Genomic DNA, 495,944 nt, shown 5'->3' with positions numbered 1-495,944 from the left:
TTATAATATTAATATTGAACCACTGTACTCACATGAACTGATTTAAATATGTTTTTAGTACATTAATGGATCTTGAGAGAGGAAATGTCATTGCTGGCTATGCAGGCCTCACTGAGCCATCGGATTTCAACAAAAATATCTTAATTTGTGTTCCGAAGATGAACGAAGGTCTTACGTGTGTAGAACAGCATAAGGGTGAGTAATAAATGATATTATTTTCATTTTTGGGTGAACTAACCCTTTAAAGAGCTTGAGCATTTAAAGCGGGAAACAACATAACTGCAGCACATGTTTATTGTAATAATAATACAATTCATTAAAAATAACAATCAAGTCACCTTTATTTATGTAGTGCTTTTTACAATGCAGATTGCTTCAAAATAAATTTACAGTGATAGCAGGAACATAATTTTGGCTGTACAGCAGCTCTAGAAAAAAATAGTGTCATTGTCCAGCTTAAGTAAGTTCGGTATTGATTCATTTCTATTGTAAAAATCATTAGTTATTAATTTAGTTCATTTATCTACACAGCAGCTCTGGAGAAAACAGTGATGTCATTGTCCAGCTCAGTTCAGTTCACATACAATGGTGTCAATGCAGGCAGATCGCTAATATTGTTCAATATTGTTCAATATTAAGTGTCCCCAACTAAGCAAGCCAGAGGCAACAGTGGCAACGATATAAAAAAAAAAAAAATAGTTATCATTCTTGGTGTAAACAGGCCTTAGAAGTGCATTTTCACTGAGTAATGAAAAAGATTTTTTTAAAATTATCTTTTAATTGGCTTTATATTTAGCAATTGTGGCTTGTAGTTTCATTTTTAGAACATTTGTGAGTTTACTATATTATATCTAAACATTAGCAAAGATCCTGGCAAAGCAAACAAGCTATGAGCCACAACATTCAGTGCACACAAGCAGACACACACTCCACTTCTTTGTTCGTGGTGGTTTTATGGGATTGTTCCATCTGCCCTTCTCAATAAAAGGGAATTGTGTGAGCAGGTCTCTGTGCTGTACTTCCCTTACTGTGTTGGTTGACCCATCCCACTTCTGCTGCTCTCCACCTGTTCGAAGCCACAAGTGCCAAAGGAATGAATTTTAGTTAATAGTGGCGGCATAGAGTACAGGTCAAGTTAATTAAGTCAGCAAAATCACAAAATGAAATGCAACTAATTGCGCCCACTCTACTTGGTTAATTAAAATTTCAAATTGTACTCAACCGGGATTTGAAGCTTCCGAGATACACCAACTAGAATATTTTTTTATTCATTATGTTATGTAATTGATCTTAGATACTTAATTGATCATTTATTGTATTTTATGAGTTTACTCCCACACATTTAAGCACTATTTATCTGTCAGTATCAATTGTACCGCTCTGCAGTGCCTTGTTTCCAGGTGTCAGGCCTCTGTGGTCAGAGGTCCCGGGGCATTAGCCCCATTGGCCTCAGTCATAATCCATCCTTGATGCTTGCTCAGATTTCAAGAAATTTAATGTTGAAGAGGTTGCAGAGGTTGATTCCTGCTCTGTATCACTTCTTTTCAGCTCTCTGGCTGCTTTCACACAGTCAGTGTTTGGGATTGACTCACAGATGTGACCCTCAAATGGTCCAGTATAACACCTTGTCAAGGCAACTCAAATACTGTCTGCATGAAAGAGTAACTCAAGTCAAGCACCTTTTCTGTTCTTAAGATATCTGTGAATAGTGTCTGTAACCATAGTGACAGTAATGAAAGTAAATATCAAAGATGGTGAGTTCCATAAAGTCCTGTTCACACCAAGAACGATAACTATATTAGCGTCCACACCAGCGGATGATAATGTTCTGTTTATTATAAACGTGTGCAGCAGTTACACTATGTCAGTCAGTGGCTTTAAAATAGCGTTGGTGTGATGACATATTTTTGTAGGTCAACCCGGTAGTTACTATCACCCCTGGTTCCCTCGACAAAAACTCAATGGGATTTTTCCATTGGCTTTTGGATTATTGCAGAAAAAGCTCTGTTACCAAAAAAATGTATGATTTTGAAAGTGATTCTAATGATATTATTCCTTAGTTATATCATTAGTTTCGTTAGCAATGTGGTGTGAATTTTACTATTTTCATAGAATTAGAACAATTATTAAAATGTATAGTCCTCATCCTTGGTGTGAATGGACCTTAAAGGGTTAGTTCACCCAAAAATGAAAATTTTGTCATTAATTACTCACCCTCGTGCCGTTTTACACCCGTAAGACCTTCGTTAATCTTCGGAACGCAAATTGAGATATCCGATGGCTCCGTGAGGCCTACATAGGGAGCAATGACATTTCCTCTCTCAAGATCCATAAAGGTACTAAAAACATATTTAAATCAGTTCATGTGAGTACAGTGGTTCAGTATTAATATTGTAAAGCGACGAGAATATTTTTGGTGCGCCAAAAAAAACAAAATAACAAAGTATTTAGTGTTGGCCGATTTCAAAACACTGCTTCAGGAAGCTTCGGAGCGTTATGAATCAGCGTGTCGAATCCGCAGTTCGGAGCGCCAAAGTCACGTGATTTCAGCAGTTTGGCGGTTTGACACGCGATCCAAATCATGATTCGACACGCTGATTCATTACGCTCCGAATCTTCCTGAAGCAGTGTTTTGAAATCGGCCATCACTAAATAAGTCGTTATTTTGTTTTTTTTTGCCGCACCAAAAATATTCTCGTCACTTTATAATATTAATATTGAACCACTGTACTCACATGAACTGATTTAAATATGTTTTTAGTACCTTTATGGATCTTGAGAGAGGAAATGTCATTGCTCCCTATGTAGGCCTCACGGAGCCATCGGATTTAAACAAAAATATCTCAATTTGTGTTCCGAAGATCAACGAAGGTCTTACGGGTGTAAAACGGCACGAGGGTGAGTAATTAATGACAGAATGTTCATTTTTGGGTGAACTAACCCTTTAACATCGTAGTCAATCATAGTTTGACTACAAAAAGAACCAAAAAAACATGGCTACTATAGTTAAACCATGGTAACCACAAATTTACCATGGTTTTGGTATACTAACCATAATTTAACCATGGTATTTGTAGTAAAACTGTGGTAATACAAATGGTAATCAATCCGCAAAAAAAAAAAAAAAAAAAAAATGGTTAATACACTTTTACTAAAATAAAACCATGGTTAATTTTCGTAAGGGCAAATTACACAACCTTAATAAGTACATCCATCAAAACTAATTTAACTGACAGCAGCTTTGAATGCTTGTATTTTTAATTTAAAAGTTTAGGATTTAGGCCATCTATATACTTATGCATATCTATAACAATGAGGTACATTTAAAAGCTTTTTGAAATTTGTAGTTTCTGTGTACAATAATACTAACAGTATTTTATTTCAAGCTGACTGGCTTCTTCCTATGTTATGTGTGTGTGAGAGAGAGAGAGACTGTCCTTTGAAATCACATCATCACATTGCACTGACTGTCATCAGTAAGGTTACACCACCGCTGCCCCGAGACACGGGTGAACAGACACCAGTGAAGCTGCACACAAACACACACACTCCTGCTAACAGGTTTTGTTTACCAGACTACAAAGCCTCAGAGCTCGAGACAGCAGCTCAGCCTGTCAAAACGGCGTCTGGAACAATGTAAATGTGTCAGTGGTCTCGAGGTATATCAGAACACCTGAGGTTTGAATGTACTTTTTCCATTTTTAGCTGAATGTTTCATTCCAAAGCTAATATCACAGAATGTGTGCACAATAAACCTGTTTATGGCATGAAAACAGTCAGAATTAACAGTCAAAACAGTGAATTAATATCTGAACATTCGTGATATTCTTTCTAAACCAGGCTGTTGTTGCAAAAGTATTAGTCTACAGTATTAGCATCAATGTCACGTCAATGTCACGGTCATTAGCCTAGCGTACCTGTCTGAGCTTGAGCAATAAAACACCTGCCAGAAGTGATACTGAAGGCAAATAATCACTTTCCATAATGGCTTTGCTCATTTGGTCTGCAGAGGAGTCTTAATTAGACTTTTGTGAAGTTGAAAGGACTCATTCACAAAGGACCTTGCTGAAGGACGTGCTAACACAACGCTAACTACCTCACCGACGCCCGCAACGTCTCTGCTATATATCTGCTACCCCTCCATTTTATTTCAGGAGGTTTCTCATAATTACAAATCACATGTTCCACCCATTTTTCAGATGCTGTCGACAAGGGGGTGGGAACGTACGGAGATTGCAGCAGCTAGCATGTTAGCGCCATTATTCATCTCTGAACATGGCTGTGAACAGAAGCAAGCTAATTGAGTCACAAATCAAAAGGACCAGGAGTGTACGGGCTCAGAAAGCATGAGAGAGTGAGCGAGTGAGGCCACTTCATCCATATGAGCCCGGGATCTGTGCCAAAGTGCCATCATTAGAGAAATGTTCCTCATCCTGTCACTTATGAGACTGAATACACTGCCAGACAGACGCATAGCTGCTCTCCCTCACATGTAGGGTCGCCACATTTAGCCAGAGCAAATAGATATGTATAGACGCATAAAGAAGCACAAATATTATTGGAACCGACATGTTGGATGAATATTTCAGGAAAATGTCACATATATATATGAATCTTGTGGGAATGACTAGCTTTGAATCAGGAGTAATGCAGTTATGCAAGCAAAGCTTATTCATATGCAGCACTGATGATATAATTACCTACAGCTTGGTCCAAAAGTCCAATCTGAGTTCCAAAATCTAATTTAAAAGTGGAAATAAACAGAAAGTTTGAACAAAATTAAACAAAGGGATGTGAAATAAAATGAATAAGAAAAATATGTACAATTCTGTGCCTGGTCACTAATCAAAGCAGCAGATTTTGACACTGACCGTAAACTTGTTATTTTGTTGTTTTCTTGTCTCAGAAAGAAATAAATGTAGAAATGAGCAATGTTATGTCCCTCCCCAGCACTATATAATATGTATAAAATGTATTAAATTAGAAAAATGCAAAATAGAACCAATTTTAGAGCTCATTTTAAAGTGGTCTCAGACTTTTGGCTGTACTTTATACGTAATTTGTATTTGTTTGTTTGTTTACAGGCCAGGATCCAGTTTAGCAGAAGTTCATTTATTACCCAATAAATAGCATCCAGAATATCATACAAAAAAAAAACAGCAAATACAAGTAACAAAAGGATTTTTTTGTTTATTTGCTTGGTGATATAGGGCTCGGGATACTAAAGGGAGAAATGCAATCTAGCTGAGTGCGGCCCTCAAATAAACAGGTTTTTACAGTTCAGACGGCTGCGCAGATACACAGGTGACTCAGGAAAGCAATTCCAAAGCACTGGAGCGAGCGGGTCCGGAAAACACAGATACACTGAGTGGCTCCTACACACCCACGCTGCACAATACTGAGAACTGAAAATGGCGTAATTACTCAATGCTGGAGTGATTCAACATTATATCACTTAGCTGCCAAACTAAAGGTCATAAAAAGTTTCAATAAGGTGTAAAGTTGTTAATGTCAAAATATATAGACCTATACATCCACTATACATACAGAGATTGAGCTTGTTTCCTGTTTTTATTAGATTTGCTATTGACAATACAAGAAAAAAAAAAAAGAAAGAAGAAGAATTGAAGAGAAGGAGAGGTAGACGAACCCTATAAAATCCGCAGTGCGATTTGACTTTCAAATCAGATGCCACAGTTTAGTAACTGACAAAAACACCTGGGAGAGCTTCACGCTAAAAACAAAAAGTAGAAGGCATAAAGTTGGATATTAATTCATCATTAACGCCTATAACAAGCTCATCTGTGGCAAATTCTGAATTTATGTTCCTCCTAGAGTATCAGAAATGCACTAATTGGTGCACTTTGTTGCAAACCAGTCATTTGCAACTGTGCCAGTCTGCTGGGAGCATGTTGTGGCTGAATTCATATCAGCACTTTTTTACTAATGAGAGAAAATAATAGTCGATCTTGAATGAAAATAAATTGAAAATATGCAGATCATTTACTCTCCTCACAAATGACAATGGACAGACACATGCGACATGCATATGGGCGAATGGGTTCACACACAATGCGTTTTTGCATTCCACTGTGCTGCTTTCCAATGTTTTTCTGTGCTAGACTGTCAGGCTTTTTTGCTTTTAAAAAACGCATCTCTAGACCTTCCATTTTTTTCTGTTCCACTGCCCTGCGTTTTACATTTTTAAACACAAAAATGTGTTTTGTGAATGGCCCCTTTATGAAACCTGAAGAACCCTTATGAAGAGGCACAGAATGCGTTTTTGCATTCCACTGTGCTACTTTTCCATTGTTTTTCTAAATCTTACTGTATTATGTAGAAGAGTATTGTGAGAAAAAGATTGAGTGAGCGAGTTTATTACCTGCATTCAGCATTTTTCTTCAGGTCAGTCCTATGTTCATAATAAAAAATCTGTTTAAATGTCCGATGTATTATCTTGTCCTTTTAACAGTTAAGGGGTTTTCCCGTGACTGACAGTGCTAGTCAAAGCATTTGTCAGTTGCGTCTTGTTCCGTGTTCACAACAATTCAGTCTTTTCAATATAAAAGTCTTCGATACTGACTGACACACCATCTCTTGGTGTCTTTCCCGCCATCTAATGGCGTAATAATGTAACTTCTGTTGCTGTTCACGGTCAGGGACTATTTTTTCTGGCAGAAGGAAGGCTTTTATTGAAAGTTTACTTCATGAAAGTTGCATTGATACATATTTTTGGCTTTAATATTTGTATTGTGTGGTAACCGTTTTATAAACGCAATAAGGTACTCGAGGCTAGTGCAGTATCATGAATAAGTCACAGCTGAAGGGGTTGCAGGCACTCTGCTTCACGTTGTGCCTAACAACGCCCTTCAGCCGTGGCTTATTCACAATACAGCACTAGCCTCGAGTACCTTATTGCTTACATATTGCATGTTGCAGTTTCTCCCATTCAACTAATAGCAGTGAACCGTCTTTCTACATCTATAGTCTTTGCTTATTACACAGCTCTTTGCTTGATTCCGACTGGTCAAGCATGAAGTAAAAATGACCACAGAGGACTTCATTATTTATATATTGTAGCTGTGTTTGTCTTATTGCCTCATCAAGTCATTTGTACATTGTAATGGATTGCTTTTTTTTCTTAGCAAAAGCTTTAAGATATATAGTAAAATGCAGCACACTTAAAATGCACACCTCTCTGCATGATGTGTTTATGGTGTGATTGACTGATAATGTCTTGACTGCCATTTTCTCTATATGGGCTACTTTGCCCTTGAACTGATGCTGAACTTGTCCATTTTTTCTCCCTTCCCATGAGTATTTCGATCATGTACATCAATGCACAGACATTCACCAACACACACACACATGCCCCATTCTAATCTTGAATACTAATGTCACCAAGAGAGTGACTATCCATCAGAGACACATGCATCATCATCAAGGAGCAAAGCATTGGACATGATGGTCCGGGCTGGAATTAACCTCCTGACTAGTGTTGCCTCACACTCTCTAATCTCTCTTCTGAAGTACAATTATTTTGTGCTTCATAGATGAGGCAATGAATTATTGAGAGATCAAAGTACAACAGGGCTTTACTTTAATTCACGGGGCTCATTTCAGAGTGGAAATTGAGTGCCAGCCACATGTGTCTTCAACATTCATCATAAGTGGTAATTATTTGCTTGATTGGTAAACTGTAGTTCTGCAGAAATACCAGACGGCTCAAAATGTCACAGTGATTCATAGCTGATGTTAATAACAAGGTCAAGACCTGTTATGATTTGTTTGGAGGCCTTTTTATAATTTGTTTTTACTTGTTATGTTCAAATGGCATCAAACACCTACACATATCCACAGATTTTTGGTTTGAACTGTTCATTTAAAAGTCATTACTTTAAAGTCATTGATGCTTCAAATTAAGACCTTTTTCAACAACTACAGGCCTTCCTACAATTGGCTTTTGGTTTACACTGGAAAAACTGTAAGAATACAATTAATGTAAGAGTGTAATAATTCATGTGGTGTGCTTTGGTGGATTTTTAGTTAGGGAGTTGGTAACATATTTAAAATGAAACCAGACAGAGTGAATGAATAAACCATGAAGGGGGTCCATGACCTACACTATCATATAAAGGTTCTTTAGTAAATACATGTCCTCAATGATAGTTATATTGCATAGGTTTCCCACTGAGAACTCTTTTCATCTTTACAAAATTGTGAAAATCTCCAGAAAAAAAATCTCAAGAGGGCAAATGACAATACATTCCATTAATGACATTTGCCACATTAATTGAATCCGAGAACCATGAGTTACAGAACAGCCATGTAAATTGTAATTTGTAATTCAGCAAGCCACTGAAGCATGAAATACATTTTTCCCTTTCCTGTGAGAAGGCTATTCAAATTCAATTTAATATATTTTTATGAAGATCTTTTTTCTATGTGAATAACAAGAAAAGGTGCCTTGATGCACATGTGAATGAGAATAAGAAGAGAAATCTTATATCTCTTATCCCACCTTAATCAAATGGAAATACATTTCTATAATACAAATTATATATGTACAATCTTTTTATAATATTTTAAATAATATTTAAACTAATGTATATAAACTACTGTTCAAAAGTTTAGGGTCACTAAGATTGTTTTTTTGTTTTTTTGTTTTTAAGAAATTACATTTATTCAGCAAGGATGCATTAAATTGATCAAAGTGACAGTAAATACATTTATAATGTTACAAAATATATATTTTTCAAATTGATGCTGTTATTCTGTTAAAGGGTTAGTTCACCCAAAAATGAAAATTCTGTCATTTTGTTGTTCCAAACCTGTAAGACTCTTATTCATCTTTAGAACTCAAATGAAGATATTTTTAATGAAATCTGAGAGATCAATTTATGCATTTATTCACATATATATGGTAAACTCAAGCATGCTTTCTCTTGCATGTTCATTCTCTTGTGTTACGCAGCATGTTTGAGCTTCTGCAAGAGTTTTGATCTCACACGTCAAGTAGGTTCAGTTGAGCAATGTGAATAAAAGCCTAAATTAAATCTGTTCATCATATAAAGTGATCGTGTCTCTTCAGAAAATGTGGACTAAACAGTTCAATTCATATAGGATTTGAAGCATCAAAGTGGTAGTTGTGTAGAATGTCACTCAGTGAAAATATCTTCATATGTGTTCTGAAGATGATCAACTAAAGTCTTATGGTTTTGGAACGAGTAAATGATGACAATTTTAATTTTTTGGCTGAACTAACCCTTAAACTTTTTATTCATCAAATAATACTGAAATAGTACAAATAGTACTGAAAATAATGTATCATGGCTTCCACAAAATATTAAGGAGCACAACTGTTTTCAACATTGATAACAGTAATAAATGTTTTTTGAGCAGCAAATCAGCATATTAGAATGATTTCTGAAAGATCATGTGACACTGAAGATAACTGGAGTAATGATGCTGAAAATTCAGCTTTGGCATCACAGGAACAAAGTACATTTTGAAATATAATAAAATAGAAAAACTCGCAAGAGAATAACTTAACACAACCACATTAACATTGACAATACTGGACAAATAAACTACAGAAAATCATAGCTTAAATCCATACAGGGATAATTAACATAATCAGGGACACATGCGAACTCAATCAAAAACCATGAAGACAATTTAGCAAAGGGAACACATGCAAACATCAGGAACAGAACATAGTGAAAATGAAACCAAAGCTACACAAGATAAACATTCAAAATATTGAAACAATTTAGCACAGCTTTTCAAAAGTTTACATTAATCAAAAGATTAGGCTGGAAAAGACACCTTTATCGCTGAACCGAATGCAAACAGAGAGCGGATGTTTCAACATTAGAACATTAGAAGCTCTGGGCAGCTGCAGTGTCTTGGCACTCTCTACAGGATGAGTCGCCCAGCTAGCCTGACCTCAGACAGTCTGACATTTCTCCAGCGCTGGACTTTCCGGCACGCCTGCAGCTGTCGAGATGCTCCAGTGTTTGGCAGGAGAAAAGAGGGATTTGAAGGTTCTGAAGCAGCCAGGCAGGAGCCTAGATCATAGAGCCAGTCCCACTGAGCCACACGTGCACATGTGTGCACACATGCAGGTGTGATTCCTGGGACCATCTGGGTGGCCACGTTTCTGCCAGGACCACACTTCCTTACCTCCCACCTGTTAATGCTCTTAGTTCCCATAATACTCTGATTTGCTGGTATTTTGCAGCCTTGTTCGTGAAGCAAATCCCTCCTTTTGTTGGGGAATCCAGCACAGATGGCAGACGCCGTTTGCACTAGTTTGCAGGAATCCGTGTCAAACATTTCCAATTTTTTTATATGTCTGACCCAATGAATGAGTCCAGAGTGAACGTCAGAGATCAGCAGGGTGTCACACAGCAGCAGGTGAAGGAGTGGAAAAGAACATGAAAAATAAAAAATCACACTAAACAAACACAGGAGCCTTGTGGAAATATTTATACCTCAAGTCAGCGCTGGTTAAGCTGTTTACTGAACATACACACACACACACACACACACACACACATGGCCTGAAAGTCAAGAGATGAAGCTCACCTGCTTTGTGTCTGTGTAGTCAACACATGGTGTCCTTATTGGAGAGTGACACAATTCAAAGTAAGTAATGTGTTAACTTGTTAAACTTACACCATGATATCCAATTTAAAATTAATGCACATTACTTTCTTATTTAATTAGTTTACTGATAAATACTATTGAAAGCATGCTCATGTTAAGAGAAAAATATATATATTTTTAATTTCATTTGAAAGATACTTTTATCCAAAGTGACTTATATTGGACACATTATTCTTTTTATTTATGGTGCACATGCTTTGTGGTAGTTGTTGTGGTACAGTATATGTGCCAGACTTATCAGTGACACACTTATGCCATATTAAAAAGCACTTTGTCAGGGTATAGTCTATATGTCATTGCTTGCAAACTATGAGTATAAACACTTCACAAACTGAAGTACTTACAGTGCAATTAGTTAGAATTAGTTTTATAATAAGTAATGCACTACTGTTTAAATTTGTTTTGAGCTGTTTTCTTATGAGATAAAAAAAATATAATAATAATAAATGAAAAGCAAATAAATAAAACTCATTTTAACAGCAACATATACATCACAAATATTTTGTTACATGATATAAAAAAAAATTCCGTGTTTTTTTGGCTGGACAGTCAACATAGTACAACATCTTGAACAAAATTCTGTTTCTTGCTGCCTTATTGTTGTTTGAGTCTATTGCTTTAATCATTCTATATTCAGACAAAACAGCATGTTGTAGTAAATGATTTGTAGATTTGATTTGTTTTGTATTGATTGGTCCACAACGTACTGGAGTCAGTCCTACATATAGATATTCTCACATTCTCTTTCGTAGGTTCTCCGTTGGTTTGAGAACTAGTTTTTCATTTCTATAAGGCAGCTATAATGCCCCTTTTCACAAGATGTATAAGTTTCTGGTGTCTGGTGTCTGTGAAGTTTCAGTTCAAAATACCCCACAGATCATTCATTATAGCTTGTCAAATTTGCCCCTATTTGGATGTGAGCAAAAAAATGCAGTTTTTTTGTGTGTCCCTTTCAATGCAAATGAGCTGCTGCTCCCGGCCCCCTTTCCAAAAAAGGGCAGAGCTTTAATACTCAACAACAACAAAACAGAAGAAGACAAAATTACGCTTGCCAGAAGCGGTGTTCAGCCTTACATTGTTCAAACCGGAGTCGGACACTGATGGAGAGACTCGGGAAGAAGATACAACTTTTAGAATGCAACTGGACGTTTCTGAATGATTAGTGGATAAATGTGCTTGCCTTTGGAAATAAACATAGCGTTTTTAATGTCTTGTCTTTACAGAAAATGTACACAGTTTTTCAAGACAATCACACTGTTCTTTACAAACGTGGGTATACAGTATATAAATAAGGTTTAAAAGAGATGACAGACATCTGGTTTCTAAGACAACAATAGCTTTAGCCGCATTTGTTGTGGAACTGCGTAACAGACACATTGACTGAAATGGCGATTTGCTTAAAAATCATAAAAAATAAACAGTGTGACACTTACGTCTTCTGGAGGTGAAGCTGGATCAAGAACAGTTGGTACAGATACATCCTTGAGTAACAACTTTTTGGCAAAGCCTGCCTTGTATTGCCCCTCATTCACAAAGCAGTCTGGAGTGAAATGATTTGCGCAGACATAAACGAATTTAGGTGTATTTTGGGGCGCATTACCTTCAAAAATAGAACTAATCCACTGCGTCCTCAGTTGCTCAGATGTTGGGAGAAAATGAAGACTCTTATGTTCACTCTTACATCCAACAACAGAACACCGGAATTGCTTATGAGACATTGTTGTCGCTAAAGCTGCTAGAGCGCGGAGAAAATGGCGGACAGAATACAACCATAGACTATAAAAAAAAATATGGACGTAGTGTCCGTGACGTCACCCGTAGATTTCTGAAGAGCATTTTTGAAGCGAAAATGAGGCTGCTGCCATCTTAGCAGTGCGTCATCGCACGTCACTCCCGGATAACTGAAAATGGGCAAAGAGGCGGGACGTGGTTAGAACTGAGGTGCCTGGTGACTGTAACCACGCCCGCCTAGCTCAACGTGAACATGTTAGCAGGAGTTATCTATCTATCTATAATATTAATAAAGATAAGTTATATCATTAGAAAGTTCTAAAGGTTTACTGTCAATCTACAGTGTCTTTTTTACGATATAGTTGCTCCAGCACCAGTAATATTGTAATTTGTGTTGGGTGTGAAAATGAAAACAGGCAAAATCATAAAGGGACTTCATACCTTTATAATGAAACGAGATGAATCCAATCCATTGCATGAGTGTCCATTGAAAAACAAACAACAGCACTTTTTGTTCACAAAAGTGTTAAATCCATGAAATATTGATATATTGTCCATTGTTTGCATCAAATTTCTTCTGAATGATCTGCTCTCCATCATTGTTCTTCAAGAAATTATGCAATCTGAGCAGCATTTATGTTGTAAAACTGTATATGATCGTATATATCTCACAAACAAATGAGCCCGCGTCCAAAGTATAATTTTTCAAAATGCAACAGATAGTGTTATAATATCCAAGCAGTTTTGTTGGATTTTGTGGTGTTTTGGGGCATATTCTCCAGCCATTGTCACTGTAGTAAATCTCACAAACAAAACTTTTAGCCAATGCCAAGACGATCCAACAACGTGTGTTCTGTTTATCTTCCGCATGCGTGCACATTTACATAGACGCACATCTGTCTCGAGTCTCGACCATTAACGCAGCAAGCCATATTATTTTATAATTGTATAAAATAATACCGAAAAAAGCACAAACATGGCAGAGATGGCAAATTCAGCGGCTGGAATTAGCTGAAGTAAAGTGACGGCTCACAGACAGCAGCAGCAATCTACCTGTCACTCAAGTGACCACGCCCTTAATTATGCAGAAATGTAAGGCTTAATATAATTTAAACAGATGAGTTATAAAAAAAATCACCCCCCTCAGAGTTGTCATGAAGGCCAAAATTAGCTGTATAGACCAAAACCACAATTTGAACCAGGCTGTAAACATGTTTTTTTCTGCTGTAAAGTTTGGCATTTTAACATGGGGGTCAATGAGATTCTGCTCTCTTTTGCAGCCTGTCCCTAGCGGCCAATCGATGAATTGCAGTTTAAGTCACTTCCGTATTGGCTTCAAGAGAACCTGGAGGGAGGTTGCCACTTCAGTACAACTCGCTGCAGGACTGTCAGTCAGCGGCCGTGGGCGGGGCCTTAGCAGTGTGACGTCACACTGCTCAGAGCATCAAAATGGCATGACTGCTTTGGTTTAATGGGGATTTAAAAAAAAAAAAGGAGTGGGTGGATTTTTATCATTATAGGGTGGTTGTGCTCACTACACATTCATGTCTAAACACCATGTAAAAGTGGATTTTGCATAATAGGTGCCCTTTAAATCCAGCTGCTAACCAGTCATCTCTGTTGGAGGCTTAAAGGTTCATAAACCCTGAAAATATAGAATAAAAAGAGCTTTTTGGAAGTGTCTCCACTACTACTGTATATGCATTGCCAAAGACTCTCTTTCCATTCTCTCTGGCTATGAAGCTTATCATTCATCCAGGTTTTGCTCAAAAGCCATACAATTTCTTTCTCCGGTCGTCTCTTTTTTTTTCTCTTTCTCAGCTCTAAGATTAAGACTGGGCCAAATCAATGTTTTCAGGCCAATCCTTTAGATCCATTTCCTCATGAGAATCTTGAGTCTGTCAGACTCTTGCTCCTCCTCTGCTTCTTATTACATTTCCTTCTTCTGTCAACCTCTTCTGATTCACAAGATATCTTGCCTTATCAGAACCATAGAGAAGCAGGTAGTAAAACACATATTCCTGTGCTGAATGCTTATTTGAAGGATTGCACTCATAAGAGCCACAGAACATGTTTCAAACACAGAATTGATGTCTTGGAAAGAAAGATGTAAAAGAAGGCTTCTGGATGTCTGCATTACTAATGCTGTTTGAAATAAAACTTTATCCCTGCCATTCTCTGATTTCTCAGACAAAACAGAATCTAATAAGAGCAACTAGAAGCACAAGTGCCTGACTGATCAGTTCTGATGCTCTTGATATGAATTGCATCACTGCGTGTATTTTATTCCTGTGTTAGCAGACCGTGCTTGCTCAACATGATGAATTATCACTCCAATTAACATAAAATGTAAAACACATAAACAAAGACATCTAACATATAAAATAACACTTAAACATCATTCCAGTTCCCCATTTAATTGCTTTAGGGAGTACATAATTTTATTAAAAGCTAAACCTACTATTTTACACACACACAAACAAATATATATAATCATATATGTATATATTTTTATTTTTGCAGAATGTTTTGAGCTGCTCTTTTCCATACGCCGAAAGTGATTTTTACTGTCAAGTTGCAAAAATTACAATAGCTGCACAAAAGCAGTCTATTCTACTTCTACACTATTCCAAGTTTTCAGAAGCCAAGAAATAGATAATGTGGACTTGTGGTATTTTTATTTATATGTTGTTGTCATTTTACATTTGTTTCAAGTAATATGGAGAGAGGTTACTTACCTCCCTCAAGTCGTTCTTCTGGAGATACCATGTTGCCATGTATAAGTTAATAACTGTGTGAACACATTATGCAGTTACTTGAGCCGTAAAATTAACTTACTTTTATAAAGTGGCCATCAAATTGTTCGTTGTTTGTGAAATGAGCCGGATAAGTGTGATTTAAAGGGTTTTATCAGCTTGTCTTTGAAATAAATCTACAAGCTCAACTGTCAGCTGTGACGCATGGCGGCTGGGGCAAGAGCCACATTTATTTTGCCATTTGGTAGATCAGATCGATTGACTATTTGTCTCTTTGGTCAGACTCCAGAAGTCAAGAAAGAGCAGAATACTAATTAACAGAGGACAACAGAGGATTGAAAGAGCCACTTGGCCCACAGTGGAGCAATATCAACAGAGCTCAGAAAGCAGAAAACTCTTGCTGATCTCTGTTTAAATACAATTTTGTCTTTTGTAGAAAAAAACATCAAAACAGAAAATTGCATTATTATTTTTTTTACTTATTTTTATGGCTTGGTTGCTGCATTATGGGCATTCTGGCAAGACTCTAAACTGCCTGTAACGCTTTAATGTTCCTTGTCTCTGGTGGCTTCCTCTTTGTATTTACAGACATAACTTGTTATCTTTAAAAGCAAGACTTATGACCATCTAAACTGCAGTTCACAACCTCAGCATCTTGATAGGTGGCTCTCGGTTGGACCTCCTCCATGATCAAGAGGTTGATTTAAGAGATAGAAGTGTAGTCATGAATAAGACATATGGTAAAACACAGAGGAAGCTGTATGCTAATTCCACCCTGGGCTGGAGTACACAGAGATGAGGTTGAAGAGAATTAAGGAGTTTTGAGCTGTTCTGGGACCTGTGGGCGGGTTCGTGAAGGCTAATAATGAATAAAAGCTTCCTCACACTGACAGTTATTAAGTTTAATGGCTATCTTAGGACTCCTCCCAAGGCCACTGGATAGCTGAAGATAAATGAAATCTTTCTTCGTCAACAGTTAGGAGGATGTTCTGAAGTAGCAGTGGTACAGTAAGTATGTAAAATGAAATAAGATAAGTTTGAAGCGATTAACCAGAAATACAAAACAACAACAATTGTGTATTCTTTACAAAACACATTTGAAATACAATCAATTATAAAGAATATTTGTGTTATTGGGGAATAATAGTATCATTAAAAAATAATAATAATTAAAAAAAGGCAGTGACTGACAAATGTTAAAGAGTTAGTTCACCCAAAAATGAAAATTCTGTCATTAATTACTCACCCTCATGTCGTTCCACACCTGTAAGACCTTCATTCATCTTCGGAACACAATTTAAGATATTTTTGATGAAATCCGATGGCTCAGTGAGGCCTGAATTGCCAACAAGACAATTAACACTTTCAATGCCCGGAAAGCTACTAAAGAAGTATTTAAAACAGTTCATGTGACTACAGTGGTTCAACCTTAATGTTATGAAGCGATGAGAATACTTTTTGTGCGCCAAAAAACAAAATAGCTACTATATTATTCAACAATATCTAGTGATGGGCAATTTTTTATTTCGAAATTTCAATGGTTCACCACTGGGGGGCGCTCCGAACCACTGATTCAAAACAAAAGATTCATAAACCTTCGAAGCTTCATGAATCAGTGTTTTGAAATCGCCCATCACTAGATATTGTTGAATAAATTTGTTATTTTGTTTTGTTTTTTGGCGCACAAAAAGTATTCTCATCGCTTCATAACATTAAGGTTGAACCACTGTAGTCACATGAACTGTTTTAAATACGTCTTTAGTAGCTTTCTGGGCAATGAAAGTGTGTTAAATGACTCTTTCTGTAGGTTAAATCTGTACACCAGTATCTTTATGAGTGAGTCAATAAATAATTCATTCAACTGATTCATCATTCAATCTGTGACTCATTGAATCATTATCTCAAGTGATTTGATTAAAAATACTGATTCATGCAGGAAGGAAACACTACTCTGTACTGCTCAGAGACTAATTTTGCTTTACTTGGAGGAGCAAAAACAGTAACTGGAAATATTCTGACTGCAGGTTACTTAATAGCCTATTAACTTCTTATTTACTGGACATATTCAATACAGACTGCAAACTCACATTTACAACCCAGGGTAAAATAGGTTTTATTTTGCTTTGATGTTGTAGATGTAGCAGAGGTGGAGTGTTTTCTAGCAACAGTTCTAACATAAGTAAAATTTATTTGGTAATACAGACCTAAATGAATTGCCTTCTCCACAAAGGGTATATACAATAATTTGGCCAAACGAAGGTACTATCTTAGTACTATCACAATCATTTTGTGATTATCAAACAGTTGGTGAAAGGAGCTTGGTGATTTCTTCTAAGGCTTGTCTATTACTCTAGCCTTGTTCTAACAATTTAGCAGAACAAGAAATGGTTTTAAATGGTCAGGAAATGATTGGATATGACTGCTTGTGTTTGGGGAGCTGTTATAATTGTTCGGTCTTAACCAGAGATTTGCCTGACTTGCTGCTGCTCCATAATGGTCTTCCCATGAGTCATTGCTCCTCATCTGAGAGGTGTCATATGAGCAAAGGGCAGCACTGCAGTCAAAGTGAGCTTCTCCAAGGCTGCATGCCCATTTGTCATCTCTTCTTACTGTCTTACTCTTGTTCGTGTTTCCTTTCCATTTAACCTAGACAGACTGAAACAACAACACAGATTTCATACAGCCAAACCCATGTGCTATTAGACCTTTTCATAGTCCTTGAGGAATAAAAAATCACAGATCTTAAATATTTTGTTGTATATATATATATATATATATATATATATATATATATATATATATATATATACACTTTATTTATTTTTTTATTCTTAAACATTTTGCAAGAGGTATGTAAACCTATAAGCACAAGTGTATTTGTTGGACTATAATTTAATGACAGCTGTGACAGGCATTTCATGCAAGAAAATTACAAAATGATTGAGGCAGATTTCATTTACACTACCATGACCTGTTTTCCTTGCCCTTGACATCGGTCTCGTCTCTCTCTGTCTCTCTAACCTTCAGCTATGTTGCATCCTGCATAAACAGCATCCATTGATATGACTGCATTTGGCTGCACTAAGGTGAGAGGAAAGATAAGATTTCAAATAAATGGTAAATGAGACAATTGAATGCAAGGTGCAATTCCACAGAGTTAACAGTAATGGCTTCTTATCGACAGGCTAATTCCCTTCTGGAATTGAATGTGGCACAGCAGAAAACAGATGCCAGGAAGAGAGAAGCTGCATTTCCTTCTCGTCATGACTCATGTCCGGCTCCTTCCCGTCTCTTCCAGCTGTCCAACATTCTCTTCTTGTTGGGCTTGGTAATGTTAAGAATGATGTAAAATGTTTTAAAGGGATAGTTCACCCAAAAATTAAAATTCTGATATAATTTACTCACCTTCATGTTGATCCAAAACTGTATGACTGTCTGTGGAAAATATTTTTTTTTTATCCTCCCGGCCATTCTCTTGAATATCATGAAATACATTTTTTAAAAAGCAATAGAGGTTCAGGATGATGTGTGTATATATATATATATATATATATATATATATATATATATATATATATATATATATGTATATATATATATATATATATATATATATATATATATACACGTCATATATATATATATATATATATATATGCGGCAGCTTTCAATGTCACCTGCTCCCACTTAAAAAAGAACTTGTCGCTACCGTAGCTTATACTACGTATATCATACCAATAAACTTCATTGATCGGATGTCAAGCCAATTGTTCCCTAAAGCTTTCCCTTCATCCATGGCATTTCATGAGCAATGTGAGAGTGAATCATGCTTATGGTGAAAATGTATAGTGTTAGCTATTAGTTTTTAACATTATTATAAATAAGGATCAGACACTGTAAAATTAATCTAACGGGGGCTCATTGATGCTGTTGGAATGCACTCATTTACATGATGTAATTTTAATGACTCGGAGAATTAGAGAACAGGTGGCCATGGATATGCCTGAACTCTCTCACCCTCTCTCTTTATCTATCTGTCACACCACCCTTCTTTGTTTCTGGCTCAAACAGTGGATGGTGGTGTTTGATAAACTAAACTGCTCAGAAAATGAGAAGAGACAGTTGAAGTCACAGCCAGGCAGCAAAATATCTGAGTTCTGATCATGCCACGACTTCCCTCTCGATAGGCAGTTGCTATAAAGCTTAATAAAGGATGTCGCAGCAGGTACAAACAGCCTGCTGAGGAAAGCAGATGGGAGATGAAGGGAAAGAGAAATGGAACCTATTTAGTCCTCTTTTGGGGGTATATTCTACAAGAGAGACAGGCCTCATTTACCCACTAAATATCAACAAACAATGCAACTACCATCCAAAGATCATTCTAGTAAGTGTGTGTGACTTGATATCAAGTTTAAAGCTCTCAGCAGGTTATGCAATTCCACAGACAAGAACAGAATGAAGTGTTTTCAGGCGTGACCATCTTCGGCCTCTGTGAGTGCTGCAGCATATCACTGCAGTCGTCCAGGTGAAGCCAGTCTCTAAAAAAACGAAATCTGGACTTCAGTTCCTGAAACAGCTTCTTACTCACAGCAGGACTGAAAGCTCAGAGGTGTGTTCATTCTTCTCTCAGTTCTCTTCTGCTCTGCTATCACTATTAGCCCCCATCACGCCTCTGTAGATAACAGCGACCTCATCTGAATGCACTTTTGACATATGTCCTGTTTACACTTGGTATTAAGAAGCGTTTTCGTGGGATCACAAGTGGACGATGCTAAATAAAGGTGTAAACGGAGTCTAAAACGTTTTGAGCCACTTTCGACCACTTCCAGAGGTAGTCGAAGGCCCTGTTTACACCTGGTATTAAGATGTGTTTTTGTTGATCGGATCACAAGTAGATGATGGAAACACATACCCGTTTACACCTGGTATTTGAATCCATCTCTTTTGTTCACTTTCAACCACTTCTGTCCTGATTTCTTTGAGGGAAGAGTATATGGGTGGGTAAATGTGTTTGTTTTTTGGAGTTTTTTTCCAGATCTTTCGATCTAATGAACAAAATAAGCTCAAGTAGTTTACATATGAGATATGAGATGACGGAAAAACATGGAGAGCATCAGCTTTCATTTCTGCAATAGCCGACCACGCTGATAAAAGTTGCCTTGGCAACTGACTGAAATAAGTTTAAACTTAAGTACTAAAATTACTAAAACTTAAAATTAATAAATGCTATAGAGAAATACTTAAATTAAAATGAAAACAAATTCTCAATGTTAATAAATACTATAATAGTAAATAGATAATACTAAAATAACAAAAAAATTTTGACCGACTCCTTTGTGTAGCTTAGTTTCCATAAATGAATGTCAGAGGATGTCTGCGTAGAACATCAAACTCTTTCATTTCAATAGCACAAGGTATATATTGTATTCCATGATTCCCCTTTAAAGGGATGGTTCACCCAAAAGTGAAGACTGTCATTATTTACCCAACCTCATGTCATTTAACACATATGCTTATGTTTTATGTCCATTTGCGGATTTTATTCTGTGAAAAAAACACACACACAAAATATATTTTTAAAAATGTTTATGCAACTTATCCATACAGCAATACTTGTAAAGTTCATTTATGGTGTCTGTATAGCAAGAAATTGCAGGAAATGCAATGTCCCCTTCATATGAAACATCAGACATCATTTAATGCAATTAGTGCAGAGACGCTCTGAGGTTTAGGCAACTGAGAGGGATCTTGGCTAAAGCCAAGCCCAGAAGAAGCACTGACCAGTGGCAATCATCCCAGGCCTGAGCTCTATTTAGATGATGGGGAACAGCCAGGCAGAAGAGTGGCGAGGGAGGACAGACTTAGTGAACAGATGGTGATGTGAAGAGCCTTTACCCCTCTGTCTCTAATCACAGAAACAGCCAGTGCTTGCTAAGAGCTTGTCTTTTTTTTAAATGTTGAAATGTTAAAGATGTCTTCTCAATGTTTGTCATAACTAATAACGAGAGCAGTGTTGATCTTGTCAGCAAAATTATTGATGAAAATATGTGGAATAATGGTTTTGTTTATTTTGTCAATGTTTTGTCAGTGGGTTAATTAGCTCATTCAAACACATTCTTACATAAGATTAATCAGCTACAGAGTATATCCACAAAATAAATTGTATCGTGCAAAAATGAAAATTTGCTGTTAATTTACTCACCCTTTTTTTCTTCAGTAGAACAATTCAGTAGAACAGTAGATTTTTAGCTGAAACCGTGGTCCTCTGTGAATCATATAATGCAAGTCAATAGCTACTGTCACTTTGAGAGTCAAAAAAACTAACAAAAAAGAAAAAAATACATATACTGGCAAAACAAAATTAATAAACATTTAATAAACAAATGTTTTACACTGAGGTCTTATGAAGCAAAACGATCGGTCTATGCAAGAAACCGAACATCATTTTTACCTGTAATCCAACGACTGGGCAAGCAGTGTTGCCAAGTCTGCGGTTTTCCCGCGGAACTGGGCAACTTTTGCACTGTTGCGGCGGATTGAAACGAACCCGAATAACATGATATTTAGCCCCTGAATAGCGAATTTTATTTTACCAGGGGAACCCCATCAAAAACACGGATTTTAGCCCCTGGAACTTGATTTTTCAAGTTTCTCTGAAACGTCATTTGGCTAATTTTGGGATAGTTTTGAGTAGCAATTGGGAGGGTTTTGTTGTGAAAACGTTTGTTGATGCTGTGGATTACAGGTAATATAATGTTGTAAACAATGTTCAGTTTCTTGCACAGACCCATCGTTTTACTTCATAAGACCTGAATGTATCGTCAGAAGCCACGGGTATTAATTTTGTTTTGCCTGTATATTTGTTTGTTTGTTTGTTTGTCTGTTTGTTTTTGGACTCTCGAAGTGACGGTAGTAGCCATTGACTTGCATTATATGAATCACCAAAGACCACGTTTTCAGCTAAAAATTTTTTTTACTGTTCAACTGAAGATAAAAAGTCGCCTACATCTTGAATGGCCTGAGGGTGAGTAAATTAACAGGAAATTGTCATTTTTGAGCGAACTATCCCTTTAAAAATGGTGGTACAAAATGCTTTTTACATGTGCTGTGATAGTCACTGTTGAAAAATGAACATCAGGGAGGTGTTATTTATGGTGTAATAAGTAGCTGAGACAGAAGGAGTGCACTATGTGTCTTGTAAACATCAGAACATCAAACATATGACATTAACATTTTATTCCTTACAACCCTGAACACAGGGAGAAAAGTACAAGTGCCTTTTTATATGAAATGCAATAAGACAGATGGAACAATGTATTTGTATAATAGTGCACATTACTGACAGTGAGTGCCTCTATAAATACTTTTTTATTCCAGGAGACCTTTTCACGATTGTCTTTATCTAATTCTCCTGTCATATAAAGGTAATACATGCTGTAGATTAGTGTTGAACAGCCCTGCAGGAAGCATATGTCTGATCTCATCAAAATAGCAATACCAAGAGACAATGGCTAAACCCTCAGGTCACACCAGTGATAATTACTGCGCTCGAGCCTGTGCAGGAAATGCATCTGGACAATGCTTCACAATGTGCACTTTCTCCGAACATGCAAATGAGATCGAACATTTCTTTTTCAGTCCTTAGCGTCTTTGCATCAACCATTAAAGTATTTAAATTTGCTTAAAAATGGTAATGCCCTTCTGAAAATTCCAGCATAAACCAGCATGAATTCCATGTGGGTCCCGGCTTGTAAAACATACCTTATGCTGGTGATTTGCAATGCTGGATTTTTCAGCAGGGCTGTATCATTTCTAAGAAACTTTAATTTAAACTTTACTTTGCTGGATTATTCTGTACTGGAAACCTTCATTGATATCTGTGAAGAATTAATTTATCTATCTATATCTGTCTGTCAGTCTGTCTGTAAAAACACTGGCCTTTGTTAAGTATAAAAAATCATCTTGTTCCCAAAGAATGGAGCTGAGCTGCACATCTCACACCAATCTCCCTACATTTCTATACCACACCACATTCTATTGCTGATCATGAATGCAAAGGAACGGATGGAACCCATTTCTTTCAGAATTGCAATTTTAGCACTGAGAGACCTTAAAGGCCCAGGGTAAATGAGACAGGGTGGGATGCATATGAAGAATCTGGCTTTACAGAAATCAATAAAACGTCATAAAGGGGAAGGAATTACATTGCAGAACTCAAGGTTATACTGAGCAACGTGGATGTGGGGAGCAAACATTTATAAGCACTTCTTTGTCTCTCTCAGCACTAAACGGAGGGCCAAGAATTTATTAGGAAAGAGAGGCAGGGATCTTAAAGGCTATGAATATGACAGCAAGGTTGGTTTGAGAGGATGTTTTATGGGGTTGTTATGGCAGAAGTTGTGTGGTAAACAAGTCACTTCTAGATGTCGGTTCTTGTGGTGCACCTGTCATTATTCAGAATGATCGTTCCAAGTCTCATTTTTCAAACACACTTCTGTCCTGTCAGATGATCCATCTTCAGCTCAGCTATATTGTTTGTTTGTTTGTTTGTTTGTTTGTTTGGGGTTTTTTTCACATGACTTTATGAATATAAATAATCAGTTTTTCAAATAACTGTCATAAAAGCACAAGAAATCAAGAGCTATAGAAAGATTTGATGGTTTTGATGAGATATGGTCTTTATAATGGTAAATATGTTCATTAAGTAGCATTTATTCCCTGTGAACTTTAATTCTGATAACGCATAGCAAATCAGGTCTCATAAATGTTTTGAAGTTAGTGTCAAACATGTCACAGTGGTGCCAGGAGAGTGCTAAAGCTGTCCTGTTATTGCTTAATTAGTTTATTATTGAATGGCTTTTTGTAAATGTGTGGTTAATTGCTTATAATAATATTTTTCTCAGCTCTGGCAGAAATAATGAGTGTGGCCTAAAAAGGTCAGTATGCTAAAGTCATCGAGCAACACAAAAATGTGGAATATTTGCTCTACTAGAAATTTAAAAAAGGACTGACCAGTCTGCATAAAATGATGCGACAGCTTCAGTGATATTACCACAGAAAAAAATATCTTCAGCTTGTGCCACAGTCTGTAAAAACGCCTGGAAAAAAATGTGTGACCATTAATGCAATTACAAGAGAAGTCTGTGTTTTCAAACTGTTCCTGGAGCCTCCCAGCACTGTACATTTTGGATGTCTCCGTTATTGGACACACCCAGGTCAGGTCATGCAGTGTCTACTCAGCTGATGAGTTGATCCACAGATGATCAGGAGGCATTGAAAATGAGCAGCGCTGGGGAGGCTTCTGGAATAATTTGGAACCCCCTGCACTAGGATAAATGTTAAATGGTAAATGTTGTGTGGTAACACTGACTTTCTATGTTAAATGAACTTCTAATGCTACTTACAGTTTTTGAAAATTACACTAAAGGCACCTGTTGTAATCATTACTACTGTATTATTCTTCTTCCGCTTCTTCTTCCGCTCTGGAAGTCTACGGCAGCCAATAGAACTGCTTGCGGGAAAGTTATGAAATTTTGCAGATAGATAGAGGACAGTCTGAACTGTCACCATAGGTCATTTGGAGTCTCTAACTCAATCCCTCTAGCACCACCAACTGTTGAAAGTTTCACTTATGTTTATGCAAATAACTTTTGAACTGTAAGGGCTAGAAACCTTCCTTTGATTACTTGGCTCAAAACGATTCAATTGCATCGTGTCATGAAAAAACTATTTTTCGATGTGCCAACAAAAAGTTATGGAACTGAAGTCAATTCGCCAAACCATTCTCAAATAACATGCGAACAAATTCAAAGAAGTGCATGCCAAAATGGACGTGAGGCTACATCTCTGCAATGCTTTAGCGTATTCTGACCAAACTTGGTTTGTGTATCGGCTGGAGATATGATATGTGGATATTTTTGCTCATAAATTAGCCTAGTGTAATGAAACTGGTCTTATTAGATACCAATTTTGCCAGAGGCCCAACTTCCTGTCCACCATTTTGATTTTATTTAAGTTGATGGCATGATGCCAAAAATAACTCATTGTCACCTTACTCTGACCACACCACATCAATTTGGTCACAGCGCCACCTATTGGTTGAAAGTGATAAACCATTAAATCATATTACTAGTGACTGTATTCATGATTTTTCATCCATTTTGCCTAAAATCATCTTAATATGTCTTTAATTGCTCATTATTGCAGTTGGTCGGATGCTCCCAGCCATGCTGTCATGACTTATCATGCCTTCTTTGTGCTTGGCCCCTTAATTGCTGCTTGCAGCTATATTTCATTATAATTATCATGAGGAAGAGTTTAGTTGAGTTGATCAGAAGTAACAGTTAAATCTGTCAGTGTTATGTAAGTCTTTGATGACTAATATATATTTTTGATCACAGAAAATTGAGTTTAACTGCTTATAAACTTCAAGAAGTTGCTTGTTTGAGCTGTGGAATTTTAAATAATTTTGATTATCTTTTGTCCTTTTAATCATGTTAAGGATTTAAAGTAATTAATTGCAGACATGTACCCATAATAAAAAAAAGGTGGGGGGAAATGAGCCTTTCATTTCTAAACATGAAGAAGCATAGTTAGCCTAGCATGGAACAATCAAAGCCAAACAGGGCTTTCAACTCATGTCATATCCAACAGTTCTGCATTCAAAAGAGAATGGCAGAGAGGATGAAGGCAAAGAACAGAGGGATTGATTGAGACATCTCCATTAATTAAAGACGCCCAAACACTCTTGGTATGATGGGCCTTTTGAAAAACCTCACAATTCGGGCTTTAAAGTGCTGTGCTAAGAGGAAGGACAGGGTATCATGATATATAGATCTGCCTTTAGAGCTCATTCAACATCATAAGATGAAAAACATCATCAAAGTCCAGCAAAAGCCACCGAGCCAGCCATGCAGGACTAGAGTCCTCTGGATGGATAAAGTTTGATAGAAAAAGACTTTGGTTAATTTCACATTGGATGAAAGGTATAGGCTGACAGATCTGCCAGGAACTCTACATGGATGGGGAAAGTAAATTGAATGAGGGCTATTAAAACAATCTAAGAGCATATTTCTGTGCTTCAGGTGTTGCAGAAGAAAGAACAAATAATTGCTTGGAACATTTGGGAACAAATAAATGGCTCAAAAAGAGCTTTTTAATAATTATCTTTTTCTCTGGAACTGTGCCTGCCATAGTTTGCTGAGCTGAGAAGACCAACCATGCATGTTGGCAACAGATGCTTATTTGATAATGTACAAGATTTGCTTTCACAGACACATTACCAATATATTATTGTTTTAGCTGTAAGTGTGGCAAGTACACATTTAATAAAATCATACACCATGCCACAGACTAAATTAATCAAAGAAAACCCTTCTGTGTGTGTGTGTGTGTGTGGGTGTGCGTGCATGTGTGTGTTAGAGATTGGAGTGCTGTAAAACTCTTAGTAAGCACTTCATTTTCAGTCCAGGCATCTCTGTTCTCCTTATGACCTTCATATGCTTTTAAATGGATTTATGTCCACTGTTTCCTGCTAAATGATATACTGTAGGATGCGTGTCTTATTAGACAGAAGAGGGGGTGAAAAGCCAAAAGTGTAATTAAAGAATAGATCTTGAAGTACAGTATATATAGTTATTTCGATATTGATGTTATCAAGAGGTTTAAGTATATTTATTTTGCATAAAAATGAATGTGTATCACAAGGTTTCAAATGGGAAAAAATGTAGTGTTGGCAAATAGGACCTGTCACAGAGACGAATGTGATTTCTCAAGGCACCTATTTCAGTGATATCTATCAAGGAATTTAAAAACTGGAAAGGATAAATGATAGAGACTATTCAAAATATTCAACCTTACATCTGGAATTATCAAAGGGAAAATTTGTCTGTATTTATTTATTTATTTACCCAAATTTTCTTTATTTTTTCTACTTCTTTTTTAATCATCTTATAATATTAAATGAATTCAGTTTGCCATTAAAGTTAAAAAATCATTCCATTCATCCTCTTTCAATTTAGAATAGTAATATATGTACTGAAATTTACAGCTGAGAAATGTAACTGTGTGATACCAAAAGGCACACAGTGATCTCTCTACCACGCAATCCACAGGTGTGATCAAAACCGTGACTGCATATGTTGCAGCAGAATTTTCAAGGCGTAAAAGATCCTTTGAGAGAAGCGAGACGGGTCCCTTCATCTGTCCATCACAAGCCATTCAAAGCTCTATACTCAGTTCAGGCCAGCTGAAGGAGAGAGATGTTTCTGTCTTTTCAGGATGAAAGAACTGAAGAAGCTGGAGCTTGAAGCCCTTGATGTGGTCTGTGCAGCTCCAGTGGACCATGTATCTGATAAAGGGAAAGTCATGGTCGGGTAATTATGGTTGATATTTACCATATATCTTATTTATTAACTGAAATTGAGCCGAAAGAAGACCACAGGCACTAGAAAAGTAATGAACACTCAATGAACTCTCTGACATGTATATTATCAGGTCAGTGGCATTCACAACAGCAAATATATATAAGGAGTGATGGAGTAAGTTTGAGCTGCTTTCTAACCTTTCTCCAGGGAAGAGCCACCTTCAGAGGTGTGTACCAAGCAAACATCAGAGAATGTCATCCATAATTGCCTCCCAGATTCATCTTGCTTTGTGCTCAACTTACTGGCCTGAGTGGAGATGCTGTAGACTAGCCTGTTTCACAGAAATGTCATAGCTGTTGTTTATTATTATTCTCATTATTAGCCTTGAAAATGATAATAAATAACAGCTTTCCCACTGTGATGCCTATTATCCGTCAGTCTAATTTAATCCCTATTAAAATGAGTGACGGTGGGCACTAAATGAATCAGCTCAGGTTCAGACTCTCTCAACTCATCTCACCGTTCACCAGCAGACTCATTAAATCAGTCAAACCTCCGGCCTCATTTGACCAACCTCTTCCATGACACTTATGAATTTAATGAACACTGCCTGCATGAGATAAAAGGAGGTGTTCAGCATGGACAATGTCAGATAGGAGGATATAATGTTCTGCCACTTTCAGAAATATGGACCATTTAGAAATCATACATTGAAATTCATGAAGTGAAAATCATGAATTAAAGTATGCCAGTATAGTTATATTTTGATCTGTATTTTGAACTGTTAGACGTACACTACCTTATATAGCAGACATGGACTAAAAGCCACAAAAGTCCACTTTAGATTTTATGAGGTCTTTGCTTATCATCAACAGTCCACACATCATTCCACTAGACACAATTCAAGTGTAAAGTTCATAATCTTTTCACTGTTTACTCAAGCTGCAGATGGTCTTTGAAGTTCTGAGTTCAGAAAACGGCAAGGGTGCAATAGGCCAGTGTCTCTCTTAAGATGCAGCAGAGGACAAGTATCTTGTTTTTATTGCATCCCTCTTTCTTTTCTTTCATGCCCCATTAAGATTGCACACAGCGAGAGATTTCCCTTCTTCAAGTCAGTGAGTTCATTGTAATCTAACAACCTTGTGCATGCTATAGAGAGTCCTCAGATATAGGCTGTAGATTATGCCCGTCACATGAAATTCTGGAGAAATTTTTTGCTCGTTAAGGTCTGGTTTGCTCCAGTGTCATGGCGTGTCAATTAAATGTTCAAGAGAAAAGAAGAAGAAGAGTGGAAGAGTGGAGGAAAAGTTAGATTGAAGCATTGAAATTATTTTTAAAAGTGCACTTCTGAAGAGACCCCTATACTGTAATTCTCCAGAAAACGTCTCAGGGCCAGATTCTTCTTAAACCCCGCTCACTTGGGAAAGATAAGAGGATACGAAAAAATAAGAACTGCACAGCACAATGTATATGAACGCTTTTACCTTTGGCTGTTTTTTTTGTTTGTTTGTTTTTTCTTGTCTGTAAAGAAACTAACTTTTACTCTTTTCAAGGTCACTATTGAAATTCTGGTGCCATTTATGTGTGATTAATACATTGACTGTGGGGAAACTTTATATTTTTTACTGGGGAATTCATGTGAGGAAAAAAAATTAAGGGGTCTGAATACTTTGTTTTTCATCATTACATTTTGTTATGCTTGTCTTAGAACTTAGATGTGAGGAAAAAAAATGATGTTATATCCTATATATACAAAAATAACATAAATTATGAAAATATAAAGGGGTCTGAATATTTTCTGAAAGCAATGTATGTATTGTGTTATAAACAGAAAATACACTGCCCGGCCAAAATAAAGTCGCTGTTTGGATTTTTAATAGGTAAATACTTAAGAATTTATGAATGGATCGTTATTACAGTGATTATTATGTTTCTAGAATGTTGTATGTTTGGCAACGGTCCTTTTAACCCTAAACGATGGAGTGTGTATCTTTTCATTTCTTAAACAACCATGTATTAAGATGTATCATGGCCATGTTCCAGGATGACAATGTCAAGATTCATCAGGCTCAAATTGTGAAAGAATTGTTGGGAGTGAGCATGAAGACTCATTTTCACACATGAATTGGCACTGATCTTAACCTCAGTGTAAGTTTTTGGGATGTGCTGGAGTAGACTTTACAGAGTGCTCACCTCTTGCATTGTCAATACAAGATCTTGACCAAAAAACGATACACCTCTCGATGGAAATAAATGTTGTGATGTTATTTCCATCAAGAGGTGCATCAATTTTTGGTCAAGATCTTGTATTGACAATGCAAGAGGTGAGCACTCTGTAAAGTCTCCTCCAGCACATCCCAAAGACTTTCAATGAATTTAAGGTCTGGACTGTGTGAAAATGATTCTTGGAAATGATGCTCTCTGAACCATTCTTTCACAATTTTAACCCTGATGAACCTTGACATTGTCATCCTGAAATATGGCCATGATGTGTCTTCCTACATGATTGTTTAAGAAATGAAAGCTTCACACTCCATCTTTATGGGTTAAAAGAACTGTTGCCAAATATATAACATGCTAGAAACATAATAATCACTGTAATAATGATCCATTCATAGATTCTTAAGTATTTGCCTATTAAAATCCAAACAGCGACTTTTGTTTTTTTTGGCCGGGCAGTGTATTTTCACATATTGTATACAACTTGATGGGTAGAATATTTGACAAAATCTATCTACATGGTATTTGATTAGAAAATGTAGATTTTCAGTGGGCGTCCAGGCTAGATTGAATTCATCAAATTTCATAATCGTGAGGCCCACAGTGGCATGACTGTCAGCCATGACATCTTATTATCAGCCATGACAGCAAGCAATGAGCCCGTTAATGCAATAAGACAAATGAAGACGGCCACAGATATGACAAAGACAAGCAAATCCAAATGGTTTTCTTCATAACATTTCACTCATAAATATTCTGGCCATGAGCATAGATGATCACCAGCTGCAACAGAAAGCACTATTGTCGCCACACAATAACAGAAATTTCATTTAGAAACTTATTTCTAAACTAGTTGTTTTTCAGACTTTATGCAGTGGGCTTATGTGACGATCATGTATGTTTTTAATTGCTCTTAATTACATACTGACAATTTAATTAAAACTCATCTTTATCTCATTTACTGTAATGATTTGTTGGCTGTAATAACCGCACGACACAGGAAATTCAATAACAAAGTCTTTACATAAATACATAAAACTCATAAGACACAACCACTTAAAAAAATGACATGAAAACATGAACACAAGAAACTAAGGGTTTAAAAACAAACAGACTAATCAACAGAACTGAGAACAGGTGAGGGACTAATGAGTAACTATGGAAACTAATAATGATCAGGAACACAGGCAAAATGGGTTTAAATACTTCCATTAAGGGAACATAGGCTGTGTCCGAAATCGCCCCCTATACCCTTAAATAGGGCACTATTTGAGGGGATAGCCATTTGTAGTGGTGTCCAAAACCATAGTGGACGATGTTGAGTGCACTCATTCAATCCCACAATGCACTGCAATAACGAATGTACAACCGATGCACGCTCAACGGCTAGAGAATACCCATAATGCACTGTGAGAGCCGCGCACTGAATGAATTCCCGTATCTCGCCAGGAGATGGCGCCCGCAGCTGAATCAATCATCCATTCATTTTCCAAACCGCGCTGGTCCAGCATTGTCATACAGGTATAAATTCCTTTTAAATTAATCATTAAATCGTTTAAAAGGTTTATAAATCATAAATATTCATTATTACTGGAGCTGCCAGTTTGCTACATTTCAAAAGATTATTAAACAGCAGCACAAACTATGCAAAATCAGCAGCCCTTCCGGTGTACTCAGTGTCCGAATTCACTCACTCGTTCATTCATTCACTCCTTCAAGTGGACTATATTAGTGGAGTAATGTAGGGAATAGTGAATGAGGGTATAGGGGGCGATTTCAAAAGCAGCAATAGTGAGCATTGATGCTCCCTGGTTTTCAGTGCATTGTACTTTTTAGGGAGTGAACGTTTCATTGCACTGGAAGGACTTTGTGACTGAGACAGCCCTTAAAATGGCCGACTCCCTGATCAGTGCCCTGACTACTGAACTAGGAAGGTGATTGAGACGCACCCCAAAACACAATAAAAGTAAACAGATTTGAACATAACCCTGATATTTACATTTAATGTATTGCAACAGCACAAAAATAAGTGTAAATTTTTTACATAATTTTCAAAGCATGTTTGGCAAGAACCATTGTACTGTAAGTGTAGCAGTGATTTTCAGTGTTTTCAGCATTGTTGTTGTTGTCGTTCTCAAAAACACAATGTACTCAGCTAATGTATTCATCATTCACTCAGGGGACCTGCAGAGCCTGAAGAAACTCTTTGGTGAATATTGAATGTAGAGAGAGCATAGGCTCAAACAGAGAAACTTCCCTTTGGGGTTAATAACTCTGCTCTGCTGCCTGTTGAGACCCCAGTGTTTGAATATGAAACCAAAAACGATCTTTCACAATATACTACTGAGGTTCTCTTTTGAAGATATATAGACAACATCTGTCCATCTGTAAAAACATATACAATTAGACTTAAGGCTGGATTGCATAATGTATAGTGCTTATAATACGCATATTAGATAATATACTACATAATATGCAACATCTCGGTAGAAATCATATAAGTCCTCTGCCTCCATGGCTCTGGACCCCCTGTTGTCAGTCCCCACCTTTCTCCCTGCTCTACAGAGCACATGGAATGTGCTTTCACATCATCTCTGGTTCTTCACAGGAGTATGCTGCTCTCTTGTGGTAACAATGGACATATTAAGTTTTAACAAGGAACAAATGCTCTTTGTGTGTTTAATGATAACGAAGTATATCAGCTTTATGTGAGGAATGTGAGGAATCAAAGTATCATTGTTTGTTTACGAAGTAACCTTGCACAATTAGGCTATTATATTATTCACTGACTTGCTAACATTATCAACATGTTTTTCTTCATCACCATCTTTGGCCTATGGTTGCTATATCTTGTTCTTTGTTCTTGAGGTACTTTGATACGGCCATCCATTCCACAATTACCACTGCGGTATATGCATCTGATCTGCTTGTAGCCTGCAACAAGGCTTGCTAAAGTTGCATCACCATGACTTGGCAATAGAGATGGGAGGACTTTGTACTTTATTATCTACATGCTTATGAGCAATAGTGTTGGTTCAGTTTGTCGTGATTCAAATACAGTCATATTTAGAACAATTAAACTATTATGTTTTACAAGATCTGAATTTACATAAGGCTGGGACTGGTTTTACACAGGGATGTTTTTGCTTGTTTTCTCTAGCAGTGATTTTGATTTATTTTTTTATTTTATTTTTTTAAATAGATTAATAGATCTATTTTTCATAAATGTCAGGCTCGTGATATGTTTTATATGTTGTAATTTTATAGAATATATTAATGACAAAACATTTGTTTAATGTTTTCATGTTACCTTTTTTATATTTTTGGGAACTATTTTGTTTCATAATTGTGCTGTTTTGGTTTTACTGAGACTATGTATTTTATTGTTATTGTTGTTATTGTTGTTATTATTATTATTATTATTATTATTATTATTATTATTAACTTTCAAAAAATATCCACCCTGAAATATATTGAACTGCGTCAAAAGTGTGACATTGTACTACTGATTTTCTCATGCGAGTTGATATTAATCAACAAAAAGCTTTTATTTACTTTAATTTACGTTATAAATATTAGGACCGAGTTTTAGCCTCATCTTTTTTAAAGATGGCTTGCATTTACTGTGGAGTTTAGGGCGGAATATCGGTTTGAACCAATCATTAACCGCTACACAAGCGCGTGTGTATCCCACCCTCTCTCCCTCTCTCTCCCTCTCTCTCTCCTCTCTCTCTCTACGCTGAGAGGATACTCATCATCTTTGCTGAAGCGTCTCACAGCGGAGAAAAGACATGGCAGCTGCGAACCGTGTCCTTGTTTACGGAGGAAAAGGAGCTCTCGGCTCGGCATGTGTGCATTATTTTAGGTCGAAAGGCTGGGTGAGTAGAAACGATTCTTTATTTTGATTCTAAAGGAGCCGAGTCACTGAGTTGATGCTTGTGCTCAAACTGACACCTGTTGATGCGACTGTAATATAGATTTTGCTTTTACATTATTGTACTTGCATACTTATTTTAATAGCATGCGTTGTTAATTGGAATTCATAGCTATAACGTGTTTCTTTTATGTTAAAGTGGGTTGCCAGTATTGACATAGTAGCGAATGAAGAAGCGAACGCAAACGTCCTGGTGAAGCTCTGCGAGTCGTTCACCGATCAAGCCGCTCAGGTGGGTGGAGCCAATGTTCACTGACGACACATCGGTTTGTGTCTGTCAGCACATAGGGCTTATTAAATTGTCTGTCACGCTGCCATTTACTTTCCATTTACCCTGCCAAAGTAATTTCCTGTCTTGCCATGACATCCCCAGTGTTCTGGACAAGCAATCTTTTCTCATTATTGGCCTTACTGTGTCTGCCATTGACTTCAGATGCTGTTAATAATAGTCTCAGTTAAATAGCACGTTGTTGGAGCTGTCCTCCTTATGGCACATTATTGTGTCTCTCATTTTGTGGTCTTGTAACACTATTGCACTTTTTTTATTCTTGAAATTGTTCACCCTGGCCCATTATAAACTTTCCTCATCACTCCAGGTAACGGTTTAACCTGCATTGTTTTCCTCATGAAAGTTTCTGGGACTGTCCAAAGCACATTAATATTTAATAAAGTATTTACTGAGACAGATTATGATAGAACTCACTGTATCTATCAGCTCTGAATCATAACCCAAAATCAAAAGACTATTTTTAAATTTTTATGGAATATTGTAGTATTTATTATAGCAAATGATTTATCTGTGCACATCATTTTTTTTAATTCATGTGATCTTGTAATCTTTAATCAAAACAACTTCCCCTCCCTCTTCTCTTCCATATTATGCTGACTTTAAAAGTGATGCTCATCCTCTTTAAAAATTACAAGTGTGTAACAAAGGGTTAAAATGGGCCTTGTACAGTGGTGTAGTGTGAAAAAAAAAACCCTATGTCAGAATTCCTCATTAAGTTTGGACTGTTGTTTCTGCTAAATTGTAACGAATTACTATTGAACTAGAGTCTATAGAATAAAGTGATTTGATGCAGGTGACGTCTGATGTAGCCACATTGCTGGGGGAACAAAAGGTTGACGCCATTGTTTGTGTGGCTGGAGGATGGGCTGGAGGAAATTGCAGCTCAAAAGGTGAGCGCACCTTATTTGTCATCCAGACAGCTTTTGCATGCTTTATTTATTTATAGTATTTATTTTATTTTATTAAATTTATGTATTTATATTTATTTGTTACATTTTCTGTGGAATTCTGGTGTATTAAACATGGCAAAATTGTGTTAAACAGATCTGAGAGTACTACACTCTTACTGCTGAAAACAATCAAATTAGCTAAAAATGAATAAATGAGCATGAAACAGAAGGGGGGATTAAAAAAATTTATGAATGACAGACAGTCCTGTTCCAAAGAGGGTGTAGATACTGACATACTGTATCACAACTCACTGGAAGCTAATGAAGATACATGAGAGCTTCATGCCTGCTACATATTTAGGAGGCATTTAAGTTACTTTTACTTTTTTAAGTTGTTGTTTTTTTTGTTTGTTTTTTTAATAGTAAATTTCAATCAGTTCATAATTTAAATGATTTTGCTGGAGTAGTCAACTTTCTCTCTCTTGCTCGTTTTAGACTTGTATAAGAACACTGATATGATGTGGAAACAGAGTGTCTGGACCTCCACCATTTCCAGTCATCTTGCATCGCTCCATCTGAAGCCAGGAGGCCTGCTGACTCTCTCTGGAGCAAAGGCCTCACTGGATGGCACTCCAGGTACAGTAGGAGCATCCATCTTTATACTTCTGAGATGTGTTGCCTACTGGAAAACACATCTTGTAAATGTATTTTCTGCACAGATTTACCTGAGGACAATTCAAAATTTGATGTTTATTGTGTGAAGGTACCTTTATACCCCAAAGTGGCTAAATAATATTGTTGAAAAACATTTTAGTCTTCATGAGGTTTTCCCTTAGGTGGGTGAAGTCAGTAATAGCATTATAACAGCAAGGCTTTTTCACTGCTGTTGGAAGTGTATATAGTTTTGAATTGGCTGTCACATCCATTGTATTTGATTAGTTTTACATATTGCCTTACATCCCAAATCTTTTCATACCGCAAGATGTGAAATGTTCGTTTCATGTCTTTAGAGACAAAACTCAATAAAGCACACAACAGAGGTCGCCTCCAGCCTATTCAAAACCTCTGACATCAGCAGACTGCTCTGATTGGCTGAGAGGCCTGGGAGGGGAAATGAGTCAGCAGGTTTTTTGGAAATGGGAACACATGTGGACTGTGTTGAGGGGTTTGTATTCCTTACCCACACAGAACTGATTTAGACAGGAAATGCCCTGCAGTGATGAACACTGCTTTGATATGATATGAAGGGAACCTCTAGTTGGAGCGTTTGATGTATCTTGTTCAAAGAGACAGTAGCAAGCTCTGGTGAACATTTCTGATGGGGCTGTCAGCTCTTACAACCGTACAAGATCAATATCCTGTGCTAGTCACACCATAAGCTGAAACGCTGGTACTCTGATGGCTGTTTTGAAAAGTGAGACAGTTGTTATGTTAGTAATACCCGCTGTAGCATTGGTTAAGTAACTGAGTAACTAAGTAATGTTGTATTTTGTTTAAAAAATGTAATTTGTAATTACACATTTTAAATGATTTATGCAAAAACAAAACTTAGAATTACTTAAGAATTAAATTAAACCATCTTTCCAAAGTTGTGAGTTTGACTGACCTCAAAGCTAAAGTTCAGTCTGGATATCTGACATACCACAGAGAATTTAAGCCAAAGCCGAGAGACAGAACATGTGATTAAACTGTGATCTGTAATGTTCATTCAGTCATGAAGGGTCATGCAGTATGGCTGAAACTTTCACAAAACACTAAATTCTCTCTCTCTCTCTCTCTCTCTCTCTTTTTTTTATAGAGAACATTGAAAAGAAAAAAAAACATATGGAGCTTCTCCACCCCTCGTTCTTATTGGCTCTGTTGGTTTAAAGGGTTTCTTTGGAACAGCTATCATTCATTTTGGGTTTGAGGGTGAAAAAAAAAATTAATTCTTGAAAAACAGTAGTGTTTTGGTTATTGATTCCAGATGCCAAGCCAACAAATATCTAGAGAGGGAGGAGAAGCTGGAAAGACTAGCACACTTCTTTGAAAATTATCTATCTATCTATCTATACTACAATTAAACAACTTCTTTTTTTTTTTTTTTTAATGTGGCTTTAAGACTTCCGTGAAGGTGCCCTGTATCACACTCTCTCCTTATTACATCACTGTGATATATGGGTGGTGGTTATATTTTAACATTTAGTGCTTTTGATATTTTCACATGAGCTGTTTTTGCAGCTTTGTTCCAATAGATGGTGTTTTTGAACTGAAGTTTTGAGTTAGTGTTAAAGTACATTGTAAAATCAAATTTAATTCCTCATGATGTGACCCCTTTAAATACACTGGTATTTCTGCACATAGAGCTTCACTGGGGAGAAAAAAAATAGTCTGACTGTGTAGGAGGAATTAAATTCAATTTGCTTGTTTTGTATTGCAAAATCCATTTTATTCTCTGCTTGAGGCATCCAACCAAATTATTATTGACCAAACCTCAAAGCAACAGCTGTTTCCTGTGAGACATTGTTAGGCAAATTGTGTAGTTGGCATGCTCTCAAGTGCTGTGTGCGCATGCATTGTGTCCCGCAGTCTGCTGTGTGGTGCGAGAGCTGTAGCACTCAACGTGTGAAGAGGGCTCTGTTCTCCATTCACCTTTTTATGTTTTTCTCTGGATGTAGGAATGGTTGGGTATGGCATGGCCAAAGCTGCAGTCCATCAGCTGTGCAAAAGTTTGGCTGGAGAGAACAGCGGTCTTCCATCTGGAGCTGTAGCTGTGGCCATTCTTCCGTAAGAGCGTCTGTCAATCATCATATCTCTCTACACTGATCTGTCTGTTTTAGTTATGCCTCCTCCCAAGATCCAAATTGAAAATATTGAGTACTGTTTAAAGTAGTGCTTTTAGGGTACTTGTAACTCAAATTTTACAGTAGCATTCAAAAGTTTGTGGTCAGTAAGATTTTTAATGTTTTTAAAAGACGTCTCTTATGCTCACTAAAGCTGCATTTATTTATCAAAATACAGTAAAAACAATAATATTGTGAAATATAATTGCAATTTAAAATAACTGTTTTCTTTTTTTAATATATTGTAAAATGTAATTTTTTCCTGTAATGGCAAAGCTAAATTTTCAGCATCATTACTCCAGTCTTCAGTGTCACATGATCCTTCAGAAATCATTCTTATATGCTAATTTGGTGTTCAAGAAACATTTCTTATTATTAGCAGTGTTGAAAACTGTTGTACTGCTTAATATTTTTGTGGAAAAAATGATACATTTTTTTAGGATTCTTTGATGAATAGAAAAGAACAGCATTTATTTGAAACAAAAATCTTTAAAAAATATAAATATTGCTGAATAAAGTATTAATTTCTTTAAAAAAATCTTGTTGACCCCAAACCTTTGAACAGTAGTGCATATATTGGTGCAATAATGATCTTATTACAGTCAATGTGAAAAGGCAATCGCAACACATTTCAGAGTGAAACAGTATCCACCTTACTCACTTTATGAACGCATTGTACCCAGTTTTTTTAACTGGGTACAATGAGATGACATTATTCTACTCACCCTTCAACCATCAAACATTAAAAGGACATTTAAAAGTATACTTTCAACAGACCATAAATAACCCCAAAAGCAGGATTCTTTCCACAACAATAACGGATGGGTTAAATATCACTGTAGTAATATATATATATATATATATATATATATATATATATATAATATATTTGTATTATGTAAAATACGTTGCTTTAATCCAAAAAATTCATTAACTGCAGCATTACGTGATACTATTTCAAAATGCTTTCCGTCATTTTGACAGATAATTAATTATATTTACCTGTGAAAACAAACCTGGTAAGAGACATGAGGATTTGAGGAGAAAAATGAGAGATTCATACTTGCATTCCAATGAATTATTAATGGGATATATCGTAAATTAAATGAGGAGAACAGACCACAAATGTGCAGCATATGTTGTCCTTTTTCATACTATTACAGCGGTATGCAAAGGGAAAAAAGAAAATAATCATGAGGAAAAGAATTCAGCTACTGAAAAGAGCTCTTGCCATAGATATCCTTGTTATAACGTCACTTTAAAATACCATGCGTTACATTATTCTCATGATGTCTGAAAATAAAACAAAAGGAAAATTGACAGTCAAACTGACAGATAAGCTTTATTTGTAGGGCAACCTTATGATGTGAAATGATTCATTTTAGTCTTTTCGAATGGAAGTTCCCCAAACTGGAAGTGCCAAAACACAGTAGGCTTGTCAGGAATAAGGTGTATATTTGTTTTTAAAAAAAAATAAATAAAATAAAAGATGTTTAAAAGTAATTTCAGATCCAGAGCAATTTATTACATTTTGAATGATTACAAAAATATTTTTTCTTTAAAGGGGTGGTTCATTATGATTTCACTTTTTTAACTTTAGTTAGTGTGTGATGTTGCTGTTAGAGCATAAACAACATCTGAAAAGTTAAGGACTACAACAAACAGATGGTAGGGACTACAACAAGCTTCTTCCCGGGTTGGTGACATCACTAACCCTAAAATTTACATAAACCCTGCCCCTGAGAACACACATCAAAGGGCTGAGGCAACAGCATGTCATAAAAGCAAGATGACAACATAAGTTATAACCATAATTAAACTAAACTATACCTGTTCTATCTTCATGCAGCATATATTCTCTGGCTCTGTAGGATCTCACAACAGTTCCCACATGAGCGATTTATAGATTATCATGACAGAATATGCTAATCAATGACTTTAAGATATCCCACATCAGCTACATAAATTAAGCAACTAACCGTTCAGAAACGTCCTGTTGCATTCTACATGTTGTCACTTCTTCTTGAGTCTCTCCATCATTGTCAGACTCCAGTTTGAACATAAAAGTCTTCCTGGGGTGCTAACACTATGTGCTAACATGAGCTCTTGAAACCCCGCCCTCTGCTTAGGAGGAGCAGCTCATTTACATTTAAAGGGACACACACACAAACGGAGCGTTTTTGCTCACCCTCAAAAAGTGACAAATTTAACATGCTATAAAAAATGTTATGTGTTGTATTTTGAGCTAAAACTTCACATACAAACTCTGGGGACATCAGAGACTTATTTTACATCTTGTGAAAATGGCATTATACCACCCCTTTTAAAATAATTTGTACCAACAAATCATTTACAGTGACACCAGGGGCTTGCATTATTAAGAAAGTAAATAGGGTTATTTTTGGAGGGCCTGTATTTAAGAATTCATCAATCCATGTTCATATGTTATATAAATGAATGCTCTGTGTGTGTGAGCGCCTGCTGTCATTTGTACTCTTAGTGACCTGCGTGATACACATTTGACTGCTGTCTGTTTGCATTAACTGAACGTATGAGGTGTGAGTGTTTTCAAAAGGCCAGGCTTGTCTATCGCTGCAGGCTCTGTTCCACAGTTTTATCTTTTACCAAGATAACAACATTATGACATCATCCTCCAGGGTTACCTTGGATACACCAATGAACAGAAAATTCATGCCTGACGCAGATTTTGGGAGCTGGACACCGCTGGAATACATCGCAGAGTGAGTGTACTTTTTCCATGTCCACTAAGTACCAGATTTCATTACTTTTGCTGATAATTTGATAAATCATAGATTAGACCTGTTTGGAAAAACCTCAACAATGGGTTAAACTTGAAAGTGGCCATTTCTCACCAGAAGAGGGCAGTAATGTTCTTCCAAAAGAGACCCGATGTCTGCTGCATGTTATTGGAAGATGAATATATCTGAATATTGTGAAATACACATTATTAATCCAAAATCCATTGTTATGAATTATTTCATGAAGGTCTCATGTCATCCACCTAGAAATATCGTTATCCCAGATTTGAGTTCAACAGAAAATCTCGCTCCCATATAATAGAAATGTTTAAATCAGGTCTTAAAAACCTTCCTTGAATGTTACATTTGATTTGATTTTGTAATATTAACCAAAAAAGCCACAGGCAATTGTAAAAGCCTCTTAGAAGCAAACATACCCTGTCTGAATGATTGAATTACAACAGAATTTAAGTGAATAATGTCAAGCATCAACCCAGGCACAGACCTCTCAGAGAAATGCTCGCATTTATATTCAGTGGAATTGATATTAACACAGATGCCTCTTGAAAGATTTCACAAAAATGAATAACAAATTACCTGTTTTGAGGTATTCACACAGAACACATTCTTGTGGTTAAAAATGTGAGATGCAGGGCAGTGGAACTGGAAAAAAAACACAAGGTCAAGAGAAACGTTTTTTAAAAGTTGAATTTTAACTTGAGTGCTGCTTTTTTAGAATGCCGTGTCATGCGTGAGAGATGTGACAACAACTGTCAAACGCTTTTTCTAGCATATCTTGCTCAGATGTGGCCACTGTGGCCAAATCTCTCCTGCCAGTCAGCACAGATTAGGATGAGGATTTTATGCAACTCCATAATCCCAGAGGAGCCGCAGCAAACCCGGCCGGATTAGAAAAGCACATGAGAGATGGAGGAGTATAAATAGTCTTTGTGTTAAAGGTAATTAATATGTAGTCTTGCTACAGTTGCTACAATGGGTTAAAATCTCTACAGTTTCTCCCGAATGTTCCAGAGTAGACAAGGCTTGCCGTTCGGGTCTTATTTTCCTCTCTCCGTCTCCCTCCTCCCATCTCTGTTCTCATTATCTTGCTCTCTCTCTATCCATCCTTCACCACCATCATTTTACACCTGTCTCTCTTTCTCTCTCTGTTCCAGAACCTTCCACAGCTGGGCCACTGGGTCAGGACGGCCAGCCTCAGGCAGCCTCATACAGTTGGTGACGATCGGGGGGAAAACAGAGGCCTCAGCGGCCCAGTAAAGGGAGAACAGTGAAAAAGAGTGGAGGAGAGAAATGTTTACCAAAATACTGTGCAGCAGAGGACAGAGGTCAAACAAAATGGATAGGAAATTAGAAATATACCGTACAGTATCTCAGAATGACCAAAGTAAAAACTTACATGTTTATGTCGAGTCGATTACATGTGCTGCACATGAAAATACAGCCTAGATGATAAGTGTACGTTTGTGACTTCTGTCTTGACAACAAGTCGTGCTGCTGTCGTATGTGAAACGTACAGTCTTCTATTCAGAAAAGTGGCCTTAGTTTTTGTAATTGTGAGTGTATGTGATTACCGTTTCAAATGCAATCATGTATGGATGCTGTATCTTCCCTCAAAGTATTTCCTCTGCAGTGTGTTGTGTCGCTGCTGAATGTGTACGCACCATACTTGTATAATAAAGACATTAAAACAACATTTTGTCAACATATATGTTATTATTTAAAAATGTTTTATAATAAATAGTTTACATTAAGTATTTTTATTTTAAATGTATTATTTGCAGGAATGGATAACGTACAAATTTAATTTCTGTAATTTATTCCCATGTCCATATTATACGGAAGCCCTGAACCGCATGGTGGGAAAAAAAAAAGAAAACTTGTTGGGGAGGAAAAATAAAAAGAAAATTTATCTCGTTATTTCGACATATTAAGTCGTTATTTTGAGATATTAAGTCGTTATTTCGACATAAGTTGATACTACAACATAAGTTGTTATTTCGACATATCTCGTTATTACGACATAGTATCTCCTTATTTCAAGATATTAAGTAGTTATTTCAACAAAAGTCGTTATTTCAACATATCTCGTTATTTCAACATATCTTGTTATTTCGACATAATAAATCGTTATTTCAACATAAATCGTTATTTCGATATATCTCGTTATTTCAACATATCTCGTTATTTCAACATAAGTCGTTATTTCAACATCATAAATCGTTATTTCGACATAATATCTTGTTATTTCGACATAATATCTCGTTATTCCAACATAAGTCGTTATTTCAATATAACGTGAGAGCGAGCTCGGCAAGAGGCGGACTCAAAACCGCGGCGATCACAGTAGAAGCTGGGATTGCGAGACGATACGTTACTGTTGCGCCACTGAAGACGTTGAATGTTTAACGTCTTTTTTTAAACTTGATATACAATAACGAGTTATGTCGAAATAACGACTTAATATCTAGAAATAACAACTTAATATGTCAAAATAATGAGATACGTTTTCTTCTTTCCTCCCCACCAAGTTTTCTTTTCTTTTTTTTTTTCACCATGCGGATCAGGGCTTCCGTACAGTTTAAACCTACTGTATATGCTTTTTTCTTTTCTTTTCTTTTTTTTTTTCAGCTATCAATTTTCTCCACCCCTCATATTTGAAACTGCCACATGTTTATTGCAAAAGAGATCCAGTGGAGTTTATGTATTGATGACGTCAAAATTGGCATTTGGAGGTGCTTTTTTTTTTTTTTTTTTTTTTTTTTTTTTAAATCTGAACACAACCATGATTGAGATTTCCGAGCAAAAGTAGAGGGATTCATTTTCAGTAAATAAATTAAATTTCACAATGAGACTTGAAATTTTTGCTCACCCAAAGCTATGGCTTCAGAAAACTTGTATATTTTGTCCTTTTTGGTCTGACAGTCTTTTATGTATGTTTTTTTTTTCAATTATATTAGGTATATCATGTTATTACAGAAGTTACAAATAGATAAACTAAACATTTGTCATTTGTCTTATTACTTTTCTTATCTTAAAAACCATTAGCCTGCTAGCTTAGCTACCACTGCTGCAAAAACATAACAAGAATGCTATTTTGATGCCAAAAAGATGAAAGAAAATTAACAGCAAATGGATTTGCAAAGAGGACAGTAAGAAAATAATACAATAATTCTATTTTAAGGTCAGCTTTTCCTTTAAGAGATAATAGTTTTACCAGATACGTGTCTAGTTAAAACTAAGCCCGCAGTAATATATCAAAAAAGATTTGTCTTATCTCATTAATTTATTGTCTATATGTTTATTTGAACAGATAGTTGCTGATGGTTTGTATTCAGTCAGGATGTGCTGAAGACAAGGTTTGTCTTGTATCTTGTCTTGTTTTGTTTTGTCTGGCTGATGGTTTCTCTCTGCAGTGCTGGATTTTGTTGGCTAAATCTCCTTCTCTCCCTGCAGTTGTTGTTGTTCTGTCTGATTGCCATGTGGAAGCCATTTTGTCTGGCAAGCGTGGTGACGGTATAAATGAAGAGCTTACAGATGGAAGTGGTTAGTTCAGCCATGGTAACTTGAGTGTGAGGACACTGGAAGGTGAGTGTGTGAGAGTGTGTGTGTATGCATGTCTGTGTGTGTGAGAGAGAGAGAGAGAAAGGACAGAGTAAATGATAAAGGACAAACATTGTCTCTTCCAAATATTTAGCATGCACATTTTGGCATTTGTATCCTACTCACAAATGTAATCCGAGTTGTTTGATGCTGCACAATTTACAACAATCACAATATAGCATTCACCGCCTGTGCAGTATTTGCCATGACCTCACCTCTAGATGGCACTAGTAAGCAATTTCGCTAACCTGGACAACAAGCAACACGTTGAACTCTTTCTCCCCTTGTATCTCTCTGCTTATCTCTTAGTCAGTTATAAATACACGACGATTAGACTTTCGTCACAATAGAAATATATTACACAAAATGTACTACAATATCCATAATTTGTCTTATAAATTATATGAAGAAAATTAGGTAGGCCTAATGCTTAAATAAGGTATATTTAATGTATATTAAATGTATATTTATATGCAGAAAAGATTGTAATCCATGTGTAAATCAACTATATGTATGTATGTGTGTGTGTGTGTGTGTGTGTGTGTATATATATATATATGTAATATACACACACATACATACATACATACATACATACATGACTGGATAAAGATTAAAGATCTTCATCCAGAAAGATTAAAGATCTTTTGTGCTCCATGAACAAAAATTTACAGCATATGGATTTGCAAAGATGACAGTGAGAAAATAATAAAATAATTATACTTTAAGGTCAGCTGTTCCTTTAAGGGATATTAGTTTTACCAGATATGTGTATGGTTGAAACTATAGCCCACAGTAATATATCAAAAATTTATTAGTGGATTAAGTGGATTTAACATCAAAATTTAAGTCTAATGATAAAATGTATGTTTTTAATGTAACCTTTTTACTTTAATACTTTGGTGATTTCAAGAATAATTTATGCAATTTTATATTATTTATTTGAAAGAATTAAAAGAGCAGTTTCATGTCTATCCTTGTATTCAACTGGTCAGGTTGATATGGGATTTAGAAAGTAATTAGTATTAACTAATGCAATACTTTTTAGAGAGAGTAATTAGTAATCAAAATACTGTTGAAGATGTAATTAGAAGCTAATAATTAATTACTTTTTTAGAGTAGCTTACCCAACACTGTATAGAGATATATATACACTACCCCTGTTTTCTTTTAGGGGTAGTGATAGAATTTTCAGTATAATTAATAAAAAAGTAATAATTATAAAAAAATAAAGGATTTTGTTATTCACAGTTTCACTTTCTTTTTCTCGTTACCTCTCCCTTTGTCTCACTCTCATTTACTTCGTTTTTTCTTGTTCTGTTTTTCAGATTTTTAATGTCTCTGCTAAATTCTGCATTGGTTTCAACTGCTGGACTGTCTATACAGTATGGACCAAACAGAGATGAGTACATGAGGTCAGAAACCACTGCAAAACTATACTGGATATTTTTTAAGACAGTGAAGCATTTTCAATTAATGTTAAGTATGAACTGGGCTGGTAAAAAGACAGTTGACCTGCTTCAAACAGAGTCAATACACACATGAATGTCAACATGCTGAGCAGTTTTAAACAAATCAATAATTTCCCAAGCTACTTTCAGTGGTGTGTTATGTGCCTCATGTTTGGGAAATGATTGTCTATACTGTAACTAGTTATGCATAAAAGGTTTTTCATAGCTTTGTTACATCCTTTTATGTGCAAGCGTCAATCACAGTAAATGACAGATTCTCTATAAGCATGACAGGCTATAAATGGATTGAAGTCCTCAGATAATATTGTAGAGACGGTGCCTGTGAATTGCAGAATAGTCATCAATTATTCAGAAATCAAAAACTTCATTTTTCGGGTGTTAACTTTAACCTGCTCTGCTTTCTCAGCACTGTCAAACCCAGAACTGTTCAATGCTTTTGCTCAGTGTTTTTTTTTTAAATGGTTTATTTTTAAAATATTAGGCCTTTCTGAGAGCATTTTCTGCTTGTTTTGAGACAAAAGTTGAAGTAAAATGTAAATGAAGATACAAACAAAAATTGTGATCGCTGGTTCACCAGTCAATTGGAGGGTGTTCCCTGTCATGAATAATGTGGAGATGACATATTTCTGTTCTCCGCCATTCTTTGCATCATGTTACATTCAGTAATGCTGCTCCAAGTTGGTTTTTTAAAGAGTAATTTTAACATTTTCCCCTTAATTTGTGACCGTGGACCACAAAATCAGTCATAAGAGTCAATTTTTTGAAATTGAAATTTATACATCATCTGAAAGCTGAGTAATATCTAATCTAATAAGCTTCCCATTGATGTATGGTTTGTTATGATAGGACAATATTTGGCCGAGGGTGCAAAAAAATCAAAATATTGAGAAAATCGCCTTTAAAATGAAGTCCTTAGCAACGCATATTACTTACAGAAATACATTTTTTATATATTTACGGTAGGAAATTTACAAAATATCTTCATGGAACAGGATCTTTACTTAATTTCCTAATGATTTTTGGCATAAAAAAAAAAAATCGATAATTTTGACCCATACAATGTATTGTTGACTATTGCTACAAATATACCCGTGTGACTTATGACTGGTTTTGTGGTCCAGGGTCACATATGTGTGATATCATGTTTTCAATAATGTGCAACACATACAAATATGTTTACATCTCCAAAAATATGTTGTAGTGTGTCATTACCCTTTAAATAGACATGCGCTTACATACAGTATATTTCAGCATGACAGTTAATTTAGCATAAACAGCTGACAATTGACACTACTATAAAACATCTGACCTGGGTACACATTTACTATTTTATCAAATTACATACATTTACAAAATGATCTGAAAAGAAACAAAAGCATCAGCACATTTTTTCAAGCAGTTTAAAGAGTTCAACCCTGCATTATTCATGCTAATTTATGCAATAGAATATAAGCCTAATGATATTTTTGAATATGTAAGTGTCTCTGTCAGAGGTAATGAGATATGCAGATAATGATATGCAAATTTGGTGAATTATTAAAGAGGCATAGATGAAGATTCATATTAGTTCCCATGTATATTTCAAATAAATATTTTTTTAATCATTCTATGCGCTCCTTTAGATGGTAGTTTACATATCAATTAATTATTAAGCCATTTATTTGAATTTAAAATGTGAGTGTATTCAGGTGAAAGTGTTTAAGGGCAACCTGACAGAGCAGAGCAGATCAAGTCGAACCCTTTTCTTTAAATAAACAAAACACTGCCTTAGGTTTGACTTCCTATTCAACTTCATCGCAATGTCTGGTTATTTTGATGCATGTCAAATATGTAAAGTGTGAATTTGCAGACTTGTTAGTTACTCATTATAAAAAGAGTATTGTCAGATTACAGTTTAAGAGCAGTTCTGGTATCGTTTTTGCAAGCTGGCCAAATTATTTAGTTTGAAACAAGATAATGGTTGGTCTGCAAGCAATTTCAGGAGTTATTTTATTCAAAAACTACAGTAGTTATATTTTATGGTTTCACTGTTGATTTATTCATCAGTCACACCAACACTCCTTCACTCATGCAGTCATTCTCTGCATGTTAGTGCTCTGGTTCCCTCTCTTTTTGCACTCTCTCGTTCTCTTCTCATCTTTGGATCTCAGTCTAACTCTGTCACTCTCTTTCTCTCCCTCTCCCTCTATCTCCCTCTTCTTCCTGTGCCTCATTTGCAATGATTATGTTATCAGGGCAGCCAGGCAAAAGGGTGGAGCAACCATAATTTCAGCACTGGATTAGGCTGAAATAACGAGGTCACCAAGTTACTGTTGCCTTGGCAACGGCACATCCAAGAACACAGGATGCCATTGCAAATCCAGGACCCGGGAAAATCTTTTTTCCACTGTCTTTGTCTTTTTTCTCTCTCTATTATATTTTACAAATAGCATTGTTTTCTACAATGAAGCTTTTTGTTTTGCCACAATTTTAAAAAAAAAATGTATTTAGGAATATTCAGATTTACAGTATAAATTAATGATGATTTTATGAATTGAGTTGTGGTGATTCGTAAATTGCACCACCTAAGCATTCAGAAGCAGTGAGACTGCAATGAAAATATGGAAAACTTGTTTATCCATACTAAGTGTAATAGCGAACAAACTTCTATGGGAAAATTAGTTGAGGTGAACAAAGTAACAATATTAAATAATGAGGAGTCAAGACCTTACCTGCAATTTACCTGGACAAATAATTAAATCAGAAAATAAATGGTAATTTTAATATATAAAATCATAAAAGTCATAGTGCTATCCCAAATACTATTCCTTTACTTTTTTTTTGTTTTAGAAACATGTATGATGTTTAAATTTAATTAAAGTTGAATCTTAAAGGGGACCTATTATGCAAAATTCACTTTTACATGTCACGGTGTTCAGTGCCAGAACTAGACTTTTATACAGGGGGTGGCCAAGGCTTCTTTAGGGGGTTCAAAGACCATAAAAGAATATCATGTATAATACTTATTTGTTTTGACCCATGTATCATTGTATTCTAATAAATAAGCTACCAAAATTGTACCAGTGAAATTTTACAATTCTCAATTCCAACTTGTATACCACAGCAAAAACTACAAGTCTAACTAATATAAATGTAAAACATTATTGAAGACAAGTGAATAGTCAGTAATAAAATAAGAACAGTATACTAACAGTTAAGAGCTTTAAGTTTTTCAGGTCTAACAGTAATTCAGTTACAGAAATTGACTAATCAAACGTTAAATAACATTGCATAATCTTCACTGTATTAGTCCTTGTTAAAGCTACAAAAGTTATTCAGACAAGATCAGTGTGTTTTTTTTTTTTTTTTCTTTTGTTCTTTGATTAACTTTAAAGACACAGACAGCAAGCCTCATGTAGGCTATTTTAGGCTGCTGTCACATTAAGATCGAATCCAATACATTGCGTCCAATATATTGACATGATTTCTTTCTCAACTGTTTACATTTGGTTAAGACATATCCAACTGCGTTTGCTATTTTGCCATACTTTTATATGTATTTGTCCGTTCAAGAGCAAGAAGAGTATTTGTGTGCTCTCTGTGCACTCGGTATGGATGATGCGCCATATCCCTCACACCAGACGTGTTGCTAAGAATCTAATCACCATACAGGCAAAAAGTTCACTACAAGAATGAAAAAAAGTGCCTTAGATGTGTTTTGCTGTAAAAACTGTGCAAACGGAAACAGAAAGGACGATCTATATTATATATCTCTCCATAAGCACAGACTTTATTAAATACACAGAAATAAAAATATTGAAAAATGTCTATACATACTCTTTCAGCCTAGGGTCAAGTCATTATGTAGATACATTTAAGTTGAAATCAAAATTTAGGTTTTTTAGCTTTCAGTATGAATATGTTAGCCTTAAAGGGATAGTTCACCCAAAAATGAAAATTATCACATGATTTACTCACCCTCAAGCCATCCCAGGTGTATATGACTATCTTCTTTCAGACGAACACAATCAGAGATATATTTAAAAATATCCTTAATCCTCCAAGGTTTATAATGGTTGTGAACGGGGGGGCCGCATTTTGAAGTCAAAAATAATGCATCCATCCATAAAAAAAAAGTAATCCATATGACTACAGTGGGTTAATTAAGGCCTTCTGAAGCTAAGCGATGTGTTTTTGTAAGAAAAATATCCATATTTAAAACTCTATAAATTCAAATAACTAGCTTCTGACGGACAACTGTACGCAGAATGCGCAAGTCGATTCGCAGCATATATTCTCTGGCTCTATAGGCATCATTGGGTTGAGCACTAGCGGGTTGAGCACAAGTTCTTGAAGCTCCGCCGTCTTCTTGAAAGGGGTCCAGGAGCAGCAGCTCATTTGCATTTAAACGGACACACAAAAATGGCACATTTTTACTCACCCTCAAAAAGTGTCAATTTTAACATACTATAAAAATGATCTGTGGGGTACTTTTGAGCTAAAACTTCACATACGCACTCTGAGACATCAGAAAATTATTTTACATCTTGTAAAAAGGGGCATCCAATATCCCCTTTAACAATGTGCCGCAATGCCTCTTGTCAAAATAAATGCTTCTTTCAACAGGAGGTGAAATGGAAGTAGTGAATTAAATTTTGGGGTGGCACCCTGGACACCCCCCTGGCTCTGCACTGAGGGTGTTTAAACATAAATGTGTGTTGGCATTGTGTGTACACAACCACCCTATAATGTTAAAAATCCACCCACTCCTTTTTTTAAATACACATAAAACCTTAACATCTCATAGAACAAGCCATTTCTGAGTAATATGACGTCACAATTCGCAGGCCCCGGCCATGACTGCTGACGGACTCTGCCGTAATAGCATAGTTTTTGCCCTGAGCGAGTTGTACACAGTCCGCAATTGTCTCGACACCAGATCAGCTGTAGCGACAAGAATGTCTCGTAAGCGATTGACGTGTTTTGTTGTTGAATGTAAAAGTGAACATAACAGTCTTTATTTACTCCTGACATCTAAGCCGCTGAAGACACAGTGGATTAGTTTTGTTTTACACATCTATGTACATGACCTAATGTACACATGGAATTTCCGTCCCTGCTGTTTACGTTCACAGACATAACCGACTGTGTTTATGTGAACTTTGTATGTTTTTGACATAACCTTGTGTGTCCACAAGCAGATAGCATATGTTGCTGCCAAGAGGTGGAAGTGGTTGATGATGAAGACAAGTATATTGCTTATAGTGAGTTCTCTCAGCCTGCCAGCTCCTCTCATGAGGAGTTGCTGGAGGTGATGGCCTGCACCAAGACTAGACTAGATCTGGTTTGTGGGGCGAGAGAGACAGGAAGTCGCTCATGACACTTTTGACGGTAGTCTGAAGGTTTAAAGAGGCAAGGGCATGGTTGGAAGCTGTCAGGGGATACTTCCCTTGCTTGTCTAAGTCTAGACAAGCAGGTATCGTTCTGGGGTAATAGAGCTGAACCTCCTCTGCAGCTTCCTAGAGGTTAGAGTTCTTTGTAACGAGGAGGATGTATAGTTATTCTAAACGACCAGTGTTTCATCGTGGCAGGCCAGGGTAGCATATTAAAATGGTCTCCGTGGGCCAGTATTTCTGAATAACTGTGTCTAAATGAAGAAGCTGACATAGCTTAACCTTAGAGCTCCGCTCCAGTAACATTGGTGCCTAAGGCTGGGCCCACAAGGAAGGTAGGAAGGTTGAAAAAGGGCAGGACTTTCCTTGTCATGAGGCATATGTGTTTGGGTAATGGTCGTGGGAATATTATCATTTGACGGTCTTGGAGTCTTAGGATGTCTTGGAGTCTTAGGATGCGCCCTGACACTTCTGACTCTGGCTAAACAAGTCCATAGAGTCAATAATGCTATGCCTATTGTAGTTGTGCACAGGGATAGCTAATGAGGCAGGCATTCCCTCACGCTGGAGCATGCTGGAGTGGGTATTTGTTCCTCATAGCGTCAATCCAGACACAGTGTTGAGTTCCACATCGAAAGGGAACATCTCAGGTGACGACTGTAACCATAGTTCCCTAAGAAGCGGAACAAGACACTGCGTCTCACTGCCTTGCCTTGGGCTCACCTGCGCGTGTCCTTCAAACAAAGTTGATGACGTCTATTGCAGGTGCCCTCTTATACTCACAGGCGCTCCGGTAGTGACGTCAAGGACTGTCGTCGGGCAATGGAATTGTCACGTGTATACACGTGCTTCAGACACAGGTCACACTGATGGCGTTCCCCATAGTGTCGATCCAGACGCAGTGTCTCCTTCCACTTCTCAGGGAACCATGGTTACAGTCATAATCTGAGACATTTTGTTTTGCAATAAAAATAGAAAAGAAAAAAGAGCCTGTTGCTCATCTGTTTCTTACTCTCTAAAACAAATACTACTTTTTTCCATTTTATGTGTTTGCCCTCTTGATTTGTTTTTTTTTTTGTTGTTGTTGTTGTTGTTGTTTTGTTTTTTCCTTCCCAGTAATTGTTTTTTTTTTTTTTCTTATTTGTGCTCTTTCCATCTTTGGCAGACATCTGTGTTGCCATAGGACCGCGGCCAGACTCAAAAGGATGAGAAAAGAAAAGAAAGAAGTAGAGCTGATGGTGATTATTGACTCATTTGCTTCACTACATTGTTTTTCTTTTCTTTTAATAATGAGAAATGTGTGTCTTATGCTAAATTTTAAAATGACTCTTCAGTGACTTCCTTGTCTAATGGAATTAATTACAACACACAATAAAATAACTTTGTGTGATGCTTTAAGTGATTGCAATACTCTTAGTAGTTAAATATGTTTTTATATAATGAAGTGGTTCATCCTGAGCTCCAACTGGGAGAAATGAGCGACTCGGAGGCTGTGATTGGCCCGGGGCCAGTTTAACAAGCTGGCTTTTGCCCCCTAGAGTGTGGAACATGGCCCTCAAATGACCCCTGTCATGTGGTCTGTGGTCTATGTGCCAAACTGGCATCAGTGCTGGTCATTGTGGCATGGCAACAGAGAGAAATGACCACCACGCTCATACTGGGCACTAATGAAAAACATTAAGATATGTGTGACAGGAGAGGAAAACAAATGAGAGTTGGGTGAGAGATTGGAAGGAGAGGAATTCTGGAAAAGGAGATACAGCAGGCGAAAAAGCTGGGGCGACAGAGAGAGAGAGAGCTAGAGGCAGAGAGGGGTCAATGTTACTGTGACTGCACAGAAAAGCACAGAAAATCCCCAAAGGAATTTTTGAAGGCTTAAATCCAAAAAAGAAAGGGGGAAAAAAACAGCAAAGGAGCCCGTCTTAGACAACACAGATAGAAACCGGTTTGGTGCTCAGACGCTGAAATGACTTTATGTGCATATAATGTGGATGGTCACACCTCCCCCGTTCTACACTCACACATACAAGTGTCATTTATTAGGAAGAAAGCACAAACACACACTTTTTTGTTTTCGCTCAGTTTTGAATGATAAAACAATAGATATGTTGTTAAAAATGAATGGATCAGTATTGTAAGACTTCCTGATCATAGTTAATGTGATAAACACCTGTGAAGTAACTGTGAACTACACTGTGAAGTAATTTTTTTTTTTCCCTAACCTAAATAATGTGATTAATGCTGGAACATCTATTAATGATGGTTTTATTCTTGATTTCATTTTTAAATAATTTAATCAGACTAAATCAACCTGATAAATTAGGTTACACTAACAAAAATAGTTATTATTGGATGGATCATTTACATTTGGTTTATCCAGTGCGACTTACATTGTGTCACATCTTGCTCTTAGTTTAATTTTCATGGACTCTTAGTTTGCTTTCATTAGTTCCTGTTGTCCTTTGTTTAGTTTCCCGCTACTTATTAGTTACAATAAAGATTTATTAATCATCACAGGTGTTTGTCATTATTTCCCTTATTTGCTTTGTATTTAAGTTGCAGTCTTTTCAGTGTTCATTTGTCCGTTCACGTTAATGCATCGGTTGAGTTTATTTGCCTGTATTATTTGGATTTACCTTCTTAGTGTGTTATTAAAGACTTTTAACCTGATCTTCCTCTTCATCGTCTGTTTGCTGCAACTGAGTGTGACACATTGCATTCAAAGTATACTGTACATTTTATCAGGAATGTACAATTTTGAGGTAACAATTGCAAGTTACCACTTTTTTCAGTGTAGGGCACTGTATGAACTTGAGACAAATTACTTAATACAGCCATTCATAGCCACCTTGAGACCAGTTAAATTGTAACAATCATTGTAAAAATGGCTCATAAAAGTGACACTATAAAAGACCTGGCATCTTTTGTTTGCAGATACTGCTCAGTTTGCTATTTTATTATCTAATGTCAAGACATTCATGCAATTTACAGTCTATGTGGTTGATATGTCCAAATCCTTTTTAAACCGTTGTTATGAATTACAAAGTACTTATTTAATGCATTAAAGAAACCTTATTAAAGGTGCATCCAGATCATTTGCACATCAGATGCTGTTTTTCAATCATTACAGCAGTGCATCCAGATCAGGTCCAGTTCTGTGTGCAGTCAGAATGTACGGTGTACAAGCCGACTGCTATCTTCCAACAACACGAGTTTAGAATCTGTGAGAATGATAATCTCATCTGAACTGTTGGGGTAATCTCCAGTTGTGTGTGTGCGAGTAATCTGTTGATTGAGGTTTTTGCCTTTCTGTCTCACTCTGAATGCCTGCAGCTCTGACCGCCGATGCTCCTACAGTCATGCTGTCTGTGTTTGTGCTTGTGAGTACACATCTGTTGCATTTTATGCACAGTATGCATAAATAAGACATTACAGTGACTTTACCAAGGGGTGCTTTTACAATTTAAAAGATAACCCAGCTAACAAAAATATGTTCTATAAAAACATTTTGATAATGTTCCCATTAAGTTGCGGAAGCAGAATGTACTCAGATTGCTCAATACATCTGTTTTTTTAAATGTTTTTTAAAAACTTTTGTTGTTGTTTTGTTTTTTGTTGTATGCGAAAGTTAGCAAAAACATTAACAGAAAATTCCATTTTATCATCTTAGAAACGTTATGTGAACATTACTTTTTGAATGTTGAACATTTTGAAACAAAATGTAAAACATAGTGTTTAAAAAAACATTAGAACATGAACGTCCAACTAAAACGTTTCATGAACGATCTATAAATAATGTTTTTGTGCTAATGTTTTGAGAACGTTATTAAAGACCAGATAACTGTGAACAAACATTCTAGTAATGTTGCTGGGAGAATGTTTGTTCATAACTGAGAACTGAGGCATTTTGAGAACATTTCCTCTTATCTGGGAATATGCAAAGGATCTATTTCTACTTTTTCTAACAGGTAAAAATGTCTTTCATTGGTGTAACCTAATGTAGTCAGATAGACTCAGTCATATTATTTTACTTATTTATTTATTACTTAATTAAAACCAGTTAATTTAGATGTTACCACATGAAGCACATTTTTGTTGTCTAACAAAGCATTTTTATAATGTAGAATGCAGCTTATCCGATTAGGAATGAGAAAACTATCCATTTTATAATATTAATTCTAGGGATAGTTCACACAAATTAGACCATTTTTTTTTTAATTAATTACAAGGTTGAGCTTCTGTTTATGTTTGCTGATAAATGTTTGTTATATGTGAATAAAAGCCAAAATTAAATTTGTTCATCATATAAAGTGATTGTGTCTTTTTTAGAAGATTTGGATTAAAGCACTTGATTCATATGGATTTATTTTACAATCCCTTGAAGTGTCAGAATTTTGGGTGAATAGACTTTCAATGAAGGAAAATCTCTCAGAAAAAGACCTTCATTTGTGTTCCAGAGATGAATGAAAGTCTTATGGGTTTGGAACGACATATGGGTTTGTAAATGATGATTAGAAAAAATGATTTTTAGGTGAACTAACCCTTTAAGACATTTCACCACTGTAAAAACTATTTGTGCTCAGCTCTGTATTCTGTATATTCTTTTTGAGTGTGGTCACCACAATAAAAAGACAAATGCATTTCTACAAACGATGTAACTATTTTTGGTTTTTAAAGACAGCAGAGAAAACATTGGCATCTAATTTATCTGTTGCTTGTCTCATTTTCACTTAAAAGGTTTTGTTCTCAGCTCAGTCATCACAGATTCACGTCTGGTGTACATCAGCCGAAGGTATACGCGGTGAAACTTCGATCAGATACTTCTTATAATCAGGTGAAACATCAAAACATCAAATGTGAGTAAGATGCAAGTCATCATGACTGATTCTGAATCCACAGAGAGGTGGGAACATCTGTCAACACATGTTAGTCATTTTCTGTTGTCTGGAATAGAAGGAATAATCATAAAGCAACTATGGAGAACAAGACAGACAGGCTGAGAGAGAAGGTGTGTGTGTTTTTGTGTGTATGTGTGTGTGTGTTCAGGTCTCCTGCTGAGGTGGAGTGTGGGTAAAATTCCACTCCCTCGTTCCTGCAACGTTCAGCCTGATATACTATTCCCTTGAGACTGGACTGTGTGTGCCCTAGAGAGACAAATACACACAAAACAATACATACTCACAAATGATATAAATGCATACTAAATTTTAAATACAGTTATGTACGTGAATGAACAGTCAGCATATGTGCATGTCTGTGGGTGTTAAAATATGTGCCATGGTTTACATGCTCATTATGTTTGTGTGTCTGTGTGTGTGTGTGTGTGTGCGTGTGTGATTCAGTCAGACTGTGAGGTTCAGGCAGGCTTCCTCTCTTATTAACTGACCTGCAGGGGGATGGGAAGAAAGCTTCAGGAGAGGAGAGGAAGTCGAGATGGGGGAGGGAATCGGTGTATGTTGCTGGTTTTATAGATGTGTGTACTGTATTTGACATTCTTTCTCCCTCCCTCTTCCATTTTCTCCACCAATAAAACTGGGTGTTTCCCAGTATGAAATGATGAAATCAAATCACAGGACACTGGGACAAAGTCATTTATCAATTTCGGTACAAATCACCATGAGACTGTTGTGTCAGTTGATATGTAAGTGTTCGTGAAGGGCCTCAACCCCATGACTGAAATTGTAAACAGATGTTCGATGATGGTGAAGATCTATGTAGACTTCAAGACTGGGCAGAGGGTGAGAGCGAATGAGTGAAAATGTCGAGAGGGAAAAACAGTGTGTGCTGAAGAGAGAAAGACAGAAGACTTCAATGCTAAATCGATGCAGTGCCAGTTGTTGGTGTAGTTCAGTGGTGTAGTAGTATAATAATGAAAAACAACAGAAAGATTTATACAATTATATATACCAAATCTGTAGCAGTTATCTATTTCATATATGTATATATAATTTATTAAACAAATGTATTAATAAAAGAAATAAATTGGAGTAATACTGAAGACTGAAGTAACTGCCTCTGAAAATTCAGCTTTGCACAACAGGATTAAATTACATTTTAAAATATATCAAAAAAGAAAACTTATTTTAAAAATTTAAAAATACACTGCCCGGCTGTACAGTCGCTGTTTGGATTTCAATAGGCAAATATTTAAGAGTCGATGGATGGATCATTATTACAGTGATTATTATGTTTCTTGCATGTTATATGTTTGGCAACAGTTCTTTTAACCCATAAAAGATGGAGTGTGTAGCTTTTCATTTCTTAAACAACCATGTATTAAGATGTATCATGGCCATATTCCATGATGACAATGTCAAGATTCATCAGGCTCAAATTGTGAAAGAATGGTTGGGAGGGAGCATGAAGAATCATTTTCGCACATGAATTGGCACTGACCTTAACCTCAGTGTAAGTTTTTGGGATGTGCTGGAGGAGACTTTACAGAGTGCTCACCTCTTGCATTGTCAATACAAGATCTTGACCAAAAAAAATGATGCACCTCTCAATGGAAATAAATGTTGTGATGTTATTTCCATCAAGGGTTGCATCAATTTTTGTATTGACAATCCAAAAGGTGAGCACTCTGTAAAGTCTACTCCAGCACATCCCAAAGACTTTCAATGAATTTAAGGTCTGGACTCAGAGGTGCCAATTCATGTGTGAAAATGATTCTTCAGGCTCTCTGAACCATTCTTTCACAATTTTAACCCTGGTGAATCTTGACATTGTCATCCTGGAATATGGCAATGATGTGTCTTCTTACATGGTTGTTTAAGAAATGAAAAGCTACACACTCCATCTTTAAGGGTTAAAAGAACTGTTGCCAAACATATAGAATTCTAGAAATCACTGTAATAATGATCCATTCACAGATTCTTAAGTATTTGCCCTTTTAAAATCCAAACAGCAACTTTTTTGGGGCCGGGCAGTGTATTTTACAATTTTACTGTTCTTATCTCGCAGCAAGTGTCATGGCGGATGAACAAACCCACCATAATTTTTATAAATACTACTGTTGTTGTGCCACAGAATATAGTTTTAAGAGTTTTTTAGGTGAGAAAGTATAGTTTAGACCTCAAATATGGGAATTATATATAAACATAGCACCTATTTGACAATTTGTTTAGACTTTTTCTGAGAGATGTGAGCTCCCGACCATCAGCGGCCGTTCGGCGCTCATGTACCCTCATACCTAAGTTGTTTCTTATTTATTTACACACTTGTGCTGTCAAACTGTTGTATAAATGCAATATCACACTTGTAGCCACCCGATATGGCTCTATATCAGCATGGTTATGATTACCTGCAGCCTCGTGCCTACGGCCGAATCACAGCTGTGCTGTTATAGAGCAATATTGCATGGCTGCTTGTGTGAAATTGTTCACATATCAGCACGGCTGTGATTTGGCCATAGGCAATCACAGCCGTGCTGATATAGAGCCATATAGCATGGCTATGAGTGTAATATTGCGTTTATACAACAGTTCTACGGCAAAATAAGATAAGAAACAACAGTGGAGTGTCTTTAAAAACCCTCTTTTGTGTGGAACTACTTCCTTCTTCCACAGATTAAAATCTCAAGTTGACAGTTAACAGTTGAGCACAGGCCTCCATTACCAATCCTTAAATGTCACTTTAGAACTAGCAACGATGGAACACTGAGATGCTTCATTGAAGCTTATTGTATTATGTAGAATATTATGAGAGAGAGATTGACTAAGGGAGTGCATTACCTGCATCTAGCTGATATTCTTCATATCAATCTTATATTCATAATCACAAAATCAGCTAAAATGTCCTCTGAGGAAAGCGATATCCTTGTCTTTGTCCTTTTAACAGTTAAGGGAATTTCCCAAGACAGCGCTATTCAATGCATTTGTCAGTTTGCGTCTTAAAGTTGCATCTTAAAAGGTGCTTTATAAGGTCTTATATAACAACGTCCTTGATTACAACCTTGTTTAAGTTCCTTTCAATATAAAAGTCTTTGCTACTGACTTATAAAGACTCATAAAGACTGCCATCTAGTTGCACAATAATGTAACTTTCACTGATGTCCAAATTACAATCACTAACGGACCCTTTCTCAATACCAGTTATGGCATGTTATTTATATAAAATATAATTTTTTTGAAAAATAATATTTAAATAAACAATAGGCATTATGTAAGCAATAAGGTACTCGAGGCTAGTGCTGTATCGTGAATAAGTCACGGCTGAAGGGCGTTGTTAGGCATAACGTGAAGCGGAGTGCAACCCCTTCAGCCAGGACTTATTCACGATACAGCACTAGCCTCAAGTACCTTATTGCTTTTATAAAACGGTTACCACACAATACAAATATTAAAGCCAGAAATATGTATCAATGCAACTTTCATGAAGTAAACTTTTTCTAAAAGCCTTCCTTCCGCCAGAAAAAATAGTCCCTGACCATGGACAGCAACAGAAGTTACATTATTACGCCTTTAGATGGTGGCAAAGTCTCTTTATGAGTGTGTCAGTCAGTAGCGAAGACTTTTACATTGAAAAGACGCAACTGACAAATGCTTTGACTAGCGCTGTCAGTCACCTGAAAACCCTTAACTGTTAAAAGGACAAGATAATTCATCGGACATTTAAACAGATTTTTTTATTGTGAACACAGGACTGACCTGAAGAAAAATACTAAATCTGAATGCAGGTAATACATTTTTTCTCACAACTTTTTCTCACTCGATCTTTTTCTCACAACATTCTGCTACATAATACAGTAAGCTTTAAAATCAATTGAAAACATACAGTTTACATTGCTAAGGCTGTTGTGTAGTGATACACAGAACCATTGGGTGAAGCGGTCATAGCCGTGTTTTATCGTGAATAAAACACAGCTATTGACCAAATAGAATCAAGGACAGGAACTAACCGTTTTATAAAAAAGTATAAGAAGTTTGTACAATAGGAAATAAACACAAGCAAATAATTTAGTCAAAAGTACAAAAGCAGAGCTCAAGTTAGGCTATTGTACAGGATTTCAGTTAAATAAAAATATGAAGTTTCATAGTTTTGAAACTTAAACTTTTCCCTCAGCCCCTTGCCCCCTCTGGAACAAGTAATAGAGGGTTTTTTTGTTTGTTTTTTGTATAAAGAAAATTGTATTTGTATAATCTATCTAATATATTTTGCCAATATACTCTGATATAGGGCTATTTGTCCCATAGGAAGCACTCAATATAAAAACCAATCAGTTTAGTTTACTCTTGTGGTTTAGTAAGAATAATTACCTTGATTCTTTAAGTACAGCCTTCCTTAATTTACTTTTATGTTCGTTACTCAGGCACACGATATAATGTATGTACAAAATACACAAATAAATTATTCTATGCAGCTTGAAACTAAACTAAGTCAAGATAATTGTTTCCCATAAATCACTCGGGGAAAGTCAACAGTTAGGTTTTGCATGCTCAAGTGACACAAGTCAGACAAGCCAAGCATGTTAAACTGTGAAATTAGATTCCACCCACCCCCCACCCCTTGTTTTTTATTACAGTAGGAAATTTAAAAGGTTTCCAGATTTCTAGGTTTGGCATTAGAATGTCACCATCAAGGAAAATGAGTATGTGTGAGACTGAGATACTGCCGTTTGGTGACCACCAGCAGAGCCACCGTATTTAAGTAAATATTGCTTTCACATCACAAACATGTCATACGCCACTGAAATGAATTACCACATGGAAAGGTCAACTGTAATAAAGTATGCAGAGGAGATTTCACATGCCTACAGTGAAGGCATCAGAAGAAATTGCAGTTCAAATGTACATAACACAAAATATTACTGTCTTTAATTATCCAAATTTTGAGATAATGTGCAGTCCTTCAAAAATGTTTTTGTGTTCCTTAATGTTAAAATGTCCCTCAGGTGACACATTTTTTGTCTTTCTGAAGTCTCAGATTAATTGAGAGACAAACTAGAAAAGACTATGATGTTTTTGTTTATTTTTTTCATAATGAGAAAAAAAATAAATATTGTTTATCTCAGCAGTAATGGATGTTTTCTCTGCAAATGCTCAACAAGCCAACTATTTGTATCTAATACAAGCAGGGAAACATAATTGAAAGGCGTCTTTCAATTAGAATTTATTTAACTTAAATAATGAAATAAAATATGGAGCTTCAAAGTTTTAGCATTTTTTTACCAACTCTCTCTCTCTCTCTCTCCTTTATCCAAAGGAGAAAAAAAAATCACTCTTGGCAATATGCAAATAAGGCTGCAAGCTATTACGATGCTAATGAGATTCTCCAGCAAAACTAGCAGTTCTTCCTCGAGCACAGGGGTACATTTCATCCATATTCAGAAAACATTAGTGTGTGTGTGTGTGTGTGTGTGTGTGTGTGTGTGTGCATGTCCTAGGTCAAAATCACATTGCATCTACCCCTGTGTCCTGCAGTGAAGATTTGTGTAAAGTATTACTCATGAACAAGTGAACAAGATCGCACCATTATTCAGTATTAAATTCTAAGTTTGTTTGTGTTGATAGATTGAGATGCTTTTTCATAAAGTAAATTGTTCTTGAGGCTTGATGATGATGTTGTTTGTCATAATCTATTGTTATGTGTTTTGGAGCTTTGGAAAATAAAGCAGAATGGATGTAAGATTGATAATTATTTGGATTTATACATCCAGTAAAGTTAAAAATTGTAAAATCACAGATTGCAAGACTATGATCATTAACCACAAAAATCTATTACAAAAACAAACAAAAACAAAACAAAAATCATATCAAATTAATATTTAGGGACCCCAGGCCATGATTTTAGGATGTCCATTTTATCTATGCCCCAGTTTACATAAATAAACCTGTAATGGTAGATAAACTTACATTTTCAAAACAATAAATCCAGCAAGGAGATTTCTGCAGGTAAAAGCTGTGTTTATGTATGTGCGTGTGTGTTTGGGTTCAAACCTGCCGAGAAGGCGGCATCCGCCACGCACCATGGTACGTTACCATAGTAACAGTGGGGAGCCTGGGCGAAGGATTGTCTATATGTGTCCTGACCCATTTCGATTTCCCCCAGAAGTGCTCTTCCTCTTTCACCTTACCACATATATCTCCCTCAACACCACTAACTCCACGCTCGGGCTCTGCTTCTAATTAAAAAAAAACACTCCAATTCCAGACGCTCTATACTTACACCCAAAAGTAAAAGTAGATGGCAACCTAAGAAGAGACAAGATTTTTTTTTTTTTTTTTTTTTTTTTTTTTGGAGCTGCCTTTTGGTCGCACTCCGCAGAAAAGTGCTTTGGGCAAACAACCATTTCTTCTGAAATGTTGAATAGAAAGTTTTTGAGATATTAAATAATGTAATTTTTAATTAAGAGTTTTATTAATAGATTTTCACCCCAACTTTCATAATTACCTATCTCTGTGCCTGGAGTGTTTGGAGTTGAACTTTCATTTGTCTAAGATGGTTGTGCCTCAAATACTTCCACAGAGCACACAATATAGGAATAATTCTTATAATGGCTAATTAGCATAAAATGAGAAAATGGATTTTGAAGAGCATTTTTGGGCTTGACTCAATGCGAAAAGGTATGTATCAACATCAGCATTAGAATAAATTAGCATATAAAGAAATAGACATTGAATAATTTTCCAATTCTGAGTAACTGCAGCAACATTCTATAATGTAAAAAGGTAAGTTTTAATGCACATTTTCTATTTCTATTTATATGTTTTCTATTTACAACTAATGCAGCTACAGAGAAGCCTCAGGTGTGGCCATTATTCTGATATATGGAGGTGCTATAAAATTGCTATATTATTTTACTTTTAAATTATAGAGGTTATTTTTGCCATACAGTATTAACAGAAGGGCACAATCGCATGTACAGATGCAGCCAAGCATTACATCATATTCTGTCCTTTATACATTATAACTCTTTACTGAAGTCATTTCATTTTATACTCTCTGTATATCTCTTCAATCCGCATTTAGATTATGTGAGGTGGATGGTTTTAGCATTATTTTTGACCACATAAAAACACACGTGTGATTCTTTTACACTATGTTGAATGCTTTAATTCAATCATTAAATATATTAAAATAAATTCTCCATATAAGTAATTAAATTAAGTTTAATTCATTAATTAGGCCTTGAATTTTAAAATACATACGTGACCTGGACCACAAAACCAGTCATAAGTGTAAATTTTTTGAAATTGACATTTAAACATCATCCGGAAGCTGAATAAATAAACTTTCCATTGATGTATGGTTTGTTAGGATAGGACAATATTTGGCCGAGATACAACTATTTGAATATCTGGAATCTGAGGGTGCAAAACAATCAAAATATTGAGAAAATCACCATTAAAGTTGTCCAAATTAAGTCCTTAGCAATGCATATCCACTCACAAAAATATTTTTTTGATATTTACAGTAGGAAATTTACAAAACATCTTCATGGAACATGATCTTTACTTAATATCCTAATGATTTTTGGCATAAAGGAAAAATCGATAATTTTGACCCATACAATGTATTGTTGGCTATTGCTACAAATATGCCCGTGCGACTTATGACTGGTTTTGTGGTCCAGGGTCACATATTATGTTACAATTTTATACAAATAGGATAATTCATTATGGTTACATCTTACCCCTACATTTTGAATTTTGCATTTTTGCTTACAGCCCCCATTACATTCTGGCCCGGGCATAAAGTTTAATGCTATTGAATATGTTAACCATTATTACCCAAGAAAGAAAGATACCATTCATATTCATGTTCATGGGGTAAGTTGTCACAATGGGAACCTGCCATATGCTTGAACTGAATTGCATGACATTACATTAAAAACAGGTGACAACTTGCCCCCGCCTGAGATTTGTTGAATAAACCGTAGTCCTAAGAACAAATTTAAACTTAAGAATACTTGGCCTTAAAGTTACCATGAAATCAAAATGAAATTTTTTTTTGTTTGTTTGTTTTTTTTTCATGGAATATTGCAGTATTAATTATAAATGATTTATCTGTGCACATCATTATTTTTATTTTAAAACTGTGTCTTCATAATCATTAATCAAAATTAATTTCCCTCCCTCTTGCAGCAACATCTCTTCTCATATCTGATGATGTGTTCACTGGCACGGGGGCGGGACAACCTGTCAGTCACATGAGATCACACATCATTACAGCAATAGCAAAGGACAACGATCCAACAATCAATTAAATTCCCGATGGACAATAGTTTTGTCCCACATTTTTTCTTGTTCGAGAAGCCGTTTCACTCGGAAATACGTCACATTAGGGAAGGAAAGACTATAGCAACTTCCGTGTAGTGTGGACTTCAATGTATCCCATTTAGCCTAATTGTTTAGCACAGAAAAATATGACTGGAAATTTAATCCGAAGAATAGTCCTATAATTCACAAATGATGTGCTAATTTAATATAGTTTTGAACTAAGTGCTTAAAACCAATACTGCTAGAAGAACACAACATTTTTAGTTATTGACAAAGTCCTTAAAGACTTCCCCTTGTGACAGCTAGCCCCGGTTGTGAACAACGCTGACACGCTAATATGAATGTTACCGAACACAAACATTAAAATAAAGGCCAGTTGCTTTTTGGTGGGATGGTAAGACTTGCTTGGCTCACCCTCAACAATGTTCCAGTGCAGCCTGCGGCTATCCAATGAGAGCCCAGCCCTCCTCCCCATGCTCTCCTCTCCCGCCTCCTCCGCGCGCTCTCATCTCTCCGCTCCGCGTGCAGCCAGTGACTGCTGCTGTCTCGCGGCGTTTGGAGATCCTGCACGCGCGCTGTATGGATGCTGAATATTTGGCGCTGCTGTAAACGCCGCACGGAATCAACATGTCCAACCCTCCGCACGACCCGTTCTACTCGTCCCCTTTCGGACCGTTCTATCGGAGACATTCACCGTACATGGTTCAGCCTGAATACAGAATCTATGAGATGAACAAACGACTCCAGTCCCGGACAGAGGTGAGTTTGGCATCGCTCCACATGAGACAGTGACAGCTGTAGTTTGGGAAAAGTTATGTTGGTTATTGCATTTGCAAAATTATTCTTATTCTTTCCTGATTGTACAAAACTAAGACTTGTGAACTTAGTGATGAAACTATATGTTTTAGTTTTGTAACTGTGCGACTTTGACCACTGTAAGTTGTATCAATGCACAAGTGTATTGTGCATTGTGATGATATTAGGACCACTTCAGTAGCCTGAAGCACTTCTGAATTTACGTCATTTAGGCGCTGTGTACAGAAGCAACATAAGCATCCACTTTGACCACTAATTAAAATCCACGTGGAGCAGTAAGTTAATGAACAGCGCACGAGCGCAGAGGAATGATGCTATCCTCTGAGCAACACGGCTGTTTTAAATAAAAAAGTAAAACTACAGTAAAAACTATACTAGTTTGGCTACTAATAACCTGACTACTAATTTGAAGGATAAAGGAAAAAGGATTAAAGACGCCAAAAGCACTTTATGAAAAAGCAGAACCGTTGGCATGCAAGAGAAAATGAATGGGTACAAACTTTGCTGCAATGCTGGAATGAAAATCATTATTTGATTTGAGTATTTTAGATGCATTCAGAACTTAAAAGTCTGCATGTTGTCATCCACACCAAACAGGCTATTTTAATAATTATTATTAATAATAAATGTATTGTTGGGGAAACCTGGAAAATTAAGGCAACATGATAGTCAATTTGAATTTATTGTTCACTAATTTAAACAAAATGTCACATTCAGCCAATGAATTGTGGTCAAGGAAACTACAGATTTCTCATTCAGCGCATTTTCAATTAACAACACAAATAATTGAATCATCATCGCTGTATTGTATGTTTTTATGGCTTGATTAACATCAAGGGAACTCTGCAATCTTTGGCTCTGAGATCAGATGCAATAGACATAGATGCGTGTGAACGGTGATAACGAACAAGCATAAAGATTTTAGTATCATCACACACAAACAAAAAATTTAGCAAACAATAAAAATAAATCTATTACAGTAAGCACAATTTATTTCATTCTGCAGTGCATGCTGCAAAACATAGACACAAAACACTTGAAACACTGCCAACATTTTTTACCTCCTTTATTGTGCTTTTAAAATAACACAGTAAAACAGCTGTAAATATTTGTGCTGTGACACAGGACATGTCTGTAATGCTGATCCCAATGGGAAATAGTCATGTTTTCTTCAAAGATCTGCTGGTTACAATACAAGTCTGCCCAGGACAAATTCCCCTTGGGTCTCCTCTTGCAACCACTACCCTCCATATTCCACTCAACTGTCAAAAAAGAATATATCCAATTATAGCATGTATCGCTATCACAATCAGTCATGCCCATTTGTGATGTTACAGAACAACTTTTGACAATTCTCTTAATTGTTCTATTGAAAAACATTAAATATGCTAATGATGGCACTGGAGCCTATTGCTGTCACAGTTCTGGCATGTGCGCCTCTGCTCATGTGTTTGATGGAGGTGTTGTAACTTTAAGGAGACCTGGGCTGTATTGCAGAGATGCAATGGAACAACATCATGAATAATGCATAAGCAGCGGCCCAAACCCTGAAGACTTCCACTCTGAAACGGCACTTACCAAACAGCCTATAATAAACATGTGCCAATATATCATTTTAATCTTCACAACCTCACTTTGGCATAAAAGGGCATTTGCTAAGATTAAATCTTTACATGTGTGATCGATCTTGATAAGATATTTCATTGTGAGGGGTAACAATGAGTTTAGTTGACAAATGCGATTTGTTTCTGGAAACTGTTGCAATCTGTGGAGCTCTAAAGGGGTAAAAGCAATGAAACAGAGAGAAAGCATAAAGAGACATAGAATTGTAATTGTTATAATGTAATTTTGTGCTGATTAAGAACTTTTTTCTCATCAAAGGGTTAATATTGGACAAGGTTTCTGAAATCAACAAACACTTATTGAAATCAATAACTGACTCACTCAAATAACTGATTTGTATTGCATTGCATAGACATTGGATGAAATATTAGTTAGTTCATGCAGCAATGTATATTGCACACCACTTAGCGAGTACATCGTTTTTGACAAATCTGGAACAGACATTCTGATGTCTTGGTTGCTGTTTTATACCTGGAACATTTTGTTGCAGTATATGAGTTTCATTGAGAATTTTAGAGGACTAAAATGAACATACATCTCTGCTCTGTGCACACAAATCCATCTGGCAGATGGTAGAAATATTTGCAAAAGGTCTGATATCTTCTATCCTTCTTGTAAATTGTTGCACGTATAGGTCTAGCGCCTTGCCACAGCGGCATAATATCGCAACCGTATTACTAATATCTTTGCAAACAGTGAGCGCAATGTTTATTAGTCAAGCACGCTGATGTGCATTTGAAGCCAGTGGTAATTTAGCACAGATTTTACAAGGGAGAGTTCCCCCCACAGCCATCCATCATGTAGACATGCAGACTTTCTTAGTTTAAAAGCTCCAGGCAAACACTGAAACAACAAGGGGAGCGCAGCGCTAAAGTAGCCACTGTCAAACAAAGGTGTTGGATAACCACTTGGCTCTATATTTCTTTGCATTAGTCATTTAGTGGCTGTCCAATAAGGCTAACTAATCTATGTATTAGTGCTTGTAAACTTGGGAATTGCGCTCCACGGTGCACATCACATGAGTGGAGTGAAAGTAAAATTGGACAAAAGCAGGAAAGAGCTCAGGAAAGCTAGACAAGAGGGCTCAAGAGTCCCGACTCTTGACTTGAGAGTTCTCAGTACAGAAGCTGGTGATTGATGTATTTTATTGTCCAAAGGCTAAAACTGTTCAGCCCATTTGCTGGCAGCAAACTAACTTCAGAGCAGAGCAGTTAGAGTGTTGCGTTTTAAAGAGCAGCAGAGAGTTTGTCGCATAACCCTAGATAAATGGATTATAATGAATTAAAGCTGAAATTTATAATATTTTGTTGAAATACTTTCTGAGACAACTAGTTATTTTTTGGTTGAATCTTCTGGAATGTGGAAAGAAGGTAATTCTATTGTGCTATCAAATTACTGCTGTTTGTTTGAGCATCACAATTGAGCTCAACCAATAGCTTGAGTTTGGGGCAGGGTTATCTGTTAGATCTAGAGCTTATGGTCCACATAAAATCAAAACTGAAGTTTTTTAGGCTGTTAGTATTAGCTTAAGTATAATGTGGACTAAGCATTATAGTAATTTTTATTGTGCCCACAATGAGAAATGTTAATATTTTTCCATTCAAGGTTAGCTTGTGTTGGCTGTAGTTTGAATCAAAATGAATTGTAAAATGAATCACAAAACATTTAGTGTTTGTAGTTCACATGGTTAATTCTTTGGCAGTCTATCTTTAGTAAGGCTAATGGTTTGACCATGAGATTAGCTTTGTGTGCAAGCTAATAAAACTCATCTTTCCATTTAAAGGAAAATTATATAAAATGATAAAGTGCTATTTGTTCATACACAAAAAACAATATATTTATCTCTTAATTGACATAATATAAATGTACTTGCCAAAGAAATGGCTGAAAAGTGCAGAAATGTGTTGATTTCTAAACGGTCTCGAAACACCAAAGTTTTTGGGTGTCTTTGTATGAGGTCCCATCAGACAGCATGCACATGAGTGGGGCTAACTCAAAATTGACAAATGTGATTGGTATGCAATAAAAAAAATATCAGGGAAGTAACAAATCACTGGATTAGCTAAAATAATGTATATTTTATATTTTATGTATATTAATGTAAAATATGATTTGCTCTTTTTTTTTTTATTTGACTTTAAAGTTGAAAGTGGGCTTAAAGGGTACATGGGCTTAATGGGTACACTTACCCTACTTCATGACAAAATCGAAACGTATTCATGACCATTAAAAAAGTGTTCTATATAGTATAACAATGGGTAATGAATGCCATGTTGTCACTGTCACATGACCTACCAGCGCCAGTTGCATCGCTTCATTGCCATTCACAAATCCTGTCCCGTGGCCTCATGAGATAGTAAAATATCCATCAGATGCAGGACTAGTAAGCCATCCATCCAGGTACTTTTCTTGAAAGCGATTATTTTTTACCCTTCAAGGTATGTTTGTTGATATTGGGAGTAGCTTGCATAATGTGAAATATTCAACCAGTTAACAGTAGGTTGTAGCCCGTTAAGGAGTCTAATGTTGAAAATTCGCAAACTCGCTTGACATTAAAGTAGTTTGCATTAGTTACAGATACTGATTTGTCTATGGAAATGTCCAACTTCACATGCAAAACTAACTTGGTCAAGTGCATTTTCTTTTGATGTAAAGGCTTAAACCTTTGGATGTTTCCTCTAAAAACTGTTGGAACATTTAAGCAATTACATTTAACATAATTTTTAACTCTGAAAAAAGTGTAAACTTAAAAAATGTCAATAAATGAATAGTACTTCTTAAAAATATAAAGTACAGTTGCATGACTCATATAAGTAGTCTACTAAAAAAAACTTTATTTTACATGGAGTGTGTCGCCACTTGGCGCAGTGTTGAGATCACATACAGTAATCAGCCGGATACTACAAAAGACTGTGGGTGCTTCTCATTTCTTATTTGTGCATCCTCGTTTCCTTTCCTTGCTTCCTTTCCTCGCGTCTCAGCTCCACCCCCCGTAGGATGTGAGGGGGGGATGCAAGGAAAGGAAACGAGGACGGAGGAATCGAAAGAAATGTTATTTGTATATTGGAATGTATTTGCATCACTTCAAAGCGTCATCAGCTGCGCTCGATGGATCTGTCCTTATGTTGTTAAAGTTTGGTTATTTAAAAAATTAATAATAAATAATAATAACGCAAGATGCCCTGTTGAAATATGTGAGATGTAAAGTTTATTTAAACTGCAAAAGTAAAGCATACATTTAAATTATTGTTGACAGATGTATACGTGCGTCAGGTTTCTCGATGAGAAAGACTTCCGCAAAGGATACACCGGTGTATCCTCGCTCATAGCTCCTCAGGAAGCTTTCTCACTCCTCGTTCCTCGGTGCAATTAGAGAATTGAGATGTCCTTCAAGATGGCTGAGCTCCATCTGTTTCCGGGTCATAGGATGGAGGACGGAGGAGCGAAGAAACGAGGAGGGATATTGAGAAGCACCCTGTGTATATACCAAGATGATTCTCTTGTATTGAATGTGAGAAAGTGCAATGCGTAATGTGGCAGAATTAGTCCTGCCCTCTAAATAAAAGAGCCAATAGCCAATTGGTAAATTCATTGCATCACTGTAGCTGCCGTTAGAAGCTTTAGAAGTTGATGTCAGATTTTGTTGCTGATTTAAAATACATTGTTTAAATGTGAGTTTGGCAAGCAGTTGAGTATTTTGTGTTTCCCCATTCAAGTAGATAGGAGTTCTTGCTTGAGTTCTTTTCTGTAACTGGACAGTTTCGGACAGTTTGTTACACTAAACCGGTTAAACTGATTTACCAGTTTGTTTACATAATCACCCAATGACATAATGTATATGCAATTCTGTTATTAAAGAACCCAATAATGATGTTAAATGCATATGTTTAAATGTCTAAATCATATAAAGTGAATAAACTCTATAATCAACTCACCTTTTTACATAAGCCATGAGAAACCAAAAAAAAAAAACTTAAATTTCACCCCCTCATTCAAGTCCACTGCTTGGTTCATGCATACTCATATCAGCAGCTCAACAGTTCTTTCCGGACATGTCCGAGTCCGAACTGTTTTCTCAGTTCAGTGTACTGGTGACTCGAGAACTGTTGTAACTATTTACCGACTCTTGACTCGAGAGAACTGCTATCAGAGCACTGCTATTGACTCAGGAACTACTGCCATCGGAATTCCAATACTTGTTATACTTTATGCTTTTCAGCAAAAGACATCAGATACACACAGCCTCGGCAGACACTCCTTAGCATGTCAAATATGTCCGAAAGACTGTTCTCAGTTCAGAGTATTCTTGGACTAACTGGAGTGCTGATTGAGATGGCAAAAAAAGCATCATAGGGTCATATTCTCCTGGATTTTGGCTCATTTTGAGTCAGAGTGACTGTCAGGCACATCCAAAAGTGAGTTTTGATTGAGTAACGTGTAGACCTGTGCCCACTCAAGCCGCGAACTGTTTCAGTTCACTAATAAGAAGCAGTTCAAAAGAATGATTTGTTTGCGAACTGGACATCACTATTGCAAATATGGCTGTAGAGTGAACTGACTTTTCTTGAAATGGACTTTGATACTTAGATACACTTTATCTTAGTTACCATGCTTTTTTGGACACTTTCACTTGCAAAATAAATTAATCATGACTGACTGAACTGAACATTTATACAATAGCATGCTTTTGCATTATGCTGCATCCACGCCGTTAGGTTGATTTTGACTGCTGTATCAGCCTGTGCAGCATAAACAAAAATGACCGAGTGCTCTTTTAATAGAAGCCATATAGAGTTTTGTACTCTTGCAAACATGCATTTAAACGTGTTTGCCTTGAGGCATGCATGCTGAAAGAGCATCAAACATGCTTGCTGCCATTTAAAAGGTTTGCTGGATAACCTGCCACATAAGCATATGCAAACAAGCATGCTGGTTAACATTCAGAGGAGGAGTTTCGTCGACCTCACCTGGTATAAGCTCATTAGCATAATGCTTCTTAAAATTTGCAAGCTCTGAGAGAGTGAGAAAAAGAAGGAGAGGTCACCAGGAAGACAACAAATGAAAGGCTAGCTTTATTAATATGTCTAATGGTTTTGGAATGGGATGCATTTATGCAAAGGAGCAGTGCGAGTTCACAGCGGCGTTCCGTTTTGATCTGAGGGCGATCGATAATGCATTTCACTGTGGAGAAACTCAGTCTCAAAGTCCTCGAGGTAAACCAATCATCGCAGATCTTCCGCAGTCCCATAAGACCTTAAAATGGCATCAAATGGCAAATCAGTCTAACCATGTCCATCATCATTTATATTACATGCTGCTTAATTGATTTTGTAGAAAGCAGGTGATGGACAATGATTGTGTTTTAAGAGCACATGAAAAGTCTAGCATCAATTGACGTGACCAAATTGACAAGTTTTGTTAAGCAGTCAGCCATATAGGAGTGAGATCTATCATATTATGTTTAGACTAATAATACTCATGTATTATCTGCATTTTTGTTTTAGTAGTAGCAGTGGACTTTAAGTCCTAGAAAGTCTTTAAGTCTTTAAACTTTATTTTGCACTCACTATGGGAAGAATATAATGTACAACCCCTCTTATCAATTGGCTGCATTATGCAAAAACAGGTTATGGGGTCCTGGCTGATATGACATTACATTGAAAACAAAACAGAAGTAAAAAATGGATTCTCTGGAACAATAAGGTGGCGTTCAAACTGGCAGGATACTAGGACAATAGTCCCACCTTTTTCCTGCGGCTTTCCCAAAGTTCCTTCCAGGCTACACTGTTGCGCTGATAACAGATAAAGAGGGATCGCCCATTTTTACCAACTTCCTGTTTTTAGACTTTTTCTGTACAGATCATATTTTTGATTCCTTTTGTCCAGCCCTGAGTGATGATGTTTTTGAGGAGCCTCAAATGTGTTATCATTGATAAAACATTAGGTTTTCTGCTGTCAACGTTCTGCATGTGTTGGTTTTTTACTGCACGTCGTCAATATTCGGACAGCTTGTGAACCTTCATGCATCTTTACCTATTAGCACAAAATTAGCTGAAAATGCTTTAATGTTGTGTTAACTAGCACACACATGCATTTAGAAATATGTACACTACCATTGAAAAGACTTTTTAATGTTTTTGAGTCCAAGCCTGCATTTGTTTGATTATAAAATAGCTATTTCATAGACGTAGAAATACATGTTCTGTGCAATGTTGGCACAGTTCTGGAGTTGTTTTAAGTGGTCCAGCGCTGTGTGTCATATGAGGACTTTCTGAAGGGCATTAGTTCACTTGCCCTTGCCTTATTGCATTTGCATAATTCAGATCATATGCTCTTAACCTTATACTCAAATATTGTCGACATTCAGTTGTTCTTAAAACAACAGCAGAACAAGGACAAGCAAGCAAGAACAGCTTGCTAAAAAATACCCATAAACATTGTTTATGCTGTCTTTGTTTACTAAAATGAGGTATCATGAATTGATGCATGAATTGTTTACGTGTTTACTGCCATTTATACTGCAGGTTTTGGCTTGTTTATGTCGTTAGTATTCCCTGAGATCTGTCGGCGGCTGTCACTGATATGTAGGTGGAAGAAGTTCAACAGCAGTTGTACAAACCCTGCGCGTGATTGCCCACACACAGCTCTGTTCAGCTCATCAAAGACCTTGTGTACATTTCATGAGTCCTGAAAGGTGAGTCTAAATGGAGTCTGCCTGGCTGAGGACTTTTTAAATGTCAGTTAGCAGATGTGGATATACAAGGACAATTTACGCCAATTCCTACGTCGTGTGAACGATTAGGTTGCCTTCAGCACAGTACTATTCAAAACAGAGATGTTGATACTTCTCGTAATACTATTAATGCTAGAATACACTGCCTCTAAATAAAATCAGAATTTCCAAACATTCTAAAACAGTCTGTTGGATTTAGGTGGTTAGGAAACACAACTGTCTTGTTCAAACCTTCACAACAACACATTAAACACACTTATCCAGCACAATGGTGGAAGCTGGTGTGTGCCAAGCTCTAAACTTACATTTAGATGATGGCAACTTGGTTATTATTGTAAACGAAAACTATTACAAGGAAAATATGTTCATAATATAAAACTAAAATAAAAATGTTAACATTTAGAAATTGTGCTCTACAATGCTAACAAAAACTATACAGAACTACAGGAAAATTACTAGTTTTTCTATTTTTATTTAAAGCTGCAGTCCATAACTTTTTTTGGTTAAAAATTATCCAAAATCAATTTTTGAGCAAGTACATAACCATATAAAAACTATCTCCTTACCTTAGCCTGATTCATAACGGTAAGCTTGTAATAATGTTTTAGAATTCGGGTGGTACTGGTGGGTTTCTGTGGGAAATTCGAGCAAGCAGCCGTTCGTCTTTGCATCACTACATCACGTCTGTTCACATAAAGAAGGAGTCCCAGCTATGGCATGTGAAGGATGCTACAGGCGGCGGATCATTTATAGCATTTTCTCACAGCAGCTGCAATAATTAAACTTATCATTTTGATGCGGATTATAATCCAGAAAGGTCCAAATGACAATCATCAGTGACAACTGGAGATTCACCCGTAGTCAAAAGCAAAAGACTTCGGACTGTGGAGTGGCTACAGAAATTGAAATCTACAGGTAACGCTAATACACACTAAATACACATAGTCACGCAATGCTGATATTGTTAACATTAACAATTTGAGAACAAAGTATAACAATAATAATAATTTGCACGGTTTGACATGATCCGAGCTCAGCGATCATTAGATTTAATCACCATTGGCAGCGCGATGCTTTTTTCTCAGTTGGTCAGAACAAAAGTGGCAGATTTTTGCTTGTTCAGATGACATTTTCTGGTGAAAATTCTTATTTTGGTCATACTTCAAGACTACAATCTGTTTTTTCCGAAGTACAGTATCCACAGTGATGTGGTGACTGACAGCAAACATTAGATTCATCTGCACTGAGGTGCCATGCCGATGCACAACCCACGTAAAGATGATAATTCCCCAAATAACTGCAATTGCAGGTTTCAAACAGAGATGACAACAAAGAGGCAACATTTACAGACTGCAGCTTTAATTAATATCCTAAGCCTGTTGAATTACAGTCTATTTCTGATGCCTAGTTAGATAGGAAGAAGGTGTCTGATCGTCATCTACTGTAAAACAAACAACCACAATTAGGTTTTTATACATCGCTAGTAGCGGGTAAAACAGTGACACCACAATAATAAACCAGCATGCAAGAAAACACAAATAATAGTGCAACTGTATGAGTGAAAGAAAATAAAAGAAATTAGAATCTCACTTTATTTGATGCAAACAGCATCAAACAAAAGTTGTAAAGATTAAGCTTGCAAGTTTTAGCAAATCTAGCAACTATTTTATCCAAATGGCTTACATTGCATTTGTTTGAATTTGTGTTTGTTTTTATAATTTATAATTTGCATTTGTTTTTCTGTTATAATTTGAATTAAATAAATATGTGCAGCATTAAAACTGAAATTGAAGTATTTTTTAAAAAATGTCAATTAAAACAACGAAAATAAAAACTATAGTGAAATTGTTGAAACATTTTTTACCTTGACCCTGAAATTTTGGACTTTTTTTTGGTCCCTATGAGGAAAACAGCTTATAAATCATACTAAATTATGTATTTTTTTTTTTTGTACAATGTACAAATGGAGAACATTTTCATAATGTCTGTGGAAAGTCCCCATAAAACATGAAAACCCAACATGTCTGTGTGTAAAAAGTCTATATCAGTTTGTTGGTGTGTGTGCAGTGTGTGTTGTAAAAAGCAGCTGCTATTGTTATTTACCAAGGATATGGGACGTTGTTGTCTCTCTAAGCTCTTGGATCTACCATAAATCCGAGCTGCTTGGCCCCTGCGGAGCGGTGACTGGGTCGAGAGCCACCATTGGCACATTGATGAATCCCTTTAGACATTCCAATCAATACGGCTTTATCTTCAGGCAGCCCGTGCAGACGCCCATGTTAGTTCACCTGAGGTCCTGAAGGACTGATCGGTGCGCTGTACATCAAAGCTCACTATCAGCTATAGCACGCTAGACAGCTACAATCAGCACTGAAGGCAGGAACCTCTCATTTTCTATGTCAGCTACAGATTACTGATCTATAGCTGACTCTCTCCCTTGGCTGCAGTGTTATATGTCATCTTTATCAAACATGATCTATGTCTCTGAAATGCAGCATCTTTGGTTTATTTCATCAGTCAGTCAAGAGCAAAAAAAAAAAAAAAAAAATTGTGCAACAGGGGTGCAAAGATATCACTATAAATGCAAATCACATCGCTAGGGAACTACTGTACAGTATAAGAAATGATCTTATTTAACTGTTAAAAAACCAGTCCTTTCCAACTTTGGCACATCACATACCTGTACGCAAGTTTACGGATACTGTTTGCAAGGGCTGCTGAGGCATTAAATAGGGTTAATTAGTGCAAATGGGCGATCAGATTTCCTATCGATTGTGACAATGCAGATTGCCTTCCAGATAAATGAAATCCTATAACTCTGAGTCCTGCTGCAGATACTGATAATGCTGTTAGCGGCCATTAATGCTCTTCCGTAATTAGCTTATATCAGAGTAATTAAAACAATGACAGTGTAAAGTAATTATGTTACATGCTAACTCAATATTTCATCCATGTTATCTCAACCTATATGCTCAACATCTTGGTTTCTCAGTATAATGGAGGACCCTTTCACCATTTTTGAACATGCAAGTCATTGTCTTCAATATGTTCTAAAGTGATTTCATGGTATGTATTTGCTGATTGTAATTTACAAGGGCTAAAATAGGGATAAAATATTAATTTTATTTATTATGCATTTTATGCCCCTTTAAACACTTTAAAAAGCTGCAATAAAAATACAAATAAATAAAAAATATACAAATAAAAGTTTTTTATATATTATTAGTGACATTGAAAATCAGTTTCTTAAAATCTAATGCATGTGATCACCCGTTTGCAGTTATACAATTTAAAATAACTGTTTTCTGTTGTAATATATTTTAAAATGTAATTTATTCCTGTGATGGCAAAGCTGAATTTTCTTCAGCGTCACATGATTCTTCAGAAATCATTGTAATATGCTGATTTGGTACTCAAGAAACATTTCTTATTATTATCAATGATGAAAATAGTTGTGTTGATTACTATATTTGTAGAAACTGATACATTAATTCAGGATTCTTTGATGAATAGAAAGTTCAAAAGAACAGCATTTAGTAAAATCTTTTGAAACAATGTGAAGATACTGTCACATTTGATCAAGTAAATTTCTCCTTTTCTTTAAAAAAAAAATCTTACTGACCAAAAATTTTTGAACAGTAGTATATATAGTAACCTTAAAAAACCCACTAGTGTTTGTTATGGTCCAGTCTAAAAAGCCTACTTAAACTACTACTTCATCAGTTATTCACTAAGACCTAACCAGAGGTCAAAGGTCATCGGTGCTGAAGAGGTCATTGGTGACTGTACAGCACTGATGGATCCCTCTGCGGGCCATTGACCCCAGCATCAGGAAGATGTTGGAGTTGAGGAGATCAATGAACACTCAAAGAGAGCAGTCAACACCTGCTGATACAAACACTGTTTGATAAGCTCAGCTCAAGAGTACCCATCAATGAGCTGCAAAGAGATATTGAACTGTAAGAGAGCTCAGAGAGTGGTGGGATATCAATCAAAACTACATTGTAATGCGATATGGCTGAAAAGGAGATGAGACTGACCAAAGATACAGGCCAACAAGGTCTGTTTTTCAGACCTAAAAGGGAGAGAAAGAGAAAAAGAGACTGAGGCTCTTGTAGGGCTGAGTTGACAATAAGGATTAGTCGATTTTAATCAAATTTTATTTTGACCAATATCAATACATAAATCCCAAGATTGACATGCTGTTTTCAGTTAATGCATGAACAAAACTAAACTAAACTTTTGTAGCATTCATCCCATCTAATAATCACAATAAGCTTTGTGCTGTTACATTTTATATAAAACAAATTCTCAGCTTTCAAATTCTGTCAATTTTACCATAAAATTCAAATAATAAAGCTTTAATGTGGCATGACAAATCGCTGTAGCTTCTCAGTTCAAGCGGCATGTGAACAGATCACCTCTTCCTCATTACTACTAGTTATATCACAAAATACACATGAATGAACATCAGAAGGTATGTTGAAAAAGATAATACAACTTCCTGAAATGTATATTAGCTCTTATGTAATCCTTGAATCTGTGTTTCACCTGCAGAGAGATGTCAATAAAACAGCTTGTAAACAATATGTCACATACAGTAATGTTACGTTTACCTCAGAAAAGCCCATCACCATAGTTTTAGTTAGCTTGAAAAAAAAAAAAAAACTCTTGAGGGGAAAATTTTAATAAATATATCGATTAGATTACATATTCATTATATTAACATGTTAGTGATGTCACATTTATTGTATGTTTGAATAAATCTGTCATAAAAAGCTTTAAGTTAAAGTTATGACAGTTTTAATTGCAACAATGAATTGGAAAAGAACCATAAAAAAAGTTTATATAAAGACTGCCTTATGTGCAATTTAAATGTTAGTATACAACATAACATTTGATTGTTATTATATCTAAAAAGAAAAATTGAATTTGAACTTATTAATTTTAACCTTTAATATTATAGTAATGTACCAAATGACAGGGTTCCCTGTATAGTTTGCAACATAGTTTGAATCAGAATCTAACTGATTCATGAAATCTGTTAATACCCAGCCCTAGTGATTAGAGAAAAGGAAGGTTGTTTTAACCTCAAAGATTTGCCAATTCACAAGAGGCCAATATGGGGGAAAAGGGTAAAAATTAAGAAGGCAGGATTATCTGATGAAGTCATGCATCCTGCTAAATGTGACTACAGGTTTATTCACACACATCCACTCATACACAAGTGCAAAGCAAGGAAAAGAGTGTTAGCCAAACCAATGTGTGTGTCATGGGTGATAGCTCTGTGCTAATAACCAGCTGTGTTGGACAACATCAGCCTCCTGCCTTATTGAATGGAAAAACAATCAAAGGTGTCAAAACTGATCATTCACTTACAGGGACTAAGACGGCAGGTTGTAATAGGGCACTGACTCACTCCCAAAACACAGAGCAGGCAAGACCGCTTCCTCCGCGCTGGAAAACAGCGCTTCTCGAATACAAGACTCAGGAGTAAAGGTCCCCAGGGTCGGCCACTATGCAGTGTGACGCTGCCTGAAGTCGACAGCCCTAATTGTAAACATCTGAGAGGGCTTGTGATCTGTCACCAGGCAACATCGGCTAGATGGCAACGTTGGCCTAAACGACGTCTGTTAGAATCAGAGCTCTGTCAATCACAGGACGCCGTGGAGTCTAATTTTACATACGCTGAGGATGTTCGCAGCTAACGTGCCCATCTGATGGAGTGGGCTTAATTTAATTCAAGTGAATTAGTAAATCTTTCCATTAGCAGTGAATTTGGAGTTTCTAGGTGCCCTGAATGTACATTATTTATAATGAATTTGTTGTTATTGTCGACTTTTAATAACAGCGCACCGGTGCCCTCTGCACAACCAGTTTTTAATTAAGGAAAAATCTTGCTATTATAAGCTCTAACCTCATGTAATTTGAATGCTAGATGGTCGCAAAATGAGCTTTTAAAGTGGTCATGAACTGCATTTTTTTTATTATTATTTTATAATGTTCTCTGAGGTCCACTTATAATGTTTCTATGATTTGTAGATCATAAAACATCCTAATTTAGATGTAATAGACTATTTTCCATCCTGTTTTGATCTTCTCGTTTGAACACTCAGTTTTGATGGTCATGCCTCATTCAAGACTAAAAAGTAAACACCCACTGACTGGGTAACAGTTTTTGCATATTAAAATAATTTTCAATTTAGTCTTTCATCACACTATGACATAATAATGTGACAAAATCAGAAACAAGTTTTCTGAGCTTGGTTTCAATAAAAGCTGTTTTTGGACTAACAAGGAAGTTTTGAGCTCTGGAACTTACAGGATATTTTTATTGTGCAATGACCACTTGTCAAAAGATAAGGGAAATTTGATTTCTCAATTCATGACCCCTTTAAGAGAAAGGAGGGAAACATCAGGGAAGGTAGGTTCCTCTAAACTGATGCTCTCGTGGTCGCACAAAAGCAAGCGCCTGTGTTTATTACTTATTAATTATAATTCAAAATTAAAAACAGAAACATGTCCGTCTATGATTACATTAATGTTGAACTAAACAAATTATATTTATTAAAAAAAAAAGAAAACATATAAAGTAGTGACCAAAAGTGATGTCCAGCCTAGGAAAATTGACATCTTCACCCCTTTATTCAAATAGTATTAAAAATTTGTTAAATTTTGTAAGCATATTGTGTATTTTTGCTGGGAATCAATTTTTTTTATTTGTAACAATGCAGTGAAACATGGCAAATTTTGTGGACATAATTTTTCATGCAAAGAAATTATGTGCAAAAACGAGAGAACCAATGAAATGTTAATAATTATGTTGTAGTCAGTGTATGTTTCTTCCTGAGCTTATTGTTTTTCTATGCATTTTTTTTTTTTTTTTGCATAGTAAAATAAAACCTGTAGCTGTAGTTTTTTGCCAAATCATTTTATAAAATAAATACCTTAACCAAGTTTAGTGTTTTGTACCTCCTTCATATTTAAAATATTTTTAAAAATATAAAACATTTTCCTCATATTTTTGTGGTTTTATTTAAAAAATCTTACTGACCCCAAACTTTTGAATGGTAATGTGTACAAAATCCAAAAACGAGTGGAGCTATACACAAAATATTCCATTTTTCCTCTCACGTTCTACTCCTTTTAAAAAGACTTAGACAAAGACTGACAAACCATATAATTAACTCCTATTAATTAACCGTGACTCCTTCTTCCCCAGGAGAGTGATAGTCTGTGGTGGGATGCGTTTGCTACAGAGTTCTTTGAAGAGGATGCTACATTGACCCTCTCCTTCTGCTTGGAGGATGGACCAAAAAGATACAGTAAGACTTAAGCCTTTATCTTGTGCCATGTTGCTTGTCTGCAATTATACTTGTACTAGTGCCAGTTAAAAAGCAAGTTTGAGAGTACATGATTGTGATATTGTGTCTATGGAGTCTGAAAATGAAGATACCGGTTTTACAAAAATCTGTAGAGAACTTTGATTCGACTAAACCCGCCAGTTCCAGATCTTATTGACTTTTATTGGTCTTCCTGGAAACAAGTTTTCAGAAACTGCCCCTAAATGTCATATAAAAACAACACTGCTGTTAATCACCTTCCATGTCATTTCGAGAACTATTCTAACAATAAGAAAGTTATTGTTTGCAGTGAGCTCCCTAATGTAGTTTTGGCTGCATTTGCTAAAGCTCTGCTAGCCTGTCCTTTTTTTCCTCTTCTGCACACTTTCCCTATCTGTCTTTTTCTCTGATGATTTGAGCTGTGTTGTCTGTCCTTATTGAGTTCTCTGCTTTTGGTTAGTCATGCAGAACACTGCCTGTTGCAAAGAACGAGTGAGTCAAACATTGACTGAAGCCCCCTCCCTTCCCAGGGGTCTTTGTAGTGCTGATAGATTCAGAAATATATACTTTTATTATGCAAAATGAATATGCCATTCGACTGTAGGCAGTGTTACAATAGCTGCAGCTTTATCCTATTTTCAAGACATGGCAGTTTATTTTTCTTCATTTTGTGCAGTTTGAATAGTTTTAATTGAACAAAGATGTAAAATTCAAACACTAAAAGTGTTTAATTAGTCATTTAAGATGACTTTTCCCCAGCAAACAGCCAATGTAGTTTCAAAGGGTTTTTTGTATGTTAGTTCTACATTGCAGAAAGGAATGTTTTGTAATCCACACATATAGCGTTTAAAAGTGGAAAGACCAAAATCTTGCATGGACTCCAGAGGCCCGTAGGGAACCAATCCCCCATATCGATTGAAGGGGGAGTTCAGTCCGTCTCTTGTGACAGCTCATCTTTAGTCTTCAGAAATGACTCCTCTTAGTTTCAGGCGCAAACATACCCTCACTCTATCACTGTCACACACACACACACACACACACACATACGCAAGCACTGCATACTACGTTTGCTTTGGCCCTTTATAAATTTCTCGATCCTCACTCCACCATGAATCATTACAGATTTTCTGCTTCGGTATAGTCTCACATATGTATGCTTGTTTATCCTTGCTTGTCTTTGACATGTTTACAGTAATCACTGTTCAGGATTTATTGAGTAATTCATTCTTCTGCTTTACATTTCAAGACATCAGATCAAACATAATCTAATCCACTTTTTGTTCACCATGTCCTGATTTAATGTATTTAACTGTTTATGAATTATTTATTCAAAATAAGGTCATCTCGCACACAACCCGTTTTTTATTTTTAATGCACTCCCTGGAACACTTGATTCTGTGGTCAGATGTTTTCTATTAAGTCCACTAACCTGTGTAATTGATTTGTTGTCCCAGGTAACCTTAGCGGAAACTTTAAGATAATCAACAAGTAAACTAATAAAATAATTTAATCTTAAATCAACATGTACAGTTATTTATTTATTTGGTAAGTAGATGGAAAAAAACAGGATAATGTACAGTCAGCAGCCAGTCATTATTTCAAACAAGCCTTAAATAAGTAATAAGGACTCTGATTGTACATATGTTTTGTTCTTCTAACCTTAGGTCTAAATTTGATGTTATACTGTATTAATTTATATATTATGTTATTAAAATAAATATGAACAATCTCAAGAAAACCAAATGCAAGATATAACCATATCTTTACTGAAAAATGACGAAGACCTCCAAACATTTTGGGCACAGCATGAGCTTCTTCAGTTCAGAATGCATACATGGTGGGACCTAGTTTATTAATCTATTTTCTTTTACTTCTCCATTTTACTGTGGAGTTTTTCACTCATTATTTATTTTTCTAAATGTTATAGTTCCTCTGATGCCCTTTCACATTACATGTTAACAGATGTTTTAAATAAAGAAAGGCCCCTAATGGTTGTTAAACCTTAAATGGGGATAATTGAATAAATTAAATTAAAGGCTTAAAATGATGGTTATAGAAATTCTGCATTATAAAACCCTCAGCAGATTCCTTCTATACTGAGAAATCTCCTCAAACCATCTCTAAACATTTAAAAATATCCCTTACAAGCAGAAAAACAAGGCATTGATGTTTAAGATGCAAGGACTTTGCACTTATATTCACAAACATGTACAATGTAAGATGTGGGCGTTATTTCACCGCAGTACCATTGTGTATGGATGGATAATGGATAGATTATTGAAATGCATTAGTTTAAATGGCCTCACTTTCTCTGACTCTTTCTGTTTCCCTCAATCTCATTCTGCAGGACTGAAGCTTAGGTCTGTCTTTTTATTCTAGTTCACTCTCATTTCTTGTCTATTCTGCTTTAAAAGTGATAAAAGATTTGTTTCTCTGTATTTTTTAACATTATTATATGTTTATATCTTTTAATAAAAATAATTTAATGAAAAAAAGAATAAAATAATTTGTAAATAACACATCTATAACATATTTTACCCAATATTACTATTTTTATGCACATTAGAATGTGTCATTAGCTTAGTGACAGTAGTTCACATCAAACTCCACTGAAATCAATAGTGGGTCAAGTCCCCTGTGTGCTTCACGCAAGAGTGTGGAGCGTGGAGCTGCTGCCTATGTAGTCCGTTCCAAATCAGTCATTTATGCGTTTCCATTTCAGGTTGGATTTGAAAGCAGCTGCCTATGCTATAGTATGTATTCTACAGACAGCAACTCGCTTGGCTTTGAAATAGGACTTATGTGACTTCATTTGAAATATACCACCATATACATAACCTGAAGATGGGAACCTTTCAAATGAACATTTTAGCTCATTGAGCTGCAGAACCTAAACCTGAATGAAAGACCATTATTGATACTATAACCTATTTCTTTTTTTCTTTTCTTTTTTTTAGCTGATTCCTGAAATACTGTGAAGTACTTTAGTTCAGTTTTTTTCTTCACATCTCTCCTCATGGACATTATTAGCAGGGGAATAATTAATATCTGATCTGAAACACTGTTCTTGTTTTGGGTTGAGGCAAGGCGAGGCGAATTTCAAAGCGTGATGCAATGCCCCTGCAACTATGACACCCTAGAAAACTTCCACTACTGAACTGCAACACTTCATCAGACAAAAACAAACAAACCAAAGATGAATTTATTAGCAGATTTGGATGAAGACAGCTAGAATCTTCTTTGCTTTTGGTTGCCATTGCTTTAGAATGACATCTGCATCAATGATTCAGTGTCAATTCAAGTCAAAAAGCTGAGGATATTAGACTCATTAATTAGGTTTGAATTAAACATATTACAAGCCCCAGTAAAGTTTCACAGATAAATCTCGAAGAAGATCACATTTACCGACCCAAGAAGCCGTTTTGGAGAGCTGAAATGCGATTTGTCTGTGCAGTTGCACAGACGTGAACCAATCAGGCTTCAGGATTCGGAGAAAAAGTTTTCCCCTCATAAGCGAACTGACACAATGTGAGTGAACCATATCGAAAGGGAACCTAAGTATATCGATGCTTAACCAGTGATGCCCGATTTGTGAATGCAACTCTTTTGAGTCAGTTCCTTTAAATGTATTGGTCAAGTAGGTTAGTGATTCAGTCTAAATGATTCAAACTCACTCACGGACTGAATCGTTTGGAGTGGTTTCTCACTTGGTTAAACCATAACATATGGAAGCTTGTTTCTGCCACTGAATAAAAAATAAAAAAGGTAATTGCAACTTTTTATCTCACAATTCTGACTTTTTTCTTGCGATTGCGAGTTTACATCTCGCAATTCTGACTTCTTCTCTTTCAGAATTGCGTGATATAAACTCACAGTTGCGAGTTATAAAGTCAGAATTGTGTGACATAAACTTGCAATTGCGAGTTATAAAGTCATAATTGCATGTTATTAAGTCGCAATTGCATGTTATGAAGTCAGATTTGCGAGATATAAACTCATAGTTCTGACTTTTTTCTCGGAATGGGGAGTTTATTAAGTCAGAATTGTGAGACTTGCAATTCTAAGAAAGTCTTTTTTTCCTTTAGAATTTAGAATCCTTTAGAATCCTTTAGAATCCTTTATAACTCACAGTTGTGAGTTTATATCTCGCAATTGTGAGTTTATAACTCGCAATTCTGATTTTATTTCTCGCAATTGTGAGTTTATAACATGCAATTGTGACTTTATAACTCGCAATTCTGACTTTATTTCTCTCAGTTGTGAGTTTATATCTCACAAACTCGCAATTGTGAGAAAAAAACAGTCAGATTTGTGATATAAAAAGTCAGAATTACCTTTTTTAATTTTTTATTTAGTGGCAGAAACAAGCTTCCATAGAAACATGATACTTTGCAAGAAAGAGAACAAAAAGGCCGCTGGATTAAGTGAATACAGTTTTGAATTTGCAAATGTATCCGATCATATGCCACTGAAGAAGACGGTCTTTATAATGAACAAATGCATGAGAAACTTGTGAACGATTCTGTACTACAGGTAAAACATTTTCCATCAAACAGTATCAAAACACCAGCAGTGCACAATGTACAGTGTAAATTTTATGGTATACGGTAAGATTTATGTTGTGTATTAATGTACCATGGTGCATCTGGTAACCTCACTGTACCGTTATGGTACGCTGTTTTTAACTAGTGCTGTCATTGAGTGTTTTGATGATGGTTTGTAGCCCAAAGGTATGTTACACAATAGGAGTAATGAAACAAATGTTAAAAAAAAATGTGAGTTTGTTGAAATTTTGCTAATGTGACCACACTTCTACTAAGAGCAGGTTGTACAGAATGAGATAGGAGCCGTTCCCACAGTACCCATTCTTTCATTCTTTCAAAAACATGGAACTGAATGCATTTTTAAAATTTGAATAAACAGCGAGATGCAACCATGAAAGATGTCAGTCTGCATGTGTACATAGACGTCCTTTTATGAACACTGATGAGTCAGACAGACAAACTTGATTGCAAAATGGATTGATATGGACTGTAGGGCAGTGATAGGCTTATGTTTAATGATATGGAAATAACAAGCAACATACTGGCTTTTAAAGTGACTTATAATGTCTTTCGCTGCCAGAAAAAGGTTTTTGAATTATCTTCATTTGGGGGCTTTTATCAGCAATATTGATTCTTTTTGTTTATGATTATTAAAATGCTATTAATTTATTTATTAGCATATCATTACTGTCGGGCAGAAACCTTGTGTCTCCATATTTCGTCATTTTTATTTTTTGCCATAAATCATTACTGTTGGTCACCATCCGACAGCGAGGATATGATTCATTTGATGAAACATTTTCAATTAATTGCCAGTCCTATAGATTACATAAACCTTTCACACTTTTTGAATCTATTGTTTAAGATGACTTGTGAAGGAAAACGCAGCAAAGAGAGACAGAGCGAGCTGTGATTGACAGTGTGGGGGGTTGAGCAGGCTCAGCTGCAGTCCGGCGCTGGCAAAGACACAGGTCTCCGATGACTGACAGCCCAAGTTTCAAAACAACCTCGAGATGGTCTCTGTGTGTTTTTATATGAGCGCTCTCGTATGCTGTATCTTCGGGTCTGGATTAGTACCGTTAAGATTACAGAGATGTTAAATGCATCTGTGCTCTGGATGAAAACGTGTGTGTGTGTGTGTGTGTGTGTCTAATGGTATTGTTTCCCAACATATGTGTGGGCAGCAGGAAAAGAAAACAGCTGTGTGATAGGATGGGTGTTTCTCTGCTCTTCCTGCTGTCTCTCTTCCCAACTCCTTATTCAATAACAAAACAATATCGACTGTACTGTCTGTGTTAATTCACCTCCGGATCAGCATCAGACTTGTGCGTGAGTACGCGAGAGTATGTGTCAGCGTGTGCCTGAGCCATGCAAGATACGCACATGTGCATCCTGCTCTAACCTCATATTAATACAGATACAGAAAGTGTGTGTTCCTGAAAATTGGTTGATCATGCCGTCAGGTAAGAGGTTGAGCGTTTACCGTGTCATTATATACCCTCTGAAATGAGCAGGGCACTGTTTTTGTTACTATGTGTGTGTTTTTTACCCAGGAATGGGGGCAGAAATGCGGTCACACTGTACAGTAGATTCTGTAAATACAGAGTCATGAAAAAATTAGGAGTTATGAGGAGCCTGGTGCACTTTTGAGCCCAGAACCTTCCAGAAAGTCAACATGGCCCATGCATAATGAACGCGAGATGCTCTCTTCTTATACACTCAGAGACCGTATGGAAGGGACACACAAGCTTTGGCAAGTTGTTTGTAGTTGTACACACAACTCTCAGAGACATAGCTAGCTATATTGATAATGCATGCATTTGGTTGGGCTCTTTTATAATGGACTAATGTAAAACTAATGGATGGAGGATATATATGTGTGTGTCATCAGGATATTAAATGTTTATGTAGCTCTGTTTCCCCTCCTCACCGCTGTTATGTGCCGAATGCTGACTGAGGTCAACCCCCAGCATCTTGTTTTCTCCCTCTTTTTGTGTTTTCTGCTGATGTCCCCAAAGTCCTGTTGCCCCATTTGACTGAAAACATATCTCTACTCATGCCAGTCTTAAGCGAGGGATGTTGTTGATGTTCTAATCAGACTTCTTCACTAATTTAACTAACTAATGTCAGCAGCCATAGACACTACAGATATTAAGATATAGAGGTTCCCTTTCGAGGGAAGATTGATGCCAAGTCATTGCATTGACACAGCGTCTCGTTCCCATTCTCAGGAAACCGGGTTATATACATAAACCTGAGACATTAAAAAAAATAATAATAATAAATTATAATAAATACAGTAAAACATTAATAAAGTGAAATATTATTGCAATTTAAAATAACTATTTTCTTTTAAAATTTTAATTTATTCCTCTTATGCAAAGCTGAATTTTCAACAGCTGTTACTTAAATCTTGTGTCATGATCCTTCAGAAATCATTCTAATATGTTGATTTGGTGCTGAAGAAACGTTTCCGAACAGAATTTATTTGAAATAGAAATCTTTTGTAACATTATAAATGTATTCCCTATCACCTTTGATCAAATGAATGCATCATTGCTGAATAAAAGTATTAATTTCTTTTAAAATAAATCTTACTGACCACAAGTTTTTGAACAGTAGTGTATATTAATTTCACATATGATCAATTATTTGGTGCTTAAAATTAATTAAAAGCTAGTAAAATAAGCATTAATGGGGTACTAAAGGAACCAGATTTGTTACATTTCTTAAGCCTTTATCTTTGTCCTTTTTTGACCCTCTTTCCATCCTACCCTCATTTTCTATCGATCTCATCTTCATCCATCCATTCCATCTCCTATTCTACCTGATGTGAGGCATTGTTCCGGTAGGCCCGGCGTCAGGTGCATGCAGCAGTAAAGACAGAGGTTATTTAAACAAACCCAGCAGGGAAACTTCCCTCCCACTTCATAATTCACTCAAGAGGAATGGGAGGGTGGCGTTGGATTGATCGTGGCACAAAGGGAGGAATTACCTCTTGGAACAAGACTTCCCACGTCCTCTTTATCAGCGGCGGAGACAAGGCCATATCTACCAGCATCATCCTGAGCCCAGCAGAGGGCTAAGAGAGGCTTAAATGCTGACAGCGACACAGATACAGGCTTCAAGAGTCCTGTGGTGTGACAGAAGTTATGGAGATGTTTCTGACACATGGAATACTTGATGAAGAGATTGTCTTAGATCACATTGTGCCCATATCTTCAAAGTAAATGCTCCTGTTGGAACCAAAAAGATGGGGTTTTACAGTATGACACTGTATGAGACTTTTTTATGTTCCACAATATACTTTGACTTCTCTGCAATAAGTTCTCTAGAGTCTACTGTATGTACTGGTGTGTTGAAGAACCCAAAACCTTTTTTTTTTCATCTGTAATACACGAAAAAAGATATTTAGGCGAATGTTAAATCTGTTTTTGTCCATGCTAGAAAAGTCAGTGGGGTCCAGTTTTGTTTTGGACCACATTGACCTCCACAAATGGACAGAAACTGTTAAATTGTTGCCTTTTATGTTTCATGTTTACAAATGTAAAACGCCACAACGTTGCTGTAGTTATTGCAATAATTTAGGGAATAATTCCATCATTTATCATATTTGATACAGGCTTAAAAGGTAAAATATGAGTATTAAATATGATCAAGGTCAAGGTCAAATTTAAAGGGGACCTATAATGCCCCTTTTACAATATGTAATACAAGTCTCTGGTGTCCCCAGAATGTGTCTGTGAAGTTTCAGCTCAAAATACCCTACAGATCATTTATTATAGCTTGTCAAATTTGGCCCTATTTGGGTGTGAGCAAAAACAAGCCATTTTTGTGTGTGTCCCTTTAAATGCAAATGAGCTGCTGCTCCCGGCCCCCTTTCCAGAAGAGGGCGAAGCTTTAACAGCTCACGCTTCTATTGCTCAACAACAACAAAGCTGGAGAATCTCACGCAGCCAAAATGACGATCGTCAGTAGCGGTGTTCAGCCTTACACTGTTCAAACCGGAGTCGGACACTGATGGAGAGATCAGGAAAAAGTTACAACCAAGAATGCACCTGGACATTTCTGAATGGTTAGTAGATAAATTTATGTAGTTGCTGTGGAGTTGATTCAACTCATTGACTAGCATGTGCCGTCATGTTAATCTTTTGTGCAAATCCAGCATTGAATCGGCTCTCATTTGTCAAGCAATCCAGCGTAAAATGACGGCATGGGAACAACACTCTACTACAACAACTCTTCCTCTTCTCTAAAGCAGCCCAACATGGCCTCACCCCCTTTGTTGCTTGTTCTCGGGGGCGGGTTTATGTAAATTTTGGGGTTTGTGATGTCACCAACCCGGGAAGAAGCTCGTTGTAGTCCCTACCATCTCAGCTGTTTGTTGTAGTCCTTAAAAAGCGATTTCTGTAAAAGAAAATATTTCCCTTTGCATTGGACTTTGAGCATCGTAACTTTGCAGATGTTGTTTATGCTCAAACAGCAACATTACACACTAACTAAAGTTAAAAAAGTGAAATTATAATAATCAGGGACCCCTTTAAATTATTTAGCACCCTAAAAACAGTATAAATGCTGACCAAACTGCTGCATAACATAGTATAGAACATCATCCTGCAAAAAATAAATAAATAAATAAAAAGAAAGAAAAAAAAATATATACAAAATAAATACAATTATAATAAGGAAAGACCTAATAAACATTATACAAAGCAACACCGTACAGTGAAATAAAACCTAAGAAAATACTAATATAACCAAGTTATGAATAAGCCTGAGAGAAAAGATACGTTTTAAGAGATGATTTAAATCCGCAGCCAGATTATTTTGATAGCGGCTGGTTCTGAAATAGATCTGTCTGGAGAGCGCAGTTCATGGTTGCATAGCAACGACAGATGCCACGGGTGCGCAAGCGCTTTGGAAAGGAAAGTGGCGCGGCCGCGCTTTCCATGCGTTTTTAGACGCGACTTGTTAACGACCCCTAATATTATATTCTTTGCAAACAGCGACAACATCGTTGCAGATAAGACACACCGGCTTTACATTCACAAAACCAGGTAGGATGAACGCATAGTTGTCTTTCCATTCTTCTTTGTATGCCCTATTTTCGCTGTCAACTTTCCTCTTTGGAATCTTTGATAGTGCCATTTTCTCTCACCACCTACCTTAAATGTTAACATGACTCTGCACACGACGTAATAGCGTACCTCCGGCACGCAAACAATTAAAAAAATAGAGTTTAGTACGTGAGGAGTGTAAAAGTAGGCTACGTCGAATAATTATTACAATAAATTAGGCTCCATTGTGTAACAAGCTAATTAAAATGATACTCATTTATTATTCACAATATGGAAATAAAACAGTTCGTTCAGAGCATGACTCAAACATGCCATTATTGGGCTTATTCAAGTCCTCATTTTTTTTTTTTTTTATCCATTCCGCATCTCCCACATATGTATGTTTTAGCAAGGCGGTCTATGTTGCAAGTTTGTGAATGAAGATACTTGCAAGGTTATGTGTCACTACTCTGCTTTATTAATTTATCCAGTGTAAAACCCGGACACCGCCACACAAATGTGGCTTTTTGTTAATGACTACAGGATTTAACAGCTCAATACCAGTTACAAAATACACTGTAACAGTCTGTCACAGGAAATTCTAGTTGCATTTTTCATCAATTAGCCTAATTTCTTAAATTATCCTTTGACTATGTTCTGGCCTGCCATCTAGTGGCGAATTTTTTTTTTTTTTTTGGCCCGATGCCAAACTTAATTGCCGACCCCTGGTGTAGGGGAACATCTGATAGAGAAAGGTAAGGTATTCCAAAGCCTTGGTGCACGTCTTGAAAAAGTCCTGTCGCCTTTGGTTTTTAATCACGATTTTGGAACAGTTAGCAGCGAAATGGAGGCTCAAAAGATCTGGTCTTTAAGTAGGAGCAAGTCCAAGCAAGACTTTAAATAAATAAACTAAAATCTTAAAATTGATTCTGAATTGCACTAGCAGCCGATGATGAAGATCTATTTTTTGTCCTGGTCAAAAACCGAACTGCAGCATTCTGTACCAGTTGTAAACTGAAAAGTGAGAACTGTTTAATTCTGGCATATAATGTGTTACAGTAATCAAGCCTTAGAGATTAATTTGTGAATAACAGTCATCAGGCTTTTAAGGAACGCTTATTTGTTTATCTCTCAATCATGTTTTGCATTGCATTATATGTTGTGCCCCCCACAAAAAAAACTACATAAAACTAAGTATTTAGTAAACTAACCATCATCCTTCTAAAATATATTATTGTGAGATATAGAGTAACAATATTTTATATGCATTTTATGTAAGTAGTCTGCTATACTTTTACAAATATCTCATTGATTTACATTACAAGCTATTAGAATATCTCATTACTTTTTGGCCATATAAATATCAGCAACTGCGCCAAATTGCATTTTATCAAAGTTTGGACATCTGAATAAAATTGAGGTGTTTTCTTTTTTCTTTTTTCTCCTTGAGTATGAGCACTATAAATGTCTGAAGGTTCAATAAACTGTTCCATTTAAAAAAAAATTGATTTTTTTCTGATTATTTCATATGTCAAGCTTTACATGGGTAAATGTGTTTTTCACTTCCAAAACTTTGCACTATATACTGTATTGCAATACTGAAAGTGAGACTCCAGCTGTCTCTTGTTGAATCACTGTTTTCATGTTGATGGAGGATAGACATTTCAAAAAATCAAATCTGGAAGATGATGGGAAGTCATACTGGTTGATACGGTTGTAGTGGCATCCATCTGGGAGCCCTCGAGGAAGTATGTGCCCCATGAGCATGCAGTGTAGCTGGGGGAGAGAGTGGGACAAGCCAACCTCTCCTGAATTATGGATGGAGGGGAAGGGGGAGGTGTGGATCAGGACTCATGGGAAAAGCACAGCACACATTCAGACACACATACACAGAGGCAGTGGTGTGAGGCCAAGCGTGTTGTGAGGGCGGTTGTGGGTGAGTGGAGCTGTTCGCCTGTGTCTCGTTTTGGCGCGGATGTCTTCGGGGATTACTGCTGGAGAGGGGAGAACTCGGAATCTATCAGACAACCTCCCTCTCTCACTCTCTACCCATCCTCCACATCAATGAGACCGAGATGTGATGAGTCAGAATATTCTCTGTGGTGTATCATAATCACAGCGCAGTTCTTTTTTTTTTATCTGCTGGATCTGTTTTCTAATCAAGTCACCGTAGCACAGATCATTTGTGACACTGACCTCAAAAATAACACAAACCCACATTGAGATATGACCAAGAGTTTTTTAGGAGTAGTTCATGTAAAATTTTAAATTAGGTCAACATTTACTCATTCTCTTGCATGCCAAACCTATATTCTGTTATGTTTTCAGAGGAACACAAAAAGAGAATTTTTAAAGAATTGTTATGTAGTTCTTGTTATATGTCAGTTCATAGTGATCATATTGAGTCTGTCAAGCTCCAAAAATAAAAAAAATAAAAAAGCAATAAGCCTAATAAAAGTATCATAAAAGTTGTTGATATGACTGGCACAAAAAAGACTCACCAGCAGGAAGACCAACCTAATTTAGGGTTTGGGTGCCCAGGCACTCCAGACAGATATTTTGAGCATAACCATATGCTCGTTCGCCCTATCGACCATGTAGATGTCATCATTTCATGTTTTCTCTAAAAAAAAAAAAAAATTTCCCCCACAATATTTTTTATTCTCTGAGATCAATGCACTTTGACGAAAGTTTGAGAGATGGGGAGAAAGGAAGGAAGAGAGAGAAAGAGGGATTGAATTAAAGTTTTATGAAAGATGAATATTTCATATTCTGGGCAGTGAATTCCACACTAGTGCCGTGTGTGTGTGTGTGTGTGTGTGTGTGTGTGTGTGTGTGTGTGTGTGTGTGTGTGTTCATGTGTTCATTTAGGTGCATCTTTAACCATTTTCTCACTTATTTCCTTGCCTTTCTATCATCAAGGTGATGGACTTATATTGGCAAATATACAATCAATTGCTTAACAGTGTTTTATCAGTAATAATATAAGTTTGGGGTCAGTAATTTTTTTTTAAAAATCATTTTGAAAAAAGTCAATTGCTTACCAAGGCTGCATTTATTTGAACAAAAATACAGTAAAAAATGCAAATGTAAAATGTAATTAAATGTAATGTATTCCTGTGATGGCAAAGCTGAATTTTCAGTATCATTATTCAGTCTTCAGTGTCACATGATCCTTCAAAATATTTCTGATATCCGGATTCCGGATTTGGTGCTCAACAAACATTTCTTATTAATATCAATGTTGAAAACTGCTTAAAATGTTTTTTAGAAAGTGTTTTTCCAGGATTCTTTGATAAATAAAAAGTTCAAAATAGCAGCATTTATTTGAATTTTTTTCTTTTTAACATTATAAAAGTCTTTACTGTCACTTTTTAATGCACTTTAAAGCAATTCAATGCAAAAGTTTTATTTTCTGAACTTAACTGTGTGTGTGTGTGTGTGTGTGTGTGTGTGTGTGTGTGTGTGTGTGTGTGTGTGTACAGTATATATCATTTAAGTAAATGAAAACAGTGGCATGTAGAATTTTGTTTAAGAATTGCTTTAGAGTTTGGGTGCTGAGTTAAGTTATAGTAGAAAGACTGGTATTAGTGTTGTTTTTTTTGTTTTGTTTTTAATTTTAGTAACTATTTTTGACATCCCTAGAACATTTCGAATTGCATATTGCAAACAGCAGAATTATTTCAAACAGAGGTTAACAGTTGCTTGAACTTAAACTAGCAAATGATCAGCTAGATAGAAAAGCACTACACAATCTTTTGACAAATCATTCTCTCTGGTATATATTATAATTCCAGTTTCACCTTGCCCAGTTATCCTCTGAGAGGGGCAGACAGCATATTTTCACATCTCTATTTGAATCGATACCTAATCGTTACCTATTCATAATTCACACTTTCATTCTAACTGTTGTCCCACCAGAGAGGGTAAAACACGGAGTCATGGGAGCTGCCTTTGCATTTTAGGCTGGGAATATGTGTATGTGTGTGAGAGAGAGAAAAAGAAAGAGAGAGAATGTAAGTGTGGGTTGTGTTTTGGAATGGAGCGATTGTCCCCAGAGAGATAATTACTGACAAGGAAGGGCAGGGCGAGAGCTGTTCTTCTCTCTCTTTTTTTTAATCCTTTTTTTAAAACCACATTCTTTTTGGAACCCTGACTGTGAGCATCTCGTGCCAAATAAAATCTTGGATGCTTCTCACAGTCAGTCAATATTGAAGTCGAATAAGTAAAACCGCCGTTGTGGTGTTTGATAAGTTCACTGTTGCGCCGAGCTTTGACACCCTTTCTTCATTTTTACTCGCTTACACGTTTGTTGCTACAACCTCGTAAGTTCTTACGGCACGCTTTATAAATAACAAGTTATTTGTAATAGTGGAAGTAAAGTTTAGCTCGCTCAGCAGGCAAGATTGTGCACTTTTTGGCCTGCTGTTTGGAAAGTCACAGTGTGACCTAAAAAAACTGGGTGCAATATTCCCTTCCCATAATGCTGAAGCACAATTAATGATGCTGCTGTTGCAGTTCTTTTCAGCATTTTCTCAGTTCTAAAAATATTCACCTGTTTTTTAATGGGATCTCACCTGGGAAAAGCCAGCCAGCCAGCCACTGGAGGTCCGTTCCAAAACCTACTGAGCTGCCTCGCTGTCTACTTTTTGAGGCAGCAGACTTCTATGGCAGCATCCTAAATTAAATGAAATGCTCAGCAACTCCGTTCATCATATAAGGAGTGCTCCTCACACTAAGTACACAGGAGACTATACTCACTTTTGATTTTAATACAGGGGGGAATGATATAAATAATATTTATATAAAATAGAATTGATCCAAAACCATAGTAAAGACCTGTACTTTTGAAAAAAAATCTAAATCTAAAATAAATGCTGTTCTTTTGAACATTCTTTTCATCAAAAAATCCTGAAAAAATGGCAATGGTTTCCAAAAAATGATCATCACTAAAGACTGGAGTAATGACTGCTGAAAATTCAGCTTTGCTGAAGAAATTAAGAATAAATTAATACCTAATAATAAATATATATTAATAATAGTCAACAATATTCCTGTTTTTACTGCATTTCTGATCAAATAATTGCAGCAACAGACTTTTTTTTTTTTTGAATAGTTTTGGGTAAATAATCTTTATTTTATTAATTATAATAATTATTTGAAACTATTTCTATTGATTACTTTTTAGTATTGAATTAATTGTATTTATAGACAACATTCTCTACCTTCATAAACCGTCTTTTATTTATTTTTTCCACTGAATTTGTCGCTGTGCCTTTTGGAATTGAGTGAAGAAGCGTCATAATTAAGTTGCCTACATTTTGGAACAGGCTTTGAATCAAAAGCGCACATGTGATGCTTAAAAAGGCTGAACTGAGCGTGTAAGTGGCTCTACATTTTTTTTAAACCTTTCCAGGTGTTTTATAACATAGCTCTGTGGTTCCAGGTTTATAAAATTAAAAGTGATGAAGTATTGTTCAGGCTTAGCTTTTTGGAGGAAATTCACCTCTCTTTCCTTCTCACAATACACTTTTCCCAGCATGCTTTGTACTGCAGAGCACTGCATTTGCTCTATAATCATACCAGAGCAGGCCAAACCTGTATGATTTTATTTCTTCTGTGTAACACAAAAAAGGAAGAGTTATACTAGTTGAACTTTCCCATACAATCAGTTCCCATGAAAACTGAGACTTTAAAGCTTCAATAAAGAAGCAAAATCATTGTATAAGCGATATATGACAGTGAGTTCCAGAGAGCTGGTAACCACTGTGACCGGCTGTGATTCATAGTGAATTCAATAACTGGATCAGTCTGATTCCTTTTTTTTTTTTTGATTCATTGAAATGATCAGATTCAATAGGTTCTGATTGAAAAGAATCTGATTGAATGCAACAAGAGCATAATTTTGTCAAAATTATCAGTGAATACAACTTAAATTTTAATCTGGGCGTCACATGAAGCTGTCGTATGACTTCTGAGGACTTATATAGATATAGTGCACAAGTCATATGAGCCACTTTTATGATACATTTATAGTGCTTTTGTTTCCTTTTTGAAGCTTGAAAGCACCAGTCTCCATTCAATGTAAATGCATGGATAAGAGCAACTGGTAGAAGTCAGAATTTCTCCTTTTGTGTTCCACAGAAGACAGAAAGTCATATGGGTTTGGAACGACATGAGGGTGAGAAAATAATGGTTTTTATTTGAAGAAGAGAAAAGTTTGACCTTTGTTTTGCATGCAAAATCACTTCTGTCTGTCTTTTATTTACTTATGTTTTGCCTGTCTCTCTGCATAACCTTTCTGTCCACCCCTCTGTGTGTTTCACTGTCTCCCTCTGTCTTTCTCACCGTCTCCCCTCCGTCTGCTGTGCTACTTGAAACTAAACTCCTCTCTTGTCTTTTTGGCTGCGAGTGCTGGCATCCGTCCTGGAGCCTACGCACAGTGTGAATTAATGTGCCTAATTAACACGACGTTAATTATTTGTAAATTGCGTGTTTGGGTACACATTACTTGAGAGGCATATGTTGCACGACGTGTTAGCCGAAACAAGTGACTGCTTAATCCAATCTCTGGAGTGCTCGCTTCTGTAGATGGGCCAATCAGTCTGGAGTCCCCTCACAACATGCAAAAAGGAGCCACACATGCTCGTACAAAAAAGACACAGAAAAACATGTGGGTTATTGTCAGAATCCTGCTGAGACTGACTTTTATTTTAAAGAGAGACTGTTTGAAGTGCTCCCCCTAAAGGTAGCAAAGGAAACTCTATGTCCCACTAGGACTTTTCGCCATTTCTTTCTTACAGTATCTGGCACAAATGGTTATGAATACAGCATGAAAAAATAAACAAGTGTGCAACGGTGTCAATATGAGTGGAGAAATTAAGCTTACCCTGAAAATGACCTTGGTTAATACTGGTACAATATATTTCAGAGTTATGTGGTGATTTGTGTGTAGGCATTAACAGTGTTGAGGGTAACGCATTATAAGTAATGCAAATTATGTAATCAGATTACTTTTTCCAAGTAACTAGTAAAGTAACACATTACTTTTATATTTGCAACAATATATCTGAGTTACTTTTTCAAATAAGTAACGCAAGTTCTATTGTCCCATTTACTGACTTGACATCTCTCCTGCCCCCATGTTGAGAGAGATCAGGAGTAAAGGTTCAGAGGTGTTGTGTGCGCTGTGTAAACATGAAGGTTATTGTAGTTCTAGGCTAAATGTGTGCATTTATTCATCTTGCACAAAAACAGATTCAGTATTCCACAAAATGAATAAAAACAGTGAAAAACTCAGAATATTACGCCAACCTTGCAATATTTAAATATGTTACAATGTTAAAATATACTTGATGTATTTAATCTCACTTTATTATCCAATGTCTTTGCTGCAGACCTTTGATGATCCAGTTCAGCTATACTAAAAAGCAAAAATGACTTTAGATAAACATCACATTTGTGTTTTCATTTTTTTTGTTTTTTTTCTGAAGTGGCTGCATCCAAAATCGCATACTTCCCTACTATATAGTAGGCAAAAAACAGTATGTGACAAAAGAAGAATGTCCGAATTCACAGTACTCATGAAAGAGTAGGCAAAAAGTACCACTTCCGGCGAGATTCTTAAGTGTGCATACAATGAACACTTTACTATCCCGTCAGGCCATCCTTCTGCAATCCAGAATGGCAACACAACAAAAAGGTTTGTTTGAGCTATGCCCTCTACTGTACAGGCTTGAATTTGCATTTACTTTGGCCTGAGGCTTATTTATTTGCCATTTGGTGTGAATGGGCTTTTGTAGGCTATGTGTTTTTTTTGTTTGTTTGTTTGTTTGTTTTTTTGTTAAAGCTGCAGTCTGTAACTTTTTTTGGTTAAAAATGATCCAAAATCAAATTTTGAGCAAGTGTTCAAAACTATCTCCTTACCTTAGCTCGATTCACAATGGTAAGCCTGTAATAATGTTTCCTAATTTGGATGGTACTGGTGGGTTTCCGCGGGAAATTGGAGCATGCAGTCGTTCGTCTTTGCATCATTACGTCACGTCTGTTTACATAGAGAAGGAGTCCCAGCTAGTAGGCTATATGGCATGTGGTCTGGAGGATGCTACAGGCGGCGGATCATTTATTGCCTTTTCTCACAGCAGCTACAATAATTGAACTTATCATTTTGATGCGGATTATAATCCAGAAAGGTCCAAATGACAAACTTCAGTGACAACTGGAGATTCACCTGTAGTCAAAAGCAAAAGACTTCGGACTGCGGACTGGCTACAGAAATTGAAATCTGCATGCTAATACACACTAAATACACATAGTCACGCAATGCTGATGTTGTTAACATTAACAATTTGAGAACAAAGTATAATAGTAATATTAATTTGCAAGGTTTGATGTGATCTGAGCTAAGCGATGGTTAGATTTAATCACCATTCAGCGTGATTTATTGTAATGCTTTTTTTCTCAGATGGTCAGAACAAAAGTGGCAGACATGTTACTTACTTGCTCAGATTACATTTTCTGGTGAAAATTCTTCATAATTTCAAGATGTAGAATCTGTGATTCCGAAGTACAGTATCCACACCGGTGTGGTGACTGACAGCAAACATTAGATTCATCCGCACTGAGGAGCCGTGCCGATACACAACCCACATAAAGATAATAATTCCGCAAATAACTGCAATTGCAGGTTTCAAACAGAGATGGCGACAAAGAGGCAAAACTTACGGACTGCAGCTTTAAAAAACAATAAATCAAGCCTAGCCCAGATGAGAAAAAGAAATGCAAAAGTAACATATCATATTACTTTCCACTGTTCCACTTTCCACTTTCCAAAGTACTGTTACTTCTTTAGATAGTAACACAATATTTTAATGCATTACTTTTAAAAGTAACTTTTCCCAACACTGGGCTTAGTCCTATTTATAGAATATCTGTATTCTCTGTATTTGTTGCAGCGGAGGTCAATCCCTGGACGATATATTGGTATTTCAAGAAATTTTCATAAAAAAATGTCAGCAGTTGAAAACAAACTGGACTCCTGGCAATAGGTTACCATGTATTTATAGACTGGCCATAGGATACTAAAACAGACCAAGTGGTTAAGGTTTGTTTGGTTAGCACAATCCAGTTAGCCTTGGATAGCTTTCTCCAGCTATTATAAAGCTCCTTGTGTGTTCAAGCTGCCCTGGTACCACCATGCACAAACGCACACGCTTGTCTGTTATTTTAGTGTGTCTGTGATTTTATGCCCCATGGTTAGGCATAGGAGCCGCTATGCCACAGTGCTCTAGAACTTTAGCAGGCAGTCAGGTGTGCCTGCAGAAACAACATCTCCCTTCAGCATGACACCCCTCGCTGTCACTCTACCTGTCAGCCTTTCATTTTGTATCTCTCTCACTTTCTTCCTCTCCGTCCCTCCCTATAGTGCTTTATTTGCCTGTATTCTGTGCCTTTTTTCATTCATGGGCATTTCATATTTATTTTCACTGTCCCTTCGAAGCGCTCTACCATTCTCTCTCTCGCACTCTCTCATTAACAGTCAGCTCTCGTCGTCGGCTCACTCTGTGTCTTAACCACTAGGGAGACCTTCATTTATACGCTCAAGCTAGGGCTCTCCCTCTATCCCTCCCTCCCCTCCTTCCTCTTCTCCTGTTTTTCTCACTCTCTCCCCCTGCCAAGTATTTATGTGTTGATTTAGTCATGCCAGACTTTAGCCAATTTAAGAAACAGGCCGCGTTTGCAGCTGTTTCATTTTCTCCTTCTGCCCGTGCAGTTTTAACCGGTGGCGGCAGTGCCGTCTGTCTTAAGGGAAGCTGGGTAAATGAAGTTCTCTCTCTCTTTCCCTCCACCACCCCCGTTCCGCTCCCTCAGGGCTGGTGGCACAAACATAATTTCTCTCAAAGGGGAGTTTGACTGTAAGATGGATTATTTCTGCCTGAAATCAGACGCTAAGCTGGATAAGGCTGCTCGTCCGTTCAGTTTCAATATTAAAATGATAAGTTAACACTGCAAAGCCACTCGCAAAAAGTACAAGTTGTCTCTGCAGGCGTGTCTGCTACTTTCTTGGCCAAAGATGTCCAGCTAAATGTGCATTAAAATATTTTGTAAAACTTTTCAATGGGTGACTCAGACATATTCATTTTTAATATGTTTTATTTGTGTATACACTACCATTCAAAGGCTCAGTAAGATTTTTTTTTAAGCAATTGGTACTTTTAATTCAGCAATGATGCATTAAATTATTCAAAAGTGACAGCAGAGATCCCAAAAATATTAAGCTGCACAACTGTTTTCAACATTTATAATAATAAGAATTTTTTCTTGAACATTAAATCAGCTTATTAGAATGATTTCTGAAGGATCATGTGACACTGAAGACTGGAGTAATGATGCTGAAAATTCAGTTTGCCATCACAGGGATAAATTACATTTTAAAATATATTTAAAAAATTTTTATTATATTGTAATAGTGTTTCGCAATATTACTTTTTTTTACTGTATTTTTTATCTAAAATGCAGCCTTTGTGAGCATAAGAGACGTCTTTGAACAGTAATGTATAAAATATAATATAATAAAGTAATATAAATATAATATAAATATAATAAAGCTAACAAGATTTAGTCAAATTTATGATTCTTGAATTATGTTTAATTTTCTTACTCCATTGTGATTTATTTTGCTATTTTCTTTCTGAATTAGTGAGATATGTTAAAGTTAAAAAACTAAATATATATAAAAAGATGTATTGAAAATATAAATCTTACAATTTTGCTTCCCAATTAAATTTATTGTTGTTTGTTATTATTGAAGACTATGATTTGAAATGATTTGTTGCAGGGTGTACTTTCTGGTTCAAGAACATTTTTTTTTTTTTAGTGAAGCAATAATATAAGCAGAGAAAAAAAAAAAAGAACCATGCAGATATTCCTGAGGCCACACATCCGGACAAGGGCTCTGTCTTTGTTTGTTCATTGTTAAACAACAACAAAAATGTTGCATAATTATCTCCAGCTGCAGGGAAGCAGAAGTATTCCAACTTTTTGAAAGACCTCAGGCAGGTTACTGTAAACAGTTTGCAAAAACAAATGATCATACTTCATATCAGTTATGCTAATCTTCAACAGTTGTTAACACAATTCCTAGTCTTACCATCTCGCTGGTGAAGTGTGGTCACACCATGTGTGTTAATGCAGGATCATTTCTGTCTGTCTATTTATTAGTTTTCTTTCTGCCACAGAATATTTTCAATGTTGCATGAATGCTTCATAACAGCATCACAGAGCCCAGTTTTACTTTTAGGGGGCCAACTATATTATACCATAAAGTGTCTTATGTACCTATTTAAAGCACAGACATTTTTGAAGTAGACAACCGGATACCAACCAAACTTGAGTACAAAATGACATTAACCAAAAGAAAAGGGCCATGGTGAATTTTGAAATCGGCACTAGGAGTCCAATCCAGGGGTCTGCCACCCCAAAACCGAACGTCCCAGCTAACAGGGAAATTTGGCTAACATTCTGGCAAGGTTCTCTTATGAACAAACATTCTTCCAGTATGTTAATAGGATGTGCATTCAAAGTTTCCTGGTCTAATAACGTTACCACAAAATTGTTATTTGTACATTGTTCATGGAACATTTTTCCCTGAAACGTTTTAACAATTTTTGATAGTTTCTACTTGTTTCGGAGGGTTTAAGTATACAACAATGTTCCCTTCCCATAATGTTTGCAAGATCATAAAATGGAATTTCCTTTAACATAATCACAAAAAAACAGACATTTGTAAAAAAAAAAAAAAAATGGACATTTTGAACGTTCAGAGAACATTCAGAAATAATGTTTTTTTAGTATAACTTAATGGGTATGTTAGCAAAACAGAACATAATTTTTGTTAGCTGGGATACTATGAAAATGCTGCAAAAACAAAAATACTTAACATTAAAAACAGAAATGTATAATTAAAATGTATGTGTGTTTAAACTATGATGTCCGATATTTGTGAACAATTTGTAGAAACTGAAAGGACTAAGAGTTTCAAGAAATGGCTTGGATGTGGGGACCAACATCTTAAGTGAAAATCTGAAATGCAATGCAATGTAAATGACATCTTGTTTCTCTCCTCAGCAATCGGGCGGACCCTCATCCCTCGTTACTTCAGCACGGTATTTGAGGGTGGCGTGTCAGACCTCTACTACATCCTGAAACACTCCAAAGAGTCCTTCCACAACTCCTGCATCACTGTAGACTGCGATCAGTGCACCATGGTCACGCAGCACGGAAAGCCCATGTTCACCAAGGTAAAGAGGGAGAATGTGTGTGTGTGTGTGTGTGTGTGTGTGTGTGTGTGTGTGTGTGGAAGGAGTAATGACAGTTATCTGTTTCCTTCAGTTCTTACATTCCCTGTGATAAACCCTGTAAACTTCTAATAGAACAAACAAATATGGCAGGCTTGATCATTTACTACTTTAATCATAGCCATTATTCTGTGTGTTTACTGATGGATGTCGTTTGGAATCCTCGTGAAATATTTGAGGCAGCTTTGGACTCTGCTGAGAAAGCTCTTTATAAATCTATTACTCAGTACTCACTCTGTGTGTTGTCATATACATCTGATTTTAATTAGTTTCATAGTCATGGTAAAACAAAAAATAATAAAATCAAGTTGGTGAGATTTCATTTTCTTCATTGTCTGAATGCACTAAAACAAGGACACAAAAGTAAGTATAACAGACATTTTATTGCATTCATGGTCATTTGTTAGTTGTCAACTAACTGTTTTATTGATTAAATATGCAGTGTGCAATTGATCTAAACCAGACCAACAGGGTTGATGATATCACTTGTATCATTAGGGTCACTTCCCTTTGACATTATAACTGTTGACATATGTTGTATTTCTATTAGTGTGAAGGATTATGCCTCAGTCAGGCCATCTGGGTCATCTGGAATATAAGATAGAGGTCTTGATACTTCATCACTTTTTCAGCCTGAATTCCTGCTGTCTTAATAATAATAATCATAATAATAATATCATTATAGCAGTGGTGTAACTTTGTTTTAAAAAGTGGGTGGGACAGGAGAGTGTGCGTGTTGGAGTTGCTAATACAATGCTATATCCGATATGTACAATTACAACTGCAGAAAAAATAACATTACGATGTCCAGAAATCAATTTCAATAGTACATTGAGAACTCATGTTTAATGTGATAGTTTCATTCTTACATCTACTATATCTATAATACAATGTATTGTTAGTCCAAAGATTCTTTATGTTAGTAATTAAATACATAGATCCACAAACAGTGTTCGTATTCACTAATGGTCTGGTGGTAGAACTTTTGTTAACCGTGTCAGACGTTCCAAAGATGTTCATCAATGATTGTATATCAACAGCAGGGGCATGTTTGTGTGCATTTTGTTTTGTGATTTCACCGGTCTCTAAAAAATGGCATTAAGCAATAGATTGACACGCTCGTCTGTGTGAGCCAAAAGAGAACATTGGTAATGAACACTCAGCATGATTTCAAAAACATCACATTCCAGTGCCAGATCACCTCTTATTTAACACAAATGAACATCAACTGGATATATTAAAGGTCACCTATTATGCTAAATCCACTTTTACAAGGTGTTATATGGATATAAATGTGTGTTAGCAGAGTGTGAACACAACCACTCTACAATGATAAAAATCCATTCACTCCTTTTTTTTTTAAATCCTCATTAAACCAAAGCAGTCTCAAGCAGACAAGCCGTTTTGATTCTCTGAGTAATGTGACGTCACATTACTCATGCCCCGCCCACGGCCGCTGATTGACAGTCCTGAATTACCATTGTTTCCGCCCTCAGCGAGTTGTTCGCTGTTCGCCATTTTCCCCGCGCTCTAGCAGCTGTAGTGACAGCAATGTCTGGTAAGTAATTGAGATGTTTTGTTGTTGGATGTAAGAGTGAACATAACAGTCTTCATTTACTGACATCTGAGCCGCTGAACGCAGTGGATTAGTTTTATTTTTGAAGGGAATGCGCCACAGATCTAATATACACATACGATTTCTGTAACGTTGCCTGCTATTTACGTTCACAGACATAACTGACTGTGTTTATGTGAACTGTGTGTTTTTGTGTATTTGACAGTGTAAACAAAACAAAAAATGTGAAAGAGAAGTCACTCACGAGACATGACGTCTGACAGCCAGCTGTCTGTGTGTGTGCGCTTCAGACAAGTGCGCTCACAAAACGATCCATTAGAAGTTTAAACTGATATAGCTTTAAAACGCGTGAAAATAATAAACTTTAATGATGAAAGAAAAACTATGCTATCCGTGAGTGTTCGCGATATAGATGATAATCAAAACCAAGCAGATGTCTTGTTTGTATGTGGCAGAGAATCCGTGATCGGTAAGAACTGTAATCGTAGAGAGGGGGCGGGGCACAGCAGCTCATTTGCATTTAAAGGCACATGTGCGAAAACAGCCTGTTTTTGACTGTAGTCAGAAATGGGTATTTACAACATGGATTTATAAATGATATGAGGTATTTTAAGCTGGAACTTCACAGACACAGTCTGGGGACACCTCAGACTTAAATTACATCTTAAAAAATGTGTTAAAAAATATATACCTTAATTTGTATTAAGGTATATATCCGTGCAGCGAGATGTTTAAAAAAAGTGGTGAGGACAGTATTGACATTGCATTATAGTAATAAAAAATAATAAAAAGCTATAGAATTATGAAAAAAGGTTAAAGGTCATCGGCCCATTGTGGTTTGGGTGTAATGTCACACACTGAATGGTTAATAAAATGGCTTTTAAAGATCTGTCAGCTGTAGTGGACATCATGCATCAGAGGGTTAAACCACTTATCAACAGATTTTATGTTTCCACCTTGTCCATCAAGCACTTTAGATTATTTTCACATACTGATATGGACTAATCCACTCTAATCCATACAAGAGCCCATGTACTTATTATAGACATACAGAGGAATAGAGACCCGCTAGTCTTTGAGTAAATGATTACAAAATCTCAGCTGTACTCTTGTGCTGCATATATCCACTATTAGACATTGTTTTATTTCTATAAGACATATGAAGAATCCCCTAGATTTCAATATTCTAACGATTGGCTAGACCGGTTGAAATTTAAAACACATCCTGAAGCAGAGCTATGGAGCAGTACAGCGATAGAGGGAGAGGAAAAGACAGATGCTTTCATTTTCACTTTGCTTTTTCCTTAGCATGTTACAGTGTTGAGAGATGGTGCTGAACAAGGGGTGGAAAGACAGACAAAAAAGGAGAGTGAAACAAGCAAAAAAAGATTCAGAGAGCAGGAAAAGCATACAGAAGATGAAAGAAGTGGGGAGAGCGAGCAAGAGAATGTGAAAAAGTGTGGTCATGTGATGGCGCTGTGCTCTCCCGCCAGATTCTTTCTTGTTGATCCTCCAGAGACCATCTGTGCTGAGGGCATTGATTAGAGTGGCTCTAGCAGGATTACATCTTTGCCGTTGCCATGCCAACTAATCAGCTGACGCTTCCACCCCCCCAATCCCCCTTCCTCTCCCTCCCTCCCTCCCTCCCTTCCTCCTCCTCATCCTCCGGTTACCCCAGCAACAGAACATTGGGGCTATGAGCAGCGCAGCTCTAAATTCAGCAAAATGTTTTTCTCATCCTGTTTTTTTTTTTTTTTTTTGCTTTTTTTTTGTAATTGCTAATGGTTTATGGCCTCTGCATGTTTTCAACATTTTGTTGTTTTGTGTTTGTGTAAGCTCGTCTCAAGTATTTCCATTTCGTTGGCCTTCAGTTCAGGTATACAACATAAATACCTTTTATTAGGAAATAGCTTTAAAACTCTGTCATCTGGTATGAAAAGCCTAACTATTCTGACATATTATCTGAATTGACTGTATATGCTGTATAAATCTCACTTGCATTTGAGTGATGCATTTTGAAACTCTCTGAGTTTGCATTTTTCTCTAAACTTATTTCATCATGATAAGAGAGATATCTAACACACAATACATGTAGTCATCATAGATTTCTCAATGTTTGCATTCTCAGGTGTGTACGGAAGGCAGGTTGATTCTGGAGTTCGCCTTTGATGATTTGATGAGGATCAAGACGTGGCACTTCAACATCAGACAGTATCGGGAACTTATCCCACGGAGCATTCTCGCCATGCACGTGAGTTTGATATCAAATCTCCATCCTAGGGCTCTACTATCACTTGGTTTGGTTGGAGATGTGTGTGTGCAGTATATCAGCTATTTTACAAGGCTATTCGATTTATAAAATTTAGTTTTGCCGTTTTTTAACTCAAATGTTACACTACCATTACGATTTTTTAAATATTTTTGAAAGGCTCTCATGCTCATCAAGGCGGCATTTATTTGATCAAAAATACAGTAAAAACAGTAATATTATTAGAATATTATTCAGAAATCATTCTGATATGCTGATTTGGGGCTCAAGAAACATTTCTTATTATTATCAACTTTGAAAACAGTTGTGCTGCTTAATAGTCATAAGAACATTGAAATATAATTGTTTTGTAACAATGTAAACGTCAGTGGCGTGCACAGACCTCCGCTGGGGCAGGGGCATAAGTGCGTTCTGAGAGCATTGTGGGTGGGTCAGTGTGTTTTTTGCACTGATGTCCGTCTTATTTATTATGAATAATTTTTTCTTTTGGTTTGCATCCATGAAGTTTCTAATAAAAAGAAAAAGTAATATAAAGTGTTAAAAAAAAATAAAGTGTCATTCATTTCTAAAATATTTAATTTAACTGGATTATCTAAAAAAAAATAGCCATTACCAAATGATTAGTAAAATATAAACTGTTATTGTTTATTTTTAAGCTAAGATTTTGGGTTCAGATCATGAGTGCACCCTCTACACCGGAGCATCGCATCATGCCGCAACAGCTCCAGGTTGTCTAAACTAGACGCATCAAAGCGAAAGTGTCAAATCCATTTGTACTGTTGTTGGAAGTAGCGCAAGTGCATGGAGCACATCAAAAATAGAATGGGGCATCAGTTTAGTGCTCACGTTTGGTGTAGACACGGTGTAAAACGGAACTGACAACGTAGAATAATTCTACTTTATACTTATTTTACATATGGCAAAAATTAAGAAATTATTTAAAAAAAATAATTGGATGAAAATATATATTTTAAAAAAGTACAATCATGCCGACGTACTCTGATGAAGGAAATTAAGCGACTGTAAATCTCGTGTATAATTTTCTCCTTTTAAAGCTTAGCTTTTAGTGACTCATTGCTTTTTAAGCCCAATATATTGAGCTTCATATCACATATAATTTTAGACATATAGACATATCACATAAGTTTTAACTTATCACTCCCCCTTGTAGATTCAGAAATAATAAAAGTTTTAGAAAGTTTGTTCACAGCAACTTATGAAATTCACATGCTCTTAAATTGGGCCCTTTGGGGCCCTGTGTTCTGGTGAAGAGGGAGAGCGAGTGAATGAGGGAGAAAGGGCTTTGAAAGATTTTTGACAGGGATAGTGCAAAAGTTTCTGCAGCATGTTTGATCAACTTATTCTTGTACACAAGGGTAAAGCTGCAAAGAAATTGAGTCAAAGTCATCTGATCAAGGCTAATGAGAATATGAGCAAATTGGAGGAACAGTGTTTCAGAAGCTCTATACCAGGGGTCCTCGAATAGTGGGCTGCGGTCTGGTTCCAGACCCTGGCTTGGTTTCAACCGGACCGCGAGACATTATAACAACGATAGCATTTTACCTTTTCTACAGTTAAAAGTGAGCAGCACGTCAAAACAGCTGAGCAGGACACACCACAAGCGCTCAGGGTCGTTTATGGCAAACGCGCTTTCATGCAAGCCCTTTCTGTTCTGTGAGCATTGCTTCTCTCTCCTGCTAAAGCGGCACATTGAGAAATTATGCCTTTATTTTAACATCAGTAGCAGAATTACAGTGAGCAGCAAAATAGATTGATACTTTCTCTAAAACACTGCAGAAAATGAGAATGCAGCAAATACAGTTATTTTTGTCTGTGCATACATATATGACTCAGACAGTTCAAATAGACAAGTTTTTTTAACAAGACATTTTTTCATCTACTTTTAGCAATATTAATCAGCAGGTTAAGAGCATTTCGTAATAAACAATGTTATAACTGGGAAAAGTGGCAAAAAGTATTTGAAGATGGCAAGGAAAGACAACTAAAACTTTGAAATTACTAGTTAACTTTGTTTTCTGCTCATGATGAGAGCGTTTTGTTTTTTTGTTTCTTTAGATACTTATTTTAAGTGAAATATAAAAATTGTCCAGAATTCAAGAGGAAAACCCTGAACCTATAAAGTATCTTTTCTGTCACATGGCCTTCTGCCATGCATTCTTTATTAAAAATAATAACAGCCTGATAAAACATTTGATCTTACTTTCTAATATTCATATCCAATTGAGGTCAACTGATGAAATTTATTTATTTATTTATTCATAACTCTCAGACTTTGGCTCTAAGGGCCCAATATAGTCATCTTTGATGACTATTTTGACTCTTTTGGATTTTTTTTTTTCTCTTTTTACAAAGTACTACTGCTGCCCAGATGGAAATTTAGAACTGTTGCATAAAAGCGTTGTCCGAACCTCCGCTAGAAAGGAAATATAGAGACCAGACCTCTTAGAACTTTAATTGAATACCCCTGCTCTATACTTTGATAGTTTACACTGTTTACATAGTTTACAGTGACAGGAGCTCAATGATTGGCTGATGTCATTGCTATGTGATTAAACTCATGCTGCTTAACACAATTTACCTTGATGAATCTGGCCAATAATTTACCAGTAATTACAAAAACAGCATTTAGTTTGTAATTCATAATGAAATGCACTGTAACATTGCAATTTACATTTAGTCAATCAATATTATTTAGCAGCTGCAGCATACTCCTGAATCAATGCCCCAAATCTGAATCAGAAATGTATTCAGTGTAATCACAGTGATTCAGATAAATTGCATAACTAGAATCTCTCCAGCACAAAGAAATAACAGCACATCTAGTGTTACAACCACCACAGACATAAAATCTGAATATAACCGTGAATATGTGGTCACATCCAGGGTCTCATAAATGAAGCATGAAAAAAGCCATATGTGTTGCTTTTGGTCAATAACATGCTGTGGGTTTTGGGGGTGGGTTTCTATAAAGTGATAAGGTTCCTTTTTGACTACCTGCAGGCACAAGACCCTCAAGTCCTGGAGCAGCTCTCGAAAAAACATCACCCGCATGGGATTGACCAACTTCACCCTCAACTACCTCAGGGTAAGCAGAACAAAAATTCTTTTGTTCAATCTCCCTTACAAAAAAGTATTGTGGAGATACCATGATCCATTGATGGTATCAAATGATAATACCATGGTATTTTGGTATCTTGTATATGGCCAGGGACAACGCATCCGTCCATCCTTCCATCCATCTATCCATCCATCCATAATTTTTGATTCGTCATAATTACCGCAGAAATACTGAAAATATCTTATATATAATATGGGGGCCTTTGAATATTGTGTTGGACAACAGGATGCCATTAAGTCAAACAGGTTGAGAACTACTGCTGTATACCATGGTATGTGTCCAAAAATCCACAATATTACCCTGGTTACCCTAATTAAACATGGTAATTCCTTTTCATTTTTGTATTTTACTATTATTCTTAGACTGTGTATAGATATTAAAAAATCGTAATGTAAAATATGTATGTAAATTTGTACATTTATATGTGACTAAATGTGTCTGTGTGTGTGTGCGTGTTACCACTGCTCAGAATTTATTAGCCTGCTTCATGGCTGCTTTGTTTATTCTCGTCATTTCAGTGTGAGTGACAGCTCCGTTTTGCAAATGGGAGAACAAGAGAGGGAGAGAAAATGAATTGGATAGAGAGAATTAGCATAACATTAATGAGCGTTCCCGTTTGAGGTGCAGCATTGTGGGTCTCTCTCTGCGCTGAGCTCGAGCACAGCAAAAAAACACAAACTTGTTTATCGCGAGCTGCTTGGAGAAGCGAGGAAAAAAGGCCCTTTCAAGGTTTTCGGAACAGCCGTTTTTCTCCCACTGAGTGTGTCTTTCTCAGTTGTTGTTGGTCGCATTAAACGCACAGCCTCACTTATTAATGCAGAGTTAAAATGCAGCGGTGCAGCCTAAGCCGAATTGTGAATTAAATTTGGATTTTACGCAGCTCTTGTAACAGCAAGTCTGTGTGCCTCAGCCATATCTGCACCTTTTGGACAGGACAGGAGTGTTTTTGTACACTGTATTTTTCACTGCACATAATCAGGCATAATATGTGACCCTGGTCCACAAAACCAGTCATAAGGGTCAATTTTGAAATCATCTGAAAGCTGAATAAATAAGCTTTCCATTGATGTATGGTTGTTTGGATAGGACAATATTTGGCCGAGATACAACTATTTGAAAATCTGGAGTCTGAGGGTGCAAAAAAATCTAAATATTGAGAAAAATCGCCTTTAAAGTTGTACAAGTCCTTAGCAATGCATATCCACTCACAAAAATACATTTTTGATATATTTACAGTAGGAAATGTACAAAATATCTTCATGGAACATGATCTTTACTTAATATCCTAATGATTTTTGGCATAAAAGAAAAATAGATAATTTTGACACATACAGTGTATTGTTGGCTATTGCTACAAATATACCCATGTGACTTATGACTGGTTTTGTGGTCCAGGGTCACATATTATATGGTATATAATATATACCATCATGTAGTGTATATATACCGTATATACTGTCATATGTTTGTATTTAAAAAAAGGAAAAGGAAACACTTTTTGACTGACTTAATTTAGGGGTCAAACTCAGGGCTTTTAGCAGCGCACTGTAATTCCCGTAAACAAGATAATTTTTCCTCTCACCGGGGTAATTTCTCACGGTCCTTGCATTGGCTTGCTGTAAAAATACCTCGTAAAAGTGACTCATTAGCGTCGCTTGAAAAACCTGCATTTGTTTTAGCACGTTTATCAGTAGATCCACACCGAGGATGTTTCCTGTGCTCGGACGCAATAAGACCACTGTCCGGCGAGATGGACAAGGAAGCTTGTAGGTTTCCTTGCATTCAGATTAGAAATAGCCCTGCTCTGTGGGCCCGGATCCAGATATTGTTTCCCTGGACCTGTGGAAGTGAGAGGATACAGCAGCGTTGGGATACAATCCTGTCAGAGGGAAATGATTTGTGTGTGTGTGCTTATCCATGTGAATTTCAGGCCACCCGCTGTGTGATTTTAATGATAATGTTGTTAAATCTTTAAATTGGGTAAACTGGCAGTAACTGATGATGTTTCATGTGTATGTTTGTGTGTCTTTCTTTCAGTTGTGTGTCATTCTGGAGCCGATGCAAGAGTTAATGTCTCGACACAAGACCTACAACCTCAGCCCGAGAGACTGTCTAAAGACCTGTCTGTTTCAGAAGTGGCAAAGAATGGTGGCTCCTCCAGGTAACAGCAAATCACTGTCCACTGTTTTACGGGACTCTCCTAACGGCAGTAATTTGTGCTCTGATCTGATCTTTACGGATGTGTGTGTTTAAAGTCATGGTCTTTGGGGAAATAAGCTGTAATTCAGCTCTTCAATGGGCCCTATCAGGGAAAACGAGTGGGAATTCTGTGGTTTTACACTCTTTGGTGTATATTATACTAGAACATACATCCTGCTCATTTTGAAGTGACCCCAAAATGTTTTTGGACACTTAAAGTGATAGTTCACCCAAAAATGAAAATTCTGTCATCATTTACTCACCCTCAAGTTGTTCCAAACCTGTATAAATTTCTTTGTTCTGCTGTACAAAATGAAAGATTTGAAAAAATGTTTGTAACCAAGCAGATCTCTTCCCCCCTATGGCAGTCAATGGGGGCGAGATCTGCTTGGTTACAAACATTCTTTCAAATATCTTCTTTTGTGTACAGCACAACAGAGAAATTTATACAGGTTTGGAACTACTTGAGAGTAAGTAAATGATGACAAAATTTTCATTTTTGGTTGAACTATCCCTTTAAGCCAAACATAAAAAAATTTGAATGTCATAGCATTAAAAAAACAACAACAACAAAAAAAAAAAAACAAGTGTTTGTTTTAGTGTGTTTGAAGTGCAATTCATTTATGAATCAGATAAATTAACTAATTAAAATTAATTCATTCATTCATTCATTAATTATTCATTTTTGTTAATTACATTTATTTTGAATTTATTATAAATTCAGAAAAAAATAAAGAAATAATTGTTATTATTATGAGGTTAATCATAGTTTTGTATTCTACTGAGAGATAGAATACATCAAAAAGATCAGTGAAAGAATCTTTTCCAGATAACATTTTACACATTCATAAAATTTTATTTTTCATATTTCAGTATAAATGGGTCTTTATACATAAGCAATAAGGTACGAGAGGCTGTGCTGTATCGTGAATAAGTCACCGCTGAAGGGCGTTGTTAGGCACTGCGCGAAGCCCCTTCAGCCGTGACTTATTCACGATACGGCGCTAGCCTCGAGTACCTTATTGCTTTTATAAAATGGTATAAAACAATACAAATATTAAAGCCAAAAATATGTAACGATGCAAATTTCATAAAATAAACTCTTACTAAAAGCCTTCCTTCCGCCGGAAAAATAGTCCCTGACCATGAACAGCAACAGAAGTTACATTATTACTAGAGGTGCACCGATACTAAATTTTTTTCTTAAGGAAAAAAAAATCTCTCCTAAATAATGTTGCAAACTAAAGGTTACAATTAACAAGAGAAGTTTTATATTCAGCTGCTGTTTATTTTTAGATATAATAATTACACTCAAATAAAAACTGAAATGTTTGTATAAAACTTAGTATCACATAAGGTAGTTTTCATAAGGACTTGTTGTCTTCATGGCAAATTTACACAAACCTAATTAACAGAAAATAAGCTCCTCTCTAGTGTTTTTTTTATATGTAGATAGCTAAGGAACTGTGAACATTGGAAAATATTCCTGAGGTAAATTTGACATGATGTGACATATTGTTCACAAGCTGTTTTATTGACGTCTTTCCGCGGTTGAAGCACAAATAAAGTGATTACATGAGACGTGATACATTCTGGCAAGTTGTACTAGGCTATATCTTTCGACATACCTCTGATGACCATGCATGTTTTTCGAGAGATAACTTGTACTGAAGAGGAAGAAAAGACTCATTACAGCGGCATTACAGCGACCTGACACATCACATTTAAGAGTGTCAAAACGCCATTTATTATTTGAATTTCATGATAAAATGGACAGAATTTGAAAACTTAAACTTTTATTCTTATCAGAAGTAACAAAGCACAAAGCCTTTTGCGATTATTGGATGGGAGGCGCTACAAATAAAAACGCAGACCTGGCAACCTTGGCTTGAAATACAGGTGATTCACAGGGTCAAAAAGAGCCTGCTATTTTCAAACTGTTAATGCGTTAAGTTCAACACAAAAGCTGGATTGCCAACTGCCAAGAAGAAGAAGAAGAAATTCAACACAAGAGTGATTTTCTTCACACACAGTATGTATGAGTTGCAGTCTGAACACGTTTTTCCGCACCCTTTTGATTGACAGGATATAATCGGCCCTGATCATTGGCTGTTTTTAAACAATCGGCCGATGGCCGATAGTGATATAATAATAGCTTTTATCGGCCGATACCGATTGTTGGCCGATACATCGGTGCATCTCTAATTATTACGCCATTAGATGGCGGCACAGACTGTCTTTATGAGTGTGTCAGTCAGTAGCGAAGACTTTTATATTGAAAAGACTGAATTGTTGTGAACACGGAACAAGATGCAATTGACAAATGCTTTGACTAGCACTGTCAGTCACAGCAAAACCCCTTAACTGTTAAAAGGACAAGATAATACATCGGACATATAAACAGATTTTTTATTATGAACATAGGACTGACCTGAAGAAAAATGCTGAATGCAGGTAATAAACTCGCTCATTCGATCTCTTTCTCACAGAACATAATTCAGTAAGCTTCAATGAACAATATAAATTGAGAACATACAGTTTACGTTGCTAAGAGTGGTTGCTAAGGGTGTTGTGTAGTGATACACAGAACTGTTGGGTGAAGTGGTCATAGCCGTGTTTTATTGTGAATAAAACACAGCTATTGACCAATCAGAATCAAGGACAGTAACTAACCGTTTTATAAATGTAATTGTATAGTTGCCTTTTATATTTTAGGCAATGCGTCCCTCGCAAGGGCATCATCATATGTAGGCATCAAAAAATCCTTGGCATCAAATAGACATTTATATATATTTATGTGTGGCAAATAGTCCCTGTAGTTATATTGTCCCTAAGTTTTTGGGGCTACTATGTCTAATGGAAACATAATGTTGACAAGTCTGTGAGGTTTTATAATAGGCATTCTCTTTTTTCCACATATCCTTTCTAAAAACTCTTAAATACACCACATTTGGCAGATGAAATCAATAGGGATTAGACATCAGTAGATATCTCTTGTGTTTGATGCCTTTGTATGTCACTTGCATGTTCCTCGAGGTCAAATCAATCAATAACAATGATTTAAACTTGTCTTTAGAACACACAAAGGGTTTACATATACATTATGATTTAAACAGTGACAACATGACATATATGGGACTGAAAACACATCCTCCATCCGCTCCCTGTGGATGAAACCCTGTACGACCCCCATCCACTCGTTAGTCGTCAGCACTGGCCTTCTCACAATCTGTATCGAAGTGGATCTTCTGTAATTGTCGTTTCCTTATTAGCTTCGCTTCCCTCTTTCCTCCCATTCTTTTAAAATCTGAAGAGCGTTTGTATTCAGGAACAGGAAGGAAAGAAGGTTGCCTTTATACACTGATAAGTTTTTTGGCCCTTTTTTTCACATGTATATGTGTATGTGTGGAAATGAGTGCGTTTTAGTACGTCATTCACACACTTGCACTGATAAACAGAAAATCAAAACAGATGTCTTTGTACAGTATGACTTTATGTGAAATCTGTCATACACAAACAATGTGGAAACATCTCCCTGGGTGTGGTTAGAAAGAACCTCTAAAATGTATTTCATTTTCAGGCATTATTGCATTCAAATTTACATTAATGGCTAACAACTTTAGCTAACTTTTATTTTTATGTATACTGTATATAGTTTGGGGTTGGAAAGATTTTTTAATGTTTTTGAAAGAAGTCTCTTATGCTTACCAAGGTTGCATTTATTTGATGAAACATACAGTAAAAACAGTAATATTGTGAAATAGTATGACAAATTTTTTTATTTCTGTTCAAATTTATTTTAAATATTATTTATTCCTGTAAAGCTAAAGTCTTCAGGATCACATGAACCTTTATAAATCATTCTACTAATTCTGATTTGCTGCTCAAGAAACATTTATTAGTATTTTATTAGTCATAAATTTACAAAAAAAAATGTGTGTGAACTAATTTATGTTAAGGATTTCTGCATGGGCGAATGAGACCCACTGATTTTGTAATGAAATGTATATATGTGTATTTGAAAAAAAAAATCATTTCTGCTGTTATCAGCAGTCTTGCCATTTACATTTGCATATGTCTTCTGGTCTTGGATATGTATAACTACTTAATTTATTATAAGTATCATCTGGGAAATAAATCTTGCTTTGGATATGATTTCAGCTGGACATCCACAGAACTTCAAAACGGAAATTTTCCCCTCAAATCACAAAAAAGGTACTCGTCTCATCTTCTGAATCATCTTTTAATAGGGAAACCTGTCTAAATGGAAACCCATGAAATACATTTTCTCTCTGTTTGAATCATGAATGCTCAGCATAAAAAGAGAGACATTACTGTTGGATATTTCAGCAGTTTGTTTCACAGAAAATGGTATATTTGCTAAAACTTAATTAGAATTGTTTGTTTCTGTATTTTAAAAAAAGGTTACATAAATTTGTTACATAAGACACAAGTTATCCAGGACTTATAAATCTCATTTTAAAGACAGTGTTATTTAAGTAAACAGCATTTAGACATTAATGATATAAGCATACATGCATGGCTGAAGAGACTGCATTGCGCACTGTTGAGCATTTATGCAAATGAAAGCAGAGGTTCTTTCTTACTAGTGCATGTCTTGGGAGATGTTTGAATGCTCTTTAATTCTCTCTCTCTCTCAAAAAAAAAAAAAAGAAAAGAAAAAAAAGCATGATGCATTTGGTTATCTTTCCCTGTGTAATATGTGTTTGCTTATATGTTGGAAAAGTCTTTTTTCTTCATTCGTGTGCATGCGCTCGCATTGTGGCATGTTTGTGAGTGTGGATGTGTGCATTTGTGTTTTATTAATACTTCTTATTTGTGTGTGCATCCTGCTTGTGTGTTTTGCGGAGAGCAGAGCCCACTCGACAGACCACGACCAAGAGAAGAAAGAGGAAGAACTCCGCCAGCAGTGCGTCTAACAGTAGCCTAGGCAACAGCGCTGGCGGCAAGAAACGCAGCCCTGCCAACAACTTCAATCTGACCAGCCAGGTACCTGTAAGCATCAAATCTTCTTCTTTACCCACACACACATTGTAACCATCCAAAACGTTAATGCAATTTTGCTCAGATTGCTTTCCTAAGGATATGATTATGATTATGCTGTCAAAACACATATTAAGTGCCGCTTGTAGTTTTGATTCACAGCGATAGGTGTTTGACAAGAGCTTATTCCGTCGTATCCCTGTAGTTCACTCAATAATGAAAAGCTCTGTCATTTTTACTCACCCACATGTTATTAAAAACCCACATGACTTTGTTTCTACTGTACAACACAAAAGGTGACTTTTTGAAGAAAATTATTTATTTGCATCATGTCTTTATTTATTTGTTTTTCATTCATTTTTCATTCTTTTTAGTAGTAGTTTTTTTATTTTCAATATCTGATGCCAGTATCTAAAGAATGCTCAATATATAGCCTACTATTACTATATACATATGATATAATATAATATTATAAAAAAAAATATATATATATATATAAAGATATAAAATATGAAAACATAATGCTGAGATTATAATTGCTGAAATTAAATAAATATTTTATTTACACAGTATTTAAAGAATGTGTGTTATAAACAGTTCGTGTGTGTGTGTGTGTGTGTGTGTGTGTGTGTGTGTGTGTGTGTGTGAGTCTGTGCGTTTTTGTGATTTATGAGGACACAAATTTGTATAATGACATGGGTATTACACTGGTATTATGACGTAAACATGAAATATGGGGATAGTTCATGAGTACTCATATTTAAAATAGCTTCAAAAACATACTAAACAATGTTTTATTAAAAATGTAAAAATGCTGAATGTTTTCTGTGATGGGTAGGTTTAGGGGTAGGGGTAGTGTAGGGGGATAGAATGTACAGTTTGTACAGTATAAAAACCATTACGCCTATGAAATGTCCTCACTTTGATAGCAAAATAAACCTGTGTGTGTGTGTAGATATACAATGAAGTCAAGTTCCAAAATGACATAAAAAGCACCAAAAAATATCATACAAGTAGTCCATATGACTTCTGCACTATACTGTATAAACCTTCGTGGCATTCGCCAGCTCTCCTTTGCACATTCATGAGAAAAGTAGAAATGACTTGATTCTTTTGAGTCAAATCTTTTCAGTGAATCAGCTGATTCATTTTACGAAACCAGATTGACTTGTTTGTTTATAAATCTGACTCAATCGGCCCGGTTCTCAAATTAAACTCACTGATTCAGTGATTCGTTTGCAATGGTCAGCGGCCCACTGAATGGGATTATCTTACTTAAATTCAGTCTATTCCTTATGCCCTGTCCAGACTACACGATTTTAGCCCAATTTTGCCACAATCTGCTTGATGTAGGGTGTCGTGGGGATTTGTAAATGACAATGGGCATCGTGACGCAAGATTCTATCGTTTCAGCTCGTGTAGTGTGTCATAGTGGACGATAACCGATGCTGCATCTGCAATGCTTCACGATGACACAACAGAAAGGCTTGCATGTTTAAATTTTTTTTGATCGTCCACGACGAGTTCCGTCACATGAGTGACACTGGCCAATAGGAGCACAGAAGCGCCTTCCTACATGCTTTCAAACATGCTGAAACGAAAGAGAGACAATGGTATCATTCCTGCTAGGTGGAATTTTACAATGGAGGAAATGTTTGTGGAGCTATCGATCAATACTCCTGCGTTTATGATGTTTCCCTTTAAGGGACTACCCTACTGCGACAGAGTAAAAAAGGTAAATAAAACATCTACCTCAGTTTTCTTTGGAGGAAATCCAAATATCCATGCAATCCAGATATGTGTCCACTTTTGGGCTTTTCTGACGACAAGACAGTGCAAAACACGCTGCCATCCATTGTTTGTTTACACTCAGGCACCTTCTGTCAGTCGATAGTCCCGCCTTCTAATGACAGAATCCACATGGTTAAAGACAGCAAGCGATAAATGGATGGGTAGCAGCGTGTAGTCACATGTTTCTGGTCCATGACATGACAAGATTTTAGGAGTCAAAATCATATAATCTGACACAGTGACTATCGTAACCGACAAAAATATTGTGTAGTCTGAACCCAGCACACACAAAACTACTGTATGACTTCAGAAGACTTATATTATAGTGCATGGGTCATATGGACTACATTTATGATGTTTTATTGTAATTGCATTGAATAGTGTAATTACAAGTGACAAGCACCATCAAAATTTCTTTTTGTGTTCCACTGAAGAAAGTACGTTTTGGAACAGCATCATTGTGAGTAAATGACAGATTTTTCTGGGTGAACTTTCCTTTAAAGTGCATCTTGTCTGAATTGATTCTGCACCTTTTACAACTAATGACACATTACAGTACTGTTATGACATGATATAGTAATGTGATATTAGTTTCTTCATGGTTTGAGTTTTGGGCCGTGACACAAATGTAAAGCTTATTCAATTCCAATGCCAAAGTAAATACACTCTCAGCACCTTCACAGAGAGAGACTCCTTAGCCCTCATTTTCATTTCCTATATTACCCACTTACAGTGTTTAACCCCGATTCAGAGGCATTTATCCCAGAGTGCCTCTTTATCCCCCAGGCTTCCTCTTCAGGCATTACTCTGGCGGTTGATGTGTTCTCCCAGTTTGTTCACTGCAGGGTCAAACACAAAACGCACGAGTGCTAAAGCTGTTTTTGGGGAGTGGTATTGTGAGGCGGTAAATTTGTTTGCAGATGGATGATGGGATTTGTAGTGCATGGCTTTTCCCCTGGAGTTCAGGGACAATTGGATACATGAATGCCATAGAGGAGATTAGAGAGAAGAGACACTCGCGTGTTCCAGCTCAGTCTGTCAAACCCAGAGCTGTTTGTTTACATGCTCTGATGGCACAGCCTAAAAACTTGTGTATAAATTATGATTTTGTTTTTCATTACAAGAATTGTGTGTGTGTATATATATATATATATATAAACAGGCCATCCTGTTCGCTTGATATTTTTCGATATCTAGAGAACAGGATGGCCAGTGCCTAATATATAGTCAATTATATACATATTTGTATTATATTATAAATTTAAAAAAAAAAAAAGAAAAACGTTATGAAAAAATTTTTTAATTGTATAATAAAATTATATATCTATATTAGAGTTATGTAGTATTTCATACAAACTATTATAGCATTTATTTATTAAAATAATTAATTTGCTTACTATTTTTCTATTTAAGTTTTACAAATTTTAACTTTTGTGATTTTTATTGTTTTTTATATTTATATTATTTTCTAATAGGCTTTTCATATAATATTTATATTTTTTTCCAGCTTTTTAGATTTAGTAACAATAACATCCCTGATCTGTATTATATAAAAATATAATATAAAAATATATAAAATCTCTCTTTGTAGGTAACTCTAATTGCATATATTTTGTCCTGCTTGTATCTAGCCAGTGTCCATCACTTTGAGGGCACCAGACACATTCACACAAGCAGCGAGAAAATTGTTGGTGTGAACAACTGGCTCTGTGCCAGCGCTCATTATCATATAGATCCAACACTCTTCATTTTACTCCCCATTCGAAGCGGCGAGCCTCATTGTAAGCAGTGTCGCCATGCGTCGTGGAGAGGAACACGCTGGTTACATATGTAGCGTGGCCACTTGGCTTTGTCTGTGCAGTCATCGCATGCTGCCTGATCGGCCTCCTACGTGAGCCCAATCACAATGAGCTGATCATGTGATCACTGGGTTGGGGGGGTGGGGTGTTCTTGTATTGAACAGTATTACAACACTGCCCCCTTGTGGTCATCTTTTTAGCCTGAAATTATGATTTCAATAGTATATGACAAGTTGGACAGTCATGCGTGTGTAACATGCCTGGATATGTGAATGGGTTGAAATTTTCTCCAGTCTTAGAAAATGGTCGGCCTCAACTGAGGGCTTTCTGTGCACCTCGAGCTCAGATCCAGGGGATGCGGAGCCAGTTTGAGAGCAGTCATTTAGGCTAGGCAGGTAGTCTGTTTGTTTAGCGTGTGGGTTTAGCCACAGGCTACATCTAATTAGACAAGAGCACTGGACAGCCTTTCCATTTGATAGCAATTAGAGCTCTTCGTCAAACCACCAGCTGGAAACCTGTAGGTTGCGTGAGCACGTCTGTATGAGTGTGTGTGTGTGTGTGTTAACGTTTGTGATCCTGGCCCCTGGTTTAAAACCCAGACTGCAGGGCGACAGTTGCCGTTCAAAAACAGATGGCAAATTCAAGGCTCGTTGGCAAGCGCCATTCAGTTTTTTTCTAATCGGTAACATTTCAGCTAATGACTTAATTAGCTATGCAAATTGACAAATCAGTGTGTGGATATTGTTATTTAGTCAAAAAGCCCACCTTAATGAATGAGCGTAATTAAGAAGCAGAGGGGTGGGAAGGACTGACAGTGACTCCGGGGTCTCAGCCAAACCCCTCACGAGACGACACGAGAGTCATCGCTCAAATAAACTCAGATGCAACAGTAAAAGAGCTGAATCAAATGCAAAGTGTTCAGCTCCAGGAGTGTGAAGGGTACGAGGACTCTCACAGCTGGAAACCGGAAAATTAACAGGAAAACAAGGTGCACTTTAAGGTTCATAAATCAAAAATGTATCATCGTTTCCACAGCAGTACAACTGTTTTCAACATTGATAATAAAAAATAATAGGAATAAATTACATTTTAAAATATATTCAAATAAATAAAAACTTTTTAAATTGTAAATGTTTTTGATCAAATAAATGCAGCATTAGTTGAGCATAAGAGACTGCTTTCCAAAGCATTAAAACAAAATCTTACCAGCCCCAAACTTTTGAACAGTATTGTGTGCAGAATCCAATCATCAACCATTAACCAACATAATAAATGATGTAAATTTCATTGTTAGTTTATTGTTACATTAACTAATGTTACAAATTGACCTTATTTTAAAGTGTTACTGGGCTAATCTCAGTTTCTTGATGTACATTTGCCATTTAATTTAAGCAAAAATTGTAATTAAATGCTAAACTGCATTTGAAATGGATTCACATTGATTAATAGGCTCACTGACATTCAATTTCATTGCGGCGGTTGTAAAAAAAAAAAAATTAATTTTAATGTCATACGGAAGTGTCACACACTACTACACACATTTCACTTTAGCTTCGCCCAGAGAATTTGACTCTGCATAAATATTTCATTAGAAACTTTATTTTTTGTATTTTAGATATTAGATATATTTTATATTTTTAGATATTGTAGATTTATTTATTTTAATTAAAAGTAACAAATTTGGAAAAAATTAGACATCAATTAGAAATTTTAATTAAAAACAATACATCCAGTGGAAAAAAATACATATCCAGTTTCTCTGCATTTCATCAAAACATTCTGATGAACATTACAAAAAGATAACAACTAAAAGTGTTAAAATAACATTAGTACCCCTCATTTTTTCCATGTGCACTCTTTCTTCTTGCAGCGGTAATTTTGTCAGACTATTTACAGTTAATCATTTGGCGTTATGTTCGATTGGATTGCTGTCTGATTAGAAATGCACATTTCATTTACACGGCCACATTAAGGTGTCCCAGCAAAACAGATATGAATGCAGTCTACTATAACCGTGCTAAATGCAAATTCACTTCCCCAATGCTAATGCTGGGCAACGAAATTATCTGATGAATTCTCTCGTCACCTGTAAAGCAAATATTGTTTGAGTTTCTATCCATGTGTCTCATCTGTGTTTGCTCATTCATGTGGATTGTGAGGCTCCCAAACTTTTGTATGCTGATGTACTTCTGTCCCTTATGGATCTAATATTCTTTTCCTTTAAATATGGGACAATTTTATATTATTATATGGGATGGTTGGCAATCATATAGACTAAGAATGGGAGCTAGAAGAGTTGACAGAGAGGCAGACAGATAAACATAAAGAGCTCCCGTGCTGCAGCGTGTCGACACACATGATCAATGAAGCGTGTGCTCCAGTTAACTGATCAGTTGAGCCTGAGAATTCAACCAGAGAGAGAGAATGTAAAGAACAGAAAACTTGTGCTGCACTAAAACAAAGGTCCAGATATGATATTGTCAAGCTGTGAGTGGATTAAAAAATTGCAACTAATTAATCAGTCACTTAATTGCAATTAATCATGTCTGTTTATTTAATATATTTTAATGTTTTTATATTTTATATAATTTTTTTTATAAATATATATTTACATTTTACATTAACACATTAAAAAGTTGTAACTAATCACACAGTTTAATTGCAATTAATAATCTAATTTTTAAATGATATATTTTTATTTAATATATTTTTAAAATATTATAACATTTAATAAATAAATATATTTATATTCATTATTTTAACACATTAAAATACAATTTTAAAAAGTTGTAACTAATACAATTTAATCACAATTAATCATCTAATTTTTTAATGTTATATTTTAATTTAATATATTTTGAATACATAACATTTTATAAATAAATCCATTTTTAACACATTAAAATACAATTTTAAAATGTAACTAATTGCACAATTTAATTAATTACATCTAATCTTTTATATATTATATTTTATTTGATACATTTTTAATATATTATATTTAGTACATTATTTTTTAAACAGTGTTACTAATAATGTACAATCTAAAAACGTTTACTATGATTTACTGTTTATTTGGTGAAACATTTTTACACTTAAAAATAGAGTAAATTTTAAAGCAGTGAAACCATCACATATACAGTATGAACTGAGTAAATGCAAGTAAAAAAAAAATATATAATTTGGTACATTAACAAATAAAATTGAGTTGAAGTAATTGGGGGAAAACATTTAAAAAACATACCAATTTTTATGAGTAATATTTTATAGTATGAGTAATATTAATTTTTAATTTCCTCTAAACCTTTGTAAAATACTCCACACAAATATAAATATATTTATGATTACAAATTTCTTAATATGAATACAAATTACTCTCCCAACCTTAGGCCCTGTTTATACTAGTGCATTTTCGTTTTAAAACGCATAAGTTTTGCTACAGTTACGCCTGTCATTTACACTATGCCGGCGTTTTCGAACCTCGAAAACAGAGACTTTCGAAAACGCTGCAGACCCCGTATTAGTTTGAAAACGATGGCGTGGCTGCCCATGTTCGCTCTGCGTATCCTTGACGACCGTGTAAACAATAATCTTTGCTGGCTTTGTTGTAATTTTTAGCAGCCATTGTGCAGTTGAAATATGCATTTTTTAAATACTGCAGCTGCCTATATGCGCAAGAGGCAACTGTTTACATTTGTACGCGCATGCCCAGTGTGCATGAACAGTCATGTGACATGCGTTTTCAGCTGTGTAGATAGAGATTGTTTCTGAGACGCTGTGGAAACACCAGTGTAGACGAGGATCGTTTTCATTTAAAACGTTTTAAAACAAAAACGCACTAGTGTAAATGGCGCTTTAGATTAACATTTTTTTCTGGTGCTTGCTAAGGTCAGGGTTTGGGATTTTTAACAACAAACTGGTCCTTTACCATCCAACATTGATTAATGTATGCCGGGGTATGTTTGATCTACAATTATTCCTTTATCTAGTTTCTGCTACAAATTGTTTTCTCTTCATCTGTACCCAAAGTTTCTTCACAAGTATGAAACTTTACTTTAATATTGTTGTTCTTTTAGTAGTTTTTGACCGTATAACTGTATTTATTGCAGGATGTGATGGTGGTAGGTGAGCCCACTCTGATGGGCGGGGAGTTTGGCGATGAGGACGAGCGTCTGATCACGCGGCTAGAAAACACACAATACGACGCCACCAACGGTCTGGATGATGACGACGACTTCACAAGCTCGCCGGCGCTCGGCAACAACAGTCCCTGGAACAGCAAGCCGCCCACAGGGCAGGACAGCAAGCCAGAGAGTACGGCCTCACAACCCTCCCAGTAGGAGACAACATGCGCAATACCCTGTTAAACCACCAGGGCGGCGCACTCTCTTGCTCTCTCTCTCTCTCTCTCTCTCTCTGACCTCACTTTTTACCCTCGATGATGTAAATCCCATGTCATGGTGTTAATGATGTCATCCATTTTCACCAGAAACTGATGGTTCCACTCTGTGTTTTGGGTAACATTAAAGAACTTCACTGACCAAACTTTGGCAGCAATATTTGCTCACTGGATTTTTCTGAAAGCCAGGCTACAAAGCAGTGCAAGAATTGTGACTCTTGGAGGAACTTGACTTTATCAAGGCTGAATGAGCGATCTGAATTAACAGAGACCTGAATTTGGGACAACTTTAGCCCAATAATCAATGTAAAAAAAACTACCATCTGTCTCTCAGTTCATCACATTTCTGCATAGTGACTCCAGTTGGCAAACATACTCGACGTCTACCAATTGCTGAAGAGATGGTCATGTTGGCTGTCTTCTAACTGGAGACTGGAACTGCAGAGTCATCCACCGAGACCAATCCCTGAACATTTGCATTTTTATTGGAAATTCATTTGGCTATTGTCTTTTTCCGTCTGCTTTCAATTATAAGTGAACCGCCTTGCGTTTCTTCAAAACAACAGACTGTATTAACAAAGACAGCTTGTATAGAAGAAAAAACATTGTCAGTTACCATTTAAAGATTGTACTTTATTTCAAATATTCCTATTTGATTTTAGACTCAATGTGTTATTTTATTAATTTGTGATTATTATGTGTTCTCCTCGTACTGTAAGATTAGGAGTTACTTTTTTTACAGGCAGGCACATATGAAAAGCATATTTGTCCATCTTTCGTCTCTCTCCCTGTACTGACTTATTTTCAAAATGCAATATGCTATGTTTATGCATGACATTTCGAAATCGGTAACATGTTTATTCCCAGACTTTTGAGGTCATGCTGGACTTTGGTTATCAATTTGAAAGCACAGTAACCAGGGTTTTGACTTTGACAATAAAAATGCATTCTGCTTCATCTGATGTCATTGAAGTTGTCAAACCTTGATGTAAACGACAGCTATTTTGACATTTACGACTTGTTTGACTTTCTGATTATAATGGATTTCATACTCAGGAATGAACACCATACTGAGAAATGAGAATGTTAAATACATATTACTGTAAATCCAGCCACAAATATTCTGTTCATTAGCTTTGTATGGGTTGAAATAACATTCATTATGTCAAGCTTCACACTGCTTTTACTATGTATGAAAGCAGGCTTTTTATCTAAAAATCATCATTCTAAAAAATGCAGTGCCCTTTTAGCAACTTATGTGATCACTTTCATACAGCTTTATGTAATTTATGTAGTTAGATACTTTACAAAAAGCCCTCTTTTTCCATAAATTGTACATTGGGTTTGTATGTTTCTTAAAGTCCCTTTAAAAGTTGCAGACAGTGTGCTTCAATTATTGAAAGGAAGATTGTGATAATGATGATGATCAGAGCCAAATATTTCTTTTTTAATTAGTTTCTTTGTTTCTGTAATTGTATTTCCTGAATATTATCTCAGAGCCTGAGATATTTCCAAAGCCAACAAAATGACAAGACACAATATCAGCCACCCACCGTTTAAACCTTGTATTATTGAAACTCTGCACAGTTTGTAAAATATTTAGCAGAGGTTTTTTTTTTTGTGTGTGTCATATCCAAAGTCTTGTATGTATGCTTTGCCATTTTGTGTGCCAATAAATTGTGCTTACAAAACTGTTTGCATCAATATTTCTGCCCCCTCTTACTTAAGTTTTAGGCTACTTTGTCCAACACTTTCAAGCAATTTTTTGTTTTTGTTTTTGTTTTGTTTTTTGCTCTGACCTGACTTATGGATACCGCTGCACATCTCTCGTCGAAGTACTAACGTTTGTGACTATAATCCTGAGTTTAGGTCAAATAAATCCACCGCACTTTTCCCTCTTGTAACAAAAAAAAAGTCTCAATAGCGCCACCCTGTGTTCAATATTATCACAATAAGCACACAGTAATAATATTTTACTTAAAAATATCCCTGCTGGTATTGTTTTGTATATTTATACTTTTTAAAATATATATATATATACATTTAAATGTATACATTTATAAATACATGTATCCATTTTCAGTTAATACATTTATTTTGGGAAAAAAACTACTTAATTTAAGAGTTAAATATTTATAAATTATTTATGTACTATAATTTCTATTATAAACTCAATGATATCTATAACGTGCTTATTCTGCATACATTTTTTATTTTATCACAACAGTGCTCTGTTTATCAATATCACGTGCAAAATGTGATGACGCCACAGCGAAGATGGCGGATTCGCTGGGTGTAGGGATGTCAGACGAAAAAGATTCCGAAAATGAAGATCATAAGGGGGTTAAATGTTCCTGGGGTGCTGCAGCAATATCGGGGAAGGCAAACGTATCTGGGTCGGCGGTGAAAATGACGGAAACTATCGGATTTTACGAGAAACCCACCGTTAAAGACGAGCAGCACGAGCACTCAGGTGAGCTCGAGCATCTGACAACTGACCTTCGCCTTTTGCTTCCAACGTGGCTTTAGTGTACCTTATTTTACCAATGCGTGTTAAAATTTTGTTTTGTCCAATATTTTGATAGTTTTCTTATTAAGCGGTAGGTAAAACTAGTTTAACTTCTAAGTCGTGTTAATGTACTGTTTACAGAGCGCAGATATGTTGTTGCATTCATTTTTGCATCAGAAGTTAAAACTCTTCTAGTCTCTGTGTCTAGCCTAAAGTGCTTATGGGAAGCCTAAGTGTGGTCATTTGAGCTCTTTGAATCATTGCTATTAAACATCCTGTCTGGTTCTGGTCCTGGTCCTGGTCCAAACATGGTGTTAGGAACAGTTCCAGACAGAAATGTGCACTTAAAAGCTGACACAGGGTGTCCTCTAGCTTTGCCCTGTTTAGAGGATATATGTGGATATGTATTTGCTGTAAAGAAAGTACTCCAGTGAGTGGACAAAGTGGACTTAGTTTTTACTTTTATCTCTCCATGTCTCCAACTTCCCATAGTGGTATAAATTAATGCCTGTTGTTTTTATTGTGATTTTGGCCATTCTAAAATCATTCCTCCAAAATATCTGTTCACAAGCAACTGACGTTACCATCTGAATCATTGCTTTGCAACTAGTTACTTTTTCAAATGCAAATGTAATGTTGCAGGAAATAGCAGGTGTGCAAACACATATTGTCAACAATCCACAACCCTCAAATGGTATTCTAGTGGTTGAGCGATTTAGGGTTTTCAGCATCCAAAATATCTAAAGAGAAGAGTGACAGATATGCAAAAAAAAAAAAAAAAAACCCAGAACTGAAAAACTTGAGGAAACCAGCTTCAGGATTGAACTTATGCTTTGTGCTTTTACCAAACAAAATAATACAGTAAGTTCTGTAAACTCAAGTAAAGTTTTTTTTTTTTATTTGTGAATCTAAGTTCAATGAGCTTGCATTTTAAGTTAATATGAGAATTGACATTACATAATAGAGGTGTAGAAGAACTTTTCTAGTTTTTCTAACTTGTGTAATTTAACTTGTTTAGCCATTTGTTCAGCAAATTAAAAAGTTTCTTCTGTACACCAAGTTGTATATATTTATTGAAATGGAAGAGAGAAAGAACACTCAATTTAATGGCTTTTACTTTTTAAAATATAACAAAAACACTAAAATACAGCTATAATTATCTGTTAATTCTGAATAACAATTATTTGTCATCATATAAGTTCCCATCTTTTGACTAATTTTTTTTTTTTTTTTTTTTTTTTTTTTACATCTATTGAAAAAAATTTCTAAAATGTGTCACTCACATGCTTAATTTCTTACCGCTTGCCAGTTTTTTGGAATAACTATTTTGTCTGTGTTGTGCATATATTGTGCTTATTATGTTGCTATTTCTGCAGAAATGACTCTTTGATGATCACCATTTCAAATGTTTAAAGGTTTAGTTCACCCAAAAATGAAATTTCTGTCATTAGTTACTCACCCCCATGTCATTCATCACCTGTAAGACCTTCGTTCATCTTCGGAATACAAATTAAGATGTTTTTGATGAAATCCGATGGCTCAGTGAGGCCTGCATTGCCAGCAAGATAATTAACACTTTCAAATGCCCAGAAAGCTACTAAAGACGTATTTAAAACAGTTCATGTGACTACAGTGGTTCAACCTTAATGTTATGAAGCGACGAGAATACTTTTTGTGCACCAAAAAAACAAAATAATGACTTTATTCAACAATATCTAGTGATGGCCGATTTCAAAACACTGCTTCATGAAGCTTCAAAGCTTTACGAATCTTTTGTTTCGAATCAGTGGTTTGAAGTGTGTATCCAACAGCGTGATTTCGTTACATCATAAGTGTTTCGAAATTTCAATGGTTCACCATTGGGGAGCGTGACTTTGGCAGTTTGATACAGGCTCCGAACCACTGATTCGAAACAAAAGATTCGTAAAGCTTTGAAGCTTCATGAAGCAGTGTTTTGAAATCGCCCATCACTAGATATTGTTGAATAAAGTTGTTATTTGTTTTTTTTTTGGTGCATAAAAAGTATTCTCGTCGCTTCATAATATTAAGATAGAACCACTGTACTCACATGAACTGTTTTAAATATGTTTTTTGTACCTTTCTGGGCATTGAAAGTGTTAATTGTCTTGCTGGCAATACAGGCCTCACTGAGCCATTGGATTTTATGAAAAATATCTTAATTTGTGTTCCAAAGATGAACGAAGGTCTTATGGGTGTGGAATGACATGAGGGTGAGTAATAAATGACAGAATTTTCATTTTTGGGTGAACTAACCCTTTAACCCTTTAATTTAATAGCATTGAACACCTTATTTCCTCTCTACCCCACAGACTCGGATGACTCTGACGATCCGTCTCTGTTGAGGTTCATGTGTGCGGAGCTGACCAGAGGCTACTTCCTGGAGCACAACGAGGCCAAGTACACTGAGCGGAGGGAAAGGGTGTACACCTGCATGAGGATCCCCAGAGAGCTGGAGAGGGTGCGTCCCACAATGCTCTTCTTTCTTTTTAAGATGTAACTTGAGGGAGCACCTCAGTCTGGTAACGATTCTGGACAAATTGAGAATCACAATTTTGATCACAATTCCCTCACGATTCTGAATAGACAACTAAACAAAATAACATGTAAGTTACTAGAGGTTCTGACACAATGGTAATTACTGCAGTCTATTTAAAAACATATCTAATAAATTTGAATTCTTTTTTTAAATCGGTTTGAATGAATGATTCAGTGACTCACTCATAAAGACTTCAATTGTTTCATTACTGGATGAAACAGAATTTTTGAACGAATCTCTTGTTTGTATAGCTGTTTCATACCTACATGACTGCAGCGTGAACACAGATTTGAATGTGATCGTACTTGTCAAATGTTTAATAGACACCAAATTGCTGTCATTTAGGAATAACATTGCATGGGTGTTTTTGAATCGATATCGCAATATATATATATATTTTTTTATACAATTAATTGTGCAGTTCTACTTTGACACATACCATAGTGCTTAAGCAGAAATTACACACTTCAAGTTCACCTTGTCCACCAAGTTCAGTGTATTTTCCGACCTGAAGTGTGATCCATGTGAATTGAGTAAATCTAAGGACAAATTGCAGCATTTTCAAGCATATACAACACATGTGTTTCATGCATGGATACTTCCCCAAATTTGTAATGAAAATTGTTTATAAATCTGTTGTCAGGACAAGCATTAAGATCTCCCACTGATTTTCTTAAAACTAAAAGTAAAGAAATTGACAGCCATAAATATTAGTATTGTAATTTATTGAACTTTTATTATTGTTGTTGTATAGTCATATTGAAAGGGGGGAAAAAATCTTCTTTTTTGTCTTTGGCTGAGTAACATGCCTGACTGGTCAAATTATCCAAATATTTAATAATCTGTGAATGCAAAGCTTTCTCCAAAATTCTGTGTGGTCCTAGTCCATAGCGTCACCTCAGAACTTTTATATTTTACAAATCTAGGCATTTTTTTACATTAAAAATATTATGTTATTAAATATCAAAACTCAATAAGTGCTTTTTAGATGTTATTGAATGAGTTTTTCACAGTAAAGAGTCAAAATCTTCAAAATAGTCCTGTACCCTTCCTCAGAAACTGTGAAAGTATTTATTGCCACTAGATGGAGATATTGAGCTATTGAAAACCGATATTGAGTTATTGAAGGATTGTCAAATATATTTATTTTATTAACCATTTAATAATAATAATGAGATGGTAATGATTCATATAGTGTATGTCAGATTTCATATTTTCTCATAGCATTTTTTCGTTCGCCTCAAAACCTCAGGTTCACACTCACACTACACAGGTTTGTGATATGTTGACAGCTGAGGTATGTGCACACAAAGACGGCTCTGTGACCCTGAAGGCGCTCCGCCCCTCAAACCATAGAAAGAGCTCAGCAAACTCTCCAAACAGTGAGATGACAGTAAAGTGCTGACCTGGAAACAGTTTGTTCATTATGTTTGCAGTGCACAGATGAGAGTCTAGATCTGGAACTACTGATTGCTGATCAGACAGACTGAAGACAGTATAACCAAAAACCAGCTTTGCTGCATCCCTGTGCCACGTTTTTGCATGCTTTTCTGGAAGTAACATTCACTCAGTCAAAGTTGAGCTGCGTAATAGATTTCCACGTTCATTCAGAATGATTGCTGTCTGCCAGTGTGTTTTCTCTGAGCAGGTAGGGCTCATGTTTTCATCTTGCAGGGCTCAACTACTGTAAGGATGGCTGATGGGCCCTGGTTGATGAAACTGTCACTTGACCAATTGACCAGTACTTTGTTGTCACTATATTTTACACAACATGTTTTTATGTTTTGCAAACTTAAACAGCTGATTTCAAGATTTTATTTATGACAGCTGAAGTTTTTTGTCAAAAATGTTGTCATATATTTATACTACTGTTCCAACATTCAATAAGATTTTAAAATGTTTTTGAAAAAAGTCTCCTGTGCTCACCAAGACTGCATTTATTTGATCAAATGTACAGTAAAAACAGTAAAATTGTTAAATATTTTACATCTTAAAATGTAATTTATTTCTGTGATGGCAAGACTAAATTTTAATTAATTGTAAAACTTTTTTTGATTTTTGTTTTGAACAAATTTGTAGTGATTACAGAGTTGCATAGCTGTATAGTTCCCGGTATTTTTACACACACACACAAATACATAGGCACATACACACATCTGTACTACGAGCCTGCAGAAGAGCTCCTAGTTGTTAAGACCTTCCTTGATTTATCTTCCACTGCCTTTTATTTTCTTTGTCCTTTGTTGAGAGGGTTCTAGTGGTCTGTGTTCATCTCTCTTAACAAGCTCTCTTTGTTTTATAGCTGCTGGTAAAAATTGTCCCCTAGGATTCACACTCAAACTTTAAAGAGCCAGTTGCTTGTGGTGCATGTTAACGTTTTAATTTGTTCTTAATGGTCTTTCTCTGAAACGGAGGAGTGCATTCTGAAGATGAAAAATATTTTAAGGTTACGGAGTGCTGGCAGACATATTCAAAGCCTCCTTCAACACATTTCATGCCTCGGTGCGCTCAAGCATGTAAAGCATTGGGATTCAGGGCCGAGGGGTTTTTTATGATGTCAGTGTTGTTTCTGTATAACATCGCTGAATGCAAACAAAACAAATGGAGTTCTGTTTTTGCATATTGCATATGTGAGTGCATGTGCTAAAATCACTGTTTGTGCCTTCCTACAGTTGATGATCTTCGGGTTCTGCCTGTGTCTGGATGCCTTTCTGTACGTGTTCACTCTGCTGCCCCTGAGAACTCTATTGGCCTTCCTGAGAGTGTTGACGATACCTTGCTGCGGCCTCGGGTAACACACATGCACACAAAACCATTTATCTTTGAAAAAGATATACCGCCATTCAAAAGTTTAGGGTTGGTAAGATTTTTCTCTTACGCTTATCAATGCTGCATTGATTTGATCCAAAATACAGTAAAAACAGCACAGTACACTCTATTCTATCTTCATAATCCTTTAGGCTAGAGATGCAGGTACTTTCTAACCTCCTCACACAATCTCTCGTCCATGTAGCCAGCCATTGTTGTTGCTTGCATAAATGTTTAGTTAAAATTGTTGATATTAGCTTATCTACATGATACACAACATAGCGTTCCCTTCACATTATGATCATACCAACAAAATGACTGAGATTGCATTGAAGATTGAGCAGTCAGTGACTTCTGTCGCCCATCCGCTGTTTTCGTCCCTGGAAAAACATTACCAACCTTAGCGGGTTTTTTGGTATCATTTCAGTTTCACATGTAAATAAAGGAGGGTCACATTTTACAATCTGACAAACAACAGTCATAAAAGACAGTAAAATGCAGTGAAGCAAAGTGTCTTCAAACCACAAGAAATGAGTGTATTTAGCAATGACACACCTTTACTTGGAAAAGACTTCACATAAACGCTGTAGATGCATTGTAATTCATTTCGGACTCAGATTGTGAACAGTCAAAGAACATTTGACATAGAGAAGTGCTTGGCGCCATGTCAGGCTCCAAGCAGACGTACACACTTTTTCTTGTCTCAGAGAGTCAGAGTACTGCAGGTATTTGGAAGTCTAAGCAATTCCACTCATCATTCTCAAGTAAATGATTTGGACGTTGTGACCGGTGCTCTTTTACATGTTAATGACATTAAAGGATTAGTCCACTTCAGAATTAAAATTTCCTGATAATTTACTCACCCCCATGTCATCCGAGATGTTTCTGTCTTTCTTTCTTCATTTGAAAAGAAATTTTTTGAGGAAAACATTCCAGGATTTTTCTCCATATAGTGGACTTCATTGGCTACCAATGGGTTGAAGGTCCAAATTGCAGTTTCAGTGCAGCTTCAAAGGGCTCTACACGATCACAGCCAAGGATTAAGGGTCTTATCTAGCAAAACGATCTGTCGTTTTCTAAAAAAATTAAATAAAAACTTATAAAAACTTTAACCACAAATGCTCGTCTTGCGCTAGCTCTGCAGTGCGATCATCACGTTGGAAAGGTCATGCGTTGACGTATGCGGAAGCACAGAGCAATTGTTTACAAAGTGAACGTGCAAAGATTAAGTGAAACGGCCAAAAGTTTTTCACTTCCGCCTACGTCACGCGTGACCTTTCCAAGGTGATTACGTGTAAGACAAGCATTTGTGGTTAAAAAGTATATACTTTTTTATTTATTTTTTTAGAAAATGACTGATCGTTTCGCTAGATAAGACACTTATTCCTTGGCTGGGATTGTGTAGAGCCCTTTGAAGCTGTACTGAAACTGCAATTTGGAACTTTAACCCGTTGGTAGCCGTTGAAGTCCATTATATGGAGAAAAATCCTGGAATGTTTTCCTCAAAAACCATTGTTTCTTTTCGACTAAAGAAAGTCATAAACATCTTGGATGACATGGGTGTGAGTAAATTATCAGGAAATTTTAATTCTGTAGTGAACTAATCCTTTAATTAGGGGGCGTTTACAAGGTGGACCATTTGTGATTTATAAATTTCACATCTGGAAGAGAGGCGTATGCACGTTTTTTGTGCGTATGTTCGTTCTCTAAATCACACATACGCACATTGGAGGAATGATCGTAAGATCAAATTTAGGACTGTTTCTATGCAACATTTTATAATTGAAGCACCAAATCTTGTTTTCCTCTGATTATGCATATATTATGCCATGTTCATAATGAACAATTGTGTATTGACATTTTCTCATATCAGAGTGCAGTAAAGTGCCTAATGTGTGCCTCTCCCTCCTCCTCCCAGCGCTAATGTTTGCCCTTATTGCAGACGGAGCAGGTAGGATGCCTGCCCACCGTGACCCATTTTAAACAATCCCATTCTTCATCCATATGTTTTATATAATGAGCATGTCACTGTAGCATTTGCCAACCTGGTAGAGCTTATATGTCAATGCCAGTGATGACTCTCTTTGTTGAATGGTTTAGCTTACAATATGATGTGCAGTATTTTTAATTTTAACTGTCAGCTGCTGGCAAGTGAAGTGGTTGAATTTTGAACTGTTAAGTGTTAAGTCTGGCAGTGGTTGTGTTTCATGTCTGTTTGGTATGGCTTAAGTGTGTGTCTGGCACCAGTATGACATTAAAGTGCTACATTATATGCCATCCTACTGAAAAAAAAAAAGATGGTTTGCTAAATTTAGTTAGTTTAAGCTGGTTTATCTTGTTGGCCAACCGCTTTCCTGGTCTAACCACCTGCCATAACCAACAAGCTAGACTAAGTTGTTGGCCACCTAAGACCAGCAATCCACTGTTTATACTCTTAAAATGCAGGGGATTTTCTCTGGTGCATTTGGTGACGATCTCTTGAGTCATAGTGGCTTTTCCCCTTGCCTTAATCAAACTGCAAAGAGGTTTAACTGGATCCTCAGATCCACACTTTCTAAGATTTTTATTAATACCTCACGGTCATATCTCCAGCTCCAGGATATTATGTTTAAAAATATTTCTATTTAAATGTAATTGAAGAGCTTACAAATCACACTCCTGTTAAATCTTGATCAAATTTACTGCTACTTTTAGGACCCCTCGCAATGGATGAGACCTTTCATGTAACATCTCAGTAGTCTTTCAGGACAGTTAATTTGCAGAATTAAAACCATTCAACATTAAATTTCTGCATCCCATCCCCTCTGAGTCTAGGATAGAAAGGACAAACACTTTTACACTTACATATATATATACATACATGCATGCATAAAAAATAAATAACACTTTGTAAAAAGGATGCTTTAAATTAACCAAAAGTTACAATTAAGACATCTATATTTTTACAAAATATTTATATTTCAAATAAATGCTGTTCTTTTGAACTTTCTATTCATAAAAGAAACCTGAATCATTTGATCAAATACAGAAAAACAGTAATATTGTGAAATATTTAAAATAATGGTTTTCTATTTTAATATACTTTAAAATATAATGTATTTCTTTGCTGCAATGCTAAATTTTCAGCATCATTACTCCAGTCTTCAGTGTCACATGGTCCTTCAGAAATCATTCTAATATGCTGATTTATTATCAATGTTGAAAACAGTTGTGCTGCTTAATATTTTTTTTATAACCTATTATACTCTTTTCAGGATTCTTTGATGAATAAAAAGTTAAAAAAAGAACAGCATTTATTTAAAATATAAATCTTTTGTAACAATATACACTACCGTTCAAAAGTTTGGAGTCGGCCATTGTTTTCTTTCTTTTTTTTTGAAAGAAAGTAATACTTTTATTCAGCAAGGATGTGTTAAATTGATAAAAAGTGATAGTAAAGATATTCTTCCAGTTTGTCAAAGAAGAAACTCTGAGAAACTTCTCATCATATTTTGAAAGCTTTCTTGGCCTTTTCCATTCCATTTAGGTTTAAGAGAGTCGAGTGTAAGGGGAGGTCACTAAATACTTGCCACTTTAACCTATAGAAGCCATTTTTTTCTGAATTTTTTTTTCTTTTCTTTTTTTAATACTGCATACAAATTTCCTGTATTTTCTGGTTATATTCTAATAAAGACACTGAGAAATAAATATATATGGTCATTATACCATTGCTAAAACAACATCTAATGGTGGCCGAAGACATTTGCACAGTACTACTGTGTGTATATATATATATATATATATATATATATGTTTCTGTTGCCAGTTCTCAGTCTTGCCGTTTTCCTGAGAATTTTTGTGTAGATTCCTCCTTGTGAGTGGGAGTGTGATGCCTCAAGTGAAAATGAATTATCCATCAAGTTTTTCCTTTTTTATTTTCCTGCCCACACCCAGGATGCAGGATCTTTGCACACCTCTGAATTGCAGCTCTGCTCCTCAAATAAATCTGATACCTTCCATTCATTCGTCTTCTGCTGAAAGTGTCTTAACTGTGAACTAAGCAGGGTGTGATAGACGTCAGTGTTAAACGGATGTTATTTATTTATTTTTATTTTTTCCTCATTGTCTGTACATGAACACCATACATTAGACATCTGCATGGGTTTTGAGTTGTTCCTTGGTGTTATTCTCCATCTGGGTGTTTCTGCAACTACTGCCTTTTTGCACTTTTTGCCTTGTGATGTTTATTAACTCATTTTAAACACACTTTTCAAACTCTGCCAGTTTGTTTTCATGATGCAAAGTAAAATATAAATAATTTTCACACACTAAACGTTGAATATTTCACTCTGTGTTTGCATCATTATCGTTGTAAAATGCCAACAAAAAAAAATTAATAATAATAATAATGGATTTTCATATTTAATGATTTAAATCTGGGTCTTGGACAAGGGAAATCTGATAAAAATCTATACAAAAAATGTGTACAAAAAAAAAATGAAAAGTAGCAAATTATATAAATGTAAATAAATGATGAAGCCATTTTTATTTTGATGTGACATTCAAGTGTGTTAGTCCCTGGACTGTGGTTGAAGAAATGCCCATCTGTGTGTTTCTCTAGTTTGAAAGAAAGCCAAAGCTTTTCTTCAGTGCGGTGGTGTTTTTAAGCTGATGTGTGTAATCATTGCATTTGGCCTCATTTTGTGCTATATATAATTAATGTGTTCAATAAGCTTTCTCTGCAGTTTGTTCTGAGTCTCAGGCCTGTTTAATACACTTATGCCGTGTGTGTTTGTGTTTATCAGTGGCTCTCGGTTCCTGCAGCCAGCTCAGGTGTGTGACCTGCTGAAAGGTTTAATCATGGTGCTCTGTTACTCCATGATGCACTATGTCGACTACGCCATGATGTACCACCTGATCCGCGGCCAGTCAGTCATCAAACTCTACATCATCTACAACATGCTGGAGGTATCGGGCTGCTCTCAAACCTGTTTCAGTTACATCTCTTGGATCATGTTATAAATTGTTCAACCAAAAATGAAAACTCAGTCATTATTTATCCACACTTGGTTTGTTCCAAACCTGTATTCTGAACACATGAACAAATATTCATTCAGCATTTCCATATAACAAAAGCAGCATACAGCTTTGGAACGACATCAGGGTCTGTAAATAATCACATTTTCATTTTTGATTGAACTATTCCTTTAAATATCTGTGTTATTTCATCTCTCAGGTGGCAGACCGTCTATTCTCATCTTTTGGGCAAGACATTCTGGACGCTCTCTACTGGACAGCCACTGAGCCAAAGTCACAGAAGAGAGCCCACATTGGAGTCATCCCCCATTTTTTCATGGCTGTCTTCTATGTCTGTATCCTTTTCAGTGCTCAGGATACTTGGGACAATATAAGAAACTACTTGATCCAAGTTTTCATGATGTCATAATTCATGTGGGTGTCATTATTCTTTAATTTTATATTAATGTTGAAGGAGTTGTGGTGTAATTGTAATTTAGGGGTTTCCACAAACCCTGGTCATATTGCTTATCCAAACAGAATTTCCTGTCTGATCTCTCAGTTTTTATAAAAGTTCTGATATAAATACTGTTCTCTTGGATCTGATTAAATATTCTGCAACTTAGCACCATAACATAATATCCATGACATATAATTGTTTTCCTCAGTGTATATTTGTCTCAGTTCTACATGCCATTCTCATCATGGTCCAGGCCTCTACTCTAAATGTGGCCTTCAACTCGCATAATAAATCTCTGCTCACCATTATGATGTCCAACAACGTAAGTGTACACACACAAACACACATTCTATGTGCAAACAGCAGAATCTTCAAATCTCAGTTCAGCGAATATTGTGTCATTATATACATTTAGAATTTTTTAATCATTACAGGCATGTGTTTATTCATGTTTCAGTTTGTGGAAATCAAGGGAAGTGTGTTTAAGAAGTTTGAGAAGAACAACCTCTTTCAGATGTCTAACAGCGGTGAGTCTCGAAACCAACCTAGTTATATTGGGCTCAACTAGTTTTTCAGGCAATCCACATGGAAGTTGATTTATATATAAATTATATATTAATATTAAATATAAATTATATAATAATTAATACTTTTATTTAGTATTGAAGTTATTTAAAGGGTTAGTTCACCCAAAAATGAAATTTCTGTCATTAAGAACTCACCATCATGTTGTTCCAAACCCATAAGGACTTTGTTCATCTTCGGAACACAAATTAAGATATTTTTGATGAAATCCGAGAGCTGTCTGATTCCTCTATAGACAGCAATTTAATCACCACTTTCAAGGCCCAGAAAGGTACTAAAGACATCGTTAAAATAGTCCACCTGACTGCAGTGGTTCAACCTTAATTTTATGAAGCGACGAGAATACTTTTTGTGCGCAAAAACGAAACAAAAGTTGTTAACTTTATTCAACAATCTCTTCCTTGTCAGTATCCTACGCTGTTGACGTAGTGAACGCAGTGCAGTGCTTCCGTGTTTGCGTCCGAACGCTGACTCAGTATTGGCCAACGCTGCTCACGTTAGCAACACAAAGCATGCGTGTGATGCTGACTGAGGAGCCGGCCAATAATGAGCAGGCGTTCTGACATAGAACATGGAACTATGTCAACTGCGTAAGAATGATGACAGGGAAGAGAAGAGACTGTTGAATAAAGTCGTTATTTATGTTTTGTTTTTGCGCACAAAAAGTATTCTCATCGCTTCATAAAATTAAGGTTGAACCACTGCAGTCACTTGAACTATTTTAACAAAGTCTTTAGTACCTTTCTGGGCCTTGACAGTGGTATTTAAATTGCTGTCTATGGACGAGTCAGAGAGCTCTCGGATTTCATCAAAAATATCTTAATTTGTGTTCCGAAGATGAACGAAGGTCTTACAGGTGTGGAACGACATGAGGGTGAGTAATTAATGACAGAATTTTCATTTTTATGTGAACTAACCCTTTAAGTTGCTGCAAAGTATACTCTGGTATATCCATGCAAAATATCCAAAAAATAATGGTCATTTTGTTTGTGCAACACGTGGTTTTAATTATACACAGGAAATATGTTCCTCAGTTCTGCTTATTTGGAATTACTACCAAGCTGTACATCATCATAATCACTTAGAGACTCTTTAATTGACAAGCAGGTGAAGCTGCAGTCTTGAACGTTGCATGTGAGCTGACTCAAAAACATTGTAGCATCTTTTTGAAATGCTAATCAAAGCTCACAAGAGCTTTCTGATAACACTCTGTGAGATGCTGACAGGCTGTGGTGCCGTTTGAGTTCCTCTTTCCTACAGGGCCCATCCTCTTTATGAATACTGTAATCAGCACCTATTCAGCCTTCTGCTGTTTACTCTCTTCCCACCTTCAAATGGCCACTTGTGGTCGTCCATTTAAATATTTGTGATGAAAGTAATCCTCAAGTTACTGTTCATAGACAACCTGCATGCATCGTACGGATTACCATCCTTTGAAGTCTTACAATCTAAAAGCTTTGTTTGTTGACCGTAGGTTTCCCCTTGCATTTTGTAGGGATTGGAGAGAGTAGCTTTGTGAATATAATATATAAGATGTGCAGACTTTGTTGCTCATGTGTTGGGTTTATATTTCTGTCTTACAGATATCAAGGAACGGTTCACCAATTACGTACTGCTCCTCATCGTGTGCCTGAGAAACATGGAGCAGTTTTCCTGGAACTCAGGTCTGAATTATGAATCAAATTAAAAGGCAGACATTTTTAAAGTGAAATCTGTTTTATTTTTAGTCTAGTAGTTGGTTTATTGTAGTGCCAGATAATAGCGTTTGCATCTTTATGAGCCAGATTCATAATGACTGTGGAAATTACTTACCCTACTATTTCAAATATGCTTGGTTAATCTGCTAATAGTGTTGATATTGCTTTCAGATCACCTCTGGGTTCTGCTTCCTGATGTCTTTATGGTAATCACGTCTGAGATTGCGGTTGACGTTGTGAAGCACGCCTTCATCACAAAATTCAATGACATCACAGCTGATGTGAGAGCCACAAATTTTACTTTATTTTCAAATATAATCCATCTCAAGAGCACAAGTACATATCAAGTGCGCCATTTTAGACAGGGCCATATGAACTTTTCGTTTCCATCATGTTCTTTAGGTCTACAGTGAATATAAAGCCAGCTTGGCCTTTGAACTTGTCAGCAGTCGACAACAAAATGTAAGTGATCATTTGTCTGATTTGTGAATATTTATGAATAAAAAAAAAAAAAAGAAATCTGATAGCACTAGTATCTGTAAACAGCTTAAAATAGCAAAAAAAAAAAAAAAAAGTAGAATACAAATGTGGTTGATTTACGGACAGGCCTACACAGACTACAGCGATTCAGTGGCGAGAAGGATGGGCTTCATTCCTTTGCCTCTTGCTGTACTGGTGAGAAAATATTTTCACTTGTTTAGCTACTCCAGTTATATGAGTTTTAGCCAAAAAATTTATTATTTATGTATTATTAATGTATTTTTATGCTTATAAGACTATCATGTTGTTAGTTTACCAACATGCTTATTCCAAACTGTAAAATGATGCATCAAACAACAAACGAATACTCATTGCATATGTGATACTGATCTTGAGGATATGGTTTTGTTTTCATCTCCTTCAGTTGATTCGAGTGGTGATGAGCTCAGTGAAGATCCAGGGCGCTCTCTCATCTGTCTGTCTGCTCCTCTTTTATCTTGGGTAAAATCAATTACTTAAAAGTGACTTGCCATCACATAATGCATCATTTTTTTGACTATATAACTCACCATTCAACCCAATCTCGACAGACCTAGAGTGTTTGATTGTTTTGTTTTCCTGCTGTGTTAATATACAGTCTGTGAATGGATTCTGAGAACAGTTTTGAGCAGTAGTGTCCCTACAAATAGAAACAGTATTTCTCAGTAGAGGTGGTTGTCCCAGTATAGTTTTGAAATTGTTTGGTGAACCTATTTGATTAAGTAGGGGCTGGGTTGCTTTGTTTGTTTGGGTTTTTTGTTTTGTTTTTTTAAATATACTATTGTTCAAAATTTGGGGTCAGTGAGGTGGTTTTGGTTTTTTTTTGTTGTTTTTTTAAGAAGAAAATAATACTTTTATTCAGCCAGGATGCATTAAATTGATCAAAATCGACAGTAAAGATATTTATAACATTTAAAAAAAATTCTGTTTCAATTAAATTGATTCATCAAAGAATCCTTAAAAAAAAAAGTATCACGGTTTCCACAAAAAAATATTAAGCAGCACAGCTGTTTTCAACATACATTTTCAATAAAAATGTTTCTTGAGCAGCAAATCAGCATATTAGAATGATATCTGAAGGATCATGTGCCTGAAGACTTGGGTAATGATGGAGTAACTGGAGTAATGATTTGTTCTGATTCTGCAGATTGATAACACTGAAAGTGTTGAATAGTATAATTATTCTGGGAAAGTCCTGTCGATATGTGAAAGAAGCTAACATGGAGGGTAAGCTGTTTGAAAGACCGACTGCTCAAACTTCAAAACAAACTCCCAAGAAAGCCAAACCTGCCAAATCTCCCCCACCCTCAGGTAACACCAGTTTTGATTATTCAAGGAATAGTTCAGACAGTCTGTGTTCTAAACACATTATGTATTGTGTGGAAAAGAGTATTTTGAAGAATCATGCCACTTTGTTTCTTTACCTCCGTTTTTAGCTGAACCTAAAGTTCAGCGACCCTCCATCACCAAACAACCGACCCCAAGGTTGAAGCCTTTTCCCATGACTCCACCCCCTGTAACTGAGGTGACCAGTGATCCGCCACCAGATTCTCCCCCTAAACCAGAGGAGAACAGCAGCGAGTCTCCACAATCTACTGAACTTACACACAGAACCACAAAAAAAGATCTGTTGGAGATTGACCGCTTCACAATATGTGGCAACCGAATCGGGTGAACTTGAACCCCATCACCACAGTAACTGCTCAGGAATGAAAGTCAAGGAGACTCTGAGTATGAACCTGATATAATTGCGAGGGGCTTTTGAGTGAATTCTTCAGAGGTTGCTACTATTTATCTCTAACTGGAAAATTACTCGTTTTGCCATCCTCTCTGCTTCTATTCCTGTGGAATATCTACCAAAGGAAGCAGATTGAGTGCAGAAAGCATTTCAAATCAAAACAAAGAATCTGTTCGCCCTCGGCAGGCTGGCATATCACGATGAATAGATTCTAGTAGATGTTGCTTTAGGATACGTTTGTCTCGATTTTATCTGAGACAGAACATCTTGAACAATAAATGAGGCATGAACATCTTATAAACTAGACTCTTCCCACTCATAATTTGTCTTTGAGTAGAAACTAAAAAGCATAAAATATATATTTATTTTTAAACACTCAAAAAAAACAATTGACTAATTTACGTCTTATTTAAATTAATAGATAAAGTTGTACATAACGACACTTTGGCTTAAAATATTATGCTAAACAGGTTTGCTAATAAAGCTGCCATTAGATTTGTTCAGTCTGACAAATATTTGTTTTTAGAAGTTGTAAAGGTATTATTTGGTACAGTTGAAGTCTGTATTATAACAGATACAGTACTATGTTTTTTTTTTTCATTATCTGTTCAAAAGAAAGGGAAGGTTTGGCTAGCCTAACGTCAGTCTGCTTGATAATTCAGCTCTGTATAATATACAAGGTGCCAATCCAGCTGACTTAACTTTGCACTGATTTGCCATATTGTCTTAAGCTGTACAAAGTATTTTTGTTTTGTTTATGAGTATGATATTGACCTATTTACACCAGCTATGAAAGAGCAAATAACTGTTTCATATGAAGTGTAACATAAAATAGGAGTGTTGTTTGAATGCACATTGTTAACGTATTTTGAAATTCGAATCATCTGTGACCAATCATATTCTGAGAGACTATATTGTTTGATATAAGTATTTTGTTGTTTTAAATGTAACTAAATTATTATCCAGTAATTAATAGTTCAATATCATGTTTATACTATTTTATAATGTTGCTTAGAAGTTGATTTTGCAATGGGGAAAGTTGAATGTCAGTCTAAATCTGTACAGCCTGTCTGGAAGTTACCTCCAGTATACAGTCATGTGATGCAGAGGTACCAAAAGCCAGATGACTTGAAATGGATATTCCGTCATGAAAATGTTTTTACCTTAATAGAAGTGTTCCTGCCAGGTTTTGAAATGTGTGTCATTTGCATTTCAATATATTGTATTTTGTTCTGTTTTTCATTATAAAAATCAGATGACCAATTCTGAACAGGGTTGCACAGGTTGTTGTCCTCACAATGTCATTATTGTTTTTAAAATGTACCATAATGCTAAAAAGTAGTTTCATATGTAAAGGTTGAAGACTAAATCATTTGTTTTTATGTAATGCCATCCCTGTTTTTGGGACAGCAAATAAAAGGTAGTTTTGTAATTTGTGCCATATGTTTTTTTTTTTTGTTTGGCTTATGTCAATATTGTTTTGTTGTCTTTAGGTGAAGTGTGTATTTTTGGTCACCATCTTGTAAGTCTTTTACCGTTTTTATTCACCTTTTAGTTTTGACAGTCAGAATGCATTCTCTGTGTTATGCTCTGGTTTTAAACTGTATCTGGCAGCCAGTAATCTGCCAATTTATGACCTCCTCCCCTACACCCACCACAAACATCCCTGTCCTCTCCATCATGACCTCCAGAGACCAGGTACCTACTTGATGCTTATGCAGTAAACATGGAGGAGGTAGAGCTGTAGGTTGTTTCTAAGGCAACTGCATGGTCATTTGGCTTTAGAATAAAGAAATCCTCTTGTAACTTTACTCTTGAGCAAAATTGCAACTGTAGATATCCTTAATAGTATTTTATCTCAATGTGTTAATGAGAGTGTTTCGCTGGACTACCCAGTGTATTTGCCCACTGATGCGACCATGGTAATGTCATCTTACTGCTTGCCATGTCGGAAAAGAATTGTTTCTTCTCTAAACAGATCGTCAAGGTTTTGACACTGTTGGATTTCGCCTTTGTTCAGCAATGTCTGACACACAAAACATTCTGCAGCCATTGCATTCTTTACAGAATCCTTTAATCCACTGCAAGAAAGAATGTAATCATGTGGATTCCTGCTCTGATATCATGGACTCACAACATTTTCTGAACCTCCCTCACATTCTTTATGAATTAAGTAGTTGTTTCCCAGAATATAGTGAAGGAATAACATGCTTGGGAGTAAATTAAAGGCCTTTTGCAGTAGTCAAGTATGATCCTATTGGCTTTTTGGAATTGCACAGTAAGAGGGGACAAAGTTATGAATGATAACTTGACATCATTATATAACAGTTAAATTAGACTGTGGTGACCAATTAAGTAGTTTAGTAGTGTAATACAAAGTACTCTTCATGTAGATGTAGTATATGAATGAAATAAATGAAGTACTTTCTGTTTTTGTTTGTTTTAAAGGCTTTGATGTCTTAATAAATTCTGAGAGAGAAAAAAAAATGAGTCATGTTGTAGGAGATCTGAGCCCACTCAGTGGGTGAACATGTTTGGTTAACACATTAAAAGCAGATACAATTCAAAAGTTTGAAATGAACATCCTCCACGTGTGTTTCTTACATAACCATCCACATATTCCCTGTACAGCACCTTATTATGACTCTTGAGACTGATTTTGCCAGCTTTCCCATAAATAAAAATCAGATTTTAGGGCTTGAACAATATTTTTATCAACCCTCTCATTTCCTTATGATTTCAGAGATAGCTAATAGGCTATAGGGGGAAAGTGGGGTAAGATGTGCCATTTCTTTTAATTTATGTGGTCCTCAAGATAAGGGAAAAGAAGTACAATGAAAGTATCTAAAGTAATTTCAGGATGTTTCCTATCATTTTAAATGATCAGAATACATCTATGACATAGGGTTCTAAAAATATGGCTTCTTATAAAAAAAAGAGTTTCTGTGGCTCAATTTACCCCAGTTTAGGGGTAAGTTGATCCGAGTCAGTGGGTAAGTTGAAACATCTGGGTGTAAACTGACCATAACTGAATCTGAATCAAACCCATGTGAAACTAAAGAAAATTTACCTCTTTTAAAAACTAATTTAATAATCAAATTTCCTTTTACAAATAATCATTTCTTTTTTTTTTTTAAAGCTAACTTAAACAACATAAAACAAACCAAATTAAGTTGAAATTTCAATATCTTTAATTGTTTGCATTTCTGAAACAATATTTTGAACACCAAAGTTGTAACCTTCCCAAAAACAGAAACAGAGAGTTTGTTGAGTAAAATTAAATAAAAACTAAATTAGAATGAATTAATACATTTCACTACCAAGATACAGGGGGTGGGTCAACTTACCCACTAGCTCATCTTACCCCACTCTCCCTTATGCGGTAGGACTATGTTTGTGTGACAGGAAACGATGTTACAGGACCAACAATCGATGCTGATCCAGGATGACATACTCAGCCTCATAAAGAAGGATATTTGTTCACTCAGTAATGATGTTTCACCTATTCCATCCACAAGTGAATCTTTTTATTTTATAAAAGTAAAAAAAAAAAAAAAAAAAAAAAACACATAACCACAGTTTAGACCAAGATACATGTATCAGAGAACTATAGGAGCAGTGCCATTTTTCACTTTACACCTTCATTTTGGTGCAAGTTTCCAAGGCAAGGGAAATTTTACTATAAAATAGGCTAGGCCTACTGCATAAAATATAACATCTATAGATATTTTAAGTTCATTTTGATATTTAACCATTTGTTTTTTTGTTTTGAGTGAGACGAACCATCCTACCACAAAACGCAATTTATTAAATCCTTTGCTAATATTTGATGCTTGTGCCGGTGTTTTCTAACAAACAAAAAAAATTGCTTAGAGGATGATGTCATTACTTTTTTTAGGGATTTTTACAAAAGACGGGAAAGTAGTGACTTATTTAAATAAGCCTATAAGATGCTGCCTTCACATGCTCTCGGGATTTTCGTAAATAGCCTACGAGTTTCCTAGGTAAAAATTGTACATGAACGCCCTCCCATTTCGAAACTTGAATGCAATGAGCTCGTAATCACGACTTCAGAAGCGGGAATTATCAAATTTCCGATAGCACGTGAAGGCAGCATAAATGTATAAAAATTCCCTCGAATCATTCCACTACTTTGGTTTGATGTCATGAAACTGAAATCAAATCAACTGTTACATAGTGTCGTATTTTGAACTATATGGACAAAAGGTGTTTAAAAAGTCAGTCACATTTTCACCAGTCTTTCATCAGTGTTTGAAAGTGGTAAATATAATTGAAAACAGCCTAAATTAAATAATCTAGTCACTCATCTGCCCTGTTTGTAACACCCGGCAGGCGGAGCAACGAGCGCGAGCCCATGAGATGAGACCGTTAACCCACGGATAGTGGATGCGCGCGCAGAGAATCTGTAGTCACTTACACCTCACTGGCTCACGCTCACCAGCCGTGTTATTATAGCGGGGCATCTGACTGACTAGCCGACAGAGAGGCGCGAGGTGAACCTGCAGGAGCTGCTCGCCACGGGGGACCATGGTCATCATGAATCGCTCGCCGGATAGCAGGACTTGAGACCTGCGGTTTATCTGCAATCACCGAGATTGTCCCTCATAGTAAACCTAGAATTTCCTCCACTTCCATCATCTGGAATTGCTTTAACACTAGAACTAATCATGCTGTGGAAAACGGGACTGATAATTCTGTGCTGGGGCTTGACGTCCGGGGAACTCCAGGACGGGCAGCCCAGCACTCCTGCTGCTCCAGCGCGGAGAACTTTGGATTTCGGCTTCGTCCCCTCCGGAGTTTACGATACCGTCGCCTATTACGAGCCTGGGGCCATTGGGATTTTATTTAACATGATGCACGCTTTCCTCTTTGTGGTTCAGCCTAACCCGTTTCCTGAAGGTGAGCTCAATCCTGTGATTTTCTTGAACTTCTGGAAACCATAAGGAACATTAATTTGATGTTTCCCTCCCTTAATTATTAATTTGAATCAGGTTATTAATATAGGCTACCCTTGCTGTTTCTTCAACAGCATCTACCATAGGTAAGTTAGATGTTTCAGGTGTGATAGCTCCATGGTGAATAAGATGGTGTGAGGGGTTCAATGTGGCTGGTCTGGCATATTCTCCACCCCCCACTGTGCTCGTCATTACATTGAGATTAAGATTGTGACCCTGTGAGTCACTGTCCTAATGAGCTAAAAGGCTAATCTGGAATGCCATATGTTGCTGGGCTTTTATTTTTTCCAGCATGACACAGGTGGATATAACCCGGTTCCTGGAGGGACCCCAAAACATACACACCTATATCAGATCTTGGAGAACTTTACTAAAGAGCTTATTAGTTGCATCAGGTGCTTGATAAGGTAGACATCCAAAATGTGTACTATTGGTCGTCCTCCAGAATCAGGATTGGAAAAGGTGCTTGGTGGCTTCTATTGTTGATTATACTAGCCCAGAGGTTATCAACCCTGCTCCTGGGGACCCACTATCCTGCAAACTTTATTTCCAACCTGCTTTAATACACCTGCCCATGTTTGATTAGGGTTGGAACTAATATAGTGTGTCCCCAGGAGTAGGGTTGAAGACCTCTGGGCTAGTATAATCAACAATAGAAGCCACCAAGCACTTACACTTTTAAAAATAAAAGTGCCAAAGCGGAAGTTTCGCAGTGATGCCATAGAAGAACTATAGAAGATGCTTTTTTTTCTTAGTATTAAGAACGTTTAATTGGAAAAATCATTTTCCACTATAAAGAACATTTTATCCAACGGAAAGATTCCATGAATGTTAAAAGGGTTAGTTCTCCCAAAAATGAAATTTCTGTCATTATTTACTCACCCTTATGTCGTCCCAAACCCGTAAGACCTTCGTTCATCTTCGGAACACAAATTAAGATATTTTTGATGAAATCTGAGCGTTTCTGAACCACACATAGGCATCAATGTCATTGCACCTTTTGAGGTTCAGAAAACTAGTAAAGAAGACATCATTAAAATTGTCCATGTGACTACAGTGATTCAACCTTAATGTTATGAAGCGACGAGAATTCTTTTTGTGCACAAAAACAAAACAAAAATAGCGACTTTATTCAACAATTGTGACTTTATTCAACAATTGTTGACGCTGCACTGTGTACAACGTCAACCGTGTAGGAGACTGACAGGGAAGAGAAGAAATTGTTGAATTAGGTCGCACAAAAAGGATTCTCGTCGCTTCATAACATTACGGTTGAACCACTGTCGTCTATTTTAACGATGTTTTTATTACCTTTCTGGGCCTCAAAAATGTTCAATGATGTTGCTGCCTATGTGTGGTTCAGAAACCCTTGGATATCTTAATTTGTGTTCCGAAGATGAACGAAGGTCTTACGGGTTTGGAACGACATGAGGGTGAGTAATTAATGACAGAAATGTCATTTTTGGGTGAACTAACCCTTTAATAGTTCATCATAAAACCATAGATGCCAATAAAGAACCTTTATTTTTATAAGAGTGTATAGATCTTGCATAATATTGCAAGGATTATACTTGTCATATTATGCATTCTGCTCTGTAATTCACTCAGTTGTACTCTTATATTTCCAAGGTTATAAATTCTTCTTTTTCTGCATCTTGTTCATTTCTCATCTGGTAGTGATGACCCTCTAGCAGTGAGTCTAAATCATCCGTGCATCTGTCTTCTGAACCCATTGTAGCACTGACGGCGTTTTGTTTTCATTTCTCCCTTTTCCTCCTTCATTCTCAAATAAAAATAGCCACAGCTGTAGCCTTTAGGCAAATTAATTAGAATGATAAAAGCTCTCTGACAGGCCTCCAGTATATGATAATTCAGCCCACTGCGTTTGATTTGCAGGAAAGAGAAAGCCGTACAGCTGCGACAGTCTCGTCATAACTCCGATTCTGCTTGATTTGTTCTCATATGTTTGTGCCAGTCTTGGAAGTCATTTCTTAGCGTGGATTTTCAGGGTGTTTGCCATGAACTGATTTAAGAAGCCTGGTCACGTCACACCTAGACAGACATGCTCAAATCCTTTGATCCTTAAATCTGAATGGACTTTGACAAGTGAAAGTAAGGACACTGGTGTGTGATGGTAACCTCCTGTCTCCTTCAAAAGAAACAGTCTCTTTAGACCTAACTACTTGTAAGATCAAAGTGCGCTGGGGGACGATGGGTTGGTAATGGCCTATTAATTGCTCAGTTTGAAGGTCTTGAGTTTCGCAGCGTTATATTGCCAGGAAATATATTAGGGAGCACTTAGGATCTCTTTGTTCTCTGACATTGACCTGGCTGTACTGACTGCCACCTTTGGTCTCTCTCTCTGTTCCCTGAGCCTTGGGCTGTATCTCATTTTGCTCCTCAAAGCAAATTTTTGTCTTTTAAAATGAAGTGTCCAAATTCAACAGCACTAGTGTAGCGTCACCAAACAAATGTTAAAGCAATGATGGTTTCTATACAGGTTTTTTGAGCATTTCCCTCATCTGCCACTGGTCGTGTAAGTTTGGAGTCCGTAAGATTCCATTTTCCTTTTTTTTTTTTTTTTTTTTGAAAGAAATATTTTTATACAGCAAGGATCAAGAGTGACAGTAAAGATATTTATAATGTTACAAAAATCCATTTCAATTAAATGTTCTTTTATTCATCAAAGAATCCTTAAGTGTATTGCGGTTTCCACAAAAATATTCAGCTGCACAACTGCTTTTAACATTGATAATAATTAAAAAATGTTTATTGAACAGCAAATCAGCATATTAGAATGATTTCCGAAGGATCATGTGACACTGAAGTCTGGAGTAATGATGCTGGAAATTCAGCTTTTCCATCACAGGAATAAATTACATTTTAAGATATATTAAAATAGAAAACCGTTATTTTAGATTTTAATAATATTTCACAGTATTTTTAAACAAATAAATTAAAAAATCTTATCCAGGCCCAAACTTTTGAAAGGTGTAGAGGTAGTAGTCAGTTATGAATTCTATTAGTGGGCTATTGTAATGTGGACACCCTTAAACTCCGTCTCAGATTATATGTCAGAGACCAAATCTAGCAATCCAAGTGATAAACTGACTCAGTCCATCTGAAGTAGACATATGCAATGGAGGCAGTTACCAGGGCAACATAGCTGTATTCTAGTGAGTGTGTTTGAGTTTCTCCCTTTGGCCTACATATGTCTGAATGCTGTAGTGTTAAACAAGGTGCGAATAGCCAGTGCTTTCTGAGAGAAGTGCAATGCTTTAGATTCGATCTTAACAGATCATTGTTAACAGATCATCTTAACAGTCCCCCTGAAATCAAAATTTAAGTTTTTTAGCTTTTAGTATGAATATGTTAGCCTTAATGTTATGAATAAGCTGGTGTGTTCCAAAACAATAACAAAATTAGCATTTAGGAGATATAAGCATTCAAAACTTACAGTCTCTCACTTCTGCTAAAATGGATCACGGATTTTCATGACATCACATCACACTTCATCTTCTCATCAAATATTCTGTCAAATCAAATGCTCTCTAGAATCTGAAGTCCCACCCCTCCTACACTATAAACAGACGCTGAAGCTGCGGCTGAAATCTGCCATTTGTTCATCAATTTACTAGTTTCTACATGGTGAATGGCACATAGTGCACCATATAGAGAATAGGGAACGATTCAGACAGTGTAAATATACTTTCCATTGACGCGAATGAAGTCCTTTTTCGCATTAGTATCACGTGAACCGCCGCAGCGCAAGTACAGCATGCTCTGGCCCAGGGACACGAGAGCACAGAGCAGATCATATCCGCGAGTCGGCTCAGACCACGAAATCGGACCCATTTAAATTCTGCACAGAATGCTGTATTTTAAAGTGATATAGAGGAGATTAGGAGGATAAACGGTTAGATATTAAAAGGAAACAAAGGTTTTACTGAGTTGAACGGCTCTGGCCGAGCTGTGATATAAACAAAACGCTATTGGCTATTTTAAAAAGGGGCGGGCTGTTCGATATATCACCCTGTCTTCCTGTTTCAGTTGAAATTGCGTCAACACATTGAATAATGCTGCGCGTTCCAAGACACTTCAGGGGGCCTTTAAGCACAGGACAACCAAAATTATATTAACAGTTTTTCATGCCAGGAAGTAGGCAAAAGGGCTTGTACTAGGGTTAATATCATTAAATAAAACTGAAACCATAAAAAAAAAATTAATTTCAGCTAGTTGCCAAGGCAACATTTCTTGTTTTAGTTTAGTTTAAGTTGAAGTATTAAAATGACTAAAACTAAAACTTAATTAAAAAAAACAACAACATAAGCTTAGGGTGTTTACACGTCAACAATGTACAACGGAAAAGTTATACAATTGCTTTTTTCGCGTACAGAGGACAACATTGTCAAAATGATCCCTGTTCACATGGATCTGCAAAAACAATTAAAAATGCTGTATTATGCTGCCAGACCAGTAGTTGGCAATGTCACTTTATAAAGAAACACTCCGTGCCTACAGTCTGGACACGTAATACGCATGCACATGACACCACCGTTTTCACAAATTCACATTTTTGTAGCTTACACAGAGTCAATAACGGTATTGTTTTCAAAAACTTGCACTTTGAGACCTGTTTTCAAAAGCTTGAGTTTTCAGGCCCCCAAAACGGCACTTTCATGTGAATGAACAGCCAAAACGCATAAAAAGTTTTCTGTTTTTAGTTTAAAACGGTGTCAACTTAACGGCCCCTAAATGACAAAACAGATAAACAGAATTTCTAAAACATAAACAAAATTTAAATGAAAACAGAAAATATAAAAATAAAATCTAATTCGAATTCAAAATATTAACAAAACAATAATAGTATATCATTGATACTAAAATAGCATTGGTTTGTACAGAGATTATGTTGTGTTATATCGTTTAACAGTGTAAGTGCAATTTCATACATGCAGATTTTTAAAAAGATCAAAAAATATCAGTTTAATGTCAATGTCTGCCACATTGAAGGTTCAGATCCAGCAGAGTTGCTGAAGGATGAAGCACAAGCGTTGATCGCAGATGGCCGCCAGCTTGCTGTGCTCCCCCTTGCTCCTCTGCATCTTTAGAGGCAGCTACGCCACACACTGAGGCTGAGGGGAAATTAAATTGAACTTTTTTCTCTCTATTTTTCCCCTTTCCCTCTTTCCATATCCCAGTTATCTCTCTTTGCTTGACCTCCATTCTTTCTCCTCCTTGCCTCCACCCAGCAAGCCCTCCCATACATATTAATGTTCAAAACTCCTCAAAGGAGTCATATTTAAAGGCTGTTGCTGTTATTTTTAGAGGTGGCATAAAAAAACCAATAGACAGTCATTACTTATATAATACATTCAATTCTGATGCTAGTGACTTGGACATAAGTCCAAATGAATGGAATGTTTAATTCAAAATAGAATAGAATAGAGAAACCTTAGAAATCTTCAAAATAAGTTGTTGTTGTTATAAATCATTACATCCTTACATTAAAATTATAGTGACTGTGTGTCAAACTATGATTGTTATTTTATGAGCAGCTGTGTAAACGCTCCACATATTTAAATATAGTGAGCATTACTGATGTTTGAGGAGGAAGTTAGAGATGTTGGGAGCGTGTGATTTGTCTTACTGTAGTGCTCACGTGTTCTCATGACTCCAGCATGACTGTGATGCTCCAGGGACTGGCACATGTCACTAGATTTCCTGGGGCCTCTTCAACCCAACATGAGGCCCATGAGCTCCAGTAAACCCAGTGCCCAACTGTCATCATTATCTAAATGAGCTGGCATCCTAATAATATTGTAAAAAATATTCTTAATAAAACATCTTAATTTTGGTTTCCAGTAACATGCATGATAATTTTGTGTTGAGTATTGGCTGTCTCCTGAAGTGTTGTGGGTTTATCAGTTGCATATTGGTTATCACTTGATATTAGTGGTTTTATTAATATTTAATTTATTAATACTATTAAATGCATTCCTTTAGCTCAAGCAGTAGAGCATGGTGCCAGCAACACTATAGGTCAAGGGTTCAATTCCCAGGGAACGCTTGAACGGATAAAGTGTAGGGTACAACAGGACTAAAGGCACTACTTTTCACTGCTAAGGCACTGCTTTTCACTACTCTCAAAGTGTATGATTGCAGGAAACATATATGTTTGTATTGAACATTGATGGAGCAATAGATTTTGTTTGAAAATAAATCATAAAAGTAGTTAATTTTGTTTAAAAATCTTGTAAATGTATGAGGTGGTGAGGGTGGCCTTTTACCCCACACATGGGGTAAAAGGCACACCGTATTCATACATTTGTATGAAGCTAAAATAGTTAAATATTTGCTAAGCTAAAATATTAGCTAAAATAATATGTTTTTAAAAATGTCTAAAAATGTTTTTGGTCAATAAATATACTGTCATTAAAATAGGCCTATGTTAATATAAAAGTATATTTTAAAAATACAGAAACAAAATTACTTTAAAAAGTAAAGATTCTGAATGCATTGAAGAAGATCCCATAATATTTAATAGATTTACAGTAGTAACAATAAATAATATTTTATTATGATATGATTAATATAATATTTTTAAATATGATTGTTTCATTATAAATATGGGTATTATCTCTAAGATGGATACCTAATTTGATATATGATATTTGCCATCTGAATCTAACCATGTCATATCAACAAATGGAAAAGTCAGCCAGCTATTCATTATCATGTTAATTATTGTGCCTTTTGCCCCAACAGCAGGGGCGCTTTTTACCCCAAATACCATACTTTTGCATATTCTTCCATTATTGAAAACCTGTTGCTTAATTTACCTTGAACAAAACTGAAAATCAAACATTAATTTGATGCTACATAAATCAATAACATTTTAAAAAACATCAAATATTAGATCAAACTACCTCCGAATCAACTTTGCGCTGCTGCCCGCGATTCAGTGAAAGATGAGACAAATGTGCATGTGCATTTTGAAAAGCAGATATTTAGGAAAGTGCTGCGGCATGTTTTTGTGCCATCTAGTGGTTTAGAGGAAAATAAAATCAAAGGCGCCTTTTGCCCCGTGGTGCCTTTTGCCCCGTGGCGCCTTTAGCCCCATTGTACCCTATACCTTGAATAAGTCGCTTTTTGGATAAAAAAAAGCAACTTATTCAAGGTATACACTTATAGGATATAGTTAGTTTGCTTACGAAAATGAAAGTTGTGAATTTAAAGTTTTTTTAAAAAAATATTGATTTTTAGGAATTTTAATAGAAATTAGGTATATCAAGTGTCAAATAAAATGTACATTTGCTTTGATGAAGTTAATGTTATTAGTAATTGTGTAATAAAAATTATGGCTATCTATTTAACACATTAATTTGGCACAATCCATTTTTAGCAGTGTCACACGAGGAAGTGTGCTGTTTTTTCCCGAATGTCTGATTGCAAATGTGATGTTGATTTTATGTTGTGCTTCTCCAAGTAACACACACTGGTGTTTCATTATTGAACGAATGGTTTTTAACGAATCGAGTGAGCCCTTGATTCAGTGACCCATTCATAAAGACAGTCACTTGCTCAAGGATGTCCGACCTTGAGGGACTGAACAGAAGAAATTAGTTCTTCACAATTAAACGAATTTCTAATCGTGATTATGATTACGGATGCCACGATTTTGTAATCGTTCAAAGGCGCGATTACAAGGAAAAATATCCACTTACATTATTCTGTGTGTTTAAGAGGTGTGTTATGAGCATGTTACGTTGTGAGAGGCGAATCATGACTACTTCAGAATGTAAAAGGTCTAACCTAGCACAAAAGGAGCTACCAGTGATGTAGGTTTACACTGATATGTCGGACGCATGTGAAACACCAACACCCACCATTTTTAAAAAGCCGTGTACACAGCCTATATATTTACTTCATGAAATAACCTCTCCTCAATGCAGAACACGAGACTCAGGGGGCGAGGTTGGATCCAGATCCAACTCCTCCCACTTTACATATCCCTAAACCTACCCATCTCCACCCCCTGGATCTAGATCCAACTCCTCCCACTTTACATATCCCTAAACCTACCCATCTCCACCCCTTGAATCTGGATCCAACTCCTCCCACTTTACATATCCCTAAACCTAGGGGCTACTGGAGAATCCAGCACGACTTTGAGCAGACCAAGCAAAATATGATTATGTATTTCTGCTAAGCTAGCGACATTGGGCATCAACCAACCACACGACAAAAGCTAATACTTTTTCATATACTGTCTACTTTCTTTGTATAACAGTTCTATCTAATAATGTATTAGACAGGACTGTTAAACAGATCGTAAACTAATGAAGATGGCGAATGTGAGCGCTGTGTGCTCAGGATCTGTCTGACTCTGAACTGTTCTCAGCACCGTCAAAATAAAAGTAACAACAACAAGCACAGTTTACGTCACTTCACGTCACTAAGTTCCAAGAACAACCTGATGCAAAAGCCCCTATTATTATACCATGCGTATGTTGACTTTTTATTATTATTTAAATAAGAAACCAAACCAATGTATAATTGACATTTGAGGTTTAATGCTATAGGAAAACAATAGCCTAAAAGATTTCAGGAAGAGTGTTTTCAGCTTGTTTTTTATTTTTATACAAAAATATGGCATGCAGTTGCTTCAAACAATGGTATAAAGCTATTCAATACATCATTCAATGTAAATTGTAATAATCGTAATTACTAATCGCAATTACAATTTCAAGGGAATAATCGACAATTGTGATTTTTGTCATAATCGTGCAGCCCTAGAAGAAATTAACCAGAGAAGATTTCCACGTCAAAGAAGGCGGAGCCTCAGAGCGCACCTACCTTTACGTAATTGTCATGGACCAATGGTAGCAGCCAGAGCAAACTTTTCTGGAAAGTTCACTTAGGCAAGCTGTTTCGAATTCCCAAAACAAACTTCTTTTTGGCCTGATTTTGTTCGATATGACATCACACCAGTTTGTTCTTCAATTTCGCTTGAAGTATACCGGGGCCTTAAGACAGCGAATTGCCGCCACCTTCTGGCAGTTTTAGTTTCATAATGTGTCATTTCATTTTTCATTCATATTTATGTCACCTCTGAGCTGCATTAAACAGTCTGTGTAAATATACCCAAATGCCAGTTCAGATGCAGCTTCTGAAAGTTGTGTAATAAGTTCAATGTTGAATTAAAATATTTATTTCTAAAACTACTTTTTGTAATGTCTATTCAATGCTTTTCTCATCTAACACAATAATGACTTTAAAAGATAAGAGGGTAATTTCTTATTTGCAATTAATTAATCGGCACACCATGTAATTAATTTGATTAAAAATTTAAATTGCTTCACAGCCCTAATAAAAAAAAGTTTTTCATTGTCATCACCCAAACAGTAACCAGTTTTAATCAGACATCTTTTGTTGATCCTGGAACAACATTCTGTCCAAAAACAGTCCTAAACCTATCTAACCTAACTTATCCCTAAAATCAGAGGGAAATTACAGGTGAATATCAATGGTGTAGAATCCCTTAACCCTTGTTGTAAGCCTAAACTTGACATTAACTGTAAACCTATCCCTCTAATCTGATTAGTTGATTGAAATGTTGTTCCAGGATGAACAAGGATGTTGATCCAGGAACATGTTCTACTTAGCTCTTAAAGTGACGGCAATAATAAACCTGCTGCCATCGGTGTCATTAATTATCAAACAATAAAACACAGCTTTAATAAAGATTAATTACATTTAATTTATACAGTGAACAATATGCAGTTATTTTACATTTAATTATTACATTTCTGTACCTGAAGGTCAAGTATCTTGCTTTATTTGTAACTTCTATTGTATTTATTTATGCTTGTAATTTGTATTTTTTTTCTTATTTTATTACTGACTGTTCACTTTTTAGTTTTTAGTTAGGCTAGTAGTTGTTGCTGTGATATCATACTTAAAGTGTTCAAGTAGCCTAATAAATTGAAAGCAAAGTTATATTTGTCTCCCCTAAATTATCCAATGTGACTCAAAAATCATAATATGATCCGAAACTTTGTTTTGTGATCCGTTGCACCACTAATAAATGTAGTTTAAAGTGTTCCTATTTTAAATCCGTTTCGACAAACTTGTATAGAATTTTAATCCTGTTATTTATCAGTTAACAGCCATAACATGAAAATAATTATCAGCATATTGGTATCAGCCAAAATTACATCAGTACATCGCCAATTTATCATTTTCATATAAGCAGGCACCAGAAATGTATTTTTTTTTTTAAATGTGAATAGATGAGGATGACTTATTTTTTTCCAGTCACATCTTTAATTATGCTTGTTAGTAGGAAAAATAGTTAAATATTAATAAATATTAAATATTTTTAAAAACAGATTAGAAAATATATTTTACTAATGCTTCCAGCTACCAACTTATCATTTTACCATGTTTAAGTACATTCCACAGACTCTGGCAGATTTTCCCTCAAAATCAGTGCAGAAAATGCAGAATAAGTATGTAGATTCCGCCTGGACGTGCTTACAGCTTAAACACTACGGTCCTGGCTTAGACATTATAAGCATGTCACCACAAAAGGGTTATATGCAGCATGTAGTCCCTTATCTGAGAGCTGGGCACTGCTGCTGATACACTCCTGTCTGGATGTGCTTAAGCACTGCAGGGCTTGTAGCTGCCCTAAATCTTGCCCTCCTGCGCTGTAGTAGATAGACAGCAACACACACACCTGCACACACTCAGTCTTCTTTGGTGTGCTTTACCTGAGGTTCTGGTTGGCAGCCAGTTCACAAGAACACTTTAAGAGGATTCAAGCTGTTTGTGGCTCTTGAACCACATTGAGAGTGTGGCTAGACATCTGTGGTGTGGGAATCTCAAACACTGATTGCATAATGATGACCAGGACTAAGTGGTCATTTGTTAGCTTCTCGACAGATAAATTATGGCTGTCCTAAAGTGACATTACATACAGTACATCTAGCAACCATACTGAACTATATATAGACTATTATAATGGGGAAAATACATTTTATTTTTGTCTAAATTTGGCCTTGCGTTATAACTTATATGTATATTTATTTAATTATTTATTTATTTATCATGCATTTATATTTATTTATTATAAAGATATTAGTGCTTTTTAAGCAAAACATTTTAAATTTTAAATGAGGAAATGTAATTTTAGGTCTGTTCATTAGAGGGTGCAGCTCAAACAAACAAATGTGATGTTTAAAGGATTAGTTCACTTTCAAATAAAAATTTCCTGATAATTTACTCACCCCCATGTCATCCAAGATGTCCATGTCCTTCTTTCTTCAGTCGAAAAGAAATTAAGGTTTTTGATGAAAACAGTTATTATCAGTTGGCCCCAAGCGGTTGAAAGTCAAAATTTTTAGTGCAGCTTCAAAGGGCTTTAAACGATCCCAGACGAGGAATAAGGGTCTTATCTAGCGAAACGATCGGTCATTTTCTAAAAAAAAAATAAAAATGTATATGCTTTATAACGTTTTGGTGGCCTGCAAAGGCAGTTTTTTAAAACGGGTTTCAAAGTGGAAGTTTTTGAAAATGATACTGTTATTATCTCCATTTAAACTGCAAAAATGCAAATCTGTGAAAACGGTGACGTCATGCACATGCGTATTACGTGTTTAGTCTATCCACCTTATTTTTTAATGTGGAAATTCATATACACCTAGGATGGCTTGGGGTCATTTTCGATTGAAAGTGAACTAATCCTTTAATCTCAACATGGGGACAGGAGAGCTGTCAGTCAATAAATGGGAAAACAAAGTAACTTGCGTTACTTATTTGAAAAAGTAGCTTCGATAATTTGTTGTAAATTTAAAAGTAATGAATTGTTTTACGAGTTCATTGAAAAAAGTAATCTGATTATGTAATTTAGGTTACTTGTAATGAGTTACACCCTGAAAAAGGGTTCATAAAAGTGAAGTTAATTAAGCATTTGTTTACAGACACCATTTGGTTTGATATTCTGTTATCTGTGCAATTAAATTCATACAGTAAGTGTGTCTTAGTGTCCAAATTGTGCAACCTCTGCATCTGTGTAGTCTATTAGTGGTGTTTGTGTGTTGGTGGTAAGCCTCTCTGGAGCGCCTCAGATTTAGACTGTCATAAGTAAACTGCTCCTGTTGCTAATGTGACGGTCGCATTTACATTTAAACTCCAGTGAGCTTTTGCCTCATGTTAGCATGGCATTATGGGATGTCAGACAGTGAACCCATCAGGTGTTCTGTTCTGCAGTGTTTTTGAGAGGAAAGTGGAATTGCTGTAGCCTCAGAATGAAATACTTATTTTTAGAAGAGCTGCACACAGTTACTTTCTCTCACCAGCATGTTGTGTGGGTTGGATTTCTCTCTCTAGAGAAGGAAACAAAGGCTTAAACTGAGAGAGAGTGTAATGAAAGACTGGCAGCGATCCTGAGCCATACGGCCCTCGATTATACAACCACATTTAGCCAAGGCAAAGGGGCTATTTATGCTTCCAGAGATACAAATGTCTTTGAAAAGACACTGACCATTCAAAAACACTTTTGTATCATCCAAAAGGTTTGTTCAAAACTCAGATATCTTGAACTTCATGAATAGGGTTGGTCAAATTTTCATATCATGATAATTGCCAATAGTTTCATCAGTAAATTACAAAACATGTTTAAAAGATACACAAACTTCAGTGTTGTTCTCTTAACAAGTATAATTTTTGACAAGTTTTGATACTGTCAATGCCTGGTAACCAACCCTATGTATGGGTTAAAAATGAAATAATTAAAAAAAAAAAACCTGTTAGAAATCAGAGTTAGGCAGTACTGTCTATCTCTTATTTGACCCCTCAAAATAAATGATTGTCATTTTAGGTTGATGTTCCTTTGAGAGTTCTTTGTAAACACCCTCTTTGCATTTGAAATGAGAAATAGTGATTTTTGCTACAAGCTGTGGGTTTGGGTCAAATATAGTTATGCTCCATCTTTAAATAACAGTCTCTTTTTAAAATGACAGATTTGTAAACCATTCTGCGCTGTAATGTGCCATTCAAACTGTTAAGGACAGATTGAAACAGTCAGGGACCTTGTTAAAAATACAGTTCAGCCGCTCTTTCCTAATGTTTGGATTTTCAGAAGCATATGTAGAACAGTAGGTACTATTTGTAGAAAGTTTGTATTTTCATACATTTCATATTTCATTTCACATTTTACATGTTTTACTCTTATTGTTGTTCTTTTTTTTTTAGATTAGTTTAGAAATTTAGGAATATCTAATATCAAATATCTATATTTGAATAGTTCAGATGCAAAAACAATCTGGCATGTTTTCTTTTATTCATTGGTATTTAACAAATTTGAATGTCTTTTGCTGCAAAACCAGCCATGTCCATGTGTGCTTTTTTTTGCAAAAACCTCTAAGTCCAACTCTTTGGACAACAAGACATAGTAAAATGTCTGTTTCTGTCAGTTTTATAGCAGCAAAAGGAACACTGTTGTGTTTACATGCTATTCGTGAAATCCTGTCATTGCCACTGTATAACGATGGACAAAACATGATAAAAACTTGCAGCTCGGAAAGCCAGCTCATACACACATCGTCATTCATCTTGAAATTATATGATTCGATTCACGTCTTCCGATTGGTTCTTCTGTGGACTTAGAGGCTTTTGCTGACAAAGGAATTTAGCTGTTTCTGCTGACGAACAGTTATTTCTGAATGGGCTGATGCTGGGATTTAGCGGATTTGAAGCGAAAGTATTTGACGAATGCATGCTATGTGCAGAGAGCATTCGCTCAATATCATTCTCATTTTTGACTGAGGTGGCATTTAGCGGCTTTTGCATCTGAACTCTTCATTTGTTGATGTGTAAATGTGGGCGGTAGGGGTGTAACAATATCGTGTCACAATATATCGCAATACAAAAATGCAACAATATGTATCATGGATAGTGACAATCTGTATTGTGTATAGTTCACCCAAAATAAAAATTACTGTGAGAAAAATTCACGTTTACAGAGTTTTAATGTCAGTACTACATTAAACTACTATATATAATGTTGAATATAATGTATAATAATGCAATGGAGGAATATTTGTGGGTCCTGATAATGCCAAATGTCTTATGTTACCAGTAAAAAGTGGCCTGCATTATTTTACATAGGCCTATATCTAGTCATTGACAGAGTGGAAGCATATTCGTCTAAAATAACTCTGTAATTTTAGCTTCAGAATCATGAATATTTTTATTCTGGTGTCACCATTCCCCTGTGCTTTGGGTTACCAGCACCAAGTCCAAGCCTATTCATTTACACCCCCAATGAAATACCAAATTTATAGTACATTGTGTACATATGTATCGAATCGTGACATGAGGGTATCGTTACACCCTAGTGGGTGGTGTAGCTCATGTTTTGGGTTTCTGGTGTCAATTTTTTTGTAATATTTTTTTCTGTAAGGGAAGTTTTAAATTCTGTGGATACAGTTTGTTTTATAGGATATTGATGTTTTTTTTGTTTTTTTCTCAGAAGATCAAGGAAAGTTTGATTCCTCCTCATATGACCCTTTAAGCAAAATCAAGGCAAGAAATCTTCCTTATGAGGTGAGGTCTGCAAAGTGGCCTTAACTGATTAACAGAATGTACTGGGACATTTCCAGGTAACACTAGAATGTCATGAACATGAGGTCGGGGAGTTGCCGTGTTTTTGAAAGGGTGAAAGGGCATCCCGGCTGGGAATAGAGTCCAGGGTGGCTCTAAAGCCACGTCACTAGGACTTCTGGGAAAAACCAGAGGGGTTATTTATGGGCAGAGTGAGATGGCTGATACGATTATATAGATTGTAAGTGAGAGCGATAATAGTGTATAAAAATGAGGAAGAAAAGCTAAAATGAGCAAACGTGATATGAAAAGAGGAGAGACACAAAAGAGAATGTGAAATGATAAGAAAAGAGAGAATAATAAGAGAGAAACGTGATATGCGCGTTCTTTCCCGTTATTCTCTTGTGGTAATTTTAGAGACTCGAGAAAAGTGGGAAAAAAATTATTTCTCATGACTGTCACGTAGCACTCATGTTTGGTATTTATTTTGTTTGGCAGAATTCCCCTTACTCAGAAAATCAATTGTATATGGCAGAATTCAGCTGTTTGGATTTCTAGAATATTAGCTTACTCTGGTTATAGCAGTCAATCAGAACTGATACTTTACATGTCACACATAATTGGATCAAATTCTAATATAAATCTGATTTTAAATGTTTTTAATTCAATTAATCTTTGAGTCAGGATTCTCTGATAAATAAAAAGTTTAAATGAACAGCATTTATTTGAAATAGAAATCTTTTGTCAAATTATAAATGTCTTTACTGATATTCTTGATCAGTTTAATTGCTGAATAAAAGTATTCATTGATTTTAAAAAATAATCTTACTGATCCCAAAAGTTTGTATGGTAGTGCATTATTAAGTTCATTATCTTTATTAAGTTGTTTTCCTATTGGGGACTGGCGTCTTCCTAAAATGCTGGTTGTGATTTCAGAGTTTACTCTCTTTGTAGGTGAGATTTATATCCATATATTCACATATATTCATCCTTCCCACTAGCTTTCATCTAATTCATCACTGCTTCAAGCATTCATCCCATGTGGGCTGTAGTTAAAACATGTATTAGAGTATAATGTACAAATACTACAGATGCGGATGTTTCCTCATTAAAATTTATGCCCTTGCATATCTGCTTACCATAAATTCACAGCACAAGGGGGAGATTGCACGTAATTACGATGTGACGTGACTCGCTTTCCCAGCTGAAATGAGCCTCTTTGCAACATTTGTTGCCTTGAGGCTGTTTCAGATGTATATGTCAGTGGAGTATCGCTCTTCATTTTTTTAAAACTATGCAGTTTTTAAAAGTAAGCAAATGTTCACATGAAAAAAATTTGTGCTTCTTAAATGTTCATTAGAATCGTTCTGTTCTTGCCGTTTCTGTTTAACGGGTGCAGTGGAGTGTTTTCACACATCCCAAAGTAGATCAGAGAAAGCCACTCGGGACACACAAAGAGAGACAAAACACATTCTAATCAGTATTAATCAGTAACACCTCCGTGACGTGACCCTTATTTATCTTTATATCAGCTTTGCCATGATCAGTAAGCTGATATTAATCAGGGATTGTGTTTATTTTGTGTGTCCATAGAGAGAGATTCCCAATTGCTGTCTTGGCAGTTTAACAGTTCTGCACTGCTATAGTCAAGTACTATACACTGTCAGAAAAAAATGTGCAAATATTGTACCTTTAGGGGTATACCGTAAAACACCTTTTCACTGGGGCAGAACTCTTAAAAGGACAACTTTGTACACTATCTACCCCTAAAAGGTGAGTTTTATTACCTTAGAGTAGTAACATGTACCCTTAATGTACTACTATGAACTATAAGGTACAAAGATGGTCCCTTCCCCAGTGACACATTTATTTCTGAGAGTGTAGATTTGATAGCTTTGGGAATACGTTATCATAGAAAAGAAAACTACACTTGTCAAGCCATTTCACTGTATCTTTAAGACCTAATTATATGATATTTAAAGCGGGCAGAACAAACTGTTTTCTGATTATGTCTCAGATATTGCATGTTGACAAGGAAGATCAAGCCAATGGAAAACACGAAGTGTGCACAAAAATAATCATATTTGATCACCAGCACAGTTTCTGCAACCTACTTCATTAACCTTGAATGTGGATCTAAAAATAATACTAATACATTTTTCAAAAACAGTATGTAAGTAGGCCACATAGTCTGGTCAGCTGACTCATGAATTGCATGGTTTGTAAGGATATAAACAGTGGGCGAGGAATGTGGATCAGTTCAATCTTGCATAGTAAGTTGTAGTTTGAGGTTATGATTGTTTTCAGAATAGAATTGAGTATACATTTGTAGTCACTATAATGTTTGCTTTTACAAATATTCTGAATGCTATTGAAAAACATTTAACATGACTTGCAGAGTTTCCTTCTTTTTGTTTTGGACCCTATTCGTGTGTGAACCGAAACACAAATGCCCAGTTTAGCAACGTCATCAGCAATGTGTGAATCTCCTTAAAGGTTTAAACAGGCTGTGGGCACAGATGGGCTCATGAATGCAGATCTGTGCTATAAACCTTGAAGGTTTGTCTGTTAAAAACTGTTTACAGTGTGTTAACCAGTAGATGGACCAGGGATGCTATATAGTTCTTTTTCTGAGCAAGTGTGTTTCCTTTCCATCCAATAGCCACTGTTCTCATAAAAATTCACCACAAGGAAGAGACAGTTATTGTCCCTTAGGTCTTCTGGGGAGTTGAAAAAGTGATTCTGTCTAGATGTAAACAAGTGAGATATTTGTTGCAATAAGAAATGGAGCACATACAAGGAAATTAGGTGGATTAATGTGGTCACTCGGAGTCCAATATAAATGCTGTATAGGCTTATTCACTTGTACTGTACATTCTTTGAAGAAAAGGTTCTATATAGAACCTTAAAGGGTTCTGTCAGGCGCTTCATATATAAAGAACCTTTTAGTGGTTCCCATCATGGGATCCTTTTATGAATTTAGTTTTAATTAATACATTTTGTTTAAATTCATTTTTAATCTTAATTATATATTGTATGAATTAAACAGCTTGTGAGCAAACTATATCACTACAAAAAATTAAAATAACCCATTAAACATGAATATATTACATAAAATACACTGCCTGGCCAAAAAAAAAAAAAATCGCTGTTCGGATTTTAATAGGCAAATACTTAAGAGTCGATGGATGGATCATTATTACAGTGATTATTATGTTTCTAGAATGTTATATGTTTGGCAACGGTACTTTTAACCCTAAAAGATGGAGTGTGTAGCTTTTCATTTCTTAAACAACCATGTATTAAGATGTATCATGGCCATATTCCAGGATGACAATGTCAGGATTCATCAGGCTCAAATTGTGAAAGAATTGTTGGGAGGGAGCATGAAGAATCATTTTCACACATGAATTGGCACTGACCTTAACCTCAGTGTAAGTTTTTGGGATGTGCTGGAGGAGACTTTACAGAGTGCTTACCTCTTACATTGTCAATACAAGATCTTGACCAAAAAATGATGCACCTCTCGATGGAAATAAATGTTGTGATGTTATTTCCTTTAAGCGATGCATCAATTTTTGGTCAAAATCTTGTATTGACAATGCAAGAGGTGAGCACTCTGTAAAGTCTCCTCCAGCACGTCCCAAAGACTTTCAATGAAATTAAGGTCTGGACTCAGTCATCCTGGAATATGGCCATGATGTGTCTTCCTACATGGTTGTTTAAGAAATGAAAAGCTACACACTCCATCTTTAAAGGTTAAAAGAACCGTTGCCACACGTAAAACATGCTAGAAACATAATAATAACCGTAAAAATGATTCATTCATAGATTAAGTATTTGCCTATTAAAATCCAAACAGCGACTTTTTTTTGGCCAGGCAGTGTATAATGTAATAATTTAAAGTGCAATTTCAGAGATTTTCAAACTGCTTTGTATTGTTACAATGTAAATGAACAATATTTACTCATGTTACCTGGACAGAGAAATTCACATTTATTTGTCAGCAAAATCTTTTGACAGTTCAATGGCTTTTGTGAAAACTACAGATTACACTTCCTCACCAGTCAGATCGACAGAGAGTTATTGTAAGAGTAGGTTTATCACTGGAAATTGTATCAAACTATGTCTACTCTTTAAACAGCATTATGATAAAAATGAAACACTATGGCAGCAGCTTTCTTACCTGAACGCTACAGTGTTTTGCTTCGGGTGGAACTGACAGAACGGCAGTTTCTTTCAGTTTTTTCCCTCTGTTTGGTCTAAACATTTTGTTCGTAGTCATCTAGCTTCCGCAAACATGGAGGTTTTTCAGTTTTTGTGTAGCGGCGTTCTCTCCGTATTAACAATTCTTTGCAGCCTTTAGCCACTGCCTACAAAGCTCTGGATTCTTCACTGGAAACCGAAAGTAACTCACTCCTGCTAAACTTTTACTCTTTGCTCTTTTATTCTTGCACTCAGGAACAATACAAGTCGACACTATCATGACTAAACATTTGTGAAGAAGTATTTCCTATAAAGAAAGGTGATATTTGAATCTGGTGGTAGTGTGGGAGTGTGCATTATGGCTACCTTATTGGCAAAAGTGAAGACAATAGCCATTTTTCTTTGTTTTCTCTAGCGAGGTAGCACCGATTTCAAAATTGTTTTGCCTTTCTACTGTATAGGCAGCCAAGTTTTAGCGAAAGCCCATTAAACCAGCAGTGAAGTACCCCTTTAAGACATTTCTCCTTATATAAAACCTTTTTGGCATAACATGTTCTTTATAAATTGAGCCAAGGACCCTAGAATTCTATGTAGAACTCCACTGAAACTTTTTTGTAACTCTGATTACAGATGCACTGATATTATAATTTTGGCTGATACCAATAAGCCAATAATTAATTTTCTGTTTCATGCTGCCAAAGTATGCACCCTTTATTCTAATGCTTCTTCTATTTAGTTTTTGCTAACTTCCTGATGAAAACACTAGTAGATCAGTGTATGTGTATTTTTTGAATGTTTGTGGAATGCTTTATTTTGTCTACAGGGAACATATTGTTACCTTTTCACTGCAACTGACAAAAGCAGTGATAATGTGAGGATATTATATATCATGCATGTACATGATAATTTCACATACACACACAAAAAATAAACCTTCCTCAATGAGTAACAGAATACAGGGCAACTCAAATTGCTTTTCATATATTAATCTAAAAAGACCCTCTGTGTTGAGGTCTAAGCCTGTAGATGCTGTGAAGAAATTGGTGTTTCTAACTGTGGCTTGAACTCACTCATGCATTTAATTCCGTTTTTATTAATACTGGGCTTGAAATAGAGAACTGTACTTTTTGTACCACCCCCACTTTCTTTTTTATATTAGTTTCTTTCTCCTCTTTTTCTTCCTCGTCCTTTTTATTCTTTTTTTCTGGTTGTGACTCAGGGTTCCTCTTTCTTGGTAACTTGGTTACAGAGGAGCCTTATTGCTTTATGTGTGCTTGAACAGATTGTTATTGTTAATGTTCAGCTACAGATTGTAACCCTCTGGGACTTTAACTAGGCGCTAGGGAGTAGATGAGAAAAGTCATGAGCGCTGGCTTCATGACATTAGGGTGGTGAGAAGTGACACGCTTGTTCACTCATGTTAAATAGACAGCAGGCATCTCAAGGGTTTATGAAGTCTTGTGAATATTCTGAATTCATCTGATCCTCTCCGCTGTGCAAAAGCTACTGTGTGAAAAACCTCAGGCTAATGTCACAGAGTTGCAACTGAAGATTTTCACATAATGAGAGACACTAACAACAGATGTTTGTACGCCACAACTCACTATAGTTGCTAGTGAAGGGTTTGAGACTGAGCTTGTTCTTGTGGTGCCATCAGCCAATCAGTGGTGTCATGTTGTACTGTAAGTTGTATGACTCCAAAGTGATTGGCTAAAAGAAAATGTATCTGGAACTGAGTGCAAAGATGGTAGACGGTAGTTCCACTGACATTTGTGTGACACTTCAGATTGTGGACAGAATACAGGAGTTACTCCTGAATTCATGGTGGTTGACAGTAGGGATGCACAATATTATTGGCCAGATATGAAGATTTATGCCGATATCTTGTCAATAACAAGACATGTTAATTATGCATCTGCAGTGACAACAACTTTTGCTGAATGGTGATTAGATTCACAGTTTTGGATCACCGTGCTGAATTTGAGAATGTGAGTACAGAATGACGTGCAACAACCGCCCCTGGGTCCTAATGCCCGCTCGGTAAGGCGTTTTATTTATTATCTCACAGAAAGTTTAGGGTCAGTAAAAATTTATTTAATTTATTATTATTATTATTATTATTATTTTATTTTAAAGAAATTAATTTTATTCAGCGAGAACACATTGACAGTAAAGACCTTTAGATTGTTACAAAAATCTATTTCAAATAAATACTTTTGAACTTTCTATTCATCAAAGAATCCTGAAAAAAAAAACTGTATTACAACTGTTTTAAACATTGATTAAGCAGCAAATCAGTATTCTGAAAGATCATGTGACACTGAAGACTGGAGTAAATGCTGCTGAAAATCACAGGAATAAATTACACTTCAAAATATATTCAAATAGAAAACGGTTATTTTAAATAGTAGTAATATTTTACAAATGATTGTTTTTACTGTATTTTTGAACAAGAAATATTCAAATATTTATGAAACAAAATATTTTATATAAAATATTTATTATATATAGAGTATAAACAAGAAACAGATGCTTAAAATTGATCCCCTTTGGTGTTAGCTATGTTTGATCAAACCAATATTATGTGAATTAACCAAATTAGACTATTAAACCACTGTTTTGTTCATAGCTGTTTTGTGTAATATGCTCTTCAGTCTCTCCATCGTAATATATAGGTTACCTCTACACCGAAGGGCTCAGGTGGAAGCAACTGTGATAGAGCAAGACAGACCATATCAAAATGTGCAAATGAGACAAGACATGTACCTTCGTCTCTGCAATTTGCTTTCACTGCAATTACCTCAAGGAAAAGAAAGACACACATCTCAGATGAGCTGTCAGTGTCCAAAAGAGTGTCAGTTGAGTTGTGACAGTAATTGTGGTAATTATATCACTGCATTATTAAGAAGTAGTAGTTCATTTCACACACTATGTTGATATATGTCACAAAATGAATTTTAAAAGAGTGATTTTGGTTGTTGAATGCTGTTTTCACCTTATGAACGCTGTACAGAACGGGATTAAGCATTTACAAAGAGTGACAAGTCATGTTTTGCTGTAGTGTGAATTTGGCCACAGTGTTGCAATAACACTAAAATTTGTTATTTAAACTGAGACCGCAGACAAAAACTTTTTTTTTTAATTCTGACTTTAAGATTGATAATTAACGTTTGCAACTTGGTGTTATTTGATCAAGTGAATTTGTAAAAATTGCTGTCGTATACTACCATTCAAAAGTTTGGGATTGGTAAGGTTTTTTTTTGTTTTTGAAAGAAGACTCTTATGCTCACTAAGGCATCGCTGGATGTATTTGTTTATAAACAGTACTGTTTTGAAATATTATTACAATTAAAAATAACTTTTCTATTTGAATATATATAAAAATGTAATTTATTCCTATGATGGCAAAGCTACATTTTCAGCAGTCATTACTCCAGTCTTCAGTGTCATATGATCCTTCAGAAATTTTCATGTCAATTTTGAAAACAATTGTGTTGTTTAATATTTTTGTGGAAATGGTGATACTTTTTTTTTTTTTTTTTTCAGGATGAATTCTGTGAATTCTTTGAATGTTCAAAAAAGCATTTATTTAAAATAGAAATCTTCATAAAGATTTCTTTTGATCAATTTAATGCATTGTTGCTGAAATAAAGCAATAATTTTCTTTTTAAAACTTTCACTGTCCCTTTTACTTTTGAACGGTTTTGTATGTCATTTAATCAGTTTTTATCTGTACTTTAATTTACTATTACTTTTCTTCAATTTGATACGTTTATGAGGATACAAAATCCAGAAAGACACATCATTCAGAAAAAGCAGACTCATCTTTGAATTAATTTTTACACATTGAGTTGAGTCTCTCCTCCGCCATGTTTTAATATAGTACTTACAGCATGTTTAGCCAGCTGCCATGCCTCAGTCTGGTTGCTGAGCATCGATAGCTTTGTTTGGAAGAGACGTCTGGCAGCGCTAGCACTCTGTGCATCTCCCTAAGGCTTTTGGCGCAGTAAACAGGATACAAGAGCAAAATGTAGAATGCCCTTAGAAATGTATCTCTCTGATATGCACTTTTTTACATTATAATCCTCTTATTCATGCAGTTCTCCTGGACATCTGTGAGCTTTGTAAACCTGGTAATAACAGTAATGCCTCTCAGGAATGTTTGGTGACTTAGCCGACATTTGGGTCATTATTAGCATTGACTTGCCATCAGTACCAAAGATTCTTTTACTTCTCCATTTTATCTTCCACAGGATTAATGTTATGATTGTAATGACAAAATGTTATGTAAAATATTCAGATTTTTTTTTTTAGAAATTAGTTAAATATATACTACCATTGGACAGTACAATTTTTTTAAGCAATTAATATTTTTCTTCAGCAAGGAATTTATCAAAAGTGACAGTAAATATATTTAAAATGTCATAAAATATTCTGTTTCAAATAAATGCTGTTCTTTTGAATTTTCTATTAAAAATAATGTATTACGGTTTCCACAAGCATATTAAGCAGCACAACTGTTTAAAGGAATAAGCAATAAATTACATTACAGTATTTTTACATACATACAGTACATACATACAGTATTTTTGATCAAATAATGCAGCCTTGGTGAGCATAAGAGATTTTTACATACACAAAACGGAAAAAGTTGACATAATTTACTCTGTCGTCATGTCCCTACCTCATGTTATTTTCTTAATATTATCATAAAAGTAGTCAAAATGATTTGTACATTATATAGTCTTCTCAAGTCATATGGTAGCTTTGTGTGAGGAAAATAATAAAATTATGAAATAGTTGTTTTTCAAACTTGCCACATCGTGATCAATCATATGACGTACAATGACATCAAACCCTCTGCTGAGTTCCTGCTCCGTGGTGGTTTCTCTCCAGCCTTAACAAATGAGATTCAGCGCTGTGCTGGCTGCAGGTGCCTGCTGAGAGAGTTCCCTGTGCTGATGGCTTCTGTGATGACCCTTAGCACCTGGTCGTGGCGCCACAGATAACGTCTTTCTCCCAGGGCTTTAGGGCAGCAGCTTAATATGTGCTCCAGGGATCCTCTTTTTTGGCATAGGGGCATGCAGGGGTGTCTATCAGGCCCCAGGATAAGAGATTGGTTGGACTGGGGAGGACATCATAGAGTGATTGGATAAGGAACTGGATCCGGGTTGGCTCTGCTTTCCACAACTCAGACCACAAGATTTTTTGGTCCATCACCTGTTCCCATCAAGTCCACGCCCCTTGTTTTTGCAACCCCACCATCCTGCTTATGCATTTTTCCTCCACCCCTGCACGTATATCTTCTTGAACCAGTTGTCACCTGTCCTTTCCCCAGGCCTTGTCGTATCGAGGTCTTCGGATACAGCCAAGCCCTGCACGTCCTGATGCCACTGTCCCCACCAGCACACTGTGCCGCAGCCGCGCTTCAGCCTGGTCGGCTGCCTCCTGGGCCCTCCACTTCCTACCCGTCCTCACCTCTATGCCAGCCAAGGAGACTTTGGTGTCAGTAGACTCTATGTACAGCAGCACCTCTCTTGCTCAGGAAACCATGAACTCCTCCGACCGGCTGCTGAAGGGGAGTTGTAGCTTGTTCTTACTCACGTACAAGGTTATGCTGCTGATGTTGAGAGGGAGACCCAACCATCTATGCAGAGAGTGGCTTATCTTCCTCTCAAACCCTCGACGGTGGTTAGGGGGACGTCGTAAACTAGCAGTGGCCAGAGGAGTTGCAGCAGGTTGCCATGCTGGTAAACCCAGGCTTTAAACTTTCCTGGCAGCCGTGACTTGTCCACTGCAGCAATCCAGGCGTGTAACTCTTTTCCAGTTTCAAGAAGTGTGGCTGTGTCCCTAAGTGTGCTGTTAAAGACTTTTCCCAGGCTATTAACTGGCTTCTCGGTGATTGATGGAATTTGGACTCCTCCCAGGAAGAAACGGAACTTGTCGGTTACGTTTCCCTTCCTCACCACAAGAGATCGGAACTTGGCTCGTTTAAAGCCCATTTGGGCACAGCTGATGAGGGGTTAGAGGCTTTGGAGGATCCATCTGCAGTCTGGTACGGATGTTGTGGTCACTGTCAGATCGTTACTGTGATTATTCCTTTCTCCAGCCTATGAAATGCAGATGTTATTGATCCAGAGGTGACTCTCAAACTAAAGCAGTTATAATAGTTCAGAATGAGGTCCCTGATCTTGTCTAGAACATGGTGTCGGATCAGTGAGGTTTCCACCAGCTTGTGCAGGATTGACCCATAGGTGTTGGCAAGGTCGAGCCACACCACTGCCAGATCACTGTCGCCTTCTCAAGCCTCCTGGGTTAGCTGGATGATAAATCTTATGTGCTTAATGCAGCTTGCCACTTTCGGGATCCCACCTTTCTGTACAGTGGTGTCAATATACTCATTCTGCAGGAGGAACTCTGTCGTACATCAGGCAGTGATACTAAAAAATATCTTTCCCTCCACGCTGAGGAGTGAGATGACCCTGAACTGCTCGATGTTGCTTGAGTTCTCCTCCTCCACTGCTGCGCCACTTTACCCCTCCACCAGATGACTTAGATGATTTTCCATAGTTTCTAAGGAGTCTGGGACACCTCTTGTAGACCATGTAGGGCACTCCACTTGGACCTGTTGCTGAGTTGGTCCTAGCTGCTTTGACAACCTCCTGGACCTCTCTCGGGGTCGGATCCTTGAGGTTGAATGCCACACTGGGTTCTGGTGGGGTTATCAAAGTGCTGCATGGTCCAAGGTACTGGTCTCTTGCACTGTCCTGTAGCTGGTACTGAGGTACTTATCAACCTCGTCTTGAGTGCAGGTGAGTCGACCGCTACGCTTCTGCCTAAGGAGTCTCCCGGTGAATCCGAAGGGATTCATGATGAAGGCTGCACATTTGCGAGCTCTCTCCTTGCCCCTCTTTCTGTGCCACTCAGCTCGCCGGGTGGTAGTGAGCTTACTCTTTGTGATGTTCCGGAGCTCTGCCAGGGCAGCCTTATCCTCCTTCTTTACCTGCTTGAACTGCTTTCTGAGCACACAGATCTCTTGCCACAGCTGTCGATTTAGTCCCGCAGTACTGCTGGTCGAACGTTGCTCCTTCAGGCCAAATCTCTCAGCGGCTATGTTGATGATCATTGAGCATATTTTCTGCAGCCTCCAGTCAGCATCCTCTCTGGTTGTTACTTGGAGGATCTGGTCCACATCCTCATCAAACTGGTGCCACTCAGGGCCCCGTCGGGCCACTTAACCTGACATTGTTCTGAATGCCTGGCTTGGGAGCGGCCTGGTGGTGCGTGAAGGGTCTGGGCACTGTGGGGTGATTCCGGGCCGGGCTCCTCCTCACCAGGTACTCGACCTGTGCGTTGCATAACTTGTTTACCTGACAAGTACTTCATTCTGGCCTGGTGCATCTTAAGGCCATGCAGGTTTTTGTAGGCTTTGCCACATCTACAGACCGCACTTGTAGTCTTGTGTCCATGAGCTTGGGTCCATATCCGTGTGACCGTCCTGTTGAGGTGCTCATTCTCTCCCACCCCCCTACCCCCCTCGGCCACCTCTGGGGGTATATTTCTTTAGGGCTTTGCGTAACTTGTTAGTGGGTGCCCCCTCATGGGTGCTGCAGTTTGGGAAGCTAACCCTCCCTTTCCCGGTTACTGTCTCTCCAGCTGGTCAATTCCCAGACATTACTGAATAAACTGACTAAACTGATTTTAACACGTGACATGTTATTGAAATTTAATCTTGACCAATAGTTTTTCAGATTTAAGATAGATGTTCACGAATGCCTGTTGCCTAGATGGAAAATACTTGCCCGAGGATGTTATGGTCACCTTTAAGGGACTTTGGCATGGGTAACTTCACTCTGACATCTCAATTAATTTCAATTGAAAGTGAATTGCTGTACTAATTGCTGTTTTTTCAAATGCACTGACAGTATTTGAATAAGAGAGTTTAGATATTATTTTGCTGTCTGCTTGCAGCTAGATAATAATTTAAACATTAGCAGAACTAGCATATAAAATTTTCAGTGCATTCCTGGCACAATATTGACATCTCTGCAGTTGCTTAGCACATTTCAGAAGACTTGTGCCCTGAAAGGGCATTTGTAATCACTTTCTTTCTTTTGATAGATATTAGTCTTAGGTTTAACTGAAGAGACGTAAACACCCTTAGAGAGTTTCACGCCTCTGGCGTGCCATTATAATGTGAGGTGATGTGGCTTACAAATGTATTCAAGGCTGCTTATCACCACAGCCACCTTGAGGAGATCTCATGATGAAATATTTATGACGATATGGTGGGGTTTTTAACTTAAAAAAAGAGTGGCATATTTCGGAGAAAATCTTTCTCTCTTCTGCACTAGCAGAGAAACGTCTCAAAAGCAAAGTCGTGGGTGTAAGAGTGCGTCCTGCTGGGAGGATGAGAGGAGGAAGGAACGAGTGCCGTTGAGGATGGAGACAAAATGGCTGCATCAAAGAGAAGTTTGCCCTGATGAAAGAACGTGATGCATGCGTTACAAGACTAGAATTAATACACGTTTATGTGATGTACCACAGGGTGTCCCATTTTATCCAGGACACAAATTAATCTATAATTTAGTGGTTCTCAAAGTGTGGGGTGCACTTCCTTAAATTCATATCTGCTGCATTCTCCTCCTTATTTCTCTGCAATGTCCTCACTATGTTGCACTTATGTTAATGAAGACTCAAATAATGATTTCTGTTCCTCACACAGAGCTGTCGTATGGCTTCCGAATACTGAAAATATGTACAAATCGTTTTCCAGCTGCTTTTGTGTTCCACCGACAAAAATAATTACATTTATTAATATATTTTTGAATATATTATATTCTATTATGTATGTATAAATTATTTGTGTATAAAATTATTTTTAAAAAAATCAATAAATTTAAGTTTTTTTTGTTTGTTTGTTTGTTTTGCAGCAAAACGTAAGAATAACAATGCAGGCCAACTGATTAAAAAGTCCTGGCAACAGTTTTTCCAGATTTAATGGGGAGCATGACAAAAAAATGAGAACCACTACTATGAGCAACTCCTTGCAAAAGAATCTAAACCAACCTAAGAGAGAGTCAGACTTTCTCATTGATTATGCATTTATTTATGAAGAGAAGAGAGACTGTGCGTCACTTTAAACACCACACGAGCAGATAAATGTTTGGGGGGGGGTTTTCACAGTGACAGCGGAAAACATGCCACTAAAACATGACCTTTTGTGCCTGAACAGGCAAATATGAACAATGCAATATATTACAAAACACAATTCTGAATAAACAAACAAATAAACAAAACGTAAAAAATTAACTGAACTAAACTTAATTGACACTCTGTTTCTTTCTGCCTGAGCTTAAATCTTCCTCCTTATCCGCACTGACTTAAACTGGATGCTCACCTGTGCGTATTTGGCAATATACATCCAACTCAAACTCCAAAAGCCACTCATTTAGATATTATTTAGATATCCAATTTGATTTTTATAACATTATAACAAATTTCCTACCCTACCTTTTAATTTTTTTTTTTATTTTTTTTTTTTTAATCGTACTGACCCCAAACTTTTAAACAGTATTGTAAATTTCTATCAGAAAGTACCAGGCTTATGTCATCACCTCAGGGTAACACAAGTAAGCCCCAAGGAAATGAAACGAGTACCAGTGTCTACTGAGGTGTGCATCTGTGCGCTGGTATTTTGAGTCACTCAGCGCCTTTGGCCCCTCTTTTGTTTACCGCTGAGCCCTGGATTTTGTTTGCTTCCTGTTAGATGAATGGAAGCACAGCCAATCAAACCAGGTCAGAGAGAGAGAAACGAGAAGAGGTACTCACAGAGGACCATGAGAAAATAGATCGGGCCTGAGAAACTGCCAGCACAGTTTGTTTAGCCTTTATGAAGTTCCTGGACACTGTATGAGTGCCGCTGCGGGTGGGATTGATGGAGGGTAGACAGATTTAAAATATTGCCATTAAGAAGTAGCTATTCGGGTGGCTACAATTGCATTAAAGCACATGCAACCCTCTATGGACACACTGAAGCTCGCCATTGGCTAGTAAATTTTTTTTATTGTACTCGCCAGACTTTTTACATGGGATGCAAGAACAATGCAATTGAAAAAATTCTACATAAATATAATATAAATAATATATAATAATATAAATATATAATTTATAATAATATAAAATTTCAAACACATAAAATCAAGTAAACAGTCTGTAATAATATCAAATAATCGAACTACAAGCAATAACACAAATGAACACAATAGAAAAGATTTCAATTCAACTTTTCAGGTTTTTCAGGTAGATCTAACAGTATAGTTAGATTAGATTAGGTACAGAAATTAAATAGTCATCAAATGTAAAATAGCACTGTATAAATTAAATTTATAAAACGGATAGTTCCGGCTCTTGATTCTGATTGGTTGAGACACATTCGAAGCCATTGTAAATTACTCTACAAACATACACCTGTGACCTCATTACATCAGTATTACTGCGCCACTGTGTCTGTGTTTGCTGCGGTTCCATGTGTATTTCACGAAAAGTAACTGTTGTTTATTCTTTATTTAAAAAAAACTTATAAATACAACACGGCTATGACCACTTTTTTTAATCTGTGTATCACTGTACAACACCCTTAGTAACCACTCTTAGCAACGTAAACATGTTTGTTCTCATTTGATATTGTTCATTGAAGCTTACTGTATTATGTAGAAGAGTATTGTGAAAGAGATATCGAGTAACTGAGTGTATTACCTTTATTTAGATTTAGATTTCAGTCCTATTCAGTCCTATGTTCACAATAAAAAATCTGTTTGAATTTTACGCTGCGATCTTGTCATTTTAACAGTTAATGGGTTTTCCCGTGCCCTGCTGACACTGACAGTGTTAGTCAAAGCATTTGTCATTTGCGTCTTGTTCCGTGTTCACAACAAGTTTCAATATAAAAGTCTTTGCGACTGAGTAACTCGCTCATAAAGAGAATTTTTGCCGCCATCTAGAGGTGTAATAATGTAACTTCTGTTGCTGTTCACAGTCAGGGACTTTTTTTCCAGCAGAAGGAAGACTTTTAGTGATTTTACTTCATGAAATACATATTTTTTGGCTTTAATATTTGCATTGTGTAGTAACCATTTTATAAAAGCAATAAGCCCCGTGAAGCCGTGGTTTACAGTGAATTTATAACAGCTTAGCGTCGTGCCTAGCAACGCCCCTTAGCTGTTATAAATTCACTGTAAACCACGGCTTCTTGGGGCTTATTGCTTTAATAGATTAATCCTTATTAAATTTACAAAAGTTGTTCAGTCAAGAGCTTTGAGTGATTTTTTTTTTTTTTTCTTTGCAGTGAGTCTGTTGTTTGATTAACATTAAAAACACAGACAGCAGCAGGAATATTAGGCTGCTGTCTCTTTAAGATATAATGCGCGGATCCAATATACTGTTACACACGTGTTTATTTTCTCAACTGTTTACATTCACTTAAGACATAACCGACTATGTTTACTAGGATACTCGCCAAGACGGCATTTTGGCATAATTTTGTGTGAAATTGTCTGTTCAAGTACAAGGCATAAAAGAGAGCTCAATTCAGTATTCATGTGCTGTCAGACGCAGCTTTCTGGGCGCTAGTTATCTTTTGCATCTTCCTCAGCTTGAGTGTTTCAATTGGCAAGGCTTAAAAAAATTAAAATAATCAACATTCATGACAATGCAGTACTGGTGCGATTGGGACAGCGACAGTTCTGTAAACGAGTCCTGCATGTGCTCTCTCTTTCTCACGTTGAGTGCGCTTGTGTGAGCGAAAGCTACAGAGAGTGCTCTCAGCCAAGCGACGGTGAGTAAAGCTCAGCAGGCAATGAAATTATATCTGCGCTTAACTTATTTTTTGCCTCCAACTCAATTACAGACTCTTACAATTTACTAGCTATTGGCTAATAAAAGACATTTTTAGTCGCCTCTCGTGAAATTTGGTCACGTATGCAACTGATTTACTTAAAATGTAGAGGGTTGAAATGACATTTTAAAAAGAAGATTATTATTTTTTCAGTCTGACTAAAATTGAACGTTTAAATGCATTGGTAGTCGGTGCATCACGTAAAGTTGAACTCTGCTTAACCTTGTCTTATCCCTATCAGTGTCTGCTGGTCATGTCACCTCAAATCGCCATCTCTCATTGAAAATAAATGACTTCCAGTTGCTTTGTCACTGCAAATTGCTGTCAGTGTGAACGCACCCTAAGAAGTCAGCTGGCTTTTTGGATAACATTTGGAAATGCAAGAGATTGTAAGGTGTAAGACAGTGGCTGGATGATAAAGTATATGCTTCTGTATATTTCTGAGTGGTGTATATGTGCTTGTGCATTTGTGTGTGAGTTTGTTAAAGAAAACTACAGTATGTGACAGCCCGATCGATCGGTGAAGGATAAGAAGAGACACGCTTCAACCTCTCGCCTCTCTTTTCTAATCTCTCTCCTCTATACTCCTTCTGTTCCACCTCTCCACACTGATCTTCTTTTTCTTCTCTCTGCACTCCTTATCCTTTTTGTCCTCTCTTTTTGCTGAGAATTGTAGTTTTCTGGAAGAGACAGCTGGAGGACTATGCCCCACTGATTCCTTACCCACAATCCAATCTGCCCACAGACCACTGAACTCTCGTTCTCTGTCTGCATGATGAAATTATGAAATGAAAATGGTTTTTGCGTGGTAAGTTTTGATGATATGCTTGACCAACATAAAATAATGAAGATATTTATTCATCGTTTTTTTTTTTTTAAATAAACCCACAACTAAAGCTGAGGGGGCTCTAACACTGTGTCTACACCGGACGTGAGCAGTGCAACACGATGCGTTAAAAGACAATAGAACTTATAAGTAAGCAATAAGGTATGAGAGGCTGTGCTGTATCATGAATAAGTCGTTAGGCACGACGCGAAGCAGGGTGCCTGCAACCCCTTCAGCCGTGACTTATTCACGATACAGCACTAGCCTCGAGTACCTTATTGCTTTTATAAAATGGTTACCACATGATACAAATATTAAAGCCAAAAATATGTATCAATGCAACTTTCATGATGTAAGCTTTCAGTAAAAGCCTTCCTTCCACCGGAAAAAATAGTCCTTGACCTTGAACAGCAACAGAAGTTACATTATTACACCATTAGATGGCGGCAAAGACTTTATGAGTGTGTCAGTCAGTAGCGAAGACTTTTATATTGAAAAGACTGAATTGTTGTGAACACGGAACAAGACGCAACTGACAAATGCTTTGACTAGCGCTGTCAGTCACGGGAAAACCCTTAATTGTTAAAAGGACAAGATAATACATCGAACATTTAAACAGATTTTTTATTATTAACGTAGGACTGACCTGAAGAAAAATGCTAAATCTGAATGCAGGTAATAAACTCGCTCACTCATCTCTTTCTCACAATACTCTTCTACATAATACAGTAAGCTTCAATGAACAATATCAATTGAGATCAAACAGTTTACGTTGCTAAGAGTGGTTGCTAAGGGTGTTGGGTAGTGATACACAGAATCGTTGGGTGAAGTGGTCATAGCCGTGTTTTATCGTGAATAAAACACAGCTATTGACCAATCAGAATCAAGGACAGGAACTAACCGTTTTATAATCAGTGATATTGTCTACACTGGATGCACTGGATTTGACAACGAATTCCCAACAGTGAACGGATTCCCCGTTCTATTTCTGAAGTAGTCCAAGTGCTTTGCAACAATCAGTTTGCCGCGTTCCGTGTAGACAGCTTTTAGCTGTACGGTCACTTCTGGTGTAGACACGGTGTAACTCTGACGCTTCCACTAGTGTTTTGCATTTTCGACATATCAGTAAGAGTGAATGTGTTCATATTTGAAAACAACATATTATTTGCATGTAGTTTAAATTGATTACTTCACAACTGCAGTTAGACCTAGAACTTACTTTACCATTTAAATGGTATTTTACTTTTAAACGGTAAAATAAGTTTGGGGGGCCCATGGCCTTTTTGCCAGAAGGTGCTCCGCCAAGCGCTAATGTGAAGCTCTACATATGCCAGGGACTCACTGCGCCTCAAAAACTTGACAGGAAAACTGACAATTGCAAGATAAAACCACTACTTTAATGAAAAAATGCCAAATGTTTTGCCCACATGTGACCTTTCTCAGTAGGTGCGTTTGACTTCATGCAGTGCTGCGCAGACTGATCATACATGCCAGTTAGAAATTTTGTCCGACTTGATACAGCGCAGACGCCACGTCACTGTGATGTATGGCACCAAAGTACAGCGAGAGTGCTTCTAGAGCAGACGGCTAACTCAGCTGACACAGCTTCTACAGAGCGGCTGCACAAGCTCTGATGACGACACATCTGTTCCATGATTGGCCGGATTCACCGCATGACAACGATGACGTGTGTTTCTGTTTATTCTGACACCTTCAGTTCCGCTAATGCTCACAAATCAATGTTTTTTATTACAGTAAAAACTCTTTTCATGTAACCATAATGTTATATTGTGTCATGTTTATCAAAATAACAATGATAAAAATATATAGACCCACTTTATTGATATTTAAATAGTATAGGCTTATGTTTAACTTTATTCTTGTGCAGATGGTGCTGTATTCAGCAGTACTTTAAAAGTGTTTCTGTTGCTTCATGAAAACATCTGAAATGTCTGTGTATTTGACAAACATTGCATCTAATCCACTTCATCTGTGATAAAGTAAGCAATCACTACGCGAGCGTCACTACGGGAAGCAGAAAGTGTCCGACTTTGACGGCTCCATTTTTAATTCCGCCCCTGAATGCAGGCGGCAACTATCACAGATCAGTTTGAGCAGCTCCGCATGAAGGCGAACACAATTAATGACTAATAAACAATACTCAGTGCAGGAGCCATCTTAATATAAGAAGTCATATGGTTACATTGATCACATGATAAAATAACATGACAAACCAAACCGATATATACCAACAGAACAACATATATAATACATGAAATAAGCTCGTGATTTCATGGGTTATTTCAAGTGATTTCATGGGTTGTTTCAAGGTAAAAAGTAGTTGGACATGATGACTGGGAGCCACTTATTAAGGAGTTTCAAATTTCTTTGAGAAAGTCATTCCTTCCTGTATAATTAATTCCTCATTGTTGGGTATGACGCAAAAGTAAGGCAATCATGTACCAAGGGGTTTTAATGAAGACTTGTTTCCTTGAATTAAGGTCATGCTAATTAACCAGGGACTTATAGGGACCGGCAAAATATAGCTAGACTGGCTAATGGAGTGACTGCGATCCCCTAAACATACTACTTCTGTCTGGCTTTGAAGATGAGTAGGCCTTCAGGAATCATTGAAAGTCTCTGTAGAAAATGCATGAAGACAGTTAGAACCATATTATTCATAGGCTGAATCCCAAATGGCACCCTAAACCATCATAGTCTTCCTCTGAGTCCGCACTTTCGTGACATAATGCCGCTTTGACTGCCGGGTAAAGTCCTCTGCGTAGCTCACAGACTTGCGGGCTCAGCTGAAGTGTGCATCGAGGGCGCATAGCGGCCTCAAAGGGGGCACTCACGAGCACCCTTCTGAAACCTAAAATGATGAATGGGACACCCTACGGTTTCGTGGACTTAACGGACATGCACACAGCCATTGTAAGTCCACAAAAGTGCATAGAAGTGTGCCATTTGGGATTCAGCCATAGATTTCACATGACGTTACACCCTTATGGGAACACCCACCTGGAGGGCAAAACCAGGCTGTCCTCCATTGCCCATCAGTCATTTTTACTATGTTTGTGCTTAGTACTAATGTAGTAAGACAGTGGTATTAAAAGACTAAATTCACTGTACACATTATTGATGATGCATACTATGTTAAGGCAAGCAGATGAACCCAGAATATAAACACAACGCACAGTTTCTCGTTAATCGTTTTCTTTATTATGTTTTTTTTTTTGGGGGGGGGGGAAACGCTAAACAAGAAATTGCGCATTGTGTTTATATTATGAGTTCATCTGGTCGCCTGTATATAGTATGCATCTTCAATAAGATTTATACTAAATTTGATCTAAATTTGATGTTTTAGTACATTTAAGGCACTTTCAGTGTTTTTCACATGAAGCATTTTAGAACGTCCTGCTGTTTTTAGTGGTTGAAATACTGCAGCAGGTGCTGTATATGGGTCATAAGTGCCCAAAACGTGCATTTTGTTCACATGTTTTTGATTGTCTTTATTTGAGTTGGAAAATTGACAGGTCTGTAATGCAGTTCTATGCATGTTTTACCCTCCAGGCCTCCATGGCAGTCACGTGACTGAAAACTATGAATTGCAAAAAATAAATAAATTAATTAATTAAAAAAAAGACTTGTCTCTTAAAGGTGTTTTCACACAGGGATGGTTATTAGAAATATATTTGAGCCCTAAGCATTTCAAAAATAGCTTTAGTAATACTTATTACATTATTGACTCTCTGCTACTCTTCTCAGAGCGCTGAAAATCCCTGCAATGCACCAAGTGGAAGATGTACCTCTGTCTCTCACTCGTTTCTTATGATGTTTTCAACCCACTTTAATACTGAAATTTGAGGCTTAGACTCATATGAGACATTTAATGAGAAAATTTTTTTTGGTAAGATTTAATTTTCTTCATAGGGAATTGATTGGATGGTGAGAAGAAGTGCTCTCTATATGAGTGTCTGTAAAATAAGAAGAGGCACTACAAATTATTTCATTTTAATAAAAGTTTACAAAGACAAACATTTTTTCAAATGTATTAATTCATTCATTTTTATATGGCCCATTTAATTACTACATCATTCAAATATTACATTACATCACATTCACATGGCATTGTTAAAATTCTGCTATTTAGTTTGTAAAGGCAGGTGAAAGACATTTTCCCTGTCTATGCTGATGATTGTTTGTCTACATACAGCTGTGGGACAGGACTGGGGGCTGTTCCTTCAGTGTTTTGGGATGCTTGCCATCATTGCTTCTTTTGTTTGTGATGTTGTATCCAGGTGATTTGTATGTTGTATGCTGGTTGTTATTAGACTATGGTGCAATGGGAATGGAAAACCTGTTCCTTCATGATCTACAGAGAGTAGATTTCTATGAGGAGATACTCTGGTGCAACTTACATTCAGTGAGTTGAGCCCTTTAAGGCAAGTCAATTCACTCGCCGACCATCTCGGAAATGTCCACACAGCTATTTTCTAGGCAATAAGAATACAAGTACAGCTCTTGTCTGTCAGATTGTACTGCTTAGATACATACATTTTAATATAACACAGCACTGTTTCCTTTTTATTGTCTTTCAAATAATTTGCATATAATTTGTCATTACTTGAATCAACATAGTCAAACAGAAACTCATATAGCAACAAGCTCATATAGCAACTAAACTTTGCTCAGATACTCCCCGAGGAAACTTTGTGATGTCTGTTTGTATGAAGACAACTACTTTTTTCTCTCAAGATTGTGGTAATTGTGGTACTGGAGGCAGCTGGGGGCTAAACACTCGATGAAACGGTACTGAAGGGTTACGCTCATCCACAGTGGGCTCGTTGTTGGTGTTTTTTTCAGCTGGATGCTGAATAACATTACGTAACCTGTTCTGACGTGGCGGCACTGAAAGAGGCCGAAGCATGCTGACTTTGTTTTCCCCTGTCATTGCAGATCTCGTCATTAGAGTGGCAAAGGATAAATTCGGAGCCATACAATCCGAGTACCAGAAGGTAAGTGCATGTGACTGTGCCTACCTGAACCTCCATACGATTACGTGCTCCGCCACCACAGTTGAGTTGTGGGGACATTGTCTCAATGCATCTATCTTAAAACGATATTATAATTGAGTATGAAAGCCAAGGAGCGAGCCTTGCCCTATTATGTGCTTATTCTGGAAGAGCTGTTAATTGCTTTTGGCATTATAGCCTGTAGTAAATAGAGGAAGAAACTATTTGTTGCTTTTTAATAAAGAAAATGAGTTTAATTAAACAACAGCTCTTGCTTTGAAGTTTCAGCATCCTACTCCTGGGAACAAACAAGCATATGGGGCAAAACTTAATGAATCAGTTTCACCATCATTTCTTGTGTTGTTGAGAGGAAATGTGAGCTTTGAGATACACAGCCCGATCATAGTGCTACAATTTACCACATTTATTTCTCAGCAAACAGCCTATATTATATTATATTATATTATATTATATTATATTATATTATATTATATTATAATGGCTGTCATTCAGAAGTTTGTGGTCAGTAAGGCTACGTTCACACTGCGAGCCTTAATGCTAAATTTTTTGTATAGCTGTTCACATTGTGGCCAATTTCAGATTTCCAGTGTGAACAGATCATGGTTCTGAACTGACCTGCATGCACAAAAGAACGATACAATCGTGGTTGCTAGGTTTTTACCACAAAACCCACTCAATTGCTTCTCAAAACTAGTCCAAAACTATAGCCCAATCTCGTTCCGGGGTTATATATCTTGTTAGTGCGGTCGCTTCAACCCACAGAGTTGCAAAACAACCCACGGCAACAGTGAAAATGTAACCCAGTTCTGCGGGAAAATCGCAGACTTGGCAAAACACACATCGCATTGTCATACGGAAGTAAACACGGATTATCGCACACGCTTATCACCGCCGTTTAACGCTTCGTGGCTAAACAAAGGGTGCCAATGTGAGTGTGCTCACCGACGCGCAAAGTGGCAGGTGTAAAAGCATCATTTAAAAAAAAAAAACGCCTCGGGTTAATTTTTTTGGGTTTGACGCGCCGCGGTAACTGGCCGACCAATGAGATTGCCACTTTTGTTTACGTGCCTGGAGCTGCTGAAGTTACAGTAAAACACGACTTGATTCACATTGATTCAACTCTTGTATCAGTTGATAGAACTACCCATGTTCTTCTCTTCTCATAACTGTGGGATGTATCCAATATTGGCATCTTTTCCATCGTTTTTCCTCATTCAGCAGAACAATAATTTCTTCATTATGTGTGAATGGTTTTGGCAAGCATGTAAATACAGAATTGCTTGGGTATGAACACAAAGACACAACGAAAAACGCTGGCGATAAGCACACACGATAATCGTCCCCTGTGCACGAGGCTTAAGCGATTATGCGTTTGTTTATAGTGTGATCTGCCGCAGAAGCCAGCGAAATTATGCAGAGGCAATATGAAAAATAAAGACAATGTGACAAAAGAGAGCAGAGTTTTGAAACTTTTATGATACGAGCCCCTCATGTTTTGCTTATAGAGATGTCTCTGTAATACTTACGAGTTCTGACACATCAATGCCCTTCTACTGACTAACTCACTACCTTTTGCAACTGTCTTGATAACGTTGGGTATGTAAAATCTTTAAATAGACTCCCATGAGCACAGAATCGTGACAAATGTTGATCTCGAGTGACGTAAAAATCGCATGAATTCCGATATGACTGCGGTCGCATTACAAAACATCTGACCTGTATCAGATTTAGTACCACATATGGAAGTGGCACAAATCGGAATTGAAAAGATCAGATTCCATGTGGTTTGTACTGTTCTGTCATGGGAAAAACAGATACGAGTTACATGTGGGCAAAAAAATCAGATTTGGGCCACATTTACCTGCAGTGTGAACGTAGCCTAAGTTTTTTATTTATACTTATATTCAGCAAGGACATTAAATTGGTCAAAAATGACATTAAAGACTTTTACATTGTTCCAAAAATTTAAATTTCATATAAATGCTGTTCTTTTGAATTCATCCAGCAGCACAACTGTTTTCAACATTGATAATAATAATAAATGTTTCTTGAGCACCAAATCATCATATTAGAATGATTTCTGAAGGATCATGTGACACTGAAGAATGTGAATGAAGATCATAGGGTTATTCAAGGGTAATTCATTTTATTCAAGGGTAATCACTTAAGATTAATGATTAATTTAAGCTTAATTTAAATGAGCATTTCTTTAACAAAGTATTTAGTGAAGAACGATAATCTCAAAATGGTCAAACATCAGCCAATTAATCTATAATCATACTCATGCTTCACTTTTCAGTTTTGTTCTGTTTTGCTCTTGTAACACTTAAGAATATGGAAAGCTGGATATGGATGTGAATGTCGGTCAAATCCATGATTCACTCAATCCCTGGGACTGTCAAAATGGGTCTGATTCCCATTACAGACGACAAGTGTTCTTCCTAGTTCTTAAGTGATTTTATTTGCCTATTTGTTTGACTGTTTATTTTATTTGGCTTACCGTCTGTTCTGTATTTTTTTTCTATTTTTGCTGTTCTGCATGCCTCATCATCTGGCACCTCCCAGCCAGAAAACATTGTTCTGACGCTACAGGTAATGTGTGTGTCCTGCTAGTGGTGTCAAGGGACAAACCTGACCCAAGTCTGACCACCCTCATTCCTTAGTTCCACCTAACCCTCACAGAACCCAGCCCTGCACCCATAATGTTCACAAGTCTGTTTCAGTGTTACTTTCCAGTCTAATTTTGATTGTGAGTGTGTCATCTGTTTGGAACGCAACATTAGGTAGATTAAAAAATTTCAATAGACATCTCAATCAGCTCCGTAGCTCCTGAATCAGTATATCGTGTACACATATTCAGGCACTGGTAAGGACAGTAAGGACCCTGGCTCACTACTGATGGTGATATGACAACAGGTTCATTGTCAACAGCAGAATTGATATTTTTCTGGCATTCATGTTTTTATGATAAATACATTTGATTGTTACATATACCTGCAACATTTCAGCTGTAAATTATAAATGTTAGCTAGATTATGTTCAGTACTTGTCTAGTGATGTACGTTTATGGTGTAATATATATTTAAATAATGGTCAATACAGCTATTGTGTGTCATTATGTGTAGTGAGTTGGCTCACGTGATTTATGTTTCGCGCTTCAGAACTTACGTTAAGGGGACACAGTGAGCATCGATGCTTCCTGGTTTTTACAGTGCATTGTGGGACTTTTTAGGGAGCGAACGTTTCAGTGCACTGGAAGGATTTTGCAATTGAGACAGCCCTTAAAATGGCCGACTCCCTGATCAGTGCCCTGACTACTGAACTAGGAAGCTGATTGAGATGTACCCCTGGAGTTAATAGATTTCTTTAAAGGGATAGTTCACCCAAAAATGAAAATTTTGTCATCATTTATTTACCTTCAAGTTGTTCCAAACCTGTATAAATTTCTTTGTTCTGCTGTATACCAAGGATGATATTTGGATGAATGTTTGTAACCAAGCAGATCTTGCCCCCCACTGACTACCATAGTAGGGAAAAAAAATACTATGGTAGTCAATGGGGGGCGAGATCTGCTTGGTTACAAACATTCATCCAAATATCTTCCTTGGTATACAGCAGAACAAAGAAATTTATACAGGTTTGGAACTACTTCAGGGTGAGTTAATGATGTCAAAATTTTCATTCACTATCCCTTTAACATGCTGAAATTTATACACTTTTTTTTTAGGGCTTTTTCTATTTCTTATCAAGCAGATACAAAACTGAGGAGTCAGGAAGAGTAGGAGGAACTGTGGCAACCAAATTAAAGGAAAACAATTTAAAGCTGTTTAATATTTCATTAAATAGTTAGTAAATGGAGATTAAATGGAGACCAAATGATTTGCGAGCAAAGATATTTAATTTATACAAAAAGCACATTAGATTTAAAATATTTCTACTTCAAACTGTATTTAATGATTATGCAATTATTTATAAGTGTTAAATGTGTTAATATATTTAACATTTGATATGTTTTATTTATTTTATATTTAATATGTTAAATAATTTTCTTAGTGTTTTCTTCTTTTTGACGAGAAGTGTTTCCATTGAATTAAATGCCAGATACCATTTATTGTGTAGCCAAAATACCAAAAAAAAGGGGGAAAAAGTATGCATGATCCCCAAGTTTAAGACTTAAGTTAAGACTCTAAGTTTTTTATACCATTTAAGATTTTTATGAACTTAAATTTCAGACAACTAAGAACCAGCAGGGACTCATTCACACACAAACTCCTAAATACACTTTACAGTTTGCACACATCTCTGTTTAGTTGCAAATGCTCGTATTGAGCCCTGATACCTCCATAATTTTTAAAGACTCCTAATCTATAAAAAAGAAGCATATTAGGAGTACATTTTTCCTCTAAGATGTTGCAAGCTGGATTCAATTTATCAACTGCCTAAGCACCACATATCTATGTGCTAACTGCTACACCTCAGCTCCAAATCAACATTACACACTTTTATTACAGTTTTAAAACGGAATATATTCACTGATTTTTTTTCTTGGACATCCTGTATTAAAATCACAGGTATTAAATATCTCTTTCATCTCTGTAATTGGTAAGATAATAGATACACAGAAATTTCCTCTTCTGCTGTCTGCAATTTTTAGCTTAGCTATGACCCAGTGAGGAGTGTGGCTGCGATAGCAGAGATGATGTCAGCCCTAGATGAGCCAGTCTAAAGCTAAACATGCTGATACTAGAGGAGCTCAGCAGAGGGTCAATGAGACTTATAGTAGAATGGTCAATAATCTCATGCCCTATATGTTATGCTATATTTGAAGTCCCCCTTGATAGTCTTAGTTGCTAAGCTTTTGTGTAATTTCCAACAAGACTTTCAGTTCTTACGCACATAGCATGAGGGGAAATGAGCTTTTAAAACCAATTTTAGAGAATTTTAAATATGGAAAGGCTCTACACTTGAGGAGAAGCGAGGGTTCTTGGTGACAGACAAAGCCTCTGGTTTATTCAGTGGATTAAGCTTATCCACAGGCTAGCCTGAGGAGAGCCCTGCTCATTCAGAAGTGTCCATAATGCCACGGGACGTGTAAACGGATTCAGTGGAAGCATATGTATAAAATGTTAAACATTATTCCATCATGTTACATACAGACTGGAAATTTTGCATGGTTTAATTTCCCTCATTTCAAAGGCTGTTTCCCTGAAAGGCTTTTGAGACAAGGATATTTGCTTTACTTGAAAAAAAGAGTGCAGAGGCACTTCCTCTAGCAAACGTTTTGCTTGTCTCATTGCCTTTTTTTAAATTATGAACCGTGAAAATATGTTGTAGCTCATTAGATATGTCTTGATGTTCCTTTTAAAAAAATGGTTTTACATAATAATAATAACATTATAATATAATAATAATGTCTGTATATGAAGTGCTCATTTAGCGTAATTGTAGTTCTAAAACATAAACACATGGCACTCCTTACTTCCTTTTACCGACAGTAGTGGATAAACTAATCCAAAACTATAACTTGGATGGCTTCCTGGATGCAAATTAAGCCTTAAAGGATCAGCTCACTTACACAATGCGTGCCACATCGCAGTGCTAGTACTATACGAGCATTTGTGGTTAAAAAGTATATTAATTTTTTTTTTTTTTAGAAAACGACAGATCGTTTTGCTAGATAAGACCCTTATTCCTCTTCTGAGATCGTGTAGAGCCCTTTGAAGCTGCATTTAAACTGCAATTTGGACCTTTAAACTGTTGGTATCTGTTGAAGTCCACTATATGGAGAAAAATCCTGGAATGTTTTCCTCAAAAACCTTAATTTCTTTTCAGCTGAAAAAGAAAGACATAATCATCTTGGATGACATGGGGATGAGTAAATTATCAGGAAATTTTAATTCTGAAGTGAACTAATCCTTTACCTGAGATTTATTTTCCTGGAATTCTTTGTGGACCAGGCTTATACTGCATTGAGGAAACTATCTCAAATCATAACTCAATTTGTTTGCAAATACTGAACATTTAAGATACTCTAATCTATGTAACTTTGTGTTGTGTGCAGGTGATTTATTATGAGATTGGATTTGTGGTGTGTGCGGCACTGGGCCTGCTGTTCACCGTGCTGCTGCCGCTGGTGGGGCTTCTCTTTTGTTTGTGCCGCTGCTGTGATAACTGTGGAGGAGAGATGCACCAGAGACAGAGGAAGAACGCAGACTGCCTTAGAGGACTGCTGACCACACTGTTACTCACAACCACCTTCATTATCACGTAAGTTTTTTGCGCTTGTCTGAATGCGCATGTGTGCTTGCATGTGTAAACTTCCAAAACCTATTATGATACCTACATAGGCAGTGTTTTCAGGTATCATATGCACAAAGATACAAAAGATGTACCAAAAGGTCTGTCTACCTGGATGCCTTCTTTTGAGCAGATTCAAATCCAAGGCATCACATATATTCTTGGCAGAATGCTTTCATCAAGCTAAATAAAAAATAAATAAATAAATAAAAAAAACCATTTAAGATGGTAAATGAGATGTGCTGATGGTAATTATAATTAATTCAATGCCAACAATACAGTATTAATATATATATAAAGATACAGATACTTAGATCTCTCGAGATATGGACAACACACACACTTACAGACATTTATAAGCTTCCTTCCTTCCTGTCCTTCCTTCACATTTGTTACTTCTCCCCCACTTCAATCTCTTCACCCATTCTTCCCTCCACTCAATTCACTCAGAATGATTATATGAATCATCTACCATATCTGCTAGATTATGTTGTACCCGCTGTTACCGCAAAAGTAAAGTCCGTTACTAGTTTTGAGTGGAGCATTGGGGCACGCCAACTGAGATTTTAGATAGCAATCACTTAGATTGTGAAGGCTAATGAAGGGAATTTCCTTCCGTTCAGGGCAACAGAAAGTTGACCGACCAACCTAAATAGGGTGAGCCTTACCTGTGTTTAATGTAATGATACTCTAGATAAGTCTACATGGGAAACCATGGCATGACCATACCAAAACTACTATTAGAGAAAGTATTGGTCGGCTTATATCTGAAGTGGTGTCATGGCCTTTGACTAGAAATAATGTTCTTTTATTTAGGTGTACACAGATCTATGGGGACTAAATAAAATACATTTAGAGAGAGCAAGCATGGGAGAGGCCCTCTAAATAGTATAGTCAATAACCTCTGTCTAAAGGACCAAGACTGGCGAGTTTGTGACCGTGGATCCGCGTAAAAATAAACGGACGGCGCGAGGACCCTGTGCGACTTTGGCACCCAACTGAACAAGTACATTAAGAAAGAGTTAAATTGAATAATCAGATGTCTATATATGTCAATAATATGACAATCAAAAACCTCAACATGGATACATTTGAGCTTGCAGTTAATCTCCCTGTCCTAAAATTGCCATGTTCCCAAAGACATACTGTAGACAAGTACTGTAGACAAGTAGACAAGTGTACACTTCAGGAAGTACTGTAGACATACTGTAGACAAGTGTACACTTCAGGAAGAAATACAGCAGGATCGCACAATAGCAGGAACTCCAGGATAGCCACGGCAAACTGAATAGAGTGTTTGATGTGCCTCTGCTTTATGGATACAGCTGGCTGGCTCTTGATTAAAGATTCCATAGCACATGCCTGGCTGCCTGGAGATGGGCATGTCTCCTCATGCAAAAACCTCTCAGGATTTCAACCTTCATGATTCTGATCAAGCCATAAAAGGGGCTACTTTACACACAGCTCTCTTCAGGGTCAATCTTGTTTAAAATTAAGACAGGTGCCACCCAGTCTCTTGGTATGAAGATCATTCTGAAAATCATTCAAATATTATGTGATCATCCTGAGAGGATTCTCACAGAGAGATTATGGAAATATTCTTGAGTTTGAAGGGTATCAAGTGGTGGTTGGTCACCTTGTTATGAGTAGTGTTGTTCTTAGTAACGGGGTGAAACATGGAGTTTTCTTTTCCAAACTTTGAAATTTTATTGTAATTGTTTGAACTTGGGCCGCTTTTCTGAGCTCTGCTGTTTTCTCTTGTAACATTGGGCATAATGTAGGCTTGATGAATAATTAAATAAGTGACCCAATTATGACAAGAAAATTCCTCATTAGTGGCATCTCACTTTTTAAGAGAAAAACAGCATTTCTTAGGGACACTGTCAACCCAGTCATGAACACAATGGTGTGATGGTCAGGCAAAATAACAGCTTGAGGCATGTATTACTTTTATTTTTAGTTCATTTTCTGTAACACTTTTTTTTCTAGACTTTAGATCATCTACATTAATGACTGTTTGTTGCATGCTTAACATGCATGATTCAGATGGCTGCAAGTAGTGAAAGATAATTTGATTTCACTGGTGTGACTAATTAATAAAGCTGGTATGATTTTTTTCATGTTTCTGAAAGAAGTTTCTCATGCTCACCAAGGCTGCATTTATTTAACCAAAATACAGTAAAACAGTAATATTGAGAAATATTATTACAGTTAAAAAATAACTTTTTTTATTATTATTTATTTGAATATATTTTGAAAATAAAATGTAATGTATTTCTGTGATGGCAAAGCTGAATTTTCAGCATCGTTACTCCAGTGTCACATGATCCTTCAGAAATCATTCCAATTTGCTGATTTGCTGCTCAAGAAACATTTCTTATTATTATCAATGTTGAAATCATATATTTCATATTTTCTGTCTTACTATGTATAAGTTCCCATGTGCCATTGAGCTAAAAATAGATGCTATTGCCATTATTTACAAATGACCGCTCACATAAATTTGTGTCCTCATTCTGAGGAAGGCTGCCCTTTAAAACATAATAATACACTTTGACGCTTTTGCAAGCCATTTTTATTATAGATTTTTTTAATTCTGGATGTGCATTGATATTTAAACAGTCCTAATTCAAAGCAATAGTTTAACAGAACATGGATTATAGATTTTGCATTGACATGGATAAGACTTAAGGGTTTACATATTGCTAATTTAAACTAGCAGATTCATTCATTAAAATAAATAATATTTAACTGTGGTCCTAAATGTGTAAAGTCACACACAGATATGTACAGAGAGGAAAATTTCATTGCTCAGCTTGTTTTTTAATGCCTATGAGACTTTTTCCTCGGATGTTTTTCTTAAATTCCTTAGGGGAATTAAAAATAGACACAAATGAGAATTGTTGATGTAAAGTAAGAGCTCTAAAGCTCAGATAATTGTTCTTTGGTTGGAGACATTGTTTAGATGTCTTCTGAAACTCTAGAGAAGACATATATAAGCTTACTGCAGGACAATCTCAGGAAAATCTGAAGCAAAAGTCTCCATTTGCTCTCAGTTTAATCTCATTGCTATCTAACTATTGAGATTAAAGTGGTCTAATTTTTGATTTGTCATTCCTGTGGGGTACTGTATATGTGAGGGACTCGCTCGGCTGACTGTTTCTTAGCTGTGATTGGATGTAGAGCAGAAACCCGGCTGCTGCTCAGAAGGAGTGTTATGCTCAGGGCACTGAAGGTCAACGGGGGCCACTGCTCCTCTGCCAACCCCAGGACTCAGCTTGCAGAGACAGCCTGTCAAACTCAATACAGTAGAGCATGTGAACCCGCATGACATCCATAGTGCAGCTGGGCTGTGCAGTGCTCACACATTCATTCATTAAATCATCCCCGTTTAATCATAGAAAAGCTGCATTTACACAGTATCTGTGCTGTTAACTGTCAGTTTAGCATGTTTTCAGTTCATCATCCTTGAAATATTATTATGGATAGATCTTGATTCAGTCTTGGAAATTAATCGTTGTAGGCACATAGGTGTAAGTGCTTGTGTTTTTACATTTTTGTTTAACTTGTGTTTGAGCAGAGATGGTTAGCATGAGCGTCCAGCATTCTAGCCTTAATTGGACTCTACAGATTGCAGCAAATGCATTTTCCACAGATCTCCACAGATGTCGGTCCTCTATAACATTTTTCACCCATCTGATTTAGTGAAGTTTATTAATAAATTAGAAAAATGCTAAATAGAAGCATTTTCAGTAGTGGTTTGTATTACCTCACTGTATGTAACGAACACTACCGTTCAAGAGTTTGGTGTCTGTAAGATTTTTTTAATGTTTTTGAAAGAAGACTCTTATGCTCACTATCTGATCAAAAATACAATAAAAACAGTAATATTGTCACGGTTGCAATAATGGTGGGGAAAGGATCTAGGTGCAGCAGTAGACAGTCCTTTATTAAAACAAAGCACTAGAAACAAAACACACGTGACTCCTAAACATCAACTGACAATCAACTGAAAGAAACACAGCTTAAATGTACAAGCAAACTAATCAAGAAAATGAGGCATGCCTGATCAACCTAATCAAACAATGAGAAACCAAGGTAACTGAGCAGCACAGGAAACTGATTGAAAACAAAGACACAGAGCTGAAATACACAGAACCAAAACCAGATTAACTGTTACAAATATTGTGATAAATGATCACTATTTAAAATAACTGTTTTCTATTTGAATATACTTTAAAATATAATTTATTCCTGTGATGACAAAAAAAAAATCATTACTCCAGTCTTCAGTGTCACATGATCCTTCAGAAATCATTCTACACTCTAAAAAAACAGTTTGCATAATTTTTTTTTTATTTATGACAGCTTTGAGTGAATTTACGTTCAACCAACAAGCTACATTGAGTTAGAGGAACTTAATTTGTAGCAAAAACACAAATTTTCAAGTTGATTTCTCAAAAAAAGTCACTCCAACTACCAGAGTTGTAGCCATGGAACTAATTAATTTTATCTATTTCAGTTCAAATCGGCAGCAATCATAGCACATGCTAATATAAATTATTTAACATATATAAAATGAGCAAGTAAGATATTACTTGTCACGCATTATTGCAGTAATTGCTTATAGAGTCAATGTAGTGTTTACCTTCATGTATCTACTCTTCAGCACAGTGGTAACCACAAAAACTGCAACATTACAGAAACTCTTTTAAATGTCAAACACAACAGCATTAAACACTAGTAGGTCTTTCCCTTCACTATAAACAAATAAATTAACACTTAATTTTTTAACATTTATTCTCCTTATCCAGTCCTATGCAAAGCATGCTAGGAACTAGAAATCCACTGCCTATTTTCTGAAGTTATCAAGACAATTTCATCAAGTTACTACAAACTAATTAAAAAAAAATTAATGTGGAGGGCAAGCAGTGAAAATCAGAATGGAAGAGATGGGGAAAAGTCTGTACTGTGCTGGCTTAGAAAGGTATAAACAGAAAATCACAACATATGTTGGACGTGAACCTTATGTTATGAAGAGGAGCGATTTTTCTACTGAACTGAAAGACTTTCCTGCCATTGAGGAGGTAGATATAGAGAATGTGAAGCTGCCTTCACGCCATGTTCAGTTCTAGTCTGGTTTGTTTATATCACGCTGCTTTTCTGCTAATGAAGTTAGGGCAGTATTTTTGATTTTCTGTCGTGATTGTGAAAAATGTCGCCATTGTAGGTCATTTATGCTGAATCGAGAATTGCAACAGGAGCCTATTCTACGTGTAGAAACACACTAAGGGAAGCAGGAACCCACTCCCTATCACTCAATAAAATAATCACATAGCTGATTGTTTTTGAAAGTGTTGTATTTTGTTTGGTTTAATAATTAAAATTACATTTGCAAGTATGACTTTCACTCAGCTTGTGAATGAGTGTAACTTGCACGCAGCCACTTCAAAACTGTTCACAAGCTTCTATGGGTTTGATTTTGATTGTCATTTGTTGAATTAAATACAACAACAACAACAAAAAATACAGTGTGTCGGTGTCTGTCATAGACTGTAAAAAAGGGTGTCTGTCCCCTGAATGCCCCTCCGATTCTCCTCCGTGGGCATATGGGAAAGTGAATATTTACAAAGAAAACATTAAAACTACAGTTACATTTACACCCTTCCAACAAAGAAATGGATCGACTTCTGTCAGCTTGTTGAACACTTTTTTTTTTTCTTCGGAAATGTTCTACCATATGATGGCTAAAGCAGCACGTGCCCAGCGCGTGACACTGTTCTCACGGTAACCACATCAACATTGTAAATGGAATATTACAAAACTGAAGTGAAAATACCAAATTATCATTCAATAGGATAAAATATCTTCTCTTCCCTGCAAACGATAGCATGAAGAATGTGAATATTTAACCAAGTCAAAAACAAAAGGTAAGCAGGTATCCATATTCATTTCAGTAACAGCAGATGCAAAACGCTATAAAAGGTGACAACTTTTAAAGTTAAAAAACGATATAAGTTACGGAAACGATAAAAACTAATTTTGGTTTCTCGGTTTGGTAGATTTGAGCAACCATAAACGATGCAAAACATAGGAATTTTGAGTTTGTGATAGGATTCCTATATAGAAAAATCACTCCTTGCCCTCCAGCCGCATTTCGCGTGCAGCAATGACGCTGTGCAAACAACCTATTAACACAGAAATTTGTTTAAATTACAGACGATATGAAGTTGATGATCAACATTATTATGTCAACAGAACTCTACAAAATAATGTTTGCAACTTAAATTAGAATTTTTAACTTGCAACCATGCATTTATTTAAGTTGTGGTAACAGGTCCCCTTAATGCTTAAGAAACATTTCTTATAATTATCAATGTTGCCATTTTTGTGGAAACTGTGATAATTCTTTGATGAATAGAAAGTTCAAAAGTGCAGCATTTATTTTTACTTTTTACTATCTGTTTTGAACAGTTTAATGTATCCTTGCTGAAAATTTTCTTTCAAAAAACTTTTGAACAGTAGTGTGTATGTGTGTGTGTGTGTGTGTGTATATATATATATAAAGTTTTGTCTCTTTTAGCTGATGTTTTGCTTTTGGTATTGTGTAGAAATAATGCTTGATTATGCATTATATATATGCAAGTTTTATATATGTGGTTTTACGGTAATTTAGGGCAATGTTTGTGAAATTTGGGGACCTCTTTGCTATTTGAGGGATGTAGTATTAGTGATATAGAGCTACAGTAGATGAGCAATGAACATATACTATAACTGCAGACTTTAAGCCATGAGCTGTCAGTATAATATACTGCAAAATCTTAAAATACATTTCTCAAAAATCACAAAAACACAGGGCTGCAAAGTTGAGAGTGTGGGGAGCCTGATTTCATGACATCGCAGTTTCTATAGTAACAGCGACTACTCTGATTGGTGGACCTCTCCTCAGGATTCTGACTAGTGTGATACTTAGACTTTGGAAATTGGGAAATTGAAATCACACTGACTTATTGTGAGGTCCTCGAATAGTTTGGAGTTATGAAAGGGGTCCTTGGTGTAAATAAATTTTAGAAATCCTGATTTAAGGTGGCTAGTGCCTGAGGATTGTCTATATCTAGTTAGCAAAATGTGTGAATGTGTTTGCGTAAGAGAGAAACCATGGTTACGGTGACAATATGTCCTAATGTGACTCTGCGTCAGCCTCTCTCTGGTGTGTGTGTGTGTGTGTGTGTGTGTGTGTGTGTGTGTTTTCAGTCGTCATATGGTGGTACAGCTCTCCTTGGCACATAGCTGTACAGTTGTCTTTCGTCAATGTATTTGCAGGGTTGTGATTGTGTTGTAAAGCAGCCTTTAAATAGACCCATCATCAGTTATTACCGTCATCAGTCCACTGAATACAAATGAAAATCAGTCATTGTAGAGAGTTTCTTCTGTCAGTTACTATCATAAATAATGAGTATTTTAGCTGTAATATTCTCCTCAAAGAAAAACGCCCACAATATTTTGGTGGCACAGAATGGAGAGAGAATGCTTTTGTTTGTGTGGTTAATCATGTGTCCTCCTTCTGTCCTACACATGAATGGAAAAGAGAAATGATTGTCTCTCACTTCAATTACCCGCCCAATCTGGCCTACTTTCACTGCACACATGGGGCTTACCGCTTCCATTTCCACAAACATATTCAACTTAAAACTTGTGGAAACCTTTAAAGGAACATTTCAATTTCTGGTGGAATAAAACTAAAATATAATATAATTTTGGTTTGTTAATTCATTTCCATTCTATCATTGAATTATTGGCACATAGAAGTGTGTAAATCAATACAAAATTAATGAACAAATTAAACCCATCTTGCATTGTAGCGTCTTCAGAGTCGTCGGGTGCATCTGAAGATGCTTTTCAACCACTGAAGAGGTTCCTATGTATGTTGGACACACACTTGTTGCCTGTTTATCCAGTGCAGTTCATCCATTTCCAGTTGTTTAATTGAAATTATAGTTTTGTAAAGAAATGTATATGTACGAAATATGCTTACAAATGTGTCCAAACTTTTAGCAGTCATGGTACTGTAGTTCAGTACATTGAAAAGTAGTTAAATCCATCCAGCCTTACAAAAATAAATGACTGACCCTCATTTTCCAGTCGACAGTGGCTGTCTTTGTCTGGGTCAGTAGCTTGGCAGTGTTGTTGCGGTGGGCCGATCACATTACAGGTCTGTTGAGCACTGAGGAACCAACAGGTAGACCTGGAACGCCTTCATGGCAGGGCGAAATTAAACCCGGTGGGTCATCTTCTGTTTAAAGAGGCAGTCAAGGAGGTTCTTACCCCCGCCCTGCTCCTCAAACCCCCAAAGAGGCATTTATAGACAGGGATGCTGTGGGACCTGCCCCAGGGTCCAGTCTGAATGAATACAGCGATCATTGTGAAAGTAATGCGATTCCTGCCTCCATTAGTCTATGGAGACATTCTTCAGTGCACTGAACCAACCAAAGTTATAAAGCCTATTTTCACCATGATGCCAAAGTGAGCTCAGAGCAGTTTTTAAAGGAAATATTTAATGAAGAAATGCAAGAGGATTATGTATTGGTGAAGGTGTATATGTGTAGTTAACTAATTAATCACGTGTGTGTGTGTGTGTGTGTGTGTGTGTGTGTGTGTGTGTGTGTGTGTGTGTTCATTAGAAAGCTTTTTTTTTTCTTTTTCTTTTACCAGGAATTTAGATCCAAAGTTGCTTGTTAAAAAAACAGACTTCTCTTTGCTGGTTCATATGAGGTCCCCTGCAGAGTTTTAGGCCATCTCAATGCCCTCTGTGTGGAATGCATTTCGCCATCTTCAAAGCCTCTTTGTTCATTGCCTGCTATGTTTTCCCTGACCTTACGGAGCCGAGCAGATAGCAGCTTACCAACACACAGTGAAGACAGAAAGAGGAGGACATGCGGAGTAAGGGGGTGAGAAAGAAGGAAAACAATGGTGCTTTGTAGCCAGCCACCCATTTTGATCAGTCTGTGGTCTGTTTCCTGCCTTGAGACCATTCTGCAATGCCCCCTATCTGCATATAAAGCACAACATCTCATCACATGTGAGGGATTTTACATATTAAAATTTGACCAGTTTGTTCTTTGCTCTATTTCAGATTTTAAACTGTAACTGAATATGAATTAAGGTAGCAAACAGGATGCAGAATTGAATTTTAATTTAAGAAATCAGAATTACAATAAAATTCAAATAATTCCTGTAAGTATTTTATTAAATAATGAATAATTATACACTGCCCGGCCAAAAAAAAAAGTCGCTGTTTGGATTTTAATAGGCAAATACTTAAAAGTCTATGAATGGATCATTATTACAGTGATTGTTATTTTTCTAGCATGTTATATGTTTGGCAATGGTACTTTTAACCCTAAAAGATGGAGTGTGTAGCTTTTCATTTCTTAAACAACCATGTATTAAAATGTATCATGGCCATGTTCCAGGATGACAATGTCAAGATTCATCAGGCTCAAACTGAAAGAATTGCTGGGAGGGAGCATGAAGAATCATTTTCACACATGAATTGGCACTGACCTTAACCTCAGTGTAAATTTTTGGGATGTGCTGGAGGAGACTTTACAGAGTGCTCACCTCTTGTATTGACAATGCAAGAGGCGAGCACTCTTTAAAGTCTACTCCAGCACATCCCAAAGACTTTCAATGAAATTAAGGTCAGGACTCAGAGGTGCCAATTCATGTGTGAAAATGATTCTTCATGCTCTCTGAACCATTCTTTCACAATTTTAACCCTGGTGGATCTTGACATTGTCATCCTGGAATATGGCCATGATGTGTCTTCCTACATGGTTGTTTAAGAAATGAAAAGCTACACACTCCATCTTTATGGGTTAAAAGATCCGTTGGCAAACATATAACATTCTAGAAACATAATAATCACTGTAATAATGATTAATTCATAGATTCTTAAATATTTGCCTATTAAAATCCAAACAGCGACTTTTTTTGGCCAGGCAGTGTATTATAAAAATATATTATAACATTATGTAATTAATAATATTTTTTTCAGTATGTATTACCCATAAACATGCATACATATATGTATGTGCGCATATTATTTATTTAAATTTAAAATTTAAATTAGTTGATGGCAGTACTTATTTATAAAGTTACCAGAAAACGATGGAGTTTTGTAAAATAAAATCATCAAAAATTAAAATCTATTTTGATTTGTTAATTGTTTTAATATAATTTATTTCAGAGAAATCTTTCAAAATTTGTCATTTGTTGAGAGTTAATGTTTATTCATGTTCTGTCACAAAATGAAATTCCTCGATTGTATGTCCATTGAATTTCTTTTCTCTATGCAGTTCAGCATCCTATGGGGCATGTGGCCAATTCAATTTACAGTTCTTTTACAATCGCTACACATTTATCAATACTTTAGGTCACTTCAAAACTCGTAACACAGTTCTCCTAACCAACTTTCAACTTGGCACAACAGTTAATTTCACATTCAAAATGCATTAAGACTACCAAAACACTTCATAAATGTCTTAGATCAACTTATTCTTCCATAACACTGGCAAAGTTTTTCACCCAACAAACACACTTTGTCACTCATTAAGCAACGACCTAAAAAACACTAAAAACTGGTATTTTCTTTTTTACAATTTCTTTACAAAACAAGAAGGACACTCTACTATTTAGAATTCACTACAGTATTTTACATGTTCCCAGTTTAAAATTGTTCTTGCCCCTTTTGTATAGATAGTAATAAAATTGAAAGACTAACACCTGTGTAGGTGTTCAACTACATCTAATTGATGTAGAGTTTTGGCTGTGTTTGTGTCTAAGTGAGAAAAGAATTTGTCATTTAAAAGATATAATCATTCAATGCCAATGTAAAGATAAATGATCCACGTTGTAGCCCACATAGACTGCTGTTGTGCTCACAGTGCGAAGAGTTTTGAAAAAGTGACCTAAGAAATTGGTCCTAGCGATTATATAAAAAAAAAAACTTTAAATTCCCTCATTAATTGAAAGGGAGGTACTTCACTTATATACTGAATGTTTCTCATCCTTGGTCATCATGTATTAAACATATATTCATCTATCTTTAGTGTTGCTAGCTGTGATGAATCTCATCCTGCGGGAGAGTGTTGAAGCATTGATACTCTTCATATGCAGCAGCACCCACAGATTCATCTTTGTATGGTTACAATTACATTTATGCACAAAACCAACAGAGTGATTCACCCATTTTGATGCAACATCACAAAAAGCCTTCCTGTTTGCACTATTGTTGCATATCAATCATGTTGTCAATCATGGCTTTTGTCCCAGCCTGCAGTGAAAACGTAGCATGATAGACGTAGCATGACAGTGCTGCCAATGTTCAGCATCTCCCACAGTAACCATGAGCGCACAAAAAGAAGACAGCCCGCTTAGGATGCGTTAATCATAAATAGGTACTAATACAGGGCTGGTTTTTTCTTGAAGTGTCTCTCAGTCTAATTAATGAGAGCTCACAGTCACCCTAGTTTGTTTGAAGTGCTTTGCCAACTGTGTCAGATGAAGGTTCCTTTGGATTTATTCACAGAGTTGCATAACAAAAGTGCTGTCTTCCTGTATAGACCTGCAGCACTATGAAGTTGCCTCTCAGTTCTCAATAAAACTATGCAAGAGTAAGATAACATTCCCAAAGCGAGGCAATATGCTACCAGAAGAGCCTAGCTGTGAGGAATATGCATCTTGTAATTGTGCTGTAGTGCTGCCCCCTACTGGCACTCCAGGGAGTAGCTTTTGGTTTATCTTACTGTCACGGCCATAAACAACCATACACATTGAGGGGGACATGTTCTTTTACATATGGTCCCATTTTTGCTTTTCTGGCCTGATTTAATTTGTGTTGTTTTAATCATCAGGGCAGGGGTACTTTGTGCATATGCAGCCAATCAGAACCTGAGTTCTCAGCTGAAGAGCATGAGGAGGCTGGTGAAGAGTAACCTAAGAGACCTGCACACCTTCGCCAACCAGACCCCTGCAGTGAGTGATACAACCATAACCAACATACACTATTATACTGTTATAGATACAGTAGATAGATGGATGGATGGATGGATGGCTAAATTGATGATGGATGGGTGGCTAAATTGATGATGGATGGATGGATGGATGGATGGATGGCTAAATTGATGATGGATGGATGGATGGATGGATGATGGATGGATGGATGGATGGATAGCTAAATTGATGATTGATGGATGGATGGATGGATGGATGGCTAAATTGATGATGGATGGATGATGGATGGATAGATGGATGGATGGATGGATGGATGGATGGATAGCTAAATTGATGATTGATGGATGGATGGATAGATAGCTAAATTGATGATGGATGGATGGATGGATGGATAGCTAAATTGATGATGGATGGATGGATGGATGGATAGCTAAATTGATGATGGATGGATGGATGGATGGATGGATAGCTAAATTGATGGATGGATGGATGGATGGATAGCTAAATTGATGATGGATGGATGGATGGATAGCTAAATTGATGATGGATGGATGGATGATGGATGGATAGCTAAATTGATGATTGATGGATGGATGGATAGCTAAATTGATGATTGGATGGATGGATGGATGGATGGATGGATAGCTAAATTGATGATTGGATGGATGGATGGATGGATGGATAGCTAAATTGATGATGATGGATGGATGGATAGCTAAATTGATGATTGGAAGGATGGATGATGGATGGATGGATAGCTAAATTGATGATTGATGGATGGATGGATGGATGGATAGCTAAATTGATGATGATGGATGGATGGATAGCTAAATTGATGATTGGAAGGATGGATGATGGATGGATGGATAGCTAAATTGATGATGATGGATGGATAGATAGCTAAATTGATGATTGGAAGGATGGATGATGGATGGATAGATAGCTAAATTGATGATGGATGGATGGATAGCTAAATTGATGATGGTTGGATGGATGGATAGCTAAATTGATGATGGATGGATGGATAGCTAAATGGATGGATGGATGATGGATAGCTAAATTGATGATGGATGGATGGATAGCTAAATTGATGATGGATGGATGGATAGCTAAATGGATGGATGGATGGATAGCTAAATTGATGATGGATGGATGGATAGCTAAATGGATGGATGGATGGATAGCTAAATTGATGATGGATGGATAGCTGGATGGATGGATGGATGGATAGCTAAATTGATGATGGATGGATGGATGGGTGGAAGTCAACTGGACAGTTTAGAGATCATGAACATTTTTGACTGCATAATGCTGCAGTTGACCAAAATTATCCATTTTAGTAGATGTTTTAGTATTGGCGAGTGATGACTTGGCAGTTAAATATATTGCTGTGTCATCTCTTCCTCAGCAAATTGATTACCTGATCTCTCAGTATGGCACCGTGAAGCAGCATGTGCTGTATGACCTGGAGAGTAAGTATGCTGCAGGTCCTTTTAGTGGAATAGAAGGTGTTCCTGATGTGAGGACTGATGTTGTGGTGTGTCTTCAGATGTAGGTCTGCTCTTGGGTGGAAGGATACATGAGGAGTTGGGAAAAGATGTGCAGCCTGCCCTCAACACGGCTCTCAGCATGACTGGAAGTACGTCACTCGCCCTTGTTTTTATTTTCTTTCTTTTCTAGCTTTCACCTTTTCTGGGAAAACTGTTTGTCGTAATATATCATATATCACATGAGAATATAATGTTGATATACAATATGTTGGTTTTGGTAGTGTCTTATTTCACTGTTTTGTCTTTGATTTGTTAGTCAAAGTGGAGAAAGCCATTAAAGGTAAAACAGTAATAAACCCTGACTGGTCCTTCCCGTGACCTTCTATCTGTAACAAAGTTGTAATTGACTCCTTTTTCTTTCCCAACAAAACCTTGCCCAGTTATTTTCCCATGTGTATTGTTGTATCCTTCTTTGGTGGAACCTGCCCATCTCGTGTATTAAGGTTATGAAATACACTGAAAGATACAAAGACAGCGTCATCTACCCTCAATGGATAATATTTATTATAGCATAATTAAATCAAAGGAGCATGTGTGGATTTTGTGTCCTTCAGAATTATTTGTGCCTTGGTTAGCGTGAGCAGTCTTTATTTTTGAATGTTCATTTGTGTTTGTTTGCTCATTTGTTCCCTCTCTTAGCAATGCGAGACACTAAGGATGCTCTGGAGAACGTGAGTTTGACCTTGGAGACTTTGCAGGAAGGAACAGCCAAACTGCAGGCTAACCTCAGCCTGGTGCGCAACAGCCTTAGCAACGTCCTTAACGATCCTCTCTACAAAGATGTATGCCCGTCTGAGATTTGTCGCAACATACTTAGCACCCTTCCCAAGCTAGAAATTGCAGCCAACTACTCATCGGTATGAAAATGATTTCTCATCTTTTTTCTACAACATAGTGTTACCACAATGGTTGACAGAAAAGTGGAAAATAAGCAGAAAACTGAAACGCATGGCTGTTTTGTTTTGTTTTTTTAGTTGGCTGATGTGACCGAACAGTTAGACAAAGTGAATGAAGTTCTGAAGACGGATCTCAGCCAGATTGTGGAAAAGGTACTTTTTCCAAATTTCACATGAGGTGTTTGCATATATTCAGGACAGAAAGTATTGCATGTCAGAGTAGAATAGGATATTCAACAAGAGACAAAAATTAAATTTTATTCAAAAGTTTGGGGTCAGTAATATTTTTTTTAAAAGAAATTAAAGCTTTTATTCAGCAGGGACACATTCAGTTGATCAAAAATAAACACATTTATAATGTTACAAAAGATATCCAAAGCTTTCAAAAAAAAAAAAAAAAAGGCTGTCCTTTTGAACTTTAAGAATGTTTCTTGAGCAGCAAATCAGCATATTAGAATGATTTAAGTAATGATGCTAAAAATTCCATCACAGGAATACATTACATTATAATATATATTGTATTTTTTAAATGAAGCCTTGATGAGCAAAGGCTTCTTTCAAAAACATGAAAAAATCTTAGTATTGTATGTACAGTATTTCCTTTTACAAAATTACAAACACTTTTTTTTTAATGTACATGAATTGTTTACAGCAAGACTAAGAAGGTATATAAAAATAAATAAGGGCAGTTTTGATTTCCTGTTGGTTTTGAATGATCTGCTTTGCTTACTCTGACCTTTTCATCTGTCTTACAGGGGTTTACATCATTCAATGACACTCCCACCATGGTAACAGATCAAACCCGAAATATCGTTGAAGGTGAGTTCAGAGATGAAATGCAGATTAGAATTCAGATATTAGATTTTTTTTTATATGTACTGCCCAGAGATTCATACAGAATCTCCTATTTTTACAAACTATTTTTGTACTTATTAAGTCTCGCTGTGGTGAAAATCAAGTTTTTAATGTGGTTTATTTGTCTATGTGGTGTTTTTAATATGCTTGACATGACAAACCATGTGCAAATTCATAAGTCAATACCATTGCCGAGTATTTTCTCTTTAAAACTGCAGTGATTCAAAAACGCGGTTTGAAATCGCTGATGTTTCTGACGTCACAAACTACCTTGTAACCAATCACGTCAACGTGCCGGTGGGCTTTAGCATATCATGACCGCTCTGAAGCAGGGAGAGGTTATCCTGGTATATTTTTCTGTTGATTTGCAAAAATAGGGTAGATTTAGCAATATAACGGGTTCATGATGTATATTAGAATATGATGAACTATATGTCTTTCTCCACTGACGTTCTGAGTTGTTCAAACTAGCATTTCTAAGGATACTGGTTTTTAGAAGACAGCTGACTTGTGAACGGAAAAATGGTTTGTAACATTAGCAACACATTATTATCAGCTGTTTGATAACATAGTCAAGCAAAAGGCTAATCATATTAATTACAATTATGTGTCCGACTTTGTAAAAATCGATACCATTGTGCAGCGTTTACCTCAGTAAGTTGAGCGAGTGGATCTCTGAGCTGGCTCGGAGACGTTCGTGTCCCAGTCAGAATGGGGCAAGTAGGACCAGAGGGGTTACAATAATGCAATAAACTGCTCAAACGTGACAGTAAAAACATTTATAATGTTATGAAAGATTTCTATTTCAAATAAATGCTGTTCTTTTGAACTTTCTATTAATCAAAAAATGGTTTCCACAAAAATATTAAGCAGCATATTTGTTTTTAACATTGATGATAAAAAAGATGTTTCTTAATCATCAAATCAGCATATTAGAATGATTTCTGAAGGATCATGTGACACTGAAGACTGAAGTAATAATGCTAAAAATTCAGCTTTGCATCACAGGAATAAATTACATTTTAGGATATATGAATATATAAAACAGCTAAATTGTAATAATATTTCACAATGTTACCTTTTTTACTGTATTTTTGATCAAATAAAAGACAACTTGGTGAGACTTCTTTCAAAAACTGACCCAAAACGTTTTAACAATAGTTAAAGGGTTAGTTCACCCAAAAATGTTCCTTCGGAACACAAATTACGATTTTTTTTTATTAAATCCGATGGCTCAGCAAGGCCTGCCAAGACAGCAATGGTACTTCCTCTCTCAAGATCCATAAAGGTACTAAAAACATATTTAAATCAGTTCATGTGAGTACAGTGGTTCTACCTTAATATTATAAAGCGCAGAGGATATTTTTTGTGCGCCAAAAAAATCAAAATAACGACTTTTTAACAATATCTAGTGATGGCCGATTTCAAAACACTGCTTCGGAGTGTTATGAATCTTTTGAGTCGAATCAGTGATTCGGATCACGTATCAAACTGCCAAACTGCTGAAATCACGTGACTTTGGCACTCCGAACCACTGATTTGATTCGTAAAGCTCCAAAGCTTCATGAAGCAGAGTTTTGAAATCGGCCATCACTAGATATTGTTAAAAAGTCGTTATTTTGTTTTTTTTTTGCGCACAAAAAATATTCTCGTCGCTTTATAATATTAAGGTAGAACCACTGAACTCACATGAACTGATTTAAATATATTTTTAGTACCTTTATGGATCTTGAGAGAGGAAGTACCATTGCTGTCTATGCAGGCCTCGCTAAGCCATCAGATTTTATCAAAAATATCTTAATTTGTGTTCCAAAGATGAACGAAGGTCTTAGGCGTGCAGAACGACATGAGGGTGAGTAATAAATGACATTATTTTCATTTTTGGGTGAATTAACCCTTTAAATCTACAATAGTAGTTTAATAAACACTGTAGAAAATTGTACTAATGTTGGCACCATTTAAACATTACTAACAGTGGAAAAAATAATTTAATTGATTTAAATAACACATGACTTGTATTACAAATAATATGTACCTAGATAATATTTAGCATATGTTCATTCATTGTAAAGCCTGAGGACGATGGGCTTCACCAGCTAAACATCTTACAAAGCTTTGTTTCTTGCTGCCGTGACCTTTATTTTGCTCACCCAGGCACAGACAATAAAACATAATTTTCTGAAAATAGCATAGATTATGAAAAATCACTTGACAAATAAAAATAATGAAATCACTAAATATGCTGTTGTGTCTGTTTGTTCTCCTGTAGGGGTGAAGGTTCTGCTGGAGGACATTGGGTCTAACATCACCACTTTCACCAGACTCTTCCCGGTTCACAGCTCTCTGACCAACTTCACCAAAATGATTACTCACACACACTCACAGATCGAGGACATCTACCCCCAGATCGATCAGATGGATTTCTACAGGTACTTCCGAGGACTCGACTAGACAAAAACTAGTCGCAAACTCTCTCGTCTTTGTTTTCGAGGCGAAAAGTCTTCCTTGTGACCTTGATGTTGTTTTTGCCTTCAGGTGGATCTGTTGTATTACCCTGTGCTGTATGGTTGTGCTTATCCTCGCCTTCAATTTTCTGGGTTTGCTGTGTGGTATTCTGGGATACGACAGGCATGCTTCTCCAACCACACGCGGTTGTGTCTCTAACACAGGAGGCAACCTGCTCATGGCGTGAGTTTGAGCGTAATATCAGTCTTTAAAGCCATCAAATGGATGATATAAAACAGCTTTGTCTGCACTCATTCACACACTCTTCCTGTGTCTCTCAGTGGTGTGGGCTTCAGCTTCATGTTCTCTTGGGTGCTCATGGGAGTGATAACAGCTCTGTTCTTGGTGGGGGGGAATCTAGAGAAGCTTGTGTGTGAACCCTTCCAAACCCGACAGCTGTTCAAGGTGAGAAAAATGACACAGCATCTTGCAGTACAGTTGATACATGATGAAGGTGTGAGACCACAGTGAAAATCTGTTTTCATTTAAAACCAGGAAATAATAAAAAAGAACATTTTGGGATTTTAAAATATTTAAGTTATGATGCAAAGTTATTAAGGATTACTTGAGATTTTGCATTATTTCTAGGATACAAAAACATTTTCACTAGTGGTCTCAGACATTTGGACCCCCTGTATATGCCAAATGTCAAAATAATAAATACAAGGAAAAAATCTGCCTGTCTCATTTAGTGTGATCATGTTGTGTGTAGGTGTTAGATACGCCCAACCTGGTCAACTCTGCTTGGAGAAACTTCATACCAGGATACCTGTACAATGACCCTGAGATGGACCTTACTGCATATTCTATCTACAGGTGATGCACTAAAAAATGCAATAAAAGATTCTATCTTTTAGTGCATTAAAAAGTAAATATTAAATCAAATGGTATATGCAAACAAATGATGCTTGACATTGATTTCTCAGAGCTAACTTTTCTGAGCCATTTTGCAATAGAGTTGTCTTTGTTCATAGTCCAGCAGATGGCAGCAGAGAAGAGATCTGAAAGGAAAGTCTGATCATAATAAAATAGAGTAAGGTTTGAATGCTTTTCCTTTTTCTCTCTTTTTTTCTCAGTAATTGTAAGGACAACAGAGGAATTTATTCAGCTCTTCATCTGGATAAGATCTTCAACATCTCATCCTTCTTTAACAACAGTGTTGTGAGTGGATCAAAGGCTTAGCTTATGTCTACACACAAATCACTAAACTAATTTTACACCAACATTCAAAGTCTCACTCTGAGATTAGTGATGTTACTATTTACACCAGATGGCATTATGAAGAGGGTATATTAAAAATGTTGAGCAAGATGCAAACTTCCTAATTCATTTTGAGTGCTAAGTGTTTTGAACTGGTAACTATCTAACAAATTTGGTTGTTCAGACAATTTTTTTTGGGTTAGTTCACCCAAAAATGAAAATTCTGTCATTAATTACTCACCCTCATGTCATTCCACATCCGAAAGACCTTCGTTCATCTTCGGAAAACAAATTAAGATATTTTTGATGAAATCCAAGAGGATTCCAAAAGGATTCCTCTTGGATTTTTTTTTTTATCCCCCATAGAATCCCACCTTAATGTTATGAACTACGAGAATAATTTTTGTGGGCAAAAACGACTTTATTCAACAATATCTTCTCTTCTGTGTCATTCTCCTACGTTGTTTATGTTCAGAATTTCCAGGTTCTACGTCAGAACGCCGACTCATTATTGGCCGGCTCCTGCTTCAGCATCACACGCATGCATCGTGCTGCTCACGTGAACAGCGTCGGCCAATACTGAGCCGGCATTCGGACATAAACACGGAAGCCTTCACTGTGCTTACTGCGTCAACTGCATAACGATGATGACAGGGAAGAGAAGAGATTGCTGAATAAAGTCATTATTTTTGTTTTGTTTTTGTGCACAAAAAGTATTCTCGTTGCTTCATAAAATTGCAGTCACTTCGACTGTTTTAACAATGTCTTTACTACCTTTCTGGACCTTGAAAGTGTTGATTATATTGCTGTCTATGGACAAGTCAGTTACCTCTCGGATTTCATCAAAAATATCTTTTCTGACTGGGACACGAATTTGTGTTCCTTAAGATGAACGAAGGTCTTATGGGTGTGGAATGACATGAGGGTAAGTAATAAATGACAGAATTTTTATTTTTGGGGTGAACTAACCCTTTAAGTTGACTGCGAGTTCTTGCATAGATAATGTTTTAGAAGGATAACTTGTAGCCACTTCTGTAAACATTATCTTCTTGCTTGCTCATTATTCTATTTAAAGAAAGCAGATATTAGATTTTATTAATCGTGCATCATTGCTTTATGAGTCATTTTTGAGTCAGTCTTATTTTTTTTCTCTGAAGCAGATGATACTTGTTTTTCTTTTTCTGCTGATTTTACACCAACTTGAGGTATAATTCTTGTGAAATGCAATTTTACTAGAACTCTGATGTGGTGTGGTTAGTCAAAAAAGAACAGGAATTTTTTCCAATCCAGTGTTAGTTGTTTTTCTCTCTGTTCTCTGCAACTGGCAGAATATCTCAAAACATTTCATGCATAACCATTTTAAACATTTATATACAGCATCTATAAATTCCTTCATTTCAGCAGATGATGTTTGTTTTTTTAGTTAAAATCCTTCAACCCAACATTCTTGATCTATTGTCACATAGAATCCAAAAATTTGAGACCACATTTAATGGAACATTTTAGACTTTTATAAAATAAAGAAAATCTTGTGAACTGCATTATACAGACGGACAGATGTTTTTGCTTGAAGCAAATCAATAGTGCATTATAATAATAACGTAAATACATAAATTAATAAAAATATATATTTTATTGTATTATTATTATTATTATTATGGTAACATTACAATAAGGTTAATGCATTAACTACCATTAACTAACAATGATCAATTAATTTGTTACAGTATTTATTAATCTTTGTTAATGTTAAATAAAATGCAATTGTTCATTGTTAGTTCATGTTAGCTCAGGTCCATTACATAATATTAACTGATACAACTTTTGATTTTAATGTATTCCTAAATGCTGAAATCAATATCAACTTAGATTAATAAATGGTTTAAAAGAATTTTTCATTGTTAGTTCATGCAGTAAACTAATGCAGTTAATAACTAATGTTAACAAATAGAACCTTATTGCAAAGTGTTACCAGTATAATTTAGTAGTGGTCTCCGACTTTGTGGTCCCACTGTTTAAACTGTTTGTTCTAGAATATATCTTCATGACAATCCTTACAGATTTCCTAGACTCATGTTGGAATCGTATACAGAGCCTCTTTTCTTTCTGCAGTACTCCAAGGATGTGTCGAAGAAGTTTGAAGGGATGAAGGTGGACCTGCGTGGCATCATTCTTCTGGAGTCTGAAGGCAAACAGAATCTCATCAGCTTTACTGAAACTGGCATTAATGAGATTGACTTTGCTGCCTATTTGGAGGAGGTACATAACATACATAAACGCACATACACGTTTTGATTGAAACGTTTGCTCCACAGACTTTGTACAGTCCAAGATTAGTGAGAAACTGTGTCCTGTGGCTTCTCATATGTTTCCTTTTATCTTCCAGGTTAATAAAGGAGTGACTCGCATTAATCTAGTTGATTTCGCCAATCAACTTGATGCTCAAGCTGATCAGCTGGTGAGATTTATTTTTGGGTTAAAAAATTATTCCATATTTTTTAGGTATTAAATGAAATTCATTCTCATGGTTAGTACCTATGTTTCTAGGGCTAATAACTGTTTCTTTTTTTTGCAGTCTAAAGGGACCTTGCAGACTTCATTAAAGGGACACGCTAATACTATAAGGCAGATCCACATCCAACAAGTCATCCCGCTGGAGCAGTCCATGGTAATCTATTCCTGTCTCAGAGATGCTCGTTTGATTCATTACCTCCTTATTCATGAATGGTTCTGTTGAATCCGTTCCATTCTGTAAGTGGGATTGATTGCAAATGAAAAATATCTGAATAATGTTCATATTGCTGTTCGTACCTCTCTGATTTTCAACGATCTCTTTCAATTTTCTTTAACACATTCAACTTGATTTATGGCTTCCAAGAAATATGTGAAAGCAAGGGTAAGCCTGTATCTACCAGTAATCGCTGCATAACCTACAAGTTGTTTACAACCTCCTTTTTGTATCTTTGTTTTTTCTGTGATGGCATGAAAAAACAAGCATCTTTTTAGAGTAACTTCATCCTGTCTTTGTCCTATTGATTTTTTTTTATTTGCAAATGTGGTATGTAACAATATTGCAAATGTTTTTGAAAATTTACTGAATCATAAACTGGTCAAAGGGGTGAAGTGTGGAATTTCTGTCCCTCTAGTGGCATCAAACAGAATTGCAGAAAATGCTCAAACAACCCTTACTGTTGTCTGCAGACCACTGGTTAAATCATTGTTGCTTTGCTTAAGAAAAAAACAGAACACTGTCACAGTTTTTACACATTTCCAAGAAATCAACCCACAAATGAATGAGTTAAGAGAAAGATTTTAACATCGAAAAAATTCACTCTTCACCTGTAAATAACAATGTTGGTATGCAATAAAGCACAATTCACATCATTTAATGCACCAATGTTGAAATGCAGGACTCTGACTTTATTTTCTAGTCCATATTAGATGTTTTACTGGTTAGATGTGATCTTATGTGAAATATAAAGCTCATCAATTGATGACCTTTCCACTGTATCCCAAATATATCATATAGTCTAACCGTTCTGTGTCACATTTCTTATTTATTGTGATATAATGTGCATGAAATGCATGTAATGCAACTGCCAGGTTGCATGGCCCTTTTATCACCCTGCTCGTTCCCTTGAACTGTCAGTTTGTTTCCATAATGGTCATTTATAGTACTTTTTCACCATTCTAGATTACATAATTTGGACATGATTGATGTTTTCTGTATGTCTATTCTCTTCCTTATTAAAGAGCACACTTAATCAGAGCATCAGACTTCTGGAGAGGACATCCTCAGACCTGCCTGTAAGTTGCTCATTTTAAAACTTCCACCAGTTTAAAAATATCACAGATGCATTTCAGAACATGCTTTCTGATTATCTGTAAATGTGTTGGTTTTTAGCTCCGAGTTAGAGATGTACTAGAAGCCGTTGATGCCGCCCAGTTCCTAATTTCCCACAATGCATCATTTGTGATAAATCAGGTAATGTGAGCGGGAGAAAAACATGTATGAATGATTGGTGTATGTATGGTTGTATTGTACTGATGGTTAATATATCCATAAACAGGAAACCGAAAAATACAAGCAGACTATCATTGGCTATTTCAAGCAGTATATGGACTGGATCAGAACGTCTGTGAGTATTTTAACTGTATTATGTACCTGAAGTTGTATTAATGTTAGAGTGGTGGCGATCGGTTAGTTATTCTGCATTATTGTAGGGTTAAAACCCCTTTGTTTTGCTGCCTTATTGTAGCTGGCCTTGGAGGTCGCTACCTGTAAACCATTCAGCAACATTGTGGACACCGCCGAGATCCTGGGCTGCAGTTTCCTACTGGATTCAATGGTGAGATTTTTAATTAAACAAATAATTAAGTGCAGCTACAGCTAGTAACCATACTTAAACAATTTGATAGATGATAGATTACTATTAAGCAGCACAACTGTTTTCAACATTGATAATAATAACAAATGTTTCTTGATCACCAAATCAACATATTAGAATGGTTTCTGAAGGATCATGTGACACTGAAGGCTGGAGTAATGATGCTGAAAATTCAGCTTTGCCATTACAGGAATATATTAAATTTTAAAATATATTAAAATAGAAACCAGTTATTTTAAGTTGTAATAATATTTCACAAAATTACTCTTTTTTTTCTGTATTTTGATTAAATAAATGCAGACTTGGTGAGCATAAAAGACTTCTTTCAAAAGCATTTAAAAAATCTTAACTTTTGAACAGTAATGTATTTCAAAGGCAACCTACAGAAATTTAGGAATTAAAAAAAGTTTGTGGTTGATGTAGGTTTTGGTGTAAGAGATGGAGGGTTGATAGTGTTGCCGCTAGCAGTCAAGTGTGTCGAACACACAGTCAGGGTGGGTTGTGCTGCACCATTGGGCTTTTCCATGTGTGTGGTCAAAGTCCCGCGGGTAACCATGAGGAAGGAAGGAGATGGCAGGTTTTATCTGAAATTAATGGCGAGTGTGTGGGATTTAGAAGGGGTGAGGGTGTTTGACCCCATCACAAGACTCCATGTACAAATGGGGCCCCGGTGGGTTCTGTACGCCACTGCACGTTACGTTTTATGATTAGGATCAGTTTAACCTAAAAGATCCTTTGGATTAATTTTATTTATTTATTTAGTTTATTTTTTTATATATTTTTTTTTTAATAGGACAGAACATCCAGTAATTTCCTGCCCTATAATAGAAGTATATATTTTTACATACGTTTTCTTAGCTAAATGGAGACATTCAATAGACTTAAATAGTTTTTATATACTTCAATTGATAAATACTACAACCTAACCCTAAAACACACCCTAACCATAACAGAAAATTTACTGAATTAAAACTGCATTGGAGAAAAAAAAAAAAAAAAAAACTATTTACAAATTTGTCCCCAAAATATGGTTAAGTAGGTACACAGACACACACAAGTTTGTACAACATAACTAGTAAGGGCAGAAAGTATTCAGGCCACTAACTACCTATAGTAATTAGCAGCCAGCTACTCTTTCCACAGACGCCCAGAGATTGACCCCAGTATGCAGCAGGAAGAACATAAAAGTGTTTAACCTCAGACATGATGGCTAGTGGCCAGTAGGGTGTTTTTTATTTAATTTTTACTCGTATTGTTAGTCAATGCATCCATTTGACTACTTATTTGTATAAAGTTAAACTTTTATCAAAATTTTGTTGTATGGCTGGACACATTGCATCAGATCGCCCACTCTGATGGAATATGAATGTCCCTTTATATAGAAAACTTCCCGTGCTGGAAATCCACTTTCTGTGCTTTGACAAATCTACTTTTCAGAACAAATAAGCGCATATTGATCAAACATGTCATTTATGTTTAAAGGTGCAACATGTAAGAATTTTGCAGTAAAATATCCAAAAACCACTAGATCAGTGTTATATATTTGTTCACTTGAGTACTTACAATATCCCAAATGTTTGCAACTATTTGTAAATCGTGAGAAAATAGCAATTTTAACCAATGTTCCGGAACGTGTGAGGAGTCGCCTGTCAATTGCGTCATACCCGCGTTACCCTCGGTTTCCGGTTTTATTTTGTAGAAACCATGGAAACACCAAAGATGCTTTAATATATTACATGTTTTAATAGACAAGGGAACAACTGTTTTGATATATTTATAGACAGAAAACTAATTATTGTTATATAGCTCAACACGTTTAGTCTTATTGTTTAAATCTAATTGATTTTTTGCGAGTACCATGCTTTTACCATGCCTCAGAGAAAAACACTTTTATCAAGTGGCTAACATAGCATAATTAAATGCAGCTTTATTTTTAGTAACAGTAATACAGCTTTTTCTCCATCATACGTTTTAAAATTAATTGCATGCCATTTATCAACACAAGCCATCCAGCATTTAATATGATATTCTAAAATCGATCTATCTTACTGCAGTGTGCAACAAGTGTCTCACAGCAGCCACCGAGCGAACGTACAGAGTAACGTTATTACATTTTCAACACTCTCAAATGTAGTTAAAGGGTTAGTTCACCCAAAAATGAAAATTCTGTCATTGATTACTCACGCTCATGCCGTTTTACACCCGTAAGACCTTCGTTAATCTTCGGAATGCAAATTGAGATATTTTTGTTTAAATCCGATGGCTCCGTGAGGCCTACATAGGGAGCAATGACATTTCCTCTCTCAAGATCCATAAAGGTACTAAAAACATATTTAAATCAGTTCATGTGAGTACAGTGGTTCAATATTAATATTATAAAGCGACGAGAATATTTAATATTTTGGTGCGCCAAAAAAAAAACAAAATAACGAATTATTTAATGATGGCCGATTTCAAAACTGCTTCAGGAAGATTCGGAGCGTAATGAATCCACAGCTCGGAGCGCCAAAGTCACGTGATTTCAGCTGTTTGGCGGTTTGACACGCGATCCGAATCATGATTCGACACGCTGATTCATTACGCTCCGAATCTTCCTGAAGCAGTGTTTTGAAATCTGCCATCACTAAATAATTCGTTATTTTGTTTTTTTTGGCGCACCAAAAATATTCTCGTCGCTTTATAATATTAATATTGAACCACTGTACTCACATGAACTGATTTAAATACGTTTTTAGTACCTTTATGGATCTTGAGAGAGGAAATGTTAGTGATGTGACGTTTGACACCAAGTCTTCGAAGCTTGTATCAAAAACATCTCACAGTGAAGCTCTGTATCGGAGCTTGATTCGTTTTGCCATAACCACGTGATCGGTGACGTCCGAAGCTTCGTTTTCGCACACAACCACGTGACTGCTTCGTATTCTGATTCACATAACGTGAACCCTTGCGCAGATGTGAAGTGTCATTTGCTTTTTAGAAAAAGAATTTAACAATACGAATAAATATTTACATGTGTAGTTTTGTGCATGTTCAGTTTTTTTTTTTTTTTTTTTCCCAGTTCATACTTCATTCTATGACAATCTTTTATTTTGACAATCATTTATTTTGAATATTCCCCCAAAAATTATTCAGAATCATTTATTAAAATTGTGTACGTAAAATGACACGTGAAAGACTATGTATAATAATAAATTTACATTTGTTTTATACGCTTTTCATAGCACAAACTGATTTATTAAATGAAACAGTCCACAAATAGCTGGGTCGTCTGGGACGCAAAGGCAGGTTTTTCCACCTTTTGACCACAAGATGTCGTTAGTGTGCACCGTGTTGAAAAGCTTCGAGTAATGAACCTTTTTACGATACACTTGAGGGGAAAGCCTCGGTGCTTCGCAAAGCTTAATTTCGCCATCACTAGGAAATGTCATTGCTCCCTATGGAGGCCTCACTGAGCCATCGGATTTGAACAAAAATATCTTCATTTGTGTTCCGAAAATCAACGAAGGTCTTACAGGTGTAAAACGGTACGAGGGTGAGTAATTAATGACAGAATTGTCATTTTTGGGTGAACTAACCCTCTAATATGATAAACAGAGCTGTGTTACCTCATACGCATGACCGGAAAAGCGGAAGTGGCGCCGGCGACTGTGGCATAATAAAAGTTCCGCTGCTCGCGAGGCGTGTGTTGCGCAATCGCTCGAGCGGCCTCGTTCAGCTCCCACAACACTCGGTCCTGCTCTGCTTCATACTACAGTAACGTTAATAATCGCATCCATGAACATGATTTCTTCCCGAGTCCTATCCCAATTGTTTTCCACCGGCTGTGAGGTGAAGACCAAATGTCCCAAGATTCCGCGCTCAAACTTGGCGTCATCAAGCTACGCCTTTGTTTTGAATAGGCCTTTAGCGACCTCTAGCGGACAGAAAGTATTACATCTTGCAGCTTTAAAGAGAGTTTTTGGGTGGCTTTAAGTAATCTTGTGTTTATTTGTTGCAGAACACGTTCTGGTTTGGACTGGGCTGCTCCACGCTGTTTCTGCTCCCTAGCATTATCTTGTCCGTCAAGCTTGCCAAGTTCTACCGCAGAATGGACACAGAGGATGTCTATGATGAGTAAGTATCCCAAATGTACCAAGTTTGTGATTGCTATTTAGTACCCCACTGATTACAGTTCTATAAACAAAATTATTACCGTTTGTATATTGGTTTTCTCTGCTAACGAAAGCTCAAAGTGCAATTGTTCAGTCAGATGAGAGGAGCGACACTAACTGTTGTATAATAAATAATATGCATTAATATATGAAAGTGCAAATGCCTCATTCTTTTCTCTTCTTTTGCCACAGAGTAGTTAGTAAATTTTTCTGTCTCTCTCTCTCTGTGCTCTTTTTCTGTTTCTTTTCTCTGTTCTTTCTAGTTCCTCTGTCTCAGGGACTTGGCATTTCACGTTATGATAACCATTCTTGCTATTTCCATCTTTCTTCATTCTTCGTCTTTCTGTCCAGCACTTTGCACTTTATGAGAACTACCTGTAAATATTGTACAAACAGTGTTTGTTTTAGCATTTTTCGAGCATTCATACGTTTACAGTCAAAAATAATTGCGATTGACAAGTCACCAAGTGTCTTGACCAGAAACGTCCATTTTGACATCCACGTGATGTCTCTGTACCCCACTACAGTGCATCTCTGTAACATTTTTGCTTGTCTTGTATCTTTTTAGCATTGAAACAATTCCCATGAAAACGTAAGCTGTTTCCCCCTTATATTTTGCTGTCCACTTTACTGCTAAAATGACATCCCTTTCCTGTTTTGTACATAAAACTTTCTGCTTAATGGTGCTGGTTTAAGCTCTAAGCCTTGGAATGCTTCTCCGGTGAAGGGCGCTGTTTGTGTTGGTGTGTTATCTTTGAAGCTCCCTTGTTTAACATGAAGGGCTGTTAAAACAGAAACCTTAAGAGCACACTTCAAAACTATTGCTGTACATTTTACAAGACACCATTGCAATTTATACCGATTCATATTCTACTGCACAACCTTGCGTGTACATTTTTCAAAAACGTTTTAAAATGAAGCTTGTTTATAGTCAGTCGCATGCCATTTCTCTCATGTCACATCATGTTTTATTTGAATTTTATCTATGTAATGTTTTATTTCAGTATGGAAATTGGTAATAATGGTTATTATAATGAACATTTAGAAGGTATCCAAAACCCTGTAATGGCAAGGTAATCAGAACCATTCCCGTACACCCTGCGTGTGTTACGCTAATAAATTGCATGCATTTGGGGAACAGATCGAATGAGGTGATAGTGAGGTGTCAGAGGTCTGATGCATGCGCGGTTTGAAGTCGCCCATTGCACAAACATGCACCTAGGAGTTGGATTTTAAATTTTTCTCATTGTTACACTAGTGTTTGCATGCTGGCTAAATCAGTAGCAGTAATGTAGAATTTGTGTTTTGCATTAAATTTGAATTTACATTAACACATGCATGAGATATTGCAGAATGTATCGATTGGCTGAATTTGTGCATTTATTCACACAGTCTTCTTGCATGTGACTCTCTCACTCGGCTGCTATGGCTTTGAATGGTCTTTTTCTCTAACTCATCACTAATGGCATGTGTTTCAGCAACAAAACATGTAACAGAGGTCAGGACGGTGGGCTAGAATGACACAGAGCTTGAACACATACACTACCATTCAAATGTTTGGGGTCAGTAAGATGTTTTAAATGTTTTTGAAAGAAGTCTCTTGTGCTCAATATGTGTTTGATTAAAAAAAGCTGTAAAAAAATAAGTAATATTGTGAAATATTATTACAATTTAAAATAACTATTTGCTTTTTTAATATATTTTAAAATGTAATTTATTCTTGTGATGGCAAAGCTGAATTTTCAGCATCATTACTCCAGTCTTCAGTGTCACATGACCCTTCAGAAATCATACAGTTGTGCTGCTTAATATTTAAATATTTTTTTATAAATATAAAGTTCAAAAGAACAGCATTTGAAATAGAATTTTTTTGTAACATCATAAATGTCTTTATTGTCACTTTTGATCAATTTAATGTGTCCTTGCTGAATAAAAGTATTAAATTCTTTCAAATAAAAATTGTATTGACCCCAAACTTTTGAATAGTGGCGTATGTATTATGTGTCACAACTTTAGACTGAATATGATGCAAATAATGCAAGAAGTCTAGAGGTTTAACTGTTAGGCCTCAGTTTGTTTTGTATATTCATTGATTAATTTAGTTCATTTATTTTCATATTCTCAAGTGAGGAATTGCTTGATCAGAATTGAAAATTAAAATAGTAATACTATTTAAGGTGCTATAAGTGATAACCACAATTCTTACAGCTTAAACACACTCTCTCTCCAAGGCTCCTCCCTCCAATAAGACATCAGCAAACCCAATGTTAGAGAATCTGTATATGGGTCATTGACGAATAAGGTTTTTAAAAGTGTAAAAAAACCATAATGGAGATATAATTAATTTTAAAGTTTTAGTAAGTGTTAACAATGAGATTATGTGGCTTTTATAATCAATTAACACTGTTTTTGTCGTGTTTTACAAGATGGACAAAAATTTGTCACCAAAACAGTCATTCGGTTTAACCAAAATTTCAGTTTCACCAAATGACACTTTTGGTTATACGGAATGACGATATTTTCAAACAATGCTAACAGGCTGATATCTATCTAGCTAGCAAAAGGACAATCAAACATTTTATATGTAGTACAAGTTTTTAAAATATTACAACATTTTCCATGTTTTATAGCGGTTGTACCGAATGACATGAATTTTTCAAATAGCTAAGAGAGTTAGTTAATTTGCTTCATGAACATGTGGTCCTGTGATGGCACAATGATGGCACATCCTGTCACATGATACTGACCGCATGACTTGATCCAAAATGGTCCCTTTATATTGGTTACTCTGATTGACATCAATGAAATTCATTTTTCTGGACATTCTTTCTCATAACAAATCAAAGATTTCTACACATAATTTTAATACCATTTTGCACTATGTTGATATATGATGTTATAAAATCATAGCAGAATAAAAAATATATACATTTTAAGATGTTTTAATCACAAATGAAGTGGCTGTATTGGCCTTTGGACGGTTAAACCGAATGACCTTTTGACACTTCAAAATCTTTAAAATACCTTTATATATAGCAAAATATAATTAAAACTTTTTGGATTCACTAAAAGATCTAGTTGTACTACCTTACATACTTTCAATGTCATATCTTTGTTTTTTATTATTATTAAGAAAAATGACCAGTCACATCATTGACCCATATACAGATTGATTATGGGCAGAGTTTCTGATTGACTTTTCTTTTTTAGCCAAGCACTATCACAGATACATGTGATTTTTCAGGAATCATGTTTTTTTCTGTCAGGTAGTACATTTTATGTGTGGCATTCCAAACAAAAATCACTTAAAGCACCTTTAATTATTATTAGTACTGCTGTATGTGTCATTTTGAAAGCCCCGTCCTGCTCTCCTATAAGAATGATGGGTTAAAGATGGATGGAGAAATGTTGGTGGGCACCTAAGGGGTGCGTGTGGATGTTAATACACTGTGACCCTGACAGTTTTTCCTTTTGTGCCTCAAGCATCCCAACCTATGACACTATGACTCGATTCCCGCGGGCCTCTGCGCCCCCACGCCATGCCGACTGGTGACTCTGAGGAAGACGCTTTGTTTTTTAACAACAGAAAGGTACTGGGAGCTGCAGATGAGAGCAAATGGACTTGATCTTCCTTTCTAACAAGCATGTGCATCTTATTCCTGTTCAACTAATTGCATAGATATTTTAGTATTTGTTTGATTTGTTTCCTAACCTTTCACTCTTGATTATGTATCATCTAGTGATCGTCATTTTCTGTCATTACACCAACAGCATGCTTCATTTTTGCATTCTCTTTCCATCTTCAGAAGCATTCCGCCTGGATAACTGCTGACAGTTCTCCCAAGCTTTGTGTGAATTGTGTTTTTTAGGGTCCATCACTAACCACTGGCCCGTATCATTGTGATCCACCAATGTTTGACTTCAAACATTCCTGACAGCTCTGCAAACAGATAGATGCCAGCGCTCACTGTGTGTTTTGTTTCTTTACTTTGGTCTAAAATCTCATCTCCCCTCTCACGTCTCATCTCCACCAGTTCATTCGTATCACTCTTTGCCATTTATCATGCATTTGAAACTACACAGCAGGTGTAATTCTGCAATATTTGTTTCTTTACTCTCACAGTGATATTGGAAACTGGAATTGAACCTTTGTGGAATGTAAGTTGTTTAAATTGGCCTTGTTTTACATAAAACTTGTACTTCTCAACCTTTTTGACTCCAAGGCCCCGCAGTGTCCACAACAATATTCAAAGGCCCCATGATTTTTCCAGTTGTTTGTGATTTACTGAATAAGGATTAAGGATAAGGATTTAAAAAATATTTTTACTGATGATATATTTGATCAAAATAGAACAATGTATATTCTATGATAATGCAAAAGTAATTATACCATTTTAATAATCTACATAACTTTTCCAGGTCTGAAAATCACACTTTTAAAAATAGGCTTCCTCATATATCCAGTAGCCCAGCTAACAGGGAACATTCTCAGAACTTTAGCTAACAAACATTAATGGAACATTTGTTATCTGGTCTTTAATAATGTTCTCAAAATGTTCTTTATACATAATTCATGGAGCGTTTATTTCTGAAATGTTTTAGTCAGACGTTCGTCTAAAATTTTTACATGTTACTACTTGTTTTAGAATGTTTAGAGAACATTCACAAGTAATGTTATTATAATGTTTGAAGAATGATTAAAAAATAAATGTTTCCTTAAAGGTACAGTGTGTAATATTTAGGAGGATCTATTGACAGAAATGCAATATAATATACATAACTATGTTTTCAGTGGTGTATAAAGACCTTACATAATGAACCGTTATGTTTTTATTACCTTAGAATGAGCCATTTCTATCTACATACGCTGCGGGTCCCCTTACATGTTAAGTCGCCATTTTGCGCCGGCATGTTTCTACAACAGCCCTAAACGGACAAACTTCTACAGAGCACGTTTCGTCACTATGTTGTTGTTGTTCTTCTTCTTCGTTGGTGTTTTTAGAGGCAGTTTGCATCGTCACTATGTTGAATACGCACGAAAAAGAAGTAGTAACAGTAGTAGTCGTCGGGTTTATTAGAAGCAGAGACGTTCTTTGTTAGAAGTAAGAAGAAACCTCATTGCTTGACTGACTACTCTCTGCTGTCTCAGACGACGACATCTTTGTCCTGTGTCGGCCACCGTAGCTTCTCTGTGTGCTTCGAAAGGGAGGGGTGAGCGGTGGACTGAAGGTGCGTTCACGCCATATCATAATTACAGTAACTACGAGATTCTGGCTCGTAAAAAGCATTCACATTCTCATAGAGCTCGTAATTAAAGTTTGTAAGCTGGGAGTTTTCTGAAAGCTCCCACGTGTACCACGTGGCTGCTGTACCACCTGACCGCTGTAGATTTATTTAGATAGTGGTGCCATAGAAATGCATAATTGCCAGTCCGAGGACGTGAACAGCTCCGAATTTAATGTCAAGTGTTGTCATCTCAAGATTATGGTAATTACACGGTGGCGTGAATGCAGCATGAGCCATTGGTTGCAATTCTCAACCTCACCGCTAGATGCCACTAAAATTTACACACTGCACCTTTAACGTTCACGTAACCAAGAAAAAAAACATTTTTAAAAAAACCTGGATGTTTTGAACCTTCAGAGAACATTCAGAAATAACGTTTTCATAACTTAATGGCAAAGTTAGCAAACGTTCTCAGAACATATTTTTGTTTGCTGGGAGGAACCCTAGATCTTTAAAAAAGGAAAGAAAACAGTTGTTGAGGGGGTGAATTAAAATAAGACACATCTTGATTTTTAGCTGTTTTAGCTTATTTGAATGCCTGTTTTGTTTAATTTTAAGTCATCTTGAGGCCCGCCTAGTCAGTGGCGAACCGCAAGTCCGTGGCCCGCCTCAGTAGAAATCATGTTCCTCGTTAGTAGAGATCAAATTGAGAACTTCTACACTAAACAGAATAAAAAGAGCTTGTATAAAATCTAACAAAAGTACTGTGTGCATTGTACAAGACTAATGATTTTGTCTCGCTGTGAATTTCTTCTTTACCACAGACTCTCTCTGTGAACAGCAGGCTCAGCTCAGACGACATTAAGAAAAGGAAACTCATATACTTGAAGCTGGGACCTGTTGTCCATGTTCCCATGATATCAACCAAGATGACTTTTTCATCAAAATGTCCTTACTATTGTTGTTGTTTTGACTATTTTGCACCCTTATGATTAAAGTAGTCTTATGGACTGTCCCCTAAATGAGCTATTCTCTGATGTCACATCCTGTCAGTTAGAGAGACTTCAAAGTATATGGCTGTTTTAACTACTACATGTGTCTTTGTTTACAGTCATTGAGAAATCACATGTGACGGACATAACTGTTTTTTGTTTTTCTTGTGTTTCTTTTTGCTTTTTATAGTGCTTTTTAACATTGTGGAGAATTCAACATATTGAAGTCGAGTCCACTGAGAGGCTGAAGGGATTTTTGTTGAAACAGAGCAAGCCAGCCACCCATGAGCCACAAATATTACACAAACAAAGATGTTTAGGTGTTTGAAAGAATGCTAAGTGCTAACTAGTGTTAATATGGTACAGATAGATGTTGTCAAGCCATTTCAAGGGTGAATGCATTGTTGCCTTTTCAGATTTTTAGCTCGTGGTACACGTAAGCCATGCCACAAGTCGCAAGAGCAGGTCTGATTAGTTTTATGTAGTTTGTTGTGACTGAGAACGCTAAACCACATTTGATACTGTTCTCTCGTTAATAAACAGTTTAAGATGTCTATGTGTGTTTATGCTCACTTTTGTCCTTAGAAAGTTTAAGATATGATGCATTTGGTTTTATTAACAACACTAAAAGATCTTGATAGCTTTATGTACTTTAATTTCTCAGTTATTAATGATATTCTGGTTCCTAATTTTGTTGACTGTACTAACCGTTGTTCTCCAACACATTGTTGGATTACTGTAAACTACTGATTATTGCTTTTGACACCAAATCTTCTTTCATTGTAGGTCTCAGGTCTTAGGGCTTTTTGTTTACTTGATATAACAATATTTGTGGATATTCATCTGTTGATTATATGAACTTGTTGGCTTTAAAGCAAGTGAATGTACATTTGCTTGTACGAGAGCAAGGGAAGACCACAGAGCCCCTTTACATCGACATTTACGGAGCCTATTTAACGCTGTCATAGTCATTGACAATTATACCACCAAATATTTCAGCTGTTTAATGTTAGAGACGTTATGTCAGGTGCTACATATTTTTGCTCAGATCCTTCACACATTGTGTATATGACAGTGTTATCAGGGCCTCAGGTAAAATGTTGTACTTGATTTATACCCAGAAAGGTCCCTTCACCTCACAGTCTCACTTGTTTTGCCATACCACACGTAGCATGCGCATACTTGGTGTTCATGCTTGCTTGAAGATGTTTAGTTGTGGTGGGCCTGGTTGTCAGTGCCGTTGGTTTTCAAGTCCATGTGGTTAGGCTGGCTAAAACTGTACAATATTGTGAATAAAATTTCAGATGAAAATAACTGGTCTCTGGTGTTGTAAATTCCCAATTCAGCCACTGTACATAGCATTCAAATTGAGTTAAAATAAGATCAGTTACAAAAATAAAGGGAGGGTATTTAAAATAAAACAAGGGAAATATTTTTATTTGTAAACAGAATGTTTCTCAGAGTATAGCTTACAAAGCCTAGAATGTCAGGAAAACACAAAACCAGTGTTAGACTTTTTCTTTTATAAAGGGACAATATTTGCATACTGGAATTGGCTTCCAGGGACATTTTTACTATTAAAGTCCCCCTGTTGTCAATAATTTTATACCTTAAAACTAATCTTTGATCACCAAAATGACATTTAAACGTTTGTTGTTGTTGTTGTTGTTGGTTGTTTGTTTTTGTGAAAAAAAAAAAGTTTTATGCCTTAAAATAGCTTGAATGTAACTGTACACTCTTGCTTCATTTAGTATATGCGGATCCATATGCAAATATATGCAAGATGAAATTAGCCCTGCCTCCACTCAATCGCACAAGCTCAGAATACCTGATCCACTCGGTCAACTTTACTGTAGTAAACGCTGCACAATGACAAATGGAAATACTGGTTTAATTCAGCAATATATGTTTGAACCAGAAACTGATTCAGAAGTGGAAGAATGAATTGTACAGGCACGTCCACAAGTCGGTGTATCAGAATGGTAGGCCTAATGCGTTTTATGTATCGCTCTCTACAACGTCGGACACACAACCTCTTTAAGAAGGTTTTTTTTCTATAATATTTTGTCAAAAACTGCATCACTTCATTGAAATGTGTGTATAGTGTGTCTAAAACCAACACTATAGGCATAGAATGGAATATTGTGAACTATACCAAATGTTAGATAACAGATGGGAGATTTTTGCTTAAACCATGGCATTTTTTTGTCACTTTTGGTGTCATTTTCGACCCTGAGCCCTGGTTGATTTCGACCTGATTTTGCTCCATCCAAGAAGGTTAGTTTATTTTTTAATATAACACTTGTCATCTATTTCAGTCAGCTGTCCCTATGTTTTAAGCTAAGAAACTCTACTTGTGGAAGCCAGTAACACTTCAAAGAAAGCCAGAAAAAGAGCTGTAATTGGCCCCTCACACACTCACAGAGCCTTTGATTCCACGCAGTTGACCTGATTTGTTCTGGAAGTTTACATTTCAATTTCTGCATCAGCTACAGGGACCCCCTTCTCCCAGATACCATTGATTGCTTGAAAAATAAACATGTGATTAGTTTGTGTTTGCTGTAATTCATGTGTTCAGACACACATTTTCTCTAATTTTCCTCCATGCCTCATTTCTTTAAGTGATCATATAATATAAATGTTCATATAATTATGTGCCTGCCATGATTCTGATCCTTCATGCACAACAGTCAAAATCTCTTAAAAGGTTAGTTCACCCAAAAATGAAAATTCTGTCATTAATTACTCACCCTCATGTCGTTCCACACCCGTAAGACCTTTGTTCATCTTCAGAACACAAATTAAGATATGGCTCAGTGAGGCCTCCATTAACAGCAAGTTAATTTACACTTTCAAATGCCCAGAAAGCTACTAAAGACATATTTAAACATGTGACTACAGTGGTTCAACCTTAATATTATAAAGCGACGAGAATACTTTCTGTGCGCCAAAAAAACAAATAACGACTTTATTCAACAATATCTAGTGATGGGCGCAACCCACGTAAAGATGATAATTCCACAAATAACTGCAATTGCAGTTTCAAACAGAGATGGCGACAAAGAGGCAAAACATACTGACTTCAGATCTTTTCTTATTGTTAACTTTTTCTCACAGTAATCTTTTTTATTTTTTATTGTGAAGTGTAAACGGCTTCAATAATTTAGTGACAGAAGCAGATCACAGTTTATCACATTTGAACCAACTTGACTGGCATACGGTCATGCAAGAAAGTCCACTAAACGGTTATAGTACTCACATAAACCAAGATTAAGTATTCTTGATGGAGAGCATGGACAGATTCCCTGTGTTCCATTCAGAAGGGCTCATCCCTATGCCCTAATCCCTTCAAAGGGTTTACCCTCCGGAGTGAAAGCTTCGAAGGGATGAAGGGTGTAGGGGTCCAAAAAATTATTTTTTTGGAACGCACTTCTGTATCATTTTAACGAGACAATCAAGGAGGCGCCTTCGTCACACATTTTGTAAGTGTCCATCAGTTGTACCCTTCGAAATCCTTCATTCCGAAGGGCCCTTTGAAGTGGCCAGTTTGGAGCACTTCGGTTTGGAACGACCCTTCAATATGGCAACCATGATTATTTTCACTCCGAAGTGCCCTTCGGAGGGCGATATATCCCGTTGGGAACGCACCGATTGTTTCCCAACATCATAAACAAAAAAAAAAAACACAACATCAATAACAAAAAAACGTGACTGGAAAGCTAATATAGCTGTGGTGTACTGTGAATTACGCAACAAATGCAGGAGAAAGTTCCAGAACTGAGTAGGGCTGCTCTCAATGTCACTTTTTCTCAATTGGTTACATATGTGTTCCTGCTTCTCACTGACTTTCGCCAGACAGCCATGCAAACAATACACCCCCCCAGGCAAGAAGCCAACTTTTTTTTTACCCTCAAAATACCCTCTTTGTGACCAAAGCCTTTAAATAGTGGAGTCAGAAGTCTCTCCACCAATGTCAGCGACTCACAACATGTGGACAATCACAAGCACACTCCTGCTAACATGCTGCCTCCAGGCAGCTCTCGCTCAAACCCAGGGTCACGATGATGATGAACCAGGAGGCAGGAGGAACGTTTGGAAAGATGTGATTGAGTTTCTTACCAGAGGCACCAAAGATGAATGCTACATGAGCGTGATAGGACAAAGAGATCTGACTAAGCTCCGCATCACTTGCCAGGGCCTGGAACATTCGTACTGGTGTGAGTACCAGGGCAAGCCTCATGTCTGCCGCTCTTACAAAAAAAATCCAGTACATTATTACAAGCAGATCATGTGGGACCTCCGCAAGTTACAGAATGCTTGCCAAGGCCGACGCGTCATAAAGCCTCAGATGTGCAAGAGAGCATCCGACGAGGCTCAGATGGTCTTCAGATCTGAATCTTCAACAGCCCCTGTCACAACCCAGACAATGAGACCACAACAAAGACGACAAGAGCAGAGGCCAAAGCCTACTAGACCACAATTAAAAACACAATCAGGCGAAGCTGCTCAGGACAAACCGAATCAACCCAATGCTCTCAAATCCACCATTCAGAGGGAAATTATTACACCTACACCTACACCAACTGTGCCACAACCAACCACACAGGTACCCATGAGTGAGGCCAAGAAACTTGCTCAGGACTACTGCTGGCGCTCTTTTCATGGTGTGTGTTCCTGGGTCATAGGGTGGTTCAGACACTAAGGACAAGGTATAGTACTTTTTTAATTACCAAAAACAATATAAATGCATGTATGTATATAATGAGTTGCTGTAAATCTGAAAACTGTATCTAAAAAGTGTGTGTCCTCTCTGCAGTCACTCACATTTCCGCAGACAACAAACCATGAAGGTTTCGGACTGACAGAGACAAATGGAGGTGTGTGTTAAGACAGGGATTTGGAAAAACCTTTCTCTACAATATATTCTTATGTATTTCAAATGTAAATACTCTAATATACAATGTATCAGAATAGACGAGATTGCACAGCTAGTTAGCAATGAATTTAGCTGTTGAGCATAATGCTGCTAACTGTTGTTTTCCAATCCATAATCTACATGATGAGGAGCTTCCTCTTATCAAGTGAACTGAATACTATATGTGTATTAAAGAGTTCACCCAAAAATGAAATTTCTGTCATTAAGTACTCACTCTCATGTCGTTCCACACCCGTAAGACCTTCGTTCATCTTCGGAACACAAATTAAGATAGTTTTGATAAAATCCGAGGGTATCTGATCCACACACAGGCAGCAACGTCATTACACCTTTTGATGTCCAGAAAAGTAGTTAAAAACATTTAACATTGTTAAAATAGTCAACGTGACTACAGTTACTTTAATGTTATGAAGCAACGAGAATATTTGTGTTCTGAAGATGAACAACATGAGGGTGAGTAGGAGAGCGCGGGGCACAAACTAACGCGGGGTTAGTTGTAACACGCATGGTTTAAATATTTCCACACACGCTAGCATGAAGAAACTTAGCATATTTACTAGTTGCCATATCGACAATATATAGAGAAAAAATTGCGCCAAAATTCAGAAATATTTGAAAGAGATCACGGAACATTTATTTACTAATAGCAAAAGTCAATTTCTTACTTAAGCTAATTTTTCATCTATATTTTTTTTTTTTGTTTGTTTATTTAAAAATAGACAAATCTGATATTATTTTAAACTCCAATCTCTTGTTTAGCAGTTTGGGTAGTTCTTTAATGCTTCACTAACTATCAGAAGACACTAACCAGGTTTAAAGTCCAGTTGCGTTGTAACACTGCGTTACAATGTGCCCCGCTATTAGAACTATACTATTCTATACAGTTACTATACAACTGGCATAATCAACTTTTATGAATGTCTGTTGAGAAACCATGGAAAAAAGGTGAATAAAGACTGAGAGGAAGAACCTGAACATTCAGAAAATATTATTTCAAGAAATGTACAGCATTTGTACTGTCTCGTCTATTTGTCTCATGTTCTGTGAGAGTGTTGTCAAACCACAAAATTATTTAAATTTGAATTTCTAAAAAAAAATGCCAATATTTTATATTAAAAAAATAATAATTGTCTTTTATTGACAAAATATTTTAGTTTGTCATGTATATTATTTTAATTAAATCAGATAACATTTTTAGCTGTCATATGGTCATTTTTACAACGTGCCCCACCTATGGGGCATGTTGTCACATTTCCCTTCCCTTCTTTCGGGGTAAATAAAGAAAAAAGTATACACTGTATTAATGAAACAAAGCCACATATTTCTACCAGACACGTGTGAAATTAATGTGGAACAAAAGGAGTTCTCTGAACCCTAAGTAGCCTACATTTACACAAACTGAGAAAGTCAAAAAGCGTTAGGTTGTGCCCCGCTCTCCCCTACTTAATGACAGAAATTTCACTTTTGGGTGAACTAACCCATTAATCCTTGCAATGTTATGTATTTATGAGTGCTGACCAATTACGGGTCAGCGTTTTACTTTACTTCGTTTTAATATATCAGTGAAAACTCATAATGTATATGGATATGTCTCTGTCTACTGCATTTTTATAGTGATGTAGGTAATACTCAAGTGTATAAATGATTTTGTGTATGTTTTGAATAAATTTTGGCTCTTTACCTTTTCTTTTTGTGTGGGAGTGATTTTCATGAGCGTGACAGCAGCAGGCGCTGTTGTGTTTGAAAGGCTTCGTACCTGAGAAAGATCGTTTAAGGCCTAGGGCTGGAAGTATTTATTTCCCATACAAAATTTTATTAGTAACCACATTTTCCACCAAAATGCTTTCTACAATTATATGCTAGGCTATGTATTTTATTACCACTGTTTGTTATCGTTATGATAGCCTATATTATGATTTCATGGTAGATGGTGACTAAAACCTTAGGCCTAATTATAGCCTACAACCTGTCGCCATGACGGAGAAGAGGACCGTTTCAATAGTGCACGGTAGGTAATTAATTTCATTTTAATTTTTAAAATTACAGCTACATTGCTAGCTGTTGCCGTTGTACAGTCATGTATGTTTGGTCATTGTTGCATAATTGTACGTCTTTACACTGAGAAATGAGCATTAGTATAATTGGACGAAAGCGTCCATTGTCGTCCTCATTGCCTGCTCTTTCAAAAGAACCGATTCGCCACAGTAAATCTGAGGCGGACTTCATATTGTAAACGCGTTAACGGCCGTTATTTACAGTTGTAACAGTTTCCAGAACTTTCGTATATTAGCTGTACTATGCCTGTTCAGTTATGCTCTTTAAATAAACTAGATATGCCTTATTAAGTCAATTATTTGTCCTGTTGCCCAGAACAAGACACGTGCAATGTGGAGTGAGAGGGAGGTGCGTGCGCGAGATACTCTATAAATGCTACACAAAGAAACTTAAGGTCAAACCACACATTTCACTGCTCTCGTGCATTGTTATACCATATCAGTTGATCTATTATCTATAAAATCATCTGTGACCACAAATGCCGCGTCCGGTTTTCTATAAAGTTGTTTGAGATTAATTCCGATGAGGACATGATGCGCGTGACAGACATTGCTCTCATTCTGATTTTCGCCTGTATCGTGCAACAATTCGTACAGGTGAACAGCCTGAGAGATAGAGGAAGGAGAGCACAGATAGATAGGAAGGGGAGGGGAAGAGGTCAACGGAATGAAAGTAGCCTAAAAGGGAGATTCTCGCTGAAGGATGGAGCGCGGTGCTCGTGGCTCGCTGCGCGCGAGGGTGATGCGTTTGAATTGGGAGTCACCTGCAAAAACGGGGCAAAGACTTTCGGCTGCGAATATGTAGCAAAGCCCGCAACATGTCAGCAATACGCATCCAATACCAAAGCCTATTGGAAACAGATCGCCCGTTCGCTGAAAAAGCAGAAGAGATTGTGTCGCGACTCTACGGCGATGGTCAAAGCCAGTATGTGCAGGAGCGCGCCCGCGGATGCGCACTTCAGACTGAAGGACGCGCGTCCCACCTCCAGAGTCCCGTTACCGTCGCCCGCGGGGATTAATTACTGTTCTGACCGGATCGAGAGACTGAAAGTGGCCGAGGAATACTGCAGCAGCTCCTGGTCTTCACTGTGTACATTTTTCTTCTTGATGCTTGAGAATGATGAATGCTCATGATTGACTTTGAAAGAACTTTTTTCAAGGCCATTTTTATATTCCATTGATTAAGACTTCTATATGTAGGGTGAATTCAAGTTGATTGGGACACATTTTCCAATTCATCTCAATGACAAAGTGTGTCCCAGTCACCCTGAATTCACCATATTTATGAGATTAAAGTTTTGTAAATGTTTCTCGAAATCAATTCTGCTATAAAATGTTTTGATATGTCTTACAATTGTGAATAAAAATGACATTTTCTGATTGTTTTCATTATTGTTTTCATTTGTATTGTATTTTTGTAAACTATGTATGTCCATCATCCCAAAAAAAAAAAAAAAAAAGTAGGGGAGACTGGGGGCAATTGTAACAAATTTTGGTTATGTCATCATTACTCAAAAACCTTTTGAAATATTTGGATATAATTTTTATGTCAGTAACTTGTATCTGTGTTCTACTTGTTAACAGTCACCAAATGTTTTTACAAGCAATGTTAGAGTCACAATATTGATTGAAACATTAGAAGTCAAATGTTACATTTGCCCCCACATGCGGGGGCAATTGTAACAACACATGTAATACCTTCATATAAATACCAATGACCTCAATAAACTCCAGAGAATATGGATATAGTTAAAACTATTTAATATCCATTACATCCATATTATCCAGAACAATTAATTAACTCCCCTTGCTGTTTTCCTTGGTCTGAACCTCGGCATGCTGTGAACAGAGAGTGTACAGGGCCTACTCAGTAAAATGGATCCCCAGATTGAGAGGCAAAAACACTTTTCTTAAATTATTGTAATCTATAGATCTATTTTGATGTGCTTACTAAGCTGGACACTATTTTGATGTAACACTGCATTACAATTGCCCCCGACTGTACCACCCCGTGACAAGCTAGCCTGCTACCTAAAAAGGTCAAAGCTAATTGTTTGACAAAGATATAAAATGTTAGACAACAGAATGGTCATCAAAACAAGACAGATTTCATTTCATAGACATTAATGGTTAAGACAGTATGAGGGAAATACTGTAGATGAAAAAAAATTACTTTTATACCTCAAAAATGATTTTTTGTAGAAAAACTTTATCAAGTATGATTTAGAAGCTTGTCCTTTGGCACGCAGAGAGGGATCTCCACAGAGCACATGCAAAATGAGTTTCATGGTTCTGTCTCGTTTCTGATTGGTGTAATTTGAGATGTTACAATTGCCCCCTGTTACATTTGCCCCCGGTCTCCCCTACATGGTTTATATAAATATCACAGAGCTCCACAAGGAAAAAATGTCTCAAAAAACATTAGAAGTCAATATAGTCCCCACCATGATAAAAACTCTGTGTGTTTGGAGACCAAGTGGAACACACATGAGAGGGACTTTAAGTTCATGTGTAATAGAGAATTCATACTATATAAAATTGGTTGGTTACTGGAATAACATGCCTTGATTTTCTGTTTACAATAATCTCTTATCCTCACCAGAATGTTCAAGACAGTTTGGAAGGGTTGTGGGTCCAAGTGTGGAAACTGGCAAGTGTGAAACTTATTACTTTATTACTTTGACTCAGAAAGATCTCAAACCTAATCCTATTGTTGGAGGAATTTAAGTCAGTGTGTGTGTGTGTGTGTGTGTGTGTGTGTGTGTGCGTGCGTGCGTGTGTACTGTTTAACCTACATTGTGAGGACCAACTGTCCCCACAAGGATGGTAAAACCTGAGATCACCTGTATTACCAGCAGTCCCCACGAGGGAAATGGATTAATAAACATAATAAATGATGCTTATTTGAAAATGTAAAAATGCATTAAGTTTTCTGTGATGGGCAGGTTTAGTGTAGCGGGATAGAAAATTCATTTATTTTATTCAAGGTAGCTGCATGCTCAAGGCAACATATATTAAGTAATTAAAACTAAAAAATAAAATTGATAACAGAAAATATAATTAAATATATATTTAATTATATTTTCTGTTATCAATTTTATTTTTTAAGTTTTAGTATTGTTGTGTGCTTTTGTCATTTATATTAGTTTTTTATTTGTCTATGTAGTATTCATTAATTTTATTTATTAGTTCTAGTTTTAATTACTTAATATATGTTGCCTTGAGCATGCAGCTACCTTGAATAAAATAAATGAATTTTCTATCCCGCTACACTAAATATATATATATATAATATATATATATAATAAAATCTAATTCAAAATATTAACCAAAACTATAATAGTATCATTGATACTAAAATAACACTGGTGCAAGGTTTGTGTAAGTGTGCTTGTGTGCATGAATGTCCATCCACATATTGAAAAAAACAGCCTCTGCTTCACTTGTATCTTTAGCTCAGGTGAAGAGTGTCATTAGTTTAACTGTAAAAGTAACTGCAGAAAAGAGCCCATGTTAACTTCATTTTTAAACCTGGAGAAATGTCAAGATCACTTGGATCAATAAAAGCCTGAAGTCAATCTGTGATTTTTTTTTATTATTTTTTTTATCCACCCCATTTGGCATAATTACCTTTGTTGCAATTGGAAATCTTTCATTTTGATGTTGTATTACTATTTTCTTTTACAGTTTTACTGTTTCATACGAATGACAAAAATTCTCTGAATCTCATAAAGGGTTTGAATATGTTCTATGAAAGCAGTAAATTACTGTTTTGAAACTTCAGATATAAACATATTCTAGGATGCGGCTCTTTCTACAATATGTCGTGAACCAAAACACTCAAGCCAACAAAACTGATTTTAGCATCTTGTGGGTTTCTGGTAGCCATAACAGCCTATAGCTATGAAATTAAACACACTTACATGGCCTCTCCTTTCCAAAGACAACATCGCAGATTTGCTGACTTTTTCATTATGTCATTTAAAGAAAGCATCAATAGGTACATTTCTGGACTCATTTATGAGCTATGATTTGCTGATTTGAGTGAAATGTGATTACTAAACTGAAAACGGCAACAGGAAAATCTAGTGGAATATGACTGCGCCCAAAACCGTATTATTTTGCCCAAGGATAAGCTTCCAACAGGTATTCACATGAAGAATTAATTTGCTCATATCGTTGATAAATACTGTGTTGCATAACATTTTGGAATGAAAGAATGACCATTGTTTAGATTTCAGCTCTTTGATTGAAACATTGACATGTTTAATAGAATCAGGTATCAAATATCTTTTTATCTATTAATGAAGGTGTGGTCTTTACTTATGTGTATGATGCCAAAATGTCACTTAATATTCTTCATGCTTTCATCTCCCACTGTGATTAATTCAAACACTGCTCTCATGTTACCTATCAAGGGGATCCTTTACTTCCTGGTGGCTCCTGTGGGGTGGGGCTTCATGAATGGTTTCCATGTGGACTGAGGTGGCCTGATCGCACACCCTGACATTCTGAATTCTGATTGGCTAAAATAATGACCTTAATAAATTCCATCCTGGAAATATTGGAGTCCTCCGGAGAAATTAAAGGCTTTGTGCTGAGAGTGCCAGTGTTGGGATTTAGTAAAGCGATTTAGAGCTGCACACACACACACAATCCACATACCACACATAATAAAACAATGTGATCTTATAAGAGTCTCAACATCTTTGTAGCTCATGAACCAGTATGTATGTATTTCAGTCCAGAGTTAATAAGTGTGATATTCAGCTGTAAGCTGTATGGGAAAACAAGCAAAACAGTTCAAGTCATTAGTTACAGAGAAGGACTGGAGGCAAAGTTTTGATTAGGACACCAAGAAACATTTAAAGGGATACTTCATCCAAAAATTGAAATTCTGTCATCATTTACTCACCCTCAAATAGTTCCAAACCTGTATAAATTTCTTTGTTCTACTGTACACAATGAAAGATATTTGGAAGAATGTTTGTAACCAAGCAGATCTCTACAATAGTTGGAAAAAAACATACTAGGAAAGTAAATGGGGGGCGAGATCTGCTTGGTTACAAACATTCTTCCTAATATCTTTCATTGTGTACAGCAGAACAAAGAAATTTATACAGGTTTGGAACAACTTGAGGGCGAATAAATGAAGACAGAATTTTCATTTCAGGGGAACTATCCCTTTAATAGCAGGGACCTTAACTATATAATTCCATCTTCTTCCAATACTTTAAGAATACATCAGGTTGTGTATGAAAGTTCTCAATCTTTGCTTAAGTAAAATAATATCTGAGCAAGCACATAATATTTACCAGTAGAATCAAGTGCCAGTGATAATCTATGAAGCAATATAGTTTTATTTTAGGTGAAAAATACTTCAAATTTCCCAGACCTACTCACTACAAAATGAGTAATTTGGATTCATATTAATTTGGATATCATACTTTGTGTTGAGATTATGAAATAAAAATGTATATCTATGTAAATTTTAAATTCTATATAAGTTATAAACACTTTGTAAGAGTTGTGTATATGTTTTCTCTGTTATTTACACTACATGTTTTGTTTTTGAAAGAAATCTTATGCTCACAAAGGCTGCATTTATATGATCAAAAACACAGTAATATTGTGAAATATTGTTACAATTTAAAATAACATTTTTGCATATGTTTTCTATTTGAATATATTTTAAAATGTAATTTAATTGTGATGTCAAAGCTGAATTTTCAGCATCATTACTCCAGTCTTCAGTGTCACATGATCCTTCAGAAACCATTTTAATATGCTGATTTGCTGCTCAAGAAACATTTCTTATAATTGTCAACAGTTTTGCTGCTTAATATTTTTGTGGAAACCGCAGTAACTTTTTTCAAGATTCTTTGATTAATAGACAATTTCCAAGAACAGCATTTATTTGAAATAGAAAACTTTTGAAACATTATAATTGTTGTTACTACCACTTATGATCAGTTTAATGTGTCCTTACTGGATAAAAGATATATCTTCTGCTGAATAAATCCAAAGACTATAGTTCAATCATGACAACTCTCGGAATGAATTTAAACAGCATTTATTAATGCTGCTGCTGCTGCTGGATGAATGAGAATTCATCTAAAATGCACATGAAAACACTGAAGTGAATTTAGGCTGCTGCCAGGAAACATAGAAAGAACCCCCCGAGCAGATCTAGGCAGGTGGTGCTGGGGAAGGTGGAGGGCAAGCGAAATCCTATGGTGTGCTGCAATGAACTGATCCGATTTGAAGTCAGGAATAAATAGGTTACGTAGAAAGAACAAAACAGAATGATTGGACGATCAATTGGCTTTAAGCGAACCAATCAGCTGCTCGGAAGAGTTTCATGACTGAACTATATATATAAATCTTACTGACCCCAAACTTTTCAACAGTAGTGTATGTTTCAGGATCTGTTTTTTTCACATCATTGTCAGGGATAAAAGTGACTTTTTTGTGTTCTCATGGAAGGAGCATTTACTGAAATATTGTCTAGTTGAGTGTTAACTCCCTTACTTATCCCTTCTGCAGTTTTAAATTTGTGTGAATTAAATAATGTAAGTTTGTTTATTTAAGCTTGAGCAAAAGTTATTTTAGAATGTTAATATGTATGTGTGAGGAAATCATCTCATGCACTTTTATTAAGAAGAAAAACTGCACTTGATGGGTCAAAATAAGCTGAGTAAACCTGAAAGATTTGTTAGAACAATACTGCCATCTACTGACAATTATGTTATTTTGAGCAAGTGAAACAATATGAGAAACTGTATAAGACTCTAAAAAAAACATTCCATAATATTTTATTTTCAAAGTCTTCATGCAATTTTGAAACAATGATTCAAGCTAAACACAAGCTAAACCACCAAATTCTGTTAAAGAATCAATACACCAAACATCAACAATCAAAAACCATCAAAGAAAACCCTCCTATTCTCCAACACTGAAACTACTTTTTCTCAAACCATAAAACATAAAAGATGTAAAAATAAACACAAATGAGAAAATGTAAATGAGGAAGCTGAAGATCAGATAAGGACTTAATCTGACGTGGATAATTACTAACTACAGTATTGCTAATCATTACCACCACACAGGTAGAGCAGGGCCTTCTGGTAATCTCCGTCAGTGTCTTCCTAAAAATAGGTACAAAAGCCATGCTAAGATTTATCTGTGTGTGAGAGAGTGTGTGTGTGTGTGTGGTCCTGGTATTCAATTCCCTACATTATGGGGACCAAATGTCCCCACAAGTATAGTAATACCAATAAATTTTGACCTTGTGGGGACATTTTTTGGTCCCTGTGAGGAAACAAGCTTATAAATCATACTAATTTGAAAATCTAAAAATGCAGAAAGTTTTCTGTGATGGTAGGTTTAGTGTTAGGGGAATATACAGTTTGAAAATCATTATGTCTATGGAATGTGTGTCTATAATGAAATATCATTCAATATGTGTGTTTGTGTGTGTGTACATAACTTGCCTGTATGGTGCTGTAGAGTGATTCTCCATACTTCTTCTTATATATCGCTCTAACGTCCAGCATATCTCGCTCGCTCCTTGACACCATGACCCTTATGAGAGTCTCATCATCAGTGCCGGCACGCTGTAAATAAACAAACCAATAATGTGTGAAATCTGTTGTTTCATTATCATTCAAACCAACACATTCATTTACTAAGCAGGCCACAAGTTGATTTTATTTTTCCACTTGAAGTGTCAGCGATCCAAAATGAACAGCAAATTATCCAATTCCTAATTATCAGAGAGGGAAACTGATGAGAATCTCATGGAAATAAGCCTTCATACCCGCATTGACTCTCGAAGGGATTCAGCAAAATAAGCAGGCACACTTTTTGCGCACTTAACTAAAATGAGAGAAAGAGAAAAATCAGTTTTAAATTTCATTTAAAAGGGTTTTACTCACCCACATGTTGTTCCTAACCTGTATACTGTTATTATAGTTACGCAACTACAGTTAATAGTGACCATTAAAACACCATAAAAGCACCTTCATGTGAGGGACAGACTGAAATTGCGGTTGTTTTTCACTGATAATCTCACATCTAGCCTGTGTCCAAATTTAATCCCCTTCAGAAAGAGCAACATTATCAGTAAAAAAAAAAAAAAAAAGGAAACTTTGACAATTTTCAGTCTGTTCCTCACATAAAACTATTTCATGGCTTTAGGAGACTTGAAACTTATTTTGTTTTGTTTTTTGTTTTTTTGCTTGACACCTCCTGGTTGTTGAAAATTAAACTGAACTTGACCTGAAAATTCTCTAAAAATTACTACTTTGTCTTCCACAGAAAAAAATAACATCATACAGACCTGGAATTACATTGTAAGTAAATACTTTCCTCTTTATTTTCTTGCATCTGCAGATCATCTTAGTTTGCCTTTCATTCAAGAAATTAAATCTGTTTTACCAGATAGATTTTTTGGGGGGGTTGGTGGGGGGGACTATTCTTTTAATTTTCATTATAGAGTAATGATCAGTCCATCCAAATTGCAAATTAAGGTTATCTTAATCCTGTATGTATTGCCACACTGCAAGGATTTTCATACCCACAGCCAGCAGCAGTGCTTCCAGGTTCCCAGTGCACTCATCTTTTATGCTCTCTTCAATGTCACAGCCGGCAATCTTTTTGTAGGCATCAAACACTGAAACAGGAACACTGAAGCCATTAGGATGGCCCTTCAAGGCCATTCTGAATGCATCAAAAGGCTTTGAACACACATATACAAACATGCACCTTTTCTCAGGTGTTCTGCACTCCTGTTGCCAAGTATGTTGATGAACTTGTCCTCGTCCGTGCCAAATTTCTCCTCTCCGGCAGCAAACAGCTCCTGAAACACGATCAATGAACAAACACTTCTAAGGTTTGCAACTTAAACCAGAGGATCTGGTTACGTCTTTTTTACATCAACACAGGCAACTTTAATCATTAATCAAATACCGTTGGGCACAATTTATAACAATAGATTCAAAACTCTTACAATTAATTTTGTGAAACAAAAGGAGCTGTTAGGTACAGTGTTCAAGCATGCGTTCAGTATAATAGAAGTGGATAGTGATTTATACTCCTAGAAGGACAAGAAAGCACCATACACACTCAAACAAAGCTACTGTATGGTTTCGGAAGACTTGATATATAGTGAATAAGTCAAATGGACTACTTTTATGATATTTTTAGGGTGCTTCTTTGTCTTTTTTTGGAGCTTGACTGAATAAATCACCATCCACTTTGCAAGAAAACAGAAGCTTGGATATTTTGCCTAACATCTCCTTTTGTGTTTCACATGAAAATAAATATTGCAGGGCTAAAACAATATGAGGGTGAGTAAATCACAAAAATTGTGTCACCCAAAAATGAAAATTTACTTTCTTTCTTTTGTTCCACAGAATCAAGAAAGTCATACAGGTTCGGAACGACACGAGGGATGTCAATGTAAATGTCAGAAATATCATTTTTGTGTGAACTGTCCCTTTAAGAAATTCATAGGCCTTTATGAGGGCGTTTAATCATCCAAAAGTGTGACTGTTTTGAACTTTACCTTGGCATCTTTCTCCACTCTGCTCTCATCCACTCCCTCTTCCCTGTTTGCCTGTTTATAGGAACAGAAACATAACCGAGGTGAGAGAACGTCAGAGAAACATCAGCCCTTCTCCACAACCCCATATGCTGAGATGGTGCGTGGAATTTTCCCTAACCTGGCAAACTCCGATATTGAATTACCTACACTTTACCCCTGAGAACCATTTAATCTTCTCCACAACATTAACTCAAGAGCTGTTTTAATTACTTAAGGATGACTTCACTGGTGCTCATGTTATCATTCCAAGAGGAGGCTGCTCTGTTTAATCGCATTACCTTTTTTAGTATCTTCCTTTCTTATCTCTGATCCTACTCAAGACTATGACCAAAATCATATATCACAGTATGAGTCATTTTATATAGGCTATTGATAATGATATATATCATGACAATAGTTATTTTTGCTAGGAATGATACCAGAAATGGTAATCATGTACATTTTTGATAAGCCAGCGATTTAAATCCTTATTTGATTGCTTTCTTTTTCTTTTAATTTCAAATGTATTGGATACATATATATAGAGAGAGAGAGAGAGAGAGAGAGAGAACGTACCATCCTACTGCATTAGGCTATCTTTTCCATTTCCTTTTAAACTGAGAACCTATTGTTTGTTTTTTGGGGGAGTTTTTTTTTACCTTTACGAGGATCACCAGCAACCTCTGGTAATGTCCTGACGTATCACCCATTATGTCTTTTTCCAGCTTGCCTCCATGTTCTAGGTCAAGACACATGAGACAGGGTCTATTGACAGTTCACACTTATCTCGACAATTGCTGCTTATTGGTCTGAACTGAGTCTAATTGGAAGAGATCAGTTGTAACAGTGATGCCCTGCAGTATCTTTATGATCGAGTCTTCTCAAATATCTTGATCGGGGTGGCTTTCATGCATTCCCTCACCTTACTGTGCTCCATATGGCCTGTTTGTTTGCAACCCTGACAGCAACATAGTGTCAGCCCAGATCCGGCCTGATTACACACAGCCAGATCTGGTCCGCGTGTAATCCACATGTACCAGATGTGGGCCAGATCTGGGCCACACCATGTTGCTGTCTGGGAATACAGACAATAAGGCATCTTTGGGGAAGGGAAACCCACAGCTTACAATGGACATTTACCAAAAGATTGATCCTTACCATCTTAAATCAATTATTTGGAGTGCCCAACGTAAATATAAATGGACGTGGTCAAGCATCAAACTTGCAATGGTGAGACATTTTAAATTTAGCCTAAACCTGTACCTACACAATATTACCTTTCTTGTAAGCTTTGATGATATCTTTTATCTCATCACATGTCCTGGATGCCAGAATCTCAATTAAAACTTGGTCTTCAGTACCCACTCCCTGTAAGAAAATAAAAAGATAGCCAGTCTAAGATGAGATCAGCTCAAGTGTATCATAATGGAATTTCATAACAATATGTGTGTTATTCTTTCTTTTTTCTTTTTCTAGTTTTAATTATATCCCATACGTTACCTTGATGGCCTTATGGAGTTCATTTGCATCATATATTGCAGGTGGAGCCATGAGGGCCACAATGAGATCCTCTAGCTTCCCTCCAAGTTCAGACCGTAAGTCTTTCACAAGATCCTGTAGACAGGGACGACATGGGAGAAATAACGAGAGAACAAACCATAAAACCAAAGAAAATATAATGCCCTTTAAACAGGAGATGTGAAGCTCATTAGCATTTTAACATCGCTTTAGATGTTCATGTCAGCACTGAATTATATTAACATCAATAAGTGGGTGTGTGCAAAACGACGGTCCAAAAAAAATAAAACAAGTAATCTAGATGTACTGCTATTGATGCACAGCAGTGTTTCTAAATAATTGAATGGAACAACAGTCATGTTTGTTTGTCTTAATTTTAAACAGCATTTCTATTGTGTTATCATATTAAACCTATTTCCACAGATATACTTAGAGTTAAAAGACATAATTTAGATTCAGAAAACTGATTATTCCTTATCTGGTGGAAGATAATAGTGTAATACACTCACTCACCTTGCCATGAGCTTTCTTATAGGCTGCTTTTATTTCCTGTCGCTGGTTATTACTGCGAGCTGCCAGTAACATGAGGATGGCATCTTCATCAGGTGCCTGAAAACAAAGCATCCACACCAGCTTAGACAAGAGGATGAGATACTAAAGTGAGCTTAAGATGGTTTACTTCAGTCCACTGATCAGTATAATTTGCTAACAGCAATCAGTGTACTATTTAACATTGTGTAATAGTTACCACTACGTCCAGGGACATCATCATGATTGCTAATTATGAATAAGTAAGAAAGTCCCCTCTAACTGACCATTCAAAATCAGCAGGAAAAACCACCTAGATCAAAAAAATGGTGAACTCTCTAGTGTATTATCTTTTAAAGGTCTGATTTGTTTAACTCACCTATCCCTTTCATGGCTTTGCGCAAAACGTCTGCATCATGCTTTGCATTGAAGTTCACAAAGGGTTTCACACTGCCTCGGAATGCCTGCAGAAAATACAAAACCAAAATGAATGTATTGCAAAAAAAATAATATTAATGGAGACTGACGTCATTCTGTTCTTCACAACTAAAATGTGTCAGGTTAAATACAATATTCTGAGTATCATAAATGATTTGCAGCCCTTGCTGGTTGTCAAATATGAGCTCACATCAGAAAAGACAGCAACTTTTTAAAGTTTGCAGAGCAAAATATTTTTTATATTGAAACAAAAGCAGAAATTCAGGTTTGGTATTTGCAGGGTTTTGTTATTATTACCGTGGCTAAATATGAAAATGTCAAACTAAAATAATTAAGCTACTGTACATTATTCAAGACAATAAAAAACATCTGATGACATATGGAGCGGGTGAGTTCTTAACGGATTAGCCAGCGCAGGTGTTTGAGAATATGAGAAAACCTCATTATTAAACCTGCATGCAATGCCTCATGTCTTTCATCATTATCTTATGGAAATACTGATTATCAACCATACAGCAGGTGATATGAACCAATAATTCTGTAAAGTGTGTGCAATAAATGTGCTCTCAGTCTCTAGATGACCTTTCAAAGGCTGGAAGCAACCAAATCCACGATTCTTGTTAGCAGTGTGATTGTAATCTTTCTGGTAACCCTTTAAAAGCTCTGTAAACACCATATACAATACACACAGAGTGTCTGTAATCCATACACAACTGATTAAAGATAGACCAGGACTATGGCTCAGGTTAATGATAAGTGCTGTGGTGAATGGTGTGATAAGGTATAGGGATTGGGTTTAGGGTTCAAGTTCAGGTTGAAGGTTAGGGATCAGTTAACCCTGAGACCTACAGTCCAATTCAATACCAAATAGCTTTAAACTTTCCTTGCTCCCATGCTTTCTATAATAAAGTGCAAGAAAGCACACATAGGATTATGTCTTAGAATCATGTCACCTTGTAAAACTGCCTGTGTCATAGCATTAAATTTTTAAGAAACAACACATGATATGCCAGCCCAAGCATTACTAATCCTTTTCTATGTCCTACAGTCTATGGGGGTTTACTCGGTTCTGGCAGGTGTGGGATGATAAAGCCACAGTGACCTATTCGGTGGGTTTCCTCAAACAGGACTCATCTGCTGTAATCCAATCATCCATCACCATCCATGCCAACATGGATCTGATAACTTAACGCATGGATCCTTATTTATGGGGATTAATGTAAGTGAAAAACAATCACCTTTTTTTGATGATGATGATGATGATGATGCTAATGATTATCATAATACTACTCGTTTTTGTATACTAAATGTTCAACCGATAAAAAAAACTTTAACAAACATACAAGTCCAGAGTTAAACCCGCAAAATAACACAAGACAAAGTCCTAAACGAGCTTGATTAAACTCATTTATCTAAATCATTTAAAATGTCAATTTTAATACAAACCTAAAATGATACAAATGCATCTGAACTCTTACCATTTGTACAGGTGCAGGAAGCAGTATGTGGGGTTCTGAAAAGAAAAAGTAGAGAAAGTTATCTTTATCAGACCAATTCAGCGATTACAGATAACAGAAATTTGTTACTTTGAAATTGAAGCTCCTAGAATCGACAGTTCAATAGCTAAAGGACTGTAAGACGCAATATAAATAATTCCCGTTTACACATTTAAGCTACGCTGTTACAGTACGTTGTCTATATTCAGGAGAGCGAACGTACCTGTTGATGTATTCTGTCACCTGTGCGCGAGAGGTCAGACTTCTGGCGCGTCAACAGTTGGCGAAAGAGTTGTAGCTGGATGTAGGACACGCCCTCAAAACCAGCTGTCAATCTTATTGAGTGACGTGGAGAACAGTTTAAGACAGGATAGTTGTCAGTAGCAGTGGCTTATTCTTATACGTGTCTTTATATTTTTAAGTAACTATATATATTTTTTAACATTTAGTATCCTAGATACAACGGTTTAAATTATTACTGGTGAAAATAAGTAGGCTAAATAAAAAAAGGACGAGGTGACAGTTTTGTTTTACACCCAAACTCCAAACGTCCGCATGTGGCCAGTATGGAGCCAAATTTAGGCACTTGCACTTCTTATTCTTGGTTTTCAGTAAATATACGCTTAAAATACAGTTTCACACTCTCGTTATTGAATTTAAACAGTATATATGCATCACCGAGCAATTATGTAGGCCTAATGTTTTTTCTGAAAGTCATGAACTTTTACACAACTATGTAATTATTGAATTATGTATTAGAATTGATATAATTCTAGAGTGGAAATGACCTTTTAAACATTTTTGAAATGAAATGACTCCTTTGTCTTGGATAAGAGCACTCAAAATGGTTATGTAATAAAATAGTTATGCAATAATTTGTAATAATATAAATACTATTTTCATGTTTTTGCATAGGCTACTTTGACAAAATTAGTAACTTTTGATAACTTTATAAGCTGAAATTGCTGTTTGTGTGTAGAATAAATATATTATCATTGTTTTCGTTAGATGAAGTTCAGATGATGTTTTTCTTTTCTTCTTTTCTTTGTTTTGAACATAATCAATAGTTTGAACATTATTCATTATAGCAGCATCAGGCAGTGACAGAAGTAATAACCAGAGCACTGAGCGGCCCGCTCCGAACAGTGAATGATAGGCAATATAGTAGAATTATTGTCTGTGCCTTCCTTAAGGAATTATGCTTTTGCCACTGACTTTTAATGAGATGCTTATTTTATTTATAGTAAGCTTATTTATACATCACTTCAACATAGCAAAATAATCCTTATTTCGCTGTGTTGGGGTATGTATAAATAAAACACACTCCTTGCTGCAGAATGGATTGGGGTGGTGGACTTGCCAAGCAAAAAGAGAGCCAGGAATATTAATATTAGTTATTAGACAATTACTAATGCGTCAGTGTCTGAAGTGCACTTGAGTTCACTCATACCGTGTGTCAATATCCCTTATCAAATAAAAGAACTCTGCTGTTTGTTTGGCTAAACTGCTCAAGTACATATGCAGTGAGTGGCAGAGGTGTAAAGTATTTGAGTAAATGTAATTAGTTACTGTACTTAAGTATCTTTTTCGCTACTTTGTAGTTGTACTGAGTATCAAAGATATTAGCAACTTTTACTCTTTACTTGACTACATTTTTGAACAAGTAAATGTACTTTTTACTCCACTACATTTGTGATGAGTAATGCAATTACAAATTACATTTTGCATGGCACCTAACTTTTTCTGCAGCAGTTTTTTTCTGATAAAGAATCGATATCGCCATCTAAGGGCATTGAAGGTACTAAATCTTGTGCGTTTTGCCTTTACTCACCCAAACTTTACGTGAATGTGAGTGCGTTAGCAGGTAGTTGCTGATCGCAGGTGTTTGATTTTTGAGATGAGGAAATGACTGCAGCTGGTGATGAGGCTCAAACCAGCACGTACAGTAGACTTTGACTATTTCATTTTACTTAACATTGTATTATTTATCCACTATATTGACAAGACCTTTTTGAAGGATATTGATTTACCTTTTTGTGCACTTGAGCTTAACTGAGACTTGAGAGTTTGTCGATGTTTAAGAGGCTGTTGTGTCGACCATGATTTATTGCATAATTGAGGAGTTCAGTTTTATTTTGATTTTAGAAAATAAACTTGATTTCTCATCTTACAAATCGTTTCTTATTTTCACTGGCAGTCTCTCAGGTGTTGAGGACTAGTGCATCTCTGAGCCTACATTCAGTATGAGTAAAATACCCAAGTACTGTTAAAATCAGATACTTTAAGACTTTTACTCAAGTCGTATTGGAATTGGTTACTTGTAACTTGTAGTGGAGTCATTTTCGATGTAAGGTATCTGTACTTTTACTCAAGTATGGTTTTCAGGTACTCTACACCTCTGGTGAGTGGTGAATTTTAATTTTCTCACTTGCCTCATGCACATAAACACTGTGTCTTGCCCTGTATGGTGGAATAAAAGCAACAGAATTGACTTCATTGAGATTAATGAATGAAGATTTTTTTTTAGATCACTGATTAGAACATTATAATATCACTCTGGGTGGTATCTTACGCTAATTGCACACATATGCAAATGCATGTTTAGACAGTTCTTAATAAATGGATGTGCAAATCAAGGTATGAACATTGTCAGTTAGTTAAATTTAATTTTGTTTTTACATTTATGTAACCCTTAACATTTTGAGAGACATTATTTTCCGTCTCCGTCATACAGGTTTAATTAACTTTATTCACCTCAGTCTGCCAATGAAACAACAATAAATGAGCACTGAAAGAAATGCAAGGACACAGGGGGAAATGATATAAAAAATGTTCTGCTTTCTTTCACAAAGCTATCAGAATATTTTGCAAAACAAACATTATGTTTGAACATTAAACAGTATTGAGTGCGACAGGTCCCCATTGTTAGTAAGCAATTCCAAAATGAATTCAGGGTTGTGTTATGGAAAATCATTTTTCATTCAAGACATTTTCTTAATATTCAACATAATTGATTTCATTCTTTGGTTCATAAATAACCCTCTTCATACCAAGGACAAACAGTAGAAAAATCCATATTTACCCTGAAACTGTTATCAGAGATATTGACTGACTTTTCAATTGATCTTTTATAAAAATTTGTGTGTGTAATTTTGTGAGTGAATATTGGCTTTCTACATACTAATATACAGTAAGTTTAATTAATGTTATTAAAACTCTGCGTAGTAAATTAACTTTTATGTATGTTTCAAAGAATTTTTCTGATGTCAGAAAAACATTTTGATATTTTGGATCTAGAATCCTTAAAGAAAACACAAACTTACTAAACACAATTGTGTGTGCTGGAACAGATGAAGAAGCATTTGCCATGGTATAATAGATGAAATTCAGTAAATATCTCACATTTCCTTTGCAGAGCTTTAAAAGTCCTCAGTACTGTTTTGCCTTCTTTCATCACTCCCAGGCACTGTATTTTCAGTCACATCTTTAATTGTCCAGCTGTTTCAGAAATCAGAGCTGTATGTGAGTCCTTCTAAGTGTCTTTTATCCATCATTTCTCCCTCAGAACACATGACTTCTGCTTGAACCCAGATGTGGCTGAAGGGTGCTATTGCCTACAGAGTTCCTGAGCTGTTTCAGCAGCATCCACAGAAGAAGTCCCATCAGAAGCAGCAGGACTGTGAAGAGCCCCACATACACACTTAGGTTCCAGCCCCATCCCGCTGTAAGAGGCAAGGATGTGGATGCCACCAGGAACCTCCTTGGGGAAGGCATCAGTTGCAATAAAATCGCATAAAACTACTGCAGCTCTTTAGGGAATCCACTGATGCAGCCAGCTGATATGTAACTTGATGTGCGAGATTTATCCATGACAGGTGTCCTTGATGTCCCTCCCTCCTGTCATTAAATTTTTATTTATAATCCACAAGGAAGCGTGCTGTCTCTTTGGTGTTGTGCAAAATGGGAATGATGCTTGAAGTCCTCTCTGCAGCTGCACCCCCTCCTGCTGTTATTGAGTCACATTCACTCCCCTTTGTCCGCTCCTGTGTGTGTGACTATATTGTGATGATCAAATGTTCCTAAAATCACCTACACTATATGGTGAGAAACAACGGATGAAAATGTAAAAATGCAGAAATATTTGTTTGAGCTTAGAGATTGTAAATAAAATATAGAAAATATCAATAGCCCAGTTTAAAAACAACAGAAGTCAATGGAAAATCCCCATCGTGGTAGCAAAACAAATGTATGTGTTTTGCTTTTGAAAAAGCATCCACAATAGATTAATTTGATTAAACCAGCCTAAAATGGTTTGCTGGTCTTCGTTGGTCTCCAGTCCTGACCCAGTCAGCCTGGTTTTGGGAGACACCACCTTAAACCAGCTTGACAAGGCAAACCAAAGTAGTTTTATTGGGCTGTATCAACAAAATAAGCTTCAATAACATACTAACATATAATTAAAACTAAAAACCTGTGTTGGAACAAATGAATGAAAGAATGAATGAATGAATGTTCCTCAGAAATAAAACATAACTCATAGCTTTTTAGTTCTATTTTTAGTTTTTAGTTTTTTACATAGTAAGTAGGCTATGCTAACTTCTTTCTTAAAGGGATAGTTCACCCAAAAAATGAAATTCTATCATCATTTACTACCCTCAAGTTGAATGAATTGTTGTTGTATGAACAATTGTTGTTGTTCTTTCTTCTGCTGAGCACAAAACAAGATATTTTGAAGAATATGGGTAACCAAATAGCTGGTTACCAACTGTACTGTTTAGTTATGACATTCTTCAAAATATCTTCTTTTGTGTTCAGCAGAAGAAAGAAATTCATACAGGTTTGAACCAACTTGAGGGTGAGTTAAGGATTACAGAATTTTCATTTTTGGGTGAACTATCTCTTTAATAAGATTTTCGTGAAATCCATTTTCTTTTATCCACATTTCAAGACTTTTATCAGGTTTTTAGGTTATCAGGGAAAAAAATGTTCAGAATAAATTGTGTTCAGATGATTTTTGACTTGAATAAAAATAACATATATAAAAAATGAATAAAAATTATATATATATATATATATATATATATATATATATATATACAAATATTTTCTGTGTTTTGAACAAATCTCGTTGCTGTTACCATGGTAACCAGAGATGGTTTGGGTGACTGACAAACATGGCGGCGCTGCAAAGGAAACGTGTTAGCTGCAAACAAAAACAATTTTGCTGCTGTTGTACTTAGTTAGATTATTATTTTTGTCCGCGAATCGAAGCATATTGTTTGGATAAATGTCTACGAATAGGCGGAATGGGGGTTGCTATATATTAACATATTAACGCGACGTGAATCATCTTGTGAAGCGAACAAACTAACACAGCTAACGTTAGCCAGTTCATCTGCAGCAGAATCAGCCACTAACTAACTAATCCGCAGGATAATCCAGTCAGTTGTGACGACTAGGACCACTGTGTTATATGTCTATCGCTCGAAAAGCTCGAAATATATATTTCTGTTTCAAAGTAGCCTCTTTGGGAATGAATTACAGAGAACTACACTGGAACATCTTCAGTTATCAACGATAAACAGAAAACACAGTTAACCTCTCATAATACAGTAGTATCCGTGGGGTGATTCTTCTGACAAACGAGATGGAGTTAAACTTAAACCACGTTGATTATCTCCAGGTAAGATGTCAACATTTCTATATGCAAACAGTTGTAGTAGTGGCCAAAAGTGATGTCCGGAGGGTATATTTTTGTTTTAATGACACTACAAGACACTACAACCATCAAAACATGAGGAAAATATTTTTATATATTTTTAAATATATTTTAAATATGAGGGAAGAACAAAACATTGAACTTGGCTAAGTTGCTTATCTGATGGCAAACTACAGCTACAGGTTTCATTTTACTATGCAAAAAAAAAAAAAAAAAATGCATAGAAAAAACAAAAAGCTCACAGGAAAAAGCATACATTGACTATAATATTATAAGTTATTATTAAAAAATTATGTCTGCACAATCTGTAATTTTTCTTTGCCTTATCACAAATAAAACAATTGACTCCAAGCACAACTATGCAATATGCTTACAAAATCTTTTTACAAATTTTGTATTATTTGAATAAAGGGTGAAGATGATAATTGTCTTTGGCTAGATATCACTTTTGGCATCATCTGCATTGATGACAAATATGCACTTGGTCTTTTATTGGTTTATGTAGAATACACACTTATGAGGCATGTGGATGAGTAGATTATTGATTTTATGAATTTGATATATGGGTGTAAATGTTAGTTTAATTATCAGAATGAAAATGTATTAATGGTTATGCTATCTTTGTTTTCTCAGGTTGGAGTGACATCTCAAAAAACCATGAAACTCCTCCCTACTGTGGGGCGAAAAGCAACTCAGAAGGTATATCTCCATCCCTTTTGAAAGAATATTCCAGGTTTAGTGTAAATTAAACTCATTAGCATTATCTGTTCTCAGTACTAGCATACCTCATATAACACAAATAATATTAATCATACCTCACTTTACATACAATAAATTATATTGTCAGTAATCAGTATTTGCATTGAACAGGTAATATTCTTTTAATAGAAAATTCCATCTTAAAACTGGCTGAAAGTATAGAACAAGGTAGCTGGAGATTAGACTCCACTTGTGAAAGAGCATGCAATGTCCTATTTATTTGAGCATGTGCATGACATTTCCCCTCTACACAAACAAGGATTAAACATTTGTCTATGAGTATCCTGATGGCTTTACAAATAAAGCTGTTGGTGTATCTCATCGTTCTAGTGTGTCATTTTCTCATTTCAGGTGGCTGTTGCAGATCATGATGGTGTTGTGACCTGTTTTGGAATGAAAAAAGGGGAGGCTGTGGTATGTATCAGAAGTGTTTCCTGTTTCAATGTACAGTAGCGATCGAGTGTGGGGGTCAGAAAGATTTTTTTTTTTTTAAAGAAATTAATACTTTAATTCAGCAAGGATGCATCAAAGTGATCAAAAGTGATAGTAAAGAAAAGATTATTTAAAAGATTTCTATTTCAAATGAATGTTCTTTTGAACTTTCTATTTAAAAGAATCCTGAAAAAATAATGTATCATGGTTTCCACAACAATATTAAGCAACACAACTGTTTTCAAAATTGATGATAAATAACTTTTTCAAAGGAAGAATAAATGTGTCTTTTTTTTTTTTTGTCAGCCTGTGTTCAAATCACTCCCAGGACAGAAGATCTCCAGACTTGAGCTTGGAGGGGCGTTAGGTACCCCACAGGAAAAGATCTTTGTGAGCTCTGGCTCTGAAGTGAGGGGATATACAAAAAAGGGCAAACAGTTCCTTACATTTGAGGCCAACCTAACAGAGAGCATCAATGCCATGTGAGATCTTGCTTCTTGTTTTTCAGACTGTCTCGACCGTGCCTATTTCTATGTTAATGATTGGCAGATTTGACATTGTCTTTTTGGATGCATCTCTTCTTGTTTTGCCTTGTTTTCCCACAGGCATGTTTCAGGGGCAGATCTGTTTGTGTGTGCCAGTTACATTTATAACCATTACTGTGACTGCAAGGATCAGGACTACTACCTGTCAGGGGACAAGATCAATGACGTCTTGTGTTTACCTGTGGAGACAGTGGGCCGCATTGTGCCCATCTTGGCCTGCCAGGACAGAGTACTCAGAGTATTGCAGGTAGTCAGACACAACCTCCAGTCTGTCCATATTTGCCACCTTTTATCTGTACTTTGTTACCCAGTCATAATTTTGCAATCGCTGGTGGCCATAATACTCAATACTCAGGTCCATAGTCATTCTACACTTTGTGCTCCAACAGGGATCTGACCTTCAGTACGATGTAGAAGTTCCCGGACCTCCAACTGTTCTAGAACTTCTTAACAGAGATGGAGGTATGTGTTAAAAATATCTTCGTTCATTTTAGTGTGAAAGCGTGTATTGGTTGAGTCCGAGAATTTGATCATGTATAAAATCTTGGTCCTCAGGAAAAGGTGGTGAAGAGGTTCTTTATGGAACAGCTGATGGGAAACTGGGTCTTGTGCGAATAACCAAATCTGGACCAATTACTAGTTGGGAACTGGATAATGAGAAGAAAAAAGGAGGTAGGAAATTAAAAAGTGTAGAAAACTGATTGCTTATTTAAATATTTACTTTAGCTGCACTATTATTTTAAACATTTTAGCTATTTGCTGTGCATTATCAAACCTGTATGCTGTTATTATTTTGGCTGAACTATAATGTCTGTTTTATTCAAAATAAAAGCCAAACTAATTGTACTCATGCTAGTCTGTGCTGCTCTTTTGGTCTTTTCAAGGTGTGCTTTGCATCGATACCTTTGACATTACTGGTGATGGTGTAAAGGACATCCTGGTGGGAAGGGATGACGGGACTGTGGAGGTCTACGGTTTAGATGGTTCAAATGAACCAACACTGCGATTTGAGAATGTGAGTGTCATATAAATCATACTTGAAAAACCATAGTTTTGTTTCTGAACAAGCTAGTAAGACCTTGTCTCAAAATAAATTCTGCCACTCTACAGTTGTGACAGTTGTCTTTCTGTGTTTACAAGGTTTTGTCTGAGAGTGTCACATCAATCCAGGGGGGTTGTGTCGGAAAGGAAACGTATGATGAAGTTCTTACAACAACTTACACAGGTTAGCTTTGACTGTTAGATAAAAGCATCTTACCATGTCTTTTATGAGAACAGTACTGTGTGGATGATGTCAGTGCTTAAAGTGTCCCTATTATGCTATTTTAAAGGTTCCTAAATTTATTTTGGATGTCGCCTACAATAGTTTTATATGCATCCAAGGTCAAAATTAATTTTATTACATTGCAGTATCGCCTTTTTTCTCGCAGTGGATTCGTTAAAGGATTCAGTCTCTCTAAATCTCTCCTTTCCAAGAGGAAACAAAATGCACATTACCATATCTGCATTTCAGCTCCAGAGGCTCAGAACTTGTGTACACAGTTATACAAACAGATGGATGGCATCGGTTGTACTCTATCAATTTGAGCCCAAGTCCTCATGCTTTGGTTGTGCATGCAAAATGAATTTGCTTTCGCAATGCAGAAAACAACTCTGTTTTATGTGCTGTGAGAGCAAATCCACTTTGCATCTCGACATGTTGATAATACAAACCAAGCTCTTCCAACTGCAGTATTTGAGGATGGGTCAGAGTAGACATTGTTCACAGGCAGCCAATGAAGGCCATAGGTTGGCATTAAGCAAATTTGTTACAAACCTACGCAGTTTGTGCAGGAAATAAGACTGGAATTAACTCGTTTTTTTCTTTTGGGAGACAATAACTCAATTTATCGTGCACTTTGATCTTTGAAACTTCGCATTTTACATGCACAAACAGCTACACACTACATAAAAAGTAATATCTGAAAAAGCATAAGAGGGGCACTTTAAAATTGTATAGTTTATCATTCACCTGTGCTGTCTGAGAGCTCATAAGCTATCTGTGGTCATGTGGCTGGTTTCCAGGGTGGGTGTCAGGTCTCACCACAGAGCCTCAGCAGATGGTAGCAGGCCCGGGGGATGAGATCAAGATGAGCCGGGAGACCCAGGGCAAGGTGGCCGCGCTCCGGTACATCCAGCTGTTTCTCATCATGATGATTAGTTTAAAACAGTAAAAATCTGCTTACTAAACTGGTATAGATTTTAAAACGCTTTCAACACTTTCTGACTTGCCTAGTTTTCTTGTGCATGCTTTAGGGCTGAGTTGGAGCAGTTGCAGTTGAAAGTATTGCAGGGGAGAGAAAAATACCAGCAGAGCTCTCAGTCAAGCACGGCTGTGTCCGCTGTGCCAGTCTTTAGCATCAATGACAAGTTCACATTGTGCCAGGATGATGCCAGCTACAGCCTCACACTAGAGGTGCAGACCGCCATTGACAACCTGCTGCTACAGGTAAGAGCAATACACTGAATCATCCTGCTTTTCTAAAGTTTGGGGTTGGTAAGAATTAGTTGTTGTTTTTTTTGAACATAAGAAGTCTCTAATGTTCACCAAGGCTGCATTTATTTGATCAAAAACATAAAGCAGTAATATTGTGAAATATTATAATGCTAAAACACCTGCAATTTTAATATATTTTAAAATGTAATTTATTTCTGGGATAACAGAGTCAAACTTTTCAGCAGCCATTTCTCCAGTCTTCAGTGTCACATGATCCTTCAGAAATCATTCTTATATGCTTATTTTGTGTTTAAGAAATATTTATTTTTATTAATTATTCAGCATTCTTAAAGAACAGCATTTTTTAAATTTTTAAAGGTTTTTTTTTTTTTGTCACTTTTGATCAATTTAATGCATCCTTGCTGAATAAAAGTATTAATTTCTTTCAGGAAAAAAAAATCTAACTCCATGTTATTATTTGCTTAAAGGTGCACTTGATTGATTTACTAGAAAATATAGTCTATGGCATGTAAACATAAACAGAATGTTATTCTATGGGTCTTGCTATATAGTATATTTTAGCATGCCTGGATTACTGCATCAGCATTCAGAACAGCACTATCCATTTTTAATTAAAGATGTATTTTAAAAGGTTAGTTTACCCAGAAATGAAATTTCTGTCATTAATTACTCACCCTCATGTTGTTCCAAACCCGTAAGACCTTCGTTCATCTTCAGAACACAAATTAAGATATTTTGATGAAATCCGAGAGGTTTTTTATCTCCCATAAAAAGCAAAGAAATTACCACGTTCAAGGTCCAGAGAAGTAGTAAAAACATCGTTAAAATAGTCAACGTGACTACAGCGGTTCAACCTTAGTGGTGTTAAGCATTGAGAATACTTTTTGTGCACAAAAACAAAACAAGAAAGCACCGTAGAGCTTCCGTGTTTATGTCCAAACGCCGGCTCAGTATTGGCCGACGCTGTTCATGTGAGCACCAGGACGCATAGTGTGATGCTGATGCAGGAGCCGGCCAATATTCAATCGGCATTCTGACGTAGAACACGGAAGCTCTGCATTGCGTTCACTGCGTCAACTGCATAGCAGACTGACAGGGAAGAGGAAAAATGGTTGAATAAAGTCGTTATTTTTGTTTTGTTTTTGTGCACAAAAGTATTCTCATTGCTTCATAACACAAAGGTTGAACCACTGTAGTCACATGGACTATTATAACAATGTCTTTACTACTTTTCTGGACCTTGAATGTGGTAATTTCATTGCTTTTTATGGGAGATAAAAAAACCTCTCGAATTTCATCAAAAATATCTTAATTTGTGTTCTGAAGATGAACAAAGGTCTTGTGGGTTTGGAACGACATGAGGGTGAGTAATTAATGACAGAAAATTCATTTTTGGGTGAACTAACCCTTTAATCATAGTTCTTCTGTGTAGGGTTGCACCAGCCGTTCGTAAGTTCTGTCTTAAATTGGAACGTAAAGTCCACACTAGTGGCTTAGAAACTACTAGCTAGTTTGTAACTAACTCTGTACTTTATTCGGTTGCACCATTTGTTCTTAAGGCAGAACGTAGCTAGTAGCTCGTAAGGTCTCCGTAAAGTAATGCGTAGTCGCATAATATGACGTTTACCCTCAGTGATCCTTCCAATACATGAGCAGAAGTTGTTGAAATTCCGTGAATTTCAGTTTATCCATCATTCTGACTTATTTTGCCTCACGTAGCTAACAGTACAAATAAGTTTCCATTAAATATAATAGCATACTACTTAATCATGAATGTTTTTATATGTAAATAACATTCAGAAACTGTATTTGAAATGAAATTAATAAGGATCAATAAATAAATACTGATACAAAAAAACATAAGAAATGACATTTATTGATTATTATGACTGATTTTATTTGAAATGCACAACACGGAGTGATGGGAACGATGCACACAGCGGCGTGCTGTTTAGGACGGGTTCGTGTTGAAGAGTGGCTAACAAAGTAATCTTTTCACGTAATGTTCTCTTTCTTAAAATGTAAGAGAGTATAAATGTCAGCAGCATCATATATGTGTAAAGAATGAAGTCTGTCAGGTAAAACAAGAGCTTATTGATGCAGTTCAGTCAGTCTGCTATTTTATTCCAGCCGTTACTCCTGATAGGAGGCCTCCGTAAACATTTAGTGTATACGTAGAGTTACACTTCAACTAAGTTTAATGTTGCAACACAAAAATATTTAGTAGTGCGTAAGTTGTAACTTTGTGCCCATTTACGTCAAAACTAGGCTATGTTGTAACTTACGCACCTCTGGTGCATCCGGCCCCTGATCTTCACTAATTCAGCATCATTTTTACATATGTTGTAATTTCAGCATTGTGAGACTGATGTTTCCTTACATTCACTTACATGTGTTTTTGTACTCTAACAGAGTGATGTTCCAATTGACCTGCTGGATGTTGATAAGAATTCAGCAGTGGTCAGTTTCAGTGAATGTGATTCAGAGGTAATCCTATGCGCCACATCATTAAGCTTACTTAATGATCACATCACATGTGTTTGCTAAATTGTCTTTGTTTGTTCATCAAACCCCACAGTCAAACGGGAACTTCCTCCTTGCCACCTACAGGTGCCAAGCAAATACCACTAGGCTGGAATTGAAGGTGTCTATTTCATTGTGTCTTTCTGTTTGGATTGTTTCCCAATATAATAACATATATTGTATTTTGTTTAAATTGCAAGGTAGGCAGCGTTTGAGCATTTGTCCTGATTTTTCTCTAAGGTGAGGTCTATAGAGGGTCAGTATGGCACCCTTCAGGCTTATGTGACACCAAGGCTTCAGCCCAAAACCTGCCAAGTGCGACAGTACCAGATCAAACCGCTTTCCCTCCACCAGAGGACACACTCAATCGACCAAGAGCGGTGAGCTTAGAGACACACTCCTGTTTCCTTGCATTTATCCTGCCAAATGAACTTTAACATGATTCTCCCTTTATCGCTAGGCCTGTGAACACCTTGAGACTGACAGGACAGTTCAGTTTTGCAGAGATCCATTCCTGGGTTGTGTTCTGTCTGCCTGAGGTCCCAGAGAAAACCCCGGCAGGAGACAGCATCACCTTCTACTTTCAGAACACTTTCTTGGGAACACAGCTAGAAGCCACCTATTGGTGAGGCCAACCAATTCAATATTCAAATACATCTTTATGAAATGTGTCCACCAATAAATATTATCTCTCTTTGTTTGCATATGTTTGTGTTTAAAAAGGGCTAATTATGCTTTGTCATTAGCTATGTTTCCAACCTAAGCTGCGAATTTAACCTATGCGCAAAACTGGAATATTGCATAACACTGTTTTCATCCCATGCGTTCAAAAGAACAAAATTGCCACTTTTCATGGAAACTAGTGAAAAATATCTGTAATAAAAATAAAAGTCGCCTCTACTGGGTATAGTACAGCACTGTGGCTCTTTTGTCATACTTCATAAATGACTAGTGCACAGATGAAGCACAATAAACGCTGTCATGTTATCTTGCATTCGAAGGTGAATGCCTGGTGTTTGTGAACGCAATCGTGTGAGACAGTTCTGGGAGGTAATTATACCCATCCGTTTTGATGACAGACTTTAGCTCAGCCATTTCAGAACAACCAAGCCAACATTTAATATGCTGTGCAATGAAATGAGTCCACTGGTTAGTCCAGTTATCCAATCTCATCCTCTGTTGAGGCAAAGTCATGTGAGTTTTTTGTTGCGCATCAAGGAATTTATGTGGTAAAATCTTCTTATCGGATAAAAAAAAAAATTGAGCACATATGTTTTTTATGTGCATTTTTATTAATGCAAATTTATGCGCATGTTGGCAGTTCTATCCAGGATTATTTTGTTATGCAATATCCCCAAATTCGCATTAAAATAGGTGGATGGAAACATAGCTATTGTCGATTTCAAATATATCTATTTTTGCCAGTTGCAGTTGGACAAAGAATCTACTTGATGATTGCATTATTAAAGGAAGTGTTGTGATCAAACATTATAATAGTTTTTGGTTCCTTATTTCAATGGATTCCAGTAAAGGTGAAGGAAACTTCAAATCAGACAACATTTCTACCATATCAATACTGAAGGATGTTTTGTCCAAAGAGGCCACTAAGCGAAAAATCAATCTGAATATATCCTACGGTGAGTTCACAAACTGATCTATTAACTGATGGATGTAGTCTGTTAAATGAGACCCTCCCTTTGGCAAAATCCGATCACAAGTGGTCAGTGGAGATGCATTTGTGATTTATAATAATACCATCTGTCTTGGCTGACCACTTGTGATTGGTTTACCTGAGATGAATTTTAATACCAGGCCCGTAGATTTTTTTAAAATTTATTTAAATTACTGTAATGCCAATTCTTCATGCAACAAATATGAGTAATAATAAGTGCTTGCTGTGTTGGTTATGTTGGTTTCAGAAGTGAATGAAGACTCTGTGAGCCATACTCTTCGAATGATTCATCCCAAGCTAGAGTATCAGCTGATTTTGGCCAAAAAAGTTCAGCTTATTGATGCTTTAAAGGTAAAACATTAAAAAGACAAACAAAAAAAATGTGCCAAAACACCAAGCCTACTAAGTGTGTGTGTGGGTTGTATGCAGGAGCTGCAGGTGCATGAGGGGAATGCAGATTTTCTGATTCCAGAGTATCGCAGTATACTAGATGAATCTGCCCAGCTCTTAGAAGAATATAAGAAACAGCCTGCTCACTTAGAAAGATTGTATGGTAAGTAAACTCAGATGAGCACGGAAGACTGTATTTTACAAAATATAATTTTAAATCTGTATTTTAGATTATTCACATGTTTTTTAATACACAAGCCATGTATATTCCGATGCAGTCTTTGCAAATGAAATGATGACACATCAATGGGTAACAAACTATTTTGTGTGTTTTTTTACAGGTATGATCACTGATCTTTTCATTGACAAGTTTAAATTTAAAGGACAAAATGTCAAAACAAAGGTTTCACAGCTGCTTGCAATTTTGAACAACTATGAACTCGAGTCGTTGATGGAATTTTTCAGTGAAGCTTAATGAAATGTAAAATTCAGTCACTTTTAAGGAATGTGTTTTGTGAATTTAGTTTTTACAATAAATATTTGGTATACTATAGGGATCAAGCAGATTGTACCAGTACAGATTCAAATTAAAATGTTCAATGTAATAACCATAAAAACTATGTGTGACTGCAGGTATTTCATATATTTTTAGAATACTCATTCATTGTCTAGATTCATTTCTACAGAAATAAAAAAAAATGTATGAAAAATGTCTTTTTCTTATTCAGTAGTGTCTGCCTTATGTGTTTGATCTATTTTTTAAGGTTTGAGCTTTTAGTGAATCCTGATATAATGTATGATGTGGAGATTTTTGTTGTGTTTAATGGTAATGAAATAATTTGGAAAAAACTTGGAAAGCAGCGCAGAGCTTCCGTGTTTATGTCCAAATGCCGGCTGAGTATTGGCCGACGCTGTTTATGTGAGCAAGATCAAGTCTTGGATTTACACAAGCAAGAAGTCAGTTAACTTTGAACAGAAAGTTTCTAAATTAATTATAATTCTCAAATACTTACCGAATTGGTAATGAGCAATTTTGACGATTTAATGACCTTTTACGATTCCCGATATTCTAGAGTTGTATAACTATATATGTTCTCTGAACCACAAAACCTTTACCTTTAAATAAAGGCACTTTTATTAATTATGCTTTTTTTGAGGCACCTTTATGTTATATATAATAACATACACCTTTTTGTTACAATTTTATAGATAATTCTTTATTATTTTAAGTAGTTAAAGACAGAAAAGTTCCCCAAATTGAAGAATTACCCCAATATTATATTGTCTTATATTATACTAATACTCTTATATTGTAATTCCTGAGTTTGTATATTATGTATAAAAAAAAAATCCAATGACTCTTGTATAAACGTGCCATCGTGATCATCATTATCACGTTATTATGATTATTATCATTATTGTTATCCTCAAACCGTTTAAAAATTTCTTTGAGCCAATGACAGCGACTCTTAACGGTTTGCGTAATAAAAGCGGAAATGCAGTTTGAACTTTACGGGCTCCCGTATAATCAATGACGTTTGGGCTTGCTGCGTTCTGATTGGCCCGTTTCAATAGTCGCGGGCTACTTGAACTGCGACAGCCACAATATCAAACCAGGCAGCTGCAAAAACTAACAAGGCGCTGTTTTACTTCATAGAAACACCTTTTGTGAGCTGTCCGAGGCGTGTAGCGGGGTTTTGCACACCGGCATGGCGCGGTTTCTGTAGGATAGGACTGTTGCATGATTTATTTTTGAATCTCAGTTTTGTAAAACGCGCCTGGCAACTGTTAATATTGTGTTTTTGTCCGGATTTCAACAGCTCACTTCTGCCACTTCCCCTGGTTAGTGTGCTTATCCATGTTTATTCGATGTTCACGTGCGTGTGTTGTTTGATCAAACGTGTTAACACCATCAGAATCTGTTTTTAAGTGCTTTCAAACATCGATTCATCTTACAGGGCGTCTTAAGTTGATCTACTGCTGGAAGGATGTCATCTGTCGGCCAAACACAAGGAAGCGCGGTTCATGATTCAGGGGCAGATATTCATAACCAGGAAAACATGCTTTCAAGACTACGCGGCGCATCAAAGAATCGGATTGAAAACCGGGAAAATGTCAATCCTAAGCCAGGCAACAGGACTGTTCTGGGCGCCCTGGAGAACAATCAGCGCAGACAACCCGTTCTGCGCGGTGCTAAACAGGTTAGAGCATGCATGGCACATGACTATAAAGTGTGCTCTCTTAAGTCTGACTTCATCAGTCTTCGTATAATATACATGAAGATATAGTTTATAATCAGTGTTATGCTTTAAAGAGAGTTACTATCTGTATTATTGATTAGATTAGCCAGTAATACTGCTCGCAATGCTTTGTCCCTGTGAATCGTGAAATATATGTAGGCTAAAATATAACTTATATATAAAGTCTCGTTCCTTTTGTTTTCCCTTTTGGGTCAAACGGCATTTATGGCGCCACAAGTTAAAATGAAATGCAGTTAAATGCCCCAGCTTATTCCCTCCCAATGCGCAGACCGCCATTTTACAAACCCATTCACTACTTCCATAGTAAACCGGGTTGTTTAAAGGCACCGTTCACAAAAAGTGACCCTTTTACGATTCCGATTCTAGAATTGTATGACTAGTGTATATGTTCTCTGAACCACAAAAGGGGTTCTGCTGAATGTTTGACTTAGGCTGTCATTCTGCCTAACATCTCGTGTTTCCACAAGGATTGTAGTTTTGGTAAGCTGTCTCAAGTACTGCAACAGGTGCATGTCCAACCCATTAATTATGGTTTGGGGTCAAATTGTATGTGTATATATTAAAATCATACTATGAAAACCAAGAGGTTTAAACAGTTAGTGGTGAACAATACTCATGTTCTCATGTTTATTTTGGTAGTGTTTGATTGTAACACATCAACTCCCAGTGAAATTAATATGCACAAACCAATAACTTGTCGTCTTCACTGCAGTAAGTTTCTTCTGTAAGTGCCCTCTGAAGAGTTGAGAAACCAACAAAAGCAGGTTTTTTTTGTTTGTTTGTTTTTTGTTCTCTGTGCGGCTATTATAATAGAAACGTTGTATGCACACTTTGCTGTCATTTTCATGACCCTGAATAAGTTTAATAAAAATAAAAAAAAATAATAATTTAACCACTATTTCCGACAACCCAAATTGAAATGGGTCAAATTGACATTACATAATATGAAAGGCTACTGCAAACTGGCATACAATTGCCTGTGTAGTTTATAACGCTCTTTTTACCAGCAATCTAATCCAATTTTCTTTTTTCAGGTCTCTGGGCCCCAAATAATTGCATGCAAATCTGAAGAACATGGCAGGAGCTTTGGAGAGAAGCCGTCCACCAGGCCACCTGCTTTTCAGATTCATGTAGATGAGCCTGATGGTGCGTGCTCTAACAAACTGTCTACCCAAAGAGCAACCATGGATTGCTCCCCACTCACACTAAATCCCACCGTAACCCGCCTAAGGCAGCCCCTCGCCACTATCGAACTGCCAATGGAAGCCAGTTTTGGTAAGATATACAATTTCTCTTTCAGTGCCCATCTTGTCTCATTGCTCTATATAAAACCTGTAAAACCTTTGTTTATTTAATAAAGATTCCCCTATGGATATGTCAGTAATTGATGGTGAGGAGAGGCCCACAAATGTCAATGAAGTCTCAGATTATGCCACAGAAATACACACGCATTTGCGGGAAATGGAGGTGAGGAAATGAATAGACTGAATGTGATATTACTTTCTGAATTGAGCTCTTCTGGGCAATGGGTTAATGTGTTATGAATCATTAAAATGTTTGCTTGTGCTTCCTGTCATGCAGGTCAAGTCAAAACCAAAAGCAGGTTACATGAAGAAACAGCCTGACATCACAAACAGCATGCGTGCCATCCTAGTGGACTGGTTGGTGGAAGTGGGAGAGGAGTACAAGCTGCAGAACGAGACCCTCTACCTGGCTGTGAACTACATTGATCGCTTTCTGTCTTCCATGTCTGTCCTGAGAGGGAAACTACAGCTGGTGGGCACAGCTGCTATGCTTTTGGCTTCGTAAGTATCTTTACCTTGAAGCCTCAGACTCCCCACACACACCCTTCTCCATGCTCACTTCTCCCTGTTTGACTGTAGGAAGTTTGAGGAGATCTACCCCCCAGAGGTGGCAGAATTTGTTTACATCACTGATGACACCTACACAAAGAAACAAGTGTTGAGAATGGAGCATCTGGTGTTGACCGTTCTCTCGTTTGATCTTGCTGCTCCAACGATCAATCAGTTCCTCACCCAGTATTTCTTGCACCAGCCTGTGAGCAGCAAAGTGGAAAGCTTATCAATGGTGAGACCGTTTCCTGGAATTTCGTTGCGTGGAGTTTCCCAGTTATCACCTAAAATTGTTTTGACACTTTTTTTTTTTTTTTTTTTTCCCCAATCCAGTTTCTCGGTGAGCTGAGTTTGATAGATTGTGACCCCTTCCTGAAGTACCTCCCATCTCAAACGGCTGCTGCAGCTTTCATTTTGGCCAACCACACACTTGCAGGTGGATCATGGGTAAGGTTGCATAAACAATTCTGAATGTTCATAAAGTATGAACATTCTTAAACTAGACTGCTGGAGCCAGTTGTATAAACAGCCTGTGTTAAGACTGTTTTAAGAACTAGTATGACCAGCTAGCATTTAGCCAAGGGTAGTCCGTCTTCTGTTGTCAAACTAGACCAATCTGCATTATAACTTCCCTCAACTTTCTCTTTCAGTCGAAGGCACTTGTTGAGATGACTGGCTACACTTTGGAGGACCTTATGCCGTGCATTCAGGATCTACATCAGACCTACCTCGGTGCTGCTCAGCACTCACAGCAGGCTGTTAGGGAGAAATACAAGGGCTCAAAGTAAGTTTACTTAACCTGCATGCCCAGTGGCGGTGTGTTAGATGAAGTCTTGGAAGGTTTTTTTTTTTTGTTGTTGTGTGGTGGGGTTTTTTTTTTTTTTTTTTTTTTTTTTTAAATTAAACTTCTGTCTTTCTCTCCCCCCAGGTACCATGAAGTCTCTCTCATTGAGCCTCCAGAGAAGCTGATGCTGAACTAACCACCCCATTAACCTTGTGTTCATTGGTTCCATACCTCCTTGGGAATTGTGCACACTTTTGATGCTTTATTTCCGTATCTCCAATAACTGAAGCCATAGCCTCAATTTTGGAGGAATGGTGAGATTTTAGTGATATGTACATTTTTATTAGCAGTCCTTAAGGATTGTGCCTTTTTTATGCTTGATTCGACCAGTTATTTGTACATTAGGTAATCAAGCATTTTTCTAATATTTCAGTGTTTGTATTCTATTTTTATGAGACTCCAGCAGTGCACTTTATCCTTTTTACACTGTTAAAGTGACCTTCCCCTTTTACATCGTAATAAAAGTGCTGCTGGTCTTTATGCTTTGTCTTGTTTCTGTTAATCACTTTTGCTTGAGTTGGTGGTGGGGTCCCCCTTAAGTTTTAGACAAGGTTGAGGGGGGGGTCTCATGGACTGTAGTGTTCTATGATAGAACTTTTTTTTTTTTAAACCCTGTTTAACTTACCAACATGAAGTGCTTGTTAATGTTAAGGCCCAAAAAGCAATTATCAAGTAATACATTTATTGGAGTATCTGTTCACATGATATAAAAATACAGCTCTTTGTTGTTAATGTTAGCTTAGGTCCATTAAATATGAAGAGATACAACTACTGATTTTAATATTACTAAATATTGAAGTTAGCATTAAGCTTAAATATTGCATAGAATGAAATGCTGTTAAAGAGAGGTTCTGTTAACATTAACTTACTGTGAAGTGCTGAAGAGCTCTGAATGTTGGGAGAAATCTAGTACACAATATATTCTATAGAGGCTGTGCTGCATTGTCATGACTGAAGTGCAGCGTTGGTTACAATAGACAGTTTAAAATGTAACCACATTAAAATGGTTTTATAATGTACTTCATCCTGGTAATACATTACAAAAATGGGTGAATGCTCTGTGATTGCCTAATTTGACATTTCTCAGTGCCATCTATATCTTTTGGAAAGTCATAATTATTCTTTTGCTGGAAATGGGAATGCAGAAATTATATGCTTTGGTCTCAATACAGCATGACCTTGTTTTGTTGCTTTTAGTTACCAACTAATTTTTTTTTAGTTCATTACATGGCAATGACATGTATAGTCCTTGACAGCATGTTGCTGTATTTGAACATTGCTCAACTGTTCCATTATCTTGGAATGCAACAACAGCTCTATTCATAAAATCATGAAGCAAAAACTTCAAATAGTTCTGCATATGCAAATTCTGCAGACCTGCTTAATCCTTTATCCCAGAGGAAACATCTCAACCACAAACCTTTCCAGCATTTGTAATCCTACTTATGAACTACATTAAATCTTAATGTTAAAATATAGATCACAATATATTGTCCAGTATTATTGTAACCATATTGGCTGAACAGTAACACTTAAGGTACAGCAGAAACCATCAGTTATCCTTGAACGATCTAATGGTTTTTCTACTACTCTTGGTATTTTAAATGATCAGTTACACATCAGCTTTAAAGGTGATGATACACAGGGCAACTTTTTGAGCAATGTTGCCAAGCTAAGTTGCTTGGTCATGTTCCCTGGTCACGTTCCCCTTGAGAATGGGCAACAAATTTCAATCTGAAGTATCCAGATAGAAATTTGTTGCCCATTCTAAATGGGAAAGTGACCAAGATCACTCGGCAACATTGCTCAAAAAGTTGCCCTGTGTATCATCACCTTAAGTCTCAAGCAAGCTATTGCTTACAATACATTGTTCAGTAACTGTAACTGTTTCAAAGACTGAAATTAAACCATAAATGTTATTTACAATTTAATATTAGATCATAGATTTTATTCTTCTGCACAGACCATAGTTATAAACAGAGGCAATAAATATAGAGACAACATGCCTTGAACAAGCAAATAATCGACAAATTCTCAAATGCAGTTACAACTTGCCCTGACAATAAATAGCATTGAAGGCAAAGAACAGTTAAGTATAGGGCTCTCTATGTGATAGATGAGAAACACAGGATATCTGATGACACCTTAGTCACCTGTTCACATGAAAAAGGCATCCTGAAGTAACATCAAACTTAATGTTCATGTGGCATTTAGATCATTGTCAACATTTGGGAAATGCTTGGGGGCAAGGTACACTAAGATTTTCATAGTAATCCATTACAATTAAAAAAAATCTTAGCAAGAACATAAAAATGGAATCAAACTGAAGTAAAGACGATAACAGCTGAAATTCGATTTCCCAGTGTTGTGTGAACTCATTAGAAAGACTAGCTATTAAAAGCTATATCTATTTACCCTAGCATTTAAGATTCAATATCTCAAGAGCTTCTCTCTACCCCCCAAAAATCAATATAAAAGCTCTAATGAACAAACCAATTGTACCCCTTTAAAAGACAACGGTGCACAGAGATGCATCTTCTGGCTGATTTGTTTTTTTTTTTTGGATTCAGTCTGTCAGATTGAGAGTCTCTCCAAACATAGCAAACGCCTCAGTGCAAAGGAGGACATCAATCTCTGAGCGATCAGACTTGGCCATCTTGCTTGTAAGTCAATCTTAAAACTGTCCCAATCTGTGAACTGTGTGTAGTGGTGAGTGAATGTTCAAAGAGAGCAGTTAAACACCGGTGGGTGCAAGGCGGCTAATGAAAGCAATGCTGTTGAGGCACATCCTCCTGAAGAAGGCAGGGCAGCTGGGCTTCATCACAAAATGCTCCAGTAAAATCCTCAGCTCGGTGAACAGAGTCCTGACAGGACAAAACACAAATCAAACACTGATATATATTTAAAAAATTAAAATAAATACTGTATTTAAACTTCTGATTAAATAGTTTATCTTAGATTAACTAACTGGCTTTACATATTAAATTTATCATGGAAATGAGAACAATATACATTACCCCTTATTTTGGGTAAAGTGTGCACGTGTACAAATAACACTATTCAGTGTGTACATAAGATACAAGATTCTTACCTGCAGTATGGGTTGCGTCTTGAGGTATAACGCAGAGTGAGAAACCGATAGTAGATGAAGGGCTGAAGCAAGCTGCCCTGGCCACTGTGAACCACAAACCAAAAATCTTTTTACATGAAGCACAGCTTGGATTTAATCAATATTTTTATCAGTACCAAACCACTATTTTTTTCTGTTTTTTTTTTTTTACCTAATAAAGCCTACGGCATCATATTTGAGACAAATACTGTTGTACACAATCTACTACATGCCTTCTATTGTCTGATTTGTAGTTTATACCTTTTTTTTTTAATCAGGTAAATGTCATTTTAGTATAATTCTACTCCGACCTTGAGGTTGTGGTACGCTTTTTGCTGTAAAATCTTTACTGGTTTTTATCAAGTAAATGTAAGAATAACTCTTATATTGTTAGGTTTATTTGATTATACATGCGTAATATTTTAGAAAAATCATGTTTAAAAGTGAGTATCAAATATGATTATCAGGCTTTTGAGGAACATTTATTTTACATCCTTCAATCAACATCATTATTGTATTGTATTGCATTGCATTACATTACATGTTTTGCCCCCACAATAAAAACTACAGAGCTTTGATCATAAAACTACTCATTTATATATCATCTTACTAAGACATAATTGGGAGATACATTGAGTGACAACTGATATATTAATATGCAAGTAATCTGTTATATACTGTTTTAGATATCATTGATTTAAAGTACAGGCTATCAGAATTTCATCTTTTTGGCCATAAAAATGCACCAGATTACATATTTTTGCACAGTTTGGGCCTCAGAATAAAACTGAGGTGTTTTTTTTCCCCATCTCTCTAATATGAGCTTTATATTCACAGTATATCATACTGTCTGAGTCATAAAAGCTTGATGTATCAAATGTGATCATCGGCAAAAAAATATGCAAAAAAGATTTTGTATAAAGGTTCAATAAACTGTACCATTTAAAAGAAAAATTAGATTTTCTGACTATTGTTTTATGTCAGGCTTTACAGGGTTAAGAAAACTCACCTGAAGAGCATGAAGACTGTGGCTGGCATCAAGAAGATCTCATTGCAAGCAATAAACTTTAGGATGTTCTGCTGATTGGCTGTGAGCTTGTTCAGAAAGTTCCTCACAAACATAAGGCTGTTTGGGCCCACAGACTGAGGACAGATGACAGACAAAATAAAATTTATGATGGAATTATGAAAAAAAAAACGCAACTCAGACAGCTACGCTAATGAGAAGGGCAGAAACTTACATCAAGGACTTTTTTACTATAGGTGGTGGCGTGGAGAAGTGAGAAGAGGAACACAGGAAATATGCTCACTGACAAAACAAGTCAAGGCTGCATGAAGACAAAATGATGCCATAACACAAATAAAAGAAGATAGTTTCCCTTAAAATATTTCTAGAGGAAGGGGTCTTCGAGAAAGGATACTTGTGATAGGGTAGGAGTTGACTAGGATGAGGGAGTAGAGGAGATAGTGGCAGCTGTCCTCCTGTAAGGCCTGAGCCAGGAAGGCTCTGCTCAGCTGAAAGTGAGGAAGTCTCTGGTGGAGACGCAGAGCGCTGGTCAAGGCGTTTGCCAGCAATGCCCTCTGATAGAAGTTAGCAGCTGCTTGGGGCCTAGACAGAGAAAAAGCAATTATTCTTCTCCCAATCATTTACTTCCTTTTTAAATGAGTGAGCGTGGATGTGTACTTATTACCCTAAATAGTCCCCATCATAATAATGTGTGCAATTATTTGCAATTGATTTTTGAATTCGATTTTGGCTTCCAACGATTATGAAAACAAGATAATTGAGGTAAAACGATTATTGTGCCACTGCTGTGTTCCATTCAACTTTCTTTCCTCCTTAATAGCTAGTGGTTCAACGGATCACAAAACTCACGGTTCGGATCATATCACGGATTGAGAATTTTATGTCACGGATTGGATCATTTTTCAGATCAGCATGAAAAAAAAAAATGGAATTGGGGGGGTGGGGAGTAACTTTGCATTTATCACTTAAAGCCCACTTTAAGTACTCCGATACCACAGCAGAAACTAACTAACTAACTAATAAAGTTAAAACATTATTAAAGGCAAGTTAACACTGTAAAAAGAACAAATACTGTACACTAATTACAAGAATAGATAAATACAACAAAGTTAAAAATAAAGTAGCTATAAGGTCGTAGTATTCATTTTGGGTACAGAAATGTAATAGTTAAACAACACTATGTTCACTGTAGAAATTTAATATTGATTCATCTTTGTTAAAGCTGTGTTTTGTTGTTTGATTAACATGACAGACAACAGCAAATATAGGTTGCTATCTCTTTAAGAGCAAGACCCCATGCACGCACAGATCTGATAATGATACACATCCGATTTCTTTCTCAACTCGTTCACTTAAGACATAACCGAATGTGTTTACGAGAGTACTTGCCGAGAGGGGTATTTTGACTGACATAATGCATGTACGTATCCATCCAAGTGCTTTGGGGACGTGAAAGATGAATCAATTCAAGTTTGCTCGCTATCTAAAACACGCCTCTCTGTGTGTGCGTGCCTTGGGTATGTGCGTCTGTACGCATAGATAACGTGGCGTGCGATACCGAATTAAATCCTGTTTTGCCTCTTCTAGCACTGGAATGCTTTTAAATCTATTTAATGTGTAAACTAGCAAGACAAAACACGAGCAAATGATAACATTTTACTCTATTACGGTGAAACTTGCACTTGATCCGCAAATCACATGCGTGCCGAACTATGGGGCATGGTCCGTATGGATCACGGATCAACAACGATCCGTTTAACCCCTACTAATAGCCTAAACTTCACATCAGCCAAATAAACGAGTGTTGTAAAATGCAGTCTACTGTTGCTAAACTGCAGGATGTGTTTGACTTTAAACAGTGTTATTAAAAGCGCATTAAGCTGCAAAAGAGACACTGTTCCCTAGGCGGCTTTCTGTGCGTGCGCTCCGAGTCGAACGTGGATAAGCATATGGGCTTCAGATACGCAGCTAAACGCGTACACACAAAAAAAAAAATCTCAAAATGTCATTTTGGAGAGTATTCACATAATCACAGTGGGTTATGTCTTAAGTAAACGTACACAGTTGAGAAAGAAAACTTGTGTGTAACAGTATATTGGATCCGCGCAGCTGCTCTTAAAATGACAGCAGCCTAATATATTCATAGTGCCGTCTGTGTCATTAATGATAATCAAACAACAAATGACAAATGAAAATAAGGGTTGCACGATTTATCACAATTAAACTGCTCGCAATTTGGCAAAGGCTGCGATTATTTTATGCGCAGCTTGTCAGAGCTGTATGGCTCTGTGATCAGTAGTTGCTTATACATGACTAGTAAACACACGACTGCCTTATTTTGAGTAAGAAGCCACATCATCTCACAGAAGGATGCTCAACTGTCATTATGAACAGAGTTGAGTAAAAACGTGTTATTAAATGTTGTCTTTTGTTGGACAAGATGTTAATAAATGCTTCTGATGTCTGGAAAGATGTTTGACGTGTGTTGCTTTTTCAAATCTACATTATAAGTGACTCAAACTCGCAGTGCCTTCAGATGGATTAGCATTTGGAGCCATAGTTCATTGACAAGCTGAGCAAAAAAAAAAAAAAAAAATACATAAAAATAATCGCAGCCTTTGCGATTTTATAAATCGCCCAAAGAATCACGTTTAAACGTGATTTCAATGTTATTTTTCTTATCGTGCGATTAATAGTGCAGCCCTAAAGGAAAATCACTCATAGATCTTGACTGAATAACTTAAGTAGCTTAAATAATAATTAAGCTATATTTAATGTGTACAGTAAGACTATGCAGTGTTATCTTACATTTGATTATTCAATTTTCTGTTGTAAGCTATTACTTATCTGAATACCACTGTTAGTACATCTTCCTAAAGAACTTAAAGCACTGTTTATTTAATATGTATTTTCATTCTGTTGTAGCCATTTGTCCACTTTGTTTGTAATTAGTTTTTGTTGTTATTGTAATGCTGACTGTTTACTTGTTTTATGTAACTGACTTACATTAGTTATCCTAGTATTAGTTTTTGCTTAAGTATTGATAATTGTGACATTTCACTGATATTTAAAATTACTCATATAGTGAAATAAGACTCATGATCATATTTCCTACCAATAATCATGTTAAATGATCATGATTTCAATACTGACCAAAAATAATCACGATTTGTGTGCAGCTTTGTGTGAGTCCACAAGGTTGTTGTTTTTTTTTTTTAATGAAGCTTGTGAAAGTGCCTTGTAAAGGAACATGACTCACCCAAGCAAGGGCAGAATGAACATGATGGAGCAGTAGACAGTGAACAGCCGTGACAGCCACATAGCCGTTTCCAGCTTATTACTCAAGAGGAATTGCTGTAACACATTAATGTGTTCATGAGTCAAGATTATAAATTAAATTCTCAAATAAAGCAATTAAAAAGGCACTGAATAATTAAAAAAAAAAAAAAAAAAAAGACATAAAAAATTGGTACTTACCACAGGTCCAGCCTGAGGGGGAGGAGGTGGACTCCTTTGCTCTGTGTCTGCCATCTTTCAAATATTAGAAGGCTCGATTCTTGAGAAAAATAACATAATAAGCTTGCATGCAAAAGTTTAAATAATACACTTTACATAATCATGCACTCAGGTTGCTTATTAACTCTTAGGATGAAGGAAGAGACAATGACTTGAGTTAATCTTTCTAAACCCTGAAACAGTTCTTAAGCAGTTACTCTTTGTGTAGTTTGCCAGGTGTGGGGGTGGGCAAAGACACAAGCACATTAGCTCTTACAAGCTCGATGCTTATTAATTATGCTTATTTAAACATGAAACTTTCTAAGGGCAAATTGTTGAAAAAAAATATTTGTATTGTTTAACATCGAGGCACTACCACAAAACAATAAGAAATACTTCCATAATGTCGATGCAAAGCAGAACTACACTTGTCAATGTAACTGCTGACAGTCATCACATCTAAAAAATTACAGATTTGTGAATATTACTGTGCACTTGTCAAACATCGCCAGTTTTTTAAATAGATAAATACATCTGAAGTCTGGTCTATTAGGTAGTTATAAAGCAGCCAATTAATTTCAGCTGAAATATGTTGGAAAAATCTAGAACATTACCCTGAGGAGCTAACAATGTAGCCGAGAAGCTAACTCTTCACACTGCCCCTGACTTCAACCACTGACAGCGCGCAACTTATGCGCATTTTTACATATACTGCCATAAAATACCATAGATAAAATGTATCAATACCTGTGATATATCGTTGATTATCAGTTTTTGTGAGAAAGTCGCCTTTATTTTCACCGCTCGGGGCGCACGCGCTTCTCTCTGGAATAATGCACGAGAGGTTGGTCAGCTGAGCCGACCTCGCGACCTCTGTAGATTACCGAAATCTCGCGATGTTGCGGTAATTTGCTAAATTTTATTGGCGCGCCCCCGTTGTCAGTCAACAGCTGTCATTTTTTGTTTTGTTTGCTTTTTTATTTCAAATATCTGCCTAAAAATATTTCACATATAATCCATAATAAAATAATAAATAAATATTAAATATTTTACATAATAATAATAATAATGATAATAACATCTCTGTTTGTGACTACAAATAATATAAACGACCAAATGCTATAAACAACTATAAATGACCGTGTCCTTAAAAATAACGTGTCCAGTTTTGCACGTTCGCCATTAACATTTTCTTCGGAAAACGTAAAAAAGTATTTTTTTCTCTCTGATGGGGACGCATAAAATGTGCCTTTCTTTATGCAGTCATCACTAGTACAGCTATAATAAAAATAAATAAATTAAATTAAAACATTAAAAAGAAGAAAAAGCGATTATTTGCAAAGCTACATCCTCAGACAGTCAGACCCACTCTGGAAATGTTTGAGTCAGTTCAGCGCGGCAGTGTACGCAAGCCTGCAGAGCTCCACGAGTTTGTAGTGATGCACGCGCGACCTTTCTTAAAGTCCAGTGACCTCGACACACACAGGAGAGACAAATTTGGATAAAAGACAGCCGTTGTTGCAGTATCTCATGTCATAACGGCAGAAGGTGAGTATTTAGTTTTTATTCGTTGAGATTGTTTTTACTGTTGACGACTGGGTTCGTTTCTATATCAAGCATGGAACTAATTTAGTTGCATACATCGATAAAACACAATTAAATATTTATCTACGTATAATTTCCATTGGAGTGCATGAAAAGGACATCATGTTAACAACTTTTTGCACATCTCGCGACATCCCATGTGATCACCGTGCACAGTTCCGACCCTAAACAGGTGTCTTTACTCGTGCAAAGATGCAAGGAAAAACGGCATTGCATATTTATAATGCTCTGCATTTGTGTTTGTGTATCCCTGCGTTTGTCACAGATGTTGACGTTCGAGGCGCTTCTCGTGAAAGAGCTGCAAAAACAGCAGAGCAGGGCAGAGTTCTGTGACATTGTGCTGCAGACTCAAGGTTTGGCATCTCATAGAAGTCCATCCTCTGCTCATTAGTCGATCTTTTTCCATCTTCCATTAAGATTGCTGTACTCTCTCCACCCCTGTCCAGGTGTTTCAGTGCCAGTGCACAGCTGTGTGTTGTCTGCCTTCAGCCCTTGGCTCTGTGGAACTCTGTCAGCCATGCCATTGCCCAGGAATGGACAGAGACGACTGATTGAAGTCCAAGCCGTGGAGGCCTGCACGTTGCTCAGTCTGGTCAGTCTTCTGTACTCAGGTCAGTTCAATGAGGACAAAGAGGAAGTCCTATTAGCAGCCTGCAAACTAGGCATCAACATACCTCAACGAGAAGCAAAGAGGTCAGCAACTGAGCAAAACACACAGAAGGAGTGTACAAAAGAGGTGGCGGAGAGAGAGTGCCAGACCGAGACTGTTCCGACACTCCCCTCTGAATGTCAAAACCCCAAAGAAACAATTGAAACTGTAATTGGCCCATCGTCATGGAGGAGCGATCAGGGGCTCTGCACGTACACTGATGACTCTGATATCACCCTGGCAACACTTCAGAACGTCCAGGGTAATCCAGAGAACATGCCTTCCTTTCAAGTCATGGATGTGGTCCCTGAAACTGCTATGTATCCTACAGTGAGTGGACCTGCCTGTTTGCCCCAGGTCTACGTATGTCCCCCTGCAGCTTCATACCAGCAGCCTGCAACCCCACTGCCAACTCTCCCTCACCCTTCTCATAGTGCATATGTTGAGCCATTGGCTAATCAGGACCAGGCAAGATTAGGGGGCGAGGAGTGTGTTTTAGAAGCATTTGCAGAGTTTGAGAACAATATCCCAGGTTTTATCAACTACTTCCTTGACACTAACATCTCACAGGGCACGGGGCAAAGGGAGCAGAGTCAGAGAGGGACGAGAGGGGACATTAAAACTGTGGGAAGGGCAGGAAGGAGGCGAAGGGCTGGGTTAAGCAAAGGATTTGCTCTGAAGGGAGAAGTATTGAATATTTGTAAAAGAGAGCAAAATATGAATAGGTGCGGAAGGGTGGTGAGGTCAGCCTGGATGGGGCAAGGTGGAGGTAGGGTTGGCAGGGTGCTAGACACAAGGCAAGTGTTCAAGAATCAAGAGAGGCTTAAACGGAGACGACAAGGCAGAGGAGCAATGAAAGAGGAAGGAGAGAAAGGCAGGTCTTCATCAAGGGCCAGACCCAGACAGAGACAGACAGGGAGCAGAAGCAAATTGGTAGAACCAGTGTGTCAGGTAGGTGTCTCATGACATCTTCAGATGAGGAGGTATGATAAGGAGGTATGACATTAAAATAACAAAAATCTTCAATTTTTATTCACTTTATGGTTTGAATAAATTATTTAAATGAATCATATCATGATTAATCAATATCCTTGATCGTTTGAGGAAAAAGAGCTTAAAAAGTGTTACTTTGGATAAGAGCATCTGCTTAAAGAGATAGTTTACCCAAAAATTTAAACCTGAAGATCACAAAACATAAAAGAAGGTATTTTAAAGAATGTTAACCAGACAGTAGAGTTGTCAAAAGTACTGACTTCGTTACCAAGTCAGTACTGAATTGTTGTTACCAAGACAGTACTGAAACGCTCCCATGTGTATCCGTGTAAGCGCTCGGTGAAGAGCGTCATTGATGACTATTTACAACATGTTTTTGAAGCGTTGAACTTTGAAGCTAATCATAGACATGTCTGATGAGCGCGTCAACACAACGGCCAATCAGAGGTGTTTATGAATCCGCTATACAGCACTCAAAGCATCACATTTTTTAAATTTCAGGAAAAAAAATAGTCTAGTACAGTTGTCAAAAGTACCGACTTCGGTACCAAGTCGGTACTTTTGACAACTCTACCAGACAGTATTTTTTTTTTCGTACTATGGAAGTCAATGGCTACCGTCAACTGTTTCATTACCAACATTCTTCAAAATATCTTCTTTTGTGTTCAGCAGAAGAAAGAAACTCATACAGGTTTGTAACAACTGTGAGTAAATAATGACAGAATTTTCATTTTTGGGTGAACTTATCCCTTTAATGAATACATGGAAACATATGCTGCATTCACACCATGTCGTAATTACCGTAGTCTCAAGATGACAGCACATGACGTTATATTCAGAGCTGTTTACGTCCTCGGACTGGGAATTATGCATTTCTATGTCACCACTCTCAACTCCTAAATGAATCTGCAGCGTGGTACAGCAGTCACATGGTAGGAGCTCTCAGACAATTCCCATCTTACAAGGTGTAATTACGAGCTCCACGAGGACATGAACGCTTTTTACAAGTTGAAATCACGTAATTGTGTAACTTGCAGTGCTCAAAACATTATCCCAGATCTGACAAGACATTCATTTAGACTAAAATGTCTTTTTCCGAATTTCCATAATGTGGAAAACATTGACACATGATGCTTGCGTGTCAATTTTTTTATAATTTTACAAAAATTTCTTCAAAAGCTTATAACATTACAAAAGTTTCTAATTAAAAAAAAAAAACCGCTGTTCGTTTGAACTATCTATTAATCAAAGAATCCTGTAAAAATATGATTTTAAGCAGCACAGTTGTTTTCAACATTGATAATAATAAGAAATGATTCTTGAGCAGCAAATCAGAATATAAGAATGATTTCTGAAGGATCATGTGACATTTAAGACTGGAGTAATGATGCTGAAAATTCAGCTTTGCCATCACAGGAATAAATTACATTTTAAAGTATATTCAAATATAAAACAGTTTTTTTAAATTTTAATATTATTTCATTCCAGTATTTTTGATCAAATAAATGCAGCCTTGGTGAGCATAAGAGACTTATGTTAAGAAAATCTTTCCAACCCCAAACTTTTGAATAGATGAAATATAAAAATATAACAAAATGTATGATATGACCCCTTCAAATTAAACAAAGCAGTTACTCTAATATTCTCTGAAATAAAACTTTTTTTGTCACTTTTTGTGTAGGATACTGCTCCACCTCCAAGAAGAAGAGGTCGCCCCCGCACACGTCCCTTGCCCCAACAAAATGTTTCCCGAAATTTCAGTGGAACATCAGCACCTGAGCAGAAAACCATGAACCATCCAGCTCCATCCCTGTTGCATACCGCACCTCTCCCAGCAACCAATCAGACCAGCCTCGCTCAGCCAATGGACTGGCTAATAGATGACGTCATTGCACAGCTCCCTTTCATGCCCAACAATCAGCACGGAATAACAAATACTGTCACTGTAGATTCCAATGTGGATAATGCAAGAGAGCAGTCTTCGGTTAAGCTCACAGATCTTGGTATAGTCCAACCACAATCTGAAGGTGAGCTGACTGACATACTTGATAGTTTTCTGAGAACGTTTGAGCAACATGTTGGTATAAGCGATTCAGATGTTCGAGACGGGATGGTGCCCAACGTAACAGATGGTAGCAAGACCTGTGGACATACAAACACATCCAATGCACATGCCACTTCTATGAACACAACACAGGGGTCAAAAGCCTCATTATCCAAGAACAGGCCACAAGTCTCATCTGTTCATAACCAAGTTTCGCAGAAACCATCAGGGTATTGGCAGGTGTCAGGTGTGACAATGGAGAAATCACTAGCACAGCAGGGTGAAGAGAAGACTAAAACTGGCAGGATTACCAGAAGCCAAAGTAGGAAGAGGCAGCTGGAAATTTTCGAAGAACTGCCTAGGAGAAACGAGCTCCCAGCAAAACGGAAGAGAGAAAGGAAAAAAGAACGACTAGAGAAGCCAAAGGTGGACACTTCTCTACCGAGAGAGAAAAAAGGACGAACTAGAAAGCGGCATGGTGAGCAAAAAGGCACAGCTGATTCAAGCTGCAGTGTTGCGAGCGCATTGAGGAGAGTCATAAACACGGCCAATGCTCGAAACCTGAAGTGTGCCACAAAAACAACTTTACAGAAGACTTTAGATGGGTCAAAATCCTCAGAGTCGCATGATCGCAAAGAGTCCAATCTTATAAAAAAGAGACAAATGGGTCATGCTAAAAGAAACACAACCAAAACTCTTCTTGAAAGAAGTACGTTAAAGGTGCAGTGCAGTACAGAGACTTCACAACCCAAATGGCCAGTCACAAATAATAAAACCACTGGATCCCGTCCAGCTCTTTCTGCTTTTGAATTAATGAAAAAGATCTTGGAAAATCAGCAGAACAGAGAGGAAGAGCAAAAGGGAGAAGATCACAAAATGTGGACTGTGATGAAACAGAAAGGAGAGGAGCAGCTGACAAACATTCAAGTACATGGAGTTGAGGTAAAAATGACTGACAATGGAGAGAAAGGTGGTAGAATTAGGGTTGAAGAACACAATAATAACAGAATAAACCAAAAAGATGAGAAGACAAAAGAGAGAATGAAGGACGCTGGTAACCAGATGACCATATGCCTTCAGAATACTCTGCCTAAAGGTAAGAGCTCAAAATAATTCAGTTATTTGCAGATATTAGAGATTTTTGTAATGATTTGGGCGATATTGGATGTGCAATTGCTCGTGCTCATTTCCCCTATTTTACATTTATATTACCTTTGTTGTCATCTAGTTCTCACTTAAAATTAATTAAATTAAATGTAATATGTAGCAAATCTCAAAATGATTTTACTTTATATTGTTTTGATGCCTAAATTAACGTATCGCAGTGTTATTTATATTATTTTAATTATTTATTAATATTTTGTTTTGTGCTTTCGTCATTTTTATTAGTTTTTAAATATTTCTATTTATCTTCAATTCATTTTTTTATTTCAGTTTTAGTCATTTTTGTACTTTTTTGTTAGTTGCCAATACAGCATTTCTAATTTTTCTTCAAGTTTTTTAATTTAATATTTATATTTATTTTGTTTCAGCTTTGTTCCAGTTAGCAAAAACAATTTTTAATAGTTTTAGTTTAACAATAACCCAGACTTATAGCAGTTTAAACAAGTGATTTTTTTAATATATATTTATTAGAATGATAATCTATTATTATTTGTTTATTGGTTATTAGCAATAACATGAAAATAATGATTATTTTTTTATTATAACTTTTTTCTGGTAATTATGTATTCACAGACCGTAGCATGTCAAATGGAGAGAGATTGACGGAGAACAGCTACAATAAAGCAACACTTGAGACTGCTGACTCTCTCAATGATTCTCCTTTTCAAAGATTCAGCACAGAAGGCGTCATGCTTAAAAACAGGTCAGACATGCCTTTTGTCTCACATGCACTGGACCCCACTGTGCCTCTTGAGGCGGCCAGTTCAGAGGATGAGGAAGTTGATGTCGTGGAGGTCTCTAGTTCTTTGTCCGAGTCCTTCTCAGTGCTGCCGGTCACTGTGGACATTGTGCCCAGCACAGAGGAGGAGGAGGATGAAGACTACGAAATTGATGTGATAAGTTTAGGATCTAGTTAAGCATGTACAAATTTCTGTTACTGTTTAGCATCAGAGTTCTGAATAAATGTGTATCGATGCATATTTGTAGAACATGGTACCCTTTTCCCTTTATATAATTCAACAGTTCACACAAATCTAACAGTTGGCAGTATTTGCTATTTTGACTTTGGTGGCTTCAGTTTCAGGCATCAGAAATTTTTAGAGTTTTAAGTTCTGAGTGTTAAAGTTGTTTATTTGTGTGACAATCGTGCCTTCTTGTAGATAATGAAACTGCTATTAATGTCCAGTTTTCTTGTCAGAATGTTCAGAATAAAAAGACATGGATCTGACCTTAGTTGTTCTTGTGTTCAAATACAAGTTTCTGCATGTTTGATAATACTAAATCATGTATAGTGAAAGAATAAAATCATGTACTTGACAAAGTTTGATTTGTCTTGGACAGCAGGCAAAAAGCACCTGTCAACTAGAGAAATTCAACCAAACCTCCAGCAAATCTGATTTCTGAGTTTACATCATATGTGTGATGAATCAGGATTCACAACTTCTCCATTATTACCGACAGTCTTATTACAACCACTCAAAAAGTGCAAAGATTTTGATATGAAAATATGAGAAACTCATCAAACTCATTAGTGTTCATTTGAAACTTAATGTCGTTGTTTAATGAACTTGATTATGGATTGGTTATAATGAAATGTTACTCACATCCTCACACACAATAACTGCACAGAACTGAGTCACTGAAGTGAACACAGGTTTATTTGTTAAGCATTTATTTGTGATGTTTTTGTCCTCCTCCTACACATTACACCTGAGCTGCTCTCAGCCAGTCCCCCTCCAGGGATATGGCCTAACTTAGCTTGGTTTGCATTGGTTGTGTTGAGCACCTCGGGAAGGTGTTGTTTAGCACCTGACATTAGTCATTGTCGATAAATGTGATCGGCACCCTCGTGTAAAACACGATGGTATGTGTGTGCGGTGTGGAATAGCAATAAAAAGACACTCATTAGGAAAAACAGTGAGTGTATGTGTAAAGCGTGTTTGTCGGGCGGCAGGGTGATTGGTGTAGTGTCCCCCGGTGAGTCTGAGCTCTTAGTGCTGGATTCTGCGGATGGACTGGATCTGAGGGGTCTGGCTGTGGGAACCCCAGTTTCTCCAGTGCTGATAGTCTCCGCTGTGCCTCTCACACTCCATGATGTACTGCCTTCCCCTGTATCCTGGGAACTCGTAACACACGAAACTACACGCATAGATGGAGAAATGAGGGTCAGGTATTTCTGTGCTGAAAGGAAATAAATACAGAGAAAATATAAAGAAGAGACTCACGCGCCACACTGCACATGCATGGAGCCCACTTCAGGGCCACACCATCCCATGGCCTGCAGAGAGGGGTAGTCGTCACACAGCTCCGCATTGCGGCCCAAGAAGTTCTCCTTCTCGTAGATGATCATGCGACTGCTCTGGTGAGACTGAGGGGAGAGCGAGAGAGAGTTTGAACCCATATATCCACATACTTAAGTGATTATATATCGCACAACAATATATAAAGCTGCAGGCATTCATTTTTTACCTTATTAAAGTTCAAGAGATAATAAATAGTGAATAAATAAGTAGTTGTTTTGAATAAATATGTTGTACATCACATGAGAGACTCCAGTCATATCAGTAGTCTAATAAAAGCTATAAATATGATAAAATATTTACTATACAGAAAATCTCAACTGCTTGATTGTTTATAGTGTCACAGAATGTGATATATTAAAAGTTGGATATATAGTACATCCAATTTTGCATACTGTACACTCATGTAAAGCAATATATTATATAGCAAATCTTGGCAGTATGATCGTTTATGTTGTCGCAAAATGGTAAATATACTATATAGCAAATCTCAAATGCCTGATTGCTTGTATCGTTGCAAAATGTAAACTATATTGTTTCTAATCTGCTAAATGTGTCTATAAGGCTTTAAGATATTAAGATAGTATAAACATTAACATCAAGATTTTCTTCAAACAGTGTGTACTTTGAAAAGGGCTATACAAATAAATTTGACTTGACTTTGATTCTTGATTTTTTTCATGGAGTGGGTCGCCTCATTGGAGCTGCCATGTTGAGGTCGCATGACCAGTCGAATGCTACTTGCTTTATCTAAATAAATCCTGTTATGGACACTTCCACTTGATGAATAATTATTAAGTATCAGCCAGCACAAAATACTGTGTACTTTTAGGATTTCTACTTTGAGAAAGGAAATAACTCACGGCGCAGTAGACAGGTCTAAAAGACATGAGTCTCTCCACGTGGTAGGACAGGTTTCCACAGTAGGCATCCCAGTGAGGATACTCTCCTCTCTCCAGGATGAACTGCTGTCCCTGGAAGTCATGGTGCTCATAACCTACCCAGCTATTGAAAAAGAATGTCCAGTCATACATAGGCACATACTATTGGATGAAAAGTTCCTGAGTGCACATTCATTTAACACTATGACTTACGCGCCACTCTCCACACGAATAGAACGGATGTTGTCGAAGCCACACTCCTGAATGTTGCAGCATTCTGAGGTGAATTCCTGACATTTTCCCTGGAAGTGTTCCTGCTCAAACACAGTCACCTGGGACAGCGGAAGCACAAATGTAAAGTGTGTGAAAATGTTGTTTTCTTATAATATATATGCAAAAGGTACTCAAATAAATGACTTAAATGGGTTTGTTTGGCATGTGAAATTAGTGGCAGCATGTTGTATTGATCCAGATGCATTATAACAAATACATTTTTGAGATTTAAGATAGGCAATTTCAAAAGTGACTGAATGTAAGCGTTTACTGACAGTTTACCTTGAAGAAAGGAGCCATTCCCATGCCAGAGCTGAACATGGGCTGCATCATACCGTATCGAGAGAACCTATACATCTTTTTTTTTATATCTAAAAACAAACAGAGGGGGAAAAAAAACAGAAAACATAGTAAATATCAATGAAAATAATTAGATACAAATTGTGAAATTAACTCAAATAAATAATCATTTGTTAGTATTAGAACTGTGTTCTATATCATTAGGCATTTTATTATTAATAAAATGTATTAATAAAGTGTTAATAAAATTGTTAGATTTAAATCAAAACCAATCGCATAATGTGGCCATACTGAGATGATGTTTGTAAAGTAGACCATAATAAGTTTATAATTGTGCCATGAGCTCCGTGAGATGTAATTTGGGATCTTACCGTTTTAGTCACTGAGCTCGAGAGTGGCCTTAACGCCGGTTTCGCGTGGAGCTTTGAGAGAACCTGGCGCTTCAGTTTTATATCGACCACCGCGTGCGCGCACGCCTATGCGCGCACCCGCCATTGTGCGCGCGGTGCGCGTGGAATGCCTTCTGATGGGCTCGCGGGACAGGGGGACAGGGTCGCCAGCTCAGCACATACTATAGAAGTGCCATATGTGAGCCCATTCACTGACAAGTGCAGTGCGTTTTAGGTGAAAGCAGGAGACACAAAGGGTTTGGCCCCAGTATGTTCGTGCAGGTCAGCACTCCTGGTTACAATGAGCCCAAAATGCTGGGATTATCTTAGTGAACTTGCTCCAACTGAGTGTGGGTTTGAAATGGTGTATTTGAGCTGCTGTGAGTAAAGTTGATGCTGATTTTCATGCAAGTTACCATTTTTACTCAAAGATTTGGGGGACCAAATGTAAAAGTTACAATGTCTGGTTTAAAAAAAAAAAAAAAAAGATATATATATATCTTTTTTTTTTTTTTTTACCTGGGACATCCATGGTTGGATGAATATATAAAGACATTATATAAAGATATGTATATATAAACACAGCAATAAAACTACAAATGTTAAAAGATTAGTAGGAAAGTGATTGTACTTTATCAGTACAATCCATAACTAACATTAAGGGGGGGCATGCATGTCCACCCAATATTCATATTAGATTAATGGTTGATTGTTGAATAATGTTTTCTGTGACACAATGTTTTTATACATTTGTACATGTTGTTGTTATTATTTACTTGTATTTATTTATATATTTATTTGTAGGAGAACAGCCATATTTTGTGTATGTGTATATGTCACTACTTTTAATTTATTTTAATTTATTTATTTATTTTTAGTCCCCCAATGCTGAATATGTGACTGAAATGAAAAACTCTGTAAACCACTATTAAATCATTGGTAAATTAGGAAAAAATCTTCACCAAAGTTCATCAAAGTTCAATTTCAGTCTCTAAAATTAAACTTTTGCCCCGATACTGCTTATGTTTCAGGCTTGAAAGTTGAAGATTGTGTGATGATTTGTTAGGAGTTGGAAATTTTTTCTGACTATTTCATTCTCTATGTCTCATACACATCTACTCTCTTTCTCACTCTGTGCTGATGATGTGGGGCTTCTTTTCTGTGAGTCTGCTGAACACGGCATGTTTCATTGTGTCAGTGTAATCCTTACAGACTCAGCGCCAGGGTATAAGAGCTGCGGGCATGGCCAGACGCAAACACTCTCAGAGTGAACCCTGGGTACGGACACACACTCACTGAACACAGGTAAGACAGCAGAATATCCACTCACATACACATAAAACTTTAACCTAACAACTTGGAGAGTATAAGAGGGTTGGTTTTGATTTGCATCACCATAATGAACACCACCACCCCACACTTCCCCTTTGCCCCTACCACTTTGTTTCCCCAAAGACCCACTATATCCATTCCAAACATATATTTTTGACTTTTTCATCTCCTAAAACACTTTATCCCTCTCTTTCAGCATAGACAGGATCAAATATTATGTATACTAGAGGTTGCCCCTCCCATTTCTTTATTATTTTATATTAGTTATATGAATTTCCTTTTTATTAATTCTCTATTTTTAATTTTACCTCAGGCATCATGTCTTCCAGCGGAGAAAAAAAGACCGCCTCCCAGACCGACGGCAAGGCAGCCCAGAGCAAGAAGTCCGAGATGGGCATGATGTCCTACAGGGTAAATCTTTCAAATAAACATTCACATGTGCATGTCTCCTACGCTTGGATGTCGATTTAACATTACACTAACAGATTTCTCTCTCTCCATTAGATGTATGTGTTTGACCAGGAGAACTTCCAGGGACGCATGATTGAGATCAACGCCGAGTGCATGAACGTTTGTGATATGGGCATGGACAGAGTTCGCTCACTACGTGTGGAGTGTGGACCGTAAGCATCACCATCAAGTCTGAATCTATGTAATACGCACAATTTAGTAAGAATAACATATCTCACTCACCTCTTTATGTGGCCTCTGCAGTTTTGTGGGCTTTGAGCAGATGAACTTCTGCGGTGAGATGTACATCCTGGAGAAGGGCGAGTATCCTCGTTGGGATTCTTGGAGCAACTGTCAGAAGAACGATTACCTGCTTTCCTTCAGACCTGTCAGAATGGTGTGTAAATGCACACACAATGCTCTCACACCTTCAGGCCTGTTATTAGAATGCATTCCAAATGCATTGACCACTTTTTCTCCTTCAGGACCCTGAGAAGCACAAGATCTGCCTGTATGAGGTTGGTGAGTACAAGGGCCGCAAGATGGAGATCATGGATGATGACGTTCCCAGCCTGTTCTCCTACGGATTCACCGACAGAGTTGGCAGCATCATGGTCAGCTGTGGAACGTAAGTGCAATGTACCTGTGGCCCATGAGGTTTCACTTGGACAAACCTCTGTGCGCTTCCCAAAAGACAAATGTGGCTGTCAAAAACTGTAAACCACAGAAAAATACTTTGAAAGTTTATAGATATAAGAATAACAATCTTGCACAACAAGATGTGTTGGGAATTTAATTACAATATTAAAGAGTTAAGGATGTTTAAATCAGTGTTATTTTAGTACCATTTAGATTCTATTATTATTTTTTTAATTCATATTTTGAATTAGCTTTTATTTTTATATTTTCTGTTTTCATTTTAGTTAAAGATTTAGTAATTTTGTTGAGTGTCTTTTCGTTGAGTGCATTTTTAAAAAAATGTTTATCCATTTTTTCTTTCATTTTTACTTGTAGATACTTTTAGTACATCAAGTTAAACTAAATGAGAAATTTTGCCTTGGCAACTAGCTAAGATAAAATAAGTTTGTGTTTTTTTATTTTTATTCTTTATTTCATTTTGGTTAACCTTTATTTTAATTTAAGTAACGAAAAAATATGGTTTTACCTTATAACTTATAGTTAACTATAACAACCCTGGTTTAAATATATAAATGAGTTTAAATGGATAGTTCACCCAAAAATGAAAATTTTGTCATCATTTACTCACCCTCATGTTGTTCAAAACTTGTATAAGTTTCTTTTTTCCACAAAACAAGATATTTTAAAAAATGTTGGTAACCATACAGTTGACTTGGAGCTGACTATGGAAGTCAATGGCTGTCAACTGTTTGATTACCAACATTCTTTAAAATATCTTCTTTTGTGTTCAATAGAACAAAGAAACTCAAACAGGTTTGGAACAACATGACGGTGAGTAAATGATGACAAAATGTTCAAATGTTCCCTTTAAACTGGTTCAATATCAAAGTTGCACAAACTAACCTGCAGATCTTTTTTTTCTCAGCTGGGTGGGCTATCAGTACCCCGGATACCGTGGCAGCCAGTACCTGCTGGAGAAGGGTGAATACAGACACTTTAACGAGTATGGCGCCCGTTGCCCTCAGTTTCAGTCTGTGAGGCGTATCCGTGACATGCAGTGGCACCCGCACGGCTGCTACACCATGGCCAGCAAGTGAGGGCCAGACCCGGAGAGGAAGAGGAGAGGTGAAGTAGAGGGAGAAGGGCGCAAGAGAAAGGAGACGAGGAGAGACGTCTGAGAGGCTGCATCTTCCCCATGCCACTGTTATGAAGGGCGGATGTTTTCGAGGTGACAGACTCCCTGACTCACATTGCAGTCTGTGTCTGTCGAGCTGTTAAAGCCCAGCAGGGCAGTGATTCTCCCAGGCCTCTTAGTGTCTCTGTGTAGGGTGGAGGCACCGATAAACACACTTCCCTCTTCCTCCCTAGTTCCTCTCTTCTCTTTCTCTCCTGCATCATGGCTTCTTTTCTTTCCTTCCATAATTTATTTACATTTTTTTGTCATCCGTTCTATACCCTGCCCACATCCCCCTTTTCCCCAGGAGGATGGAAAGAGAGAGGGAGAAATTAAGGGATGAGGAGAGTGAAGCTCTTGTGCCCTAGAAATCTCTCTTTGCTTGCTGTACAGATTCCTGGTCACCTTTTCAATAAAAACCTAAAAGCTTGATAACAAATTTTGTCTTTGTCAATCTGTTCATGTCATGCATATATAATCATGGCTGTTAATAATAATCATGAGGCCCAGAATGAAATTTGCACTATATGAAGGACAGCAGTGTATTTTCACAGGAGTGTGAAATGTAATGTCAGTTTACATGTTGTGGGTTTACATCCTGATTTTTAAAGCATTTTAATTAAGTTAGATTATTTTAATATCAATTATTTTAAATAATAGTATGCTAAATACAGTACGTCTATGCCAAAAGTCCCCAGATGGTCTTACCGTAGATTTTTTTGATGTAGGCTATGGATCCGTGGCTGATATCGCCCACTGTCCATTGCGCTTTGGATGATTCGGTTCAACTACAAACACGAAAAAAAGAGCCAGCTGCTATAGGCCTACCTTTGACGCATACGGGATGCCTCACATTACCGTAAAAAAGACACGCCAGACAGTAAAAACGTCCACGGGGCCGGTCAAGGAAAAGCCTTTCTCTGATAGCCTATTATTAAAAGTGCCTCAACAGGGGCACGTTCAAGCTCAAACCGGTGCGCAACGTTTTGCTACGGTTTCCGGGTTGAACGACATGTTTCCTGGAAACGGTGTGCAACGGGTTTGAGATACGTTTTCTCTTGTTTGGTGGGTGTGTCAAAACTGTCAGCACAATCAGCAACAGCATGTACATAAACCACGCGGTATTAAAGAGACAGCTCGCACAATGGGTATGAATGTAACATAAAAGTACTATACATATTTATATATTTTGCTAATGTATTTTAGAGTGACACTTTCATAAACTTTTCTATTCTCCTCTGATTATATAATGGTAAATATTACAATATCATAGCACAACAATAGTGATCATCAATAATGATAAGCCTAATACTCACAATAAAAAATAATAAGGTCATAGATCATAACACAGTCTCGGAGGTAAGAAGTGGATTATCCTTCATCTGAAATGTTTGTCTTTTCATCCTGAAATGCGAGGTAGGCCTAAATGTTGGATCACAACAATTAGAAACCACAGTTTTCACAAATCCCTTCAACGCACCACCGTTTCCGTTTAAAAAACGTTTTGCAACGTTTTGTCAGGGCTGAACGCAGCCCAGCCTTTTTTTTTTCCCTCAACAGGCTTCAGCTTCAGACAGACGATACAAGTGACGTAAGGACACGTCGCATTAACTCTTCTGTTTCTACAAATAAATACAACCCGATTTTTGCCTGTGTGGGAGTAGGTAGTAGCCATGTTTCTAAATCATGAAAAAGTCATAAATTTTGTCAAATATAAAAAGCTACACATATATTTGCAGTTTTAACTGATCTTATGGGTTAAAATGTCAATCAAATCCTTATTCATGAATGACTGGAAAAGTGAAAATGCAAATGACTAAAAGGTAAGAAAAAATGGCCTTTGTCTTTGAGGATAGTTAAATTACATTTCATCATGGTACTATCAGAAAGGGACAGAAGTAGGCCTACTGCTTTTTTGGAATGGAAGGTTACGGGGAAGGACATACTGCCCTCTAGTGGTTCATTCTGGGTGAAGGTGTTAAAGCCCCCCCGTAGTCAATAATTTTATTTCTTAAAACCCATCTTTGATCACCAAAATGACATTTAAAAAAATAAAATAAAATAAATTCTGTGGGGGGAAATCTATGTTTTAAAAAAGCTTGAATGTAACTGTACACCCTTGCTTCATTTAGTAGTACTGGTTTAATTCAGCCATATATGTTTGAACCAGAAACTGATTCAGAAGAAGTGGAAGAGTGAATTACAGGCTCATCTATAAGTCGATGTATCAGAATGGTAATGCATTTTATCGCTTTCTACAACGTCGGGCACATAACAGTATGATTAGCCTTTTGCTTACGTTATCAAACAGCTAATAATGTGTTGCTAATGTTACACATGTTCCCGTTCGCCATCTCGGAGTCAGGCAAGCTGCCTTCTAAAAATCAGCATCCTTAGAAACGCTTTGAACAACTTAACATCAGTGGAGCACAGGCATATAGTTCACCATAGCATCGTAATATACATAACTCACCAGCGATATTGCTAAATGTACCCAATTTTTCATATCAACAGGAAAATATTCCGGGATAACCTGGCTTCTCTTGAGACTCCCCTGCTTCACAGTATAGTTAATGTTGTGCTGTCTTTCTTCACTGCAGATTTAAGAAGAAAATATTCAGAAGTGGTGTTGACTTATGAATTTGCACATGATTCGTCTTAGCATATTAAAAACACCACATAGACATATAAACAATATTAACTTGATTTTCACCACAGGGGGACTTTAAAATCACAGTCTGCTAAGACAAAGAGAAGAGACACGAACAGGTAATTATCAAACCACTGTAATCAAATTATTTTATTAAAAAAAATTAAGCACACTATACAAATTAAATACACTCATAATCAGACAAATATATCAATTAAACAGTACAATTACAACATTACTATATTGAAATGAGACACTGCGTAATAATGCTTACTTGAAATTAAAAATAATTTTTACAAATTGTATCTCTTGAAGCCTATCGAAAACATTCAGATAGCTGCACCATGTGTCCCTCGTAGTGACTTATGAAGATGTGGCTTCTGTCAACGTGACATCATCCTCACAAATTCTGGAAGGTTGAGTGAGGAAGAACAAAGAGAAAACAGAAGTAGAGTATTCAGTAAGGTAAACTGAAAATGCTAAGAAATGCAAATATTAGTTGTCCTTATTTATCCATCATTCTCTCACCTTCAAAATCAACCAGTCCGTCCCCGTTAAGGTCGGCATCACGAAGTATATCGTCAATATCCCTGGGATTCAGCTGTTCTCCCATCAGCTTTTTCATGGCCTCTCTCAGTTCTGTGACGCTGATTTGCCCATCACCATTGGAGTCAAACTGCACACCGGTAAAATGCTGATAAGGCCACTGATGGCTGCAGTCAACACAGTGGTGTGTGTGTGTGTGTGTGTGTGTGTACCTCTTTAAAGGCATCTCTCAGCTCCTTCACTCCGATCATGTCCGCTGTCTCTGCCAGCATTTTGGGGCCCATAAGCTCCACAAAGTCCTCAAAGTCAATTTTACCCCCACCTTAAAAAATACAGAGTATATATGACTTTAAACTCCACCTTTTTTTAAAATCTATTTTTTATTCTTCTCTAAATTAATACAAAAAATATAATTACATTTTATTATTTTATCCTTAAAAATACAGAGTATGTGCCCTTAAACACCAGTTTTTTGTTCTATTTTTTTTTTTTTTTTTTTTTTTTACATTTTTCTCTAAATTATACAAAATGTTTACATTTTAAGCTATTATTATATTTTATAATTTTATTATCAACAAAACAACTTAAATCAGAAGACTGAAACATGTAATTTAATTAAAAATCCCAGATTTATGGTCTCAGTTCCCATATTATGGTCTCAGACTTTTGGACTATAATACAGTGCAATAATATCTGCATGCACATATTGCCACAGATCATAAACGCAGTGATCTCACTCACTTATTTGTTGACTCAGTTCAATGAGTTCCATCTCTGTCGGCATGTATCCCATCGTCCGCATGCATTCGCCCAGGTCCCTGCAGTTGATGTATCCTTTGTTCCTATCAAACTCTTTAAAGGCTTCTCTTAGTTCTGCATAAATACAAGGAAAGAGATGTTGAAATGCATGTTTTCCAGTCTGACTCTTGGGTGAGGTGTGTGTTTTTTGTGAATACCTTCTATCTCTTCTGGCCGCAGTTCCCTGTCCTGTTAAATCAAGAGACATAAGAAAGATGTTAAACACTGATGTACTTGAAGACATGTCTCTGTTTGACATGATCTCTCTCTCTCTCTCTCTCTCTCTCTCTCTCTCTCTCTCTGAATCATCAAAACGACTCAGACAAAACACATGGGTAGGTATGTGGAAATGAAAAACTGGGGCAAAATGCAAGTTTGAGGACTGGTTCTTCCAGTGTGTAATAATGTAGTGACATGGGTAGTCACTAGATTACACAGTGAAAGTTGCCTGGCAACAGCTAAAAGATAAGGAGATTTGGAGGGTTTAACTTGAGGAGGGCCCAGGGAAACACGCAAAGCATAAAGAGTGGATGAGGTTAAACAGAGTGCCATATGAGAAAATCCCATAGTTGATTCTCTTTTCCATTTACAGCTCTATCTATAATACTCAATACCATATAGTACACACATGTATGCATAAACTAGTGGATTACATATGCCGCAAATCCAGTGCAGAACCCTTTCTCATTTAACTGATTATATCATATCCTCACAGTGACTGTTTAATAAAAAGCATTGTTAAAAATCCATTGTCATTCATCTTAACCAGAGACAATATTTTTTAAATCATTGTGAAATTTAAAGTCAAACAATACATACTTTCATTCAGCATGCATTAACTGATCAAATGTGACAGTAAATACATGTATAATGTTACAAAAGATTTCTATTTCAAATAAATGCTTTTCTTTTGAACTATTCATCAAAGAATCATGAAAAAATGTATCAGTTTCAGCACAACTGTTGACACTGAAGATTAAAATGGCTGCTGAAGATACATCTTTTCCATCACAGGAATAAACTATATTTTAAAATATATTAAAATAGAAAACAGATATTTTAAATGGTAATAATATTTCACAGTATTATGTTTTTACTGAATCAAAACAAATGATCAAATAAATGCAGCCTTGCATGGTGCGGTGGATGGATGGGCGGATGTGACTGACAAGAGGGAAAATGCACACGGTTTTTGGTGCCTCTTATGAAACACACCGGGATAATATTTTGCCATGAGTAAAATTACTTTAAAAAGGCTTAATGTAGGCTTGTAGTCTTATATGAAATAGATGTATTTATTATTGTTTATAATAATTTGATTAGCTTTTAGTTAATTATTATGAAAACTATAAAAACAACCTAGAGCCATATACAAATGTAATTTCTTGGAAAACATAAAAAAAAAAAATAAGAAAAATAGAAACCATGGAATAAGTTCAAATTTATTTTAAATATGTTGTGGTCAGACATAGACGTAAGCTATTTAATTAAATTAATTTCTGTAACTTAAATCATTAGAGTTAAAATAGCATATCATTTCAAGCTTATTCAGATTGAGTTCTGCTTAATATTATTAGTTTTGAGTTCACATTACAAGTATTTTTTAAGTTGAATTACCTTTTTGAAAATTTTAAGTAAATGAACTTATTTCATTTAGCAATTTTCACCGTTAGGTTTTACAGTGTGAGCATAAAAGATTTATTTCGAAAACTATCCCAAACAATTGAGCAGTAGTTTTGGACAACTTTTGATGTCTGCTGAACAAATAAGCTTTAGCAGGAAAATGAAACAAACCTGCAAACATCACTTTATTTCCCACTTTAGGATGAAATATCTTTCGATTCCCTGCATGATCTTTTACAACAAACCAGTGGAGAGAGTGAAGAAATGTAGTAGATGATTCACAACGATGATGAGAAAACTGCTGAAATGGTTCAGATGATGTGATCTTTTCTATTAATGCAAGTGGAGAATGTAGATGTTTTAGTTTTTCATAGTACATACGAGCTGTGACTTTGCGAAGCCCTGTCTTAGGAAGATGCATGCTGGTCCGATGATATTATGTAGCATGGTGCAGTTTTGAACCAGTGCATTCAGAGGCTCCTTAAACTCAGAAGTTACTTCATTTTCTCCGTCTGCTTCTCCGGGTGGGCGGGGCCCTGGCGCCACTGGCCCAGCCACTTTACCCTCAGCCACACCCTTAGGGTGGGGCCAAATTTTACTTGAGACATAATCTAATTAAGCACAGTTCAGTCAATTTGTTTGACAGTTTGTCCTTAAACTACTCAAGTATTATGATAGTGATAAAATACTGATTACTTTCTTTACAAAATATCTATATTATTAAAATCTTAAAGGGTTAGTTCACCCAAAAATGAAATTTCTGTCATTAATTACTCACCCTCATGTCGTTCCACACTCGTAAGACCTTCGTTCATCTTCAGAACACAAATTAAGATATTTTTGATGAAATCCGAGAGTTTTTTTCTTAATAGAAAACAACGAAAGTACCACATTCAAGGTCCAAAAAGGTAGTAAAGACATCGTTAAAATAGTCGACGTGAATACAGTGGTTTAACCTTAATGTTATAAAGTGACGAGAATGCTTTTTGTGTGCAAACACAAAACTAAAATAATGACTTTATTCAATAATTTCTTCTCTCCCCTTTCATTCTCCTACGCTGTTTATGTTCAACGCTTCCAGGTTCTACTTCAGAACGCCGAATCAGTATTGGCCAGCTCCTGCGTCAGCATTATATGCATGCGTTGTGCTGCTCATGTGAACAGCGTCGGCCAATACTGATTCGGCATTCTGAAGTAGAACCTGGAAGCACCTGGAAGAAATTGTTGAATAAAGTCATTATTTTAGTTTTGTTTTTGCGCACATAAAGTTATCTCGTCACTTCATAACATTAAGGTTGAACCACTGTAGTCACTTTGACTATTTTAACAATGTCTTTACTACTTTTCTGGACCTTGAATGTGGTAATTACATTGCTTTCTATGGGGGATAAAAAAAACCTCTCGGATTTCATCAAAAATATCTTAATTTGTGTTCTGAAGATGAACAAAGGTCTTACGGGTGTGGAACGACATGAGGGTGAGTAATTAATGACAGAATTTTCATTTTCGGGTGAACTAACCCTTTAAAGTCTAATTTCAATAATATATTTAACACAGAAACACAGTTTACACAGACACACAGGCCCTGACCTTTAAATAGGTTTTTCTTACCTTCTTCATTTTGTTTTTCATTGATGGTTTGGTGCAGTTTCCCATGCCTTAATCCTCAGTGAAGAGGTTTCCCACCTCCCCTCTTACGTCCTTTTTATATAATTAATTTATAGAGTGGGTGACAATACAACACTCACCTGCTTCCATATTAAGCTACTTAAAGTCCACGTTGTTTAGTTACTAAAACCTAAAACCCAACCTAACAAATGTCTCTTTTAACCTTTGCATTCTTTCTCATCTCAGACCCTTCTTTTACCTATTGGTCAAAGCAAAACTCAAACACTAAGCATATTTCTCCCAATTCTTGCCATTTTCACATCTCGTTTAAAAAATCTCCATGCTTCTTTCCTCTCTTCCCTATCCACTCACTTTCCTCACAGATTGCAGCCCCATGCAAATGATTTCGTTTGCGAGCTGAAAGAGAGAGATGCAGAGCGGGAGGGGAGGTATGGGGAGGGTGAGAATTAGACGAGAAAAGGAGAAGCTTTTTTAATCTCTCCCCCTTTTTCAGATTAAAGATGGAGAGCCATGGTGATGTACAGACTAAGAGCACATGGAGATTTGAGAAACAGAGGAGAAACAAATATTAAGTGCAAGAAAGAGCAGTGGTCGATTAACCGGGCGATATTCAGCTAGTTTGCTTTTTCCCAATGACTGTTTCCTTATTGTGCAAAATAAGTGTGCATTTAATTCAGTCAAATTCTGTATTGCTCAAAATTAAATTATCATTAAAATATTAAATGTAAAAATTTAAGACCACTTCGACAATCTGAGATTCAAAATTTCATTAAAAAAAAAAAGTTTGAGGACAAAGAAACGTTATATAAAATTAAGAAAAAAAAAACCATAATATTCTGTGCTATTTCTAGACAAAATGTGTGGCATTGATCATGTGATCTCCTTTGTACAGACTATTCTTATTTGGATCATTTCAAATCATGCTAGAAAACATAATCATCAGGTTTTGCATAAGAGTTCATGTATCTCGAGTGCAGCTGTTGTTGAAAGCAAAAAAAAAGACAAAAAAAAAAAAATACTAAGACATTCTGAAATTCATGTTCATTTTTCACTTCAACTATTCACTAAGATTTTTGTACTCCGAATATAATTTTTAATAAAAAATTGCAGCATTTTCATTAGTGGTCTCGGATTACGCAGTCATTAGCTGCCATCAGCCAAATGGATACTAGATATCAGTATCAGCCATATATAAAAACAAAACATACTGGTAGACCACTAAAAGAGTGCTTAGCTTGTATAGTTACTAAGAGCCAAATGGAGAATACAGGAGGTTAAAAGCAAGAATGATTGTGTCTTTTCAAAGTTGTTTGTGTGTGATAATCCCAGACTAATCAAAACACATCTTTGGGCAGACGAACAGAGAACCACTCTTTAATCCGCACTCATATTTTAGTAAAACCCTGTGACATTGCCCTGTGTTACCAGCCTGCCAGAATGATAATCTACTCTAATCCACACACACATATACACACTTGAGTATTAAACTGTGTTTCTGTGCCAACATTGGGGTTTGTTGTTAAAAAAAAAAAATCAGCAAAAAGATAAATGCCACTCTTTATTGTATAATAACAATGTGACGCATTTGTAGTGTGTATGAGGAAGAATTTGTTTGAGTCTGTATGTTTGGGCCAAAAGATTACATTCAAGTCAGTTCAGGTTACTCTATGAGCAGCTGAGCATTGTGGGACTGTGGAGTCCCAGATGTGAGTTCACCAGCTGCTGCATGAGTAATAGCAATCATATAGAGTTCTGTGTGTGTATTGACAGAGAGACACGACAGGACAGAAGAAAAATAATCCATTCAGGATATGCTGCTATAATCAGTGTTTTTTTCTTTGCTATCAGAGTTGACAAAAAGCAATACACACAGATGTGCATATAAGTGGTTGTTTAAGAACAAGGATCTTAAAGTGACCACTAGGAGGTGCTGGAGGTTTGCGAAAAAAAGATTTTACAAAATGTTTTTGAAGTCTGTTAACTTAAAATAATTATCAAATATGTTTAACACAATAATTAAAGTACACTACTTTGGAACAATATCTATTGTAAAAAAAAAAATATATTTTAAAGGGTTAGTTCACCCAAAAATGGAAATTCTGTCATTAATTACTCACCCTCATGTCGTTCCACACTTGTAAGACCTTCGTTCATCTTCAGAACACAAATTAAGATATTTTTGATAAAATCCGATGGCTCAGTGAGGCTTGCATCACCAGCAAGACAATTAATACTTTCAATGCCCAGAAAGCTACTAAAGACATATTTAAAACAGTTCATGTGACTACAGTGGTTCAACCTTAATGTTATGAAGCGACGAGAATACTTTTTGTGCGCCAAAAAAACCAAAATAACGCCTTTATTCAACAATATCTAGTGATGGGTGATTTCAAATCACTGCTTAATGAAGCTTTGAAGCTTTACAAATCTTTTGTTTCGAATCAGTGGTTCGGAGCGTGTATCAAACTGCCAAAGTCATGCGAACCATTGAAAATTCGTAACGTTTCGAAACCCTTATGACGTAACAAAGCCTTGTTTACTGAAATCACATAACTTTCACGCTCCAAACCACTGATTCAAAACAAAAGATTCGTAAAGCTTCGAAAAAATTATGTTGTCTTTATAATAACACTTTTTTCCCCCTCACACATTACAAATGGATCTTTACATGTACATGAAAATCTAAAGATACTTTTAAGTTTTAGGAACTGGGTCCCTCAAAATCATCTTATTTGGGGGTTCTTGGCCTCAAAAAGTTTGAAAGCCCCCTTTTTAAACTATGTTATCTTTAAAGCTAAATTAATAGCTGTACAGAATTCATTAAAATTCATAGTTATAAAAATACTTTTATATGTTGCAATGGTCCAATAGGCTGAGTTGGAAAACAAAACCTAGCTATCAACCCTTTGTTTTTGAAGAATGCCATATGTGTAGCAGAGATTATTAAATCGATTTAGAAATAAAACACTCTCTTTTGCTTACCCTCCCATTTAAGTGGAGAGTAACTCACATATCCAGTTCAGATCCTCTGCTTTATTTATTGACTTAAAGATAATCAGATGTCAGACTAGTCAACCTAAACTATGTTAACCCTTTTATCTAACAATACCCATTCTCGGGTGACTTAAACTAATGGATAGAGTTTCAGTGAATGCTCTAATGAAAATTACCATGCAAATGTAAGCTAAAAATACCAACGTAACCTGTAATAGTTCATTCTTTTTTCAGTACTTTTGACTAAGCACAAGCAAGAAAACATGTAAATTAAATTCAGCTTATAGGCAATGACTCAGTAAATGCATGATCCTAAATGAGTTTGTAGCTATCTATGTCTCCAAGCCAATTAAATAATTATGAGAATAACAAACAACGATCCCTCTTCCAGAAAGGTGAGTGGGCAAGATTGGGTTTCTAGTGTGCTCACCACTGGTGATTCAAGCTCAATATCCAATGATTACTACTGGATGCAAGGTTATACTAGTGTGGGAATGCAACACCACAAGGCTAAGACCAGGTCGTGAGCGGATGAACCATGAGGGGACAGATGCGCTTGTTAGGACAGCTCCTTAACCTGTCGTCTTGTGCCTGATAATCACCTAACCACCTATCTGCTAATGAAGTAAGTCACTTTGGGACACAAGTACCTTCCCAGAACATCAACATCATGCATCTGAAAACTAAAAATGTTTTACTGGGCAAACATGTTTCATGTGGTCACATCTAAATTAACTGGTTTTAGTCAAGTAAAAAATACTGTTTATGATTGAACAGGTTATTATCAGTGTTGGGGAAAGTTATTATTATATAAGGTAATGCATTACAATATTGCGTTACTCCCTAAAAAAGTAACTAATTGCATTACTTAGTTACTTTTTATGAAAAGTAATGCGTTACAATACTTTTGAGTTACTTTTTCTCACCTGGGCTGGGCTTGCTTGTTTTTTTTTTAATAACAACAAAGTTATATTTTTGGCAAATGTTAAGGCCCTTTTACACCAAAGGTGAAATGAAGGAAATGCATATGTACACCTGTACAGTAGAGGGCGCAGCCCAAACAAACCTTTCAGCTGTGTGGCCATTCTGGATTAAAGAAGAATAGGATACAGGAGAAGGAAGTTCAACATTCTTATTTCTAAATCTAATCTAAATAAATTTTTGCTTATTAGTATGGTTGAATTAGATCATTGAAGGTCAGCAGCAAAGATATTGGTTAATAAAGTGAGATTAAATACATAAAGTATATTTGTGTAATTTAATATAGTTAACTATTACAGGTTTGCATAAAATTCTGAGATTGCATTTCACTGTTTTTATTCATTTTGAGGAATACTGAATGTTTTTGTGCAAGTGAGAGGAGTAAATGCATGTTCATATTTAGTCTAGAGCTACAATAACCATCATGTTTATACAGCGCACACAACACCTCTGCACTTTATTTCTCTCAACATGAGGACAGGAGAGATATCAGTCAATAAATGTGAAAAAATAAATTACATTACATAACTTAGATATTTTGTTGTAATTTGAAAAAGTAATGTGTTACTTTACTATCTACTTGAAAAAGTAATCTGATTACGTAACTCAAGTTACTTGTAATGCGTTACCCCCAACACTGGTTATTATCATTAACTAATATTAAAAGCTGAAATAAAATGAAATATAAAATATTGCATTGTCAGCTAAATGAAATAGCTTAAGCTGAAGTTGAAGGACTTAAAAGGTTTACCAAGAAACTACCATTAAACTTATGCTTTGACATGCATTTTATTTCATATGGGGATGATTCGCTATGTATACCATTATACCATTTTAATCAAACTAAATATTGAGTTGAGAAATGAGTTGCCGGAGCCCGGCAATGGACCTTCTGTATCATGTATCAACAATGTTACCTAACAGCAAGGTCAAGGAATACCCATCAGACTAAAGATCGGCTAGGGCCCTTTAGCGGTGTAATGGGGTCTTTGGTGCAGTGTTGTAATGGTTTGATCACTCATAGTTTTAATCACTCTAGTCCTATCAAGCATATTAAATTTACATTCATTTATTCTGCAGAACTGAAGGTAGTAGACCACTAAAAGTCTGCTGTAGGTAGAAGGGTATGAAATGGCTATGTGTGAATGAGATATGAATGGTGACCTGCAGGGGGTGCTCTTGTGTAGTCTTACTTGGCCAAAAACAGACTCAACGATAGGTACTAGGTCGAGTTCCACCTTCTCCTTCGATTCCTCAGTCTCAACGGGCTCCTCTTCATTTTCCTCTGCGCCATCTTCATCTCTGCTGGGAGGATGGATGGGCTGATTCTTTCGTTGTCCCATTTTAGGCCTTACATTACCATTGAAGACATCCACCACACCCATTTCAACTTGCTTCCTCTGTTTCTCCACCTTCTTCTTGATTGCGGCCTGAACCTGTCAGAAGGCACAGAAGGTTAGACTAAACCAAGATGATGATTAGGCTAATCAGCAACTGGTGACTAATTATAATGATGACTGCAATTATAAGTTACATAGACCTTAGTCAGGGTAGCGCCATATTTAATTTTTGACAGGAATGAAAACAACGCTGTAGGCTACTGGTGTTGTTTACCAATATATCTATTGTTCCAAAAGACTTTCAGCAGATAAAAACTCCATGAAACCATTTTGAAACTTGCGAGTTTTGAAAATTAATATGTGATTTAGAAGCTTATATAGCACATGCCAATGTAAAGACTGTAAGTCTGTCCCACACAGCATAATTTTCAGCCACGTAAAATTAAATATGGTGCTACCCTTACTAAGATTTGTAAAGGGAGTGAGGCACACATACAGTTTGATTAGAATGTGGGTTGTTTTTTTTTAAGAGAAAAAGTCAAAGTGGGTGAAATCAAAGCACTGGCTAGTAATTGTGGGTGGAGCTAAAACTTTCATCAAGATTTGACTCATAGCTTTTAACTTAAATGAGCCATTCAAAGTTGACTGTATTGTTTGTACTGTAATGTAGACAATAGGTGTGTTCGACTTGAAGTGGCGCTGTGCAGACCAATTGGTGTATGACATCTACGTACCACGAAAGCAATTCAAAAGCATTAGGAGCCGTCTGCTTTGATGTCATTGGTCTGAGCAGTGCCGCTTCAAGTTGAACACACATAATTTTACTTAAACTATTTATCCAGCATAATTACAGTGGCTGTGCACATTAAACTTTAATGTTAACAGTGAAGTGTAAGTTCAATCTAAATCTGCAGTAAACAGAATAGCAAGAAAAAAAAGGATTATTTTTAAACAGGTTTACAGAACAATCCCTCCGTCTGTCATTGGTCAGTCAAAAAGATATGCCCGCCCCAAAACTTATGTCATTGATTGTGCCAATGTTGCTATGCCAGGCTGGTCAGAGTGATCAAACAAACGTTTTTCATGGAAATCAATCTACCAATAGTTTACGTATAGTTGTCTGTGCATACTAAGTTGGGATAAAAGAAATATTTTAACATTGCAAAAATCACAATTTACCTTTAAGCAGATTATATTCACAGCTGGACTTTTTAAAGACAAAAATCAATGTCCAGAAATCCAAAAAAAAGCACACACATGCATGACTACCTGTTTCGCTGTTCTCTCCGGTGGAGCGCTCATGCCGCCGGTACTACCTGCCCCTCCTGCTGATCCCTCTCGAATAATCATGAACATCCCTGCAACAATGGCACGCTCTCTCTTTCTCTTCCTCTTCTTTCTCTCTCTCTCTCTCACAGTAAGACAACACCTGTTTTACCCCTCCCAGTATGGGCCTGTCAGAGGTTTCCTCCGTGCAACTACAATTGCTACTCTCCTGTGAATTTCTCAGAACTGTGTTCAGTAACTCAAGCTGAATTAGGAAGGCCTGATTAAATGTGGTAATGTTTCTTCAAAAATCAAAAGAAATCAATTTAAACCTCTTTTTGCTTTGCCACATCTTTCATTCTATATTGATGCATATGTCTCTCCCCATCTGACTCAGACGTCTGCTCCTCTGTAGAAGTCCACAGTTTGTCCTCCTTCTCTCTGCCCAGGGGTGTTTTATCCAGCAGGGCAAAGAAAGACAGAAGGATACCGTGTCTGCTTTTTGCCCTTCTAACATTCAGAAGGTGACACTCTATCCATCCGATACCTCTCTCTCCTTATCTTTCGTTTGCCCTTTTCTGTCTAGGCTGTATTCTAAAGTGCATTGGATTGGTAAGATAAGGGGTTTCTGTGTTAGTAGTAAAAAAACCAACAAAGGTTTTATATGAAATCTCACACACATAACCTGAACACACTGTTTTTGCTTCCCTATGGAAATGGAGTATCAGCTTTTTATATCAAGAAATTATCTATTATTAATTATCTGTCACAGAAAATGAAGGTTTTAACTGATTTGGAATAAGGTGCAGAATTTAAACTGAAACTGGCAAAGCTATTTTATTTATTTATTCAAATTCAGTGGTAATTCTTTTTTTGTCAGCTATTTTCTGCTTGTTTTTTTGTTTTGTTTTTTAGTTATTTGGAATTTGCTTCTGTATTTTACAGCACTTTCAGGCAATTTTTTTGTTTTCTAATGCCTTATTTTTATTACAATTAATTGTTTAATTTATTTTACATGATTAAATATTATTATTGTACAACAAACATCAACAATAAACCATGAGCGTTTGTGCAGTGATCTCTACCCTGTTATCTGAACCTAGATCTGTTCGTATCTGATGCCACAGCAATCAACCTCTATTTCTTATGATTCTCTTACTGGATCTGTTACTGGAGTGATGTGGAAAGGACTTTTAAGTAAGCTTCCAGGAAATCTAAATTGAACACGTTTAAGCAGACAAGTATTGTGAATGAAAAAGTGACTTACATTAGGTTATTTGAAATATATAGGCCTAACAGAATTCAGTTCTGCTGTAAAGAAGCTCGAAAAAGAAGTGTCATTGTTCAGCTGAAGTCAGTTCAGTGTTGATTCAGTTCAATTCAATAACTTTCTAAAATTCATCAATTATGAAATGAGTTCAGTTCAGCTATAAAGCAGCGAAACAGTGATGTCATTATTTAACTCAATTTAGTTCAAGTTTACTTCTCATCCAATAGTGTCAGTGCAGTGAAATCAAATACTATTGCTGAATAGCTAGTAGTTAACTAAATTCTAGTCTCGTGTAGCCAGATCTTCAGACTGACGGCAGAAGGTCTGAACTTTATTGCAGCTTTCATTGGCCAAGGACCACCCAAGAGGACGTTTGACTGACATGTAACGCAACCAATCAGTTCATTTTGTTCCTCGCCATGTTTAGGGGTGTGAAAAGCGCACATTGTCAGAGTTGTAAGCACGACGGCTTTCTTCTTCCATGAGGGGGTTTGGCGTCATGGCATTTCCAGGTGGACCGTTAAAGAGCGCGACACACACGTCTTAATTCTAAGCTAGCAAATTGGCTAATCATGAGAATATTTGAATCCTGATCTTAAAACAAATAATAATGCTGCATTATAAGCACAAAAATTGAGCAAATAATACATGTATACATCAGTGTATATAACTGTCCCACATTAGTCAAAACATGCTGTCCCACTTTCGAAAATAACCTTTTCTAAAGTGGAATCACAAAAAAATGCTTCAAATAGAAAATAATTTAACACGTTTTCACAATATTTTTGCAACATTTGTTGTACAAATACATCTCAAACTTGAATTGAAAACATTTTAGAAAATTGTGTCATTCATAAGATATTTATATCCTTAACATTAATTTTGTCTAAATCCTGTCACTAAACTTTGAGAGGACTTCACAAGGATTGCTTCTTGTTTGACAAGTTTTCTGCCCACATTTATGTAATCACTTCCGCAAAGTTATATTCAATCACTTGACACCCCTGTTTAACCTCTGCCCAGCTCACAACATCGTCAGTACGGTCTGGTTATAAAATAACCAAGAAAGAACGTTCCGTTTAAGTAAAATATTCGTAATGCTTTGGTAATATTAATGACTTATTGGCAACATAACTGCAACGTAATATGTATGTAATTTCATTACCATCGAATTATAATTCTTTTAATGTTCTGATGACCAGAATTTGCTATTTAAAATATGTAATTAAAAAGTCAGTCACAAAATTGAAATTTCCTTTACAATAAAATTTGTTTCTTTTCACCAACTCAAAGGATATATAGATAATATGCTTTTTAAATATAGTTATCAACAGCACAACATCTGGCAGGTCAAGAAAGTGTGTTTTTCTGAGGTGAGAGAAAATATGTAACAATTTATGAAAATAAAATTAGAATAATAAAACTAAAATATGGCCTGACAAAATTTCTTCTGAGAGCAGATACTGAATGCTGGTGAATCACAGAACTGGTGGAAACATCTGCATGTCCAAATCTACATTGCCATGATCAGATGCTTTCTTAACTGCTGCTTTCTCACCGCTGTCATTTTTGTTGTGTTTATTTTGTTATTGAGAGGAAGGCGAGCAGCACATACTTACATATTCATCTAAACGTTGCTCTCAGCAGCATGAATGGCGTCGGGATGTTCGCTGCAAAGGTGTTTCCAACTTTTTACTTCAAAGCGAAGAACGAAAAAGAACTTTGCTGTGAGTATATCAGGGCCTTGAATTATGTTCAGTCTCTTGTATGTTACATGTGCACGAGTGAGAGCATGAGCAATAAGTTGCCCGCTGCAGTTCACTTAACAGCCACTGCTGTCGCTAATAACAAGAGTTTCTGAATTCTACATATAGCCCCTTTAAAGGAACACGCCACTTTTTTTGAAAATAGACTCATTTTCCAACTCCCCTAGAGTTAAACAGTTGAGTTTTACCTTTTTCGAATCCATTCAGCTGATCTCCGGGTCTGGCGGTACCACTTTTAGCATAGCTTAGCATAGTTCATTGAATCTGATTAGACCGTTAGCATCTCGCTCAAAAATGACCAAAGAGTTTCGATATTTTTCCTATTTAAAACTTGACTCTTCTGTAGTTACATTGTGTACTAAGACCGACGGAAAATTAAAAGTTCCAATTTTCTAGGCCGATATGGATAGGAACTATACTCTCATTCCAGCGTAATAATCAAGGAACTTTGCTGCCGTACCATGGCTGCAGCAGGCATGAGAGTATAGTTCCTAGCCATATATCGGCCTAGAAAATCGCAACTTTTCATTTTCCGTCGGTCTTAGTACATGATGTAACTACAGAAGAGTTAAGTTTTAAATAGGAAAAATATCGAAACTCTTTGGTCATTTTTGTGCGAGATGCTACCGGTCTAATCAGATTCAATGAACTATGCTAAGCTATGCTAAAAGTGGTACCGCCAGACCCGGAGATCGGCTGAATGGATTCGAAAACGGTAAAACTCAACTGTTTAACTCTAGGGGAGTTGGAAAATGAGCCTATTTTCAAAAAAGTGGAGTGTTCCTTTAAGAGTATTCTCACCACATCATTTTACACTAGATATGCACTAGAACCTTTAAATATATTTCAAAACATGCAACCTGTGCCTTTTCTGAGGTTTACTTGTTTCCTGAAATGCAGCTTATTTGGGATTATGTCAAGTTATGTTATGAGCTGCGTCAGTAACAGATACACACACACACACACACACACACACTATATATATATATATATATATATATAGCGATCTTACAGCAGATTTTTATAGGACATAAACAATGGTGACCTCATTTTAGACGGCTTAAATGCCCACATTTGTGGTCCCTGCCTCTTTTTAACATTGTTAATCTTTCAGATTTGATCAGTGTATTTAAATGTATTTCCCAACACCTCTACTCTGTTCAGTTTATCTAACCCTTCATATTTAAGCAGATTTAATGATTATAGCATGAAATCTTCTCTCTGTCTGTCACCTTCACCTGATGTATAATTTATGGATAAAGAGCTACACTCAGTCAGAGAAGAAGAGAAAGCTCAGTAACGGAAAATGAAAGAGGAGATAAAATAGGGGAGTATTTGTGCGTCAGACGGAGTGAACTCAGGGTGAGGGGAGAAGAGGGGATGCAATTGACTGACGACAAAACCGAAATGTAAACTGCAGGATTGAGTAACGACTCTTTCTGCTGATTTTACAAGGATATCTAATTGCAGTCTATCAAATGTTAGGGAAAACGTAGGAGAAGAGAGAGGAATGTAGGGATGTTAAGGGAGAAAAGAGAGACTGAAAGGGTAAGGAAAGGGGCAATTGAGTATAAATAAGAAAAGAGAGAAATTAGATCTTGTAAAGTAGAAGGATCTATTGCTTATTGATCAGTCATATATATTAAATGCCACATGTGCACATGTCTTATTGTGGTGTAACTGGTAAATATTAAGTTCAAGTTCATTTTATTTATAAAACACATTTAAAAACAGCCACAAGACTGACCAAAGTGCAGTACAAAAAAGAACACATTAAAAATCCAAATATAAACACATTTAAAAAAAAAAAAAAAAAAATTTGTAAGCCAGGGAGAACAGACACGTTTTTAAAAGAGACTTAAAATCATCAGGGGAGGTGCCAATAATCTCTAAAGGCAGGTTATTCCATAGCCATGGCCTAATCACAGAGAAAGCTCGATCCCTCTACGTTTCAGTCTGGAATGTAGAACCAAAAGAAGGTTCTGGTCACTTGATCTTAGACTTCTGGAGGGGGTATAAGGATGCAGCAGTTCAACTATGGAAGCTTAGTTATGCAAAGATAAATAAGAGAATTTTAAAATAGATTCTGAATTGAATAGGCAGCCGATAAGAGCCCTTAGAATTGGAGTGATGCAATCCCTTTACGACTTTCTGTAGAAAAAGTAATAAATTTTGGACCAGTTGGAGGCGAGTAAATTGAGATTTAGAAATACCGCAGTATAGAGAGTTGTAGTAATCTAAGTGAGAAATAATAAATGCATGAACAGCCATCTCAGCCTTCTATAATATCTGTTTGATCAGGTTTAGAGCACACACACCATTAAGTATTATCATCTAATTTCTTTTCCACCTACAATTTATCTTTTAGAAAACAGCCGTGCACTTTTCACAAATAGTGTACAAAGACATCAAGTCTGTGTCCTTTGGCCCACTTGTAGATTTGGGCCTGTCCCACTGCAGAGGTCCTGACCTTTCTTCACTATGAAACAATTAAAATTATACAACACATTTATTTAACTTCTAAATAACTTCATTTTAACTTTAAAATAATCTGATGCACTGATATTGTATAATTAAAATATTTTTAATTATTAATTCATGTTAATTGCTAAAAAATAATTTACAGCAGTGTCTGACAGATTGCATGCATCCAAAGAAGTGTGCACGCTACAAAGAAAAATAAATTTTACCTTAAAATTAAGTGTTACTTTTTGGTCATATGTTCTGTTCTGTTCTGTTCTGTTGCATTCTTCCTTGATTTCTTGTGACCTGTGCTGTGTCCCAATTCGCCTACTTCTACTACGCCCTAAAAGTATGTACTCTTTTTGTGAACAAAAAGTACATACTTTTGAGTGTGTAGCAGAAGAGTAGACAAGCTTTGGGACATACAATCACGTCATACAATTGCGTCTTTGCTCTCTGTCGCATCCTGTCACCGTAAACTGGCCTGTCAATCATCTGACATCCTCCACCACATTTCATTTAGTTAATTTCCTACTGTATCGGAGAGAAATGCAGTAGCACGTTGATCTGCAGTCGTGGGTCTTTCATGTGGAGAACTCTCCTCATATGCATAATGATGCATTTAAAAGCTAATGGCCAATCGGATCTTTATTAAAGTCCACATTGGTATTGCAGATGAAATATAACACGGATAACATTAAATAAATATTTTCTATCAGGTTAAACTGATTATTAGTCACTCAAACCTCTCACCATCGCTCGTGCATATCCGCCATGTTTTGTAGTTTTTTAACACTTTTTACTCGTGTTTGTAGTTTTGAACTGAATCCTCATCTAAAGCCCAATGGGTTGTGGGCAATATTAGCCTTTATAGTGTGCACGGATCCACAATTCAAAAATCTACTGGAAATAGTAGACCATCCGGGACTTTTGGCATACTCTTTTCAACATACTATGCTTTGGGACACACTTATTTTAATCTCACATACTATTTAGGATGGATAGTATGGATATTGGGACGCTGGTTTCTCAGTTTGTTTGATTAGTCATTATGTTCACCTGTCGTCTCATTAATCATCTCATTAGTTCCCTTTGTTTGTTCCATGTATGTAACTCCTTCATTCTCTGTCTGTTCTCGTCAGTGTTACGTTGATGTTAGTTTGGTTGTATCTCTCTGTTCTCCTGAGCCTTTTGTCATTAAAGACTGTTTATTTGATTCACCTTCGTCGTTCATATACACAACCAAACCATGACATTAAGACACTCAAGCAAATATTTTTCTATAGTTTATGGAAACTTTATTTCTTTATTCTCACTCTAAAAATACTGGGTTGTTTCAACCCATGTTTGAGTCAAATATGGACAAGCCCAAACGTTGGTCTGAGTTTTTAAATTAATTTTTTTTTTAAACAGTTGGGTTTGTCTATACAGTATTTGACTCAAACATGGGTTGAAACAACCCAGCATTTTTTAGTGTGATATAAATTTATTTCTTTATATTTATAAATATGTATTTTTTATTGAAAAAAATTAATCTGATGTTTAATTAAATTTTATTTCTGGAAATTAAATATATTCTAATTTATAAAGCTCATACTGGTAATATTCAGTTTGACTTACTAAGATTAAGCATCTCCTTTATGACATTTTCAAAAAAAAGGGTAACACTTTATTTTACACTGTCATTGTTACATATGTTACATGTAGTAACTATAGTAATAACTATAAATTATGCATAATTACATGCAACTAACCTTAAACCAAACCCTAATCCTAACCCTATAGTAAGTACATGTAGTTAATTAATATTACTCAGTACTTAAATGTTTACGGTGTAACAAAGACACCTTAAAATAAAGTGTAACCAAAAATAAAAAAGGCTTAGGGGTCTATTTGTGGAAAACACCTATACATAGTTTTCTTAAAGATATGGAAAAGTAATAATAATAATAATAATAATAACAACTGATTGGATTATTTTTTTGTGTGTCATGTTCAGGGCCAGAGATTATATCTTGACCCAGACATGCTTGACAGGTGAACTGTCTCGTTTAGATGAATTAAACATCAGAGGGCAGAGGGCAGTCTGACTCTCTCAAGATCACTTGTCCTGCGGATTCACCACTATGAGAGCAGTGAATGTGCTCAGATGCTTTCTTGTTTTTTGAATGAATAATCTCTTTTGTTCAGTTCAGATAATCCCACACATAGTACTAAAACAGAAAAAGAGATTTTACTCAACACATCTAGACATCAGTAAATAGTGCAAAAATATATAGTGCAAGGGGGTTTAAAATGTGATACACTGAGACTGAATCTCTAATGCAGAGACTTTGGCTGTCATATTTGAGTCTTTCAGATGCAAAAGACTGATGGCCAACTAAGCATGGCATAAAAGTACCACAGGCCTAATACATTACCTGACCACTAATGAAAATGCTTATATTTTTTATGTAATACAAAATATTTAATTACAAGTTGTTTTAACAGAATAACCAAACAGTTGTTTGAGTTGCAAACATTAATTTACACGAATTTTAGAATTCCTTAATATCAGTTTGTTTTAAAGGAAGCAGCACTTGAGCTGCATAAGCTCCACAAGTTTGAGCAAAACCTGATCAATGTGTGTTCTTTTGTCTTTTATCTCCCCCTATTGGAGGACCAAATTTATTTGGTTACTTGCACTCCAGGATTACAATTCTAAGACTGTCCACATGGGGGCTGGAGTTCTCCTGAGGATTGAGCAATTTCCTTAATTTGACATAATATGAAGAAAAGCCAAAGGAAGCAATAAACGCAAGATGTCCACATAGCTGTATGCATCACTGATGGCGTAATTTTATTATACAATTGTGATAAGTCTTTCGTTAAGTTGCCATGCGGAGGCTTTGACTGTAATCTTGATTCCTCTGTGATCATTAACTTAAATAGCCTAGCTCTCTATATCTTCAGTCTTCCCTTTATTAACAAAACAAATAAAAAGTTAGAGTCCATAATGTCCCTGTATTATTTGTATGAGTCCACGTCACACATGGGACCTGTAGTGAACGCAGTGCAGACTTCCGTGTTTACGTCTGAACGCCGGCTCAGTATTGGCTGACGCTGTACACGTGAGCACCACGACGCATGTGACGAGATTTAACCATCTCACTTTATTTATAAAGCACAATTAAAAACAATATCAGTTGACCAATGTGTTGTACAATGACTCAGTTAGGCCACGTTACAAATGCAATAAAAAGCAGACATAAGAAAAAGAAAGTGATAAAGTAAAACATTTTTTGAAATAGTTCATTATTCCACACTTCCTGTCACAGGCTGCCTTGCTTCATTTAAAATTTAGCAATATCCACTTAAACAGTACTTTACAGTTGGTCCCAGCAGGTTAAACATTCACTTCATATTGCGCAATCCCATAATATGTTCCACTGACCAGCTCTGATGACTTTGTGATGACATGCCTGGGTGTGTCTGAGAGTTTTGGAAATCTAACTAATACATGTCTTCAAAATAATTTGGAACCGACAAGGACTGGAACTGAGGTGCAGAATCTTACCTGAGATTTCACTACTTTTATCATTACTGAGATTTTGTCACTTATAACGGTAAGTATTACCATATTAAGCAACATTGTACTGGTGCCTTTTTATTGCTGGACCAAGATGTGATATGTTATTAGGCCTATAATTTTCTATTTTAATGTGCATTTTTTTAATATGTTATTTTTAAACTTATAGGCATATTTTATTTTAACTGTGATAAAGCTGTTATTTTTGTTTTGTTTTTGCTTTGTTTTTACGCACAAAAAATATTCTTGTCGCTTCATAACATTAGGGTTGAACCATTGTGGTCACGTGGACTATTTTGTCTTTCTGGACCTTGAATGTGGTAATTTCATTGCTTTCTATGGGGGGCCAGAAACCTCTCGGATTTCAAAAAAATATCTTAATTTGTTTTCTGAAGATGAATGAAGGTCTTAAGGGTGTGGAATGTCATGACGGTGAGTAATTAATGACAGAAATAAAATTTTGGGGTGAACTAACTCTTTAATTCCAGATATCTAAATTGAAATTCTGCCTAGTCACAAAGCTAAATGCAGATATCTCCAAAGAAAAAGTCTTCCTAGTCAAAAATCAGATTGAGATATCCATAATTAAATTGCAGATATCTTTAAATGAGATTTGACAGGGGTATTTAATGCTAAAACGGCTTGCCATACCGGTTTTTCCGTGTGAGACGTAGCTACGTATTACGTATTACCCAAAATTACCCCAACAAGATGCGTGTGCTTTCAGGAAGTGACTTACTACCAGAAAGACCATGGAAAATCCAGTATGATGAAATTTCCAATAGTAGGCCTATCCAGCTGCAATATATCTCAAAGTTCTTGCCCTTGCTTTGACATTTGTGCGATTGTTTTACAAGTGTTGTAAAGCTGTGAACATTTATATATCAAACATCTTTTTGCAAAACATTTTGCTACAGCTGAAAACCACGAACAAAAATCAGCAGCCTCAAGAGCACTTACATGAGGAACTTTAGGTTTGAACAAAATGTATCTGCAAAAACAACTTACTAATATACATTTCAAACATTAATAAAGAAAATTAAACAGTCAGTTATAAAATAAAAAATACATTTTTTTTTTATAGTAGCACAAATAAATAGGCTACAACTGAACAAAGTGGAAGAAAACAAATATAATCAAATGTAAAATAACACAGCATATAGTCTTTTTATAAATAAAATATAGAGTAATCTTATTAAAGCTATTCACTCAAAATTAGTGACTTTATGAGGATATTTTGACAATTTTGTGTGCATTTGTCCATTCGGAGTAGAGTCCATCTTCTTGCGCATGAATTGTTGAAAATCACATTAATTGTGCAGGAATCGATCAGCGGAATAGAAATAGATTCCTGACCTTAAGTATGCGATTCCAGAATTGGAATTCAATTCCCAACCCCATAGCTGCCGGCAAATGTACAGGCAGTGACGATGCGGGCACAGCTTGTTCAGTGTGCGACCTGGCTGAAATAAAAATCTTAATCAGTACTATCATAATCATAATCAAAATAACTTCCCCTCCCTCTTGCAGTGACATCTCTTCTCTGATGACGTGTTCACTGGCATGAGGGCGGGACAACCTGTCACTCACATGACATCACAGCAATTGCAAATCACAACGATCCAATCAGTTTTCAATAGACAAAATCAAGTCCGGCCTGCCCAACATTTTTTCTTGTTAAGAAGCTGTTTCACTCTGATATACATCACAACTTCCGTTTCATGGCCTCAAGAAATAAAACGGAGCAGTGTATGTAAACAATACATTAAGGCCTTGTCCACACTAATACGTTTTTCTTTGAAAATCTTTTTCTCTTCGTTTTTTTGTCAATGAAGACAAAGCCTTTTGAAAACGCTCTCCCAATTGGATAAATTTGTTTTTGCGTTGTAGTGTGGACTATTAAAAAAAAGGTGATGCATGTTTAGTCATTGATATAGCATCAATGTTGTGCCTGCTATATACATGTTACTAAAGAGAAATGTTCCTTTGTAGAATCTTCATTTTACATTCCTGCAAAGATGACAGTTACTGTCCTGCAGCAAAATATGCTGACAGTTGCGTTTTAGACCATACGATTTTGAGTGAAACCTGAAAACTTTCATCTAAATCTATTCTTAAAATCTCTTCACAGATTAACAAAATGGTTCATATTGCAAAGAAACTGGTCTTTCTCTGCATGCTGATTGGATGCTCACAGGCTTTTCCATACCATGATGTCACCACTGAGGATGAAAAATTTGAAAAAGCAATGAAAATGTTTGAGGTAGAGAGAGAAAGACAAGATGATACAAGTGCCTCATTTTATCTGTACTGATGTATGCTGATTCCCTATTCTAGATTAGTTGTACTGCTACTGTACAAGTTAAACACATATAAAGTTACTGTGGCATTTAACTGAAAGAAATATCATGCAGCTGTATTTTCCCTTCAGGTCACTGATTTTACTCCACCAGTGTGCCGTGTGGTAAATGAGAGTTTGGACTGTCCGTTGTCATGTGAAAATGCAAGCTGGGAAGTGACTTACATCATGTCAGATGGTGCTGGTTCAGGAATTGATCACCCCACTTTTTCTGCCACTGACTCTACCGAATTCAACCTTACATTTTTCATCTTCATTGATACAACTGTAGATGAAAATGGCTACAATGCAACCATTGTGAAATATATTGGTTCCTGCTGCTTCCACGATGTGCAGATTACTGTGATAGACAAGGCAGGAAACAGGGCAAAGTGCCCTTTTAATATAATACGCCCAGTGACCACAATCAGTCCAATGACTGTCAAACCCACATCCAGTAGCTCTACCACAACCATCTCTCTTTTGTCAAGTTTTATAGTGATGGCACTGAAATCTATACTGTTTTAACATGGATGTTAACTGTATGTAAATGTGCACTTAATGAAAAATGATTTTTTTTAATGACTTGTACGATATAGTACATGAAACTGTGACAGGCCAGCATTTTTTTATTTATTCCTAATTTTACTGCAATCATGTACTTTTACTATTTATATTGCTGTATACTTAGAGAATAAAATCAAACTTGTGAAAGTAGTGGTACAGTATTTCTATTTATTCTAACTTTTGTTCTACTTTATAAAATGCTAAATAACATAAGCTATATATATATATATATATATATATATATATATATATATATAGGTAGGTATATATATCTCAGTGGCGTTCGGTCCATATAAGCTGCGAATGCTCTGCATACCCAAGCCATTCGTGGACTCAGCAATTAATATTAACATTATAAATTACTATTAAATCCCTTGTTTGAGGTGTACCATAAAGCCTACATGATTGGTAATGCATATGTAACTGTCCGTAATTTACTAATTTGCCAAACGACGGTAAATTTCTTTAAATCTGCCAGTTACGGAGACTTCCGGGTAAGCTGATCTACAGCAGCTTTTGCGCCTTCGCGCTTTTGTTATGGAACGTCATCATTGTCCTGCGTTCTCATTGGTTTGCTGGCCTATGGCGGATTACATGGCAGGATAAGCTGTGAGCTGATAGCTTGCACAAGAGGACAAATGAGCTGCTGCCAGATCTCGATCACCGAAAATCACATTGTATTTGATACATAACTAACTAGACTTAACCAAATGGGGAAAAAATCATAACTAAAACTATTTTTTATAATATTTCATTTTCTCCATAGGGAATTTTTTTTATGAAAATGTATAAATTGTTTAAGACAGTCCTACTGTAACTAGGCCTATCAGAGGACGTTAATCGATAGTCTTTGCGTTTGTTAAAGTCATCAGTTTGCATAATTTCAACTTATTTTTTAAAGAATACTGATATTTTTATTTATTATAGCCTGTATTTATTATAATTACATTTCATTTTTTATTTATAATAGGCTGCTAATACTAATTATGTTATACTTATTTTTAATTATTAATTTAAAAAGTACTTCTGGCATACATTTAAATTGACACCATGGTGTTTTTTATTTGTCGTGTCTGATTTAGATCTGTGTCCTAAACTGATACGTTTAAAGGTGAAGTATGTTGTTTGTGTGACACTAGCGGCACCTAGCGGAATACAAAAGTACAACATATTTTGCAAACGCACCTTTCGCATTTCGCGCCTCCGTCGACTCAAACGTCACAAAAGCTCTTACAGGTGCTTGTGAAGGCACGTCTCAACAGGTAAATATGGGCTACTCTCAATAAAAGGTCCAGCATATTAGAAATACTTTTCGCTGTGTTGCTATTTGTCATGAGCAAGCAAATGAGTAAACTAACACTGAGAACGCGAGCATCTCGCATATTAGCTAAAAACCTATTCAACGTAACTGCATCGTAACTGCATTTTTTTACATGACGCACCACCCAGCATACCCGGTTAAAAAAGTCACCGCTCGCCACTGATACACTATATTGCCAAAAGTTTTGGGACGCCTGCCTTTACGTGCACATGAACTTTAATGACATCCCATTCTTAATCCACAGGGTTTAATATGGAGTTGGCCCACCCTTTGCAGCTATAACAGCGCATTTGTGAGGTCAGGCAGTGATGTTGGACGAGAAGGCCTGGCTCACAGTCTCCTCTCTAATTCATCCCAAAGGTGTTCTGTCGGGTTGAGGTCAGGACTCTGTGCAGGCAAGTCAAGTTCCTCCACACCAAACTCGCTCATCCATGTCTTTATGGACCTTGCTTTGTGCACTGGTACACAGTCATGTTGGAACAGGAAGGGGCCATCCCCAAACTGTTCCCACAAAGTTGGGAGCATGAAATTGTCCAAAATGTCTTGGTATGTTGAAGCATTAAGAGTTCCTTCCACTGGAATTAAGGGGCCAAGCCCAACCCCTGAAAAACAACCCCACACCATAATCCCCCCTCCACCAAACTTTACACTTGGCACAATGCAGTCAGGCAAGTACCGTTCTCCTGGCAACCGCCAAACCCAGACTCGTCCATTGGATTGCCAGACAGAGAAGCGTGATTCGTCACTCCAGAGAACATGTCTCCACTGCTCCAGAGTCCAGTGGCGGCGTGCTTTACACCACTGCATCCAACGCTTTGCATTTCACTTGGGGATGTAAGGCTTGGATGCAGCTGCTCGGCCATGGAAACCCATTCCCTGAAGCTCTCTACACACTGTTCTTGAGCTAATCTAAAGGCAACATGAAGTTTGGAGGTCTGTAGCTATTGACAGAAAGTTGGCGACTTCTGCGTACTGTGCGCCTCAGCATGCGCTGACCCCGCTCTGTGATTTTACGTGGCCTACCACTTCGTGGCTGAGTTGCTGTTGTTCCCAATTTTTTCCACTTTCTTATGATACCACTAACAGTGGACCGTGGATTTAGTAGTGAGGAAATTTCACAAATGGACTTATTGCACAGGTGGTAACCTATCACGGTACCACGCTTGAATTCACTGAGCTCCTGAGAGCGACCCATTCTTTCACAAATGTTTGTAGAAGCAGTCTGCATGCCTAGGTGCTTGATTTTATACACCTGTGGCCATGGAAGTGATTGGAACACCTGAATTCAATGATTTGGAGGGGTGTCCCAATACTTTTGGCAATATAGTGTGTATATATATATATATATATTTTTTTTTTTTTTTTTTTTTAACTTAAAGCTGCTGTCCATAACTTTTTTGGGTTAAAAATGATCAAAAATCAATTTTTGAGCAAGTACATAACCAGTGTATAAAACTGATTATGTACTTGCTCTCCTTACTCTCCTTACCTTAGCTCGATTCACAACGGTAAGCTTGTAATGTTTTCTAATAAGAGCGGCTCTGGTGGGTTTCTGTGGGAAATTCGAGCATGCAGCCGTTCGTCTTTGCATCATTACGTCACATCTGTTTGCATAGAGAAGGAATCCCAGCTAGTAGGCTATATAACATGTGAGGATGCTGTGATGGATCATTTATACCGTTTTCTCACAAAAGCTGGAATAATTAAATGTATCATTTTGATGGCGGATTGCAGTCCAGAAAGGTCCAAATGACAATCATCAGTGACAACTGGAGATTCACCCGTAGTCAAAAGCAAAAGACTTTGGACTGTGGAGTGGCTACAGAAATTGAAATCTACAGGTAACGCTAATACACACTAAATACACATAGTCACGCAATGCTGATGTTGTTAACATTAACAATTTGAGAACAAAGTATAACAATGATAATAATTTGCAAGGTTTGACGTGATCCGTTAGATTTAATCACCATTGGCAGCACGATTCATTGAAATGCTTTTTTTCTCAGTTGGTCAGAACAAAAGTGGCAGACATGTTACTTACTTGTTCAGATGACATTTTCCGAAGAAAATTCTTATTTTGGTCATACTTCCAAGATATAGAATCTGTGATTCCGAAGTACAGTATCCACACTGATGTGGTGACTGACAGCAAACATTAGATTCATCCGCGCTGAGGAGCTGTGCCGATGCACAAACCACGTAAAAATGATAATTCCGCAAATAACTGCAATTGCAGGTTTCAAACAGAGATGGCGACAAAGAGGCAAATCTTACGGACTGCAGCTTTAAAGCACATGTAGAGTAGGGTCTCATGTTCAGTCTTTTATTTCAATCAATTAAAGGCATATATTACAGTGCTGACTGTGAGGGAATTTATTCAAAAGATCATCCCACCTTGTGTGTGTGAGAGAAGCACGTGGTGTTGGAATTCATTGTGGTCCAAAGTGACTGAATGATAGCCATCATCACAGTTAGGAATAATAGGACTATGTAAAACCCATAGCAACCTAGAAACAACAGCAAGGTTAGGCTGTAATGTGTAATATTCTTTAGTGACTTTATAAGGAGCCCTATAGTTCTCAAACCAGGATCACACACCCATTTTTACACATGGTTTTATGATTTCTCATTAAATCATAAAAAAACAGCTTTTTAAGCTTAGGTGTGTCTGTTTATAGAAGTTTAAAGTTTAAAGGAATGGCACATCTCCACAAACAAATTCAGAAAAGACGAGAACCTAAACTGAGGTGAATAACCTTACTTTTCATTAATGATTCGTCGCTGAGTAAGTAAAAAAACAGACAAGTGCTTTACATTGATTAGTTTTAGTCAGCCATTATCAGCTAAATACTGCAATTTATGACATGTAAATTTTAGTGAACATATTATAGCCTAATTAGAATGTGGAATGTGAACTAAACTTTAATCAATCTATTTAAAAAGAAACTTTTTAACTGATTTTACTCCACCAGTGTGCTGTGTGGTAAATGAGACTTCAGATTGTATGTTGTCATGTGGAAATACAATCTTGAAAGTGACTTATATCATGACGGATGGAAGCTGGTTCAGGAATCGATCATGTTCAAGTTGGTGGTTCTGGTTCTAGTAACGTTACTCAGTATAACGGTCTAGATGAAGATGGCTACAATGCAACCCTTTTGCATTATTCTGGCATTTCCTTCTGTAATGATGTGGTGGTTTCTGTGGTGGACAAGGCAGGAAATAGGGGAAAGTGTCCTGTTATTATAAAACATGTTACAAACACAGTCAAGCCAGTGACTGTCAGTCCCACATCCAGTAGCTCCACCATAACCGTCTCTCTTTGGTCAAGTTTAATACTGACAACACTTAAATCTACACTGCTCTAAGATGGATGCGCACTTTACGTACACTCACTTTATTTTTAACTGTCAAACTAATGTCAAACTTGTGGAAGTATCATGTATTTCTATTAATTCCAAATTGTATTCTACTTCATAAAGTGCTGAACAACCACAACTATATTTTACGTTATATAGAGCAGGCCTACTAGGTCTGGTTGAAACAAAGCCCTTAACCTAAGAAAATAAGAATTCAATTGTCATTCCAAGTCTGATATTGAGATATTTGTGCAAACATAATTAAAAAAAGATCATTCAAAGATAGTCTAACTGAATGATGTTAAGATAAATGACTGTCCTTGTAGAGTAGACAATGATGGCACCTGGGATTAAGATACTGGATACAATTTATCGTGTTTTCGTTTCTAGTAAATTTCATGTTTTGTTTTGTTTGTTTTGTTTTGTTTTGTTGTGTTATAGCGCCTCCAAGTGGCCAAGTCTGGCTAAGTTTTTCCACGTAAATGTCAATTCACGAATAAAAAATATTTTATATGAATTATTTTAATGAATTATCAATAAAAATTAGTCAATAGATTCTAAATGAAATCACCATAGTTACTTAACAGATGATAAAATGTTATATTGCTTCATATGGCCAGCTTATTTCTTAATATTTTATTGTGAGAGAGGCATTTAGGCTATTTATCATCCAGTTCAGCATGTCCTTGTCTTTTTTACTCCACCTGAGGAGATATTTTCTGCTTAGGTGCATGTTGGAGCGTCACGTGATATCTGAAGAAAATGACTGAATGATCACAGTTAGGAAAAACAGTCAGCAGGTAAAACCCATAGCAACCTAAAAACAACAGAATGGTTGGGTTGTAAAGTGTTATGACTTGACTATACATGTGTGTGTGTGTGTGTGTGTGTGTGTGTGTGTGTGTGTGTGTGTTTGTATGTGTGTGTGTGTGTGTGTGTGTGTGTGTGTTTGTGTGTGTGTGTGTGTGTGTGTGTGTGTGTGTGTGTGTGTGTGTTTGTGTGTAGCCTATAGGTTACAACGAAGCCCTTAACCTAGAAAACCATTTGTTTCAGATTAAGAGTTTAATTGTGTCATTTTAAGACTGATATTGAGATATTTGTCCAAACATAAATGAATAATGTTTTGCAAGATACAAACTATCTTCGTAGACAATCATGGGACCTTGGATTAAGACACTTCATTTTCAAATCTATCAATTTTGTTGTGTCATAGCGCCACCAAGTAGCCAAGCCCGGCTATTTTTTTCTGTGTCCTCACATTGATTGAAGAGTTTCACGCAGATAAAGTAAATTCAAGAACAAAATGAAATTTGCTAATAAATGAAAAACATAAATGAAGCAGTTTGGCTTTAAAATAATGGGATTTTACTGTGCACGTCTTATAATGCTAATACTAAAAAAAATTCAACCACTCTTAATCAGCCACATTTTACACATACATCAAAAATGTAAAATAATGGATGATAGTTATCTATCTGGTAATTGATTTCATTACCTGCATAAAACTTTCAAATTACCAGTTTGATTTAATAATTATGAATCAAGTTTTCAAAAAATAGTAATAACAAAAGCAACATAAGTTATCTTGAAATATCAGAATCGAGTCAAACATATTTCATTTAGCAACCTTGACTTGATCCCAATAAATTGTTAATGATTCATACATTTCTCTGGTCCTGGCACTGTTTATCTAATCGATCTTTTGTGATAAGGATTAGGACAATTTTTGTCCTATATTTTAATTTACTAAAAAAAATGTAGGTCCTAATGCATTACTTAGTTTGGTAAAGTGATGTTTAAGATACACTAGCTATGTAACTTTGTAACTATGTAAACAAACTGCATGCATCTTGTGGAAAAACATTGTTTTGGTTGTTGGCTCTGCGTGACTGTGTGGATGAATATGGTTATCCTAATGCTAATAATAAAATAATCACTACTAGGCTTAAGAGATATAACCAGTTTAGATGGAAAGGATCTCAAGCTGACTAGCTGAATATGTTAGTATAACTATACCCAGTAGGCTACTTTACACAGTACTTTGAAAATAATTTCCAGCACAGCGCTATAACAAAATGACCCTTCACAATAGATAATGCTTTACAATGAACTATGTTGAGAGCTATGGCAGTTTATCTGTTCAATAAAATTCCTTACTCACCTGTTGAAAAAACACTATAAAAAACAATCTCCGAAAAGCCAAGCCAGTGTTGATTCTTGTTTTATTATGAGCTCTGTTCAGCGTTTTTTAAAACAGGTGATTTCCCGGAGAAGATTTAGTGGTCCTCACCATACACACGTCAAAGTAGCCAGAGCAACTTTTCTCTATTTATGGATGTGACGAAACATGCACGGGCGAGTAACGTATGTACGCAATTTCCTGTGAAAACCATCCCGCTAGGTCTAAAATATAATATAAAAGTGATGAATTAAATAGAAAATCACTTTTATAAACAGATATTAAGTCAAAGATCTCTTATGAAAAGTGATTCATTACCTGTTATTGCAGACAAACATAATAGATTTACCTTACACCCTATTCCTAATATGGTGAAGCTGGAAATAGTATTCGAGTATATTATGCAAAACAGAGTATGTAATTCATGATGTCACTTAGCATGCCTGATTTCAGAATAGCATACTGGTTAAAGGTGCAATATGTAATATTTTTGCAGTAAAATATCCAAAAACCACTAGGCCAGTGTTATATATTTTGTTCACTTGAGTACTTACAATATCCCAAATGTTTCCAACTATTTGTAAATCGTGAGAAAATTGCAATTTTAACCAAGGCTCCGGGATGTGTGAGGAGTCGCCTGTCAATTGCGTCATACCCGCGTTACCCTCGGTCTGCCTCGGTTTCCGGTTTTATTTTGTAGAAACCATGGAAACACCAAAGATGCTTTAATATATTACATGTTTTAATAGACAAGGGAACAACTGTTTTGATATATTTATAGACAGAAAATTAATTATTGTTAAATAGCTCAACACGTTTAGTCTTATTTTTTAAATCTAATTTACTTGATTTTTTGCGAGTACCGTGTTTTACCATGCCTCAGAGAAAAACACTATTTTGTGAAGTAGCTAACATAGCATAATCAGATGCAGCTTTATTTTTAGTAACAGTAATACAGAATTTTCTCCATCATACAATACGTTTTAAAATGAATTGCATGCCATTTATCAACACAAGCCATCCAGCATTTAATATGATATTCTAAAATCGATCTATCTTACTGCAGTGTGTCTCAAATAAGTGTCTCACCGCAGCCACCGAGCGAACGTACAGAGTAACATTATAACATCATTTTCAACACACTCAAATGTATCTAATATGATAAACAGAGCTGCGTTACCTCGTACTCATGACCGGAAAAGTGGAAGCGGCGCCGGAGACTGTGGCATAGTAAAAGTTCCACTGCTCACGGTGTGTGTTGCGCAATCGCTCCAGCGGCCTCGTTCAGCTCCTACAACACTCGGTCCTGCTCTGCTTCATACTACAATAACGTTAATAATCACATCCATGAACGATTTCTTCCCGAGTCCTATCCCTATTCTTTTGCATCGTCCGTTGAGGTGAAGACCACATGTCCCAAGATTCCGCACTCAAACTTGGCGTCATCAAGCTACGCCTTTGTTTTGAATAGGCCTCTAGCGACCTCTAGCGGACAGAAATCCTACATACTGCACCTTTAACGATAAAAAGTAGGACTCGCAACTTAAAGGCACAATATGTACGATTTTTGGATTAAAATATCCAAAAACCACTAGAACAATATTATGTATTTTGTTGACTTTTGTTGTACTTACATTATCCCAAATGTTTCCAAGAATCATTAAATCCATGGAAATAAGCAATTTTAACCAGGACACGGACTGTATCCGTGCTTCGCCTATCAATTACATCACACCCGCTTTACCCTTGGTTTCCGGTTTTATTTTGTAGAAACCATGGAAACACCAAAGACGCTTTAACATATTATGTGTTTTATTAGACAGGTGAGCAACTGTTTGGATGGATACATTCATCAACAGAAAACGAATCGTGTTATATAGCTCAACACAGTAAGTCTTGATTTACAGCAAGTACCATGTTTTACCATGCCTAATATCGATCTAGCTTACTGCAGTGTGCATTAAGTGTCTCATAGTAGCCGCCGAGCGAACACAGAGTAGCACTATAACAACTTTTAACACACAAATGTATCTAATATGATAAACAGTGCTGCTTTACCCCACATACGCTTGAACAGAAGAAGCGGAAGCAGCGACTGCGGCATAATAAAATGTCGCGCTTGTCTCTCATTAGCAATCGCCCCAGCGACCTCGTTTCTGCTCGCACAGCACTCGGCCTTGCTCTGCTTCATACTACAGTAACATTAATAATCTCATCCATGAACATGATTTCGAGTACCATCCCGATTCTTTTCCACCAGACGTGAAGACCTCACTTCCCATGATTCCGTGAAATCAAGGCGTCATCAAGCTATGCCTTTGTTTTGAATAAGCGACCTCTAGCGGCGAAAATTTACATATTGTGCCTTTAAAATAAAAAATCAAAGGGACCGTTCAGCGTACATGAGGAAGATGACACCTCTCTGCTCTCTCTTCTCTCTTGCACACCAGTTGTTCAGAATGGTTCAGATTGCAAAGACACTGGTCTTTCTCTACATGCTGATTGGATGGTCACAGGCTTTTCCGCAGTGATGTCATCAAAGAAAATGAAGCAAATAAAGATGCAGACAGGGTAGAGGGAGAAATACGAGATGCTATACTGAATGTAAGTACAATATCTGTTTGTTGTAGGTGTATTGTAAACTGCTGCAAAATATATTCTTTTTCTAGTCCAGTTTCCTGCTAATTGATTATACTGCTCCAAGTTAGCAGTTACTATGGTATATAATTGAAAGAAATAACATTTAATTTCGATTTAGGTCACTGATTTTACTCCACCAGTGTGCAGTGTGGTAAATGAGACTTCAGACTGTCTTTTATCATGTGGAAATACAATTATGGAAGTGACTTATATGATGACAGACGGAGCTGGTTCAGGAATCGATTACACCAGTGTTCATTCCTTTGGTGGGGGTTTTAGCAACTTTACTCAATATGATGGTCTAGATGAAGATGGCTACAAAGCTATCTTTTTGCATTATTCTGGCATTTGCTGTCTTGAAGATGTGAATGTTTCTGTGGTGGACAAAGCAGGAAACACAGGAAAGTGTCCTGTTGTTGTAAAACGTGTCAATCCAATGACTTTCATTCTCTCGTAGCTTCACCACAACAATCTCTCTTTGGTCAATACTGATGATAAGATGTACATGAAAAATGTACATGTTCAATAATTTAGTACAGTAAAATTACTTGATTTCAATATTAAGTCAATGCTTGAGTAATGGTATAATACATGAAAATGTAGTAATATTGCTTGCCAATATTTTGTAATTTAGCAGTTTAAAACATGTATTTTCATTGTTTGTAACTGAATGAACTGATTGTTAAAAGTACTAAACTGAAAGAAGATCATACTGTTGTGTTTCGGTGATTAAACCAAATGTTCTCATTACATATCACAATGATCTTGTGATTTGAAACAATGATTATGTAGAATGAATATAAGTACAACTAGAATGAAAGCCTGAGATCAGGTTTTGAAAGAATGACTAGCTGTGTTACAAGTGTGATCAGTTTGGAGTTTTGAAAATGTACACCTTGTGAAAATAGTACCAAAGCGGAAAAAACAACAACAACTAAGTACTAACACAATTGTTTTCAACTCATTTTAATTAAGTAAATTGTACAAGCAGCAACATTCATTTCAATCAAATCAATGAAGTTTATTGTTTTCCTAGATTTCTAATCTTGTCTAACTTTCTGTTTTCCCTTCCTAGTGTTTCTTGTCTTGTCATTGGATTATTGTTCTGATTATAGTCTTGCGTCGCTCGTTTAATTTTAGCTTTATATTTCTTGTGTATATAACCCTGATTTTGTCTAACTTTTGCTAATGCATCTTTTGGTGAGTGTCTTGCTTTGGTTCTTGTTTAAGCTTAGACTTATGAATCTTTTTGATTCTGTGTCTTATCACTTTACAATAAACTGCACTTGGGTTTATTAACCTTGACTTGCTGGAGTGGAAATACTGTTACAGTGTTTGAGAACTGCATTTACTATTTATCTTCCAGTGAAGTATGTCCAGGTCTTTTAACTCTCCCTGATGAAATTCACTTCATTCCAGCATTACAATTCAGTCCGCATGATGTCCACCAAAGATCACATTTTCCAACAAGTGAATAGTAAGAATTTAGTGGTGAGTGTATAATTAGATCCTCTAAATTAATACTGTAATGTAAATCTTAGAAGGACAACTGACACAAAAAATCAAGTATACCTGAAACATAACATACATTTTACATGCATTTTGTTTGATAAATTGATGAAAACTGTTTTCTGTTTACAAACTTCTAAACTCCAGAATTCAATTCTTTAGAGAAGTCTGATGTTGAGATATTTGTCCAAAAATGATTGAATGATTCCAAAGGTAGCCGTCACAGATAGGAATAACAGGACACACAACACCATGTAAAACCCTGGCAACCTAGAAACAACAGCAAGAATGGGCTGTAATATGTTGGTGACTTGACACAACTTTAAAGAATGTAAATAAACATTAATATATATGTATATAATATTATAATAATATATATCACCTTTTCTTGGATTCACTGATATAGCCAGTAAAGTACATCTCTCTGCCCACAATATACAGAATTCCTCCAAGAGCAGCAAGCACTGTGAAAAAGAGAAAATAAAGATCTTTTCATAAGTTATAACATTTTCTCATTTTCATTTATCCACCATAAATTCTATGTAACTATATCATTGTTAATTGTTGTATAGAAATATACTATGTAACATACCTTCATTGCAAAAGATGCCAGAGATCCACAATACCACCAAGAAAACGGAATAAAACTCTACACTATTCTGGCTAAAGAAATGGTGGAAAGACATATTTTTAACATTTTACGACTTGTTTGTATATGTTGGATTACCTGTAAAAACTTGCCAATCAAAGTAGATTTCATATATGATTGTTAATAAATTAAATGTGAGGTATGAGAGGCATCAGTGAAGCAGTTTGGCTGTAAAGATCTTGATCTTACTGTGCACGAAATGTCCTTTCAAACTCAGGTGGTCCAGTAACAGTGGGTGGCATAATTTTATGCTTCATCCTCGACCACCCCACACGTCTTGCCTGAAATGCTAAGAAATTCAACCACTGTTGTTCAGCCACACTGTTTTACCAGACATTATTACAAAGAAATAAATGAATGATACTTATCTAACATATGATTTGAAGTAGGCCTATAGAGTATAGAACCTTTATGATTTATGAATCATTAACTGAGTTATCTTGAATTAGCTCACTAAAATCAAACATCATTTTAATTAGCAGTAAACCTTGACCTGATCTTATCTACACATTTGTCTGGTTTTGGCCACAGAACTTCAAGAATTGATTTTAAGACCTATTTTACTGCTAAACACTATACAGAAAACTTGTATAAATAAAAAGAGGGTCCTTTGCTGAACCTAGAACAAACTTTATGAGTTTTAAGGGTGTTAATAGGCCTACTATCATGATTCAATAGTCCACTTGCAGTGCACATTTGTATTTTTGATGGTGCAGAAGATCAGCTACTTACCCATGTGGAGAGCAGACAGTATTGACACTGCTGCGAGGAGAACTGGCAGATCCGAAGTCATGTTTGTGGTGTTATTGTTCGAAACAGTTCCTTTTTTATATAAAGTCTCCCCACAAAGATGTGAAATTATAGGTCAGTATATCCGCCTATTGTGGAATACCTCCTGTTTTTAAGATCAGGAACTACCGGTCTAACGTTTACAAAGGGTGTTGCATCATGATTCATGTCAGATTATGCGCCTCGCCTTTCCAGTCAAATAGCTGTATGAGTTGGAAAGAAGAAGAGCGGATTGCATTATGTCGCGTGGGCGATGCTTTTAAACTTGGACTTTAGCACTTGGGGTCGACTAAATTTACAAAGCCAACGCAATAAACTGTGTTTTTATTTTTAGAGAGCCTGTACCAATCTATTGAACAGCTGCTTTTTAATGATTAATTCAAATAACTGGGGATTTGGGAGAAGAATAAAACAGTATTTTGGGCGACCGTGGCATATTGAAGTCATAAACAACAAACATTTATTTCACAACAAAAAGCACAAAAGCTGTTGACAATGTCAGCTTGACATTGTCAGAGTAGGCTATTTTACTACGGTTTCGTCCGCATCGGCTGACAAATGTACGTTTTAGAACGGTTAACCAGTTAATTGAACCGAATCGTCCGAGTGAACCGATTCGCTAAAATGATTCCGACTTCCCAACGCTACAGAAACAGCGCACTTGCGTACGAAATCAGTGCTGGCCTTTCGGCGCTGATGATGTCAGACACTGTGCGCCGGGAACTGTCAGCTCTGCGCTGCGGAAGCTTCCGCGACAGGCATATATAGAAGCAGCCCGTTATACCTCTAATAAACAACAGAGGAAGCGCAAACATGGACAGCGATGATGACAATATGGAAGAAGTGGTGGAAGGTACGGCAAGCGTATTCACAAACGATGCGGTGTGCGCAAGTTTGTTTTGATCGTCTTCTCGGCTGTCAGGCTGAACTTTTATGCAGTCTCATTCCGCCGAAGATTAGCCTACCGACAGCTTTCCTCTGTACACAAGCTGTCAAACACACGAGGCCCGTAAGCTTTGGACTTTTTAAAACCCCCAGATGACAGCGAGACCTATTTCGGCTTTAGACTTAGTTAAGATTCCTTCTTAAATCCCATGAACTGAGATACTACAGTATAAACAGAAAGTATAAACGTAGTTAGACAAATTTTTTCTTTTGAAATATCTTTCATTTTATTACATTATCTGACACTTTGTACAATATATAATCGTTTTAAGTAGCCTGTAAATGCATATATAGGTTGTATTTATAATTGCATGGACATAATATTGTTGTTGAAGCCACGTGGTTAAGAAAGTAAGGTGTTGACACAATAGTGCAAGCTCAGCTTTAAAGCTTGATCCAGAACTGCAGAGTCGCGTACAACGTGTCTCAGCTCTTTACTGTCATTATTAAACCCAGGGCTTCCATCAATTAGTGTACAATCACTTAGGATGTTTTTGCTATGTCAAGTATGAACTGAACTAATGTTATTAACCTGGTCCATTAAAAATAGTGTGTTATATTTAGGTATGGAGTGCATTAGTTATTCACCAATCTATTTTTTGCTTATCTCTGATTACAATGTCATGACTTTTTAGGACCACTGGATGAGGATGACCAGCCTCATGGCTTCTGTACTGTGACCTACTCCTCCAGTGACCGATTTGAGGGACACTTTGTTCATGGGGAGAAGAATGGAAAAGGAAAATTCTTCTTTTTTGATGGCAGGTTTGAGACTTGCGGTGTATGTTTGCACCATTGTTAAGTTTATTATTGATTTTCATTGTTTGATTTAATAATGGAATATTAATCACTGTTGATTAGACTCTCTCAGATTTAATTATTTCAATCATTCCAACTCTCAATATAGATTTGTAATACAACCCCCCCAAAAAATAGTAAAATGCAATAAAATTAAGAATCTGTAATTTGTTAACTATCTTGAACCATTATTTAACAATAGATTACATTAGAATACATTACAATTAGAATTATTAGAATACATAACAATAGAATACATTATTTGACAAAAGTACAAAGAAAAAAATGTAAATGTTTTCACTGACCAAATTAGTTGTATTTTATAAATGTAAACAAATTTTGATTTTGATGGCTGCAAGACTCCCAAAAAATTGGGAGAGAGGCAAAATAATAGTAAAAAGATCTCAGAATAAGTTAAATGGTTTTGAAACGGTCCACAATTAGCAGGTGAATTGTTAATAGGTGAGGGTATTGTGTTTGGGTATAAAGTTAACATCCACCAAAGACTCGGTTTTGCAAGCAAAGATGGGTCATGGCTCACCAGTTTGTGCTAAATTTCATGAGAGAATTGTCAAACAATTAAAAAATCACTTTTCTCAATGTAAGATTGTACTCAACTGTACTATTTTGAGACACCATGAATATGATCTAAAATGTGCTTTTAACATACTATCATACTAACTAAAAATGAATTTAGTTACCACTTGTAGTACACTTGAACCCATCTTTCATACAAAGTGTACAAGTGGTAACTAAATACATTTTTAGTTAGTATGATAGTATGTTAAAAGCACATTTTAGTTCATATTCATGGTGTCTCAAAGTAGTGCAGTTGAGTGGTAACTAAGTGTTAACTAAATAATTTTTTTAATACAGAGATAGTATGTTAAAAGCACATTTTAGTTCATATTCATGGTGTCTCAAAACAGCACAGTTGAGTACACTTAGATGTTCTTAAGTCTATCTTAATAAGTACTAAAGAAGAATTTTTAGTATATTAAGTACAAAATTAGTGCATGAAAATAGAGCATTTTAAGTATATTATGGAAGTGTACTTTTTTTCACCTGGGAATGGATTGTAAGTTAGATTGGTCTGCTAGATCTGCTACGCTGCTGCTGCTGGTAAACTATGAAGAGAACCACTGTTGCAGATCTAGACGGGGTGCTTGGCATGGAGGACTAGAAAAAATTGAAATTCCCATGACCTGCGTGATTGAACTATACCAGGTTGGGATGGAAAAAAATAACGTTGCGTAAATGGGAAAGCCAGATTGATTAGCTGCGCTGCTGGCTTGGGAGAACCAGTCAACTGCCCAGAAGAGTTTCATGAATGAACTGTGCATATAGTTTAGAATCATATCATTCTGAGTGAGTATCATTCAAATGCAGCAGTCTTAGATGTAATTAACATGCAGAATTTCCTTTTGCCCATTCTATTTGCTTCTCTTTGGTGTCCTATTTATGTACACTTAAAAAGCTTATTTGGATCAATTTAATTATAGCAGATAAATGTAATTATTTTTCACCTGCATATTACATTTTTCCCCCCTCTATAGTACGCTGGAGGGTTTCTATGTGGACGATGCTTTGCATGGCCAGGGCATTTATACTTACGAGGATGGAGGAGCATTACATGGGACTTACGTAGACGGCGAGCTCAATGGACCTGCTCAAGAGTTCAATCCAGACGGTCAACCGGTCTTCAGGGGCCAGTACAAGGACAACATTCGCTGTGGCATGTGCTGGGTCTACTACCCGGTTAGTTTTGCTCTAACATAAAGCACTTTAACAGGACAAGATAAACTGTATTGACCATTTGTTATTATGTCATAACATATTGAACTCGGGACGTGAACAGTCTATTGAAAAGTTCCAGGTTTATGTGTATACAAGTTTTCATTTCTTTTCTGTTGTCTAAAGGATGGCGCCTGCGTGGTGGGAGAAGTGAATGAAGATGGAGAGATGACAGGAAAGGCAGTGGCTTATGTTTACCCTGATGGGCGTACAGCTCTGTATGGTTCCTTTGTTGATGGAGAACTGATTGAGGCCCAACTTGCCACTCTTACCACCCAAGAGAATGGCAGACCACACTTCACTGTTGATCCAGACAGTTAGTAGTACTTTTATTTACACTCTCATATGTCTTATCTGAAACTGTTTACCTGTTGATTCACTTTGTATTAGTTCTAGGTTAATCTTTCTTTTCTGACTCTCTTAGGTCCTGTTTACTGCTACGATAAATCCACCTCGTCATGCATCGGCAGTCATAAACTGTTGCCTGACCCCTACGAAAGTCAACGGTTGGTGCAAGCTGTGATCAACCATGTAAACCTCAATCTATCAAATTTTGTTTTGAACAGAAAACATGTACTTATTTGTTCCAGTGATGGATTTTCTGGTGGTCTTGTCTTTTCAATGGGGGAGATTCAGTTGGTTCCCTAGTCTTAATACAATATTTCTCATGTCATCATCTTGTTGATTCAAGCTGAAAGGTGGTTTTCTTTTGGTTTAACAGTGTGTATGTGGGACATTCACTTATTTCTGGAGCTGGAGAAGGGCTATTTGCAAAAACTGGGGCTGAGGTTAACACAGTGATGGCTTTTTATAATGGTGTCCGCATTACACATACAGAGGTTTGTTTGTTTCCATTTTACATTATTCAGTGGCAGAATGTAAATACCTTTTCTTCTTCTTTTTTTTTTTTTTTTTTTAAGATGAATGGTGTGCTGAATTAAATAATTTTAAAATCTGTAAATGTTTAAATTAACAGGTGGACAGTCGTGACTGGTCCCTGAATGGGAACACTATTTCATTGGATGAAGACACTGTGATTGATGTTCCGGAACCTTTCAATCTGACTGAGAATTATTGTGCTTCTCTAGGCCACAAGGCCAATCACTCCTTCACTCCAAATTGCAAATATGACCCGTGAGTGTGAACGTATATTTCAGAAATTGTGCTTTTGTTTCCTATTTTAACTTGAGTAGAATTTTGTTGAATACTTCAATATAAATAAATCATATTGTTGGACAATATTGTATTGATTAGTAATGTTACTGTTGTACTAACAGCTGTTTTTTACGTGTCCAGGTATGTCCATCCTCGTTTTGGGCAAATAAAATGCATCCGAACAATCCGTGCCGTGGAGAAGGACGAAGAACTCACTGTTGCTTATGGTTATGACCATGAGCCATCAGGGAAGTCTGGTCCAGAGGCACCAGAATGGTACACAAAGCAATTGCTGGAGTTTCAGCAGAGGGTGTCAGGAAAAGGGGCTGACGAGACCTTCTAAGACCCTTCTCACCACCGCTGTCCTGAAAAACATTATCTCCTATCCCAGCCTTTAACTACCACCAGAAACTCTAACTCTGTCCTTTGACTATCTTGCAGCTAGCAATTACAAATAATCACACTTCTGAACTGATTTCTGGCATCCTCATCCATTTACAAGTATTTTAACTGTGAAATCCTTGCTCAGATCACTGAGCAAGCTACAAAATTCTATGGTTCTACAATGTGGAAGGATCTAGTATGTGTGTCAGTTTGTGACTGAGTTGGCTGGTTACAAGAATACTAAGATTGAATAAGAGCAAGTGATTTAAAAGGCATTTTGACTGAAATCCATAAAGCGGAGTGGAATTGGAAAGTTTTAAAGACTTTTTTATCTATTCCTTGAGATATTCAACCTCTTTACCACAACTCGTGTTAACCATGCAGTATTAAACCAGTATAGTGTCTTTTGCTGCTCTGCTCATGTTTCCCCCAAAGAAAATATAAATGTGTTGTTATTACCACATATACGCTATTCTCCATTAGCTTGTACGACCAGCTACAGTTAAGTTTAAATAGTCTCTAGTTGTCTTGAAGTACAGTATTATACCGGCAAGGTCATTTATTTATTTATTTGTGATATTTTTGAGTGTTTGTTTTTTTTTTACACACCAAGTGTACAATGAAAAATCTACACCGCAAACAGAAGGTTTATGTAAGGTGTACTTTATATGTTGGAAAATGACTGAACAGAGAGTGTATCTGAGACTAAGGCACAAGGTTAAGAGTAATCTTTCTACTGAAATGTACTTCAGCTTTTGATATGCAAAAGCTATCAAAGATTTATCAATAAAACTCCAGCATAGAACACAAGTTCATTTGACTCATCTTTTCAGCGTTCTCAGTTATGTAAGGATAAAACTTAGAAAATATGAATTTGATGTTGTTTATGCCAAAATGCAGGAATATTTAATGCCAAAGTAATCAGGTCAGCACTCCCTGTCGCTGTGAATAGCCATACGATGGGGGCGTGGCCATCGTGCTGCACCTGCGCGCGCGCGCCAGGTAAATGAGTGACACGCTGGGCTTCACCGCTTTCTTCTAAACAAAAGCGGTCCGGAAGTGATAAAGGGAAAAACGGCGTAGGTAAATACAAATTTATTCTAATTTAGAGGACATAAATAACGTTGTACTTATTAAAAAGGTGTAGCATAGGTTTAGAATATCATTTAGTAAAATTACTTTAGTAAAGTGGTTTTGTAGTTCCAGAATCAACACACAAACGTGGAAAGCGATAGTGACTTGCTGTTTCAAGTCAGTATACGTTTGATGAAGGATCCAACTCAGTTAAAGACATAATAGTGAAAGAGTTTTCTCTTTTAAATAATATTTCTGATCATAAAAATACATATCTGCTTTTGTTTGATTCTTCTCTCCCGCTGAAGGCCTGAGATGGACCGTTACAGGTATTTCATCTTTAATCAGAAGAGTGTGGTGGTCCTCGGCATCCTTCAGGTGGCGTGCGCGGGGCTTTGCGTGGTTTGCGGTTTTATGGATGCAGTCTTCCGCAAAAGCACTACTCTGAGTGAAACTAGGGCTCCACTCTGGGCTGGACTGGTGAGAAAGCTTAAAACTTACAATTTGTTTATTTCAAAAATATTTACATGGCTTCCACAGTTAACCAATAATGCACCATTCCAGTATGCCAGTAGGCCTATATTGTTGGCAAACTGGGACAGGGTCAAGGTCACATAAAAAAGATTAATATGACCGTTTTGTTGTATCCCTATCAAAATATATCACATTTCATTATTTTATAACCTTAACATGATTTTCTTTTTCTCACTGCTGCTGAATGTGGTTTTATTCATTCATTAACAATTCCACTGTAGTATCCGACTCTTTGTGATTCTATACCTCTGTCTCTTGCCATACACGAGAGACTGTCTATAAATGATTTTCAGTGGAAGGTTACAAGGTCTTTCCCTAACCCTCCCCATTACATGGCTTGGGACTCACACACACATGCATTCACACCTATGGATAATTTAGCATCTCCAATTCACCTATACTGCATATCAACTTGAAAGAACTTAAAGGGTTAGTTCACCCAAAAATGAAAATAATGTCATTTATTACTCACCCTCATGCCGTTCTACACCCGTAAGACCTTCGTTAATCTTCAGAACGCAAATTAAGATATTTTTGTTGAAATCCAATGACTCAATGACATTTCCTCTCTCAAGATCCATAAATGTACTAAAAACATATTTAAATCAGTTCATGTGAGTACAGTGGTTCAATATTAATATTATAAAGCGACAAGAATATTTTTTTGTGCACCAAAAAAACCTCCAAAATAACGACTAATATAGTGATGGCCGATTTCAAAACACTGCTTCAGGAAGCTTTGGAGCGTTGTGAATCAAATCATAGATTCGGAGCGCCAAAGTCACGTGATTTCAGCAGTTTGGCGGTTTGACATGCGATGCGAATCATGATTCGACACAAAAGATTCATAACGCTCCGAAGCTTAATGAAGCACTATATAAGTCGTTATTTTATTTTTTTGGCGCACCAAAAATATTCTCGTCACTTTATAATATTAATATTGAACCACTGTACTCACATGAACTGATTTTAATATGTTTTTTGTACATTAATGGATCTTGAGAGAGGAAATGTCATTGCTAGCTATGCAGGCCACACTGAGCCATCGGATTTCAACAAATATATCTTAATTTGTGTTCCGAAGATGAACGAAGGTCTTACGGATGTGGAACAGCATAAGGGTGAGTAATAAATGACATTATTTTCATTTTTGGGTGAACTAACCCTTTAATGTTTTTTTTTTTGTTTTTTTTTGTTTTTTTAGGAATGGAAGATTATGAACATAATGATAAAGAATAGGCTTTGGTATCCCACTTGAAATGCATTCACCCTATTGATGCTGAGAGATGGTGATTCTATAAGGCTCATTTCACTTTTTCTTCCTCTTTTAGATTATGGCTGCACCAGGTGTACTTGCCCTTTTCGCATCCCAGAAGAAAAATCCTATTTTGGTAATTCTTTTTTTTGTGAATTTATTCATCTAATCCACAATAATTTTTCCTGACAGTTGTCTCTTTCTATTTGTTGATATTAACACGCTCTCATTAATACTTTAAGGTAAACACCATGATCGTCTCCTCTGTGGTGTCACTTTTTGCTGTTGTGATCGTCTTTGTTTATGCTTGCGTCACTCTCAGCTATGGAGAGGAGGATGATGAGATCTTCCATGCCCATCCTATCCCTGAAGTGGTACAGTCACACCAGATCGTGTATAATTTGCTATCTGTTATACCCTCAGCTTAAAGTATAAAAATAGTTGATAAAGCTGTCTCCTGTGTAGAGGTTTGTCCTCAGCCGGATGGTAAAAGGCGCAAACAGCACCCTTCTGGTGGCCTGCATGGGGTCTCTGCTCTTTTCTTCTCTGATTGCATACGTTGGCTGTCGCAGTCTGCCGCTTTGCGGCTGCTACGATTCTGCAAATGGCATGGTGGGTGAAATCTATGTCTTTTATAAAACAAGGAAGTTGCAATATCTAAATGTTAATATACAGTACACAAGATTGAGCTGTTAAACACTGCATTGTTGGGTATTTTACAGGAGTTTCTAGTTCCTCAGAATGATCCTGTTACTCCCACTGAACTCATATGCACTTGGCAAGGTATGCAAGAGATGTTGCTGAAGTGGGTTTCTACACTGAGATAACAAAATCATATTTCATAAGTCATCTGCCACATGAGCTACAATGTATGCAATTATGATGATGTAAGTGAGGATGTGGCTGACTGTAATGTGATTTTATTTTTTCTCATGCAGATGGAGAAGAGCGAATCTTTAACTCCCCTGTGTCATTCATGGAACACTGTCCTGAGCAGGAGCAGCAAGACCTCGCCACGCTTCCACCGTATAGCAGACTAGCTTAGTAATTAATGTTTTAATTTTTTTTTAATGTATCTGGCTAGGCAAAATATCAAATATTGGGAGATTTAATTTATTAATTTGCCCCAGGATGTGTAAAATGTCCATATTTCATCAAGCTTGCTTGTTTCAATTCTACTTAAATGTGTTTCTTGATGTGTAAGTTATTATCAGTGCCATGTCAATTTTATATTATATCTTAAGTGTTTTTCTTCTAAAAGCATGTGCCTTAGCTTTATACTTTTTACATGATTTTACAGACTGATATTTTTGTATACATTAACCTGTATATATTTTACAATAAACAATTATTACAAATTAAGAATTCTAATTGACTCTTTATGGATCTAAAATGTCAACCTATTGCTTTTAAATGGATGTTCAGACTAATAAAACTAATCAGTTCCAGAAATGTCATTTGGACTATGCACTTGATGGTGGCACCCATATCAAAGGCAAAACAGTATAGTTTTTGAGATGCATTTCAGTTCATTACTTTAAAAAAAGTTTATAGTCTGACAAGAATTGATTTCCCATATGCACTTTATTTAGACAAATAAGGCACAACAGCAGTCTTCTGAAGTTCAAAGATGTTGTACTTTATTTCTTAGTAAAACATTAACTGTTAAAATCAAAACCTCAAGCATAATTTCTTTTGCACTCCTTTGAATATAGTAGATTGATGTTTTATATTGTTGATTTCCTCAAAACTATTACTTTCACTCAACTCAATGACCAACACTGAACACATGAATTGTATCAGATAAATGACTAGTAAAGATATGTTGTGCATGCTTGTGTTCTTGCATTGCAAGGTGCTATTTTATCAACTGTTGACCCCTGATATCATGTATTGGCTCATACACTGGTTTCAAAGATGCATAACTTATAACTTTATAATAATAAAAATGTAACATTTGATATTTGCTGCATTTGTAATTTTCAACAAATTTGTAACATTCTGTGGACTTTTGAGATCTGCCTCTATTTTACATTGCTATCTGTTATTAACGTGTTAATGCGGACAGAACAAATACAGTCTGAGTGACACTTGAAATAGTACAAACCAGTATAGACAACAAACAAGAGAACCCAGACAAAGAGTAGATCAATTCAGCATGAACCTACAAGAAGTAGGAACGTTCATGAGGTTTCTGGCATATTAATGAGATAATCCTTCTGTAAGCACCAGCTCAAAACGTTAAGCACAAATAGACAAGTCTTTACTATGCATTCAATATTTCAGGGCCATCATTAACCATGCACAATTCCTCAGCCAATCACATGCTCCGCTACTGTACCCCAATCAAACAATGAAACGCATCAGCTAATCAGGCCCTTAACCATCCCACTTCAAATAATTAATTGGAAATCATATGTAAAATCACTTTTTGGCAATTCCCCATTAAAAAAATAAATAAAAATAAACCGTCATGCCTGAGATTCTTTCATGCACTTCACAGGACCTGCTGTGCTGTTGCATTAAAGACATAAATGAATATTCCGTAATGGAATATGCAATAATGTGGGAAATAAAAGGGCCAAAGGGAAAGACAATTTAGCAAATAATTTAGCCATTAGCAAGTCTGTATATTTGTATTACACATTAAAATATAGATTGATATCAGACCTTTTGTTCAGATAAATGCCATGCACAGAGCCATGAATAATATGAGTTACTCATACTAATCTGTGATTATACAGTACAGATCACTTTCATTTTGCCTAACAAAGCAGTACTAAATTCCAAACATGACTGTAAACACTGATGTAAATATCGTCAGTAAATTCTTATCCCTTTTTAAACCACATCTAATTTCGAACTGATTCACAGAAAGGATTGGATAACGTGCTCCAGTAGATTTTATTTAGGTAAATGACTGCTAGAAGAAAATAAACTGGCAATAAATACAACACTGGCAGTGGACAAGGACTGGCTTTAAGACTTTTTTGGAAATGCAAGGATACTTTATTTACTTTATTTTCCTTTTTTTTTTTTCATATTCTTTCCTCGCTTCTCTAAGACCTATTAGCAGCTCTAATAAATAATCTGCGTTTAGTGAGTGTTTGCAGATTTGTCTTATCCCTTTGAGAGAACTCACAACTTTCACAGGAAGCGCCTGCATGTGTGTGGGTGAGAGAGAATGAGAGAACAAACAACAAACACAGACTAAACCAGATTCGGCATCTCACTTGGGAGGCTGAAGTGATTTAACGGAACGGTTTCATCTAATTTTGGCGAGAAAATTGTTTCAAAGATATGATTAAAAAGGCAACATCTTGTATGACAATTTCACCCTTCAATTCCCCTGCAGAACTGACAAAACTAGTAGGTAAATGTAGTGAAAGTGTTTGGCAGTGGCATATGAAATGTGTATATGTAAGGTACATTGGCCTACATGCAACTTGTCAAAGCCTCTGGTGAGTGATGGAAAAACATTTTCCTAAGGTAGTTTCCTCTAAGTAATGGCCAGATTCTGAACGTCAGATAATTTGAGAATAAATCTTCCTGTGTCCGTAATCCTGGACTTCTGCTTCACAGATAACACAAAAGTACCTCTACATCTGCTTCTCTAAAAAGTGCTTCACCTTTGTCATCTCTGTCCTGTAAAGAGGTTCCTCCTCCCCTAAACATGTACTTCATTAGCTCCTCCAACAACCACAGCCCCAACTTTCCCTGTCCTCCTCATCCTGCCTCCTGAGAGTGACAGTATCTCCTGATCCGCAAGGTAGCTGGCTTAACACCAGCGGTTTCTGAGATTTCAGCTTGTGCGCCACCGTCATAAAAATGGCCTCTACGTGGTCACTATTATTCCGACTGCCATCATCGTTTCCGTAGGGGTTTTTGGCAGAGGTCTCGAACAGTGGCATTGAGTGTGCATCGGCAAACTGCTGTGCTACGTCAGTGCTCACTTGTGCGGCGTGACGCAGGTCGCATTTGTTGCCGACCAGGATTCTGGGCACCTCCTGGCCCAGGGCATGCTGACGGCACTCCTCAATCCATGCCGGAAGGCTACGGAAACTAGCAGCATTGGTGACGTCATAGACAAACACCACAGCGTGGACGTTGCGGTAGTAGTGCTGCACCATACTCTTACGGAAGCGCTCCTGACCTGCAGTGTCCCACAACTGGACCTGGTAGAGAGAAAAAGGGAAAGCAATTAGCTGTCAAATTATGTCTTCATACCATACATATCTGTTCTTTAAACAGGAGAATTCAGGGTGTGTTCATGCGTAAATAACAACACAGGCAGGTATAATGTGCATGATAAAAGTCTTGAGCATGAGAGGTTGTCAAAATTTACACTTAGTAAATTTGAATAATATTTCATAAAGTAAACAAAGAGTCACTTTTGATGAACACATAGTGGAGCAACATTGGTTTACTTAATTATCCATACAGCATTTTCTCTTTTAGAAAAATCTAAATTCTATAATAAAATACACATTTAAATATATCTTACTAAGATCTTACTATTAATACTTACTATTACTTAATATCTTACTAATTATTGGGAGATACAGAGTGGCAACTGATATTTATATGCGTTTTATTTACGTATTCTACTATATTGTTACAAAAATTTAATTGATTTAAAATAAATACTATCAGAATTTCATCTTACTTTTTGGCCATATAAATATCATCTGCACCAAATTGCATATTTTTGCTCAGTTTAGGCCTCTGAATAAAATTGAGGTAAATTTTCCTCCCCAAGTGTATCGAATATGATACAAAACATGAAGCACATGTGCAAGCATTTTTAAAAGATCTTTTTTAAAAAATATACTGTTCTGCTCCATTAAAAAATCTTTTTCTGACTATTATTTCACATGTCATGCTTTACTTGGCTAAAACAACGCACAATGGAATAATTTATCACAATAACCTTCTAAAATTATAAGCATCCTCACCTTGATTTTCTCGCCGTCTATTTCAATCACCTTCTCCCGAAAATCCACACCTATAGTGGCCTCAGTCTTGTCTGGAAACTTGCCCGCACAGAATCTATAGGTGAGGCAAGTCTTGCCAACTCCAGAGTCTCCGATCACGATAATCTTAAAGATTCGAGTCCGTGGGGGAGGCAGCGAAGAGCTGGTCAAAGATGAGCTAAATTCAAAAGAAGACTCGATATCTGCCATACTGTCTTCCTATATAGAGAAACAAGTGACAGACGGACACAGTGCAAATGTACTAACGGGTCAAATAAGCGATTCAAACGCAGGCTTAGCTTAACCTTCAGCCCTTCAACTCAAGCTTCATGTGCAAAACTTAGAGATTCAAACGTCGGTGAGTGTATTTTACGTGTTGACCGGTTGCCTCCGCATTTTGCTGATGCATTCTTGGCGGAGTCCTCTTACACTGTTTGGGTCTGTAGCCACGTACGACGTTGGCATAACTGTAATCTCGCGAGAAGTTACAGAATACTGAGAGCGTTTGTTTGGTACTTCACAGAAAAAAAACATAACAAAACTGACCACTGTAAACGGAGCACACAAAACACACACCCACAAACTAAATAAATATGTAAGTAATTAAATTGAATTAATATATTTGTTTTACATTATATTCAAACAATGGGCTGGAATTTTACTTGCAGGGATGACTTGTTATTTGTTACATTGCAGGAGAATGGACTAAAAAGATTCAGTTGGGTTCGTTCACTGATTCATTTGCTTAAAAGCTTCAAAACACCGATTCGTTCACGAATGAAACCTCACTACACTATAGTCATGTGTGGCTTCAAGTAAACAGTGACACTTACCAAAGTCCAACTCTAGATTTACTGAACCACTGCAGAAAATGTTGGTAAGTTCTTACAGTTTGTTACGATTTAAAACAGTAATAAAACACTCAATAAAATGTTTAAAGTTTATTCGCTAAAATGTGTTCATTATGTTCATATATTTGCTTGAATTTATATATTTTTAAGTGTGTCACAATGTCACTGAATGGTAATGTGCAGCACTATATGATGAAACTGCTGTTTGGTGTCAGTGTCTGGAGATCATGCAGGTTTAATGTGCTGATAAATAGGTATATCAAGGAGTTGAGCTGGAAACGCCTCCCTCAGGACTGGAGAGAGAGTTTCATACTTTATTTAACTCTGATGCTCTGCAATTTCTGTCTGAACTCATTTCTAACTTCCAACCAGAGGTTGACAAGGTATCGGGATCCCACTTTTTACTTGTATAAATCATTTCTAATAGTATTTACAGCTTGTTTTAAACGAACAAAATAGTGTATAATAGGCAATTATTTGATTTGTTGTGGATTATCTGCACAGAAAGTCATTTAAAAGCAAGGGAACCCAAATTACAAATTTTTAATCATAACAATGTGTATGTATTTATTTTTTGGATGAGTTTTTATTTAGAGATATTCTCACTCTTTTACAAGGTTTTGAACTTGAGAGTCCTAAGGAAAGTTCAATTGGATCTTACTGGAGAGTTACCAGGCTTTCTGCAGGACACAGCTCACATCCGAAATGATCCAAGCTGGAGAGTTAACCCAGTTCCAGACAGATTACACTGCAGACATGTGGACATTGGTGACCTTTCACCGTGTAATACACAACGCCTTATTATGGGACTCAAATCTACTGCCCAAGGGTTACAGGTAGTACTTGGTTGTACCAATATGATGGTGACATACAATAAATGAAAGCTCCAAAAATATATTCTATTCTACAGTGCACTGAATACAAAAAAAGATGTACTGTATACACAATTTGTATGTATCAGTGATTTTAGTTTATTTGCATTTATAATTGGTTTGGCACCATCTAATTTGTGATTGTACTATTGTTCCGTTCTGTTGTAGATTGATTTTGATGATGGCAACTGCCCAACATATCGCAATCAAATAAAGGGCATTTATAACGTTTACCTGGCTGTGCACAACCAGTTTCAAGGTGAGTCTCATGTCATCTCTTGTTACTTGGTTTATTAAAACTGTAATGAACCATTCCCATCCCATCCGAATGTCTGGAAAGCATGTGTTAACAATGTGTCACATTTGTTTTAAATAGATGTACCACCCATTTCTCAGGCTCCAGTGCTGATGCTCCGTCCTCGAGCGTGGAACATGGTGGAGCACAACATGATGGTATGGATCTGTAGTGAGCTGGTGTAATGGCACAGATCAGGATATCTGTGATAGACTGTCCATGTGTCGGTTTATTTGAAACTGATCTAGTTCCATCTTTCACATTGCAATGATTTAATGTTCTATTGTAAGATTTTTCTAGTTTTCAAATTATAACCACTTACAGCCACAAATGAGATCTTGGTAGTGAGAAGACTATGAGCATCTGTTTCTCTGTAGGTGAATGGTCGAGAGGTTCCTGGTCCATTGTTTGATTTTGGTCTGCTGATGTTTCATAATGCAAAACTCCTTCTTCAAAATCAGAGTGGCCCTTTTTTCTACTTGTCCAAGGTCAGTGTCAGATGTTACTTCGTTTACGAGGACAGAACTTCAGTGTAGTATCAAACATGTCCTAGAAAATCTACATGTTTTGTTGTACAGGTTGAGAGCTACATGGAGGCCAGATTGTGGAGTCAGATTTTTTTCTGGACTGAGAAGAAGGTGCAGATCGAGATTACATATGTTCCATTGCACTTTTAACTACCATACAGTTTATTTCCTAACATATTCTGATATTGATTGAATTATTTTGTAGCTTGGCCTGCCACCGGGCTGTATAAAGGCTACCGTGCTGATTGAGTGTGTCCTGGCATCGTTCGAGATGGAGGAGATTTTGTATGAGCTCAAGGAGCACTCTGCTGGTCTCAACTGTGGCATCTGGGATTACTCAGCTTCATTTGTCAACAAATTCGGTCAGCTCATATGCATTCTGGAAATTTGACTAGTTTAAACCCAATTGCATCTCTAGTTAGTGACGATGGTTTACTTTCTAGGTCATCGAGCTGATTTCCTCCTCCCTGACCGCAGTAAGTATGTAGATATGGAGAAGCGTTTCCTGCACAGCTATATGGACCTTCTAGTGCAGACGTGTCACCGCAGGGGTGCCCTAGCAACAGGTGGCATGGCAGCATTGCTGTTGCCTAGAGACAAAGAGAGTGACCTCTTCAAGACTGTACTCACTACTGTCACCAGGCAAGATGCAAATAACAGCTCTATGGTGATTTGAATCCAATCCATAATCACAATAAAATGCAGTGGCACATAAATCCTAATATGGCATAAAACATGAAATAGCCTTAATTTTTGTGTTATTTTAGATATCATTTTTTCATTTTGCTATATTAAGGTGGCTCTATTACTATTGATCAGGGTTGGATTTAAACTATCACATTAGCAATTTGAGGTCACATTAGCATAATTTTGCATGCAAAAAACGGGTCCATTGTCAGTACCCCAGACATTTGTGACCCTGGACCACAAAACCAGTCATAAGTCGCACGGGTATATTTGTAGCAATAGCCAACAATACGTTGTATGGGTCAAAATTATTGATTTTTCTTTTTTGCCAAAAATCATTAGGATATTAAGTAAAGATCATGTTCCATGAAGATATTTTGTAAATTTCCTACCGTAAATATATCAAAAATTATTTTTCTAAGTAATATGTCTTGCTAAGGACTTCATCTGGACAACTTTAAAGGCGATTTTTCTCAATAATTTGATTTTTTTGCACCCTCAGATTCCAGATTTTCTAATAGTTGTATCTCGGCCAAAAATTGTCCTATCCTAACAAAAAAAAAGCTTATTTAATCAGCTTTCAGATGATGTTTAAATCTCAATTTCCAAAAATTGACCCTTTTGTGGTCCAGGGTCACATTTATGAAGCACTGCTCTTACAGTTTCATAAGCAGCTTTCCGTGTGGTCCATGTGGCAATTTGAACAAAATCTTGTGGGGAATTTTTTCACCCTCACGCAAAACTCCGGATTGTATGAATTCCTATTGGAATGACTGGATTTCGCCTGCAAAATGTAGCCGATCAATGATAAATGTGACCTTAAGTATTAAAGTTTGACCTGTAATTCTGCACCATAGTTACAATGGACACACAATATACCTTAAAGTCCTCATTAAATCAAAATGTACGTTTTTTGGCTTTTAATATAAATATGTTCTATAATCTAGTGTGCTCCAATTCAATGACAAAATTTGCATTTAGAAGATATAAGTGTTTAAAACTTAAGAGTCTCTTACTTCCGCCAATATGGATCAACGATTTTGATGACATCACTCTGCACTTCAGCTTCTTATCAGATTTTCTGTCCAATCAAATGCTCTCTAGAATCTGAAGCGTCCCGCCCCCTACACTATAAACAGACGGTGAAGCTGCATCTGAAATCAGTCACTTGTTCACACAATTACTCTTTTCTAAATGGCGAATGGCACATAATGCATCACAAAATGTATCGGACCCATTTGAATTCTACTCAGAATGCTATATTTTAAAGCGATATGGAAGAGATTAGAAGGAGAAACAGTTGGACAGATTCGGCATTAGAAACAGCACTGATGTAGATGACGTAACATTGTAAATTACACACTTTTCAAACTACACATCCTCAGCATGATTATGTTCACTGTTTTGCTTTAGTAACAGATTTATATTAAATCTAAAAGAGGAATCTATTAGACTGTGGCTGTCATAATCTGTCTAATGCGGCTTTGCACTACTGGCTGTTTTCAAAAAAGGAGAGGAGCTGTTCGATATGTCCCGCCCTGTCTTCCTGTTTCAGTGGAAATTTTGCCAACACATTGAATAACGCTGTGCGTTTCAAGGCACTTCATTGGGCCTTTAAATCATGCACCTTGTTTTGGAGATAACCAATGTGACCGGGCTGACAGTTGTTGCCTTGCAGATGATAAAACTGGGGGGAAAAACATATAGGCCTATTCACACTGAAGGAGCAGCAGAAGCCTCTAAGGACCAGAATATAATATAGACTTGGCTGTAGGCTCTTTAGACTTAGAACTGTATGAAATCACCTAACAACCTTGGCAACTGCATAGCAATCATATACAGCTATTCAGAATACCTTAGCGACTACACAGGGATGCCCTGGAAACCATCTACAATACCCTAAAATTGCAAGGGCCTGTTTTGGACAGATGTACTCTACTCAAATTCATCAGAGACTCTACTTATGTCGTTAGAGTGCTGTGATCCATATTTGAATTGCCTGATCAGTCATATTAATTTGCAAAAGTTACGTTAAAGCCTGCATAACAATAATATAATGTATCAGTCTGTAGAGTGTGCTGGTCAAAAAAGACGAAACAGCTCATCCAGTTTTACTTCTGTATTTGTTCTCATTACAAATGATCTTTCTTGTGTTGCTTTAGACTTAAGTTACTGGAGATCAAAGCAGGAGTTGATGGGTTCATGGTTTACGACATGGACCTGATTAAGCCCATGCAAAAAGTAGGTGTCCAACATACTATAACAGGTTGTTCATGACTTCGCCATCACACCACTAGCATATATACATATAACAATTTTTTACATATAAAAAAAAATATAAAACTCTCTCTCACACACAGCTGTTCCAGCTTCACTCTCACAGTCAGAACCAACTCCTGCAGCTACGTGAAGACATCAGTGTGACCCCTGAGGACTTGCTCATCATGCCTGCAGTTAGTTAGAATTACATGTCAACTTATTAATAAATAGGTGGTCAAAGTCCCTTTCAAGGTCTTTGGTGTGGTGAGGTCTTGCAAAGTTACTTTATTTTACAGTACATGTACTTACAGTATACTTACCCAAGAAAGTACTGGTAATATAAGGTAACTACATGGGTTAAGGGTTAGTACCTAGTTATAACCCAGTTATTGTAATTGCTATAATATAGTACTTACATGCAGAATAGGACTGTAAAATAAAGTGCTACCCAAAGTTTTATTATAGTTCAAATGCAGTTGTCATTGTATTGATTTAAAATATGTAATTTTCAAGTGATTTACATTTCTATAGGGAGGAGTAACATTGTATGGACTGAGGTATAACATTGCTGTAGGAGTCCTCTTCATTGAAGCCTGGCTTTCAGGTACAAAACTTGATTTGACACTTTTATACTCTGTGCTCAGAAAAAAAAAATTGTTTTTATGGATATTAACATTGAACGACAGGCAGAGGTCATTTCTTCTATCTGGGGAAGGTTGAGGATTCAGCAACTGCAGAGATATCCAGATCTCAGGTCAGTTCACAACACTGCTCAGCTCACGTGGTACAATATAACACCATAGCTTATTCAAAGAGGCTGCTTTTATCAGGTTTGGCAGTGGATCCGGCACCAGGTGAGACTAGAGGATGATGGGATGGTAGTGACACGAGGTCTAGTCAGCAGCTTGGCTGAAGACCTGATTGGAGATCTTAAGGCAGCCATACATTGCCAAACAAGCAGGTAGAGAATGATGTACAGATGAAATACATTTGTTGGAATGTACACAAAATAAAGTGGGATTAAATTAACAAGAGACAATGTGTTGCAGTGATTTTACCATGGGTACAGGATGTTCTTGGGGACACTGTTCAATAGTTCAATAAACTATATAAAAAAAAATAGTTTGGAGAGACTGTTTATGGAGATTATAAAAAAGTGGTGTATTGGATTTTATTTAATGTCCCCCAGGGGAACTACTGTATTTATTAAATACAGTAGTTTGTCTAAATTAACATTATAAATCTGTTGCAGAGCTATGCCACCTGATTGCCCAAGAGCTCATATTGAGAAATACTGACCTTTTCTCTTTCCACCCTCTTTAGAGACCAAGAGAGGTTGATGACTGCTGTGTCCATGTTTCTAGAGATAGTGCAGAAGAATGATTTCCCAGAGTTCATCACTACATACCTTAACCTGGACCACACTTTCCTCAGCTCTCAGAGCCAACATGAGAACGGACCGACAGACGCGGTGCCCAAAGCCAGACTCTAAACAAGTCTAAGATTACTTCCACATCACAAGCATAATAATACATCCATGAATATGTTGCTGTAACATTTGTAAACCGCTAACTCTTCATACCAAGATTTTTTAGACAATTACGAAGATGGGTCAAAATGGTGTGTAAAAAAAAAAAGGGTGTGAACAAATTATTTCCATATACCAATAGCACAGTAGAGTTCAACCAAATTTTTTTTTTTTTCCCCTCAACCAATTGACTTAAAGGTGCAATGTGTAAATTTTAGCAGTATCTAGTGGCGAGGTTGCGAACTGCAACCAGCGACGCTCACCCCAAGACAAAGATGTCATCGTCTGAGACAGCAGAGAGTAGCTAGTGAAGCAATGAGGTTTCTTCTTACTTCTAACAAATAATGGTCTCTGTTCTAATAAACCAGACAACTACTACTACTACTACTTCTTGCGTATTCAACGTAGTGACGATGCAAGCTGCCTCTAAAACACGAACAATTTAGAAGAACAACAACATAGTGACTAAACGCGCTCTGTAGAGCGTTTGTCCATTTAGGGCTGCTGTAGAAACATGCCGGTGCAAAATGGCGACTTAACATGTAAGGGGACCAGCGGTGTATGTAGTCCGAAATGGCTCATTTGTAAGGTAATAAAAACATAACGGTTCATTATGTAAGGTCTTTATACACCAATGAAAACATAGTTATGTATATTATATTACATTTCTGTCAATAGATCCTCCCAAATTTTACACATGGCACCTTCAATTATATAAAATAAACCAAAACAATTAAAAATCAAGATATGTCTAATTGTAATTCAGCCCATCAACAACTACCTGGAAAATATATAATAATAATAATAATAATAATAATATTATAACTGGAATATATGAGGAAGCCTAATTTTAAAAGTGTGAATTTTAGACCCTGGAAGTTAATAAAATCATAAAACTATGATGAACATACATTTTGATTTTTCAAGTTAGGCCAAGTTCTAAATATTTTACAGGGTAGATATTATGACTGCAAAATATTTATAAAAATTCTAACTTTTTACTGGATAAAAACATGAGGATTTTTAAAGATAATCAAACAATGGGAAAAACCATGGGGTCTTTGAGTATTGTTGTGGATAACAGGGGGCCTTGGAGTCAAAATGGTTGAGAACAATTGCTATAGAACATAAATCAAGGGTATAATTCATTTTAATATATTCAAAAAGGTCATCTTATTTCCAAACATCAAGTAAAAGTAATGCCTAAACGAGTAAAGTAAAAACATACTTGAAAGCACAAATTTAACTTTAGCAGCCCCTTCGAATTCTTGTGGTCTGTATTTTCTAAGATTTGAAACTGTTACATCTTAAAGTGTACAACCAAATGTGGAAATTAAAAACAAAAACAGAAGTGCATCACAGTAATGTTATTTTGTTTTATTTGTAACTGTGTGAGTGTCAAATGACGGGACATTTTCTCCAAATTCAGACAGTGGTATGTTTGATAGAGAGGGGGGGAAAAAAACCATAAACAGAAAGGTTGAAACCAGCATAATAGAACCCAAACAATGAGTGGGAGAAAAATAAAATAAGCTAAACAAACCCAAAAGAAACACAGTCACAGTAAAAGGTCCAACAGAAGCCACTGCCGCCTCTAAGACGTTCACTGAATAACCGAAACGCAGCAGAGGATGAAAGAGAAAAAATAAAGAGATGCACGTCTGCCTCTCCTCGGCACTCCGGGTGACCTTCAAATCGACTCTGTTATCAACCTATTGGCCAAACATCATAAGTCTCCTCCCAATTGACATGGTAGGCTTCAACCGCTGGCTCCCCCTGGTGGCTGATCCTGGAACTGCTTTGTGCCCAGCAACACAATGCCACATTAATTCACTGCCACACACTCCCCCGAACCCCACCCCCCTCCCCAGGTGCCGTCATCTGCATCTAAAGGTCCGCCCCACAGGTTTGGCACACGACCACGCAAGTCAAACCAGGACCAAAAGTATTGTTCCTCCTCATATTATTCGGTTCTCTTTAATATTATTTCATATAAATTACTCTTAAAAACATGAGAAGCAAGATGCATGTGTCTGATAAACAGGAATTAGGTCCAATGAGTTCACTGTGACCGTCTTGATCAATATTTCTCTGTAATACCGTTTATTCTGTTCTAGCATAAGAGACACCATTGGCCATATTAAAAAAACAAGATAGAAAGAAAGAAAAAAAAGGAGTAAAACGGGTTTTTCCCCTATTGCTTGCTCGCTCCCGTGAGTAGATGAAAAGGCAGAAGGTAACTGTGGTCTCATTAGTGCAGTGGAGTCTCAACCTCTGTGGGGCGTCTGGTCTCAAATGCTGACGGCCATAAAACGGCCACCTTGCTCACTTCCTGAAATGCTCACATCTCATTAGGCATGTCCTCATGGTCACAGGGGGACAGGTCTCCATTGGTGGTCACCGCAGAGTTGTCCTGGTAACCGGGGGGCATAAAGGCTACGGCGTAAGGATAGACACCATGGCAAGCCACACGGTATGATTCCACAATTTTCTCCTGCTGTGAGCCCAGACTGCCGTCCCTCAAAGCCAGGAGCACCTCGGTGCATGTCTAATAGTTACACATACAAAAATGAGAGATGTAGCATCTTTCTTTTCTTGTGAAATATCACCAAATTTACACTGTTCCATTTATAGTTTATTGTACCTGAATGGTTCTGCCTGTTAGGGACTCATTCAAAGAAGTAGCCAGCTCAGCAGCCATGGCCTCAGAGGAGGGGTCCAGTAAGACCATCATCTTAGCAGCTGCACACAAAATAGGCAGATTCTAAATGCACAGCTAAAAGAATTTAGTGGCAAGCTAATGCTAAGGAGTTACACAGCAACAAAGCAATAAGTAGTCATTCATAAGCAAAAAGCTTATGTGAACGAGCAGTAATGTGACTGTATGCGTTTCATCACTCTATTTAATTTTTATTATTTTTAATCAAATCAAGCATACATTTAATGATGTGCAATACCATTCAATAGTCTGGGTTTGGTATGATTTTAAAGAAGCCTCTTACCCTCATCAAGACTGCAATTTTTTGATAAAAAGTAAAAACAGTAATATTCTGAAACATTATTACAATTTAAAATACAGTAGTCAACATTTGAAGTGGATCAAAACCTTTCAAGGTTGTCCTAAAACCTTCTTCTTAGGACAACTTTGATGAACTTTTTTGATCCACTTCAAATGTTGACTACTGTAACTGGTTTCCATTTTTAAAATGTAATTTCTGTGATGGCGAAGCCGAATTTTAAGCATTTCTCCAGTCTTCAATGTCAAATGATCCTTTAAAAATCATTCTAAAATACTGATTTAGTGCTGAAAAAACATTTATCATCATCAATGTTGAAAACTGTTGTGCTGCTTTATATTTTTGTGGAGCCTATAATACTTCTTTTTTAAGATTCTTCGATGAATAAAGTACAAAAGAAGAGCATTTGTTCAAAATAGTAATCTTTTGAAACATTTTAAATGCATTTACTGTCAACTTTTGATCATTTTAATGCATTTTTACTGAATACAATTAATTTCTTTCAAAAGATTGAAAATAAAAACAGACCCCAAACTTTAGAACGATAGTGCATACTTACAATTGTACTTGTAAGGAAACAGAAGTTTCCAAAATTGGGGTTTACCTGGGTGGTGGTAGATTATTCAGTGCTGTGGCTCCGAAACTCTGGAATTCTCTTCCACTAACTCTTCCTGAAACCTCTACTATATCCTCCTTCAAATCACAACTAAAAACCTATCTTTCTTACAGTATTTCCAGCCCTCCTCCTCAGTGTTTTGCTGTTTAGTTACAGTGTATACGTATGTATGTATGTACTGTATGATGCATGTATTTATGTTTGATGATGTGTTTATGTATTTATCTCTTTGTAAAGCGACCTTGAGCTTGAGAAAGGCACTTTATAAAGGCTCTGTGAAAGGCTCTCTGATCAGTAGTAAATGCTGCTCCATCTCCATCTTATAACATGCATTTGAAAAAGCAACACATGCTAAACATTTTTCCAAATGTGAGAAGCATTTATGATCTCTTGTCCAACAAAAGAAATTTAATAGCATGTTTTTATTCCAAACTCCATAACATCAAGTTGAGTGTTTGAAAACATCCTTCTGTGAGATAATGAATAAAATACTATGAAATATGGTATTTACAGTGATAAAGGCTATGTCGATTAGCATTGAAGTATAAATATACTTTATTAAATATAAAATAGCCAAGAAGGCTCAAAGAAATAACCATATATTGTGTTTATTAGTCCTGTGTTTATTGGTCCTGTTTAATCAATCAAAGTGTTTCAATATTCTGTTTATTCAGAGCAGCATTTACTACTGATCACAGAGCCATGCTTCACTGACAAGCTCTGCATAATTTAAAAAAAAAAAAAAAAAAAAAAAAAAAAATATTGGCCTTTGCCAAATCCTGTGCGGTTTAATTTCTATTAATCGTGCAGCCCTACTTATTATTATTAAAAGTTCATTAACATCACAAGTGGGTACCTGCAACCCTATGTGGTATTGAGTTTGCATGTTTGCTCAGGAAGTTCTTGTTGAAAGTCTTGGGGTCACTCTCGCCAAACAGTTTTGTGATCTCCTGCTTCAGAACAGTCTGCACTGCCCCCGGTATGTCCTTACTGTCCGACACTGCAAACAGACACAATTCTTAGTGTACTTGTGTGCTTTTGTTCTATATGAAGAAAGTATGTGCACCTTTATGTACCTCCTTTGAAGAATCGCACAAAACACTGGTGGAGCCAAGGGTGATCGGGGTCCAATGAGTAAGCTCTCTTCACCGATTGCAACATCAAAAGATACTTCTCTACAATCACAAATACACATTATGAGTTTTAAATCACAGATCCTGAAATGTTATGAATCACTATGATGAGCTGATCAGTATGGTCACCTTTCCTGAGGTAGATCTCAAAGGCCAGCAGGTGCGTCTCTATTTTATTCTTTACTAAGCTCTTCAGAGGAGTCAGGAACTTAACCGCTTCTTCTAGAGGATTCTCAACCTACAGACAAAAACATTACAATGTGATGAACAAATCTAAATACTTTATCCTCTAAAGAACAAGGGGCTTTGTCAATATACACACCTTTGCCAGTTTTTCTGGTATGAGCTCCTCTTTAGGTCCTCCAATTTCCTCCTCATCCTCTTCCTTTTTCTTCTTTTGGTTCTTTAGCTGTTTCTCTTTTTCAGCATTCTTCTTTTCCTCTTCTAACTGGGCTTTCTTTTGGGCACGTCTCTGTTTGTTGCGCAATTTCTTCAGCTCCTTGTCTGTCAGGTTGGCTACAGAACAAACACAATTCTTCAGAAAACAAAATTCACCTAACTTGTTTGTAAACTTTGTCCAAAAAGCAAGGATAGGCCTCTGAGGTTTGAATGTGTGGAATTTGTTTAATGTGCATGGGGGTACCGTTGTCGGCTTGTGATTCCTTGTTGTCATCAGAAAGCGGGTTATCATGAAGGCTGAGGTAGATCTCGATGGCCGTACGTGCTGCCTTGAAGTAGAAAGGGTGCATACGCAACACATCCTCTAGTTTGAGCAAATCCACATAAGAGCGCAGTGTCATCTTCCGCATACAATATGTGTGGAAGTCAAACTGGTCATCCGTTATCTCCACAAAATGCTGTGAATAGCAAAAGATAAAAGTGTCAGGATATTTCAGATCATTCATTTTGAACTCTAAACCAGCTTTGTGCTAAACCTACAGATTTAGCATAGAGGTATTCAACATGGCAGTTCGCTAACTACAGATTTAAAGTTGAAATAAACAGTGTCTAATGCTGTAGGACATACCCTCTCAATTTCATGGCACTTCTTTAGCGCCTCTCCATATTTGTTCAAGGACTTGTAGGCCAGAGCACATTCAGTCTGGAACCACATGCACTGCATCTCATTCAGGTTCTCTACCGCAGAGGTTCCTTCCTGCAGGAAACAACAAAGATCCGATACACTCAGATTGATATGTTTTTGGTATGAGACAGATCACTCCTGGAAAAATATACGTGAGAAATTAAAAAGGACAATATGGAAGTTGTAAGGAAAGCAAGTCCCACCTATTAGTTACAAGTGCTAAGTGAATTATTAGATTTTACTGTAAAGTATGCATTAGCTTGACAAAACTGAAACAAGATTTTCTTTGGTGAAAGGGGAAAAAATGGTTGCTGCTTTAACATTCTTTCAATGTGATCAGTCTCTCTCTCTATTCAGATACACGCTCTATTCAAGAAACAGCTGCCAAAATAACCTCCAATTGAATGGACTTGTCTTTCTAAGGGACTTTAAATGTTAGTAAAGTAACATACTTCCAGATTTTGTTTTTGAAAGAAGTCTCTTATGCTCACCAAGGCTGCATTTAATCAATCAAATATACAATAAAAACTTTAATACTGTGAAATATTAATACAATTTAAAATAACTTAACCATTTTAATATATTTTAAAGGGTTAGTTCACCCAAAAATGAAAATTCTGTCATTAATTGCTCACCCTCATGTCGTTCCACACCCATAAGATCTTCATTCATCTTCAGAACACAAATTAAAATATTTTTGATCAAATCGGATGGCGTAGTGAAGCATTGACAGCAAGTTAATTTACACTTTCAATGCTCAGAAAGGTACTAAAAAACAGTTCATGTGAGTACAGTGGTTCAACCTTAATATTATGAAGCGACAAGAATACTTTGTGTGCCATAAAACAAAATAACGACTTTATTCAACAATATCTAATGATGGGCGATTTCAAAACACTGCTTCATGAAGCTTTGAAGCTTTACGAATCTTTTGTTTCGAATCAGTGGTTCGGAGCGTTAAAGTCACATGAATTCAGTAAACGAGGCTTCGTTACGTTATAAGTGTTTCGAAATTTCAATGGTTTGCGTGACTTTGGCAGTTTGATTCATGCTCCGAATTACTGATTCGAAACAAAAGATTCATAAAGCTTCATGAAGCAGTGTTTTGAAATCGCCCATCACTAGATATTGTTGAATAAAGTCGTTATTTTGTTTTTTTTGGCACAAAAAGTATTGTCGTCGCTTCATAACATTAAGGTTGAACCACTGTAGTCACATGAACAGTTTTAAATATGTCTTTAGTACCTTTCTGGGCATTGAAAGTGTAAATTAACTTGCTGGCAATAGAGGCCTCACTGAGCCATCAGATTTCATCAAAAATATCTTAATTTGTGTTCTGAAGATGAACGAAGGTCTTACGGGAACGACATGAGGGTGAGTAATTAATGACAGAATTTTCATTTTTGGGTTAACTTACCCTTTAAAATGTAAATTATTCCTGTGAAGGCAAAGCTGAATTTTAATGGATTTTATTTTTTTGTATTCTTCGATTAATGAGAAGAACAGCATTATTTTAAATAAAAAAAGTCTTTTGTAATAATCTAAATGTCTTTACTGTCACTTTTTATCAAATTAAAGCATTCTTTAAATTGTATTAAAATAAAAGTATTTATTTCTTAAAATCTTACAGACCCCACATTTTTGAACGGTAGCGTATATGCAATAATTGGCGTCATTTGAGCTTAACCACACTAACCCGTGTGAACTTGGAACACATCTCTTCAGCCTCCTTGACAAGGCCAGCCTTCAGCAAATACTTGGCACACTTGGAGTTGATGAAGCGGTCAGCAGTGTCTAGAGCCTGGGCCTCGTCCATCCATCGAGCAGCTTCACGGATGTTACCTGCATGCTTTCAAGAGAACAAGAAAGAGACAGAAAGTAAATCACTCTCTCAAGTTCTGTTTAATGAGTCGGCCTTGAGAACATTTTGAAACACTTCTTAAACGTGGCATTTTGTTTCATTGACTTGAGTGTGTTTTACCTTGTATATCTTTGCCTTGATGAGGAAGAGCTCTATGAGGGTGGGGGTGCTTTCAATGGCTGTGTTGATGTATTCAAGGGCCAGCGTCTGTTTGCCGATATGGTTGAAATGCTGGGCCAGGAAAAACTGAACCCACAGTAGAGTGGTGGGTGGCTCCGTTTTCCCGTCATCTACAAATTCAGCAACATGTCCACAGTGAGAAATTTGTCACCATCCACACCATTACTTCAACTGCCATCCGTCATTAAAATTTGTTTACATGTACTCACCATTGTGGTTGAACATTTTACAGGTTCTTAAACTTTTTTCATAGCCCACAACTAACTCCTCAATTATCGCTACCTGCAAAAGACGGGAAGATGTTATATAAATTTTCTTATTTGTTGAAGAGCAGAAATTTCTACACATCTCTAGGTCATATCGTCATCTCACCTTGTCTTTTTGGTGGTAGAGTGATTTGAGTGTGGTAAAGACAGGCGGGCATCCTTTGCTAAAGTTCATCCTCAGATAGCGATCCAAACACTCTCTAAACTTCTCACCTGCGAGAACCAAATGTGGTTATATACACAGACACTTTATGAGAGCATAACAGCCCTATTGATTTCACAAGACTGACACTGACCTGTGAGAAAGCTGAGAGGAAGTCTTCTTGGCACCAGGCCTTTAGGATACTTAATCCAGGCATCTTCATAGATTTTCTGCTTCTCCTCGGCACTCTCTGAAAGCAGGATGACGTATAATAAGGGCTAACAGAAATGAAAATCAACCAAGATTTGCTGCATTCAGGATAATGCGTGTTTACTTGGTTTGAGTGCTTTCTCCAGCCCTTGATAGTAGCTCCAGTTCTCAGGGTTTCTCTCCAGCAGTCGGCGGTAAACCTCCGCAGCTTCACTAGCCCGGTCTAACTTCAGAAGCAGCTCTCCTAAACACATACCAACACACTTTGCTTTAAAGAAACTGCAACAGCACATGATAAACGAGCTTCCAAATGATAAACAAAGGGATGCACTCTTATTAAAGTTCTAGCCAACAGTGGTAATATACAGATTCAAATTAAAATGTTTTGTCTAAATAAATTAAAAATATACTACCAGGATGCATTAAATTGATCAAAATGGGCAGTACAGATATTTATAATGTTACGAAAGATTTCTATCTAAAATAAATGCTGTTCTTTGAACATTCTATTCATCAAAGATTCTGTTTTCAACATTGATAACAATAAGAAATGTTTCTTGAGCATCAAATCAGCATATTAGCATGATTTCTGAAGGATCATGTGACACTGAAGAATGGAGTAATGATGCTGAAAATTCAGCTTTGCATCACGGAAATAAAGAGTGTTTTTAATTAAATTAAAATAGAAAAGTTTTATATTGTAGTAATATTTCACAATATTTTGATCAAATAAATGCAGCCTTGGTGAGCATAAGAGACTTCTTTCAAAAACATTTGAAAAATCTTACCAACCCAAAACCTTTGAACAGTAGTTAAATAAAAAACTAAATAAACTAATTATCTAGTGTACTATTAAAATATGAATATTTATTTTGATATTTGCTAAAAAATTAACAGTGTTATTAAATTAGTGCAAAGTTAGCAAATAGGGCTGCACGATTTATCTGCAAATATTTTTGCAAAATCGCTGTAGCTGAATATACAGAAGATTGTAACATTTTGATTGATTAAACATGAATAATGAACACACGACTGCCTTATTCTATGTAAGAAGCAACATCATCTCACAGAAGGATGCTCAACTGTTGTTATGAAGTGAGTTTGGAGTAAAAACGTGTTATTAAATATTGTCTTTTGTTGGACAAGATGTTAATAAATGCCTCTCATGTCTGGAAAGATGTTTGACGTGTGTTGCTTTTTCAAATGCACATTATAAGCGATTCAAACTCAGTGCTTTCAGGTGGATTAGCATTTGGAGCCATAGTTCATTGACAAGCCACGCATAAACAAAATAAATAATAATCGCAGCTTTCTGATTTCATAATCGCACTAAGCACGATTTCAATGGGTTTTTTTCTAATCGTCCGATTAATCGAGCGGCCCTATTAGCAAACTTGATGTAAAAAAAGGAAAAATGAGCATGCAATTAAACATCCAATCAGCTGAAAAAAAGAGAAACCCTCTAATATCAGCCAATAACTGACACATTATTGAACTGAACATCCACTGACATATTGATAAAAACAAACCTCGTGTCTCCTCTACAGCCAGTTTGTCACAGATCTGTTTTTCATAGTTGGTCAGGTGATCAAGGGCTTCTTTGATAAGCCCGGCCTCTCTCAACAGCTGGTTCTGATACAGCAAAAGCTCACTGTACTCATAATCCACTTTTTCGGGAGACGTCTGAAACACAATCATCCACGAACCTCAGTGGCATCCAAAAACAAACACTTGGTAGTATCCCCTACTAAGCTTTTTGCAAAAATAAACTTGGTGTAGATGACATAACTGACAGAAAGTGGTGAAAAAATACCTGCTGTGTTTTGCGGAACTCTTCCACAATCTTAGCCGCCATCTCATAATCTTCCAGAAGGTGGTATGCAATGGCATATCCAATCCAGGAGGCTCTTTGAGCCGGACGCAACTGCAGTAACTGGTACCTGGTCTCCTGTGAAAGAGAAATGAGAGAATTGAGAAACCTTATAATAAGCATTTTTCTAATTTAATATAAATGTTACAAATTATAATATCACCATAACAATTTGAGAGAAAAGATTACTTTGGAAAAAAATATAAATCAACAGTATTTTAACTGACTTTTTCCATGGAACGTTGTAATTTCCTGACTCATACTTATACAAGCACTTCAAAATAACTTACCCTGTATCCTTCGAGGTCTCTCATTTGGATCTGCAGCAGTGAGAGATCTCTGAGGATCTGCAGATTGTCTTTGTCCCATTTAAGAGCATTCCTGTAGCACTTGATGGCCTCGTCATACTTCTTATCCGAGCGCTGAAGCAAACCATACACGTGCCAACCTGAAGAAGAGTTAAGGACAGGAAACAGCACTGCGCCGAGGGCTGACTGATTTTGGGGGGGGTGAATATAAATATATATTTTTTTACATTTAAAAGATATATATTTAAGAATTTAAGAAAACTACGAAAAAAACACAATAAAACAGTGCCATGCTTTACTTTTTAACATGCAGTGCATATTTATTTAATTTAATTTATTTTAATTTCATAATCAGACTAGGCCACAATACTATCAAAATTTTGAATAATCTGCACCTATTCTTTAAAGTCACCATGAAATCGAAATTGGCAATTTTTTTTTTTTTACAGAATATTGCAGTATTTATTATAAATGATTTATCTGTGCACATCATTTTTTCAATTCATGTGTCTTCAGTCTTCAAAATAACTTCCCCTTCCTATTGCAAGGACTCTTTTCTCTTCTCTGATGACGTGTTCACTGGCGCAAGTGTGGGACAACCTGTCACTCACATCAGATCACAGCAATAACAAACCACAACCATCCAATCAATTCCTAATGGACAAAATCAAGTCCCACCCTACAATTTTTTTGTTCAAGAAACTGTTTAACTTGGTATACATCACAATAGGGAAGAAAAGCCTATCCCAATTTCCATTTCATGATGACTTTAAATTACGCTGTAGGACAATCGATGTCATACAGTTGCCAGGCACCTGAGATAAGAGTCACAAAGAACCTCAAACTGGGTTTCATTCAGTAGTAGTTACGTACAAGTTCATACGTGCACAAAAATTACTAATACTTCTTTTGACATTGCTTTGCATGAATCTACTGACAGTGGGAAAAGTTAAGGATACAGACATGACTCTTCAGATCATTTCGCAAACCTCGTCGCACTAAATCATACGCCTCCTCCTTTCGACCCAAGCAGTTCAGAGTCAGTCCCTTCATTGCGAGGGTCTCTGAGGGATGGGGGGGGAAGATGATTATGTGCTCAACAAATTTAATTAGTCAAAATTATGAAAATAATTAAGTAATTAATGTCAGAATGGTCTTACCTCCATGTTCGGCGAACTTCGAGTTGGACAGGATCTGTTTGCAGAACTTGAGGCCATTTCTGTACTGCTTGTGTTCGTAGCATCTCTGCAAGACATAAAACGTGAAAAGCACGCTTACTAAAAACACCTTCACTGTGTATTAGGCAAAATGAAAGTACAGTAAAGGTGTGTGGTTAGAGATATACAGCTTCAAACACTTCAAACCAAAAACATCAAACCAAAACCTCACCAAAAGTAGGTGAGACGCATAACCAAGGCAACTACAAAATCAGCACAGTGAGTGTATGATAAAAATGTAAATCACCTTGGCACTCTGTAGAAGACGACATAAGAGAACACGAAGGTTAAAAGATTTCATGAACTCCTGCAAAGACACGTGCTGGATAATCAAGATATCAACACCAGAAAAAAATCTGAGAAAGCGGCCGCACCTTCTGTAACAACGTTCCCCTTAAAGATCTGCTGCATACTGACGTAACTCTTATTAAAGTATTTCACAATGCAGGGTTTCCTACACATTTTCCATTTCAAAATTCCATACTTTTCCAGACTCAAATTTCCAGACTTCCAAATGATTTTTCAGACAATATATAACATAAATAGTTCATACAGCATTATTTTTGGTAATAGTACAGTCATCGTTAAATATTTTTATTTTCTCTGTTTTGCATTGGTTTTCTCAAAGCGACAACATTCGCTTACCTGATAAGAAGAAACCTAAAACACTTTTAAACTGCATATATTTACCTCTGACACATCACTTTGATACTGTAAATATGGTCTGATGTTGCATGATCACCAAACTGCAAAGTAAAGTCTGATTTAGATGATTGTTTCCTCCTTTATCTGTTGCTGGTTTGAGTAGCACACGCACATTCATTTAGTGAAGTTCAAAAGAGACTCACAGTTAAGAATTCATTCAGTCGTGTTTGACAATCAAACAATCACTAAATTTTTACCATTAAAACACACTGTTTGTAGGGCTGGGTAGTGACATAACTTTCACGATTCGATTCTATTTAGCTTGTAATTCAAAACAATTCCGATTTTCAATTCAATTACATTCAATATCAATTAATTTGGGGTATGTATCAGGTACAGAACATGACAAATGTTCTCAAGGAAAAAAAAAATGTGTTGTAACTAGTAGTAGCAAAGCAGAAGAGATGATCGGTTTACGTGCGCTCCGCGCTGCCGCTTCTCTTGAACTAAGGTGTGACAACAATCCATCACACAACATTAAAGAGCTCCAAAACAGTATTTAATGCTTAAATTTTGTAATAAGATGGAATAATTTGAAAGCTGAGACTTATTGTGATTTACTGGATAGGAGGCCCGCTACAAAGTTTTGTTTATTCATCAAGTGAAAACAGCATAGACTAAAAGATTGATTCTTGGGATTTAAGAATAGATATCAGTTCATAAAAATGAGAATTGATTAAAAATGTATGATACATTTATTTATTTATTAATTTTATATTTAGAAAACTGAATAGGGCCAATAGTCTGGAAACATAAATATTTTTCTGTACTTATCCAGACCTAGAAATTACTCAAATCAAATTACATACTTTTCCAAACAGCGTAGGAACCCTGACAATGCTACTAAAATGCCTGTGGCAGGCTCCGAAAAAACTGCTATGATGGTGAGATGTTGATTAAAAACAGATTCCAATCTACTTTGGTCACCACAAGTTTTGACATCGCAGGGAAGCTGTCTGCCAATTATCCACATGACATAGTATCGTGAAGGAATGCCCTTCTAATATAAGCATGTTTAATGGACTGAACTCATTAGGCACTGCTGTTTGCAAGGTTATCATGACTAAAAGTAATGTGTGAGTTGGAAAAAATTAAAATCACAACAAGGACTACTAGCAATTCAAGCTCCCGCCCTCTGTCAGAAGAGAAACAGATGTCAGAAAAAACAAATAAACCAACGTCAGATGACTCAAAATGTCTAACTTTGCATTCTGGAACAAGAAAAATCAGGATAGTCTAATAATCAGTAAAAACAACTACTTGGGGCTGTTTCACAACTGGTCATCATTATTAATACACATTACTAAGAGCAATGACTGGGCAAGTAGCTGTTGAGTCACTATGACCTAAAAAACAACTTCCAAAAGCACAAAGAATTTCATAAGAACAGAAGTGCATCATTTGGACTGGATGTATGAAACGATTCCCAATTGTTCTCTATCAGGGCAGTCATATTATTGGCTATGTCTCAAACTCTAACTAGACCTAACTGTTTAGGTAGACAGCTCAATAGGTTTTGAGACACAGCCAACCTGTCAAGCTAGCCTCCCAGAATACATTCTCTTTTGGTTTCTGTGTGAACCATATTAAAGACCTGTGAAATCACAGTTAAGGTTTTATAGCTTTTTAGCCAAAGAGTGTCAGCTTTGAGGCCATCTATATGCTAGAGCACTCTTATAAATACCGAAAAATTAATAAATACCAAAATTTATAAAAGCAAATTATAACTAAATTTTAACTTAATTTTTGCAGGCACTTAATATCAAAGACTCTTGCATTACACCAAACTGAGTTTAACCAAAATCTATCTAGAATGATAATGTCCCACTCCCTAATATCACCACCAAACATGATTCATGTTTTTTTTTTAAGTTAATGTTCATGTATGATTTGTCCAGTTAGCATCTGACAGCAGTTTTTGAGGCGTGGTGTTCAGGTACTAATAAAAGTGTCAATGCACAATAATGGTGCATTTGAAGTCATGTTTTTTTCCAATAAAGCTTGCGTAACAATTCTGTACCCACTAAAGTACCTACTGCAATGCTGCCTTAATATGTTTCCTACACTGCTGTTATTTTTGCGGTTGGTGTTGCTTTAAATGGATTAACTTTCATTCTGTTAACGTGTACGGTGACTAATCGATTCAATCCCGCGTTTTAACATGATTTAGAGCACGAAACGCTCAAACACCACACGTTGTTATTGGTACAGCTTTATAAAGCGACTTTATAGCACTGTTTAATGGTTATTCCGGCCACACAGCTATCAAATCACTGATCGTTGCGCTAATGTGCTAAGGCAGTTAGCTGCTGTGAGTCAGGCAAGTTCATCTGCTCTCAAAGTGCGTGAATGTGCAAGAGCTAATAGTCATGTTACGACTATTAAAGCAATGCCAATGCTCTCTCTTCGCATGCAAAAGACTCGTGGAGGTTTCTCGTGAGGTCAGCAGAGAGAGATACTGGCTAAAATAGGAAGGCGACTGACACACGCTTCCTTTCTATTATTAACAATCCAACGTTCGTGTGCAGATATATTTCCCCCAACTTACCAATATTCTCTTAAAGAGAGCGTTCTCCTTCGGCGGCAGAGTTATCGAAGGCATGCTTCTTCTATCTGAGTGTTGATCAACCGTGACTTTGTTCTAACCATGAATCGGAATCCGCGATCCTCTGGCCGGATTGTCTGCTGTATCGTAAAAGCCCCCCGAACTTCGCTGTCTGGGGCTCCTCGACTTCACGTGGTGACAGCAGGCCCCCCTTCAGAACCAAAATGGCGACGCTGCTTCTCCCCGGGTCAAACGGTGAACTGCGCATGCGCTGGGTGTGCAGCATTTCCGAGGCGGGGATGAAAGTTTTTTTTTTTTAAGTATATTATAAATTAATATATATAATTATAGGAAATAAATACATAAAATGTAAGAAAATGACAGTGCATCTTAGTGACTTTATTATAATTATAATTACAATTAAATACACGGCCAAGCACAAATATTTATGACTGTTATACAGTATGCATTGTAGTCACGAGATGGCAATTTTGTCTTGGTAGTATGCTATTGTGTTTGACGCCATACCTCAGCAAATTATACATTTTGTAAGAGCTTGTGGAAGTGGTGTTTCTAAAACAATATCCTGCATGTTCATAGGAGTTATTTATATTCTTAAACACAATTGCAATTAAAACAACAATAATTTATTTTTTATTGTACAACTTTTTTATTGTTCTGGGAAAATTTCACATACACAAAAAGAAATAGTAAGGGTCCAAGCCAAATGTCACTTACAGAGAAGACTTATATTAATATTTTTCATGAAAATAGAGTTTTTAATTAATGAATAGTTATGTTCACTCTGGCATGTTTGTGTATAAACTGGTATATATTGTATACTTTGTTATAAGCACAAAACACAGTATAGAGTTGAGTGAGTCGTAAAGTGTGTTATCGAGTCAACTTTCATTCGTGATCGATTACTCTACGTGCCGCTAGGTCAGCCAGTCTATGAGGCAGGAAAGACAATCGAGCAAAGATCGAATTTTGTCTGGTAGAGAAACGCTGTCAAAATGCTTCTCGGCCGGTTATTGTTGCGGACTTCAACTGTCAACAAGAGTGAGTACGGCAATGCAATTTATATTTGGCGTACATTATAGTCCCAGTACATTTCCTTGGTAAATCTGTTTACTCGCCCTATCTTAACAAAGCAGTCTGGCCTGACCTTTCTTAGCTTAGCAAGACTAGCAACACAGCAGCCAATGCATTAGTTACAACACACGTATGATGTATTTATATATATTTAATATATTTATGTTTACATTTTAGAATAAAATGTCCATATTTATAGTGTCCTTATATATGTGCAGTCTAGTATGCTGTAATGATATGGCCATTTTCAAGTGTTGGTGAATTACAAGCAAAGGACAATGAAAAAAATGTTCATTATTTTTTATCAGTAATCTTGTTAACTGTTATATTACATTAATACATGTTACTTTTAACAAAATGGAAATATTACAACGTTTTAAATATTTGGAAAGTTGGTTGAATGTCAATCAGCGCTGCTGCTTTGTGTTAACATTTCAGTTCATATACAATCAACTTACATATAACAGGTACCAAAACTGTCTAAAAAACAGGCATTGTGTTAAATATAAATTGTTTTGATGATTGCTTTTCTCTCTTTTTCAGTGGTTAGTAGAAATACTTATACAGCATTCAGACCTGATCCCTCCAAGCCAAACATGCTGAGAGTAGGACTGGCATTTGGAAGTACAGCTGTCTTGTGGGCACTGGTAACTCCATTTAAATGATCTCTCATACATACAAACAAACTTACACCTGTTTTTAAGTTTCCTAAACACCCTCTCTGTTCCCCAACAGCTGTTCAAACAACACAGCACTGATGTGCATGAGTACAAAACAAGGAATGGGTTAGAGTAATTCACAAGGCCATGTAAGTAAAAACCGTTACCATTTTATTATGCGGTTTCAGATTGGAAACAGTGAATTTATGCTAATTGTTTTTTTTTCTTTTTTAGGTCATTGATTGCTCTACGCTTTGTGGATCTTCTGGTTTTCATGTTTCAATGTTCCCCTGCTATGAAAAGATGTACAATAATGTTAAATAAAGTTGTGTATATATAACTTGCCTCTAGTCACTCTCTCCTAGCTCCAGCAAACATGAGTTGTAAAGATATAAATATTATATTAAATATATATGGCTTGCCTTTTTTCCCCCCTTCATTTCATTGTTGAACATTGTCTGTCCTAATTAGGTAAAATACCATTGTCAGTTGTTTGCACAGAATGGGACTTTTGAAGACAACATTCAGTGTCATTAAACCAGGGACAACAACAAAATTCAATTTTCAAGATTGTATGGAGTCAATTAGATTAATGTGGTCAGGAGAAGCAAGATGACATGGACGCAAAACAGTATGTTAGGTGTAATGGCAAATCTTTTTGCAAAGAATTTATTATAGCATACTAATTAATAGGCTACAGAGCTTTGAACAGTGTCTTGTTTTATTACTCACTGCAGCTTTTCAACACAGCAAAGCACACTTTGTACTTAGGACATACTATGAAACAATAGTATATTAAACTAGATAAAAAGTTTAATTTGGCTTGGAAAAGCCTAGTTTTAAAAGCTTGATATTTGAAGGTTTTCAGTTTGAAATAGTTAGTTTAGTAGTTTTAAAAGATAGGTAGGTAGGTGGATGGATGGATTATAAATATTAGAATGGAAGCTTAAATGAGTCTCAATGGCTTAGAAATAGTACATAGAATGGCAGCTAATGGAGTTTAATAAACCTCTCCAGCGGTCAAAATTTTAATTTTGTCATTTGGAGTTTGAACAGTCTTGGCTCATTTGAACATTCCTTCAATGAAAGATTTTTCCGAGATTTGATAAGCATTTTTAGGAAAACCGTAAGTCAGATCAGTCTGAAAAGATACAGCAACTCCAGTCAGAACAGTCTGAAGGTCTTAGTCTGAGTTTGGTGGATGTAGCTTCAAAAGTCTAAGAGGAGTAGTAAAGTTAGGTAAGTAAGTTGGCCTTTTCAAGCCAATTTAACAAACATTCTAAAGAAGCTAACCAACAGTTTTAATGTTGTCACACAAAAACCATTCTGCAACACTCTGGGAACATTAGTTTTCGGTTATAAAACCTAGAAAACAACCTTCAGAGTCTAGAACATCAGGGGAGGGGACGTGTTCTGTTTTTGCTGGTACCATCGTAAATCTTAGTAAACTAGTGTCTGTGGAACTTCAAATCCAGTGATTTTTCTGTTTCTAATGTCTGTAACATAAATTACACCTATACGTATGCGGTTGAAAAGCATTTGAGTAAAAACAAATGTTACTTCATTGCTTTGAGGCCAGCGTGCCAGTGAATCCTAGCAAAGGGAGGATTAGATGAGCGCTTTCTCCTCCCCTCATGTTCACTCCTCCCCCTCCAAGTATCTGCACTTTCATAGTCATTCATTGCGCCTCCATTGGATTCACACGCTGCTTTCCTCCCGTGGTAGTTTGGACGATGTTTGCGTGCAGAGCAGCCTGGCAGAGGTGTGGGCCTCTGGCGCGACAGTCCCTGAACCGCGCACACCTCTATAGAGATGGTGAGGACAATATTATCTGTCTCGTGAAGTTTTATTACTACCTATAAGTCATATCATTTGCAGTATATTTGTTGTGTTTTAGTCTTTCGTGATCTGCTAATTGTCCTATTTCATGCATTTCAGCTTTTGCTTACATTGAAAATGTGCTTGACCTGAACTTGTATCATAATGTAAAATTTTCTTGACCGGTGACATGTAGTTTAGGGTTAAGGGGACATGAAGGTCAGTCGGAGGCTATTGGTGCTTCACATTTTTTTTAAATGACTTTCTAGATAATTGTCACGTTTTATTGCCAGTCAGAAGTTACACGCCTACCACATTAACACACATTCGCTGTGTCATTTGCAGGGAACACAATGTACACATCTAAAACCGCAGCCTGGCACACAAGAATGTAGCCATCTTGGGCACTGCAAATCTGCACTGATATTAATTTTGCACAGTGTTGAAAATACACTGACTATCCCTGCATTTTAAACATTGTGAAAAGTTAGGTTAGTTGTGGACTATTGAACGTGATTCGATTAATGTTTGTTCTGTCAAATTCATTCCGTCGTCACTTCAATGGATTATGAAACGCGAACTTGCGTAATAGGGAATCATTTGAAATTTGATGTTTGACATCATGGTTTAAGTACTCATACTGCGCTTGATTTGTGACCTTCAGTGTTCTAAGGGTGCCATAGTATGTTTCCACGTACAGCTCACGTGGTTGTGTACGTGGTCGAGCTATAGACACTCGTGCACGCGGACCTATGGAATTCAGTGGTAGCCTACGGCAAGCCGTTTTAACAATTAATTCTTAAAACTTACTAGTATTTCATGCTACTAGTACTTATATTTTAGCTATTAGTATCCATTCCATTAGGTGCTAATATTATTTTTTAGGTACTACCTTTTCTATATTATTCATTATATAGTAATACCTATTCTGTACATTGTAAAAAAATTATTTTCTTTGTAATTATTTGTGCAATTTACTAGCAATTTCTACGGAGCTTTCAAAGGGACATGGTGATGGGAAAATATGAGATGGGAGGAAAAAAAATATTTCAATGCTTTTGCATTCCCCTGAGAAACGTTTGCGTTCCCTTGCAAAACTTTTGCGTTTCCTTGCGTTTCCTACTTTTTTTGACACCCAAACCCCTGTGTTAGTCTTTTAAACACTTATGTTTTTAATTGAATTTAGCACTGGCATTTCAATCTCACAGACCCCCTACAGTTCCTTTATGTACCCCAGGAGGGCTCAGAAACCCCTGTTGAGAAACCCTGGTTGTTTAAATAAACATGCAGACATTCTTAATGCAAGACCTTTGTCTGCCCTTGCTGTTGCTTGACTGTTAGATGAATTTATGTGAAAATCTACACCACTTGCTTAAAGCCTTTCATTCTAATTCTTGTTCGCTCAACCGTTCCAGTATCAAGCTGTGATCTTTTTTGGAGGGTGATTTGTAGGATAGATGTTTTAAGAGAACGGGACATGCTTTCAACAGACATGAGGTTGAGTAATTGATGATTATGTTGTAAATGGTGAACTATCTTTTTAATATAGTATGCCTATTATTAAAGTAAAAATATTATTGGACACATTCACAGAATAAAATAATTGTGACTTTCTGCAAACAGGGCATCTCTAGTAGCATCTGTAACTGAATTCCTTTTTTATTTGATGCTGCATCCACACCACTAGGTGTCAATATAAGACAGATGACTGCCATATTCTTTATTTTGTGAAATACATGTTTGTTTAATTTCAGCAGTTGTGTCTTATTTGCTGTTGGTAAATTGTTTGATGTAACTATAGGTATTATATCGTCCATTGCCAATCTATTTATTTTCATCAGCGTCTGATATTGAAAAATTTGTGTTGGTTCTGAGTAGTCTAGCTAAGTATGTCTCGCTTTCTGTTTGCTTCACCCTTTGACTCCTGGGAAAGATTAACAGATTAGTTGGTATAAATAACACAGAGGTGTCTAGAACCTATTTACTTTAGCTGGGCACAAGTGACTGGATTATCTTAATGAGAATATTGAAGATACTCCTGAAAAAAAATCTCCTCTACTGTGTCACAATGATCTTTGTGCTCTGATCATCATGATTGGACTGCACTGATGGTTTTCTAAATCTAAGTTGCTCCCTGACCTCAAATTTTTTTTAGGACAAGGAACTGTCAGCAGCACTAAGATAGCCATTCAATTTTAGTATATAAAATTAAGTATTTGGTTATTAAATAGTTATCTAGGTAAGAAAATAGACAAAATAATGCACAATTCTTATATGTTTAGAGGAATACTTGACCAATACATATGTTTATATAAACTTAACTGTTGCAGTATAACTTGTATATAGAGAGTTACTGAATTTAAAGTTACAACTTTATTTTGAGACTTTTTAATACTTAACCATAGAGTGCGAAATGCTATTCACTTATGATTATCTGCACCATATTTCTGAGTCATGGAAATGCAAAAACGCAACGTTTAAATACCTAGATGAATGCTGACAGGCATATTTATAGATACTTGAAACCATTGCCAGGAATCCAATCAGGCAGTGACCTACTGGGCAGGAAGCATCTCAGGACCTCCATGTTTCTGCCATGGAGGTCAATCTCTGTGCTAGGCACTTTAACTGAAGCATTAACTATTAACTACAAATAATATTTTAAGTTCTATTAAACTATTGAATCTATATTATATAGAAAGAAAGAATTCCTTACATCAGCTTACATAATTTCAAAGGCTGCATCCTGCAGAGGTCACGCTTGTCGGCTGCATATGTCATTGAGGCTGCCTCATTTCAGTAAAGAAACCATTACATTTCAAAGTCATAAAGAAATTATAACAATTTTTGCTGCAGAATAAATAACGGTCATATTTTGATTACTTTTTTGAAGGGAGACATCTGTGATGATGTTTGCAGCCAACAAATTCAATCTCTGGAGGACGCAGCCTTCGAAATGAGACAGCAGTCATTGCTTCAACTAATATGTTGATCCAAAATCATTCCCTTACTCCTCTGTTCTCTATGCAGTAGTTCCACGGAGGCTCATGTCATCGGTCCCTGGCGGCTCCGGTGAGAATTTGCTTTACGCTGTCCTCTGTGGTGGAGCCTTCGCAGGTGCCTTGGCATATGTAAGTTCGGTTAAAACTCAAAACATTGATATAGATTGATGTCAGATCATAAACTTGATATCAATTAATATCTTCTTTTGAATTCTCTGATAGGCTTACAGAACCGTTGCAACAGACAAAGCACGTTTTGCTGACCGTGTTTCTGAAATTGATGCTCGTCCCAAGTCTGAGTGGAAACCCAAACCATGGCCACCCAAGAGTAAGTCTCAACTATGGTCTTGTTTTCACAGTGTCAATTCCACTTTCATCATTGTAACTTGGTCAGTGTAACTTTTAGGATTCAGATGAGCAGTTTTAAATGCATGAGTGGAAATCATTTACTTGGTTACAGAAATTTGAATACTGGTAGTATAGCTTTCTCATGCCTGTCAAGTTTATAGTGAAATGTGAAGGTGAAAGATACATGCATAAGGTAACAGATATTCTTTGGCATCTTGTTACAAATATTAAATGAACCTATGCTATTCACACATCACTAATAGTATCCCTAAAAGTTATAAATAATCCATTGTGGCCCTTCCAACACATCATAACCATAATAAAAGACATGTTGCCCTCTTGTCCCCTCTGTCACAGTCTTTCCAAATGCACTTCCACCACATTGAATGATTGTATCATATCCAAGCTTCTCTAACACTCCTGCATCTGAGCCAAAGCACTATTAAGCCGTATTATCTTAATGACCGCAGCATTAAAACACTCTCGCTCATTCAAGTATTATAAATAAGAGAATATAATGTATTATGTGGTCTAATATGAGTAAGTGGCTGTTGACAGTAAGCTTTATACAGAAGCTTCAGGCTTCATTGACAGATTTCAGATTGTAATGTAACATTTAATATTTTTGTTGTTCTTTTTAGGTGGAGAGAATGGCGATGGTGAGTTTATATGTGATCTTTTTTTTTTTTTTTTTTTTTGGTCAATCTCTTCATGATGTAACAATAAATAACTTTGATATTTAAATTGACTTAAAGGGATAGTTCACCCAAAAATGAAAATTCTGTCATTAAGTACTCGCCTTTGTCATTCCACACCCGTAAGACCTTCGTTCATCTTCGGAGCACAAATTAAGATATTTTTGATGAAATCTGAGAGCTCTCTGACTCCTCCATAGACAGCAATTTAACCACCACTTTCAAGGTCCAGAAAGGTACTAAGGCACTACGTCTGAACGTGACTCATTATTGGCCGGCTCCTGCATCAGCATCACACACATGCATCGTGCTGCTCATGTGAACAGCGTCGGCCAATACTGAGCTGGTGTTCTGATGTAGAACCTGAAAGCGTAAACAACGTATGAGAATGACACAGAAGGAAATATGTTTTTGAATAAAGTCAGTATCTTTGTTTTTGCGCGCACAAAGTATTCTCGTCGCTTCATAAAATTAAAGTTGAACCACTGTAGTCACGTGAACTAATTTATCGATGTCTTTATTACCTTTCTGGACCTTGAAAATGGTGGTTAAATTGCTGTTTATGGGGGATTAAAAAAAAATCTCTCGGATTTCATAAAAAAGATCTTAATTTGTGTTCTGAATTAAGTAATTAATGACAATTTTCATTTTTGGGTGAACTAACCCTTTAAATATCTGTGTAACACATCAGTTTGTCTTAAAACCAGTGGGATCCATTTAGTGTGTTTTGCTAAACTAAGTTGTGGTTTAACTTGCATGGTCTGAACTGCTGCATAAGTATGTTTGGGAGTTATTTCTGAGTAATCTGGAAATGTATTACAGCCTTGTTTTCTGAGGGTCAGAAGGTAACTAAATGATGCCACCCTCTACCTTTCAGTCTCAGGACAATGGGCAAAAATTATATTCTTGGCACATAGATTATGACCTGTTCTTCTGATTAATATTTGCTCTATGCCAAGTAGGATCAACTTTTTAAGTTTTATCAAATATCCTATAATGACAATACAATGGGCAGATATTAGTAGATTATCTAATGGCTAAACTGCAAAAACAAAATGCTTGTTTATGAAGAGCCTAGAACTTCAACAGTTCAACTTAAAATGGAAAACTAGAAAAGTGAGCTGAGGAAGCCTTATTTATTGGTTTTGATGAATTTCTGCATATTTTTTTTTCTTGGTGGTGTTGAGATTGGAGTGAGTAGTTGTCCTCATGTCCTACCCTTCCAACCCACCTGATCCTATTTGTCAGAAAGCCTGTTAATCAGAACTGGGTGCCTTTCTCTTTGACACTGTGTCACTCTCCTTAATAAACCGTGTATATGATCCGTCTGCACCCCTGTGCACACCTATTCTCTCTCACAACCCTCTTTCCCTACTTATTTACCTGTGATCCTCTATTAATCACTGCAGTCCAGTCCAGAAAGACTTTCCAGCCAATATCATTAGCACTAAGCACAGTTTATACTGTGGTCTTTCAAATACCAAAACAGAACTATGAAATCATGATATTGAACAACAAACTCAAAACTTTAACTAATCTCTTTCCTTACTTTCCTAACTGTCTCTTTGTTCTGACTCTTTCCAGAGTAAACTAATTTGGAGAGTCGGGGCTGGGCACCTATAGTCTTCAGTCAGGACTTTTTGGATGATTCTCTCCTGAGTTAATGCCATTATGAGTCCTGCTTTTTCATTGGAACTGATATTTTTCATTTAAAGTTTCTCTTCATTCCATTGAAACACTTATTTAAAATGTTTATTGTGGTGTAATACAGTAGAAATTGGTGAAAGACATGTAAAAGAAAGCTTCCCTCTGTGGGTTAACTTATTAAACACGCACAACAAAGCTCTTTGGTTGTCATTCTGTGTTACTGGAATTCACAGAGTTGCTGGTACTGCTAACTTTGAACAGATGGTAAGGCTCAGCCATCTTTGTATTTCTTCTCCTCACCTGTCCTCCTAGCCCCTTTCTCCCTATTGTTTCTGTTCAATTTCTCTTTACACCCTCCCTCCTCATTCTTGGGTTTTGCATGCTGCCTGTAGTGATTATGTTGTGAGTGGTTTTGACAAAGCTAGATTTATATTCCTTGTATATGCTTATGATGAGGACTATTTCTATAGGTATTTCCAGGTTGGTAAGATGAATACTGTGTGTGTGAGAGATTTTGTAACACATGGTGGCAGTGTAAACATTTTATTTATAATGTTTTTGATCCTGCTATGCGATATTCAAAATTGAGTGAGTCTGCTAAAAAAAAGAAAAAAAAGAGAGAGAGACGAAAAAAAGGAAACTGCTTGATGCTTAATTTTTCCTCCTCTGTTGTCCGTTTAGAAGAAGCTGGTGCAGAGGAGGCAGAAACCGTAGAGAGCGCAGCTGAGGAGGATGTAGCTGCTGAAGCACCTGAGGTCTTGCTGGAAACAGCCAAGGCCACCAGAGAGGAGACGGGGACCCTTGAGACTGTTGTGGAAAAGGTTGCCGAAACGGTTGCAGAGACTGCAGAAGTGGTTGCTGAAGTGGCAGAGGTTGTTGCTGAGACGGCAGAGGAGGTGGCAGCGGTGGCAGAGGAAGTACAGAAGGTTGCAGAGGAAGTAGAGGCAGCAGCAGAGGCTGTTGTAACTCCAGTCATCCAAGCTGAAGAGCCGGTGTCAGAGAGCAATGGTACGCCAGAAACCTCCGCAGAGGAGGCAGTAGCAGAGGCTACTGGTACAGAGGCCTGAATGCCTCATGGGTACTCAAACACTCACTAAACACACACACACACACACACACACACACACACACACACACACACACACACACACACACACAAGATACAGAAGATTCAAATGTCATATATAACATCACTGTCACTGTCTCCAAAAGGTCATCCTCAAATCTCAAGAAGAACAAAACATGAAACTTGAACAACATTTAGAGACTTACTAAGTTTTATTGCAGACCTGCATGTCTGTCTATCGTTATTTTTCCTCCCTTCCAATTAGATTGATTAGTCATTAACTAAAGTTGTAAGGAGCTCAGAGACACATTAACTGAATTATAGTGTATGTGATTGACTATGTAGTCCTCATCATACTGTACTTCCTCTGTTTCCATTGGTGAGTTATAGAACAGGATTTGATCCTTGCGGTGCAATAATGTAATCCCACTAAATGGCACACAGCTTATTGTTTATATTTTCATTATATTCCTGGAGTATGCTGGAATATTTAAATTATATTAATGAACTTATTTTCAAGTAAGGATAACCATAGAAACCACTGTGAGAATCCAAAATTGCTGCTTTTTGTTACATGTGACCAAACATTCCAGTGGACACACTTCATACTATCTACTCCTGTTCTTGTTTCTTACTCAGTTTCACACTCTGTCTTCTCAACTTCACAAATCTGAGCCAGACTCCTGTCGTTTTTAACTTCTATCCTGCCTTACCTCATCCTTGAGGCACAACTGCACGCAAAGACACTGCAAATGTACTGCTGTATGTTTTTTATTTGTTCTGTAATAACAGTAACAGTGCAGTTTTTGCATGTCAAAACGTGCTTCTCTGCCAGATATCACTTAGTTGGTACATGCCAGTTGATATTGTGAAATCTGTGAGTCTTTTGCTTCCTAGCAACTAGGGCAGCTGTGCTTCTGTATTAGTTTTCCCTTTATATTCCTCTGTATGACTGATCTGACAAGGAACTCAGTAACTTATCAAGGAGCTCAAGTATGTATGTGATTCAATGAAATTGCTCGTTTACTTGGAAAATTGCAATCGTGTAATAAAAATGAATAAGGGATTCAAAGCCATTTAATAAAATTATGGATAAATATCAAAAAGATATTCTGTGTTTAATTTTTTTTTTTTCTGAAAACTCCATTTACAAACTGAAATATTACATCTTAAACACTGGCAAGTTCATCCTCTATTTTAAAAGTAATGTTTTAAAAAGCTGAATTTAGTGTAAAGATCATTGGTGTCCTGATGCTATACATTATAGTCTACGAGATCATCCCTACATTCAAAAATCCATCCCAAAATGTTAGTTTCATCTCTTAATTTTTGTGGTGATCAAATATGTGGTGTGTCCTTTTCTAGGTGATATTTGGCAGTAAAGCCTCTTCATGTACTGCATGTTTTGAATAATGGGAAACTCTTTAAATTGAGTTGCATGGTGTTAATACTCATTATGATACTTTCTGAAAGTCTCTTACATTCTGTGAAATATACACACCATAGATCACATGAATGCACTTAAACTTTACTTAGGCTCTTTTCTTTGCTGCAGTGAGGATGAACCTCTGCACTCTACTTTTAGTAGTCTTGTTTCTTTCTTTCCCATTGTGTTTGTGTCTAGATCCATCTGCTGTTTTAAACTACTGTCACACACTGAAATATGATTATTTATAAAAAGAATATGTAAACTAAAACTTATTTGTAATGTATAAAACCTCTAAATAAGTAATTTGTTACCTCAAACATCTAATGTCTGTTTTTTGTGTGATTATTGGATGGCTTGATTGTGTCTTGCAGTGGCCCCGTCAGAGTCGGTCAGCCCAGCAGATGCAGAAACGGTCGAGCTGGCTGCTGCCTCTGTGATCGATGTTGTTCCTGTGGAGTCTGGAGCTGTGGAAGACGTGCGTGTTGAAGCTGTACCAGAGAAGCCCATTGAGGTGCCTGCAACAGATAATTTGGAAAGTGAACCAGCAACAGAGCTGGCTCCCATTGCACCAGTGATGGAAGAGGAGTCACCAGTAGCAGAAGAGGCACCAGATACTGCTGTCGCAGAGGAAGTGTCTGCTGCTCCAGTGGCAGAAGAAGCACCAGTTTCCCCAGTTGTAGAGGAGCCACCTGTTGCTGTAGTGGTAGAAGAGGCTCCAGTAGCAGAGGAGACACCAGTTGATTCACCAGTAGCAGAAGTATTTGTTGCTCCAGTGGTAGAGGAAGCACCAGTTTCTCCTGTTGTAGAGGAGCCCCCTGTTGCTGTAGTGGTGGAAGAGGCTCCAGTACCAGGGGAGACTACAGTTGATACACCAGTTTCCTCAGAAGAGGCATCTGATATTCCTGTGATAGAAGAGGAGGTGGTTTCCCCAGTGACTGAAGAGGCACCAGTTGCCCCTGTAGTTGAAACAGTACCAGTTTCCCCGGAAGCAGAGGAGGTATCAGTTGCCCCAGTGATTGAAGATATGCCTGTAGCACCTGTTCCAGAAGAAGCGCCACTTTCCTTGGTAACTGAAGAAGCACCTGTTGTAGCAACTGAAAAAACCGAGGAAACACCTGCAGCCACAGTAGCAGAAGAGGTTGTTCCTGTTGTACCAGTAGTTGGGGACATCCTAGAAGGTGAAGAAGTGAAGGCAGCAGCATGTTCAGAGGTGATTGCAGAAAGTGCAGTTGTGGAGACTTCAGTAAGTGTGGTTGAGGAAGAAGCAGCAAGTCCGGTTGTGGATGTTACAGAAAGTGTGGTTGAACCTGATGTTGTGAGCACGGTGGTGGCAGAGGAAGTTTCTCCAGCTGAAACATCAAGCGCACCTCATGCTTTGGAAGACCCCAAACGAGACTTCATAGTGGTTGTCTTGGAGGGAGGTCCTAAAACAGAAAAGAAGCCCATGGTGCTTGGTGTGTCCCCCATGACTGGCAGAATCATTCCAGCCCCTGGTGATGGTGAAGAGCCATCGGGTCAGGTAACAGGTAATCTGGTTTAACAATGCAGTGCTGAGTTAACTAAATCATGATGATGGCGAAATGTAGTTTAACAGCTACATAGTGATTCAAAAGAGAAAGTGGAGAATACAAGGATTTTTCATATACTATTTTAAGACATCCAAGACGTATTCTGATGTATGTTCTTGATATACCTTGTATCCTTCTTTTTATGATGTAAATGTTACTTTCTTTATATCATTCATAGGGCAAGCGCCATTTGCTTAAAGTGCAGATGTATTAGCAGCAACTAAAAAAGGTAACGTCGTAATCTTTTTTTATATTGTGTGTGTGTGTTCAAATGTTTGGGACCAGTAAGATTTTTAAGATATTAAATTTATTCAGCAAGAATGCATTACAAGTGATCAAAAATGACAGTTAAGACTTTTAGAAATTGTAAAAATAATTGTGCTGCTCAATTATCACAATTATCACAATTGATAATAATAAGAAATGTTTCTTGAGCACCAAATCAGCAAATTAGTATGATTTCTAAAGGACCATGTGACACTGAAGACTGGAGTAAATTCAGATTTGCCATTACAGGAATAAATGAATAAATGAAATGGAAGATGGTTATTTTAAATTGTAACAATATTACAGTTCTTACTGTATTTTTAATCAAATAAACAGACTTCTTTAAAAAACAAAAAAAAATTCTTTCCAATCCCAAGCTTTTGATTGGTAGTGTACATTGACATGACATTTTTTATTTGTTTTGTCTTTTTCTTAGTTGCATGGAGTCAGATGTCCTGGGATAGTAAACTGGTTCCCTGATAAAGAATTAGTGATGTGCCTTCCCCCTTCCCTATTGCCTGCGTCCACATTGAGCTCACCTACAATTTGACCCCCTGGATTTCAGTAGTCCTAACACTGGTCCAGAATTCTGTTACCTTCCCTCTCAAGCTCTCTTTCCACTGACATGCTGTCCACTGATACATGGTTACTTCATGTGAACATTCACTCCTCTCTGATATGAGACATACAGGTTTCTTGACAAAAATATGCATGAAATGCTGTGGCCGATCTTTTTAGCCTTTATAAATGGAACTTTTTGAGTCAAATAATCTATAAATACTCTTTTTGAGTCAACTGCACATTGAAGCCTATACTATAGTTAACCCTACCTCAAACCTCACCTTAGTAGACATTGCTGTGTCAATCGTTACTATACCAGCAAGGCTACAAATTTGCCACAAACACTGCCATACCTGCATGCTGGCAACCAGCTTTCTGGTTAAACTTCAGGTTCTCCTCTATTTTCAATCTATGCTATTTTTCATTTGCATTATTTATGAACTTACACTAAATGTGATTCGTACCCCTCTACCTCAGCTTGACATTACAGTGTTCTTTTTTACACATTTCTACTAACCAGTATTAGTAACCAGCTTGCATTTACAATGTGAAATGACTAGGTTCGAAAACAACTGACAAACAGATTGCATTTATTAAAATAATCAAAAAAATATTATGCCATGCCAAGTCAGAATTCCAGTGTTTATTTCCAAAGGCCAAGAAGCAAATCCCACTGCTGCATCCTTTGTCTTTGTTTTCCTCTTCTCTCTTAGTTTGTTGTATTGATCCATCAGAGTCAGCCATCATCATTATAAAACCAGTTATTATAAAACATTTTGCTTGACAATAAATTACTTTCCTTGTTGTCAAAAGCAAAGTCCCCAAACCTGTTATGCCAAAGTTACACTTTCCTTGTTACCGTCAGCATCATTTTTGATTCTCATTGGATTTGAATTAGATACAAATCTTCTCTCATTCAGATTTTAGAATGATAGATAGACATACTAAATTGATTCACTAGGGAAATTAAGGTCAGATAAATACATGAAAATAATACCTAACTACCTACCTAGCAGTTTTGTCTTTTACTTCTTTATATGTTTGAAAAGGGACCTTGAGTATTATAAGTAAGATTACAACTTTATAATGTGAATGTGAGAAAATAATGTGAAGTATGTTTCCGTATCATAAAGGGTCTGTTCACGGGTTCTTGTGATTTTGTTTTAAGGGATAGGGATGTAATACATGTTCTTGTGCTGTTTTGAGGTTCCACTTTCACTGTAGGCCCTGAACTGGGTTTTTTAAAACTGTGAATGTATATCAAAGGAAAAATAAAGAATTAAAACACATTTCAGTGTGATTGTGTGTGACTAAGATTAATAGTATCAGATATGATTACCAGGCACTATACAGTGCAGATTTCTCTGTTAATATGTTGGACTTAGGAATGACCCAATTTTTCGTAAATTCAGGAGAAGCTACTTTTAGGGCAGTGATAAGAATTTGTACAAGGTTACGACAGCACAGTTTGCTTTTCCGATAATAAAATTATATATTTTGAAGGTATCAGAGCCACCATGTAAAGCTGAGCTGCATTGTTTGAATTATAATTATAACAAGATGAGATGACATGTCTGTACTACATTATTATATATAGGCTATCATCTGCCTGTTGCCTCCTCTGAAACATTTACATACTGTTTTAAAAGATATAATTGTGATATTATTTGGTTTGATTGTATAGTTCATTTATGTAATGATTACTATCATATTAATTATTTTTTTGTTTATTATAATTTAAGCGCGCGCGCACCTGACAAGAGTGTATGTGACGTCACTTACGGTTGCTGCGCAGTTCGTCAGTCAGATCTTGCTAACGGGAGGCCTTAAGCCAGCTACGCAAAACATCACCTAACTTACTACACTAACGCAGCCTGCCAAAACTCATACTTTTTGTATTTTACATCGACTAAATAGACATCTGTCTAAAGCCTGCATGCGTGCGCTTTATCAGCGAGCAGTTCACGCAATTTAACCAGCTTTAACATTAGCCAGTCAATCTGTCATTAGCATGGTTAGCATGCTAACCTTATGACAGAGTGCACTCGACTGTCTTGAGGTTCAGCAAACGGAAAGAAATTACCACAAACGGTGAGAAATTTCATATTTTGCATCCGTACTTACATTAGAGGTTAAAGTTAATTCATTTAGACTTAATCCGAAGGTAACAGTTAGGTAGTTTGATTTAGTGTGGCTGTTTATACAGCAAGCTGTTGTTTACCGATCTAATGATTGGTGTTAGATACAGTTTTTTGTAAAGTTCATTATTTGTTTTTGTTGTTTTTTCTTTAAACGGTTACTTGCAATTTGTCCACTCTTTGTTAATGCAATATTTACGTTATTACAGGAGAATGAAAGCGCTGTTTAAATAGCAATAATAACAGACTCCTGTCGCGCATTTAATCTGTCAGTGTCATTCAGTCTAGTATCAGTGTTTACATTTTGTCATGCTTGATGGAAAACTATGACAAAGGATAACTCACTTGAGGAAACTTAAGCCGTAGATTTAGCTGGAATTTGAATGAAAACGTTTCCTCATTGGTTTATCTATTGTTGCCTCAGCTTTATTTTGCAGTTTTGCTTCATCCTTGTTACTGCATACAGTATAAAACACTTCATAGTGACAGAATGCTTAAGAAACCAAACGAAGTGCCAGATAAACATTACATTTTCTCTTTTGTGTAAGGTGAGGGTTTGCTGAAGTGACTTAGGCCATTCGTAGTTAGTAAATATCTTAGTTGTCTCTTCAGTTTGAGTGTTTTATGTGGTATATGCAAAGGGGGAATAAAATGAGCATGACTCTTAGGGGTTATTCTTTCTTTAAAACAAAAACAAAAAACAGTGAATATGACCAGGCCGAGATCAGTTTTGCCAACAGGATACAGGCTTCTTCCGTTTTCTTGTTTTGCTTCTGCATGTGTGCATTTGTTTGCCTGAAGGTCTGCTTGTGATCTTTGTAAGAATATTAGATTTTTTTCCATTCCAACTGAAAACGCATCAGATGATAGCCATACCCACTAGGCTTAATAACCAAAGTTATCACATGATTGTAAAGTACAAATGCCTTTTAGTACATTCTAATTCCAAAATGTTGCATACTGCATTTACTAATGGATATTTTCTTTTCTCAGGCTGTGACATCACTCAAGGTCATCAGCAGGGGTGCAGTGGATAAGTTTGGTTCTGACACAGAGGAATGAGTCATGACCTCTGTGGTGATAGTAGATGGAGGAGGGAATATATTGGAGTATGTCACCGGAGATGAGGAAGCACAGCAGGTGAAGTTGGCGCACTCCTGTTAAAATTGCAACTTGAGCATGAACTAAAATGTATGTTAAAATTAAGCGTTTTAAGGCAACTCAAGGTGTTTAATTATTTTTTTGCCAGGAGGTTTGTCCTGATGGGGTGGAACACGACGGAGAGAAGCACTGTCCTGCAGTGATAGTGGAGCAGGTGAATAGTGCCGATTTGGAGCAGTGTTATGCTGCGCAGGTGTTAGTCTATGACGATCAGAATACCTACCTGGTGCAGGATGTGGCTGAGGAACAAGTTGTTGAGACTGAGTTGCAGGAGATGGCAGCAGGTGAGCAATAATTGAACAATTCGTAGAGGACCGTATTTCTATGCAAGGAAAATGTTGTGTTCTGTATCTGCTTGGAAGACCAATCTGAGGTAGTCAAAAGGTGGTTTTGCTTTTTGCACAAAGTTTGAACAATAGACCCAATTCTGAAATACCAGAAAAACATGATTGCATGGACTTTGCATTTTCTTGTATACCACTGCAGATTGTTGTTGTTTTTTAGGAGTGTAAGCTTTTTTCACCCAAAAATGAAAATTAATTACTCACCATTGTGTCGTTCCACACTCGTAAGAGTTTTCATTCATCTTCGGAACACAAATGAAGAGGTTTTTGATGAAATCTAAGAGTTTTCTGTCCCTCCATAGACAGCTAAACGACTTCAAAAAGTTCATAAAGAGATTGTAAAACTAATCCATATGAATAGAGTGGTTTAGTCCAAATTTTCTGAAGAGACTCGATCGCTTTATATGATGAACAAATTGAATTTGGGCTTTTATTCACATATAAACATTCATCAACTCACACATCAGTCGTGGTAAACGAAAAGTCAAGCATGTTTGCTTGACTTACAAGAACCAGTGAGGTTCATTATCGTGTGTTACGCAACACGTTTGAGCTTCCGCAAGAGGTTTGTTCTTGTGCGTCATTCATGTTCGGTTGAGCTTCTGTTTCTGTTTATCAATGTTTATGTGAATAAAAGCCTAGATTCAATCTGTTCAATTTTCTGTCTCTTCAGAAAATTTGGACTAAACCACTCAATTCATGAATTAGTTTTACGATCTCCTTATGAACTTTTTGAAGCGTCAAAGTGGTAGTTGCATAGCTGTCTATGGAGAGACAGAAATCGCTCAGATTTCATCAAAAATATCTTAATTTGTGTTCCGAAGATGAACAAAAGTCTTATGGGTTTGGAACGACATGAGGGTGAGTAATTAATTTTTGGGTGAACTAACCCTTTAACAGCAGGAACAGCTAAAGAGAGACATCTTGTGGCGGTTTTGTGGAAGTTATAAAAGACACAAATTAGAAAAACAAAAACAAAGCTTTTGCTTTACAAAGAATTTCTGTAGGAAAAAAATAAAAAGGGTAAATAGATTATACAAACGTTAGACTGGATGTGAACAAGGATTTTATAACATTTTTTAAATTCTCTGTGCTCAGGGATACGAAGTATACAGTATTGGTTGCCCAATATAGTATTTACCTTTTTTAAATGCAGTAAGGGAGCTTAGAAAGGAAAGAAAGAAAGTTTTTGAAACAGGAGACAGAGAGATACACAGTGCAGAGATAGATTACTCGTACTTTTTATACGTCAAGAAGTCTGCAGCAGTTGATATGACTACTCCGTTTCACAGTGTCTCTGAACTCCAGTTAGATTTACTCTGCAAAACTAGTAAACAATAATAAAAAAAAAAAAATACATAACTCATCGCAGTAGTGTATCACGTGATTTTAGGTAATGAGCCCTGGGCTCCTGCTAAACTGAAGGATGCAAAAGCGCTTGACAACCAGGAAGTGAAGAGCTGTCGTTAACCCGTGCGCCAAGTTTAAGTAATATTAAATAATTTCTTGCTATTTTGTTTTAGCGACACTTTTATTTTGTTTTCGTAGACTAATATGTGGCGTTGGTGTGTATTTATTACTTTTTGTTTAGAGTCGGTTGGAGTTATGATTTATTCTAGCGGATTGATGCTGGTTGTCAGAAACCAGGAAGTGCGTTTGTTTTCTTTTTGCGTCTTGGCCACGTTATCTGATATATTGTTTATAACACGATTTCTGTTTAAAATAGGTTTGTGTTGAAGCATGGGGCTTAAAATGTTTTTATAGCAGCAGTTTAATATTTGTTCGTTCTGATTGTTTAAATTAGCTAACGGTGCTGTTCTTTATTGATGTGTTTCTAGATTAACGCAGACGATAATAAACAGTTTTGTTGCGGGATATTTTTAAAGGATAACGGGTGCGGTTATGCTTTTTGGTCATTACAAGCGGCTAGCAAGAAATCTGAATTGACAGCTTTTGTTTTTATGAGACTTGCTCGATTGTTACATAAAACGTAGCAAACGTGTGGTTTTATAAACAAATAACGTTTCGTCTTATTTTCTGTGGTGTAGATAACTATTTAAATACTTTCGCTGGGTGAAATATATCACATATGGTTAAAAAATACGCTTTTTGTTTTCGAAGTTTAGGGCGGAAGTGTATAGGCGTTGTAGGTTGTTGAGTGACAGGACGCCGGGCCATTCAGCGCTTAGCGTTGATTTGTTAGCTGCAATTTAGCCAATGAACACATCGAAATGCAAATATATTTTTCCTTCACCGCCAATTTTATGAGTTGATGTACATGAGAATATTTATGAACAAAAAATGCTTTTAATCAAAAGCAAGCTCAGTTTGAGTTTTCTGTATCAGTTTCTGGTCCTGTAACATCTGTTTTCACATTACAACCTTAAATTTTAAAAGGCTTTTGTATTGTTTAGTATTGTTTGTTTTATTGTTTATTTTTGAAATGTTCCATTGTAAATTATAGTATGTATGCCATTTGTTTGTTTTTATCAGAATCTGCTTGTTTTATTATTGGGAAACTTGGAAAACAAAACTTTTTTTCCTCTTTCTTAGTGGAGGTTTCAGTGCATGATAAAACTATTGAAGCAGCCGAAGCTCTGCTCCACATGGATTCACCAGCCAGCTTGCAGGGGGATCGCAGTACAGGTATGTGATTTAAATGCATGTGCTTGTCTTAATTTGTAATGTAGGCTGTTTGTACTGTCCTAACTTACTACTTTACAAATTACTACTTAACACATCTGTAAATCACATTTTGTATGAAGAGTAACAATAGATCTCTTTCTCTCTCTGTGCAGAGGAGCTTTTATCTGAGATGGAGGTGGAAGTGAGAACTGAGGATATGGGACCTGTTGCCAAGGATATTGTTGTCCTGCAGGAGGCAGATTTACTGAAAAAGAAGAAGAGAGGTGAATCACAGTTCGCTATTACCCCTTTAAGACAATGAACTACAGAAACATTCGGAAATTTATGCATGTTCTTGTATATGCATGTTCTTGTATATGTATATATTGCTGCATATTCTAGTACATTCCATTTGAAGTGCCCCTATACATGAAGTGCACTTTGAGCTCAATTTCTTAATTACAATTGAAAACTGTGTAATTAGAAGAGATTCATTTGTTTTGTGTGATCTTCCCCAGCAGGACGAAAGCCCAGGACTCCACAAAATTGCTGTGATGGTTCTCTGGATTTGGTCTATAAGAGGAAATCAAAAGACAGCAAGGGTGAGTGTTTGTTTATTTATGTATGCAAGAGAATCTTTCTTTTTCTGGTGCCACAATTTTAAGTCTGAGTCTTACAGGCTCAACTACTTACCTGTGGGAGTTCCTGTTGGACCTTCTGCAGGACAAGGAAACCTGTCCAAAATACATTAAGTGGACTCAGAAGGAGAAGGGCATATTCAAGCTTGTGGACTCCAAAGCGGTGTCTAAATTATGGGGCAGACATAAGAATAAACCTGACATGAACTATGAGACAATGGGGAGAGCACTCAGGTAATGTTTAATCAAGTTTATCAGTGAACAGATTTTTGGAAACTAGAAAATGTTCCAGCAGTCTTGATCAGTCTTGATTTTTTTTTTTTTTTTTTTAAGGTATTACTACCAACGGGGCATTTTATCAAAAGTGGAAGGCCAAAGACTTGTGTACCAGTTTAAGGAGATGCCCAAAGACATTGTTTTTATTGATGACGACAATATGGACGACAGCATTGACGAGGGAAAGAGAGAAACCCCTGCCGCATCCAATCGCAGCAATCCAAAAAGCAAAGGGACGGCAGTTTCTCCCTCTTCTGCTGTACCTAAAATCATCAATCTATCCTCAGGACAAGATGCCTTTATGACCGTGCAACAGTCACCAGAAAACATAGCAACAGCCCCTGGGTATGGTATCAAAATGTCTAAATGTTGACCTTTCAAATACAAATAGAAGGGCCCTATGATTTATTTATTTATTTATTTATTTATTTATTTTTATTACTAAAGTTTCATTAAACCATTAAAATGGAATCCAGAAAAATTAAAACAAAAAACACAGATCTTGGTCATAGCTTACAGCTTACAACCGCACCTATCACAATGCTTTTTTTGTTGTTTGTTTCCAGGACAGTGAGGTTGGCCATGCAGGTTCCTGTTCTCATGACGACACAGGGTCAGAAAATCTCAACAGTAACTGTCAACTCGCCCTCCGTCCGCTCACCGATCCTCTCCATGCCCAACTCAGTCGCTGGGGGCAACAACGCAGGCAAAATGGTTCTACAGGCCGTGCCAACGCTAGTGCCTGCTCAGGGGCAAAGCGGTGAAAGAATCACCTTACAGCTCATCACCCTTCCCACCATGCCCGGCAAACCCGGCACTCCCATCACTCTGAGCACGTTCTCCCCCCTCACCGTGCCTACCAGCAACGCCCAAGTCTTGAAGCTCGCCGTCCCCTCCAACATCACCACGTCTGCCTCCACAGCTCCTGCAACCGTGGTGACCTCGCAGCCAGGGGTGACCGTGGTGCCGAACGTACAGCCAGCAATGTCTTTACAGGATGTGACTATTATTAAGGTTGAATCTCCTGAGGTTTCCGTGGATCAGACAGTTAACAGTGCTGCAGAAAACAGGCAGAGCACACAGACAAACCCCACGACCACACAGAGCTGAGCAAACATCAAATGTCACTGCACTCACTCACAGGAACCGACATCAACACTTGTGACACAGATACAAATAAAATGAGTGATGTAAAGACTGGCTGACTTCTGTGAAACGGATGAAACCAGCACTACAGCTCAAGATGCTTGTTCACTTCCCTACACTATAACCACCATGTGTAGCCTCAAATCTGGGTTAGATTTTGAAAGGCCTTTTTTCTTTCTTTTTCTTCATATATTAATCTGTTCAAATCACGCTTCGTTATAGACGACCATCTGTGCTGTGAAGCTGTAGGAACGAACCTCACTTGGTGCTAAAGATTGAGAGCAAGTCATATGGGTGAAGAGAATCAGCCAAGATGCTCGTTTTGATCACCTGTTAATTTGGAGCATAAAAGAATTTGTGCATAGATGTACCTTTGCGGTAGTTAATGATAAATAAAAAAAAGCAGCCTTAGATCAGCTTTTTGCTTCTAAGTCATTACTAAAAGTAATTGATTGTGCTTTGTGTAAATATGATTTTTTTTTTTTTTTTAAATATATTTTGTACCAGGAAGTGTTTTTATTTGTTCGTTTTTTTACAGTTCAAAGGAAACTGTTTTTTGAAGGACATTGAAATCTTTTTTTTTTTCTGTTATTTCAAACTTTTTAAAATATTTTCCTTTCTGTGCATTTATCACTTTGTGTTTTCCACTGCTTTGTATTTTGCAGGTCATGTTTTGTTTTTCATGTGTACAAAAAAGGGAAAGAATGTCTGATACAGTATATTGAATATTCAATATATGAAGCATATATTTTGTTGTATTCTTACCCTAAAATGTATCCAAGTAGATTTAAATATAGAGAATTATGCAAACAGCTGGTTCAAATGTTCTTTTTCTTTCATCAGTGTGCAAAAGGTGCTTTTGTTCATTAGTCCTCACATGGTTCCCACAGTCATGGAAAATCTGAAAATATTAGTAACTAATATTTTCTTTAATATTAATATAACAATATTAATGTAATATGTTCTTAAAATATCAATACTATTAATATTAAACAATGTCCACACCAATCAGTGTTGCACACAAACTATAAAAAATCAAATCATATAGTAATAATAATGATAATAAAAAGGAATATATATATATATATTTTACACACACACATAACATTATGACCACTGACAGGTGAAGTGAATAACACTGCTTATCTCTTCATCATGGCACCTGTTGGTGGGATACAGTCAAACCAAAATGTATTCAGACACCTTGAACATTTCATTCATTAATACAGTTTATTCTCTATAGTTTAAAAAAAAAAATGGTAATAAAATATGACGATCTCAGAGTTAAACTGTCAGAAAAAAAAATCATCTTAATTATGTCAGATACATGGTCAGGTCAAAGTGTCTGAATAATTTTTGGTTCCAAATTTTTATCAATTTTGGTAGTCCACTGTATGAAGAATTTTTGGGTATAATGTCACATTTCACTTTATTTTGCTATCCTCACTTACATAAATTAACTATAGTGTCCTGCACCTACTAGTAAAAATATAACAAAAATGTCTGAATAATTTTTGGTTTGACTGTATATTAGGCAGCAAGTGAACATTTTGTCCTCAAAGTTGATGTGTTAGAAGCAGGAAAAATGGTCCAACAGATGAGCTACTGTAGCTCAAATTGCTCAAGAAGTTAATGCTGGTTCTGACAGAAAGGTGTCAGAATACACAGTGCATCACAGTTTGTTGCGTATGGGGTTGCATAGCCGCAGACCAGTCTGGAGCAATGGAAGAAGGTGGCGTGGTCTGATGAATCACATTTTCTTTCACATCACGTGGATGGCCGGGTTTGTGTGCGTCACTTACCTGGGGAACACATGGCAGCAGGATGCACTATGGGAAGAAGGCAAGCCGGCGGAGGCAGTATGATGCTTTGGGCAATGTTCTGCTGGGAAATCTTGGGTCCTGCCATCCATGTGGATGTTACTTTGACACACACCACCTACCTAAGCATTGTTGCAGGCCATGTACACCCTTTCATGAAAAACGGTATTCCCTGGTGGCTGTAGCCTCTTTCAGCAGGATAATGTGCTCTGCCACAAAGCAAAAATGGTTCAGGAATGGTTTGAGGAGAACAACGACTTTGAGGTGTTGATTGGCCTCCAAATTCCCAATATCTTAATCCAATTGAGCATCTGTGGGATGTGCTGAACAAACAAGTCCGATCCATGAAGGCCCCACCTCGCAACTTACAGGACTTAAAGGATCTGCTGCTAACATCTTGGTGCCAGATACCAAAGAACACCTTCAGGGGTCTAGTGGAGTCCATGCCTCAACAGGTCAGGGCTGTTTTGGCAGTAAAAGGGGAACCAACACAATATTAGGAAGGTGGTCATAATGTTATGCCTGATCGGTGTATATATTACTGTTCAGAAATCACAATGACATGGAAAAAGGATGGAATTTCATTGGTCAAAGTGTAGGCATGAATAGTTATGAAACCATGGTACATAACCCAAAAAATCTGAACAAACTTTCCCTAAATATACAGTATGATATTAGATAGAGAGACTTGTCTGTGGCATGTACTAGGATTACTGGAGATCACATTACTATGTTGGCAACTTTGAACAAAGCCTTACACCGTATTTCCACTAATTGGCTCATAGGGATTCGGGCCAAAATGCAGTAGGTTGGCTTTGAAGAATGACAATCTTTGCATCTGGATCACGAAAGATTTCATCTATGCATAGACAGATCTAAAAGGCAGCAGGAAGTAGTTGTAGAAGTAGTTACAATGTTTAAATAATATTGAACTGACCCAAAGAGCTCATATATAGTGTGAAAATCAGTAACGATATCAAGAAAGACTTCCATAAAAATAGGTCTTGTGAGCAGGTAAGTAGATTATATGCCACTGATGTTTTAATTTGTGAAAATAAGTGTTTTAAAAATAATGTTACAAAAGTTTTGCAACACTGACATTAGACATAATTATTCTACCATATCTGATATAAATAATCGCTAACATTAACTTGACTACAATTTGAATAAAAGTTTAGTTTTTCATTCTGCTAAGAGCCGCCCATATGACACATAGATCAGGAGAACTGATCTAGATTTCCCAAACCAGTTCAGTTTTGCTTGTCATTAAAGAATGAGACCACACAACTTAAGTACATGGTTACAGTATGTTTTATATTATTGGTCAGTGGCAAACATATTGATGATTACAGTGCTACTAAAAGAAAAAAAGTACAGTCAATATAAATATAAACATCCTTTCACTTTTGGAACCTTTAAATTGAGAATGTGCGTCTTCCTGAGATCATCCTTTAGCACTTAATAAGTTACAGTATATTGCACAACCTCTGTATAACAAACAATAAGAGCGTGATAATGATCTCCCTCAAGGAAAATAATAAGCATAGAGGTGCATTAAGACCTACTTGAGCAGGTAAAAATAAAGTTTATGTTAATAAGATAAATTACATTCTGAGCATTAATACAAATAATGCATTCTCACATTCAGACATACACGCACACATATGCTCTAAGAATGATTTAAGCTGCTCTGAATCCCTATTGGAGAGCACTAATGATTGACAGCTACATGAGCCTATGAGGCTGCTGACTGAAGCTAAGATCACACACCAGTGACAGATGATCAGAGGGGTAATTGTATGATGGAAGCCGGTCTGGCCCGATCTGCTCTTCACTCGGTATCCTCAGCACAGCGTCCACCTGGAACGCTCTTTCCGAGTACCAAATATAGTCCAACGTGGAGCAGCTCTCTCCGCTGGGCCGGATTTTCCAGCTGGTGTAGGGCGGCTCCGTAGTCCCGTCCTCACTCAGACACTTGTAAGCACTGTCTAGCCCCAGCGGAGAAGTCATAAAGCGCCTGTAGACTTCCTCACTGGGCTCCGCGTTAAAATCCCCACATACCACCAACGGAATACCCTCTTCACCGTCCCCAACCCTAGTCCGGTTTTCCTGATCCATCTCTGGGTACGACTGTGCGGTTATGTCGCGGAGTTGCTGGAGGAGATGAGCCCCCTGTGCGCTACGAAACGCCTCCCAGCCGCTCCGTGCTTTCAGGTGCGTTACTGCCACGCAGAAGACTCGACCTGTGAGTCTGCAGCGAAGCGTAGCCACGATAGCCACCTGGTTGGTTTTGAGCATCATGGCGGAGAGTCTGAGATGAGTGGTGTGGAGCAGCTGGAATCGACGGCGGTTGAAGAACAGAGCGCATCCGTCAGGGCCGTTATTATTGTGAACGTCCAGGCAGGGGGAGCAAGGCTTGGGGCAGAAGCTGCTCTGGTAGCCCAAGCTGGCAAGCACAGGCTGGAAAGTGTCGAAGTAGTGGTCCACCTCCTGCAGGCACAGCACATCTGGCCTGTAGGTAAGGATCTCTTCCAGTATAAGATACTTCCTCTCAGACCAGTTCAAAGCCTCCATCGGACAGCGCACAAAACTGTCCTTGCCTTCACCCAGAGCTACAGATTCACAAGAAAAATAAAGAAGGTTTACGTCAACTTTTGAGCATCATATGGTAGCATTGCAGTTAAAGGTGAAGTGAGTTCAGTCCTAGATTAAAATAAAGATTAAAGGGTTAGTTCACCCAAAAATGAAAATTACCCCATAATTTACTCACCCTCAAGCCATCCTAGGTGTTTATGACTTTTTTCTTTTAGCCAAACACAATCAGAGTTATAATAAAAATATCCTGGCTCGTCGAAGCTTTATAATGTTAGTGAATGGAGGATGAGTTTTTGAAGTCCAAAAAATTCATCCATCGATTCCTAAAACGTACTCCACTCGGCTCCGGGCGGTTAATAAAGGCCTTCTGAAGTAAAATAATGAGCTTCCGGCATGACAGCCATACACATTCAACTTGAGTCTAAAAAGTGTTAACTTCCACGACGTAGTACACAATGCCATGTCGTACTACGCTATGTCCTACATTATAAAGCGTAGTACGTCATGTCATTGTGTACTACGTTGCAGAAGTTAACACTTTCTGGACTTAAGCCGAATGCGTATGGCTGTCATGCCGGAAGCTCGTTATTTTACCTTATAAAGTTTTAAATAAGGATATTTTTTAATATAACTCTGATTGTGTTTGGCTGAAAGAAGAAAAAGTCATCTACATATATGATGGCTTGAGGGTGAGTAAATTATGGGGTAATTTTCATTTTTGAGCGAACTATCCCTTTAAGCAAGGGGTTTTTAAACTGGGGGCTGCAAGAGAGTGCTATGGTCTCCTCAGGAATTTTGAAGAAAAAAAAAAAAGTATAATACTAATTATAAAATAAATGATTTTTGGCTGACGGAGACAACTGGTTAACTTCAGATATGAATTAAAAATGTTTAAAGCAAAATTTAAAATAATTATAGAAATGGACTTTGTTACATGCTTTCTAAACACTGGGCAGTAGTTAGAGATTTAATATTTTATTTTATGGATATTAGTTTATTGCATGTATGTATGTGCATTACCATTGTCATTATCAGTTCATATTTTAATAATTTACTTTAGTACAGTGACAATATAAAATTATATTTAACTTAAAAAACTGTTTAATTTTCTCACACAGTGTAAAAGGGTCTTTATACATACAAATATATAGCTGCCTTTATATTTTAGGAAGTGGGGTGGCATTTTAAAAGTGTAAAACCTCTTTAAGTTACCTCCTATGAATCAACTATGAATCAAATACATGATAAAAGCAGACAGACTCTGTACCTTGTGCTAAGATGTTCCACTGCATGATCCGCAGGGGTGCGTTCTGCAGAGAGCAGGGTCTGGTCATAACAAAGTCTCTGTGCAGTCGAGGGGGTCGGTTCCTCAAAACCTCCTCGCATTCACGCAACAGTGCGTCTGGGTCGGCCTGCTCATACTCATAGTCGTCGGGATCCACATGTGGATCTGCCAATGCAGCACTGCTCAAAGTCTGTGCCAGAGTACTGAAGAGTCTACTGCTGCTGCTACTGCCCATCTGACACACTGCAGACACACACACACACACAAAACATGTTACACACACTCTGGCATAGTTGTAGAGTAGTTTTTGGAATACTATACAGATAGGTATATTATAGCTGCTTTAATATTTAATCTTTTTTTTTTTTTTTTTTTTTTTTTGCAGTTCACTTTAATAGTCTTACAGTGTGACAAATATTGCACATAAAAGCTGCATGAAAACTACATTTGCAAAATAGTTAATAATAGTTTTAGATTACTAGCATGTTTCAATGCAGAAACTTTTATACAGTACATACTACACAGTATGTGAAAGACGACACTCAAACCAAACAGCGGCCAATGAAGATATAAATAGTAGCGGTGCAGTACACTGTGTATGACAATATAAACAGTAGTATGATGACAGCACATGGTAGCTATTTAAAGTGCAGATAAATTAGGCCTGAGATCTGTCTGATGTTGTTCATTATGTGTATTACTTGGGTTTGTCTTTAATATGCCCCATGACAACAAAATACTCAAACTTCATACACCTAGAACTCAAACAAAACTGGATTACTTGGTTATTTGATACCTCACAGTGTATTGTTCAAATGTGGAAAAGCACTTTAAAAGCATTGATAAGTTCTCAAGATTGCGTGGTTGATTCTTTTGGGAACAAGAGAGATGTCTGTGATGCCTCAGCATCTGTCTGGGCTTGTTTTGAGTCTTCAAAAGAGGTTTAACTAGATATGAATGCACCTATTAACATTCTTGCATGGGTTTGTGTGTGTTTGTTGGCTTGTATACTTATACTTATGCTGGTACTTAGTTGGTCATGAGCTGGTTTAAGCTGGTCCTGAGCTGGAGCTATTTGCTTAGGACCAGCTTAAACCATCTCATGACCAAATAAGGACCAGCTTAAACCAGCTGTCATGCTTCAAAACATACCTAACCAGCATATGCTGTTTTTTTCAACAGGGAATTTATAGACAATATTTCATTAACCTCATTAGCAACTCAAACCTCAATGGAAACAAAGACTTTGGATGCTAGTTACAGATAGTTCTGTAAATTATTCATCTTATTAATAGACAATGGGTTAACTGCAGCCATGGAAACTTCTGTCTACTGTCTGTCATGACAACTCAGCAACTCACAACTCACAAGATAAACAATTTTCAAAATAACTTTTCAAAATTTTCAATAAAAACTTTCAAAAAATTCTCAAATATTGGAGGATGGACTCTTTTCGACTTAGACCAGTAAACAACCACTTGGCAACCACCCTGAATACTCTAGAAACTGCACAGAAACATACTAAAAACCCCTCAGACCACATTAGTAACAGCACAGGAGTGTCTTGGTAACCACCAAAACAAAGCAGAATCAGTAGCAAGATTTCATCATCTTAATCTAACATTTACACTACTATTCAAAAGTCTTTTTTAAGAATTTGATACAAAAATGTATTTCAAATAAATGCTGTTCTTTTGAATGTTCTTTTCATCAAAGAATCTAAAAAAAGATATCAAGATTTCCTCAAAAAAAAATAATGTTTTCAAAATTGATGATGTTTCATGAGCATATTAGAATGATTTCTGAAGGATCATGTGACACTGAAGACTGGAGTAATGATGCTGAAAATTCAGCTTTGCCATCACATATATATATGTGTGTGTGTGTGTATGTATATATATATTGAAATATATTAAATTAGACAGTTATTTTAAATTGTACACAATTTCACAATATTACTGTTTTACTGTATTTTTGATCAAATAAATGCAGACTTGGTGAGCATGAGATGTACATTTCATAAACATTAAAATACATTACTGATCCCAAACATATTAATGTTAGTGTACATTAAATGTATGTTTAAAGTAAACACACAATCAAATATTGTAAGAGTAATTCTGTTCATTTAAATATGATTTTGATTCATTTATCTGATCTTACACATCTTATCTGATTCCATCCTGTTGACGATCTCTGTCTCCTTTACCTCCACAAGAAAAATACCAGCAATTTCCAGTGTCTCTCCATTTATATTTATGTGGTTGTTTATGTCTTCGTCATATTGGAAAAGCATAATCTTGGTATTATTTATATGTGACAAGTAAAGATTTTCCATTTATTAAAGGATTAGTCAAGTACTGAATACTCAGGGCTGTTCATGGCTAAGGTTGGTCATTGCTTAGTAGTCATTTAAAACACACAGTACCCATACCAATTAAATCAACCCATTCAATTTTAAATTTGTGGGTCACATGCATCTCTTGTATCAGGATTAAATTTAAACTCACCATCTCTAGACACATCCACTGTAACTAAATCACTGTAACTAAATCAATGACTATTCAGGGTCGAAGGCCTATCACTTTCTCATACATTTAGGTCTTATATTTTTCTGAAAAACCTAGAAATGTGCATTTCTTTTAAAACTACCTCTTAATATTTCCGTTTCCACTGAATGTCTCCGATGCAGGTGAACTAAAGGCACAATCTTCTTCTCTTTGGCTTTGAGGGAGTCCAGGACTAATCCAATGACGATCCAGTATCCGGTCAGTGGGTCAGTGTATGATAAAAGTTGATAGACAGAGAGAACGCTAGCATCCACCCTTTGAGCTCTTTCGCTTTCGTATGTGAAGATTCTGGGGGCTGCGGATGTAACAGTGTGTGTATTTGCGTGTGTGTTCCTACACAAAGGGGTTCCTGAATGAACTAGTGTGTGTGTGCTTCCTACCATTCATTTTGAACAATGACTCATTTGAAAATCACGAAAGGAACCCGATGCATGCCTGCGCATACATGCACACATGGTCATGCACGTGGGTGAAGAGAACAGTTCAGGCCTAATTTAATCTATGGATTGAGTAAAACACTGTTGCTCATTTGTCTGGAACGTATAAAGCTCACAGTTTTTCACGAACATTTTACAATAATGTTCAATTTGTTAACATTAATGCTTTAGGTATCATGAACTAAAAATGAAAAACACTTTTACAGCATTTATTAATCTTAAATTGACCAAGAGTGACAATAAACACTTTATATTGTCACAAACATTTCTGTTTCAAATAAATGCAGTTCTTTTGAGCTTTCATTCATCAAAAATATCCTGAAGCAGTTTCCACAAAAATATTAAGCAGCACAACTGTTTTCAACATTGGTAATAATAATAATAATAATGTTTCTTGAGCATTTTAGAATGATTTCCAAAGGATCATGTGACACTGAAGACTGGAGTAATGATCACAGAAATAAATGACATTTTAAAATATATATTTAAGTCTAATTTATATATATATATATATATATATATATATATATATATATATATTTTTTTTTTTTAATTAACATCAACCTAGATTAATAAATGCTGTAAAAAATGTTCATTATCTTAAATTTACTGCATTAAAAACTAATGAACTTTACTGTAAAGTTTTTTTTTTTTTTTTTTTTAAAGTCAATCTATCACCTAAAACAGAGAAAAAAAAATATAGATATCATTGATAGTTTGAAGCGCAAGAAGAGATTATAAAGCTTCATTACACAACTGATGCACATTCTACACATCGCTGAGCTCTCTCCTCAAGCTCTGACATTTACCACTTTATTTGACTCATTATGTAAGACCATGAAGTGAGACTTGATATTTGCCTGCTGCATAGTGAGTCGTGACCTGTATGTGCACTTTGATGTAACATTAGGTTGGTAAAACTACTGCATGTGAATATAGATCTATGTGTGAAGATGATGATGCACAGCACAGGTTATAGTTGCCAACTATAACCTAAAAACTATGCTATCTAGTACAGTCATGAAACTCTAGAGGGCGCAGGCTGATAGGTCATTTACATGCAGTCTGCAAATAATCATCATTACCCCATGGCACAAGCTGATTGGCTTCTGCTGATCCTGCAGCCAATGAAATTGCTTGCTCAACATTTAATCTTAGATTTAATCCTAGGCTGCATCTGAAAACTTAGGCAGCAGGCAGCATTTGCGCACAAAGTTACCTCACAAAACTGATTTTGGACAGACTTCTGAGGCAGCGTAACGGTTTAATGATCAACAGCAAAATAGCACGTGCTTTGGTGATAACTAAGCAAAAATTTAAGCACTACAATAGTAATTTCTCATTAGAAATACATCAAAAGTGAAAAACAATGGTCAAAAATGTACATTTATAGACAAACTGACCACCAACCGCAACTTTTAGACACTATTTTTTAGCTCAACTGTCACAGAATGGAAAGCACAGGATTGTGGGATGTCAAAGCCAGCAAAGGATACATCTATGCTGCCTTCAAAAATCGATCAGATGAAGGTAACTCAGGAGACAGGAAGTGAAGCTAACATTGGATTCGGACGTGCCTTGATGCCTTCCTACCTTGGAAGGCGTCCTCCAAAGGCAGCATTTTTCAGTTTTAGGATGCAGCCTTAGTCTGGTTCATTGTTTGCTGTAAGCTAGTCCCGCAGCTTGATGTCAGAGTTCCTCTGAAACCCTCCACCTCCCCCAGCTCCACCTGCCTAGATCTGCTACAGGATCTATGTATATCCATTTATGCAGCAGCAGCATATCTTACATGCTCACAGCAGCGTGTCTGTGTATCTTAGCAGTAGCAAATTTGTGCTTGCTCTGCAGAAGCAGCAGCAATAATCAACAGCAGCAGTGTGGCAGATCTAGTCTGCCAAAACCAAACACATTAACATTACCATATCCAATAACATGCTAAAACTATTCCAAAAGTTGTCATGACATTTAATGAGAAGCTACACCTTGGACCAGGGCTGTAATCAACATAGACATTGAGGGGGACAGGCACACCCCAATATTTCTTCTAGTAGTCAATCATCATGGATTTTTCAGCGGCTAATTTTTTCACATTTTACTTTTGGGCCATGCCAATATTGAATACTTGCTTTGCCTTGGATACTATGGTATAATATATATATATATTTGCAGGCATTTTCATCAGTGCTTACAATGTCTTTGGGGAAAAATACTATTATAAATCCTAATTTTACAATGATCAAAATACTATAGTGCTTCACTGTTAATACCCCAGTAATTACTGGAGATGCTTTTACTTGCTTATTCAGTCAAAATTACATAACACCAAGGTTCCTGATCCAGGTCAAATCTCTTACACAAGAGCAGTCCTGCAGGGGCCTTTGTTCACATGGACCTGGAATCACTTATCGGTTTGATGGTTAACAACAACTTTTGGTTTAAAGTATCATGTGATTATCACCTTCCATCTTTTCATAATTTAATCACAGACACATCCATTCACACTGTGTCCTTAATGCTACAAAGAAACTGCACAAATGATGCAGAGTTTGATAAATGTAACACAAGTCAAGAGAGCATATCTCACTCAGTTGGCAAGGAAAAACTCTGTTCACTATGAGGATCAAACCCTTAGGTGGCTGTTTAGGCTGTACTGTTCACTGACCTTTAGCTGGACTATCAAGTTACCTTCTCTGTTAGAAAAAAAGGTACGGTGCTTGTCACTGGGGCAGTACCCAAAGGTAAAAAGGTACTAATATGTACTTTTAAAGTACTAATATGCACCATTTAGGGGTAAGTAAGGTACAAAGATGTACCTTTTCACTTTTGTACCTTAGGGTACTGCTCCAGTGACAAGCACCGTACCTTTTTTTTCTGACAGTATGAATGCACACTATGTATGCACACTAGTATAAAACACCAAACTCAACAAACAATATTAATAAAAACTAAATATAATACTATTATAACAAAATTATATCTCAAATTGTCTTAAAACAAAAACTGTATAAAAATCTAAATCCACTTTAGCATTGTTATCGTTAACTAAAACTATTAAAATTAATTTTCGGTAATTGAAATAAAGCTAAAATAAAAAATAAACATTAGATTTTAAAAAATAAAATGAAATTAAATAAAACAAACTTGAACTTAATGAACTTCAATGGAAACTAGAAATGTTGAAGTTATACTAAAATTACTCAAAATAAAGCTGAAATAAAAAATAAAGCTAAATTACAACTGTTAAAAAACCCAAAACACTGCTCTTCAGTGACAGATTTGTTAGAGAATTAAAAAGCACACTATAATTTAACAAATGCGTCTGAATAAAGATTATAAAATGACTAAAAAATAAATAAAATCAATCAAAACGGTTATTAGGGATTTGCTATGGTAAACTGCAGTATGTTTCCACACCTCACAGGGTGTATGAGGCAAGTCATCACTCTCCTTCTTACTGTACATGAGTCATTTGTTATATCATGAGGGCCACGCTGAAATTATCACAGATAAATTCTTTAAATTTAGGCGTATGTCTCCTAAGATTCTCCTCAGTACTCCCACACTGCATCACACGAAACCCTAAAAACTGAATTTACTGTCTCAAACACGTAATTTATCTTTCTAGACAGCATTTTGTGCGTCATTTAAGCATTCTGAGGTAGGTAGCTCCCTTGGTTATGAGACACAACCGGAGTCTTAGTAAGGCAAAGGATAATATAATGAAATCTTAAATTACCTTGTAAAGAACCGAGAAGAACGGGTGATGAGTTGGACCTGGTTGGAGGAGGATGAACACCCCTGGAGTGGCAGAGTCGTGAACTCGGCGGGCTGCTTATCTTCAGCGGACCGGATTTCTTTGCATGTGTCCCCAGTGATGACAGACAGACTGCCGCCAAGTCTCGATGAAGTAGCGTTGAACAGCGCCGGGCGGGATGCATTATTCTTAGGTCGACAGTCCCTCGAACCGCGGTTTAAACTGATTCACTTAAGCAAATGATGGCTTTAAGTTTAGCTAAGGAAGAAATAAGTTTACTAACCTTTATAACACTTGTTTCGTTGTGTTTTCGCTGTATGGAAAAATTGCCGGTAGAAGTGTCATCATATTCCAGGGTGACACGTGAACTATATTTTGATAGGGGAGTTTAGTAGATTGAGTCTTCATGTACTAATAAAATCACGTAATGTATTAAGTTATTCTCTATATGAAATATTAATGCTACGTTTATGAGTTCAACATTTCAAACAAATCCAAAACGCGTAAGAAAAGATACAAAATAGCAACATGTTGTAACGCGACATTCACCTACACTACATTGAATGGTTTAGCCCTACTGTCAAAGGACACCCCGTGCTTTTTCTGAAGTAAAAGCCGGACAATGGGAGGGGCTTGGAGCTTCTCCCGCCAATCAGAGTCGAACGGGCTACGACGTATGGAAATTAGAATATTTCGTCATCATTGACGTACATTGTACGGTTTTCCTCGAAGATCACATGCACATTCCGTATTTGATTACATGATTTTCTTGTCATAGCAAGAATTACTCCTAGCAAACCTCTTAGATACAACAATGGCTGAACATATTACAGCTTTAATAAAACGAAAGGTCAATATGTTTATCTAAAACTCGTGTGTATAGATTGACTTTGTAGTGGGAAATGAGGGACAGATTGCTGCATGATACAAATAACCCATAAGCATAATGTCTTTACTCATCCTTTAATGATCACTCGAGTGACCATAGGCTCAATTACTGCATCATGCTACTGTTTATGTCAACAGTGGTTTTGTTCATGAACCTAGTAGCCTATTGATTAGATAATGACACCAGCATGGTTGACTGCTATTTTCAGACAAAATTACACTTCAAAAGGAGGGTTTCACAAATCAACAGTGATAGCGTGTTCCAATGAGACAAGGTCATACTAAACCTTTGAACCATAGTGGAATACATGATTAGATGTGAATAGTAAATAAACAATAGAAAGTAAAATACAATCATTAATAGGCCAGCTTTTAGAAGATCAAAGGTCATGTGTGTCTAACATCATAGTGTACAACGTGGCTAAAAGTCCCCTGAGGCAAAAGGTTGCTTTGATTTTTAGGGGCCTAAGATTAGGGTCAAGGTTGCAAAATACTTGCAGTAAGAAAATAGCTTTCCATAATACAAAGGAATAGATTTAGGTCTTGACAACTCATGTTTGTTAATACTTAATCATTAATTAGTCTTTGTCCCTCATTTTGCTCTAATACTGATGTGGTGGATCTGTAAACACTGGATTATCGGGGGCTATTTTATAAAATGTATATGAGACAAATAGATTTTTAAATCAGGATGATCCAGAATTGGTCGTTATGTTCGCCTCATTTGCAGCCACCTGATCAGCAAAAATGAGAAATCCTGTGAAAAGACTGTCAGTCCAGAATGGATCAAAAAACAGCCCATTTTGTTCTGAATAGAAGATCTGAAGCCAGACCTGATCTCCTTTTTGCAGTCTGAGTATTGTTGATCCTGAGGCCACGTCGTAGTTTCCTGTGTTAGCATCAAATGTTCTGATCTTGTACTGGCCATTGTGAACAAGCCCAATTGCCAGGTGTTTGTTAGCCAAAGTGATGTCATATGTGAAGTAATACACACCAGGAATCGCACAGTTAAACTTGCCACTGGTGACATTGTAATGGCCACCCTCGTTCATTAATATCCGGTTAAAGCGAATGGGCGTGCGTTCCTTGGGATAGCTCTTGGTTACCGCTACTGAGAAAGCAGATCGTGCCTCTGTTCCACAGTCACAGCCCCCGAGGGCACCAGTTTCCCCCATATCTCCCACCTCTCCTTTGATCCCAGCGACTCCAGATACACCAGGTGCCCCACGTACCCCTTTTAGGCCCCTTGGCCCTGCCTTCCCAACAAGTCCTGGGCGTCCTTGAGGTCCATGTTTTCCAGGGTTCCCAGGACGACCCTGTCCACCTGAAATTTGAGAATAAATATTCACAAATCTTTTATCACCTAATCTGAAACAACATCCATTTGATCTTCATTGTTTTTTTGTTTTTTAACCAATTGTGATTTCATATTTATACTTAAATATGTTTTTAAAGTGACCTTGAGCTACAGATACTATAGATACAATTAATATAAATAAAAAATAAACAAAATAAAAAATAATATAAGAAAGGACAAAAGAAAGGACACCCTATTGAATTCTATGGTTTTATGTATCAGGACATAATAAAAAAAAATCATCTGGTCCTTGGCAGGTCTTAAAATTAGGTAAATACAACCTCAGATGAACAAAAACACGTGACATATCACACCATGTCATTATTTATTTAACAAAAACTAGGCCAAAATGGAAAAGCCATGGGTGACAAACTAAGTAAACCCTTACTACTTCCATAGGAATTAAGAGGGTAAGTAGCAGTCAAATGCTGCTAATCAAATGTCCTTGATTGATAATGTCCAAATGCCCATCAGCAAGTGTCACCAACTCTATAAAAGCAGAAGTTTTGGCAGTTTGATGGTCTGGAGCCTTCAAGTATGTGTTAACACAATGCCAAAGAGGAAAGACATCAGCAATGATCTTAGAGAAGCAATTATTGCTGCCATCAATCTGAGAAGGGTTATACAGCCATTTCCAAACAATCTGAAGTCCATTACAGTGAGGACGATTATTCACATGTGGAAGACATTCAAAACAGTTGCCAATCTTCCCATGAGTGGACATCCCTGCAAAATCACATTAAGGTCAGACAATGCAATGCTCAAAAATCACAAAACAATCCAAGAACTACACCTCAGACTCTACAGGCCTCAGTTATAATGTTAAATGTTAAAGTTCATGACAGTACAATTAGAAAAAGACAGGACAAGTATGGAATGTTTGGAAGGGTTGCCAGGAGAAAGAATCTTCTCTCTAAAAAGAACATGGCAGCACGGCTTAGGTTTGCAAAGTTGCATCTGACCAAACCATAAGACTTCTGGAACAAAGTCCTTTGGACAGAAAAGACCAAAGTAGAGATGTTTGGCCATAATGCAGAGCGCATTGGCGAAAACTAAACAGCATATCAGCACAAACATCTCATACCAACTGTCCATCACGCTGGTGGAGGGCTGATGATTTGGGATTGTTTTGCAGCCACAGGACCGGGGCACTTTGCAGTCATTGAGTTGACCATGAACTCCTCTGTATACCGAAGTATTCTAAATGTGAGGCCATCCGTCTGACAGCTAAAGCTTGGCCAATATTGGACAGGACAACGATCCCAAGAACACCAGCAAATCTACAACAGAACGACTGAAAAAGAAAAGAATCAAGGTGCAGTGGCCCAGTCAAAATCCAGACCTCAACCCAATTGAAATTCTGTTGCAGGACCTTAAGAGAGCTGTGAATAAACAAATGCCCACAAACCTCAAAGAAATGAAGCAACGGTGTAAAGAATAGTGGGCCAAAATTCCTCCAGAACAATGCAAGAGACTGATACTGTCATACAAAAAATGATTAAATTCAATTTCAATTCAGATAGCTTTATTGGCATGACAAAAAAATACATTTTGTATTGCCAAAGCATTTAACCAACGTAGGAAAAATATTTAGTACAACAGAACATCTGAGTAAAGCCTATGTAGAAAACATAATAAACTAAATAAAAATAATTTTAGTAACAAAATAATAAAATAAATAATTATTAAAAAAAATAAAATAAAAAAGATGATAATACAGAAATCATGTAACAACTGAACTTAGAATTTGAACATTATATACATTATTTACATGTGTGTAGATCTAATGGGGGTGTGTTTGCTGGCTGTTTGTTTATTTCTGGTTGTCCCTCAGGAGATGGCAAGATGCTACAAATCTTGCAGCTATATTGGAACATTTGGTTTCTTCACCAAGAATGTAACAGAGTTTTTGGGTTGGGCTACAGGTGTAAAATTGGGGAAATATTTTATTAATTTTGGGGTAGTAGTGGTCTCTGATTTCTTGGTATTTTGGGCATTCTGTGAGGAAGTGCAGCTCCGTCTCTGTCACTCCCAGGATGCAGTGCGAGCAGAGTCTGTCCTCATGGGAGAGCCAGGTCTGTCTGCGCTGGCCCGTCTCTATGGCCAGACTGTGCTCACTGAGTCTGTACATCGTCAGTGTTTTTCTGAGTTTCACATCACTCACTGTGCTCAGGTAGTTCGCAGTAGTGTATTCTCGATTTAGTGCCGAATAACATTCCAGTCTGTGTTGGTTTTTAACGGTGTTTGTCCAATGGGTGACATACTTGTCTTTTTCTATGTTTATAATTTGTGTAAGCCGAATGTGTGTGAGTGTGTGTGAGTCCTAAGGCTGGTAGATCTCTGCGGGTGTGAGGTCAGTCAGTCTCAGCAATAGCTGGCACAAGGGACTCTTACTTACGCTCAGCTCTTGGTGTTTTAGGGCTTTGTAATGGTATGTGTTGGGGTCGCTTGTTTTTAGGTGTTTCCAGAATTTGATGGCTCTTTTTTGGATGTTTAGAAGGAGAGGGTATTGGCCTAATTCTGCCCTGCATCCGTTGTTTGGCGTCTTTCTTTGGACTTTGAGTATTCTTTTACAGAATTTTAAATGTAGAGTTTTAATCGGATGTTTTTCCCAATTTAAGAAATAAAATTTTATGGAAGGACTTATAAAACAATAGGTTCAGTTATAGATTTGAAAAGTTTGAGCCAAATTTGGATTGGGATGTCAATTTTAATTGATCTTTTAATGGCATAGAAAGCCCTTTGAGCTTTCTCTTTGAGTTCATTCACAGCCAAAGTAAAGTTACCTGTTGAAGTTATTTTCAGGCCAAGGTAAGTGTATGTTTTTGCGCTTTCAATGGTTTTGTGTGATGATTCCTTCAACTTATTTCTGCTAAAAGAAATAAGCAATTGGCTCTACAAGCAATTGAATCATAGGGTGTACTTAATTTGTCACCCATGGCTTTTCCATTTTGGCTTTATTTTTGTTAAATAAATAATGACAGTGTAATATGTCATGTGTTGTTGTTTATCTGAGGTTGTATTTACCTAATTTTAAGACCTGACCAGATGATTTCTTTATGTTCCTATACGTAAAACCATAAAATTCTTTCTTTTTCACATGACTGTATATCAGATAAAAGCAAAACAATAATATAATTTTACATTTTATAGATATAAAATATGTTTGAATACTTTTTATGTTTGAATATTGTTTATATTATTATAGCAACAGATATGCTAATAGACATACCTTTCTCTCCCTTCTCTCCCCTGTCACCGTCCTTGCCATCCTGGCCATCAACGCCTGGCATCCCCATCTTGCCTACTCTACCGCTGGGACCTGCTGTACCTGGACTCCCTGGAGGACCCTGAGGCCCTGGCAAACTGCAACTAAGCTGAGATGAATGGATAGTGAAGTTGCGTCCTTTCTTGGATGAGTCTACAGTCAGCACAGAGAACAGAGACAGCAGGCAAACAGCCAGTAGTAACTGATGCATGATGCAGCTGTGCCTGCAAACAGAGCAGATGGGGCCAGATTTGTGTTCTGGGGAATTTCCATGGATTTCCTGTATATACATATACAGAGTTGTGCACAGAAACAAGCACCATCAACCACATTATATACATGCAGGTTGTAACTTGAGTTATTAGTAAACTTTTAGGTTTTAATTAGGTAGTAAATATAAGTAACTGACCAAAGAACACAATTTAACATCACATTTAAAGCATGCATTGAAAAAAAAACCCTCACCAGAGGAATGAGATTTGCGTTGCAATGCAAAGAAAAGGTCCCGCTGCCCTTTTGGCAAAATCAAAAATAGAGTATACAAGGCTTGTGAAACGATTGTATCTTACATGTCCTCCACACAACTTTGTAAGCATCCACCCAGTTTTAGCACAGACGTGCTCTGCCAGATAGTTCATCAATGATGTAATTCAACAAACTGTGGGTGGAGATTCATTTGAAAACCTATCACTCTTATACTTTATTTCTGCAGCCCACAAAACAATGAAAAACGGCTTTGGCTATAAAAAACAGCTGTCATGTGTGCCTTTTTACATCAAATACTCACACTTCTATTTGCAAAAGAAATTTGGCATGGATTGCATGTTGAATAAACAAAAGCATAACAAAACCAAACATAGCCATGTTTAGGTTTAAATATAAATGTTTAATGTCAACTACTGCTCAGGTTATTTTTATTATGATTCCATTTAAATACCTTGGAAAGGGAGAATGGAACATATTTTGTTAAATGAAAATGGATGATTCACCTAACATAACCCATTTGTAATTTATTGGGCACTTTATAATTAAGCGACTAATAAAACAATGTTAATGTACTGTCAAAATGAAAACCACATATTATTAGGAAAACATTGAGGGAAAACAAATCTGATTTACTACTTGCCCCAAAACAAAGTATACAACACGGATTTATACAAAGTGAAAAGATTTGCAAAACTGAAACTGACTGTCATGTGCTACTAAAATAGGACTTTTCCCATTATTTGTCTTTGTGTAACACAGATTCAGCAATATCAGATTTTACAATAACTGAGACTACGACATCTCTGTGGTTGGTGACAAAAGACATTTATGCTTTCATTCACTGCCCCAGGAAAGAGGCCATGGGGTCATCGGCTCGGTAACGTTTCATGCGGAAGGCTTCCATCTCCTCCTCTGTGGGTTCACGGACTTCCATTAGGCTGTTGTATGGCCGCTTCCTCTCGTCAATCTGCATCAGTTCAGCCACCTGCTTCAGCCTCTGCTCCTCCGCATTCAGTGCCTGCACAAAAAGACATTATTTTCCTTTACAATAGGCTTTGTAGAGCACAGATGCATCTAGCACATGAAGATATGAGTGCGTGTGTGTGTGGCATTAAAAAGAAACAGCCCACCCACCTTCTTCAACTTCTCTTTCTTTTTTGCTTCGTCGTCCTCATCACTGCTGTCAGAATCTCTGTGTTTCTTGCTCTTTTTCTTCTTCTTCTTGTCTTTCATTTTTTCCTGGTGCATCTGTGAATTTTTTTTAGTTTAATACAATCATCTTCCTGCTATGTTTCTCTACTATATCATATCACAAAAAGGAGAAGGCCGTTACTGTACCTGTAAAAGAGTCTTTGGTTCTTCACTCGTTTGGGCCTCCTCTACATCCTCTTCAAATGGAACACAAGAATTACTCTGAAAAAATAAGTTTTTTAACAGATTTGTGTCAGATAAAAATATAGAAATAGATACATGATGCAAATATTATGTATTTAATAATAAATAAAACAAATAATAAAATATAACAAAATAAATGTTGTTATACATAATTTATCATTTAAAAAAGATATATTTTTGTTGCCTGTATTACCAACTCATGTGTCACATCCAGTGTATTACAAGTTGCAATGGATAGTTTCATTTACAGGAACTATGTTAGATACTCACCATTACTTTCTTGCCAGCTTCCCCGGTACAGTAACTTTGCTTCACCATCGAGTGGCAGCATTTGTAACCCCAATATCCATCTTTCCAATATGATCCCCAGATACACTGCAAAAAATTTTTTTTTAACATTCATAAAATAAAATCCAACATTATTATGTAGCTCCTCCAGTTATGCGACACTTCTAACCAGCTAACTTACCATGTGGTTGTTAATGAGCACGTCCTCCTCGTATTTGGAGCAGGCCACAGCCTTGTCCTGTCCCTTCAACACAGCTCCGTGACGAGAATACTCCACATACTCCTCTGTCTGAGCCAGAAGAAGCTCTCGCGGAGGGGCGTCCAAGTGTTCCTCCCCACCGTACTGCAGAGAGGTGTGACATGAAGCCATCAGCACACGAGCAGGGGAAGGAGAAAATTTTGCTATTTCACTTATCAACAAAGGAGATTCTATACTGTACCCTTTCCAAAATAGTCTCTTTCTGTTTCTCTTTGAAATCGTCCTTTTTGACTTTGTAGGACTGATGGAGAAGCTCCAGCTTGGTTGGATCTGCCTGGAGGTGAACTTCAGATCCCTTCTCATATGCTTCCCAAGCGAAGACTGCAGAAGAGACACACAAAAACAATGCTAGACCAACAAGTACTGAGAGTACTTTTTAACATCAGGTAATAAGGAATTTATGTATGAGTTGACAAACTCACGCTGCGTCTGGGCCATGGAAATGGTGTCTCCAGAGTAGCGCACAAAGTTGTCTCCAGCATAGCCCACCCTGCCAAACCAAACTCATTAGTTTGAGGACACAAAGAGACACAACTACAGATATAGGCACATTTAAATGTTCCATTATGCCACCTATAATGATATTTTAGTGATTTTTTCAGCTTCCTGGAATTAAGGAAATTAAACACATCAGCTTCCCTGGCATTTAGCAGACTATTTTCATCCAAAGCAATTTACAACCCAATACTTAAAGGGTTAGTTCACCCAAAAATGAAAATTCTGTCATTAATTACTCATGTCAGTCTCCTACGCTGTTCACGTAGTAAACGTAGCACATTGTAAACACAGTGCAGTGCTTCCGTGTTTATGTCCGAACGCCGGCTCAGTATTAGCTGACATGTGTGTGTAATGCTGATGCAGGAGCCGGCCAATAATGAGCCGGCGTTCTGACGTAGAACCCGGAAGCGCTGCACTGTGTTTACAACATAAACAGTGTATGAGACTGACATGGAAGAGAAGAAATTGTTGAACAAAGTTGTTATTTTTGTTTTGTTTTTGCACACAAAAAGTATTTCTCGTCGCTTCATAACATTAAGGTTGAACCACTGTAGTCACATAGACTATTTTAATGATGTCTTTAATACCTTTATGAGCCTTGAAAGTGGTAATAGTGTTGCTGTCTATAGAGAGGTCAGAAAGCTCTCGGATTTCATTAAAAATATTTTAATTTGTGTTCCGAAGATGAATGAAGGTCTTACGGGTTTGAAACAACATGAGGAAGAGTAATTAATGACAATTTTCATTTTTGGGTGAACTAACCTTATAATAGTCCCATTAGAGCAAATTGTCTTGCTCAGTGTTGTACAATGTGTTGCAAACTAAGTAACTCTCTAGTTAGTGAAACACCACTACTTAGTACACAATCTACAAGCTTCCTATAAGAAGCCTATAACTTCCCTGACATAAAAGTGATGTTCACAGGCAGTCAACTTCAAATTAATACTCACATCAGCACACTTCTTTTGATAGCATGCACAGGAAATACAAAATGCACCTACTCTTCTGGAATCTTTCCAGTGTTGGAGTATGGGTTCTCCCTCATGGCTCGAGTCTTGGGATCATAGTAGGCTGAATTTGGATCCAGATTTCTGAGGTACTGTAAAATAAAGACAGCAATAGTTAAGAAAAACATGGTACAGCACTTTGTGGTAATAACATTAATGTGTACTCTTATGCTACTACTACTACTAATCATGCTGAGGAGACCCTATTAATCTTCTTATTAATCATACTTATGGGACATTTTTATGGGAACGTTTAAGTGTGACTTTCTTTTAGCTCAGCTGCCAAAAAAACTGTAGAAAAACAAATAGTGTCATGCCCTTAATTAACATGTATCAGCAAATTTCAAGTTATTTTTACCTTAGCAATGTCCTCCCGGATTCTCAGGTTTCTAACTGTGATTCGTCTCTTGGAGTCAAAGTTTTGTCCGGGCATGTCGAAGTCATCAACATATTTGTCCTCATCCTCATCTTCACTGCTGTGGTCCTGGACAGTGTGAGGAAAAAGTTTAATTGAGTGAAGAGGCTTTACAATTTAAGTTTTACTAAAATGTACATAAAGATTAAGTTGAGCGTGACATGTACCTGTGCTGCATCATCATCAAGATGCTTCCTTGAATTCTAGAAGCATGTTAAAATGTTTGGTTAGACAAAGCTAGTAAATATTAAATACAAGGTTATAACAAACATATAGTATAATTTTCATGATATATGGTTGTCATTTTTTTTTCTGCATAGTTATAAGATGAATGTGGTAAAACATACAGAAAAATTTTTTAATTGTGAATACTTACAGCTTGATCCATTAGTTTACCAGAAGCCAACTCCTCCTGGAGTTTCTGTGCTTTGAGAGTACGCTTAGCCTATATTATAAAAAAAAGAAGAAAGGATTTTAAAATTAGGCATGCATTATCGTGGCCTATACCAGTGGTTCCCAAACTTTGGCAGAGAAAAATATTTTAAAGCCCCCACCTATATGCACTCATATAAAGACAATCTCAGACATACCCTTGCTTGCAAAATCCTGTAGGATTTATTTGACACATTGTAATTAATACAATACTGAAACTTATCAACTCCAACAGGCTTCTCTTTGTGTTCGTGATGTGAAGTCTCTTAACTTGTTTGGTTTAATACAGTCAGAAGCTAATAATAATCACACTGTGGTCTCTCCCCATTACCCACCATTGTACTGGTGAATACAAGGGTGAGATATGCCTCTTCGTTTTCTTTTCCTGAAAACACTGTGTCTAGACCCGACCCGACCCAACATTTATCACAACAGCAACAGCTTGGGGCTGTCTACACAAAGCAAACATTGCGAATCCATTTGTCCTTCATGTCAGAAGTTGCACGAGCACTTTTGGAGTAAGTCAGAAATAGAACGTGGCATCAGTTTACTGTTGGGGATTTGTTGTGCCGCATCCAGTGTAGAGAAGTACCACTGATTATAATGGGTTTTATTAGCTTTTGTAGCGCCGCACCGCTCACGTCTGGTGTATTCGCGTTGTTTTGTTAGTTGTGACATTAGATTCATTGTCTGCTTTATGTTTACCTGGCACTAGCAGTCCTTTCACAAACTTGTCCATGCTTAGTCAAACAACATGACTTACCAGATCAACTTTTGAATATTCCTCTACAATGCGCATGTGCTCTTCAGGATCGTACCCATTCCAGCGATCTCTCTTTCCATCATAATCCATTGAGAGCTGAATCTGTTCGTGCTCATCTGGTGCCATGCCTGTGCCAGAATACTTTGCGCCAACCTTTCTGGGTCTCTGTGAAAGACATTTCAAAATTTGGGGTTGGTAAGAGTTTTTTTTTTTTTTACTGTTTCTGAAAAAAGTCTCTTATGTTCATCAAGGCTGCATTTATTGGATCAAAATCCCAGTAAGAATAGTAAAATAGTACTACAATTTAAAATAACTTTTTCTAGTTTAACATAAGAACCACTGCAGTCACGTGGACTATTTTAATTATGTTTTTACTACCTTTCTGGGCTTTGAAAGTGGTAATTAAATTCTAGGAGTCAGAGAGCTCTCGAATTTATCAAAAATATCTTAATTTGTGTTCCGAAGTTGAACGAAGGTCTTACGAAGGGGTGTGGAATGACATGAGGGCGAGTAATTAATGACAGAATTTTCATTTTTGGGTGAACTAACCCTTCAATATTTTTGTGGAAACCGTGATACTTTTTTCAGGATTCTTTGATGAATAGAACATTCAAAAGAACAGCATTTATTTCAAATAGAAATCTTTTGTAACATTATGAATTTACATACTGTCAATTCGGATCAATTTAATGCATATTTGCTAAATAATTTAACATGATTTCTTTAAAAAAAAAACAAAACAAAAAAAAAACTTACTGACCCAATACTTTTGAGCAGTAGTATAAATACATAGTATTCAGTAGTAACAAACTAGTATTCCATTCTGAAGGTGGCCTACGAAGGTTACCAACATATAAATAACATCACAATACATATTATAAACTCCTCCTATTTACCTCCAAACAGTCTTTCTTCTTATGTGTTATGGCACCACAGTTTTCACATGCTCCTTTTCTGAATTTCGTGCTGACTGATTTCTAGTTGACAGGAAAGCAATCAGAAAGGGTTTTAGACATTAAATCACTTTTATAACTTATGTCTATCCGGGTAGGAGAAGTGCTTACTTCTTGTACACCTCTCTTGTACCAATCTCCGATGGGTGCAAACTGACTCTGTTTTTCTTCCTGGGGTCTCTGGTGCTTGAGGGTGGGTCTCTTCGATGGGTCAATGTACCAAGGCACAGATGAGATGTACTGGGGAATATGAGGGTTGATATCCCTGGTAACAAAATACTACGGTCAGGGAAAGAGATACAGGATATATGACGACAATAAAATAAAACACATTCAATTAGTTTTTTAAATAACAGTCCTATCTATGGTTCAGTGCATCCTGTTCAAGTGTTATTTCCATTCGCTCTGCTCAACATACTTGCCCTCCTCGTCAACTTCAGCTGGAGCATTTCCCAATTTTCTCTGTTCTTCCAGCTCTTTCTTCTTCCTCCAGTCTTCTCGGGTCATTTTCTTTGGCTCTTCGAGATCTACGATCCCCTCCGTCACTTTAACCTCCTCCGTCGACATGATCTTCAGCTGCACCTACATATAAAGACATATATACCGATATCGCAAAAAAAAAATTGCTCTGAAAACAGTGAATATGAAAATACACTCCCCGTGATACACACACGCAAAAACAAATACATCTTTAAAAAGAAAAAAAGATCAAAATCTGCTGTGATACAGAGTAAGTTAGATATCTGTATAAACGGCACAAAATTACATAGAAACCAGACAGTTATTTATAAAATATTGATTGCGTTATGTGTATTATTTACAGCTACATTTATATTTGACGTTGATTTAACTTTAAAACTGACAGCCAGTATCTCTGACACGTCAGGCTTTAAGTCAATAAGTCGTTAACTTACCTGATATCTAGTGAAATTCAACAAACGATGATAAATATTTTACACCCTGATCAGTCGCTTGTTTACAAGCGTGTTGCGCACACTTCCGGGTGACGTGACGACTTCCTGTCTTCCTCGCTGTGACTTGCTGCATGTGCTTGTGTGTCTGAGTGTCGCCATCAGCTGGACTGAAGAATCACTGTGGTCAAGAGTGAAAACTTACAGTCGGACACTCACACGGTCTCTAATGAACTGAGCCGTGGGTGGGTGTTGTTCCAGAAACCATTTTGAGGAAGTTCAATTTCAAATGGTACTTTTTATACCTCACAATTACTCATGCTGTAGCAGGGATTAAAACAACTTTGCTGTTCTCTTCCATAGATGTTAGAAGAGCTTATGTTACTTAATTATACTTTCCTTTACATGTTTTCTTCGATGTTTAGTGATTTAGAAAATTCATTTATCCAAAGCGACTTAGGAAATCACAAGGTTAAGGGTATTATTAAACAACAAGTCACAATGAAATGCACTAGAAACAACCTCAACACTCAAAATATTGTAGAAATGTTGCCACATTGGTAGAGTTAATGTTTTTTTTTTTTTTTTTTCAGTCTGAAAATTAGTTAAAATTACTACCAGTACTGGAGGCTCAAAGATGTATTAAAATTGTGGTAACACTTTACAATAAGATTCATTAGTTAACTACATTAGTTAACATGAACTAATAATGAACTGCACTTATACAGCATTTATTCATCTTTGTTAATGTTAATTTCAACATTTATTAATACATTATTAAAATCTTGTTAACATTAATTAATGCACTGTGAACTAACATGAACAACTGTATTTTCATTAACTAACATTAATGAGGATTAGTAAATACAGTTACAAATGCTTAGTTCATGTTAGTTAATACATTAAATGTTTAACTAATGAACCTTATTGTAAAGTGTTACCAAAATTGTTTGGTTAAAATGAGTACAATAGTGTACCATAATGCTTAATATAATGCACAGTATTTCAATGAATTACATTTTTCATACTTTTAAATAATAGAGAATCAGCAAGGCTGTGAGGCTCATCATTACAATGAAGGGATGACACTTTGTTAACTGAGTGAGTCAATACCAAGCGTTCCCACCCAGCACGACACTGAAGACTATTTAAAAATAGCCTGGTACAGTAACTGAAACTCTGCTGGACAAAGATAGGAAATTGTTTGCTGTCAGCAACTGGCCAGTAGAACTTTGCATGATAAGACAATGATAGACCGTGGTTTCCTGAACTGTTACTCAAATGAGATTGCAGAAATACAGACAAACTGCTAATCATGAGAAGTGCAGTACCATGTTTTATGACAAAATTCTTTATATTTAGTTTTAAAATAGTTACAAAGTTATAAAATCATTCATTTCGTCATATTTTCTTGTTAGGTAGTCATATATCAAGTGTGATGATTTACACAGAATCATTAGAAGTGTATGTAACAGGTTGTGGAAAACATCCATGCTTCACTGTTAATTTAAATGTATTGATTAGTAAGAGTAAAGCAAAGGGACAGTTGCTGTGCAGTGCTAACATTGAATTCTTATCAGTTTCTCTATTTGTAGCTTCAGTCATTTTCTTCTCTGTAAGTTGTTGCTTTGTGCTCAAAGGGCCTCGTGGCCGCCGGTGAGTTTGTGGAAGAGCTCCTCGTTCAGCGTGTCGCTTTGCTGTCGTGCGCGAGTAGACATGAAGATGTATCCTCCGATGTACTCGTGCACAACCTTACAGTCTGCATTCACACAGCCGAATGCTATGTTAATGTTTCCGTCAAATTCAATTGCAACCTTAAATAGAAAGATAATTGATAATTTAAACGACTGAATTTTTTAGTGAAGCCAGTGTATTACATGCGACCTCTGGTTATGTTAACACATACACTAACTTTTAAAAGTTTGGGGTTGATAAGATTTTTTTATATTTTGAAAGAAGTCTCACCAAGGTCGCATTTATTTGATCAAAAATACAGTAAAAACAGTAGTATTGTGAAATATTATTACAATTTAATTAATTTATTTTATTATATTTTAAAATGTCATTTATTCCTGTGATGGCAAAGCTGAATTTTACTTCTTTTTATTTGTTTATTTATTCAATTTTACCATCACTTCAGTCTTCATTGTCACATGATCCTTCAGAAATCAGTCTAAATATGTTAATTTGATGCTCAAAAAACATTTCTTATTATTATGAATGATGAAAATCAAAAAAAGTTGTGCTGCTTAATATTTATGTGGAAATTGGACTGTGATACTTTTTTCAGGATTCTTTGATCAATAGAATGTTCAAAAGAACAGCATTTATTTGAAATAGAAATCTTTTGTTTCATTAAAACTTTAATAGCTACAATGGATCCTTGCTGAATAAAAGTTTTAATTTCTCTACAAAAAAATCTTACTGACCCCAAACATTTGAACATAAGCATATATAAGTCAGGGATATATTGCATAAGGTAAGAATGAAGGCTCCATTGTTTAATTTAAATTGATCATATAATGATTAATTAAAATTTTATTGAAACATACCTGCTTTATGTCCCAATTAACATTCCACTGTCTCATATTGTTATAACGCCAAGTCTTCACCACATCTCCAACTCCCAGGTCTATACGGATCAGACGGTTGTTAGCGATGCCCAGAACTTCATCCTTACGACTGCCCTTAAACCTGAGAAATTATTGGATTGTGAGACTGGATCAGCTTAGTGGACTATTATAAAATCTCTAAATTATAAAAGGTCTTATGTTTTACCACTGCATATTGACCATTTCTTAAATATCCATACAAGCTTGTTTAAAAGGTACATCAATAGCTGATCATGTTTTTTTGTGTCTCTAAGGTTAGTCCATTCACCTGACCATGAAGTAGGAAATTCCAAAGTCAGGCAGAGCTTGCCAGATCTGCAGAAACTTCAAGATGGCAGATGTCAAGGACAGCTGGGCGACATTCTGAAAGGCTTCCAGGATACGAGGGGTTAACTGAAAAGAACAAGGTGAGGTCATGATAATTAATATAGAATAGGCTATAGTTTTTATATATAATAGTAACACAAACACTGAATAGATGACCTGAATTAAATATTGCAGTACACTGGCAAGCACCTTTCATGGTCACTCTACCTGTTTGGGCTTGTATTTCTTATGGTATCTCGGTGAGACGAGGCTGTGTGTGTTGATGCTGTCGTCAGTTTGTGCAGTGGGAGCTGCAGAGTTAGAACGCTGCATGGAAAGGAATGTCTGGATGTTCTTCACTTCACTCTGATACGAGCTGTCCAATAATGTCAGACCTTTGGACGCCAGCTTACAGGCGGCCATCCACTGAGAATACTGCTTCTCCTGATTGGGTGGGGAAGGTGGGAATTAAAAAATAAATAAATAAATAAAAATTTGTTTAAATCTCTGTAAGTACACTGTCATTCAAAAGTTTAGGGCCAGTGAGTTAAAAAAAAAGAAAGTAATTATTACTTTTATTCAGCAAGGATACATTAAAGGATTAGTTCACTTTCAAATAAAAATTTCCTGATAATTTACTCACCCCCATGTCATCCAAGATGTCCATGTCCTTCTTTCTTCAGTCGAAAAGAAATTAAGGTTTTTGAAGAAAAAACATTCTGATGACTGATCGTTTAGTTAGATAAGACCCTTATTCCTCGTCTGGTATCGTTTAAAGCCCTTTGAAGCTGCACTGAAACTAATTTTGACCTTCAACCGTTTGGGGCCAGTTGAAGTCCACTATAAGGAGAATAATCCTGGAATGTTTTCATCAAAAACCTTAATTTCGTTTTGGCTGAAGAAAGAAGGACATGGACATCTTGGATGACATGGGGGTGAGTAAATTATCAGGAAATTTTTGTTTGAAAGTGGACTAATCCTTTAAGTTGATCAAAAGAGACAGTAAAGACTTTTAAAATGTTACAAAAATGTCTGTTTAAAATAAATGCTGTTCTTTTGGACCATCTATTCATGAAGAAACCCTAAAAAATGTATTGTAGTTTACACAGTAATATTAAGAAGCACAACTGTTTTTCAACATTGATAATAAGAAATGTTGCTTGAGCAGCAAATCAGCATATTAGAATGATTTCTGAAGGATCATGTGACACTGAAGACTGGAGTAATGATGCTGAAAATTCAGCTTTGCCATCAAAGGAATAAATTACATTTTAAAATATATTCAAATAGACAAAAGTTATTTTATATTTTAATAATATTTCACAAAAAAAAAAACAGTTTTTACTGTATTTTTTAATCAAATAAATGCAGCCTTGGTGAGCATAAGAGAAAGCTTTTAAGTGATGGTGTATTTTTTCACATAACACATTTTCTTATCAGAGTTTTGAATACAGATCAATGTTACGTACATTTTCACAACGCAAGTAGATTTCATTCATGCCTTCTGGTGCAGGAATGAGGAGTTTGATACAGAACTTCTGGCCTGCTACATTGACATCAGGGGCAACCTCACAGCCTGGAGAGATGCAGATGGGTTTCAGTTAACACAGCCTCATTACACTGATGAGTGTGTCTGCTTAGGTTTCAGCTTCAACTGAGGTGTGAAAATATATTCACATGTTGCACAAGCACAGTGTGGGAAGCTGCGCACAGAAATGACTCAACTGACGGTAAAGTATACATGACACAATGACCTCTTTATTAAGGGATTGGGGCTAAATCTTTTTTTTCTTTTGCAAAACACTTCATGAGGCCAGGAGATTTAAATACTGTATCTATGATTTTTTGTTCTCTTTTTCTAATGCAGTGTGTTCAATTCACACAATCACTTTCATTAGTTTCTTTCAGGTAGCGAAAATGCAACTTATGTTGTGCCCAAAATAATAATAATAGTAAATTATAAATAAAATAAAATAAAATAAAAAAAATGACCTTTCAGGTTCAGTTGTTGAATAGGTTCTCCAAAGCGGTCCTCACTGCTTTTATAATAGGAGATTGATGTGTCCTGAAAGTTGCACCAGTACTGCTTGTAACCCTTTAGAGTGAGTCTCTTTGGCCTACAGGGTGGTAAATCATAGATATAGGTCAGATGTTTATGGGACTGACAGTAGGATTTAGCCAAAGGAAAGAGCCTTACCGAAATATTTTCAAATAGTCATTTAGCACTGGAGCAGTCATGTTGTCCTGTGAAAGTAAATCAGATGTTCACTGATGTCAGATTACATCTCCATGTCGCTTTGTTGCTGTTCTCTTAGTAAAGAGAATTTATTCTAAGTGTCTCTCACCAGCATGTCTGTGCTGTTGCCGTCTCCCACCATCTTGACCTCCAGGGATTTCAGGGCAGACTCTAAGTCATCCATCCCTTGACAGGAAGAGACCATGTCCTGAGACAAGGACAGTTTTCCTATGTGGTACTGCATAAGAGAGTGAGAAAGAGAGGGAGAAGTAAGAATGCTATTGCTTACCATTGATTTTTTGTTTATTCCTTTAATGCTAACATCAGTTTTATAGTTGCCGTGGCAGTATTATTTCTCTGTTGTACCTGAAGTGCTCCAAACAGCATCATTTCCTCTTCTGTGCAGTCTATATCCTCCAAGAGAATGGCCCAGCGAGCTTGCTCATACAACTGTGTCAAACGCACCACATCGTACTATCGAACAGAGAGAGAATCGATTTCAGTTTCATGGCTCTTAGAAAATTTTATATACTGTACATAGTGTAACCACACTCCTACCTTGGGATCCATATCATGGAAAGTGTAATATTTGAAACGAAGCCATATTCTGTCATTCTCTTGTATTCCCTGCTGCATTAGCGAACGAGATGAATCCAACCACCTCCGGGGAACAGAGGAGCATTAATATTAAGGGCGAAATGTGGAATATTACCTTTTTAATGTGTTTTGTTTCTCAGCTGTACCTGGTGTGAATATGTGTTTTGTCCACCACACTGGCCGGCCGGTAGAGTTTGGCAATGGCTTCAGGAGCAGGCGAGGGCAGACTGACGGACAGCATTTTATACACTGCCTCAGTCTTAGGAGAGTCAGCAAAATGAGCCGGCATGCCATTGTACAGAGCTTGAACAGAACCTACGTCAAGATAAAATCCACTTTAAACTTGAATACTGTGACCAAAGTGATAACTACTTGTTATTCTTAGTAAATTTAGGCCTGTGGCATTCCAGGTTGGGGTCAGTAAGTTTTCTTTTTTTTTCTTTTTTATTTAAATTAGTACTTTTATTCAGCAAGGACACATTAAATAGATCAAAAAATCTTTAAAAAAGATTTTTATTTTAAATAAATACTGCTCTTTTGAACTTTTTATTCATCAAAGAATCCTAAAAAAAAGTTAAGCAGCGGAACTGTTTTTAACATTGATAATAATAAGAAATGTTTCTTAAACACCAAATCAGCATATTCGAATGATTTCTGAAGATCATGTGACACTGAAGGCTGGAGTAATGATGCTGAAAATTCAGCTTTGCCATCACAGGAATATATTATATTTTAAAATACATTAAATTAGAATACTTTTTTATTGTAATAATATTTCACAATATTACTGATTTACTGTGTTTTTGATCAAGTAAATGCAACTTCGCAGCATGAGAGGATTCAAAAACTTGCCGACCCCAAACTTTTGAACAAAAACTTATTTAATATGTCATTTTGTGCACCTGCAGTTAGAGGAACATCTGTAAGATCATACAGCTCTTCTGAGGAATCTTTGTCTTTCTTTTTCTTTTTTTCCTCAACAGGACGGAGCAAGGAGAGCTCCTCTGGGTGACGAATATCTGAAAGCGAGAAAGATTCATTTCGGAAATGGTAACCTGACACTTGGTAAAATGATAACGGATTGCTTATAGAAAGAGACGTTGGATCCAAGCTGGATCCTTCACTTACTGAGAACCCTGCAGATGCCCATGACAGTGCGAAACACAGAGCTGGAGAAACAGGCTCGCATCTTCAGAGTCGCACCGTTTGGCAAGCCCAATCGCAGAGGCTTGTGCTGTGGAGTGAAGATGAGGCGAGCGTCTGCGTGGACCCCACATTTGTCCAGTGTCCAGCCGGTCCGCAGCAACCACTGCTGCTTCTGCTCCCACCACAGGGCATGATCGGACCAGTCCTTCTTCAGCTCTAGAAATAAGACACAAGAACATCTTATGGGGTAAATAAAGATACAAAATTGAAATGTCCTTACAAAAATGGAAAAATTTGTTGTGCTGTTGACAATACACTTCCGTTCAAAAGTTTGGGGTTTGTAAGATTTTTTAAATGTTTTTGAAAGAAGTCTCTTATTATCACCAAGGAGAAATAAAATGTATTTAATCAAAAATACAGGAGAAAAAACATAATATTGTTAAATATTATTACTTTTATAACATTTCTACACACAAAAAATTAAGCCTTTTTTTAAGATTTCCACAATTTAATTAATAGTAAAATTCCATCAAATTGAATTGAATAATCCTTACGTATTTTAATTGAATAATTGAATATTCAATTATAATCAATTCAATTAAAATTCACTTATTCAATTAAAATACATAAGGATTATTCAATTCAGTTTGATGGAATTTTACTATTAATTAAATTTCGGAAATCTTAAAAAAAAAGGCTTAATTTTTTTTTAGTGTAATTATTATCAATGTTGAAAACAGTTGTGCTGATTAATATTTTTGTGGAAACCTCGATACATTTTGTTTTTATATTCTAATGAAAATAAAGAACAGCATTTATTTCAAATAGAAATCTTTTGTAAGATTGTAAATGTATAAGTTGCTGTCACAGAATTAATGATATACATAAAATACATGATATACTACATCTTTTTGTTAAAGGGATAGTTCATCCAAAAATGAAAATTCTGTCATCATTTACTTACATTCATGTTGTTCAAAACCTGTATGAGTTTCTTTCTTCTGCTGAACAGAAGAAGAATGTCAGTCACCAGACAGTTGACGGTACCCATTGACTTCCATTGTATTTTTTTTTCCCACTATGGAAGTCAATGGCTGCCGTCAACTGTTTGGTTACCAAGATTCTTCAAAACGTCTAATTTTGTGTTCAACAGAAGAAAGAATTTTCATTTTTGGGTGAACTATCCCTTTAACTAATATAATAGCCCATTTTTGAAGCATCTAGAACACAACTCACTGGTCTGCTCAACTAATTTGAGAATAACTCCACCAATGTGCAGGTCAGAGGTCACACTGATTTGGAGAGGTGGGGCATCAGGACCAAGATCCTCCACTGTGACTGTAAGATCCCACGCTGCCATTCTGCTGCCAAGAGACCCCCAAAAAGCTGGAACCAATGAGGTTTGATCACACATAAGCTATTCTGTACAGTACATTCTTCTATTTCAGTGCATTGCATAAGAATGTAGAATAAGTGTTGAGCATAGACCCAAAAGTGAACTTTTAAAGACTTGATGAGCAGCTGTAAATCACATGGTTCGCATGATCATACTGATGGTAACGGACACATCACCAGCACATGCTTCATCTACCTTGTGAGTGTAATCATGCCATTTTGCTCCAAATTATGTTTACTGTGGCAGATACTTCCCGTTTACACACGAATCACATGGAACCACATTTCCTCTTTTGGTCAAGCATCTATTCCACAACTAGAAGTTACAGGGTGTGTTGGTGTATGTGTATTTGTCTGCGTATGCGTGTGGGTGTGTGTGTGTGATAATTTTGAATATAGCTTACTGAAACTGAAAACCGAAATAGGCCCAAACATTTCACACATATTTGGCGGATTTAACAGCTCAACTTTAATCTGTAAAATAAATGTCTTTTAAGCTCTACATTAAAAAAAATTAATAGAGACAAAACACTTACTTGGGTAGATATCAAATGTGTTAGATGTCATTTAATCAGTTTTATATTGTATTATACTATACATTTCTATTCATATTCATACTATTAAATTCATATTTCTAAACGATTAACTGTTTGTGAATGATCTGAAATAAATTGACTACAGAAATGTCTCACTGTTGTTGTTTTAAATTACTCACTGTTATTAGCTCAAAATAAATATTGAAAAAAATATTGAATAATGTTTTGTTACCTTTTCTGTTGTGCTCTGGATTTGCAGATAGAGTCTCCCTCTTGTGCAGCAAATTAAATGCTGGTAAGTCTCTTTATGAGATACACAGACAAACACACACTCATATGGGCAAGACCACTCTGCTGTTTAAAAACTTGTGGTTTTGTCAGAGCTGACAAAAAAGGGTGTTCCTCTTTTCTTAGCTTCCGTGTAACGGAACTGTGTATGTGCTCTTACTCAAAAAAAAAAAAAAAAAAAACAAGAACTCAGCCACTTCTAAGAATGTTCATATATATATATATATAATTCATATTTGTTTTTTGATCTCCCTAATGGTCATTAAAAGAGCATTTTAGAAGATGAGACTTGTTTAGTGTTTAATCTGGCCTATATTTGCAAAAAGATATGTAAAAGGGTTCATGGGGTATGTGAAATGACATTTCAATGCTATAGTTCCACTTCAACTAAATATATTATGACCTCATATCAATTGAGTAACCTTACATGCAATATTTGTACTTTTAAAACTTTATCTGTCCCAGAACTCACTTTATATATGGTGACCAGTTATAGCACCTAAATTCATATAATGTTTAATCTAAAATTATGTTCAAAAAAGGTATTTGTCAAATCAAAATTATTAGAAGCGGACCAGGTAGACTAAATATTGCGCTTACACCGTCTTGCCGCTAGATGTCAGTAAAGGATGAATGATGTTGATTCGGGACAGTCCAAATAACTAGAAGCGCACGAATTAATTCATGGACCCCTACATATTGGTATAGTCCCATTTGCTTTCATTGTATCAGACAGTTGACTTTCAATTTCACTTATTTTATAAACTATCCCGAAACCAGGATAAAATCGAGTCGCAGACGGGAGTCATTCAGGCTTTAAACATTAAATTTGCCAGCTGTCAAGACAGACCAGACTATGGCGTTTCAGATGTCAAAACTTGCTGCTCGTGTTTCACTCTCAAAAAGTGTTGGGTTCATATCTAGCGCTGAAAACAGATGGCCGAGTCATCTCAATTTCATCAGCAGACTTGCACATCGCTCCTTTCATGCACTCTGCAGCGAAGGCAGAGGTTCTGCAAGTATCAAAGTGCTGCCCTCCCGGGGGGTCTTACTTAAAGCAGACAGGTGGGAGAAGGTTTCCACAGCCTCAAAGTCACTCCACTGGCAGAGTGGAGGGGCCGTTAAGCCACAGCGAGCCACCATGGTTGTCCTAGGCGCCGTGGGAATCTCGGCTGCGTTGTTGGCGTCTCTGAGCACGAGCACACTGCACGCTATGAGCTCGCGGCCCGACCTGAACCTGGACTCGGAGAGCAGTGACTGGAAAGAGGCAAAGAGTGAGTCTCTCCCTCGAGAGTGTGCTGATGTCAGACAGCCGTCCAACACATCCTTCATTAACAGAGAACCAGAAAGAAATATAATTTAACTAACATAATTAAGAAATATAATAACGCGATCTGGGTGATCCGAAGGGGTTTAACTGAAGGGGTTTAATTTGCGATAATGACTACATTAAAGGGTTAGTTCACCCAAAAATGAAATTTCTGTCATTAATTATTCACCCTCATGTCGTTCCACACCCGTAAGACCTTCGTTAATCTTCGGAACACAAATTAAGATATTTTTGTTGAAGTCCAAGGGTTTCTGAAGGAGGGTTTCTCGTAGTGAATGCAGTGCAGCGCTTCCGGGTTCTACATCAAACGCCGACCCGGCATCCTAATGTGCATACTATCCACCCTAAATAGTATAGAATATTATTAATGTATACATATTATTTAGGATGGATAGTATGCACAATGAGACGCAGGCCTACTCTGCGTCAGCATTAGGCATGCGTTGTGCTCACATGTACAGCTTTGGCCAAAACTGAGCTGCCGTTCAGACATAAACACGAAGCGCTGCACTGTGTTCATGGTGTCAACAGCGTAGGAGAAGAACGGGAGAGAAGAAATCGTTGAATAAAGCTGTTATTTTTGTCTTGTTTTTGCATACAAAACGTATTCTTGTCACTTCATAACATTAAGGTTGACCCACTGTAGTCACATGGACTATTTTAACGATGTCTTTAATACCTTTCTGGACCTCAAAAGGTGCAATGACATTGCTGCCTATGTGTGGTTCAGAAACCCTCAGATTTCATCCAAAATATCTTAATTTGCGTTCTGAAGAAGAACGAAGGTCTTATTGGTGTGAAACGACATGACAGAAATTACAGAAATTTTTGGGTGAACTAACCCTTTAACCTGATTTTAGGAATATCTATCGTCTGTCTGTCTGTCTATCTATCAAAATTTCAGAAGGCTTTCTCATGCTAACATCAACATTTGTTTACAAACTTTACTCCTCTAGTTATTAATTTGCAATACAAGTTAACTATTTTGTAAGGTTTTATGCTCACCACCATATATAGACCTATATTTAATTTAATACTGATGTCTCCGATGTCATTTTTATTACAGTTGGTAGCCACTTTAACCCTCTACCGCACGTATTATGATAGACCTATAGAAAAAATTTTTTTCTTTTCTTAGAATGGCTTAACTTGAAGTGCTGTAAAAAAAAATTTGGAAAAAAATATTATTTTAAGGTAATTTATGATATGTTGCCATACGGTAACAACATACAATAGTGGAAATAATTTAGAATATGTGTATAGAATAAGTGTAAATTTACTTATAGTTATTTTTTTCCCCCACAGAAATGTTGTGTTGATTCAAGTGGTGCTATTATAAGCTTTAACACAGTAATTATAAACATTATACACCTTATATATACTTTCCAACATCTTGTGCTTTTATTCCATTATTTTTTGCTGAATAATGCTTTATATTCTTTGAATTTCATTACAGTTTTCATGAATATTATTTAAATTGCAAATTTATACAGTTAAAAACAAATATAATACTGTTCATCATGTATCATAAAACATTGATATAAAACCAAAAACATTGCAGTTCATGAAAATTCAACATTATGCAATCTTATGAGAGGAAGATTATGAACATGAGCCCCCAATAATCCTTAAAACTTCACCTTTTTTCCATATGAAACTTCACGAAGCAGTTTTTTTCAGAGGTGAGGCACAGGTGCACCTCACATTTGGTGCACTTTACCCTAACAATACCCTTACAGCCAGGATACCTGCACCTGCCTTCTTGAGACACCATGGTAGGCCAGTGGTTGGTCTGGTCCAGTAGTACTGGCTGTGGTGGCAGTGGGCAGGCAGGTCTCCGATGTTAATTTTATCCATAATACAAATGACATGGCAGTCCTTAACATACGACTAACCAACATTATATTACTAGCATTAATGTTGTTATTGTTATAGCTTAACAGATTGCAGCTGACCTTGCTAGCTAGCTAAACTATTGCAATAATGTCATTCCATATTGCACAGTGTTGCCGCTTGGCAACACAGACATTTGATTGATTTACCAAGAACTAATTTCATAAAAGCTTTTTTGAGTGGTGAATATGTCATCATAACTTACCTGAGGTGATATTACCAATTTTTTTTGTGAATGTGACATGGGCTGGTTCTTGTTTGTTACCTATGTTTTAGTTTGCTTTCAGCAACTATCGACAAGAGACGGCAGTCTGTCAGAAATCACGCCACAGAAAAAAAATGCATGTTATGTGACTTAACCAAAGCACATTACTGGCTAAACTAAGGTCTTCTCTTACCAACAAAAAACAGGAATGTTCTCTTAAAGAGACAGTGGCAAGGAAATGAGCACAAAGAGTATTTTGCCATATGGCCACACCATGCGGTAGAGGGTTAAGTGCGGAGCAATATGAGCTAAATTAATGTGAGATTTCCAATTCCACTCATAAACGGATAACCCTAAAATTTCTGAATAAAAAAAAAACCTTGCATTTTTGTTTTACATTTATGTTGGTATGATTTGGTTTAAATATTCCTTTTTGGTAGATAAACTTTGCTCCCTGGATAAGGAGAAGAGGAGGGAAATGTACAGGGTTGACTTCATTCCTCTGGAGAAGATTCCTGTCTGGAGTCCATCAGGTGAATAAAACAGTCATTATGTATAATTATAGCAAAAGTAAATCTCTTTGTTTTGATCCTAGTACAGTTTGATCTTTGATGTAGTCCAGAAATTGTTAGAAGGATAATGACATACATTTATTGTATTGTATGTAGACCTATATCTTGACAAACAGTTGATATACAGTGGGTACGGAAAGTATTGAGACCCCCTTAAATTTTTCACACTTTGTTATATTGCAGCCATTTGCTAAAATCATTTAAGTTCATTTTTTTTCCTCATTAATGTACACACAGCACCCCATATTGACAGAAAAACACAGAATTGTTGACATTTTTGCAGATTTATTAAAAAAGAAAAACTGAAATATCACATGGTCCTAAGTATTCAGACCCTTTGCTGTGACACTCATATATTTAACTCAGGTGCTGTCCATTTCTTCTGATCATCCTTGAGATGGTTCTACACCTTCATTTGAGTCCAGCTGTGTTTGATTATACTGATTGGACTTGATTAGGAAAGCCACACACCTGTCTATATAAGACTTTACAGCTCATAGTGCATGTCAGAGCAAATGAGAATCATGAGGTCAAAGGAACTGCCTGAAGAGCTCAGAGACAGAATTGTGGCAAGGCACAGATCTGGCCAAGGTTACAAAAACATTTCTGCTGCACTTAAGGTTCCTAAGAGTACAGTGGCCTCCATAATCCTTAAATGGAAGACGTTTGGGACGACCAGAACCCTTCCTAGAGCTGGCCGTCCGGCCAAACTGAGCTATCGGGGGAGAAGAGCCTTGGTGAGAGAGGTAAAGAAGAACCCAAAGATCACTGTGGCTGAGCTCCAGAGATTCAGTCGGGAGATGGGAGAAAGTTGTAGAAAGTCAACCATCACTGCAGCCCTCCACCAGTCGGGGCTTTATGGCAGAGTGGCCCGACGGAAGCCTCTCCTCAGTGCAAGACACATGAAAGCCCGCATGGAGGACTCCAAGATGGTGAGAAATAAGATTCTCTGGTCTGATGAGACCAAGATAGAACTTTTTGGCCTTAATTCTAAGCAGTATATGTGGAGAAAACCAGGCACTGCTCATCACCTGTCCAATACAGTCCCAACAGTGAAGCATGATGGTGGCAGCATCATGCTGTGGGGGTGTTTTTGAATGCGGCCAAGTACAGGGATATCCTGGACGAAAACCTTCTCCAGAGTGCTCAGGACCTCAGACTGGGCCGAAGGTTTACCTTCCAACAAGACAATGACCCTAAGCACACAGCTAAAATAACGAAGGCGTGGCTTCACAACAACTCCGTGACTGTTCTTGAATGGCCCAGCCAGAGCCCTGACTTAAACCCAATTCAGCATCTCTGGAGAGACCTAAAAATGGCTGTCCACCAACGTTTACCATCCAACCTGACAGAACTGGATGAATACTTAGGACCATGTGATATTTCAGTTTTTCTTTTTTAATAAATCTGCAAAAATGTCAACAATTCTGTGTTTTTCTGTCAATATGGGGTGCTGTGTGTACATTAATGAGGGAAAAAAATTAACTTAAATGATTTTAGCAAATGGCTGCAATATAACAAAGAGTGAAAAATTTAAGGGGGTCTGAATACTTTCCGTGCCCACTGTATGTTAACATCACTGTTTGCTTCCTCTTAGGTGACTCCTCTTGTAAGCCTCAGTACAAAGTCAATGAAGAGTTGAATAAGAAAATATCCCTCTTCAGTGGTGACATCACAAAACTGGAGATCGACGCGATTGCCAATGCAGGTGAGAGTCGAAGTACAGGAAAAATCATAGTCTTCATTTACCTGCTTGTGTTTGTCTGCCAAACAATTTTATTGTTTCCCAAAACGCTTGTGACTGGCCATATATCATAAACTTAAAAGAGAATCAGCAGTTTATTGTTAAAAGTTTTTTTTTTTCTTGGTCATTTTTTATTTCATTTTTGTTAAATATGCAATGCACAAAAAAAATTTGGCATAGTTGAGCTTGTGGCCCTGTTTTGTCTGAATGAACACTGCTCTATATAATAAGGCAAGTGAGTCATTGACTTTCTCAGTTGACAGCACTAAATGTCCATTTGAGTTTAGAGAGCGAATGCGCTCAATACTTTTATAGAGGAAAACAACAACAAAAAAACTCTCTTCAGCCATGTCACTCTTTTCCAGTACTATTTTAATAAAGTAGAACAGTAATTGTCAGCAGTCCTCATCAGTAGAGCTCATGTCACTAGGTGGAGGTAGAGATTACTGCCTGTCTGTGGTATCCAGTCTGTCCCTTTGTTCCAAAACTCTCAGGTGTGTCTACATTCATCTGCATTTGCTTGTGTGTTCTTGGCAGTTGCAGAACAAAGTGACTTTCAGGAAATTTCAAGCCTTTCACATTTGCATCTTTTAAATAGCTAAAGAGACAAGTCAAGTATTAAGACGACAGACTAAAAACATCAGGGGTGTAACCATCATTTCAGAAATGTGGGGGACAGAAATGTCAAGTGTATTACCAGGGCCCGTAAGTATAAAACTTCTCAGAAATGCTCTTAAGAATAGTCTTAAGCTTTGGCTTGAGTGTCAAAAAATTCTTAGTAAAAAGTAGGACTTTATAAATGTAGGAGACCTTTATAAAGAAGCTAAAAGCAACTTTCAGCAAAGTACACTGAATCAGCCAATAGAGCCTGCAAGGGTGAAGTCTCAGCAGCAGGACACCAATCATGTAATGTAATGTAATGTAATTATAATAAAAATCATTTACTTAAGACACTTAAAGATTTATTTTAATATTTATTTAAAAATGTATTTAATTTTGCATTGTGCAAAATTATCAAAAAATAGTGTTGATGCTACAGAATCCTTTTCTACTGGTACATGTCTCCTCATTTATAGTTAGAGCAATGATGTGAACATGAGTTCCAACAGCGGCTCCAAATCATACAGTAATGGCCAAAAGTGTTGACCAGCCTGGGAAAATTGACATCTTCATGGGAAATGTAATAACTTCTCCCACTCCACAAATCAATGCGATGACTGCAGTAATCAAAGTAATAATGACAAATTTTGTCAAATGTAAAAATGCAGCAGTGCACCGGTGTTTTTGCAAGCATTACCATGTGACTTGGAGCTGTTGATGGAACTCATGTTCGCAAATTCTGTAGTTTTTACAGAATAATTTTGGCAGCTGGGGTTGCCAGAATAATTTTGTAAAAAATACAGAAAAACTGTAAACACATTTACAGAACAAACTGTAAATCTTACAGTATAAAACTGTAATTTACAAACAAGAAAATTTGAATGTAAACCAGTAAATTCAACAATGCACACTACTACTAAAATCTGTTTTGTACCTTTAACATTTGACAACCACCATAATAATGCAGGTGGAAAAAAAAAGAGAAAGCCACATGAAGAATCAGTTCATCACAAGTAGCTTTTCCACGAGCTGAAGTATATACTAATATAAGGAAGGTGCACAGAGTCATTCATGCAAACGCAAAACACCATCATGGTAACACTTACATAATGCAATAAACATTCATTAAACAACAGAAGATGTAACATAAAACCCTAATGTGCACAACTGATAACAAAAACTATTAAGAAACATGACTATTTAAACAAAATACTTTCAAATGTGGAGTGTCACACAGGGAATATCAGTTTTCAGTTTTTGACTGTAAATTATACATTGATTTGTTTTTTTTTTTACTTCTAAAAATTGTAACATTTACAGCATTTACTGTGAAAATTACATAAAATGTCTAGTAAGAGCTTTTACTGTTTTCCCCTGTATATAGTACGGGAACTTACTGTTAACCTATTTACACATTTTTTTTCCGTAGCATTTTTACAACATTTTATCGTTAAAATCACATTCATTTTTTACAGTGAAAAGGATATTTTTTTACAGTAGAAAAGGATTCCGTAGCATCAACACTAATTTGTGATAATTTTGCGTAGTTGTGCTTGAAGTCAATTGTTTTATTTGTGATAACACAATGAAACATACCAAATCATGCAAAGAAATTATGAACGTGTAAAAACAAGAGAGAACCAGTGGAATATTAATAACTGATTATGTTGTTGTCAATGTTTTCTTTTTGCTGTAGCTTTTTTGTTTTTCTAAAACCTGTAGTTGTAGTTTGCCTTTTTTGCCAAATAATTTTGTCAGATAATTACCTGCACTAAGTTTAGTGTTTTGTTCTTCTTTCATATATTTTGCTCATATTTTGAGGGTTTAAGAAAACTTGTAAGGTCATTAAAAACAAAAAACAAATCAAAACAAAAAACTTTGCACATCACTTTTGCCCACTACTGTATGTTTGGTGTGGTCAGTGCCACAGTAGTGTTATTTAAGACCCTGCTGACTGTGGACTGATTGGCCCAAGTAATCACCGGTGGACTGCTGCATTTTTACAGTTGCCAAAAAATGTCATTATTACTTTGATTACTGCAGTTAGAGCATTGATTTGTAGAGTGGGAGAAGTTATTACATTTCTTACAAGGTCAGTTACAAAAAGAATCCCTTTACGATCAAGCCTGTATCTCCCCATCATCATAACATAATATACATGTACGTAACTCCAATATATTATGTCTTTGTTGGAAAGTGTGTGGTCTAACTAGGTTAGGATACCTCTCCAGCACACCTATATAATTTAGGAGCTGAGACCTAATTTTAACCTTTATGAATCACACTCTTTCTTAAAGGGATAGTTCACCCAAAAATGAAAATCATGATTTACTCACCCTCAAGCCATCCTAAGTGTATATAAGTTGACTTACGCAGTATGCAGATGGTCATCTGCCGGAAGCTAGTTATTTTAGTTTAGTTTTAAATATGGATATTTTTCTTACAAAAACCCATCGCTTCGCTTCAGAAGGACTTTATTAGCCCCCTGGAGCCTTTTGGATTATTTTTTATGATGGATGGATGCATTTTTGGGGGCTTCAAAATTCACTACTACATTATAAAGTTTGGAAGAGCCAGGACATTTTTAAAAATGTCTCTGATTATGTTTGTCTGAAAGAAGATAGTCACATACATCTAGGATGGCTTGAGGGAGAGTAAATCATGGGATAATTTTCCTTTTTGGGTGAACTAATAAGAGTGACACACTTAAGACTAAAATTTTACTCTGAGCAGCTTTATATATACGGCCCATGTTTTTTTTTTTTTTTTCTCAGACAATTATTTAATTGACAGGTTTTATCTTTTCCTATCGCTTGCTTTTAATTGGTTAAGAAATCAAATACACTGCTGAACAATAACCACTAATTTGTATTCTATAATATTTCTTCCTATATTTTCTTTATGACAATTTTATGATTGGTTGACATCATGGATTTTATAAAATGTAAAAAAATGATCACAGAATTTTTCTTCATAAAAGGGATTTCCTGGAACATAATAAGTCATTACTTCGAGTCAGTTTTGGACTTTCTGCGAGAGAGCCGGCTTCCAGTACGAATGAAACGTACATTACACAAGAGTGTTTAGCACTCCATAATGTTCACACTCTTGGTTTCATCTTAGTAAAGCTGTACCTCCAAACTTTATTCAGAGTAGCCATAGGAAACAAGGTTATGAGGGACAGATTTACAGTATGTTCAGTAAGTTATATGTCAGTTGTTCAACACTGAAGTATGTTGTTATGAAAGATGACTGTAAAAATGAGATGGAACTAAGATATTAGGACTGTACAGAACTATCCCTCACAGCCTTGTTTTCATTTGTGTTCAAATAAATATGCTGAACTAACCTGACTAGGGTCCATTGTAAGTTAGGAAATGAAACTATTTCATAATTAATATACAGCTATTAGAGTCAGCATATTCCAGATATTTAGCATATTGACATTAGCATATTCATTCAGCATTAGTAGAGTGCTCAGGTTTATTATTTCTCCATCATCACCTCTAAGCTGTCATAAAGCAAAGCAATGGCTGGTTAATGTTTTAGCAATCATATTACCACATAGGACTTTATGCATGCTGCTAGTCGGCCTAATGGATCTCATTTAAACAGGTGTGCATGAGCAGAAAGAAAGGAAGTGGGCGAGGAGAAAAAGAAGCTGAAAAGGCAAAGGACTAAGAGTGGGCATGAAGAGAGAGAGATAGAGGAGTTTGTCTGACAGGGCATTGATTCATCTCTCCCAGTTGACGCATTGATCGGCTGGCCGTAGGTCTCTGTGTAAAAGCGTGAGGATTAACAGACTATCCAGTGGTCATTAATTTGGAGGTTGGAATGAACTTCCCAGGACTGCTAAGTATGCATCTCACTCACCAAAGTACCCAAGTGAGCGAAAGCACGCACCTTTTTGTATCTGGCATGTTTTTATAGCATGTTGATTTTGCAGGTATGATATAACATAATTGGTGTTTTTTAAAGTCATCTTGAAATGACATTTGCAACTTATTGTGACATTTCAGAGTGAAGTAGAAAAAAGTAAGGCACTTTATTTTACCCATTGGGATTTGTCTGGATCTTAAAGTTGTTGCTATATGACAGGTAAAAAATAAGAGGGCTTGGTGACATCAAGTGTAAGGAAAGAAAAGAGAAGAAAAGTAGTTTCAGAGGTGGGACACGTTATTAAGTTTTGGTTTTTTGGAATAACCTGCATGAACTGTTCACATCAAGGACGTTGTGTATCCAGCTTATTTTGAAAGTAAAAATGGGCACAGCTGTTTGTAAATTGAATGTGCCTGTCTTCCGGTGTCATCCGCTTCCAATTATTTTTTTAGCTGTAGAAAACCGGCTGTTATGTTGCTTGATATTGCAATATGGTATTTCTTACTGCTTGTAGTATTGCTTGTAGCTTGTACCATTTACTGCACTTTGTTATTCTTCTAGATATTTACATATAACATATAACTAATGAATAGGAAGTCTCACTGATTCACAGAAAATTGCTTAATTCCACGTTGCAAAATAAGTAAATTTTTGGTGTCCAGTCCGGTAGCACATTAATCTGAAAAAACTTTGCATGCGCATGATGCGCTGTTCAAAGAAATTCACCCTTAACTGTATTATTATAGTGTATAATATTCAGTGATCATGCCTTTGACCAGTCACCATACAAATGTTACAGTGCCGTGATTATTTTATTTATCTTTTAGCTTTTCATCCAGGGGTGGACAAGATTTTTGGCACATGGCTCACATATATATGAATAAAATTACCTTTGAGATACAATGTTCTTCTCGATTAGTAATTGTGTTCCTAAAGGGATAGTTCACCCAAAAATTAAAATTCTGTCATCATTTACTCACCGTCAAGTTGTTCCAAACCTGTGTGAATTTCTTTCTTCTGCTGAACACAAAAGAAGATATTTCGAAGAATGTCAGTAACAAAACAGTTGAATCCCATTGACTTTAATAGTAAGGGAAAAAATACTATGGAAGTCAGTGGGGTCCATCAACTATTTGGTTACCCATATTCTTCAAAATATCTTCTTTTGTGTTCAGCAGAAGAAAGAAATTCATACAAGTTTGGAACAACTTGACGGTGAGTAAATGATGACAGAATTTTCATATTTAGGTGAACTATCCCTTTAAAGCCGAGAGACGTTAATGTACTTCTAGTACATGACACACAGTTTTCTGAAGTATATCTGTGACTGATTGGGCCACTCATTTCTAATATACTTAAAGTAGTTCAAATAATGAAGTATTTAATAAAACAAACAATTTGTTCATGTAAAGTTTAATTTAGTACCCATTTCAGGTCTTGGAGTCTGTACTAAAGAGCAGATAAATTGAATCAGGTGTGTTTGATTTGGGAGACATCCAAATTGTGCAGTGTTGGAGGTACTCCAGGACCAGGGTCGAGAAACAGATCTGTATTTTATTAAAGTTTATCTCCGGGATGTAGGTAGCACCATGCAGTGACTTTCCTTTGAACAGAAAATAGCTTTGGAGATCGATAATCTCCAACATGCAGTTAGATATTTGGTACCACCTTTCGCGGTGGAAAAATGAAAGAGAGAACATGCTCATGGTTGCCATGTCAGACAAATTCATTCAAATATTGGGTGGAATGTTGACAAATTGGCAACCCTGACCATGTTAAATACTCGGGGAGGCTCGTTAGGTGCTACTGAGCTATATCAAATGACAAAACAATTTCAGGATAATTGACCCGTGGGCTTAATTAAACCACGTTGAGGGCTGTAGTTTAGTGTCCGCGCTAGACTGTTATTAAGGTCAGATTTAAACAACAGTTGAACTGAGCAAAAATGTACAAAAGCACATGAAACATATGAGTCTTTGAAACTTTGAGAACTCAGTCAGTCAATAGGGAGAGTAATGGAGAATTGGGCTGGAGTGGGGAGGACTGTTTGTCTGTTGTTCTCCATAAAGATTGGATTTACAATAACATTGCCTCCACCCCCTGTCCTCTCTCTCCTCCCTCTCACAACATTTTACAGCTCTTGGCTCCTGGATCTGCCCTATAAAACACCGTAAACATAAAATCCACAAGCACTTAAGAACTGTCCTTCCGAGAGCAGGGGTGGAGGGAGGGATAAACATCCTTTTTACGCCACTAGCCATCCATCGCTCTGTCAATCCACCCATCCATCTAGTTAGTGGGAGAGGATATACTGTCCTGTATTGGTTTATTAAGATGCATTACATTGTGAATAGTGTATTGTGATTGAGTTTGTGAGAGAAACCACATGCCCTTGTTGGTTATATGACCGCAAAGTAAACGAAAAGAATTTTTTTAAATTATTATTAGGGGAAGGTTGTAGGATCATAACCTCGAAATAGAATCAACAGTGTTGTTTAATGAAGACTGTGTTGCTGCACCATGTTTGCTCATGGGAGAAATTGCATTTGCCCTCCATGTTTATTCATATTCTGCTGGGAATTAAGGACGAGTGTCAGTATTCTGAGTCACTGATAAGAAATATTCCAGTCACGGATACAGAAACGATCCCAGATAAGAGTGACGCCATGCTGTATAGATTAAAATGGAACTAAGAGATTTTATTGAATTTCTTAAAAATAGAAAAAATAAATAAATAAATATAGTGGATGGATTTGATTTGAATTTCTGTATTATAAAAAGCAGCAAAAGAAACTGGAGGGCGCTGTAAATGAGCTGAAGGCTACTAGTTTTTTTTTTTTTTTTAATTTCTACTTTTGACTGACAGCAGAATAATCTAGAAAGCCCCAAGATGTGTTGTGCAGAACTCTATCTTTACCCTCAGCTGGAAAAATAGCCCCACAGATAGAGTAGAGAGGCATGACAGAGGATGAGAATGAAGGGAGTAATGCTGCATTTCTGCCTGCGCCGTTTTAGACTTCACTGCCGGGTTAGACGGTATGCATAATTCACACTGATATGTCTTCCTTTCACAGAAAGCTTGTGATATTCACACAGTTTTAGCAGGGAGTGTGGATAGCGCCACACAGGCGTATGTAAAATGTGTAGACATCTCTAAATAGGTCTGAAAATGCAGCTTATTTGTCAAAGAGCATAAGCCATTAAATCTGTTATCTGTTGCAAATGAAGCTCAGCATCCTTAGCTGGTGGTTCAGACCCCTCTCACCAGCGTAGGCGAATTTAAAATGAGTTCACACTGAGAAATCTCACATCTCTCAGCATATGCCACATTGTTGCTAATTGGAAACCAAGCTTGTTGGAGGGAATTGGTTGTCACACACACAACCCTAATAAATTCATTCTGTCTGCGTCGCTTAGAAAATTTCATTTCATTGAAATGGCTTTTCTTTTATGTGGTGTTTTAGCCAATTTAGTTTGTTTTGTTGAAAACTGTGGCAATTTGGAAAAAGAAGAAAAAAAGATTCAATCATGTATGCGAACAATGAATATGAACTGAATGAGAATATAATTGTTTAGATATTTTGGAACATCCAGAAATTCCCAAACGTAGTGCAGTGAGTGAATTCTGTTTGATGCCCGAGGCTTTGTAATCATCTTTCTGTTACTGAACCTTTAATAATATTAATTAGGATTTTACTGTAAATGAATTATTTTTAAATGAATGATTTAGGATTAAAAAAAAAAAAAAAAAAAGTTTGCAGAATGGCAGCCACATAGCAATTATTTCAGGCCTCCTTAAAATCCTCCCACCTATTCCATTCTCTCACAATCAATCGCCACTTTAGCTCCGATGAAGGAATGTGAATTTGTTGGTCTCCTCTCTTGTCTAATTAGCTTAATTGACCCAATGTGGTAAATGCAGGGAAAAGAGGCATGCGGTTCATCAGGGACGACTTCTGAGAGTTTCTTCTGCTGTTTGGATAGGTGCAATTGCTCGCAGTAATTGTAATTCTCAGTTTGGTTGCACTAGGTACAATGTGAGAGGCACTGTGAAGCCACTAGGTGTAGCTTCTTGGGAGTTTGATTTACCAGTAATTGGGACTTGTCAAACTCTCAAGTTAATTGTTGGGTATTGTCAAGTTGGCCTTTTAACTGGTGATTTGAGCGGCAAAAGCTACTTTAAGGTTCGTTATGGATGCCGTATCTGTGCCGCCTTCTATATGTCAGTGTCTACAACTGTCTTCGCCAGTCATTTGCTTTAATAACACTCAATAATTTGATGTTGCTGGGAATTGTAAATCACTATGGAAGAAGGTGCTGTTTTCCAATTATCTAGAATTACATTCATTTGAGAAATGGGTTGGGGATCAGGTGCAAATAACTAATTGAACTTTACGTTGTCTGAGAGGACATGGCATGCCCTTTTACGTACACATTAAGCTATTGAAGAGCTTGTCTTTAAAGCCCATTCTTTCTTGGATACTGTATACTGCACTTCCCCCTTCTCATTATATTGATTTCTGCATTGCTTACACAGGCATTACCACACTCTCCAGATTGGAGGCATGTTTGCGCTTAAACAGACACTATCCAATTGGCTACTCTTTTCTTTATTCACTCTTCCAGCGGATGAGCGTGTGCCATATATGCCTATCAATGCTATCGTGGAGATTTTCTCTAAACTGTTCAAATTTATAAGGCCCTTAGGGAACTGACAAAGGGGATTATGTCTCACACATGATGGGTGCATTCGTTATTATTTTAAAGCACAGGGGGAAAAATGATAGACCCTTTTCACAGACTGTGATCTGTGAAAAAATTTTTATGTACATTTATAACACTATACTTAGTATTATATTACCTTTGCATCAAATTACAAAAAAACTAGTTAACGCTGCTGTGAGGGTTTTTCTAATACAGCGGCTGTGGGAGTTTCCTCTTTTTGAAAGTTGTGAAAACACTATTGTTGAATTTTTCTCTTGCTATTTGTGCAAATGGAAACACAAAAAATATATTTAAAGGGTTAGTTCACCCAAAAATGAAAATTCTGTCATTAATTACTCACCCTCATGTCGTTCCACACCCATAAGACCTTCGTTCATCTTCAGAACACAAATTAAGATATTTTTGATAAAATCCGATGGCTCAGTGAGTCCTGCATTGCCAGCAAGATCCTTTCCTTTTTCAATGCCCAGAAAGGTACTAAAAACATACCTAAATGTTAAATTTCATGTGAGTAAAGTGGTTCAACTTTAATATTATAAAGCGACGAGAATACTTTTTGTGCACCAAAAAAACAAAATAACGACTTTATTCAACAATATCTAGTGATGGGCGATTTCAAAACACTGCTTCATTAAGCTTTATGAATCTTTTGTTTTGAATCAGTGGTTCGGAGTGCCAAAATCATGTCATTTCAGGCTTCGTTACGTCATAAGTGTTTCGAAATTTCAAAAGTTAACATGACTTTGGCAGTTTGATACGCCCTCTGAACCACTGAATCGAAACAAAAGATTTGTAAAGCTTCGAAGCTTCATAAAGCAGTATTTTGAAATCGCCCATCAATAGATATTGTTGAATAAAGTCGCTTTTTTTTAATTTTTTTTTATTGGCGCACAAAAAGTATTCTCATCGCTTTATAATATTAAGGTTGAACCACTGTAGTCACATGAACTGTTTTAAATATGTCTTTAGTAGCTTTCTGGGCATTGAAAAAGGAAATGATCTTGCTGGCAATGCAGGCCTCACTGAGCCATCGGATTTAATCAAAAACATCTTAATTTGTGTTCTGAAGATGAACTAAGGTCTTAGGGGTGTGGAACGACATGAGGGTGAGTAATTAATGACAGAATTTTCATTTTTGGGTGAACTAACCCTTTAATGAAGTCTCTCATTCACCGCTGTAAAAGTTTACCCAACTATGATGACTTCCCCTTCTGAGAAACCCAGAAATGTGAAAAGGGTCTATTGCTTGGATAGATCATATATTATGATAGATCATATATAGATTGTGTATTTCTATAGCTTCTCATTAACTACGTACACATCAACAAAGTGTTTCATCACAACTTTTAATGATACATATGTCAATGAAAAAGATAACAAGCTTTATTTACTATTCATCATGATGATATTCCATATCTATAACGAGAGAAAGAAGTGATTTACATGTACTACTTATTTGAATAGTTCACTTTTAAAATGCATCAGAAAAGGCTGGAAAATTGCAGATCCGGTACGGATATCCTTTTAGTGTTCCTACCTTTCTACTCTCCCGGCTAATGCTGCATTTAAGTCACACAAAGTCAGACTGTGGAAAAAAAGTGGATTGTCTTTAATCAGTTAAAGACCTTTGTTCTCTCTCTTCCTTCTTAGCCCACACACAAGATGCAGAGGTTCACAGTGTTACATATTTTATTAATCCCTGATTTCTGTTTTTCCTGCACCTCAGCGTTTCACACACAAAGATTGTAATGAGCTGACACGTGTAAATGTTGTCTGATCATTTGTCATCTACTTTAATAGATTTGGTGTCCATGATATTCTCTGGTATGTTCTGTATCAACAAGCCCTGCCCTTTAGTTTGCTTTTTTTTTTTTTTTTTTTTACATGCTAAATTGACTGTGTTATCTATGTCAGCCTGCCAGTTTAGGTTAATTCATCAATTAGGGTTTTCCCCTATTCATGATTGTCTTTAAGTGCCTCTTTCTATTTAGTTTAAATTGCCTCCGATTTTTAAGTCATACCTTCCATCATAATTTAAAAGCGGATGACTTTTGTGAGCTTCGTAAATTTCATTTGACTGTTCTTGAAACCATGTAGTGAATGGACATATTTTTTTTTTCCCCTTTTTCAGACATAAGATATTCACTTTTTCAGATATCCACTTTTTGCAGTGTCTTATTTTCTATAGACACATTTCCTTTGTGAGCATGAAACCTTTTTCTTTGCCTTCGTCTCTTTCCTTCTCTTTCCTTTTGTCTCCTTCTACCCCACTTTTCTCACTCTCATTAAAAGAAAAGAAACCCAGTAGCAATTTGAGGTCTTTCATTGTCAAATCCATTATCACCACTGTCAGCTCCCTGTGTTGGGAACAAAGTCCTCGTGCTGCGTGCAAAAGAAATAGAGAGAATAAAGGAAAAGCCCATAAAAGGAGGGAGAGAGAACTGAGAATTCGAATTTGAATAACACCCCCCAAAACATTTTTTTCTTTTTTTTTTTTTTTGTCATCAGTATCCCCCAGAACGGAAAGGCATCAGTTTTCCCAGTGCATATGTACACAGTAAAGTCCAGGTAGTAAAACTATATCTAAATTAACCTGGTCCCAGATCTCATCATCATCATCATCATGCTAACCCTTAATATGAGCTAGTTTTAGGACACTGATAAATCATTGGTACTAAGATGCAAAAACAGCTTCAATTATCATCTGAATATTGGATAACATCAACACCAAGAGTGGTATCCCTGGCACTTTCTGACTATTATAGGTATTTTAAGCATGTTCCAAAGGGCTTTTTGCCCATTAAGAACAATGTTTTGAAAACAGACTAAAGGAGGCACAAAGGGTACTTTGGAATAGGGGTGTGCCGAATGAAAACCTGTTTCATTCACATATCACGAAGTGTTCCACTCTAAACAAATTTATGTAACCATGTTAATGTTTTGAATCATTTATGTAGTGTCTGCAGGACACGGTCTATTTAGCTTTTTTAAATCCTGATTTTGAACAGTGAATCGTTTTCTTTCCTGTATGTGGAGTAACATCACTTAATGTCCTAAAAGATGCAATTCAAATGGCAGAAGCCTGATTTTTGTTACACCGATGCTCCAATGGTATGAAAACTATGCCATTTTAAATATAAATATTTTGATTTTAAAAAATCTAATCTATCCAGAAATAACATTTTGTGTATGGTAAATGGGGATAAATGGTCCCCTTAGAATCGGCACACCCCTACTTTAGAACCAAGGGAAAAGAACCCTCACCCAACTGCTTTACCTGAAGACAGGAACAGAATAGGCAGGGGGTTATAAAAAAGGCTATCACGTGTATGAATAATCTATGTCTGGTATTCCCCCTCCTCTGTACCCTCGATTTGTTCCATAGCCTGGATTTCCTGTGTGGTTTAGGGTGCTCCTATATAGACTTGCATTATTAGAGGGAAAGATAGTATGGATGTATGTCATATCCTCAACTTTTGCCTTGGGCTGCAAAGGCTGTTGGGCAGACATTGGTGTCATTTGAAAGCCATGAGCCCTGATTTCTAAGATTGATGTGTCTTTTATGGTTCCAGACTCAACATAGTCATCATAATGTTTGCTGGCACCTCTTGATCCAACTACATCTCTACCGTATATAGAATGATCACCTGGTGTAAGGTACCCTGCACGGTGTCCATACCAGCAGAAAATGCCAAAAATTAAGAACAAAGACACCAATGCTGTTGCACCTCCAATAATCCCAGCAAGTGGTAGTGCTGACAGTTGGTCTGTTCCTCGATCGCTGTCCTGGTCTGAAATAGGCTGCTCTAGGGGATCCGTCTCTGTTTTGGCACAAGCAGGATGCTCATGCTCTGAGTTTGTGTTTATGTTTAACCCCCCAGTTGCTGTGAAAGAGGTTCTTTTACCATCGTTTCCAGAGAGAGGCACCAAGCAGATGATATAACTTGACTGGGGCTGTAGCTGCGTAAGTAAATACTCACGGCGATCCCCTGGCACAAGTGTTTCTGTGATTGACCCCATTGCAGGACTGTTCCCTAGTCGCAACCAGGAAAGTCTGAAGGAGGGAACTGGCTGTGCAGCCTGCCAGGTAATGTGGACTGTCTCTGGTGTGAGAGGTTTTACACTGATTAGTAATGATTTACCAGTAACCCCATTTCCACCCCCAAGACTGTCCTGGCCCATATCAGAATACTTGTGTCCTGGTCGTTTGGATCTGAGGGTAAAGAGGGAACCCTGTGGAAGTGGAGGGGTTGTTGTAACTGGTGGCTGTGTTGGAAAATAACCTTTCTCTTTTTTTGCTCCCTCATTTCCAGCCATTCCTCCTGCAGTATCTACACTGATCTCACAGTCTGCTAATTGACTGGTAAGGTCCCTTAGTGCCATGCCTCTTAGTCTCTCTGGTCCATGGCAAGTTAAACCTCTCACGGTCACTGATGAACCTCGCTCATGCAACCAGTCATGAAGCCAGCGGAGGTTACAGCCACAGTACCAGGGATTTCCTCGGACAAGTAATTGTGAAAGGCTGTCTAGATCCTTGAATAAACCCCTCGGAAGAGTCGTTAAGTTGTTACCTGATATGTCCAGTTTCTGTAGTCTTCGCATGCCATCCAGGGAGCCTCGTGGCATGTGGGCTATGGCATTGTCCTGTAGATAGAGCCGAAGGAGGTGCATACTAGGAAGGTTCAATGGTGGTGCCTGGAGCGAGTTACGAACCAGAGAAAGCTCTGTGAGGTTAGACAGCCGTGAGAATGTGTCATCTGCGATTCGTTGATTTGCCAGCAGATTTCCATCGAGGAAGAGGCGTCTTAGAGAGGAGAGACCTCGAAATGCATGCGTTGGAATAGTTGAAATCCGATTGTCGTCTAGTCGGAGTTCCTCAAGTGATGCAGGCAGTCCTGATGGTATACTTGAGAGGTGGTTGCGTGACAAAAAAAGAAGACGCAGCCTCGGATTGTTGGCGAATGCTTTGTCTTCTATACTTACGGTTGAAACTGAATTGTCATCCATGTGAAGCTTCTCCAGCAGGGGGAGCCGTGCAAGAGCGGAACGGGGTAAAGTTCGTATATTATTGTCCTGTAGGTGAAGTTCCCGTAGCGATGGAGGCAGATGTGTTGGAAAATCATCAAGTTCATTATCATAAAGGTAAACTACTCGCACAGTCAGTCGTCGCTCTAAAGATGTTGGTAGCCCGGCATTGTCTATGCGGTTGTTTTGCAGATAGAGCACAGCTGCCGTTAATGGTAATGGAGGGATGATGCTCAAGCCACGGTCATTGCAATAAATGAAGCCATCATCGCACCTGCAAGCTGAGGGGCATGGCACGTCTCCCTGAAGCTCCGCCTCCCCGAGAGCTGCCTCAGCGGCGGCAGCAGTTGCTGCGGCAAACTCAAGGACTTCAACCAGTAATGTCAGGCATAGAAGAAGTAGGAACAACCAATCGCGGAGTTCAACAAGGCTCTCTGTGGCCATAATTCCAGGCAATGTACCCCACTCTCTCTGCAGACTTAGTTTAACCCAATGTCTCAAGTCAGTATTCTTGGTCACTGTAGTTGGGTCTTTCTTTCCCTTCTTTGCTTCCAATCACAAGCCCTGTAGGAAATATAGAAAATACTTCTTTGCTAAGAGTTTTTCAAAAAACTGATGTTACATTTGGTTTAGAGTTCAATGCAATTATAAGTCCACATATGTTATAAAGTATGCTGTCTGACTTTTACAGGACTTCTGCTTAAATGTGAAAAACATTGCAAGGTGGTAAGAGGTTAGTAAGCAAGAAAATCAGTCAAGCTGAACGGCTTTCTAGATAACCTTAACACAGCAACTGACAGATAGGGCGCATTAGACAGAAACATTAGAAAGAAAAAGGCAAATGGCTTGAGGTTGAGTTAAATAAATGAGTAGAGTGGAAAGAGTTTAATGTAACTTTTACATTGCTACATTATACACTAAAAATTGTAAGTTTGAGGTGGTCGTTCTGAATTTATATTAAAATGTGATTGACATTTGAGTTCCTGGAAAAACAATTACAGGTTTATTCCTGGATTGACCTCAAGTCATATTACAATTCAAATGTTACTGGGAACAGTGTTTGAATAAATCACTAGTTTTATTTTAGCTCAATTTTTTGAAAGTTCACCGAAGGGTCAGATAGAGCTCTCATTTTCCGTCTGATTTGCAATTGAGATTTAGATGAAAACCACAGACGTTTACAACAAATTGACATGCATAATGGATGCTGTTTCTTGGTTGTTATTGTTTTCAAAATAGCATGAATTATTCAGAGAGACTACATGGAATACCCAACAGAGATTTCACTCTGTGTTTAACCAGTCATTGACTAGATGGCCGGGGATTGTGAATTTCCTGTGTATGTATTCTCTACAAGACGCTTGTCAATGTTAAATAGAGGAAGGAAGGCAAAGAATATTTGCAATTTAGCTGGAATTTTTTTTAATATTAATTCAATTCAACATCCCCTTAGGTCTAAAATGTATCAGAGTGAAAAAAGTATACATTCAACATTATTTTGACAAAAAACAGCCATATGTCATTTTTAAATCTGCAGTAATTTTTTGCATCAGGGTTCATCAATAAGAATGGCCACTGCACAGTAAAATCATGTTAATTTCGGACCAGTGCTGTGTTACCACTATATATCTTACACTCTTTGATCTGGTACATCCATGTTTCTGCAACGTGTTCTACAGTGTTGTTGTGAGTTTTGATAATTTGTCACTAAAATCATTTTATCTATCTAGACAACAAGGATGATGTTTTATCGAAATTGCAAAAATGACTTGTTTTTTTGAGTATCTGTGTGTGAAGGGTTAGTATGCATCATTCTCTGCTGGGGCCTCATTCTTTTTGCTGCCTTCCATCCTATGGGATTGGACTTGTTTGTGTTGCAGTCCAAGCCAGATGGGAGATGGTTGGCTGTCTCTTGGTTACAAACAATGTTACCTTAGGCAGCAACTACATGCAAAACAAACTCTTAAACTGTGCTAGTAGCTATGTTAAACGGATCAATAGAGCTTAGAGATAGAGAAACAGTGAGGAATTTAGAAAGAAAATAGCTTGCTTGTATTGGAAATTATTCCATTTTATTGGAAACACTTTCATCTTGTTTGCTATGATTACAGACAACATTTATGACATTCTAAGGAAACAATCAGCAAAAAATATGGTATTTTTATAATCAGATATCATTGTTGTCAGTTTGACTTCCTCTTTTTCAAGTTTGTCTCTCCTTTTAAATGAGGCGTGCTGCATGAAAATGGAAGCAATTTAAATGTCATATTTAATGGCTCACCCAGTGTGTATACATTTGGGTATTTTTAGAAATAAAAGAATCAGCTGTCTCTCAGGCCTGACACTGTATTCTCACAAAGAAGCTTGAGGACAGAGAGGAAAAAATTGTTCTGAACGGAAACGCTTATTTGAAATTGCCATTAGCCAGTTAATAACATTATTTTATAGTTCTGTTTAATATTTAAATTTCAAAATGCCGCAGGCATTTCACTGACATCGGATACTCAACGTCACATTTGCTCAGCTGTCAAGTCATAAAAGGTAAATCGCAATGGCATTAGAGGTAATATGCAGCATGGTGTGTGTTTTGAAACTAGCAAATATTGCAGGATAGTGTAGAACCTAGGGATGTTCACTTCTTTTTCTTTTTCTTTTTCTTTTTTTCTTGACCTACAATTGACGCCCGTTAACCAATCATTAACCGGCAAGATTGTTAAATTAGGATTAAATTAAATTAGGATGGATAAGTGTCTGTAACACTTAGCAGTTTTTTCTTTTATTTTGTTAATCTGTTGAGGTTCAGTTCATTTTTGTGATGCGCTCCACAAACAAGTTCACGGAAGGAAAACCAAGATGGCGGAAAGCAGCATCCTGTTTGATTTCTTTATTTTACAAAAGCACAATGTTTTGTTTTTATTCTGAGGGTATGCAAATAAAAGTAATAAAACCCTTTACCGTTTCGAATTATGTTTTGCTCTTATCTGTATGACCATAAATGGAGTATTTTAAGTTGTTAGCTGTTACTAGGAAATAATAGGCATGAGCTCAACACCTGTTTCTGTTTCAGTTTCATTTTAAATTAATTCGTTTTAGCTTGACGTTTAAATAGCTACTTATATTTTTCATTCTTGTTCTGTTCTGAAAGGATTTGTTGTGGAGGGAGGGGAACTAAAATAGCCTATAGCTATGTTTATAGTGTTTATAATGTTTATAAACATTTTGCTTTATTTACCAGTAATTTACATTATTCCTGGATGTAATAATAAAATGTGACTTACACGTGACACTTTTTTTTTCTCTCAAAAACGCAATTTTAAATGTGTAGTGTATGTATACGTGTTTTTATACATGCAGCAAATGTTTGGAAATACCTTAAAAAATTACTTTAATTGTTTTAACTGACAGTTTTTCCTGTCATTTACATTTGGCCAAAATCTTGTCATAAAAGATGATGCTGTATTCGCTATGACTAGACAGCAAATATCAGACTAAGGCTCTCTTTGTGTTTTTTGAGTAAAGAAAACACTGTACCTATTATTATTATTATTATTATTATTATTATTATTATTAATAAAGTATAGGAAAATTAAAATAATAACCATTTTTTTTAATCTAACCACTTTCAGAACGTTAATGTTACATAAGAAACATTAAAATACTGATAAAACTATTGATTTTTTTTTTCTTTTTAAGCCCTGAGAACACTGGGGTTGATGTGTAAAACAACTTGCAATTTTGCCTTTAGATGGCAGAGTGACCACGTCTAACTGTCTCTAACTTACTGCACAGTTTGAAACATTTTTATGTAGGCAGGTAACCTTTACCTTCTCTCTGTTCTGCATCTCTTGTCTGTTTCTCTATCCTTCATTCAAATGTTTCTCTGCTCTGAAAAAGGTTTTCATCCCGGCCATCTCTGTAACCGCCCACTGTGCGTCTGTAATCTCTTATAATCTCTTCTTATACTCTTCTTTAATCGTACGTTTTTTTTTTTTTCTTTTCTGTATATCCTGCTGATCCTCTTGTGTCAATCTTGCATTTTCATTCTGCCTAAATCTGCTTTTTGATCCTTCTCTTGAGTCTTTATTTCCTTTCTTTTTGGTTTCTACTTCAGTTCTGTCGACAAAATAAAAGGGTATATTTCTGCTGCACAATTGTTTTTATCTAGGCTCACAGCCCTTTACACATTTCATATTGTATTAGGACAGGAGGTAAGCATTCAAGAATTCCTAAAATCCAATATTTTTTAAGTTGGCTATTTTTAAAAAACAACTGTTCTTACCATCTAGCGGGTATCTCACATTGTCCTTTGGGTGGTAGGTTTGAGTGGTGTCACTCGTCCTCTTGATTTAAGATAGGAAATTGATAAAGAGCTCAAGGTCTTTCTTCTGGATCCTCAGTCCTTTGACCTCACTGACTAATGAAAATTGCAGCCCTTTATTGTTGGATTTCTATGAATTGTAGGCACTGAAATAAGCATAACGTCAACCAGAAAAACCCTTGGAATTTCTTCCAGTGTCAATCAATAGAAGCAGCCAAAATTTTCATCACTTCCATACAGCAAGAAAATATCCGAGCCGATGATGTGTATTTAAGTTGCAGTGTGTCCATCAAAGTTGACATCATGTTGATTGTGTTTTCTTGAATGAGAATAGATGGAACAGAGGGATGTTGTGGCCCCTCATCTTTGACACCGTGTTACCTGTGAAGAAAAGATTTTCAGTGAATTAGAGTGGAAAGACAGGAAAGAAGACTTTTATATTCACAGTGTGTCATTTTCTCTTTAAACTTGGCTTGACCTAAAAAGAACTGCATTTCAAAGAATATCAACTCTGAAAATGGTGAAGTCAAGTTCAGTGTGCAGAATTAAGTGGAAAATCTCTTTTACAGGCTGCTGTAAGCCATAGCCAGGACCAAAAACGCAAAAATCAAGGCACACACGTATTGTTGCAAACTGGGTCACACTGTTGACAAGACTGAGGAAGGGCAACAAAAGATGGATGTCTTTTTTGACTCAATCTTCTGTTTTAGATAAAGGCATACAAAGATTTTTTCCTGCCAGAGTTCCTAGACTAATTAGTTTTTTTTTTTTTTTTTTTTTTTCAGTTTTTTTTTTCAGTTTTTTTTTTTTTTTTTTAGGTGACTCTGAAATTATGCATAGTGTATTTTCATGTTTAGATTTCCGCTGTGAGTGTTTGTTGTTTATGTTTACTAGAACTGCAGCTTTGGGATTGAGCCTCTGAACCAGCAACTGTTAGCTCTCTTTGTATCGTAGTGTGCTGAATCTGTTTAAATTCCCAGGCCTGACGTGGTTGATTTGTGTTTGTGATGTTGAAAGTCTCCTCTGGGTCCCACTGACTCCCAGTCTAATTGCTTTTTCATGGTCCAGTCAGAGATTGGGAGTGATCAAAAACATTATTGCAGAAATTTAATGCACCATGTGGACGTAGCAGCCTGGTGAAGATGGATCAGCGGAGGCCCATAGTACCACATGTGAGAGGAGACAGGGAGCGTTTCCAAGGCACACAGCTAATGTAAAGGGAATTGAGCAGACGAGGAGTAATAAGGACAAACAACGCTAATTAAAATCAATAAACGTATTGGGGAATTTTCGCTGATCAATGCTCGTAGATAGTGAAAAAAAAACATAAGGGCTGTTCAGGCAGGTGCCTTAAAATGTCTAGCGGGTGTAAAACCAGACAAATACTCAGCCCGCTGCCCTTCTCTGTTCACCTTTCTCACTCTGCCACTCTGTCTGTCGTACGCTATAATGGGGCAGTCACATTAGGGAAGAGATTATGATGGGAGATGATAAGAGGTTATATCAGTGCTGCTGTCATGCTCGCACTGACCTCCATCCCCAGACGTGCTTGAGTAAATGCTGAAAATGGACAGTAATAATGTTCACCTGAGTAGGGGGGTGCAGTTCCAATGCTCCGGGGGTTGGTAATATTGCTGATGGTACAGATGTCCTCCATTCTTAAAGTTATTAGAATGGCGATACATCTGTGCTTTAATTTGTGTGCCCTTGCATGTTTGAGGGTGAGTGTGTCTGTGTATATGTTCGTGTGCATGCATATGTGTATGAGCCCATGTCAAACATTTTTGCCATCCTGTGCACGTAAGCTACCCATCTCTGCCTTTCAATTTCTCATTTGCTGCGCGAGGGAGAGAGAATGGAAAAGAGAGAGAGGGGCAGATGGAGGAGTAAAGGAAAGAAGGAAGATTGATGAACCTATTGGAATCAAATTTGGTGGCAGAAATGACTGTCAGGCCCAGTATCCACAACAACACATATTCACAGCACTGACACAAAGACAGGCACATGGAGACTCACTGGGCTTTGTCTTAGGATCATGAAGGAGCATGAAATCTTAATGGTCTATCTCGTTCCTCACACAGCTTTGTCATAAAATATTACTCAAGTACATCATGAAATAATTACTCCCCAGCAAATCCAGTTCATTATTAATTCACAACAAGCACTGATGTATAACATTATTGTATTGGTTGTCTACTAGCAATGTAAACAACTGGAGAGCTTTGTGTTACTGTCTGGTCCCTTGCACATAAGAGCAGGAAACTCAGTTAATATGACATGATTGGTATAGGGCCCTCAGGAATTGTGGTATGTTACTGAACAGTGAGTGACTGTATGTGTGTATGTGGCTTACATTGGGGATATGAAGATAGACGCCATAATAGCAGAGCACTGGCCGGAGGGCATACTTGTGTGTCAGGATATTTTTCAGTTCCCATATCAGCACATGCCTGTGAAACTAGTGCTCTAGGCCTCCAGGCTACAATGTTGTAGTGATAGTCCACAGCGCAGTTCTGTTTTAAAATGGTTTCGTCAATTGGACTCTGCGTTCTAGAATTGTAAGTGATCTAGAATGTTCTACAATTGTCACATTCATGAAACGACAGATCTGTCTTATGCTAATGACACTTTAAAACTTCTTTTCAGAAAGCGGACTGATTCATTGCTCAGTCTACTCGGTGTAATTACCTACTATTCAGTGAAGAAAAGAAAAAAATATATAATTGCTACACAGGGATGTTTTGACAGTGGAGTACAAACACCTTGATGAGATGTGCCTAGGTACCGTTCTCTCTCTCTCTCTCTCTTTTTTTTTTTTTTTTGCAGTCCAGTGATGTCTCAGATCTTTAACTGCCACTGGCACTGCAGCGCTGAATAGTAATATGTGTGTGCGTGTGTATGTGTGTATTTCACTCTCTAAGATCTGATGATAATTAGCTAAAGGTAATCAGGGGTAATTCAGCAACGGGAGTGAAAATGGCAGGAGACGCAGGGATGTGACCAGCCTCTCAACACACACCCACACACTGCAGCCTTTTAGCATGAACAACCAGGAGCAAAGAGAGGGAGAAGCAGAGATGAGGGGGTAAGTGTGACAGGGATGCGTGGATGAGCAGAGGGGAACGCACCTTGTTTTTACCATATCCCCATTTTTCTGTATTATTCCTATGCTTCCTCCCTTCTCTCTTTTGGCTCCCATCCTCTTGGATGTTCACCAGTGCATTTACTGTAATCTGTGAACCATTAATGCATAAATGCCTATACTGATTTATGTCCTTATTATATTCAGTGTTTGTGCACTGAACAGAGCCAGTGGCTTGTGAATGTGATAAAGATGCACTAAAGTGGCACAGGGTGAGAGAAAGAGAGAGAGGCCTAATGCATTGAAGTAACACAGAACTCTTGACTGTATATGCAATACAAAAAAACATCAAGGCTTACTGGTATTTAAAAAGGCATACAAGCATACTTTAGTCTTAAGGCTGATTGCATTATAGGCAAAGTAGGACAAGGACAGATAATGAAAGTTGGACTGAGGCATTCATCCTTTCTGTTATGTTTTTTTCTCTCTGACTTTCAACTTATTTTGGTGTGTTTTGAGTGACATGCCACAATATTCATGATTCAGTTTTCAATATTCTTTGCCTTTCTTTATGTCTGATGCCAAGATGTCAGACTGACGGTACTCGTAATTCATAAGTTGCAAAGAAGATAGATGAATGGACTTGAATGCCTACAGAAAGTGGAGAATGAATTAGCTTTATTTACCTTTTCTTAATCATGAAAGATGGAGTCAAATGCAGCAGCAGGATGGTGGTGCATTTGGAGTTGTACATCTGCACCTGCAACATGCGAATGAAACCCTACCCCTCATAACTCTTACAGTGCTAGCTGCACATCTCATCTGTCTATAAAGTTGTGTACTAAGCAGTCATCTCCTATAAAATCATTTTAATGGACAAGAATTAATGTTCTTGACCCTGAGGTTTAACAGAGCGTTTTAAGGTCTTTGGTTTGATGAGAAATACACTCTTGTATTAAGTTTGTTTTTCATTGTCTGGATAAAGAAAACGAGATGTTATGAGTCACCTCGTAGATTAAATGCTTTTAGACATTTCCAGGGATAACATGACTGTCTGTGGTTCATATTCTCTCTTTTACTTTTAGAGATACCTGAATCTACTATAAAAACAGACCATTAAATTTTCGCAGTATTTTGCTACTGAAATAATTTATACTTTTTCATCCTCTCTCTAAATTCCACCTCTCATCTTTTTCCTCCTCCAGTCTTTTAGTGAATTCATCCTCCTTTTATTCTTTAGAGGCAAAATGTTATTAATGCTATCACATTTCTAATATTGTCTTGTATTATGTTTACTTTTCTTGAGGTGAGCATCTCATCAATGTTGTAAATATATGACAGACATTTGTCACTGTCACTACTTCCAGCCATTTTCCTTTCTTCACTTGTCTTCTAATTCGTTTACATTTATTCATTTATTTTGTTTTCCCATCTCCCTTCCCATTTGTGATCCCAATATTTTTGTGCCAACATACCATCCACCCTTCCAGCTGGATGAGATGGGCTTTTATTAGAATTACACATGAACACTGACATATACGTAAATGACTTTCTGGTGATGCATTTCAACTAGCTCCTTGTCTCTTTCAAATAATATCCCTCCCTTGCATTACCATTCCAGTCCTATTTCTCTTTTGCCCTTTTCTTCTCTTTCTTGTGCTCCCAGTTTCTTTGTAAATGATGCAGTCACTGGAAATAAGCAGACAATTTAAGTGCTGAATACTTCAGTGCTCACTTTCTCTCTGTTTTCAAGCACACACACACACAATCACATACAAACAACCAATCATACCTCTTGCTGTCCCTCAGCCAGTGCTTATGAACATCAAACACAAACACTCAAAAGCAGAGTGTGCACACAGGAAGAAAAATAATTAGGTTTGTCTGAATTTGACTTAATGTGGGTAAATTTCTCTTATCAGCATTTCACATAACAAGAAAGAGCAAAATGTCATAATAAACAGCCCCCACTGTGTGGTGTATAAAAAGTGGCACTTTTTATATAAATACAATTCATGCATTTAGGTCAGTGAACAAAGTTGCCCACATGTTCGACAAACCCCACTCACAGAGCAGAGAGTGAAACGAACCATGTTCAGAAGCGAGCAGTGTTTGGCTTCCTATGGGAGGCTTGTGCATTTGTTTTTTTTTTTGTTTCTTTTTTATAGCTCATTTAGAGCCAAACTGCAAGGCACCATGCTGTGCATGAACACGTACTGTACATGCATTTTTGCGTTCTTCCCACACTACACAGTATCACTTTAAGTAACTGAGCCCAAATAAAAAAAAGTTGCAGCTCTGCTTGAATGGATCTCTCTGCATGTAAATTATAAATGAGCTGTAATGATTTAACAAGCATGTGTTTGATAAGCTATGTAATTTCAATGAAGACTGCAGGGTGGATGTGCTTTCAGTCTATATGCATGCTTTATGTCAGTTTTGACATAAAATGCAAGTGATTTTGAATGTCCGGACTCACTCTATTAACCTGCCACATGCTAAAATTAGCAGCACTTTAAAACTAGTTGCATTATCAAAGCCTAGTTCAGAGCTTGCAGCTGGTTTTTGCATGGAATAATAAAATCCATCGATTCAGACTTTTCCGGGCCCCTTTCAGACCTTGTCCAATTATCTAGAGGCACATTCACTTAATTCATATCGCCTCCATTTCATCGATTCTAGAGCTATACAGGCAACTCTTTGAGACCCATTTTACCTATAAACTCTGCCTGCCCCAGACACAATCTCCTCTATCATACTTTCTTTCAGACAACGCTGTCTTTTCTTGACTGGTTCACGGCAGGCGAGGCACGTCTAGAGATCTTTGTGTAACAGAAGAGCATTTGATTCAGGCGAAATAAAAAATTACTTTGTGTCAATGACCAAACGGCCACATTGATTAATAAATGACTCTGACGTAGGTCCTGTGTCTATGACAACCCTGTCCTGGCAGAGGATAAGACAAAACACTCATTGTTGTGTGGGTGCTGTTCCCTCTCCAGAGAGCAAGACGAGTCTGTCTGTATTTCCGCCCTTAAAAAGGACATTACTAAGAGCTCAGAGCTCTCTCAAGTTGTGCATCAATCTCCTTACTGTAATATATAATGAATCAATAACTTACAAATTATGATTCAGTTGGAGTATTTTATAAGATTAGAGTAAGTGGATTAAAAGAAGAGTATTGGTGTCATAGCCTTGTTCAGCTTTCTCAGATTTTCCAAAAGTGGTTTGATTGTGGTCACTGATGTTGTGTAAACACTCACTTTCTAGGAGTAGGAAATAAAGTTGCTTAATGAATGACAAAAAATAAATAAATAAATGAATTCATGCAATGCCATGCGTTTGCCATGTTTTGTTCATGTTGCCCATGATTAAAAGGGATTTAGGGGGAAGATTTGCTAGGATCTAAATTACTAAGGTATTGGTATGTCCAATTTTACTATTTTGGTAACTTTTATTTCCAGTAAAAAAAAAAAGAAAAGAAAAATAAAGATCAAACTACATTTTATAAATATTACCGGTCAAGTTTATAATATATTACATCAGCATATGAGAGTCAAATTGGATGACTACAGGTACATCCTAAGATCACTCATTTAATAGTTAATTTATTGTCTGTCAAAATTAACATGTTCACTAACCTGGAAAAGTTTTTCGATTGGATTGGTGTTTATTCTCTTTAGCATGCAATATGAAGTATTTCACTCTGATCATTCCGATTCAATTTCAGCGAGTGAAGAACAAATTTATACTCTAATGCTTAATATATTATGCATGTTATCATCTCTGACAAGACAGCATGTTGAAGCCACTCTGGCCGATATTTTTTCCCTATTCTTGGAAAGTGGTGATGTATTCAAAACATCCGGAAGTGTGGAAATGTTTTCAAGGAAATGTGTGTACTCGCTGTTCCTGCTTCTCATAAATAATAACGTGTATTGTGCACATTATTTTTTGACAGACATCGATGTTGTGATTTTCAAATGATGTGGATTTGAAAACAGATTGATCGCAAGGTAATAATTATTTATTTCTTAGCCAGAAAGCATTCAGTGAAGTGATAGATGCCCATGAGTGTGTTATGTCGATTATTTTTAGTTCTAATAGTCCAACCGACAGCCAGCCTAAGTTTTTGATGGATGTGATAACACGCATTGAGGGGTGAACTATGTTTGGTTTTTGGGTAATTATAAAATGTGCTGGAGACGTTCAAAATATTTTTTTATAGATCATTATACTTATATGGAATTAAGTTTATTTTGTGGAGAAATAAATTACATGTTACTCAGAGACCGACATGCTTGGCTTGTCAAAAATGTTACATTCAGCTGTCGCAAATTCGTTGACTTTGAAAATCATTCAATCATCGTTCTTTTTTTTTACCAGAAAACGAGTGGTTTTGATACATAAAGCTGTTTTTATTCTCTCTTATAACAAAAATATTTTATTTAAACCCATGAAAATGCAGATCCTGTTGTAAATAATAGTGAAAAATTACTTTTTAAGACTGTTGTGTATATATAGGAATATATATATATATATATATATATATATATATATATATATATATATATATATATATATATATATATATATATATAACATTTCTTGAAAGTTTGTGAACCCCTTGCAGAATCTGCAAAATGTTAATTATTTTAACAAAGTAAGAGATATCATACAAAATGCATGTTATTTTTTTATTTAGTACTGTCCTGAATAAGATATTTTACATAAAAGGTGTTTACATATAATCCATAAGACAAAAAAATAGCTAAATTTATAAAAATGACCCTGCTCAAAGTTTGTGTACCCTTGATTCTTAATACTGTGTGTGGTTACCTGATCCATGGCTGTTTTTTTTGTGTTGGTTGTGGGAGTCCCTTGTTAGCTAAACTGCCCAATGTTCTTCAGAAAAATTCTCCAGGTTATGCAAATTCTTTGATTTTTTTTTTTTTTTTTTTTTTTTTTTTTCCAGCATCTTTTGCATATTTGAACCTTTTACAGCAGTGACTGTGAGATCCATCTTTTCACACTGAGGACAGTTGAGGGGCTCATAAACACAAGTATTAAAAAAGGTTCAAACATTAACTGATGGTCCAGAAGGAAACAAGATGCATTAAGAACCAGGGACTTTTTGAATTTGAAGATCAGGGTAAATTGTACCTATTTTGTCTTCCGGGAAACAAGCATCTTCTATTGCTTCCAAAGGGTAGTACTAAATGAAAAAATATGATATTTAAACAAAATAAGAAAAATTTGGACATCTTCATCCTGTTCAAAAGTTTTCACCCCCCGGCTCTTAATGCATTGTATTTCCTTCTGGAGCATCAGTAAATGTTTGAACCTTTTTTAATAGTTGTGTTTGAGTCCCTTAATTGTCCTCAGTGTGTAAAGATGGATCTCAAAATCATACAGTCACTGCTGTAAAGGGTGGACTATATGTAAACATCTTTTATGTAAAATATCTTATTCAGGACAGTACCAAATAAAAAATAACATTCATTTTGTATGATCCCTCTTATTTTGTGAAAATAATTAACATTTTGCAGATTCATAATGATGGTGCTATTTATTACCCACCCCTAACTGCTGGTAAGATATAGTTACAGGGTTATTGAACAGAACCATTCTTACCCAAAAATGTACAGAGATCCTGTTCAACTGAGTCAAATTACCACCATGGATGTATTTACACATTGCAAGCAGCAATCATTTTCAAAAACTGTGATACACATTTTTTAACGACATTGTTGAGAGCACTGAGGTAAAGGCTCCAGAATACTGTGTTTAGTAATGCTAGGGAGTCTGGGAAATCAAGTGTGAGATTATTACAGCTGCCAGCCTGGAAAACATGAGCTAACACTGTATTATGGTAGTTTTAGAAGTACTTGCATATTGATTGGACACTCGAACGCCATACCAAAAGGCTGGGTGATTGTTCCATTTTTGAATGTAGTGCCAGGGAAAGAGGTATATGACAAGGTGTTATTTGTGTGTGTTGTCTGGCATTTTGTACTACAAACAACAAAAAAACCTTTCCGTTACCCAATATCGAATAGAATATGAGTTGCTCTAGCAACAGTGGTGATAGTTAGATCATGAAATGCTCAGTCTGTCTGCCAGCCGCTAACCATTAACTATCTCACTTCTTCCTCTATTCATTCCTCTATTCTATTTTGTGTGCAAAGTACATTAGTACATGTTTTCATACAAACCACAGTGGCTTTGACAAAACAATTCATTAGAAACAAATGCTATTGTCAATAATTTATAGTGAACTAGCAGTAATAATAGTGAGTGTGTAGAAGGCTCATTGTGTGCGTATGTTTTGTCTGTTTGTGTACTAGGTTTCTGCTACTGTCTTTTTACTGTAGGTGCTGAAAATGGTGACTTAAACCTGTTAGCCATCTGTTAGTATTTTTTCCTCTGATATCTGTAAAGGTATATAGAAAAGTAGTCATGTGTGAAGCTGCTTTATCTCTATTGTAATCTGTAGTGCTGTGTTTTTATAATGCAACCCACTGCAGAGTGACCCCACTGACACACACGCCACTCTCACAGGCCAATCTGTGAATTATAAAACAACTAAAGCTGCTGTCTAGAGATCTACAGTTTGAAATAAAATCAGTGAAAACAAAAAAACAAATCAATGTAGGGTCATTCCATGTCAAATCAACCAATTTTCGGAAACTTCCCTAGCTCAGATTTTTGATTTTTCTGTACAAAGACAAACACAAATAGTGATGAAAGCCAAAATATTCAATGTAACAGATGTATATTTACTGAGTAATCCACTATTTTGTAGAGGGGGTGTCCAAAATGACAATTTTCACCTGAGATACAGGGGTGTAAAATGACTTTAGAAAGATGGCAGCTTCATTATTTTTGCATACCTGTAACTCAAGAAGCATTAAAGATATCTTAGTATCATTTTAGATTCTGGTTCTTAACAAACGTTCCTATTGGTATCTTCATTTTAAGGGCCCTCGATGGTTTAATCCCAGAGATATGGAGATCTTAAAGCGGCTCCATTAGTAAATTGGTAAATTGTACATATTTTCAGTGGTCAGAAACCAAATGTGGGTCACTTTGCATACAGCTGATACTTTTGTCTTCTGAAGAACAAATAATGTTAAAACTAGAAATGTATCTTGTGTTTTTCTGTCAGCACAATTGCATAGAACATTTGAGTGCCATAAACATTCCTTTTCCAAAGTTTGCATGCCTTTACCTCTAAAAGTATTCAAGATGCCTTAATATCCTTCTAGATACTCATTCTTAATCAATTTCTTTTGAAATCTTCATTTTCAAGGCCCTATATAGTTCAGTCCCATAGATATGGGGATCTTAAAGTAGCTCCATGTTCAAATTGTTGAATTTTTATTTTTATTTTTTTTTTTTTAAACCCATTTTCAATGGTCAAGAACCAAATGTGGTTCACTTTGCACACAGATGATACTTATTGCATTTAAAAAGGAATGTCTGAAGAATAAATAACATTTAAACTACAAATGTATCTTATTTCCCTCTATTAAAAGAATTGCATAAAACATAACTGAGTACCAAAAATCCACTGAAAATGGTTAAATTGAGGCACATTAACTTGCTCTCAAGATTGTATTTATAAGAATCTATATTTGAATTTGAATTCAATCAGTTTTAGGGATATTTGGGAGATGGGATTTTTGTTCATTTTAATTTACATTTTTTAGTAGCTTGAGGGTAGGTCAGCTCATTTTAAAACAGTGTAGCTTTTCCAGTAGCTAACTAGTTTTTACAGCATGTAGAGGTGTAGCGCGACCAAAAGCTACATTTCGGTTTGCGTTTTGACGAGCATGCAATGCATTGAAGCAGTGCAGCGTAGTTGTCTTATTAGATCACAAACTAAAATCGTGTGTTACCACTTTTGTTATATCACGCATCTTACAGCTTTACAGTTCACTGAGAAGAGATTGTCTGATGGTTATGTAAAGGACGTACAGGAGTGGGTTGAAATTTAACACAAATCGACTAGTAACGGTTACACTTAATTTATACAAACAAAACGTCTGCATCGAAGACATACAGGGGTATAATAGCCTTTTTAAATTGATTATCCTGCTTTATTGCAATTTATATCAAATATCTGCTTCTAATTTTATTACAGTGACCCACCATTAATTTGTCCCGCCAGTTTTATAATGAACCTGAAAGATCACCAACTTGGTGTTTTGCATCATTGCATTGGCAAAGCATCTGTCAATTGAACAAAAAACAAAATCGCGATATAGCTTAGTGCGTTTGTCACACGGCAAAGGCTGTGATCTAATTAAATAGGTTGTGGCGCCTTTCAGAACGAAGCGCACTGTGTTCACGCAAGCAAGCAGTACATGATTCGCATCTCAGAGCGGCTCCATGCACAGTATGCTGCATCACTGCATGTGCTGTGAGTTTAACCTGCATTTTTGTCTACTCTTGTGTATCCAATTTAAGTTTATTTAAGTATATTTTGTTCTTGCATTGATGTGGCATTTGTATTAATTTTGCACTTTGACAGTCAGTGTGAGATATAAGCTACATTTGAGTATTGTATCTTTGGATTTAGTTTACAAAATGAAACCGTACTCTTTGAAATAATAATTGTATTACATTGTTGTTTTAGACCCCAAACATTTTACTTAAACATTTTTCATTACCAATTATTCAGTTATTTGTAATATACAATGTCACTGTAAAAAAAAAAATATATATGTATTCAATGTAGCTACTATCTTGCTACTATATTCTATTTTTTTGATAGTAACTTGCAGTGTAGGTAACTACTTTTTCAGAAGGGTAACTTGACTGCAGTTTAACTACTTTAATTTACTTGTAGTTTGTCAAACTACAGTTTCAGAGTAGCTTCCCCAACACTGAAATACGCAGTATCGTAACTACACGTTACCGCATTGACATCCCTATATCTATGAGACTGAATCATATAGGGCCTTAAAAATGAAGATTCCAAAAGAAAAGTTTCATAAGAACAAGAATCTAAAATGACATTAAGATATCTTTAACACTTTTTGAATTAAAGACATGTAAACTTCATGTTTGTTTTTGGCACTCAGAGAGGTGTATTGTATTCAACTGTATTGATAGAGGAAAACACAGTACATTTCTAGTTTCAGTGTTATTTATTCTTCAGACATTCTTCTTTAAACACAATAATGCTGCCTTCACGTGCTCTCAGAATTATCATAAATACGAGTTTCCTAGGTAAAAATTGCACATGAACACCCATTTCGTAATCACGAGGAAGTGTAAATTATCAAATTTCTGATAGCACGTGAAGGCAGCATAACTATCAGCTGTTTAAAAAGTTACCTACATTTGGTTTTTGACCATTGAAAATAGGTAAAATTCAAAAAACATTTTGGACATGGAGTCACATTGGGTTTTCAATATCTATGGGACTGTACTACTGTATATAGGGATTTAAAAATGAAAATTCCAAAAGAAAAGTTTATTAAGAATGAAATTCTGGAAGGATATTAGGATATTTTAAATACTTTTAGAGTTATAGGCATGACAACTTTAGAAAATGAATTTTTATGGAACTCGGAGAGGTATGTTCTATGCAATTGAGATGATAGAAAAAAATTAGATACATTTCTAGTTTTAACATTATTTGTTTTTTAGATATTCTTTAAAAGAAAAAAATCTGCTTAATTTACTCTCAATTTACTCACGAAGCCACATTAACATGTCCATATCTCTGGGATTGAACCATCGAGGGCCTTTAAAATGAAGATGCCAAAAGGAAAGTTTAAGAACCAGAATCTAAAGGATATTAAGATATCTTTAATACTTACTGAGTTACAGGCATGCAAAAACACAAGTGATTTTTGCCATTTTTGAGCTGTCACTGTTGGCATATAATGCAACAAAAATAGCTAAAGACAGCAGATTTTACTAGCAGACCTACCAATCTCTGTGTAAAAGTAAAATAATTATGCTGCCATCTTTCTAAAGTCATTTTTACACCCCTGTAAATTGGCTCCAAATCTCAGGTGAAAATTGTAATTTTGACCCCCCTCTACAAAATAGTGACATTTAATATTTTGGTATTCATCACTATTTATGTTTGTTTTTCTAAAGAAAAAAATATTAACAAAATCCAAAATATATAGAATTTGTATATTGTAAACTTTCATTTGGTTTCTTAAAGGGTTAGTTCACCCAAAAATGAAAATTCTGTGATTGATTACTCACCCTCATGTCGTTCCACACCCGTAAGGCTTTCAACTTCAGAAGACAAATGAAGATCTTTTTGATAAAATCTGAGAGCTTTCTGTCCCTCCATTGACAGCTATGCAAGTACCAATTTCAAGCCCCAGAAAGGTAGTAAAGGCATCATAAAAGTAATCCATGTGACCCAAATGGTTTAACCTCAATTTTATGAAGGTATGCGAGTGCCTTGTTTGCGCAAAAAAAACATAATTTACCACTTTATTTACAAAATAATCATCTCCAACATGCGTTCACGAGAGCACCATGACGCATGTGTGTTGTGTTTATGCGAGAGCAGACATTGTTGCGTGAATGTGTGTTAATAAAGTGGTAAATTTAGTCGTTTAAGCCCGATTTAAACCCGATTTGCAAGTTAACGAGCTCGCTAACAGGTCGGGCTGTGATCGGGGTCAAATCAGCCAGTGATCAGCGCTCGCCAATCTTTATGTGTGAACTACTGAAAGAGGCTCGCTGATGCGTCGCCGACACTGTGCTGATGCCAGACAAATATCTAGCATGATAAATATCTGGAGCTGTCGAGCTACAGCCTATGAAATATACACTGATGTCTATGGAAGCAACAAAAACAATCCTTTCAAATATAATTTGCTGACGTTTATTCATATCAGATACACATTATGTAAGTAACAATAAAGCTCACTCTATTCTTCTCCCAGTTCACCAGCCACATGTATTTCGGGACAAATGGATGAATTCACATGCTGTAGCCTGTAAATCCGACTAACAGGGCTCTCTGAACTGAGGCGCAAACAAACATGGCGGCACCCATCTTGTGTTATAGATTAAGATCAAGGGTATTGGTTTTTAAATGACATTAAATGATATGGGTTTTTAAATGACAAAACACTCACACATATTTGAGAATCAGAATATCACATAGTTGGTGACATGGTGAGCAAAGCGATACATCTGTCATACAGAAAAATTAAAATAAAAAATTTTATCTAATTTCTTCCCAACATCCATTTTCTGATAAAGTCGTTGGGTGACAGAGTTGTTGTCAGTTTGTGTAGTGTGTGACCCCCTATTGCGGATCATTTATGTAGTGTCACGTAGTGTGAACACCACAACGACTTCAAGACTCCACAGCAAGTCACGTAGTCTGAACAGCACAGCGATCTGCTGATGTTTAAAGTCCTGTAGTGTAAACTTAGCATGAGGTGCCCTTGAGCAAGGCAACCCCCAATCGTTCCCCGGAAGCTGCAGCAAATGCCTCCCCACTGCTCCGAGTGTGTGTGTCCACAGTTTGCAGTGTGTGTGTTCACTACTTTCTGCTCCTAATGTGTGTGCACTAACTTGAATGGGTTAAATGCAGAAGACAAATTCAGAGTTTGGGTTACCATACTTGGCACACAAATTAATGGGTTTTTTTTGTGCAAACACTTCAAAAAAATTGAGGTTAAACCACTGGAGTCACATGGATTATTTTAATGATGTCTTTACTAACTTTTCCGGGGATTGAAAGTGGTAGTTGCGTAGGCTGTCAATGGAGGGACAGAACATGCTCAGATGCCATTAAAAAGATCTTCACTTGTGTTCCAAAGATGAACGAATGTCTTACGAGTTTGGAACGACATGAGTGTGAGCAATTAATGACAGAATTTTCATTTTTGGGTAAACTAACCCTTAAATGTAATGAATAATTATGGTATCATATTTTCTCAGTTGTTTTGTTTATTTTAAGACAGCTGCAACAGAAAGAGGGTAATTACTCTTTCAAAACGTTAGGCCATAACCAGATTTAATCTCAAGAATTTTCTCTTTCTGAGCTGTGTTGCTCTCAGCCTTTTGCTCTTTCTCATCGCTCATCTGCATTTGACCACCATCTTAATCTGTGTTAGAGTTGATGTACTCTAAGTCTGTGTAATCTGCTGTGTGTGAGTCGAGTTGGGTCTGAAGTGCTGTGCTAATCCCAAATGTCTCTCTTCATGTAGTTCATGTAGTGTTTTTGTGACCACAAGATGGGCTTTGGTAGAATGCCTATGATGGAAGTTTTTTTTTTTTAAATTGCTGTATAGAATATTTTTATACAATAAAAATAATAATAATGCATAGCTCAAAGTTGCTTATGTTTTAAAAAAAAAACCTAAAAGTAGTTTTGGTGATACTCATAAGGGGTATGTATGCATGATGCAGGCCTTGGTGTACTTCTTTCATGCAGTGTAAAGCGTGTTTGTTACATACTGGCCCCACTGTTTTGGCATGGCTATGAACTCATGCTGGCGACTCTACAAAACCCCCACTGTTTCATGGCTGTTACCAACTGGGCAAGAAAAAAATATGAGAAATAAATAAGGAAATATGATAAAATATAGAAGGGTTGTCACCATGTTAACACACACACACACACACACTCTCCCTTTTTACTTATTGCACCTTCAGAAAGCAAGATGATTTCCCTGAAGATTTACAGCAGAGTGCCTATGGCTTTCATAAATAAGATGCAACCCAAAACTCCAATTCTTCTCTCTTTCTTTTTTTCTTTCTTTCACTACACAGATGTATCTTATTGAAAATCAAGATAGAGGTAAAAAGGAGAACTTTACATTGATTTGGAACGTTAATTTAAACAACAAGATATATCCATAGAAAAAAATATGGTTAAATATAAAAGCAAGTCATAACTCAATCATCATGTTCTCATTTACAACCACTATAAAATACATACTAAATTGTGTGCTTCTGTTGAAATCACATTACAGTGTAGGACATGTCTGTAATCTATGCTATAAAAAGTGTCATTTAATATCCAATTATGTTATTAGATGTTCTACTGTATTGTATTATATCGTCAGTTTGCACTGTAGCCTACACTCTCTCATAATTGGTATATTATGAGAGAGAGTACAGTGCAAAAACACATGCTCTCCTGTCTAAACTCTGCACCAGGTTTGAAAGTACAAAAACAAATGCAAATCTTCACCAAATTGTATAGCTACCAGTATTTAAATATCCATCATGAGCAAACAAGCGCATTTAGGCACTATACACAGTCACACGCCTTTAATAACAGGTCATTAAAATAAATGAGTGAGAGTCGCAATCCTGGATCTTAATTCTAAGCGCCTGCATTTAAATCCTATGTGACTGCCGCTTCAGACTGATTAAATAGTCGCTTAAGAGCAAACAAATGAAAGGAAAATTAGAGAGCTACGCATTCAGCCAGAATATATCAGTATTCTCGAAACAGCGCTAAAACATATTTATACCTCCTTTCAGTTGAAGTGAGAGTTTAGTAGACCAGAACATAAATGTAGGCTACCTCAGCCGTCTCAGACTGACCATTGGTAACAAGTAGCTTATATGAAGAAGTGTTTAGAGTAACATACCTCAGTCTGGGTAAACGGCATCTTTCCTTCGATTAAATTCAGAGAAATGTTTGTTTTCTTCTTTTCTATATCGTGTTTTTTTCACTGGGTTTGAATTTCCCCGTTCTCTGTGTTTTAGCCGTCTCAATCTTCAGTCAGTCAGACTCGCTGTGACCGTCGAGCGCGCACAGAATCTCTCTCTCTCCTGTCACTCAGAGCGATGCGCCTCGCGCTTTCTCTCTTTCGCGGCACTCCACCCCTTCATCTCCTTAGCGGAGTAACGGATTTTAACATCACTTTACGAACAAAACAAATATCTTTGAAGTGAATATATGTATGTGGCATATATTAAATTACCCTTACATTATATATATCATGCGTATGAGTTAAAAATTATAAAAATTATATAATTTAGACAACAGTAGGCTATATACAGTATGTGTGTATGATTATATGAATAGATATATGAACATTCATATTCATAATTAAATAAATAATTACATTAATAACCCTATCAGCAAAGTTCAGACTTAAATTTTCACAACATCTGCTGTAGATACACTTATGTTGATAAATTTTCCAGGTTAAATGTTATTCCACTCCAAGCATTTTCTTTAGGTGTCTTGGTGTTTGATTACTTATAACCACAAAACCTTGCATTTCCAAATAATATTAGCAGCTGACGGTTTTCTCAAAGAATTTTATTTACTCTCTAAAGCCAATTTTTATCCCCCGCTTGCAGAGTATTGTCAATGTAGTATAAATGGAATATTTACCTTTTCATTAAGACTATGATTCATCTTTTGAATAATGTGATTGTGTACAGCATTATCAGCATTGTTTTTTGTGGTTATGTCATATTAAATTTTAATGCATGGCATGCAGTTTGCTGTTAGGGCCTCCCTCTAGGACTGCATGTGACTGTGAGGCAGTGTATGTCCTGAGCTATCAGCGCACTGAACTGTGATTGACTTTGACTTGCATGTAATTGTAGCTCTGCACATATAGTGAAGTAAATGTTTATGAAGCTATCTTGAGAGGAGGTGTGTGTAATGTACAGTGCATGTGTGTTTACGAATGTGATTGTGCACACAAGCCAAGGTGTCTGCAGGGTTCTGGAGTGTCAGACATTAAGGACATCTGTTCAGACATACACACGACGTCTCTCTCACTGGTTTCACCCCCTCTCCCTGGTGGCAGGCTATTTCAGAAACACAAACTTCCGTTCCAAACACTTGACCAGTACCTTTTCTGTACAACCACACTTGATGATGTGTTTGTATTACTCCCATAGCACAGGCTACACACACATATACACACACACACACATATATATATATATATATATATATATGTATATGTGTGTGTGTTTGTGTGTATATGTGTATATGTATATGTGTGTGTGTGTGTTTGTATATATATGTGTGAGTGTGTTTGTGTGTGTGCGCGTGTGTGTATATATATGCGTGTGTGTGTGTGTGTGTGTGTGTGTATATATGTGTATATATATATATATATATATATATATATATATATATACACTTTTCTGTCAAGTTTTCTTATTAATGCATTTATTATAAAATACAAAAAACACTCAATTGCTCTGTTTTGTTTATGATGCAAACTCATGCTGTGCTGTTTTCTTAAAGAAAAAAAGGCTTTTTCTCTTTTGTTCTTTTCATCTCTTCATTTATGGAGTTTTTGTATCTGTGTTGATCCATAATATACCTCCCAGCTTTTATCTCTGTCTCTTGCTGCTTCTCATCCATGTCCGTCCCTCCTCTCACCGCCAACCTTCTGTTGAACTTTTTTTTTTATTTTCAACTATTCATCCTTTTGTTTTTCTTTTTTTCTAATCCCTCTCTGTGATCCTAATCCTCCCATAAACTTTCGTCATTGGCATATATTTCCTCTTGCTGTGTAGAGTCGAATTGACACTAAGAATCAGGGCAGTATTTTTGTTTACAATCCCAACCTCGGTATTGATGTTCATGCATTGTTTTCATCGCAGATCCATTTCATCCTGCCTGAAAGGAATTGTTACAGTTCTGAATAAGAAGATTGCATTTTGTGAACACATTCCCGCATACAATCTCATCATGTCAATATGCCTCACAGAGCCGTGTGAGTGTGTGTGTGGTGTGTGCGAACATCATCATCTCTATGGTACTACTGTCACCCTTCCCCTGGGTAAGACACTGCACACAGGGTTTAAGCAGATGGCAAATCTCTCTCCCTGGGGAATCATCAACTTACAGCCTTCGCTCATTCTCTCTCCCACTGTTTTGCTCTCTGTCCTTCCTTGTGCATATCTGATCCCTTTTTTTTTCTCACTAGTAGTTTTTTTTTTTTTCTCTGACAGACAGGAACGAAGGGGCCTCCACTTGCAAATTACATCTTTCCTGCTCCGTCTCTCCTGTCTCTCTCATCTCGTCTGTCTCCATCTCTCCTCCTTTGCCCTCCCTGTGTAATTAACTAGGTTTCAGTAACAAACCTTTGGGCTTTGGGGTTGCTATGGTTACCTCTCTCTCCATACTGTTTTCTGTTTGTCAGTCTATCTCTGTTGCTAAATTGTGCATGTGTGTGTGTTTGTGCTTTTTTTTCTGTGGCTGTGTGTCTATTAATTTGAAAAAATGTGTTTGTCTGGGCTTACATTAACTCCATCTGGTAAATTATTTGTTGGCTCATAAGCTTGTCACTTATCATGCAGTTTAATGTCCATGTGCAGAGGTGTAATGAATTTTAAATGGGAAAAAATAATCAGCAATCTTATTGCTCATTTGTGTTTTAGCTTCACTGTCTGATCATGAAACAATGTTGTTTCACTTCTGCTTTGTTGTGCGACAGTCTCGTACTTGAACTCAAATGCACAACACTGTTTGATCTGAACAGAGGCAACTTTTTCTTTTTATTGACATTAAAACTGAGACAAAAACATCTTGCAGTATATTTTCTATCATTCAGGTCTCATAATGAAAAAGCAGCTCTATATCTACAAGTTTAATTTGTAAAATTGGATGAGGCTTTCGTTTCACCTATGACACAGGTTCAGGACCCTGCTTTTTACTGTATTGATGCAAATGTCAATTAGCATATTAGATGACCAGACTCACGATTGAAGTTTACTTACTAAGCAAGCAGAAAAATGAATGGGCCATATAAGGCACATCTGTACAGTCTGACAAAAGAAAATGAATTAATTAATTTATTATATTTTAATGGTTTAGTTCTTAAGGTTACAATATGATTTCATAGTCCACTGAGCTCTTTTAAAAAAGTAATATTTCTCATTATGACCCTTTTAAATAGACTTTATATAATATTATATTATATTATATTATACATTTTTTAAAGAAATAAATTTTTTATTCAGCAATGACATAATACTATTTTTTTTTTTTTTTTTTTTTTTTTTTTTTTTGTATTGATCAAATAATCCTGGGGAAAAAATGTATCACGGTTTCCACAAAAATATTAAGCAGCAAAACATTGCTAATAATAAGCATTGAGCATTGATAATAATAAGAAATATTTGAGCACCATACTAAAATGATTTCTGAAGGATCATGTGACACTGAAGAGAGTAATGATGCTGAAAATTCAGCTTTGCATCACAGAAATAAATTACATTTTAAAATATATTAAAATATATTTTAAATTGTAATAATATTTCACATTAGTACTTTTTTTTTACTTTATTTTTGATCAAATAAAGATGATGATCATAAAAGTCTATTCAAAAACAAGGCCCCAAACTTTTGAACGGTAGTGTCATTTTTAAATTGAGAACTGAGTTGAAGTTCTTTGAATTATTCTTGTCCTTGAACTTGAAACTCCCCTCTGATTGAATTTGTATTGTCAGTTACCAGTAAGGTATTACTTCCTTTTAAGTCACTGTTTGCTGTAATGTCTCTTGACATCTTCCCTGAAGAGTCCCCTGTTTTCTTTTTGTCGTTTCAGCTAACAAGACACTTCTGGGTGGAGGAGGAGGTGAGTCAATTCTTTTCTCCCCCCTTTTTTTCAGAGGCTGAATGAGACAAATGTAGAGACAGCTCAAGAGGGAAAATACATTAAAGGAGAGAAGCATCAGCAAAGTGAGAGGAATTAGAAGGTGAAAGAGAGCAAGTGAGAATCAGCAGGTGGAAACAAAGGTGAGAGAGTGAGAACGTATGTGTGTGATGGGAGCTGTTGTCAGCCTGAGGCTTTGCACTTTTCTGAATTTGAACAGACGATCTCTGATAGCCCCGTGAGTGAGAACAGAGACGCTATTTGAGGAGCAAAAGAGCGATTAGAGACCCAGTGAGATGAAATGAGCGCTAAACTCTTAAACCATCTCTGATAGAGCTGCCCTTCCTTCCCAACACACACACATGCCCACAAACATCGACAAGAGAAAAACAATTCATCAGCAGATTCAGAATAAAATGGAGGAATTAAAGAGAGACTGTGCTTTTTCGAAACTGTTTGCTCTACTGTGATGTATTAAAAAGTACTTTGATCTGACAAGACGGTAGATCTTTTCAGAAATACAGTAAAGCCTTCAGATTCCTCCCTTCTATCTGTATGCACAAATAATCATCAAACAGTGAGCTCTTTGGCATTGCAGCTGCACAAACAGTTAAGTCTTACCTAATATTTAAGGGGACTTTAACAAAGGCCCTGTTTACATCTGGTATTAAGATGCGTTTTGGTACACAAGTGGACGATGCTAAATTACGGGTGTAAACGGGGTCTAAAACATTTTGAGCTTGTCCACTTTCTACCACTTCCAGAAGTAGTCGAAAATGCATTCAACCAGAATTTATTTCTTTATTGTAGTGTAAACACTCCTGTGGTCGAATGCATTCGAACAGCCACTAAAGACCACCTGCTCTCCGCCTGCTAACTTAATGCGTAAACATTATGGGAAGCACACTAGCCAGATGGGATTTAAACTTTTGTCAGCTGAAGACCCAAGTTTGTTTGGAAGATGAAAAACGTACCAAGCACAATGTTCTCTCACCATTCCCGATTTCCAACAGGCACTCACACCATTCGGCATGGTCTTGCGGCTATCAGAGCAGAAATGAAAGCTGCTGCTTTCCACATGTTGTTCCGTTGTACATATGAACGTGCACGTTCATATGTAAATTGCGCAAGCTTATTTTGTCCATTCGATTGAAAGATCTGAAAAAGCCCTTACATTTACCCACCCACAGACCCTTTCTTCGAAGAAATCAGGACAGAAGTGGTTGAAAGTGGACAAAAGAGGTGAATTAAAATACCAGGTGTAAAAGACAATGTGATCCGATTGAACAAAACGCATCTTAATACAAGGGTGATTGGGATATGGTACCATGGTAATTCTATGTATTTTTGAACATGTTCCATGATAGTACTGTGGTATTTTTTTGTAAGAGGAAACAGGGCGATATTGACATTGTTTAACATCCAAGATATACAAACCCGATTCCAAAAAAGTTGGGACACTGTACAAATTGTGAATAAAAAAGGAATGCAATGATGTGGAAGTTTCAAATTTCAATATTTTATTTAGAATACAACATAGATGACATATCAAATGTTTAAACTGAGAAAAAATGTATCATTTTAAGGGAAAAATAAGTTGATTTTAAATTTCATGGCCTCAACACATCTCAAAAAAGTTGGGACAAGGCCATGTTTACCACTGTGTGGCATCCCCTCTTCTTTTTATAACAGTCTGAAAATGTCTGGGGACTGAGGAGACAAGTTGCTCAAGTTTAGGAATAGGAATGTTGTCCCATTCTTGTCTAATACAGGCTTCTAGTTGCTCAACTGTCTTAGGTCTTGTTTGTCGCATCTTCTTCTTTATGATGCGCCAAATGTTTTCTATGGGTGAAAGATCTGGACTGCAGGCTGGCCATTTCAGTACCTGGATCCTCCTCCTACGCAGCCATGATGTTGTAATTGATGCAGTTTGTGGTCTGGCATTGTCATGTTGGAAAATGCAAGGTCTTCCCTGAAAGAGACGACGTCTGGATGGGAGCATATGTTGTTCTAGAACTTGGATATACCTTTCAGCATTGATGGTGCCTTTCCAGATGTGTAAGCTGCCCATGCCACACGCACTCATGCAGCCCCATACCATCAGAGATGCAGGCTTCTGAACTGAGCGCTGATAACAACTTGGGTTGTCCTTGTCCTCTTTAGTCCGGATGACATGGCGTCCCAGTTTTCCAAAAAGAACTTCAAATTTTGATTCGTCTGACCACAGAACAGTTTTCCACTTTGCCACAGTCCATTTTAAATGAGCCTTGGCCCAGAGAAAATGTCTGCGCTTCTGGATCATGTTTAGATATGGCTTCTTTTTTGACCTATAGAGTTTTAGCCGGCAACGGCGAATGGCACGGTGGATTGTGTTCACCGACAATGTTTTCTGGAAGTATTCCTGAGCCCATGTTGTGATTTCCATTACAGTAGCATTCCTGTATGTGATGCAGTGCCGTCTAAGGGCCCGAAGATCACGGGCATCCAGTATGGTTTTCCGGCCTTGACCCTTACGCACAGAGATTGTTCCAGATTCTCTGAATCTTTGGATGATATTAGGCACTGTAGATGATGATAACTTCAAACTCTTTGCAATTTTTCTCTGAGAAACTTTCTGATATTGCTCCACCTTTTTTTTTCGCCGCAGCATTGGGGGAATTGGTGATCCTCTGCCCATCTTGACTTCTGAGAGACACTGCCACTCTGAGAGGCTCTTTTTATACCCAATCATGTTGCCAGTTGACCTGATAAGTTGCAAATTGGTCCTCCAGCTGTTCCTTATATATACATTTAACTTTTCCGGCCTCTTATTGCTACCTGTCCCAACTTTTTTGGAATGTGTAGCTCTCATGAAATCCAAAATGAGCCAAAATTTGGCATGATATTTCAAAATGTCTCACTTTCAACATTTGATATGTTATCTATATTCTATTGTGAATAAAATATAAGTTTATGAGATTTGTAAATTATTGCAATCCTTTTTTATTTACAATTTGTACAGTGTCCCAACTTTTTTGGAATCGGGTTTGTAAACTACAGCCTATCACATAAGTAGGTTTCTCCTGAGGATAAGTAACTACATCTGCAATTATCTCAGAGTTGCACTTTTAGTCATTAGTTACGGGTCTGTAATGTTCCTGCTCCCGGGAGGTTCTAAATAACGAGTGTGTAACATGTAACAACTGTTTTTTCCAATAGACTGTGCACTGTGTGAAACCACCTCTAACCTGAAATAGCAACAGTAGCGATCTAATATCAGCACACCCGTTTTCACCAGACTGGCTGCTAAACCGTCTTGACAGAATTAAAGAGAGAGTTCACCCAAATGAAAATTCGCTCATCATTTACTCACCCTCATGTTGTTCCAAACTTGTATTAATTTCTTTCTTCTGTGGAACACAAACATGTCTTTTTTTCATTCAATACCATGAAAATCAATGGGGTCCAATGTTGTTCGGACCCCAGTGCTCTTATTTTGTGCTCCTCAGAAGAAAGAAAGTCACAAAGGTCTGGAAAGACTTGAAGGTGAGTGAATGATGGCAGAATTTTCATCTTTGGGTGAACTATCTCTTCTGGACCGCATTTAAAAGTAATAGACACACTTTTCCAGAGTACTTGTTTTTAATTGGTAAATCTTTGGTCAAATAATTTTATATAATGACTGTTAAACCATATAAGAGAGAGTTGTCCTTGGCAACCAGTTTCCTTGTGCTATTTTCATATCTCCTTGATCACTTTATGGTCTTTTTCTTCTCACATAAATAAAATAGGCTATTATGTCATAAATAAATGAATGTAAGATATTACATTGAGTTTAAATTTTTGTATGTATTTATTCATTTATTTGATAGCGGGATAATGTACACTCACAATCACAAAGGAATCCACCTTTTTGAAAATTACTTGAAACAAATTATGAACCATTAAAATAAAAAATAGTTCACACAACAAACAGGCTAGTTGCCATGTGTGACTCTATAAATGAGCATTGAAAATTGGATTTTGAAAATGCAAACTCTGTCAATAGCTGTGATAACAGTTGGAGGCTACATATCTTATTTTGTGCTTGAAAATCCTTACTGCAAAACTAACTACGAACTTGAAATGGTTTGTTAAATCTGATCTGTACTACTGTTCAACACTTTGGGTTCAGTAAGATTTTTTTTTTTTTTTCTTTTTTTTTTTAAGAATCAAGAAAGTAAAGACATTTATAATGTTAAAAGATTTTGAATTTCAAATACATGCTGTACTTTCTGAACATTCTATTTATAAAAGAATCCTGTGGGAAATTGGATAACAGTTTCCACAAAAAATATTAAGTAGCACAACATGTTTTCAGCATTGATAATAAGAAATGTTTCTTGAGCATCATATCACCCTATTAGAATGATTTCAGAGTAATGATGCTGAAAATTCATTCACATTATAAAATGTATTAAAATAGAGAACATTATTATCTTAAATTGTAATAATATTTCATATTATTAGCCTACTGTTGTTACTATTTTTGATTAGAAAAATGCAGCCTTGGTGAGAATAAGAAACTTATTTCAAGAACATTAAAAATGTTCCACTTTATAATAAGGTTTCATTTGTTAACATTAGATAACTACGTTAATGAACATGGACTAACAATGAACAATACTTCTACAGCATTTATTAATTGGTTAATGTTAATCTCCACATTTACTAATACATTATTAAAAACAAAAGTTGTAACATTAGTCAATGCACTGTGAACATGAACATGTTTATTAACTAACATGAACAAAAGTTAATAAATGCTGTAAAAATATATTGCTCATGTTAGTCTGTATAAGTTAATGCATGAATCAGTGTTAACAAATGAGACCTTATTGTAAAGAGTTACCAAAAATCTTATCAACCCCAAACTTTTGAGTGAGGGTATATGCATATCGATAGTGTACAGTCTGTGTAAGAGGTGTGTGCATTTTGAAAGTGCATTGCAAGATCTTAGGTATATAATTTACGATAGTAGAGTGCTATGTAAATGAACAGAAATGTCTAACTGTTGACTCAGTATTTGCGTGTATGCATGTGTCGATTGTAAGCGTGCGCCGCTCTTGCTCTCTGCCCGTGTTAAGTGCCTGCCCGTTAGCTAATCAATACTAGTGATAAATCTGCACTTGAGAATCCTACTCATCAGAACCACGTCTCACACACACAAACACAAATTCAGAAGTGCGCACTGCTGTATATTGAACTGGGTTTTTTTCTATAGTTACTCAAACACAAATGGCAAATGCGATTGATTTAGGCCCGACCTTCACCTCCCTCGATTTAAACCTCAGTTCATGCCTCTGCATGTCTTCCATCTCCCTTTCTCTCTGTTTTACTCCGCACCCATCCTTCTGTCTCTCTGCCCTACCCCATCACCTCTTCTCCTCACTCCCTAACACTCAAACACCTCTTTTCTCTCTATTTCTGTCGCCAGTACGCAAACACATCAGCTTCCTCAGGCTCACACTCTCTCCCTCTCTTTTTGTTGGCTCCACTCCTGAGGTTTGTTAAGGCAAACCTGGGTGATAATTAGGCAGGGACAAACTATACATCAGGGAGGACACAGCCTCAGAGCATTGCATGCAGAGAGAGATGTGGGGTGAGTCTCTGCCTGCTGGTGTTTAAAGCAGGAAAAGCACTAAAGCTGAGAGGGCAAAAACAAGAGGATGTGTTTAAAACAACAGAAGAAAGAATAAAGAAAAGCATGGTTGAGTTAAGACGTGTCGTATAGTGGTATATAATTTGTTCCGGATATTGTTTTTCAAACTCTAGCACCATCTATTCTCAGTCAGCATTGCAAAAATCTATTATGTATTTTGGTCTTTTCTTTTTTTCAGTAATAATATAAAAATTCTTAAAACAAAATGTTCTTAGAGCAATATTACAAGACTAGAATAGAAAATTTTTATTTTATAACAAGAAGAAAAAAATCTATTTTCCAGTGAAGTTAAATAAGCCTAAATTCAAGAAAGTCTCTGAAAACTAGTTTTAAGGATCAAAACAATAATATAGCATAATATAATATGATAATGTGTATGATAAGGCTGGTTTTCTGAGAATATGTCTTGAATTAGGCTTATTTTTCTTACCACATTTTGTCTTTATTCTTTGTCTTTTTTTCTTTATTCTTTAAATACATTGCTGCTGTGGTAAGAATTTTTTATATATATATTTTTATATATATATATATATATATATATATATATATTTACAAGAATCTATGAATGGATCATTATTACAGTGATTATTATGTTTCTAGCATGTTATATGTTTGGCAACGGTTCTTTTAACCTTTAAAGATGGAGTGTGTAGCTTTTCATTTCTTAAACAACCATGTAGGAAGACACATCATGGCCATATTCCAGGATGACAATATCAAGATTCACCAGGGTTAAAATTGTGAAAGAACGGTTCAGAGAGCATGAAGAATCATTTTCACACATGAATTGCCACCTCTGAGTCCAGACCTTAATTTCATTGAAAGTCTTTGGGATGTGCTGGAGTAGACTTTACAGAGTGCTCACCTCTTGCATTGTCAATACAAGATCTTGACCAAAAATTGATGCACCTCTTGAAGGAGATAACATCACAACATTTATTTCCATCGAGAGGTGCATCATTTTTTGGTCAAGATCTTGTATTGACAATGCAAGAGGTGAGCAATCTGTAAAGTCTCCTCCAGCACATCCAAAAACTTACACTGAGGTTAAGGTCAGTGCCAATTCATGTGTGAAAATGATTCTTCATGCTCCCTCCCAACAATTCTTTCACAATTTGAGTCTGATGAATCTTGACATTGTCATCCTGGAATATGGCCATGATACATCTTAATACATGGTTGTTTAAGAAATGAAAAGCTACACACTCCATCTTTTAGGGTTAAAAGAACCGTTGCCAAACATATAATATGCTAGAAAAATAATAATCAATGTAATAATGATCCATCCATCAACTCTTAAATATTTGCCTATTAAAATCCAAACAGCGACTTTTTTTTTTTTTTTTTTTTTGGCCGAGGTGTGTGTGTGTGTGTGTGTGTGTGTGTGTGTGTGTGTGTGTGTATATATATATATATATATATATATATATTAGTGCTGTCAGTTGATTTAAAAAAAAAAATGTCTGTAATTAATTGCGATTAATCATCAAAACATTGGAGTTTGTAATATTTTATATTGTACTAATTTCACAGTTACTCTCTAATGTTGAAACGACTTAAAGAATTTTAAGTATTGAAACTTAAAGAATTTAAAAGTATTTTAAATATGTTTAATGGCATCTTTTTATGAATGAAGGCCAGTATCACCGATACTAATACTGGTACTGATGTCTCTATGAAATTAATTTCTTTTAAACAATTATGGACATTCAACATACATTACAGTATAACTGAATGCTATCAATTTCATTTATTAGGCTTTAAAAAAATAACAACTTTTAATTCAAGTGAACTTAAAACAATCTTCACATAAACCCATTATAATAAATGTCATATTTACCTGTGACAATTTACCTGTGTGTTAATATTTTCACTGGAAAACAAGACAAAAAAAAAAAAAAGATCAAATTAATAAAAAATGTTCTTTACTGTGTACTAGACAGGAAGTCAAAGGAAGAAACATATGGAAAAAGAAGTGAGTAAGGAAATAGGAAAAGAGAGGCTGCGAGTGAGTGATGAAAATAATTCATGCTGGATTTCCTAGTTTCACGGTCAGATGGATCATACTTGGAAATGGCATGTATAACTATAGGCGATCAAAATTTTCTGTTCATTACAGTAGGAGACATCAGTCCTGAAGCTCAGAGCTGAGAAAGCTCCAGATTGTACAAAAGGACACAGTGACATTAGAGTCTCTTTGGGGGTTTTGTTGTGTTTGTGGTGTAACGTTGCATTTTTGGCATGTGGCTCCCTTTTAAAACTCATTATAGTCTGTTTGTGAAATTTCTTTACACTTTTTAGCAACCTGGAAAGCTACACATGGATAAGTATTGATTGATTGTTTTATTTTTTGAGTGAAAATGTGTGTGCTCTGTTCTCCACTTGGCACTGAGTGGAATGTTGGTATTCTGGTTGAAAACCCAGAACGGCGGGCAAGTGTTTAGAGAGAGATGGTGCTTTGGTGTCGAGGGATTTGTGACATGGGCAAGCAGATGTGCCAGATCCAATCAAATGCTCTTACTAATGGCTGCCATGGTGACCAGCTCAGCCAATAAGGGGGTGTGTTTCGATAACATTTGCTGACCAGTCCAGGCCAAACTGATTTGATGGAAAATTGAGAACAATTGTTAATGAATGCTTTTGTATACAGAAATGTTGTGTGTGCGTAGCAGATGCATGCACGTTTGTGTGCATTTAGTAGGGTGTTGCGTGGGATTACATGCGAGGGGCACATATGAAAGAGGGCTGAAAAAAAACTGTGTATGCAATATAGGAAAATATTATATGTTTTTTTCCATGTCACAAACCCTGTCAGGTAAGCAAAAGCCAATTAGCACCTGCTAACAAGATGTCTGTGTAATATAAAAAGTGTGTGTGCATGCATGTTGCAATTACACAGGAAGGCAAGCTATTCCCAACAGGCGTACCTCGTCACCACATTCGCATCTTTTCCCCTATTCCTTCCTCTCATCCTCCTTTCCTCCGCTCTAAAGCCCTGAGTACAACTTCCCTCCATCTGTCCCTCCATCTCTCCATTTTTTTCCTCATCTTTCTCTCCACTTCACTCTCTTTATGGTGTTTCTCAGTATATATTCCCTATCTTTCTATCTTTTTATCACTCTATCTCTGGCTCCTGCAGATTCTGAGCACATATCAGCTAAAGTGCCAGGGTGCTGAAAACCCTTGAGTAAAACTGTTATGGCCCTTAAATTGCTGCCCTCAGTGCTATGAGAAATCAGATTTTTCCTCTGTCCTCAAATGATAAATGGGGGTTGGGTTTGTCAGCATTAAAGTGGGGTAAGATGTGTCACTGGGTAAGCTGTGTCACCCCCAAACTGCACAACTTTTATCATGTGACAATTTTTAGAAATGGCCCATCATATACAGCTGCCTGCGTTTGAGAGGTGGCAGGTGGTTGGGTAACACTTTATTATTAGATCTCATTTGTTAACATTAGTTAATGCGTTAACTAACATGAACTAACAATGAGCTATATATATAATTTTTTTTACAGCATAGATTAATCTTTGTTAATGTTAGTTAATAAAAATGTTATGTTATGAATGGGCCATTGAATCATTGGTTCACCAGATTGATTTACTCAAAACACAGATTGATTCAGAAAAGAAACTCTGGTGTATGTTGCTCGGAGATGCACAATCGTTCTGCTATGGCTTTTTTTAGGTAATATTTTCATTGGCAAAATTAAGCAAAAGCAGACAATATTGTGTCTAAAATAAAACACAATATATTAACTTCTTATTTATTGAACTGTTGTATAAAATCAATATCACATTTGCACTTATGCTATTTGGGACAAAAATAGCACTCATGTGATATTGCGCTTTTTACTTGTGTGATATTGCTTAACTATATTATGACATACACCAGTCAGGCATAACATTATGACCACTGATAAGTGAAGAACACTGATTATCTCTTCATCACAGCACCTGTTAGTGGGTGGGATATATTAGGAAACAAGCGAACATTGTTGATGTGATATAAGCAGGAAAAATGGGCAAGGGTAAGGATTTGAGTGAGTTTGACAAGGGCCAAATTGTGATGGCTAGACAACTAAGTCAGAGCATCTCCAAAACTGCAGCTCTTGTGGGGTGTTCACCATCTGCAGTGGTCAGTATCTGTCAAAAGTGGTCCAAGGAAGGAACAGTGGTGAACCGGCGACAGGGTCATGGGCGGCCAAGGCTAACTGATGCATGTGGGGAGTGAAGGCTGGCCCATGTGGTCTGATCTAACAGACGAGCTACTGTAGCTCAAATTGCTCAAGAAGTTAATGCTGGTTCTGATAGAAAGGTGTCAGAATACTCAGTGCATCGCATTTTGTTGCGTATGGGACTGCATAGCCGCAGACCAGTCTGGGTGACCATGCTGACCCCTGTCCACCACCGAAAGAGCCAACAGAGTGGGCACTTGAGCATCAGAACTGGACCACAGAGCAATGGAAGAAGGTGACCTGGTCTGAGGAATCACATTTTCTTTCACATCACGTGGATGGCCGGGTGCGCGTGCGTCGCTTACCTGGGAAACACATGGCACCAGGATGCACTATGGGAAGAAGGCAAGCCGGCGGAGGCAGTGTGATGCTTTGGGCAATGTTCTGCTGGGAAACCTTGGGTCCTGCCATCCATGTGGATGTTACTTTGACACATACCACCTACCTAAGCATTGTTGCAGACCATGTACACCCTTTCATGGAAACTGTATTGCCATGGTTTGAGGAGCATAACGAGTTTGATGTGTTGACTTGGCCTCCAAATTCCCCAGATCTCAATCCATTTGAGCATCTGTGGGATGTGCTGAACAAACAAGTTCGATCCATGGAGCACGTTAAATGCGTTAATAATTTTAACACATTATTTTTCCCATAACTAATTCATTAAGTACATCAACAGACCTAATATAAATGTCTCTCAGTATTTCTTTAAAATTAATGTTTTAATTCATTTAAATAAATGTAATAATCTTACTGCACTACTTTATCTGTATCTGTTTAAAAATGTTCAGAATGCTAGATCTATTCATAGCTGACATAACTATTGTGCATGTATGTGTATACTGTATATAATATGAATATATATGTGTGTGTGTGTGTGTGTGTGTGTGTGTATATATTCCCCCTTCAGTGGATGGTGCCATTCATCGTGGGGCTGGTCCTCTGTTGAGGAAGGAATGTGCCACTCTAAATGGCTGCGAAACGGGGGAGGCCAAGATCACTGGAGCCTACGGTCTGCCTGCAAAATGTGAGTCGTTCATGAAACACACTGATCATCATACAAATGCCATATAAACATCAGTCTGAAATGGTTCGAGCTCTTTAGTGTAGGATGATGAATTCAGAATCATTTTTTAGAATTAAACAGGAGCATTTCTTCCAGTATGCCAAATGGATAAGGCGAAGAGCAAACCTTGCTCGTGTTTACGCTTGATCGAATCAAAGTCAGCGCAGTACTTTTGTAGAAACTAAATTACTCTTGATAAATGTCATAAAGTGAATTTTTTTGCATGGATTTTCATTTCCCGTCTAAGCAGGTGTTGTGCAACCTCTCTAGCAAAATGTCAAACGGTTGCGTACATGTTGCACGCCGCCGTATGAATAAATGAATAAACCATCAACACAAACCTTTTTGCCTATCACTCTCCCTCCCTCCCCCATCCATCTCCCTCCCTCTCTTTCACTCTTCTAAAGAGTGTTCAGTAATTATGTAGTCAGACAGTGTTTACAGAAGCAAGCACACTTTAATTTATTCGCACACTTAGCAGTAATTTCCTTGTCTAATTTATGATCCCCTCTATCGTACCTTGCTGTTCAGAGACAGAGATGCACACGCTGCTGATTCTCCAGCCACCCCCAACACACACACACACACACACACACACAGATACACATCAGTGATTTGCCTCACACTTCAGGCTATGCTCTCTGTTAGATTTTTAAGTCTTTAGTTGATTTTTCTCTCCAACTTTTTGTTTTTCCTTCTCGTCTCTTTCTCTCTTTGTACTGTACCGAACTGCGGGGAGTAAAACAGTAAATATCAGCAGTAATTATAGGACTGAAATTAGTGTCTGTGTCTGACTACGTGCACCGCACACAGATTATAAGTTATGTACGAACAGGTGTTTGGACTATTTGTGATTTGTGAGCTGTTAAAATATAAAATTTTCAGGGTTCTGTCTGTGGGTAGAGAGCATCATGGCGTAGAGAGCATTCCCCCCAACCCTGAAATTTCTCTGAAATTTGTCTATGCAAAACTTGGGTGTCAGGTAACTCCTTCAGTGTAAATCTATGCTATTTCTTCACCTATTATATCATCCACTAAGTTGTGAAGGCTCTGATTGTTTGAAAAAATAATAGCAAAACTCTCCTCAACATGCTAGAAGATTTAAGATGTCAGTCATGTCCGTAGAAAAACTAGTAAAGTGCAAATGTTTAATGCTTAAAGCTGAAGTATGTAAGTTTTTTCGGTATTTAAAAACTTTTTTCTATCCTATCTTAATATGCAGAAACAACTATAAGTAAGCTATTCATAGGTTATTTTCCTTGAAAACTGTAAACATTATATCTCTGTGGTGCTAAAAAATTCCCCTGTTGTTTCGAGCGACCCGTCTAGTCGCGCACAACAATACTGACTCGACCAATGGCGTGAGTTGGGGCGGTGCCATCAGTTTGTTCAATCAACGACTGATGTGGGCGTATTTGGAAAACAAGAATTGTTTTTGCAGTTCCGTTCGGTGGTGGAGAAATTGCATACTTCAGCTTGAACCTCAAGTATGTGATAGTAATAGAAAGCATCTATAATTACAGGCTAAAGCCCCTAAATAAAATCTGAGATTTGTGTGTTTGTATAGAGTATTGTCATGTTTTGACTGCCTGAGCTGCAGTTTGCACATGTGCTCGCACATCTGTTGCTTGTTGAATGAGGATAGGGGAGTGAATGTTTGTGTCTTATAGTAAAACAAAAGTATAGTAATAATACATACTCTGCCAGGGTTGAGGGGGTGAACTAGAAACCCAGTGGATCTCATTGGTGCATGAAAGGCAGAATGTGCTACTCTTGTCAGTCCCTAAGTCCACCTGTGTACCAATGCAGCCTTGACTAGGGACGCAACCATACAAAACAACCATTGCTAGGGGGGAGAAAGAGAAGAGAGAAGCATATTTATCAATACACACACATACACATACTCTCTCTGAGCCTTCATTTCCCTCTGTGGCCAATTAACACTAATTAAAATCCACACAGGCCAATCGAACACCCACCCTTCTCTCCTGTTATTTAACTAATCCCTTTTTCTCTCTCTCTCCCTCTCTCTCCCCTCATCCGTCTTTTGCTCATAGACTGGATGAATAACAAGGTTCAATTATTTAATTATATTTATTAAACAATCCAATGAAATACACTGTACTTTTACAGTGACCTCAAATTCCAGGCTGTTATCTCAAATCAATTTTAAACTGAAACTTTCTTGAAATCACAGCCTTTTCTTGTCAAAACCAGTCGCATGAAATACAAGGTGAAAGGAGAGAGATCTATTGTACGGTCCGTCGTGCTTGATCGGCTGGTGACTGCGGGTATAACTCGGCTGTCGAGCTGATTTGAATTTGAGAAAAAGGGGGGAAACACAAAAAAGTAAGTTGAACACCTTCAGACCTTTCAGATGATAAGCAGATCTCTTGTACCGTCTTAGCCAGCTGCCTTTTTTAAATCAACGCACCTGCTCCCATGCTGCAGAATGGGGATATTAGTTGTGCACAGTGACTTTTTCTCCAGGGGCATTGGTGGGAGAGACCAGGGCCTCCCTTTGTGCATGAGACAGGAGACTTGGGTTTGGTCTGGATGAGTGAACAGTTAGACTTGGTAGCAGAAAGACAGACAACCTTTCACTGAGAGGGAGGGAGAAGAGGAAAGAGAATGGCGAGCAAGCAGGAGGAAGGCGGGAAGGAGGGAGGAACAAAAAGAGGAGTGATTTAGAGCCTGATAATAGCAAGTTTGGACTAGATTCATCGATACGTTATGGATCTTGTCAGGTTTTGGTTTGGGAGCTGCGTGGGGAGGAAGAGAACAGTATGATTTCTCATGAGCAGATCAGAAAGTTATCGTGAAATAAAATGGTTTAGAAGACAAGCTGAATGATCCAGCATATATTAAAGCAAAAAGCCACAAAAAGTATTGAAATACGGTACATATAATCTTGAAATAAAAAAATGGGTTTATTTAAATATAAAAATGCTATTAATAAGTAATTGTAATTAATAAGGGGGAATAAAATATTAATACAACAAAATGTCATTTATCTCTCTCTTTCTCTCTATAAAATAAAATAAATTTTGTTGTATTATATGTGTGTATATGTATATCTATCTATCTATCTATCTAATCATAATTTATATACAAGTATTGTGTCTGTTCATATGAATGTCAGGTTTCAACACAAAATTAGATATATACATATACAGTATATGTATGTGTGTGTGTGTGTGTGTGTGTGTGTGTGTGTGTGTCATTTATTTATTTATTTTAATATATTCTTTAATCTTGTGTTGAAACCTGACATTCATATAAATAGCGACAATACTTGTCACAATGGACAGATTAAATCCATAAGAACTGTGGCAACGTCTCCAAGACACTTGAAGAAACCAACCTGCAAAACTACAGTACTGTGAAGAGTTTTAGGCACTTGTGTAAAAATGCTGTAAAGTGAGGATGCGTTCAAAAATAGATTTTGTTTGTTATTTAACTTCTGTTAACTAAATCAAATCAATATTTGGTGTGACCTCCCTTGTGTTTAAAACTGCTTCTGTCCTAGGTACACTTGCACATAGTTTTTCGGGTAGCTTTGGTGGTAGGTTTCTTCAAGTGTCTTGGAGACAAATTATATGATATAATATTATATTATATAATATATATATATTATAATTATATATATAATATAACCCTAACTTTTTGACTTTATGAATAACTTTTTGAAGCTGTTTTGACGCGCTGCTCACTTCAACTAGAAACAGTCAAATGGTGCTACCGTTCTGTCTCGCGGTCCGGATGGAAACATGCCGGGGTCTGCCATTTAAGTATCAGTGGTTTAGTTTGTGTAAAACATCTAGTAGCCTATAATTCGTTTGCTGTCTTGCACAACAAAATCTTTACTGTTTAAATTGTGTTCATTGAACTGTTATGAATTTAATTTGTATTGTGATCTAGAACAACTTTGTTATTATTACCTAATCAGAAAAAAAAATAATTATTTGAAGTAACTGAGCGGAAATTGAAAGCATGCATTGCACTGGATGATATAGTGTGATTAATTAAGATAAGGGAGGGGGTTGGGGTTATCACAATACCGGCACAATACCGGCTTAACATCGTGATGTCTGTCAGACATATTATATTGGTCCAACCCATATATATATATATATATATATATATATATAAACTTGTTGTATATATACGCATACACACAAATAAAAAGTATGTGCATGTATGTATGTGTGTGTGTGTATATATATATATATGTGTGTGTGTATGTATGTATATATATATATATATATATATATATATATATATATATATATATATATATATATATATATATATACACACACACACATTATAATTTAAAATTTATTCTAATTTAATAGTTATATGCAAATATATATTATATTTATTGGATTAGGTCAACAGCTTAAATGGTCAATTTCAGAAACAATCTTTTAGCTACAAAGGTCTAAAAGAGCTACATCGTAACTCTGAACTCAGTGGAAAATGTTCATTTCTTCCCCTTGCACACTCTTTTGTAAGCACGCTTGTGTGTGTTTGTCAGGAGCGACAGAGGGAGTTGAGCAGTGCGATATCTAAACCTCCCGGCAGTTTTCTGTAGTTTGCTTTAACCTCCAGCTGCACCTGTGTCTGCGGTGATTATGTCATCCTGTCTCTCTTCCTCTCTTCCTTCTACACCCGCTTTAGCAGTTCATGCTGTGCCACAAACATGACAACATTTTGTGACACTGTATTTCCAGTCAAACATATGCCCACTGTTCTGTTTTTTTTCCCCCTTGTCCATTGTTTTCCTTAGCACTTCATATGCGAGCGTCAGGGTGGTTGTGTATGTGTGTTTGTGTGTGAGTAATGTCTCTGCCTGACTTGATGTATGATGGTGCTGCTGGACTAAACAAACAGAGGTGGATCGATGCTGTAAACACTGCAGAGTGCAGCGGTAAATAAACGCAGCCGGACAGCACGCAGCGCAGAGAGGTGTCGGGGAGGGATGCGGGGGGGTGGGGGGGGTGGATGGATGAGGGAAAGAGGAGTGGGAGTGTAACTGACGGAGGGCTGCTGGACGTCCAAAGGACATGCGGGGCAAAGGGGAGAGATTGAGGATATGCCACAGACGTGACACACAAGGACACAAGACATTGAGAGGACAGATGGATGAATGTTTTAGACAGAAGGTAGACGGAAAAGGAGGACAAGGAAAATGGACCCGCCGTCTGGTTGAGCTGAGTGTCAATGGGAGGAGGAAACAGGAAATTGAGATGAGAGTGTGCAAGATGGAGACAAGCGGGACTTTAGTAATTGAGAAACAGACAGATGGCAGAAATGGGAACAACAAAAAGAAAGTGTCGTTGGTGTATAAGTGAATAAGAGAACTAAACAAAGCTCTAGACATTATTAAAGACACATCAGGGGTTCATCAACTTTCTCTTACAAAAGCATGTAAGTGATGCACTTGATGTATTGACAATTGCCATACAGACAATTTTTATATAATTATATGAATAACAATAATTTTTGACAGACTTAGGAAACATTCAAATAAACATTCGGGTAACACTTTCCAATAAGGTTTCATTAGTTAACATTAGTTAACAATTTTAGGTAACATGAATAAAGAATGAACAATACTTCTGTAGCATTTATTAATATTCACAACATTTACTAATACAATATTAAATTCAAAAGTTGTATTTGTTAACATTAGTTAATGCACTGTGAACTAACATGAACAAACAATGAACAGCTCTATTTTTATTAACTAACATTAGCAAAGATTAATAAATACTGTAACAAATCTATTGCTCAGTGTTAGTTCATGTTTGTTAATACAGTTAACTAATGTTTAACAAATGAACCTTATTATAAAGTGTTACCAACATTTGAATTTTGAATTTTACCAAATTGAATTTTTCAGTTTACTTTAGAACAAATAAAAGCAATAAATTAATTTTAGAACTAGAATAAAATATGATGCTTTCAGCTGTTTCCTGTTATGCTTATGAACATGTACCATAGAATCTGCCAACAATTACTAGTTATTACAGTAATCAATGCTAGAAAAAGTATTGCAAAATCCTGCTAATCCCATATGAATTTACTGTCTTAAACTACTTATTTATAACAATTGCTGTCACTATGGTATTTTGGAAGAAACTGTGGTTTCCATGGTAAACATGGGGTGTAGAAATGATTAAACACTCCCAATGCGTATCACCTCAGCTGGTGACAGCGCCTATCAGTACAGCAGTTACTGTGAAGAGATATTTTGATGCTGTGGAGTAATATATCATCATATGTCATCAGAAGAAACAAGCCAAAAGACCCTTCCAATAACAATCAGTTATTTCTATAAGTCAGCCACACTGTATTACAAAGGCCAAGTTCTGCCAAGGCCAATATCACTGATACTGATATACCGATATACCGACAATACCACTATTGAGTGGAACATTTTTTCCATTTCTGAGGATAAAATGTGTAAATCATAGCCCTTTAATATATTTGAAAGACATTTATTTTACATTTAATAGGACTAAATTCTAAATTATTAATTTTTGTTTACTATAATTCCAGAATATGGTCAAATTTCCCTCTTTTAATGCACTGTAAACCTTTTTTTTTTTTTTTTTTTAATCTCTTAAAGGGATAGTTCACCCAAAAACACCCCTCAAGTTGTTCCAAACCTGTATAAATTGTTCTGCTGAACACAATGAAAGATATTTGGAAGAATGTTAGTAAACAAGCAGATCTCGCCCCTCATTGACTACTATAGTATTTATATTTACTTCTATGGTAGTCAATGGGGGGGCGAGATCTGCTTGGTTATAAAAGTTTTTCCAAATATCTTCCTTGGTATACAGCAAAACAAAGAAATTTATACAGGTTTGGAACAACTTGAGGGGCAATAAATGATGAAAGAATTTCCATTTTTGTTAAAAAATTTGGGATCAATAAGATTTTTGAAAGAAGTCTCTTATGCTCACCAAGATACTTCTGATAAATTTATTGTGCCATTGCTTAATGAAAGCATTAATTTCTTAGGGGGGAAAAAATCTGACTGATCCCAAACTTTTGAATGATAGCGTATCATGAGCATATTTGTGTTTTAGGAACATGGATAGATGAACGCGAGGGATCCAGACAGAAAATTGTTATGAAACACATTCACATATTTTTGTATGACTTCTCTCTGTCTTTGGCTGTATCTCTGTATTTCACAGATGTTATTCACACCGTGGGGCCGATAGTCCACGGTTCAGTGGGGGAGAGAGAGGAACAAGCGCTGAGAAACTGTTATTATAACTGTCTGCACACAGCAACTAAGAACCACCTGCGGACTGTGGTGAGGGTCTCACCACACACACATACTCATTACATATTCAGAACTTCATGTCTTGGCAGCAATATAACTACTTGTATGCAATTTTTATGGCCTACCGCAGTCTCGATCCTAACACGTTGCATGCACATAAACTCAGGTACATACCGTTAACATGTTAAACTCTCAACCTGTATCACTCACACCTCACGGCTGCGTCACAGTATGAGAATCATAATGCCAGCAGTCCTGTCATAACACAGCACATAACTCGCACTCCACCGGTGCCCTAAAATTTTTTATACGAATCTACTAAAACAGTTGAGAGCCGTTTCAGCTTTATTTCTTTCAGAGAATGATTTATTGAAGACAGGTTACTGCATATATAAAAGATTTTAACACAGTGCACCAGCTAGGATAAAAATACACACAGGCACAGCTGAGATCTATTGTTAAGGTTTTCGAGAAGGAGCAAGTAATCGTTGCAGCATCATAATGTCTTATGGGGTCTTCCTGTTTATCTTTATGTAACTGGTGTTTGCTGTGGAAAAGTTGTAAGTGAAGTAGTATTATTAGTTCATCTAAAAAATAAAATTTCACTCATCCTTTATTCACCCTTATGTCATTCCCAGTGTTATTTATATTACTTATATTATTTTTATATTTATATTATAGTGTTTATTACTATTTAGACTTTCTATTTTCATTTTTTTTTTTTTTTTTTTTAGTAATTTTATGTGCTCTTGTCATTTTTATTAATGTATTTTTATAAATATTTCTACATATCTTTAGATACTTTTATTTGTTTTAGTAATTTTAGTACTTCAATTAATTTTTTTATGAATTTTTATTTCAGTTAGTTGCCAAGCCAACATTTCTTATTTTAGTTTCATTTTTCATCTATATTTATATTTTATTTCAGCTTTACTGCCATTACCAAAAACAAAAAACGTTATTGTTGCAGTCAGTGACAACACTAGTCATTTTAACCCATAATTTTTCCATGGAACATAAAAGTTGTTGTCGTGCTAAATAATCTGGTTGCTCTTCCTCTATAAAAGTGCATGGAGACCGATGATAATTTGGCAAAAAATGACCATAAAAGTGTCATTAAAAGTAATCCATTATAAGTATCATTACTAGTCTTCTGATAGCTTTGAAATAGAATGCAACAAACACAAAAGTCTTATTTTATTTTTTTGCTGAACATCCCCCATCTCCATTCTCTTATATTGTATGGAAAAGTGGCAGCTAGGACGTTCAACAGTATAGCTCCTTTTGTCTTACATGAAAGTAACAAATTAATTCAAGGTTTAGAAGAACATGAGGGTGAGTAAATGACAGAATTTTCATTCCCTTAATTGATTTCAAAGAACTATATCCATACCTGCTGGGGTTTGCAAGACATTCCTTAGCAGAATTTGCCTTTTAAAGCAGCAACAGTTGACTGTGACTCGGTCCATTTGCTTTAAAGTAAAGCTTTTGTTTTTAAGGTCCTTAATTCTGGGGCACAAGTGGCTCGTTGTCATTAGTAATGGATTGTATCTTTAATGGGTTGTAATTAATCAATTTACATTCACCCTCCCTTGTAAAAGCTGTTTTTGTTGTGGTTTTGTACTAATAGGTCCAACAGTAAGTGCTTTGTAAACCTTAATTTCTTAATACAACACATTTATTTAGAGAAGCATTTAGTAGTTCGTAGATAAGAAAACATTTTTTCACACTTTTAATTATATAACATTCAAGTCGTTATTTCTTTTTATGTCTCTTGATGTCTAGGCATTCCCCTGCATCTCTACTGGGGTATACGGTAGGTGCAAATCACAGCGCTTTTTCTTAATCAATGTTTACATTTCATCTTTAATTGTTTTGTCTTACATCAATTATTTATATTTATATGTCCTTTGTATTCATAGTCTATAAATGACTGTGTGTAATTGATTACAGGTTGGTTGATTTAGTTTTTAATAGACTCATTTATTATTAAAACCAGTAATCATTCATTAACCGCATTTATGTGCTAACATCAATAGTATCTAACCTAATCAATGGTACGTTTATGAACCTCGGCTATGATGTGACCTCTGTGCTCATGCATGTGTACTTATTTGTGGTTGTTTATTTAGTAGGAACCTCATTTTAGGAATTCCGAGAGTGGATATCACTTGCAGTGGTATGGGGGATTTCCAGATTAAGGGTGGGATTAGACGGTCAGATTAGGAGAGATTAGGTGCAAGAACATGTCACTGTGACTATAATCCCCCTTCTTAACTATACGTGTTGAGATTAAACTTGAAAATGAACCCAGCATACAGCTTCAGTTTGAAAACAACCACCATCTGTAAATCGTTTTCAAGTCTTCATGCAGAAAATATGGTGCTGGGCATCGGCAGAATTGTGCCGAAGTGCTGACAAGGTGTGAACGTGTTGATGTCTGACGCCTCTCGGTTAATCATACAAATTTCATCACTACAATCAAAGTAATGTGTGTGTCCGTGATAATATCAGGTTGTGTTGCTCTGTTGGATTTACTTTGCGTTAGGGCTGTCAGTTTAATGCATCAATTGAGTGTGATTAATTATAAAGAAAATAACGCAATAAAATAACATGAGACGCTGACAAAATGGCAAGATGCAATGGCCAAAGACATCTGTCTGCAGGTGTATAGACCAACATTTAAAGCTGCAGTCCGTAACTTTTTTTGGTTAAAAACGATCCAAAACTAATTTTTGAGCAAGTACATAACCAGCCAGTGTTCAAAACTTTCTCCTTACCTTAGCCCAATTCACAACAGTAAGCTTGTAATAATGTTTTATAATAAAATCGGTACTGGTAGGTTTCCGCGGGAAATTCAAGCATGCAGCCGTTCGTCTTTGCGTCATTTCGTCAAAAAGAAAAAAGGAAAAGGAGTCCCAGCTAGTAGGCTATATGGCATGTAAGGATGCTGCAGGTAGCAGATCATTTATAGGATTTTTTTCACAGCAGCTGCAATAATTAAACCTATCATTTTGATGGCGGATTGTAATCCAGAAAGGTCCAAATGACAATCATCAGTGATAACTGGAGATTCACCCGTAGTCAAAAGCAAAAGATTTAGGACAGCGGAGTGGCTACAGAAATTGAAATCTACAGGTAACACTAAAGGCAGGAACACACCAAGCCGATGCTGATGAACTAGTGGCGACGAAAGCAAACTGTGGGGTTGGCTCACGTCGGCAGCGTCTGGGTCCAAAGTTGCCCTGATACACCAAACCGACGCTGGACAGCCGACGGCCAAGTAGCATGTCCATTCTGCACCTGCGTAAGATGAAATGCCTTTCCGTACCAGCAGGTGGCAGTAGCTGAACAGCCAATCAGAATGATCAGATGGCCCGATGGACCGACGAGCTCCGATGCCGATTCTACATGTTGAATCGGCCGGAAAAAAGCAGACGAGGACCAACTTCAGCCTGACTGCCTGACGAACAAAAACTGCCCGACGGCCGACCGTCGGCTTGGTGTGTTTCTGCCTTAATACACACTAAATACACATAGTCACACAATTCTGATGTTGTTAACATTAACAATTTGAGAACAAAGTATAACAATAATAATAATTTGCACGGTTTGACGTGATCCGAGCTAAGCGATCGTTAGATTGTATCTCCACTGGCAGCGCGATTTATTGTAATGCTTTTTTCTTAGTTGGTCAGAACAAAAGTAGCAGATTTTTAACTTACTTGTTCAGATGACGTTTTCCGTTAAAAATTCTTAATTTGGTCATACTTCAAGACTACAATCTGTGATTCCAAAGTACAGTATCCACACTGATGTGACTGAGAGCAAACGTTAAATTCATCCGCGCTGAGGAGCCGTGCCGATGCACAACCCACGTAAAGATAATAATTCTGCATATAACTGCAATTGCAGGTTTCAAACAGAGATGGCGACAAAGAGGCAAAACTTACAGACTGCAGCTTTAAAATATATGAAAAAAAATATTTTCATCCTTTTGTACTGTTTATTTATTGCTTTCATCTGCCACAATAATGAAAAAGTCTTTGAATAATCATGTTTGGATACAGTTGTGATTATTTTAATCAGTCAATCAGCATATTGCAATTTTAATTCTTTTTAATAGTCGTAATTTAAACATTTGATTGAAAGCCCTGTTGTAAATCTGATGTGTATTGTGTTGGATGATGTGTGTGGTGCAGGATACCCGCCTGATCAAGCAGTCAAAGTTGCCCTGAGAACAGTGAGAGAATACCTGGAGCAAAATCACGAGAAGGTGTGTATGTGTGTGTGTCTGTGCCATTTCCCTATTGGTGTTCTTTTCTTGCCATTGTTGTTATTGTTCGATGAGGAACACGCCGTGGCAAACAGATGGTGGCTGCATAGGGACTTACTTTTCTGAGTCAGCATACACACACACACACACACACATATATAACCTCACAGTTTTAATTGGTTCCTAGCGGAGCTTATAGGCTTTGCAGAACAGCACAAATACAAAAAAAATAAAAAATTCCACAAATGCATTGACACAACCGCTGGTCCCTGTGAGTTAATGTGAGTCCAGAGTAAATTTAACAGGAAATGAGCCATCAGGATGTCTTTGACAAAACTTCTGCTCAACCCATACTGCGGAAACTCTCTCTCTTTCGCTCGCTCTCGCTTCTTCCTGGTCACATCTGTGTCTCTTTTCCCCTTCTCTCATCTCTCACTGATCTTTCTCTCCTGTCCTGAGCTTTCATCTCACTCTGCACTGCGTGCTTAGTCGCTCTCGCATTCTTTTATGCTACAGACATACAAAATGACAGAGACACTCTAATTACGGCAGACTAATTAACCAGCGCTTTGCTGCTTGCTAACCCCTTCACTTTCCATACGTGCCGAGAGAATAGTAGAGAATGGAAGAGAGAGGGTACTTTTATTGTTTTGATTTTTTTAATCTATTTTTTATTATATTTATATTTTTATTATTTTTAAAATTGCATAATGTGTATTTAAGCATTTTCTTTGAGCAGGTAAAAAATATTTGGATGAGAAAATAATCAACAGTACTTAAAATTAAAATTACACTTTATTTCAAGGTGTCTGTGTTACAGTATAATTATATATTTAGGTAATGAGTAATATTAATTAACTAAATGTACTTACTATAGGGTTAGGATTAGGGTTTGGTTTACGGTTAGTTGCATATAATTTATAGTTATTGCTACAGTAACTACATGTAACATAGGTAACAAGGACACTGTAAAATAAAGTGTAAAAAAACATGTCTAAATATAAAAGGCCTTGGTTTTTAAAAGTGAATGTGAGAAAAAATAATGACAAAAGGTCACATAAAAGAAGGCAGTGCCGCCACATCACTGTGATTGGCTGATTACTCTGTCAATATGATAACGCCCACCTATTATAAACGCAGCGGGTCTGAAAATCGACATGAATGCATCAGGCCGGTGGAAGTGGGTGGACTAATTAATTACAGACTGGTCAACTTGCCCTCTTGGACCACTCATGTCTAAATCAAATTTAACTTGAAATGATGAAATGTGAGTGAGCCGGTTTTTAGTAAACACTTAACTTAGTTAAATTAAATGTGCTCCTCAATGTCCGCAACCTTCATGGCATCTGCAGTGTTTACTGAGGATTTGTTGACTCGTAGGTCCAAAAGAAGGCTACTATTAATAATAAAAATAGCCCAAAACAGTTAGTAGTAACAAATAAAAGCTACGCAAAATTATGCACCTGAAACATTTCTTAGAAAATTTAAAAGATGTTGATATGATTTGGTTTTACATAAGTAATATGGTAATATAAACAAACAAAAATAATATGCTAATATTTTCTAGTTGATAGTGTATGGTAAATGGTTTGCCATGTGCTTTTAACCCAGAAACCATGTAAACATCAAATGGAAAACTTAACCTCCTCTTTTTCTGCAGTTCACTACATATGTGCATGTTAATAATATTACAAATGCTTTGGCAATGTAAAGCTTCATTTTGAATCTGAATCAGACAGACAAAGCGACACAAGAAAAGTGAGCCAGAGAGAGAGACATTTGGCAAAGTGGAATGAAAAAAGACAATGCTAGGCAGCAAAGAGAGAAAAATGAGAGTGAGAGAGATTTCAATGGCAGAGTAGGAGTGCTAGCTGGATGCAATGATGTGTTACAGGAACATGATTAGAAGCAGGAACAGCCCACCTGCCCTCACCACTGTTGTCATGGAGATGGAGGTTCTAGGATGCTGGCACGGATCTCAATGTATTCATTTTATGTTGTTGCTTGCCATGAAGCATTTGGGACTGGTGCTGGTGTTCTGTCAAGGACAGTTAGGTCATTGGCACTGTGCCTCTCTGGCTAGAAGGACTCAGACATTAGAATATGCTAACTGATAGCTCCCAAGTGGTCTTTTTCAGCAGACCCTCTCTTCACACAAAACCGAAAGGCTACAAAGTCAAAAATCTGTGAAGAGGATAAATTATTATTATTTTTTTAATTAATATTAGTTATATGGAATATTCAAAGTTAAATTAATTCCACAGAAAGTAATTTTGTCGCACATCTCAGTTTGTAAGAACAAACAAAAACTCCTTCACACAAATGGACTTGCAGTGGAAGATAAAGAGTTTCTTTTATTTTCTCTGGGAATCAACAACTATTTTCTTTATTTTATTCTTTAACTCCATTCACAAGAATTCCTGCTATAGCTTTAGAGGGTGTAGTAAGAATAAAGCAGTATATTTGTTTCATTTGGCTGAAGATCATTTGTGATATATTACGGCTATGTTCTTCTGAGTTGTGTCTGTGTGGTTCTGTCTGCTTCTGCTGTGCAGTAGCAAAATCAGCACAAAAGTGATATTCTCTGTGGTCATTTATTTTTTATTTCTCGTCTCTTTTTCTGCTGTTTTTATCTGCTGTCAGCTGGACCGGGTCATCTTCTGTGTGTTTCTGAAGTCTGACAAAGATCTCTATGAAACAATGTTGTCTGCATACTTCCCAGAAGGTCTGTTACACACACACACACACAATGGGTTTCTGTTTTATGGGGACTTTACATAGACATGATGATTTTTATACTGTACAAACTGTATATTCTATCCCATAACCCTGCCGCTAAACATAGCCTTCACATAAAACTTCCTGCATTTTTACATTTTCAAAAAACATTCTGTATGATTTATAAACTGTTTTCCTCATGAGGACCAAAAAATGTCCCCACAAGGTCAAAAATTACTGGTATTACTATCTTTGTGGGGACATTGTCCCCACAAGTTGGGTTTACCAGGACCACACACATACACACCTACCTATGCTTAAAGGGTTAGTTCACCCAAAAATGAAAATTACCCCATAATTTACTCACCCTAAAGCCATCCTAGGTGTATATAACTTTCTTTTTTCAGCCAAACACAATCAGAGTTATATTAAAAATATCCTGGCTCGTCCAAGCTTTAAAATGGGAGTGAATGGAGGGACGAGATTTTGAAGTCCAAATAAAACACACTCCACTTGGCTCCGGGGGGTTAATAAAGGCCTTCTGAAGTGAATCGATGCGTTTATGTAAGACATCCTTATTTAAAACTTTATAAAGTAAAATAACGAGCTTTTAGCGTGACAGCCATACGCATTTGACTTGAGTCCAAAAAGCGTTAACTTCTGTGACGTAGTACACAATGACATGATGTACTACGCGTTATAACGTAGGACATAGCGTAGTATGTCATGGTGTAGCGTAGAACATCATTGATTCGCTCCAGAAGGCCTTTATTAACCCCCCGGAGCTGTGTGGAGAATGTTTTATAAACAATGGATGCACCCTCCAGTCACTCCCATTATAAAGCTTGGATGAGCCAGGATATTTTTAATATAACTCTGATTGTGTTTGGCACCTAGGATGGCTTGAGGGTGAGTAAATTATGGGGTAATTTTCATTTTTCAGTGAACTATCCCTTTAAGGGCTTTTAAAGTGACTTCATCCAAACATTATTCTTTACTGTGCCTTTTTCATTTTGTTTTAACATTGATTTGATTTCCTTAGGAGTTAGCTGACATTTACAATTATTAAATTTCATAATGACCCTTGATTATATTAATTCTTTCTAAACAAAGATTACCCAGTTTACATATACATTTCAAAAATCTGAAGTATTTTTCACCTTAAATCCTTCCATCAGTCCCTCCCTCAGTGAGAGGACAGGTAATTGTTATTCCTGACTGTGACGCCAGTGTATTTATGTTTGTTTTTTTCTGTGTTCTGGGACACAGAGTACAAACTAGTGCAGTTTAAAGTAATTCTTATGTGATAGCTTTACGCGTGTAGCCTGCACTGATAACAAACTAACACTGACTACATTAGCATTTTTAATAGATGCAGTGTTTACGTTGTTAAAAGAAATTAATTAAAAAGCAGCACACTGACTAATTTAGTATTTCATATTACTAAATTTGATGCCCTTATTAAACATCCCCAAACATATTGACTGGTACTGTGATTTGCACTTTTTTTTTTTAAATGTAACATGTTGCATGACGAACCTTGCTCGAATAATCACAGTTATGACATGATGTTATTGAGTTCTCACACTGCGGCTGAACTCTCCAAGCATTAGTGTTCGTGTAGATGCCTGATGCTGTATATGTGTGTATGTGTGCTCTATTAGACCCTGTTTTTCACCTCCAGGCTCACCGCCAAAGAGCAAATTATGAGAGGATGTCATAGTTGCTGTGGAAACGCCACACAACCTGGTTTTCCGCCACATCACTGTCTCACTTTTACCTGATGCAGCCCCTACAAGCAACAACAGCTGCCTGACACCACCTGATTTATTCATATCACCAAACTAGCGCTACATGGATTTCTGTGATTGGTATCAGCTTCAAGTTAGCAGTCATACTGCTATTGGATTTGTGTTAATATTGATAACAATGTATGCTTATAAGTGGTAGATCACACAAAAATTAAAATGCTGTCACTTAATCACCCTCATGTATCAATTTCTTCCTTATGTGTGTTTTTTTTTTCTGTCTATACAGTAGAAATCAGTATCTTCTTTTTGTGTTCAGCAGAAGAAATAAATGTGTGTGTGTGTGTGTGTTTGGAAAGACATGAGGGTGAGTAAATGATTACTGAATTGCCATTTTTAGGTGAAACACAAAAACAGCTTTATATGTAAGCAATAAGGTACTCGAGGCTGTGCTGTATCGTGAATAGGCTGAAGGGCGTTGTTAGGCACTCGTGCCTGCAACCCCTTCAGCCGTGACTTATTCACGATACAGCATTAGCCTTGAGTACCTTATTGCTTTTATAAAAAGGTTACCACACAATACAAATATTAAAGCCAGAAATATGTATCAGTGCAACTTTCATGAAGTAAACTTTTTCTAAAAGCCTTCCTTCCACTGGAAAAAATAGTCCCTGACCGTGAATAGCAACAGAAGTTACATTTTCACGCCATTAGATGGCGGCAAAGACTGTCTTTATGAGTGTGTCAGTCAAGAGCGAAGAATTCTATATTGAAAAGACTGAATTGTTATGAAAACGGAAAAAGACGCAACTGACAAATGCTTTGACTAGCACTGTCAGTCACGGGAAAACCCCTTAACTGTTAAAGGGACAAGATAATACATCGGACATTTAAACAGATTTTTTATTATGAACATAGGACTAAATCTGAATGCAGGTAATAAACTCGCTCACTCAATCTTTTTCTCACAACACTCTTCTACATAATACAGTAAGCTTCAATGAACAATATCAATTGAGATCAAACAGTTTACGTTGCTAAGAGTGGTTGCTAAGGGTGTTGTGTAGTGATACACAGAACCGTTGGGTGAAGCGGTCATAGCCGTGTTTTATCGTGAATAAAACATAGCTATTGACCAATCAGAATCAAGGACAGGAACTAACCATTTTATAAATATGTTTTTCTAGTTGATTTCAAAATTAGTATCATACCTAAGTATGGCCATTTATGTCTCAAATATGCCGTAGTCCCATTATTACTCCTTCCAGAAACAATTTCCTTCAATTACTATATGATTTGCACGGCATTAACGTTTAAATTATAGAAGATAACCTACATGAATATTGTTTATAGAGTTGAATAAAAACTAAATTAAGGCAATCAAAGAAACCAAAAGAATATGTCAACGGTTGTAACACTTAACCTATAATGAAAGTGCACTATTTGTACTTCTTCAATGTACTTTCTGTCTTCCAGTATGATAAAAGACCCTCATTAAAGTCAACTCCTCTCTCTGAACTAATGGCTGGGGCCGCTCTTAATGCAACTTTCATTAATTACACCGTAAGCCTTCAAGTTAATAGTATAATGTCAGCAAATGGATTTAGAACAAATGAAATATTTTGAAATATTGATGCAGATTGATTTTGTGAAATTCCCTGTTAAAGTACAAGAACTCCTAATTGTTTTGCGACAATTTCATTTTTTTTTTTCCCCCACTTGGATCGTATGGTTTGAGCATCTTTCATAGCCCTTCTAAAAAAAGATGAGTCTCCTTTCATCTCAACATGCTGCTGTATCTGTGAAAGAAAGGAGTGAGGGAGGCAGATGAAAAAGAGAGAGAGAGGGAGAGATGAGTTTAATAAACTCATCTGAAGCAATTTTCATTTTTTAATAAGCGACAGGCAGCTCAGATACTGTCATCAGGCAAGCTTCTTCAAATAATGAGAGCGGAGGAGAAAAAAAGGGAGCACAAGAGAGAGAGGGAGGAAGAGCTCAGCAGAGTAATTATCCTAAATCCAGACTTCATCACCATCCCATCAGCACTTCTCTCTTCCTTTCCTCCCTCTTGCAATCCAGCTCTGTGTCCCTCTCTCTAGCCCTCTTAGTAAAGTGTTATTTAATTTGCTGTACTGGCACAGCGAAAGCAGCCAGTGTAGGGCTGTTGCTGAAATAGTAACCCTTCAGTGACGATTACACTGAAGTGCATCCTATACGCCAGCAGCAGAACCACAGAGGGATGAGAGCTCCTCTTCTCTTTTTTTGCTGCTCTCTCCCCCTTATCTCTCTCTCCCATGCCCTCGTGTGCTCGTTTTCAATGATCCTATCGTGTCTCTCTCTCTCGTTCCCTCCAGCTGCGTTCCGTGTGTATCGTCAGGCTCTAACCCCAGATTCTGCCAGTCAAACGGAGCTCGCTATCACTGGCAGCCCTGCCATTTCATCCTGGTGTTCTGTCGCAGTCTGTAGTCACTTCAATCTGGTTTAATCTTGTGGATGCAACCAGAAGGATCATGAGGTTTTTGGAGCCAAGTGGATTTTGAATGCGACTTCCCAAATAATTATTTTTATCTTTTGATTTTTAAGTTGCTTCATTATTGTAGGTTAAAAGAAGAAATTTTCACATATGTAAATTTGGTCAGTAATCTATAAAAGTTGCATTTGCTTCCTATTTTTTTTTTTTTTTTTTTTTTTTTTTTTTAACCATCCTCATGTCACTCAAAACACTTTTACTTTCTTCATTGAACAGTAGGCGATCATCAAAATGTCAACACTAATTATTTCCAGACAACGAAAAGTTGCACTTTTGTTCAGTTTATTTAAAATAGTGCTGCATTAATGCATGCGTGAACAAGCAGTAGCCTACGCTTCATCCTTGCTCGCTTTGTCCTCAGCCACTGGCCTGGCATTTACTTTTTTAAAACATGTTCTTAAAATTAAATGTCCTTGTTTGGCTTCTATTTTGGGGTTCAAGAAAGTAGTGAAAGTTTTATACTTAGTTCAGCACCTTTGGTCCTGACAGCTCCCTGCTAAGGCTAATAACGAAGTTGTACTTAACAGAGCTGTTCGGTCATGACGTCAACTTGTAGGTCAAGCCGGAAGGCTAATTCACCATGAGTTCCCTCAGGAATTTCTTAAAGGTTTTTATGAATACCAGTTTTTGATTTATGAGTAAAATAAGGTCTGTGTGTTAGCATTACTTAAAGAGACTTTCACATTTTGTTCTACGACATAACTTACACATACCTTAAGTTGCTTGATAAGGATTGAAAATGATTAGAAAAGGTTAATTTTCTTCCGGTATTTAGGACTACAAACTGTGTAGCTCTATAACAAACAGCTGTTTTGGGACACAGGCTCCATCAATATAAGGTAAGAACTAAATTAAAATCACCTTTTTTGCAGGTGTTTACATGAGAGGATTTAAATATTTTTCTGTTTTTTTTTTTCTTTTTTTAATTAAAATTTACACTGCAAAATGATGGAATTGATGATGTTGTTTACTCAATGGCATTACATGAGTTACTGGTAGTACATCAGCAATTTAAAGTTACCATAAAATCAAAATTTCCAAATTCTTTTTTTTTTTTTTTTTAATGGAATATTTCAGTTTTTTTTTTTTTTAATCGTGTGCCCCACCCTACATTTTTTCTCTTTCAAGAAGCCGTTTCACTCTAAAGCCCGGAACACACCAAACCGACGCACTAGTGGCGACGAAAGCAGCTCACCAACGAAAGTTGGCTCACGTCGACAGGGTGTGGGTCCAAAGTTGCCCTGACACACCAAACCGATGCTCAACACCCGAGGGCCAAGTAGCACATCTGTTCTGCGCCTGCGTGAGAAGAAATGCCTCTCCGTACCAACAGGTGGCAGTAGCTGAACAGCCAGTCAGAATGATCAGATGGCCCGACTGACCGATGAGCTCTGACACCGATTCAACATGTCGAAAGGCAGGAACACACCAAGCCGACGCCAGCAAACTAGTGGCGACGAAAGCAGACTGCGGGGTTGGCTCACGTCGGCAGCGTCTGGGTCCAAAGTTGCCCCGACACACCAAACTGACGCTCGACAGCCGACAGCCAAGTAGCACGTCCGTTCTGCGCCTGCATAAGATGTAATGCCTTTCCGTACCAGCAGGTGACAGTAGCTGAACAGCCAATCAGAATAATCAGATGGACTGATGAGCTCCGACGCTGATTCAACATGTCGAATCGGCCGAAATAAAGCAGACGAGGACCAACTTCAGCCAACGGTGCGGAACACACTGAGAAAACTTAGTTGGCCGACAAACAAAAAGTGCCCTACGGCCGACCGTCGGCTTGGTGCGTTCCTGCCTGAATCGGCCGAAAAAAGCCGAATAGGACCAACTTCAGCCGGCGGTGCGGAACACACTGAGAAAACTTAGTCGGCCGACAAACAAAAACTGCCCGACGGCCGACCGTCGGCTTGGTGTGTTCTGGGCTTTATCGACTATACATCACAATAAGGAAGAAAAGACTATCTCAACTTCCGTTTCATGCTGATTTTAAGGTGTAATGTAGGCTAATGACCCCCCCAAAAGCAAAAATTGAAGATGAAATCGTCTAACCACCCTTAACCATTGGTGCATGTTATATACATTTCTGACAGGTTCTTATTATTCTATTGCATTTGTTCCCACATAAATAGAAAGACTTGCTCCTTAGCGTAAAACAAAGTGTGATTGTGTCACTATAGCCCCCACAAGTCCAAGGCATCCGTTAGTCTGTATATATTAAGATAACCATGAACTCACCTATAGGAATCCAAAGGACTGCGAGATACCTCATCTCACTGAGGGAGCGGACAAGCCGGTAAATGAGTGTGAGTGTTGGAGTCGGATGGGGTTAGCAGGAGTTGGTTGCTGATGTTTATGGATGCTGGAGGAGATGCTGGCATGGGGGGCTGCTTGTGAAATGAAAATGGATCTTTAGCAGAACCCAGGACACTCTGCTGCCCCTCAAGATCAATTCACTGATTTACTAGCTGAAAGCCTGTCAGAGCCAGAAACACCAGCGTTCAGGGGAGTAGAGGATAAACTTGGGTGGAGGAGAGAAGGTGGGGAGTGATGTAGGGTTGAAGGAGACATCAGAATTTTGAGGAGAATGTTCATCAAAGAATTGGCGAATGTTTTGTCATGATATAGTTAGACTTTTCAATGTACCAGAATTTGCTCATCTTCTCTGAGGAGCAGAGTGTAGGTGGTTTTAGGTAACAGTCCTTCTGTGCATCAATATGATGTCTTTTAATTAAATACACCGTTTACTTTTGTTCTTCTCCAGTAAACACTGCAGCTGCAAAACACATTGTGAGAGAATTATTTTTAGTGAAGCGTCAGTGAAGTTAAGCTGCATCTCCTGCAGAGCATCTACCTACAGCCTGTGTGTGTCTCTTTGTTGTGTCTACTGAAATATTAAAGATGTTTACTGTATTGTGCGAGAGAGGCGATATCATCCCTTTCTGTCAGACAAATGTGTAGCGTATATCTAATTTAATATTACTAATATAATATTTAACAATTGCAAAAGTCCCAGAATACATGGAGGCAGTTAAAATAACATTATAGTTTGTTTACCACATTACTCTGCAGCAACATGGTGCTGAACATTATTATCTCCATAGTATTCACCTAAGTAATTGTTCTTAAGAATTGTTTTTCAACACAGAACGCATTGTTGTGCTTAAAAACGTGAGACTTTTTTTTTATTATTTTATTCTTTTTATTGATTTAAAAAAAAAAAAAAAAAATAGGCTAACAATAACTAGGCTCTATTAGCGTCCATACAAACAGACTATAACATCTGTGTAGGCCTATGTTAAGCGTGTTCTGCAGTTACGTCATTACTCGTACGATATGCCTGTTGCTTAACGTCGGGTGGATACTGATTGGTCGGTTATCGGCTGGTGGAAAAATCATACTGAAAGTGATTCCAACAATACAGTTGTGTCGTTATCATTTTAGCTGTGGTGTGGACTTCCCTAATCGCACAGAAATAGCACGATTAAGCTATTCAAAATTTAAAGGTCCCCTATTATGCCCATTTTTTAAGATGTAATTTAAGTCTCAGGTGTCCCCAGACTGTGTCTGTGAAGTTTAAGCTTAAAAAACCTCACAGATCATTTATAAATCCATGTTGTAAATACCCATTTCTGACTACAGTCAAGAACAGGCTGTTTTCATGCATGTGCCTTTAAATGCAAATGAGCTGCTGTGTCCCGCCCCCTCTCTACGATCACAGTTCCTGCCTCAATCGGATTCTCTGCATAATATTAACAAAACATCTGCTTGGTTTTGATTATCATCTATATCGCGAACACTCACGGATAGCATAGTTCTTCTTTCATCATTAAAGTTTATTATTTCCACGCATTTTAAAGTACGGAGCCCCGGACATGACATGCAGGAAAAAAATAGGCTAAATCGTGCGCACGTTTTAGTAAATCGAGGGAACAAATTAGTAAATCGTGCGCACGATTTATTTATTTTTTTCTTGCATGTCATGTGCGGGTCTCCGTATTAAAGCTGTATCAGTTTAAACTTCTAATGGATCGTTTTGTGAGCGCACTTGTCTGAAGCGCACACACACAGACAGCTGGCTGTCAGACGTCATGTCTCGTGAGTGACTTCTCTTTCACATTTGTTGTTTTGTTTAAACTGTCAAATACACACATGTTTCAAAAACACACACAGTTCACATATACAGTCAGTTATGTCTGTGAAAGTAAATAGCAGGCAACGTTACAGAAATCGTATGTGTATATTAGATCTGTGGCGCATTCCCTTCAAAAGTAAAACTAATCCACTGCGTTCAGCGGCTCAGATGTCAGTAAATGAAGACTGTTATGTTCACTCTTACATCCAACAACAAAACGTCTCACTTACTTACCAGACATTGTTGTCGCTACAGCCGCGCGACCGCGGAGAAAATGAAGGACTGTGAACAGCTGGCTGAGGGCGGAAACTATGGTAATTCAGGACTGTCAATCAGCGGCAGTAGGCGGGGCATGATTAATGTGACGTCACATTACTCAGAGAATCAAAACAGCTTGTCTAATGAGACTGCTTTGGTTTAATGGGGATTTAAAAAAAAAAAAAGGAGTGGGTGGATTTTCATCATTGTGGGGTGGTTGTATTCACACACTGCTAACACACATTTATATCCATATAACACCTTGTAAAAGTGGATTTAGCATAATAGGTGACCTTTAACTTCTTAAAAACACGGCGCTCATGCGCGATGCTGAAAAACAGCGAGGCGCGGCAGGTCAATGTACGTCCGCCATTTTATGCAACAGCAATTTAAAAGCGCAGTGGTACGTAAGCGTTCTGCGTTAACCAGTCCAGACCAGGCCCGGTGCCAGGATGGCATAACTGGGGGGGCATTTTAATCCCATGGGGGGGGGCACCACTATATAGGCTATTTTAGTTATGAAAAATATAATATATAAATGTTAAGCCAAAAAGAATTCATTTAAAGCTAAACTGAAA

The 495,944-nt window shown here is 36.7% G+C and overlaps 29 protein-coding genes and 2 long non-coding RNA genes across 58 annotated transcripts; 19 read left to right on the top strand and 12 right to left on the bottom strand.

The window, feature by feature from the left end:
- Positions 1-33,412: 33,412 nt before the first annotated feature.
- Positions 33,413-42,151, top strand: qdpra (quinoid dihydropteridine reductase a). The gene is made up of 7 exons (XM_051859734.1): positions 33,413-33,621; positions 33,817-33,909; positions 34,760-34,856; positions 35,352-35,492; positions 37,514-37,622; positions 40,336-40,419; positions 41,613-42,151. Exons 1-7 carry the CDS (start codon positions 33,535-33,537, stop codon positions 41,713-41,715), a joined length of 714 nt encoding a protein of 237 aa, XP_051715694.1. The 5' UTR covers positions 33,413-33,534; the 3' UTR covers positions 41,716-42,151.
- Positions 42,152-64,584: 22,433 nt separating this feature from the next.
- On the top strand, positions 64,585-126,465 carry ldb2a (LIM domain binding 2a). The gene is given in 10 exon segments (XM_051859733.1): positions 64,585-64,881; positions 80,517-80,619; positions 102,365-102,537; positions 106,299-106,421; positions 109,461-109,493; positions 109,495-109,545; positions 111,616-111,739; positions 115,939-115,992; positions 116,654-116,787; positions 124,481-126,465. Coding segments are annotated over 10 exon segments (1,158 nt in total). The 5' UTR covers positions 64,585-64,749; the 3' UTR covers positions 124,712-126,465.
- Positions 126,466-127,013: 548 nt separating this feature from the next.
- Positions 127,014-144,070, top strand: tapt1a (transmembrane anterior posterior transformation 1a). Of its 2 annotated transcripts, XM_051860230.1 has the most exons (15): positions 127,014-127,243; positions 129,610-129,758; positions 132,509-132,627; positions 134,563-134,595; positions 137,429-137,591; positions 137,860-137,995; positions 138,324-138,421; positions 138,557-138,626; positions 140,268-140,348; positions 140,553-140,662; positions 140,784-140,843; positions 140,988-141,056; positions 141,286-141,362; positions 142,048-142,211; positions 142,337-144,070. In XM_051860230.1, exons 1-15 carry the CDS (start codon positions 127,048-127,050, stop codon positions 142,573-142,575), a joined length of 1,764 nt encoding a protein of 587 aa, XP_051716190.1. In that variant the 5' UTR covers positions 127,014-127,047; the 3' UTR covers positions 142,576-144,070. The 2 variants fall into 2 exon arrangements, with proteins under 2 accessions (XP_051716190.1, XP_051716191.1); XM_051860231.1 differs by lacking the exon at positions 134,563-134,595.
- Positions 144,071-147,006: 2,936 nt separating this feature from the next.
- prom1a (prominin 1a) lies at positions 147,007-225,577 on the top strand. Of its 13 annotated transcripts, none has more exons than XM_051860334.1 (29): positions 147,007-147,558; positions 184,112-184,170; positions 186,754-186,780; positions 190,250-190,455; positions 202,401-202,521; positions 203,909-203,972; positions 204,050-204,139; positions 204,690-204,907; positions 205,025-205,099; positions 205,702-205,765; positions 208,071-208,230; positions 208,337-208,489; positions 208,588-208,711; positions 209,019-209,122; positions 209,383-209,467; positions 211,619-211,765; positions 211,893-211,964; positions 212,082-212,174; positions 212,385-212,402; positions 213,260-213,313; positions 213,411-213,491; positions 213,577-213,645; positions 213,766-213,855; positions 217,892-218,007; positions 218,614-218,637; positions 219,050-219,118; positions 221,529-221,635; positions 221,915-222,203; positions 224,096-225,577. In XM_051860334.1, the coding sequence occupies exons 1-27, from the start codon at positions 147,327-147,329 to the stop codon at positions 221,596-221,598; spliced, it is 2,685 nt and encodes an 894-aa protein (XP_051716294.1). In that variant the 5' UTR covers positions 147,007-147,326; the 3' UTR covers positions 221,599-221,635; positions 221,915-222,203; positions 224,096-225,577. The 13 variants fall into 13 exon arrangements, with proteins under 13 accessions (XP_051716294.1, XP_051716293.1, XP_051716302.1 ...); XM_051860333.1 differs by having other exon boundaries at positions 147,008-147,558; positions 222,169-222,203; XM_051860335.1 differs by lacking the exon at positions 212,385-212,402 and having other exon boundaries at positions 147,009-147,558; positions 222,169-222,203.
- Positions 225,578-228,215: 2,638 nt separating this feature from the next.
- fgfbp2a (fibroblast growth factor binding protein 2a) lies at positions 228,216-230,879 on the top strand. The gene is made up of 2 exons (XM_051859942.1): positions 228,216-228,972; positions 229,080-230,879. Exon 1 carries the CDS (start codon positions 228,234-228,236, stop codon positions 228,963-228,965), a length of 732 nt encoding a protein of 243 aa, XP_051715902.1. The 5' UTR covers positions 228,216-228,233; the 3' UTR covers positions 228,966-228,972; positions 229,080-230,879.
- Positions 230,880-231,590: 711 nt separating this feature from the next.
- On the top strand, positions 231,591-232,638 carry fgfbp1a (fibroblast growth factor binding protein 1a). Its single transcript, XM_051861030.1, has one exon. It carries the CDS (start codon positions 231,785-231,787, stop codon positions 232,385-232,387), a length of 603 nt encoding a protein of 200 aa, XP_051716990.1. The 5' UTR covers positions 231,591-231,784; the 3' UTR covers positions 232,388-232,638.
- A 5,414-nt stretch (positions 232,639-238,052) lies between these two features.
- Positions 238,053-245,162, bottom strand: anxa5a (annexin A5a). The gene is made up of 13 exons (XM_051861031.1): positions 245,043-245,162; positions 244,802-244,836; positions 243,262-243,349; positions 242,871-242,962; positions 242,340-242,453; positions 242,117-242,207; positions 241,499-241,578; positions 240,822-240,872; positions 240,020-240,113; positions 239,832-239,927; positions 239,073-239,131; positions 238,743-238,869; positions 238,053-238,397 (listed from the first exon to the last, which is right to left on the bottom strand). The coding sequence occupies exons 2-13, from the start codon at positions 244,802-244,804 to the stop codon at positions 238,342-238,344; spliced, it is 951 nt and encodes a 316-aa protein (XP_051716991.1). The 5' UTR covers positions 244,805-244,836; positions 245,043-245,162; the 3' UTR covers positions 238,053-238,341.
- A 4,799-nt stretch (positions 245,163-249,961) lies between these two features.
- On the top strand, positions 249,962-260,435 carry bbs7 (Bardet-Biedl syndrome 7). Its single transcript, XM_051860863.1, has 19 exons — positions 249,962-250,502; positions 251,172-251,237; positions 251,649-251,711; positions 252,036-252,211; positions 252,335-252,521; positions 252,664-252,736; positions 252,830-252,946; positions 253,159-253,289; positions 253,415-253,499; positions 254,339-254,441; positions 254,570-254,762; positions 257,184-257,258; positions 257,350-257,415; positions 257,535-257,674; positions 257,755-257,919; positions 258,822-258,931; positions 259,214-259,317; positions 259,396-259,519; positions 259,698-260,435. Exons 1-19 carry the CDS (start codon positions 250,467-250,469, stop codon positions 259,829-259,831), a joined length of 2,148 nt encoding a protein of 715 aa, XP_051716823.1. The 5' UTR covers positions 249,962-250,466; the 3' UTR covers positions 259,832-260,435.
- A 495-nt stretch (positions 260,436-260,930) lies between these two features.
- ccna2 (cyclin A2) lies at positions 260,931-264,794 on the top strand. Its single transcript, XM_051859911.1, has 9 exons — positions 260,931-261,198; positions 261,315-261,557; positions 262,652-262,892; positions 262,978-263,084; positions 263,199-263,422; positions 263,501-263,705; positions 263,804-263,917; positions 264,121-264,254; positions 264,399-264,794. The coding sequence occupies exons 2-9, from the start codon at positions 261,345-261,347 to the stop codon at positions 264,448-264,450; spliced, it is 1,290 nt and encodes a 429-aa protein (XP_051715871.1). The 5' UTR covers positions 260,931-261,198; positions 261,315-261,344; the 3' UTR covers positions 264,451-264,794.
- Positions 264,795-266,228: 1,434 nt separating this feature from the next.
- On the bottom strand, positions 266,229-272,846 carry tmem33 (transmembrane protein 33). Its single transcript, XM_051859912.1, has 8 exons — positions 272,693-272,846; positions 271,928-272,006; positions 271,710-271,804; positions 268,845-269,032; positions 268,665-268,732; positions 268,433-268,566; positions 267,406-267,489; positions 266,229-267,178 (listed from the first exon to the last, which is right to left on the bottom strand). Exons 2-8 carry the CDS (start codon positions 271,979-271,981, stop codon positions 267,049-267,051), a joined length of 753 nt encoding a protein of 250 aa, XP_051715872.1. The 5' UTR covers positions 271,982-272,006; positions 272,693-272,846; the 3' UTR covers positions 266,229-267,048.
- Positions 272,847-272,973: 127 nt separating this feature from the next.
- Positions 272,974-279,628, top strand: LOC127494197 (uncharacterized). 3 transcript variants are annotated; one of them, XM_051859909.1, is made up of 5 exons: positions 272,974-273,493; positions 273,816-273,903; positions 273,997-275,150; positions 276,874-278,332; positions 278,974-279,628. In XM_051859909.1, the coding sequence occupies exons 2-5, from the start codon at positions 273,816-273,818 to the stop codon at positions 279,315-279,317; spliced, it is 3,045 nt and encodes a 1,014-aa protein (XP_051715869.1). In that variant the 5' UTR covers positions 272,974-273,493; the 3' UTR covers positions 279,318-279,628. The 3 variants fall into 3 exon arrangements, with proteins under 3 accessions (XP_051715869.1, XP_051715870.1, XP_051715867.1); XM_051859910.1 differs by lacking the exon at positions 272,974-273,493 and having other exon boundaries at positions 273,649-273,903; positions 273,997-274,529; XM_051859907.1 differs by lacking the exon at positions 272,974-273,493 and having other exon boundaries at positions 273,649-273,903.
- Positions 279,629-280,032: 404 nt separating this feature from the next.
- cryba1l1 (crystallin, beta A1, like 1) lies at positions 280,033-282,663 on the bottom strand. Its single transcript, XM_051860855.1, has 6 exons — positions 282,526-282,663; positions 282,137-282,225; positions 281,795-281,913; positions 281,564-281,705; positions 280,626-280,768; positions 280,033-280,539 (listed from the first exon to the last, which is right to left on the bottom strand). Exons 2-6 carry the CDS (start codon positions 282,209-282,211, stop codon positions 280,392-280,394), a joined length of 627 nt encoding a protein of 208 aa, XP_051716815.1. The 5' UTR covers positions 282,212-282,225; positions 282,526-282,663; the 3' UTR covers positions 280,033-280,391.
- A 484-nt stretch (positions 282,664-283,147) lies between these two features.
- Positions 283,148-287,532, top strand: crybb1l1 (crystallin, beta B1, like 1). Its single transcript, XM_051860857.1, has 5 exons — positions 283,148-284,286; positions 284,380-284,498; positions 284,590-284,722; positions 284,811-284,953; positions 285,890-287,532. Exons 1-5 carry the CDS (start codon positions 284,194-284,196, stop codon positions 286,059-286,061), a joined length of 660 nt encoding a protein of 219 aa, XP_051716817.1. The 5' UTR covers positions 283,148-284,193; the 3' UTR covers positions 286,062-287,532.
- Positions 287,533-288,911: 1,379 nt separating this feature from the next.
- cabp2b (calcium binding protein 2b) lies at positions 288,912-300,055 on the bottom strand. Its single transcript, XM_051860854.1, has 7 exons — positions 299,969-300,055; positions 298,553-298,795; positions 290,291-290,321; positions 290,076-290,207; positions 289,547-289,656; positions 289,317-289,464; positions 288,912-289,197 (listed from the first exon to the last, which is right to left on the bottom strand). Exons 1-7 carry the CDS (start codon positions 300,053-300,055, stop codon positions 289,172-289,174), a joined length of 777 nt encoding a protein of 258 aa, XP_051716814.1. The 3' UTR covers positions 288,912-289,171.
- An 8,768-nt stretch (positions 300,056-308,823) lies between these two features.
- On the top strand, positions 308,824-312,087 carry LOC127525643 (uncharacterized). The gene is made up of 3 exons (XR_007933389.1): positions 308,824-309,069; positions 311,164-311,295; positions 311,464-312,087. It is a non-coding gene; the product is annotated as an uncharacterized LOC127525643 (long non-coding RNA).
- Positions 312,088-313,436: 1,349 nt separating this feature from the next.
- On the top strand, positions 313,437-322,659 carry LOC127525644 (uncharacterized). 2 transcript variants are annotated; one of them, XR_007933390.1, is made up of 3 exons: positions 313,437-315,099; positions 321,250-321,403; positions 321,558-322,659. It is a non-coding gene; the product is annotated as an uncharacterized LOC127525644 (long non-coding RNA). The 2 variants fall into 2 exon arrangements; XR_007933391.1 differs by having other exon boundaries at positions 313,437-317,420.
- On the bottom strand, positions 322,390-324,594 carry mgst2 (microsomal glutathione S-transferase 2). The gene is made up of 5 exons (XM_051918293.1): positions 324,330-324,594; positions 323,787-323,886; positions 323,541-323,611; positions 323,331-323,412; positions 322,390-323,218 (listed from the first exon to the last, which is right to left on the bottom strand). The coding sequence occupies exons 1-5, from the start codon at positions 324,388-324,390 to the stop codon at positions 323,107-323,109; spliced, it is 426 nt and encodes a 141-aa protein (XP_051774253.1). The 5' UTR covers positions 324,391-324,594; the 3' UTR covers positions 322,390-323,106.
- Positions 324,595-324,805: 211 nt separating this feature from the next.
- Positions 324,806-330,272, top strand: setd7 (SET domain containing 7, histone lysine methyltransferase). 2 transcript variants are annotated; one of them, XR_007933388.1, is made up of 8 exons: positions 324,806-325,239; positions 325,967-326,096; positions 327,686-327,887; positions 328,050-328,239; positions 328,348-328,454; positions 328,645-328,762; positions 328,900-329,057; positions 329,220-329,242. XR_007933388.1 is itself a non-coding variant. In XM_051918282.1 (8 exons), exons 1-8 carry the CDS (start codon positions 325,200-325,202, stop codon positions 329,419-329,421), a joined length of 1,122 nt encoding a protein of 373 aa, XP_051774242.1. In that variant the 5' UTR covers positions 324,806-325,199; the 3' UTR covers positions 329,422-330,272. The 2 variants fall into 2 exon arrangements, 1 of the variants encoding a protein (XP_051774242.1); XM_051918282.1 differs by having other exon boundaries at positions 328,348-328,429; positions 329,220-330,272.
- A 123-nt stretch (positions 330,273-330,395) lies between these two features.
- Positions 330,396-333,690, top strand: zgc:113425 (uncharacterized protein LOC541425 homolog). 2 transcript variants are annotated; one of them, XM_051918290.1, is made up of 7 exons: positions 330,396-330,545; positions 330,845-331,016; positions 332,402-332,461; positions 332,568-332,699; positions 332,791-332,937; positions 333,048-333,108; positions 333,264-333,690. In XM_051918290.1, the coding sequence occupies exons 2-7, from the start codon at positions 330,852-330,854 to the stop codon at positions 333,368-333,370; spliced, it is 672 nt and encodes a 223-aa protein (XP_051774250.1). In that variant the 5' UTR covers positions 330,396-330,545; positions 330,845-330,851; the 3' UTR covers positions 333,371-333,690. The 2 variants fall into 2 exon arrangements, with proteins under 2 accessions (XP_051774250.1, XP_051774251.1); XM_051918291.1 differs by lacking the exon at positions 330,396-330,545 and adding an exon at positions 330,552-330,713.
- A 250-nt stretch (positions 333,691-333,940) lies between these two features.
- rab33ba (RAB33B, member RAS oncogene family a) lies at positions 333,941-337,728 on the bottom strand. Its single transcript, XM_051918289.1, has 2 exons — positions 337,281-337,728; positions 333,941-336,500 (listed from the first exon to the last, which is right to left on the bottom strand). The coding sequence occupies exons 1-2, from the start codon at positions 337,506-337,508 to the stop codon at positions 336,009-336,011; spliced, it is 720 nt and encodes a 239-aa protein (XP_051774249.1). The 5' UTR covers positions 337,509-337,728; the 3' UTR covers positions 333,941-336,008.
- Positions 337,729-337,786: 58 nt separating this feature from the next.
- Positions 337,787-345,678, top strand: ugl (ureidoglycolate lyase). Its single transcript, XM_051918275.1, has 16 exons — positions 337,787-337,893; positions 337,995-338,175; positions 338,404-338,532; positions 338,767-338,985; positions 339,190-339,280; positions 339,398-339,474; positions 339,694-339,804; positions 339,895-339,954; positions 340,049-340,205; positions 340,287-340,485; positions 342,693-342,771; positions 342,891-342,983; positions 343,321-343,393; positions 343,476-343,543; positions 343,620-343,750; positions 344,113-345,678. The coding sequence occupies exons 2-16, from the start codon at positions 338,170-338,172 to the stop codon at positions 344,279-344,281; spliced, it is 1,662 nt and encodes a 553-aa protein (XP_051774235.1). The 5' UTR covers positions 337,787-337,893; positions 337,995-338,169; the 3' UTR covers positions 344,282-345,678.
- Position 345,679: 1 nt separating this feature from the next.
- naa15a (N-alpha-acetyltransferase 15, NatA auxiliary subunit a) lies at positions 345,680-359,722 on the bottom strand. The gene is made up of 20 exons (XM_051918263.1): positions 359,475-359,722; positions 356,165-356,249; positions 355,964-356,068; positions 354,987-355,144; positions 354,640-354,774; positions 354,356-354,509; positions 352,951-353,070; positions 352,771-352,866; positions 352,581-352,687; positions 352,418-352,490; positions 352,149-352,318; positions 351,864-352,016; positions 350,111-350,239; positions 349,727-349,940; positions 349,406-349,599; positions 349,213-349,321; positions 349,027-349,125; positions 348,807-348,950; positions 346,962-347,059; positions 345,680-346,865 (listed from the first exon to the last, which is right to left on the bottom strand). The coding sequence occupies exons 1-20, from the start codon at positions 359,526-359,528 to the stop codon at positions 346,659-346,661; spliced, it is 2,604 nt and encodes an 867-aa protein (XP_051774223.1). The 5' UTR covers positions 359,529-359,722; the 3' UTR covers positions 345,680-346,658.
- A 646-nt stretch (positions 359,723-360,368) lies between these two features.
- On the top strand, positions 360,369-361,565 carry ndufc1 (NADH:ubiquinone oxidoreductase subunit C1). The gene is made up of 4 exons (XM_051918294.1): positions 360,369-360,533; positions 361,110-361,213; positions 361,302-361,374; positions 361,460-361,565. Exons 1-3 carry the CDS (start codon positions 360,488-360,490, stop codon positions 361,359-361,361), a joined length of 210 nt encoding a protein of 69 aa, XP_051774254.1. The 5' UTR covers positions 360,369-360,487; the 3' UTR covers positions 361,362-361,374; positions 361,460-361,565.
- A 1,281-nt stretch (positions 361,566-362,846) lies between these two features.
- mgarpa (mitochondria localized glutamic acid rich protein a) lies at positions 362,847-374,915 on the top strand. Of its 3 annotated transcripts, none has more exons than XM_051918270.1 (8): positions 362,847-363,040; positions 366,074-366,174; positions 366,268-366,373; positions 367,035-367,052; positions 369,417-369,743; positions 371,602-372,749; positions 372,977-373,027; positions 373,502-374,915. In XM_051918270.1, exons 1-7 carry the CDS (start codon positions 362,860-362,862, stop codon positions 373,010-373,012), a joined length of 1,917 nt encoding a protein of 638 aa, XP_051774230.1. In that variant the 5' UTR covers positions 362,847-362,859; the 3' UTR covers positions 373,013-373,027; positions 373,502-374,915. The 3 variants fall into 3 exon arrangements, with proteins under 3 accessions (XP_051774230.1, XP_051774231.1, XP_051774232.1); XM_051918271.1 differs by having other exon boundaries at positions 362,848-363,040; positions 371,602-372,756; XM_051918272.1 differs by lacking the exons at positions 369,417-369,743; positions 371,602-372,749; positions 372,977-373,027; positions 373,502-374,915 and adding an exon at positions 368,673-368,934 and having other exon boundaries at positions 362,872-363,040.
- Positions 374,916-375,414: 499 nt separating this feature from the next.
- Positions 375,415-382,766, top strand: elf2a (E74-like factor 2a (ets domain transcription factor)). Of its 4 annotated transcripts, none has more exons than XM_051918277.1 (9): positions 375,415-375,717; positions 376,758-376,904; positions 377,014-377,209; positions 379,823-379,915; positions 380,068-380,178; positions 380,416-380,496; positions 380,574-380,766; positions 380,866-381,153; positions 381,375-382,766. In XM_051918277.1, exons 2-9 carry the CDS (start codon positions 376,830-376,832, stop codon positions 381,916-381,918), a joined length of 1,581 nt encoding a protein of 526 aa, XP_051774237.1. In that variant the 5' UTR covers positions 375,415-375,717; positions 376,758-376,829; the 3' UTR covers positions 381,919-382,766. The 4 variants fall into 4 exon arrangements, with proteins under 4 accessions (XP_051774237.1, XP_051774236.1, XP_051774238.1 ...); XM_051918276.1 differs by having other exon boundaries at positions 380,413-380,496; XM_051918278.1 differs by lacking the exons at positions 375,415-375,717; positions 376,758-376,904; positions 377,014-377,209 and adding an exon at positions 378,641-378,757 and having other exon boundaries at positions 380,413-380,496.
- A 2,301-nt stretch (positions 382,767-385,067) lies between these two features.
- On the bottom strand, positions 385,068-395,000 carry nocta (nocturnin a). Of its 2 annotated transcripts, none has more exons than XM_051918281.1 (3): positions 394,398-395,000; positions 387,637-387,897; positions 385,068-386,386 (listed from the first exon to the last, which is right to left on the bottom strand). In XM_051918281.1, the coding sequence occupies exons 1-3, from the start codon at positions 394,597-394,599 to the stop codon at positions 385,500-385,502; spliced, it is 1,350 nt and encodes a 449-aa protein (XP_051774241.1). In that variant the 5' UTR covers positions 394,600-395,000; the 3' UTR covers positions 385,068-385,499. The 2 variants fall into 2 exon arrangements, with proteins under 2 accessions (XP_051774241.1, XP_051774240.1); XM_051918280.1 differs by lacking the exon at positions 394,398-395,000 and adding an exon at positions 390,307-391,022.
- Positions 395,001-395,362: 362 nt separating this feature from the next.
- c1qtnf2 (C1q and TNF related 2) lies at positions 395,363-400,627 on the bottom strand. Of its 2 annotated transcripts, none has more exons than XM_051918287.1 (3): positions 400,394-400,627; positions 399,893-400,208; positions 395,363-396,627 (listed from the first exon to the last, which is right to left on the bottom strand). In XM_051918287.1, exons 2-3 carry the CDS (start codon positions 400,137-400,139, stop codon positions 395,990-395,992), a joined length of 885 nt encoding a protein of 294 aa, XP_051774247.1. In that variant the 5' UTR covers positions 400,140-400,208; positions 400,394-400,627; the 3' UTR covers positions 395,363-395,989. The 2 variants fall into 2 exon arrangements, with proteins under 2 accessions (XP_051774247.1, XP_051774246.1); XM_051918286.1 differs by having other exon boundaries at positions 399,893-400,152.
- A 166-nt stretch (positions 400,628-400,793) lies between these two features.
- On the bottom strand, positions 400,794-407,555 carry slu7 (SLU7 homolog, splicing factor). The gene is made up of 16 exons (XM_051918273.1): positions 407,339-407,555; positions 406,843-407,006; positions 406,536-406,689; positions 406,368-406,448; positions 405,472-405,636; positions 404,653-404,721; positions 404,444-404,479; positions 404,220-404,345; positions 403,856-403,953; positions 402,779-402,846; positions 402,538-402,677; positions 402,279-402,440; positions 402,080-402,184; positions 401,753-401,827; positions 401,549-401,662; positions 400,794-401,432 (listed from the first exon to the last, which is right to left on the bottom strand). Exons 2-16 carry the CDS (start codon positions 406,989-406,991, stop codon positions 401,253-401,255), a joined length of 1,722 nt encoding a protein of 573 aa, XP_051774233.1. The 5' UTR covers positions 406,992-407,006; positions 407,339-407,555; the 3' UTR covers positions 400,794-401,252.
- Positions 407,556-408,670: 1,115 nt separating this feature from the next.
- fermt3b (FERM domain containing kindlin 3b) lies at positions 408,671-416,617 on the bottom strand. Of its 2 annotated transcripts, none has more exons than XM_051918268.1 (15): positions 416,396-416,617; positions 415,469-415,618; positions 414,215-414,448; positions 413,989-414,105; positions 413,233-413,401; positions 413,048-413,150; positions 412,856-412,963; positions 412,599-412,727; positions 412,451-412,497; positions 412,246-412,370; positions 411,723-411,829; positions 410,482-410,697; positions 410,216-410,340; positions 409,888-410,029; positions 408,671-409,149 (listed from the first exon to the last, which is right to left on the bottom strand). In XM_051918268.1, the coding sequence occupies exons 2-15, from the start codon at positions 415,590-415,592 to the stop codon at positions 408,970-408,972; spliced, it is 1,926 nt and encodes a 641-aa protein (XP_051774228.1). In that variant the 5' UTR covers positions 415,593-415,618; positions 416,396-416,617; the 3' UTR covers positions 408,671-408,969. The 2 variants fall into 2 exon arrangements, with proteins under 2 accessions (XP_051774228.1, XP_051774229.1); XM_051918269.1 differs by having other exon boundaries at positions 415,469-415,596; positions 416,396-416,561.
- A 493-nt stretch (positions 416,618-417,110) lies between these two features.
- macrod1 (mono-ADP ribosylhydrolase 1) lies at positions 417,111-488,673 on the top strand. 2 transcript variants are annotated; one of them, XM_051918284.1, is made up of 10 exons: positions 417,120-417,725; positions 420,320-420,412; positions 422,049-422,159; positions 461,365-461,394; positions 472,237-472,353; positions 479,607-479,728; positions 481,484-481,514; positions 483,901-483,974; positions 486,618-486,699; positions 488,377-488,673. In XM_051918284.1, the coding sequence occupies exons 1-10, from the start codon at positions 417,308-417,310 to the stop codon at positions 488,400-488,402; spliced, it is 1,104 nt and encodes a 367-aa protein (XP_051774244.1). In that variant the 5' UTR covers positions 417,120-417,307; the 3' UTR covers positions 488,403-488,673. The 2 variants fall into 2 exon arrangements, with proteins under 2 accessions (XP_051774245.1, XP_051774244.1); XM_051918285.1 differs by lacking the exon at positions 483,901-483,974 and having other exon boundaries at positions 417,111-417,725.
- On the bottom strand, positions 432,730-457,607 carry flrt1b (fibronectin leucine rich transmembrane protein 1b). The gene is made up of 3 exons (XM_051918267.1): positions 457,426-457,607; positions 440,704-441,123; positions 432,730-436,988 (listed from the first exon to the last, which is right to left on the bottom strand). Exon 3 carries the CDS (start codon positions 436,866-436,868, stop codon positions 434,721-434,723), a length of 2,148 nt encoding a protein of 715 aa, XP_051774227.1. The 5' UTR covers positions 436,869-436,988; positions 440,704-441,123; positions 457,426-457,607; the 3' UTR covers positions 432,730-434,720.
- Positions 488,674-495,944: the final 7,271 nt, after the last annotated feature.

Source organism: Ctenopharyngodon idella, chromosome 14 (assembly GCF_019924925.1).
Source record: "Ctenopharyngodon idella isolate HZGC_01 chromosome 14, HZGC01, whole genome shotgun sequence".
Lineage (NCBI taxonomy): Eukaryota > Metazoa > Chordata > Actinopteri > Cypriniformes > Xenocyprididae > Ctenopharyngodon > Ctenopharyngodon idella.
This window is presented reverse-complemented; position numbering and strand designations above follow the sequence as displayed.

Bases quoted from the DNA above. Each gene is read 5' to 3' on its own strand.
- qdpra (XM_051859734.1), top strand. From the start codon at position 33,535: ATGGCAGCTGCGAACCGTGTCCTTGTTTACGGAGGAAAAGGAGCTCTC. The intron at 37,623-40,335 runs GTAAGAGCGTCT...ATCATCCTCCAG, and splicing joins GTAGCTGTGGCCATTCTTCC to GGTTACCTTGGATACACCAA. The intron at 40,420-41,612 runs GTGAGTGTACTT...TCTCTGTTCCAG, and splicing joins CCGCTGGAATACATCGCAGA to AACCTTCCACAGCTGGGCCA.
- mgst2 (XM_051918293.1), bottom strand. From the start codon at position 324,390: ATGACTTCGGATCTGCCAGTTCTCCTCGCAGCAGTGTCAATACTGTCT. The intron at 323,887-324,329 runs GTAAGTAGCTGA...TGAATTTCTTAG, and splicing joins ACTGTCTGCTCTCCACATGG to CATTTCAGGCAAGACGTGTG. The intron at 323,413-323,540 runs GTATGTTACATA...TCTTTTTCACAG, and splicing joins TGGCATCTTTTGCAATGAAG to TGCTTGCTGCTCTTGGAGGA.
- ccna2 (XM_051859911.1), top strand. From the start codon at position 261,345: ATGTCATCTGTCGGCCAAACACAAGGAAGCGCGGTTCATGATTCAGGG. The intron at 261,558-262,651 runs GTTAGAGCATGC...TTCTTTTTTCAG, and splicing joins TTCTGCGCGGTGCTAAACAG to GTCTCTGGGCCCCAAATAAT. The intron at 262,893-262,977 runs GTAAGATATACA...TATTTAATAAAG, and splicing joins GCCAATGGAAGCCAGTTTTG to ATTCCCCTATGGATATGTCA.
- crybb1l1 (XM_051860857.1), top strand. From the start codon at position 284,194: ATGTCTTCCAGCGGAGAAAAAAAGACCGCCTCCCAGACCGACGGCAAG. The intron at 284,287-284,379 runs GTAAATCTTTCA...TCTCTCCATTAG, and splicing joins TGGGCATGATGTCCTACAGG to ATGTATGTGTTTGACCAGGA. The intron at 284,954-285,889 runs GTAAGTGCAATG...TTTTTTTCTCAG, and splicing joins ATCATGGTCAGCTGTGGAAC to CTGGGTGGGCTATCAGTACC.
- flrt1b (XM_051918267.1), bottom strand. From the start codon at position 436,868: ATGGCCACAGAGAGCCTTGTTGAACTCCGCGATTGGTTGTTCCTACTT.
- cryba1l1 (XM_051860855.1), bottom strand. From the start codon at position 282,211: ATGTATAGGTTCTCTCGATACGGTATGATGCAGCCCATGTTCAGCTCT. The intron at 281,706-281,794 runs GTAAGTCATAGT...CTTTTTCAATAG, and splicing joins ATTCGTGTGGAGAGTGGCGC to CTGGGTAGGTTATGAGCACC. The intron at 280,540-280,625 runs GTGAGTCTCTTC...CTATGCGTGTAG, and splicing joins ATGCATGTGCAGTGTGGCGC to TTTCGTGTGTTACGAGTTCC.
- tapt1a (XM_051860230.1), top strand. From the start codon at position 127,048: ATGGCGGATTCGCTGGGTGTAGGGATGTCAGACGAAAAAGATTCCGAA. The intron at 127,244-129,609 runs GTGAGCTCGAGC...TCTACCCCACAG, and splicing joins CGAGCAGCACGAGCACTCAG to ACTCGGATGACTCTGACGAT. The intron at 138,422-138,556 runs GTAAGTGTACAC...TTCATGTTTCAG, and splicing joins CCATTATGATGTCCAACAAC to TTTGTGGAAATCAAGGGAAG.
- slu7 (XM_051918273.1), bottom strand. From the start codon at position 406,991: ATGTCGACGGAGGAGGTTAAAGTGACGGAGGGGATCGTAGATCTCGAA. The intron at 402,185-402,278 runs GTAAGTTAGCTG...AATTTTTTGCAG, and splicing joins TGCTCATTAACAACCACATG to TGTATCTGGGGATCATATTG. The intron at 401,433-401,548 runs GTGGGTGGGCTG...CTTTTTGTGCAG, and splicing joins AGAAAGAGAAGTTGAAGAAG to GCACTGAATGCGGAGGAGCA.
- nocta (XM_051918280.1), bottom strand. From the start codon at position 390,607: ATGGTAGGAAGCACACACACACTAGTTCATTCAGGAACCCCTTTGTGT. The intron at 387,898-390,306 runs GTAGTTTTAAAA...GTGTGTCTGCAG, and splicing joins GGAAACGGAAATATTAAGAG to TGTGTCAGATGGGCAGTAGC. The intron at 386,387-387,636 runs GTACAGAGTCTG...GTGAATCTGTAG, and splicing joins GTGGAACATCTTAGCACAAG to CTCTGGGTGAAGGCAAGGAC.
- fgfbp2a (XM_051859942.1), top strand. From the start codon at position 228,234: ATGTCAGCGACTCACAACATGTGGACAATCACAAGCACACTCCTGCTA.
- mgarpa (XM_051918270.1), top strand. From the start codon at position 362,860: ATGTTCACTCCTCCCCCTCCAAGTATCTGCACTTTCATAGTCATTCAT. The intron at 369,744-371,601 runs GTACGCCAGAAA...TGTGTCTTGCAG, and splicing joins GCCGGTGTCAGAGAGCAATG to TGGCCCCGTCAGAGTCGGTC. The intron at 372,750-372,976 runs GTAACAGGTAAT...TATCATTCATAG, and splicing joins GTGAAGAGCCATCGGGTCAG to GGCAAGCGCCATTTGCTTAA.
- tmem33 (XM_051859912.1), bottom strand. From the start codon at position 271,981: ATGGCAGACACAGAGCAAAGGAGTCCACCTCCTCCCCCTCAGGCTGGA. The intron at 267,490-268,432 runs GTGAGTTTTCTT...TGTGGTTCACAG, and splicing joins ACAGTCTTCATGCTCTTCAG to TGGCCAGGGCAGCTTGCTTC. The intron at 267,179-267,405 runs GTAAGAATCTTG...TTGTCCTGTCAG, and splicing joins AGACGCAACCCATACTGCAG to GACTCTGTTCACCGAGCTGA.
- ndufc1 (XM_051918294.1), top strand. From the start codon at position 360,488: ATGCTTCTCGGCCGGTTATTGTTGCGGACTTCAACTGTCAACAAGA. The intron at 360,534-361,109 runs GTGAGTACGGCA...TCTCTTTTTCAG, and splicing joins GACTTCAACTGTCAACAAGA to TGGTTAGTAGAAATACTTAT. The intron at 361,214-361,301 runs GTAACTCCATTT...GTTCCCCAACAG, and splicing joins CAGCTGTCTTGTGGGCACTG to CTGTTCAAACAACACAGCAC.
- setd7 (XM_051918282.1), top strand. From the start codon at position 325,200: ATGGACAGCGATGATGACAATATGGAAGAAGTGGTGGAAG. The intron at 325,240-325,966 runs GTACGGCAAGCG...ATGACTTTTTAG, and splicing joins TATGGAAGAAGTGGTGGAAG to GACCACTGGATGAGGATGAC. The intron at 328,240-328,347 runs GTTAGTAGTACT...TGACTCTCTTAG, and splicing joins CTTCACTGTTGATCCAGACA to GTCCTGTTTACTGCTACGAT.
- LOC127494197 (XM_051859907.1), top strand. From the start codon at position 273,774: ATGCTCTGCATTTGTGTTTGTGTATCCCTGCGTTTGTCACAGATGTTG. The intron at 273,904-273,996 runs GTTTGGCATCTC...ACCCCTGTCCAG, and splicing joins CATTGTGCTGCAGACTCAAG to GTGTTTCAGTGCCAGTGCAC. The intron at 278,333-278,973 runs GTAAGAGCTCAA...ATGTATTCACAG, and splicing joins TCAGAATACTCTGCCTAAAG to ACCGTAGCATGTCAAATGGA.
- elf2a (XM_051918276.1), top strand. From the start codon at position 376,830: ATGACCTCTGTGGTGATAGTAGATGGAGGAGGGAATATATTGGAGTAT. The intron at 376,905-377,013 runs GTGAAGTTGGCG...TTTTTTTGCCAG, and splicing joins GAGATGAGGAAGCACAGCAG to GAGGTTTGTCCTGATGGGGT. The intron at 380,179-380,412 runs GTGAATCACAGT...GATCTTCCCCAG, and splicing joins ACTGAAAAAGAAGAAGAGAG to CAGGACGAAAGCCCAGGACT.
- rab33ba (XM_051918289.1), bottom strand. From the start codon at position 337,508: ATGGCAGATATCGAGTCTTCTTTTGAATTTAGCTCATCTTTGACCAGC. The intron at 336,501-337,280 runs GTGAGGATGCTT...TCTCTCTACCAG, and splicing joins TAGACGGCGAGAAAATCAAG to GTCCAGTTGTGGGACACTGC.
- fermt3b (XM_051918268.1), bottom strand. From the start codon at position 415,592: ATGGCAGCGTGGGATCTTACAGTCACAGTGGAGGATCTTGGTCCTGAT. The intron at 413,151-413,232 runs GTACAGCTGAGA...TGTTCCCCGGAG, and splicing joins AAAACACATATTCACACCAG to GTGGTTGGATTCATCTCGTT. The intron at 412,498-412,598 runs GTGAGAGACACT...TTACTTTCACAG, and splicing joins GCAACAGCACAGACATGCTG to GACAACATGACTGCTCCAGT.
- bbs7 (XM_051860863.1), top strand. From the start codon at position 250,467: ATGGAGTTAAACTTAAACCACGTTGATTATCTCCAG. The intron at 250,503-251,171 runs GTAAGATGTCAA...TTGTTTTCTCAG, and splicing joins ACCACGTTGATTATCTCCAG to GTTGGAGTGACATCTCAAAA. The intron at 252,947-253,158 runs GTAGGAAATTAA...GGTCTTTTCAAG, and splicing joins TAATGAGAAGAAAAAAGGAG to GTGTGCTTTGCATCGATACC.
- c1qtnf2 (XM_051918286.1), bottom strand. From the start codon at position 400,566: ATGAACTATCTGGCAGAGCACGTCTGTGCTAAAACTGGGTGGATGCTT. The intron at 400,153-400,393 runs GTGAGGGTTTTT...CTCTGTTTGCAG, and splicing joins ACGCAAATCTCATTCCTCTG to GCACAGCTGCATCATGCATC. The intron at 396,628-399,892 runs GTATGTCTATTA...CTCAAATTTCAG, and splicing joins GGGAGAGAAGGGAGAGAAAG to GTGGACAGGGTCGTCCTGGG.
- zgc:113425 (XM_051918290.1), top strand. From the start codon at position 330,852: ATGGACCGTTACAGGTATTTCATCTTTAATCAGAAGAGTGTGGTGGTC. The intron at 331,017-332,401 runs GTGAGAAAGCTT...TTCCTCTTTTAG, and splicing joins CTCCACTCTGGGCTGGACTG to ATTATGGCTGCACCAGGTGT. The intron at 332,938-333,047 runs GTGGGTGAAATC...GGTATTTTACAG, and splicing joins ACGATTCTGCAAATGGCATG to GAGTTTCTAGTTCCTCAGAA.
- prom1a (XM_051860334.1), top strand. From the start codon at position 147,327: ATGCTGTGGAAAACGGGACTGATAATTCTGTGCTGGGGCTTGACGTCC. The intron at 209,123-209,382 runs GTGATGCACTAA...TTTTTTTCTCAG, and splicing joins ACTGCATATTCTATCTACAG to TAATTGTAAGGACAACAGAG. The intron at 211,766-211,892 runs GTACATAACATA...TTTATCTTCCAG, and splicing joins TTGCTGCCTATTTGGAGGAG to GTTAATAAAGGAGTGACTCG.
- macrod1 (XM_051918284.1), top strand. From the start codon at position 417,308: ATGGCGTTTCAGATGTCAAAACTTGCTGCTCGTGTTTCACTCTCAAAA. The intron at 422,160-461,364 runs GTGAGAGTCGAA...TTGTCGTTTCAG, and splicing joins CGACGCGATTGCCAATGCAG to CTAACAAGACACTTCTGGGT. The intron at 479,729-481,483 runs GTGAGGGTCTCA...CTTGATGTCTAG, and splicing joins AGAACCACCTGCGGACTGTG to GCATTCCCCTGCATCTCTAC.
- anxa5a (XM_051861031.1), bottom strand. The intron at 242,454-242,870 runs GTGAGTGAGTGT...CCCTGTCTACAG, and splicing joins ATAAGAAAGCTCATGGCAAG to GATCTTGTGAAAGACTTACG. The intron at 239,132-239,831 runs GTATGAAAATCC...CTCTCATTTTAG, and splicing joins AGCACTGCTGCTGGCTGTGG to TTAAGTGCGCAAAAAGTGTG.
- ugl (XM_051918275.1), top strand. The intron at 339,805-339,894 runs GTCAGTGTCAGA...TTTGTTGTACAG, and splicing joins CTTTTTTCTACTTGTCCAAG to GTTGAGAGCTACATGGAGGC. The intron at 339,955-340,048 runs GTGCAGATCGAG...ATTATTTTGTAG, and splicing joins TTTTCTGGACTGAGAAGAAG to CTTGGCCTGCCACCGGGCTG.
- cabp2b (XM_051860854.1), bottom strand. From the start codon at position 300,055: ATGTTCATGATTATTCGAGAGGGATCAGCAGGAGGGGCAGGTAGTACC. The intron at 298,796-299,968 runs GTAGTCATGCAT...GCCTTCTGACAG, and splicing joins CGGAGAGAACAGCGAAACAG to GTTCAGGCCGCAATCAAGAA. The intron at 289,657-290,075 runs GTGAGTGAGATC...GTATTTTTTAAG, and splicing joins TGAACTGAGTCAACAAATAA to GTGGGGGTAAAATTGACTTT.
- fgfbp1a (XM_051861030.1), top strand. From the start codon at position 231,785: ATGATGCGCGTGACAGACATTGCTCTCATTCTGATTTTCGCCTGTATC.
- naa15a (XM_051918263.1), bottom strand. From the start codon at position 359,528: ATGCCTTCGATAACTCTGCCGCCGAAGGAGAACGCTCTCTTTAAGAGA. The intron at 352,867-352,950 runs GTAAACACGCAT...TCCTGCTTTCAG, and splicing joins GGAGAAAGCACTCAAACCAA to AGAGTGCCGAGGAGAAGCAG. The intron at 352,688-352,770 runs GTCAGTGTCAGT...TGGTTCTCGCAG, and splicing joins TCCTCTCAGCTTTCTCACAG to GTGAGAAGTTTAGAGAGTGT.